The following is a 576716-nucleotide window of genomic DNA, read 5'->3' on the forward strand; positions in this document are numbered from 1 at the left end:
ATACACTCAGTGGTGGACGAAGTACACAAACCATGTACTTGAGTTCAAGTAGAGCTACCTAAGGTAAAATATTACTCCAGTAAGAGTAGAATTTCCTCCCTTTAGACCTCCACTTGAGTAAAAGTAAAAAAGTATTTGCCTTCAAATGTACTTACATATTGAAAGTAAAAGTTTTAAAAGATAAATTTTTTTAAAATCATTTTTGTAACAAGACTCTTGCTTTATCAACTCATTTTAGGTGAAAATACTCCAGTGTCAATCTTGATAAACCAGTCTTTTAATAGAACGTCATTAATTAGTCACTGATGTCTATTAAAATGATCATAAGCTCAAAACAATTGAAGGCAAACAATTTCCATTAGGTAGAACCGAATGGCTCTGAAATAACTTTTTGTGAGCAAGCAAAGTTTCAGTTTAAGATTTACTTAGTTACAAGTTAAAATTGAATTAAAACAGGATTTAAACACAGAGTCAGATGACTTTTCCTTTACTTTATTGCATCTGTAGGTCTCTGTTCACAAACATAAACTAACCAAAACAAATTTACTATAAAATGAAATAGTGTTTGTATGAATTCAGAAAAAAGACATGCCAGTCACAACTGCATGTGTGTGTACATATTTCTATAGTGTGGTCTATTCACACACAGTTAGGTTAGTCAAGAGTTTCTAACATCATTTGTTGGAAAAGACGTTCCCAAAATTTTATGCTACTGCACGGACATTGAACCATATGCTTGCACTGAGTTGGTGTGTCCAATAGGTCAAAACAAATTGCACCCTGTGACCTGACTGGTGTTCTTGCTTTGCGCTTCTTTCGTTTTGACATGTTATGTTTTTATACACACATAAACCAAAAGGAACGACAGATTTTGCAAAATGTACATTTAGTAAAAAGTAACATATTTAACTTTGAAATGTAGTGGAGTGAAAGTAAAAAGTCATCCAAAATGGAAAAACTTCAGTAAAGTACAGATACACGAAAAAACTACTTAAGTACAGTAATGAATTACATGCACTTAGTTACTGTCCACCACTGGGTGCACTATGTTGCCAAAAGTATTTGCTCGTCTGCCTTCACACACATATGAAACTGAGTGACATCCCATTCTTTATCCATAGGGTTTAATATGATGTCGGCCCACCCTTTGCAGCTAGAACAGCTTCAACTCTTCTGGGAAGGCTTTCCACAAAGTTTAGGAGTGTGTTTATGGGAATTTCTGACCGTTCTTCCAGAAGTGCATTTGTGAGGTCAGACACTGATGTTGGATGAGAAGGCCTGGCTCGCAGTCTCCGCTCTAATTCATCCCAAAGGTGTTCTGTCAGGTTGAGGTCAGGACTCTGTGCAGGCCAGTCAAGTTCTTCCACACCAAACTTGCTCATCCATGTCTTTATGGACCTTGCTTTGTGCACTGGTGCACAGTCCTGTTGGAACATAAAGGGGCCATCCCCAAACTGTTCCCACAAACTTGGGAGCATAAAATTGTCCAAAATCTTTTGGCCTGCTGAAGCATTGAGTTCCTTTCACTGGAACTAAGAGGTCGAGCCCAACTCCTGAAACAGCCCCACACCATAATCCCCCCTCCATCAAACTTTACACCTGGCACAATGCAGGCAGACAAGTACGTGGTTGGTTAGTGTAGTGGTTAACACCTTTGCCTTCTACGCTTCAGGGCAAGCACCCTACACTATACCAATAAGGGTCCTTGGGCAAGACTCCTAACACCACCTTGGCCTACCTGTGTAAAAATGATCAAATTGTAAGTCGTTCTGGATAAGAGCGTCAGCCAAATGCCATAAATGTAAATGTGTGTAAATGTACCTCCTCTGTAAGTAACTGCTCTAGAGTCCAGTGCCGGCGCTTTACACCACTGCATTTGACACTTTGCATTGCACTTGGTGATGTAAGGCTTGGATGCAGCTGCTAAACCTTAGATACTCATTCCATGAAGCTCTCTACGCTGTTCTTGAGGTAATCTGAAGGCCACATGAAGTTTGGAGGTCTGTAGTGATTGACTCTGCAGAAAGTTGGCAACCTCTGCTCACTATGCGCCTCAGCATCCGCTGACCACACTCTCCTTTTACGTGGCCTTCCACTTTGTGGCTGAGTTGCTGTCGTTCCCAATTGCTTCCACTTTGTTATAATACCACTGACTGTTGACTGTGGAATATTTAATAATGCGGAAATTTCACAACTGGACTTGTTGCACAGGTGGCATCCAATCACGGTACCACACTGGCATTCACTGAGCTCCCATTCTTTCACAAATGTTTGTAGAAGCAGTCTGCAGGTCTAGGTGCTTGGTTTTATACACCGGTGGTCATAGAAGTGATTTGGACACCTGAATTCAATTATTTGGATAGTGTGAGTGAATACTTTTGGAAATATAGTGTATATGTGTTGCCTCGTTCTCTGATCCTGTTTCCTGGCTGTGAATGGGGATGAGGAGAGTTTTTGTATAGTCAGGGCTAGCTGCTCTGAGGTAATACCCAGTCACGTTAGCATGCTTTTTCACTGCAGCAAAACCACACTGAGGCCTAGTCCACATGTACATGGGTATGTTTTTAAAACAAGAGTGTTTCTCCACATTAAAAAAAAAACAGTCCACACAAGCACTGTTTTTAAAACAATTTCTCCCCACATGAAAATGCATTCTCGCCGTTCTTCTGCAACAACCACTTCATTTGTTAAAGCTGTCCCACCAAATAGAGGTCCACTCAAGTCTTGTCTAAAACTGCTGGTGTTGGTGTCCGGGTCTGTGTCATTGAAGTGCTGTATATAGCAGCGACCCCTGTAGCACATTCTGACACCTCTGTTCTTCAATATGTGTAAGCGTAACTGTACATTTATGTGTAAACATGTAATAAGTCCTGTAACACTGTTAAAATCAGCACTATTTTGATTACATCCGTCATTGCACAAAATCTAAAATGCAGTTTGCATTTGGATGACAGGCCAAAACACACACACATTTAAAAATTAATTAGCCATGCACATTAGGACAAGTCCTGAAGCAAGGTTCCAAAACGTGGCAGCATTTGTTTGCAGTTTCATGCACTGAAATTAAACTCAGCAGAAACTAAGAAGAATTCGGGGGGCTGCGTGGTGGGTAAAGCAGAAAGCAAGTAGATTTCTCAGACCTTTTTTAACATGTTAACATGTTAGCTACATTAGCCTAATAGCTCCCGTGCAAAACACGCCTTGTCTGATACCTTTAGGGTAAGTGAGAAATGGTGTAAATTTGACTTTTTTAAAAAGCAAACTAACACATCAGTAGGATTGTTTCCCTCTCTTTGTAACTAATAGACATGAACAATCCCCTTGAGGCCGTGAGAGGTGCTCTAGCTTGTGGAGGGGGAGGGAGTTTTGCTATGGGAGTTAGTGGGGAGCAGGGAATATCCTCAATGTTTGTGCATGCTTCGAATTCCTCAGGTGTTGTTAGCATGCCCTGTGCAGCAATTACCTCCGTGTGAAAACATGCATTGCACTCAGCTACGTACCTGCATCTGCACACATTGTGTTTAACCCCTAAATTCATGCGGAACCAGGAATGTGACACGTTTTAGCACATTGCGCGAAGGCGGGGAGACATGGCACAAACCACAATTCCTTATGCAATTTTCACTGTGCATGATATATATTTTTTTACAATATTTAGCTTTTCTGAAGTTTGCAAACTAACTGAAAGAGATAAACTGCAAAAGCAAAACAGCAGAGCCACATTTATTTAATAAATAAACTTCATAGTTTATTTGACAAGGATCCAGAGAACAAATGGAACAATTCTTTAAAAAATGAATTAATACAAAATGATGATGTCATAATGTACTCACATCTAATCAGATTCTTGTCGTTTTGCATTTAATGCAGTTACTATGCACTGGTTGATACTGTTTATTTATACACAAAGCCAATGATATACACAGAACAGGATACGTGATGGAATTTATGATGATAGCGATAACACGTGGCCCTTCCTTACATTGTGGCCTCAACAGCATTAACTCAGTGGTCATTAATTATAATATGGGCACACTTGTGGGCACACTTTCCGCCCCTTGTGTCCACTATTTAGTATTTTCAAGCTGCAGCAACTTAAGGAAGCTGCTCCCAAGAGATACAAACTTGTGGCCATGATGTATTATACCATATAATAATTCATACTAATTCATAGCAGGTTGCTGTAGTTATGGTTATGAATGACTAACCAGTGGAAGCTTTTCTGTTGCTTGAAATAAGCAATCCTTAATATTTGGTTAAAAATCCTAAAATTTCTCATTGTTTCTATAAGTTAAGTTAAGTTCTATACATCAGTGGTTCACAGAGCTTCATAGTCAACAGCTGCTATCAACAAAGCATTCAAGTGGATTTTTAATGTAACTGTGTTTTGTTACAACACATACTGCATTTCTTTATAAGAGTAAGTGTTTAGAGCAGGATTTTACTTGGTGTGGGAGCCATACAGTAGTGATTTATGGCCTTGTATTAACACTGGTCAGTATATAATTTGTTAATAATTATCCTGATATCAGGATGTTCAGTATTGATAGGTGGCAATATGCTAATGACAATCACAGTGTTTTCTACTGTGTGCTGTGAGCATCCTGGCCAGTCGTAGGACTAGATTAATGTTTATGTGGGTGTTTTGTTGGATATTGTGCTAATAAAATGGTCATCTTCAATCAAGTCACATTACTGGTTCACCACCAACAACAATAATAGTAATAATAACAATAATAACAATAGTAATGATTTTTTATTTAAATAGCACTTTTCATTTTGGCTACAAAATCTCAAAATTTTTTATACAGGAATATAAATAACTCACTGCAACAAAGAAAATACCATAGTCTAAATGAAATAACAGCAATATTATAAACATGATAAAATTAGCCAAAATACACTAGGAAAAAGCCAGACTAATATATGTATTATTATGTAACAAAAGAAAGATTGTTGGAATCTTCCACCAACCAAGCTGTAAATAATACCACGGGGTTGCAGTTCAACAGGTATCACAATTAGAATATGTAGCTATAAAATGCTACATATCATTACTGGCTGTACCTAATAAGTGAAATTAGCAGCTGCCTGAGGTCTCTCCAGCCACCAAGGGGCCCCCAAGCAACTTCTAAGTTACTACTGTTCCATTATGTGATCTAAAATGATTAGAATGCGATGAGACAAATCTCTGATCAAGAAAGCTAAATCTGTGACTTATTAGAACTGCAAATGAGCATCCTGCCATTAGCAATACACAAATTATCCAATTATAAATGTATACAATTTACACAACTTGTGATAGTTATTGTCATTATTTATACTTTAATTTTATAGTTCATCAGCTAGCAAGATGGGGGGCCCAACAATCCTGCTTAAGGCAGAAAAGGCTAGAGCCATAGCCTACTGCATATTCCAAATAGCTACAATAACTATGTGGACCATTCATACTGAATTGCAGGGGTGTGGCTAAAATAAGGCTCCATTTGTGGACTAAAACTGTTTGGCTGTGTTTGAGATAGCCTACTTCATATTGTGCAGTATGATGCATACAGTATATACTGTATATGTATATATGCAGTATACAGGATACAGTGTGCTATTTTGAGCACAGTCTTTGTGTTTTGGCAGCGACATGAAAATATGGATTTTTTTTAATAAAGCTTCATATTTGAAAATGAAAATCATGTCAAATCTAAATCTCAATTAATGCCTTGGGTTTAAATATATCATAAAATAATCTAAAGTCTGAAAAACTTTTTTCACTATGGAGAAGCAGTTTGAACTGATTCAGTAGGATGGTCCATATAAAAAAAGTGTAATTTCCACCAACTGAGACAAGATAACAGGGGTCTGCAGTAAGCCAGCCTCTGCTGAAGGAAGTGTTCTTAAGTTGTATATGGGAAGTGGTAAATGTGTTTTAATATAGTGTGGAAGTCATAAAAGTGTTTATAAACCATTACAAGGTTCATCACAATCAGAATACTTATCAATATAATGCCAATATACACTATTTTGCACATATTGTGCACCCCTCGTGTGTAAGTAGTAAGTACATTGGTCATTAGCCAATTAATTACCCCAAATGAATTCTTAAAAAAAGATGTATTAAGTGCAAGTTCACGTCTAAGGGACTGCATACCAATGTCTGTGCATCATGTACACCACGTCAATGGCTACTACAGTTGCAATGGAACCTTGCAATGATGTTCCTTCTTTTTTGTGGGTCCCTCTAGCCTGTAGAGCAGAGAAACAGGCGGTAAAAGCAAACATACCTCAATGACATATGCAGGCCAGGGGTGGGATTTCTCAGGCCTAATTTATGAAACTATCTGTCTTGTTTCACAGCTCAGGGCCAGTAATGTTGGCCCAGCAGTCGTCTTCTCAGCTCCAGCTAAGTGACGCAATTGGGGCAGGACATTTATACAAACTCATATACACACACATCACATAGACCAGAGGAAACGGCTTGGTTCTTGCCCAGTCACTTGTCTGAGTCACTCCCTAGGAAAGGAAAAAGAAGTATGCTATAACTCATTTCTAGCACTGCAGGTTTTCATCTTCCTCTCTGCAATGGCCCTATAATGTGGTATTGTTTGTGACTCAACAGAGCAGAAGGTGGCGTTACGCATAGTTAATTAGCCATCCTGGTCTTGACAACAAAGCTCTTTCATGTCTGTAGTCTATCATCAACTGTGCTGCGCTGTAAATCAGCGTGTGGATCTCTTGTAATTTGTTCTGTCCTGTTCCTGGCTGGCCTGCAGCAAGTTGCAGGAGAGTCTGGGAAAACTCTTCGCGTCTTTACCCCGGCTGGGCTGGTGAAGGCCGGGGGATTGTGTGCAGATGTGCTTGGAGGGTGGCCAGACGCTCTGCCCTGAGCGAACATGTGGTCTGGGAATGTTTACGCTGGCACCGTCTCAAACCAACCCCCGCACGATGCACTAGCGCTTCCAGGATGCTACACACACACACACACACACACACACACATACGCAGGGTCCTCTTTTTACTTGTACAGATTAGAAAACCCTCTGTTTGCTTGCTGATGTCAATACATATGTTTGACTTGTCTGTAGTGATCAGGCATATAAAATGAATTGACATGCAGGGGTGAAAAATTTGTACTATTTTTAAATACGGATAACAGATATTTTGTTTGTTTGGCTGATACTAAAGGCTAATACTTTTCCTAACCTCTAGCCCATGACTGCGCCAATTTTACAATTTTTTTGCATAATTCAACCATTAATAGGTAATCAAAGTCATTCAGAAGGGTTTAATGTCAAACAGTAAATTGCAGAGAATTTTCTTTACAGTCGTTGTGATTTTTGCAACACAAATATAGTAATTATTTACTACCCTAAACAGTCAAATAAGGGTTAATGAAAAAATGGCTACTGTTTCCCCTACATGTGCTCCACAAAGTACAAAACTTCTCTCAAAACGATGTCAAAAACTGAAACATGTCCGTTTTTGACAAAACTGTAAAATGCATTTTGCCCTTTACATTGTGTGTAAATTTCACGAAGAATGGACAAAAAGAAATGACCCAAAATGACTTGGAAAAAAGTCTGATTGCATAGGCTTACATTAAAAGTATGGTATGCCTTTTCCCTTTCCTGTAAAGTTGTCATTTTGGAGATACACGGTTATGTTCCAACAGCAGTGAATAGCTGCCTGTGAGCCTCTAGAGACATTAAACACATTGGATGTCTGGTTCCTATCATAACTGTTGTGAACAGTTTAGAACAGAGCATTTCTCTTCAAGCTCTGAATGACTTTGTTGACATCTTAACTATTTAATTATGCAAAAATTCAATTGCCTTTTAAGATTCCACCAGTTAGTGGAGTGTTTGGTCAAACCTTGTGCTTGTCAGTTAGGACCCAACCAATATATTATTTAACACAGGGGTCACTAACCCTGGTCCTGGAGATCTGCCTTCCTGCAGAGTCTAGTTCCAACCACCAACTGCCACACCTGCCCCAGCTGATTACTTTCTTAAGGAGTATTCAATAGGCTGGATAAGATGCATTGGTGTTAGGTAAGTAGGGGGGCATGTTAAGTGCAGATCAGAAGTAAACTCTGCAGGAAAGTAGATCTCCAGGAGGGTTGGTGACCACAGGTTTAGATAAAATTAGTCAATATTAAAAAGTAATTCCAGCAATTTGGCAAAACTTTAATTAAATTACTAAGATATAAATAAAGTTAGTCAGAGTGGTCTGAGGTAAAATGTGCCACTCTAGAGATACACGTCATAGTTGTTTACAGTGATGGTGATAAGAACCAGACATCCAAAGCATTTGATGCCTCTAAAAGCTAACTCACAAAAAATACTATTATTTAAGTTGTAGTTTTTGAAATACCTATGTGGTGGAGTGGTCATTTTAAATAGTAAATAAAACAGCTACATAGATGGGGCACATGAACTTTATATGTACTGACTCTTATTTTATCTTATACTTGTAACTACTGCTTTCAGACGCTGCCTTACACTGAGATTGAATAGTGAAATGCTAATTTCAGTGCTATTTTACAAAAACTGATATCTACACACAAAGGACAATTGAAACAGATCCTTTTCTACTCAAACAGGCAGAAGAACGTAGTCACAGGTCTGCTTCACAGTTGAACACAAAGACATTCTGTCACAGCAGCCTGGGGCAACAAGGTCATTAAACATGCATAGCTGCTATATTGTGTCAGTCAGATTAGCCTTTTTACATGGATTTACAACAGGCATGCAATGAGCTTTACCATCTTCTTCCAGCCTTTGCTATGTCTATGACTGAAAGCTGAGTTGTTTTGGCTGGAATTTGAATGGCAGTAGCTGATCCAAGATCAGGCCTGGTGAATTTGGGCCTTAGGGAGATGCGAGTTGGGACCGCTATGCTGTCCACACATGCTCCACATAGCTGGAATTCCCTTGCCCACAGAATGTGGAGGCTGTGGAGCAACAAGGGCCCCCCAACAGACCCTCACAGACACGGACGTCCTCCTCTTCTCGTCCCACTGTGAGGGCGTCTCCGGTCTACTGAACGCTCTGAGGCCCAGCGGCGTCTCCATGTGGTCCAGGAAGGAGCGCTTCATTTCATTTTGTGGACTCAAATCCACATCTGTTCTAATCTCTGATGCCTCATTTAGAGGATTATTTATGCTTTATTTTGTTATTATTATATTTAGGCATCTACATCGACTCTAGCCTAAGGGTTAACATAGCCATACTAATTGAACTCCATGGGCTTAATGTTATTTCACCTTTAGGAATATGGCCTCACTTCACTTCAGAAGCAGGCATGTTATGTTAAAGGAGTAGTTTGGCCAGAATTCATAGGTTTCCCCTTTCCCCCGAATGTACAGTGGGGTCCAAAAATCGGAGACCACAGTGAAAGTCTTGGATTTGTTTTGCTTAAATCTGGAATTTTGAAAATTATAAAACAAAGAAGTATAAAATGAATCAGAGATATTCAAGATTTATTTATTCTATTTCTATTTCTGTCACTATTTAAATTTAAGCAAATTTGTAACATTGTTCATGTTAAGGCCAAATCACATATGATGAAAAGTTGGAACATTTTGTAAAATGCAATAAAAACAAGAATCTGATTTGTTAAGTCTTTTGAACCTGTACTTACATGACAAAGTACAAAGAAATGCAACAAGCAAACAGAAAAAGAAATGCCTGCAACAAAAAAGTCGAGCCCGGGGCAAAGCAAGAGTGAAAAGTGTATAGAATATTTAAGTTTCAAACATTCCACAATGAGCAGGTATAGGGTAAGGCTGGAAACCACTGTTGAATGTGCATGAATTTCGAGCCCTCAGAAGGTGTTGACACAACATGACAACCCTTGCATCATGCTACTGTGTTAAAATAGCCACATCACACAGTCCACTACTGCATCAAGAGAAGCAACCTGAAACTCTGTTAGGCGAGAAAAGCTATGCATCAATTCTATGCAGAAACACCACCGAGTTCTCTGGGCTCAAGTGCAACTCAAATGGTCTGAAAGACAGTGTAAATATGTCCTGTGTTCAGACGAGTCCACGTTTAAAACCAGACATCGAGTTCTCTGTGTCAAACACAAAAGGACCATCCAGATTTTATCAATGAAAGGTGCAAAAGCAAATACCTGTCATGGTGTAGTGGGAGTGTACCAGTGTCCATGGCATGAGTGACTTGCATTTTTATGTTGTCAAATTAAAACCTTGTTTTTCCGTTTTTCAGTTTTTGACACAGCTGGAAAATGCTTGTTATCCTTTACATTGTGTGTAAATTTTATCATGAGTGGACCAAAGAAAATAGCCCAAAATTACTTGGACAAAAGTCTGATTCCATTAACTTCTATTAAAAGTAAAGTATGTTTTTCCCTTCTCCTGTAAAGTTATCATTTTGGAGATATGAGGTTTTTTGTTCTGACAACAGCGATATTTGTGAATGTACCATTGATGGGTTGAAGTATATCGGGATTTTAGAGAAGTCTTCCATCAAAGCAATTTTTTTTCCCCCCAGGAAGTCCATGCTAATTTCGGCAAGTCAGTGACAGGCCTCTTTCTGCATGTGATACACTGTGTGGCATTATAGACACAGAGTGCTTGTGCTTGACTGTCCTACCTGTAGTCTGTCTCGGGTAGCATCATGAAGAGAATCAGACAACAATGACCACACACTCTTAAGCAGTTGGTGAAGATAGAAGTCTTGTATCAAGCAAGAATCAGCAAAAAGTCCACTGGCAAAACTTCAGCAACTAGTTTTCTTTAATTAAAAGGAAAGGTGGTGTAACACAATGATTAACATGCCTCTGTCCCAACGTTTTGGAGAGCAGGCATCAGGTTCTGAATTAATTTATATTTACAAAGTTTAATTAAGTTGATCAGTGAAAACACTGGAAATCTTTTCTATGTACATTTGTCGATTAAATAAAGGTTCAAGAGATTTAAGAGATTTTTGCTTTTACTGCATTTTACAAAATGTCCCCATTTTTCCAAAAATGGGATTTTGTACAGCTTTTGTACAAAAGTTTTTTTGTGTCTGATCCTTCCCCGTGAAGCTCGTGTTCAAAGAGGGATGTATTAAATACTAAGATGTTCATGTAAACATTCAAAGATTCTACTCTTCACTCAAACTATTAAGCTGATCATATCATTTGTAATTAAACGTATTAAATTAGAAAGAAATGCAAAAAAGAAGCGCTAGCCCTCTCGGACCTTTAGACCTTACCAAAGGTGAGGCAGCCAAGTTCAGATTACAAACATGTAGCCAAGACATGTTTGTAATCTGAACTTTGCTTCTTTAATTTTACACTGGATCGGAGAAAAACACATACAAAATGACTGCGTCTAAATGACTACATTTGCGGCGGTTAGTGACCTACAAAGTGCTTGGATGCCCACTCAGAAAATGTGTCAATGTGACAATGTGAAAAGGCCAAGAACTGATTTTTGCTCTAAACAAGCAATCAGTTATTAGACAATTTATTCATTATAATTTATTACAGTTGATTATTGTAATTTTATGGTGTAATAATGTGAGTCAGGTATAGTGGTATATAAAAGCTTGGGCACCCTGGCTAAATTATGTGGTATTATGGTTTTATTAGTGAAAATAAGTTACATATCCTCTACAGGGAACACACATCTGCACATTTTAATGCACAACTACTGTTTATTTGTTGAATTTAACATACTGGAAAATATGTTAAACTCAGTAAATAAATAGAAACTGTGCACTTGAATTTGCAGAAAAATTACTTCCCTGTAGAAGAACTATGTGTGCTTGACTTCACTTAAAACATCAACACAATATGTAATTTTGTAGTGCCGGGGAGCGAGGAGGCGATGCATACGTGGAGATAAGCGACTTTTATTAAGGGCAAATCCAGGGTCATGGTCGATACAGTCCAGGTTCATAGAGACAACGCGAACAGATCGGGGTGCAGACATGATAAACACAGAAACACCGAACAAACATACAAACATGAACAAACAGTACAAAGACCAGCAAAAACAAAGGGCAAACACAGGGCTTATAAAACACAGGTATAACGAGGGACAGGCGGAAAACAGGTGGCAACAATCAGGGCAGAGTCACAAAACAAGGGGCCGGACTAGGAAACCAAAACAAAGAAAACCCGTGGACTAGACCAACACAAAACACAAAGACATGGACAGGACCGGGAGGGACCAATCGTGACTAATTTGACCCAGAGTATTACAAATTTTTACATATGACTGTATTTTAATATTACTGTTATATAACTATACCAAAATATTGTAATTTATGCATGACTCACTGTGCTAAATAGCAAGTTTCCTTTTACTTTCGATGGACCACGGTATTTGATTTATGTTATTAAAAGAGACAACTGATGTATTGTTCTACCAATGTCTCTGTTAGCAGAAAGGGAATATACCAAATCATGTTTTCATTAGCTTGCAATCACATGTAGCTACAAACTGTTGTGTTTTTGTTAGCTTAGTATGAGTCCTTCATATCTACATAGGGAGCAGGTCCTCTTCCATAAGAGGCTGCCATGTTAGGCCATGTTTTGCCATCATGTTTTTACAGTAGCCCAGACCAGACAAACTAAACCCTGGCTCTAGAGAATGCCTTTAATGTTTTTATGTCGAAGAAGCAACTTGAATTTGATGTGGTGGTGGTGTGTTAGTGTATGTTGTGCTGGTCTGAGTGAATCAGACTCAGCAGTGCTGCTGGAGTTTTTAAACACTGTGTCCACTCACTGTTCATTTTATGAAACACTCCTACCTTGTCAGCCCACCTTGTAGATCTCATCTGCTTCTGCACAGTTTGTATTGGCCATCCACTAATCCTTCATCAGTGGTCAAAGGACGCTGCCCACAGGACACTGTTGGCTGGATATTTTTAGTTGGTGGACTATTCTTAGTCCAGCAGTGACACTGACGTGTTTAAAAATTCCAGCATCACTGCTGTGTCTGATCCACTCAGACCATCGCAACATACACTAACACAACACCACCACGTCAGTGTTACTGCAGTGCTGACAATGATCCACCACCCAAACAGTACCTGCTCTGTGAGGGTCCATGGGGTCCTGACCACTGAAGAACAGGGTAAAAGGAGGATGACAAAGTATGCAGAGAAACAGATGGACTACAGTCTGTAATTGTAGAGCTATAACACCTACAGAGTAAGTGGAGCTGGTAAAATGGACAATGAAGGTAGAAACAAGGAAGTAGTCATAATTTTATGCCTGATCGGTGTACTTGGTGTAAACATTATCATTCACATTAAGTTTTTATTGGCTAATTATTCGGTAATAGCAAGTTTCAAATGTTAATTTAGACCACACAATGTGAGATTCAGGCGTTAAAAAAAGCATTGGCTTAAAAAACTTTAAAAAGCCATCAGCCAGTTTGGCTTTAAAGAAATCAGAATCAACCATAAAAAAAGTGATGATCAAAACACGTCTACTGTCCTTAGTTAGTTCAATGGTTCAAAGTTACCCTTGAGCTAAGACATGGCCAGAAACAAGAATCAGTGCTGATACCCAGACACAGATAAGATCAAATGAACAGAAAGGTTAAAAAACATTTTAAGTGAGAGGTTAAAATACACAAAGATCTGGAGGTTATCAGACATTTTAAGTGCAAGATCAGACGTTCATTTGAACTGAAGAGAAGGGTCTTCAGTCAGTTTCTGGAGAGTGCCAGGATAGAGAAAAGTCTTGATGGCAGGTCTAGCAATAAAACTGCAATAAACAAGAAATTATAGCTTATTATTTACTAGCACTTCTATAGTTGTTTTTACCCTGTCCTAACTTTGTGCTGTTCCTCAAATACTGTAAACTGTGAAGAAAGTTTTGGTGTCTAGTTTATAGCATTTCAGTCTACTCTGTATGAGTATATCATTACTGAATAACTATTATTATCATGACAAGTGACCCCGAACTTTTGAGCAGTAGTGTAACTAGTTACGTCTCAGCATTTAGCTTAGCAATCTGCAAGTCAGTGTTTAGCAGGTAGCTCCAGTATGCAAACTACAGGGGTCCTGGGGAGTCCAGGATCCCTTAATTAATCTCTTAGACCCTGTGAATGTCTTAAAATCAAAATTCTGTGTGTCCCTGAAAACAAATGTATTATGATGTTGTGCTGATTGTTACAGAGAAAATAATACAAATGCAAAACTCAAAAGGTCATTATTTATCTTACTTCACGAGTGGCACGCATCTGTCTTCAATATTCTCAACTAGCTATTCAGCACTGTTAACTCTGTTGGTCCTGTTTAGCCTAGCAACTGTAACTATGCTCTGAATACCTCTGAAGAACTTTACAGTATGCTACAGAATATTTGTATATCTAAAAACTTGCCCAACTTCACAAGAAATTGGCGGAAAGAGTGACTTGCTACTCATTTCTCAAACCAAAGACACTAGAAGGGTCTGCATTACCAAGCCAGAAAAGAGCCTTTCCAAAAGAAGAATTATTGAACCAAATATTTTGGTGCCACATCGGCACCACTAAGGCGAGTAAGTTAGCAGTTAGTCAACGCTGGAGTAGCCACAGTGAGCATCATTATGTGGTCAGTCTTTTGTATTTTTACTATTTTATCATATCTTTATAACATTTAAAACATATCTTTAAAGATTTCTGTAAAACAAATACAATATCATGATAATATCTTAAACCATTTGAAAAGTTTGGTTGATTTTCATGATAAAATGTTTTTATATCAGCATGTGTAGCTTCAAGATAGCTGTAGCATCTGTTTGTAGCTATGTGACATACGTTTGTCCGTTTCGATGGCTAACAGTACATCAGTGCCAGAAACTGAGCAAGTATATTCAAGATGAACTCATAGCTCAACACGGTTTGAGGCATGAATAGTGATTTAGCCATGCAGTTTAAATGATGCTAATTGCTACATATTACTTGTCAGCCATTTTGGCCTCACAGTTCAAGTGCCAAACCAAAGAAGTAAACTTTGTCTTGGCTGATTGACTACATTTGAGGTAAGGTCAATATTGCGTAAATTTTATCTCCCGCCAAACTTTTCCTTTAATATATCTTGAAAAAGCCCTTTCGGACACATTCTTGGGAGAACAAGAAGGCAAAATAGATCACAGACAATAGTAGCCTCCTCTCGCCCTCAGTGACCTGTACAGAGGGAAACAAAGGCCTCTGCTGTATTTGGATGATGCAAGATAGCATCATAATGACATAATGACTTAACTCTGTTTATATTCCCAGTTACAAATCCAAGTGCTGTTCCAGGACATACATCAGCCTTGGCTGGCTTTCAACGTAAAGTTTGGATTCCCTATCTCTACCTGACAGCGGCCTCCAGTTGGATTAGCCTGGACTGTAACAGCCTTATCTGAGGGACAGCAGGCCGTTCAAACTTTCCGAAGCCTGTGCCGCACTGTCATACAAAGTGTCACTGCGGGATTTTGTCTGGCTTTCTCCCCATAGCCACCATCTCACTCATCCATCAGAATACTGACCACTTCTTAAACCTCAGTACTTCTGTGGATTTGGTGCCAGTGTATGATGCTGATGGAGTGCACTTAGCATAGTTTGAACAGCTTGAGAAGCTTGTTTGAGAGGCAGTCAGGAAAGATGTTTGGTGTACAGTGCCACCTGGAGGACAGGAGGGTAAGGAGCATTCACATAACATTCACGTTACAGAACAACCTGACTGTAGTTTTGGACTGACGGATGCAGCAATGTAGTGCTTCAAATATCTGAGAAGCAGAATTATGACAATGAGAGTTTATGTATAAAAAGATGAATCAGAAGGAAAACATTGAAGTCATTCAAAAATGCTTGATGTGAAATGCACCATTCTAAAGAAACATACAGGGTCAAAATTGTTTACGGTGTTGGTGATAGGAACCAGACATCTAAAGCTTTTAAGGCCTTAGCGGTTCTCAAACTGGGGGGTATATGTAAATAAGTGGTACTAGAATTGTTGGTAGAATTGGTACTGGCGGTTTTGGATTGTAAATAAAATAGCTATATTTGTGTTGTAGACATCATAACTTCTGGTTAACATCACCACCACTGTAAAGAAATCTGGGTCTGTAAGATTCTCTACAATGAGCCAATTCACATCAAAACATTTGAATGACATTGATAACATCTCAACCACTGAATTGTGCATAAATTTGGAAACGCCAATGGAATCTCTTTTAATGAGTGCCCCTCTTTTAATGAGTCCCTATATATGGCCCAAGGGCCATAAAGGGCCTGATGCTATTTGTTCGCACACTGAATTCCAGAGTACCGTTGTTAAGACTGTTCAAGTGTGAATAGCCAGTAATGGCAGCAGCAATCGTTATTTATATGATCAGTTTCACCTTCTAGCTGCAGTGTTTGCCTTACTGCTTGTCTGAATACACACACACACACACACACGCACCTATACACATACACACACACGTACATTCAGTATTTTTCCAAATGATTGAAATATATATATTACTGTCTTTATTGGGACTTTATACAATATGGATTACAATATCCAACACTTACGCTGCATTCCTGACAACTGGAGCTCAGAATTTCCCAACTCGGAATCTCTTATATCCCACCTAAAAGCGTTCATGCAACTTCAGCAGTTTGAATTTGGGAAAAAGTGGATGCGCAGCAGAATAAGCTAGTGCCTGTTTGGCTGCTTTGACAGTATACAACTATTAGAGTTACATTTGAATTAAAGCTGTTTATTTAGTGCTTCATGGATTTTAAAAGTGAATGCAGGCTTTGGCTATTCACTGTTAATATAGTGCTGATAATTACAGGAAACTGTGCCTCAACTGGTTTAACCTTACATTTATCCAAGTATCCCTCTGTGTTTAGTGATATCATACACAAATAGCATATGATACACAAATAAAAACTCAAAAGGCTGTTTAAAAAGCTATTGCTTCTTGTTTTATGGGAGCTATCATGTTCCATTGACGTCACAGCATAGCAGCTGAGAAAAGCAGAAGCTCCACATCCAACTTTCCAAGAGAGACGTTAATATGGATTTTTCCCATGCAGAAAGCTGGAAATTTTTCAATTCTCACTAAGTCACGAACACAGCACAAATCCAACCCTAACCCAAATGATATCTTTCAATTGTTTTAGTTACTTGGTTAACATATATGGACACTACTGGAAACGAAGAGTACATTTTTTAATATTTAACAATGTTTACAATCAACATCAAACTGTATGTGTGGGACATTATACAGATGTTCATGTAGTTTCAATTGTAACTTAAATGTGTAGACAAGGGCTATCCATGTCATACATATGTAAATTGAGTTTACATCACTTTTTTTTTATTTAACTAGTTTTTGTACCTTATTGGCATGATTTGAAGCAAATATACAGTGCCATAGACAAATATTGGCACCCATAGTAATCAGGAGCAAAATGACTTTTAAAAAATAATCTTCATTATGTATTTTTTTTATCTTTCATTCAAAAATTAGCAAAAATCTAACTTTTATTTAAGGTATAATAACTGAAGAAAAAAAATCTTGTCATGATCTTTTTTTCTTAAAACTATATGTGTCATGATTGTTAGTAACCCTTAAAAGAGTGAAATCTAACTGAAGCATTTTCCCCATTCATATTTTATGTTTTTAAGTTCAGTTGAGAGGAAAACTTAAATGGTCAGCCATGTCTTCCGGATTCAGTGGGGAATATATATGAGGTAAAACACAGGCCAAATGCCCTCAGTCATCCATCACTATAAAAAAAAAGACCAGAGAAAACCAGTAACCAGTGATCTGTAACCAAAGACTGTTGAGCTGCAGAAATCAGGAAATGGCTGCAAGAAAATAGCTAAACAGTTGAAATGCCTATTTCCATTATAAGGGCAATGATTAAGAATTTTAAAACTGCCAGGAAGAAGATGTTTCTCTATAGTATCCACACACAGTGAAGAGCATGGTTTGAGTGGACAAAGAATCTCAAATGATCACAGATGGGGAATTGCAGACATTAGTTAGGTGTTGGGGTCAGAATGTCTCCCAAACTACAATGGAACACCATCTACATAGTCACAATTTGTTTATGGGGGGGTTGCCAGAAGAAAGCCTCTTCTGATGATAGAGATGACTGGAACTTATGGTGGGACTTTGATAGTCAGATGAGACATAAATAGAAATTCATGAAGTGGGTTTGGCATGGACACACAGATAGCCTTGCAGAAAAGTACCTCATCCTTATTGTGAAGTATGGTGGTGGATCTGTGATGTGGGCCTGTTTTTCTTTCAAAGGCCCTGGACTGTCTCAGCCAGGAAGCTTAAACTGGGCCATAGTTTGGAACTTCCAGCAGGACAATGATTCAAAGCACGCCTCAAATTGCTTCAATGACCACAAAATTATAGTTTTGCCATTGCCACCTCAGTCCTTTCACCTAAACTCCATAGAAAACATGTGGGTTGAGCTGAAGCAGAGAGTCCGCAACGTGGACCTCAGAATCTGAAGGATCTGGAGAGGTTCTGTGTGGAGGAATGTTCTCCACTGTCATTAAGCGTTAAAGGAGAAGACTCAAATCTGTTGTCTTTGCAAAGGAAGGCTGCACAAAGTATTAAATGAAGGAGTGCCAGTAATTGTGACACACAGATTTGAGAAAAATATGTATTTCTGTATAAGACTTTGTTTTTTCAATCATTATATTTGAAATAAAAGTTAGATTTTGTTAATATATTGAAAGAAATATCAAAAAGATAAGCAATAAATAATGAATTACAACCTGTTTGGCACATGTTTACAAGAGCTGCCTTTTTTATTTGTGGAGGGCTCAGTATGACAATTTCAGCATGTATTTGTAGAAACGGTTTGGGTGACTACTGACTTCCAGTGTTTGTTAACATCATTAGCCTAGCAGGTCCTGTTCTAAACCAAAGAAGCAAAATTTGGATACCAAACATGATTGGCTGGACGACTGCATATGGGGTAAGTAGAACTATATCTAATTAAAAATGACACACTTAGCATTTGTGATCACAATGGTAAATATTTATCCATTCATTTCATATTACATTAAACACAGTTTCCAAATGTGAGCACCTCTATCAACAGGAGCTATCTGGGGGTCATCTGCTTGAGACTGTCTGAAGGGCATGAGTGAGTCTATTGTGGTTCTACACCATATGGACCTCCACTTCCCTCCACCATCTGAAAGCTTTTAAGATAAACCATCGAACTTGGCTCTGGTCCTGTTAGCATGTTTGTTTGTGTGTTTTGCTGGTAGGTCTTGTTAGTCTTTGTTCTCCTTCTCAGAATAAAATGAGGTGTGTCTTCAGAGAAGTTGTCGGGGTGAAGGTTGTGACTTGGTCACTCTTCCGCTACCTCAGCTGGAGCATTTCAACTTGACTGGGAGACAAAGTGACTATCATTTGCTAGTAATGCTTCATTTCATTGCTTCCAAGGCTTCAGCATGATTAGACCAGGTGGAAAGGAGCCTGCTGAGAAATGGGTTCCATCTTCTGCCCACTGCTGTATTTGTAAAGAGGTTGAATAATCAACCCCTAGAAAAGCACTGTGTAATACTATATTAAAGGGAATTCAACTCCACTGATTCAGTTCCACTGATTTCCGCATAATAAACCTACACGTCTAGGTTTTTATATATAATGCAGTTTTATAAATAATGGCAGTTATAAGACTATTTGCAATGCCCTGTACAGTGTCATTGAGTGCAGACTAAGACTGAGGTTCCTCGTACAGTAAAAGTTACATAGAACAACTGCTGAATAAACTCAGCTCAGCCTGGCGAAACTGGGAACGCCGCTTTTAACGTTAGTTATTCTAAAAACAGAACTCTAATGTAGACAATGTCTTTGAGCACCTCTGGTCCTATGTTTGCTTACTGTCTGACAAGCGTATATCTGGCGAGGGAATGCAATGTCATTCATTTTTGGTACACTGAAACTAGTGTCTGATTATTATTTCTTGAATGTTGCATTTCATTTGAGAATTTTTCAGGAAAGCTTAAAGTCTCATGCAATAAAATATACAATCTTTGTGGCCTCTGTATCTTTGAGGCCCTTGGAATCATCATAATCTTCCATTCTCTTGACACTGGTTTTCCGCTGCTGTGTGTGCCAATATGACAAGCATCCCAAATACCCAAATCTTTTCTGCAAATACAGCCAAAAGTGTCCCTCAACCAACTCAAAGCTCATCCAGGTCTTCATAAAAGCCATGCTCAGTGTGGTTTAGTGCACAGCATGACTTAGTGTGAACGCAAAAAAATGACTGAAACTTCACCAGGACTGTGATGGAAGGTGTGGGGTTTGGCCAAGGAAAATCATGTCTCAAAATAACCTCATGCTCCCCTATTGTTCTCTCAGAGTACTTTTGGCACTATTGTCCTGAGCCTTGAACATAACCTTATATAAAAGCTGGAGGAGGGCCGAAGGCGAATAAAGATTTCAGTTATTAAATGTGACTCCCTAGTCCATAACGGTCCATTTTGAATGTTGTTTTTGTGTTGTCACATTAAACAATGCATTTATATACTTTATATTGGTTTATTCAGCCTATACCAGTTTAGCCTGTCCTGACTATGTTGAAGTCAGTGTTTCAGCTTATACTGCTTTTTGAAAGAGGGCAGCCAGTCAGAACTGAACTGGGGGCAGTCGTGGGCTGGAGGTTAAGGAACCAGCCCTGTGACCGGAAGATTGCTGGTTCGATACCCAGAGCCAACAGTATATGACTGAGGTGTCCTTGAGTGAGAGACCTAACCCCCAGTTGCTCCCTGGGCACAGTGGATAGGGCTGCCAAACATCAGTATGACAATTAAGCTCTTCTACAACCTAGTGAAGGGGATTCTGGCTCTTTCAGTGAGTCAGATCAATTAGCTCAGCTCATAATAAAAAAGGCAGTTCTTTTGGCTCCAAAACAGCCCTTTATTCTTGAGTTTTTTTAACTAAAAAATTAGCCAAGTTAGCAAAATTATCTATTATTTTTCAATAAATAATACCTTCTAATTAGCTAATAATGTTGTCTACAGTTGTCTACAATAAAGTTGTCTACACCAACATGCAGTTTCACTGGATGAATTTTGAGATCCGGGGATAACCTAATCAAAAACACCCGATCCTGGTGATGAAGGCCTTCAGAGAACTCTGAATACTAGAACAAGATATGTTGAATCTGAATACTCCAGTGCGGTCGATTTCCAGGACCAGGATTGGGCATCCCTGTGATGATAAAAAAAAACAGGCTGAAATGGGGGTAAATCCATCAACCAGTCATCAACAAACAAAGGTAGGTCAAAAATCAAAGACAAGTCAAAAATTCTAAAGTCTAAAACTGAACAAATAAAAAAAGAAAACTCAGAACCAAATTAATACAACAATTAAAAGGAACAATGAGGGGGCAGAAGCTGAATTTTCCACGTCAGCACTCCAGGATGGGGGCTTTGTGACAAACCAAGAGAATAGTGATGAATTTAGTAGTAACAAAGAAAAAACATGCAATCTACAACATAAATTCTACTCAATTGTTTTGTCGTGATTTACAAAAAAAGACTCTTCAATGTAAGTCCACCTAAAAGAGCCAGCTCAAAGAGTTTGCTTTCGCGATGGACACATCACTAGTACGACCTATTCCACTGCCAGTGTCTATGGAGGCTGTCTGGTATGTGCTTGAATTTATACACCTGTCAGAAATTAGTGGGGCTGATACAACTGAATTAAATTACTAAGAGGGGTGTCCACATACTTACAAGTAAACAGTACATGTCCTGAAGGCAAAAATAGCCTGTTAATCCTAAGGCATAAAGACAGGTTGGAAAATGTTTGTGTAAAAGACAGTATGTCTGTTTTGGGTACATAAACCCAAACAAAATGTTGATATCTTTAAAGCTACACAATGTAAGATTTGGTGATTTGGGGACCTCTCTGGTGGAAATTGCAAGCAACATGTGGAAGAATATTTTGTAAAATGGATTATGATTCGGACTTCTACATACAATTGAAACCAGAAATTTACCAAAAAAAGACATAGTTGCATTCCCACTTTTCCCATTTTAGGTCAATTAGGATTACCAAAATTATTTCTATTTGCCAAATGTTAGAATAATGAGAATATTTAAGGCAATTTTTATTACTTTCTTCAAAGTCAAAAGTTTAAATACATTTCATTAGTATTTGGTACCATTGCCCTTAAACTGTATGACTTGGGTCAAACGTTTTGGATATCCTTCCACAAGCTTCTCACAATAGTTGGCAGGAATTTTGGCCCATTCATCCTGACAGAACTGGTGTAACTGAGCCGTGTTTGTAGGCCGCCGTGCTCGCACATGCCTTTTCAGCTTTGCCCATAAATTTTCAATAGGACTGAGATCAGGGCTTTGTGATGGCCACTCCAAAACATTGACCATTATTCTTAAGCCACTTTGTAACCAGTTTGTCAGTATGCTTTCGGGTCATTGTCCATTTGGAAGACCCATTTGTGCCCAAGCTTTAACTTCCTGGCTGATGTCTTGAGATGTTGCTTCAGTATTTCCACATAATGTTCTTTCCTCATGATGCCATTAATTTTGTGAAGTGCACCAGTCCCTCCTGCAGCAAAACAACCCCACAACATGATGCTGCCACCCCAGTGTCTCACAGTTGGGATGGTGTTTTCAGGCGTGCAAGCTTCCCCCTTTTTCCTCCAAACGTAACGATGGTCATCATGGCCAAACAGTTCAATTTTAGTTTCATCAGACCACAGGACATGTCTCCAAATATGAAGGTCTTTGTCCCTGTGTGCATTTGCAAGCATTAATCTGGCTTTTTTATGTTTCTTTTGGAGTAATGGCTTCATCATGGCAGAGTGGCCTTTCAGCCTATGTCGATACAGTACTCGTTTCACTGAGGATAATGACACACACTTATCAGCTTCAGTCAGCATCTTCACAAGGTCTTTTGCTTTTGTTCTTGGGTTGATATGCACATTTCAGACCAAAGCACGTCCATCTCTGGGACACAGAACCTGTCTCCTTCCTGAGCGGTATGATAGCTGGACATTCCCATCTTGTTTATACTCACATATAATTGTTTGTACAGATGAACGAGGCACCTTCAGGTATCTGGAAATTGCACCCAAGGATGAACCAGACTTGTGCAAGTCCACAGTTCTCTTCCTGAGATCTTGGCTGATTTCTTTCGACTTTCCCATGATGTTACACAAAGAAGCAGTGTGTTTCAGGTGTGCCTTAAAACACATCCACAGGTGTGTCTCTAATTAACTCAGATGTTGCCAGTAAACTTATCAGAAGCTTCCAAAGACATGACATCATCATCATGTCTGTCCCAAAATGTTTAAAGGCATAGTAATCTTGGTGTACTTAAACTTTTGACTTTGAAGAAAGTAATAAACATTGCCGTAAGAAATTCCCTGTCTCTGTATTCTGGCATTTAGCAAATAGAAATAATTGTGGTAATCCTAATTGACCTAAAACGGGAAAAGTTTATTCTGATTTCATGTCAGACAGTGAGAAAAAATGCATATGTGTCTTTTTTATGTAGTGTATGTAAACTTCTGGTTTCAACTGTACATACTGTAGTGTGCATACTGTTTGAGGAAAACTGTGTAAACCTGATTCTTCACCAAGCTGTTCTTTTAATGGGAAACTCTGGAGAATATTAAAAATTTAACCATCACTACATCTGCTGTATAGGCTCCAGGAACCCCCCGTGACCCTGTGGGAGAAGCAGCTTGCAAAATGTGTGTGCCTATGCATCAGCTGTAATCCTGCCATTTGCCCAATGATAGGCTGAGATAGGCTTCAGCACCCCCCGCAACCCAGAAGGAGAAGTGGCTTAGAAGATGCCTTCTTGCCTTTTACAGTGGTGCTGCAGCAGTCTCCAAGGCAAGATATCCTAGTTTAAACACTAAATAAATAAGGCATAGGTAAAACTGAAAGACTACAATAGCTTTTGGGGGGGGGGGGGGGGGTACTTGAGGGCTGTTTGATTTTTTTTTTGTTTGCTAGCACAATTTATTTCTTTAACAAAGAGAAAAGTTGGATAATTGAGATTAGTGCTATATCACTAATACAGGCTAACACTAAAGATGTATTAGCCTTTAGCTATTTGCTTGCCGTAAGGATTCCCAATGTTTGTGTGCTGTATTTGCTTAATGCATGCTGGGTAATTCAGTGAGAGAACAGTGATGTGCGAAAAACATTACATAACATGATAAATTCTGAATTTTAGGCCTCTTAAGCTTAGGCTTATGTCAGTGAGCTTTTCAATAGCACTGCAGCTTTAAATAGTTTATATGTTTTTAATCAATCAAGACTTCTTTGTCAATATCAGCTTCGCCCTGAATCCAGTTGACAGCAGCTCTGAGGAGCCTTCAAGAACTGAGAGAGGAGCATCAGAGAAACAGTTGTAGCATGTAATAACTGGTTTGACCACGAGGAGGCAGCATTTCATTCATGTGAGAAAACACAAGAGTCACAGCAACAGTGCCAGGCCTCCAGCCAACTTCACTGGACTGTGGCTGTTGCACCATATTTATGATTTTTGACCTGATAAACTTTGCCTTTAAACAATCAGCTGGTTTATGACTGTGTTGTCGTTAAAACTGAAACTGTTGAAATCCAACTCTATATTTACTCAGTCTTCCAGGAAAAACAGTTCAGTCCTGTTCAACATGCTGGTTTTGCTGGATTTAATTCTCAACACAATAAACTCCATCTGCAACAAGATCATCTCACATCTGTGAAAGATTACACACATTTTCAAAAACATGCCAGTTTATGTCAGAATGTGCTCCCTTGCACCATATTCAACCAATTATGTGGAATTTTTTTTTATTTAACTGCATGCTTCACAGAAAATTCACTGGAGGGGAAACTTGATTTCATTCAGAATGTAGTGGAATTGGAGTTGGAACTGCCAAAACCAGAGCGACTCAAGCATGAAAGAATGTTGTAAATGGTCTGAATTACAAAATGTGTTGATATGGTTAATGTGGGCCGATATCTGATATTTTTCATGCATGTATCTGCTGACATAAACCCCACAGACATACATACATACATACATACATACATACATATACATATACATATATATATATATATATATATATATGTATATATGCATATATATATATGTGTGTGTGTGTGTGTGTGTGTGTATATACAGACACACCCACACCATATTGGGTCTACACTTTTAGCAAAAAGAGTTCTATGAAGTACCAAAAAAAGGGATCTTTGGCTTATAACAATAGTGGAACCCTTTTCAGGACTACCTACAGCACATTCTCCATCAACCTGAAGAACACTCTCACAATGCAAAGAACCCTTTAATCATGCAAAGGGTTTTCTGAGTGTTCATGGTTCTGTATAGAACCATTTTCTTTACTACAGAAACCTTAAAGAACCATCTTTTTAAACTGTAGGTCTACTTGGGTGTATTTCATAACATTTATTTCTGTAGGGATACAAATAAGCATAAAATCTATATTTTTTAGCACGGTATCTTAGCATCACCTAAACATTCTGATCTTCTGGAGTACAATAAATATTTAATCAAATGTCAGTTCGAAATATCAGTCACATTTAAACCTCTGCCTGATGTTGGTGTTTTTTAAGCGATTGTCTTCTGATGCCAGTATGATATTATTCCAGTGCAGTGATGTACTTGTACTCCATCACTTTCCACTACTTTCCGTGGTACATCCTTTACCTACTACAGCAACGCATACTGCATGTCTCAAATTCTAGACAAAAGATATATATGATCAAATATATACAATCAAAGGTGCTATGTGTCCTATATAAACACAAGCCCTGTATGATTAAATGTGTGATACAGAATGTATTTAGATTATCGTCTCTTGAACACATCGTTTCCTTACAAATAAGAGTTGTATTTGTTGTATTAGTGCTATAATATTTCTAATATAATCCATATTTTCACCTCCTTCAGTATTCCTGCAGTACTGTCTTGGAGTAATACTTAATAGTTATGTATATTTCATTATTATACATTAGTACGTAGTAGACTACAGTCGTTACTACAATATTTTTAAAAATTATTGTTAATTAATGAATTTATAGGGTGTAATTATTGTATTTATTGTGTTATTGTATTCTACTTCAGTATCACGTTTATAATTACAGATTATTCAAACACGTTTTTACAAAAAAAATACCACACTCGGACCACCTACATTCACTTTCATTCGCGAATTAAAGACAATAAAACCAACATTTTGGTGACAATGACAGTTTCTAAGAGCCAAAATGGCAGAAAATAGAGCAGTTTCCCTCCACTGATGGAGAAAAAGAAGGGAGGGCGGGAAACTGAGCCGCGCATGCGCAGTAATTATTTCTTTTACCGCGATTTATTTACAAAAATATGGCAACTGACAGAAAATAATGAAATGGGAATTAAATTAATACATTATATAAATACACTAATATATAATAATAACTGCATAACATGTATAAAAGGAAAGGAATTATGAGGCATTTATAATTTAATGGGCAGTTTTCGGCTGAGTGCTTTATATTAAGTCATTCAGTCCATTATGAAAAGATTCGGGCTGCAAAATGTTCACACCTGCTGACAAAGTTCTCCCAGTAAAATATTCATATTTACAATTCCCTCGATATCCGGTTGTGTTTGTATGAGAAGCAGCGCGCGGCCCTGGATTAAAAGTCGGGTTTGACTTTCTTGCAAAGAAAATCGAAAAGTGGTAGAAATAGAAACGACCGCGCGTGCGCAGTACGCAGCGCGCCGCGCAGCTCTCGCAGTGACGTCATTAAGCAGGGTGCTGTGGAGAGGCTTGCGCGCACACACTCGCTCAGTTTCACACACACGCACGCGCATACTCACTCACTCACTCACTCACATTCACACTCACACACACCAAGCACGAACCAGCAGCAGCAGCAGCATCGCAGGCGGCGGGACGCGGCAGAGAAAGGAGCCTTTTATTTTCTTTTTTTCTTTTTTTCTTTTATGGGAGCGACCCCCGCTCGCTGCTCAAGCCCACTCCACGCTTCTTTTTACCCGCGGTCTCGCGTTCAGCCGGTGCCGCTGCAGAGCAGAGGGTGACCGGTCCTGATTTCGTTCTTATTTTTGTTTTACTGCCGGTTTCTCTGCTCCGATTAAAGTGCTGGTCGACCGTCGCCAACATTCCCTACATGAGCGCGCGGCCCCTGAGCGCGTCGCCTCTGCAGGCTCTGTCGGCTCTGTAGGCTGGAGAAGCTGGAAAATACCCCTTCCCTCCTCGGTTCGAGACGTCCTGCGAGAATTTAGAGCCCTCCTTTAGCCTGTGCTGGCCGGCGGAGGGACCGAAGGCTCGACGCAGGAGGATTTGATGAGGTGTTCGTCTCCAGCCCTGCACACCCACCTTCTCCTCCTCCTGAGTTTCCATTAGCGGTGCTGGCGGTGTCACCGCGCCGGGAGAACATGCTGGCTGCCGGACTGTTCGCCTTCGGATTCTGCCTCACCGCGGAGGTCCTGGTTCCTGCCGGAGCCGTTGAGGGTGAGTGAAATGTGGCAGCTTTAGCGAGTTTTCTTGCCATTCACGTGAAATATAATTCATGGAAATTCGTTGTGCAGAGGTTCGTGTGGATTTCAGCGAGACTGCAGCTTTCAATGAGCTACCTGGACCTGGCCGGCCTGGCTTCAGGCTTTAGTCCGTCAGTGAGAGGGGGGCTCTGTTTCTTTCTGGTGAGGGGGGCTCTGCTTCTTTATGGGTGCTGTAGGCTACGTAAGGGTGGTTAAAGGAAGGATGGAGCTAGAAATGCCTCCGCTAACGGCTCTTTAGCGACGCCTCTGCCCTCCTGTAAACGCCTCCATTTGGCTTCGCCCACACGGTTTACCTGTTCCGGTTGTTTACAGTGGAAACCGTCCTGCCTGTGAATGAGCTGACTGAGAATACCGGCACGCAGGTCTCAGGATTGTCGGGGAATCATGTCTGTTTACGAGATAAACGGCAGAAACGAAGCATTCACAGGTTATTAATGGTATCCTGACAGCACTTAAGCCTGGACTAAGCGGCTGCTGCTGCTGCTGCTTGTGGGTGATGCTCGCTAGGCCGATGCTCATTTCTGACAGCGATGTTTATTCTGTCCGTTTTTTAGCAGCCTGTTCGTCTCAGCGCCGTGTTGTGCCATCCTCTCCGATCAGTCTGCTGACGCTACGTTCACTTGACGTTTGCCGTGTAATAGGTGCGATGTTACCAGAGCAGGGCGGTGTGTTGATGAGAGAATATGCTATAAACATGCTACATCCGGCAGTGGAGCAAACCGAGGGCCCTTCTAACGAGGCTGCTGCTTCAGGTCATTACATTGTGTGAAATCATGAGGTAATGTGGGTTGTGAGCTCCATGTGTCCATTGTCTTCAGACTAGGGCCTCTATTTATGCCTGTGCCTCTTGGGATGGGGTTCCCCGGCTCAGAATTCTTCTGGAAGATTTATTTGTTTGTTTTTTGTTTGTTGTTTGTTTTTTTTCTTCTTGTATTTCATTTGTTAATCGAATCCAGAGCTTCCATATCCAGCTGTAAGCAGCCCAACTTAGCAATACATTGTTACACAAACGTGTGTCGTTTTACATTCTTGTAGTTTGAATCTATTATGGAAATATTTTAATTCACCAGCACTTTAGGGGCTCATATCATGGAAAACTGAATGGTTTCTGGAGTTTAATGTAGTGTTTACACACAGTTAGTTAAAAAAAAAGACATTGTTTACCCATCAGTCAATGCGGTCCATATGCAAACTAGCCTGTTTGAGGTCACTGTTTTTGTGAGGTCACACAAACCAGCCTGTTTCAGCTCCGCCCATTCATACTGATTAATTGAACCACAATACAGTTTAGCCAGTCTGGTCATGTCAGGTCATTTACATATCAGTCTTAAAGGCACAGTAAATTATAAAATAAATTATGGTACATTAAACCGTACAAACCTTATAAGTGGACCATAAACAAGGATAATATGTAGTGGTGAATTAGAAGATGCTCCATCTTTGCTTGGCCCACGTTAATATTTAAGAGTAGAAGATAACAAGAAGCTGTGGTTGATGATTTTTACCCGGTTGGACGTGGGCTTGTTTTCTTAGTTTGTGGCACTACCAGTTAAGAATGCGTGAGGAAAATGATGTGAACAACTCCCACTAGACGCCTCTGCCAAAATACCCCAAATATTTTTCTGTGACATCTGCATAAATTATGCATCAGGCATTTTTTTCTAAAGGCGTTGAATACTGGCCTGTAAATGTCCTGTGTGGTTTTAAATTATGCAGATCAGCGTCTTGTACTGTGTTTGGAAACATTCCAGAATAATCCTGAAATATTCACAGTCTGATAAGCCAGCTGCACTAAACCTCTGCCTTCAGTCCCACTCAGAGTGCGTCATCATCGCTTTGTGCTTTGTCTTATTTAGATCCTTTTCATTATGCACCCCTGTAATGATAGACTGAGCTTTCAGTAAGTATACATTTCAGAGAAAGGTAGGTGCATTTGAAGTAAATGGCAAAGTCTCATGATTTCCTCTGTTATGTTTGCTGCCTTGTACACATGTGACCCAGATGCCGTCATCTGCGGTGGTTCCTCTTCTGTTCCTCATGCTTGCCGAAGTTAAAGTTGCACATTTTTAAGATTTTACCAGGACCAGTGATTTATTTTTTTTTTTTTTTGTTCTTTTAACTCAAAGGCTGTAAAGAAGTTCTGCAAGACGTCTACATTTTCATGCCTGTCCAGTCTCATGAAGACCATGGGTCAATTTGACTAGAATGGAATTGGACTGACCTGGACCACACACACAAACATACATACACACACAGTTATCAGGATTCTACCTCAGTGTAAACAGCGGTGTCACAACTAAGCTCACTTGTGATGAAGCCTAATGAATACTGATAAGCGCTGTGAGTTTACAGTGTGGATATTGATCATGTTCTTTCTTTACCTGCATTATTGTGCTGTCCATTGTCTGCAAGGGACAAGATTTTCTAAATAAATGTGCGTAAAGGAGATTTACTATTGGCAACGAATCCATTGTCTATGTTCTTAACTGAGCTTCTCATCACCACATTGCCAGGTCTGGAAGAGGGAATTTGTGGTTAGTGGCAAAGCAACAACCACTTTAAACGTCGTATTCGCTCTAGCCACCTTTCTACCGCTGTCTGGAACATTTGGCTAGAGGAGAGCAGGACAGCCTCTCCTGATGAGGGAAGCCTTAACAGTCAGCCTCGCCCCAGTTTTCCAAAAACTGTGAGCTTAACCTACAATGATCTCAGTTGAACACGCTGATGAATGACTGCTGTGGCTTTTGGAGACAATTCAGTGTCTCTGCAAGTGATTTTACAGTTCTTTCTGGAAGGGAAACCCAAGCCTTGCTTCTACTTTTCTGGTGCTGCTCACGGAATTTGAAGAGGAATTGCTCCTTTTTTTCAATGTGTCTACATAATAAAGTCGTTAAGATATAAACAAAGTAATTCAGAGTGGTTTGAGATGTTTAATGCCTTTAAAAGCTACTTTATGATAATGATTGCATTAAATGGTTCTGAGTACATTGTGTTATACGACAGTTTTGAAGAAAGATTTTGGCCTAAAATGTTTTTTATTTTATTTTTATTTGATACATTTGTGCCAGAGGTGGTTGATGCAGGGCACTGTAAGGTGAAATAGGAACTGAAGAAGATTGTTTTTTGGCTTTACCACTGTTTTGGCGCTGTTAACTGTTTATATTATATATAAAACTCTTTGCGACAAGACTGGGACCCCTGGTTTGTATCACCACCACTGTAAAGAAACTTCTAGTAATTTTAGTAATGATTATGCAAAATTTGGAAAACTCAATGTAATTTTACACAGTTTTCCTGCCCCAAACAGTTGATAAACCAAGATGTGTATCCAAAAGTTCTTTCTTTAGCGAAAAAAAAATGTATGGGACATGTGTTTCTATCCATGAATTTGACTCCGAGTTCTACTACAAAAGCAACAAAGCAAACTTTGGAACCAACCATTCTCGGTTTTAAGGTGCCAGAAGACTTTATCTGAAGCGTTGTTGCTTCACAACTTGTTTTGGCACAAGACATCAGGCAGGGTTCAAATGTACATGTTAGCTTTTACAGGCAGTGGGAAGTCGGTGGCTGGAGTAGGAGCAGGAACATGTGGATTTGCCTGGATCACATCTGCGTCAGGGTTAGAGTGAGAGATTGGAGAAAACTGCAGAATGCGAGGTCACACAGGGGCTATTCTGAAGCCCTGTATAGGGCATGCCTTAAACTCTATCCCAGCGCATTCTCAAGCTAATCTCTCAAAATGTGATGTGGGTGTCTTCTTCCATGGGAAACAGATATGGAGAAGTCGAGTTTGTGCCGTCATTCCTGCATTTATTTAGTTAGATCGGATGTTAATTAGAAGGCAGTACAAGCTTCTCTCTTTTTCTGACTCTTTTTTTTTTTTTTTTTCTGGCTCCTGGCCCAGTTCCTAAAAGCGTTTTAGCGCTAACGTCATCTTAACTCTTAGGGTGTTAAAAGTCATTCTAGCATCTTACGAAATCCTTTACGCTACAGTGCTTTATGAAAGCTCGTCCCTGTTGAGTTCTTTATCCCAGTTGGACTGGAAGTAACAAGGCTGAGCCTCATCACTTTGACAAGTTGAACAGCAGGTCATACCACAGATCGGCCTCCTCTCACCGACACCCTGACCACAAATGGACAGAATCCTCCACAACTCCCAAATGACAGTGATTCATCAGTAGTCTGTTTGTAGCTGAAGTTCATCAACCAATGATGAGGGAGTATTTTGTTAAGAGTGAGAATAATGACTGTATCAGTGAAAGGTTATTCAGCGAAGAGAGTGAGAGTGCAGGTGTAGGCTCCTGGCCCCGTGGAGTAATTCAACTAAAGGACAAAGAATATTCGTTTCTGGTTCTAATAGTTTGGGGTGGTTCCAGGAATCTTTTATGAAATGTTTTCTGTATTGTTTTGTTTTTGCTCTGTCCTAATCCCTTTCAGAAATGGAAATGAGGGAAGTTATTTTAGCTACTCGAAAGGTCCCTCTAAGCAGTTTGCCATGTTTTCTTGCTTGTGCTTGCTCACAGCGACGCACTTATCATTGTAAATAGTCAATTTTACATATTGGATGGCTGCTCAAAGCAGTTCTCTTATGAGGATGTGCACCAATTAGTATTGTCAAACAGTGGCCTGACATCACTGCTCCATTGACATCAACATCTAAGATTGCTTACTCTTACCCCTTACCTCTGGATTCTGTAGATTCACTTTTGTTTGCCAGGCTTTTTTTTTTTACCAGGATGGCCTTTGCTGCATGTCTAACCTGCTCCAGGACAGGTCAAATTTAGGTTTTTGGGTCATAAAATGGGTGATGTTTCAAAAACATAATTTCTAAGTGTCTTTTTTGGTTCTTTTAAAAAAAAAAATCACAATTCACCTTTTATCTGATAAGTTGAAACAGATGAAAAAGAACCAGTAGTGCCATATTTAAAAAAATAAAAATACTGCCAAAACGATTAATATATACTTTTTTATTCAACGTTTAACATATTGTACTATATTAGATCTAATTAAACAGGGCTAAGTATCCTGTCTTTGTAATGACTCGTGCAGTTGTTCAGTGTTGTTTCAGTGCTAATGACATCCACGAAATGCTCAGAAAACTAGATTGCAGTGTAATTTATTTCTAGAATGATAAATATTGTTCAGCCTTGTCAGCTCTTGGTCAAATTGATGGCAAGCTTCTGACCAATCAGGAACAGCCCTCTGACAGAGGTGGACCCCTTTTCAGGTGACAATTTCATTTGTCACATCAGTTAATGATAAATATGAAAGGAGCAAAGTTCAGTAAGCACTAACACTGTGGCAGCCAGAACTTGCTTTTTACAATTTTCAGTGATTCCTACTTTCCTTCTCTTCTTCCTTCTTTGTAAAACAGGTTACTGAACTCCTGCTCATATTTTTGGATGTTTGTCATAAATATCACAGTTTTAAGTGCTCATGCACAAAAATTGATCATAGCTTCAGTATCTAAACCTGGGCTGGCAGGGAATCTTCAGCGAAGGCCTAATGATTCCTGTGTATTTAAAAAAAAAAAAAAACATCCTTATGTTGGTTGTATTGAAGTATTTCATTCATTGCTGAATATTGATTGGAAAAAAGTGTTCAGTGTCTGAACAAGAATGATCCACTCAGGCTTTGCTGCTACATCTAGTTATCTAGGTAGATACAGCCAAGTAAGCTCTCCCATTGATTAGATCTTCAGGAGCTAAACTCGTCAGATTAACCACTAACATAATTAGGAACTGACGGAGGAATTGGCCGATCATATTTTGATTTACAAAGGGACAAGTGGTGGAAGAAATGTCCTTCTAGGCCTTCTGGAAGTTCTAGACAAGTCACTGACTGTGAATACAAGTGGTAGCTTGAAAAAAGCGTTTCCGAAAGAAGTTAGAAATAGAAAACAGCAGCAGCTCTGTGCCAGGGCTCTGTCACAAGTTACATGGTGAAATATGTCATGTCTGTTACAAGCTTCAAATAAAACATGGAATGTCTTTTGCAGTGCTTCATAAATATGGGCCTTGTTTAGACACGATTTGTTTGAAGTCTCTTGCCAGACAGAATATGCATGAAGATTTGTATTAAGGACTAATTTTAGTAGACAGAAACGATTATAGAGGCAAAGTACTAGGCATGATTGCTGGTTTTGTCTGTAGGATGGCCGGACAATGCTTTGAACAATAACCTAAAAAGCAGCCAGCTCAACATTACTGGATTTATCAACTAAATGAGAACCAGGTGTCTGACTGTGGGCTCTCTAGGTGTAATCCTGGCTTGGAGGGAGAATCAGGTTTTCTGTTTATTTATGTACCCGTTCAGGAATTGTGTATATCTTTACCCGTGTTTCTCAGCTGCCACCTTTATAGGTTCCCACTTGCTGTCTCTTTTCCCGGCAGAGCCAGCACACCGGCCTAAGAGCGGAGGCTAACGGGAAGATTAGCATAAAGGAGTGGCGGCTTTTAGCACGGCTCCTTGTTTCTGAGTGTGTGCGAAAGGAAATGAAAGGATGTTTGTTGATGGCGGCAGGCAGGGTGTGCTGTAATTGGTGTTTTCTGCTCTCGACATTAGTGTTTACTCTGTTTAGAGCCAAGACCTGGGGGGAGCAGATTGCTACATGGTGCTCAACAGAAGAAGGTGGGTGTTGTTGATGTGGCAGTGGAGCCGGCAACATGTAGGCACCCCTTTTAAATTTCTGAATGGGCCGCTTCTCTATGTGAAAGTTTCCAGATCACAAATAATACTCGTTAGGGCAGACATGCAGTCAGTTGGTTCGGGAGTGTAATTAACTGCAAGTTGTTGCCAACAAACTGTTAAATTGTTAATTGTTGTAAAGGTTTCTGGGTCATGTTCATAAATTCTTCATATTCTCAGGATTTCCCCTCCTTCGGTTTCACACAAAGCACAAATGTTGCTACCTAGGTGTTGCTGCCACTTGCCACGTTTACTTCGTGTCTCACATGAAAGTGTGAGAAGTGCGTTTGTGACTGGAGTTGATTTCCTCTTTCTCCCCCCAACCACCAACTCCTTTCACCCCGTTGAACTCTTCACCCAAGACCCAGGGCCAGGGCTGATTGTTCTTCACTGATGTGGTAACGTGAAGGTGATGTTCTTGTCTGCCCCCACCTCCCCTCCCCCGTTACAGCTCAGGGACACTTCATGTCTCCCTCACCTCAATGACTGCTGCTCTGGTAATTGGAGTCTCAGCTGAGCTCCAGCACAAGACCAGCAGTGAACTAGAAAACTAGGAAGAGAGTCACTGCTTTTAACTGCAGTAATGAAGTCTGCTCTTACCAGATCACACCCAAAGTAGACTTTAGCACAGCATAGTAAACTAGCATTAGACTAAGGTGTCCAAAATAGAGTCCAAAAAAAATCTGTGGATTTCTTTGGTCAAGCACACCTGAAAACATGGTAAATAACTGTGACGGACTATAGCTGGCAGTATTAGAACACCAAATGAAGTGAATGACATCAAACAGCAGATCGTAAATATACTCATATATATGCATTCCAGCAATTTTGTTAATCTAGTATCAGTGAAAGTTCAATCATAGACATCCAGTTGGCTGTATAGAAGGAAAAGCACAGTGCTAAGAAAAGAAATGTAGAGAATAGGCTTATCTTTTTAGGAGACAGCACTGGTGTTGCACAAAAATGGTAGCTCATGCAGAGGAATCTTAGTGTTTTCCTATTTAGAAAAGATGGGGAACATAACTGAGAGTGCCTCAGATGAGCTAAAACTACAGATAGCCAGTAACACTAGGTGCAAATGGAGACTTGCTGTCTTTTACAGGTATTATTCCCCTTCAGAGGACGATGTACCAACATGTTAGTTTGAAAGAGAAACATATTTTAGCTGTTTTTGTACAACACCAGCCAAGCCAATCTTTAAAGATAGCAACATAGCCATGTGCTCAGGTTTTGGAGTTTCTTAAGATAACACTCACAAAACTCAGCAAAACTTTTTTTCACAGTTCTGCTAAAACGCAAAATCGTCAAATTATTGATCTGTATATTTCTTTTTCATCCTGTGATTAAATGCATGAAATAACCATGGAGTGATTTCAGTGATTAAAGTTAATTGACTATATGAATAGCCATGTATATCCCTAATGTATACTTCATGTAATGTATAAAAGGACTTGATGTATAAAAGAAATCAATGTACATCTGTTTTCTGGCACTCAGCATCACTTCATGGCAGGCAACCATGCAATGTGGACCTGTTGCAGTCGGAGGAGACCTAAAAAAAATGCATTGATTAGGAGTAGGGATATGCACAGGTATGCAAACACTGGCACATTTACGGCTAAACTGTTAAGACATTTTGTAAGATGAAGAGCCAGTTGTACCAATTATCTGTAAGTTTAGCTCATTTGAAGTGGCCTACGTTACTCATCTAATATTTTAGCCTCTTAAAATCAGTGCTATTGCCTAAAGGAGAAAAGCTCCAACACTCTTTTCAATTTAGCCAAAGTCCCTTTTATTTTTGCAGTTTTTTATTGTGGTTTACCAGATATCCATTCATTAACTCTTGCGGATATTCAAATATCAAAATGTTGTTTTGGCCAAAAGGTGTAGTTTTCCTTCATTTGAAGCATACTGTTAACTTAAGACCCTCCAGGACCTGAGGCGGACACCCATAGATCAAAGGGGTCAGCCTTGGAGAAGGTAAGTAATGACTGGTATTGGCATTACTAGGTCACATCACTTGACTGAATGACCCTAGTCTCCTATTCTTCATGCCTGGATGCCTTGTGTGGCTGGTTTGTAATCAGTCAGCTCTCATTAAGCTGTCGTTTTAGGCAAAAAGATGAGAAGTGGAAGAGAGAAAGCAGGTGTGCTCTGGCCGTTTTTACCCCCCGTTAATGGCTTTCAAGAGGGGTCCATGAGCAGCATGTCTGGGCTGCTCCACTAGGCTGTAGAACATTCAGAAATGTATCTTTTCTTGCTCTTGGTTAGCCTTGACCTGTCTTACAAGACAAGGAACATATTGTCGCTGTCCAATGAAAAACAAGTATCTCCAAAATAGTAACTTTACAGTAGAGGTCAAAAACATTCTTTACTTTTATGTAAGTTAATGGAAAAAGTTTTTATTCTAAGCAATTTTGAAGCATTTCTATTTGTCCAGTCATCATGAAATTTGCACATATTGTAAAGGACAGCTGATAAGTTCAAATGATGCAGAAAAGTGGAGATGCATGTATTTCCATTGGACAGCGATGATGTATTCCATGCCTCAGCAAGGCCATGATGATTTTTGTGAACAGCAGATTTACTCTGTTTTATTTATTGATTTATTTTATATTCAGTAGTCCAGACAATCCTTGACCACCCCCTTCATAATGTTTAAGTTTACAGCTGCCAGTAAGAACAGTCGTTTTAACTGCCCATGAGAGTATGCTTTATGGTAGAAAATGAATAGACATAGATTCTCATAAGTCAGACTTCTCTTTGAAAGACCCTGAGTTGGATAAACAATGGAAAAAAGTGCAAATAAGCCATGCTTCAGGGTGTGCTTAGATCCTATGCTGTTGTCTATTTCAATGCCGTTCCAATGAAGGACACTGCAAGGCCGGGAACGTGGGCGATGTTTGTAAGTGCTCCTGATTTTCCGGGCCTGAGCAAAGCTTTCATCTCCTGCTAATGAGCTACTGTAACTTACTGGACTCCACGGCTCATTAACGCTTTGAAACACCTTTACAGTGGGGCCTTTGAACGTAGACATTTTTGTACTGAGGTGTAGTTGTAGCAGGTCTGCCTGGAGTAAGGTCTGCACTTGTCTGTTTGTAGCTTTTGTCAAGAAAAGGGCGGAACGGCCTGTGGAGATTTTTTTCTGCTGAGATAAATGCTGGAGTTTGATAGGAATGAGTTGCTGTTTATTTGTATGCTTTTGATTGTTACTTGTTAGTACCTGTTGTATAGCTGAACAGGTATTGTCAGTCGGGATAGCCAGTTGCAAAGTTGAGAACTTCTGTTGCGGTTCAGCCGAACATATGGTACCAGTCAAAAGTTTGGACTTGGCCAAACATACTTTTTGAATACTATACTTTGAATACGTGATGTAAATGCACATACTTATATTTGTTTTAGAAATCAATTTTATATAGCATGTTGATGCCTCTAAATGAATTTATTTGCTAAACAAACTTTTTTTTTTTAACAGGCCCCCAGCATTTAGTAGTCAACAAGATCTCAGCATAGGTAGAACATCTTCAGTCTTGTTGGAAAAGCATCCCAGGTGGCTACTCATGAAGCTGCTTGAGAGAATGCCAAGAGTGTATAACCCTGTATCAAGGCAAATGTTTAGTTTAACAGTCTTTGCCTAATTCTGTACAAGTTATTTCATAGTTTAATTTCTTTATTGTTATTGAAAGGTGGAAAATAATACAAATTAGGAAAAGCCTTCTCTGAGCTGGTGTGTCCAGACTTTTGACTGGTTGTGTATAGCCACAGGTGAAGGTACTCCAGTGCTCAGTTAACCCATTAAAACTGCCTGTATTTGAATACTGAAATCACTATTTGGGTATTTATGTTTCATTGGTGGAAGACCTGAGGATAATATATAGTCTATCTAAAGGAAACTTTAGATTTTATGTTTTAACGGGAGTAAAATATGACTGTTTTGCTTTTTGTGAGTATATGTTATGTTACACTTTGTTGCTGTGAAGCATGTACTCTTAATGTGAGCATGTTGCCAAGGACGTGTTGTTAAGGATGTGACTAAAGGCAGTGATAGCGTTGTCAGTCCTCTTTGTTGCTTTTTCCTTCCATGCAGTTAACCAGATATCCAACTCTTGTGGATACTCAAATGTGAAAAATGAATCAGCATGCACATCCCACATCCCAACAGATGTTGTGTAATAAATTTATACCTTCATCTTGCACCATAGCCATGCCTAGTGACCATACCTGCCTTGTCTAAAATGCTCAATGTTAGGATCGCTTTGATTAGAGATGCCTGATACCACTTTTTCTTTTCTGATACTGTTATTGAAACCCTGCGTATCAATCAGCTGATGCCATTTTTTTAAACTAAGCTTTACAATGAGCGGTTTTTAATTGAAACGCCCAAGATGAGCATCAAGTAGACTAGCCTGCTCAAACAACTCAAACACACAACTCTCACAGAAGGAAATATACAGCAGATGACATTACACAATGTCACTGTGCTATTTCACTATAGATTTGTTACAGTATTGAGACAAGGTGAGAGTCATCAAACAAGACAGTATCATACGATCAAAGAATAGATGCATCAAGCCTTTACTACAGTGGCCCTGACAGGCCTACATGACAGTAAGTGCGTCTACCCTGGTCAGAGCGGCACATCAGGTCACCTCAGCGGTCAGCCGGGCTGATGATGACCCTCTTTGTTGTATTTTGACGCAGAAAGATCTTTGTGTCAGCTGGCTGGCTGCTGACCGTGTCCAAAAGTGCAGCCGATGTTTGTTTGAAAGCTCAGTCACTTTGATAATGACTGTTGGGGTTTGGACTTGGAAGGGGGCCACCACATTGTGTGCGAGCAACAAGCCGGTAAATGGTACACAGATACCACACACAGAGGTTTCCTGTTGGATAGCATGGGCACAGTGCTTCTATTGAGAGATTGGGCTGGGTGTGTGAGCTGCAGCTGGCTGTTACTGTCCCTTCTCGTCATCTTGCAAGGGTTTTCTGCACTGTTGTTGATCTGTAACCTCTGCAGTTAGTGAGGAAAAGAAAATGATTACTTGTAGATACTGTAGTTCTATAAGTTCAAGGTTTATTCTTTGAGCATTGCTAAATGGATCCTGCCTTTCCTTTAATGGGAATTTCCTTATGTCAGAGCTTTTTTGCCCGTTCAACTCATTTGTTGAATGCAAAAGTTTGGGTGCTCCTCAGTCAAATGATGTCTTGTTGTTTTTCTGAGTGAAAATAAGTTATTACACCCTTAAAAGAGAGCACACTTCTATACATTTTAATGCACTGTTACTATTTGCGTTAAAATAAATTTAAAAAGTTAAAATAAATTTAAAAAGTTAAAATAAAACACCTAAGTTTCCTGTGCAAAAGTTATCGTTTAACTAAATGTCTGACATTATTGCGATGGTCAGTGCATACACATTACAGTTGCTGCAATCATCTCAACGCCTTTCCCAGAAGATCAGTTTGCAATTTGTACTGAAATTGGTTAGTTAGTGTTTATGCTGTGTAAGCCAATCAGTAGGAAAAAACTAGCTAGTACTACATGGCTGGCCAGCACAAAACTCTTATATACCTACTTTGTGAAAGTCGTAGTTGCACTTTTACTTCATTATGCATTGACCTAGAAATACTTGGCTGCTCTTTTGGGTACTTTTTAGAAAGGTGCAAAAAATTTGGCTGCTGGAAATTGTCTTTTTTTTTTGTTGTTGTTGTTGTTTTTTTTGTTTTTTGTTTTTTTTGGCTGTTCACAATATCTTTTAAATGTGACGTGTATGCGGCATCAGTCTGAACAGATCAGCTCCTAAACTGACCTGCATGTCCAAAAGAACAATGCGTCATGTTGCTTCGCGTGGCTCATCCAGAGGTAAATAATCCTGACTATGAATGAGTGCCAGTCGCTCCCAGAGCTTTCAGTTTAATCTTCGCCCGCCTCACAGGAGCGAGGCTTCACTGACTGAAAGCTGGGCTCATCACCCAGAATGTGTTCGAGCCCGCTGTGAAAAGGTCGCACTCACTTCTTTGGTTCATGTCCTCAGGTTCTTTCAACTTTGCTTTCAGACTTTTAACTGTTCTTTGATGCTGCAGCCTCGCTCTCCTCTGGCTGCATTTGGCCATTTCTTTCGAAATCTCTTCAGACATGGAGGTGTTTTGGATCAGTCTCTTCTAAAAAGGAAATATCACCCCAAATGTTTATTAAGCGTAAAAGTCCGATCCGACTGTTAAGACCAACATTAAGATATGCAGAGCATATTTACAGTACAAACCTTGTGAACTATGAAGGCAAAAAACAACAAAAAACCCCCAAAAACAGAATAATCGAGGTAAAATGTTCAATTAATCGTGATATTGATTTGATTTAAGTACTGTTATATCAGAGAAGATGTATGTAAGTAGAAGTGCAATTACTCCTAGAAAATGTGGACCCAAAAAAAAAGTTTTAATGGTGATGAAAATGAGAAATAGTGATTAAAAACACTGCTTGGTTATTTTGTTTTCCTGTGCTGCTCAGCAAGTTTGATAACATGACATGTCATCTCACTTGTTATACAGAATACAGCAAAACAACAGAAGGGCCCTGCAGGCACACTGAAACCATTTGTTGCCTCACTTTTTGAAATAACAAACAGATTCACAAACTACAGTGGCAAAGTGCAAAGTAACTAGAAAATAATGGAATTCTTGGACTGTTATGGAGGATATTGGCACATTCTGTTATAATTTTAGTAAATTTATTTAGAATTTATTTATTCTCAGCTGTTTTCAGTTTCCAGACTGTTTTTGGCCTGGTGTGTTTTGAATCTTGGTTTCGGTTTTGGCTTTGGTGGAGAATTTCCATTTTGGTGCATCATTTGTAATTTTTGATAACAAGGGTTTCCATCACTGTAACAGGTTTCTTAACAGTCCACCTACTCTCAACTTCTATTTGTGCCATCTCTTTAGGCTTCACTGATCTGCCAAACAGCAGAATGCAGCCATGACAACTGCTTTCCTATCTTCTTTCTTTCTTTCTTATTTGTCTGTCTTTCTTTCTTTCTTATTTGTCTGTCTTTCTTTCTTTCTTATTTGTCTGTCTTTCAGTCTTTTTGTCTGTCTTTCTTTCTGCCTTTCCCTGTCTATTTTTGCATTAGTTGTTACAGATTCCTCATTTAAAATACCGTTGAGAGGGACACTGAGATATCATTTTGAAAATTCCACTTGAGTGGTGTAATTACGGTTCCGCTTTGGACTCGCAGTGTCAGACTGCAGGTCGGTATGGCGGACAGACATTCCACTTGAACGGGAGGGGAGGAGAAGGAAGGAAAGGAAAGCAGTGCTTCTTGATGAGATCCAGCTCAGATTCTGCACCGCTCTGCGAGCCCCTGCTGCTTTTGCGTGTTTGGAACCTAACACAGCTGTCCTGCATCAAGGCCATCCTTAATCTGACCGCAAACCTGCAAGCTGAGATCTTTTACTGTGCGTTCTGCTGCCCTTTATGAAGAGTTTGGAGACATTAAGCAGGAGCCCCTAGAACAGTTCCCTGTCCTGGTCTTGGAGTACCCCTGTCTTGTACATTTTTAATGTTTTCCTGCTTTAACCCACCCACTTTAACTTAGGAAGGGTTTACTAATTAGCGGAGATCAGGTATGTTAGAGCAGGGAAAGCAATAAAATTTGCAAGGCACGTGTTTTCCAGACCCAGCGTTGGAAATCCACTCCACTAGAAGGTTCTAGAAGTTTTGAGAGTGGTTTCTTATAGTGGTTGTGAGCTCCGGAGCCATATTAATATACATATCAGTGCAAACAAAAGCTTGGCTTGGTTTCCTCCAGATTCCACATTGGGTTACAAATGCTTGAAAAAGCCCAGAGTTCCCCTTTGAGTGCGTATTCTCAAGACAAGCGGCAGATGCAATCAATTAGGAGGTGCTGGAATGTGCTGCGGAGGTCTGGTGTTGATTTTGTGGAAGCGGTGTGGGGTATCTGTGGGGAGGGGAGATGGCGGAGGCCGAAAGTGGGTCAGGCTGGTCCCAGCCTGCCTAGTTGTCTCCACTCCCCCTGTCTCTCAGCGGCCAGGGGAAAGAGAGAGTGACACAGCGGAGGCGACTTTTTGAGTAACTCGCTCACCAGATGAACCCATGTGGCTTTTGTGCTTTTTTTTTTTTCCCCTGACCACATCCTCTCTGGTTACACTCTTAAACATTTCACTAAATGTCCTGCATGAGCCCTTTTTGGTCTGTTTATTCGGAGAAAAGTGATTTTAAATATGTCACTTAAATGTCACTTGGCATTTTAAAACCGAAGCTCTGTAAACGAAGTGACAGACCATTAAAAACATGGTGCACTTGTTTTCTGCTTACCTAATTTTGGATGATATTAGTCTTAGTATTCACTCACTGTAGAGCTGCATGATATTGGCAGAGTATTAGGGATACAGGATGACTTTGGAATCGTATTATTATTATTATTATTATTATTATCGGCAGATAATTACTTAAACATATGTTCTGCATCTGGAAGACCAGAATGACTAAGCGATGCTGGACTACTGTACTAAAATGTCTGCTCTATATTTTTTAATGCATTTGCAACCCTATAAACGTAAATATTGCATTTCTCCGTAATGCTAATCCGGGTAGGTTATGTCCTCAGTTTCTACTTTTTGTAAGTGTTTATGCATTAGCATTGGCAGATACTTAAACAGATAAATAAACAGATAAATACTGAATATCAGCATAGGTCCACAATTTTAATGCATCCTTACAAAATACACTGTAAAAATGACTCAATCTGCCTAAAAATGTCTTCATGTGGCAAACAGCAATTAAACTAGTTTTATTCAACTCAAAAAGTTACATTAATTTGAAAGAATCATTCATTCAAAGTATTTATTTGGCTTTAATGCAACTAATTAATTTACTTGTTACCCCATCCGACAAGCCATTTTTACAGTGTAGTTTTACAGTAGTTATATATATATATATATATATATATGTATGTGTGTGTGTGTGTGTGTGTGTGTGTGTGTGTGTGTGTGTGTGTGTGGCGCAGTACGTCTTGAACATTTTGTATTGTCTGTTGTGCTTCGGACCATTTGACCCCTTCCCAGATCGGATGAGTGAAGGGTATGTCTTCAGAGGATGTATTTATTGAATTATCTGTTGTCATCAAATCTTCATCAGTATAATGTGACTTTGTGTTTGAGACCTAAACATTGTGCCAGACCTTCTTTTTGAGATTGTATGACATGGTTTGGAAAAACTCCCACTAGATCCGACCTGACGCCTCTGGCTAGCTATTTCAGGCTTTACAGGGTGACCCTCAGCAGCTCACGGACACCATATTTTTGCAGAGTGCAGCTTTAAAAACACACTGGTAAGTCAGTAACATGACATGGCCAATGATTAGGCATCATTAGCATGAATTAAGTAGTGTACTTTTTCTGGTTGACATGAATAGCTAGTTTTAACAAACCATCCACAGAAACACTCTTCTGGAACTGTCATTGGTCAAGATGCTCACCAGCATAATAGACAGTGTTGTGACTGGTTAAAGGACAGGTTTGCATATTGCAGCCATTGTGATATCAGTATAAGTCAAAATCTTGTGTCCTGATTTAAGAAATAATGTCTTGTGTATCCCTAACTAAATATGAATTTACTGCGTCCAAGACCAACTGTGTGACCACTTATATAGTAGAATATCATATAATTCATGAATTGGCAAAGAAGTGTTCTTTCATTCCATTTGATGCTTGGGTTTGGCGTGTTAGCATTTCAGTCCAGGTCTTAGATATTTTCGTCTTCGCCTGCCCTGACCCACTCTAGCAGACGTGTGAAGTGGCTCCTGCCGTCCAGGTATGCCTTGGACAAATATTTTGACAAATTCTACAGATCGAGCCCAGACCTCACGCCTTCATGGACCGGGAGTTTCTGCTGCAGAGTGGCTGCGCTCATATTTAACATCTTCACAGGACGCTTTGCAGAGTCAAGGGTTCATTCAAGCACCAAAGCAGTCAGGCTCTGCTGTCCATAAGGGACTGTTCAGACCCAAATTCTGCAGTCTTGGTTTATTTGGTTTATGTCTGGCAGCCCTTATATAGGCTAGTACTTCTCTAGAGTAGGTGTTTGGAGGAGATATTGTTTCATTTTTACAGCAGTGTCTCCGCTGTGTATTTGGTAGAATATCTTTAATTCCATCTCACAGTAAGATTAGCTTGGAGGGGTATGATTGTGTCTGAGGGAGAGCAAATCCAATGAATGACTTTTGTTAAATCTCACTGGTGTGGGAATTTGCTTCATTAGAGACTGTCCTCTTTCATATGGCAGCAATTCCCAACATGCCAGGCTACACAAGGAGACTCATCCAAGACATATATGTAAATCAGTACAACTCTGGTTCTGGCATGGTTCAGTAAAGATGGTTGTTTTCATGGTGTTGAGCTCCTTCTTTGCGTTAATCATTCTTCCAGCTTTAAAGCGCTCTGCCAACTTCTGAAACCAAAACTACGCCCTTGCTGACTGAGTACACATGACTACAGATGGAGTAGCACTAAACGGAGTCCAGGATTCTAGCAGCCTTACAGATCATGGACCTATTTGAGCTTGCTGTAAATGTGAAAAGCTCCTTCTTGTGCTTTAATCAATCTTCAGTGTTTATTGAATGTACATCACTATAGCCTGAATGATGGTTCTAGCTTTTGTCCTGGATTGTTAGTGTTAGTAAAGCAGGCCTGCATCATGCGAGCTGGTAGCTCAGCAGCAAGAAGCTTTAGCCAGCTTGCCGCTATTGAAATGCTCCTGATGTTTGCTGTTGGTTGCAGTCCCAGAGGGAGAAATAAAGCCCTTTTTCAGTCATTTCCCGCCTCCCTTCGCCTGAGAAACAGCAAAATGATTTACCGCCCATGTCTATTTTGCACCTCTGAAAAGTTAGCCACGACTTATCTGTGACATTTGCTAGGTTTCCCATGGCTTTGAAGACACTTCTGAGGAAAAGACTCAGTATTAGAGCTGGAATTTCTCCTTTTTTGCTACTGCTTTACACTGGTGTGTTGACAGATCATAAATGTAGACTCCATTAGGGTTTATTTAGGCTTTTATTTTATACTTAGTTGTGAGTGATGTCAGCGGCACTGAGCAGCTGAGTATGTGAAGAGGGCAGGGTGTGGGGCCTGCTATCTGTAGAGAGCTTTTTGTGTTATTGTGGTTATTCCCTGTACATGTTTTATTTTGAGACCCCTCAGATACCATAGCCAAAGAGGCAGCATTGTTCGTTTTAAGTGGCAGATCAATCAATGAGGTAGACTTTCAAGGAATGGTTTGATGAAATACACTATATTGCCAAATGTTTTCACTCACCCATCCAAATGATTGAATTCAGGTGTTCCAATCAGTTCCATGGCCACAGGTGTATAAAACCAAGCATCTAGGCCTGCAGACTGCTTCTACAAACATTAGTGAAAGAATGGGTCGCTCTCAGGAGCTCAATGAATTCCAGCATGGTACTGTGATAAGATGCCACCTGTGCAACAAGTCCAGTCATGAAATTTTCTCGCTACTAAATATTCCACAGTGAACTGTCAGTGGTATTATAAAAAGTGGAAGCGATTGGGAACGAAAGCAGCTCCACCATGAAGTGGTAGGTCATGTAAAATGATAGAGCAGGGTCAGCGGATGCTGAGGCGCATAGTGCGCAGAGCTTGCCTACTTTCTGCAGAGTCAATTGCTACAGACCTCCAAACTTCATGTGGCCTTCAGATTAGCTCCAGAACAGCGTAGAGAGCTTCATGGAATGGGTTTCCATGGCCGAGCAGCTACATCACCAAGCGCAGTGCAAAGCGTCGAATACAGTGGTGTAAAGCGCCACCACTGGACTCTAGAGCAGTGGAGACGTGTTCTCTGGAGTGACTAATCACGCTTCTCCATCTGGCAATCTGATAGACGAGTCTGGGTTTTTGCGGTTGCCAGGAGAATGGCACTTGTCTGACCGCATTGTGCGAAGTGTAAAGTTTAGTTGAGGGGGGATTACGGTGTGGGGTTGTTTTTCAGGATTTGGGCTCGGCCCCTTCGTTCCAATGAAAGGAATTCTTAATCTTTCAGCAGACCAAGAGATTTTGGGCAGTTTCATGTTCCGAAAACATGGACGAGTGAGTTTGGTGTGGAAGAACTTGACTTGCCTGCACAGAGTACTGACTTCAACCCAATAGAACACCTTTGGGATGAATTAGAGCAAGACTGCGAGCCAGGTCGTCTCGTCCAACATCATTGTCTGACCTCACAAATGTGCTTCCGGAAGAATGGTCAAAAATTCCCATAAGCACTCCAAACCTCGTAGAAAACCTTTCCAGAAGAGTTGAAGCAATTATACCTGCAAAGGGTGGGTAAACATCATGTTAAACCCTATGCATTAAGAATGGGATGTCACTCAAGATCATATGCATGTGAAGGCAACTAGTGAATACTTTTGGCAATATAGTGTATCTAATGTATAATTTTCCTCTTAATCCAGCCAAATTCCATCCTTCCACCCAGACGTGTTTGGTGTCCAAATTTTGCTTCTTTAATGTGGAGCTGGAGCTCCAAAGCTAACAAACACTAGAAGTGAATAGTCACCCAGATTCTCAAAACCTTTTTCTTTTCAAATGCTCTTTAAATGAGCTCACAATTATCAGATACATCCACTTGGGGAAGTGGCCTGAAACACAACTGATTTGTTAGAAATAGTTTTTCACACGTTATGTGCAATTGCACATTTCCACCAGATTTTTCTCCAAATCCCCATCTTACATGTGTAAGCTTTAAGGTTGTGCAGACCGTGAACTATAAAATCAACTTCCCTGTGTAGCTGAACGCAGCAGACTGTCTGATGGTCTGATGGTTTTTTGTGCGCGCTTTAAATAGTTTATATTTTTCATATTTTTTTTCTATATTTTATTCATATCTTATTGTCTATAAAGTAACAAGTTAAAAATAAAAAAAAAATTGTAAAAAAATTAAGTAACAAGGTTAATTTCTTGATTGTTAATTCTTTTGTTACTTCTTTTCTTGAGTGCCTTACTATCCCTTTGCTGTGAATTTGCCTGTTATAAGGGACTTATTTTATCTTATCTTTAAAGCACAGCTTTAATAAAGGCATGACTGTGTGTAGAGCAGGGTGAGAGAAGCTTTGAGGATGTGTTTATGGAAACGATTTGGGTGACTATTGACTTAGTGTCAGCAGTATTAGCCTTGTAGCTCCAGTTTTAAAGAAGCAACATTTGGACACCAAACATGTCTTATCTGATTGACTACATTGGTAAAAAGTGGAAGATTGCATACATCAAATTTGTATTAGCTGAGCAAATGTAGCTCACGTCAGTGAGCATACCGGACGGCAGTCTGGACTGGAGGTCAGGCTAGTTTTGCTCCCTGCTGTCCCCCTGAGTGCTGTACCATGTGATCCAGATTGGACAGCAGTCCAGAGGTCTCTGACTGACTGGACCGCTCCCTCTGTAGCTCTGCTTACCGCCGCTCCTTAAAACAGCATTGGCTCTGTGGGTGTGCACAAGAAAGAGAAGCGTGTGTGTGTGTGTGTGTGTGTTTTTGCTCAAGCAGCACACTCAGTTATCTCTCACACCCTCTCTCTTTTATGTGCGCTTTCCACTTAGCAGCCCGTCCAGTCCCCCTCATGCCACTGAACAGGCTTTGAAGAACAAAGTGGTTTACTAGGGAAAGGCCTTGTTCTGCTCAACCGCTTAAAAATGGACACAATGCAGAACGCCCTTTTATTTTTTAAATTTAGCCTGAGTTGCATACAAAACAAGCACATACTGCAGACACATCACTTTGCCTTTAAGTTTGTTAGCCTTAAATGACAGGCTGACTGTGGCTGTTCATTTCGCTTTGAGCTTTGGTATCATCACATCATTCACACTCATGGAATGTCTCCACATGAGTATATGGCAGAGTGGAACACATGCATAGTTGCTCTCTCTCTTATTGGCCTGCTCATGCACGCTCATCAGATATGAGAGAATCCACTTGCACAATAAGCGGGGGAAAAAATAAATATAAAAAAATATAGTGAAACATTGATGCAAGACCTGGAAGACCACCAAAACTCTCACGGACAGACAAACAGTACTTAAAGCTTTCATCTTTGAGAAAATCAAAGCAGAAAATCAAGCTCCACTCTTGCTTCAGATCTGAAAAAATCCACAGTTGTTTCTGTCCATCCTTCCACTGTGAGAACAGCTCAACTCTAAGGGTCTAAAAAGATGTGTAGCTGTCAAGAAGTTGCTTAGAAATGAAAAATAGAGGTGGGCCCTGCAACCGAATAGAGGTGCAGATCAGTAGCTGTCAACATTCTCATGGAACAGGTTACTTATTTTTGTTGGTGGCTGTTGAATCCTGAGGGGAGATGCAGCTGCTGAGACTCCATAAGACTGCATTTGGCTGCTCCATTTAAGGTGGCACAGAAAATTCAAAAAATAAGAAATTAGCTAACTTTAGCTTCATGCTTTCCCCTCGCTCTGGTAACTAATACATTTGGTTGATATCCTCACAAAAGAATGAGCATATTTGAGGTGTTAACATAGATATCCAATCCTTGTGGTGAACAACGCCGCACCATTTGATCAACCGCTCTTTGCTCATCATTGTTGTACTCTAACAAACAGTGAGTATGTTTCAGCAGTTATCCAGTTATTCAAATGGTCATATATTAAACCAAATGGTCCTATATAAACCATACTCTCCAATAAAAATCCAATAAAGAAATCTAAAGGGGAGAGCTGAGATTTTAGCTCCGTAATCAGGTTTCTCAGTGCAGTGAATGTTACTCTGATTTCTTTCGGATTTCTTAGTCTGCACATGTACGAGAACAGATGCCAATACTGGAAATAAAAAGTGGCACTTTTAGAGTGACACTGAAGCCAAACATGAAATGAAGGATTTAAATATTCTTCATCTTCTTCTAAAATATGTATGTATGTTGAGGGGGAACAGTTGCGCAAATTTGGAGTTTTGTTGATTACGTCACATTTACTGGAATGAGGACCATCACCAGCTTCAGGTCCAGCAACAGCGGAGGAGCAGAGGTCAGTGTGGACGGGGCCAACAAGCTAAATCTGTTCTTTTACAGATTTGACACTGCAGGCTTTGTCCCCCCCCCCAGCCTGACTCTTGTGCGGCCAGTCCTCAGCAGACCACCCCACTCATCCCCCCTCCCCCTCCTGATAGCCTGCTCCCCTCCTGTGACAGCCCATCGCACACCTCCATCCCTCCCCCACCCACCACCTCTACAGTGTGTCCCACTGCTGACCAGGTGAGAAGACAACTGAAGAGACTCCACACAAACAAGGCTGCAGGCCCTGATGGGGTTCCAACCAGGGTGCTTAAAGCATGTGCCGTCCACCTTTGTGGAGTACTTCAACATGTCTTCAACATGAGCCTGAGTCTCCAGAGGGTCCCCATGATGTGGAAGACATCCTGCATTGTTCCTGTTCCAAAGACACCATGACCTAGTGATGCCAAGGACTACAGGCCAGTGGCACTGACGTCTCATGTCATGAAGACCATGGAGAGGCTTGTCTTGGATCAGCTCCGACCCATAGTCCAGCCTTTCCTAGATCCCCTCCAGTTTGCCTATCAGCCCCGCCTGGGAGTTGAAGATGCCATCATCTAGCTGCTCAACCGAGCTTACCTGGATAAGCCAGCCAGCTCTGTGAGGGTCATTGTTTTTTTTACTCCTCCAGCGCATTTAACACCGTCTGGCCAGCTGTTCTGGGTGATAAGCTCACAGTGATGCAGGTAGATGCCCCCCTTGTGTCCTGGATTGTTGACTACCTGACTGGCAGACCACAGTATGTACGCCTGCAGCACTGTGTGTCAGACAGAGTGGTCAGCAACACTGGAGTCCCACAAGGTACTGTCCTCTCTCCCTTCCTCTTCACCCTCTACACCACGGACTTCAGCTACTGCACAGAGACCTGCCACCTTCAGAAGTTTTCTGATGACTCTGCAATAGTTGGATGCATCAGCAAGGGAGTTGAGGATGAGTACAGGGCGACGGTGGAGGACTTTGTCGCATGGTACGAGCAGAACCACCTGCAGCTCAATGTGACAAAGACAAAGGAACTGGTGGTGGACCTGAGGAGGGACAAGGCATCGGTGACCCCTGTGTCCATCAGCGGGGTCAGTGTGGACACTGTGGATGATTACAAATAACTGGGTGTGTATATTGACAATAAACTGGACTGGGCTAAGAACACTGACGCCCTCTACAGGAAGGGCCAAAGTCGTCTCTATTTTCTGAGGCGCCTGAGGTCCTTCAACATCTGCTGGACTATGCTCAGGATCTTCTATGAGTCTGTGGTGGCGAGTACTATCCTCTATGCTGTTGCATGCTGGGGAAGCAGGCTGAGGGTGGCAGACGCCAACAGACTCAACAAATTGATCCGCAAGGCCGGTGATGTTGTGGGTGTGGAGCTGGACTCGCTGACAGCCATGTCAGAGAGGCAGACGCTGTCTAAGCTGCAGGCCATTATGGACAATGGCTCCCACCCACTCTACGACACAGTGATGAGACACAAGAGCTCATTCAGCTCAAGACTCACTCCACCAAAATGCAACACAGAGCGCCACAGGAAGTCATTCTTACCTGTGGCCATCAAACTCTATAACTCCTCCCTCAGTGTGTGACTCACAAACCTCAATCCCAAACTGTTCATATGTGCAATAATAACAATTGTGTGTGCTCAGAGGGACACTAACTTAATTTAAATAATTGTAACTGCTTTATACCTGATGTTTCATATTACTATCCCAATCACTGCCACCTTACTATACTCATAAGTACTTAAATCCTGTGTACATACTGTAAATTTCTCTATATTGTCTTAAATTATTAGTAAAGTGTTTATTTTTACATAAGCGGCTGCAACTGTAACAACTGCAATTTCCCCCTGGGATCAATAAAGGAATCTGAATCTGAATTTTCTTCTGTGAGTTTATTGGCTGGTTGCAAAGCAGAAATTGATTACTGGCTGACTCATGTGGATCTAGAGTTTCCCATTATCTGATAACTGAAGTGCATGTAAACGTGTTGCTCATATTACTGACAAAATTAGGTTTTCTGCAGGTATTGGATAATTAGGTGCATGTAAATGCACTCATTGCCATTTCAAACAGCTTGGCCATTCAACCGTCCAGGGTAGGATAAACAAACCAGCTATTTCCAGTTCCAGGAGATGCTCTGTGGAGTGTTTTTACGTTGGTTATTGTGTTTATGAAATATATTGGGCTGTGGTTAATGGAACTACAGAAACCTTTCCTGTTATTACACCTTTTGTCACATGAAATCTAGATGTATTTGATCACAGTGCATATCGTCTTGTGAAAAAGAATATTTATGTGCTTATCATTTCATCACTAATGTAGCTAATCACTTATTTATTGTCAGTTAAGTTCTATTGAAGGCAGTAATAAAAATGTGTTTTCTTTATTACTTTAAATTTTCTTTTTTTTCATTTTGGTGCGTCATTAGCGTAACATTGTAGGGGATATTGCAAATGTGATATGTAACAACATGGTATCTCGTACACCCCTAATATGATGGCAGACACGTCCCCTGATCATCATACTATACTTAGAAAGATAAAATGAGGAGAGGAAGGAGAGAGGAAGGCAGGCAGTGTGAGGGGAATGATACCCTGCCTTGATTCACTCTTGTAGGTCACAGTCCCACCACCTCCCCCCTCACTCCCTCACAGCTCTCTGCTTACAAAGTGTGCATGGAGGTAGGTCACCCAGTCCTGGAGAGAATTCCAATCAGACACTTGGTGCTGTCCTCTATGGCCCAGTCCTCCTCTGTGGAATGCAATGCAGTAGGGCACAATCTGCTCAGTGCAGCAGGACCACTAGAGATGAAAGTGTCTTCAGTAAAGAGGCACATGTAGGATGAGTGGGGGATGTCTCCACAGGAATGATTTCTTTTGGCTACTACTATTACTTTTATCTTGTCATGGTACTTTTGTCCATTTTTAAAGATACTTAACAGTTCAGTATATGTGATAACTCGGGCATGCCGTTTGTGCTCTTGTAATCGGTGGGATTTAAGCTTCCAATACTGGCCACATTAGCCTTGTAGCACCTGTACCAAACTGAAGAAGCAAAAATCTTGCCTGATCAATTGTTATTTTGCGTAAGGGGAACACTGATTTTCTCCACTGCTAGTACACTCTGAATACCTTGCTGCTTGTATGCTTAAAAAGGTCATTTAAAAGCTGTATAGTGTCTCTCAGGAGAAGAAAAGAAAAGGCTTGTGGTCAGTTGTGCGGACTTGTGGGCCACACCTACAGAACGCTGACTGCTCTGGCACAAAGTAGCGGTGTTTAGTGGAGGGAAGGCCGGCCCGGCGCGGTTGGGCTGGAGATGGGCTAATTACGGGGCTGGTTCACTCCACATCTCTGAGGGACAGCTGTGTGGAGTAAAACGACCAGTAGGGATTTGTCGGCCTGCCAGAGCTCCTCCAGGGCTGTGGCGCACCTCAACAATCCTGACTGAATGGCTGAGTAGACTGGGGGTGAAAATGCACTGATGCACTAATGGTGTCAGTTCAGCTGCATTGATTTTTGGAATGTTAGACTCAATTATGATCTTTTCTCATAACATTCAGTGAAGAATTGTTTTTGTTTTTTTTGTTAGGAGAAGAAAAAGGTTTTCTTAATTATAACAAGATGTTGAGATGGAGCGTAATTTTGGGCCACTGTGTCCTCTCAAAATAAAGCAGGCATTTCCAGAACTGATGTTCAAAAACAGTAGACACTAAAGGCGAGAGAAAATGGCACTCACAACTGTCCAAGCCCTGGTAGACCACCAAAACGGTCCCCATCAGATACACAGCACTTAAAGCTTTCATCTTTGAGAGAGCTGAAACAATCAAGCTCCACTCTTGCTTCAGATCTAAAAAGCTCCACAGGTGTTTCTGTACAGTCTTCCACTGTGAGAAGACATCACTGTAGCAGAAAATGAAACCCACTTTTACAGCTGAACTTTAGAGGTGTGGAACAATACCCCCGCGGATTTCTTTGAAAAACTTAAAGCAGTTGTCCTGAAAAGAGTGGAAGCTGTAATAAAGGTAAAGGATGGACACACTAAATAGTATAATGTATGATAAAGATGTCGTATATTATTGGCTTGTATATCGGTTGTAGTTATGAATTGTACCATCATTATGGGGAAAGTTGAGATCTCATGACTGAATACTGTTTAAAAGAACATAGTCAGATCAAACTTGTGAGGTCAGAGATGCCCTCCCTTCATACTGGTGCCTGGCTGAACAGACATGCTCTCTGCCACCGCTGCTGGCAGTGAAAAGGCCTCTGTGTGCAGCAGCGGAGAAAACACCTTGCAGCTTCTATAAAAGCAAAGAAATGTACTGTTTATAGAAGGAACAGGAAAATAAACAAGTGTATAAAAGTGTGTACGCAAAATATCAGGTTACCGTTTCCTGAATCAGGTTTCTCAGCGAGGTCTTCCACACTGATTTGAGTATAAAACGTGTTTGTGAACTTGATCTGAACTTGTTGAATTTTAGTGTTATAGGCCTCTTTCATTAGTGGGGAGTGTTCTGCATATGTTGCAGACACAGCAGACCTATTTCTCTCATAATAAAAGCTTATTAGATGTGGTTTTATTATTCAGATATTTGACTTTGAGACTTGTTTTCTTAAATACCCTCATATCAAACCTAGATTACAAAGCTTTTGATTAAGTCTAAACATATCTAACAATTCCTTAGGACACAGTACTAAAAAGAACCTGACTGCATCAAATCTGACTATTATCTTTATGGTGTGTTTATTCTAATATAATGCAAAATTGCCTTAGTGTTTGTTTGTGTAATCACTTATTCAAAGGCATGTGTAGTTTAGAATAGAAATAAAGTCATGTCTTATTTGTTATCTTGCCATGGTTTTGACTGGGGTGTGATAAACCGCATAGAATGTTGGCAGAAAGAAGGCAGATCGCTAATATTGTCCGCTAGGAGGCTGAATATCTTATTCCACCTGTATAACGGCAGTATCAGATCATTATTACAATGGAGGGAATGGATTACTCAAATGACAGAAGTTGACTAGTGTCTTTTTGTGTTTGTGTTTTTCTCTGGCTAAAAGGTAAAGAACTTGGTAAAGTCTTTTGCACCCAAACAGCTGTGTTTATTAGTCTATAGATCAGAATGGAGCGACACAACAGAGATTCCTAATGGTAGTTTGCTGTATTTGTTTAATGTCTGTTGGATGTTGTAGTGAGAAAATGTGTACTGTAGTTGTAATGCAGTTGTAGTGATGAATGAAAATGTGAAAATGATCAGGTGTAAAGTTTTATCAGTTTATCAGTCTGCAGGTCATTTGGTGAAATGATAAAACACAATCAACCTCACGATTAGGTATAAATCATGTCTAATACTAGCGATATTAAAAGAATATTAAATGTTAATGTTCTTGTTATTTATAACAATATTTTCTTGCTGCCATATTCAAATCCTATTTGTTTAAAAGCATGAACATTCCAGTCTAGTTTCCATTCCCACAGTTCCAGTTTCTGATGTATGTGCTGTTCTCTGTGTTCCAGCTCCGAAGACCTGCAGCTCCAAGCAGTTTGCGTGTAAAGACCAGTTGACATGCATTTCCAATGGCTGGCGCTGTGATGGAGAAAAGGACTGTCCAGACGGCTCGGACGAGTCTCCGGATATCTGTGAGTAGTCTGCTTGCTTTCTTATCTCCAAAGTCTAGACTTTTACGGCGTGATGAATGAATGCTGCTGTGAGGATGTGTGTGACTCCATGGATGGCGAGTTATAGCCATCACTGAGGCCACAGTTATAGAGGACTATAGATTCTATAGGTCCAGTTGACCTTTAACAGTTGGTAATGGAATCTGTTTCAACTAACCTTGTACACATACTGGCAATTTTGTCAGGTCATTGTAAAGGAGGACACCAGTCACTGGTTGAAATATAAATGGAAAAAGCTTGGAAAATGCTCATCATAGCAAAGAATGTCACGTCTTTCAATAAAATAAGCCAATCAGCTTGCTTTTTAAGCTGCAAGTGGTAAAAGCACCCTCCCTTTGAGGAGATGTATGAATGGGCAAGAGCCAGAACATGCTGAAAAATAAGTTACTTGAGCCAAATGCTTCAAACTATTTATGCAGTTTTTGTCAAAGCTCCTAAGTGGTGCAACCATCTAAGCGTTGGCCCTATCATCAGATCATCACGAGTTCGATCCCTGGTGATGCTACAGCCGTCCTTAGCCGGGAGTCCAATGAGAGCGCAATTGGCCTCGCACTCTCTGGGTGGGTATGATGGCCCCCCCCTTCTCCTCCCATCACTCAACGAGATGCTAGTCAGCACAGGCATCTGTTAGCTGATGTAACAGATCTGGCAGTTGGCGCTTTCCTCCGAGCGCGCTCAGCTGTCCAATGACGTTGCGTGAGCGGCAGTTTGAAAAGAAGCGGCGGCTGGTTTCACAGGTCTCGGAGGAAGCCTGTGTTTACCTTCACCCTCCTAGCGTTGATGGCATCATATGATTGGGGGAGTTCTAACAAGCGGGAGATGATTAAATTGGGGAGAAAATTGGGTTAAAAAAAAAAAAAAAAAAACATATTTGCAACATTAAACAAGGGGGCACCAATAAAACTGAAACTAAAAGCCACATTAAAGACACAGGAGCCTTGGCTTGTGTAACAGCCCGAGTGAATTGCCGAGATGGCTGCCAAGTGGACAGACCATCCTATAAGGACTTTGCTAAAATACCCGTGGTTGCTAAATTAAACGCCAGGACATAACTAAAGTAGCTTGTGATAAACATTTGAATGCTTTTGAACCATTTTCAGAACAACTTTGAACATTGAACAGTTTGAGATGTGAGAAGTTGGCTCTCTAAGAATTTCATATCAGCGGCTGACGTGAACTATTTTTGTTCAATTAAAAAAGACAGTCGTGTTATACAGAGGGTGGTGCGTATGAGAGAAAGAGGTTCAGGGCCCTCATTACATTGCTGTGTTGAGCCTTGCTATAGAGCACAGACAGCTCCTTCCAGCCTTATGATTTATGTGAGCTGAACTCACACCCGTTTCCGAGTCCTGCAGCAGAGAACAGCGATGCTTCTCTATGGGCAGCTCTACATGGTTGCAGGGGTTGTAGCCGCTTCTGTACCTTCTGTTGGAGAGAGATTTGGAGAGCTGGAAAACAGTTCTAGTTCATTGTTTACAAATCAGTATTAATGTATCTGCATTCAAGTCTTACATGTATCTTGTAAACAAAACCATTCTTTGCTTACGTGGGTGTAAAGAATTTCCTCCCTTCTTCAACCAATTGTTAGCATTTCTGCATAAATTATTGTGATGTAAAATCATTCCGAGTGGTTTGGGGTGAAATTGTTCATTGCAGAAAGCTTGGAAGCTCAGATTTCTTTACACTGGTGGTCATGGGAGCCAGGGGGCTACAGCACTAATATAGCCTTTTTATGTAATTATCCAAAATGACCGTTGAATTTCCATGTGTGTTGAGTGTTTTATATGTAATATTGATGATGCTAAAATAACGGTAAATCTGAAAAAACAATGTTTTCTTTAGGGACTCTTTTTGCCTTACAACACACTATACACACAGCAGCACACAGCAAAACACCTATAGAGGATGAAAACCTTTTGGATTTTTTTTTTCTGATGGAGCTTTTAGAGGCATCATTTAAATACTTTGGACATCTGGTTCTTATCACCAGCACTATGAACAATTTTTGATTCTGTAAGGTGTTTTGAACAGAGCATTTCACATCAAACCTCTCTGAATGACATTTCTTAAATGTTTAGAAAATGTGGGCTAATCAGTCCGGTTCCCCTTTAAGCATGTTAGTGTTTGAGGCAAGTTAGTGATGATTTAGGCCTACAGTTTGTAAAGTGCTAATTGGTTAAATTACTTGTTAGCTACTTGTTCCAGTGCGAAACAACAGAAAAGCAAAGTTCAGACATGCATGTCTTGGCTGATCGACTACATTTGTGGTAAAGGGGAAATTGTGTAAATTAGACTTTTTGCTGAACTGTTTCTTTAAAGTGTGCCTGACGGTGCACCCACAGAGTGGGAAATGCCTGTTTTATGTACCGTCATACAAGACTAACTAAATGCCCTCTCAATCACCCGTTTCACATCGCTGACTTCAGACATCAAAGCGAAGGGTGACTCCCCGCAAGCAAAGTTTTTTTGTCTCCAGCTCTGCCCATCCGCCCATCAGAAATGGTTCTTAATGTAATTTCCATGCTTTTTATGCAATTTGGTCGTACAGACAAAGCGCCTTTTCATTGGGCTGGGGCTGCGGCTTGTTCATTTATCTAGATCGGTTTCTCCCAATTACGCTCATTAGATTCCCAATCCTCTTTTGTTACCACCATTTCCCTGAATCAGAATCAAAGAGAGAGGCCTTTGCCAACTGTCATCAGTGGAAATGAGTTTATGGAAATGAGGATTACTCCCATATCTAACATTATTTTTAGCTCCATCATAATTTTTCCATTACATACATTACGTTAATATGACACTCACTGAATTTTAAGCACTTTTGAAGCTGCTGTATGTAGTCAAATGCAATAGGTGCACACACTCATTGAGGTTTGGTTTGGTTTGTACAGCATACCTCAGCATGGACTGCTGTACACGCCAAAAGTGTGGAACTTAGCAGTGATATTTAGTTTGTTTTTCCCACAAAATAGCTTACAGTTTGCCAGCTGCAATTAAAAACAATAGGGGTGCCCAATCAGAATTGGCCAGGTATGTGTTCAGTTAGTCCTCATGGTTAGAGTTTCAGATATTTAAACATCTAAGGCTAGTTAAAATTGGCCATCAGTCAACTGGTCTGTTGGAGTGATGCCCTTAATATCTTATTACTACCAGTGGCATTGTCAGAATTTCTGGGGATCTGGTTACAGATTGAGGGATCTAGTTAGAAGGCATTATCTAGCAGAGAAATCTTGAACGCAAATTGATTATGACCACTAACTAGCCAACATCATTAAAGCTAAATTGTTCAAAAATTACCCACCAATTACCATAAAAACAGTTTTAATATTAAACCTAACATTTTTTAAAAATCCAGATAATAACTTTATTCACCTGGAAAACATTCATTATTGTAACAGCTGATGGCATAACATTTAATACAGCACTAGTCGATGTCTGTGGTTGAAGATAACGTTCTTGACACTTTTTCCACTGAGCTTTTACTGTGCTGCAGTTACATACTGCTAGCTCAGCTCATCATCAGGAGAAACAGTAGAGCAGGATTATACTGTGTTTACATGTTGTATTGTGTCGCTGCCAGACAGTGGTAAGCAGATATGAAAATGTAAGCGTGGTGATGAAGGGTTTTTTAAATTTTAAAAAATATTTATTTATTTATTTATTTTTTGTAAGTTATTTTAGTTGGAAAAAAGTCAGAAATATCCCAGACTTTACATTTTGTAATATTTTCACTGGCAGCAGAGATCTTGTATTTTTATTTTTTAATAACCAGAAAAATGGAGGCCTGACTTCTAAGTGAGAGGGCTAACTGAGGCCCCCCAGGCCACCTCATAGCACATACACCCCTGTCCCACACTAATACGGATGCATTTGAAAACAGTGAATAATAACAAGCCGAATTAAAGACTGACCAAGCTGGAGCTTCATTTTAACTAGTACAGGCTCAGCTGAAGGCTGCTGAGTTGAACTCGGAGGAAAGACTCTTGATAAGAGCTGAACTGCTGGAGCTCCTGCTTAGTGGTGGCAGTCCAGTGCGCAGTTTTCTTCTCTCATATGCAGGACAGCAGAGGGAGGTGCCGCTACCATATTTGCTTGTCGGAGTGAGTGATGCATGAACAAGAGTAACGTATCTGGCTAAAATGCGTTTACACCTGAATTTTCATGATGATAATGATTATCTGGAGATACTCTGGATACTCAAGACTCTTTGACTCAGGAGTTTCTGAACATTTTACTGTCTCGCTTTTACAAAGTTAGTGCTGCTCCCAAGCTTATAGCCTGCAGTGTACGTCATGAGACACTGGCTGAAGTTACAAAGCTTAGTTCAGTCCAGCTGTTTAATAGGTCAGTGGTGAAGAGGCGTTCTGGCTCCACAGTCATGGCATGGTACCAGTTTAAGAACAGGCACTGTGGACATGTGCATGTGTTCTGTTAAAGACTATTCTGTTTAGTCTGTTTAGGGAAGCTCTGCAGTTTAAGTCATGAGGGATTCTTCCATAGCTCAGCAGATCCAAATACAGGGATGAGCAGTGGCTGGAATGAGAAGCGGAAATGAAACTGCACCTCTGAAATGTGTCTTTTTCCAAGTGGAAGTGGAAAGATGAAGTTAGGAGTGAGGAGATTTTTTTTTTTTTTATGTTCCTCCTCCTGATTTGAAATTGGGCCACTTTTATGGTCTTTTATGGGTCATAACGCCAGAAGAACAGAGTTTCCTCCACTTGTCTTTTACTAGTACAAGTTAATTACTAACCAACCGTGCCCTCATACCAGCGCCCCACCCCCCGGTCTCTCTCTTTCTGTGTCTCTCTGTGTAAATTGCATTTCACAAGGCTTGGCAGTTCCAGCAGCTCTACATGACTGTTGTTTAGATCTTTAAGTAGGTCAATATATCATTAGGAAACAGAAATGAGAGATGAGCAGAGCTTTTCATTCGGTTTCGTTCTGCCTCACTCTCTACTTTCTCTCTCACACTCTGTCCCTTTTTCTGTACTTTCACTGTCTGTCTCTCTGTTTCTCCTTCTGTTTTCTTTCTCTCCCTTTCTGACTTTCTCTTCTCCTGTCTTTCAATGTAGCACTGTCTGTATCTCTGTCTCTTCATCTGTCTCTCTCTGCTACTCACACTCTCTCTCTCTCTCTCTCTCTCTCTCTCTCTCTCTCTCTCTCTCTCTCTCTCTCTCTCTCTCTCTCTCTCTCTCTCTCCCTCTCTCCCTCTCTCCCTCTCCATACACCAGTAAGAGAATGAAAAAATGATTTGCTGTTCATTGCATTTAGGTTTTAAAGTACATATTTAAAAAGGTTAAAGTAGCTGATTGGCTGTCTTGCTTCCTAGCTGTTCATTTAAAGAAATGTCTACTTAAACAAAAGCATGTGTAGTCAGTCAAAACTGTGTGGAATTAAGGGAAAAATCATTTCTCTTAGCTAACGAGCTAAGCTAATTTCTCTTAGCTGCCCTCTAAACAGGCTTTTCTTGTGTTCATGAGTTCCATGATGTGTTTCAGTGAATGCATTAACAGGTGTTTTTTTTTTTTTTTTTTTTGTTTATTATTTTTTCATGTTTAAATTTGTTTTATTCATTTCAGCGCAACCCAGTGCAATGACTCTGGAAACTGACTGCATTCAGCTTAAATAATTATGATCATATCAAATAATTGTGATTTAGGCAATTATGTAATAACTGTGATGGGCCTGCTCATCAGTAAAGTTTAAATAAATTAATAAAATGTATTTATTTTTGTTTTTTTATTTTTAATGAAGTTATTTGTGTCATTCAAATTGCCATCTAATCACCGATTTATACAGAAGGTTGTTTATAGAGAGGCTGTTTCATATAAAACACCTTTTTCTTTTCATCCACCTGGACCCCCCCAAACCCCCACCCCCCCACATCCCCGACCCCGACTGCTCCTCAGTAGCAGTAGTGAGCCTCACCCCTCTGTATTATTGTCTTGAATCTTAATTGCATGGCTGTTTCCAGACATCTCACCTAAGCTACAATTACACCCCCCCCCAACACACAGGCCAGGTGAAGCTGCACTATGACTCAGAGTTGTGTAGATGTATCAGTCTAGCTGCACTGCTTCATTAGCCTCCTTCTCTCTTGCTCTCTCAAGCTCCCTCTAGTTGCATTTCTCTTGCTCTGCCCTTTCTTGCTTTTGTTCTTTCTCTCTTGCTCTTGCTCTTCTTTCACTTGTTCTTTCTTCCTGTCCCACATGTGCCCGTCTTTCTTTTTGTGTCTTGCTATAATCCTTCTCTTTTCTCTAACTTTTTTTTGGCCTTTTTTCTCATGCTCTCTTGCATTCTTTGCATCTTTGTCTGTCTGTCTGTCTGTCTGTCTGTCTGTCTGTCTGTCTGTCTGTCTGTCTCTCTCTCTCTCTCTCTCTCTCTCTCTCTCTCTCTCTCTCTCTCTCTCTCTCTCTCTCTCTCTCTCTCTCTCTCTCTCTCTCTCTCTCTGACTTATCTCTCCTCTGATATATATGCAAACAAATAAATGAAAAATTCTCAGAAAGGAAAGAATTGTGTTTGTGTGAGTTTAAAAGGTGAGTGCAGTGCAGTGTGATAATAACTGAAATGATCCAAACATCAATGAGAAGAGTAATGCTGTAATACATTGTAAAGCTGTATGTTTTGCTGCAGTGAGGACAGTGGCTTGGTTTGATGTGTAATTCTGTTCGGCTGCTGCAGGAATAGGAGCTCCACGTCTGGAATAGAGCGCAGGAATCCGCTGTGACGCTGTAAAAGGGGCTTAGTCAACCCTCTAATTAACTTCTTTTATATATGTGGGTGCGGGTGTGTTAGTGTTTTGTCTATGTAAAGGCACTGCAGATCTGCTTGTGCCTTCATGTGTGCGTCTTGTTTATTTGTTTTTTTTGTTTGTTTTTTTGTTTTTTTTAATACAAGTACTAGAAGGACTATAAATTACTCAGTCCCACTCCAGCAGCCCACATTGGCTCTGCTCTTACATTTAACCATTTACACTTACATCTTCACACTTAAAATGATGTACTTAAAATGGTATACGCCAAACACACCCTTCCTCTTACTCCAAATGTAGTGGATCAATCAAAATGTGTGATGCCTGAATGTTGCTTCTTTAGTTTTGTGCTTTAGCTATGAGGCTGTTGTAGCTAATGAGTCATGAAAACTTGTACTGGGGCTGTACGATCCACAACTTCATAGACGTTCATAAAAAGTAGGCCTATATCTTGGCAGGAGGCCACATTAGTTAAACTTATGCTGTCAAACATTAGTTAAAATCTACTGTACACTGTCACTGACTTTCAAATTAGGTGACTGAAAGCTTGTTTTATACATGGCGTGACAGCAAAAGGGAACATGACTGATAAATGGTGCAGGATTTTCTTGCTTTTTGTGACATCCAGCTCATGGCAAACAGCAACAATTAGATTTAAAACTTGGAGCGTGGCGACCCCTTCCTTCATCGTTCGCTTGATGTGGATAGGCTTTGCTTGGCTTAGGTCTTGCTGACAGATTGCTATTAATTTATCAGGGTCAATAAGTAGTTTTTGAACACAGAATGGTACAACATGGTGTCCTACAAAGCTCTGTTTTAGGGCTGTTAGTGTTCTCCCTATATTAACAGCTCTTTCACTTTTTATGCTAATGATGCAAATTCATTGATACAGTTATACAGAATGGACAGTTGCATTAAAGACATAAAAAAACTGAAACCTTGTCCTGCTAAACTCTGATAATATAGATTACTATTGGGTCCTAGGTCCACTCAGGATACATTTGCAGACTTTAATGGTTGTCAGTACAACCAAAAGCTGCAGTTAAAGATCTTGGTGGAACATTGGATGTTAGTTCCTCATTTGTGTGCATATCAGTAACATTGCTTAGAAAGGATTGTATTACTTACGAAATGTATCCTAATTAGAGACATGCTCACCCTACAGAATGCTATGACTTTTAATTGCTAGATAAGACTTCTGTAATCTGGTTGCCCTGCTGTCTTTCTAAATGGTCTCCATATAGTTCAAAGTGCAGAAGCCTGTGTGCTCACTGGGAAGAATTTTGAGCACATTACTTTTGCCTTATTCAGTTTACAAACTTCAGCTCTATGAAGGTGTTGACCTTTAAAGCCAAGGTAGCCAAGGTGGCCTAGATTCAGCATATATTACTGATTTTGTTGAAATAAAATGTTCTAGCCTGTCAAGACCACTTCAATCAGCGGAGATAGGCTTACTGCAAACACCTAAGATCACTAACCGCTCAGGTGGTGTAAGATCATATAGAGATAAAAATAATCACGTTTATTGCAATATTAGTCAGAAATTTCATGATCTCCAAATCGTTCAGCCCTGTCTGCTTGCTGCCATTATAGTGTTGTCTGATCGTTGCAGCCTTGCTCTGCTCTCCGGAATCAAAGCTCATCTTGAATCAAACTGCATTGAGTAACGAATTGAAATCATAATTTAAATATGATTTTTTTTTGTGTGTAGTCCTAGCTTATACCCCACTTATACCCCACTAACGGTGTGCCATCGATATCAAGAGTTAATGAAGTCTGTTTCACATACTTATTTCACATTTGAAATTTTTGAATAATGTATGTAATTAATGCAGGCAGTTAGCCTGATGGTAACTAATGTACATAAGCTTCCATTACTTTTTGACTACACTAGCCTTGTAGCTGCAGTGTAAATCTGAAGAAACAAACTTCAGAAAACAGGTGCGTCTTGACTGATTGACTAAATTTAAAGTATGAGGAAAAACTGGGTAAATTTAGATTTTTACCAAACCACTGCTTTTTGAAAAGAAAGGCCCACCTAGCACAGTGCCAAGGTCAGTCCCCTTTAAAAAGCAGCCGGATTGAATCTTTCTCATTGGGAATGGGTTCTTATGTAACTGCTCTGACTGACAGCATCACAACAACTCTGCAGTAGCTCTCCAAACCTGGGAGGCGTGTGATAAGAGACTCGGCTCAGACATATCTACCAACAGCCTGTGAACGTTGTTCTCAAAGAACGTGCCCTCCTCGCACACCTAGACATAATTAGTCATTCTCTCATGAACACACACACACCAACACACACTTGTTAAACTTGGCTTCATCTTATGAGGGTACAGATCATAGCCTTGCCCTTCACCAGTTGTGTGTTGTATAAACGTTTTTTTGGTTTGAAATGGTTTATTTTTAAACTTAAAGAGCTGGATCAAGCCCAGTCTTGGACTAAATTGCAGTACATGTCCCACATTTCCATTGGAAATTATTTTAGTTCAGGCTTGGGTCTGATCTGGGTCTTTTATTTTCCCACAAATTTGAAATATACTTTAGTGCTGAGATGCTCAGTTGTCACTCTATTCTTCAGTAATCAGGACCCCCATAGAACCACCCCAGAGTAGGTATTATTTGGGTGGTGGATCATTTGCCGCACTGATGGGACACTGATGTGGTGGTTGTGTGTTAGTGTGTGTTGTCCTGGTACGAGTGGATCAGACAGGAGTTTTTAAACACTGTGTCCACTCTCTGTCCACTCTATTAGATACTCCTACCTTGTCAGTCCATCTTATAGATGTGAAGTCAGAGATGACGGCTCATCTGCTGCTGCACAGTTTGTGTTGGTCATCCTCTAGTCCTTCATCTGTGGTCACAGGATGGTGCAGGGGAGATATTTTGGACTGTTCTCAGGCCAGCAGTGACACTGACGTGTCTGCTCGTAATAGCACAACACACTAACACACCACCACCACCACTACCACATCAGTGTCACTTCAGTGCTGAGAATGGTCCACTGCACAAATGTGGTGCTGCACTGCTCTGTGGTGGTCCTGCTGTGGTCTTGACCATTTATAGAATAGGGTAAAAGGGGGCTAACAGAGTATGCAGAGAGACAGATGGACTACAGTCTGTGATTGTATAACTATCCATATATAAATTTCATCAATGCAGTAAGTGGAGCTTATAAAATAGACGAGTGTAGATACAAGGAGATGTACTTAATGAAGTGGCCAGTCCTGTGTGAGCATATATATGTAAAAACTGATGGTCTGACTTGTTGCTTGCCTCAGTTTAAACCTTATGTCTTTGTTAGAACTGTAAAAGATGATGATTTGAATCACTCGCTGAGCCTTTTTGCTGTAGTGTTTTGCACTGGTCTACCCGACATTTTTATACATGCTCTGGCAGGAGAATAACAGTGAAATGAGATGTTTGTCTGACAGAAGAAACCACAGTTGCTGACAAAAGGGGTTAAACACAAAACAAATGACAAAAGTTAGGCTCAAATTACATCTTATAATCAAATATGCACTGCTGACCAAAATCCATTTTTCTAAGATGGAGCAATTTCTTCTGCCTGTATTTAATTAGGCTTAAGCAAGGTTTATGATTGCAATACAGGTACCTGAGCTACAGGTCTCTCCTCCTTTTCACATAGCTTCTTTTCAAAGTATTTCTCAGTGCTCATCTGTCAAGTAAATATTCTATGACTCAGTGGTGTAACTGCAACTAGGCATTCTTCCAAACTAACAGAAAGCAAATTCAGCCAGAGCAACTTTGCTGGTGTTCATAGACCTGCTGAAGTTAAATTGAAATTTGATTTACAGTACTTATCAGAATTTTGGAACCACTTAATAATTGCTGTTATTTCATTTAATAATAACTTGAGGAATTTAGACTAACATTATATAAGCTGGACTCCAGAAGCAATTAAGATCTGTCACTCAGTGTTTCAAATTTGGGAAGTCCAAAAGTGATAATGCATAATAAATAATGTACAGTAATTATGTACAGTATTTTCAGTAATGACTTCAGTCTCTGTGTGTCTTTCTGTCTTATTTAAGTTTGCTTCTTGTAGAGGATGAGACTAAAATCAACTAAATGTAAGTTGACCTGGGGTGTTCAAACACTTGCACACAACTATATCATCAACAAATTGGTGCTATATTATTTAAAAAATGACTCAAATTCTGCAGATTATTTTTTCTTTTTATTTGCAATGTCCAATAATAAGAAAAACATGATAATTTTTTTCTGCATAACAAAGGGCTTGCAGGTTTCTTTCAACATAATAATAATAATAAAGATATGCATGTATAAAGATACAAGCTATCTTATACTGCTTATTTATGTAGCTGAAGAACACATTTTAAACAAACCCTAAAAACACAACCTTTCCTCTTCTACTTACAAGCACAAATGTGTTTTGACAAAGTTTAGAATCCAAACCTAAGTAGAATTTTTCCATTTATTTCAATAACTACAAGTGAGAAGTCATTTATGTTGTATTACAACATGAATTTGTTATTACTGGCAATAGCTCCAACCTCTATAGGCTAAATTGGCTTTTGTTGGCCAGACCCACAGCAGGAAACCTTAGGCAGTCTGTCTGTCATCAGACATGGTTTTCATTGGCTCCATTATTGAAGTAGAGACAACAAACCCAGACAGGTATGTTTACAGTAGTCCTTGAAAAAAAACACACAGGGTTATTTTCTCAGCTGAGGCGTATGATCATATCAGTTGTAGTCTTGAATCATCACCTCCTAACTCTGCTCCTAGAATGCACAGTGCAGATAGAGAGTCTGGCATGGGCTCAGATGTATTAGTGTATTTAAATGGCCTCTTTCACATTCAGATGCTGTGTTAAGTGCTCTAGTTGAAGCAGGAGGGGGAAATGAGGTGCTTATCCTGGAGCCATTTGTACTTAAGTGATTCTGCAGCCCCTCCCGGCAAGCAGTTAGAAACGGAGACTGCTCTGGTCACAGGAATGTATGTACCGTTACTGTAGGCTTACATGAAATGCTTATGGACATGCCGAGGCAAGTTGGACCCAGAGACGTTAGACCTGTGACCGGTAGGAGAAGCAGCTTTCAAACACAACAAATCCTGTCTTAATGGACTGTTCACAGAATACACTCTCACTCTCACTCTTATACTCACACTCACTCTCACACTCACTCTCACACTCACTCTCACACTCACTCTCACACTCTTAGCAGTATTGTGTTGATTTGCGTTTTAGGCCTGTCCACCCCAGGTTGAGTTGAGATTTGGAGATATTGGGATATACATGAGCTTGATCTCTTGACCAGATCTGTTTTTGTCAGACTGTCACATTTGCTCGCTTATCCACATTGGTTGCTGTAGTAATAGCCGTAGTAGTAATGCTGCAAACCTGATGACAATAACTAGCTTGTTTCCTAAATGGCTGTTAAAAGGTTCTACGCTGCATCTTAGTCATAACATTCATATCAGTCATATCATTTCCTTGTCACACATTCCTGTGCTGCATCCCAAATGATGGAAAAAGAAAACTTCATGAAATCACACATCTAGAAATCTAATTTGAATGATTTGAAACTGCTTACAAATGTGGCTGAATGACTGGCAAAAGTCAGATTGCATGTGGCATTTTTTCTGTTCATACTGAAGAATAGCTCAAATAAACAAACAGTATGTCCCTCTGCCATCTAAACATATTATAGCACCAGTCAGAAGTTTGTTTGTGTAAGATTTGAATGTCAAAATGAATCCTTTGTTCGTAGGCAGAGATTAGTGTGCTTTCACATCTACCTTGCTCTGTGTGAATGTTTCAGACTTTTTCTTTAGTTTGAATTGTTTCAACAGGTGTTCACACATGCAATCTGACTTTTGCATGTGGTAAACTAAATCACACATCTGGAAGTCTAATTTGAATCAGATTTGAAACTGCTTACAAATGTGGCTGAATTAGACTGGAAAAATGCCACATGCAATCTTTTTCCCTCTGCTCTCGTGTGCGGTCTAAAGGAACGAGCCATGGTTGGGCATAAAATGCGAGTCATTTCTAAATGAACCCTGGTTTCACTTGCTGCTGGTGGAAACCATTTTTGTGATCATCTGCACCAAACTAGGGAACTCGGAGCATGCTCTTCTACTTTTTCTAGCAGCACATCAGCTCTGTACTGTCCACATAATCTGCTTGTTTTGATGTCTGACTCTTCACAGATACTCATATTGTTCCAGCACCATGAGCTACTGCTAATAACAGCAGACGAGCAATGAAATTATATTGAAGCAATAGATTTTGGCACATGGATTGAAGAGCATATTGCATTAGCGTCCTGATAGGTTACTTGGTTATTGGTTCAAATTGACAAACCAGACATGAAGATGCAGATATCAAGTAAGAGTTATTGTTATTACTTTGATTGTGATACACAGACGTCAGACATCTCTGTTTTTGTGCAAAGTAGAGGATTTTGGCTCAAATGGTGGCAATTGTAAAAGCAGCATAGTGTTTGCAGCCGTGCTAAGTTCCTGACTGATAAACACTCCCATGTATAATTTGGTACACTTTAGCCATTGCACTGTGAAGCCAAATGAAAACAAACAAACATTGTCACAAAAATCAAAAGTCTGGTTTGGACTTCTAATCTGGCTAAATTAAATAATGTAATATCAAAACTGCCTCTCTGTATCAGTACTGTTTCTGATGCACACCCCCACCCCACCCCCCACCAGTAAGCAGTGGCAGGTTGGACTCTGTAGGAGTGGTAAGATCCCTGCCTCCTGACTTACCTTCTCCCTCTCATTACACACACTTTTCTCACGCCAGCCAGGCACCACTCCCCTCCTCCCCACTGTCTCCTATCAGCTCTCTCTCTCCTCTCTTCCTCTGTCACTCACTCTTACCTCACACTTGTTGATGTAATGATTCTGCAGTCTTCGCTTTGCCAGCCTGTATATCTAACAGCGCCACTTCATTCTAGCATTCGATCTCTCATGCCATGCTTTTCTTTGCCTCTGTCGGGCTCATGTGTTGGTCATTTTCCTCCACTTTCAGTCTTCCCTTTTTCCCACACTCACCGCACACTCTGTCAGCACTGCTTTAGCCAAGGCTTGGTTGATATCCAGTACTGCCGAATGTCGCAATATTTTTATCATGTCAGTATTTAATCACTTCAGCCACTATAATAACGTATAAATGAGCACAGCTGGAACAAAGATAAGGCTTGGAATTGCAAACAGCCCTGCGCAGCTGCTGCAGCCCTGAAACTTATCTTGTGTCCAGCTTAGTTCTGTACTTCGGTGAAGTACGTATTTAGGGTTGTCATGACTGCTCAACAGTCTCTTAAATAAGTGAAAATGATTTTTAAAAATAAATTTAAATATGCTTTTTTGAAGAACTGGTAGTAATTAGTTGTTAGTTGCATGATGAGATGGCAGCTTCGCACACACCTGTTTACATACATCTGTTGCTGCATTTTAACATATTGTTAAATTCCCATTGTAATTTTCAAAGTTTCTGCTTAATGTAATTGAGATGCAAACAGTCATTCAGAGTAGTTTAATGTGAAATGATTCATTATGGAGAAACTTACTGACTCAGATTTCTTCACAGCGGTGGTGGGAGTGAGCCAGGGGTCTCAATATTTGTTTTATTTAACATCCAAAACCAGCAGTGAACTTGCACATCATCAGAGTTTCTGTATGTAATGTTGATGATAATTCATTTAAAATATCACTTTCTTTGGGAACTTTTTTGCCTTGCAGCACCCTGCATATATATTTTTTTATATTGTAAAACAGGATGTTATAATACAATGTCTCTAGACTTTTAGTGAGGTCCTTAGCAGTACAGAAACTCTCACCCAAGGATTTGTCTACGGAAGCGAGCACTTTGCTTGAAGAAAAAAAACCCCACTGAAATGTAATTTCCTCTTCTCCTAGATATGATCTGTCACCTTTATGTAGTTGTTATGCAGCCATTACAGCAATTGAGAGTGCTGCTGCTGGAATTTGAGCATATTTTTGGTGACGATCCATTGGAGACTGCTGCCTTCCTGTGTTTTGGTTGGAGAGAGCCTTTAGCGCAGCTGTTTCCAGTGCAATAAAACTAGTCTATCAGTGGCTACAACCAATTGCATTACCTCAGTGTTCTCTTTACGGAATATGGGTTGGTTTGAGGGCACTGGATCAATTCGCGTGTAATCTCCAGCGTTTGATATGCTGGTCAAAGGTAGCAGGGTATAAAGAGAGAAATAAAGCTGTGGTTTATGTGGTTGTGTAGTGATGGATCAGCCCAGGTCAGATTATTTTAAGGCTGCTTTGCATACACCTGTGAGCTCCATACTACTGTGAGTTATCCTCACTCTGCGGGTTAGGGGACTGATGAGGGTGGGGGTGTGAGACACGTTGGGTACATAGTCTGACTTATTTAAACCCTGCCTGCCAGGCGAGTTTAACATTTCAAGTATAGCCGGCTCATTATTGAGGGTCTGTATCTGATCTGACATGAGAGCTGCATGTGCAGATGGGGGCTCAATGACTGCCAGACCAGTGACAATTTTCACTAGGGTTGTTCAAATAATCAGATATCTTCACTTTGAACTCAAGATTAGGAATAGGAACATTTGTGACTGTCTGACTATCTGAAAACACTTGTTTTGTAAAGGCCAGCTCATAGGGCTAGGAATCCATCCCAAAAAAAAAAAATTGATTCTAGGCATATGGGAATTGGTAGTGAACCCAAAACTTTGGACCCACACGGTCTAGACAGCCTGTCTGAAAAATCCATCCTTCCACAACACATTGAAAGTCCAGTTGTGTTTTACTTGAGACAAAATGGAAAACAGAAAATAGAAAAAAATTGGTGTACATTCAAGCAACATCGACAGTGCTAAGCATTTACCAGCCTGAAGGAGCTGACGGAATAGAATCAGTTACAGGTTAGCCAGCCATTGTTAGTAAGCAAAGATAATTTAGCTAGTGTTAGCTCTTCACATTTCCTTGCTATGGTCAAATGTAATTAGTTTTTCCGCATTGCTTCAAAACCACAACAGATTCCATAATAACCACCTAGTAGCACTGGAGAAACCACCTAGGAACACCTTAGAAACCACCTGAAATACCATAGCAACCGCTTACTAACCACCTGAGATTCCAAACTGCCAACTGGTTAGCAACATCTTATATTATTTTCTGGAGGGAAGAGCCTGCGTATCTCGCTTAAGCGATTCCCAGTTGGTTGCTAAGGTATTGCCAAATATTTGCTATGGTAGGCTATACCTTAGCAACCAACTGGGAATCGATTAAGTGAGAAATGCACTATTTTATATACTATTTATGTATCCAAATATTTGCCTTAATGTGACAATGATCTGATGTTTTTAGAGATCTATTCGTGAGCCACTTAGGCAGTGTTCACATTACTAGCCTCAATGCTCAGTGTAGATTTATTTGCTCAGATCAAGACTTTCTTTCTTGATGGTTCACATTTGAGTTGGTGAGTGACTCGTCATGAATGTGACCAAACTTGAGACCTGTAATAACCTGCATGGGCGCTTAAACCTCAATAACATCACGTGAATGAATGGCCTGCATCATTAATAAATACAGTAACTAGCAGAACAAGCAGTAGTTGCGAAGCTAATTTGTTCTCATCAGCTCTCATGAGTGGTTTGACAACGACAAGCATGCAAATTGTTTCAGGGCTTAAGATCGTCCACATTAATGACAGATAGAGATCTGAGGGATCTGCAGTGAGAAGCCCAGTGCTGAGACATGGATGACCTCCTCCCTAATCCTGCTCCATTGTCAGCTGATCAGCCAGCTCATTACAATAATGCAATTAGCCCCATTCTTCGGGTGGTAATAGCTCTGGGATATGACACTTTTTATCCCACGTGCCCCTCTACTAGCATTGTCCCTGCACTTTTCTATTGTCTTTTTGTCTCAGTAACCTGGCTTTCTCCTCCTCTGTCTGATGTGAGTTTCAAAGGGAATTGAGTTAGGTTCCCTTTATTAGATTTCGACTTGGTTACATCTTATGGTCCTGGTTGAGTCTCTAAGCTAAGCAGCAGGGCGGTAGTGTATATTGCACTTTGGCTTCCAACCCACAAATCTGCTTAATCCAAAGTCCTTCTAATTTCTTGCTAAATGAGGTATTGCATTACCTGGTTATTACAGAGGGGCAACTGTTATCTCTGTTATCTTGAGTTATTGCTGTGCTCTCAATGAGGTGTTTGTTTAAACATGCTTCCTGGCTCCTTTATCCTCTTCCTTCAGCCTGTGGTTGCAGTCTCAGCCGGAGGGAAGAGCTTGCAGACACGCAGCTGGACGAATTACGCTATTAATTATAAAATGGCAGTTAAAGGCAGGAAAGTGTTGTCCCAGGACTAGTACTGTGGACAAATGTCTCTCTGTCTGTCTCTCTGTCTGTCTCTCTGTCTGTCTTGTTTTCGTCACTCTGTCTCTCTGTCTGTCTGTCTTGTTTTCGTCACCCTGTCTCTCTGTCTGTCTGTCTTGTTTTCGTCACCCTGTCTCTCTGTCTGTCTGTCTTGTTTTCGTCACTCTGTCTCTCTGTCTGTCTGTCTTGTTTTCGTCACTGTCTCTCTGTCTGTCTGTCTTGTTCTCGTCACTCTGTCTCTCTGTCTTGTTTTCGTCACTCTGTCTGTGTCTGTCTGTCTGTCTGTCTTGTTCTCGCCACTGTCTGTCTTGTTTTCCTCACTCTGTCTGTCTGTCTGTCTTTTTGTCACTCTGTCTGCCTGTCTGTCTTGTTTTTGTCTGTCTTGTTCTCGCCACTGTCTGTCTTGTTCTCGCCACTGTCTGTCTTGTTTTCGTCACTCTGTCTGTCTGTCTGTCTTTTCGTCACTGTTGTTCATGGACCTCTTTGAAAGTGGTCAGTCTTACTGTTTTACTGGATGTGTGTGTTCAGGAAGGAAACACTTGTTGCCTGTGTGCGTTTACTACTGTTAACACACAGCCAACGACTTCCTCCCTTCGGATCACTCATGGCACTGCCCCTGACTCTGTCCTGCTCACTCTGTCCTGCTCTCTCTCTCACTCTGTCTGTCTGTCTGTCTGTCTGTCTGTCTGTCTGTCTGTCTGTCTGTCTGGTCTAATCTAATCTAATCTAATATTTGTCTGCCCTGTATAAGGTATAAAATAAATTCACATGCCATTCCAAGCTTGTGAATACTCTAGTGTACCTTCTTATTTCATACTGCATATCACTGTTGGGTAAAAAAAAATCAATAAATTACAGGACAACTTTTAATGGAAGTTTAAGGTCCCATGTCATGGAAAACTGAATATTTGATGTGTTATACAAACATTCTGTGTCACAATAACCATTGCATTTGCATATATTCACCCTGTTCAGTTTACAACATGTTAGGCCTGCTAATTAACACTGAATTTTTAAGGAGTGTTTTAGCCTGGACTGCTTTTTGAGTGAGGCACAAAACAGGACAGCCATATGAAAATGAAATGCAGCTGTCTTTGGTTTATTAATCCACACACATTGTATATGAGGACCTCAGAAAAAAGAAATGCTAGACAAAATGTAGGATATGGGACTTTTTAATATAACAAGATCTAATTTCAAGTAATGTTGGGCCATTTTGAATTGTCCATTCATCATGAGATCTTTATTAGAATGCCTTTTGCATTAAAATAAATATTTAGCTGCTTTGTAACAGCAGGCATTTTCATATTGTGTGATTTTTTTTTTTTTTTAAAGGAAAGAGTCTTGCTGTGATCATGTGAAAGAGCCTTGCTGTGATGACTTCTTGTTTAATTCTTAGTGACTTTTTTCTTTCACTCTTTTCTTTCACTCTTCTCACTTCTCTCTCACTGCTAGCAGTGTTTGTTAGAGTTTTGTTAGAGTTTTTGTTGCTGTTCTGAGACTTTTCGGCCACTGCGATTCCAGAACGTTCTAGGGTGGCCTGCGGAGTAGAGCCTGGGGGGGGCCAGGGAGGGTGGGGGCTCGAAAGATGAGTTTGTTGTGCTTTTAGAGCGGGATCTGGCCTGTGCTTTCCCTGTCTCTCTGCCAGCAATCCAACAACACACATACAGATGGAGATGGGGAGAGGGCTGGAAAAACAGAGCGAATGAAACCACACGCAGGCAGAGACAGAGATCAGGTCTTGCATACAGATTTCTCCAGCTCTGCATAGTCACGGTTAATGAAACTCTCTGGGTGGCATTAAGGACAATAGGGCTCTAGATTCTAGTTACATAAGCTTTTCCTATTACATACTCTACGCCCTGTCGGACAATATGAATGACTAACATATGCATTCACCATCCATTTACTATAAACAGATTGTGCTTACAAATGCTGGCTATTTATGCTTACAGTTCACTTTGTTAGAAACACCTGCCTTTGTCAGTGCACCTTATTGGAGTAGAGTTAGAAGCTACAGCTCCTCTCTTGCTTTCAGCAGTTTCTTTGACTCTGCATTGGTGATCAGTATCTGACCACAGGATATTTTTAGTTGGTGGTCTGTTCTCAGCCCACCACAGGACCTCTATTATCTGAATATTTTTGCTTGATGGACTGTTCTCAACCCAGCAGTAACACTGTGCCTTATACACCTATACCAGCAGCTGTGATGAAAACAGACCATCATCCAAATAATATCTGGTTAGTGATGGTCCTGTGGTCATGAGGGTATCTGATAAATTATGCAGGAACAGGCTACAGTCAGTAATTATAAACCTGAAAAGTAGGTAGGTATTAAATATGGTACCATATTAAGGTAACTGGTAATGGAGTATATGGGCTCCACCTACCTTATCCATCCACTATTGTCCTGTAGATATAAAGATTCTGCAGTTGATACAAATATAGCTTTACAGTTACAAACTGTAGCTTAGTTTCGCCACAATTTGGCAACCATGCTCCACCCTGTCGCAAGGGGACGATCATAGGACCACTGCCCTTAACCAGATATGGTTTGGGTAGTGGGCCAATCTGCGCACAGCGGTGAAACTGACTTGATAGCAACACTGAGAGTGATCCACCACCGAAAAATATCCAATACCTGAACTATGGGCAGAAACTGGCCACTGATGAAGTGCTAGAGCCGGGGTCTTTAATTAAAATTCAGTAAGGTCCAGTTATAGAATTTCCTCAAGCAAACGTCTGGAACATCATAATATCTAACCTGCATCATGATTCAGTGCCATTAACTGTTTACCAAAGTAGCCTAGTAGGTGTATCAACATCTTATACAGTCAACAACTGAATGTCAAATCAAATAAAGTACAATTCTGTGATATTTCAACATTTTCTTCTCCCCTCGTCCCTCCCCTGTTTGTGTGACACTCCCTCAAGTCTCTGTGCACATCGTAATGCACAGATCTGATTGGCTGAGTAGCATTACATGTCATGCTTACAACACATGCGATTGGTCTGTGAGTTTCTCGGGCTGCTAAAGCTGCTGTAAAGGCTAGAAAAGGCCTTTTAACGCCGATTAAAAAAAGGCCACCCCATCGAAATTAAAGAATTCTCTGTAATTTATCGGTTGTAGGTTCTGGTCCACATAGGACAGTGTCTGGGTCTGGACTTGGACCGTGGTCCACCTATTGGTGACCTCCAGGAGGATAACTAATGCAGACTGTTGACAGTCAGTCTGTACACCTCCAAGGCAAACCTACAATTTAGATGTTTCTAATATAGTGGCCAGTCAGTTTCTAAAGCTGTTTGTAGTCTTATTTATGAGTAGAGCTCTGTGTTGGGGTGTACTGCTGGAAAATGTCTGTACCTTCACCCCCAGCTATGGCCCACAAGAATTGACAGATGAGGATTGATGCTCCATGCACAAATCCCAAGGCACAGCCATTAAACCACATTTACCAGACCTTTAGCGGCTGATTAATAGAGCCTGCTGGGTGAAGTGAAGCAGGTGTAGTATAAATCTGAGGCCAAATTATTGGACTGAGAAGGAGGCATTCACCAGTCTCCCACAGTCTAGCCACAAATATAGAGATCTTTTACTTAACATTAGAGCTGTATGATATATCATTAATTATTGCAACAAAATTGGCCTTTTCAGGGCTCATATTTAGTGTTTGGCGATATGGCAAAAATATATCATGATACATCAAGACATTTTTCCGATACAAGATTATACATTATGAATTTTTTTTTTCTTCTTCTTTTTTTTTCTTTCTTTTTTTTTTTTGGAGGATTGCCTGAAAACAGGCATCGCTAGATGCAGGATCGTCCAGCATTCATTCCCATTTAAAAATGAATGCAATTTACAGGCAGAGGCTCCGTCCTGCTGGTTATGGCTTCTTTTTCCATCTCTACGATGTACCCAAGAAAAACTACATGGGACAGTGGCTCAGTAGCATTTAGTGGCAATGGCTGATAGACACTACATAGCATTTAATTCGTCACACCAATTGCTCTTGACTTGCGCTGTCAGTGTTTGTTTGTTATTTATTTATATATATTTTTTGAGCCTGTACTGTGGTGTGTTGCACTTTTGGTTTGCTAACTAAGCTGGCATTAGCTTAATGCTAGCTAAAATGCTACAGCCCCAAACACCACGGAACAGATTTGGTTTTTATCTCTGTTGCTCCAACATCAGTCCCTCGACTTTGCTGTCTCAGACATGACTTTTTATCATCTACACAGCCCCGTAGCTGGAATTAAGCCTTTACTGTGCTGTGTTCCACTATTTGGGTCTGTAATCTACTCACTAAACTAATGTTAGGTCAGCCAATAGGCTACACACTTAAGCAACACAGGTTTCATTTCACCTTTCTGTCACTCCAACACGAGTCACTTGACTACACTCCCTCAGATTTGAGTCTTTATCATCGAAAGTTGTGTCTGTGTTTAAATTATCCAGAAGACAACTTGTTCTTTGGTGGGCTGAGCTGCTATCATGCTAATGCTAACCAATTAGCAATACTGTTTAACATTTGCAAATTGATGTTGGATAGATTTTTTTTTTTTTACATTTGTGTGATGTGTTGGAAATCATGTACTGTATTCATTCTTTCTGTGACCGTTTTGGAGAACTGAAATTTGTATTTGACTGATTTTGAAATGCAGGATTAGCCTTTGCGCACTAGTGAGGAGGTCCATTTTGCAAAAAGTGACCCACAGCACATGGTGAACAAACTAACTACTGAACATTCATAATACACAAACTGCAATTTTCTCCTTTTTCTCAGATTTTCTCCAATTTGTCCATTTAAAAAATATTTTTAAACAAATCTTTGCTTCTTTTTACTTTTTTTTTAATTCCTTCTTCCTTTTCCATTCTTCTAGAAACTGCTACTCCTGTTCTATAAACTGACCTGACTCCCGTTATCCTGTTTAATTGTATACAATTTATGTAAATGATCATTTAACTATTTATTTCAATATTTATTTTCAGCTCAAAATACATGCTGGAACCTATGTAGACTAAATCAGGTGATAGTTTCACATTTATTTCATTTACTCATTTATTTAATTTCTGCTTGTGTCTGTTTTTCTCTGTTCTTTGTCTTCACTGATTACTGAAAAACATGCTTTAAACATACGTTATATAAGTTTGTCTACCAAAGCCCAGCTAACAGGGAAGGTAGGCTACTCATACAGTTAGAGAGATAAACTACAGCATAATGTACAATGATTTCTTACTTTTGTTTCATGAACCTTTGCCATTAAGATTTTAGTGAACAGGGAATTTTGTCGTGCTCGTTGTAGTACGAGTAGATAAACCAATACGACTTGGAATTAGGCTGAGACACAAGTAAGCAATGTTGGAAGTGGTCCAAATAAACAACCAGTTATGAGGTTTGCAATTTATGAACCTAGTCTGTTAATTACGCTCAAACATTAAACTCAATTTTCATAGCTATGTTGTACATTTAGCCTTAGCTTTTCTGAGGTCAGCTGAGAGCCAGTCGTGGCTGATTGTCGTCTTATCACTGTTTCCACTCTAAATCTCTTCTGAAAATGTTGACGACCTCGGTGTCCTCATGTTGGTTCTGATCATGATGTGTTGATCTTTAGTTGAAGGCTTGAGGCAATGGTGGACTTAAGTGATAACTAAGCAGTGATTGCAGGGATGAGACAATAGATAGAGTAATTGGTGTCCTCCTAGCTGGTTACGGCTGATAATATTCTAAGATTGATGGGGGGGGGGCAGATAATGACAGCAGTTATTGTTAGTGTTCAAATAAGTCACATAAGTTGTTCAGTTATTGATAAGTCTCCTTGCAGTATGATTATTTTGCACCTCTGTTTTACACATTGTAGGAGCTGAGTAGAGCAACAATATTGTTCAGGATCTTTTTACCTTTGCATTTTATTTTTCCCTCAACATTTTCCTCTTTTTTTTTTTTTCCCCCCCAAGCTGTAACACCTGCATGACTCACAAGACATTTGACAGTGTGATCAAAGGATGTCAGACAGCATAACCTTTTTATCTGAAATCAAATCCGTACTTGGTAGCCCTTAGGAAACTTTCCCTTTTCTCTTACTGATAGAAGCTCCAAGCACTTTCTTGCTCTCACGCATGCTTAGGGAGCTACATAGCTGTTCCCTTGTTTTTTAGTGCAGTTCTACAGCATGCTAAAAAACATGCTGACTGGACAAAATCTTCAATTCAAAACTCTTTTAGGCTTGCACATTTGCCATCGTCCTATTGCCATCTATAGTGCAAAAAAAGGCCTGTTTGCTCTCTTCCTGTGCAGGAGGTGAAGCGTTTTTCTCCCACTTTCTTGTATTTTTTTCTTATATAGGTCAGCAGCTGTTACAGAGAGAGAGGGGGGGGGGTGGAAGCAGAGAGAGCAAGACAAAGAGAGAGAGTAGGAAGATGAAGAAAAAGCAGCCAAGGAAAACATTTTCTTTGCAGTGTGGGCTGCAAGGCAATGGCTGAAGCAGAACTGCTGTGCTTCACTCAGATCACAACTTCTTTTTGCTTATGCTGGCCTGATGGACAAAATTTGATATTGCTTATAGTGTCAGTAAAAGGGGGAAAAAAAACACAATAGCTCTTTGTCAACTCGCTCCATTTTACTTGCAGTGGGTTATTTTGCTTGGCCGAAGGTTACGGGAATACTCTGTGGGGTAATTTGCAAACGCAGACGTTGTTACACTGGATGCTTTTCTGCCAGTGGTTTAATTCCTCTGGCCCTGCTGGAATTTCCATAGGGGCGTATGGACAAGTTGCACAAATGTCGACGATCAATAAATGCTGAACTGAAACCATGCAGAATTTCCTGTTGGTGGTTGAAATTCAAGACTGATGAATATGTTATGAAGGTTAACCTAAAGGAATAATTAAATCATATTTCCACAGTTTTCCTCGTGGGCAGCCATTTAATTGATTCACAAAGTTTGCTTCTTTAGTTTTGCTCTGGAGCCTTGAGGCTAATGTAGCTAACAAGTAATGGAACCTTGTGCTCCACCAGTTGGCAATTTCATCTCTAAATCACCACCGCAGTTTGCCTCAAGTGTGTTTAATAAACCTTTTTTTTGGTTGACACAGCAGACATCATTATTGTAGGGAAAACCTTTCCTGAGCTTCCATTATATAATTTCTGCCGTTAATATCAAAATGCCAGAGGGTGCCATAGGGTGTGTCCTTGATGAATGGGGATGAAGTGAGCTAGACAGCTAAAAGAAAATTGTCCAGGACCTTTCTTTAATTTTGGAAAGAAAAAGCTCCCAAGTCATTAAATAGAGAACTTGTTTCTTTCCGTTTTTGTACATAAAACGGATTTTGGGCTGTAGGATGCTAGCATTGCTACTGAGTGCTGATTGGTTGACATTGCTGCTTCTGAGTGCTGATTGGTTGGCATTACTGCCATTGTGTGCTGAATGGTTGGCGAGCTGAGCAGCTAATTGGGTGAGTGAAGCAGTTTGTGCTTACTGATGTCACAAGTGTGCATAAGTCACAGGGAACCCATTCATTTTGGACTTGCTTGGAAGTGCCCTCTAGCATTTGTCAAACCTGGAAGACAGAGTGCCAGTCCTCCTTACCTAAAATTCTCTGACAGTTCAGCAGCAGCAGTTTACAAATAAGAATGTAGAGGGCTCATCGCTCCTCTGGTGGGGTCTACATTAAAAATGGACCACTGACACCTGCTGCTTCAATATAGTAAGGATTTAAAAAAGGTAAAAATCTATGAGCAGCAGAGAGAACATGCTGGGCGAGCGCCAGGGTGACTTGCCCCAGTCTGGGGTTGACTGAAGGGCCTACAGGCGGCGGGGGGGCTGGGGCTGAGGGTTGGCTGCTGTGGGGTTGGTGTGGGTCAGCCTTTTGTTTGGACAGAGGAAATTGCAGTGCAAACAGATGCCTCACGTCCACAGTCACTGGCGCACTGCAGTCTAGCTCTGAATCAGCCGCTTCACTGAAACGCATCGGCAAACAAGACGGGGTCACACACATGCATAGTGCACTGCAGTCAGATGTGTTATTTTTTCCCCTTTCTAAATTTCCAGTTATGCAATTTATACTGAAATTTCTGTCCCCGTGTTACTGGAGAAATGCATCAGTGTAATGCGCAGAATAATAGGCACAAACGCTGGGAGCACTACAGGAATTTCAATTTGATTTTAGCTCTAATTTCCTGACAGATTGTTCCAAGATTGAGGTAACAAATTGCTCTGTGGAAGGCTGGTTAGGCCTCACATTTGGAGCACATTATTTTGTATCTCACGATCTTAAAGCAAAGATCTTGGAAGTAATGGAGGCTTCACTTAGTGTTGTGCAAGCAACATGCCTGAATCATCACGTTAGCCTAAAAGCCAGTATATGCTTGTTAAGTGATCTCACAGACTTGTTTGTGGTTTCTGGGCAGGGCAGGTGGTGAGAAAGGGGCAACATCAACCTGAATTCCATGAGCATGTATTTAACCTTATGACTTATTTTTCAGAAGCTACACTCATACAGATAAAGGTGCTTAAAAGATTTCTTTGACGGTGCCATTGCAGAACCACCTTTGGTTCTCTAAAAACCTTTCTGTTGATTATTCTGTAAAGGTGGTCCACAATTTTAATCTGTTCGTAAATTTATAGCATAAATATGGACCGTCTGGGGGTCCCTGATGACTGATTTGAGACACACTGCTGTAAAGAACTTTTGTAAAGGAATGAACATTTTTATAATAATTTAATGGTTAAATATCTGTAATTTTCTTTCTAGAATCATATATCCAAACCAAGAACAGCTTATGAACATTTGATGTTTTTAGAGTGTCTGTGTAATTTGGTGACTGCTGTGAAATTAATATGTAAGGGATTGTATGAGGTTAATCTCCAGCATATTGCAAGCAGCCTTATGAAGGGTGAAGAAACCAACATAGTGTTAAGAGTTTTCTCCAAGGCATCCAAAAATGCTCGCAGTAAGATTTGAACCCCAGTCTCCAGCATAGCATAATCACTAGAAACTCATGAGTTATAACTTTTTTTTTTTCCGCCAATAACAAACTTACAATATTTTGACTTATTATATTTTGACTGCTGTCCAAAATATCCCCATTATGGAATGTGACGCTCTCTTACAGGTATTATCTGTGCTGCGTTGTTGAGATTTCTGGTGCTGTAGTGGTCAGGTCAGAGATACTGTCATGAAATCTCCACAAGTGTTCGGTACTGCACCAGAGGGGGTGCTAGAGCAACAAAGCTTGTGGAACCTGAGCCAACTCACGGAGCCTTGCTGAGACAGATGTTGAAGAATGGCCGTATAAATCACTCAATTATAAAACAGTTATTATACTTGCTGAACAAAAGGGCACTTAAAGTCTGGCAACTATATGCGCATGACTGGTTGATCTGCTGTATGTTCTGTAACCACATCTGGAAAACTCACTCCATCATTTAAGATGTACAAAATTCCTGAATAGTGTAAGCAGCTGTAGATATTTGAGTGCTGAGGCAGGTCAGTGAAATATTTATGTATTTATCCGTGTTTGTGTTTGTTTGTTGTAGGTCACCAAAGTCAGACGTCACAGTGCCCCCCCAACGAGTTTGAGTGTCGAGGGACAGACGTGTGTATTCACCTGAGCAAAGTGTGTGACGGCATCTCGGACTGCATGGACGGACGGGACGAAGGACATCACTGTCTTGGTACCTCTCTCGCTCTCCCCTCTTTCTCTCTCTGTCTCTCTCTCTGTTCTCTTTGTTCTCTGTCCCTCTCATGTACGCAGACATGTGCTCTCTCTTGTTCACGTGTGCCTTTCTCTCTCTTTCTTTTTCTTTCTTTCTATCTGTGTCTCTATCTGTCTTCTGTATTTATCTATCTTTCCTCTATCTTTGCTTTCTGTCTCTCATATGAATATCTCGCTCTCTCTCGCTTTCTTACCCCCCCCCCCCCCCCCCCCCCCCCCCCAGACAGACCGTGGCCAGAGGGGTATCTTTTTTTCTCTCTTGCTCAGACACTAATTTATTTGGAAATTACCTTGAACTTTGGGTTCATTGCCCTTACTGCTCCCCCCAACAAACACCTCCATCAGCTGCTTTAATGAGCTGCCTGCTTTATCCCCACCTGTTGGTCGCTCAGCCTCTCTGGACCTTCACTGCGTCCCCCACTGGACACGTCCATTCCCTCCAGCAAGACCAGACTCCAATCAAATCCCCAGTATTAATTGGAGTCAGGGACGGTTCATTGCATCCCCTTGAGTTTTATTGCTTTGCTGCTGAAAAGGAGCCTCCAGGCTGCTCCGGCTCACAATAAATGTCTGCTGTCACTGGCTCTGCTTAGACCCAGTGCACTTTCTCTTCTGTTTCTTCACACTTCTGTTGAGGATGTTTCACATCTTTCAAACCAAAGTTTTCCAATCTGATAGAACGCAAATGCTGGAAGCACAAAATGTGGTGAGCAATGTTTGGTTCTAATGTTGAACTTATTGTCTGGACTTCTGGAGGGATTAGTGAAATGTATTTATTTATTTATTTTTTATTTTTTATTGGATTTTGATTAGATCATTAACTGGTGTAGATCTTAGACTTATTGCATTTGGCCCAAGTCATTATGAGCACATTTCTTTGTCATTTGCACAGTGAGGTAATTGTGGTCTGAGAATCAAGAATGAATGACTTGTTACTTAAGGGCCATTTTGACTGCAAATTAAATGAATGAATGTCGGTTTCTGACTTTTGAACAGTACTGCAAGTAGCATCAGGATCAGTGGGCTTGTTCTAAAACCTAGACTGGTGCCCGGCTGTCTAAGTTTCATTCTGTATGCATGTTCTTATGCATGTTGTGTTTCTTTATTGATTTGTAATCTGTTGCAGTCAATAAATATTGTACCTGCGCTATTGGAACTGGTAGATTTATTACTCACATGATTATCAGCCAGTTCATTCTTCTTATTTTGGCTGGTCTGAGTGGCAGTTCTGTGATGTAAATTCACTTGGTGTTTATTTGAATGCTGCTGCCAGGCCTACACCAGAAATTGTAGCCTACTTTTTTAGTGATAGTAAGTTGGTTCTTTCTTTTGATTGAGCAATTTATTTGATTCACATTTATTTAAGTAGCTTAAGTAGGCTTAGATTTTTTTTTTCTTTGCACCATCTAAGAGGAAATAAAAAAGTTGTGTAAATAGGCAGAAACTGGGTTTAGCCTAGCAATTAATTCTAGTCAGTTTTCTAGTGGGTAAATGTAGCCAAAGTGACATCAAACTTTATGAGCATATCTTTATGTAGACATATTCAATGATTTTAGCTAGATAGATCTACTCCTAAGTACTGTTAGAACAATAATTCTCGACCCTCCCTTTTCAAAATAATATAAATCTGGCGTGAAGGATGTGCGGGTGATATGTGATATTAACTGTGTTCTCCCTTGATAATTTGACATGCAGCGATCTCCAGAAGTGCCTTGGGTCGTGCGTCGGCCGCTTAAGCTGTTCTGGTACGTTACCGCCCACACCACGTGTGTGTGATCGAGTGCCCAGAGCTCATGTTTGTGTCCAAAGTCCTGCGCTATTCTGGCTCAGCCTGCCACCCACTAGCTGGAACACGGTGCTCTATGCATCAAAGCAAGCAAGGCACAGAAATCCAAGTCAAATAAAGAAAATGCTGTGATGATGAAACAGTTATAGGAATCTCAATTCTGGTTGTTTGAAGGGCTGTTAAAAGGTACACTAGGTGAAGTTTAACTGTGGTGTAACTGTTGGTCACAGCAGCACATGGCTTGAGAACACAAGTCAGTACAGAAATTGGCTTGAGTGAGTGGATACACTTTTATTCACTTAGAATATCAACAAAACATGCAATTTGACTTACTCAAGCTTTTGCGTAAGTCTGTATGTAGATAGGGTTGACATAAGTGGTGTTGCAGCCCTTGTTTACTGACTTTGACCACTGTGTCATGTACATGTACTCAGTACTTTCACTCTGGTTCATAAGTTGACCTTTTGTACCTCTTGGTTACCACTTACAGTCTCCCCAATACGGACCCCTTTTTCAGACACACCCTTAAACTCCTGATGACTGTTTCTGCGTGTCTGATTTCATGAGAAAGCTGACTATTTCACAAGTGCAGCTCTGTTTGGCCAAACAAACTTGAGGGTTGCGCAACATGACCCCCTGCAGCCCTCACTCCATCTTTCCTCACATGTGAGTAATTATCGTCATGCTGCTGACAGGGGGAGTGGAAGGGAAGATTGGGGAGAGACAGTGGGCTGGAATGTTATCATTGCTCAGTAAATCTGCCTGCTACATTAATAATGCAGTGGTGTGTGTGGGGGACGTTTAGAGAAGCAGATAAGATGCAGCTCAGACTCTGGCTAGTGCCTCAAAAGCACCAGCTAAATTTTGCTATTAGGAGTCAATTATTGCCCTGCGATGGACTGGCGACCTGTCCAGGGTGTATCCTGCCTTCTGCCCGAAGACTGCTGGGATAGGCTCCAGCACCCCCCCGTGACCCTGACGGAGAAGCGGCTTAGAAAATGGATGGATGGAGACAGTTATTGCCCACAATAGCAAAGACATGCTAAACTTATCTCACTCATGGATCATTTAAACAAGTATAGAACTTCATTACAGTTGTGGTATTGAAATTTTCTCAGGATATATTACGTGCGTTTGTCTAAGTAGAAGCGAAGCTATTTTTAGTTTGAGTTTTCTCTTATATCTTTGTTATTGATCGACTTCAAAACACTAAAAAAAAATAGGTGATTATGTGCATCTCCTGTGTGATATTTTTGCAGGGGATGTGCAGTTCAGAGAAAAGAATGTTAGATAGCCAGGTAGTTCTTCATTTTCTGAGCAAACTTTTAGTTTACAAGAACAAAGGGATATTTTATGTTAATTTACCTCAAAAACACTAAATCAGCTTCTGCCCTGTTCCTTTTTTTCCAGAGTAGTTGAACTCTGTTGGAGAGCTCTTAACTCTAAAAACTCTAAACAGATATAAAATGTATATAAGCTCTCGTATGTTTGTGGACCATTCTACTGAGTTAGGTTGAACTGTTGAAAAACAGAAAAAAAACTAAACAAACAGTTTAGTATTCAGACCTTGGAAAAGCATTTTCTGCAATTAAATAAACTTCAATGAAAACTATTATGGTTTTATGTGTGTACGGCTGTTCCATTCAAAATTCACTAAAATGGTCACTACAGAAACAAGTGATAAAGTTTTGAAAGTATTATGATTTGTTTTGTTAGTGGTGAAATGGAATGTTCAATCATTTAGTTTAATAAAATAATATAGTTAATTTATATGGTCACTCAAAGCAAAAGGGTTTTAGTCTGAAGTCCAAGGCAGTTAAAAGTCCAGGTGTGTTTGGAGCTCTGGCTTTAAATCAGTTTGGTAGAATGAAACATATACATATATATATATATATATATGCTTAAAACAGCTATATGGAACCATTAACACTCACTAATCAGCATTCTTCAGAACTTTTGAGGCACCTTTTTTCAAAGTTGATGATTAAAGTCCAGTAGAAATGTTTCTATTTTAAGCTATATAGGTCCCTTACAGAAATAACAGTAAAGTGCCTTACTTTGATCAGGGTGCAGCCACCTGCTGTTAAAGAGGATCTCCAGCCATTAAAAATGCACCCTTTACTACATGCCTGCTCACCTCCTACAGCCACAGAATTGTCTAGAGTGAGTTTTTGCAGGTTAAAGGGCAAGAAAAACCTCCTTCTGATGATGTATCGTAAAGGTGGGAGGAACGTTTAACAACCTACATGCAGTTTTAGGTGGATACTTGAGGGTGGGCTGTTTTTAAAATGGCCCCATCCCAGCTTGATAATGCAGCAGGAAACTATATATAGCTGCTCCTAGGAAGCCAAGCCTACATCATTTCATACAAATCTCATGTCTCCTACATCATGTTAGTCTTGAGATTGGTGGCTAAGCTGCCAGTCAGGAGTTTTGTTGGGGAGTTATTGAGAAAAGTTGTGTAATTTTTAAGTGAAAGATCTCTGAAAGGCACAAACAGAAAAAATTGTGAACTGTGTCAAACCACTGAGGCCGAGGGGTGCAATGCTGCAGTGTAGAATATTACATAACATGAACAATAACGCTGCTTTGGCTGACCACGTATGCGTATGTTTACTTATATAATGTTCTGAAGTTGCTTTGTGGCATTTTTGTGAAAGAGCAGCCATCTCTATGATTTGTTTGGGTCTTTGCCTGGATTTGAATAGGCCATAAATAGAGGTGTGTGGGTGTGCATATGTGTGCGCGATAACGTGCGTGTTTATGTGAGTGTATTGTTGCTTGTTCTGTTAGCGGTATCTGTTTGCTCATGGTTATCATGCCTCCACTCAGCCGAGACAGCATGTAAATACTGGCAAATGTGTGCTGCTATGCTACAGCAGCTACAAGAGTGATTAAGCCTTTAAAATAGAACGCAACACCACTCCTGAGCCCTAACAGTTTATCTAAGAAGCTGCTCACAGCTCTAGCAGCAGGCTGTAGTCCTGGGCAGCAGCTCACAAACTCTGTTCTGTTGTAAATCACAGTGATTGTGAGGCACTGACGGATGAGCTTGCTTAAGCTTGTTGCATTTTTGAGAGAGAGGGTAATTATAAGCTTATTGATTTGGTGTTATTTCTGGAGCAGACTGAGCATTCATTAGATTCTGTTGTCATATTTGTTCATGTTAATATGCAGGTTGGATTTTTTTTTAAAGTGACTGTACTATAACCAAATACATATATTGTAAACTTCCAGCTTTGATTCTTCACCAATGGGGATGCCAATTTGATGCCTGTTGAAATCAGTCAGATATCAGCAGATAACGCTGGATTGGAGATCGAAGGATAGAAAGAATTAATCTGATCACATTTTGTAACAAGTCCAGCATGAAATATGGTAATTTGTTATATTGTAGCATAACAAAAAAGGGATCTTAATTGGGTCATGTGGTAACAACAGCTGCATGTAGTGTAAAGTAGCATATGAAGAAGTGGCTGCTAAGCATTATACAGCAATACCACGATCACCACTGTGGCAGATGTTTCTGAGAGGACTGAGAGAAAGTCAAATCAAAGTCATGTGACTTTCTTCAAGCACTTCTTTGAAAATATTTTAAATATTTTTAAGCACTATATATTTGTACTTGTACTACTAATGATGATTAGTAGTAGGCCTAGTGGTTTGTGGTTAGAGAAGACCTTCTGGCCTCTAACATTTCGCCCTGTCATCTGGAAATTGTAAGTTTGATTCCCAGTGATGGCTGAAAATATTGGTAATTATTGGCACGTTACCTATAATATTTTTGGGTTGTCAGTATTGGCCGGTATTAAAGACCATGAGATTTATCAGTCAGGCTGTAATAAGTACATCCTGTCTGTTTGCTCATGTAAACACACACTGCATGCATACACAAGCCATCAGACAGACAGCAATCTTAGTCATGAGGAATGTCACAACCCAGTACACACTCACCATTAACTGCTACAAAGTGCCTCCCTTTCTTCCAGGCACTTTGTAGAAGTAAAGTGTGCCTGTGCAGGTGGCTTCAGTGAGTATTCTCTCTAGTCTTTCTCTGCCTGACGTGTGGTTGAAGATTTCCAGCTTCATAGTTTTTTGTAGGGTAATCCCTTGCCAACACTATTAAAAGATGGTTCTTTAGGGGTTCTTTAGTAAAGGGTTCTCTATAGAGTCCAAACTGATTCGTCTGTTATGATGTCAAGGCTAAATTAATCCATCTACACCACATTCATCATCTGAAGAACCATTTCATGATGCAAGAACCCTTTAGTCATGCAAAGGGTTCTTTGCATGACTAAGTGTCTGTAAGGTTGTATATAGAACCATTTTCTTTACTAAAGAACCCTGTGAAGAACCATCTTTTTAAGGGTATAGATTTAATGTTGCTTGTGTGGGCATATAGTATATACATATACAAAGTATGTGTAGTGAACACTGTGTCCACTCACTGTCCACCCTATCAGACACTCCTACCTTGTTGGTCCACCTTGTAAAAAACATTTGCCCATCTGCTGCCGCACAGTTTGTGTTGGTCATCCTCTAGTCCGTTATCAGCAGTCACAGGACGTTGTTAATTGACAGGTTTTGGTTGGTGGACTATTCTCAGTCCAGCAGCGACGCTAAGTTGTTAAAAAACTTCATCAGCACTGCTGTGTCTCATCCACTCATACCAGTGCAACACACACTAACACACCACCACCACCACATCATTGACACTGCAGTGCTGAGAATGATCCACCGCCCAAATAATACCTGCTCTTGACCACTGAAGAACAGGGTAAAAGGGGGCTAACAAAGTGGCAGAGAAACTGATGGACTACAGTCTGTAATTATAGAACCACAAAGCACTTCCATGTGGTAAGTGGAGCTGATTAAATGGACAGTGAGTATAGATACAAGGCACATATACCTAATAAAATGTTTGGTGAGTGTGTTATTGTGACTGCCAGCAGAATTCTTTCTGAAATGTAAATAAACATATGTAAAAAATTAAGACAGTATGATAAACCATGAATATCAAAAAATCACAGATGGTCAGTTATTAAACAGAACGACCATATGATGCCATTCATTCCTGATTAACTTAAGACCTGAAACAGTGAAGTAGTTTCCTATAAAAACATCCTGTTTCCATGGCCATGCCTTCCTGGTCACCATTTTCTCCAGGCCCCATTGTTACCTAAAATATTAATGCTTAAGCAAGAGGGCTGAAGGAGGAGACATGAAATTTTGATCCATTCCTTCTCTTGCTGCAAATAGTTGCCAGGCAGAGAGCACTCACCTCAACATGTGTGCTTGGTGAGGCCTGAAGAAAAGCTCTGTAGCTTTTAGCACCATCAGTCTCATCCCTTCCAGAAGAGAGAAATGTGGTGAAATGAACATGTATGGAGCTGCTACATGGCTTTCTGAAGCAGGTTAGTTAGCGACGTAACCCCAACATCAGCACAGTTCAGCTTTTCCTGAGACTGCTTTGGTGTTCCATTCCATTCTAGAGAAACCTACAGAATCGGAATCGTTCACAGATAGGAATGAGGTCCACCTCTATATATGTGTGTGTGTGTGTGTCTCTCTCTATATATATATATATATATATATATATATATATATATATATATATATATATATATATATATATATATATATATATATATATAAAATCTGTGTGTCTGAGATATAAAAAAAAGTTGTGGTCTAAAACACATTTTTAAAAATTTATTCATGAAAACATATTTTTACTACTGTTTTTGCCAGTGTACCATTATTAGATTACATATTTTAAACCCACTGGGGTTTGGGATTGGAAATAAAATGGCTTTAATAGTGTTGTGGACATCATGACCCTTGGTTCCTGTCTCCACCACTGGAAAGAAATCTGCTTCGGTAAACTTCTCTACATTGAACCATTTCACACCAAGGTGCTTTGAAGAATTTTGTTTGCTTCTCAACCACTGAATTATACAGAAATTTTGAAAAATAACTAGAATCCTCCTGTGCGCTCCCTTTTCTGCTGCCTAGGTGGTACTGCTACATTGATCTATGTATAGAGATGTGTATGAGTCAACAGAAAACGACGATGATCTTAGAACCTTTTTGAGTGTCAAATTGTGAAAAGGGGGGTGTTTTAACATGTAAAAAATCATCCAGATACTTCACCATTCTTGGTTAACTAAGGGCATTAATAGTTTGATGTGTTTGTCTTAACACTAGTAATCCAAAGTGTTGGAGGTAAGAATGTTTTGTGTATTGAATAACAGATTAATGGCACATTCCTATTGTAATGAGTCCATATTGCTAATTAGTGTGAAACGCTCATCATGTGTTGAGTCAGGTGGTACATACGCAGTATGTAAACCCCACAGCTGGAATGAAACCTTTGCCACTCTTGATGCATCGTCTTGATGCATGATGAGTTAAATAGAAACATAAATAAATTGTTGGTTTCATCCTGTTTCCTAAAGCTCGATAATTTCGAGGGCAGAGATTTACGCCACTAGCATGCATAAGATTAGCATCAGTAGCTGAGGGAGGAATCTTGCAGACTGTTTTACTTGACCGTTCTACAGGGGGTCGCCGCTTAATAACCTTTTTTCAGACTTCACACTAAGCGTATTTAGCAACCACCTGCATATTCAGCGGATGTGCAGTATTGTTGGATGCTTCTGTCAAAATGACCTGTCCGCTAGGTGTGTACGGTGTGTGTTAGACGGGCAGGGCTGTGTGCAGTGCTGGCGCTGGACAGGCTGGCACTGGGCCGGCGGAATCGATTCGATACGGGCAGCAGCATTTTTAGCCACATATCTTCCTCTCTCCACGCACTCCACAATAGATCTATTGTGGTGCTGAGGACCATGCCCTTTAGTGTGATGAGGACCCTTATTGTCCCTGTTTGGGGGGAGGTTACGGAGGGTGAGGGGTGTAGAGTGAGAGAGAGAGAAAGAGAAAGGCTCTCAAACTTTTACTTTATCTTAGACCCATGAGTTTTAAGTGTAATTGATGGATTTTGCTCTGCTAGTGTTCTGTTAGCGCTCTCTCTTTTCTTTTCTCTTTGCCAGACCCCATCACTGTCTCTGGTTGCTGTCGGTGTGTCAGTAAGAGCTGAGAGTGATGTGGTTTAACAAGGCGTCACATGGTACCTTCTTTTTTGGTTGTTTAGTTGGGTTTTTTGGTTGAAACTTTTTCAAACCTTCAGTTTTCAGATCCACTGGAGAATCGTCCTCTTATAGAATGCATCATGTCTTCAGCATATCTGTGCTTCCTTTGACTAACATCAGAGTTCAATATGAGTTAGGCCTTCAACAGTTAGTTGGCAGTTGATTAATCAGCAACAAGTCAATTATATGAGTAAGTCAGTGCATTGTTTACTTAACTCTTATAAGTTTAGAACTACTACAGGGGGCTTGGCTGTACTATTCAAATATAATTATTAGGGACTGTCAAAGTTTACACATTGATAATTGAATGATTTACAGTGCAATATTTTAACGATGTTAATGCATTTTCCTGGTTTAACCCTTCTAGCCATCTATAGATCTCATGTGCTGTATATTGGCTGTGATGGAATCCATGATTATAACCCTTTCACTCAAATATTATTTTTAATGCAATACCTTCAGCAGAGACAGGAGATATACTGATCAATCAATGAGCAGCAAACTAACAAAAGTAACAGCAAAGTGGAAAGCACAAGCTTGCCTTTACAGCCTCCACTGTAACAAGAAGCCATGAGCTGCATCAGCAAAACAATAGACTAAATTCACGGAGGAGCATGCAGCAACTGTTGCTCTCACTGGGCATAGGTGATGAAGATTGGAAGCTGCATTCACTCTCTGGGAACCACTTTTTTTTTTTTTTTTTTTTTACGTTCAGATTCATGTGAACTGTGAATTCAGAAGATGAAAAATAATGTTATTGAATTATAGCAACTAATAAATACATTCCAGTGATGCTCATTTTGTCCTCTTATGTAGCTCTAACAAAGTGCACTGCTTTTTAAAAGGAGGGAAAATATTTCAATAATATATATAACATGAGACCCTTATTAGTCCCACAGTGAATCACCACATACACGGTAGTGAACACACACACTAGGGGGCAGCGTGCACACTTACCTGGAGCGGTGGGCAGCCCTATCCACAGCACCTGGCGAGCAGTTGGGGGTTAGGTGCCTTGCTCCAAGGGCACGTCAGCCTTGTCCTGTTGGCTCTGGGGATTGAACTGGTGACCTTCCGGTCACAGGGCTGGTTCCCTAAACTCCAGCCCATGACTGACCCCAGTAGGTCAGATAAGTGCCATTAATAACAATTGCTATAACCATTTGACAGTCATAGTAATTATCTAGTTACATATTTAATTATGTAGTTAGTGTGGATGGGTAGGCATCTTTGAATATTCAAATTGTCCTGAAAGTGTAAAAGACCATATGGTTCTTTTTCCAGATCTTCCTTTTTTCATGATGCATGTTGTTGAGAGTGAGCAAGACCATATGCATGTTTGAAAATATTGGAATAAGTGTGTGTGTGTGTGTGTGTGTGTGTATGTATGTATGTATGTATGTATGTATGTATATATATATATATATATATATATATATATATATATATATATATATATATATATATATATATATATATAGTATTATTTTAACATTTTTGTCTTACCACATAAAATATTGTTTTATTGAAATGCCCCTCCCTAATAATTACACAGAGAATTGCATTTACGAGCATTAGCTGCACTGTAGATGTAGAGCTATTAGCACAGACTGAATGTTGAATGATGATGATGGCAAACGGAGAAGAATTAAAAAGGCATCATGGTTTGATTAGTTCATTAATTGAATAATACTTGTTAGATTAATGGATAATAAAAACAGTTCTCAGTTGCAGCCCTAGTGTGAATTAATGTTTAGCATGTGATGTGGAAATGAGGCTTCTTGCTCTCATGCTACATAACCTGATTAGAACTGACACACTTCCAGACTGAAAGTGTTGTTCATGTACTGAGGGGAGTGTGTGTGTGTATGTATGTATGTATGTATGTATGTATGTATGTATGTATGTATGTGTGTGTGTGTGTGTGTGTGTGTGTGTGTGTGTGTGTGTGTGTGTATATATATATATATATATATATATATATATATATATATAATACTCATGCTGAATCTTTCTCTCTCGCTCTCTTGCTTGCTCGCTCTCTCTCTCTCTCTTGCTTGCTCGCTCTCTCTTTCTCTCTCCCCCATGTCTGTGGGAGGAAGTAGTGGGTGGTCAGGTCGTGAAAATTTGAAAGCGCTTGGTTCTGTTCTATTCGTGGAATGTGTGTAATGCTGTGTTTGTCAACATGCTAATTCCTCCAGTATAAAATGCTTCCACCCCTCCTGAACAACTCTGTGTGATTAGCATGTGGTGTGTTAGGTTGGGTAATATTTTTATATTGTCGTTAACACGATAAATTGTCACAGTGCTTTCTTTTTCCTGAGTATTGTGGGTATCATCAATACATTAAGAGCACTGAACAGTGTCATGTTTCTTTAAAAAAAAAAGGGCATATTTAAACCAGTTATTTTGAGCCTGTAAAGAACAACAACCAGTTCAAGCCAGCGTTCCTTTGGATTTTTTGTCTACTAGTTTTAGGTCCAGGGAATAGTGGGTCATACATGCAGGCATGGACAAAAAGCGCTGAGAGCAAAACATTAAGTCAAAAGAAAAAGGTTAAAGAAAGGCGTGGAACAAAACTCACATTCTTTTAAGAATTTGGCAAAAGTTTAATTGTATGACTTTGATTTACTCAGTCTATTTAGAGCAAATCAGGAAAAAAGTCTTCTTCTTATCTGAGGTGAGAAGGATATAATCATGCATTGTATCTAATCATTCATTAATAGCAGGTGCTTCTGGTTTGACACATTTCCCTATGATCAGCCTCTCGTGCTGATCATTTTTGTTCCTCATTTCATATGAAATATTCCCCAAATATGGACTTTTAAGTAGGAGGGGGCAATATGACAGTTGCTATTGTAAATATTCTATTCTCAGTATGTCATTGATATCATCAGTGAAAAGTTTAAGAAAAATCATTGTTTTCACAGTTTTTGAGAGCATTCTTTAAATATGACACTACTGGTTCACTGCTGAAAAAAAAGCAGATATCATAACACATCTTGATTATGTTTACATGATGCTGTGCTACTGCGATTACATATCTGCATCGTTAGCTACTTTATAAAGTTGAATTTTATAAAATATAGCTATGTACATTGAAATTATTGGATGTTGGCATTGATTCGGAATTCCCATATTGGTGCATCCCATATATTTACCTGTAAAGATTCAAAACTTCAGAAGCCTGTATTTTAATAATTTAAGTGTCCTTTTCAACCCACAAATTATTCTGTCAGATACCAGTTTTAACAAGCATTGGGTTCACAGCTGTCTATGCTTTCACCCTATCATTTGGAGATTGCTATTAGTTCTTATGTCTGTGTTAGGGACAGTCTTCAAAATAACAGAAATAGGTATAACAAAGCAGCCGTCACCTAGACGCTGGTTTAACCGTTCGCCACGGTTCTTTGCCATACAGCTGCCTGAATAATAGGGTTCTCTTACTGGCTCAGGCTTGACATGTACACACTTCACACTGGTCTAGAACCCTGAGCTTTCTGTGATGGCACCCATATCACAGGGCACGATTATGATAAACATCTTGAACTCGTCTGCACACGTCTCTTTGCTGACTCTCCATTCATTTGCACATCTCTTGCTTTTGTTTCCTCCTCTCTCCTTGTTTATCACTCGCATAATCAGCCAAATGTCTGACCTTCATTGTTTTGTGTGCGATGCAGGCCTGCAGATAAAGCTGAGTGTTTGATATCAGTGCTGGATAAAATCTTAATGCCCTACTTTATATGATCTCACAGAAGGTTGGAAGTGACACAGGCCCATATTTATGAAACATCTCAGTTTAAGGCTGCTGGTCTGGGATCAGATCATCTCTTAAGGTCTGTGTTCATAGGGAAGTGAAAGTCAGAACTGCTCTTAGGTCAGTTCTCCTGCTCTGAGTTTTATGAGTATGGATTTTGCAGGTGTAATCTCTGGTTTCATCAGCTCTGCATCTCAGCATGAGTCTCCAGGAGAATTGTCTAAGGATCTGTCCAAAAGGCCTGATTTTTGAGTAAAAGTCAACTAATAGTTCTCCTGCTCTCAAAGGCTATATATCAGCCAATGAAGGGCTTCTGAAGAGGTTAATTAGCTGACTCTGCAGTAAGATAGATCTTCAGGATCAAGGTTGATGACCATTGGTCTACATCTTATTCAGAGTTGTACAGTTAAGTGTAAGCTGTTTCCATCAGATCACTGGCATTGTCCCGGCTAACCAGTAAAACTACAACTGATTAGTGGTTTGGTGGATGTGCAGGGGGCTGCCCTAAGTTTTAGTAAAATTAACAATGTTTATCTCTGATTATAAATTCTTTATAGTATATCAATTTTGTGTGTCTGTGTTTTGTTTTGCAGAATTTGTCCATAACTGCAGCACCATGGGCTGTCATGATCACTGCTCCATCACCCCCTCCGGACCCAAGTGCTACTGCAGGAATGGCTTTGAGGTTGGAGAAGACGGCAAGGCCTGCAAAGGTGAGTTCAGCCTCAGTTCACTATGCAGATATAAAGCAATATTTCACCTAGATATGACCGATGCTAACAGGCCTTCAGTAAGTACAATAAATGCAAACTAGTGCGTGCCTCTGCTGTACGCACAAGCTTATGATCTGGACTGTGAAAGGCTGATACAAGCTGTTTTCAGATCTTGCGTATTTGGGAGAGGAAGCCTTTAAGACAGGGTGTCTCAACCACTGGGCCCTTCTGGAGGTTCTCAGGCTTATACTGAGGGAGAGCCAGGAGCCAGTGGTCTGTAGGGGTTGGTGATGGCTCTTCAGTGAAAAAGTATTTGACTGTGTTATGCTGACTGAGTGTGTGTTTTGTGCTGTAGATTTTAATGAATGTGCAGTCTATGGCACGTGCAGTCAGACGTGCATGAACACTGATGGCTCCTACACCTGCAGCTGTGTGGAGGGCTACCTGCCTCAGCCGGACAACCGCTCCTGCAAGGCCAAGAATGGTATGCACACATACACGTATAAGAATAATCTTTCTCTGTCCTCTCTGCATTTTAGTCTCTGTGGCATGCTTATCTATCTGTGTAATCAGGTCAAATGTTAATTTCATTATTTTTTATGAAATTAAATTTGCATTAGCAGTGCACATTGCATTATTGTCCTTGTAGTTACTGAAATGTAAGCTTTAGGATATTATAAGCCTGAAATTTTAAGGGGTTAATAAGAGCCTTGAGGCTGAAGCTTATGCATGCTAGAACACTTGTTTAAGTTAGCTTAGTTAGGTGTACATTTATAGCAGCCTGAAAAGGGAATTCCACCTATTTTCCAAAATATCTGTATAAGTAAATGATTAAGTACAAAATCTACAAAGTTCTTATTTTAGGATGTTTTGACTTGAAATAGTTAAGTGTAGAGAAATGTAAAATGTAATTATGCCAACATTTTGTAAAATAAAAAATAGATTTTCCCTTTAACTGGGAGTTAACAGTTGCTAAATAATAACAACATGAAGATAAATGAGTCACAAGTCTTGTCCCTGTAACTTTTTCCTCTGTGTCAGAAAAAAGTACCAAAATAGGCTTCAACATTAACAGTGTAGGTGTGTGAAAATGCTATGTTCAGTGATTATCTGAGAATACTTGGCAAATACTATTGGCAGACTACTTACCAAATGTGATGATAAATGAATCTGAACTAAGATTATACGCTGTAAAAACAATTAACGATTAAAAGCTCTTTACCCTCCAGATAAGTTATAAGTGACCTGCTCTCTTTTCTGCTCAGACCCCGTGGACCGTCCTCCATACCTTCTCATTGCCAACTCCCAGAACATCCAGGCAACCTCTCTGAATGGGGCCAACCCTGTCTCCATCGACACTCGCAAGACCACCGCTATGGACTTCATCTATGCTGAGGAGACGGTCTGTTGGATCCATGTTGGGGACACGTCCAGCGGCACACAGCTCAAGTGTGCCAAATTCTCCAATGCTAAGAGCTTTACTGATGAGAGAACAGTCAACATCTCCCTCAGCCTTCATCGTGAGTACCAAAACCACACAGACACAGCTCTGTGTTTAAAGTATCTGGCCAGGTGGTCCAAAACAGAGATGTGTCTAGGTGCATCATTCTGAAGGTGGAGATTCAACTGCATTTTGGAATATTACAGTTGATTATAATTGATTCCAATAATAATGAAGGATATGTTTTACAATTCTCAAGCTTTTTTGAGCAAACAAAAATCCAGATACTACTAAATCCAGATCCTCAGTCTCCTTTCTGTTTGATTCTGCTCATTGACAGAATTTGTCCATAGCAAATCTATGAGGCAAGAAGTGCTGTAGGTGTGGCTAATGCAGTCACAATGTCTTTTGTGACTGATTTAAAATTATAATGTTGCTGAAATGTTCTCTACTGACAGCAGTGTGACCGTATGCCACTTCTTGGTTAGACTGGAAACTGTGAGCATGTTAGGGCAATATGAGTAAAATGTATTCAGAAGACTGTGAAATGGTTATTTCAAATGAGTTGTTCAAAAAGTAATTGGTAGCCAAAAGCATTAAACTAATGTTAAAAAAAACTCCATCATTCCAGGGTGTCATATTATACACATATTCAAAGTCAAGTTGTCCTACTGTAGTAATTGGCAGCCTAGCATATCTTACTTGAACTATGTGGCTGTATTATTTATGAAGATGCAATGTTTGGTACACGGAATAAATGGATTGTGCTGACTTGGGTTAAACATTTGGGGTGATGGGGTGGTGTGGCTATGGCACATGAGTAGGAATTGGGGGTTAAATATTTATAATAAATGATTCATTTATCTTGTTTGTGTTATTTTACACTTTATGTAATTATACTGAGTTTATTAGAAGTTATGTACTGATAGCACTTCTCAGTCTTTTTGCTAGTGTTGGAGGGCTCTACCTCTCCAACTTAAGTGTTGTCTCAATTCATTCCTGTAGTTGCTGCCTATGGCCACCTATTAATTGAACCAAAATAAGCAAATTGGTTCACAGTAAATTAAAGAAACAAGCTGAAATTTATCCAAACCATTTTCAGGTGTGAGATTTATGCAACTAGATCGAAATATTTAGTATATTGAAGCATTATGTGCTTAGCAGAGACCTTTCCATCAGCAATGGTCTATGAAGATACTTACTAACCACTCCCAACTTTAATAACATCTACTTTTTTCTTCCAAGGACTTTGGTTCATGACCCTTGTTTTCTGGCATTAAGCCTACATTCACTTGTTAGTGTTGTATTTCTAGCTATGATTGCTTAAGACAACAGGCAAAGCTAGATTTGTCAGTCATATACAAACAGTTCTGAATGCTGTATATGTACTTTGCAGCTGGTGTCATGAATGGCTTCCAAGACCTGTTCCTGTTACCCAGCTTTTATATGCTGTGTTGACTGTAGAGTGGCTCTCAACTTTTAGATTATGATGTTGTTGAAGAGTTTTCTCACGCTGACTTGTTTTAGTACACTTAATCCCAGATTTAGCACTGAACCGTACAGGAAGTCTCACCCTTCAGCTGCCCGGGTTTGTGTGAGAGATGATGTACGTGTGTGCTCATCCAAACCGGACTGTTCCCTAAAACAGTTCCCTTGTGAAAGAAATGAGTCACATGCTGACATGGTGCTAAATCATACCTGCCTCTATGCCACAATCCACCGTTCCTGCATCTGTATGTTTCTAGAAGCAACAGAAACATAGACATACCTTGTCATTGCCATGTTGATACCTTATAACGTAAACAAAACCACATTTTACTGGTTCACTTTACATGGCATTCTTTATTCAATCCGAGAAATTTTGAAATGTGAAACTTGTGCTATTTCGTTGTATTTCCCTTGCAAATCTAGAGACTGTCAGGATTTGCTGCTTGATGCTGCATCACAACGTCCTGCCCCACTTGAATAACCATGCCCACTCACCCGGACTTATCGTTAAAGTTGTAAAACATGCATCTAATCAGGGCCACCAGAGTCATGGGAGCGAGTGGGCATTTGACCTACCACTTCTCGAAGTCCTGAGGTGATGAACCACCACTTTTTGATTTAGTTTAGTTAAAAAATAAAATCTCCACTTTCTCAACTGCACTGACCTATAGACAGAAAAACCTCATTTTTAGAACACACAGTAAAGCCTTTGCGATTTCATGCTTAGTAAGAGGAGCTGCAGCTCACTCATACGGTAGTAATATTTACTGCAATACACAAACTAATGCACTTGGCCAAAGTTTATTACACTGTGAATTTACTAAATGTCAGTTTGAATATTTCTTAAGGGGGCTCGTATCTGCCTTGTGCAATGCCTATCAATGTTTTACTTTAGTTCTGTCCATATTAAGGTGAGGGCACACCCATATTCATGTCTGCCACAAAGAACTGAACGGTGGTTTGGCAAAAATTGTGTGTCTCGGCCCACTTCTAGTGAACCTGGTTCAGTTTGCTGCTGTTGGGTGGACATATCTATGATGGTCAGCACCAAATGAGAGAATTCGTCACTAGCGCATGCTTTCTTAGGGCACATTATGCAGACAGGACAGCTCTACTCTTGTGGTAACAATTACAAATATTACAAAAGGTTCGTGCAGCACAAGCTGCTGTAAAATGTAGATGTGCAGTAAAATAATTGCAAAGATTTGCATTTGATTTTGGCACATAGATCTCAGAGTGTGGCTTTGGCCAAGCATTAGTGATCCAAATGGTTGAATTCAAATTAGTAAACCAGTCATAAAGATTTTCAATTCAGACAAATGTAACAGTAACAGAGTGCTTGCATCCCTGCAGACTTTCTGATCAACAAACATCCACATCATCCACATATGTAATTTGGTGCATCAGACAAAACAGCCTGATGTTCTTTAGAGATGTTAGACAGCAAATTTTGCTGAATTCAGATAAGCATAAGGTCAAAACAAGCACTTGCACTGTTCATGAAGAGGTTAATAGAGACATTATCTCATTGTCAGTGTCTGTTTCATCTTGTAATCAGTGGCTGTGCCATAAATGACTTATAAATGATGTAATTATAAATAATGTCAGATTTTTGAATGAGACTGATAATAGTAATTGTTTTATTGTTCCACTGTTCTGTCTATAAACAGAATAGACTTATTCTCTGTGTTTTGTAAGACCAATAATCTTATCAGACAAAAAAAATAAGATTAGTTGCCTTGATATGAGGTAATTTTGCTTGCTAAGATTTTGCTGTTCTCCACACCAGCATGCAGGCGTCATGCCATTCGGGAATGTGCATTTCACTCTGCCCTCTGAACCGTGCACTGTTAAGTAGTGTATGAAGTTGTTGATGTTTGACTGGATGCTCTTGCGTGATGGATGAGGCCTAAAAGCTCATTTAAACTAAATACTGGTTGGCGGGGCTCGAAGCCAGCCAAGACGTGACTCAGGGCTGCGGAAAGGTCACGGCTGTCTGAAACATCCCCCTCCATCCCTCCAGCCTTTCAACACAAACTCCACTCACACATGCACATGTACCCAGTGTGATGCGTGTTGAAGTTTCCTCGGGACCCAGCTAGCATTGCCTGTTTTGGAGCTAGTAGCTAGGCATAACTGTGACTGGGAATACAGTGCCCATCAAACGTTTACACACACCTGGTTGATTGTATGCATTTCATAGCCATTATGGTTTAAAGGCTTAAGCTTGAAACCTTGTAATTTCTAAAATTGATGCCTATTTCTCAGTTTATTTTCAAAACCATTACTCATTGTAAATTTTGGAGATTTTTGAGTGTGCTGGCACGCAACCTATGGGACAACATGTGGGTTGTACTTTGGACGCATTCCCCGAGTGGACAAATCTGATTATTGTAAGCGAGTTAAAGTATTTAATGAGAACTCTATTAAAACTTGTTGAAGGACGTGTTTTCTGAGGATGTGAGTGAATTATCCACTAATGACATCATATCTGTATCAGTATAATGTTGATTTTGCATTGAAACGTTTAGCCAGTGCCTGTAAAGGCATAAGGCATAGTTCGCGAAACCTGATCAACACTTCTCACTTTTAGATTGTTATTTTAGGCTTAACAGGATTTTTGCAAAAATCTTACATAGTGCAGTTTTTCACAAATATATAGATAGAGGGTAAAAATAGATATGTATAGAAATGTCACCTCCAGCAAGTATTCATTTAGATTTTTATTTGGAACACATTGTTGAAATACAGTCATTATATCTTCTTGAATACTGTGTGTCTTTTTAAAGGTTCGTTTTCAACCTACTCTATTGTCTTCTGCATTTGTATCATACATGCATCATATTTTGATAAATAAATCCACACATACATTGGAGAGGAGACCTGGATCACTATCCACTTTCCTGCTTTCTAGCAGTGGTCTTATGCTGGCACTGTGCTTTTAACTGCACAACTGCTCAGCTTTATAGGGGCTGAAGTATGTAGAGAAGGAAGGGTGAGAGAGCTGCAAAGAAACAGGGGGGAGATAAAAAAAAAAAAAAAACTTCAGTCTGTGTCTGATACTTGTGCCCTGATTCTTTGATGCCCTGATGCTGGTACACACACTGTAGCCACTCTTATTCTCTGCATACTTCATTCACCTACTCCACAATCATGCCATGAGTGTCCATCCCATTCAGTGCTATAAGAGAGGCAAGTCCTCTATATGCTGCAAACCGAAAGCAGCTCCTCTCCTATAGTACAGTACCACATTTTATTTAGTTTTTGTATAGGCTTTATTATTATAAACACTGTAATATTAGGTATATGATGAGTGTAGAATAAAACAAATCAGAGCAGTAGACTGAGCTTAGCTTGACTCTAGCTTTCCTTAAATATGGCTAAAAACAGAAGGAATTCACTTCTAAATTATTTCATGACATTTTTTCCCCCCAGATATTCTATTTTGTTTTGGTTAGCTTTACAGTGGACATTATAAATCAGCACATTTTCACTGCTAGTTTTCATCCATCCATCCATCCATCCATTATCTTCCGCTTGTCCGGGGTTCGGGTCGCGGGGGCAGCATCCTAAGCAATGAAGCCCAGACCGCCCTTTCCCCAGCCACTTCCACCAGCTCTCCAAGGGGGATTCCGAGGCGCTCCCAGGCCAGCTGGGCGATATAGTCGCGCCAGCGTGTCCTGGGTCTTCCCCGGGGTCTCCTCCCAGGTGGACTCGCCTGTGACACCTCCCGAGGGAGGCGTCCAGGAGGCATCCTAACCAGATGCCCGAACCACCTCAGCTGGCTCCTCTCGACGTGAAGAAGCAGCGGCTCTACTCCGAGTCCCTCCCGGATGACTGAACTTCTCACCCTATCTCTAAGGGAGAGTCCAGACACCCTGCGGAGGAAACTCATTTCGGCCGCTTGTATTCGCGATCTCGTTCTTTCGGTCATTACCCAAAGCTCATGACCATAGGTGAGGGTGGGAACATAGATCGACCGGTAAATCGAGAGCCTTGCTTTATGGCTCAGCTCTTTCTTTACCACAACAGACCGGTAAAGAGCCCGCATCACTGCTGACCCAGCACCAATCTGCCTGTCAATCTCCCGCTCCCTTGTACCATCACTCGTGAACAAGACCCCGAGATACTTGAACTCCTCCACTTGAGGCAAGAGCCTATCCCCGACCCAGAGAGGGCTCTCCACCCTTTTCCGCCTGAGAACCATGGTCTCGGATTTAGAGGTACTGATTCTCATCCCAGCCGCTTCACACTCGGCTGCAAACCGATCCAGCGAAAGCTGAAGTTCGCGGCCTGATGTCCCCAATAGGACCACATCATCTGCAAACAGCAGTGATGTGACCCTGAGGTCACCAAACCGGACACCCTCCATCCCTTGACTGCGCCTAGAAATTCTATCCATGAAAATTATGAATAGAATCGGTGACAAAGTGCAGCCCTGACGGAGTCCAACTCTCACTGGGAACGAGTCTGACTTACTGCCGGCTATGCGAACCAAACTCCAGCTTTGTTTGTACAGGGCCTGAATGGCTCGTAGCAAAGAGCCATGTACCCCGTACTCCCGAAGCACCTCCCACAGAATACCCCGGGGAACACAGTCGAATGCCTTCTCCAGATCCATAAAGCACATGTGGACTGGTTGGGCAAACTCCCATGAACCCTCCAGAATCCTGGAGAGGGTGAAGAGTTGGTCCAGTGTTCCACGACCAGGGCGGAACCCGCACTGTTCCTCCTGGATCCGAGGTTCGACTATAAGCCGGACTCTCTTCTCCATTACCCCTGCATAGACCTTGCCAGGGAGGCTGAGGAGTGTGATTCCCCTGTAGTTGGAACACACCCTCCGGTCCCCTTTTTTAAAAAGAGGCACCACCACCCCAGTCTGCCAATCCAGTGGCACCGCCCCCGATGTCCACGCAATGTTGAAAAGGCGTGTCACCCAAGACAGCCCCACAACATCCAGAGCCTTGAGGAACTCAGGGCGGATCTCATCCACCCCTGGAGCCTTGCCACCAAGGAGCTTCTTAACTACCTTAGCGACTTCGGCCTCAGTAATGGACAAGCCTATTCCCATGTCCCCAGACTCAGCCTCCTCACTGGAGAACGTGTCGGTGGGATTGAGAAGGTCCTCAAAGTATTCCTTCCACCGCCCAATGACGTCTTCAGTCGAAGTCAGCAGCACACCATCTCCACTATATACAGTGCTAGTGGCACACTGCTTTCCCCTTCTGAGTCGCCTGACGGTTTGCCAGAATCTTTTCGGAGCCGACTTAAAATCACTTTCCAAGGCCTCACCAAACTCCTCCCATACACGGGTTTTTGCCTTGGCAACAACTGAAGCTGCAGATCGCTTGGCCTGTCGATACCTGCCAGCTGCCTCTGGTGTCCCACAGGCCAACCATGCCCGGTAGGACTCCTTCTTCAGCTTAACGGCATCTCTCACCTGGGGTGTTCACCACCGGGTTCGAGGATTACCGCCCCGACAGGCACCAACTACCTTACGGCCACAGCTACAGTCAGCCGCTTCAGCAATGGAGGAACGGAACATGGCCCATTCTGAGTCAATGTCCCCCACCTCCCCCGATATCTGGTCAAAGTTCTGACGGAGGTGTGAGTTGAAGATCAATCTGACAGTTTCTTCTGCTAGACGTTCCCAGCAAACCCTCACTATGCGTTTGGGCTTGCCTGGTCTGACCGGCATCTTCCCCCACCACCTGATCCAACTCACCACCAGGTGGTGATCAGTTGACAGCTCAGCTTCTCTCTTTACCCGAGTGTCCAAAACACATGGCCGCAAGTCCGATGACACGACTACAAAGTCAATCATTGAACTGCGGCCTAGGGTGTCCTGGTGCCATGTGCACTTATGGACATCCTTGTGTTCAAACATGGTGTTCGTGATGGACAAACTGTGGTTTGCACAGAAGTCCAAAAACTGAACACCACTCGGGTTCAGATCAGAGAGGCCATTCCTCCCAATCACACCCCTCCAGGTCTCACTGTCATTGCCCACGTGAGCGTTGAAGTCCCCCAGTAGGACAATAGAGTCTCCAGGAGGAGCACTTTCAAGCACCCTTCCCAAGGACTCTAAGAAGGCTGGGTACTCTGAACTGCTGTTCGGTGCATAAGCACAGACAACAGTCAGGACCCGTTCCCCAACCTGAAGGCGTAGGGAAGCTACCCTCTCGTCCACCGGAGAAAACCCCAACATACAGGCACCGAGTCGAGGGGCTATGAGAAAGCCCACACCTGCCCGCCGCCTCTCACCATGGGCAACTCCAGAGAAGAATAAAGTCCAGCCCCTCTCAAGGAGATTGGACCCAGAGCCCAAGCTGTGTCTTGAGGTGAGCCCGACTATATCTAGCCGGTATCTCTCAACCTCGCGCACCAACTCAGGCTCCTTCCCCGCCAGTGAGGTAACGTTCCAAGTTCCAAAAACCAGTTTCAGCAACCGAGGATCAGAACGCCAAGGCCCACGCCTTCGGACACTGCCCGATCCACAACGCACCAAACCCCTACTACTGCCCCTCCCATTGGTGGTGGGTCGATGGGAGGTGCTAGTTTTCAGTTTAGTTATAATTTTAGTTAACTATAATAACCCTACAATACCCCAAAACTTAAGCTAGTAATTTTGAGCAGTCTCCTTACTAAGCTGCTTGAGGAGAGAGCAAGACATGTACGTGTACATGCAAAACTGCATGAAAGCAAGGATCTAAAACAGGAGGTGCATCTGATTATTTTAAGATTTTGTGTCTTATTTCATAGTCTTATTTTTGTGCCTTTAATTTTATTTTAATATGATGAAAATAGTCAAAATTACCCCTGAATGGACTTTCACAAAATGTCAGTCATTTAGATGTAATCAGAGTCATTTGGAGTGAGGTGGTGTGAAATGGTGCATTACAGACTCAGATTTCTTTAGAGGTGCTGATGGGAAGCAGAGGTCACAATGCCTTCAACTCAAGAATAGACATTTTATTTACTATCCAAAAGACCCAGTGCACTCACATTGTATGAAGTTGATGATGATGATGATAGGTGAATGTGAAAAAATAATTTGGCTTTGAATGCCATGCATGTCATTTTTAGGCCAAAACATAATCTCAGAACCTTTGTTCAGCAATGTCTTAGTGATTGGGCAGTGTGTTCATATCCATTTCATTTTCTATAACCAATCAAACTATCGCTGTAAACAATTCTGACTCTGTAACAGAACATTTCACATCAAACCACTCTGGCTCTTCAGTTTCTTTGCACGTTCACTTGCTGCCAGTGAGGGAAGCATCAGCGCACTGCCTCTGTACTATGTCTGTCCAGTATGCCCAGCTACATGCCAGGCAGACCAAAGGAAGCGATGACTTGGGCACTTTTTCTTCCAGCATGTGCATTTTTTTCTCTGCGTTGCGGAAGTGATCCCAGCTTCAGGGAAGAGCAGCTGGATGGTGAGAGTCGGCTCTGCTTCCCTTTTCTCAGTCTGAAATAAGACTAGGCAATGAAATGATGGCAACAACTTGTGAAAACAAACATTTTGGATTTCAGCGTTTGACTTGCAAAGTAGTGTTTGAGAAAATGCTTTTCACTTCAACTTCAGTCGTACACGCAAGCTCATCAAAACATGCCGTTCATGCTAGTCATGTGCATTTTAAAATTTTGGGTAGAGTGTGAGGGTCTCATGCAAGCTGAGAACTCTGAGGGAGAATCCCACCTCTGTTCAAACACAGAACAGCAGCAGTTCATGGTTGTTATTTGGCCAAGGCATTATTTCTGTTTCCTGTTTCAAGTGAGCCAATCAGAATTAATGTCTGCAAAAAATATTTAAAGCAGATTCTTGTTTACTTTTGTTTTTGAAAGATACTGCAGCAGATTGATTTGGAAGCTTGTTTGTTTCTAGAAGTTAACTGTCTGACTGACTTGCTATGGTAACTTTAACATGCTTTATCGACCTAATGGTGAAGTGAGCAATCAGTAACATTAGGTCACAGTTTGTGGTTTTATATTTACATATTTCTTTCTTCAGTGGTTTTGGCGGGGTTAATGTGGGTGAATTATCTTTTACGTCCAGCACATCAGCTACGCCTTTTTTTTTGGCCTGGAAATTACTAGAATTAATGATTTCTCATAGAACAGAGTGATTTCTATGGACTGTTGTAAATGCTGTGAGCTAAGGCAGCATCTGAGTGGCCAAGCACAGTGGCAGATATAGCGGCTTCTCAGCCAGTATACACGTTCTAGCAGAACACAAATGGTGGCCAGTTAGATTTTTCATGACCTCAATTTATAACAATTGTTAAAATGAAACGAAAAATCTTCAAAATGCCAAAATTTGTGCAAAGAGACCTTCTAATTTTGATCAAATAAGTCCTGGAAAGCAGATTCATTACTGACCTAAATGATTTTCATTTCTGTTCATTAATGTGATTCCTTCAGACAGGAAGGAGTTTGCATGTATGTCAGTACACTTAGTATGAACATGCATCCTTTTATTTGCTAGACTAGATGGGACAAGGAGCTAGCTAGCTACTTTCATTGTTGAAATTAAGGAGAGATGAAATGGGTCATGAGTTTGACCCAATAATGTGGGTCAGTTGTTTCAACTAGAAACAACTGGTTGGCTTTCATAGGAATCTGTTTATGTCGCAGCAGGCAGATTGTTAATTGGGTGCATTTTCATCCGTTGATTTGAAGCAAATACATGTAAATAAAAGAAAGCAGAGGTCACATTTACTAAGACAGTGAACAAAACAAGAAAAGATCTTACTTATGACTTGATTCTATAAACCTTTAGAGAGCAGCAGTGATGGTGTATATTTATTTGAGCTCAAGGTGTGTCTGTCATCAGTTGGGAACTATTAAGAGTGGACAATATGAGTATATTTTATCGTTATCATGATTCATTATATGAATTTGTGAGCATATCATGGAAATTTATTTAAAGAACACTGAACACCTGCATGTTTGATTAAAAATGGATAATTAGTCCTGTTTAATTGGTTTTAGTGAAGTACAAAATAAGTGTTAAATAAAAAAATGCTTTGGGAAATTGCTATTGATATTGATATTATTTCATTACCCACCTTTGGGAGCTATTAACTGTCAATAGCTAAGAAGTGAAATAGCTGATTGGCTGTTTCAGGCTTTAATAGTTGCTTGCAATGAACAACAAAAAATATATATTAATTTGCTGTTATTCATATGGCAAGTAATCATAAGATAAAGTTTCATGATCGTGACAGGCCTAATTTGGAAGACATTATTTTTATTTATGTATTTATGTATATATATATATGTGTGTGTGTGTGTGTGTATATATATATATATATATATATATATATATATATATATATATATATATATATATATATATATATATATGTGTGTGTGTGTGTGTGTGTGTGTGTGTGTGTGTGTGTGTGTGTGTGTGTGTGTGTGTGTGTGTGTATATATAAACAAACAATAAATAAATTTAGCCACATCGCTCAGCCCTAATCAGAAAGCTGGCCTCTCTTGGTCCACTTTGTCCTGGAACTCCCATTCACTGCTGTGATTTTAGGCTGGACCAGGCCCACCAGAGCAATCCACTCAGCATGCTCTAGTTCCGTGACTCAGCCTCCTGTCCATCTATGAGCTTCGGTTGTCTGCCAGAGCATGCAGAAATGCAGCTCACACGTCTGGCTCAAGATCTGGCTCCAGTGTTTTGTAATTTTTTCGGGTCCTGGCCAGGCTCGGATAAGCCCGACTTAGCAGGGGAACAGTAGGTCTGCAGACGCTCCCCAGCTGCGGGTGCTCCCAAAGCAGATTCAGTGTGGTTTGATGTTTCGCTCTCCCTCGGAGTCAGCCGCTGAAGGCATGTGGAGGCAGATGCAGGGCAAATCACTTCATTTAATGAGCCGCTGAGGTATGAAGCTCAGCAACACAGCAGTTCTGTTGAATCTCAGTTCCTCAAAACAGATATTGGAAATTAAAGACACTACACATACAAAGATGCATGATACATACCATAGAGCAGAAGTTCTTGTGAACTTTAGGCTAATTTTTCATGCACGGTATATCTTGGTCTTTTAAAACTATTGTTTGGTGAAAAAAGAAACGTTCTTTAGCAGGTCTGTTTAAGTAATATGGTTTGATGCCAGTGTGTGATGATTTAGGCCAAAAGCATAGGTCACGTAAGTCCATGAATGCAAACACTTCAGGCTACGCAAAATTTGTGCATTTTTTAATTTTAAAATGCATCGGTTGAGTTTAACCTACCGAAAATGTCTTTAAAATGTCTTTTGCACAGATCAAAAATGTTACCAGATGCGAATATGGAAATTCTGTTTCACAGCCCAACCTGGTTTTTCTGGGATTTCAGTAAAATCTTTTTAGTGAAAAGTTTTGTTTAGATTTTTATAAACACTATTGTATTAATGCTATTTGTGTTTAGTCTATTAATAGTTCTTAAGAACGAAATAATGAATGTCCTATTAAGTAGCTTTTTAATTCCAGTAGAACAAGTAAAACACCCTCTCCTCTAATGTCAGCATGTTTAGTTAGATCCCATGTGTAGATGCTCTAAGGCGTCCTCGATCGCCCTCTTTGGTACTGAGTGTTCTGCTGCCACGGTAATGTAAGCACCATGTGTTTGCAGTGTGTTGGCTGGGCATTGTCATTTGCATAGTCATGTTGTGTATTTTTCTTGACCTAGGCTTACAGTTCGCTTTCATTACTTGTTGATGTTATTAGCCTTGTAGCTACAGGGTAAAACTAGACACCATGTCTTGGCTCATAGATTATATATGGGGTACAGAGGAATTGTGTACAATTGATTACTTTTTCTTTTTTTTTCGTAAAGTATCATTTTGTATGAGAATGTGTCAGGTGTTTCGTGGACTAGATATATTCCCAGAGTGAACTTCAGCATCTTCTGTGGCTCCCTATCTGAGATATAAAAAAAATTTAAGCCATAAATCTCTGTCCCAGTCCAATTACTCAGCATCCACAAGGGTCTACACCAGCAGAAGCAAGTGGTGTTGAAGTTCTGATCTCTCTTTAACCAGGGCCATAAATCTCCAACCTCAGCTCCTCGCTCTAGACTATTCAGCCAAAATATTATCATAGCTAGTTCCATTAGCAGTCTGTGTGCTTTGTTTGCAGAGAGAAGCCAGATGGTCTCAACTGACGAGGCATGGAGTCCGTTTAAGCGATATTCTGATGAAAAATCTATTTTTTTCCCATTTTCCCTTCTTATCCCAGGTGTAGATTATTAGCCGAGACAGAGGTGTCTTAAGTTCTGAGCTTTTTAAATTTTTCATTTCTCAAAGTGCTAATGTAGCTAATATCTAATAGGAATAGGATTGGTGGCATTAGAACATTTTGTCTGGTAGTTTACAAAGTGGTGAAGGGTTTGGGGCCTGAATTGTAATCCTACTGGCAGGCTGGACAGCCCCAGTTTCACACAGGATAGGGCAATTTATAGCTGTGGCATGCTGGGCAGATGAGCTGGCCAGATGTGCCCTGGTGACCAGTCTGGCTTGTGAAAATAAGCACGACATGAAAGCAGGCCAAAACACGCACACACTTTCCAGCAGAGCTACCCAGCAGTGTACTAGCTCTTAGCCCATTCAGACATAGCAGGGAATGAGTGAGTCCCACCCTTCATGACAGATTGATGCTTTGTTGGACTCAGTGATCTTCTCTTAGTGATGCCTAAGGATCACATGCTGTTTAAAGGAATAGTTTGGCATAAAAATTGTTTGACGTTTTGCTGTTTAAAATGCTTTGTTCACATATATCCAAAAGAATATATAAACAATCTTCCACACCAGCAGCGTTTTTGAACATCCCTCTGTCTAAATGTGAACACTGAAATGACTCAGGAGTTGAGAAGGTGCTAATATCCCATAGAATATGGTCAGATGTCAGGCAAATCGCTTCATTTGAATTAGAGTTAGGATTTTTTTAAAATCTGTTTTTGGTTAGTAATCATTATGTCACATTTTTTAGAATCATTGTGATATGTTCAATATTTGAAGCCAAATTGACATTCCAGTGAAAAGATTTGAACGCAATACATTATGACTACCAGCATACTATGGTTTAATGAAAAGTTATGATATGAACATGACATCTGTGTAAAATCCCCATATAGCCAAGCACACAGAAACGCAGCCGTCAGCCACACTTCTGAAGAAAAGTGTGAGGAATACTTAGGAAAAAAAGACTTCATTTTGCTCATCAAACATTAAAAACTGAGTTTTGAAAATGTTCACCCTGAAGAGCTTTTTGTGTGAATGGGTGTCCAAAATGTGGTGAACATATTTTTTAATATCCAGATGCATGTGGACATAGCTTTAGGTTTGCACTGGAGCTACAAGGCTAATGTTCCTAACAAGCAGTGAAAGGTAAAACCAAACTAATTAGAACTATACAAACTGCACACCTGACCGGCCATACATTCACATCAAACTGTGTCTGGTTGTAAAGCATTCTCAAATAGACTTACCCATGTTCTCTCAGACACTGTATAACTCACTGCTATCTATACAAATGGACATGAAGTATTATAAGCATCCATCCTGAAGTCTGAGTTTAGATCAGTGCACGGAGCTAGATAATTTTGCCCTCATACACTAAAACTCGTTGCCACAGGTTGGAATGGTCCTGCTTGTTTTTTTTTTTTTTTTGCAGGTTTTGGCATTGGTAACATCTCACAAGCTGCTGGGTGCATTGAGCTAGTCCTGGTGTGATTCATATTCCTCCCTGCTGGCTGGAATGTTTCTGGAACTTTTTTCCAGCACTCCCAGAGCCTGGCTGAGCTGCAGAGAAACCTGTGCGTATGCTTTAGCAATCAGCGCGCAATCAAATCTCTGTGTCATTCTTTAGAAGAGCAGGCTCAGAGTGGTTTCTAACAGGGAGGAATTCAGCACTGCACAGGAATCAGAATCAGCTCTCGAATCTGGCCGGGAATGCCTGGCCTGCACTGCAGAACTCCTTTAGCTTTACAATTCATTCACTCGTTTCTCTGCTTTCGGCTGAACATGACACATGACCTGCATTTAATGGAGCGTTGCAGAGGCTTGCGTTTTCTCAGCAGTAGAGTGTAAGGCCAGTCCTCTAACTAATCAACTGCATTTGTTTTTAAGTGGGTTTATGTTAACGTATTAGTTTGGCCAAGAAAATCTAATTTACAAAATTTCAATGTTCAATTCACCGAATTGGTTCAGAGTTCAAAACACATTTCAGACTTTTTACTGACTTGGACTTGAGACTAAAATCCTTTTGCTTTGAATGATCCTGTGATCTTATTATATTTATTTTATTGTAATAAATGCCTGAACCTTCCATTTTGTCACAACTGATACAATAATGATGTCTCCAAAACATGCTTTGGTAGTCACTCTTTCATTAGTGACAGTTTTAGCTCATTTTGAGCAGAAATCAGAAATGCTAGCCAGTACATGACTAAACACAACTGAACACATACATACAATCATATGTTTATTAAAGCACATAAAAATGGTGTAAATGGTCTTTCAGTAGTGATGATTCTTAATGTTATACACTTATTTTGAAACTTTGGGTCACATTTACTTCAAAACAATGGGATCTAACTGCTCGCCATGTGGCCATGAGGGACAGGAATACAGTCTCACATGCTGCTCTAAAACGCATGCGTAGCTGAAATAAGGCTCCATGTATGGACTAAAACTCTGTTTTGCTACTGATATGAAGATGTAGAACAGCATTTTTTGAATAAAAGATCATTGTTTTTATTTAAATATTAAACTTGTGATAAATATAGATATCACTATTTGACTTTAAAAGAAAAAAAAATGTTAAAACATTTTAAAAAGGCAAAAAAGTACTTTTTTAGGGTTTTACACAGCCACTTTCCAATAGAAAGTGCTTTCTAGCTCTAACCTTAGCCATGGTTTTCGTCATAATCATGCAACCAGTCATAGTCTAATCTAGTCTTTATTCACTGTTATTGGTTTCTGACACTGTATGATAGCTACTGCTTTAACTATGAAATGGTCTTTTGTTCATTTTGACTGCATTAGCCTCGTAGCTTTAGTGCAAAACTCAAGAAGCAAAGTGCAGACAAGAAGTAAGTCTTTGCTGATCGACTACAGTTAGGGTAAGGAGAAAATGATCAAATTAGATTTAGCACCACACATTATCTTTAATGTGTAGTAGAAGTGTCCCCATGTGAACCGTAGCTGACTGTAGTAATTAGACTGTTAGGCTGGGGTGTCTGGTTATCTGATGCATCTTTGCTGTGCGTTTGTGTCTGTCAGAGATTCTCCTTAAGTGGTGTGGTGTTGAAAAGGGCTATCCGTTCATAGGGCTGTGGGCAGTGCATCTCTGTTCCAAACACACTTGCTGCTTTGTTCACCCTGCCTTGACTCACAACTCCATCTTTGCTTTCTGTGTTACTGATACCGTTAAGCTGTTAGGAACCTTACCTACCTGCTGGTTCGGACCATGTCTTTTGTGCTCCTGGTACGCTCCTCCAGTGACGCGTGGCTAGCTTTGTTTGTGAATAGTACTTGAGAAAATTATATGATACTGTTTGGACATTTCGAGTCAATTGTCATATTAATAATTATTGATATTTTGTTTAATAGTAACATACACAACAGATGTATTACAGTCAGTACAGGTATATTTAGGTTTTTAATGATTCAGATGTTTCAATGTATATATTTAACAAAAAAAAAATTACCCAGAAGCCTCAGCAGCTAAATATACTAACATTTTGTTCAGTATTTTGTGTATTCATCCTATGAATTTATAGCTCTTACATTCTTTTCAGGAGAGTTGTTTTCAGTTTTTCCAAGAAATCTGCAGGGATGTTTTTTCACACCTCCAAATTTCAGTCTTAGAAATTGGTTACATTTTCTACTGCTCACCATTCAAGTAATCTCAATTAAAATTCAGACTCATCAGTCCATAAAACCTTTTTAGGTTCTTCTAGTGCAGATGTTCTTCTTATCTATCTATCCGTCCATCCATCCATTCAAGTTCAGTCTCAGGAGTTGGTTGCCTCTCATGATCCAAGCAATTCAAACACATTTAATGATATTGACGTTTTGGCTCTGGGGTGGTCAATGCATTGTTCTGAGAACACCAGCAGTTTGTCCTGTTTTCTCAGTAATGGCTTCTTGATGGCTACAAACCCTTTCAGACTCTGTGTTCAGTTGTCTTCGCATAGCGGAAGGATGGACGAAAAAACCTGTGCATTTGTTTTTCGGAACTGAAGCGAGAGTGGAGCTTGATTTTCTCCTGTCTGTCTCTCTCTCAAATATGAAAGCTTTAAGTGCTGTTTATCTGATGGGGACATCTTTAATTGTCCACCAGGTCATGGATGGTTGTTAGGAGTCCTTTAAGGTTGTTAGGATGGTCTGTTAAGTGTTTCTCTGTATCTTTTAACAACCTCAGCTTTGGAATCTCCTGTTTTTTTCCAGCTTATTTTCTTGTCTTCACTTACACAAGTGGTTTATCTTGTATCTAATCAGAAATATGTCCTGAAGTATAAATAATATTAAAGGCTGTTTTGACTGGAAATTAAGTAAACGAAGGGCTAGTCTCTGACTTTTACACAGTGCTGTACCTGCACCAAAATTGGTTTTATATTATTGAATACAGTGACTTTTGAATGGTAGTGTAGGTTGCTGCATCGGGCCACTTCATCAGAAATTCATCCCTGGCTTTCGCTGACTGTTGCTTCCTGTTCTAAAGTGCGTTCATTGCCTGCTCTGAGCTTCAGCTCCCTTCACCAGCCTGCTGCTTTTCCTCTTAGGCTCTGAGCGATAGCAGATGTTCTTGCAGCACTTATTGTTTCACAACAGCTCCCCCACATTCCAGTCTGTGGGCGAATAGGGCCGGGGCTAAATGAGAAACACACGACAGTCTGTCCGTCCTCCACACTAAGAAAGTGTCAGGACGTTTTTTTGGCCGGATCCAAAGCCCCCGTTGGGTTTTGGAAGTTTCCGGAAAAGGTTTAGCTATGGAACTTTTACTGGAAAGTAAGGACCCAAGGCTGTTTTTCTTCATTAAGGGGGTGGTGTGCGGAGAAGTGGGGCAAGAAGGCTTGTGTAGTGGGGGCGGGGTGGTCAGTGTTTCTTAACAAGCATCTGATTTACTGTAATTACAGAAGGGTCAGGGTTGTGTACCCTTGAATAAGGTTTCCTTACCTGTGTCCACTTCAGCCTCTCAAAGAAGCACTTGAAATATTTGTCCAAAGCCGATGGGACTGGACTGCTTCTGTTGGGTTCGGACGTCATTTCTCAAGTACATGTCGATTTTACAATTTCATCAGGTTTCTTCCTTACCTTATCCTTTACTTTCATTACCTTGTTATTGGAGGCAAAAGGACATTTTATTTGTGTCTGTGTAACATGTTCTATGTGCAGAGATTAAGTTTTAGTAGAGAAGAGGTGTAACATCCTGCTATATCAGCACCACACAGCATAAGAATAGTGCTGTATGGAAAGTTTATCCATACTAAAAACATTTGAGATGCTGTTCAAAAGCATTATTTCACAGTTCATTTGTTAAAGGAGAATGTACACTTCGTTGTGGACAGCTGATTTTTATTTATTTATTTATTTTTAATTATACAACAATTATTGTTTTATTTATCTACACTTTAATAATGGCTGTTATTGCACAACAACCAGTGCAATCTTGTCAGGTTTTATTCTGAACTTTGGGACTTAAGGTTTGGGTCACATTGGCATCAGCTCTCAATTCTCATACCAGTGCATCCCTACATTTTTAGAGATTTAGGAAAATGAAACCAGTTTAAATGGGCCAGTGGTAGTGCGTATGTGCTGGTAGCACATAAAAGCACAGCACATAAATGGTTTGAGTTTAATTACTTAAATCAAGGGTTTTTAACCTGGAGGTTGCAACCCCCTTTGGGGACCCTGCATGGTTCCGTGGGGACGCAAGTGTGGTGCTATTAAGATATATCTTATATAACACAGAGAAAATACCTTGACAAGTGGCTGGTGAAAAACTGGAATCAAGACAGTTTAGAAGTGGATCCCATTAGTTTTTAAGCCATCTTTTAAGGAAAACTCGAGCTAAGCAGATAAATGACAGCAAAGATGGGTATGATGGTTTTGTTTCTATCTGTACACATGACAAAACACACGATCTAAAACAAGTCATAATAAATCATCTGAAAGCAGAGATGGCGTATTGTTATAGGAGAAAATGCTGGATTGGAAAGGAATAAAAGAATGAATCTAATCCAGTTTTGTAGCAAATCTGTCCTGAAGAACCACTCATTCACATTGTGTTTGTTTTGCTGATGCCTTTGTATTTCTTCCTGTGAGATAGTAGTGTTTGTGTAGTTTGAGCGAGAACGCCTTCATTTAGATGATTATCTTAAGTAAACTGCTTCAATATAGCTCATCATATATATATATATATATATATATATATATATATATATATATATATATATATATATATATATATATATATATATATATATCATATAGCTTGGTCATTTTAAGAGAAGAAATGTTGTATTGGCCTGTACAGAATGTTTCAATATTGGTGTGTCATGCCGTCCCTTACTGAAAGATTACAATCTGTACTTTAGCAGGATTTCTTTGCTTGTTTCAATGAGCTACATATGAAAAATAAATGCCACCGTGCTTTCATTGTTAACTGGGCCCCCTCAAAGTTAATGCGACTGCCCAGTGACCAACCTGAGACTAATCGAGCCTGTGACAGCCCCTTTTGCACCTGGCCTTTCATGTTGCTGAAGGTTCTTCAAGCTTCCGTGTTCTACTCCAGTGTGCCACTGAATGGTCTTGGCTTGGCTTAGCGAAGTGGCCCAGTACGCACCTGTCAGCCCACAGTGCCAGAGAAAGAGCTGAAAATCAAAGTAGAGCTTGCAACGGTTCCTGGAAGTATTGCAGTTTAGGACCTTTGATATAACATTTGTGGGGGAAAGCCTGTGCCGCGTCTTTCTCAGAAGGAAGCGCAGTGGCAGCTGTTAAAACAGCAAGCAGTTTGGGATGCCCCTCACAGCTGGGACCCAGCATAGCCGTCACAGAAAGACTCTGATTGTCTGACCATCTTTTCAGGCTCTTTCCCAGAATTGGTCTTTGGAAGGACTTGCCTTCGGTACTGTATGATTTCCTGATCTGAATGTTGGCTGTTAAAGCTGATTAAAAACCCCTCAAAAATGTGTTTTTAGAATACTGTTGGTTGTGCACACGTACTTTTACACAGTTGTCTGCTACACAGAATCATGTGTAGTCAAGCAAAGCTTATATTCCCTGACAGCAAGAGGATAGTGGACCACTGTGATGATGGCAAAGCTGGCGGTCTTGCTCAGCGTTTTTCTGGGTGGTCCACCGGCAGTTAGAGTATTAGATCATTAGATCACTTATCATTGCTCATTTTCCACTCACAGTCCGATTGACTTTTTTCCTTCTTTCTTTTCTTCAGTTATACTTTGTAATTAGTAGTGTAGTAAGCGATTTTAATCTAGCATCGTGTCAGCAACAACGTTTTCTATATAATCATCTAATATCTGTGTAGTCATTCTGTGAAATAGAGCTGGTTTTCAGGGTAGTGGGGTAGTCTTATGTCATTTTTAGTCCTTTCTTGGACATAACAGTAATGCATAAAAATAGCAGTTTATAATTGAAAGTAGATTACTTTGTGTGTTTTACATGATGATTTTAGGGGTACTTCAAGGCCTGTCCCAGTGGGTTAGTTTTAGATGAAAAAAAAACAAAACAAATGAAATTATAATTCTTTTGTCCATTTTAGCTGTGTTTTAGCCCATTTCTCTTTACCTCACTGTTGTTGAGGTGACACAAACTGTGTTAAAAGGGAAAAATAGTTGTTGGTGACATTTGCAGTGGCAGCATTTTGAGTGTGGTTAAGCTAAAGGCTTTTCCTCAGAACATGATAGTAGCCACATGTTTACCCTATTAAATAGCAATTTTAGAAAGGACCTCCTAATAAACAAAATGGATCAGTTCAGATGGTGTAACAGTATGGGCATGCAAAAATGAAGTGAATTTAAATAGAAAGTTTAGCCTGTCTTAACTAAACTGTAGACTGGCATTTCATCTGATCATGCTAGATTGGATATGAAAAGGGATGAGTCTAATCTGATTGTGTTACAAATCTAATGTTGCTTGAAGCACAACGTAATGTAATGTGAAGTTAAGTGATATCACATGATATAAGTAGCCACATGTAACCTGATGCTAGCATGAGAACAAGTAGCAAGTAGTCCCGTTTTTGTTGGAGTGCTTTGTGTGAAGTGAACTTCACTGAAGGTAGCTGATTTTGAGGCCTAGTTGCTTTTCAAGCAAGAAAAATCAGATTGATATCAGATACTGAATGTTTCAGCATCTGTATTGGTGTCAATAAGGAAAAATGATTTAATTGCAACTAAATTTAATTGGGTTTAATTTTTTTTACTTTAATGTGTTTTAAATGTGCATTGTGTCTTCAAAAATGCAAATGTGTAATATATTGAACTTGATATAGCGGCAGATACTCAGTTTTAAAGGAAAAATGAAAATAGTAACTATCTATGACTTTGTCTTCTGTAAGCATGTCTACCTGCATCCTACAGTGGTGCTAGGGTAGTCCTTAGGGTGATATTTTCTGGTTTAAAGCCTAGGGAAATCCCTCTCTGATGATGTGTCTCGAGGGTGCAAGGAACTTTAAAAAAAAAAAAAAAAAAAGAAATAAATAAAAAGATTAAAATGAAAAAATCTGAATTATTGAATTATTGTTTTATCCCCTGCTAATTGGCTAATGCAGAAGGAAGCCAGACAGCTAATGATACTGGTAGGAAGCCAAAAATCTTGTCTGCATTTATTACCCTCTGTGTCAGTGGCCTAGCTAGTAGTCAGGATTTTGTTATCCCTCACAAGGCATCCCCAGTGGCTGTATGATGTATTTGCATAATGCTGAGTAAACATAAAAACGATGACGTTAATTCTGTAATTGGTCATTTCTGCACTACATAGTACTAATAGATTACAAATAACCAGTGGTGGACAGTAACACAGTAAATGTAATTAGTCTTTTTGTGTGTCTGTACTTTACAGAAGTTTTTCCATTTTGGGAGACTTTTTACTTTCATTCCACTACATTTCAAAGTCAAATTATTACTTTTTACTTCACTTCATTTTGTTAAATCTGTTGTTCCTTTTGGTTTATATGTGTATAAAAACGTAACATGTCAAAACCAAGCAAGTGTGAAACAAGAACTCCAATCAGGGCACAGCGTGCACTTTGTTTTGAGCTTGTTTTGATCTGTTGAACATACCGACCCAGTGCAGCACACAGTTCAACGTCAGCACAGCAGCATAAAATTTTGGAAGTGTCTATTCCAACATAAATGATGGAACTAAGCTAAATCGGTGTAAATAGACCACAGTATAGAAATATGTACACATATGCAGTTTTGACTGTTGTGTGTGTGTATATATATATTTTTTTTATTTATACAAACACTAGCTAGTTTATGTTTATGAACAGAGACCTACAGATGCAACATAGTAAAGGAAAACTCATTTGTGAACCTGAGTTTAAAGCAAGTTTTATTAAACTTGTAACTAAGTTGCAAATGAATCTTAAACTGAATCTTTGCTTGTTCACAAAAGGTTATTTCACAGCCTCTTGGTTCTACCTAATGGAAATTGTTTGCCTTCAGTGTTTTGTGCTTATGATAATTTTAATAGACATCAGCATCACTAATTAATGACATTCTATTAAAAGATTGGTTTACCAAGAGTGACACGAGTAGTTTCACCTTAAATGAGTTCATGAAGCAAGAGTCTCGTTACAAAAATGATAACAGGACATTAATCATAATTAATCTTTTATTACTTTTACTTTTGATACTTAAGTACATTTGAAGGCAAATACTTTTGTACTTTTACTCAAGTGGAGGTCTAAAGGGATGAACTTCTGCTTTTACTGGAGTAATATTTTACCTTGGGTAGCTCTACTTTAACTCAAGTACATGATTTGTGTGCTTCCTCCACCACTGCTAATAACATATGAAAAGCTTGATTTATGCCAGAATTCACTTTTTAAAGGACTCGGCTTGAGTTACATCCCTTTTGTATTAGTTACGTTATCTTGCCTTTGGAGCAGGTGTGCAGTCACAGTCACACTGCATGAGAAAAGCAGTAGCTTAATGAGTTACAGAGTGCTGCACAATGATGTATCTGATGCCAAAGTCAGTGTGTGAGTATGTGCTGTACTCTTGAGTCTCCTGCCTCGCTCTCTCATGTGTATGCATCTCAGTGCCACGTAAAGAGTGAATAATAGTCTTGTGACAAGTGAGTCAGTGTTTGGCACATACACACAGACACAGACTGCCTCTTTCTCTCACTCACAGACATGCATGCGTACTCAGTAATTAACATAATGATCTGAGAGAAAAAAGCAGCCACAGCCTCATTGCTTTGTAGTCCACATTCACTACATAGATAATTACTGTAAAACTGTTCTTTTGTTTCATCTGAGGCTCTGACCAAACACGGCCCATCCAGGGAGCTATAGTTAGATGGAAAAAGTAAGGCAAAGTGGAATAAGGAAAGAGGGAACATGCGTGTGTTAGAGCCTGACCCGATATAAAACTTTTGCTGGTAATGATACTGATTTCAAAGAGGAATTCCACCAGTTTTCGCTCCATGATTAAATCTTGAAGATGTAAACAAAGTTCATATTCATGACTCATTTTGAATAATATATAATGGCTGAATTTTTGTAGCCATTGAGACCCTTGGCTCTCAACACTACCGTTGCAAAAAAAAATCCAAATTACTTGAAATCTTGAAACTTTGGGAGAATTCCGCTATAAATTCCAATAACTCATGTCAGCTCACAGTTTTCTTTGTTCAGTATTTAAGCAGACTCCAGTAGTTGTTAAACCGTGCTTTACAGAATGATATCGATGTAAAATACGTTGCCTATGAATGACCATGTACCTTATCCTAACAACAAGTGACATGAATAGGTGAACACTGCAATACCAGAATTTTCCTATTATAATCAGTGAAGCTGTCTACACCAGCTGTGAGTGGAAGAGCATTGTGTTATTAAGACTACTGATGAGGGGATGAAACAAAACCTGTTATTCACGCTATTAAATCAATGTCTCATAACTAAAGCTGAACAGCTCCGTCAGTAAAGCAGCTGCTGTGGTACCTTTGAAGGTAAATTTACATTGGTTGTACCTTGACTAATGAAAAATATACCTGCACAGTATCTTTAACAGTGTACATTTATTGGGAATCTGAGCAATTCTGTCTTTATTCAGCACAAAACAAGACGCCAGATACGTGTTTACCCTTGTAGCCGGAGAAAAGAAGCTAAACTGAGGCAAATACCTAGACAGTAGATACCTTGCTAACTGCTTTCCTTGTCCTCCTCATCTGTAAAGTCATTTGTCACTTGTTGAGTGATTCCTTCTCTCCATTGTAATATTTTTTTATGTTTTAATATGTTTTGCTTTGCCATCCTTGCTACATACTGATAATGTCCTTGCTTTGCATCATCACACATGCAACCCAGACATTAGTGAAGTAATGCATGCAGGATAGATTTTTGATGCTTCTATCTTGAATCATGTACCAAATATTTGCCATGATGTTGCTTCACCAGGATATTGAATCCTGTGCATTAGTGAAAAGAGGCTTTGAAGAAATAGTTCAGCCAAAAGTCTAATTTTCACAGTTTGTCCCCAAATTCCCTCAAAAGTAGTCTATTAATGAAGATATTTGGTGTTTAAAGTTTGTTTCTTTAGCTGTGTTCTGGAGCTGTTACACCTGAGGCACACAATGATGAAACTGATTGGCCTGATAAGTCTTTTTTTTTTTTTTTTTTTTTTTTTGTCCTCCTGCTATCAGATGTGGAGCAGATGGCCATCGACTGGCTGACAGGGAACTTCTACTTCGTAGACGATGTGGATGACCGCATCTTCGTTTGCACCAAAGATGGTTCCACCTGCATCATCCTGCTAGACCTGGAACTCTACAACCCTAAAGGCATTGCACTAGACCCGGCAATGGGGTGAGCCTCTCGAAACCTGATTTGAGCTTGAATTCTCTCTTTGATTTAGTCCGTTCCAAGTATCCATTACTTGTTGTTACCAAAAGAAGTAAAGCCTCTTGATTGATCAAATTCATTTGAGGTAAGAGGGCAGGAAGTATCACTTTTTAATCCTGTTAGTGTAATCAGTTTAATGTCTAGAGAGCCTATGAACTTTACCTTCAGTGGATGTATTTCTGGTGGTGTTCCACGCTGGGCTGAGCATGCATGATATGCTTGCTGACGGCATTATCGCAGACTCTGACCAAGTCATGATTTTCCATGCTTCCTCTCTTCTAGTATCACTTCTCTTAAAGTGCATCTGTTTGAGTGAGGAAAGTAGCAGTAGATTTAGATAGTAGATTTAGCAATGTCCATGTTTTGGTGTGATTACATAAGACCTCCTTCAAGACTTGATGTAAACACAGTTAAGCATAAATGTGGTATCAGCGAGTGAAACTTTGACTAATAGACCAACATCCTGCTGTATAACTCTATACTGCTTTTAAAATACCTGGTCGCTAAACATTCTCTTTAATCTTAGACACAAATCCTGTGTAGTGATTACTTCACAATCTGCATGTATAGGCTTCCTGTGTGACACATTACTATTCCAGAGCCATCAGATGGTGCTGGGATAATGTTGATTTCTGTGCATCTTTAAATATCTTAATAAAGATATTTGTGACTGTGGTGCATTTCTGTGGCCCCCATGGTGTGACTTCCACTGATTAGTACTTAAACCATTAGAGACACTCTGGTCAAAATAAAATATGTAACCTTTACTACACACTCAAAAAATGGTTCTTCAAGGGTTATTTAGTTTAAAGAAAAAACTTCTATATATTTGGTTCTATGGTTCTATAAATTAGCACGATTAAAGCATTCTTTGCATCGTGAAAGTGCTCTTTAGATTGATGGAGAACATGCTGTACATGGGTTCTGTACAGAACCTTTTTAAAAGTTCTTCTGTTATTACAGGCTTGACATTAAACCCTTTTTGGTGCTGTATAGAACCCTTTTCAGAAAGTTTCTATATAGAACTTGCAATCTGAAGAACCCTGTCATGATGCAAAGAACCCTTTAATCCTTTAATCATGCAAATAGTTTTTTGAGTGGTCATGGTTCTATATAGAACCATTTTTGTAACTGAAGAACCCTTAAAGAACCATTTTTTTTGTTGTGTGTACATCTGTTGCAAACATGCCTAGTCACCTCCTGCAGTGATGCCACAGGAGCAGGCTTTTCTGATTTAAAGTCCATGAAAGCTTCTTCTGATGATGGAGCTTTTGAAAACTACAAGCATTTAGAGGCAGATACTTGATTTGCCATGTTTTTTTCTTCTTTCTGTTAGCTTGAAAGTGAAGAAGGCTGAGCTAATGGGGATTCCCAATGGTTGTATTATGTCTTTGCGTAATGCATGCTGGGTGTTGTGGTGAGAGATTAACAGAAGTATACAAAATTATGAATTATATAAAGCCAATGAGGCTGAGGGAAGCAATGCTGCACTACAGAATTTTAACTGTCAACTTGCATTTCTTAATCTTATAATTTGAGAATAACCAGTTTGCATTGCTTCTATTGTAATTACTGATTAGTAATGCTTAGAATGTAAAATATGTCTTCAATGCAGTGTTTAGGCTTAATGACCCAGTGCCAGGTGATTTCTTCATACCAACTGTGATGTTCAGGGGGTATTATTTATTTGGAATATATTGGAGTTCCTTTGCCTTGCATATTCAGAAAAATGCATGTGTGGGGAAAAAGTCACAACTGCCATTATTTATGCAGATTATTTCTTTCTCTGTCTCTGTAGTAAGATGTTCTTCACAGACTACGGGCAGATCCCCAAGGTGGAGCGCTGCGACATGGACGGGCAGAATCGCACCAAGCTGGTCGACAGCAAGATTGTCTTCCCACACGGCATCACACTCGACCTGGTCAGCAGGCTGGTGTACTGGGCTGATGCTTATCTGGACTACATTGAGGTGGTGGACTATGAGGGCAAGAACAGACACACAATCATTCAGGGCCTGCAGGTGAGTAGAAGGGGGTCACACATGCACTCATATCTGGTTTGAGGCAATTGTGTGATGTATACATGCAGTTCGCACAGTGTTAATCAGTGGTGTTGATTACTACCTATGTTAGCCTCAAAGCTCAGGTAGAACACCAGTAAAGCAAACTTCAGACACATAGCATACACTATATTGCCAAAAGTGTTCACTCACCCATCCAAATGAATGAATTCACTGTTGTCACATTGTCTTGATATTTTGTCTTTGCTGACCTTTGCTCTGTTAGCTCTTTCAACATTCTGCTGTTTCACAATGTTAAATCATATGTGATCATTGTTTGACATATTTGCACTTCCCTTTTCCAATAATTTTCTTGTGCGTAATACAACCAGCAGAGTTGCAAGGAAAGCAGTACTGATATGACTAAGTCCTGCTGGTAGCTATTCTTGTGTCTGGGATGTGATGATGTATGCATCCTTAATCTAGCTGCTCTTTCTCTGCTGTACAGATGACCTGCAGTACTAATAACTGTTATATTTTTTTGTAAAAGGAGCATTTTGGCCTAAATCTTTAGAATTGCATCCCTCAGCCTCTCTGGTTTGATGTAATTCATGATTTTCTATCCTTTTTAGTTTTTTAGTCCCTCAGTGTTTTCTCACTACAATGCCCAGCATGCTTTGTGCAAATGCATCAAGCAACCATCTGGAGTTCATCCCCCCACAGAGATAAAGAAATGTAGAAGCTAATAGATACAGACATAGTATTGGGCTTCCTAGTGGTAACATTAGCTGTCTGGCTTATTTCTCCATTATTGTTATTACTACAATTAGATAGTTATTTATTAATTTTTAATGTGTTATTGTCTGCAACTGTGCTATTGTTTACAGTATTATCCACCTATTATACAGAACTTGTTTACCACCATGTATCTGTTTTATCAAACTGTTATAACTCTACAACATAGTAAACAAAAGAAGTACATAATGCAGTGTTGAGTGTTGAATTCCTTTTTTTTTCTTTTTCCTTTCTCTTCTTTCTTCCCCGAGTGACGCAACTGTCTAAGCGTTGGCCCTATCATCAGGAGATCATCAGATTTTTCCATACAAATATATTTTTGTAGACCTATCCAATTATAACTCTGCCCAGTGTTTGTTTATTTATTTATTTGTTTATTTCCTCTTTTTGTCTTTGTTTACTCCATCAGATCGAGCACCTGTATAGTCTAACAGTGTTTGAGAACTACCTGTATGCCACCAATTCAGACAACGCCAACACGCATCCTAAGACCAGCGTGATCCGTGTGAACCGCTTCAACAGCTCAGACTTACAGGTGGTCACGAGAGTGGACAAGGGTGGAGCTCTGCACGTCTACCACCAGAGACGTCAGCCTGCTGGTAAGATATCTTCAGGGCATCACACAAAGTGATGGATTAAAGCTTTACTTTGTCACATAGTTTTTGGGTAGACTGTCAGTGACGATAAGACTTAATTAGTGTTTTTTTTTTTTTTTTAAACTATTCAGCCTTCAACAAATCAGAGTGTCTGGTACGTTTTGTCACATAACTTGCCCAAGAATCTTTGACAGGAAAACATAACCAACCACAGACTATTGTTTTTTTTGTTAAGTACAGTGTGCAAGAAATTGAGCACTCCCAATATTTAGTAGAATTTTTTAAAGTGAAAATATGTTAACAATTTCTCTACAAAAAGAACACAAACATAAATAAGCCCTTTTTCTGCTAGGTTTAGTGCTCAGTTTCATTTATGTGCTTAGTTTAACACATTAGCAAAAATAAACCATATAATACAAAATGTGCCATAACCCTTGTCCAGGCAATTTTTCCCCCATGATTGAAGTCAGCAAATGAGCATTAATTGTGCTTTAAAATGTGTAGAAGTGTTCTCTGTGGAGGCTGTGTTAACTAATTTTCACTCATTTTTTGCTTTTGTTGAAGCCTTTTTGCAAGTTTCAATGTGGTATGCTCTAGCTTAAAGACAAAGATATATGACCCAAACGCTGATAAATACTGCCAAGAAAACCTTTGAATAACTTGTAAAGATATGATGGTGTTAACTTTACAAATGCTTTTCAAGCCAGCAGCTACATTTTGCTCCAATACACTTTTAGCTGTAATAATTGGACAGGTTTTGACCTTTGTACGGAGTTGTACACATACATATGTGTGGATACCCAGTCAGAATGGTGCCAGCTTGAAGTTGCACCAAGTCAGTTTTGTTTGTTAAAATTGATAGAAGTAGTATTACTGAGCCAGGGGAAATAAAAACACACCATAAATTATACTTGGCATGCACTGCTGTAAGTCATCCTGTAAAGCCTGAAATGGTCAACTAATTATTTTTTAAACAAATAGAATGAAACTGTAATCCATAATTGATTTACCGTCCGGTGTTATTCAGTTAATTGACTATTATTCAGTTAATCGACTGATCTAACTGTAATGCATTCTTTGATTCCATTTGTGTGCAACAAGCGAAATAACACAGTTACTATAGTGCATGACATGACCACATGTATGATATGAATACTGTAGAGCATTATATATGTGTTTTTTTATAGAGTAAATAACTCTTCAGCTTATCATTGAAAACATCAACAGCTGTGTTGTTTTCATGACCAGTGTAGTTAACCCATGTGTGGGTGATTAAAAGGATGTTTGTATGTGTGTTCTTTATGGCAGTGCGCAGTCACGCATGTGCTCCTGATCAGTTCAAAAAGCCAGGAGGCTGCTCAGACATCTGCCTACTGGCAAACAGCCACAAGAGTCGAACATGCCGCTGCCGCTCTGGATTCAGCCTGGGCAGCGACGGCAAATCCTGCAAGAGTGAGTACACGCTTCTGCCTTTGCCACAACTTCCTGTATCTCACAGCACTTCCCTAATTCTATGATAATGAATATGATGTGTGTGTGTGTGTGTGTGTGTATGTGTATGTGTTTATATGTGTATATATATAAAATACACGAGGATCAGACACAGCAGTGCTGCTGCAGTATTTACACCTTTTTCACACAATGTCACAACCGATGAGCTATCGTCTTTGACTTTACATCAACAAAGTGGACTGACAAGGTAGGAGTGTCAAATAGAGTGGACAGTGAGTGGACACGGTGGTAAATCTTCAGCAGCACTGCTGTGTCTGATCCATTTGCACCAGCACAACACAGTAATATGCCAGTGACACTGCAGTGCTGAGAATGATCCACCACCCAAATAGTATCTGCTCTGTGGTGGTCCTGTGGTTGTCCTGACCATTGAAGGAAAGATTAAAAAGGGGCTAGCAAGTTATACGGAGGGACAGATGGACACAAGTCTACATGCAGAACTGCAAAGTGCACCTGTATGGTAAATTGACCCAATGCAAGGTGTACTTAATGAAGTGGCCAGTTGGTTTAATGACTGTAGGTAGTTGCTTAGAGGTCTTATTTGCATATTACAGCATGCTGCAGTATCAGTATCAATATAAGAGATAGGAGGCTAATCTGATGAGAAGAATTATTGTTCAGCCCTACTCTTCTGCTTACAAACAGAAATTAGATACTGGAGATTTGACATCTGAGGTGTAATGAGTCTGGCTTCTGTATGTATATTGTGTCCTCAGAACCAGAGCACGAACTGTTCCTGATCTACGGTAAAGGTCGACCGGGTGTTATCAGGGGCATGGATCTGCATGCCAGAGTGTATGATGAGCACATCATTCCCATTGAGAACCTAAATAACCCCAGGGCTCTGGACTACCACGCTGAGACGGAGTTCATCTACTTCAGTGATGCTACGACCTACACCATCGGCCGGCAAAAAATCGATGGCACTGAGAGGGACATTATCGTGAAGGACGGTGAGGCCAGGAAATTAGCACTGCTCATAACTAGAAGAATCTTTGTAAACCATAGCAGTTGTAACCTTACTGTTAGGCTGACAACAACAACTGCAACAACTTCTTAATATCAGGCTTTAAACTTTAGCAGTGTAGGATTATAAATATAGTTCTATGCAAATGTTTGAGCTGTCCTGTTCGATTTATATGCTTTCCTGAATTGTGTAAATGAGTAAATATTTATACACACTTCTGCGATTTAATCTGCATAACATTAAGGCACATTCAATATGTATATTTGTCTAATATGTTAAACTCCCTGTAAAGTTCACTTTGCTTTGCTTAGAAAATCAACCAAATGAGTTGACTGGAGTTATTCAAGCTTCTGCATACAGCTGAATGTTATGTTCAGTGGTTATGTGGATTATGCTGTTTAAATACCTGAGCACGATGGTCTGAAGTCAATCCTGCTATTCTGCCATTATGGCAATAGAAAAAGACTTGCTTGTGAAAATGTGAAGTCTCAGTGAATTCATGCCTTTGAATGAATTTACTTCCAATATAATTTTTATTTTTAAAATCTTTTAAATCTGTTGCTGATATCACACTCTTTTTCTCATTGCAGGAATACACACTGTTGAGGGAATAGCTGTAGACTGGATGGGTCAGAACCTGTACTGGGCAGATGATGGACTTGAAAAGACAATCAATGTGGCAAAGCTGGAGAAAGCCTCCCAGACTCGCAAGACCCTCATCGAGGGCAAGATGACCCACCCACGAGCCATAGTTGTGGACCCTGTACATGGGTAAGAGCAAGTTTCAACAACAAAAATTCTCAAATTAAATAAAACACATGTACACCTCATAATATCTAACATAATTTCCAGTTGCTTGTTCAGTGTACTGTCACTGGTGTAAGGGGAAATTTTTTAGTTTTATTTGTATTTATTTATTTATTTTAAATAAAGAACATGCCTACCTGCTCTTTATACTTCATGATGAATGTATCAATGGAAGTTTTAAAAACAACAAAGCTTTAAAGTTGGTTACGTGAATAGATGTTAAGAAGAATTAATTGCTCTCCTGTACTGTTCAACATTTTCTTACAACAGTTATAAATACAGTACTGTGCAAAAACCATCTTTCATTTAATTTATTTCATTTCTAGTCAGAACAGTCATTAGGTACAAATTTTCAAGAGAGACATTGCTGAGAAAATTAAATACAGGATAATCTGCTTTAGGAAGGGGGATGTCAAAAGAAAATATGTGAAATAAACAGGAGTTTCTAGAAATGGAGTTCAAAAATGTTTTAAAAGTTGAAGAGTAAATAGCACTTCTAACAGTAATGCAAGACATGGTAGACCACTAAAACTGTCACAGTGTGACAGTTAAGTGCTGTAAAAGAACTTAAAGCTTTCATCTTTGAGAGAGAGAAGAAAAAAAGCTCCTCTTTTGCTTTATATCTGAAAAAAAATCTACATGCGTTTTCTGTCCATTCCACTGTGAGAAGACAGGTCAACACTATGAGTCTGAAAAAATGTGTAGCTGTTGAGTTTTGCTGAGCAGTGTATGCCTGATTGTTTTAGATTTTCCTTTGCCTTTTCGGATGTATCATGCTTAATGATGTGGAATAGGTAGTTCGATATTTAATATCCAAAAATAGCAAGAAATAATTAAGAAAACAATTTTGTCCAGTAATATGGAGGTGTTTGTTGTGTTTCAGGATGCTGTACTGCAGTGACTGGCAAGAAGACTCCAGAGATGCAAATCGTGGCAGCATTAGAAAAGCCTGGATGGATGGCTCCAACTTTGGCGTCCTTATCTCCTCCAAAAACATGCTTTGGCCTAATGGCCTGAGCCTGGACATCCAGCAGGGCATACTCTACTGGGTGGACGCCTACTACGACCGTATTGAGATGGTGCTGCTTAACACCACCGAACGCAGGGTAAGTCATAACGAAAGCTTTTCAATAGAGTTTAAGATGACTAACTGGAAAGGTTTGACTGAAATATCTAATTACATAAGTATATAATTTTCACCTTAATCAAGTCTATGTGAGATTACTAAACAGCACACAGGCTTACCATGGCAAATCTGTGATCACTTAGACATGTAGTTTCCACAATGCTAATTGGTCACATATAAGCTTCCATTGCTTACATTAGCCTTGTCACTCCAGGGCAAGACTAAAACATACATTTGATCAAAACCCTTTTGGGGTTATTAAGATTACGACCATTAGTAGTCCCACAGTGGGGAAATTTCACCTCCATTATTGATAGTTAATTGTAAATTGATTGATTTTAATTCTGTTGTCTGGTCTGCAGTATAAAGCAGACTACATGTTGAATTGTTGGAGAGTTGCTTGAGTTGCTTAGAGAGTAATTGAAGTAATGCCAGGAGTGTGCACGTCTATAAAAATGTATATTGTGCTCTTCTCTGATTGGCTAGACGGTGTATGAGGGGCAGGAGCTGAACCACCCCTTTGGCCTCTCACACTACAAGAACTTCCTGTTCTGGAATGAGTATCGGATCGGGAGCATTTACAAGCTGGACCAGATCACCAAGAAGGTCACACTACTGCGCAATGAACGACCTCCAATCTATGAGATCCGCACATACGACGCACAGCAACAACAAAGTACTGACCGCTCTCAGCACTTGCACTACACATAGCTTACTTGTTGAGTTCACTCAAAGGGCTTATGAAAATGGATCTTCTTATTGACGTTTATGAATAAAATAATATGATCTGTCATAGATAATATCAGTGTCTGCTAAGCTTAGATGATGACCCTGGCAGTGACTCCACCCACTTAAATGCTCTAAATCCTAGAAAGAAGATGCAAAGTGTGACCATAGTAACAGACATATTGATGGTGGATTTGTATCCATATATGCAACATTAGGATGAAAATTTAGTTGGGATGCTGTAAAAGTCCATATACCTTCTCATATGACTGTTTAGACACATCACTTTTGTATCAGATTCCAGTACCACATATGAGGGGCTATGTTCACATTACAGGGCAGAAGTGGCTCTAATCCGATTTTTTGCCTTGATGTCACACATTTCTGATTTTTTCAGAGCCGTTTGAATACACAAATCTGATCTTTTCTAATCAGACTTGAGCAACTTTCAATATGTTGTTATCTAGATCGCTTAAGTATCCTGTTCATAGCCATATGACCTTAATGGTATTGGAAGGATGAGAATTGTTTTTTTTTTTTTTCCTGTGGGTGCACCATCTTTTAGTATTAACTTTGCCTGAAATCAAATCAAATCAAATTTATTTGTACAGCGCTTTTTACAATGGATTTTGTCACAAAGCAGCTTCACAGAATTCCAGAAAAGACAAAGTTTTAACAAGAATGTAAACCCCCCCTGTGGGCAAGCCAGGGGCAACAGTGGCTCACCAGGGGGGATCCATCCTCCTCTGGTCAAACTACCTACAAGTGATTATACTACTAATATTAATAGCAGTAGTATTGGTAGTAGGAATAGCTAGGAGTCTATGAAAACATCAGTGTAGGGTGGGCAGCTAGTCCAAGGTAGGTGGCAGTAGCTGGGGCGTGGGCAGCTGGTCTGAAGTGGGTAGCAGGAGGGCTCGACAGTCAGTCGTCCTTCAGTGTCCGGCCGGACATGTGGACGGTTGTATACTCAGAAAAAAGGCAGGGAGAGGGAATTAGTTTTATTCTGTCTGTTTATACGTAAAACAGGGGATGTAAACATTTCCAGAGTGTGGCTAACAACTCCGGCAGATCTGACTATGACAGCTTAACTAAGATAAGAGAACCAGAAGGACACACAGACACGAGAGCACTCTGAAACAGTTTGGCATCCCTCCGCTCCACTGTTCACAAACCTGAGTGACCATGTGCGAGCAGCGGGACGACAGCACCAGTATCTCAGTTTACTGTAATTCCCTGTGCCCATGGACCCCTGGATCTGCTGTCTTTATCTAGGGGGGGACATTACCTACCAAAAGCTAAACTGAACAAGTGAGTCTTCAGCCTAGCTTTAAAGATTTTCTGGAAGATCATTCCAGAGTTTGGGGGCTTTATAAGAAAAAGCTCTTCCCCCAGGGGCCTTATGATTTCTAGGAACTATTAATAAGCCAGCACTCTGGGATCTGAGTAGTCTTGATGGCTCGTAATGGGAAACAAGGTCTTGCAGGTACTCAGCCCATGTAGGGCTTTATACGTCAATAAAAAAATTTTATAATCAATACGGGATTTAACAGGCAGACAATGAAGTGATGATAGCGCTGGACTGATATGATGAAATTTTCTAGTTTTATTGAGGACCCTGGCTGTGGCGTTTTGGACTAGTTGAAGTTTGCTTAAATTCCTGCTTGTACATCCTGACAGTAGTATGTTACAGTAGTCTAGTCTGGAAGTAATAAAGGCATGTACTAGTGTTTCTGCATCATGCAGGGACAGGGCATTTCTTATCTTGGCAATGTTGCGAGGATGTAGAAAAGCTGTTCTAGTGATGCTGCCTATGTGTTGATCGAATGATAAATCTGAATCAATTATGACGCCAAGATTTTTTGCTGCTGAGCCAGGTGTGGCTGAAAAGTCAGCGAGATTTAAAATTAAATAGTTTATTTCTTGCCAATTTATGACCCAGAAGGAGAAACTCTGTTTTGTTACTGTTTAGTAGGAGGAAGTTCCGTAACATCCAGCATTTCACGTCTTTTACACAGTCCTCTATTTTCTTTAATCTGTATTTGTCATCAGGCTTGGCTGATATGTACAGTTGCGTATCGTCTGCCTAACAATGAAAGTTAATGCCATGGTTACTTAGAACTGTGCCTAACAGTAACATGTACAGTGTAATAATGGTTCTAAAATAGAGCCCTGCGGAATTCCAAATCTTACTTTTGAATAATTGGAAGATAAATTGTTTACATTGATGAACTGATAAAATTCTGTTAGGTAAGATTGGAACCATGATAGGACCGTCCCTGTGATTCCAACCATGTTTTCTAACCTTTCTAGGAGAATATTGTGGTCTATTGTATTGAAAGCTGCGCTGAGGTCAAGTAGCACTAACAGGGATATGTAGCCTTGATCAGAGGCAAGAAGATCATTAGTTATCTTAACTAGAGCCGTCTCAGTGCTGTGATGTTGTCTGAATCCAGATTGGAGTTTTTCTGCTCGTGTGATGTTATTGATTTAGTATGTGTGATGGCAGGTTGTTTCAGGACAGTTTATTCACATTATTGACAGACTTGACTCACTTACCTACAAGAATATGAACCATGAGGTTAGAAAGATCGGAACTGAGCAACAAGACTTGCACTGTGAACATGGTTAAAGTGGCCCAAATCTGGATCAAAACTGCTTTTTGCTGTTCACACTGTGACACAAAACAAATGCGTGTCACGTTTGAAGAGAAAGATTGAATTTAGTTGAAGTTAATATGCAGTGCGAACATAACTTTTGTCAAATCTTCACCACAAGTTTACAGGATTACTGTTAAATAGCATGATTTTGATAGACTCTGATAGATCTGTAAAAGATTGTAGCTCTGAGCTTATTACCTTATTTGTCCACTTAGAAATCAGGTCTCCTCTTCATCTGAAATGAGTCTTTGTTGTGCTCTCTTAGTTATAGGCCACAATTTGTGCCGGGCCAATAACGGAGGCTGCAGCAGTCTGTGCTTGTTAACCCCAGTGGGGCGTACCTGCGCTTGCGCTGACGAACAGATCCTGGACTTGGACAACAAAACCTGTAAAGGTAGGTGTGCCACTACTCAGACATCACCCTTCCCCAAATAACCCTTGTTGTATGTTTTCATTTGTACTGCATAATTGTTTTAATGTATGTATATAATTAAAAACTTTGATAAGAGATTTAGGTTTTATATTGGGAGGGTTGAGTCTATTCACGCTTTATATTGGGAAGCTTGAGTCTACTGTACTGATATTTTTTGTTTTGGAGTCATACAATTTCAGAAAATTGATCATAATAAAGCATCTCTTATGCTTTTCTTATTGCCAGCAATAAGTGTGACTTCTTAAGGTTAAAAGTATCTCATACATGTTTTTCATTTGTAGCGTAATCACCTTCACAGATTATGGGGTGTTGTTTGGATGTTTAGCAGTGTTGTGAAGCTTTATTCTGTGTTTCTGCAGCCAATCCATCCTATGTACCTCCACCTCAATGTCAGCCGGGAGAGTTTGCCTGTAAGAATAACCGCTGCATCCAAGAGCGCTGGAAATGTGACGGAGACAACGACTGCTTGGACAACAGCGACGAGACCCCAGAGCTTTGCCGTGAGCTTCCTTTCTCATTCTCACTATGTGAATACTGAATATGCCCACTTTCTCCATAGAATATACAGTGGTTTTGGCCAGGACAGCCAAAAGCTTACATATCTTCACTGTCAGAACAAAACCTGTATCATCAAAATGGTAATTTTGCAGAAGGGAAAAACATTCATTAGTTTTGATAAAAGTGAAGTAATTTTGAACAGTTTCTATGAATCCATTCACCAGGAAATTGACACACAATGTAAAAAGCAGTTGTCATTTAAGTTAAGTGATACTTTTTTGATCCCACAACTGGGGAAATTCCACCTCCGCATTTAACCCATCCGTGAAGTGAAACACCACATACACACTAGTAAACACACACACTAGGGGGCAGTGAGCACACACTTGCCCGGGGCAGGCGCCCGGGGAGCAGTTGGGGGTTAGGTGTCTTGCTCAAGGACACCTCAGTCATGGACTGTCGGCCCTGGGGATCGAACCGGCAACCTTCCGGTCACAGGGCCAGATCCCTAACCTCCAGCGACTGCCCCAATTTAATCATGGAATACATTTAAAAACAACAAAAATGGAGGTTTTGTTTCAACAGAGACAGTAATGAAATACGCTTCATTTAAATAAAATTCATTAAAATTTTGTATTTATCATTGTCAGTGCTATATATGGTATTATCTCAGCATCATTATCACATAGCATCATTTTTAGCACCCCCTTTAACCCTGTTCTTCAATGGTCAGGAGCCCCACAGGAAACATTCTCAGCTCTGCAGTGTCACTGACGTGGTGGCAGTGGTGTGTTAATGTGTGTTGTACTGGTGCAAGTGGATCAGACACAGCAGTGCTGCTGGAGTAGCGCTGTATTCACTCATGGTCCACTCCATGAGACACATCCACCTTGTTGGTCCACCTTGTAGAAGTAAAGTCTGAGACAATGGCTCATCTGTTGCTGCACAGTTTGTGATATTCCTCCTCCAGTCCTTCAGTAGTCACAGGACACTGTTGGGTGAATATTTTTTGTTGGTCTATTCTCATTCCAGCAGTATTATGTATTTAGGTATTTAAAAAGAAGTCCAGCAGTGTTTGATGCACTTGAACCAGCACAACACACACTGACATACTATATACATACATATATACATACACACACTGCTCAAAAAAATAAAGGGAACACTTAAACAGGTGGAAATTATTGGCAATTAGCAAGACACACTCAATAAAGGAGTGGTTCTGCAGGTGGGGACCACAGACCACTCCTCAGTACCTTTCTGCTTTCTGGCTGATGTTTTGGTCACTTCTGAATGTTGGTGGTGCTTCCACACTCGTGGTAGCATGAGACGGACTCTACAACCCACACAAGTGGCTCAGGTAGTGCAGCTCATCCAGGATGGCACATCAATGCGAGCTGTAGCAAGGTTTGCTGTGTTTCTCAGCGTAGCGTCCAGAGTCAGTGTCCAGAGGCTGGAGGCGCTACCAGGAGACAGGCCAGTACACCAGGAGACGTGGAGGAGCCCGTAGGAGGGCAACAACCCAGCAGCAGGACCGCTACTTTGTGCAAGGAGGTACAGGAGAAGCACTGCCAGAGCCCTGCAAAGTGACCTAAAGCAGGCCACAAATGTCCATGTGTCTGCACAAACGGTTAAAAACCGACTCCTTAAGGATGGTATGAAGGCCCGACATCCACAGATGGGGGTTGTGCTCACAGGCCAACACCATGCAGCACGCTTGGCATTTGCCAGAGAACACCAGGACTGGCAAATTCGCCACTGGTGCCCTGTGCTCTTCACAGATGAAAGCAGGTTCACAGAGTCTGGAGACACTGTGGAGAGCGATCTGCTGCCTGAAACATCCTTCAGTATGACTGGTTTGGCAGTGGGTCAGTAATGGTGTGGGGTGGCATTTCTTTGGAGGGCCGCACAGCCCTCCATGTGCTCGCCAGAGGTAGCCTGACTGCCGTTAGGTACCGAGATGAGATCCTCAGACCCCTTGTGAGACCATATGCTGGTGCGGTTGGCCCTGGGTTCCTCCTAATGCAGGACAATGCTAGACCTCATGTGGCTGGAGTGTGTCAGCAGTTCCTGCAAGATGAAGGCATTGATGCTATGGACTGGCCCGCCCATTCCCCAGACCTGAATCAGATTGAGCACATCTGGGACATCATGTCTCGCTCCATCCACCAACGTCACGTTGCACCACAGACTGTCCAGGAGTCTGCCACCTCATCAGGAGCATGCCCAGGCGTTGTAGGTCATACAGGCACATGGAGGCCACACACAATACTGAGCCTCATTTTGACTTGTTTTAAGGACATTACATCAAAGTTGGATAAGCCTGTAGTGTGTTTTTCCACTTTAATTTTGTGTGACTCCAAATCCAGGCCTCCATTGGTTAATAAATGTGATTTTTGTGATTTTGTTGTCAGCACATTCAACTTTGTACAGAACAAAGTATTCAGTGATGTGTTATTTGAGTGTTCCCTTTATTTTTTTGAGCAGTGTGTGTGTGTGTGTGTGTGTGTGTGTGTGTGTGTGTGTGTGTGTGTGTGTGTGTATATATATATATATATGTGTGTGTGTGTGTGTGTGTGTGTGTGTGTGTGTGTGTGTGTGTATATATGTGTATATAATATATATATATATATATATATATATATATATATATATATATATATATATATATAATATTATATATATAATATTATATTTATATATATATATATATATATATATATATATATATATATATAAAATATTAAATATATAATATTAAATATAAAGTGCAGGCCACTCCATTTGAGGTACCCCAGTCTCCAGCAGCCGTTCCCTAATGATGCGACCTCCATGAGCTGGAGCGTTGTCGTCCATGAAGATGAAATTAGGCCTGTGTTGTTCATGCAGAGGCACAATGACTGGATTAATGATGTTATTCAGTATTATGGGCTTGTCACTGTACCATTCACAAAGTGTAGGGCAGTTCTGTATTGACTAGACACACCTGCCCACAGTGTAACACCACCACCACCACCTTGCCGTTAAGCTCCTTGTTAGAGAACAGCAAGTTGTGCAAAAAGTACTGAAACATTGAACAGTTGGACATCAAAATTTTAGAGAAGGTCACATTAGGTTCACCTGTAAAGGTTAGAGTGCATTTTAGGTTCATCCTGAAATTTCACCCAAAAGTCAAATATCCCTAACTGTGTGTATGTATGTATGTGTGTGTGTGTGTATATATATATATATATATATATATATATATATATATATATATATATATATATATATATATATATATACATATATATACATATAAATGTACTGTCTGTCATCTTCATGTTAAGATCAGATTCCATGTTGTGCAGACCTGGATTAATGCAGTCAGGTAAAATGGATTTATTTTCCTCCCCAGACCAGCATACTTGCCCAGCTGACCGCTTCAAGTGCCAGAACAACCGATGCATCCCCATGCGCTGGCTCTGCGATGGAGACAATGACTGTGGCAGTGATGAGGATGAATCCAACAGCACCTGCTCAGGTATAAAATCCAAGCATGCATACAGTGACGTTACCAGTAATTCGAATGTAATTGCTAAGAATTTTTCTTGTTCAAGTTATTTTGCCTCATTTTTCTACTCATAACAATCCAAGTTAGGCAAGTTGCACATAACTGTCAATCGTGTAAAAACAGTACAATTGTTTAATTTTTAGTGTGGCCATAGTTATGTATAGTGATGACATGATACCACTGTTTTTGTTCTTATGTTGATGCTTACACTGAAACCTTGAGTTAATGACTTTTGCCCATTTACTAACGAAGTGTCTGAACTGCATCATGTTTAAACTAGCTGATACTGATCCACTAAAATATGCTCTGACCTTTTAGGTCAGGACAGGACTTCACTAGTAATTTCACAGAGGGAACTTATCGCATGTTGCAGGACAGTTTTAGCCCTCTGCTCTGAATTGAGGTGTAGTGTTTACACTGGGGTCTCTCTCTCTCTCTCTCTCTCTCTCTGTCTCTTTTTGTCTCTCTCCGTCCATCCTAGCTCGCACATGTCCTCCTAACCAGTTCCCGTGTGCCAGTGGCCGCTGCATCCCCAACTCCTGGACCTGTGACCTGGACGATGACTGTGGAGACCGCTCTGATGAACCAGCCTCCTGTGGTCAGCCCCTCTCCATCAGCTCCTATCAATAGAGTTATAATGACATAAGTCTAATTCATTTTTGCTCAGTGGTGATGCAAGCTATTAACTCTCTCTCTCTCTCTCTCTCTCTCTCTCTCTCTCTCTCTGTCTCTTTTTGTCTCTCTCTCTCTCTCTCTCTCTCTCTCTCTTTCTCTTTCTCTTTCTCTTTCTCTTTTTATTTCAGCCTACCCCACTTGTTTTCCACTCACACAATTCACCTGTGCTAATGGACGCTGCATCAATGTTAACTGGCGTTGTGATAATGGTGAGTGGCCTCTTCGGGCGATTCATTTCAAATCCTTGGCATATTTTAGTACTCTTGTTTGTTTGTTCAACCAGGGTTCATTATTAACTCTTTACAAAATTTGTTTTGCTTTAAAAAGCACTCCATATCATTTGCAAATAAACATACAGTAGAAAGTAATAAGAATTTCTTATTTTCAGTAAAGAAGTTGATGTCTTTAGAGTTAGTCTGAAACTGAAAAATTTCACACCACTGTATAATATGCAACATCACAGACAGTTCCTGAAGAGTCTTCAGTGATTTTTAACCCATGCTTACTGACTGTGTGTTTGTGTGTAGATAATGACTGTGGCGATAACAGTGATGAAGCAGGCTGCAGTCACTCGTGTTCCAGTGTACAGTTCAAATGCAACAGTGGCCGCTGCATCCCGGAGTACTGGACCTGTGATGGAGACAACGATTGTGGAGACAACAGTGACGAGAAGAGTGCCAACTGCACCAACCAGGGTGAGTCTGCTCCCTGGATCCCACAAGCACATCTGGATCTGCTGCAGTTTCATAATGGACATCTGATTGTTTCCGGGCTACAAACAAAAAACAATATTTGACTGTCAGCACTGAAAAATACTGCTTCCTGTGTAGCTCTGAGGATAGTCATTCCACAGACATTTGTCTCTATGTGGCAGATCTGTTAGATTTGACTCAGCAAGGCAATGTTAGCTTAATTCTGGTAAAACAGGTTGCAGGGAACATGGGTCATTTGTGGGGTGCTGTTCAAAAGTTTGGAATCACTTTTCATATTAAGCATTTGTGTTGTGTTATATATAATAGACATTTATACTACATATAATTAAATATTCTAAGCTAGGATAAGATATTTAAAATATTTTGGGAGCTGCAAGTAGTTACTAAATGATAAGTAATCTGTAAATATGACATAAGTTTAGCTATCTACCTTGATATTAGATCACTGCCTTTAAAATACATGGCATCTGGGAAGTTATGCAGCTAGAATCATCTACAGCTGTTCCTCACATCATTTGGACACATTAAAAAGCCCATTTGAAAACTCGGAGTAGAGGTTAATTGTTAAGTGTCCTGTTACAATCATTGTACACATGTATACATCTGTAGCAGAATATTATTGAAAATATTGATTCCAAACATTTAATAGTAATTCCAGTTCCACTTGATTTAATTTTAGCGATCAGTTCTGTCCACAAGCAGTAGACTGTCTGGAATCTACTATAATATATAACAGTTGGACTTAATTTATATAGTACCATTAAAAAAATCTCTAGAAGTTCAAACTGTTGAGAAACTACAGTTAGGTTTAGGTTTCAAATTAGGTCTAGGTTTAGAAAAATTCTGCATAATTAAATGGCTAAGATCGGCTCGGCTCGGCTCTGCTCTGCTCTGCTCTGCTCTACCCAAACTTAACAAGTCAGATTTTTTCTGGTGGTGGTGATTGGAACCAGAAGTCTAAAGCTTCTTATGCCTCTCAAAGCTCCCTCCCAGTTAGGTTACATGAAACTGTGGCATTGCCTGATGTCTGAGACATTATTTTATGACAGTTTTGAGAAGCTTTTGCTCTGAAATTTATTTTTGAAAAGTACATTCATGAGAGAGAGGTACATGCCATGAATGGAGGCCATTGAAATGTGTACCTTTATTCAATACTTTTTTCTTTTCCAGATTAACTTTTGTTATCCAGATTTTCCAGATTGTTCTCTGTTATCACTGAATATAAAAACTCATGAGTCAGCTGTAGGTTCACTGGTTGATTTTGGATAGTGAGGCTATATTTAGATTGTAGACGTTATGATCTCTGGTTTCCATCCCCATCGTGCTAAATTAATCAGTCTAAGTTTTTCTACAATGCATCTTTTTTATATTTTAACAAATTAATTTGTATTGTGTAATGGGTTCGATCCCCCACCTGGTTAAGCACACCATACTATGCTAATAGGAGTCCTTAAGCAAGACTCCTAACGCTGCATTTGCTTACCCCTGTAACATGATTAAACTGTGAGTCTGTCTGGGTAAGAGCATCTGCAGTACAAAAAAATCAGAGACCTTTCTTTATGTATCTTTGCAATCTCAAAACCAAACTGTTAACTGTGTCCTCCCAACAAAAGACGTTTTTGTCAATTCTTCCACCGTGAGAAGATAACAAGGTGGGTCGAGGAAATGTGCACTAAAACACTGAAAATGGACGAATGTCTGAACTTTAGAAGTGTGGAAAAAGAAGTCCTGCAGGTTTTTTTGAAAACCTACGTCTCCTGAAATGAATGGAAAGTGGAAGGCAAAGGATGGACACAGTAAATTTGATATTATATTAGGTTTCTGTGCCTTTTAAATACACACACACACACACACACACACACACACACACACACACACACACACATATATATATATATATATATATATATATATATATATATATATATATATATGTATATATGTATATGTATATATGTATATGTTTTTTTTTTGTTTGTTTTTTTTTCTAAAGCTGTAAAATGTATAATTGCGCTTAAGGTCTGTTTTGACAGGAAATTAAATAAATGAAGGGTCTCTGACTTTGCACAATAGTTAATTTTTAATATTTATTAAAATTATTATTTACACCATTAGTAGGTTGAATCAGTTGAGTTGGGAAAACACTACACTATGCACCACTCCTGTAGTGGTGTCTGTGCTGTTCCCCAAACATTCCATCCAGTGTTCCATCTGGATTTAGTGGTGCGGTGGAGAGCTGAGTGGAGAAAACCTCCGCATTTATCGCGTAAAGCTGCTGCTCATGCGGCTTTCTCAGATATTTCTGGATTGTGAGCTGAGCCACACTGAAGATATGTGGCTCGTCATTAACTCGAGTAAATCATGATTTCCCAAGCACTCTGCCTGTGTATAAAAACTGCTGCGCGGGCTTGTGGTGCGGCGTGCCGACCCAAAGGAACCTTCAAGTATGCCAAATCATTGTATGTGCGAGAGCTGGGGTCTCAGGGGAGCACAGCATTAATGACAGCTGTGAAATTTGCTGTCTAAGGGGATTATGCAACAGCAGATGTGCAGGATACTTGACGTTTACACTCACAGACAGTTTTATTTTTGTGAATGTGCTCTGCCTCACTGTCTGCTGGCTGTCCTCTGTGCTTTCACTCTTAAAGTTGTGAGCTGCTTTGTGGTTGGTCCCAGTTTTGCCCATTGTGCAGTTGGAGAAAAAAGTCTGTTGTGTAATCTGATGCCCTATGGCTGTACGCTAGGTTTTGGAGACAGCTTGCTAAAAATGTTTTGATAACAGTGGTTCTTTAAAAATCACATTAATGCAAATTTTCACTTACCCCAGATGTAGTAGATCAGCCAAGACATGTATCATCCCAATTTTGCTACTTTACTTTTAAACTGGACCTACAAGACTAATAAACACTAGAACTTCGCCCACATTTGTTGCCCACATTTGTATGTGTGTGTGTGTATTTATTTATATATATATATATATATATATATATATATATATATATATATATATATATATATGTATGTATGTATGTATGTATGTATGTGTGTGTGTGTGTGTGCGTGTGTATATGTGTGTGTGTGTGTATATATATATTTTTTTTTTTTCTTTTTTTTTTTTTTTCTATAGGCTAATGGATTTCTCTCTTGCATTATGTTATATTTAAGAAGCATGAGAAGTCTGAAGAGGACAGTGAAGAGCTTACAAGTTATGTTGTACAACGTTCTTATCTGGTTAGCTAGTTAGTTGGTTAGCTAGTTAGTTGGTTAGTTGGTTAGATGGATGGAAAGACAGAAAGAGAAAGAAAGAAACATAAAAATACTACTGTAAACTGTCTAAATGCTAGGGCAAGAAACATCAAGCCACACAGTTATAATACATTCAGAAAAGAAGTGATAAACATCAAACTTATGTTACTCTGTGCTCATGTAGGTTTACATTCAGCATAGAATATAATTCTGGACCATTTTTGTTGTTCCATTCATCATGAAATGTTCACGTAATTTAAAGGGCAGCTGGAATTTTCATATGTCAAAGATTAGCATGCATCTCAGAACAAAACCTTAAGTCCTCATTTTTTATTTTAAAATTGACATATTATTCTGGGATGCCACTATTATTTTCATTTTTGAGAACCACGTTTAAAAGTGTTGCTGAATGTTGAATCATGTCTGAGTTTTTACAAAGATGAAGTTTATTTAGCAGCTTTTTGTACAAATGTTCAGTTATACCTTAAATGAAGCAGCAGTTACATTCTGTACTGCACAGGTGCCATAATGAAAAGTAACACTGAAAATCCAAAGAGCGCATGGTGTCCTCAACACTCTGACAGGCAGTGTACATAGAGATCTGCTGTCCAGAACAGTCAGGGCCACAGCTTAATGAGATCTGCCTTCTTTACAGTGGGTGTGTGTGAGTCTTTGAAAGTGCGTCAGCTTGCGTAAATGTGTGTGAGAGAGCCTGTAGGCCTGGCTTAGCCTCGTGTCTGGAAGTCATTAGTCTCACTTCAGTGTGCTACACAGGGCCAGTTCTAGCTGTGCCAAACTTCTGCCAAGGCTAGACTTTTAATACAAGTTCCAGCTTCTTCATGCAGTCTAATGATGCCAGCGTCTGCGACATCATCCTTGAGAACCAGGATGTCCCGGTTCTTTTTTTTTTTTTTTAATTTGCCAAAGTCATTTAAAAAAGGATTCTGCTGGTATCTTGATCTGGTATTTGTATTTTCATAGTACAACTACACATCACAGATTTTACATACATTTAAAGTCACATAAGTCAGTTCAGTTGAGATTTAGTGCATAATTTATTTTAAAATGCTACTGTAGTGCTGCTTAGCAAATACATAGTCACTACTTTTTTGCTGGACATTTTATGCTACCTTGAATACAGTACAGTGGCTCTAACATGAACTAGGGATGTGTGAGAATTTTCGCATGCACATCCATCAGAAAGTAAATCTGAAATTATGTTAAGCAAATTAGCTTATCCTTAGCATTATACGTTCTGATATGTAATAACCATGAGAAGTTTGAATTCTGTACTTGATTAGAGGGCAATTCTTCCCCACGCTGAGGTTCTGTTCTGTTTAGTCCAATGAAGGAAACACAAAGACTACTGCAGCCCTCTGAATGCTAGGATGAGAAATATTGCACCATGCAGCTATGGCATATTATGGCAAAAGAATAACCAGAATAGCCGCTAGGGGACCTGCAGAATGTGGTTACATAATAGCCACCCATCAAATTCAGCTAGCTTAACGTGTCGCTATAAAATAGTTCCACAATGAAGACATTAAAACTGTTTGGTAACTTCTGAAAACTGCTAAAAGTTGTGGATAGTGTTCATTTATGTTAACTCTACAACATTGGCAGTAATAGAGTGCTTTGGGGTAAAATAGCCTTAACAAAGGTTTGTTATAGTGGATCCATTCAAACATGCCTTGATTGACTCTGACACCAGTCTGTCCTGTTGGATTGGGATGTCCCTAGAAGTCATTAGTCTCACTCCAGTGTGCTTCTCAAGGTCTGCCAAAGCCTGACTTTCGCCATGAGCACCAACTTCTACGCCCGCCGCTTAATGATGCAAATGCCAGGCGCACTGTTCGTGAGAACGTTTGCTTTGGAGAGCCAGCCTGGTGATGACCACAGCTCACGTGGGTTACAGCAGCCAGGCCGAGCTCATTAAGCCTGATTAATAAGAGCTCTCTGCCTGTATGTGTGTGTGTGTGTGTGTGTGTGTACGCTTTGCGTAATTCTCACTTGTCTGTTCCTGCAGCTACGCGTCCCCCTGGAGGCTGTCACACTGATGAGTTCCAGTGCCGCATGGATGGACTGTGTATCCCTATGCGATGGCGCTGTGACGGTGACACCGACTGCATGGACCTGAGTGACGAGAAGCACTGTGAGGGCGTCACACACATGTGCGACCCTGCCGTTAAGTTCGCTTGCAGGGATTCAGGTTGGTAGACTGGAACATTAAAGTCCATGCTCTCTTCTTTTCTAGTTCTAGTCATTTCAGTCCAAGTAAGATATAGTTAAGCGAAAAATCTAATCTGCACAATTTTCAGCTTATACAATATACAGTTGATTATATCAGCCAACATTGTATCGCCAAAAGTATTGAGTTCAGGTGTTTCAGCCACACCCACTGCTATCGTGTATAAAATCAAGCACATGGCTATACAGTCGCCATACACAAACATTAGCAGTAGAATGGCACGCACTGTAGAGCTCAGTGACTTTATCATCATAGGTTGCTACCTTTGCCACAAGTTAGTTTGTGAAATATCTGCCCTAGTCAACTGCAAATGCTATTATTGTGAAATGAAAGTGTCTGGGAGGAACAACAGGATTTAGAGGATGCCAAAAGAACGTTGCCAACTCGTGTATAGTGCTAGCAGTCATGTTTGGTGGAGGGATAATGGTCTGGGACTGTTTTTTAAGGGTTTTGGCCCTTGGTTCCAGTGAAGGATAATATTAATGCTTGAGCATACAAAGACATTTTAGAAAAGTATATACTTCCAACGTCATGGCAACAGTTTGGGGAAGGCCCTTCCCTGTTCCACAACGCAAGGTCCATAAAGACATGGTTAGAGAGTTACGTGTAGGAGAACTCTACCAGTGGCCTGTGCAGAGCCCTGACCTCAACCCCATTACACCTTTTATACCTTGGGGATAAATTGGAAAGTCATTTGTGAGCCAGGCCTTCTCATCCAACATCAATGCCTGACCTCACAAATGCTCTTTAGACTGAATGGGCAGAAATTCCTACAGACACATTTCAAAATCTTGTGGAAAGCCTTCCCAGAATAGTGGAGGTGGTTGAACTGCAGAAGATGAGAGGAAACTCCATATTTATGCCCATGGTTTTGTTTTATATAGGTGTGATTATGAGCTGTCCACATACTTTAAGTCATACTGTATGTGTGTCCAAAATTTCACTTTTTAAATTTCTTTAGTTTCACTACAAAGCAAAGTAGCTAAGAAGGCTAACAAGAAGCTGAAGCTGATGACTGCCAATTAGCATTGCGCTAACTATATGCCTACATTATCTCTCACTTGCAAGTAACTAATCTTTAACTTTTAATTCCGTGAACAATTATTTTGAAACCTGCGTTTTGTCCATGCTTATTTGATTTTATAGATCACAGTATTTCATACTGTAACGCAAACCTTGAAATGTTTCAGATCAATTAACCACTTGACGTTTGGAGAGTGTGGTGATTTAGCATTGCAATATGCTGATAGGTGGAGTTTGAGTTAACATTACTTGTTAGCTACATTAACTTTGAAGCGCCAGAGCAAAACTAAAGATGTAGTATGAAGTCTAAGACATTGTAAGCAGTGCTCTTAAGCCTTGACAGTGCTCTAAATGTATCTGTCACCATTTCTCTCTTGCTCTTTAGCGCGTTGTATCAGTAAGGCGTGGGTGTGTGATGGAGACAGCGACTGTGAGGATAACTCGGATGAGGATAATTGCGAGGCGCTGATGTGTAAGCTCTCGCACCATGTGTGTGCCAGCAACGACTCCATCTGCCTGCCTGCTGAAAAGCTCTGCGATGGCAACGACGACTGTCCTGACGGCTCAGACGAGAAGCTCTGCGGTAAGCAAGCATAAACATGTTGGTACTGAATCATCCAACGTAGGCATAAGCTTTAAAACAAAACCGATATTTGTCGAAATTCACGCCTTTTTAGATATTAATTATACGTGTTTCATATATCTAAAAGCAATCCTCAATCTGTCATTAGCAAAAAAGAGTTGAATTAAAACAGTTGCTACTTTGATGCTTTCTGTGGTCATGTGTGCCTTTTACTCACTGGATGAGGAGAAGAAATCTAGCCATTCACATGCAACAGCGCAAACTAGCAGGACAAGAGTTAAAATCCTGAAGCGAACAAGGCCTCAAAATGTAGACGTCATATACACAGATCAAAGTCAACCCAACATTCTTCATTGTCATGTGCACAAAGTGCAATGTAATTCTTACTTGAATGTTTCCTACAGACTTCAACATTACAATGCGGTGAAAATACCATAAGATAAGTCATCATAGATCCCAGATGGATTGATAGATGGGATAGATAGATGGATCCCAGAGCAGTCTTGAGCCTCTGCGCTTTTGCCCTCAGACTGTAATTGTCAGCATGTGTAATATTGTATTTTAGATGGCATCTGCCATCTGCCAGATGCCCCTTCTGAGTACCAGCCCCCAGGAAGATTTCTCCTCATCAGCTGGTCATTTTGAACCAAACATAATGTCTGCAGTAAGGGGTGCTAATAGCATGCTAAACCCAGTTTGTGATAGTAAAAATACTGATTTGGCTCTGTGGGGTAGTTAAACGTCTTATTTGCTGTTTTTATATAAAGTGGTCTTGTTGTATCTTATTTTTCTGGTTTCGCTTGCTTTTCAGACTTTAAATTGAGTGTTAGAAAAAAACATTTAAGTAATAAATTCCATAGAATGAAAAATATTTCATGGTTTTTGGTCAGTTGGTCAGTTGATATATCTTAGATTTCTGTTTTTAAGATTGTTGTAAGATTTAACTTATTGTTAGACATTTGTTCTCTCACTATATTAACTAATCATTTTATGGATAATTATCTCCCAATATAGTATATGTCTCAAAAATTGGTTAAATGATCCATTGTTATTCTTAGCGATCTCAGAATTAGGAACATTAGATATATTAAGATATCATTTGCCAAGACCTCATTTTTTTTCAGTCTTCCCACTTCTGCCCTATGACCGGTGGTATTCTAACAGACTGTTTTCTTCCTGAAAAAACACATCCTAACCCTATAGTGACTCTGCTTCTGTCTTTCTTTGTTGTTCCACCTCTCCTTCAGACCTGTGCTCATTAGAGAACGGAGGCTGCAGCCACAACTGCTCGATCGCCCCGGGCGAGGGCATCCTGTGTTCGTGTCCGACGGGCATGGAGCTGGGCTCTGACAACAAGACCTGCCATATCCAGAGCTTCTGTGCCAAGCACCTCAAGTGCAGCCAGCGCTGCATACAGGAGAAGGCCACAGTCAAGTGCGCCTGCTATGAGGGCTGGGCCCTGGAGCCTGACAACGAGAGCTGCAAGAGCACCGGTGAGAGAAATGAGGGGAGAGACATGCTGAGTAGAAGAGCAAATGAGGCAGAAAGTGGTAGAGGAGAGGAGGAAAAAGAAGATGGAACTCCCATTCAAACATTTGGAATCACTGGTCATAATGATTATTGTTACCTATTAGGGCTGTGAAAAAACACTTATTTTGATGTTTGATTATTCATGTGAATTAATCGACTAATAATCTAATTAAGTGTGGCCTGGAAATGTGAATAGCTGTAACAGTATGTTCAGCAGTGTTCTGACAAACTGAAGATGTTCAGCAAGAGTTACATTTATCACCATGGGGGAAAAACGTGGTACCTACCCATAAATTTGAGCTACAGTAAGTAAAAAAACAACAGCTAAAAATATGTGATCAAAGGACATGTATGTAGACTAACATCATACCTCTTCAGACTGTAGCATCATTTAACCGGTTTAACATATGAATTTCCTAGTTTACTAGACAAAGTAAACAAGTAGGTAGCTAGCTAGGTAATGTGTGTAATGCTGTGAATAGATAAGCTCCGAGTCTTCGGCGTTATTGAACTGGCTGCTAATTACTTGTAATTAATAAAAGCTTAAACAGCTTAGAATATTCCAGTGACTAAATTTAGTAATATAACATTGAGCAATAGAGGATTTTTAGATATTGCTTCTTCAATTTTATGCAGCCATCTCAGTCATTGTATAATCTTCTACAGCTCTGTTCATCATTATAGTCACGTACAGTTCTTTATTTATTTAGCTGCCTGGCTTCCTCCTATTACTTTGAAACTTATGAAGGTGCACAGGACTAGCATATTAAAGTTGTCCAATGCATTCACTGTCAGTCAGATTGGTTTACAGACTTTTAAATGGTACGAAGATGCTTCTTTCATAAAGAAAACCTTGTCCATCTCCAAAATGATATATAAATATATATATATTTTTTTTTATTAAGTCAAAATAACCAGACTTATTCACAAGTCATTTTGGGCCGTGTCTTTTGGTCCTTTCTTCATGAAATTTACATACAATGTCAAAAACAGCATTATGATTCAGTGCCATATACTGTAAACTTAAGTAGCCTAGTAGATATATCAATATCTTATACAGTCAACAACTGAATATACATATACAGCATGTTCTTCATCAATCTAAAGCACCCTTTCATGATACAAAGAACCCTTTAATGATGAAAAAATGGTTTTCTGGAGAAAGAACCCTGGAAGAACCATCGTTTTTTTTTGTTGTTTTTTTTTCTTTCTTCAAGAACATGGTGTTAATTCATAACAGTACATTTCTAATCTTTTGAAACTGCTTCTCTTTTCTGTGGCTTTAGATGAGCTGAGGAACAGTTTTATACAGCCTCATTTAGAATGAACTCTGTTGGGGTTCAGAACATTTTGAATTGTTTTTGGCTGGAAGATGGGTGTTAATTTTATAACAGTTCAGCTTTTAGCAGTCCTCAGCCAGTGGAAATTTACCAAGTTTATTTAGATCACTTGGCACGCAAAATCACTGTTTTTCAGTCACTGGAAAGTCATTTGGATGGTAAGGCTTTTCTCTGAGGCGCCATGTGTCTTATCTTCTTGATCTAGATCCATTCAAACCCTTCATCATCTTCTCCAACCGGCACGAGATCAGGCGGATTGACCTGTATAAGGGTGAGTTCAGTGTTCTGGTGCCCAGCTTGAGGAACACCATCGCCCTGGACTTCCACCTCAACCAGAGCTCCCTCTACTGGACAGATGTGGTGGAGGACAAAATCTACCGTGGGAAACTGTCTGATAACGGAGGTGAGACACCATTCCAGAAAATATGGGACTGATTCTACTTCAGCACTATTTAAAGGTAATTTTAAAGGGAGTGTTTTACAGCCATACTGACATATGGCATATGGAAAGAAAGTTCTAGTGGCAGCCAGGCAAAGGAGAACAGTTTACCCATTCTAAACCTGCCATGAACTTTCATTTCTCTCCATGAGGTACACCATACCAGCTATACTATAAACCTTTTATGAACAGTTCTGCTCAGTGCACCTAGGGAGCAGTTGTCTCTTACAGGTCTCCATGTGGAGAAAAACCCTAATAGTTTGGGATTGATTGTGAAAGCGATGGTTTTATTCAACCATGTCATTGGCTGCGGCTGAAGAAGTGAAGTGGGTAATAGCTTGGGGCGATAAAGATTACATCGCAGAGAAAAGAACGTTTATTAATTTAGCCGAAGGCTCCATGCTGGTCTGAACAAGCTCACCGTTAATGTAGATGTTGTTTTGTATATGTTTTGTATGGATCATTGGGTACACTGCACCCTCTTCTTCAACATACCAGACTATTACCTAAATCATTATGTCTCCTTTGGCCACAAATTCTCAGGATACTGTGTACATTTGTGGTTATGGTTGTATAGTTGTTGGTGTATACAGCTTTGGGCAAAAGTCAGAGACTGCTCTTTTGCTGAGCTGAAAGAAGAAGATATAAATACATTTTCAGCGCCTAATGTCAAGTATATCACTATTTAAAGACAAGTAACAGCTGTAATCCCAAGCAAAAGCTCTCAAAGGAATTACACACATTGTTCCCCTTCAAACAGATGCTAACATTCACGCAAGCAACAACTGAAGATAATCCACCTGCAGAAGGAAAGAGAAAGTCACGGAAAAAATAAGTGCAAAAGGGGATAGAGGATAATGGAACTTCTTACAACCATGCATCCATGTACTGTCACAACCGGATTAACAGTATATAAAGCATACATTTTTGAGAGACAGGAGAAGAGCAAGCTCTACTTTACTTCTGATCTGAAAATGTGTCTTGATGCTAAATTCTAGCCTAAGTTTGTAATTGAGATGAGTCAGTTTGTGAGAAGCAGAAAATGCAATCAACTAGACTGAACTTTGAGTTAAAAGTCTCCCAAAAAAGGGTTCAAGTTGTAAAGGCCCAATTTCATTTCTTATTTTTACCTCTGGCCCTTGTTTTGAAGAGTCGCTTTGCCCTTTGGAACCTTTGGAGTTACAAGGGACAATGGTAAGAATCTTTCTGTATGAAATGGGATAATTCTCAAATGAAAAAGAACATTACTTCATTAACAGGCTAGTAGCGGTGCTCTGTAGGTGACCCTGCCAGTCTGCAGTGATAGCAGAGGAGGGGTGAAGTTCAGCAGCCTCACTGCTGGTAATTTAGGGCATCATATGCCTTCAAAGAGCGGAGGGATGCGACACTTATCTGTCGCCCACCCCGATTTTTTTTTTTTTTTTTTTTTTGTGAAATTAAGTTGAAGTCAGCTATTTGCTAACTTCTTGTTCACATTTTCCAGTTCCATGTAAATTTAGCTAGCTAGCTACTGAAACATCAGCATACTACTAGCATTTTTGTGCTTGTTATCAAGAAATTGATCATAATGTGATGAAACAACATTTAACTATAAAACAATGGTAATCTTGTTTTTAACAGAGAAAATACTTACATTTGTGGGTTTCTTGGGTTGCTTGCGCAGCCATCTTGTCGGTTTGTGTTGAGTTTTTTTTTTTTTTTTTTTCTCTCTCTCTCTCTTTTCACTTGCACTGTGGCTATTTTGATGGAGAAATGAAATAAATGAAAAGTTAGTGTCTTTTGCACAGTTCTGTATCTGTTTTTGAGAGAATGTTTACAGGTCGTTCTTCAAACCAGTGGTTTGCATGACTACAAACAACCTTAGACAAGTGCCTGCCTCTTTGTAATAGGCACTATTCACACCCCCCTCCCACCTTCCAAACCCACTTTACAGATACAGTGTCCAACTCTGATCTCAAATCCCTGCCGTTTCCTCTCGGAACTAAGTGGAAACACAGCCGGCATGGTTGCCAGCAGCGAAACAAAGCAACAAAGAGCTTTTTTGCTCAGTTCCTCCAGTGCAGAGGCCAGGCTGTCTCCAGCCCAACAATGCAGGGGCTCAGAACTCTAATTACTGCTGTATGTGTGGATGACGGGCATAGTGCTGCTTGCTGTCCACAGGGCTCTCAATGCCTGTCCGCGTCTGGAGCGCCACTGTGCAAACAAGAGACATGGTGTAAGACAGAGAAAGATGTTTTCGAGCTGCTTCTGTCAGCCTGCATATGTTAGCGTCATTGTGGCAGATGAAATCATTTTAGGCTGTGCGTGATGGAGCAATGGAGGTCAGCTTGAGATACTGTCAAAGCACATTACGCTGTGGTTGTTTACCTGCCACACTGAATGCTACAACACAGCTGAAATTTTCTGATGAAACCTTACTGTAGGGCAGTGTTTATAACGCAAGTTGACATGACACCAAAAGGACGTGGACATCTGACCATCACATCTATGTGAGCTTGTTGGACGTTCCGTCCCAAAACCGTGGACATTAATCTAGAGTAGGCCCAACAGTGTTCTGCTTGCATCCGACAAACCTCTATTGATTTATCAGACTGCCAGATAGTGAGTGGACTCACTGTCCACTCTATTAGACACACTCACCTTGGTCTACTTTGAAGTTGTAAAGTCTGAGAGAGTGGCTCATCTATTGCTGCATAGTTTGTGTTGGTCATCCTCTTCTTCATCAGTGGTCATGGGACACAGCCCAAAGGATGCTGTTGGTTGGATATTTTTGGCTGGTGGACTATACTTAGTCCAGCAGTGCCACTGAGGTGTTTAAAAACCCCAGCAGCGCTGCTGTATCTGGTTCACTCACACCAGCACAACATACACTAACACACCATCAAGTCAGTGTCACTGCAGTGTTCTGTCTGATCCACCACCCAAAAAGTACCTGCTCTAGTCCTGTGAGGGCCTGACCATTGAAGGACAGGGTTAAAGAGGATTAAGAGTATACAGAGATACAGCTACCATAGTCTATATGTGAAGAACTATTAACTGTACCAATTACTAAGGTAATTGAAGCTGATGATATGGACAACGAGAATAGAAATAGAGGTGTTCTTAATGACCGGTCGGTGTTTGTCTATAGTATTAACAAACAGCTATTCTATGTTAAGTCTCTGGAAGTATTTTAATGTATAGGGAAAGTCGAGCATTGCTTTTGACATACCGTGCATGTTTACATGCAAGGGTTAGTGTCATCATACTTAAAGTTGCACCCACAGCCAAAGCAGTCTCCCAAACAAATGAATGAATATTAACATGTTGTTGTTGTCCTTGTTTTTGCCCAGCACTGACCAGTTTTGAGGTGGTTATTCAGTATGGCCTGGCTACTCCAGAGGGCTTGGCTGTAGACTGGATTGCCGGAAACATCTACTGGGTGGAGAGTAACCTGGACCAGATCGAGGTGGCCAAGCTAGACGGCACCATGCGCACCACCTTGCTGGCTGGAGAGGTGGAACACCCTCGAGCCATCGCTCTTGACCCCAGAGACGGGTGAGACACAAAACACACACACGTGTAGATATACACTTACTGCTAGGGATGTAAAGGATTTAACTGAGTGAAGACTAACCAACAAACAAACACTTGTTTGAACAATGCTATAAATTATTCTTTGAATTGGTGAGTTTATCATTTTATCAATTGTACGCGTAATGGCGCAACAGACAGTTGATTCCACTGGATAGGCCTACTGAACAATAAAGGTAAAAATAGTCATGTTCAGAGCTACTTTTAAAGAGGACGACAGCACAACTACAGCAGTGTACCATATCTAATGCAAACATCCACATGCCTTTATACAAACGATTATTTCGTACACCTTCTCGGAGAGATGGTGTGGTGAAATCACACATGCTTGTGGACCGCAATGGCTTTCATTTTGTAATTGATACTTTGATGGGTGACATTCTTGATTTTGCTTTTAATTTGATATCAAAAGATTTCGACAGAATCTCTGTACTGTACATTTTAAAATCATTATGGCATCTTAAATATGAACAGATTCATTTGATGTACATTGTCTGGCTGTTGTTACTAATGCTACTAATAATGTGTGGTGTATGTACAGACATACGAGACAGTAAGGTTAAATTACGTTTTGTTGTTTTTTCTGAGTGATAATAATGAAGACATCCTTCACAGAGAATAAACTCGTGCACATTTATAATGCAAAATTACTGTTTATTTGCTGAATTTACCATATCAGGGGAGAAAATGAAACATAAAATAAAATGCCCTGTGCAAAGATTATGGCATATTTTGTACGGTTCTTTTTCCCCAATATGTTAAACTCAGCATATAAATATGACCTGTGCACTAAACCAATGTTATAAAGTTTATACTTTGCAGGTACAACCTTAAATTTCCACGTAAAAAAAAATCAACAAAAGGTCATTTGACCTGTTGTGTTCAAACGTTTTCATATGACTGTATGTCTTCTTCTTTTGGCTGCTCCCTTTAGGGGTCACCACAGCGGATCGGTTCATATGACTGTTTCTGTGTGAAAACTGATACATTTTGGAAGGGAAATGATAGTATAGATTGAAGTAATATGTCATGAATTTGGCTTTGCCTCATTGCTTTTTCAGCATCTTGTTCTGGACAGACTGGGACGCCAGTTCTCCCAGGATAGAAGCTGCTTCCATGAGTGGCGATGGTCGTCGCACCATCCATAGAGAAACTGGCAGCGGAGGATGGCCCAATGGCCTCACTGTTGACTACCTTGAGCGCCGTATTCTGTGGATTGATGCCAGGTAAACACACACGCACAGCTATTAAATATTCTACGATCCCCAAAACGGCCTTATTATTCATTGGAGAATGACGTGTCTGCAGGTCTGACGCCATCTACTCAGCTGCCTATGATGGTTCGGGCCTGATCGAGGTTCTGCGGGGACATGAGTACCTGTCCCACCCTTTTGCTGTCACCATGTATGGAGGGGAGGTTTACTGGACAGACTGGCGCACCAACACACTGGCCAAGGCCAACAAATGGACTGGACACAATGTGACTGTAGTGCAGAGGACCAATACCCAGCCATTTGACCTGCAGGTCTACCACCCGTCCAGACAGCCTCAGGGTCAGTACTACTGACATCACACTAAGCAAATAGACATAAATTTCCCGTAATACGGTCAGTGAGTTCACCAGTAAATGATTAACAATGTCTCCTGTAAACTCTTGTAAATCAAACTTGGATGATCCTCTCATAGAATTTTTTCCTTGCTTGCTTTCTTGTTTGTTATTTATTTATAATAAGATAGGTGTCACATATAAATGTTGTTAGAGTACCTAAAAAAATTTTGATTCAGTCCCAAAGCCCTTGTTGTCCTTTAATTTGGAAATTAAGGTAGTGGGAACCAGGGGTTTGTGATTTCAAAAATGCAAATACAGCTATTTTTATTCACTGTCAAAAGCAACCAGTGGACCAACACATTTTATCATGGGTAATAATAGTTACATTGTTTTAAATCTGAGTAAATATGCTTTTATGGGGACTATTTTGCCACAAAACGTCCTCGTGTACCTCTCTGCCAAAAAGGGATTTAAAAAAATACACTTTAAGCCAATACCGTATCTCAAATAACATAAAACAATGTTTTGAGCATCACACCGCGTTTGGTTTAATTTAGTACAGAACCATCCACAGTCTTAACATATAGTGTATGCTTATAAGGCAAGACATGACACACATACGCATGAAAAGATGGACATTCTAAGCAGGTCTAACCCAAGCTGACTGATACAGAGTACATACTGTACCCATTTACACCTCTTTATTAGATTCTGTGTCAGTGCTTTCATTTTAATTTTCTGTTTTGTTCTGACTCTGCTTAGCTCCTAACCCTTGTGCTGCTAACGATGGAAAGGGTCCGTGCTCTCATCTGTGCCTCATCAACTACAACCAGACCTTCTCCTGTGCCTGTCCACATCTTATGAAGCTGCAAGCAGACAAGCACACCTGCTACGGTAGCCTTTTTATCATCATCTTTTCATCTTTAAAAATAGGCCTGGTTCTTATTCCAAGTTATAAATGATTAGTAAACTGTTCTTTAAATTTCTTTTAAATGCAAAAAGTTGTTTTAACACTTTTTATTGTTTATGACTATATGATTATAAATCGCAGTAAAGTTTAGGCGCCTCTGGGCAAATTACATGCATTTTTGATTTTCGTGTGAAGTACACATCCTCTACAGAGGATGCACATTGTAATACACAGTTACTGCTTATTTACTGAATTTAAGATTGTAGATAAAAAAATAAACAAATAAAAAATGTAGACTGTATCCAGTATGTGTCCAATATGTTTGGTTTGGCTAATAACAAGTTGTACACTAATATTTGCAAAAGAAAAAAATGTTTGTATTCTCTGTAGAGGATGTTAACTAAACATGTCATTTGATCAGGACTATTCAATTTTTTTGCATACAAATCTTTAAGGGTTTTTTTGTTTGTTCTTTTGTTTTTTTTTCTTAAAGTACAGTTTGTTATAGATATGTACCCAATAGATAGAAAGATAGCAATGTACCCAAACTTCTTGCAGTAGACTGCAATAGAGCTGCTGAGACACTGCTGTTTGTATTTGTATTTAAATATTTAAAAAACAAAATGTTTTGCATATGAATATAAAGTGAGTATGGCTTATAATCACTTTATACCGTAAAGTGAAACACAATATCTGGGAGGGTCTCTGAGCCAGCTAAGATGGTAGGTGAGGGTGGAATAAGGGGAGGTGAAGCATGATCTTGGTTAATATTAGTTTTCCCATGTGTTGGAGAATAGTGAAGTAGCCAAAAATCTGAAGATGGTTTAGAACAAAAGTCATAATTTGATGGAGGTTTACAAGATTATGTCTTTTAAATTACATGATATGGTGGTATGTGCTTATTATGACCAAATAAGGCTAAAAAAGGTGAAGCCTTGTTTCAGCTTGGCTTTGCAGCAACAATTACTGTAAAGATTACTGCACACTGGACGAGAGACAGATAGGAAAAATGATTATGGCATATGAAGTAAGAAAAGTTATGTCATCTACCTTTTATTTTTTGTAGTTTTAATACAGTATTTGCAAAATTATTAGTGGGGCACAGTGGTGCTTAGAGACATTGAGCTGTGCTGGAAACTGGTGACTTATGACGTACGTTATTGACCAATGTTGGCAGCGATGTTTTCAACTTCATTCAAAACGATGGCTGGAATTTGGAGTGCTGTGTCGTCAGTCTGATAAGTCCAGTGTGCTTGAAATGGCTGTAATTATGGCGCAATGGCAGAGTAACGCCTCATGTAATGGAAGAGTTGCCATTAATAAGATATAAAAGAAATTTATTTGAAATATTTTTAACTAGCATAGTTGTTGGCTCATAAATACTGATATGATATGTGGTAACTACTTCATTGAAATTTGGTATTGAATGACACAATTGTGCAGTAATTTGTGGTACTTAAATCAGAATCAGAATCCTTTATTGATCCCAGAGGGAAATTGCAGTTATTACAGTTGCAGCCATTTATGTAAAAGAATAAACACTTTAATAATTTAGAACAAAAGAGAAAGAAATTTGCAATATGTACACGAGATTTAAGTTATTATGAGTACAGTAAAATGGCAGTGACTGTTATAATAAATAATAAACATCTTGAGTTATTGCACACGTAATTATTATTACACATATGAACAGTACAGTTTGGTATTAAGTATTGCAGATTAACCACATTTCAGGAATCTCACACTGAGGGAGCAGTTATAGAGTTTGATGGCCACAGGTAAGAATGGCTCCCTGTGGCGCTCTGTGGTGCATTTTGGTAGAATGAGTCTTTGTGCTCAATGTGCTCCTGTGTCTCATCACATAATATGAATAAGTAATTCAGTCTGTGACAGAAAAGTACTGAGTTTCAAAACCCATCCCTGTTTGAAAACCATTAAAACCACAGTGCCAGCAGATGTTTGGCTTTATTAAAGATGTTAAAAGCAGGGCACTCAACTTAATGGTCAACCCCATTCAGGGCTCGCTGTCTATACTAAACTTATCTAATGTTGGTGGTTCATGCTGTGCAGTGTGGCACTGTTGTCCTGCTGTGCTGAACTAAGATCAGTGATTAGTATTCTGCAGTGTGACCTGTGCGCTCTGATGCACTGATAGCACAGCAGTGATTAGTATTCTGCAGTGACCTCCGCTATGGCTTTGTGAAGAGCAGGCTGATTGAAATAGAGGGAGCTGCTCTCGCCCTCCATTAACACTGACATTAAGTATCAGGAGACACTTCTCACTGAGAGATCCAGTCTCTCTCTTTCTCCCTCTTTCTACCACTTTTTCTCTCTATCTTTCAGTGTCTTTCACTTACTCTATCACTCTCTGTCTGTCTGTATCTCTTTTTAAGTCTCTCACTCTGTATATCTGTGTCTCTCTCTATATCTCTAAGTCTTCTGTCACTTACAAAATGTCTCTCTGTCTCTGTTTCTCTTTGTCTCTCTGTTGCATTCTCTCTCTCTTTATCTCTTTCCCACTTTGTTTATCTCTGTCTCTCTCTACCACCCTCAACACTCCCCTTTTGATCAGTATTTGAGGCAGGGCTACTTTTCTGTTCAGTATTCTGTGTGCAGTGGTGGTCAGTAACTCAGTGTTTCTCTGAAGATCAGGAGGCAGTATTACCACACTGTCTGTCCACTCTCATTCATCTACACACACTACAGAGGACTGTGTTCCTTTCAGTGCCTTCAGTGTTTAGTATACATATCCTGTATTATATTTCACACTCTCTAACACTTTTGCCCCTTGTAAATTTTACATTTGCTGTGTAATGTTACATGTTTATGACCATATTTAAAAAAACAAAAACTTGTCCTCTTCTGTTATTCTCCTGTACAGAGTCTCGTCAGTTCCTGCTATATGCTCGTCAGATTGAGATCAGAGGGGTGGACATTGATAATCCTTATTACAACTATATCATCTCCTTCACCGTGCCTGTTATTGACAACGTAACAGCAGTGGATTATGATGCTCTGGAGCAGCGCATCTATTGGTCTGATGTGCGGACTCAGATGATCAAGAGAGCTTTCATCAATGGGACAGGCGTGGAAACAGTGGTGTCTGCTGGTGAGAGCCTGGCCTTTTGCATAGGAGCTACGAGGCTGTTCTGATAGATGCTTACAGCCACTAATTAGCATTGTGCTGTGTAGTTTCTGTTTCTGGGGTTCAGTTCCCTGCTCAGGCAGGCACATTGTGCTTTACCAAGTTGTTGGGCAAGACTCCTAATGCTACATCCACATACTTCTGTTAGCATGATTAAACTCATGTAAAGTCACTCTGTGTAAGAGTGTCTGCAAAGTGAATTAATTTTAAAATTAAAATACATGTTAACAGTGATTGACTACTGAGTAAGAGGAACTTGACGCACATTTAAAATTTTCCTTTAACGATGCTTATGCTCATTATCAGATAGTTTATGACTATTTATGCTTTTATTTTAGACATTCCTAATGCTCAGGGCCTGGCTGTGGACTGGGTGTCCAGGAATTTGTTCTGGACCAGCTATGATGCCAGCAAGAAGCAGATCAATGTGGCCCGTCTGGATGGCTCTTTTAAGAACTCTGTCATTCATGGACTGGACAAACCCCACTGCCTGGTGGTCCACCCGATGCTTGGGTTAGTAACTTCAGCAAACACTCTCACATACTGCAGGGCTCTAATCCTAACCTAGGGTCTGACTGAATTGTGTGACCGATACTGATTTTAGGGGGCTAAAAATTCAGATAATGGATAATATAATTAGATTTATATTTTAGATTTTATTGTTATACACCAGTAGTTTTAGATAGGAAGTGCTTTAATTGATAGTTAAATAGTGTCAATTGTCACACTTCTTTGACTCATGTAAACAACAGAAGATCAAAAGTGTAAGGTAAAGTTGTCCTGGGTACAAGAGTTATTCTTATGCTCATAAGAAAAGGGAACATAAACAGTAAATCTATTCAGGGAAATTCTTTTTAGTGCAGCCAAAAGAACATTTGATTTGTTTGGCCAAAAATAGTTTTACTTTTATATACACTATACAGGGTGAGTCAGAAGTCACAGGACACTGTTTTATTTCAGAAACGAAAGGGAAAATGACATATCTGAATACCCCAGCAAGTGATGGTTGGGGGGGGCTATCTGTTAGGCTTTGTCCGGAACATGGCCACCATCTTGAAAGCCGCCGTATTGGATCGAGGGCAAGTTTTTCCAATGGGAAGATGGTCATGTAGCATATCAAAGAAGACCAGAATTGTCTCAGAAATCGATTGCTGCAGTGAGATTTGCAATATCTCATATCTCATGTGGTTCAAAAGTTATCAACACAGAAATTTGCAACAACAACTGGGAACGTTGCCTGTGATACACAGCTGTTTGACGTGTTCAATGTGCTGTCCCTGGTACTGAACACAGAGCTGAAGGCGCAGGATCCAATCGTTATGAACCCGCGTGAGAATCTCTGGAGAAATGCTGTCACAAGCCTCCACGATGCGGTGCTGAAGGTGGTGTTTGTTTGGATTTTCTCAGCATACACAATTTGTTTGAGATGACCCAGAGATAAAAGTCGAGAATAAAATAAAAAATAAAATAAAACGGTGTCCTGTGACTTTTGACTCACCCTGTATTTCCAAAAGTATTCACTCACCCATCCAAATGATTAAATTCAGGTGTTCCAATCATTTCCATGGCCACAGGTGTATAAAACCAAGCACCTAGGCATGCAGACTGCTTCTACAAACATTAGTTAAAGAATGGGTCGCTCTCAGCAGCCCAATGAATTCCAGCATGGTACAGTGATAGGATGCCATGTGTGCAAGAAATCCAGTCATGATATTTCTTCATTACTAAATATTCCGCAGTCAACTGTCAGTGGTATTACAACAAAGTGGAAGAAATCAGGAATGGCAGCATCTCAGCCACGAAGTGGTAGGCCACATAAAATGACAGAGCGCATAAAATGACTCAGCGCATAGTGTGCAGAGGCCGGCAACTTTCTGCAGTGTCAATTGCTACAGACCTCCAAACTTCATTTGGCCTTCAGATTCGCTCAAGAACAGTGTAGAGAGCTTCATGGAATGGGTTTCCATTGCCGAGCAGCTGCATCCAAGCCTTACATCACCAAGTGCAATGGAAAACGTCGAATGCAGTGGTGTAAAGCACCGCCACTGGACTCTAGAGCAGTGGAGACGTGTTCTCTAGAGTAACGAATTACGCTTCTCTGTCTGGCAATCCGATGAATGACTCTGGGTTTGGCGGTTACCAGGAGAACGGTACTTGTCTGACTGTATTGTGCCAAGTGTAAAGTTTAGTGGAGGGGGATTACAGTGTGGTGTTTTTCAGGAGTTGGGCTCGGCCCCTTAGTTACAGTAAAAGGAACTTTTAATGCTTGAGCAGGCCGAGAGATTTAGGACAATTTCATGCTCCCAACTTTGTGGGAAAAGTTTAGGGATGGCCCCTTCCTGTTTCAACATGACTGTGCACCAGTGCACAAAGCAAGGTCCATAAAGACATGGGTGGAGCGAGCTTGGTATGGAAGAACTTGACTAGCCTGACCTGACCTCAACCCGATAGAACATCTTTGGGATGAATTAGAGTCTGCGAGCCGGGCCTTCTCGTCCAACATCAGTGTCTGACCTCACGAATGTGCTTCTGGAAGAATGGTCAAGAATTCCCATAAACACACTCTTAAACTTTGTGGAAAGCCTTCCCAGAAGAGTTGAAGCTGTTGTAGCTGCAAAGGGTGGGCTGACATATTAAACCTGTTAGGAAGGGTCCCTATGGATTAAGAATGGGATCTCATTCAAGTTCATATGCATGTGAAGGCAGACGTGTGAATATTTTGCGAAGTTCTATGTTTTACGTTTTATGTATAACGTTGTGCCATATCAGCACAGCATGAGAACAGTGCTATATGTAAAGTTAATTCAGACTAAAACACGTTTGAGATACTGTTTTAAAAGCATTATTTAAATGAATAAATAAATAGAAGCTTGCTTTTAAACTTTTTGTATGGCTGATTATATTATTATAGCATTTTATTTTTGCTTTATATTTTATTTATTCATGTTATAGTGACTTCTGTAATTATGTACTCCATGATACTACACAATAACCCGCATTATCTGGTCGGGTTTTATTTGGCCCTTGGGACGATGGGCCATTACAGGTCAGTTTTAGACTAATTTTCAGTTCAGTTTCGGAGAGAGTTTTGTCTGATTAGACTAGATTTGAAACACGTGGCGGGTCGGCCTCCAGACTGAAAGTTCTCAGGCTGTGTTCGTGTTCAGACCAAAATTTCAGAAATGATTAAAGCTCTTACCATAGCCTCAGATATTTCTCTGGAAACAAATGTATCCACAAGGTCAGTGTTATGAAACCTTAAGAGGACTGGCTCATACACCAAGTGCTTATATCTCCTTCTGTAGTTATCTCTCCCTGTTAATTTTTTGTCTGTTCCCTCCGTTTTTTGTTGAGCTCTGTTTTGAGAATAGCACTTAAAAGCAACAGATGCCTGGGCCATATGCCTCTGCGGTTTTCAGAGAAAGCGAGTGACTGGAACGAAGTGGGAACCTGCATGTGGAGGGGGAATGGGACGAGACAGTTTATTCCTAAAGAACGAAAGGAAGGAGCTGTAAAGTTACATAAACAAAAGGGGAGACGTTTATACTGCTTAGAAGTTTGGGGGATAGGCTTAAATTACGCTCATGGTGTGGTCTTTGAGGTTAGAAAATAAAACCTACCCCCCAATGAGGAGGCACAGTTTCCTTGGCCCTGACTCCAAAAGCAGCAGCCGCTGTGCGACTGATGTGAAGCCAGTGTACTGAGCCATGCCTGAATTTGGATGCAAAGCACCTCATGGGCCTCACTACTCACTTATTCACTGGCTCACTCAGATTTAACTGGCTTATGTACATAGATTCTTTCTGACAGTATAATGTTGAAATATGTTCTTAAATAAACATTAGAAAAGTCATTGGTAAAAATTACAGTTCTCCGATAAACTCTCCTTGTATTTTATCTCAATTTTGATCATTCAAAGTACAAAGTGACACTGCCAAGAAATGCCATCAATAGTACAATAAAATATGCTGTATTCAGCATACTCAAACACCATCTTTTTATTAAACTACACAAACTATATAAAATTGCTGTGTGAATGATATAGATTTGAAGTTGTTTATTGGGAGGGGTCAAACACTCTCAGCTTTCTTACTTAAATAGCTTTTTATTTTGAGAGAAAAAGGTTTACATGAATATTTTACCATTGTTATCCACCAAGATAACCTGCTTCATTTTACTGTGCATCTGAAATTGATGAATACATTGATTTCTGTAAATTGTCATAACCACCATGAGAGCTAAATGGAATTACAAGTGGCAATTCCAGGGGTCCAAGCATGATCCAGAAGACGTTTAAGCGGTTTAGCTTTGTATTGTTGCAGTAGCTTGACATTGCACCCTGACTTGTAGGACTAACTAACACTCTCATTTGTGTTGTCTAGGAGAAATGTTAATTGACCGATCGGTTGCTCTGCACTTATTCACAGTTCTTTTTCTGTCTTACTAGCTTGCTTTGCACTTTTCTTGAATAGCAGAAGATTTCTGAAGGCTTCAATAAAGCTTTGTTGGCATAATGTTGCAGTGTCTGTGTTAAGCATACAGTATGCATGTGCAGATAACATGTAATGTTAACTACAAATGCAAAAGTCAGAGGTCAGCTTTTAAGCATATAGAGCTGTTCCTGACGCATACATCTCCAGTGCACATAAGCAATACATGAAAATGATGCTAAGAAGTAGGACATTTTTACAATAAACAATCCATAATGCATGATATATTGTAAAAGATAAAAGCCCCATTAGCACCACAGTTAGAATCAGTAACAAAAACAGTGCATGCAGTGTATTTAACATTTACATTATCATCATTATCCTCTGCTTCATCCTCAAGTGCCATGTTTTATTTATGCCATGCTTATTGTTTTGCAGAAAACTCTATTGGGCTGATGGAGACAACATCAGCATGGCTAACACAGATGGCACCAACCGTACTTTACTCTTCACCAATCAGAAAAGTCCTGTGGGTGAGTGACCTCATATTCAGTATATTATCTTTATTCTTTATTCTGTGCATTATATGTTACTCTCTGAGATTATTCAAACTCTTAAAGGGCCTATATTATGAAAAATTTCTAAATAAGAATTTCATCTAATGTATTAACATTACTGTGGTTTAAAAACATTCTCTTCAAACCAGTTAGTATATGGAAACTAAGCTGCAACCATACTTTATTTTTATCTTGAGTTGTTGTAATATCATGAAAGGTCAACACATTTCCATGCAGTCATACAAATTACATGTTTGTTGAATTTCTCTACAGAGAACAAATGTAAATATGGCATCATTCGTTGAATTATCATATTGGCGAAAATGTTATTTTGAAAGTTCAGGAAATTGTGCAGTAATTGTGCAGAAGTGTGTTCTCTGTTGAGGGTATGTTTTTTTTTTTTTTTTTTTTTCCCCTCACATAGAAATGCAGCAAAACATGTCCACTTGGTCGGGGCACCCAAAATTTTCACTTACAACTGTATATCCACCTACTCAGCCTACAGCAGTTTACCTCCACCGGTTCATGTTAAAGTCAGCCTGGACTGCTTTTTGGAAGAAAAGAGCAGTGTAGCCAGTCAGAACTGAGGTCATTTACGTATATTAGTCTTAAAGGCACAAAATAAATCAGAAACAGCCTGTTTAATTTTAAGGCATAAAGAGAGGTTGGAAATGGCCATTTAAAGGAGTTATGTAAATTAGTTGTGTTTTTGGTTCATGACACATTAAGGGAGAAAATATAAGAAAAATGAAGAATATGTGTGCTTTAAATATGTTATTTTAGAAATGTAATGGGCAACAATTATAAACTTGTGAGTGACTGCTCTCTTTTGGTCTCTGACAGGGCTCTCCATTGACTTTCATGAGGAGAGGCTCTACTGGATCAGTTCAGGCAACAGCACCATAAACCGCTGCAAGCTGGACGGCACAGGCCTGGAGATCATGGAAGGAGTGAAGGGCAAACTGACCAAAGCCACAGCTCTGGCTGTTATGGGTGAGAGGCCACTGACCACTCTGTAATTATTATTATAATTTGTAAAACCTCACAATTTTCTTCCATATGATTGTACTGTATAAGTAGACATTTTTTAGCATTTAGCCAGCATCTCGAATATGAGCACTTTTCATTTATGTATATTACAAAGCATCATTGCTTTCCAGAAAATCCTGGAAGCCTGAGTCACATACCTGAAGTACTTTTGCCATTAATGGCGTATCAATCTAGTTGTGATTCAACTGCATTAGTTTTGGAATATTTAATAAAGTAGGTTATTCAGTTTTGACTGTCCGCTGTGGCGACCCCTAAAGGGAGCAGCCAAAAGAAGAAGAAGATTCAGTTTTGACTGTCAGAAAAAGCAGGAAACATGTTTAAAAGAAAATTGCATGAAACCCTCAGTGTATCATATCAACTCTGGTAGTATTTAATTTGTCCATTCTATCCTTTTGTGCATTGTGCTGCCAGTTTAATTCTCACATCCTTCAAATCTTATAATCGAGTTACTCTTGTGTCCTCTCAGTGAATGCTGTGCCCAGAGGAGTCACTGTCATTATGTTCCCCTTCAGTTCTCACAAGCATCTACACAAGCTTGCCTTGCAGATTTCCTTTTCATGGTCATCTAAAATGGCAAAAGGAGATATTTCTAGGCAGACTAGATAAGAGGAAAATTCCACTTGCATAATGAAGGGGGAAGGTAAAGGAAAAACAAGGATTTCCAAGATTGAAGTTGGAAATTAACAAAAGATATAAAGAGAGTGGGACTCCTATTAACCATGCAATACCTAGTTGACAACCAAAAATGTTACCATGTTAAAACTGTGCTTAAAGTTTTCATCTATGGGAGAAAAATTAGCCTCTTCTTTTAGATCTGTAAAAGTTCACAGGTGTTTTTGTCTGTCCTTCCACTGTGAGAAGACGACTCAACACTGTGGGTCTGAAAGGATGTGTAGCTGTCAAGAAGCTGTTACAGTATCCTTGCATATTTCTCTGAAAAATTGAAAGCAAGTCTCTGGAATAGAATGAAAATTGTTATAGCACTGTATGTGTGCATTTTTGACTGTTTTTTGGAAGAAGAAAGACTTTTTGTCTATACTTCAACAGTAAACAGTTTCTATTGACACATTTGTTTATTTTGTGTATTTTTTGCGTCATACCGAGATGATCTTAACTGAAGTGAATGAATGATGGTGGTACTTGAAATTTCGTAATGCATCAGAGATTCAGAGATACAACCCTAATTCTTATCATTTCTGTTGTGTGTTCACAGGAGACAAGCTGTGGTGGGCGGACCAAGGCACAGACCAGGTGGGCACCTGTGACAAGAATGGAGGCAACTGGAAGATTCTGAGAAACAGCACTTCTCCTGTGATGCATATGAAGATCTACAATGAAACAGTGCAGCAAAAAGGTGAGTGTGATTGTTCACGTTAAATACGGTAAATAAATACAGTAAATACTGAGTGCATTTAAACCATGATGTTTATGTTGAAGGTACAAACTTGTGCACTAAGAACAATGGGGACTGCTCTCAGCTGTGCCTGCCCACCTCCCCTACCAGTAGAGCTTGTATGTGCACTGCAGGCTACAGCCTGAAGAGTGGCCAGCAGTCCTGTGAAGGTATGGCTTGACTCTTGCTCTGACTGTATGACTCTATGCATTTGAAATCTCCACCTGGGTAAATCCCCTTGTCTTTTTTTTCCCCCTCCATATGTGTGCAGGTATGGGCTCGTTCCTGCTTTATTCAGTGCATGAGGGCATCCGCGGCATCCCTCTGGACCCGGCCGACAAATCTGATGCTCTTGTGCCAGTGTCGGGCACCTCTTTGGCAGTGGGCATTGACTTTCATGCTGGTGAGTGCCCATATGCCACTTGCAGATTATTTCTAAAACAAAACAGTTTTTTCTTAGGCTGCTGCGGCAAATCTTCATTGAAACTGACCATGTAGAAACGAGAGGATTCATGGAATGATTTACTTGCTGTTTGGTTGGTGTTAAATGGTTTGGGTATTAAGTCTTTCTTGTTGTGTGTTCTATAGAGAATGACACCATCTACTGGGTGGACATGGGTCTGAGTACTATCAGCCGAGCCAAGAGAGACCAAACCTGGAGAGAAGATGTGGTCACCAATGGAATTGGACGCGTGGAGGGCATTGCCGTTGACTGGATCGCAGGTTAGAGGTTTCAGGCTGTTGGACATATGCACACATTAAAAATTATGGGTGTGAAGTACACGATATGTTCACCTGAACATACCTCATTGATTATGTAATGTTAGATTGTGTATATAATGTAATATTAATATTTTATATAATATGCACTTTTTCTTTTCAAGATAAACATTTTCAGACTTTTAAAGTGAATAAATATTGGTGTATATGAAAAGAATCTAACCAAATCAAAAATCCATTTATACACTTGTACTTAAATGGCGAAGTTAGTCAGAAGCACATTTCTAAGTGTTGCTAAAAGTCATCAGTTTGTTACTTTGTTTGCTCATATGTTTAAATCTAAAACCTGCCAGCAGCCCTAAATCAAGTTGCTGTAGCCTTTCGACATCACAGACCAGCTGAAGATTAATAGTGTAGCAAGAGATCTTTAGAAGCTACGTATGGAATTTCACCCCCCTCTGATAGTTTTGTTGGCTGTCTTTCTGTTACACCATGTACAGGGAACATCTATTGGACAGACCAGGGCTTTGATATGATTGAGGTGGCCAGGCTCAATGGCTCCTTCCGCTATGTGGTCATCTCCCATGGTCTGGACAAACCCCGTGCCATTGCCGTGCATCCAGAGAAAGGGTAAGAGAAAGTGTGTGTGCATGTATGAAGGGTGCATGCAGGTTTTTGAAATTTCATACAGCTTTGCTCAGTATCAGTAGTTTAACAGCTGGTAGGATTAGGCATCAACAGTGTTTGTATTTTGCAGTAGAGTATTATTAACATGGAAATATTTGCACATCCATAATGATTAAAGTTGGTACACTGTCGACTGATAAAGATGTTGTCTTATCTGTCAGTGGAAAAAAAAAAAACACTGATGGTCGTGTGTGTGTGTGTGTGTGTGTGTGTGTGTGTGTGTGTGTGTGTGTGTGTGTGTGCGCGCACATCTAAGGTACCTGTTCTGGACAGAGTGGGGTCAGTACCCACGTATTGAGAGGTCTCGACTTGATGGTTCTGAAAGATTGGTCCTGGTCAATGTCAGTATCAGCTGGCCCAATGGCATCTCCATTGACTATGAGGTTTGTACATGACCAGATTTTGTTCCAGTACCAAAATAATTCTGGGACAGTTTCTTTCAAAGAAAAATTGTATATTGTTTTTAAATACAGAGGCATCCAAACGTCTGCGATATTGAACATCTGGTATTTTTTCATTTAACCCTGGACATCCACACTAAAAGTCTCTACTTAAAAATAACAAAAGTTATGACAGTTAATGAGGAAGAAATACTCGAAATTCTAGAAATGTGTAAAATTGGCAATGTTAAGGCCTTTGTACAGAAAGATCAGATTTCTCTCTTGGATCAGATTCTCAAGTGGATTTAATGTACTCACGAGAGGCTTTTGCCCAATTTATAGAGACAATGCCAGTTTGAGTGCACGCCGTCATTAAAGCAAAGAGGACATACTGGACTAAATATTAAGAAATTTTCCAATTTATGTAAACATTACAAATAATACTTTTCCACCAAATTGTTATACTGATTGTATTTAATTAGAAAGCAATGCAGAATGGAAGCATTTTCACCAGTGGTCTCCACTGGACTTTTGGACCCCAATGTACATTACAGTATATTCCATTAATATGTCATTCAGGGTGCCAAAACATTCTTAATAAATATATATATTTAGATTTCTAGTTTCCTTAAGATTTTTTTTAAAAAACTATTGTTAGATGACTCTAACATGGTAACATCTTTTTCTTTTGTATATTATAGTTTTTAGTTAATCTCAAACTTAAACCCTAACATGCTGGATTAGACTCTTAGCCTTTTAGCAGTTTGCAGGGGTATTTGTGAAACAAAGCTGCACTCTTATGTGAGGTTGGCCCTTTTATTTCATTTATACAAAATGTGTAACCAATATAAACATTGTTTTGTGTATGTTTCAGTGGATAGAAGAATCAGTTGTTTTCTTCATCCTTAGTTGACAGAATGTTCCATCCTTTCCTAAAAAAAATTGCATTGTAACATTTTTGGAACCTGCAGCTAATTCTGTGTGTGCATGTCTGCGTGTGTTTAGGAGGGTCTGCTGTATTGGTGTGATGCTCGTACAGACAAAATTGAGCGCATAAATCTTGAGACAGGAGGTAACCGGGAGCTGGTTTTGGCCGTTCATAATATGGATATGTTTGCCGTGTCCGTGTTCGAAAACTACATCTATTGGAGCGACAGGTAAACTCTCTCTGAAGTTTTAAACTTTATATGAACACACATTTAGTCACTTGAATATTACTGATGAGCTGTCTTCTGTATGTTGCAGAACACATGCTAATGGCTCTATTAAGAGAGGAAATAAGAACAACGCCACTGACATGGTCTATTTGAGAACAGGGATTGGTGTGCAGCTCAAGGACATCAAAGTCTTCAACAGAGCAAGGCAGCAAGGTAGGTATACCTAGTATTGAGAAAAAAAATAATAATGTAAAAAACTGATCACCCTGGGTAATAACAAACAGTTTCCTACCAATGGCAAGAAAAATATACTCAAATCTGCTGATGTGGCTCACAATGGAGGGAACCATTCAGCACAACCTTTTATGCTTTATGGCAGTGGTTCCCTGATTCTGAACTACACCCTTTCTGAATATTTGTGATTTTCCTCTGATCTGACTAATAAACTAATTAACAAGCTCATCATAAGTTAAAATGAATGCTAAAATGTTCACAGACAGTGGACCAGGCTTGGGAACCACTGCCTTACAGTATTTTATTTTTAGAAATCCATGAAATCAAGCTTTAATATGCCTCTCCTGTAACTCTTGACTTACTGATAATCTTCCTCACAGGCACCAACATCTGTAAGGATAACAACGGTGGCTGTGAACAGCTGTGTCTGTACCGTGGTAATAACGCACGTACATGCGCCTGTGCTCACGGCATGCTGGCTGATGATGGTCGCACCTGTCGTGACTATGAGGGCTACCTGCTGTACTCAGAGCGTACCATCTTGAAGAGCATCCACCTATCAGATGAAACAAACCTCAACGCGCCCATAAAGCCTTTCGAAGACCCTGATCACATGAAGAATGTCATTGCCCTCACATTTGACCACAGGGGTGGAGGTGGCAAAGGAGCTAACCGGATCTTTTACAGCGACATACACTTTGGCAACATCCAGCAAATCAACGATGACGGTTCTGCCCGCAAGACGATCGTCGAGAGTAAGTACAGAACTACATGATATGTAGAAGCTGTAGCAAGCTTGGTCTGGCTGAGAAAAGGGGATTAGGGCAGTGTTTTCTAGGTCTGTCCTTGAGGTTCCCCAAATTTTGCTGTCTCTGAGCTCAAAAAAACTGAGCGAAGCAATTAAGATCTAGAAAGCTTATACTGGTATGTTGGTGGCTGGATTACAGAAAAATCTTAGCAAGGGGAGCACAAGGTTTGTATTGTAACTGCCCGTCATGGTGCCAGACCAAGATTTTTTAAAGTTTAAAATGTGTTATGTTCCTGTAATTGAGCATATTGAAGCATAGCTGCTAATTTTGACAATGTTTACTAGATGCAGTATCCTGGACATGGGGCTAATTAACAGCTGCAATTTTTTTATTGTTTTAGATATTCCAAACCTGAATTAATGAGCATTAACACATTGTTAGGGCTTTTGCCAAACAGTATGTGTAAAAGGGAAAGCAACTCTTTTATGGTTGAGAAAGTAAAAAGAAATGGACATCATACATCAAAGAAATTTGCAGATCTTACATCACAATTTATGTAGTACAGTTCTTGTTGACAATAGAAATCCTGAAATCACTGTTACTTGTTTCATTCGAATCCAGTGTGATGTTCTCCTTTTTGTTCACCTTAATCATGACACACCATTGGAGCCTGCTTTTGTCCAGCGTATGTTATACATCTGTTATGGAGTTGGGGTGTCCAGGTCTGCTGGGTTAAAGGGCTGTACCATGTCCCTACCTCGGTCTGGACAACAAACAAGCCAGTGTGCACAGTCCCTGCAATGTGCCCTGGTCAGATGCTGCAGTTCCCTGCGGAATTTCTGGGAAACAAAGGCATAGAGCAGCGGGTTAACCACAGATGAGGAGGTGGCCAGCAGCCGAGTGAACATAGCTATTGAGCGAAATTCAGGTGTGCGGTCGAGTCTCTGACCCACCCGGGAGAACATGAGGGCATACGATGGCAGCCAGCAAACTGTGAAGACCACGACCAGCAGGGCAGTGGTTTGGGTCACCTGCTTCTGGTATCGTTCCAGCTGCGAAGCATGTCCCTGCCTGTCCCTGTGCAGAAACTTGTAGAGTTTGGCGTACATGAGGATGATGACCACTAGAGGCAGGGCAAAGCTGAACAAGAAGAGGGCGATGCTGTAGACTATTTGGCTGAGGTCAGCCAGAAAGGCAAAGCAGTGTGTTGCAGCGGTGGTACCCACAGTACGGAAGGCAAATTGTGGGGCAGCCAGCGCCAAAGCAGGTACCCAGAGCAGGGCTGCAGAGACCTGTATCCAACGCTGCGTGCTTGAGCGGTATGCCCAGGACGGATGTACCACTGTCAGATACCGTGTTATTGCTAACGCTGCCAGTGTGAATGCACTAACCGTGCTGCAGGCTACTCCAAGAAAACTGATGGCCTTGCACAGAAAGTTGCCAAAAGGCCATTTTCCCAGGGCAATGGCAGCCGTGTGGAAAGGCAAAGAGAGTAGCAGCAGCACATCCGAGGCACTTAGGGCCAGAAGTAGCGTGTCTGTTCCACGAAGAGACCGAGACACTCTCATGCGCCTCCTCCCTGCCAGGATGAAGATGACTAGCGAGTGTCCCAGCAGTCCAACCCCTATGATCAAAGTGTCCAGTGTGGGTATCAGGGCTTGCTGCACGTCCCATTCTACCCTTATTACAGGGCTATAGCTGCCATTCAGTTCTTTCTTCCATTCAGCCATTCGCAATACGCTGACGCTAATCCCACTAATGGGTACTGAAAACCTGATAATGATTGCTATGAGGGACAGCATGCTCTTGCTGGGGCTGACGCACCTCCTGCCGTTAGAGCTCAGCGTTAATGACTATCCCTTTTAAAGTCTTATCACCCCCCACCACCACATTCTGCAGCACTAATTGGAGAAGCGACACTAACATAATGGCACTGTGCATTTGCTTGCGTTTAGCGGCTGAGAGTTGTCTGACTTGGGGGGATGGGGGACAATCACGCTTTGCATTAACACCTGTTTGGTCCTCGGAGATTGCCTCTCAGTGACAGCAAGGATTTGAATCAAGTTGGTGCTTTTCCGTCACCTTCATGTTTTCAGGAATTTCAAATCCATGAGCAAAAGTAGCAAAGTTACCAAAAAAAAAAACTTTGTTGGGAAGAAAAATCTTTTTCAAGGTCTTCAGAAGGTTCGTTCAATCCATTTTACACTTTCAGAAGAAAATAACCTCACTTATCTCCATTTGAGCCATTAAAGGTAGACACTTCATGGATCACCAGATGCTCAAAAATCTCTCTGAATCCAGCTGGTAGCTCACTGTTAGTTGGTATTGATTGTTTGAAACCAGGCAACCTTGCAGAGCACAGCTGTCCAAGGCTGAGGACAGGCTTCTGCCAGGCTGCATTAAGAACGGTCGATTTTACTTGATGCTAAGTGCCCTGGTGTGACCTCCTTTATTCCATCAATTTAAAACCTCTTCAGAACCATTATTCCTTTTCTGCTTCATGCATTCCAGAACTGCAAAGAAGAGGCAGAATCTTCTCCCGATTTCAAGCTTGTTCTCATGAGACGATCAGCTATATTCTACCTTTCTCACTAATCATCCACAGCAATATATAAGCCTTGATGCTGAAAAGAAGGGAGGAGAGGTAGAATGGAGTGGGAGGGGCCTGTTTCTCTGTGATGGCTGGTTCGAGGTGGACTTTGCCCTGTTTCAGCATGCAAAGTGTCTTCTTATTTATGATGTTTCACTTGCTTGGACATTTGTCCAACAAATGACAGCACTGTTTTGGAAGGTTGACAGGATTTGATTGCTTCTAGCTGAGTTAACAGTGATTTGTATGGCCATTGAATAACTAGCCCATTGTAAGGCTCAGAATGTGCTTCATTTGCTCACTTCTTCCCTCACATCTTCTGTGTTTGCAGAAAAAGACATTGTTGATTTGTTAAAAAAATATTCGGCATAAGTAAACAGCCCAGTGGTTTGTCTTGTCCTTTTATGGATGGATAGTTACTGCCATAGACCCATCTGCAGAGTGACGTTGGCAGATAAGAACTGAGATATGGCAGAAACCTCATAAAAGCTTTATGGCTAGAGCTCATTCTTGGCTGTGTATTGTCTATTAAATCAGTAGGAAACTGCACAGTTAGAGGGTGGAGGAGAGCTTGCGGAGACATTTGTTTGATGCGGTAAATTGATGGATCGCCTTCAAGATGTCCATGTTGACCTCCTGTGTTTTGATTCTGTATGTATACAGTACTGTGCAAAAGTCAGAAAACTTTGTTTAATTTTCAATCAAAAGTGCAAGTTATTCTGAAAGATATATATCAGACTAAACATTATACAAAGGCCTCAACACAAATATATTTAACAACAAATTTATTAATATTTAGCGTGTCCAATCACTGCCTTTTATTACAGCTTCCATTTATTTTTTTAAGAGACAGGCAGCTCTAGGGTGGCCAGTCTTGTTTTGAGAGCACCAGAGTCGTCTTTGTTAGATTTTTCTTCTTTTGTATATGTTTCCTTTTCTCAGTAACAGCTTCTTGATGGCTACACATGCTTTCACAACAGTAGTGTGACTCTCTTGACTGGAAATTTTTCAGACTTTTGCACAGCATTGTACATATCATACATATCGTTTTCTGAGCAGACCTTACTATGACAGTGATACCAATAGCTGTGTGTGTGTGTGTGTGTGTGTGTGTGTGTGTGTGTGTGTATGTGTGTATGTATATATATATATATATATATATATATATATATATATATATATAATGTATGTGTGTGTGTATTATGTATATATGTGTGTGTGTGTGGTATTCGTGATGTAACGTATCATATCTTAGATATTTTGTGAGTTTTCCCATGGAGATCCTGATGGAGCAAGTCAGCATGAATAAAGAGATTCACCAGGAGACAGGGCCTGTGTGCACAAGCAGCCATCCATGAAATGACTGACTGATACTGTCTCCCTGCACGCACGCACGCACGCACACACACACACACACACACACACACAGAGGGGAAACTGGAAACCTGGACGCTACACACCTTCTGATAGATTTCTTAGTAAGGGACTGCTTTTTCTGCCATCTGACATGCCTCCTTTTACAAAAATAAAAAAAAAGGTTTGTATCTAAGATTAAGCCAGAAGACAGAGTTAGCTATACAGTTACATTCAAAAGTTAAGAATCACTGTTTGAAAGTTTAGAATCACTGTTTTCATTAGTATAAAAAATAGTATAAAATATGTTTTGTTGCTGGTGCATATATAGGTAGGTTTTAATATGATGCTAGCCTAAAGTTTTAAAGAATTAGTAGGAAGCTGTAAGCAGTTATAAACTTCAGATGAATTCATAATGATGAACAGAGCTGTAGATGATTCTAGATTGACTGAGAAGCTATAATAGCGTTAATATTGAGTTTATAATATGATCCATCATGTTGCTTTAGATATTAGAACACTCTGTAGGAATAAGAAATTCTTAAAGCATGTTTCACTTAAATGATTGAATCTTTTTTTTTTAGTTATCATTATTTTTGCTATTATTTTTATTCTAACACCTTTTCATTCTATCATCTAATGTCTGGTTTTTTGTTGTTTTTTTTTTGTTTATTACCAAATCAAAGATAATAATAATAATAATAAAATATAAAGAAATGTTTTTCTTTCCTAAAACACAACCACATGCAAAATACGGTTTTCATCAAATTCAAGATGAGCAAATTAATTATCAGAGATTTCCTCTCCTACTCATGAGCACAGATTATTAGCTGTTTCTATTTTGTCCCGTCTCTGCAGATGTGGGCTCAGTGGAAGGTTTGGCATATCACAGGGCCTGGGACGCATTGTACTGGACCAGCTACACCACCTCCACAATCACTCGGCACACCGTGGACCAGACACGCAGCGGAGCGTTCCACAGGGAGACAGTGGTCACTATGTCCGGATCCGACCACCCCCGAGCCTTTGTACTTGATGAGTGCCAAGGGTGAGGACCCACGAAACAGACTGGACCATAACCTTTCATAATTAAATGAGCTTGAGTTTTTGTTTTTGGCTCATTTAGTGAACCATTTTGTTGAGCTTTTTTTTTTTCTTTTTTTTTTTTAATCTCCCCATATTTGTTCTAGGTAAAATGCAAGTTTGCAATAGGTTCCAAACCTTCTCACCACTTCATTAGTTTTGCTAAAACGGTAACATAGCTAACAGTTTAAAACGACTTATTTTGGCTGCTACTATTGTTTAAGCTACTTTGTGTATATTTGTCTGTTTTTATAGATATAGTATGTCATACAGTGTTGTTAACCACATATGCAAGTCTAATTGAGATTTCTTAACCTGGACAAGGTTTAATGTAAATGATGGCTTGCTGCTAGCACAATGCCTCAGTTAACTACGTCAGCCTTGCAGCTACAGTGCAAACCTAAATAAGCAAACTTCAGACACCATACCAGTCTTGGCACATCAATTACATTTGGGATAAGGAGGAAATTACGTAAAATCAATTTTGCCAAAATAGTCTTTTAACCAAACGTACTGTTTATTATCCTTCTTTCCTAGTTTTGCTTTTAAACTCACTGTGATTCTAAACTCTGTCTGTAGGCTGATGTTCTGGACTAACTGGAATGAGCTGGCTCCCAGCATCATGCGGGCATCTCTGTCTGGGGCCAATGTGCTGGTGATTGTAGGCAGTAGCATCCGCACACCCAATGGTCTGGCTATTGACCACCGGGCAGAAAAGCTCTACTTCTCCGATGCCACGCTGGACAAGATTGAGCGCTGCGAATATGACGGCAGCAACCGCTTTGTGAGTGTTGCATATGTCTAAGTATACCATACCATTCTGAAATTTTGAATCACTTGTCATACTAACTATGAATTTATGCACTAATTACAATATATTTCCATTACAGAAATGCGTGTGCATATATAAAATTTAAAAAATCATAATGTAGCCTGTGCAAAAGTGATTTTTTTAATGTGTCAAACTCACCAATAAGTAGAAATCAGGCACTACCTTTTGCAGAAAATTCCATATTTCAGTGGGTTCCTTATAGAGGTCAGTAATGACTTATTCCCACTTAGAAAACTAAGAGAACATGTCATTTGACAGAAGGTATTCAAGCTTTTGCTTATGGCTGCTCTTATATCTGCAATAAAATTAGCTCTGTATTACTCAAAATCATTTATACAAATGATTTCAATGATGATTCCTTTCAAATTCCCTTCCACTGCTCTGTTGTGAAGCCCCATTTCCCCCCCTTGTGTATGAATGTAGGTGGTCCTGAAGAATGAACCTGTGCACCCATTTGGCCTAGCTGTGTATGGAGAGTACATTTTTTGGACAGACTGGGTGCGCAGAGCTGTGCTCAGAGCCGATAAGTATGGCAGGGATATGAAAGTGCTGAGAGCTGATATCCCCCAGCAGCCCATGGGCATCATCGCCGTGGCCAAGGACACCAACAGCTGTGGGTTTCATCAGAGAATGATTTAGAATTATTAGGATATTCATTTATTGCCTATCCTTATTGAAAATAAATTAATTACAACTGATCTGTGATTGAGATTTTCCATGCAAGCTGATCTTTGCTATGTGTGTGATGATGTATGTAGGCGAGTTCTCTCCATGTCAAACTAATAATGGCGGATGTGAAGATCTCTGTCTGCTGACCTCAGAGGGACGGGTGAACTGCAGCTGCCGTGGGGACCGCAAATTAGTGGATGGCAACACCTGCGTTGGTGAGACAGACAGACACACAGAAAATATACAACATCTGAATCACAACCTTAGCTATTTCATAAACAGTCTGGTTCAGAAGTTTGGAATGCAGATACATGTATGTATAGTCATGGGCAAAAGTTTGAACACCTGAGGTGTAACTGCATGTTTTGTACATTTTGTTCATAATTTACATTGGGAACCCTCATGTCATTTTAGGCCTTCAGAGCCTAATGATTGCTCTGAGATTAAAAAACAAAACAAAACAAAAAAAATTATATTGCTTGTTATAAGTCTCATTGTGTCGTACTGCTACTCTTGATTCATTTTTAAGGTTGGGTGGGAAATAAAGGGGTTAAATTTGATGAAATGCTCAACAGAACATTGTCCAATAAGGTTTTTGTTACTCTGCAGTGTCTAGGTGGATACAGCAACGTTTGGCAATTAGAACCAGTAGCTCTGCCATTGTTTAAGACTTCAGGACTTAAGGCCTAACATGTCAAACTAACAGATTAACATAACTAGAAAGAGTCAGTGAAATCAACCAGTCACGTTTTAAATACCCCATTGTTGGGACAGTTTTGTAAAAAAAAAAAATCTGTAACTCTCGGCCTTCTGAAAGATCCCTGACTGAGCAGTAGCCTAACCAGGTTTGTCACTTCTTAGAAATGGAAAACAGTGACAGTTCCTTGCCAGGGCTCCTTACTGGACGATTTGCTTTAAAACGGTCCTTAATTTAATATTAATTTTATGTTAATATTAATGTAAAATATTTGTTAATATATATATATATATTTTTACTCATAAAACCTGAAATGACACTTTGTCACATGATAATTTAGTGCTAACATACTACGAGAATCCCATAGGGGCATTAGCAGAAATTACTTTCATCAGAGACGGCCTTTCCCCCTTGTTTTGACCACATTTTGACATTTATGAAGTCCTATTTCAGTCATCTTCATAATGCATTATTAAATTATGTGACAACTATGCTTAGTGACTCCAATCATTTGAATCATAGCATATGTATGTGTATTCCGACTCACTCTAGCATATCAAACGCACAAGTGAAGAAGAAATTTTTTGTCCACTGTCTGGAGTGGTAACTGACTGACTTTGTCTCCCAGCGGAAAACACGACTTGTCACAGCGTGGATGAGTTTGAGTGTGGAAACGGAGACTGCATCAACTACAGCCTGACCTGTGATGGCCGCGCTCACTGTAAAGACAAATGGGATGAGAAGCCAGCATACTGCTGTATGAGCCTGCCCTTAGCTGCAGTTAATTTTCTTAAGTATTGCTTTTGAGTTTCTCTGTATTTCTCTGAATGTTGTTAATGTATTTGTAATGTGTTGCTGCAGCTAACCGTGGGTGTAAGAAGGGCTACAGGCGCTGCCTGAACGGCCGCTGCATCAAACACATCTCCTGGTGTGATGGCACGGACGACTGCGGAGACCGCTCAGATGAGCTGCCTTGCAACAGTGAGTAGAGCAGTGAGAGTGCTAGTGTAGGTCAAAAATCATAGTTATTAGTTCAATCTTGCTGATCGTCACTAACTGTCCAAATGCTCACTTCAAGTTTAGAATAAAATATGCCATAACCTTTGTGCAGGCCACTCCCCCCACCCCCCAAAATATAAAATTCAGCAAGTATACAGAAAGTGTGGATTCAAAGGTGCAGAAGTGTATTCTTGTAGCAGATATGTTAACTTATTTTCACTTTTAAAATACATCAGTAAAACATATTTGACAGGGGCAAACCTTTGCTTGTCTATATACAAAGACAAATTAAAATATACTGTTACATATTATAAGATATTGTGTATGAAAATAGCTAGCTTCCTAGCTAGATAACTCTTCTGTTTCCCCTGTTTTGTGCTGTTGTGAATGAATGGCTAGACTTCTTCTCCCTCCACATTTGAAGGAAAGGAGTAAAAGGTGAACATTACACCTAGTGTACCAAAGTAGAAATTTAAGCCTTTGCTGCTAATAAAGGCTTCAGGAGGATAAGGCTATAATAATTTTATTGAAAATACATCAAAAACGTGTTATTGATATTGTACAAATGTTTGATTATAAATTATCATTGTTGTTGCTTAGACTTTGACTTGGATGTGATAATCAGCAAAAGAAAAATAATAACATTTTATTATTAGTTATTACAGTATCAAGCAACAATTATTAATATCAGGTTCAATCAACAATTGTTTCTTAGTATTAATAATGGTGTGAACATTTTGCTGGTTTTCAGTGTCAAAGGTAATGATATAATAGCTTAATGTGTGTTTAGATACTCATGGCTCGGGTGTGTGTTCTCTCTGTCCCTCAGTGACCATGTGTGGTGCGTTGGAGTTCCAGTGTAAGGATGGGTCCTGCATCTCCAACACTAGCCGCTGCAACCAGGTGGTGGACTGTGAAGATGCCAGTGATGAAATGAACTGCAGTATGTATTTTCACATGTTCACCCACAGCCATCAAGCTTAGTCTTAATGAGCTTATGGTAGAATTGTGAGATTTTATGCAATATACCATTATCAAATCACAATACTGAGGGGGGCTCAATGCTCACTTTGCTGTGCCTTTTTTTTTTTTTTTTGCCACAGGTTTTTAAAAATTGTTTATAGCCTGTAAAATGCTAAAATGGCTAAAGTAATAAGGTGACGTTACCATGTAAAGAATCAGAATGGCTATAGAATGCCTTAAAGCAAGTTAACATATGAGGACTCTAGAATAAAATAAGGAATATGACACAAATCTAAATATTTCTGTGCTTCTTCAAGACATGGACAGCACGTTTTCTGGTATTTCAGTAGTCCAGCTTTATTGATATTTGTGATAGATAAAATCTATTTGCCATGCATGTTATTGTCGTTAATTGGCTCAGGCCTAGTTTGCTGTGAGCTTGTTGTGTGCTGTGAGCTGTTTTCTTCTAGTGTATCTTTGGAAATTTCTAGAAAAAATCCTGTGACTGTTTAAGTGAACATAACAGTCTAAATAAAAGTGACCATATATTTTTCAAGTGGTTGTTAGGACCATATGTTATATGGATTGAGCTGTTTGATGAAGTAAAAGTGATAATTTGGCATGAAAAATAGTGTAATTTACATTTTGGCCCTTAACCTTAAAGTAGTCACATATAAGCCAAGACATGTTTAGTGTATGAAGTTTGCTTCTTTATGCTACATTGTGTAAGATTTGGGGATTTGGAGACGTCTCTGGTAGAAATGTGTAGTTGCTTTTTGTGCTTTGGTCCCCTTCCCTGAGTGGGTGAATCTGATAATTGAAAGTGCTTTGAAAGAATACAGACACCATATTTTAGCATGTTTTTATTTGTCTTGATTCAATAATGCTACTACTTTCACTTTAAAAAAAATATCTTACATAGTGCAGCATTAAGACTTTTGTACTGGACCTGCAAGGACAATGTAGCGACCTAGCAATGGACACCTTGTGCTTTGCCAAGTAGCATCATGCAAACTGCATGTTTCAATCACAACTTAAACTGCACCAAATTGCTATGTGCGTAGTTGTTTTTGACATTGTGGGAAAAGTGCCGAAAAAGAAATGGATAAGAAATACATTAGCATAGCAAAAACAGTAGAATTAACGCTCTCGCTCTCTCACACTCTCTCTCTCCCTCTCTCTCTCTCTCTCTCTCTCTCTCTCTCTCTCTCTCTCTCTCTCTCTCTCTCTCTCTCTCTCTCTCTCTCTCTCTCAGGCCCCACTGACTGCTCCAGCTTCTATCAACTGGGAGTAAAAGGCGTGACCTTCCAGAAGTGTGAGTTCACTACGCTCTGCTATGCTCCCTCCTGGCAGTGTGATGGCTCCAACGACTGTGGGGACTTCTCTGACGAGAGGAACTGCCCAGGTCAGAAACACACACATGCTCATACAGCATAACTCTAAGCACACTTTTATTAAAAAATTAAGCCCATTCTTCCTGTGTGTCTCCCACAGCGAAGAGGAAGCAGAAATGTCCGGTGAACTTCTTTGCCTGCCCCAGCGGCCGCTGCATTCCTATGAGCTGGACCTGTGACAAAGAGAACGACTGTGAGAACGGAACAGATGAGACACACTGCGGTTAGTAACCGTTGCCTCTACTGTAACATTTAACTCATTGTAGCTCACTATTCTAATACATTGACAATACTTAGTAAGAGGATTTAGTCCTTACTCTTGTCTTTGCGTTTCATACCCCACCTTATTGTCTATATAGATAAGTTCTGCTCACCGAATCAGTTTGAGTGTGGGAATCACCGCTGCATCTCCAGCTCCTGGGTGTGTGATGGTACAGATGACTGTGGAGACGGTACAGATGAGGACAGCCGATGCAGTGAGTCATAAGAGCTGTATATGTAGTACTAGTGGGCAGTATGGTAAACCATGTAAGTAATTAAAATTTCAGTTTTGTTATATATAACATTATATGTATTTCAAATGAAGCCATTGTAGATGCCTAAGTAAACCTGTTTTTGTAGATTTTTGTTCTGGGACATTCCTTCACTTTTTAATAAGAACCAAAGTAAATCTGCAATGGTTTTCTTATCCAAAATGGTAAAAACAAAACTGAACAAAATATTGATACAACTATGTCAATATTACTTTCTGGTAAAAACGGTGCTAAATGTTTTCACATCTTCATGTCTGCAAGGCTGAAGTTGGCTTGAACAACCTTAAATGGAGCAGTAGTTACATTCGGGTATCTGTGCAGGCTCTTGAATGTGAGTTCTGCACCATTTAAGGTGCAGCAAGGAATATGAATGATAAGTCATCTTCAGTTTTGTTGAATTTCTCTATTTATTTGTTCTAACATTGGCAAGTTTACACTGTTTGTATGTTCTATTTTCTGTGCTTACCAGTATAATGGTTTTGACCAAACTCATGATTGGGAAGAATTTCAATCAGTACACTGCCCACTACTGATGTGTAGGAGAAAAGATACTCAAAAGATACGAAGATATATTCTAAACCAATGGAAATACATGAGATGTTATTGTATACACTAAGCATGAATAGTAGAAATGCTACAGCTGAACCTTCAGTAAATATCTTTCCAGATTCTAAGACATGCAGTCCAGAGGACTTTCACTGTCCCCACTCTCACATGTGCGTGCCTCAACGCTGGAAGTGTGATGGAGACAAAGACTGCCCAGATGGGGCTGACGAGGGAGCCAAGGCTGGCTGTTGTAAGTTTTGGAGTCATCTGTATTACAAGTAAAATTTGGCAAAAAAGGCAAATTACAGTTTTCTGTGTTATGTGATTTAATATGAATCAGAAATCATAGCGCATTTTCTTTCCACACAGTTGGGTTAGCTTTGGGTTTGCAAGTTATTTGTGTTGGCCCTTTCTGCCATTATATTTGTTGTTCAAAGTTGTTCAAAATAGCTATGTAATGTAATGTGATGCTTTGTTAAAGAGATTTATCAGTTTTCTCTGCAGGACTTCCATCTCTATGGTGACATGTACATTCAAGATAGGTTCGAATTATTGAATCGAAATCTTAGGCACTGGCACTGCACCAGAGAGGGCACCCAAAATGCCCAGGAGCTCATGGAGGCCGAACTGAGTCACTAGCTCTATTCCTGAGGCCTTGCTGAAACTGATCTTTTAGAATGGCCATATAAAGCACAATTATTTTCCACACCTACCAAGAGGGTACTGTCGCATCTGTGGCAGTCTTTGGGTCTATTTGAGTCTGTCTATGCACGTGGCTGGCTGTTACAAGTGAATGGCAAGACTTATCCCTCACCATGTCATAAAAAGGTTCACAAAAGTAGCATGTTAAAACCTTTACCTGTACCAGAATGAGGAACAGAATGTCATTTTAACAAAAATACCTCAAGCTTTATTATCAAAGTATTTTTTAAAATTATTATTTATCATTATATAGGCATGGTTAGGCGTCTAACCACAGCCTATGTTTGTATTTTCCTTTTTATCTTGGTTCTTCCCTAATTATTGACTACGTCTCTGTTCAGCAACCAATACAACCTGCGACGATGTAGAGTTTCAGTGCCAGAATAAGCAGTGCATTCCCAAGCACTTTGTGTGTGATCATGACTTGGATTGTCGTGATGGATCAGATGAGTCTCCAGAATGCGGTGAGCATGTGTCTGCGTTTCCTTTATTCCCTATTGTCAGAACTGAAAACTGTTGATCTGGAAAAAAAATTAAGTTGTTGTCTGACATCTTCTGTCCTTCATATAACAGAGTACCCCACTTGTGGTCCTAACGATTTCCGCTGCGCTAATGGTCAGTGCCTGAAGCAGAAGAACTGGGAGTGTGATGGCGAGTTCGACTGCCATGACCATTCAGATGAAGCACCCAAGAATCCTCACTGCTCTGAGCCGGGTAAGAACAGCCAGCATCAACTCTAAACTCACATATTAGACCATTTTTTTCTGGTCCGTTATGATTATTTAAATAAGAAGAAACTTGATTACTAAAAACAAAAATAATTCAAATGTACATTACTCTGTCTTTTTAAAGCTTCCTTGCTAGTCTTTTTCCAATGAAGTGTTTTGAAATCTTTGGAGGCGACTTATAGCCTAAAAATTTGGCAGTTTTTATTATTCATTTTTATATTATTTTAATCCAAATAATTGAGAGATTTCTTTATCGTTTATAGAATTGATAGTGACAGCCCTAATATTTTCTCCAATTTACTGGAGTGGTCCAATTATTTTACTGATTAACGTCCACATTCCTGATCTATTCATCAGTGCCACAAATTTGTATTTTCTCCTTTACATGATTACCATAAAACTGTCCTAATATATTAGTCTGGCTGTCAACGATGTGCAATCAGTGTGAAATTGGAAAGTACATGGCTCCATTACAGCTACACGTGGGGCCATAAAAGCCAGTGGTTGTAAAAGCCCTGGCTGGGAGCCAGCTGTTTAATGTGGTGTATGAGGTAGGGGGGTTGATGGCGGCCTCTTAGCAGCCTCATTAGTATCTGGCTGCCTGTAGTGACTCACACTCGCCGCTTCAGAGAGCTTGCAGAGATGTGGGCTTTCTCCTACCTACTTTCAGCTTCTTCAGGACTGATCTTCATTCAGCCTATAAGCCTGTGCTGTTTCTGAATTTCTTACTGTAACATTGTAGTCACAGGCAGAGCTCTATATGGAGTCTGGATAATATGGAAGACATTGTTTTGAGGTTCCACCACTTCCTTCCATAGTTGCTTTCTTTCATCCCTTCACGCCTTCTTTCATTCCTTTCTTCTTTCTTTTCTTGCTTTTTTTTGTTTCTAGTTTTTTTCCTTACTTCCTCCCTACCAGTTGTTTGCATCTCTTTTCTCTCTCTCTCTCTCTCTCTCTCTCTCTCTCTCTCTCTCTCTCTCTCTCTCTCTCTCTCTCTCTCTCTCTCTCTCTCTCTCTCTCTCTGTCATATAATATATATAATATGCATCCAGTTTGTCTACCAGGTCATGTACGTACAGTGTCTCACAAAAGTGAGTACACCCCTCACATTTCTGCAAATATTTTATTATATCTTTTTATGGGACGACACTAGAAACGACACTTGGATATAACTTAAAAGTTGTCAGTGTACAGCTTGTATAGCAGTATAGATTTACTGTCCTCTGAAGAGAACAACACACAGCCATTAATGTCTAAATAGCTGGCAACACAAGTGAGTACACATCACAGTGAACATGTCCAACTTGTGCCCAATTGTGTTGTTCATCCCTGGTGTCATGTGATTCGTTAGAGTTACAAGGTTCCAGGAGTGAATGGGGAGCAGGGCTGTTAAATTTGGTGTTTTGGGTACAATTCGCTCATACTGGCCACTGGATATTCAACCTGGCACCATGGCAAAGAACTCTCTCATGATGTGAGAAATAGAATTGTTGCTCTCCACAAAGATGGCCTAGGCTATAAGAAGATTGCTAACACCCTGAAACTGGACTGTAGCACGGTGGCCAAGGTCATACAGCGGTTTTCCAGGACAGGTTCCACTCCGCACAGGCCTCGCCAGAGTTGACCAAAGAAGTTGAATCCTCGTGTTCAGCGTCATATCCAGAGGTTGGCTTCAAAATGAATTGAAGGTTGAAGATGTAGGAGGTCAGCCTGTCAGTGCTCAGACCATTCACCACAAAGTGCATCAACTCAGTCTGCATAGCCATCGTCCTAGAAGGAAGCCTCTTCTGACGCTGATGACGCAGGAATCTGCAAACAGTTTGCTGAAGACAAGCAGTCCAAGAACACAGATTACTGGAACCATGTCCTGTGGTCTGACGAGACCAATAAACTTGTTTGGCTCAGATAGTGTCCAGCATGTGTGGTGGCGCCCTGGTACCTAAACAACTGTCTCTTGCCCACAGTCAAGCATGGTGGTGGTAGCATCATGGTCTGGGCCTGCATGAGTGCTGCCGGCACTGGGGAGCTACAGTTCATTGAGGGGAAAAAATGAATTTCAACATGTACTGTGACATTCTGAAGCAGAGCATGATCCCCTCCCTTCAGAAAGTGCGCCGCATGGCAGTTTTCCAACACGATTGTGACTCCAAACAAACCTCCAAGATGACAACTGCCTTGCTTAATGTAAAGGTGATGGACTGGCTAAGTATGTCTCCAGACCCAATTAAGCATCTGTTGTCATCATGGAGGAGTAGAAGACAATTAGAGTAGCAACCTGTGCAGCTCTAGTGAAATCCAGGTTTAAGGCAGTGCTAAATAATAATGGTGCTCATACAAAATACTGACACTTTGAGGACAATTTGGACATGTTCACTGTGTTGCCAGCTAATTAGACATTAATGGCTGTGTGTTGAGTTATTTTCAGAGGACAGTAAATCTAAGTTATATCCAAGTTTCATTTCTGTAGTGTTGTCCCATGACATGAGATATAATAAAATATTTGCAGAGATGTGAGTACACACCTAAGGAAGAGGAAAAAATATGGCTTCTCAGTGTCATCAGTTATCTATTAGTTGTGGAAGTATACAACCCCCCCCTTTGATAATGGAGTGTAATTTTGACTGTGTCTTGATGTGTGTGTCCACAGAGAAGCGCTGTAATGACACAGCACACCTGTGCAACAATGGGAAGTGTGTGAGCGAGCAGGTGCTATGTGACAGGAAGGATGACTGTGGAGATGGCTCAGATGAAAACAACTGCTTCGTCAATGAGTGTCTGAACAACAAGCTCAGCGGCTGCTCTCAGCTCTGTGAGGACCTCAAGATTGGCTACAAGGTGTGTGAGATTTTGTATGGATTTTGTGTATGTGCTTGTATACACCACAAAGTCACAACAGTTATTTTTATATGTTCAAAAAATCCAAACAGCATCTGTATATTTAAAGCTGTAGTTTGGTACGAAAGCAACTTAATGCCATTTTCCTATTCTAAATCTAGTTGACCAGTCGAGTTGTTTGACTAAGTTTTCTTCTTTAATTTTTGGAGCTACTGTGCTAACTGGTGTACTTTTACTTCCGTCACTTTTTAACTAACTTAGCCTCATAGTTCTGAAGCTAAAGAAGCAAACCTCAGACAAGACACATCTCAACTGCTCAAAGGGAAAGGGGGAAAATTGCATAAATGTGTTTTTGTACCAACTATAAATATACAGGTTTTGTACACCAGTCACAAGCGTGCAAACCACATACCTGAATAATCACGTTTTTGCTTTAAAGTATGTGGAGTTAAGTAATGTCAAATTTAGCATATGTTCCAATATGTTTGCTTACAATGTATGACATACTATCTAAGCTTTGGCAAGTTCAGTCTCTAATGATGTCACAGCCATCTGCACATCCACCAATGCCTGGAAATCCAAAAGAGCACAGTTGGCATTGCTCACTCTATGTGGGTAGGATGGTCTGAGGAAGCATTTGCTAGCCTTCACCAGCGTAGCACTAGTAGCATGTGATGAGGGATGCGTAGTTGGTGTGCTGAATTGGACCTGACAATAATTAAGAGGGGGGGAATTATAATAATACTGTTTAGTAGTGGTGTCAAAGTTAACATGTAATAATGTGAAATTATAACATGCTAACACAATTAAATATTGTCCTAATTTTGTACCATCTGTAGTTTCACCGTCCAGCATGCTGTGTATTGCTATTTCTCTGCAACCAAAGCCCTTTAATTACAAGTTAATATTAGGTCATTTTCATCTACTGCCATGGAGAATCTTTTTTTCACCATAGTACATGGAGTCTGATGTGTCACTTAAATGTACAAGACATCACATGCCAGCAATATTAATAAAAACTGATGATTTCTGTCCCTCAGTGCCGTTGTGAGCCAGGATTCCGGCTGAAGCATGATGGGAAGACGTGTGTGGATGTGGATGAGTGCACCACCACCTACCCCTGCTCTCAGCGCTGTGTAAATACACACGGCAGCTTCCACTGCTTCTGCGTGGATGGCTACATTATGCAAGCTAATGACTCCACTCGCTGCAAGTCTGTGTCCGGTATGTATGCATGCAGCCATGGACAATTGTGCGCACACGTGTATGTATACATCGGCTGCAACTGCCGATTATTATTACAACACTATTACTTGGTTAATCAACAAATTAAACATGTATGCCTTCTTTGGTTCTTCTCACTCTAGCTGTTGACTTCAGCCACATAACTGGGCCAGAAATTATTGTGGCCTGCTGCAATGTCTTTGTTAAACACAGAAATATGCCAGACATAGTTTGTGAGCCATAACAGTAAAGTACTTGAATATTTCAGAACAATAACCATAAACTCACTGGGCTTTTTCAAGTTGGCTAATCATTGTAGCTTTAAAATGCATAGACCATATGTAATATATACATTCTCTTTGCTTTTCCTATCATAGTGTATTTCATGGTGTATTTATTGTCCTGGAGCCTAGAGAGCTTGGTCCTCACTGTTACCCACAATGACCTCTAGATAAACAGCTGTGGAATGGTTATTGTTGGTGTAGACTGACTGTACTGGGTGGTTATTTCTTTCCGTAGAAGAGGAGGCTTTCCTCATCTTCGCTAACCGCTACTACCTGAGGAAGTTGAACCTGGATGGCAGCAACTACACCCTCATCAAACAGGTAGCAGTATATGCTTTTTATACCACTGCTATTACTCAAAACCACTGATTAACTATTGGGCATGTTACTACTGACCGAGGAGATATTTTGTGCTTGGTGTCAATTTTATTGTGTCTGTGTGAGACAGGGTTTGAATAATGCCGTGGCACTGGACTATCACTATGCTGAGCAAATGATCTACTGGACGGATGTGACCACACAGGGCAGCATGATCCGCCGCATGCACATGAATGGCAGTAACATAGAGGTATGTTAATCTTAAGCAATTTGAAACATTGTTTTAAATTATAAAAAAGGTGCAGTAAAAATAAAATCTGTTATTACTGCAAGTAGGATTTTGGAGCCAAATCGATATTGGATTCCTCTTACTCCACATGCTGTAGGTGCTGCACCGGACTTCACTGAGTAATCCGGATGGGCTGGCTGTGGACTGGGTAGGTGGTAACCTCTACTGGTGTGACAAAGGCAGAGATACCATCGAAGTGTCTAAGCTGAATGGGGCTTATAGAAGTGTGCTGGTAAACACTGGCCTGAGAGAACCAAGAGCTGTGGCTGTGGACGTGCGAAATGGGTAAGCAACATGTGTAAAATGACACTTTAATCTGGCCTGACTGAACCTTGTTCTGTAAACCCAATCAACAGAACCAAATTTGTAAATAGAGCTAGCAATGAGTCAAAATTGTGGACTAGTTATAATTTTTGTCTGAAGTCAGGAAAATCTGATCCTTTCTTATATTTAGGGGACCTGAGATGTCTTAACTCTGTGCTCCACCAGTGGGCAGTGAAGAGCCTTCTTACAGAGTTGCTTATTTGTTTAGCCCAAACTAATGATAATACCTATTTACATAAATAATATAAAAAAAATCATAAAGGTTCACAATTCTGCTCAGGTTAAAAGTGAGTTCAGATTTTTAAAAAAGTTTTTTAAAAGTTCTTTACAGTACTTTAAAATTTATTTTTTGATGATGTTCTCTCTGCTCTCTGGTATGGGCCATTACTAGTCTGACTATGTCTTGCTTTCGTTTTTCCAGCTATCTGTACTGGTCAGACTGGGGAGATATCCCTCATATTGGCCGTATTGGAATGGATGGCACTGACCGGCGCATCATCATTAAGGACAAGATCACCTGGCCAAATGGCCTGACTCTAGACTTTATTAATGACCGCATATACTGGGCCGACGCTCGCGAGGACTACATTGCCTTTGCTAGCTTGGACGGCACCAACAGACACACTGGTAGGCACGCAGTCTCTGTCTCTTTCACACACAGCATCTCTAAAGTATGATTATGGTGTCTAAACATTTCACTAGATGATTGCTTAGGGAGGAGAATTGCAAAGTTTTTTATGCTGCAAAAAATGCAGAAACTGCATGAAAAAAATGCAGAAAAAAAAAAAGGTCTTAAGAAAAGGTCTACATCCAATTCATGTTGTGTTCTTAAACCTCTGAAGGGTTCGCACTTCTGTTTTTACTTAACAACAAAACCCAAAATATGAAAAAATGTCACTTTTTGTGAAAGCTATTTGAGTTTTAAGAAGAAATTTCTTAAGAATGGTTAGAAAATGAGGCCCATTGTGCTGTTCTGCTGTCCATTAATTGGGCACCCTGGCCATAATAAAAGTAATAAAATTGAGAAAAAAGTGAGATTTCCAGTTTAAAGGCTAGGAAAACACCCATTTGATGATGTCCTGAAGGTGTAAGGAACTTCTGAAAAACTACAAGAAACAAGAAACCTTTGCTACTGTCCCTGTCCTCCTCCTCCCCTCTTTTTACTCCTCTCCTACCCTGGAAGAATTATGAGAAATTGAGGAGAGGCAAGGATAAACTAATGGTGGCTGTTAAAGGAGAAAGTTTGTACATTTGCACAAGTTTCCTCCCACACGTTGTCTTCAATTATGTACTCCAAGTCCTTTTCCCACCTTAACAGTGGAGGTAGCATCTACTAAAAAGTGTGCTGTTCTCCCCGCAGTGCTGAATCATGACATCCCACACATCTTCGCCATGACTCTGTTCGAGGACTATATCTACTGGACTGACTGGGAGACCAAATCCATCAACAGAGCTCACAAGACCCTGGGTATCAACAAGACCATGCTGATCAGCACCCTGCACAGACCTATGGACATCCACATCTACCATCCATACCGACAGCCTGAGGGTGAGAGGATATATTTATATACATACAGTTGTATGCAAAGGTTTTGTCAAACTACAAACTGGTCAGATTCTAAGTTTAGCTGATTTTCTAACGTGTGGCTAGTGAGAAAGCTATCGCATCTTTTTATATTTTATTTTCCAATATGTCAAATAGAAATTGTGCACTAAAATCTGTAGAAAACATATCCCTATAGAGACATGTCAAACTGGGGACCCTCCGGGTCAAAGTGCTGCGGATATTAGCATTTACCCTCATCTAACGCTCTGAATTCAGTTCATGAAGGCCTTGCTAATTAGCTGATGAGCTGAATTAGTTGTGTTCAGTGAGGCAGTGTGCTGAGGTGAAGTGCATTGTTTTGGCCCACGAGGAATGGAGCTTGACACATGCTGTAGAAGATATGCTAGCTTGCTTGGTTTTCTTCTTTTTTCTCATTTTCTTACAAATCAACAAGCCTATGAAGGAGCCCAGGACCAGCATATTAGTCATTTCAAATATTTTTGCAACCAAATGGGTTTTATTTTATTGAAACATTGATTTTAAACCTTTGAATGTGTATCTAATGTCCAGCTAAACCTCTACAATAAGGTCTATAACATTAGCAGTGTCCACCCTGCTACTTCAAAAAGTTTTATACGCTAACAAAAGCTACTAAATGCTTTACTGTTAATAAATAGCTTAGCCAATAAAAGAAAATGATTGAACTCAGATCTTTGCAGTTTGCAATGATGCTGATCTTTGCTCCACTAGAACAGCATGTATATGAAACTGACAATAACTTTCTTCAAAGCCCAGTTTCATTAAGGTTCTTGGTTTCAGTGCTGTGTTATGATGAAATTTTAGAGGTAGCCTTACGTCCTATGTAGTCTTAAAACAGCCACCCTTGGTATATGCATTTTAGAGTGAGTCAGCAAATAGCACAGAGCAGACGTAGCTGTAACCATGGTTTCTCTCTCTGTTTGCTGTGTGCAGTAACGAATCACACATGTCAGGTGGATAATGGAGGCTGCAGTAACCTGTGTCTGCTCTCTCCTGGAGGCGGCTACAAGTGTGCCTGCCCTACCAACTTCTACCTGGCCGCAGATGGCAAACAGTGCTTGTCTAACTGCACGGCTAGTCAGGTAGGCCCATGTCTTGTTTGTTGTCTCCAGCAGCCAGTGCATGTGAATGGCCTTGTGAGTAATTACCATATATTGGAATTTTGTTTGTCTGCAGTTTGTGTGTAAGAATGATAAGTGCATCCCCTTCTGGTGGAAGTGTGACACTGAAGATGACTGTGGAGACCGTTCGGACGAACCTGAAGACTGTCGTGAGTATAGCAGGATAACCAAGGGAGGGGTTATTGTGAGAGACAGAAGGAATTAACAAATTATTTGCCTGTGTTTAGCTGAGTTTAAATGTAGACCGGGGCAGTTCCAGTGTGGCACAGGCATCTGCACCAACCCAGCTTACATCTGTGATGGAGACAATGACTGCCAGGACAACTCAGATGAGGCCAATTGCGGTACGAACCCTACTGACCTCAAGACACTGACCAATATGCTGGACTTTAGGCCTAATTGTTCTGCTGTTTAAACCCATATGCTGTAGCATAATAATGCCTTACTCTTTGGGCTAAGTAGCCAAGTGTCTCTTATTCTTGATGTAGCACTTTATTTGATTCATGTTATTGAAATGTATAGCTTATTTGAAAATAAAATTGCCCATGAAAAGAGCAGAAAACCCTTCACCAGTTTGGCTGGGAAAAAATATAAGATAATCAGAATCATAAAAAAAAATCATGATCAGTATAAACGGTACCTATGTAAGTGTCTGTGTGCTTTGGAAGGTGTTTGTTTATGAATGTAAAAAAGCCCATCTGAGTAAAAAATGCTGTTTTTCTGTTGTAGACATCCATGTGTGTCTGCCCAGCCAGTTTAAGTGTACCCACCCAAGTCGCTGCATTCCTGGAATTTTCCGCTGTAATGGCCAGAACAACTGTGGTCAGGGGGAAGATGAGAAAGATTGCCGTGAGTGACTTTTCTGCACAACTTTCCCTTTTACTCTATCTGACTACTTACCCCAGTTCTCTTAATACAGTTGCATAATTTAATAGGATTATTTTTATTTGTTTTCTGAAAATGTGTTAATCCATTCATACAAATATTGGAGGACATATTTTCACTACTCTAGTTACATAATGTTCTTTCTATTCCTAGCTGTATTATAATCTAGATCAGAGATTCCCAACTGATTGCAACTCGCTATGCATGCAACCAATGACAAAAGTTTACATAGCTCACAGGAAGGTGGCCCGATTATTTTAAATGCAAGTAAATACAACAGATTTCACTCCATTCTGTTTGTAGCTGTTAATGCACAATTACATGTGATCAAAACGAATAACATTGTACTGACTTCCATGTGTAATATGTAAACTTTTCTAGCTGGCTATATCTGTTCATACATTTTGACAGACCAATCACTGAGATCAGCCTAAATATTTTGGTATTTTTGATGTTTTGTTTTTGCAAATAATATCACAACTTTAATATTTATAATAGTATGTTTAAAATAGTTGTTTTGTTAAATGTCTTTACATTAGAATGATGTTTTTCATTAAAAAATGCAAGACCACCAACAGCACCCTAACAGTACCATTGCAGTGCACCGGGGGACCAGCCCTGTGTGTGTTGTAAAACGCTGATTTAACTACTTGGCTGTATTGTTGTTTTGATGTGTTGTGCTGACTGACAGTGTACATTGTGTGTTGGTGTTATAGCTGAGGTGACCTGCGCTCCAAACCAGTTCCAGTGTGTCATCACTAAGCGCTGCATTCCTCGCGTTTGGATGTGTGACCGTGACAACGACTGTGTGGATGGCTCTGATGAACCAGCCAACTGCAGTGAGACCCTGTCTTGCAAACCTTTCTTTTATTCCCTTCCATTAAGATCATTTTTCTGCCTCTTTCTGTCAACCTGCTCTGTTCCAGGCTTTCTATACAAACATTATTACAACAACAACTGAGTACAGAAATTTGGTTCTGAAACCAAATTATTTATAATACTGGAAAAAAATGGCAACACTTTGCTGAAGGGCAGCGTTCATAAAGGCTACATGACACATAAGCCTTTCAGCTACCATAAATAAAGGCTTTTTCCAACAAATATTGGGTGTTCATAAAGGTTGCTTTTGCCCATTTTGATGTCATTTCACTCACACTTGTTTGAATTCTCCTTTATAAACGTTTAATGTTTTATATCGCAAGAGGCATATGTAGGTCTTGTGAACATTGCCCTTATGAACGCTACCTTTCAGCAAACTCTGACGAAATTTTGTGGACCTGTTTGGGCACACTGTACATCACAGATTAGTTAGACTATTTAGAATTTTAATCAGTGTAACTTGAAAAGTAATGGTCCAGGATGGCTCCAGATCTCTTAGGCTATTCTGTATTGGAGTGGGCAATATGGCAAAGATATCATACCACAGTACATTTTCATGATATGTGATTAGTTTATTAGTGACACTTTTTAAATCCCACAAATGGGGAAATGTCACCTCCGCATTTAACCCATCCGTGAAGTGAAACACCACATACACACTAATGAGCACACACACACTAGGGGGCAGTGAGCACACTTGCCTGGAGTGGTGGGCAGCCCTATCCACGCGCCCGGGAGCAACAGGGGGTTAGGTGTCTCGCTCAAGGACACTTCAGTCATGGACTGTCAGCCAAGGGGATCAAACCGGCAACCTTCTGGTCACAGCACCAATTCCCTATCCTCCAGCTCACGACTGCCCCAAATGATATGTATTACAGTGTTCAGTTTTTCAGAGATTTGATAGTTGGGACAGACAAAATTAAAACTATAGTCACACAAATAAAAATACTGCAATGATTTTTATTCAGACAAAACTTTTTTAAACCTACTTTCACTTTGTAGTGAAAGATGTGGTTGGTCTGTTAGGGAAATGCAAAATGCACTCAGAGAAGTGGTATTGTGAAATAATTGATCATGATGATGATAAAATATTGCCGTATTTCCTGCCCCTGTTCTCGATGTACAAAAAAAACAGTAAAAATCTTCTTTTGGCAAACATTTCTGACACATACAAACATGGCAGAAAGGTTTAAAATTCAGCTTTTCTTTTTAAAATTAGATCACCGTCCCAGATACCTTATATTAGTGATGCGCAAATGATGGTAATGCTTAATTCTTGTGATGCCTAATGAAACTCATGATGGCATCGATTTTTGTGTAAGAAGTGACTGTGTTCCAGTTTTCAGAGAGAGTTAAACACACCACACAGAAATCAAGGTGCCAAGATGACAATATCAGTACATCACCATCAGTAATGAAACGTTGTTCTTCTTGACCCTGCGCCACTACTGAAACACTGAAGTCATGGACATGTGACTGGTCTTCACCTCTTTTTCTTTTCCCACTATAGCTCAAATGACATGTGGAGTTGATGAGTTCCGCTGTAAGGACTCGGGCCGCTGTATCCCTGCACGCTGGAAGTGTGACGGCGAGGACGATTGCGGTGACGCCTCAGACGAGCCCAAAGAGGAGTGTGGTACGCTGACAGAGACCGAATGCTGAAGTGCCTCTCTCTAATCTGTTTTCAGCTCTGTTCATATAATGTTTCGTAAGTTTTATGTTTTTCTCTTTATGTCTCTTTGGCTGTGTTTGACAGATGAGAGAACATGTGAGCCATATCAGTTCCGCTGCAAGAACAACCGCTGTGTCCCAGGCCGCTGGAAGTGCGACTATGACAATGACTGTGGGGACAACTCGGACGAGGAGGAGTGCGGTAAGCATCTCTGTCACTATATACTGAGGACTGGTGCAGATTCTGCTCCTCTTAAAGTGATAGCTCTGCAAATCCATACATCAATTAACCTATATGGCTCATGTAGTCATTCTGCCAAGATATGTCTGGTGTCTGAAGTTTGCTTCTTTGGTTTTGCACTGGAGCTGCAAAGCTAATGCAGCGTATAGTCATTGAAGCTTACATTACTACTCCACAGATTAGCCCTGTACAAACTGAATTTACCTCACACATTTTCCTCAAACACATGAAATAATCTGTAGACTTAACTCTAATAATGATTAATGTAACTCTAATGATTCTATACAAAACAGTAGTGGCAGCTACCTTAAGACTTTTGTCCATACATTTGTTGGTATTTTTTTTTTTTTAATAAATAACCAAGTGTCTCAGAGTGCCAGATATAACATAAGAGATCATAGCCAGTCAAGTACTGTTTCTCACATATTACCCTTGTGCAACACCATTTATACCTGCTTTTAAACAAGCCTAATCAGTTACTTGAAATATGTCGTATAAAAAAGATCATTTGTTACATTGGATTTACCCTCATCAGTTTCCTGACCTGTGATGGAGAAGTGTATTAAGAAGTGTATTAAGAATATAGACCAACCGCAACATGTGTATGTAGCTCCAAAGGTTTTACTAGTATGTTGTTAGATACTGATTAAGAATAATACAGATTTTGTTATTTTCTTTGGTTTTCCTTTTTAATTTTACTTTGATAGTCAAACCACTGGAAATAATATATTGTCATGCAATGAGAATTTTGGATTGAAAACCAGTTGGTTTCCACTTTTGTCACATTAATTCGTATTATAAAATTTGCAAATGTTAGATTGGTATATAAATGCTTACATAATCAAGCTCCACAGGAGGTAGCTGAATCACTTCTTTGACTAAGACACATTTCCCCATGGACCCTGAACTTCATTTGCTTAACGATGACTCAAGATTCTCCATCGCGGAAAGATCCTGAAAAGTATGGCCTTGGCCAGCGTTGGCCGCTACCTCATAACCTGTCTAGGAATTCATTACCTTATTGGACATTATCTATCTGGAGCTATCATCCACAAGAGTTAGCAATGCAGCCCCTAGAACTCTTCATACATAGAATCATAAAATATCTTAAGTGAAGTCCTTCTTGCTTGTTCAGCTGTGTGATGGTTTTAGGTTGTGAATGGTGTATAATTTATTGACTCTTGTGTGGGTGTGGATCAGAGTTGAGGCAGGGGGTTTATTTGGCTTTTATTTGTTTGGAAAATAAAAAAATTAAGCACAAAAAAAGATGAACATTAACTGATAGGAACTGCACTCAGTGAGCCCAGACTCACTGTGGGGAAAACACTGTACGATCAACAAGAAAGGAAGCAACATGCATGTTTTGTATAGTCCAAACTGAAATTGATAAGATTTTGTTGTTGCTAGTGGGGACATACATCTCTTTTTCTTCTTGATTTAAACGAGTTGTTTATTTGTTTATTTGCCTGGTACTGGTTTTGTTGGGTTTATGTGGCATCAAAATGCTAAAGCAGGAGATGATCTATGCAGTTTACACAATGCTAATATGCTATAATGCGGTATAAGGCTTCCTTTACTTGTTAGCTGCATTAGTTTTGTAGCTCCAGTATAAAACTAAAGACGCAAACTTTGGATACTAAACAGAACTACGTTTAGGGTAAAGGGGAAAACCGTGTTTTTCGCTAAACTATCCCTTTAATTAACAGCTGCCATTAGTAGGCAGACACAGCCCTGACATCAGGACTGAAGTTGGTGGCTTTATTATGTTTTTGTGCTTATTCTTTGTGTATGTCAGAAGTCTAGAAGAGACATGGGCGTTTATTTGCAAGTATGACGTGTGTGTGTGTGTGTGTGTGTGTGTGTGTGTGTGTGTGTGTGTGTGTGTGTGTGTGTGTGTGTGTGTGTGTGTGTGCGTGTGCGTGTATCACATCCACTTGCTTTTCACTGTTTCATGACATTGCCCACATTGCTCATGAATGCCGATCACTTCATCTTATGTTTGTTCTTCATTTCACACTGACATGGTGGCTTGACTCAGAGGTAGGTCACTCCTCCCATCCCAGCCTCTCCTCCACTCCCTCTGTTATCTCCTTTTACCCTTGCGTGATCTTTCTCCCATCATGCCATTCTTCTCACTCAGTGTTTGTGACAGAAGCTGCCAATTTCAGCACCTGTCCCTCTAGTGGTAGAATGGTTTACACCTACAAATGAGATGCTCCAGATGTGTTTTAGACTTCTTGCAGTTCAGCGTGATTGATTTCTGTTTTTCTAGCTATGTTTTAGTCAGTGATTCAGTCCTCTCTGAGTCCTTTTTGTCCAGAACATTTATGTGTCCGTTCTTAAAAAAAAACTGGCTCAGATTGTGAAAGTACATCTTCCACAATCTTTTTTTCCCCCTCTCTCTTTCCCCTGTGTTAAACCCTTTAATTTAGTTACTTTATATTGTGAGCCCCTGTTATCTATTCCCTTGTTATGTGATGTTTTGGAGAATGTAAAACGTTGTCCGGGGCTTGGTATAGTGGATCTGATGGTGTGTCTTTAGTAAGGCTAAAGGACTGTTTGTCTGTTTGTCCTGCAGTGCCGCGTCAGTGCTCAGAGAGCGAGTTTGCCTGCACTAATGGTCGCTGCATTGCCGGGAGGTGGAAGTGTGATGGAGACCATGACTGCGCTGATGGGTCTGATGAGGTACTGGATTGGAAGCCAAAGGGTTATTCTCACGAACATGACAAATACTAGGAAACAACCTGAAACAGTACAATGTTTTCTTTGCAAATACAAAGAGTTATACCATTTTTTTATTGTGTGTTTGTGCAGAATGGCTGTGATCTGAAGTGTGAAGTAGATCAGTTCCAGTGTAAGAACGGCCACTGCATCCCCCTGCGCTGGCGCTGCGATGCTGATGCTGACTGCATGGACGGCAGTGATGAGGAGAGGTGTGATGTTGCAGGTGAGTGTTTGTATGAGCACACTTTTTTGCTTGAGTCTATTCATGGGTTACACCAAACAGCAAGTCAGAATATGTTGAAATAAGGGCCCAGACAATAACAACATTTTGTCACTAACACAGATAATTCCCTCTTGTCAGACATTCCTTGACCTCAAATAGTCTAAAAAATAAATGTAGTTTAAATGTAAAACAGGTCACTTATAACTTCCCCATAAGCTTAGTCCTAAGTCTGGCAAATAATGTAAGCTCTTCTGGGGTTAAACTCTTAAACAAGTGCACTTTTTTAAGCACATGGTCTGTACATATAAAATTCTTGGTCTTACTGTTAAATCCATGGAACCTGGAAAAATACCTGCTAATTTGATCGGTCAAATAATGTCAGTCAGCCCCTACATGATGTGTGAACTATAGGAAGTAGAGAGCTCACCCTCTTGAGCTGTGTGGGAGACTGAACTATCTCTTTTTGGTTTCCTCCCTCAGTGGAGCGCCTCTGTCCCATTGACGAGTTCCAGTGCAACAACACACTGTGTAAGCCTCTGGCCTGGAAGTGCGATGGTGAAGACGACTGTGGGGATAACTCAGATGAGAACGCAGAGGAGTGCCGTGAGTTAACTCCCTTTAAATGAGCATGAGATTCTGTGAACTGCTGGAACAAGGGATGTCCTGATCGAGTCTGCCACCAATCCTGATCTGATATTTGTATTTTTGTAGACAATGTAGTTGCACAGAGCATTTTTAGCTTTAAAGACTTCAAACATTTGCTACTTCAGTACATTCAAATTATTGTACATAAGAATATACAGAATAGAATACTATTTTGGGGTAGGTTTTAAGCTTAAATTGTATCCTGTAACAGGGACCCAAAGCATGAGGCAAATACACTTTTCTTGGTGCCTGTCTAGTAGCTACATTTTTAACTACCCGAAGGCAAACTAATGATAACTTAAGTCCTATGTGCAAAGAATTGCTTAAGACGGGATGAAATAGATGCATGAATGATTTTTCCAGGTCTTGGGAGTAGGAAAATGACTTGGTTTTGTTTACGAATGTTCATGGCTTGTAAATCCTCCTCTTAACTTGTCAAGAGACATCAAGATCCTTAACAACCAGCTTAACATACTTAACATAATGGGAGTGCTCATAGGTGATTTAATGAGCTGAATGTGTATTTGGAAGGGCCAGAAATCATGTGGTTTTTTTTTTCCTTAAATTAGTTGTAGAAAATTGTTCGCCATTCAGCTTTTACATTTTTTCAAACACTCACTGAGAGACATGTTGTCTTGGGATTTAGAGGAAGGCACAGTTGACTGTTGTTCGCATAATAATGACGTCATTGAATATAGCATAAATCAAGCAAAATACAACATAAGGAGCTTTAAGAAATTCATCCTGCTAATTAGAATGCTTTGGGGTAATATACTCTGTTCAAACTTTTGACTATATCATCCAACCTTACCTCAGTAAACTCCATTACCAGTCTTTCAGTTCAGATTGGGACATCCATGGCCAGAACTATGGGAGGGAACAAAGACATTTTTAACAGCTGCAGTAGGGAGTTCAGCCCAAATGTTATTTTGCCGTGCAGGGAAGTTTGTGTGTCCGCCCACCAGAAACTTCCGCTGTCAGAACGATCGCGTGTGTTTGTGGAGCGGCAAGCGTTGTGATGGCATCAATCACTGCGGGGACAATTCAGATGAGTTCAACTGTGGTGAGTTGATTTTCTTGAGCTGACTGATTATTTAGTTCAGTGGGCTTTGTTCCCACTGAAGCAAAATTGAATGTGGGATTTAAATCTGTGTTTGAACAGATGAGCAAGTCACCAAGTGTGGGAAGGACCAGTTTCAGTGCAGCAACGGCAAGTGCATCAGCTCCACCCTGCGTTGCAACTTCTTCAACGACTGTGAAGACTATGGCTCAGACGAGATTGGCTGCAAGCTGGGTGAGCTGCTGTTAGCTTCTGTATTCTCAAGTGCAGGGTGAATGGATCCCTGTCGTTCATAGATCTCCAAATGCTGTCTGTTTATTGCTTACTGATTTGGAGGTTATTTATATACCGCAAGATCAGTCAGTTTGGTGTCTAAAGTTTGTGTCTTTAGTTTTTCAGTGTAGCTAATGAAGCTACACTGTGTCCAAAAGTATGCAGACATTGGTTCTAATTAGATTCTTTTTTTTAATGAACTGATTCAAAAGTTCACCTGAATAGAATGTTTCTGAAGCATCTTTGCAAAGTTTACGAATGCATTATTTGCAATTTGATTTTAATAACATTCAAAAAACACTTCATTTCATAGATGCATAAAATAAAATACCATATACTAGGATCTACCCCTGTGTATTCGCTTATAAATTCTCTCTGTAGGTTGTAGTCTATTGCTTCCTCTATTTGTGCTTTTACAATTTATTAACATGGAGTGTCTGAAAGTTATACAGTTGTGTTTGTGCTGACTGGACATGTTATGTTTTACATTAAAACTTGAATATTTGCACTTAATTTCTATATGTGGATATTATTGGAGTAGCCTGTATGGTCACCTCAGGTCAGCCTAGAATAAAGAGAGCAGAATCAAGCTCACTTACAGTAAATATAAAATATTGAGCATCCTGTTATCAGTTTTTATGTAGCTTTTACAGTCTGAACACTGTCTGCAATTGTATTTTTCTATGATGGTCTTGATTTGAAATCATTGTGGTTGTACTTGCTGTACTGTTGCGTTTATAGTGAGTCAGTCTACATTTGTCAGCACTGAGCTTTGGAGCAGTGGTCTCCATCCAATACTTTTGGGATGACTTGGAGTTGCACTTGTGATCCAGAACTCATTGTCCGACATCAGTATCTGACCTCACTAATGCTGTTTTGAGTAATGCACTCAAATCCTCATAGAAATGTTCCAATAACCTTAGCTAAAGCAAGAGGAGTAGAGGCTTTTACTACAGCAAAAGGGGGTACACTCTATACCTTTGAAATTAAGTGTCTACAATAATTTGGACATTTTGGTACCATAATGAGTAATGACATGCAGTTATATATAAAAAAGACAAAAATATGTTGCATATCTAATAACAATTGTAGCAACTAGCTTTAGGATGGAATTGTGGCTGTATTTTTGTCTATTTCTGTAGAAATATGTCATATACTATGTCAAATTGAGCTTACAAACAAAACAATGCTTGGTGGGAATAAGCTTTCATTACTTTCATTACTTCTTAATATTAGCATATCAATGGCTTAGCTAAAAAAAAAAAGTTGGGACAGTGAATAATTGCCATGGCATAAACTCCTTTTTTGATTGCGCACTTACAGACACCACGCTGAATGACTGTAAGAGTAATAAGTCTCTGTGTGGAGAGACTGAAGAGGTTCACTGTGTGACAAACAACACAGATTCCTTCTGCTCCTGCAAGCCAGGCTTCCAGAGCAACGGCTTCAATAACTGTGAAGGTACAAACCCTCCTCCTTCCACAACTTGTACACTGTATATCAGGGAGTTAGAAGGGAACAAATGTCTTCTACTTCTTTAAATAAAGGGGTATGAAGCTGTTTGTAAACATGGATAAAGTCAGTCACTTCCCAGTCCATGCTGCATATATATGTAATCTAAGCTGCAAGATTTTGAATTCATTATTTCTGTGATGTCATGAGAACTTATTTACGTACATCTACATATCCAATCTGCAGCAGTTTAGCTCCACCCATTGATGTTCTAAGGAGTGTTTTAGCCTTGCTTTATACATAGGACTCAGTACAGGGCAGCCAATCAGACAAGAGGTTAATTATTAATATAATTTAAATATAATCTAATATTTAAATGTAATTTAATACTTTTCTTGTGCGGTGTCAATTTTACTGGATCTTGTCTTTTCAGACAAAAACGAGTGCAGGCAGTTTGGTGTGTGTTCTCATATCTGTAACAACACCAAAGGCTCGTACAAGTGCAGCTGCCACAAACACTTTGTCAAGGTCAACGACACCTGCAAAACTGATGGTAAGTGCTTCCTTTGTGGTTTACCATTTTTGGTGGTGAAACTGGTTGTTTTGATTCATAAAGTTGAATCAAAAGGTAAAATGCATATAACCTATACACATATAGATCTCTCTGAAATCCAAATAGCTTTTTTAGCACACATTGTTTAACAAGTAGTTTTGGCAAAACAGTGAATGGAATTCTAAATTCTAGATGTGAAGGTTAGACTGAATGCATACACATAGATATAAGGAACTCTGCATCTAATCGGTTTTCTCTATGGAAAAAATAAATTGCGCTTTCAGAATTTAAATATGATGCAATTTGTCAGACGTATATTTTTCCCTCTCATGTCTCTGAGTACTCTAAATTACAAAGTCGTTATTGACAAGAATGGTGCCACATGCGAGTTACCACTGCTGTGCATTGACTTGACCTAATAAGAGTGACCAGCAAGCTTATGTGGTAGTTAAGTGGCTTTGCTACAATCTGAGCACATAATGTTGTTCTGCAATAGTGTAAAATAAAAGTTATTGTAATAAATTATGCCCTGAGCATAATTTACACCTTACATGCATAAATAGCCATTTAATTGGTTTTAGCATAGTGCTATATGTTGAATGTTTAGTAATAATCATTGTATTCATTGATTTTAAATAGTAATTTAAAATGAAACTTTTTTTTATCTGTTCTAACTTATTAACATGATATGTTGTGTATCGATAAAATGTTTTGTATCATCTTTTTTTGTATCACCCAATATTCCCATATCCCCACCTTAGCCTTTAAACCACCTTGCAATTAATTTATAGTAGCAGACATTAATGGAATGTCATTGTAGTGTGCAGGAGTCTTAGCTTGCTTTTTGCATGGATGTAGCCAATTTCATATTTTGTCTTTCCAACAACCTTATAATTCAGGGGGCCGAGTGTAATGTAAATGTTTAATAAACAAATCTATGTGATGAGCTAATTTTATTGTTTTTATGTACCCTGCACTGCAGTGATTTCGTGTTCTTCTCACTGTCACACTCACTCTCTGTGTCTGTTAGATCTGAACGTTAACAGCAGGAAAGTGCTCTACATCGCTGACGATAATGAAATCCGCAGTCTGGACCTCGGTATGCCCAACTGGGCGTACGAGCAGACCTTCCAGGGTGACGTCAACGTGCGCATCGACGCTATGGACCTGCACGTCAAGACCAACCGCATCTACTGGACTAACTGGCACACCAGCGGCATCTCATCCTTCCAGTTGCCGTCCCTATCCACACCATCTGGATCCTCACCCAACTCCCACCGCAGCAAGAGGCAGAGCGAGAGATCTGTCACTAACCTTGAAGTATGCAGTCCCTGCTTAACCTTTTCACAACACAAAACTGTTTTGCTGAAACGCGTTTTCCAAATTTTAAAAATAATCGTAAAATTTATAAACGTGTACATATAGTTCTATGCAAATTTCTGCGGACAAAATTAGATTTAAAGCTGTTTATTTGGTCAGTGAGCAATTATTGCCTTTAGGTTTTTCAGCTTAACCATTTCCAAAGCTCTCATCCATGCAGCCCAGTATTTAGTGTAGCTCCAAACCCAGCGGAGTATTCCTAAACCAGTAAGAAAAATGATTAATTCTGCAGTAAGTAGGCCTGATATGATAAAAAAAAAAAAAAAAAAATTTGATAAAGAAAATTTTTTTTTGATAAAAAAAAAAAATTTATTTGGAAAGTTATTACAACCTGCATGTTTGTGTTATGAAATGGAATTTTACTGTTTGTGAATATTCTAATGCTATATAATGTTTTTACAAACATCAACAAAATTTTATTTGTTTATTTTTTTTCCTCTCTTGCAGATTCCAGGTCTGAAGACACCCAGAGGCATTGCAGTGGACTGGGTTGCTGGAAACCTTTACTGGACAGACTCCGGCCGTGACGTCATTGAAGTAGCCCAGATATCTGGCCAGAATAGGAAGACCCTGATCTCAGGGATGATTGATGAGCCCTATGCCATTGTGGTGGATCCTCCCAGAGGGTAAGATGTCATTTATAATATCTGTTACCTGGTAAATGTTGAAAGGGCATAGTGTTTTTGTATTTTGTTTGGATTTCTCTTCTGGGTAGTGAGCTGAGAGAGTATAAAGCTGCATAAAGTTAGCCTGACCACTGTAGGAAAGACAAGTAATTACCCAGCATTAAAAGGATTCCTCTTTTTTCATTTCTTTGTAATATTCTACTATAATCATTGCACCTTTTTATTGAATAGCTCCACCTGGAAGCTGCTCATTTTCATACATTGTTAGTAACATTAGCATTTTTTAACAAATTGTTGTTTTGGATATCATTAATTTGTCTATGTTTTCAAATATAAATGGGCAGTTCTTGTTGTTAAGGTAGTTAATAAAAGTTAATAGCATAGAACATCATTGATGGCTTTGTTTAATTGAAATGGTACTATTGTCTTGTGTCTCAGGACCATGTACTGGGCTGACTGGGGCAACCACCCCAAAATTGAGACTGCGGCAATGGATGGCACTTTGAGACAGCCACTGGTGCATGAGAACCTTCAGTGGCCCACTGGTGAGTCTCATAAAACTTTCAAATTTATTTGCCCATGGTGAGCACTGGGAACAGTGCATTGCTACACAAAATTTTATTTATTTATTTTTTGCTACCCTGACATTTTCTATTATGACTTACAATTCTATTTCGGAAGTAGGAATGACTCACTGCCACTTAGTATAGCGTGATGACTAGCCAGATATGTCTGATGTAGTGTTGATAGCATATGTTGTGTTCCCTCTCTTTGCAGGTCTGGCAGTGGACTACTTCAATGAGCGACTCTATTGGGCTGATGCGAAGCTCTCGGTCATTGGCAGTGTGCGTCTGGACGGCACTGACCCTGTGGTGGCCGTCTCCAATGTGAAAAACAGTTCAGTACTCACGCACTACACACACTTGTCTTTTTCTGTGAAGTATTGATGGTAAATATTAAACAAAATATATTTTAGTGACTGTTAATGTTGGTATTTGTTGATATGGTAAATCAAAGTGTATACCATGGTGTTCTGCTAACAGAACAATGTGATTTTTGGATAATGGGGATCCTTTCTGCACTGTAGAGCTCCTCCATCCTTTCAGCATTGATGTCTTTGAGGATTACATCTACGGTGTCACCTATATCAACAACTATGTATTCCGCGTCAACAAGTTTGGCAAGGGTCCAATGGAAAACCTGACTACAGGCATCAACCACGCCACTGACATTGTACTCTACCACCGCTACAAACAGCCAGAGAGTGAGTGTGTTTGTGTATGTTTGGATTCCAGGAGCACACATAATTCTTTAAAATGAACTAAAATCATAACATTTTGAGTCAGAGTATTAAGCCTGACTCAGACAGAATTACATTTATATTGGGGTCCTGGGTTAATTTCCTCTTTTACAGGTGCTATAGTGGGATTTTATAGGATTTTCAGATAACTAGTAGTGGATATACAAGGAGAGTTGAGGGGGGAAAATGTTTTTGACCACTGCTATAAACTGTATTTAGTTCCCAACACTTTATTTGGATGGTCCACTGTATTCTTTGCTGCAATGCTTTGTAGATGCTTTTAGTTGAAAGTTTTTCTTTAACTAACACTCAGCTAAATATTTATTAAATACAACTGAACTTTTCATGTGAAACATTCTATTAAATCTGTCTATAACCATATCCCTAACCTCAAGGCAAACCCTACACGTACTCGTAAACCTAACCCTAGCTTAAACATTGCTGATAATCAGCTCAGGATCACCAGAATGTTTGTCAATAATGTAAGTTTCTGTAGATCATCTATAGGGAGCCATCCAAATGTAGTGTGACCATTTATTACACATTTCTTATGTTACAGTGGATGCTTTGGAAGATTTTCCAAGCATTTACTTGATTTTTGTGGTAAAACATTGTCTTGTCTGCACTGGAAAAACATTAGCAGGAGGGGAGCTAAAATAAGGTCAATCAGAACAGTGATATCCCACTTGTGTACTATATTCACAGTAGTAACTAGAGTAGTTTACTCTAACCATTTGAGAACTTATAGAACATTCTGTGTATGTGTTACAGTGGCGAACCCATGTGACAGGAAGAAGTGTGAGTGGCTGTGTTTGCTGAGCCCCAGTGGTCCAGTCTGCACCTGCCCTAATGATCGTGTTGCTGATAACGGCACATGTGTGGAGCTGCCCCCAGCCACTCAGTCCCCCATCAGTGAGTCACTTTTGTGTGATCATACAGGATCAAGCACAGGACTTGAATTCAGCAGACAAAATATCTTCAAAAGAACACAAATTGAACATTTCGTGTAACCCCCACTTCTCTTTTACTCTGCCAGCTCCCTCGTGTAGTGTTCAGTGCCTAAACGGTGGCATCTGTTTCCTGAATGCTCGGAGTCAGCCAAAGTGCCGCTGCCCCACCAGCTACAGCGGGGAGAGGTGCGAGATTGACCAGTGCAGAGACTACTGCAAGAACGGAGGAACATGCACTGCTTCACATGCTGGTACACATTCAGATCATCCATTATTAAGCCTTGTTGGTCTTTATTCCATCATGATTGTCATAGCAGCGGTAGATTGTCGCAGTACTGCTTTACTGTGTTGATTGATTGCACAAGTAGAGTAGCATGCAACTAATCTGTCCCTGGCCTCTAGGTGCTCCTACCTGCCGTTGCCTGACAGGCTTCACTGGACCCAACTGTAACCTGAACACGTGCAAAGACCACTGCCAAAATGGAGGCACCTGTGCGGTCAGCCAGGGCAACCAACCCATGTGCCACTGCCCTGATGGCTTCTTGGGAGACCAGTGCCAGTACAGTGAGTGTTCATGCAGCACACCAGGCTTTATAAACCTGACCACTGTTGCCTGAGTGTTTTTATAGTTAGAAACAACCAAGCTCTAATAAATAGATTAGAGTAAATACCTTACTTTTATTGCCGTGTTGTTCCTAAAGCAGCTTTTAGGAACAAGCTGCTGCTCAGTTTGTCAAATTGGTGAAAATACCGTCAACAAAGGAATTCAACTTAATGGAATAGTTTTAGACAGGTTTGCTTTCATTGAAATGGAACAGAATCTTGTACTGAATCTTGTACAGCCAACCTGTAGGGGAATTCTACTGATTTGAACATGTCTGCATAATTAATTGGTAGAGATATCAGCAAGGTCATTGATGTTTAATGGGTTATTATGGGGATGGTAGGAACCCGAGACAGCAGTATCTACAACACAGTCATTTCACAGCCAGTTCATATACTCTAAAACCTCCAGTGAGCCTACATGTGTCTGAGTGTTTACCTGGAATACTGATAATGCGAAAATAGTGGTAAGTCGTTGAGGACTGTTTTGCCGTACATGCTCTGTATGTACCTCACGTACAAGAATTTATTTAGATTAAAAAAGAAATTTGACCAAAGCCTCCTTCCCAACCAGACTTAATTCATCTGGTTCCTATAACCACCACTGCAAACATTTCTGAATTGTTCATCTAGAATGGAACATTTCACCGTAAACCACTCTTTAATGATTTTGTTTACATCTTAATGAGTTAATCATACAGCAATGGGTAAAATTCCCCTTTAAGAAGCAGGAAGTCTGAACTGCATTATAACGAAGTCTGTATGATGAAGCTAAGAAGTGGGGGGGGAAATCTTGTATGAAAGTAAGTGTAGTGAACAAAAACGTAGCCACCTAGCATTAGTGATATGAGTGATAACTTTAACATTCATGATGATCACCTTCTTAAAACTTTATGCTCAGCGTGTTATTTAACCAACTACGGTGTCTGTATGTTGTCTGATCTAAAGCAAGTTTTAATATAATCTTATTTAAAAGTAAAGGATTGGTCATATAACTATTTACTGTATGAGAAGCCATGTTAAGATGACATTTACTGTTGAATTGAAGAGTTGAGAATGTCCTCCCAGTTCTGAGTAGGAATTCCCAGTTGAGGGCCAACTTTCTTTGGTTTTGGAAATTCAGGAATTGCTGAGTTAGGAGTTTGTCAAGTAATTGTGCACACTGCGTTTGTAACCTATCTACAACCCCAGTCCAATGAAGTTGGGACGTTGTGTAAAACATAAATGAAAACAGAATACGATGATTTGCAAATCCTTTTCAACCTATATTCAGTTGAATACACTACAAACACAAGATATTTAATGTTCAAATGGATAAACTTTATTGTTTTTTGCAAATATTCACTCATTTTAAATTTGATGCCTGCAACACGTTCCAAAGAAGTTGGGACAGGGGCATGTTTACCACTGTGTTACATCACCTTTCCTTTAAACAACACTCAATAAGGGTTTGGGAACTGAGGACACTAATTGTTGAAGCTTTGTAGGTGCAATTCTTTCCCATTCTTCCTTGATGTACAACTTCAGTTGTTTGCACTTCATAATGCGCCACACATTTTCAATGGGAGACAGGTCTGGACTGCAGGCAGGCCAGTCTAATACCCGCACTCTGTTGTAATGTGCAGAATGTGGCTTGGCATTGTCTTGCTGATATAAGCAAGGACGTCCCTGTCGTCCCTTGGATGTTGCTCCAAAATCTGTATGTACCTTTCAGCATTAATGGGACCTTCACAGATGTGCAAGTTACCCATGCCATTGGCACTAACACACCCCCATACCATCAGAGATGCTGGCTTTTGAACTTTGCACTGATAACAATCCGGACAGTCCTTTTCCTCTTTGGCCCGGAGGACACAACGTCCATGATTTCCAAAAACAGTTTGAAATGTGGACTCGTCAGACCACAGGACACATTTCCACTTTGTGTCAGTCCATCTCAGATGAGCTCGGGCCCAGAGAAGCCAGCGGTGTTTCTGGGTGTTGTTGATATATGGCTTTCGCTTTGCATGGCAGAGTTTTAACTTGCACTTGTAGATGGAGCGACGAACTGCGTTCACTGACAGTGATTTTCTGAAGTGTTCCTGAGCCCATGTGGGAATATCCGTTACAGAATGATGTCGGTTTTTAATGCAGTGCCGCCTGAGGGATCGAAGGTCACGGGCATTCAATGTTGGTTTTCTGCCTTGCTGCTTACTTGCAGAGATTTCTCCAGATTCTCTGAATCTTTTGATGATATTATGCACTGTAGATGATGAAATCCCTAAATTCCTTGCGATTGCACGTCGAGAAACGTTGTTCTTAAACTGTTGGACTATTTGCTCACGCAGTTGTTCACAAAGTGGTGAACCTCACCCCATCCTTGCTTGTGAACTACTGAGCCTTTCAGGGATGCTTCTTTTATACCCAATCATGACACTCACCTGTTTCCAATTAACCTGTTCACCTGTTCACCTTTTGTTGCCCCGTCCCAACTTCTTTGGAACATGTTGCAGGCATCAAATTCAATATGAGTGATTATTTGCAAAAAACAATAAAGTTTATCCGTTTGAACGTTAAATATCTTGTCTTTGTAGTGTATTCAACTGAATATAGGTTGAAAAGGATTTGCAAATCATCACAACGTCCCAACTTCATTGCTAATTGGTTTTAATAAGCTTTCATTACTTGTTAGCTACATTAGACTCATATTTCCAGTGCAAAACTAAAGAGACTGATTTATTGCGTTTGGGTTAAAGAGAGAAACTAACTACAAAAACTGAAACTAAGCCAAACTAAAACACCCAGTTTGGTCTTGTAAAGAGTCCATTTATCAAAGAATTTGTATTTATAAGTAAAAGAAAGTAGCTTCGTGATTTCTATCTAAACTCTGAATGCCTAAAAGCTAAATTAATTTCTATTTTGTAGAACACATGTCTACCTACAGCATGTGTCAGTCATTCCTGCAGCATAGAGTTTCTCCTAAACCCCTCCTCTGCTGTCCCCTGCTATCCAGGGCATTGCGATGGTTTGTGTGACAATGGAGGGACGTGTCTGCAGACAGCCAATGGGACCAAGCAGTGTCGCTGCACAGCACAGTTCCAAGGGCCCACTTGCAGCGTGGACAAGTGCATGTACTGTGGAGATGGCAAGTGTATGCCAAAGCGCCCCGAAGGAGTGGCATGCAGGTACAAACCACTCTTTGCTATTATTTCCAGTAAAAGGTATACATATTAGAGACCTAAGTGGCAGACGTTTAGGGGCGCAATAATGATTCCTCTGCTTGAAATTTCCTTCATGGACTTTGATATTTGCTGCTTTTAAAGTCGAATTCTTTAAACTAATGGACAAACCATGACTGTTAGTAATAGTTCTGGCCAAAAATGTCAAAAACAAAAAAAGACACCCATATAATAATGTTTGTTCATGCTGGCACCCCTATGGAGTATGGGATAGTAGTATTGTATGTACTAAGCTAATGCTAAGTCACGTTAACATTTTTGGAGATTTTACATTAAGGACATTAGAGCTCAGCAGAACTTGAAAAAGCTTGAAAAGAGTTTTAAATACGATGATTTCTCTACAAAGAAAAATTACAATAGTCCAGGCTAAGGCCTTCTCTGTGGTTCTTGTTGGGTGTGAAAGCTGGACAATAAATAAGTGAGACGGAAAAGGTACATGTGCTTTTGAACTTGGGCAGCAGAGAAACAAATGGAACCTCAAACAAATCCAGCCTCACCTCTCACTCCAAGTCCTGATAACTACACTGAATCATATATTGGACATATATTCTGAGAAGAACCAGTGTATTGGAAAAGACCATTATGCTAAGGTTAAAGAGGAAGAGGAAGACCAGCAACAATATGGATGGATACATCCATCCATCCATCCATTTTCTAAGCCGCTTCTCCGTCAGGGTCGCGGGGGGGAGCTGGAGCCTATCCCAGCAGTCTTCGGGCGGAAGGCAGGATACACCCTGGACAGGTCGGATGGATACAGTCAGAGAAATTATAAACCAGCCATTCAGAAGCCTGAAAATTCAAACAGATGATAGGACGTTCTGGAGGAACTGTCCAAGCAATCTCCAGCTGTCAGAAACAAGCTGTCGTCGTTGTTTTCAGTTTCTAATGTCTGACCGAAGCACTGAAATGCAGTTCTGTGCACAGTCAGTGACCTATCTAGGACTTCCATAATGCTGATGCATTATGTCTTTATCCATTTAGGATTTTTCCTCTGGTATCTTGGTAAATACAGCCAAACTATCCAATGGTTAGGCCTTAAAAAGCTGGACTAGTTTTCCATTTGGAATTTCAAGAATTTACCTTTTTGTTTCCTACCAAAAATTAAAAAATATTTCTACAATACCAGTATGATGACTGTATTAAATAAAAGCAAAATAAAATTACATTTTTTTTAAGTTCACAGAAATCATTAACCCTTCTCTGAAGGCCTAGAGGGCCCTAAAGGTCCCCACTAGTATAATAGTAGTATATTAATGGATATTGTGTCCACAAGTATAATATAAATACTAAACTGTTGGTATCAGTGCTAAGCTATTACTTAGTAAATGGTTGCATTGTTGAGTTAAAGCAAGTACTGTGTTTTCTATGTTCTTGTAGCTGTGGTAGTGACATACTACAGCCCAGCTGCTACAACTGCAATAACTTCTGCATCAACGGACTCTGTTCTATAGATCATCGCACCATGCTTCCACAGTGCAAGTAAGAACAGCACTCCCAGACCCTCATTCATAACACAGACCTTCCATCACACACACTGTAATATATGCACTCACAGTACTGTAGATGACTACATTGAGGATAATGTATTACATGAGACCTGCTCCTTTAGAACCTGCTCTAAAACATATGTTGAAACTGGTAATTGTTGTGTTGAATTAGAGGTGTTTGAGTAAGGAAATCATCTAACTGTACTGAACTCCAGCCCTCTTAGCCATAGACACTAAACACAACTGGCTTAACTCCTGACTTAAATGGTTATACCTATGTTGTATACAAGTAGACTACATACAAAACAAGATAAACAAATACATCAGGCTCACAATCATCACTCATTTCTAAAGGTTTTTGCAGACCCTCCCTCTTTTTTGCTACTGCAAATCGAACATTTTACCCCACAATACTCATAAAAAGGCTACAAGATCCTAGGACTGGAAAATTCTCCCAAACCTGGTCTGACCCTGGCTCAAAACCAAATCAGCTAGCAGTCCTCTTAAGTGTTTGTTCTAATGTGTTTATAGGTGTCCTTCAGGCTGGCACGGGTATCGATGTGAGATCACTGCCTATCCTGCAGGTTCTGGAGATTCGTCTGGAAGTAAGTGGCTGTTTCTGTGTATAACATCGCTGTCAGGGCTGGTGACCTGAGGTGGTCTCTAACATGTTCTCTCTGTGTGCAGACGCTGCCTCTGTGATCATTCCAGTGCTACTGCTGCTAATACTGGCGCTCCTGGTGGTTGGCGCCATCTTGTGGTATAAGAAGAGAATGCGAGGGTGAGTAAATGTCTCTCAGTGGAGATACAGATGAGCTGCTGAGAGTCTGAGTGTGTCACTCACTGAACCAGATAATGAACTCCCTCAACTAGATTTACTGATCAGCTCGTACTCACCACCCTCTTCACACACTCAGGCTTTCTTTTAGCACTCTTTTAACCCCCATCACTCCTCTTTTACTTTACCTCAACGGCCGATTCTCACTCGTTAACCTTTCTATCTATCGATTCGGCTATCAGTCTGTCCGTCTATTTACCTGCCTGTCTCTCTCTTATTCTCTGTTTCACATTCTCTCTCTTTCTGATGTTCTCTATTTGTCTTTCTCTCTTATTCTCTCTCCCTCGCTAATTTTCTCTTTTTGTTCCTTCTGGTCTCTGTCACTCTCTCTCTCACTCCCTCCGTCCTTTCTCCCATTCATTCTTTTCTTGGTCATTTACTCTTGCCGTCTCCCTCTTTCTCTCTCTTTCTCTCTCATACTTTCTTCCTCTCTTGTTCTCCTATTTGATTTTTCTGCAATTCTCTTTTTCACACTTGATCTTTCTCTCTTGCTCTCTCTCCAAGTATCACTTCATGCCTTCCTTCCTTCCTTCCTTCCTTCCTTCCCCTCTCTCTCTCTCTCTCTCTCTCTCTCTCTCTCTCTCTCTCTCTCTCTCTCTCTCTCTCTCTCTCTCTCTCTGTGTGTGTGGGTAACTGTGTGTCTCTGTCTCCAGGTCTATGAGGCGGGCCAAGCCCAGCTCCAGATGCTTGCGGTAACTCTAACTCTCTAACAGCAGGCTTCCATCCTCCATCTGTACCTCCATGCCTCCATCCTCCTCTCCTCCTCTTTTCTTTCACACTCACAGTGTATCAGTCCATCCCCGTCCCTGTGCCGTGTTTTTTTTTTTTTTTTTTTTTTTTTTTTTTTAATCGTGCTTCTGCCTAGACGAGCCTTTAGAACACAGGGATCTATTGAGTGAAGCTAAAATAGATCGGCTGGTTGCGTGCAGGATGCAGCGGTGGGCTGTGTTCTGTGTGTCTGAGCCCCTCCTCATCCTGTAGACGTGTCTGTATGTAGGTGTGCGTCAGTGTGAGTGAACAGTTGCGTTGTGCTTGTGTGAGCTCTAGTGAATCTTGTCTTGTGGATATCCAGCTTTCTGAGCCAGCAGCGTGGACACGCCCACTGTGGCAGCGTCCGCATGAAAGCTATTGGATGCTCCCTCAAATGTGATGGTTTCTTGCATGCGTGTCTGGGGGGGGGGGTGTGGGTGTGGGTGCGGGTGTGGGTGCGTGTGTGTGCCGTGTGTGGTTGAGTTTAGGGCTGGGTGACAGGGCAGTGTTAACAGGTACCACCAGCATGATTGACAAGAAAGATAATGGTGGACTGAAATGGAATCTGCTCACTTATTTAATGAATTTAATGTGAATAATATTTCCCTGTAATGTTTTAGTCAGTTTCACTGAATCAATGGTTGGTAAAACAATGGATTGTTGCGTTCCATGATTGTTATTAGGCTACAATAGAGCAGTTTAATGGAGAATTTACCAGTTTTTCATTATTTAATCTTTGAGAGGGAAAGTCATTCAGAGTAGTTTGATGTGAAATGCTTTGTTCTGCTGAAACTTACCAACTACGATTTTTTTTTCTATGGGGTTCACAATGTCTGTAATGCAAATATAGCCATTTTATTTACTATCTAATCCGTCAATGAACATTCACATTCATACAAGTTTTTAAGTGTGCATATATATTTACAATAGTGTTTTAGAAGTGTATCGTGGTAAGTATTGGTAAATCTGAAGAAAGGACTGTTCTTTGTGTACTGTTTAATCATACTGAAATTTCATATAATAACCATCTGTGCAAGAGTTTTTAGAGGCATTAATTGCCGCACTGAACACTTTATCTACAATGGAGCATTTCACATTAAACAAAAATGTCTTTGTTTACATCTTAATGCAGGGTTGTCACACAACCACTAAAAGGGCCATATTAAAAAATCTCAGCTAATCTGTCTGCCATCTGTTTTTATTTCATTTGTATGTAACTTTGTGCCACGACCAGAATGGGCTATTAATTATTCAAAATATGCCAAAACTAGAACGGCAAAATAGGCGTTGAATACTTACTCAAAAATAATTCTAAATAAGAATGAATTGTATTAGGTAGTTGTTTTAAACTGCTGATTTGCTTATTAGACACCAGGCATCTTTTCTTTTGTTGTAACCGCTGACCCACAGATATTTGTTGGCAGAAGGTGGTCAGAATGCACACTATGTTGTGGTGCATGCTGGGGACTGTAGTGCATATCCAGGGTGAAACGGGCTGCTAAGAATAGAAAATTACAACATTTTCATGGGCCAAATAGAACTGTGTCATGGGCCTGACTTGTCCCTTGGGCCTTGTGTTTGACACATGGGTTTTAATGATTTAATTGTGCTAAAATAATGCCAGCTCAATTCCACCTCCACTATAGTGATGAGACTGTCTTGTATTTTCCACTTTAAGCAGACTGAATTAGTGGCCAAGTACACAAAAATTGATTGTGAAATATGATTTTTTAAATTTTTTATTTTATCGCCCAGCCCTAGTATGAATTATGATGTGTAGTGTGTGCTGGCCGTGTCTGTGAGTAGTTTGGGTCTAGGCCTCCTCGACACTGTGTATTCTTGTGCCTCGACTGTTTGCTAAACAACCTCCTAGAGTCTCGAATGGGGACTGACACTCCCCCCCTCGTGTGTATGTGTATCAACAGTGCTAAGGGATTCCAGCACCAGAGGATGACTAATGGAGCCATGAATGTAGAGATTGGGAACCCTGCATACAAGATTTACGAAGGAGAGCCGGACGATGATGCCGGAGAGCTGCTAGACTCAGACTTCACTTTGGACCCAGACAAGGTAACCATTACATCCTACATGCACAAATAAACAATGGCAGCATGAGCTGTTTTCCCTCCTCAGGGTTCTGTAATGAAGGTATGATATAATGATGGAGATCTACTACACACAAATATGCAGATGGTTCAAGCTACACAAACATGATGCTGCTTGTTGCGTTTTAAAATCTCACAACATGGTTCATAACATGATGAAAATCCAAGCTGTGCTGTAACAGGTGCTGTAGTAATAGCCAAGCATGGCTGTCTAGTATCGCCAGCATGCTTTCTGGCAGTCAGCTCTGATAGCTGACCTGCAGTTCAACAAGTCTCTTACAGATAAACGCAGCTTTGATTTGACTCCACAAGATGCTGTTTAGCTAGACATTTGTTTAAATAAACAACTAGGAAGCAAAATGGCTAATCAGTTGTTTTGGCGATACTTTGTACTTCAATATTTGCATACAGTGGAAAAAGGACAGTTAAATTGTGCATCGCAGTCGTGTGTGTGATAATTGTTGGTTAAAACTTTATGATCATGACAGCCCTATCTGTTAATCTCTCAGCTGTTTGTAACTGAAATCTAAAAATTCAGTTTGACACACTCTTCACCCTTGTAGCCAAGGCACGTTCAGTGTCTGATGTTTTCCAGTTTTGCACTGGCATCAGTTAGCACTTTGCAAACTTCATGTCCTAAATCATCACACCCTTTTTAATTACTCCATAACAGACTTGCTTATAAGGAGACTGAATGATGTACTGTTAACTCTTCAGTTTTGTTTAGATAGTCCCCTATAGATTATCCACAGGTGTTCAAATGATCAACAAACTATCTGGTGAATTTTGCCTGCCTCGTTAAGATTAGGTTTAGTGCCAAGATTAGGTTTAGTGTAAGGCTTACGCTTAGGTTTTGGATCGAGGTTATGTTTAGGCTTAGAGTGAATTTTGTTTAATGAAGTTCCACAGATTTTGCAGTTTCTGTATGAAATGGTTAAAGTCATTCAGAGTGGTTTGATGTGAAATGCTCTATTCTAGAGAATCTTTTTGAAATTAGAGGTGTTCACAGTGGCGGTGATGAGAATTAAGCACATTGCCTGATGCTTTGACATCATTGTTTTGAGAAGATTTTTGTTCAAAAGGTATTTTTAAACACATTCGGATGCACAGGTTGTTGTGGGATAAAATAGTCTCTGGTTAAAACATAAACACTCGTGAAAACACAGGTTTACTGGTTGTTTTGGATTGTACATAAAACGGCTGTATTTGTGGACATTGCAACACTTGGATCCCATCACTACCAGATAAGTGGTAAGTTTCAGTTTTGAAGATGATATTAATTAATAGATATTTAATTATATAGTAGTTAAAGGCATGGTTAACATCCACCAAGCATCTACAGGTGGCTATCCGAGAAAAGTGTTACCCTGTTATCTGATCATATGGCTGCTGCTACTGTTTTTAGCTATGCACCAATATTTTTGAGCTTCGTAGCTCCAAAAAAAATAAGCAGAGTTTGGACTGGAAGTGTATTTTGTTCATGTTGGCTAACCTCTGTATCTCTTTCTCCCTCAGCCCACTAACTTCACCAACCCTGTGTATGCCACACTCTACATGGGCGCCCACAACAGCCGCAACTCTCTGGCCAGCACAGATGAGAAGAAGGAGCTGCTGTCCGCAGGGGACGAGGACATGGGCGACCCGCTGGCATAGAGCCACCCTCCCTCAGATGCCACTCCCCTTCATGCCTTTAAACATCAGAAGAAAAGCAACAACGAGAGTGAGAACACTGTATAAAATGTTAAAAAAAAAAAAAAAAATGAAGGACTACTTTTGTATGTGATTGCAGTATTATATTTTATTCTTTGACAAATCCTTCCGGTCAAAAAAAGAAAACATTTTTCTATACCTTTTTTTTTTTTTTCTTTTCTTTTTTTTTTGGGTAGTCATTGCTCACCTAGCAACCCTCTCTCCCCCCTCCATGTAGCCTCTACCTCTGTGCTAAATGAGATGCCAACAACAGAGTAACAACAATGGAACTATTTTGATTGTTTTTTATGTATGAACTGTGTAGAAACCATTGTTTCATATGAATAGGAAATAGCCAAGTTTTTGGGGTTTTTTTGTTTGTTTGTTTGTTTGTTTTGTTTTGTTTTGTTTTGTTTTTGCCAGTGATCCAGTAACTGAGAGGAGGAGGCGGGCTGAATGCCGAGTTCTGATTGGTCCATGTCCCCTGTGTGTGTGTTGTGTGTGTGTGTGTGTGTGTGTGTGTGTGTGTGTGTGTGTGTGTGTGTGTGTGTGTGTGTGTGTGTGTGTGTGTGTTGGTGTGTTTTGCTGGAGGAGAGGGGTGTGTGAGTGTGTGGGTGTGTGGGTGAGGAGACATGGTAAACTAGGCTTATGATGATTGTCTTACTCCTTGCACAGATGGATTTTATATATATTTCCGTATATATATATATATATATATATATATATATATATATATATATATATATATATATATACATTTTAACGGAAGTGACCTGAAAAATATTCCCAAGAACAGCAACCATACAGCAGTATATAATCATTTGCGGTTTTAGAGTTTGTGTAGGGTACAGTACTGTCATAAGTGAATGAATGAATGAATGAATGAAAGATTGATCTGGTAGACAGACGGAGTAAAAGTGGTTATTTTGAGAGGACATTCCAGAACTGATTCCAGGTTGTCTTTGTGGCCTTTGTATGTGTGTCAGCAGTTGTCCAAAGGAATGATAGTTGGAAGCAGGGAATGAATTGTTTGTTAGTCTCCCCTGATGCCATGTCTTCCAGGAGGAAAGGGACCATAAGGAGGAAAAATGGAATTGCCAAGCTTTTGTTTTCATTTGGTGGGATTTCAAGGGATAACTATTATATACCAATTCAGTTTATTATTTTCTTTTTTTTTTTTTTTTCTTTTAATAGCGTGGTGACATTGTTTTTAAATGCTCTTTGGAAGTTCATTCTGCTGTGTGTGGATGTGCATATGTGTGCGTGTGTGGAGTCTGTGGACTCAAGTTGCCCTCCTGCCCTGACTCACTGCCTCGCTGCTAGTGCTGCCATTGTCATTTTTTTTTCCCCACAGGGAAAATCAGCTCAACCCGCTGCTTCTTTCAGAGGTGAAAAGCCAGCCAGGTCTGCCACAGACTAATGCATGTAACATGGAAACGTTAACAGTGTTCACCGTCTGCAACTTCCATGTCCACCTCGTTTTCACCGTCAGATGTAATTTAGTGAAGTCTAAGGTCTACTTTGTGTTTTTTTTTTTTTTTTTCCAATCAATCATAAACTGCTTACATACAACTCTTACCACCATTTCGGTACTTTTGTTGATTTTGTTTTAATTCTGTTTTTTTCTTTTTATATATACAGAATAATTAAACTGCTTTTTATAGTAGAAATGCATGGTGGCTCAGCCCTTCTTTTTGAGAGATAGAGTAATGTTTCACTATTTTTTGCTGGAGAACTTCATAAACTACAGAAAGTAAACGGATATTGTTATAATTACAAAATAAAAATCAGTGTGTACAGAAAATAAACCTGGTTTCTGGTTCAGTGGCCTACTTCGCACTGCTGGAGTCTCAGAAGGAAATTGCAACTAAGACAGGGAGTATTACGATGTGATTTGCCCAATGATGCACAGCAAATGATGGCAGATTTTCCGGTTCTAAAAACAATAAATGCACTTGTTTCAATTTTAGGAAACTAGGATGTCTTACAGTGTTTAGCCAATTAAAACCTCAGTATCATGTAAACAACAAAAAATGCAGATTCATTTGTTAAATAAACACCTTTGGAGAATCTAGGGTGCTTGAATAGTGGTGGACAATATTGTTATTGTAATGAAACTGTCACATTATATCACAATATGCTTTACAGAGCACACTGTGGATATTGTCAGTACTTTACAAGCTCTGAGCAACCATGTTTTATTACAAAGAGAGCATAACTAGCCTTTTTTAATCAAACTGCAGTTCAGTATGTTAAATAAAATTATATATTAATAGTTTTTGACAGTAACCAACCTTAGAAGAAAACAGAATTGTGACGCATGTATCAAGTAAATATTTAGAATTGATAAGTATTGAGATTTTTGCCTTACCACCAAGTTCTAAGCTTCATAGAAAAAAGCTTATATGACAAAAAAGTCCAATGTGCTGAATTCATTATCTGTTTTCATGAGCAAACGGATGCAAAGATAAGAGGTACAATCAGGTACATTCTACCTTTATTTGTGCTTCTTTTCACAATTTGGAATGGCTTACGTTGGTACAGTGGTGCAGTATTTGAATGGCCTTCAACAGCACAGTTTTGTCTTTTCCATAAAACAAATGACATAATTTAAGAGACTTTATAAAACAAATCCACAGCATAAGACCTAGTGTTGCATATACACTTTCTTCCTCTAAAACACAGAGGCATTACGTAGTGTGCTACTATAGTGATGTGTCCCTTTTTATGACATTCCTATTGTGCCCAATCTCGCAATCATTTTTGCTTCTCTATGGCTAGTGCAAGGGAAACCACCATCCTCAGAACATTTCAGTGTTCCCAAATAATATAGAATAATCATAACCCACCAAACCAATTACAGGCTGTCATCATGTATGAGTAAACCATAACCTGAAATTCTGCCTCATCTCTTCAGCATAAGGCATTGAGATGGAACCTGGAGTGTTCAGTGGCTCTTTTTCATGTTGATCTATTGAACATAACACTTACTTCACTGTAGTCGTCATAATTGTGGTATACATTTGACATTTAGTTAAAGGAAAATATCAAAAATGCACATGTATACATGATGCAGCCTAGAGCTAACGTCAAAGGACGAGAGGTGCATGCACATTAAGGCTTTCATGAGCAAAGTCTAGGTGCGCAGATACGAGTCATTAAACTATACAGAGTCAGTAAAACTAACCGCTTAATGTAACAAAATGTTAGCAGTTTTGTACAACACAAGGATAGGTGCACTTAATGCAAGGCACATACACAGTTGCCTGCTACAGTATGACAGACCCCTAACAGCAACAGCATTTTAAAATATGCCCCCTTAAATCTACAATACAATGCACTGCAATTTTAGGATACTTGGCTATTTACAGGTTAAGTAGCTGTTACAAAATTAAGTAGATGATACAAAAAAGTAAGTACAAAAAAAAATCAGTACAAAAGTATGAACATTTTTGGCTAAATATTTATGCAAATAATACTGTCTGGATAAAAAGGTACTTCTTTAAGAACAAAAAAATGAAAAAAGGTTTGGTCTGACTAGCTTTCCTCAATGTCCTCATGTCACTGTGTAGGTATCTGCAAAAAAAAAATAAAAACCAGAAAATAAAAAAACAAGTAATAAAAAAAAAAAGCTGGGAGAAAAAGGCCCTAAATATCCAGGCATCCCCTCGGGCCAGTCTCTCCATCAATGAGTTTTACTTTAGATTGCACAATGTGAGGAAGGCCATGTTTGTTGGAGTGTCACTGTTGTTGGCCGGCTCTTCAGATTTGGGAAGGAAAAGTTTGTGGTCTCCTCAGTGCACACCACTGTCCGGGAAGTCGCCTTTTTCCTCCCCGCCCCCAGCAAGGCCGCACACTGATGCTCTTTGGGCTTTGTGTGTGTATGTTTGTGTGAGTGAGGAAAGGGTGGTAACGTTTCATGTCTATGTTTTTATAGTTTTGTTGAGAGAGAAGGAGCCTCCAGTGCAGCAGTCAGAAAGGTCTTCCTTTTCCGTGAATAAATAAGGACCCCCCTCCCCCAGCCGACACCTTCCGGATGGCAGTTTGGTCCCGGCCTATACATACAGTCACTGTGAGTTGCAGAGAGGTGCCACTTTCAAGGGCAAAGCGGGGAGGCTGGGACAGGGTGAGTGTGTGAGGGGTCTTTAGGGTCGCTTCCACCCATTTCGGATCACCGCGTCAGCTCGCAGGAAGGGCTGGCTTCGGAGATCTGTGAGTGGGGAAGGGAGAGAGTTAGAGCAGGGAACACCGCAGTTAAATGGGACCACAAAACTTCAGACTTAGCAGTACTCACTGAAACACATGTTTAATGCACACAAGACTTATTTTGTAGTCTAATTTTGTAGTTTAATGATTTGTAAAGGTGTAGAAAAAAAGACTTCACTAACATGCACTGGTATTTTGGACAAAATTCTGAGGCTACATTCAAATAGAAAATAAGCACAAAAAAAATCTTTGTCTAGATTCTGTTTGTATTCATTGTATTTTAAAAAGAATTCTGAATCATACTCAAATAATTAACCAAATTAAATTGGTAAAATTTAAGATTTCACAGTACACTACATCATTTACAATAGTATGTCTTTAGGGAATGTGATCTTCCCACTGTTCTTTATCTCTGTCAGATCAGAAACACAAGCAGTAAACTGCAATCACAAAGATGAATCTATCAAAAAATATAGCAAGTACACAAACACGCAGCATACACGACTTTCCAGGACATCTGAAAAGACAGATCAAGTGATCAGCAAGGTCTTGGGAGGCTTTCCAGAACAGTAAAGAGACTATTTCTGCTTAAACCAGCACTCTGTAACCTGTGTACACTGAAGTCCTCTGCAGAACTTGCTGAACACTGCAGGAAAGCATGCAGGCCATTGTCACAAGCCGTAGAACAGAGCAGACGTGGCAGACAGGTTAGCCGGAGCAGTCACACACAGCATTCCATGCAAAAAGGACAACAGACATGACCAGAAACAAGGAGCTCTGCTTTCTTTCCTAAAGCATTAAGATGCCTCTCTGTCATGATGGCTTCAGTCTTTATTATAGCACCACATTAGAATTTCATCGAGTCAAGACTTAATGCATATGATTCCGGTCAAAACTCAAGACACACTCAATGAAGACTCACTGGTCTTTCCACACTAACTCACCTACAGCCAAAAATCACATCATGCCATCAGGCAAAATGTCAAGGCTGTCCTCCAAACGCTAAGCACTTTTTTACCCATGAAGTTTACCCATCAGGTCCTAAACTGAATCTTAATGACTGAGTTTAACTGCGTACAGAATGACTTTTAATTAAAGTTTCGTTTGAAAATCTTTTCATCTTATTGTTTTCTTTCCTCATATCGTACTTGCAAGTAAAACACCTCATAAAAACACGTATATTTTGTATATTAATCAGACAGAACTCTGTTTATTCATTAGAATGTTAAAAGGAAATAGGATTAGGGTTTGCAGAAATGCAGGGTCCTGGACATTTGCAGTTTGAACTGGAGAAGCTTCAGAAATTACTTTAATCATTCAGCAGTCACTTTCAAAGACTTTACAGACAAAAGTACACCTGATAAACCTACTGTGGGAATATCAGTATGAAAGTAGTTAAATATATGAATCGTTTTTTTTTAAGTTAAATATTTTACTGCTACCCAGTTAATATTTCACTTCAATCATTTAAGCCTGTTTTCATGAACGTCCAGGGTGTGAAACGCCAGGCTGTAGGTGATTTAGGATGAAATGGCCTTTAGGTTTAAATGCTTAAAAGTTGTTTAAAAGACTAGCAGAGCAGTTTAGTCATATGCAACTCAGCAAGTAAATAGAAACTGCACTAAAATCCATTTATAAGCTTGTTCCCTGTAGAGGACGACTTATATATGTTATATATATTGTTCACACACATTCCAATGTCACCTAACAAATAGTTTCTGCAGCCAACACGTTCTCAGTAAGTATAAAACTTCTATTAAAAAAAAGTGAATCTGTTGTCTTCATTAAACTATTCTAACTTTTCTAAAATGTGGAACACAACAAAAATAGAAAAAAACAAAACACAGCATGTAGGCACATGTAAAGCAAATTCAACACCTTATTCTAGCAAAAATAGCCTTTTCAGATACAGACATATTCCACAGAAGCTGCAGAGCAGTTGATTCATTGCAGCACAGCAGTAGATGAAGCAGCTGCACCACTGCCATCGGCTGAAAGGCAGACAGGAGTAAAGCTCCCCTCTTACCCTCTGTTTAGTAAAGGCCCATATCTACTCAGCTCAATCCTCTGCTCTGCTGGAAAGGTAGGAGAAACCATTAGCCGTCGGGAGAAATGAAACTAGCAGGTTAGAGGAAGTCAAACCATCAAAATATCATAAGGACTGTTTCACATGCCAAACCTCAGGGGTGATATACGGCAAATGGCACTGCTGTGCTGTTGTTTCTCAGGTGAGTCTCAGGTCTAAATTAGAGTAGCGGACCAGGCAAGACATGTTTGTTGTTCAAAGTTCGCTTCTTCTGTTTTGCACTGGAGCTGTGAGGCTAATATAGCTGATGAGTAATGGAAGCTGATAACCCAACTAATTATCATGATTTAGACTGCATTCCTAAATCATCATTCATCTCAGGGTATTAAGTAATCTTAAACAGATGTGCTTAAGTGGTTTCTGATACAGTAAGACAGAATTTCATCTGCATTTTTGCACACTCACTTTAGGGCTCAGACCCCCAAGCGATTTATGAATAATTATCAGTAACGGTCAGGAGTCAATACTTCAAATGTATTTGTTTGTTGAATGTTTTGTCTTTCCATTTTGCATGCAAACAGCAGTAAGTGATGGCCACTCTGCTTCAAGGGCAAAATGGCGACAGAAACAGTCATTTAATTCCTATTAACAGTAATGTTTTCGTTATAATATTCAGTTGTCATAAGGACTTTTTTCCCCATTGATGATTTTTCCAGAGGATAAAAGCAGCTATGATTTTAGCACACTAAGACTTGGGCTCCAAAACACTTTTTTAGACACTCGTGGGGAAAAAACAGAGGATCAAGACATGGATCCATCAGGCAGTAAGGTTATCGTTTTTCTTATAGCCAGTTTGGCTCAAACCTACAGTCAATGGGTAACAGCCCATTCTGCTAAAAGTTTAATTGACTCTCAGAGGAGCTGGAGTTTGAGGCTCTGCTTCAGCGTGGAGCTAGCATTAAAATGAGCTGACAAACCATAAGCAACCTTTAGCTCTGAGGTGAAAGACCCCATTCGTGTTAAAGGAGAATTGCACAGATTTTTTCGATATCTGTATAATTTAATCATGATGTAAACAAAGTGATTTAGTGTCTCTCTGTTCTAGAGAAACTTACCAAGTCAAAATTGTTCACAGTGGTGGTGAAAGTTATGGCATGAAATGGTGATCAATATGTTGCCTAATAGGATAGATGTGAGAAGATTTTGGCCAAAAAGCATTTTTAAATCCATCCATTCAGAAAACTTATTTTTAGGTTCTTTTAGGTTGCTTAGTGTCCCAGCCCTAATTCCAATCCTTCCATTAGCCACATCAATCTCACAGTTCTAGTGCAAAACTGAAAAAGTGTGTAAATTAGATGTTTTACTGAACAATAACAATGATAAATTCTTAGATGGCACATTTCTATGCGTTAAAAAACCAATTCGCTCTAGATCTATAACTCTATAACTGATGAAAAGACTTCATTACAAGTACAAATAAATGTACAGCAATTCAGCAGTCCATTTGTCAGCGTCCCAGCGGATTGGCTGTGACAGTCCTTACCACAGCATCCAGATGGGTGATCATGCGTAACCTGGACTGCCACACTCCTATATCAGATATATCAGCATTCTAGTGCTGATCTCGGATCAGCTCCTGCCTGTCCATTATAGCTCCATTCATCCAGGACCTGGCAAACAACAGCTGATCCCAGATCTGCACTCTCTGATACACACATAACCCCAGGTTAGTAAGGTGGTGCTGGTGCACTGTGGAGAAAACGACAGGTTCATGCACGTGTCTCGTGGGCATGCAGGGTTTTAAGGGGGGATGCGAAAGAGAACTGGACAACCTTCAGCATTAGGGCTAGTATTTTGGGGGTAGCTAGCAGTTGGACTCGTCATACAGGTTGGTGTCGCAGAAGAAGCGCGAACCCCGCTTGGCCGTGCGTGCGGTGAACGGCACACTCTTCAGCGCTGAGGGAGGGAGGGACGGCACAAAGAGAATGTTACAGCTAGTTACATTAAGGTCAAGGGACTTTTCTGCCCCTGGGGGAGGAAAGAGACTGTTCTTACAGACAAACCTTCAGAGAGAAAATGTTTAATAATACAGTAGCAATATGCATGAAAGTCTGCTTTTCAAGACGTATTAATGTTTATGCTTAATTGCTCTAAATTACAAATAGTGTTCAGTTATATGTATGTTATTATTTATTTATTTATTCTACTTTACGTAGTTTATATTTGAGTGAAATTTAGAGTTGGAATCTGCTGAACCAACTATTACATCATCCTAATTACTAGGTGTGCCTTGATAAAAGTTCCCTAGTAGAACGTTTATCCTTAATTCGTTTGAACCATTCAGATGTGTTGTGATGAAGTGAGGTACAGTATGTCTAAATAGCTGTATCTTACAGAAGGCCAATATTTCTGTTTATCAATGACAATGTCAATGAAAATGATGAAATACTTCTCTATAAGTTGGTGTGTCCAAACACACACACACTATATATATAAAAGTGCAGTCAAAATAATGAATCTATTATAATAATTAATAATTAATCTGAAATTTGTTTGGGAGCCAATGTTTCACTGGCTGCAAGAGACTTTGTGATATGTCTCAAATATCAAATATCTCCAAAAAAAAATGCCCACTGTCAGTGTAATTACATCCAACTAGGCTGTCACATAAATATGTGTGTGTGTATATATATATATATATATATATATATATATATATATATATATATATATATATATATATATATATATATATGCTAGTGTTACCTGTAAACATTAGTGTTCTTTAGTAAATCTTACATTCTCTAAACTCCCAAGTTAATAACATTATGCATATTTAGAGATGAGGTATAGACAAAAACAGCTTAGACCAAAGCATTAATATAGATTAATTCAGTCCTCCCTGGTGACTGCAGTGACACGAAAGGTGATTTAAGATCACGATTAACTTCTTGTGTCCTCTTAATGAAGTGTGTATGGCTTCAGAATGCAGGTTCCCTGAGAGTCGAGTTTGTACTAAATCACACTGTATCAGTCTAACTGGTACTGTAGTGGACACTGGGTAACGTAACACATGGTGCACTGCTGGCGTGAGGAGCAGCGGACCACCACGCTGATTCTCGCCCCAGAGGTGATGGGAATTATAGCTTGAGTCCTGTGTGTCCCACCTGTGATAATGTCTTCAATGGTGCCATCCTTGCCCTCATAAACGGGCCGGTGGTCTTTGGCCTGTCGGCGTCGCAGCTCAGCGATGAGTTCATGCTGTTGCTGCCTTTTCTTCTGAGCCTGCACCTGCAGGTGGGGGGTCAGAGAGAAGGACATGGGTGTGGTCACTACTGAAATTACAATCTAGGCCCTAAATAAGAGATATATTTCATGTTTGAGGTAACTTCAAATCTTTTATTCTGCCTTTTTTTTCAAAACATTAAGTGACCATGAGTGCCTTTACTCACTAGATAGGGAGGGAAATGAAGAATATTCAATAGGAAATAATGGAAATTAAATTTCAACACTGAAAATAACTTTTGGTGCTTTTGTTATCATGTTTTTCAGGCTGGGTTGTGCTGCTGGTTTCAGGAGGTTACAGCATCATACCTTAGGGTCATGCTGTTTGGCCTCCTGAGCAAGCAGTTTCTCTCGCAAAGCTTGCTCCTGCTTCTTCCTCTGTTCATTCTCCTCAACTGCATCCTGCAAACACGTACCAGACACACAAGTTTAGTTACAGAACAGAAACACTGATATTTTACTTTTAGGCAGATGAGAAACATAAATGATCCATTTTAAGAAACAGCAAATCCAAGAACTGTGACTGGGGAAACACACACACAAAACATAGATCCTCAGGCTGCCTCGCTGTTTCCTCGCTCGACTCCATAAATCCAAGTGAAGGACAATGTGAGGAAGAGGCGTGTGCATGTGTGTGTGTCCGGGTCAGTACCAAGAGGGCCCAAGCCCAGCCTAAACACAGTGAGTGCTCTTTAAGCTGAACACAGCTGCTTCTTCCTGTTATTCACCCCAAACTCCCCTCCCCAGGCCCCCACAGGAGTCCCCCCTATAACCGTTCTCTACTACGTCCCTATGAATGAGCCCTTACGATAACACTGACCAAAAAAAAAAAACACAATACACATTCATTCTTACCCCCTGCAAGTGTGGGGCCACACTTCAGTTCCTCACTCTCACACCTTTATATCTCATAACTTACAGATCAGCTGCAAGTTAGTGGATAATAAATCTTATGATGAATAACTTTATAATAAGCCTTAGGTGCTAATTACAACATTTAGGCTGAGTATAAGTATATATACGTATACTGTGTGGTGCTCACCTTGTAGGCCTTGATGAAGCGCACAAACACAGGGAAGAAGACAGACGGAGGAGTGGTCTTGGGGCTCTCGCCAAAGTACATGACTACAGTGTTGAAGGCCTCCTGCATGGACGTTCAGAGAAAGAGAGGTGCTGATTCCAAGAGAAATTCCCTCATTTAAAAGTGGTGTCAACAAGGGCTATACATTGCAGCATGTCTGGATTAGTGCTTTCATGACATATCTCAGACCATTAACAGGGCCGATCACAGCATTTATTTAGACATGGGTTGTCGGCTATACTAAGCCCAATTCAACTCCGTTCCTTTTGTAAAAGAGTTATTTCACCCCTATTGTGCTCCACGAACACCCCTGCCAAAGAGATGACATAAATAGGTATTATGCACAATTTGCACCATGGAACTATTTTCCTCAAAGCACACAACATGAGTGTACATCTTTTGCTGACTCAGTGGCATTGTTACAATGCACTCAACATAGTACTCAACTTAGAGCAACCTGAAATACAAAAGTACTTCTAGATGTAGCTTTAGTTTAAACTGTAGTATTGTAAAGTAAATGTAACATTATAGTCTACCATTATTGTTTACATTTTTTCTCTACCTTTACTGAAGTGTGCAGTGTGGGTGCAGTGGTAGAGAGAGTGAGTCATTAGGTGACTATTTGAGTGAGTGTCCCTGATCTATGAGACGCCTCACATTGTGCAACTTGCGGTAAGAGGCTACATGACTTGGACTAGTATGACACTAGTTACTAGAAGAAGTGCAGTCTTTACTTAAGAATTTGAGAAGTCTTGTTTCATTAAACAGCTCACTGCTCTCAAAAGGCCTTGAGTGGCCAGTGGTCTTAGGCTGATTAAATGTCCCGTAGGTCACTGTTTCACTGCCTATGACGTGCTGTTGTATATGGTATCACCTCTGCAGTTTTGGCGTCTTTCTGCAGCTTGTCCAGCTGTGGGTCACTGCTCTGCAGAAAGCTCTTCAGGACGGCATGATCATGCAGGCTGCACTCTCTCCTGATCAGCTCCATGCCTTTACCCAGCTCCTTCACATCCAGCAACACGTTCTCCAGAGAAACTGTATATACACACATACATACACAGATACAGTAATCAGCCCAAACACCACCTGGCCAATATCACTGAACTAAAAGCCTACTGCTGAGCAGAATCATCTGCCTGTTCATACAGTAATCTCAGGGAATACTTGCCTGCTGCAGCTTTGTCCACAAAGTGCAACTCGTTGTGGAAGTTGGCGAGCTCAGGGTACTTCTCCTTCACTATTAGAGCGATGTAGTGAAGCAACGTCATCTTGCGGTCAGTAGATTTAGTGTCCAGCAACTGGAAGATCATGAACACAGGACAGAGACAGTTAAAGAATGAACAGAGGTGCAGTTGGTAACAGCTATACCTTTTATTCATAAAGCAGAACAGCTTCCTAGACAGTTTTTAAACTTTTCTGTAAAAGAATAGTTTTATCATACCAAATCTAAACTTTGAAGCTTGAAGCCGTAGACAGATCCTCTTTTACTACTGTTCATGTAGTTCCCAAGGGCCAGAATGATCTGTAGAAAGAAACAGAGATAAAAATATGCAGATTAATGTAATGTAAAATATAATATCAAAATAAAATATACTATCAATTTGCATCAAGAAATCTGAGCAAGATTTGTAAAGATGGCAAGGTTTTAGGGCTTGGTGCACCCACCATAGTCCTTGGTGTAAAAAAAATCTCCTACCTCAAGCATTCTTTTTAGCTTTGGAGAAGACTTCACTGAGGCTGATGCAGCAATGATTGCGTTGAGTTGCTACAGAATAAAGACAAACTTTGAAAAAACATACAAATTCTACAAAAACCCTCAGAAGTCAGATATTATTGGTGATGAACAAGATGGTGTTATTTTATTTATATTTTTTATTTTTATTTATATATTTAAATATGTTAACAATGTTTTACCAAGACCTCATTTGTGGTATATGTAGAAATGGACGTTATAACTGAAACTTACTAAAGCATTATTATTGTCTGTTCAGACTTGTTTTGCCTTTTTGCATCAGTGTTTGCCATTGAACCCAATAGTAAACATTAAAAGTGCACAATCAAATGTAAATATATTTATTCAAAAAACTATAATTCATTTTACAATTATTTATTAAATACTATGTCAATATGACAATAATGGCTCTAGAATTTTAAGGGCTTTATTACTATTTAAATACATAGCAATAAACTATTTAAATTGCCTATATAATAATAATACGTGCTTGCTCACCGGGGTCAGCATGCTGATGTTGTCACTGAAATTTCCAACAAAAGTAATGATGTTCATCCTCTGTGTGAGGCGCTCAATCTTGCTAAAGAGGAGCATGAAGCGGTCTTCCTCAGCCAGCTGCTCCAAAGGCCGCCGCTCCCTCTCGTATTGTCGCAGGAGCTTGCTCTCCGCCTCCGTGGGCAGGAAACGCATCAGACACTCCACAAAGTCCACCGGCAGGGCTTTCAGATCAAACCTGCAACCAGCAATACACACTAATGAATTCCTCTACTCTAAACTGTGTAGATGAGGTAATATAAGTGAGACATCATGGCTATATACGTGTGTGTGTGTGTGTATATGTGTATATATATATATATATATATATATATACACACCCACACACACACATGTATTTTAAGTTAATGTCATTAAATATTTTTATAAAGGAAGTAGGGAAGTGAATTTTTACTGAAACAATTGAATATAAAGAAAACAGACAACTTTATTCAATTTTCAAAATTGAAATAAAGTCTGGAGTTATTGTAGTTTTGCTGTACAGTTAATTTTCATTATGCATTTTTTATATATAATGCCATAAATAATTGGACATTTAATTATTCAGTGAATGACACTTACTTTCAGTTTGCATTCTGTATTGATATGCATATTGATACCCCCCCCCCCCCCAATTTGTTTTGATGGCAGAAAACAAAAATCTAATACATGTAAAGGAAAGTTTTTTCTTTTCCTTTTCTTTTCTTTTCTTTTCTTTTCCATACAACACAAAAATGGTATATTTTCTATTTTCCTTATATATTCTATTTTCAACATAATTTCTCTGCTAGTTTGAATGAATTACCAGAGAGATGTAATAAATACTAAATTACATCATGCTTATGTTACTGTCAGCAGGTCTAGGCCAGTGTAATCTGAGTACCTGGCTGCTCTTTCCCTCTGCCAGTGTTGTGTAAGTGCTGAGTGCTGGCGGTACTCACGTCTGGATGGCTCTGCAGATCTCCTCCGTGCTCTTGCTGGCCTTACGAAGGGTAATGGCCAGGTTCTTGGAGCGGTTAGCATCCAACAGCTGGACTTTGTTCATTGCTTTACTGGGGACTTTGCTCTTCGTACAAGACAGATCCACCACGGGACCCTGAGCTTTAGTCTTAAATAATTCCTCGAACTTCTCCAGATCCAGCTCCTACACAGAACACGGCACATTGTCTCATCAGAGTACATCAGCATGTTTCTACATTAAGACACACTATAAGATTTGTTGTGGACAGGTCCCGTCCTACAGGCTTGGACAAAGCACAACACTATTCACTTTTCTTCATTCTTACACCAGAAAAAATGGAAATGCACTGAATTTCATTCATCTCCACATACAGAAAGTATCAAAACTATTTTATTTTAATTTGTGTTGATGTAATATATTTCATTTATGTGGAAATCATGCACACATTGGAAGTAAATAAATTCAACATACCACTTTTTAATGGGTTACTGACTAGAAGGTTGGAAAATGAATAACAATAATAAATAGCCTGCAGTTTAAGTGAGACAGAAGTAACTGATCTGCGGAGTCTGCTAAGTAAATTGTGTGCCAGATCTGTAGGGCAATGACGGTGTGTACAGTAAACTGGGCTGACGGACCCTGCCTGCAGTGGACCCACCTCCAGCACTCGCTCATCATCGATCTCGTTGAAGACCGTGCCATTGATCTGGTTGGGTTTCAGTGCAGTCCAGTTGAACACGGGCAGACGGAACTTGGTCTTTATGGGCTTCTTGATGCGGATGGCTACATATAAAAAATAAAAGAATGATTTTTAAATATACAACTTGCTCATTTCTGGGCTGCACTTTCTCATCACGCCCCATTACAAGGCTTTTAAGATGTTTGCAGGAAGAACCTTTTACACCACATGCAAGAATGGGAGAGCGCTGTCTTGAGTTGGTTTTGGAGCTGTAAAAGTGATGATAGTGGTGCCTTAAAATTCTGGTGCCTAAAAAAAGTTAATATCACAAGAATATGTGTGTTAAGTTCTGCTGAAATATTATTTCAAGTTCAATAAACTCAAAATTACAAGGCATCAGAGAAACTACATTTTTTTAGTTGAAGCACCAGTTTTTTACAGTCATTAAAATGACAGTGAGAGGATACAGAAGCTGGTCTGGTTTCAGCAAAAAGAACTGATCAGAGGCAATTATGTCATACACTGACGTTTAACAATGAGTTCTAACATGGATTAGGACCTGTGAAAGGTGAAATTCTATTTAGTCTAGCTTTAGGCTTAATCTGGGTCTGAATTAGCCCTATGTGATATGCATGTAAGTTATCATAAATGCTAGAAACAGAGCTACAAAATATGAATAAATACGCTTAGTTGTCTATGTTCTATGTTTAGATGAATTCTGTGATGTGGATCAATAATTATTACAAAAAAACTACTCAAAAAAGCAATTCCTTTTACAACCCCAATTCCAATGAAGTTGGGACGTTGTGTGAAACAAATAAAAACAGAACAAAATGATTTGCAAATCCTTTTAAATCTATATTCAATTGAATACACTACAAAGACAAGATATTTAATGTTTAAACAGATAAACTTTATTGTTTTTTACAAATATTCTCTAATCTATAATTAATTTTGAATTTGATGCCTGCAACACGTTCCAAAGAAGTTGGGACAGGGGCAACAAAAGACTAAGGAAGTTGAGGAATGCTCAAAAAACACCTGTTTGGAACATTCCACAGGTGAACAGGTTAATTAGAAACAGGTGAGTGTCATGATTGGGTATAAAGGGAGCATCCCTGAAAGGCTCAGTCGTTCACAAGCAAGGATGGGGTGAGGTTCACCACTTTGAGAACAATGTTTCTCAACATGCAATTGCAAGGAATTTAGGGATTTCATCATCTACAGTCCATAATATAAAAAGATTCAGAGAATCTGGAGAAATCTCTGCAAGTAAGCGGCAAGGCAGAAAACCAACATTTAATGCCCGTGACCTTCGATCCCTCAGGTGGCACTGCATTAAAAACCCACATCATTCTGTAATGGATATTACCACATGGGCTCAGGAACACTTCAGTAAACCACTGTCAGTGAACACAGTTCGTTGCTCCATCTACAAGTGCAAGTTAAAACTCTGCCATGCAAAGCGAAAGCCATATATCAACAACACCCAGAAACGCCGCCGGCTTCTCTGGGCCCGAGCTCATCTGAGATGGACTGACACAAAGTGGAAAAGTGTCCTGTGGTCTGACGAGTCCACATTTCAAATTGTTTTTGGAAATCATGGACGTCATGTCCTCTGGGCCAAAGAGGAAAAGGACTGTTCGGATTGTTATCAGCGCTCAAAAGTTCAAAAGCCAGCATCTCTGAAGGTGTGGGGGTGTGTTAGTGCCCATGGCAGGGGTAACTTGCACATCTGTGACGGCACCATTAATGCTGAAAGGTCCATACAGGTTTTGGAGCAACATATGCTGCCATCCAAGCAACGTCTTTTTCAGGGACGTCCTGCTTATTTCAGCAAGACAATGCCAAGCCACATTCTGCACGTGTTACAACAGTGTGACTTTGTAGTAAAAGAGTGCGGGTACTAGACTGGCCTGCCTGCAGTCCAGACCTGTCTCCCATTGAAAATGTGTGGCACATTATGAAGGGCAAAATACGACAACGGAGACCCCGGACTGTTGAGCAACTGAAGTTGTACATCAAGCAAGAAAGGGAAAGAATTCCACCTACAAAGCTTCAACAATTAGTGTCCTCAGTTCCCAAACGCTTATTGAGTGTTGTTAAAAGGAAAGGTGATGTAACATAGTGGTAAACATGACCCTGTCCCAACTTCTTTGGAACGTGTTGCAGGCATCAAATTCAAAATGAGTGAATATTTGCAAAAAACAATAAAGTTTATCCGTTTGAACATCAAATATCTTGTCTTTCTAGTGTATTCAATTGAATATAGTTTGAAAAGGATTTACAAATCATCATTTTCTGTTTTTATTTGTTTTACACAACGTCCCAACTTCACTGGAATTGGGGTTGTAAACTACCATCATAAAAATCAGTGCAACTGCATGAATTCCAATCACAGAAAGTAAATAAATACCTCTATTTTCCTCTAGTTACTGTACACTGTCACAAAACAATGAACTCTCACAAAAAATGGTAAAATTCTCTCATAAATGTGTTTTACTATCCCAAGAATGTTTTGAAGCTTCAGTGTTATAGTCTCAGGCAGACACATTAAAAATTGAGTTGGGATGATGAGCTTTTCGTTTGAAAACACTCCCTGGACAAAAACAGGACAAATTAGGCAGGCACATAGTTTAAGCTTAGGGGGCACTGCCCTTCCACGTAAAAAAAATGAATTATCACACAAAACAGTACAGTCTTGCATTAGGTTCTCTGGAGGGACAGAAGTGTCTGAGGTGAAACATTAACAGAGCACTTACTGAGCTTCTCTGAATGATCATGCATTACTGCTTTGACTGCTCACCTGATAAGCCAACACTAAGGATGACAGACGGTGACGTTCCAGGAAGTGGAGGGGCGAGAGGTGGCGGAGGTGGGCACTCTCCTGTAAAACATATGTCATGCTTTTACTCTGATCTGATAGTATTTCACTCATTAGTGCACAAACTACAACACTGCCAGACAGGACAGTCCATTATCAGGCAGCAAGGCCAGAGATCACACTGACATTAATCTAGCTGAAGCGCAGCTGTTTCCTTAGCAGAGTGGGTGAGTGTGTCTGCTCTCCTGAGCCGGAGGAAACTCCCTACGCTTTTCCCTTTCCTGAAGTTTAAGGCTGGACACAGCTTGCTCTCTGAAAACCTGTGATCTTTGAAAGTAACTGTAGAAGTCCTGAATTTTGGACTATTACTGCTCTCTGCTCAGTGTGATTCTCTGGAAACAGTAAGAAAGCACACACAAGGCTATATCCTTTCCTGCACATAGCAAATGGCAAGAGCTTAATATACACAAAGAAATGCAATGTTGATGGCTAAAGATGTCATTAATGAGTATTTATGGTTTATGAGTGAGATATGAATCCTTATGCAGACCATCAAATATCTGATACACACTACCACTGAAAAAATAGAAATACACTTTATGTTAGTCCTGTGCCACAACACAGGGTTCAAATAATTAGTAGGACATTTTGAAACCGTGAAGAATTTAGAAAATGAAGTGAAGCATGTGACGCTTGCACAAAGCCAAAACCACCTTTGCAGGCTTTCAAGCTGGTATACTTTGGCTGGCTTTGTGTTGGCTGATGCATCTTTGAATGACGACTTGCCTCTTTTGCACTGACAAATCACAGGCATCATCGCGTAGTGTGTTCATCTGAAGAGTTCGCCAGCTGGCATGTGTACAAAATGGCGAGCAAAGCCTCCACACAAAGTCTGCAGTTGTTTGTTTTCTCCACAATTATGTCACTGTTTGTCAAACCCAGGCAATAGCCATCTCTGCCAAGAAGCCTTTAGCCCACTCATAGCACCTTGGAATGGTAACACTAACTGTACTACTCCTGGTTATAGCATTGTCACCCACATCATCCCATGGATCTTGTAGTACCTGCAGCAGAAGGTAGCGGTGGAGGGGGAGGTGGTGGAGGTGGTGGAGGTGGAGCTGGAGGTTCCACAGCAGCAGGAGAAATGCCCCCGAGACCTCCACTTCCAGCTAGGCCAGGACTCCCTGAGCCCACCTCCCCGATAGCAGCCCCAGCAGGCACCCCTCCACCTCCTCCCAGAGCTTCGATGGAGATGTCTCCGTCAGGTTGCTTGCGTAGGCGGATGGTGCCCTGCTGCTCCAGCTCCAGTAGCCGCTTTTCGATGTTGGTGTGTCGCTGGAAGGCAGCGTCCTTCTCCTGGATCATCCGCCGGAGTGTGTGAACCTGCGAGCTGGTTGATTCGTATGTCTCCTGGGTGTTTGTGTGTGTGGAGGGCAAGAGAGAGAGACATATAGACAGTCAGGAGGCAAGAATGTTGGTGTTTGAGTTTTAAAACCCTCCTACTGATTCTGTAATGCCAGATACAAACATACAATTAAGGTGCTACAACAGAGGTCTGATTAAAGTAACAACGTGGTGGAAAAAAAACAGATCTAGTATCTCAGCCAAGACCTGTTTGGTGTCTGAAGTTAACTATTTTAGTTTAGCACTTAAATATATAACTAGCAAACAATAGAAGCTTGACTACCAATTAGCATGATGCAAAAGGTGCTGTCATCACTTTCCTCAAACTGTGCCAATTTCAATCTCAAATCAACTTTTAACCAATTTTTAAAGATGAAAGTGTGTCATACAACCTGTTTCAGTTTCCATAACACAATTCAGGCAAACTATTCAGGCATGGAGTTCACGCAACACTCCATGAATTGGTGGAGTTATAAGTTTCCTTTAATTGATAGCTACATTAGCTCTAGTTCAAATCTAAGGAACAAAATTGAAAACTGAACATGTCTTAGCGGACTCACATAGGAAAAGTGAAGAAAGTAAAACTGGGGTTATTTTTATTGATATAAACACAACATTAAGGTCTCTGATGACAGAATAGATCAAATTACTTATGCACAGTACCAGAGTGACATAATTAGATCTGCAGGAATGTAGTGTTATAAACCCTCTATCCTGAGTATCCTGAGAACCATTCTGTCCTGAACTACTAGCATTAAAATGCTTCAAACTTGATTATTCTCACTTTCAGTGTTGTGTGTAAAATGCATAAAAAGTAGGAGGCAGTAACTGTTACTGTTACAACAAATGTGCATCATCATAAGCAGCCTTTTAAGCAAAAACTCCCCGGGGGGGGTGAATTACATTTTTTGACTGTTCAAAACTATCACTTTAAACAGCCTTCAAATTTGTGAGTAGAATACGTACACAGTCACAGCTCTCTAATCATGACCTCTCCACAGTGAATAACTTTATTTAAACTCACCCAAAGCAATATATCATTTAACATATCAAGTCATTCCCATCTAAGCTATGCTATATATTATAAATGTACACAGCCCTGTGATATGACTGTAGTCTAACAGTGCTTTACTGGAAACTGCTGTGGGTAAATTACTGTAAAATACAGAGTGAACTAAGATAATTCCTGGAGCGGCAATGTGATGACATAGTACGAGCAAGTTAAAAGGACAGTCCTACCCTGATGACTGCCAGTTCCTTGTCTTTATGGAGGAGTTGCTTCTCCAACTCAGCCACCTTCATCACTGTCTCATTCTCCACTTCCAGAAGCTTCTCCGTCACCTGGTCCATTCAAAGGAAGAGAGAGGAAGGGAGAAATATGGTACAGTGAGGAGAGAGAAGGCGAGGGATGAGGAAGAGAGAGAGAAAGAGACATGAGCCAAGTACTGATCTTAGAAACAATAGCCTGGGCATCAAAGCCATAACTGCTTCACCACTGCTAGCACTGCTGCTACTGTTACTCTCTCTCTCTCTCTCTCTCTCTCTCTCACTCTTTCACCCTCTCTCCCCCTGTTTACGATCAATAGCATGAGATAAGCTGGGCAGTATGACACAGCAGAAGAGCCAGCAGTACAGCAACACTTTCAGTTTTGGATAGCAAGATCACACTTCAGGGAATATTTGGGGAATACTTGTCCCCCCCCACTTTCCTTTCTGTCTTCTTCTCCACCCCCACGTGTTCTGGCTTCAGCGTTTTTGAGCACAGCGTTTTCTCTGATTCTTTGGTCAATGTGTGACCTTTGCTACAAACATATCTGAGGCCTGCAGAGTGGTCCACTGCTGGGCTTTGGGCTACACCAACAATCTGAGGGATTGTTTCCATTCCGGCCTTTACAATCTTCCATGCTGACCACGGATATCACACCATGCACGCTCACTTAACTATAGTTCAGCACATTAAAATAGATCATTTTTAAAGAGTATTTGGAAACAATACAGTAATGAATGCTGGCAAAGAGAATTCAATAGCTTCATTCAGTTCATACAGATAAGTGAGCATAAAGACTTGGCATATTCTGCACACCATACATTCAGTTTGGCTATTATGATGTTAATGTACATACACTACCTTTCAAAAGCTTGAAATCACTTGACATAATGTAAACGATTTGAGATTGAAATATGAAGTATTTTAGGTGTGTCTTTCAGTATTTTAAGCTTTTTTTGAGAACAAGGTGAAGTTTCTAGTGATAAAGAATATACTGTATTGTATATGGTAAGTAATGTATATAAATACCATTATATACCATTTTATCATCACTAACATTCAGGGCGTTAGTTTTAATATGACATAATTCAGTGTTATACAGCTTTCTTATCTATTACGGGATCCTGTATAGCTTTGTTCATCATTCTGGACTAGAATGGCACAGTATCAGTTATTCTTTTCTGATACCGATGTCAATATTAAACCTCAAGTGTCGACCAATTTCTACGATTTTTTTCTTTAAAACTACTAAAGTTTAAAATGAGCTATTTTTAATCAATGCACTTTATTTAAGAAGAGCATCTAAAAATAAGGTACCATCATGCTCAAACTTCTCAAACACTTTACTGTCCTACAGAAAGAAATAAGCAGCAAACAGCACATAATAAAATGTGAATCGTGTTTCAGGCTAGATTTGTTGCAGGATTGGATCAGATCTTCAAGCCAGCATTTTCTTCTATTATCAGCTTGTTACCTATATTATCTAAATATAACCTATATTACTTCCTACTAATTATTAGAGGCATATGAAGCTGTGGAGTATATTAGATTATATTATATTAGAATCATTTACACAAGATTTTGATATTATATTACCAAAAACATTGATTCAAATGTGCTACTTCTTACGTGTGACAGTTGGTCCTCCAGCTCCTCCACTTTCTCCAGAGCCACATTCTTAGTCTCTGCGTCCTCCAGCAATCCTCCCACATCGAATACATTGTCCAGGTAGGCCTGAATCTGCACTGACAGCTTATCACTCTCTGTGTGCTTGGATTTCTGTCAGGACAGGGGTCAAAGTGTTATAAACCGTGCAGGTAATTAATAACAAAAATGCATTAAGAGATATATATGCAGCAGCTATTTTGTACCAGTCACTTCGGGTAACATTCATATTTTGGGTTTATATAAGTCTGCAGGTTTTTACAAGAGTGATGGACACCGAATGACCTCTTTTGAAGGAAGTGCCAGTATATGTACAATTTTTTACAAATTTTTGTATCTCCAAAATGGCAGCTCCACAGGAGAAGGAAAAAACATTCAAATCTTGTAATGGAAGTTAATGTAACAAGATTCAACAAGTAATTCTGGAACATCTCTATTGGTCCGCTTATCATGAAATTTTAACACAATCCAAGGTGTGACCAAAATATTCCAATCATGTACAGAAGTAAAAAACAACTTTTTTATTTTTTTTGTTTTTAGGGAAAACATCATCCATCATTTGCCCTGTGTGAACAGTGAATGACAAAACAACAGAAATGGCCCAAAATTAATAAAATCTTGCTACAATAAATGCAGTTACCTCCCAGTAACATGTCAAAAACATATGAGGGTTAAGCTTAGGTTTTGGGTTGAGGTTAAGGTTAGGGATTAGGCCCAGGGTGAGGGTTTGGTTTTGGTTAAGGTTGGGTAAGGTTAGGTTTTGCGCAATGGAAGGAACATATTAACAACACATCTACTTAATGTAAGTAATGTATCAAAAGTACATCTACAAGATAATTACTTCAATGTACTCAGATACTTCACTACAGCTACTGATATGTTGTTGATGTGTTACTCTGTTAAGAGTAAATTAATCATCTACGAAGGACAACTCCATTACTTCGGTGATTAATTGCCAAAGTTTTTCCTTCTCCTATGAAGTTAGATTTTGTAGACATGAGGTTCTGTTACAAAAGCCAAGAGGTATACAGTATTGTGCAACAGTCTTTAAAAATAGGATTTAAAACTATTTATTTTGGCTGTAAGACTTTTTCTCCAGTTAATCTCTTGGCACTAAGAGTGTTTGTCCCATTTAAGACACTGTATAATGTTAGAATAACTACAAACACAGTCAAATGTACCAAGATCATCTTTCATATTTTTTAAAAACAGTATTTTTTCCTTGACTAGAAGATTACATTTAGAAGAACTTCTCCTGAATTATTGCTGTTCTCCAGCCATTGCATGGATTTATTCCATCAGCAGTAAACCTGATTTCATGTAATGAAGAATTGATTAGATAAACTAGCTAGTGGATGGCACTTGTATATACTGAATTCCTCACTGACAGTTTATGAAACAGTTAAGATAACACCTGCACATCAAATCACAATCTGCTGATTATTTGTTTATTTGTATTTACTAAACTGTCTTTTTCAAACAAACAAATATATACTGTCCAAATGGCTTTGCCTATCATGACTTTTGTGCAGTACTGTGTACGTATAGAACATCAAAGTGAGTTAGATTGAACTTTGACTCCCCACCTCCAGGAAATCATCCAGACCCAGTTTAGTGAATTCATATTGTAGATGCACTCTGAAGTTCATGTCCTCCACAGAATGGACAACAATGTTGATGAACTGCATACACGCCACCTGAGAAACACACGAGAACATGTACATCAGGTTTCAGAGATAAATAGGGTAGATGTGTCTCAAGATAGCGCTCAGTGAAGCCGTTCTCCTACCATGAAATCAATGTTTCCATCTTCACAGCGGAAGTAGTCCATCAGCTTCTCAAAGCGGTGCTTTTCCTTGCACACCTTCAGTGTAAACACAAATACTTATTATTAATAGATGCCTTGAATCAGATCAATGTGTTACATCCTACAGGCATTCATGCGTTTAATCATGTGGTTCATACACAAAAATCTACACACTTGCAGTGTGTAATCTCAAAAAATCACAAGCAATTCCGAAATCTGTACTTCAAAACCTGAAAGATGTGTCACCCACAGTTAAACACGCAAATAAAGCAGTATGTTGAGTTTCCTGCAGTGGCCTGATATGAAAAACATCAGGCTATCAGGTTACAGACTGCCTCAAGCTCAGAGCTGAGAGAGAGGTCTACACAGGCCATTAGCAGAGAAAATCAGTGGCTTAATTATAGATATTCATGGGAAAAGAAAAGTTTCAAAGCCAGGAATAGGGAACACCAGATCCAGCCAAAAGCCTCCTACACGCTGCATTCAGCAATGCAGACCGATGGAAATGGAATGTACTGCAGCAAATGACTATTTACTATGACGTACATAAAAAGTATATTTCAATATATCAATGCTTCATTTGACAGAGTGACATAAACCAGTCCTTTTTTCTTGTACTTTGTTCAAGGTTTACATGTGTAATATATACAACTCACATGTTTACATACGCCTAGCAACAATAATATTAATAACGTATATTTTTGGTTGGTGTGCAATAACATAACATATTAAAGACTAACCAGGTTTATTTTAAGAAAAATAATATACATACAAATAAAATTTATACATGTCTGTCAATAAAAAACAAAAAACAAAACAAAAAAACTGGCAATCACATTTTACATTTATTAAAAAGGTGTTTTTACAGACAATTATTAAAAGCTGTTAAACAAATAAATTAACTTTGCCAATTTTATATTTGTCGTATCATATGATATGTTATACATGCAATTATGTACTGTTACAATCTTTATATATTGCTGTTTTTGTACATTTTTTAATATCTTAATTTATTGTTTTACACCATTTTTACTTTTACTTAGTAACTCTTACTTCTATGATTATAATAAAAAAAATACAATAATTTTTCCCTGAGTATTCAATGCTTTTTATTTTTTCCTATGTTCTCTTACTCTCATTAGCTGGTTTTCATGTGCTTTTCTCTATATAAAGCACTTTGAGCTGTCTTTAAAATGCATGAAAAGTGCTGTAAAAATAATGCTCATTTATATTATTATTTGTTATTGTCCCATTTAAACAGTTATAGTGATCTTTTCCTCAAAATAAGCCTGTATAAATAAATCAAATTTGGGATGCATGGACAATATACTAGTATTGTGCTCATATTTCTACATATTAGGATAGCAATAGACTTATTAAATCTATTATATTAAAATGCATAGGACATGGTTAGGGCCTGCATTATTTTGAGCAAAATATGTTTTTCATTTAATTGAATAACTTGATTCATCAAGATACTTATCTGGTATGGGAATGGTAGGGCTGAGATTGAATCCCAAAACAGGTTGATTCTGTGATTCCAGAGTTTTGGGAATCAAGCTTCATGGAGCTGTATTGGTTACTGTTACAGTGCGGTGTTCATTGTGATACTTTCCTCCAATTAAAACTGGTTTGTCTTTCAGTGTTTCGTTATTGCAAACTGACAAAGAAAACATTCTCATTTATTAACAATATTTTGAAAAGCTTGGGCATTGCCACAAAAGGTGCCACAAACTCATGCGAGTAAAGTGCAGACTGTGGGTTACTGGGTGGTTTTGGCTTTGTGTATCACATTGCCCTGCATGACTCCGACTCTCTCAGCAGAGGTTCCCACATTGTTTTGACTGCTGAGTCGATTAGCTCTCCTGGGTGCTCGGGGCAGAGTGTGGGGTAATTGGCTGGTTTCCGGCATTTAGCTGACTGGGCAAGCATAACCAGGGAGCCTTAGTAAATGTATGTGGGCTGCAACTCTCTCCCACTAAAACACTGATTGTTATCATACACACTGAGTATGCATAAAACTTTCCCACCATCCTGTTTGATGCAAAAAGATCTGTGCCATTGTATATAACTTAAGGAGCATTAACACGATAGCACAATAAGCCACCATTCACCCTCATCAACTATCAGCGCTTTGATAATATGACTGCCCAGACTTCACATTGCACATGTAAGGCAGCACGAGATGTGTAAGCAGGTACCTCTTTGAAGTTATCAAATGCTGAGAGGATGATCTCATGGCCCCCTCGCACCAGACACACAGCAGCCAGCAGCTCCAGGACCAGCGCCTTTGTGCTGTGGAACAAAACAATGGCAGCCATGAGCATTCACACAGGATCCTCACAATGAGGAGACTTACATTACCAGCCATACATCAGACTAAACATTATCCACCTACGCTGGTCTGCCTCTCTCCTTCAGGGAAAAAAGCCTTGCTTTGTATCCATTGTTAGAGAATTTTCAAAATCAGTAACATGAGATGAAGAGGTGATCGCTAACCTAACCCCTGTCTCTGGGTTGAGCTTTGCTATGTGGGTCATATTTGAGATGTGGACTGACTCACAGTGAAAATCCAAGCCCCTCTAAAATCTTTTTTTGTGAGTGGGGAAATCTATTAACTTACAGCTCCCAACCTGCGAGGCAGCAGTGACATTAGTTATTAGCACGGGCACTAAGAAAAATGCTTTTGCAGTAAGTTTGAGGAAATCCCTACATACACAACTTTTCTATGCTTTGTTTAGAGCTAAGCCTTCATTACAAAGGTTGTTAATCGCTGTAACATACAAAACCCATGCTGAGCTGAAACTAGAGTCCACAGAAAAATACAATCAGTAAACCTGGTAATCAGGTCCTTAAAGAAAATTCTCAGGTCCTGCAAATTCTCCTAATGCATGCAGCTCATGCAACTAGCCTTTGTCCTGAAGGTGTTAAGGAAGGGCCTTACTTACCGTGAGTTCTTATTGTTCAGACTCAGGGCGATTTCATTGACCGCATGCGCGTGGGACATAACCATGTTGAAACCGTACTAAAGAGAGAAAGGGAGAATAGGGGATATGATTTCAGTCACCAGTTCAAGTTCTCTATAACAAACATGCTAGCTGCGTGGTCTGCAATAACTAGTACTCTAAACAAAACACTTACACTAACCTTAACCTCAACCAAAAACTTGAACTTAAGCCTGAATCTTTACCCCAAACCTGCTGATAAAAATCACATAGTTTTGCTGAGGACCAGCACAACAAACAGCTGAAGTCATGCATCATTCTTGTCATCATATTAGCAATGTTGAGTCTAAGCAGGTTTCCTTTATGAGAAAACGAATGGCATTTTCAAGCATGATTGCTAGTCAACAAAAATGTTTTAAGTCTGATATGCTTTGTGCTGTGTCACTAGTTCCTAATGACATTGTCGTTGTCATACACACAATGTTTCAAAGTAATTTTGGGACACTTCTTTCAGAACGTATTTTTCAGAATTATTTTGTTATTTGTTAGTGTATTAAGGAATTTAATATACTCAAGTGTACATCATTACAGCTATATAGTAACTTATTAATCAGAGTCCAATTAAGAAATAGCACACTAGAAAGCATTCACCCAACTCCTCATTTTGCTTTAAAACAAATGTGGGACACTAATCTAAACGCATACATGTTTAACTCAGAGATCGCCAACGGACCAACTAAATTACATTACCATTCTGAAAAATAGAGATAAACGACATGAAGAAAACTGCATACAGCATGATGCATACTGAGTTGAATTAATCTGACAAAAAAGATTCTCTCGGTAATGTTTCAGTATTTCAGTACTTCAGTACATTATTCACATTTCTACTCCTGAACCCTGGTGTAATATAGAAAATCCAGTGATATTCAAAGAAAACCCAGTTTCGGAATGTTTGTGTTTACCGCAGGGCACGGTGGCAGCCATTTTCAAATATTCCATTCATTTTTCCCATAGAGAAATGTGCTTAGAGTTCCTCATAGGGACTTGATGATGTCAACTACAGAATGACGACACTTCCAAGATCTATAAAGTGAAACTGACTGATTCTGTGTTGATTGATTGCCAAGTGATTGCATGTTAAATACCAGCTTGTATTTGTGTTTATGTCACTGTACAACCACCAGGGGGAGAGGGACTGTTGGGTGACATCATTTCTCAGAAAAGCCTCTTGAAAGTGCTCCTATCATGTGAAGTACCTGATAGTTCATGATGGCTCTCAAACACATGATGCACACGTGCACGTCATCCTTATGACTAACTAGCCGGGAGTTCTTGATGGTTTTGGTGTTTGCTGCCGAACTGTAGCTGCAATAGACAATATTAAAACGTGACATGAAACAAGTCTGAATTCTGCAAAGACCTTCACACAAAGTCATTCAGAATGGTTTGATGTGAAATGGTTCATTGTAGAGAAACCTATCCATTTGACTTTCTTTACAGTGATGAGGATAGAAACCAGAAGTTGTGTTATCAACAATGCATGTAGCCATTTCTTTACTATCCAAAATGACTAGTAAACCTATGAGTTTTTATATGCAATATTGATAATGATGGTAAATTACTTATAAATCAGAAAGAATAGTTTAATTAGAGAAGAATATTGTCTTATAATTCCCTACATGTACCTCTCCACCATTAAGACATTTAAAAAAAGGCCAAAACCTGATATTAAAACTATCATAAAACAATGTCTTGGGCATCATATTTATAACCACTTCACATGATTTCTTTCTGTAAGGGAGCTTTAAGAGGTATTAATCTTTTCAGACATCTGGTTCTTATCACCACCACTGTGAACAATTTTGAGATAGTAAGTTTCTCTAGAACAGATCTTTGCATATTAAACCACACAGAATGAGTTTACATCTTAACCATTTACTTATAGGGAAACTTAGAAAAGTCAGTGGAACACAAACCTATCAGAAAAACTGCTTTAAACCATGTATCTCCAAAATGATGCCTTTACAGTAGCAGGTAAACGCGTTCTTAATCTTTACAGAGACTTCATTTGTAGTCATTTTGGAGCTTTTGTATTTACCCAATTATCATGAAATTTTCACATAATCCTAGCAGCTCAAATGAGGTACAAAAAAGATACATAGTTTTTGGGCAGTGATGATATACTATATTAAATAGATGTTTCAGTTCATCATTTGCATGCACTGCTCTCAGGAAGTGTGGTTTCAGCTCAGTGGGCTACATATCGGAATCTGGGTATGACTGACACAACTGCAAGTGTGTCAGTCACCAGAGACGTATCTCTACTGCATATACACACACGCACACACACACTGAGAGACAATGCGGTTCTGTTGCGTGCTATGCACCCTGAGGAGAATATATGAGGGAGCGTGTCACATGCTTCCTGTGTGCTGAACTCAGATAATCAACATAGTTTTCTTAGGTTGTGACGCTGGGACTGGAAGTAGCTTCAAAGGAATTGAAACAGACAAAAATCAAAATTACACAACTTTCACAATTTCACTTGCACAATTTTCCCGTGACCCAAAGCAGTCAAACAGCTTGGACATGTTTGGTGTTTGACATTAGTGTCTTCAGTTTTGTACAGAACCTATGGGGCTAATGCAGCTAACAGGCAACAAAGAAGCTATACATATATTACACTATGGGTACTTCAAATTTTACTCAAATGTAGAAGCAGGGAGCCAAAAACATACTTGTTGGAAATTAGAAAGGAAACATACTCAAGTATAAAAAAGTAAAAAGTAAATATTGTAATATTTAATATTTAATATTTTGTAATATTACTGCTGAGCATAAGCTAATCATGTACTGCATGTTACAAACTATAAGAAATTAAGCAAAATAAGAAAAAAACATATCTTTGCCCATATTACAAATATACGTGCCATATATGTGATGTTTAAACGTATGTGCTAAATATGCTTAACTGTGATTTTTTTGACTATTTTTAAACATTTAAATATCTCAATATATCCACATGTATGTTAATATCAGAGGTGGAGGAAGTACACATATCATGTACTTGAGTTAAAGTAGAGATGCCCAAGGTAAAATATTACCAAATATTACCAAATATAGACCTCAACTTGAGTAAAACTACAAAGGTGTTTGGCTTCAAATGTAATTAAGTATTGAAAGTAAAAGTAGTAAAAGATTAATTATGGCTCTGATGTCCTGTTATCATTTTTATAACAAGACTTGCTTCATGAAGTCATTTTAGGTGAAAATACTCCTGCGTCTCTCTTGGTCAACCAGTCTTTTAATAGAATGTCATTAATTAGTGACGTTGACGTCTAAATGATCATAAGCACAAAACACTGAAGGCAAACAGTTTCCATCAGGAGAACCGAGTGGCTCTGAAATCACTTTTTACAAACAAGCAAAGTTTCAGTTTAAGATTTATTTGTAACTTTTTAAGTAAGTTACAAGTTGAATAAAAACTTGCTTTAAACTCAGGATCACAAAGAAGTTTTCCTTTACTATATTGATCTGTAGGTCTCTGTTCATAAACATAAACTAACGAAACTAATTTACTATAAAATGAAATTGTGTTTGTATGAATTGAGAAAAAAAGAAACATACGACTGCATATGTGTACATATTTCTATACTGTGCTCTATTTACACAAAGTTAGGTTAGTTCATCATTTAGGTGACGTATGTGGTCCCAAATTGTTACACTGCTGCACTGACGTTGAACTGTGTGCTTGCACTGGGTTGGTATGACCAACAGGTCAAAACAAGCTCAGAACAAAGTGACCACTGTGCCCTGACTGGTGTTCTTGCTTTGTGCTTCTTTTGTTTTTGCCATGTTCTGTTTTTATACACACAAAAAACAAAAGGAATGACAGATTTCTCAAAGTGAAGTGGAGTAAAAAGTAAGATATTTGACTTAGAAATGTAGTGGAGTGAAAGTAAAAAGTCACCCAAAATGGAAATACTTAAGTAAAGTACAGATACATGAAAAAACTACTAAAGTACAGTAACAAATTGCATTTACTTAGTTACTGTCCACCACTGGTTAATATACTAAAATATGTGTACCAGCAACAATATATATTGCAATATACTGTTAATATGGCTTTCATGGCAGGTATAAATTAGGATCAATGTTTTAATAAATGAATTAATAAATTAATTAAATAATTATAATGTGTGGAAATTCGAAAATGGAAAAAGAAAAATCTTCTGGCCTTCAAGATTTGTACTCAAGTAATCAAAGCTCTGAAAATGGACAAAGTATGTTTTTCGTCTTAGAATTTGCCGCACAAATTAATAATATTTTACATTCATACAGATTACAAGAATCTGTGCAAGCGTTTCATATTCACTAAGGTGATCATCCTGAATGTAGGATAATGGAATTTTACAGCATATTAAAAATTACATTTCGTATCAATCATGAATGCTTTATGACCACAAGCACTTTTAACAATGATAATCTGAATTTCTAGTGCGCTTTGTATCATAGACTGTTCATCCTATAAATAGATTTTAATCTGTTCATGATTATATCATTACATACACACTACTCATCACTGATCATTGCATTTTAAGCTTGTTACTCATTAATGAATGTATCAAATGAATGCTTCAAAATGATTATGTACTTGTAATTAAGTGTTACTGCACTGTTCATAAATATGCCAGGAATGCTTCATGTGCGTGTAGTTCCTGTAGAGCATCTGTACTAAAGTCTTTTCCTGTGATTATTTAGGCAAGTAAACAGCTACCTGCTAGAGTAACTTCTATTACTTAACTACATTATCTTCATCGCTCCAGTACAAAACTAAAGAAGCAAACTTCAGACAGTCTTGGCTCATTAACATTTGGTGAACTATACATTCAAATGCATTACACAATGACCAATTTGATACAACACTGAGTTCTCACTAGGATTTTAAATAAGAAACAACAGGTACAAAAATACCACACATTTACCACACATCACAGAGCAAATCGAGTTTCTCTAGAGGCTTTATCAGGTGAGACACATAAGCAGATACATACAGTAATATTCAAAAGTTTTACATGTTGTGTTCTTTTTCTTCACTTTTCCCAATTTTCTCCCCAGTTTAGTCTATCAGACACCTAACTGGGAGAGAGGAAATGCCATTCTACCCACCCAGAGACAGCAAGGCCAATTGTGCTCTCTTGGACTACCGGCCACGGATGGCTGTGGCATTACCGGGAATTAAACTCGCAATCTTCTGTTTATAGGGCAAGGCCTCTTGAACAAATGAAATGTAGCCTATGCAAAAGTTTTTTATTTTAGTTTAAATTTTTTCCCATATGTGTGCTGTAAAACTGGCAGAAATATGCCATATTTAGGTTTTCCCTGTACATTTTTTCCCCATAGAAAATAAAAAAATGAAGGTAATTTGACCAGGGGTGTTCAAATTTTTGAATACGACTGTATATCCAAAGCTGGGTAAAGATTAAAAAAAAAGAAAGCAGTGAAGAGGTGAAGGATGAGCAGGACAGCAGGTGCTGGCACGGCCACGATTATGTTACCCATGATACTTACCGTGGAACAGAGTGGCGCATCGAGCGCACCAGTGTACCAAAGCCATTCTGGTGCAGATCCTCGATGGACCTGCTCCAGGACTTCATCTTGTCCAGTGAGCCATCCTCCCCATTGTCCATCCCTTCAAAATCCAACCTGAGCCGTGCACACACACACAGAAGCACAGACACAAGGGGAACGGGGTAAAGTTGAGGAGCGCTAGCGACGAAGCTCATTAAAGGGGGGACCGATGTTATTTTGCACAGCAGCTGAGCACCATTCAGGATTATCACAGCTCAGCAGGACTCAGCAAAGCACTCAGTCCAGCACAGCCCTGCAGGTTATTGCAACAGGTTATTACCAGCAAAACCATGTCTCACCCACAAAGCACATTAACCACATTCCAGTCAGCATCATATTAGAAGGATGAATCTTGGTCTGCTCTGTGGACCAATTCTGGACATGTGTGGTAGTTGAGACTCCATGGCTATATACACAATATAAGTAAAGTGAAGACAGATACAGTCATATGCTAAAGTCTGGCCACTCCTGGTCTTATTTTTCTAAGTACATATAAGACAACAATAAGAGAACACACTTCTGCACATTTAATGCACTGCTCTTGTTTGCTGCATTTAACATAGTGGAAAAAAATAAAATATAAAAGGTGGCCTGTTCAAAAAGTGACACTGTTTATATTTTATGTTTTTTTTTCCCCACTATGATAAACTAAGCAGATAAAGATCCACCTCCCTCTACATCAACCTTTAATCAATCTGCACTGCATGTTTGTTAGATGGATCGCTGAATATCAATGAGCTATATCAGCACCCGTGTTGAAAGATGCAAGTGTGCTTTTATGTTTTCTAAACGAGTTACTCTCATTAAAGAAGGAACTTGTGGTGTCTGTCTGGCATGAAAACTGACGACATGCTCAACAGAACTTCACTTGTTTCTCGAAATCATACTCCAAAATGCACAAATTCTTTGTTCCACTCAAATCTGAGCGTTCTAGTTCATTTGAGTCATTACTGTCACCCAATATTATTATTGTCAGCAATGCCACTGGCACTAAAGCCATATTTTAGTGAGCCAGCTATTATAACAGGCTATGAGGACATATGAGTTCGAGACATAGTGTGTCATTTTCTATAAGGACAGCTATAACGGTCAACACATTAACATTACATTCTCCGAGTTCCACAACCAAACAGACAGGTTCTGGGAGGGTGAAATGTGGTTGTTTCATAATTAGCCCTTTAAATCTCAGGCTAATTACATACTAAAGCTTATTATTCAGTAAATACAGGAACTTCAATGAAAAGAACTGAGCTATTCTTAGATGATAGAAGTGCGTAATAAAACTCTTTAAGCCATGTAAGGGGTTAATGTTGGATGCTTGTAAACATGAAAATGTAACTATTCAAAGGGAAAAAACAAAAAAATCTCCAAGGCAATGGGCTTCTTGGCCAGGCTATGCATTTTTAGTGCACAAAATTGAAATGCTGGGGTCAGGGGCAGTGTTAAGCCTTATTGCTTAATTCTGCTTTGTCAGATCAAATCTTTCTGCCTTGATGGTTTACATTCATTCGTAAGTGACCCATATTCGTCATTAGTGTGACCCACATAAAAATTTCAGCTCTTTATCATGTGTATCATTTCAACCCTGTGAAGTACATGCAGGATCAGACTTCCGCTTATCTTTTTCTGTCTGTGTGCCTGGTGAAAAGGAGTGCTGTGTGTGAAACTCTGTTGTGTGACTCACATGACAGCACACTGTGCAAAGGACAGATACTCCACCAATATGTCCAACCCTCTGTTCTCATCGTTTAGGAACTCCCGCACCCACCTGCCATGACAAAGACACAAAAATATCATCAACTGAGTTCATACAGTTTGCGAAAATTGATCTTAGACCTGTGAACTGACTTATCCATGCATCACCCCAAATGTACTCTGTTATAGCCACACTTTTGCAAGGTTGAAGAAGCTTTACAGGACAATGCTGAAATTCCCACTGACCTACAGAGGCCAGTGAACTTTTTGCTAAACATCTGATTGATAGACTGAGCAGACAGTTCATCAGCTGTCCTGATAGGGAATTCCAATGATGTTTCAAAATTTCTACATAAATCAGTTTTTTAGATCTAAACAAAGTCTTTCAGTGTGGTTTGGGGTGAAATGCTTCATTCTAGGAAAACATCCCAAGTCAGAATTCTTAACAGTTGTTTTGATAGGAACCAGATATCTGAAAAGTTAATGCTTCTAAATGCTCCCATCACAGAAAGCTATTAGAGTAATTGGCTACCAATAAGATACTTTATCCGAGTTACATAAGTAAACCCAAAAGACACACATAGGCTCTGCGGTCATTTTGGACTGCCAACGTTGCACTCCCTGGTTCCTATCACCACCTGTCTGAGTTAGTAAGTTTCTCTACAATGTACCATTTTATATCAAATTCCTCTAAATGACTTACTTTACATTTCAACTCTGGAATTGTGTAGCAATGTCGAAAAATGATGGAATCTTTCCCATTACAGTTTCTGAAGTTGTGTGCCAAAAAATCTAAAATTTCTCCCAAGTCATATTACACTGAGTGAGATTTATTACAAAGTTCTGTGCAGCATTTCTAACCTGGCAACAATCACTCTGAAAGAACACATTTGTGGGCGAGGCATTGGGTAGGTTAATCATGGCAAAACACTCGAACTCCACTCCTCCACCAGAAGACAGGAGAAAAGGAAACAAAGGAGACACAGAAGGTAATGCAGAAAGAGTGCACATGAGGGAGAAAGAGTTGTCCAGACATTGAGCAGCAAAAGAGAAAGCAATCATTGACTAATAATCTCTGGAAAATAACTTTTAGAAAAAAATCTTTTGACATTTTCAAACCAAAGGCAGCCTACAGTGGGCTCCCCAATGCCTGGCTTGGCAAGAGTGAGGTGGAAAGTCTAAAAAAAGTGGCCAGCTTTAGATTTCCTCCATTTAGCTGAACTTTTCCTTAAAGGGGGGGAGAAGGAGGGGGTAACTCAACATTGAAGGAATTCCCACTGCACTCAGCTAAAGAATGTGGAGGGCATATGGCTCAGAGAGAGAAGCGTGGAGAGGAGGCTGATCCCCTGACATTCAGTGAATGTAGTCTGCCTCCCTGACGCTAACACACACACTCACTTACATACACACACATACATACACACACATATGTACACACATGCCGAGTCACATTGGAATGATTACTGGTAGAATTGCACTATTGCTATTGGCTAGAAAGGAAGCTACACCGCACCACGAAAAGAGCTGAGAGAGAGAGAGAGAGAGAGAGAGAGTGGGAAACACAACAAAAGGACCTGTAGGACATTTACAGCCGTTTGTAAATATGTTTGTGTTTTCCTGAATTTATTATATCTCCACTCTAAAGTGCAATATTAAGATAATAAAACAATGAGAGAAAATGAGCCCGAAAGAGCGAGCAAGAGAGAGAAAGAGTGAGAGGCAAACTGAAAAGAGAGAAAGGACGAGCGAGAAAAGCAAAAGAGAGAAAGGCTGACAGAAAGAACGAACAAGAGACAGCAGAAAGAGAAAAAGAGAGAAAGAGACAGAATAATAGGACAAGAAAGTGAGAGAGAAAGAATAAGAGAGTATGACCAAGAGAGACAGAGTCAGGGAGAGAAAGAAAAAGTGAGCGAAAGAGAGAGAGAAAGGAGTGAGCAAGAGAGATAGACAGAGAGACAGTGAGAGAGTGAGAGCGCGAGAGAGAGGAGGACTGGCAGAGTAGCACAGAAAGACAAACAGACTTTAGAGACCGAGAAGGTGCTCTGAGTTGATCATCAGTTTCCTGTCTGCCACTCCTCCCCCTCCCCTTTCCCCCGTGCGCTTTTTTCCTGCCAGATGCTATTTCAGATTTTCGGCCAATAACCTCTGTTCCATTTCATCCCACCACAAAGAAAAGTGTCTGAAAATAGCGCGGCTGCTCTTTTCCTAATGCTCTGTGGGAAATGCATCACTTTTACTGACGAGGAAAAGGAGCATATGGCCTTCTGCGAACACAAAGGCAGGGTTCAAGTCTTAGCCTAGTACATGGGATGAATTATTAAAGGAATATCCTACCATTTTTAGCTTAATCTCTATCTGGCGCTTCTCTAGCCTACATTGTGTCAATTTACCACAGAGAAAAATTTCAATGCAGAACACAAGAGTTGCTTGAGGAAAGTGGACAAAACTATCGACCATAATAATCAACTCTATATTACAAATAGACAGATAGAGAGACGTTAGGTAGAACTAAAAGATTAGATCATGTTTATGTCAAAATTCAAATCTGCAATGTTAATTAAAGCCTATATTATTATGACTTTGTGCAGATGAGATGAGTTACACCAAACAAAAGCAACTATGACAACAGCTATCTGGGTGTCAGGTGCACTACATTCAGCATTTAAGCCTCAAACCAGAAAAAATATTGATATCCTGGTCTTCAGGGCCGAAAAACACACCTGGACTTCAATTTATGTTAAATGATCACGATTTCAATAGGTACACAGTTGGTTAGAAAAAGCACAATTTGATATTTTCCCTAAAAAGGAACGGGTGGCACCCAAGTACCAGTGGCATGTTCATGCCTCAAAATGGACCATATTAAAGAATAGGCTTGAAAGGGCCATATCAAAAAAAAAGGAAGGTGTGAAAGGACCCTTTATCTCAAAGCACACATGCCTTATGCATGCTTGACCTGCTGGGTCATGGGGGTTGCTGGAGCCTATCCCAGCAGTCACTGTGCAGAAGGCAGGAAACACTCTGTACAGGTCGCCAGTCCATCGCAGGGCAGACACACATACATTTTCTCTCACACACACACACATACCTAGGGGGAATTTAGCATCTCCAATTGGATTGTAGGAGGATACCCACACAGACATGGGGAGAACATGCAAACTCCACACAGAAAGAACCCTTGTCGGCGGCCAGGAATCAAACCCAGGCCCTTCTTGCTGTGAGGCAACAGCACTACTGGCTGGGATCTTATTCAGACCTTGAGGCATGGATAACACACATTTTAAATGATGGTTACTGTTGATGTTGGACGGTGATGTGGCAAATATATATTCCAATACTTCAAGAAATATACTTCACAATATTGACCTTTCTAGAATCTGATTATTTGTAGAAATACTTCCAAAAACTATGAATACAATGGCTGTGTTTACATGCAAAGATTTTTGCCAATCCAACTAAATAAATTCTTCTGATTACAGATTAAGACTGACGTGTTTATAGGCTCACTCTACTCAATCTGAGGAAATCACTGTTCCCAAGCACACTACAAGTAAACCCATCCAAAATTATGCACAGGCATAGAGTACAACTTAGCGTAGATGTTACCATGACAACGAGCATCTCATGAGTCCAGAATGTACTTAAACTTTCCGATTGGAAATGTAATCAGATACAGGCATTTACATGATAATTATTCTTCTGTTCAAAGGATTATTTACAGGATTATCCACCTCGGTCAATCGGATAGAAATTGTATTCTGGATTAGTCTAGTCTAATTGATGTGTATACATGGATGTTGCATTCAACATTTCATTCTGCACTGCATTTGACCCACTAAAACATGCCTTTTTGTTCTCTAAGTACAGACATTATCCACAGTATAGTCGCAAAGGAATATGGTCATATACTTTGATATAATTTATCATTATAACAGTAAAATATTGTCATATTGGCGACTCTTACTTTGAGGATCTGTCCAAAATCTGGTCAGACTGTGGTTTTTCCAGCAATTGTATGCATAAAGCATGTGTTTGTATGCATGAATTGAAATTGTGTGTGCGTTTCATTGTTTCTCTCTGTGTGTGGCATGCTTTTGTCTATCTGTGTATTTTTTTGTGCTCGTGTGTGAGTCACTGGTGTGTACGAATGTATGTGTGTGTGTTTTGTGCCTTTTCACACAGTCCATTGTTGGATGCTCATGCTTCCTGACTCTCCAGCATGCAGAGCACAACTTCCTGCTGGCTAAAATGGCCAGTGGGGGAGCACAATGAAAACCATCTGGGCACCGCTGAAGTCCGCACACTGATACACACACACACACACACACACACACACACACACACACACACACAGAGCTCTGCAGCACGGAAAGGCTGGCAGAACCGCCAGGATCTGGGCACTGGCAACTATTCCGGCCAGTGTTCTACAACAGGAAGGACAAAGAAATAATGATTCCTGAAAAAGGAAACAACAATAGAAACCTGCTTTACTAACACAGCACTACCACCCAGGGAGCAAAAGACACCAATGAGAAACAGGGAATGAAAATCAGAAGTCAGAATTGTTCACAGTTGTGCTGATAGGAACCAGACGGGAAACAAAGCTAAGTCCCAGAAAGCTATGAACATGCTGTCTGATGTCTGAAACATTTATGATTGTTTTGAGATAAGATTTTGGTCTAAACCGTATTTTTAAAAGCCATTCATGGTGGAGAGGTACATGCAGGTCGCTCTGTAGTAAAATAGTGTGCAAAGAAAACTATTTTATCATTACATATAGAAACTCAGAGGACACTTTGGTTTAATGGTCATTCAGGGTAATAAGTAAAACTGCATACTCTTATATGCTAATGCAAATAACATGTTTTGTTGATTTTCTAAGTGAATATAAGTTCACATCCTCAACACACTTAATGCACAATTATTGTTTATTACTAATACATATTGTTGAAAAAAAAAGATAAAATATGGCCTGTGCAAATGTTTTCTAATATATTAAACTCACCAAATAAAGAACAATTGTGCACTGAAATTTGAAGAAAAGTGCCGTATCAACACAACTGGACTGTTCAAATTTTGCATGTTGGATCACGATTCCTGGTTCCTATCACTCTCTACAATGAACCATTACACATCAAACCACTCTGAATGACTACTTACTTATCTCAGTGACTGAACTATACAGACATATTGAAAAATCAGTAGAATACCTCTTCAATAATGTTTCAATTTTATTCAAGTTCAAACTTTCATTAAATACATGTAGTGTGGCTTATGTTCCCTAATATACACCTAGTACGCAACTTACTGGGCACAGAATGTTGGAGCATTGACCAGTTAAAATAGTTCCATTATTCCATTAACACTTTACTGTACAGTACTGATCATTAGGCTAACTGACACCTTTATAAGCTTGTCATGACAACTGACAGAACCTTACATGAATGTTTACAAATGCTTATGCCAATAGCTGTAGTTTGCTATAAAAGTTACATTTTCCATTCTGATCAAAGGTTAGCTAAAGTCTTTATGACAGATGGTACCTGTTGGAATAAGCATTTATAAACATTTATGTAGGGTTATGTCAGTTGTCATGACAAGCTTATGTAGGTGTCACATAGCCTTAAGTTAAGTGTCAAGTGATACTTTTTTGATCCCACAACCAGGGAAATTCCACCTCCGCATTTAACCCATCCGTGAAGTGAAACACCACATACACACTAGTGAACACACACACTAGGGGGCAGTGAGCACACTTGCCCGGAGCGGTGGGCAGCCCTATCCACGGCGCCCGGGGAGCAGTTGGGGGTAGGTGTCTTGCTCAAGGACACCTCAGTCATGGACTGTCGGCCCTGGGGATCGAACCGGCAACCTTCCGGTCACAGGTCAGATCCCTAACCTCCAGCCCACGACTGCCCCAATCATGTGCCTGCCCCCATCAACTGTGTACCTGTTTACGATTAATTTATGTGAAAAATATCATAACTTTTTGGTTTTTATTTTTGTTCCATGTACCATTTCTAATACCTTATGCTGCACTGGAGCTGGTTAACCACCTAAAGCTGCCAGAGGTGCTGTTATAGATTGACCAACAGCACACTGATACAGCCTGACCTCTGAAAGGGATCAGTTTAAGATGGAGTGACTTGGACAGGAGGGATTAGCAAATGAGGAGAGAGAAAAATGGAGAGAAAGAAATGGAGAGAGAGAGACAATAAGTCACCCGATGTGATTGGTCCTCAGTGATATCTCCAGTTCTCTCAGAACTTTAGTGGATTCCTGAACCCGCCTGCGGAATTTCTGCGGAGGGAGAAAGAGCTGATTTTTATCAGACAACAAAAAAATCTTTTGAAACACCACGGAGCCTTGCATTCAGAGAATGTTAGAAATACATTGCATGTTAGGAACACAATGCCAGTAGTTATCTCTCCATAGTAGCCAAAATAAGTCAAGAGAAATGACCTCAGGGCATGAAAAGCAACAGTTATGATTACAGAGGAAGAAACAAGGCCTACTGTCTGAAAAGGGCTGGTATATTATGAATGTAGTAAGATTTCTTTATTGCATTGCAGGATGTCATTTGGCTGAAAAAGACTGTAAATTACATTCTAATTATATTACTATATTAATACTGGGGCTCTAAAACAATGATTAATCACAATTACTCACATACTTTGTGTAGTTAATCACAATTAATCGCATTTGTGTCACTGGCTCAAACATGATCCTAAAGAAAGACTTTATTCCATTTAAAAGCAATGTATTGGCATAGTGCTACATAAGTGTTCAGAAAGAGTTTCAACAGAATATATTTATTAATTTCAACAAATGACATTATTTGCATGAATGCAAGTTCACATTAAGTTCACGTGAAATTGAACATGGTTTCTCTTTATTGAAAGCAGTTTCCAGTTGCATGTTACATCCAATAAGTGTATGAGCACTACTACAACAAATGAATTCGAACTGCAGCCCTTCAGTAAAGAAAACTATTTAAAAAACAATTAAGTATTCAGACCATAGATATGTACAATGATTATATTATGATCTATTTAAACCCAAGAGATCAAAACAGTTGGCACAGTAATAAGCTAAACATATAAGAAATCATCATTTATAGTGTACTTTCTACAGAGAGGTGGCTACAGGCTTTTAGTATATTTTATTTTATTTTCTTTTGTTTAAAGTGACGTTAAAAGATTTAAATTTATCATGTGTTTAATTTTTTAAAAAAAGTGACATTTCCATGTCCCTACCAAAACTCTTCTTCTTCTTTTGGCTGCTCCCTTTAGGGGTCGCCACTGCAGATCATCTGCCTCCATCTTGCCCTATCCACTGCCTCCTCTACGTTTACACCAACCATCTCCATGTCCACCTTCACTACATCCATAAACCTTCTCTGAGGTCTACCTCTTCTCCTTCTACCCGGCAGCTCCATCTCCAACATTCTTTGACCAATATATGCACTATTCCTCCTCAACACATGTCCAAACCATCTCAACCTGGCCTCTCTGGCTTTATCTCCAAACTGCTCCACCTTCACCGTCCCTCTGATCTGCTCATTTCAAATCTTGTCCATCCTTGTCACTCCCAACGAAAATCTTCATCTCCGCTACCTCCCTACCAAAACTCACAGAGTTTTAATCCATAGGTGGGGCCTTATTTTAACCACAATCCTGCAGTTTAGAGCAGGAGGTGAGACTGCATCCTGTCCCCTCATGGCCACATGTTCAGGAAATAGATCTAATTATAGTGAAGTGTGTCCCAAAGTCAGTGTGTAACTTTAAAAATTGTATATGCATACAATAGTTCAAACTGTGTATAGCTTGTGGATTCCTGTTATGCCCTGCTTCCTGGAGCGTCCCACGTTGCTATTGTTTTTGTTAGTTCACTACTTGTTAATTTATCAATAAGCATACTGTGAGCACTGTCTAGCGCAGTCTGCTGAAGGTGCAATGCACTAAAACTTAAATGAAAATGCACTAATGCCACTAAAAAAACAATAATGATGATGTGCTTAATGTGTTACTAACACAATATCTTCGACAGCAGTAATTAACATGCAATTTAATAGGCATAAACTGTGTGTGCCGCCTTACCTTGCGAGTAACTCCTGGGTCTAAAAAACCTCTCAGTTTCTGAATGTATGTGTGTGGAGGGTTCTTCACTTGGAAGCGCTCCTAGTACATATTATAGAGAAACACAAGCAGACATGGACAGACAAACATTAATGAAGTTATCACATTTAGTGGAACCCATTTAGTCATGCTCTTTAGTGTTAATGCCATTTAATGATGGATTTTCTTACACTTAGCTTTACTAATTTTCTAACTGAGTAAGAGATTTATCAAATGATTCACTGTTTTCTGGCTCACTAGAGCTTATTATAAGAACATGAACATTACACAAGATGTTGTCCTCCCTATAGTTTTATTAAATTATAAAAGCATTGCATTGCAGGCATAACATACTGCAAGGCAGCATAACATACACATGCTTTTCCTGTGGGTAACATGACATATAAATCTGTTCTTGTTCTGCATGAATCATCACAGAGTGTTTTGGTCTCTTCAGAAAGCTACTTGTTAATAGTGCTGAGTGTATATGATTATAGACAATATCAGATCCAGCACAGGTAATGGGGGTTAACACTTTGAATGTAAGAGTTTTTTCAGTAAAGGCTATGGTTCTATATAGAAAAATGAATGCTCGTAGAACCACCTGAATGCAGAAATGGCTCTTTGCTTGGTCAAATAGTTCTTCGCTTTGATGGAAAACCAGGTTGTGAATGGTTCTTTAAGAAACTCTTCTCAAAATGATTAATATATAGCTACTATTGTTATGTGTTAAAGAACGCTTTTTCAATACCATCCACTATTAATCAAACATGACTGACCAAAATATTAGGGAACTTGGTTAAAATTAGCCAAATGGCTAACATTAGATTTCAGTTTTTATGGACTAGGATGCATTAATTCATATCATCTTGACAGACTTGTGTTTCTTATATGGTATAATGTAACTGTCTTATTTTATAAGTTATTATCAAATAATATTTATTATATTATTTGAGTCTAATTTTGTTTGAGCTGCACTTAATTATTATTATTTTTATTCAAAGATATACAAATTTGAACAAATAAAGGGCCAGTTTCCTGGGAGTAAGCTGGGATTTTAAATAGAGATTCTGACTAGGCTTAATCCCTGTTTGGGGGAAACAGCTCATAGAGCACAATGTGGAAGGAAAGTCTGTGTTTTCTGTGGACTGATAAAAGTGTAATAAAACTATTTTGTTCCCAAATAATCACCATTTCAATATTGAGCAAAACAATGGTGCTTATTATTTAGTCATTGTCATGAAGTCCTATGTAGGTCACAATAAAATATTCCACCTGGTCACAGATAAGGTCCCACTTCTTCTCGTTATCGTACTGGCGGAGGAGTCTAGCTTTGTCCGGGGGCAGATTCATTGAGCTCTGAAACACACGGAAAAAACACATGCATCAGCAAAACACAGGAAGTTGTGCACTCTCGTCCCCATAACCATGGAGACGATCTGCCAGAAATGCCTCTCAGGACCAGCAAGACCTACGTCCCCAATCTGGGCCATCACTTCCTACGTCGGTGTCAAGCAGCATCCTGTCGCATGACATCATCTGCATGTCCTGAGGTGTCCTCAACTGAGCTAATTTGTTCATAGCACAGGCTAGCGAAACAAAGCAGGCCTTGTTCATCTCCACAATAACAACATGGCTATTACTCAAAGGAATAACTTCATTTAGTGGTTACTGTCCTCATACTAGCCGCAACAAGAAAAAAAAATTAACCTACACAGTACCCAACTTAGGTTTAAACACACATAGTCATAGAAGGCTACCTTTTTTTTAATGTTTCCACATTTTTGAATAACAGTGAACATATTACAGATATGAAATAACACAGCTGGAATTACTAGAGTCAGAAATATTGGCCCTCTACCAAACCACAACACAGTAACAAGGACAAACACAATAACGAGGACAGACATTCCGCAAAGCAACTTCTAATGAAGCACACTTAGTAATTAAGATCATATTATGCTTGTGGTTCACCATTTCCAACTGAAAATTTCACTGAAGCTCTAAATGAAAAGTACTGTTCACAGGGCAGTATTTAAAAAAATGTTCACAGAGCAAAAAGATCCCAGCAAAAGTAACCGCTATATAAAAATGAATTCCATTGTTTCTTTAACATTTCAACAATGCATCAGTCAGATTCAAACAAAATTATTCAGATTAGTTAGAATACTGTATAAAGAATTGTTAAAATTCATTACATGATATGGTTATAAATACATTTCCTGATGCCTAGTTTTAAGATAATGTTTTGGCCTAAACCATATTTTTAAAAATCTATTCATGGCAGAGCGGTACATACAGTACTGCTGTAATGCACTCTAGTACCAACTTTACAAACTCAGAGGACAATTACAGTAATCTGAATTGGTATGTTTCTCTACAATAAACCATTTCATAAATATGTCTTTGTCTCAATCTCAACAATTGAATTCAGAATGCAGAAATTATCCATAAATCAGCACAATTCCCCTGATGAACAAATACACCAATACATATGAACAAATATAACACTAAGGTAAGAATAAGAAAAACAAGTACAATATTCACATATTAGCACTTTAGCATGTGAACAACATGTTATAATACATGTTTATGAAGATAGAAAAAAATGATAAAGTAGTTAACATAAAGTAAAATCAGAAGGAAATATTTAGAGTTTCTGCTGGTTATTTGCATTGATAAATGTGACAGATGACTGGTGATCTAAAATATAAATATGGAATTATACATATATATCAGAATCAGCCACAAAATGTTCATATCAGTTATGCACTAACACAGAGGCATCAATTTTACTACCTATATTTGTCTTAGAGGCAAATTTCAACCATCTAAGCATTAGATCATGTAATATGTAAGTATGAAAACTATTCAGTCAAGTGTGAAAAATGTTGAAACTCATTCTTGTCCATGATCTTTAAGTTATAGTCACGTTTACGTCTGAAATATAATAATGGAAAACAAAGGACCTCCAGTTACATCCTACTGCTAAAAACCTACTGCTGATACACTCTGTCACAGTTAATGGTTTGTGATACAAACAGCAAACAGCAGAATCTCTTTTCATAAGCTTGCTTTTGAATGAAACCTCCATCTCAGACTGTTTGCTGTTCATTATAATAGAGCAGGTGGAGAAAGAGATGCAGGCGGAGTGCCCCGCCATGTAAATTATCACTCAAGAGTGAAAAACAAATGGTGTTTATTCTGGAGACGGCATTCACACCCCTATCAACACCAGTCTCCGAGCTCCGGCACCTTTACCCTCTCAGCCTCCACACTGGGCTTCAAACTCACTCATCCGAAACACAGTGACCTGCTAAAATAGCCATGCAGATCAGTCGGGAGGGTTAAGTGAGCAGAACTACATGCAACAGGAGTTGCAACATTTAATGTTTTTGCCTTAAATACTGCAATATTTGAAAACAAATGGAGATAATCTTCATTCTAGTAATGGGAAAGGTGTGTTTAGATCAGAAATTAAGAAAGTGTTCCGTTTTTTTCAGGCCGACACGCTTCTTTCCAGTTGTTTCTAACAAGACAAACGCATTTTGTTCACTGTTTTTGTACGCTGGGCACCTCATGTTTTATGCGCTGTTATGCACAGTTGTGTTTTGTCTTGAGTGCTCCAAGCACACTAATTTGAAAAAAGTTCGGGAACACTTCCACTGTAGATTCTTTGTAAATGTTCAGTGTATCTTTAAGTAACATTCAACAAAATAGCCAATGCAAATGATTGAGAAGTTAAGTGTTAGTTGGATGGTCCACTATATGCGCTTTGTAAATACTCAGTTGGCCGTTAAGTAACATTCAACTAAATATCCATTAAATTCAATTAAACTTCAAGTTTAGCGTAAAAGAATGTATTAAATCTAACCCTAACCCTAAACCTAACCCTAACCTAAACCCTACATGTATTCCTAACCCTAACCCTAACCATAACATTGTTGCTAATCAACTTAACGTCACTAGAAAGTTTGTTAATGATTTAAGTAACTGTAGAACATCTAGAGGAGACCATCCAAATGAACTGTGACCAAAAGTTCGACTCAAAATGTCACAAGGGTTTTCTTCTGCTCTAACCAATCAGAGTAGAGTAGGAAAGTAGAGATGGAAAGATCAATCAGCTATCAGAATCAACCAAATACGCAATCATGATCTCCCCTGACATTCCTTAGTGCAGCTAACTGACAGTTACAGCGTCATTGCTGCTTAGTAACAAGCAAACCACTAATAATCACTAGGGCTGAATCATAGGTATAAGCACCATACTGCCATCATATTTCTTGGTCTATACTGTTTACACACAGGTCACGGTGAATTTCCGATTAAATTATTAAAAGTGGGCCTGCATTCATTTGAGTAAAATCATTTAGATTTGCTGGATTGTACACCTTGTTTAATAAAAATACACAGAGGCACTCATTTGGAACATCTGATGTTGTTCACAACACTTACAGCACACAAGAAGAACAAAAGACTCAACAGCCGCCTGTACAGGCCAAAATCACAATAATGACTCACAATGAATTCGTTGTGAAGCCCTAGCATTCAAACACTACTAGAAACAACACATTGTTCCCAGTGGTGACGCCATGATTTGCAGCAATGGAGTATTTTTATGCTGTTTTCCACTGTAAAATGATTACGTCTTTCCACAAGCTCATATGAATCACTCTTATGGACGAATCTCCTGGGAAATATTAGCTTGCAACTACTGTCTCTCATTCATCTTAGTGAAATTTGAATGAAGTGTGGTTGCAAAGCTGGTCAAGCTTCAGACAACTCCACCCTGGCTCAAATGTCAAACACAGCAGGGTGACAAGCCAATACGACCCTGCAGTGATTCGGCTTTGGTGGAAACCACATTCAGCTCTCAGACAGACATACCATGTGCAATGACCACAGTTTGTAATGTCTGCTAAAGAGGCCCAGCAAACCAACTGTCAGAGATGAGGCCCTGGAGAATGTTGTTTGGCTCTTGCTCGCATCTAAAGACGCTGGAGAACTCTTATATTAACGCTTCCTGAAAAGACTTCATTTCCATTTTTTTTCCTCCTCAAAGAAAGTGCTGCCACGCATTCCAGATGTCCAGCGCTACAAAAGGAATGCGTCCTGTTTATAATAGCTACAAATCAGCTATAAATTCACTCACGTTTTTCCCCCCTCGCTGCAAGAGGCAATGCGTTTTTATGAGAGTCTTTTTCTCCTTCATTTGAAGCCATTGAGGATCTCACATTTGGGGGAGGCGTGCATGTATGCTTTGCCCTAAATGAAATGTCAGTAACTAGGTGGGTGCCTCCCACTCTCTGTAGCGCAGTGCATTTCTCCAGTTTATGAAGAATGCAAACAGCAGCCTACTCGTTAGTGAGCTCACAGCTTCCAAATGTTTTCACGCAACAAACGTCTGAGAAGAATAAAGACAAACTGTTCCTGTCAAATGGAATTATAACAACAAAATAGTCTGGAGGCAACTAGAGTACTGTGCATAAGCCAGATTCTACCCCTCATTTATTTCATTTCTGGTCAAAAGAGTCATTAAGTACACATTATTCATTTTTCAGCAGCAGGAAAAAAGCAGAAAATATCCATTAAACAGAAAATGACACAGACATGTCAACAACTAAACTTCATATAAATTTTTTTGTAGTAGAATGTCCACCTTTTGCCTTGTGTTTGTGGTGACTTGTAGTGTTTCAAAGAAAATTGCAGGGATATTTCTCCACACCTCCAAAGTTCAGTCTTAGAAGGTGTTTGCACTTTCTGCTTCTCATGATTCAAGTTACGCCAAACACATCCAGTGATGTTAAGGTCTGGACTCTGGGGTCAGTCCATTGTTCTGAGAACAGCAGAATCTTCTTTGTTTGATTTGCAAATTTTATTTTTTGTTCTCACTAATGGCTTCTTGACATCTACACATCCTTTCAGATATATAACATTAAGTTGTCTTCTCACGGTGAAAGGATGGACAGAAAGATCAGTAGATTTTTTTATATCTGAAGGAAGAGTGTCTAATCAAGTTATGTCTAATCTCCTTTCTTTACTTGAAATTACATAAATGAATGGTGGTCTCTGACTTTTGCACAGCACTTTATGTGTATACTGTAGCACCAGCCATATCACATCAATAGGAAAATACTAATATTCTGGGTAAATAGCAATGCTCATTATAACGTTGTTGTGTCTCCATGTAGAGGCCCAATATAGCTTAAGAGTAGAGTCTGAACAAATGTTGCCCTCAGGTTGCTATGCACTGAGTGGCCATTTGTGGACCTGAAATTGAATTATGAGGCATTGTAAATGGACAAACTCCAGTCTACTACTCTGTTTTAGCTGGAGCCTGACACAAAGTCAGTAATATGATGAGCAGATAAGAGATGGAGACCCTTTATCTGATGTAGAATCAGTCAAACCGCACTTTGTTTTCTGGTTCAGCTGTGCAGATTAAGCAGGGGCCTGAGGGCCAGGATTCACTTCTGCAACATTAGTTCAGAGAGGGTTTTATACAGGGCCTGGGAGCTTCCTGAAGGGAAATAATTAATTAGGACTCCTAAGGACTACAACAGTCCAACTGAAAACAACAGGATTTTGGCAAATTCAGTGCTTGGACCCCTAAATATTGCCATTCATTGTTCATGCTCATATAGATGGAAATTATGAGGTTCATTCTGGACTGTCATTTCTGGTATTAGAGGTTACCATGTGGGAATCAAAGAGAGGCTTGCTAGGGCTAGATAGCTGTGGCATTGATTTCAGCCACTCCAGACTACAACTATGAACACTACACTCTGAAACAGCAATAATCTAAAGTTCCAGCTGGGAGAAACTTGTAGATTCTGCATGCTTGCTGCTTAACAGGACCTCTCTTTTTTTCCTTCCTTCAACATGCAAAGTGAAGTCAAGTGACATCTCATAAGCTAAGAAGTGAATCTGTGGACTACACATGAAATCCCATGTACAGCTAGAAAATGAATAAACTAGGAAATAAAATAAAGTCAAGGTAAACAGATTCCGCATTTTATCTGCAGCCATGGAGGCCAACATGGTGGTTCAACTTTCCAACAGGTTGGACTAATTGGTGGCTCGTAACCTAATTTTGGTAATCACATTTGACTTCTCCTGCAAGACATCAAATCTTGTTTTCCAGCCATGACAGGGGTTTAGGATGTCCCACATCTGAGAGAAGATTTATGAAAGGCTTTTTAAAGAGACCACATTTAAGATCTCTTCATCAGAGTATTATAAGCAAAAGTCCAAATCGACTCCTAAAAAAGCTCTTTAACTCCACAACAGAGTGACACAGGCCACATCAGGGACAAAACACACTTCTGCTTTTTGATCTGAGCTCAGTTCATGAATAGAGAGACTGTGCTGGCACAACAAAGCACCATAGCTACACTTGTTGGCAAACATCAAATGCTAAACAATAGACTATGGGGGATGAGGACAGGCCTGCCAGATCATCTGCTGTAAATAAAAGACTTCAAAAGCTTTGCAAAAGTCTCTAGGGCTGGTCAGTGTAACAATACCTATTGTTATCACAATACTAAAAATGCTTGTTAGCAATTCTGAATATCATTTCATGAAGACAGAGTCTATACACTGTTTTGTTCTTGGCCTTTAGTGCTATATTGAGCCAAATGTTGACCTACATTCTTTGATTTCGTTAGTCAGGTCTGGCAGGCCTTGTTGAAGAGTGATGAGCTAGTGGTAGGAGATTTACTGGCATTTACCAGTTCAGTATGTGCAGATTGGCACTAGAAAGAACTGGTGTAAAAGCAAAAGCATAATGGAATCGTCTGCTTTGCCCATCGCACCACAGATTACTATTTTGTGATTTGTTTCTTTATTCACTGTTATATCTGTTATGTCTGAAAGCCTCTATTAGTTTTAGTAAAAAGTGCAATATTTTAGGGACCAGCTAAGTAAGTGCAAGCTTCTAGAGCATATGAAAGAAACTGTCTGAGTGTTTATTTTAATTGCAAATTCCATGGATAGTCCAAAATTTCTGCATAAATCAAAGTTATTCAGGGTGGTTTGATGTGAACTGCTTCATTCTAAAGAGTCTTGTCAAGTCAGAACAGTTCAATGTGGTGGTGACAGGAACCAGATAATAAAAGTATAAATAGAAAAGGGTCACATTTGCATTGTAAACATCATGACCCCTGGTTCCTACTGCCACCACTGTAGAGATATCTGACTTGGTAAGTTTCTCTAAAGGTAACCATTTTGCCTCAAACCACTCTGAATGACTAGAAATTGGAATCTTTCAGAATTTCCAGCAATTCTTGAACTCTTTTCCAGTTACTCCATGGGGGCAGTCATGGGCTGGAGGTTAGGGGACCAGCCTCGTGACCGGAAGGTTGTTGGTTCGATCCCCAGAGCCGACAGCACATGACTGAGGTGTCCTTGAGTAAGACACCTAACCCCCAGTTGCTCCCTGGGCGCTGCGGATTGGGCTGCCCACTGCTCCGGGCAAGTGTGCTCACTGCCCCCTAGAGTGTGTGTGCTCACTAGAGTGCATGTGGTGTTTCACTTCACGGATGGGTTAAATGCGGAGGTGAAATTTTCCTGTTGTGGGACTAATAAGTGTCTCTTGAAAAATATTTTGATGCAAGTTCTCCACGTCACAGCTATGTCACCCCTGTCTGACTCATCAAAATCTTCCCATGATTACACTGAGTCATGGTTTTGATGTTATGCAAAAAGCCCTGTGGAAAGTACAGTTGGGGAAGGAGAAAGCATTGGAAGTAAAACAAAAAAGTAAGGTGAATAAAAATTGTAATTCTTGATGCACATTGGAAAAAAGCAAAGTGAAAAAGGGGCCAAACAGTGGATGCAAGGCCATTTTGGAATGTTCAAAGAAAAAAGCACTGAGAAAGGGGACACTACCGCAGCGGTACACACATACATATACAAACACAGACGCACACACACACCAGGGATCTTTGTTAGAGAACAGCAGCTGAAGTACTTGTTGGGTGTCCAATTGCAGGAGATATGTGAAAAAGAGGACCAGAGAGAAACCAAGGCAGCAGGATCTAGAGAAAATATCCTAGTCATGCATACGCCCAGAAAATAGCACCATACACGATGGGAAGCTCAGTGCTGAGAAGTGGGTGTACCCAATCTAGGCAAAGAACAGTCTCCAATTAATGACACGGAGTGTGTTTATGACTTGCAATGCAGCCAGACATCCCCAAATAAACTGTTTAGCAGGAGGACAAAAAACAGTGAAAGGGTAGCAGGACATTTCCCATGCTCTTTTTCACACACCAACACTTACAAACAGCTATCATATGACTCTGAAAACTGTTTAAGTTAGCTATACAGCCACTGTTGATCACAATAATACCACAGCGTCATCATTCCTCTTTTCGATCTTGGTTATGTAGTGTAGTACAAACCACTGATCCAGTCATAATGCTTCTAAAATAGGACAGTGCATTCCTTCGGCCTTATTTGGTTTTATGTTGTTTCTGAGAGGCCAGTGGGAGTTCAAGTTAGCAAGCAACCCATGCTGCTTTTAAAAAAACACAAACAATGCAAATAAGGTTTGTTTGGGCACTGTACATGTGCTGCTCTGGGCGTCTGCTCCCATGAACGAGGTCCGGATGCTGGGAGATGTCCAATATAAGCAGTTCAGAAGCCTTCCCAAATCTAAAACTCCAGCAAAAACTCCCTCAAATCATCTTAACTCCAAAACAAAATGGCCATCCAACCAACCTAGGATTCATTTCCTTGAGTAAAGATACAGCAACACCAAGCGCATAGCCAAGTGTGAGAGATATAAATTGGAGTCCATATCACCCACTCTTATGTAGAGCACAATGTAACTTTGAGAGTATTAGAAATTATAATCTCTGAATAATTCATTTAATTTGTGAACTCTTATCCAGGCACTATGAGCATTGTGACATTGGAATAGTGAAAAACATGATGCAAGTCATCCAAGTCACAACTCCGTCACCTCTGACTTACAACAATTTCCCCATGACTACAAAAGGTCATGGTTTTGGTTCAAAAAGCCCTGTGGAAAGTACAGTTAAATGAAAAAGGAGGAGGCAATGAAAGCAAAACAAAATAGAAAGAGCAGTTAAAAAACTTAATTCTTGGTGTGCAATGGAAGAAACAACAAAGTAAAAAGGCACCAAACACTAAATAAGAGGGCAGTTTGGAAGGTTCAAAGAAATAAGCACAGAGAGAGGCAAAACCATCGCAGCGGTGGTTGGGCACTCGCTTATACACATACAAATACAAGCAAACAAAATTAGACCGGTGAATTCCTTGTTTTCACAAGAATTCACTTCCGGTAGCAGTTCGTTTCTCTTAGCGTCAAGTTCAGGTGAACTTTAACCCTGTAAATCTTATAACCTCAGAGCCCTGAGGCAAGAGAAAACAAGGGTGAGCTCACAGATGTAAATGACATACCAGTTGATTAGCTAATGTTAGCCATTCGATGACCTATGTCCAAAATCCCTCCAAAATCACATCAGTACCACCCATACCGGCCTGATTCTTGCTCCTCCCTGGCGAAGAAAATAGCGAGTTGATAGCTCAGTGAGACAACAGTTTAATGCAGAGATCAAGGCTGAACAATATATCATTCCTTATTTGCTGTATTTTCTGTTGGTGGTGAGCATCCTCACCAAAACTTACACAATCCAGATGAGTTTCTGTCTGGGGTGGTGCTACACCTCCAAAATTGGTCCAAACACATTTCACTGACCAAGAAACGACAATATATGTCATATATCTTCACTATTATAACATTTTCAAATCAATCTATTTATAAAGTGTCCCTGTGAATTTACTGGGTTCCATAAAAAGTCCTTACATTACAACGGATGCATCACCCCAGTGCTCTGAAAAGCACATGATCTAGATAGATACACAGTTAGACAGATAGATAGACAGATAGACACACACACACACACACACACACACACAATACTATAAATACAATATATACAGTATGTTACATACTGATGAAGGCAACAGTAACAAACATTGGACAGGATTTATGCATCTCAGTGGATATCATGTCACACCAATATGTTTTAATATATGGCAAGGTATACCACAATCACAATATCTAGCAAAACAATCACAATATGGAATTTCCTCCATTTTGTATAAAGGGAGCACCTCTTGTCACCCACTATGTTGTGAAAAACATTGGCTCACAGACTGAGAAGTGGGCTCCTGTAGGGTCTGGATCTCTCCTCTCAATTGATCTAGCATGTGTCCAAATGCCATAGTATTAGAGTATAAGAGCTCCAGACGCACATGGCCAGCCTGCTATGTCTGACCGTCTCCGCTGTGAGTCCAGTGAAAAACCCCCAGGCACTGAGTGCAGAAACAGGGCTCTGGAGGAATGCACTCTTCTGTCAGTGACGAGTGGACAAGGGGTTTGAGGAGAAAAGACAGTCTGGAACATACACAGCGTGAAATACTGCTTAATTCGTCAGTTTCACAATGAATGGAACCCCAGCCTTTTTGCTTTTCATATCCATGTTTTCAAAAAAGATTTTATGTTAGCATTTTATGTTAAATGTAAGTTCTGCACCAGGGTAACATCCGTTATTCACTTTTTAAAACCTTCAGTTGAAGAAAAAGACATCAGTCATGTGGTGACTACACAGAGAACAGCAATGACAAAGTCATTTGAACAATTCCTCTCTTTCAGAAACAAAGCCAGAGAGAAAGTTGAAGGAAACAAACAGCAGGCCCCAGACAGGCTATATTTTCATTGTACATTTTTACTCAGTATATCTTGGGCATGTCCAGTGAGACTGCTGAGTGAGACTGGGCCACGCTCTATGCACCAAAGATGTTTGGATAGGGCTAAAAAAAAACGCCCTCCAGCACTGATCCAACAGAGCCTGGCTCTAAGTGGACATCCTTCCGGCCTCAAGAGATGACCGACTGATCTGTGGTCAGTTACGATGTTTATCTCTAGCAAGTATACTTGGGGCAGAGTTTGGCTTCTCATTCTGGATCAGCTTTGAACACTCTGCAAAAGCTGATACCGATAGACAAAGTCATAAATGATATTGGGAAGCTTTGATGAGTATCTTTTTCAGGAAAAACAAATGATCAGAAGAGAAACGTCACCATACACATGAGGATTTCACTCTCTAACTGAAGGAAAATTAACTGATTGAAGGGAAATTACTAAAGTCTATGTAGTGACTATGTAAAGTCACATGTAACCTCAAATACAAAAGTCACCAGCATTTGCTAATCTATTGTTCCTCTTATTCGTCCCTTGGAGGTTGCATGCATTACAAGAGAGAGGCAGAGGAACCCCAGCTGTCATCAGTTTCATTTTACCATGTGGACTTCCTTTACCCTGCTTTCAAAACAACAGCATTGTTTCTCACTAATGAATGGATCTTGGGGGTATTTCACAAAGACTGCCCTCAGCTTGCTTCTACTCGACCGTTCAGTCTTTTGGCTTAACTGGCTAACTGAGATATCCTGCTTTGTGCAATACCCCCTGTTGTTTACATGTTTGTTGGGGCAACAAAAGAGAGGAACCAGGTTGTCAAAGATGCAGAGATATAGATGTCCACTGTTCTCAGTCTTGTTTTCTAAATCGAACATGGAAGTGTGAGAAAAAGTTGTGCTCCTTTCTCTGCACCGACACCCGATCTCCCGGCTTTAGTGCCGTAACTCGAGCCAGGCAATCACAACAAAGACGCTCCCCAAAGGTCTCCTCCAGCTCCCCAGCAGAGAGGAGATGCAGGGGAGAAGGCCTGAGGTGTTGGTGGGCTTGACCCCCCCCCAGTCCTTGTTTACTCAAGACAACCTAACAATCTCCATGACGAACGATCAAGGAATGTGGTTTGTTCACACTCGCATGCTAATCTCTACTAAATGACCTTATACTTACAGACTCTTCCTCGTCAAAGAACTGGAACTTTTTAAGCAATGACACATACATGGAAGTTCTGAAGACTGCAGTTGCCTATTATTGCTAATTCTAGTATTTCTAGTATGTTTCTTTTAAATCTTACTCAGAAGCTTCTGAATCAGCACAATTATTATAGTTTTAGATCAAAATATATCTTCTTGTTTTAAGTGTGCAAATAATTTATTTCAAGGACAGGAGCAAGCAGTACTAAACAAGTAGGCTTTGCTGAACTTGCTATATTTGGTTTCTCTTGTTTCAGCTGAATAGCGGTCACTGACATGGGTTCAGTTCCCTGTGCTCTGTGTGAAACGCATGGAACACTTCAAGAAGGAATCTTCCAAGTCGCTTCTCCTTCTGGGTAACGGGACATTAGAAAGACATTACAGATATTTTATTTTCTATTCATGCTCTTATGTCACTCTTGTCCCATTGAAACTCCAACGTAGCTTGAAATATGCAAACATGTAAACATCTATCGGTGCCAAATTCAAACAACCTTCATGAGTTTAAAGAGGGTATGTAGCTTCAAACATTTTGGCACTGAAACAGTTCCTTGCAAGATATAATTACTACGTTTGCATGCCCACAACGGTCCAACTAAGAACTCAGTCAGTCTAAGAACCCAAACCAAACCAAAATATTTACATGAGATGTATAAAAGACCATGATCTTGTCTATATGCATGCCAGCATAGGTTACATACACATTTTAAAAGTATTGTTGCTTTTCTTCCATCTAATTATGTTGAGACCTAACAAAATATTTTACACTCACTACAAGTGTGAACCCTATCTCCTTTTTCACTCAGGTTTGTTTTGGTATCATAAAATATTTACACATCTAAATGTATCCCAAATAACATTTCAATCTGGCTAATCTTAGGATGACTAGTAGTTGGACAATGGCAAACCATGGAGATCGTGTCTAGACCAGCAGTCTTAGACTAATATCAAACCACTGGCACATAAACAATGTTAATTCAATGAATGTTTTGGCTTTATCTACCACCTTCTACAGCTTCTTATTGTAATTTCTGTTGGCTCACCCACCCAAATCACAAGCTTCTTTTCAGCTTTGAAACATGAGCATTACTTGAAGATTTGCAAAAATAGCGCATTGCTTTAACCATGCGACTACAATCTGTCCTACACTCAAATCCCCCAGTATCGCCATGGGGAAAATGTTAATATGAACACAAGAACCCATTAAATCCCCATGAGACCATGCTGATTTGGCTGTTAACAGTTACACAATGTACAGCTGGCCCTGAGGGTTGGTACAACAAGCCAGTACAGCAGTTTGTGTGCAGCGCTCTCTTCACCACATGAGCTTATCAAGAGTAATTGAGAGCCTGGAGATCCTCTCAACACTCCAAATCTGGAAAAGAAAGGCAGCGCCAGTCTTTCCTTCTCACTTAGTCTTCAAAAACATTCAGCACTGCTCAAATTACAGTGGCCAGAAAAATCAAATCATTTTCATGTGATCTGATAGATAACCAGGTTGCACGGAATAAGAACTGATCTTACCAGTGGGTACTCATTTGAAACTGGGTGCGTACTGACCGAGCATATAACTATTATTTTCTCATGTCCTTGAAAAGAAAGACAGCAATTACAGTGTTCTTTTCCATAGAGGAGGCTCTTGCTTGTTTACACATCCACTCTGTGATGCAGGGCAAGGCCACAGTTCTACCCCTCCAACTCTGAGGTGAAGGCCATGCTATACCCAATTTCAAAGCCGTTATCACTAGAGCTGAGCTTGCTTTAAAGCAAGCCTCCTCAAGAGCAGCGCTCTTAGGCACGTCAACTAGTCGAGGTCATGACAAGGGTGCCAGACCTTTGTGCTTTAAATCTAAAACAGTGACAGCGCAGCTTCACTTTCACCTGGCCATTAGCGAAGCCTGCAAGACATTAATTACTTTTCCGCTCTGAAAAAGGTGTCACTTTCAAACGGCTCTTAAAAAACCGCAATATACCACTTGTGAGCAGGGTTATTTCTGAACATTTTTCTGGTCGATATGTCACCAGCACGATTGTGTTCTAAGAATGTGAAGCACGCTGAATCAAACGTAAACAGAGCATTAATACAATTGGTGATGAATCAGGCACTGCGGTAGGTTATACAGAGGAGGATGTCCTGTTTTGTGTCCACAGGCAGCCACACAGGAGACTAGCAGGCCAAAGGGTTTTGGTGGTCAATGCAGAGCATGCCAAGAATGTAGGTACCAAAGAATAGTCCACTTACAAATGCAACACACTACAGCGCAATCAATGACTCAAAGTTAGCTTGATGTATGTACTGCTGGTGTTTCTACATATAAAAAAAACGTTCCAAAAACAATGAAAAAAACATGCCTTCATTGTAGTAAACGGATGTAAATCTCAAGGGCAGAAAAAGCTATTGTTTATAGGATGGTCATTGACTGTACACAGGATATTTTTCTCCTTTTTTATAGTACCTAATCTCTACACTTATTTCCAAAAGGTCAACAGAACAATTCTGTGTTAAATGACTACGTACGTTAATGTACTGGGCCACACTGATCATTTAGATAACAGGTATGTCACTCTTGGAGGGCCACAGCACTGCAGTAATTAGTATTCTACCCTAGTATTCTCATTTAATCCTTAGTTAGTTACTGCCAGGAGTAATAAAGAATGTTGAAGTTTTCTATTAAATATTTCTCTTCTTTGGCCCCCTGAAACAAAAAGAGGAACTGTGTTGAGAGTAGCGCTGCACCAATCTGACCTTTTCTCTCCCGATACCGATTACAACACCTGAACTCACGATATCAATCTGATATTGAGATCAAAATCTTTATATCTCTGTTGTCAGAAGAAAACTTCATATCTCCAAAATGGTAAATTTGCAGGAGAAGGAAAAATCATAGTTTACTTTTAATGTAAGTCAGTGGAGCCAGACATTTTTCCAAGTCATTTTAGGCCATTTCTTTTCGTCCATTCATCATGAAATTTACACATAATGTAAAGAGCAACAGGCATTTTCAAATGGTCAAAAACTGAAAAGCAGCAAAAATGGAGATACGAGTTTTTAGGAATTTCGGTAATTAGGGATTTTAGAAATGAGGCACACTAAGAAAGCATTTCACACGCCATCATATTCTTCTAATATATTTTATGGCTATTGAGTCTAACTGATCTCCGCAGACATCTTAGTTGCCACTTCGAATCACTCAAAAAATCTAGTTGTTTAGCTTATATTAGATGGACAAAAACGTAAAGGTTTGTCACGTTTCATTAAGAAGAGCTTTTAGTTTGACACTGTGATGCTTTATAGAAAAACAATCAATGAATGTCAAACTAATAACAACACAAAGTGAGAATTTGATGTGTAAGGCAGCTTAGTCTTAGAAACAGTATTAATAGTTGATCAGTGCATATTTGCATTTGTAAGTAGAAGAGATTTTTTATCATGATTTGAATCTGATGAACATGCATTGTTGTGTGGTCAGAAAAAAACATCCCTTACATTTTTCCATTTTTTGTTGGTTAATTTCAAAACAATCTTGACTAAGACCTGTCAATAAAGAATATACACACACATTTTCTAAGTCGCTTCTCCCTCAGGGTCGCGGGATGAAGAAAATAAATGTAATGAATTATCTCACTAATATCTATCACTGTCTCACTAATCGGAAGCTTTTCTTTGAGCCAGACCTAGCCAAGCGCAATTAAGGAACCCTTACTGTTAAGACTATATAAAGAAACAGATCTCTTGGGTGTTCTATTTAGAATCATGACTGTATAAAGCTAAGACCGCCACAGGAAGCCTGCTGCAGACAAGAGCGTGCAGAGAGGAGCCTGCTAGTCTCTGACTGACGCAAGACAGGAAGAGCACACGCAGTGGTGAGAGGACACCGAGCATGCGCTACATCAGTCAGTGATTTTGGAGACAAGGCTGACCACCCTGAGAATATAGCAAAAAGCAGAAGTGAAGTGAACGCGAAAGAAAGAATGAGCTAATGGAGAAATGAAGAATAAACGCACAAAAAAGCGGACACTGTAGGTTACATAACTGCACCACTGCACAGAAGCAAGAAACACATCAATCATCTGGGCGTAGTGGACCACTTTCTAACTGAAAACTAGCTGGGGCCGCTGCCATTCACCCACGTAAATCAGCGGGCCTTTATCTGCCAGGCACGAGGAATTCCAGCACCTTTTTCCTGCAAAGAAATGAGTAAAGGAGTGAAACACAAAGGGCTCGGAGGGGATGAGGCCCAGGCTTTTAAAACAACACACTGACAGAGCCTCCATTGTGCTGAGGAGGAAACCAACGCTCTGTAGACTCTGAGCACAGCTGCAACCGCACACATACACTAACACACATGCAAACACACACACACAGGTGCGGAATAACTCCTTCATCTGTGCTACACTGCTTACGTTGAGCCAGGGGTGTTATCTAAATTTGGGGGGGTACCTCCCATTATGGGGCTAAAATATTTAATGTGGGAGAGCAGAAACACAGTCATTAGCTCCAAGTAATGTTTCTTTATATGAACTCTGGCTGTTGTCTTCAGATGGAAGTACTCCTCTCATTCTTGTTAACATTTCAGCTATTAGGAAGTTACCAACTGCTGTTATATGGCCACTGATGGCGTTTTTCCACTGGGCAGCACGGTATGGTTACTAATCTGAACTGTGAAAGTAGGCGGAGTTCTGTTTAGCTTGTATTCTCATGTAAATCTAGTGTTAACAATAAATATAAACAAAAATAGCAACAACAGAAGAGCTAATCTACCTTTCATTTTATGTGAAAGTCACAGACACCAATCTTGGCCAGTTAGAGGGGCTTTTTTTGTGGCAATCAGACTCTAGCGACACTAACATTACTGTGTTTAATTAATGATTAAGAGACCCTTATTAGTCCCACAACGGCAAAATTTCACCTCTGCATTTAACCCACCCATGAAGTGAAACACCGCATATGCACTAGTGAGCGCACAAACACACACACACACACACACACACACACACACACAGACACACTCATTAGGGGCATTGAGCACACTTGCCCGGAGCGGTGGGCACCCGGGAAGCAGTTGGGGGTTAGATACCTTGCTCAAGGACACCTCATTCATGTACTGTCAGCTCTGGGGATTGAACCGGAGACCTTCCGGTCACAGGGCTGGTTCCCTAACCTCCAGCCCATGACTGCCCCAAAGCTAATCACCCCAGATTCCTTCTAATCATACTTCAAGAGCTACGTTCTTGTGTTGCTCTTTTTTGACAATCCAAGACAGTTTTCTCAAGAAAAGTTTATTACACTAAAAAAAAAGGTTGCAGATCACTACAGCACATACCTATTGGTTAAAGGTATAAAATGTTTAATACAATATCAAAAATGAAAGAAAAAAAAACTGAAAAAGTGTGTAGAAATGTTTTATTGTTTCATCTGTATACCCCACAGACCCTTATGAGGGTCTCTCAACTGCCTCCTTTTGTGGAAACTACTGTCAATGACCAAAAGTAGGTATTTGGGTGCATCTTATCAGAGTAAAATGGGCAGGAAGGTGGTGGGGCTTATGCAATATGTGCACCATCAACTGAACAACTTGCTGAAGTTACTTATAAATTCTAGAGGTTGTGATTTTTGTGAGTTTTCTTGTAATCAAATCAAATCTCAAGCCTGAAGATATATATATATATATATATATATATCATTACACTCCTACTGTTTATAGTTCTCAGACTCAATGACTGGCAGTAAGGAAACATGAGACACTCCAAAAAATGCCCCCCTCCACAGTGAGAGATAATGTTTGACTCATGCAGTTAAACCCCAAAAGCTGTTAAACACCTGAGCTTAGCGTGGCGCCATTCTATAGTGTGGGTGTATGTGTGTGTGCGTGTGTGGTCATGTGTATAGCTACCTGCACAGAATAAATGTCCCAAGAATGATGGAAAACTGTTAAACTTACCTCATGGGGACATTTCATTTTGGTCCCCACAAGGAAAATTGTACACATACATACAGAGGTTAATGGTAATACCCTACAAAGACAGAACACAAATTTGCGTGTGTTTATGTATGTATGTATGATGAAAGGATGCAGGCAAAGTGTTTCCACTGCCCCAATCTGGCACTGTGACAGTGCTGTTAGGGAGACAGATGCTGCCTCCCAGAGCTTGAGTTTGTGGCATAACAAACAAACAAAGACTGATTCCTCCCCACCTGTCAGCTCTTTAGAACTGCAGCCAGACACACGGCACAGGCCCACAAACACGGGCCAGCCTCACTGAAAAAGATTTAGCCCTTAATGCACCATAAACAGAGCACCCAGCTTGACTGCATTAGTTCCAGCTGAGTGGTGTCTATCAAACACTCTGACGCCAGTGCCATGTTCGGGGGTCAGGGGGACAAGCGGACAAGGGGAGAGGGTGGAGGGGTCATTCCTTCCCCTCCCAATGTTTGACTAGGCATTCCAGAGTGATTTACACACACACACACACACACACACACATGCACACACACACACTAGTTTGTTGTTACAAAATGTCAGGATGTGGTGTCTTGTACATTATACACGTACATATATGTAGAATTCGGTGACTTACATGCACAGTAATAAAAAACACGATGAAAAAAGTTGCTTTCATGCTTTCATTGTCTTGAATCTCAAGAAATGTATAATGACATTACTACAGGAATTTGAGAAGATGACCAAATGCATGCCTAACATGAACTAGTTTACCCTGCATTAGACTGCCCCGCTCTTCCCTTCCTTTTCAAAGCCAAGGCCATTTTGTTGGAGGTTCTTTTCTCTGGTCTTCCTACAAAGTCAAGACATTTCTGTTCTGAAAATGTTCAGAAGAAAGCACATACACACTTTGGTGCACTTGAGGTAAAAGCAAAAACAAGCAGATTATCTACACTACGGGCACATAAAATCACAATCAAACACGTCAAACTGTAATTCATTTCTTCTTTCTTTCTGTAGCTAAGAATTGTGCTGCGTGATAAAAGGCCTTACAGTGGAAGGCGTTCCAAAAGTAATCAAGTTAACAACACAAGTAAATAAATAAATAAATAAATCAAACCAGCCCCTCTCTTCTAAAGCTTTGGTAAAGTCATTAAGGCGTAGTGCAGTGGCAGGCAGCCAGTTCAAAGGGAATTTTCCCTCTCTAAAGCTCTCCCGTGGCCTTCAGTGAGAGCAGACCGCAGGAATCTGCCGCGGTGCAGTCAAGCAGGGCCACTTTGAAAGAGGATATCACACACGCACACACACACGCACACATACACACACACACACACGCACACACGCACACACACATACACATACAAAAACCTGCTCCATCACGGCATCTCTGCAAAACTGTACTACCACCTCCAGTCTCTCATATGGAGAAATTTAGCTGAAAGGCTGAATCCCCACTTTGGATTTAGACACATTTTATGCTAAAAAGTTTCAGTCTGTACTGTTCCAACCTTCCATAGACGCAGAGTTTAATCAGGGTAGCGTTCCATTGGGATCAATGGGAGGAAATTGGAAAGAAGCACTGAATTTCAATGGTTTCACAGAGTGGTCCACCTTTAAAAGAACAGTTACAATCAATTTCACACAATTTCCCTTCCTCCAAAAGAATCAGCCAACATGTGTAGTATGTGTTTCCTGAGCTTTGTACTGGAGCTGCAAAGCAATGTAGATTAAAAAGTTTGGCCACTAATGAGCAGCCTGTAAAATACATGCCAAAAATTCAGGCTTCAAGACGGCTACTACTACTACTTGTTTCAGGCATATTTATGCACACACTTCACACTATCTCAGATAGCAACACTGTCAGCCCACTGATGGCAAAGATAGTGGCCCACTGGCTTTTTACTGAGCATTTTCCAGGCAGTGGTTATATGACACTATTCTTTGCTTTATTGCACAGCTCAGTTTCGTACTTTTCTGTCATTTCTTTCTTTCATTATCTTTTATACATTAATTTAGTATATTATATTAACAGCAAGGTCATACATAAAGTTGGTTATACGGCTGTAACCAACATTTTCAATGAAATGGTTTTATATTAGGCCTAGTCATTATACAGTAATAAACTAACTGCCTTAGTTTATTTTTCAAAATAAAAGGCTATGTGCTTTTAAAACCAGTTTGAGGAGATTAAAAACTAGCTTTACCTTGTAAGCAAGACAATAATCTGGGTGGTCTAAGGGGGGAAAAGCAGTACAGTACAGTCAGCGAAGTGCTGACCTTATCAAGCGCTAGCTGACGGATTATAAACTTCCATTACTTATTAGCTTGATTAGCTTCATGGCACCAGTGCAAAACTAAACAAGCAAACTTTAGAAACCAAAAATGTCTTGGCTGGTTTTGTTTTAAATGAATGGTTCGCTGAATAAAGCCAAATTTGCACAAATTTCACCTTCCCCAATGTAGCTGATTACAACAGCAAGAGTACGCCCCCTAAGAAAGCTGCCCCAAAATTTCTGTAGTCTCTGCTTTTTTAATATCTAGAGTACAATATAACACAAGTAAACCAACCCATCTAACACATGTAAGTGTGTGTAGTCTCACAAGATGGAGATTCTACTGAGCCAAGGGCTTGTTAACACAGCATATTGGTGGAGAGCCTGACTAGAGACATGGTCACAGCTAATTACTTCCTGAACTAAAAATGTGGGGTCTCCAGCCACAGACAGGCAGCAAAGAAAGTAGGGAAACAATGAAGAAAGCACATCTGCTCTGTTAGACCCGACCCAAGCGTTTTATTAGTGAAGCGGTCTAATTTAGCCCAGGGGCCTCGTCCGCTACCATCAATAGGCACACTCCCCCGCACATGCCCGCACATACACACACACACACGCTGCTCCCTTCTGCTGGGCTCCTGCTAAAGTCATCAGCACACGGATATTACTATGCTGGCACAGAGAGCACCCATGACATCATAACACACTGCCATTCCTCGTCTGAGAGCAGCGTCTGAGGGAGGAGAGACAACCCATACCAGACAAGCACACACCCACCACAAGTCTCTAACAGGCCACTAGGCATGATGAAGGCACTAGGACATCATTTGCTGGCAGGCTACCAGTGCTGATGATGGCTTACACTGCTTAGACCAAGATAAAAACAATGTACAAACTAGTCTGAATACATTCTGATGAATGATGGAGAGAGACTAGGATGCCTACAGATGTAAGAAATATTATATTTATTGATGTTGTGATAAATTACATCACAATATGCTTCCTGACCATGTTGTGGACACTGTCAGTCCACAAGAGAACTGAGCTGCTGCATGTTTCATTACAAGAGTGGAGTTAGTCCTGTTTAACTGGATTCAGTGCAGCACAGGATGTGAAAAGTTGTATACAACTCTTTGTATTCATAGTTTTTGATGGCACTGTTTCAATTTGATATTACTTGTTTGTTTTTGTCTGTTCCAAAACGTGAAAATGTCTTGCAGTATTGCGATATTATATTTTTGCTGTATTGCTCACTTGTAGCTGCATACTATACTACATGTGATTATTGATATATTAATGTGTGTGTTATGAGCGCAATATGCAGCAATATAATTGAGACATGTTTTTGTGGACAAACCTGTTGACTGTATCTATATATTTTCGGGTCTGATGCGATTTCCCATTCTGAGGTCAAGATTTGATCTGATTCATGTTATTGTATGTGTTAAAACTGTATTGATTCTGTATTGATCATCTACAGAGCTCCGATTACGTACTACATGTAAAACGTTTTGGCTCAAGAAAATGCAAAAAATGTAAGAAAAATTTCAAATCAAAAACAACTGTGAATAATCTCTGGGCACATTTTTGACTCCTTTTGTGCTTTTCACATATTGAAATTATTACAAAAACCTTAAATTCTGCAACATCAAGAGTAGGACTGTGCAAGTTAAACCAACACTACCGAGTGTCAACATATTCCGCACCACTTAATATTAAATTTCAATACCTAAGAAGTCAGTATCATCAGTGTTAGAGAGCTGATAAACGTGCTTGTTCCGAAATCTAGGCTCCTGACTGGCCGTCTAAATTACATTCCATATCCACGGTATCAATGGCAGCGCTTCTTCGCTTCTTTAATAGTCTGTCATCTGTTGAGGTCAGTAAACACAGCCACTTCCAGAACCTCACACGCATTTCCGGGTCAAGTCTTGCCCACTTTCAGTTGACAATTAAAAGGAAAAAAAAAGTATCGTTGAGGAACGATCGTTATCAAAGTCAAGATATCGGTATCGACAATGTTTAAAGGATACGCAGCCCTAGACATGAGCAACCCTCAGACACTAACAACACACTCTGAACTGTGATCAAGATCCAGGAGCCCCAGCCTGTTTTCCTGAGCACAAGAAACATCCTATGAGAATCACTTTGAAGAGTTTCTATCTCCAAACAAGACGCAGGGCAGGGTCCGGCACATGCTAGTGACCGATAAGAGCGTCTGTTTTTCTTTCCCACAAATCTGAAGCTCCGAAAGGAACTGTAAAAAGGGTGGACTGTGGAAAAGCCTTTAGAGCTGTCTCTCTATTCCACAGCAAACTGGTCAGTCTTTCCAACCTCAGTCCACCACAACTGAGGGAGGACAATCAAGTGCAGAAGCTGATTGACAGACTGTCAGTAGAACATAATGAAGGCAGTTGGTGTCACAAAAACCATTCCAACACACCGTCTTTCAGGAAAGGACAATGTCTTGTACAAGTGTGGCACAATCACCTGCAATGTGATATCACTTCTGTGCTTCACAACTAGAAAGAAGTGCAGAGGCCACTGAATGAGCTGACTGAAAAGGGAGGAGACCCCACTGATGCCACAGCAACGCACTGAGGCACTCTGTGAAGGAAATACTCACTAGGCTTGAATGATAAAGTAAAAATGAACTAGAATCTGTGTCAGCTGAGAAGAAAAGGAGCTTCAGAACCTTCTTTGACATGACTCAGGACAGAAGCACAGCCTCAGCTCATTCACAACAATAAAGCCCGCGTCTCTGATGCTAAATGTGAGCTTGATGGCATCCAGATGCGTCGTGTAGTCAACATTTGAGGATCATGTTACATCAGAAAAGCAGGCTCGCCATCAGTCGTGAAGTTATGTTCTCTGCTAGAACACTTTCTGATTACAGCTGCCTGCGCTGGATACCCACTTAGAGACATGGCGAGTCTCTCCTGCGTAGGAGTTTTGGGGGAATTCAGAAAATGTTGCTCTCTGACAGACAGTGGAGGAAAACACTGAACTTCTGTAACGGCTTTAACATTTCCAGCGGCGGTTTAGTGTGTTAGAACATGTAGAACTCACTTTTTCTCTTTGGTGGGAAAACGATCATCTGTGTTTTTGTGTTTAGAGGGACTTTTTTGAGAGAGTCGAAGTGATTTAGAGGTTTTATTTGAACCATAACCGCCGCTAGAGGGAGACAGTTGAACTCGGCCAGCCGCAGCGTCCTGTTGGCCATGTTATTTACAATGGAGGAAAAGTTGGTAAAGCGAGGGCAACTGATGATGCCACTGACACTTAAGACCATGTGATGAAGTGTCTTCAACACAGTAGAAGGTTTTTCTCACCTTTTGGCTTTTTTTGTTACATTTAAGCAATAAAAGTCCGTTTAAAAAAGACATTAGGCTCCTATATGAAGAAAGACGACACCATCCTTGCTAGAAAAACCACAGCTAATCTCCAGCAACAGCAGCATTACTGTACGCTGGACGCTAATCAGACATCAAGACCACGCTGGGTGACCAGCTAAACCAGCACCAGAGCAGCATAAACCTGAGTGTTTTCAGCAGAGATGTCTTCAGGGTCTGTTTTTATGGAAAGTGTTAAAAAAAAAGACCAATGAGTTATAAAAGAGTGATATTGAGGCTGTTGGGCTGTTTTCCATCATACTCACCAAAACTATAGCGAACCGTTCTTCGAGCTCAGCTGGGTCAGGCATCGGAACCTTTAAAGGCATTAAGTGATGCTTCATCTCACACTGTCCGTCCACACTTTCTATATTCCCCATGTTGGAGGTCTGTTGTAGTATCCACGGGCAAAACTTGAGATGATCGCTCACTTTTTTTTTCAGATTTTTCCTTTTGAAGTCTCAAATAAATCCAGTTCAGCTGAATTTCCACATTCCAGCGCTGTTCAGTGTCCTGCGAGTGGGTTCATGAAAAAGAAAACGTTCCCGCTCGTCGATTATTCCAAACTACAGCAGATCTGGGAAAGTCCTCTACAGCATCCGCTGCTCCAAAACTCCGTCATGTATCGATGCGTTTCTCTTTCCTGAGCACTGTCTAAAGTGACCTGGCCAATCCATCTCAAGCGCTCAGCGCGGGTTGTGTTAATGTTGCTTTTACTGTCTCTCAGTAGCCTTTTCCGATCTTTCGTAAACTTTCCTAACTCTTTCTCGTCTCCATTCATTTGCTCTGCATGGTCCCGATTAGGAGTGTACATTTCGCATCCCCTCTGAAACCAGACTGAGCGCCAGTCCCACCCATACTGAGCCGAGTCCTGCCTATTGAGGAGGCGTCGCCGCTCGGTCTGAACACTCGGGCTGCGTCCGAAGACTTGAGTGACATTTCCTCAACCTTCGTTTACCTGATCTGGTAGTCATGTAGAGTCACATGCTGTTAAGCTCTGACAGCATGTTTAGTGAGCCCATGGACTGCATATCAGCCAAAGTCAAGGAAAGTAGACGTTAAAGTAAGTCTGGGCGCAGCCACGGAGGCTTCTCTTTTGCTGAGATTATGTAGGCATAATAGCACCACCTGCTGGTAAATCCCTGTAACTACAAACAGCAATCTCAGATATGTTCCTTGGGAAGCTGGTGGGCTTTGTAGCTTCTTTAAAAGGAAGGTGAGCAGAGCAGCCTAAAACCATCTTCTGGTGAAAAGTATCGTTATTTCAATCCAACAGTGAAGTATAAGAAAAAGTACACAGAAAAAAAGTAGCACAGAACTGCAGCTGAACTGTTGATACATTCAACATAGGAAGCGAAGTTTGTTAGACGCTCACATAAAATGCTAAAGCTCTGAAGTGAGAGATGTTATAAGTGAAACAGCACAATCAAACGAAAGTTGAAAGACAGACAGAGAGGTAACCTGTTGTACCTGAATATTTTGATAGCACTACTGCTATGACCATCACTACGAACAGGCCTACAGCATTGCGTTTCAGAACTCTCCACTGTTCACTGGATTATTATTGGGTTTTTTAAATAAAATAAGTCCCCACAGAAGGCATGGAGTCGATCATGTAGAAAGAGAGTGGGGCACACTGCTGTGAACACACTTTGGAAGTGATCATTTCACTTCTTGTACTCAATATGCCACAAAAATAATAAAAATAATAAAAATACTAATTTTATTCATATGCAATTGAGAAATGTTTCTCCTCTATATTTTTGCACTCAAATTCTTGAATGTCACAGTTCTAAGAGCACAGTCAAGTGAAGTATCAATATGTTCGTACTGCTAAAGGCTTAAATGATATTACACAGCAGCCACCTAACTTTAGGGGGAAAAATCTGTTTTTGTGTTTATTTCCATTAAGTTCTGCCAGTGAAAACACCTGGACTGCATTCTTGTTGTTCTTTCATACTGTACAGTCTTTACCGTTTTATATACCAAAAGGATACCAAAAAACAGACAAGCAGCACAAAACAGAATTCAGATCCTATGTGGATAGATGCTGGATGTACTACAATGCTCCACCGCAGTTCTACAGGGAACCCTATATGGAGTTTTTGAGATCACATTTTTGTTCCTACTTTTTTTACTGTTATTATTTCGTTGAACTATCAGGGTATTTTTCTAGACTATACAGAAGTGCTGCAAAATGATAAAATCAATTTTTAATACCTTAATAAGATCAAAAATAAAACAATTTCCAATATACACAAACGCAAACATGGCACATACTAACATCTATTTTATTCAGATTGATTGTTGGAAAATCAAACATTAATATTAGATTTGAAACTGCACTTTGCACTGTTTTTTCAGAGTGTCTGACTTTGTAATTAGTTCTGCTGTCCTCTAGCCCTTCATCAGGGGTCAGTTTCTGAGCAGCTTTTGAGCAGTAATGCAAAGTTAAATAGGTACCTGTGGAGGTATCCCCTACCAAGCTGGTCCACCTGTCACCATAGAGCCACTGGCTGAAATCACACACATGGTTACCTGCACTGCTTACTGGAATGCCGCAGGTGAAGCATATTGAAAAATATTATTTAATCATAGGATTTTTTTATTAATAGCATAAGGTTTACCATAAAGTTGTTTTTTTTTACTTAAAACTTTATAAACTTTTAATTAATAAAGTCATGTGTTTAATAAAATTCTAGTTAGTTTTCCTAAGCTTGTTATCATAACTTGCTACTTTGGGTAAGGCACAGCTGGGGTAAAGGTTAGCTACAGAGACAGCAAACAAATTTCCATAAAATAATCTCTTGTGTCTGTATTTATTTCATATAGTAACACCTTATTCATTTTATTAGAAGTCTATACAGACATATACATATACAGACATGTAAGGATGCCACCGTTTTCTATTAGTTCAACCAATTAAATGAAAAGAATCGGTTCAACAGAATTGGACATTGAGCTCTTTTCAAATTTACGGTGCCCTGCTGGTGACATCTCATATATATAAAAATAATGCATGACCACGACATAGTAAGGCATGGAAACGAGATCCTAATGCATGCCCACAACTTAGTAAGGCATGGAACTAAGATAATTAAGCTTTGATCATAGCCATGACTTAATTATCTCATTCTCACACCTTACTAAGTTGTGGCCATGCATTAGGATCTCATTTACAAGTGTTAATATGGCATGGCCACGCATTATTTTTATTTACAGAGGATGTAACCAGCAGGGCTCTGTATAAAATTGAACCAGCAGTGGAGCTGTGTGAAAGTAGCTGATGTTTCTCTAGTTTTTTCATTCATTTTTTTACTTTTGTTACTTGACAGACATGACCGACATAAAATTAGAGAGGTTTGTAATGCAGTTTCTTTTAGTAAAAACTATGATTCCAGATGTCTACTATGTAATTTTTACTAACCATAATATCAAGTATACATATCTATAGAGCTATTTTGACTAGTCATATGTCACCATTAATTTACTTATCTATAATTACATTTAAAAAGGATTATCATAAATTTCAGATATCTACACTTTTAAGTTTGACTAGTTAAAAATGCAGATCCACATATCCATAATTGAATGTTGACTAGTGGGAATATTAATTCACGAAACCTTTTCAGAAATTCTGAAAAACCTAATTCAGATCTCAAACAGACTTCCTACCAGTCAGAGCTCATATTCAACCTGCGCTAACTTGCAAAAGACAATACGCCTCTTTTCTCTGTCACACTGTAAGTTTGGAGTCCTTTGACTTTATGTCAAAGTAAAAGTCACCTGGCGTATGGCAGGTTACCACCATAAGTTTGTTGTCTTACAGCCCTGTTATCCCACATGCAGCGGCCTATCTTTGCACTAACTTTGACATTTGCACAGTGTACTTGTCTGGTGGATGAAGCAAATCTCTCACCAGCATCTACTTGTATTTAGCAGGACACAGGAGATCCTTTAGCTTTCACGTTAAGGAAAAGTAAGAAGTCAGTTTTAAATATCTGAAATTTAATTTATAACTAGTCAGAACACCAATTTGACTAGTCATAATGATCTATCCACGAGTGTTTTTAGAATGGAGGTCTGTAATATTTATTTGTTCTAGTAATATGTTGATATTTGTAATTACATTAAAGAGATCTGTAATTGAATTTTGACTAGTAAAATATAATTTTTTCTAGTGAACTATACATTTCACAAGTCAAAATTAAACTACAAATATCTGTAACTCTTATTATTATTGGTCAGAATTCTATTCTTTATTATTCTTCTACATTATGTTTTTACATGAAAAACAGAGTTATGTACGGCTGGTGTCGTTTTCGGCTAGAACGGTTTGCCACAGTGTTAAGGTCACTTTCCCAGTAGCGTCAACTTGCTAACACTAGCATGAGTTAGTTCTTTAAAAGAAAATGGTTAAGGTCGGGATTATGGTTAGTTACTAAGTTAACTTACCCCACCCATGTTTCGCTAATGTAAAAGGTTCCTTCAAAAGAAAAGTTTAAGGTTATGTTTATAGAAAGGATTAGCTACACATCGAACCATTTTAGCTAGCGGAAGAAAGGAGACGCTGTAGTTAGCTTAGCTAGGCTAACTCACGTCCCCGACAAACTTGCTTGGTTACCTCTTCAACACTTCCACACCAGCCCGATCACTAAGGAAGCTCGCTGAGCTAACTTACCTGGCTAACTTTTACCAGAGAAATGTGTTATCGGACCATAAAAACACAGCTCACCATAACAAAAGTCCTCTTTTCTCTCTGTAAATTATTGTCCATGCTAATAACCTGTGTGCTACAATCTGGCTGCCCTGCTCAAACATGACCAAAGAGTCATTTGGTGTTGAATGCCAAATTTCATGTTCAGGGCATCTTCAGTTTTAACTTTAACTCTCTGGAGTCAACAAACACAACTCAAATTTGATGATTCTATACATGTTGCTCTCTCTTTGCGATAATATGGCACAGAAATACAGTTCAAGCATTATTCAAACATTATGAGTTATGAGGCTATGAAGAGGGGCAGAGATACACATCATCTGCCCCTCACGGTGTGTAATTGGTGGATTTTTGTGTATGTTGACGTTTTTTCCTGAAACTGACCAACGATCACTCAGTAAATCACTAAAGACTTACCATAAACATCTAAAAGATCAGTTGCTGAGGTTGCTGCAGTGGTTTTGTAAAGCAGCCATGCAAATAATGGAGCATTGTGATATGAAACATATGGGTATCATGTTATGTGGAAGTGCCTAAATCTAAGAGGACATGCCAAAATCTAGAAAAAACCTTAAAGACCTCAGAGGGTTAAAAATCTCTGTGTCTGTGAGATGACGTGCCTTGAGCTTGTGCAGAAAAACAGCCTAGCTAGAGTCAGCATTTTTGATAAATGCAGACAAAATCAACTGATCACAATTTTGTGGCTAGATATCACACTCATCATAAGAATACTCGATATTGTACACAAGAAATGTCAGCCTTTTATGGCCCAAAAATGTTTGCAGATTCAGTAGATACACAAAAAATAACAAAAAAGTCAGGGCCTTTATGGTGACAGCCCACACACCATCCTCATATGAGAGTTTCATGACTGACGGGGCCCCACTATGGACAGCCCATGGTGGGCCCAATTTTTGGCCCACACTGGACCTACATTTGTGCTTTTGCAAGGACATTTCTCTTCTCCCCATTGTAGTAGTAGTTCACATTGTTAGAGAAACTATGGAAAAAAGCTGTAGATTTTAATAACTAAATTGTAATTATATGCATTTTAATGACTTTTTGTTACATTAGTCTCTGTCACTACATGACATTTAAGTTAATTTCTCAGTGTTTTTCTCATCAATAGTTTACCAGCTCTATCTACTCTTGCAGTTACACATTTTGTGTGCACATTAAGCAATTTCTTGAACTAAACTCTGCAAATTACAGCAGGATATTACTGAACTGTGCAGTGCAGGTGGACCTCATTACTGGTGTCTTCCCCTTGTTCCTCAAACCAAAGTAAACAGAGGAATTCATGCCGCTTGGGGAACAGAGTCTGAGTGCACATGAAAATAAACCAGTGTAGATAGGCTATTAACTGCCATAGTACTTGTTTGATCTGTATTAGTTCAGTGGCATTCAGTTACATCTACGGTACCACAACCAGGGAAACATAAGGAAGTGATTAAGACTGCAACTGAAATAAAAGCATCATTTTAAAGTGCAAAAAGCATCTTTAATAAAAACAGCTGCATTACAGACTTCCAGCAACAGCATCAACAGATTAGCATTCTGATTCCTCTCCACAAGTTACCTTCTCAAAAACGTTTAATTAAGACAATTTCTTTATAACAGTTTGTAACACATCTCCAACTCCAGCTCCTGAATTGGTCTTGGACCATTGGCACTTTCACATGCTGAAATATCCATCAGAGTCAGTCCACATAAACAATCACAAACTCATTTGCTTGGAATGAATACAAAAGCACAGTGATTGACCTTTTTTGATATGTTAAAGCCTTCAGAAACTGAAACAAAGCATTGTAAAACTACTGATTTACAAATACAACAGCAAAGCAATGGTTTTACAACAAACTTGATATGTATATTGTAAAACACGGCCTTAAGGCAACCATCAGCATGTCTGATATAAAGAAAAGTGAACCAGAACTCAATACACAGTGGACAGCAGTTTTCCAGACTGTAGGCAAATGTGCATCAGGCAAAAAAAAAAAAAAAAAATCAAAACAAAAAAAGTAAGATAATTATTCTTAGCAAACAGGCCTAGCTGCAGTGCTAAGATAATGGAATGACTGTATAATCTGAATATCTTTTGTAGATTCTGTTAAAGCTACAATGTGCAGTAATCTACCCATAAAGAAACAGTAATAAGTCCTTTCAATATATAAAATTCTTCTTGAAAGAACCACCCGTTTTTTCCCTAAGTATAAAGCTCTTACATTGAATCAAAAGTATAAAGAAACAGAAAAATAAATTAAAAAACAGTGTCTCCAATGCTTTTTGTTATATGATATAATATGAAAAGAGGAGAAATGTTGGAGCACATAAAAACATTATATGTAATGAGCATCTGATGAGGAAATAATAAAACCTTGTCAAAGAACACTCTTATAATTTAAGACCATCATAAAGGAACAGAGTTTCAGTCTTTTTAGCAGGCATTAGGAATCCTTTTCCTAATTTTTCCTTTTCCTAAGTGCTTTTTCCCCCAGGGAGACTCATGACATTGTTTTGATTGTTCCCTTAACAAATGTATTTATGCCGTTTTTATTTTAATAAAATATAAATTTGCAAAAATTCGATTGACGTACACTGATTTTAACATTAAGACTCAAATGCATTTGGCATTGCTGGAGATAAAACTACAAAAACTGTAGAATTGAAATCACAAGCTTAACATTTTCGCAAACACTGGTCCCACTGCACTAAGCTATAAAGGTAACGTGACACTTGCGCCATGCAGATGCAGCTGTGCAGCCTGGGAAGTAAATCAGAAGGCCTTGTTGCATAAACATATAGAGGCCAGATCAGCTGGTCTCTTTTGCTAAGTCGTACCTGAAAAAGGATAAATAAAAAGACAGAGGATTGTCCTTTGGTCAGTAAGTAGGCCAGGTTTGATTAATGTAAAGTACGACTGATGTTAAGAAATGACTAAAATGGCATGTTATGTGGAGCATGGGCAAATCTAAAAAGCTTACCACTGTGGGATGCCGGCCTTGAGGTCCAGCTGATTCAGATCCAAATGAAGCTGGAACACAGCACAAATCCCAAGCTTAGAACATCCACACAGAGCCATTCAGTACTTCAGGAAAAAGATTCATAGTTATATGTTTTTGTAGTTCCTGACAGTCTTTAAAAAGGTTTAATGTAAGTTTCCCCAGGGAAGTCAGTGAAGAATCTCCTGAGTAATCTCAGGTTTTTGCAGACTGTGAAACCATTTTCTTTTCGGTCTGCTTCAAGGTAGAAAATAAAAAGGTTCAAACAGAACCCCAAAATCCTCCCTAAAGTCTTTTTTACTATTAAATTATTTAAAGTAGCACTACACACATTTGGGGATATGAAGCCCTCTCTGGTGAAAATGTGACTGCAATCAAATTGTGAAAGGACAGTTTTGTAACATCATTTGCATTGAAATAGCCCCAAGCAAATTATACTGGACTTGCTCTTTTACACTATTCACATTTACCTAACTTACTTTAACTTAAGAGTAATAACAGAAAGCAGCATTAGGACTTAGTTTAGCCTAAGTACTGTTATTGGTACAGCACTGGCACTGAACAATTAATGTGCAGGGTGATTATGTAGCACTGTGCTATCATCACTACAATGCATACCAGCACTATTTGCTACTACTGCCAGCACTGACCTGACACTGACCTGAATTTTGATTTAATATTTCTGGCTTTACAGAATGACTCAAAGCATGCAAGGAAACCATATTTTGGTGTACTTTTCTTCTACTTAGTAGGTAAAGCTACTTCTTTTACTTTAACAAAAAAGTTTCACATGACATTTGAAACATCAACTGACATTTACAGGCCATTTGTCCACAATGACTATCACAGCATGTGCAGTAAATGTGGCATCTTTACAATACCTTGCCAATGAGCTCTCTTTCACGGCTCATGAAGGAAACACTGTTTTTCACTGACAGGTCAAGGCGTCTCTGTGTGGCCTCCTCCAGGGACAAGTCAAAATCAAACCTACAGGAGAAGATACAAGATACAGAATTAATAGTGTAAAAGCTCAACCATGAGATCAAGTGATTCATCTGTACTGCTATGTCTCTCATTCACCTCTCATTGAACTCAGGATTGAGGTCTCGCTTCTTGATGCTGGTCTTTCTTTTGGTGCTTCTGTTCTTGTCAGGCTGGAGAAGGAAGGAGACGTAGGGATCTGATCCATCCTTGGAGCAAGGTGGCAGATTCCTACAGCAAAAGAGAGGCAAAAACACAAACTGTTATCACATCAATCAGCTCATTTTATTTCATCTAGCAGAGCTATATTTATTTAACAGCATGTGCTCTCTCCCTATAGTCTAGAATAGGGACTGTGCAATGCAATGTAAATTCTTTAGAGATATTCTTGTTTCAAACCTCCAATACACAATGAGCTATTAAGCCAGGGACAAAAGAGATTAAGAGCAGGGGGTGCTGCAAAACTTGTTATTGTGGTTTTGCCACAATAGACCCTAGGTTTGTGCCTTGGGGTTATAACCTGCTGTAAAATACAAAAAAAGAGCTTCTGTTCCCACCTGAAGTGTTTATGTAACAGATCGGTCAGAATATGGATGGAATGGACGGTTGCTTGTTTAAGTGTCACATCTGATGTGAATTCTGTGTTAAAGGAACTCCACGGATTTAGCAAAATCATATCTTCATAATTAAATCATTAAGATGTAAACACAGTCAGAGTGAAATTCATTCTAGAGAAACTTAAGAGTCAGAATTGTTCACAGTGATGGTGACAGAAACTAGATCTTTAAAGCATTTAAAGTCTAAAGCAGTAATAAATATGTGTTCTGAGTGTGTCAAACTCACCAAGTATATAAAATAGGTTTTAAAATTCAGAGCCAGGACACTGACCTGCTCCAGAATCAACCTTGTTCCTCTCAGTCTGCAACAGAATGGTCTTTTTGTTCTGCCATTTATGCAAGTTAGCCACAGGTATTACTGACTAGTGTAATCTAAGCAAGTTAGGCTGGAGAACTACTGATGCTAATGCACTCTAGCTTTATACTGTTATAGTGTTAGTGGAGGAGTCATGCTAAGTATGTCTCCAGTGCCAAAATGAAAAGCAAGGTGTTCCATGCCACTAATGCCACACAAAGGTAGTATAAATTAAGAAGGATGTTGTTTTATGATAGTTTTAGGGGGAAAAATGCATTAACGGCAGAGAAGCACATGACAAGCCCAAAAATAAACATATTTTTTCATATTTACCACTCAGAAAACATGTAGGATTAAGTGGATGTTTTGAATAGTAAATAAAATGGCTATGTTTGCATTGTAGACTTTCAAGAAATCTGAGGTGGCAAGTTTCTCTACAGTGAACCATTTGACATCAAAACATTTTAGGCAGAATTTTGTGCAAAAATTTTAAAATATGCAATTTAAAGGTAGTTCAAATTCTTTTTTTTTTCAACTGATATTTGAAAGCTGTAAACTACAGCCTATAACTGTAAATACCTACAGCCTAATATTTCATTATCTTATGACAAGCAAGATCTCGTTCCTAAACTCAGTTGCTAAGGAATGGAACAAGTGGTTTCAAATAAAACCCATTTCTAATTTGGAAAACTCCTAAAGGGGGTACAATTGCACTTTTGTTGAGTACTGAGGGTTCTTTGGTCACATGTATACTGCATGACATATAAGTTGTATGATACCAGTATTATTATAAATATATGTATTACATGTACGTGTTTTAAACAGACCTGCAAGCATGGATAATGATGACCAATCTGTTCTCCTCAGCAGAGTAAGCAATGGTGACTTTCACCTGACCCCGGCCACTGTCTCCTGCAACTCCACCTCTACATACACAAAAACACGCACAACATGCACGTACAAAAGTGTCAGTAAACTGGCATCTCATTTATTTGACAGACCTCCTTTTTCACAGAAAATCAACCATTATTTTTAAGAAATTTTATATTTGACCCACCCCTGGACTGTCCTGTGTCGGAGCTCCTGATTGGTTGCAGGGACCGTCTCTGCCGTGGGAATGACATGCTCCACCTCTGAAGTGCCATTACTTCCACTAGCACACTGTGCCAACTTAGAGTCCAAAAGCTGAACAGCAGATAAAAGATGAGAGATAAAAGTAAAAGTAGTGCAAAATGTGCTTTGATGTGACTGCAAAATGTGCACAAAATGTATCTGAAATGTATCTGATTTTGTGCAATACTACTACAATTTATCCCTCAATTGAATACACACACATTTCATGTTTTACCAAGTACACAAATGATAAACTACACGTCTAGGCTTGTGTGGCGGTTTTATACATAACATGTACCCAGAACAGGTCCAATTTACTCCTGGAACTTTTGCAAAGGCTTAGTACAGCAGGCCCTTTGTGAGCAGTTTAGCTTTGAAGTGAATGTACTTTTACACAGCAGGGTTGTCCTGTTACCTTTAATTCAGCCCTGATTAGTATCTGACTCTCAGGCAAAGCTCCATCTAGAGTGAGCCAGCGATCCAGCACTAAGTCTTGCTCTGCCAGTATTTCTCTCACAGGCAGCACCACCGCACCCAGAGGCTGACCCCAGCCATGAGAGAGCTACACAAACACACACACACACACAACCAATGAGTCATAACTCATATGACATTGAAAAAGGTTATGATTACAGATACAGCATTGCTATGGGCAAACTACCATTTGCTTGTAATTATTTTACAACAAAAGCTGTGCTGCCGTGTTACACAGTCAAACCGATGTTTTATAATGTATAGCTCACCTTGACACTGACTATGTCTTCTCTGGGGTCATGTATCAAGAAGCAGAATGCTTCATCCCAGCGTGGAGATGCGGAACGATTGGCAAGCTGTAGAAATAAAATGATCAGGTACAACTCTATTCATTAGTGTCTCAGTTCAAATAATGAATGATACTGAAAAAACAATACAATATAATGGTAATAATAACAAATTAACTCATTATATTGCACCTTCAATCACACACTGAATTTAACTCTTTAAACTGTAGTCTTATCAGACAGTTTATTAATCTTATTTAATAGCTACTAGGGTGGGAAAAATACAGTGCTATATAATTCAGTAATAGTTTATAATCAAAATCCACTGTAGATGCTTTGTAGATTCTCACTTTGTCTTCAACATTCAGCTAAATATCTATTAAATGGAACCTCTAAATTGAGCTTAATAGATCCCACTAAGTCTGAACCTATCTAGATGTGTCAGGAGCAGGGAAAATACTAAACAGTGCAAGGCACTGGGCCTCTAGGACAGGGCTGTAAAAATAAAGTTTAAGGGTCTATCAAAGTAAAATGTGACCTACATCTCTAAGGGGAAAAACACTATAGGTTACATTGTATATATGATCAAAATCAATGGAAAGATCAAATAAGAAATTATTTATTTTTGTAGCTTTTAGTTTAAACATATTTAGACTTATATACATAGGTTTATATACGTATTTATAACAGAACGTGAAACAAAGAATGCAGGCCGATGAATGTATTAACCAGGCTGGGATGCCCCAGGATAAAAGTATTAGGAATATATATTCAGAATGCAGAAATTAAGCGTCTGTATTTAGTCTTGTTTTTTGTAAAAACAGTTTTGTAAAGACAGTGTTCAGAAAACAGTTACTTTTTAAACTTGTAGGAGAATACTTTTAAAATATTTACCCACCAAATAAATAAAAAAACATACAATCTTCAAAAGAAGCAATCAATGCACGCATATGTTACTTTTTTATGTATTGTAATGGAATACATTACTGAACACATTTAGGACAGTGTATTTAGTATTCAGCCCTCACTACTTTTTCCAGGTTTATATTGCCCAACCCTGGTAGCAAGTACCCCATGCAGAACATTCAAATTTAACTACGCTATTGCAGCTTGTGAATGCAAATATGTGAAAAAAATCACAATGCAGGCTATAGAACCAAACTAAGATGGATAGAAATTTACAACCTTAGTAACTGGTAGATTATTCTGTTATTACTTCCAAAGTCCTGTATTTTACAATAAATTAAGACTATGTATAAACAAATGCCATATAACCAAAACATGCGCTGATCTACACTTTTACTGTAAGTAAACTGTAAACACTTATTATTTAAGTCTTACTTTAGTCCTGTGGGATGAATTTCTGAGTGACAACTCGACTCCAGCAGTTGGCTCCTTCCCACTCTTCTTCAGCTATAAACAACAGAAATTACAAACATCTAATTTGTTCATACCCATTCAACTCAAATGCATTAGAACCTGTGCAACAGACTGCAACAAGAAAAGGAATCCATCATCTGAATGCAAGAGAATTGAACTTACAGGCAGACCATGGGCTTGCTCCATATATATGAAGAGCACAGCTGCAGAAGGCACTGCTTTATTCACATAGGAATGCTGAGACTGATATTGTAAAATCTGGATACCACACAAAGAAATCAGTAAGATAACTTCATTAGGACATCAAAATGTACTACTGCTGGGTGTCTTATAGAAATGTGACAAAGCATTTTTTATAAAGGGAAAAAGAAGATATATATAAAAAAAAACAAAGAATAAAAAATAAAATGATCACCTGTTCCAGTCTGGCTGGGTCAGACACTTTTGGCAACCATTCCATCATCAGATGAACCCGTCCTGACTTTACATCATTCAGGGTGTACCACTACAACACACAGACATGTCCACAAACACATACATTAAAAACAAACCCACATACATTAAAAAACATCTAATACTGTTCAAAAGTTTGGAATTACTCACCAGAATTAAACAATGACTTATACATTATACTCTCATACTCTTGCACAAATGTTACAAATGATTTCTAGATGTTCCATTTACTATTATCATTATTATTATTACTATTATTATTATTAACTATTTCAAGACTTCTGTGAAGAAACAATTAAAATGATAAACAATATACTGTTGTTACTATCTATTTACATACATTTTTGCCAAGTGATCTGCCTTGAGATTTGGGCTCCACCTAGGAAATACAGTGGGTTCTGGATATCACTGTCATTAAATCTTAATTCTGTTAAAAGGTATATATAATATACCTATAAAGATTTTCAGTCATCTTAGAGTATTGCATGGCACAGTTAATCATTGTGCACATACACAGTATTTCTTAATTTTTATTTATAGTTTCCTATCAATTATTTGAGTGAAAATCTGCACAAGACTAATATATTAGAATGATTTTATACAGTTGCTAAAATGGTTCCATATTATTGAAAACACTGATTCCAGTAAAGAGCAATTCCAAACTTTTGAACACTGATGTAAAGATGTATATTACAGTAACATATTACATACATATTACATTAAAGCAGTGCCTGAGGTCACTGTCATTCTTCAAATACAAATAACGCTGAGAGACTTACCTGATCAATGTACTGAGCACTGATAAGGTCACTTAGACTCAGCTTAAATCTGCAAGCAAACCACTGACTATTAGGGCTGATTCAAACAGAATTTTACAGCTGTAAATACGTCATCTTCATATACATACATCAACGTAACTGAATACAATACTACTAATATTTACATTGCAAAATGAACCATGATTTTAATTTTGTTCGTTTGTTGTGAATAGTTTTAATCAAAATATTTAAAATCATCTGCAACAGTTTTGTACATTTATACATCCCTTTTTATGATGGACATTGCAGAGGCCAGAGACAGATGTGCTGTAACATGTCAGATAAGAAGACAGATGTGTCTGAATGGATTTCTTCTTAACAAGTGACAGAGTTTTGTTTAACTGTCAAATCTAAAGCCAATTAATGTGCTGGAGCCTATCCCAGCAGTCATCGGGCGGAAGGCAGGATACACCCTGGACAGGTCGCCAGTCCATCACAGGGCAGACAGACAGACATACACAATCACTCACACACTCACACCCAGGGACAATTTGCATAGTACTATATATTGAGATCCGCCTTTTGCCCAATGACAGCCGGGATTGGCTCCAGCTCCCCCCACGACCCAAAAGGAGAAGCAGCTTAGAAGATGTACATGTCTGTGTGTCTGTTGTGTGTGTGTGTGTGTGTGTGTGTGTGTGTGTCTGTGTGTGTGTCTGTTGTGTGTGTGGGTGTGTGTGTGTGTATTGGGATCCCTAAGAAAACACAGTATGCCCATCTAGGCAGACACCACAACACACACGTGTTTATGCAGTTACCTCATAACAAGTTAAGTGCTGGTACTTTAAACAAAATTAGTAAGCAAACATTTCTATAACAGTAACTACAATGAAGACAGTCCAGTTTAAATACATTGTAACAACTACTGTAATGAAGACATAATTATGGTTGAAATTAGTAGCAGTACTTAATAAAATATGCAATTACATTGAAAGTGAACCCAGTACTAACACAGAGTCTGCCTTGTCTCACCTGCCAAGGAAGTCATCCTGATCCATGTCTTTATCGTACAGGTCAAACTGCACCTCTTGGCCTGGGAGTTGTGTAAGGATCACCTGCAGTGAGAATAAACACACAGTTGTACTCAACTTACCAATATCTCTCTGCACTGATCAAACATGCAAAGCATGAACAAATTTTAACTTGCCAACCTATGTTAACAAGATCAAACTGAACATGCAGGAAGGAATATAACCAGGTTGAAGAACGACTGTCTGACTGCACAATTTGTTCTTTATTTATAAGTGTCCATTAACACACCTCATAAAGCTCGTTCCAGACTGGATTGAGGTTCTCCTTTATAACACGACTCTTGAAGGTCAGCCCTCCCACCCGGATCTTCACGTAAGGATCACTCTTGCCCTTAACCATGCCTCCCATGAAGCTATCCTTAGCAACAAGGTCCTGGGCCTCCACCAGGTGAATCCGCAGAACACCCTGAGAAAAGAACCAAAAATGATTCAAGAAGAAGCGGAAATATTTGAAAGCCTCAAGGTAATGATTTTTAAAAATAACTGATTAACCTATTATTCATTTAATCAAGTATTCTAAGTATTATAAGTTCTTATGGGTTCATCTTCTTTTGCCACTCCAGTCATACATGACGGCATTTATTATATGAACATTACAGAGCATTGAGGAGTGCAATAAAAATCCATGTTAGCTTTTTCATCATCAGCAACACTGTCGACTAATCAACCTTTGACTGTGAAACATTTCAGCTGTACACTGCAAAGTGCACATTCAGTGAGTGCCACGTGTAAAGAAAAACAGAATAGCAACTGCTCCTCAGGTGACAGAGAGTGCAGGATGTGATCAAACTGTGTCAGCAAGAACAGTCCACGGGCAGCTACACAGAGATGGATATTATAATTAGGTTGCAGGGAGTCACTCAGTCCAAAGATGAATACTCATTTGAGAGTTCAGCAGAACAAAAAAAACTAAACTGGTCTACAAAGATCTGGAAAAAAGTGATATGGTTTAAATGAGTCTTCCTTCACCATATTCTCCACTAGTGAGTGAGTTTATTTATGGTGTACAAGAACAGTGTTTTTCTAATGGGCAGTGCAGTACAATGAGATTACAAATCTGTGAACACACATAGGTCAGGACTGGTCAAACTGACTGTCACAGAATTGACAAAATATCTTATGGTCTCACCATTAAAAAAAACTAGTTAGCCAGAATCACTGTCTGTAATTCTTCACATAAAAAATGCAGAGTAAAAGGTAAATCAGAAACTGAAGACCAACTGTGGCTACTGTTGTTTGTGTTTACTATTAATGCTACATTTGCATGATGAATGATGTCACCCCAAAGACTAACTTTCACTGTTCACCCGATTCAAGGTTTGGGTTTGTAATTGTATTGTGCTGTATTGTACTGCACAGTGGAAAAACACCACAAAAAAACAGTACAGGCTGGAATGCTTGTCCCTTAGAGTCAAGTGGTCTGCTGTTGGGACCATGAATAGTTCTCTTGCAAAGCCCCTACAAAGCCCCTTCTATCCCTACAGTACATTTCCTATAGCAGGGTGTACTAAAGCTGTTCTGGCAGCTTGCGGTAGTCAACTTTATTTCATACATAGGGCTGGGAGCGATAAAATGATAACAATAAGTATCGCAATATAACATTTCTCGATAGAACTATAAGAAATGTTCAATAGATTTTAGATATAATACACCATTCTCACACTTCCATGTTCTGGCGACAGCCCTGTTTTCGTTTTCTACTGCAAGGAAAGCGACACTACTCTGCTGTCATCAGGAGAGGGCGCACTTACGTGTTTTTCAACATGAATACAGAGGGAGGGGGCGACAAGTTAAAAAAGGGTCGCCAAATATACTTTAACAACGGCTGAAACATGGAGTTATACACTCACTGGCCATTTTATTAGGTTTGCTAGTAAAAGGTTGGACCCCGTTTTGCCTTCAGAACTGCCTTAATTCTTCATTGCATACTTTCAACAAGGTGTTGGAAACATTCTTCAGAGATTTTGGTTGGTTATTTGAGTTACTGTTGCCTTTCTATCATCTCGAACTAGTCTGCTCATTCTCCTCTGACCTCTCACATCAACGAGGCATTTTCGTCCACACAACTGCCGATCACTGGATGTTTCCTCTTTTTCGGACCATTCTCCGTGAACCCTAGAGATGGTTGTGCGTGAAAATCCCAGTAGATCAGCAGTTTCTGAAATACTCAGACCAGAACCACGCCACATTCAAAGTCACTTAAATCACCTTTCTTCCCCATTCTGATGCTCGGTTTGCACTTCAGCAAGTTGTCTTGACCACCTCTAAATGCCTAAATGCATTGAGTTGCAGCCATGTGATTGGCTGATTACCTATTTGTGTTAACAAGCAATTGAACATTAGATTGTACATAATAAAGTGGCTGGTGAGTGTACATTCTCTCTCTGAGTGATGCAATTGACAATCTGTTCTCCTGTGACCAAGTGTGAGTGATAAGTGGCATAACCGTACTGGCTTAGAATGAATTCACATCTTTCTGTACATCCCAACAAACTTCAGCAGCATAAGATCACGACTGCTCCTCACAAAGCTCAGTCATATTTTAGTATTTGTGCATTCCCACGCAACAAAAGTGAAAGAAAGAAGTGAGTTCATGCAAGTTACAGCCCTAATTTAAACGTAAGTAACCTGAGGAAGCTGTGAGGCATTGGAGAGTGTGAGAACGCTATCTTCCCAGGCTAGCAATTTTTAGTAGCTGGCTAACTTGAAGCAGCCCTCCGTCACTCACACAACACAGAGAATTGATGACAGGTAAGTTAAATAAGTTGATATAATAAGTTGATAAGTTAAATGTACCTAAAAGGACGACTCTGTTTGTCTGGTGTTAGATATATTGTGGTTCACCCCTCAAATTACTATGGAGAAATCCAGATGTTGCAGGCTGGTGTTTGAATACTGTGATAAGCTCAAACATGGATGTGACAGGAGTGATGGAAGTAAGGTGGTGTGACGGTATGATCCATCACTGATGTACTGAGCCACCTAACATTTGCTGTTCGTGCTAAGTTGACGTTGTTGTTTTCTTTCTTAAATTATGACTATTACAAAAACTGCGGCAGTGCTTTTCAAGCTGGTAAAACTGCCAATCAGAACCACCCAGGAGCAAAATCAGCCTTCAAACTTATATATATGTATATATATATATATATATATATATATATATATATATATAAAAATAATGATTTGACATTTATCGCAATGTGTATCGATATTGAAAAATCTGAATTTTGTTTATCGTGATAACATTATTTGGTCAAAACGTCCAGCAAATCGTTGCATTCATGTTAAAACTTCACCTCTGTGCCAAAACTGGAATCTGGGCTGGTGTGCTGTGGACGCGTGGGGGTTGGTGACACATCAGATCCTCGATGGGTCACAGTTTTTATAACATCATCCTCTCCCTCACCAGGAAATGGAACTGAAAGGTCTGGAGACACTGGGCTGGTGGGTTCCTCATTAAGCCACAGCACCTAAGACCCACACAAAGTATTAACATCTTCATTCTCCTTCATTATTTTCACAGTCACCACTTCAGTCTCACAAATCATAAACACTAATAAGATTCATTTTAGCAGCTGGTACGTCTTTGATCGGATGTACTAATCTCACCCTCAGTACAGCATTCATGTAGATACGACTTGCAGGTCCAGAGTTGTCCAGCTGGAACCACTGGTCCATGCTCAGTTCAGTACTGGAGAGCAGACGAGACAGGGGGATGGACAGAGTGCCCAGAGTCAGAGACCGGTCGTCGTCTTTCACCTGGGACAAAGACATGAGTCAGATGTGTCAGAAATGCTTTTACTTAAGGAAACAGTTTGATCACAACCATTGTACTTGCCAACATGGCAAATATAAGCAAAGCAATTAATCCTTGTTTACAATGCTCCAAACAGCTTTCATTTTAATCAGCCTCTTTCTTCATCACTCAGAGTGAAAAAAAGTTAGCGGTCATACCAAAAGCTGTTTACAACAACTGTATATTTGCCCAATATATAATAAAATAGAGATTACCTGAATGTCAAGGTCCTGTTTGCGTGGGTCCTGTATAAAAAAGGTAAAGGCATCCTCCCACACTGGGTTGTTGGTTCCATAAACAGTCTAAAATTAAAAATATGAAATGAAATTGTTTAAATAAAAATTATAGTAAACATACATAGTTTAAGGTCTTTAATATCAGACAGCCTCACCCTGCTCTCCTTGGTGGTATCCTGCACAGAAAGCTGCACCATAGGGCTGGGGTCCTTATTGCCTTTCTTCATCTGCATTAAAACAGAGCCCACTGAACATCCACGAATCAATATACCACATATAACATGAAGTGGCAATGCAAAGTCAGTGGAGTGAAAGCTTTCTGCAGCTGGTTCCTCGACAATCTAAGGAAACAGTTATATTAAAATAGAAAGCAGAGTGGAACTCACAGGTAGATCCTGGGCCTGGTCCAGATACACAGTTAAGATGGCAGCAGAAGGAGGGTCAGGAGTCTTACTGGACACTGTAAGATTCTGGTTCTTCTGGAGAACCTGCGGATTAAGGCAGTACTTGACGGGCCATGCAGTAGGCTTTAATACTGGAAACTAATACTATTGTTAGGCCAGATACATGCATGTGATGCTTGGTGGGTGTTAATTTAGTTATCAATCAATCAACCATTATTAAATCTTATAGTATTTTGAGGGTGTCCTACTGATTACTATGACTGTTTATCAGTCTTACACTACTTGTCTTACCTCATTAAGGCGCTCTGCAGAGGGCAGCAGTGAGAGCCACTCCAGCCTGAGATGAACCTTACCAGACGGTGCATCTTTTAGAGTGAACCACTGAATCCACAGAGGCAAGAGAGTGGAACAAAAAAAAATATCACGATATTTTTTTTCTGATATTTATGTCTGATGAGTTGGAATGTGCAGAAAGCACCAGCAGAGCTACATTAAAAACTATGAATAGAACGAGTTTTATTAGAAATGGGCTGTATGACCACATTTTATCATCATCGTGATAAAGTGCATCACAATATACTTTTCTGATAACACTGTGGATATCACCAGTATTTAAAAAAATACTTAACAACACATTTCATTGAAAAAAGAACACAACTGGTCCTCTTTAATTAAACTGCAATGCAACGTTGAGTGAAAAACACTATATTCAAAGTTTATGATAGAATTTGGGACTACAGGTTCTGTTGTAACTGTTCCAACTTCTCAAACCTCAGAAAAATACATTTTGCGAAGAATATCATGTATTGTGAAAGTATCTGTAGGTACTGCATTTTTTGTCATACCCACCCTTACTTTTTATTCAATATTTCACATACTGCACAGCAATAGGTCCAATTAAACATGACTAATCAAGCTCTCTTTTTAACATGCATCGGATCAGTGTTTTGTAAGTACAATATCTACAATATGTTCAGAGAGGCATACTGTGCAATAATGTGATGTAATTTATCACAGTGACAATAAATATAACCATAGTGCCCACCTTTACTGTTCTCTCTGGTACAGGGGTGCACACAACAATATAAACATGTAGGAACAGTGTAGACAAATGCTAAATTACAGGTCAATGAAAAACATTTAAGGCATTACACATGGTGGATGGTGTAAGACAGTAAACATAGCACAATCGTGGACAGACATTACGGTCAGGAAGATCAAAGAAAAAGGCAATAAGAATAAAATGGTCTCAACCTCTTCCAAAACTCTTGATTCCTTTACAAGGCCCAAGTCCAACTTGACCCTTACAGCAAAACAGAACAAAAGGCATTTGAAATGCAGAGAGACAGGAGAACAAAGAGGCGTTAGAGAAAGTGAGGTCAGTTATAACAGTAATAATTTTAAAATGGACACTGCAATAATACCTTCCTAGGAAATCATCTTGATCAGGGTCTTTATCGAACACCTCCACCTCCAGCTCCTGGCCAGGAACTTCATGTACAATCACCTAAAACACACACACACATACATGGATTTTTCTAATATTCATAAGGCAGCAAATATAATGCATCACATTAAAAAACCCATTTATCTCACACCCTCACTCTGCTCATCTGATCACAGCATGATTATCACATCCTCTATCATGTGACATTCTGTTACCAACGGCTGCAACAACATTTGTGACCACAGTTATGCTCATATATCCATATATACTTTATTAGTCTCTGTAATGTTAAATTCTTATTCTCACTTTGGCCATCGCACTCAGTAACAACAACAAACTGAAGAACACGTAAAGTCAGCATAACAACTAATATATATTTACACCAAATCAATTACATATCAACGATTAATTCCATTACATAATATACAAACAGGGAGAGGTGGGTTTAAACAAACATTCATCTTAACCCTTTCAAACCCTAAGGGCCGGTACGTGGGCCCACACATCAGTACCATACACTCCTAACTACGTAACTTACACAACCCTAGGCCTTGAGAGTAAACATCATGCTGTTTTTGATCAACAGAGCAGACTGTGTCTTGTGTTTCACAGGGCATGTGATATATTTCAAAAGCATTGTCAGAAACACTCTACTCAACATCCCCACTCAAAACCACTAGTAAAGCCACAGCTGATGGCTGAGACACAACTTCACAACTCTTCCTGTCTTGTACCTCATACATCTCCCTCCACTGGGGGTTGAGGTTGTTGTCCACATGATGGGAGGTGAAGGTCTGTGTGCCCACCCTCAGCACGGCATAAGGGTCTGACTTGCCAGCAATCACACCTTTGATGAAGGTGTCCTTAGCAGCCAGGTTCTCCGCTTCCACCAGGTGGATCCGGACTATGCCCTGTGCAAAAGAGGATGATGTGCATCATTTAGTTTCAAGAAAAAAGGTTGGTTTATTTAATTTAAGATATCTATAAACAGGAAACACTGCAAATGTTGCATCAATGGCACAGATCAGCATTGCTCAATTTGCAAAGATCAGCATTGCTCAATTTGCACACCAAGTGCAAAGAAGTACATGTTTAGTACTTTCAAACTTTGTGCAAAGGAATAAAATTCAACTGTAGAATGGAAAGCCTGCAGGCTAAAAAGATTGTGGGCCGTTTCAGTGAAGAACTTACACAATGTCAATGTGAAGGACAATGTAACATAGTCCATAACAAAATTTATGTCTAAGACTAAGTAATCGGTATGTCTAAATAATCTGATACTTCAGAAAAAACACAACACACAATTTTGCCATTAAACCAAGATAAATTCAGTGTCTGAACTTTGTTTCTTTATTTTTGCAGTGGAGCTACAAGCTAAGGTAGCTAATAAGTAATGAAAGGTTTTACTGTATTATTTAATATTGTGTAAAATGCACAACTACCTAAACCATCAAACCCTTGCTTAAACTTGGAACTGGTAAGAAATTTCAAAGATTCAGTTATGTGGTTTCATTGCAAGACTATAATCTATGAAAACAGACAAAAGCATGTCATAGAGCAAAAAAAAAACCACTAATACCCGTCATATTGAAGCCTGTTTTTGTCTGTAATTTTGCAGAATGTCATACAGTGGCAGATAATACATAAGCAAGGTTTTTTTAAAAGACTTAACAACTTGACCAAATCTTGAGGTAAGTGTGTGAGGCAACCGGTTTGCAAAACAAGACCAAGACTGTTCTCAAGCACAAGCTTCCCTCACTTGTTTGCTACATTCGCTCCACAGCAAAACTAAAGAAACAAACTTCAGACAACAACAACCATGTCATGGCTTGTGTAAATTTGACTTTTTGTGCTGAACTATTCCTCTAAGGAGTTGAAAAAAACTACAGTGTTAATGGGACACATTATAGATTATGGATGACCAATTCTGGTCCAATTCTGTTAATACTGCTATACTGCTAAAAACTGCTAAAAGAGATCTTATTGATCATGGGAATTAGTAAACAGTGCTGGACAGAATTTATGACCCCTATCAAAGATATTTAATAGTAAAGGGTGCTGACTGTAGCATAGCTGCTGAATACTGCAGAAGTGCAGACTCTGCTTTACCCGCGGAAGAGGGGAGCGCAGCTGTGCTACGTGCAGATCAGCCACCAAAGGGACAGTGAGGCGGTTGGGAAGCACCAGGAAAGAGGCGATAGCATCCATTACCATAGTGTCCGACATGGCACTGTAATTGAATGCAGGAAAATGGGACAATGACAACAACAAAGACAATCAGCAATACAGAGCATGGTGACAGCTCAAATGTAATGATTATACATGATGATATTAATGTGATATAATGAGTTGTGTTGTGATACCTCTGAAAATACGAATCTGATGGCACACTGATATTTTGATTATTAGCTGTGAGTTACCCGAGCTATTTAAATTAAGGTAAACTCAGCAGAATCTGAATAATCAGTCCAGTGTCCCACTGATTCTTGATATAGGAAATGCAAATGGGAAAACACTGCACAAGAACAATAGCTCTGGCATTCACCTCTGGAGCACTAGAAAAATACAAACAAGTCACCTACTTCAGACATGGAATGTCTAGTAAGTTGGTGAGGCCTGTCCAGTTGATGTCCAGCTTCTGCAGAAGCAATGGAAGTGAAAGTGTTGAAATGAACATCCAAAATTTTATAGTACTATTATCCACAGTGGGTAAACAAGAAAAACATCATGTAGTGTATATTTCTCCGATTTGCTTTTTTAAATCGACAAGGACACATGTTGTGTTTAATGTGAAGCACTGCTCATATGAACCATCAACAGCAATTCAAAAAAAGAATATTTAGCATGCTAGATGAGTCTGAGTGAGTGAGTGAGTGAGTGAGAGCTCTGTTCTCTATATTAACAGGTCAGAGTCTCCATTTCTGACCTTTTCCATTTCAATAACATAAATGGCCAAAACCAAGACTGCAAAACTAGATTGTGTGCAAAAATAACTTGAAAATGGAACATTTGGGGATACTTACAGGTCTTCGGATGAAAAACATTGTAACAGCTCCTACAAGAGGAACATCTCCGATTAATGGCTCCAGAATCACCCTCAGCTTTCCATGAAGCTGTGTAGGGAGAAAAGACATTTGAGAAACCTTTTTTGTGAAGCATACACTCATCAATCTCTTTATTAGGAACATTATACAAATACTGAGTAGGGTCTCCATTTGCTCTCAAAATAGCCTCAGTTCTTAGTGGAATGGATTCCACACAATGTTGGAAACAGTGCTTTGAGATTCTGGGCCATGTTGACATGACTGCATTATTCAATTACTGCAGATTTTTCAGGTGTACTATCATGCTGTGAATCTCCTGTTCCACCACATCCCAAAGGTTTTGTATTGGATTATCAGTGACTGTGTATGCCTCTGAAGCGGAACCCAACGTGTGAAGCTGAACCCAACGTGTGAAGCGGAACCCAACGTGGTCTTCTGCTGTTGTAGCCCATCCACCTCAAAGTTTGACGTGTTATGCACTCTGAGATGTTTTTCTGCTCACTACAGCTGTACAGGGTGGTCATCTGAGTTACTGTAGCCTGGTTGTCAGCTAGAACCAGTTGGGCCATTCTCTGTTGACTTCTCTCATCTACGACGTATTTCCATCTCCAGAACTGCTGCTCATTGGATGTTTTTTCTTTATTGCACAATTCTGCATAAACTCTAGAGAATGTTGCGTGTGAAAATCCCAGGATATCTGCAGTTATAGAAATACTCAAACCAGCTCGTCTGGCGCACAGTCAAAATTACAGAAACACGACTGGCTGATAACTGCATGAATAAGTAGGTGTACAGTAGGTGTTCCTAATAAAGTGCTCAGTGGGTGTATATGTTCTGTTCTTTCTCTCTTTTCAAGATGTTTACCTGAATTCCTTTCACTCCAGCTTTGCAAAAGTACTTCTTTATTTCCACATTGATCTCCACATTTCCAGCATAGCTGCAAAACAACAGATTCTCAAATCAAAAAAAGAAACTAATTTGAAACCAACCTTTTTGCTTTTTGACACCTATGCTCTTAATCAGCTCCAGCTAAAAGCCAAAGCGGCTATGTTAAAGGTGTGACCTGCCTGATATAAAGATCCAGCAACACCTGACGCTTATCATGCTCAGTGTGAGCCTTCACTCCAACCACCTTCACAGCCTGCAGAACCAAAACAGCTTGAGAGATGTATCAAAGCATTACACAAACAACAACAAAAAAAACACACATCCTCTCTGATAAACTCAAATGTAGCTGAATATTAAACTACAGCACTATTTGAGCTGGAATAGTTTCACAAGGGGAGGCTCCGTTGTGCAATCTGTAAGAGATGGCCAAACTCAATAACAACAACAACATGCATAACAGCTGTATCTATTAGCAGGTTCTGTTTTAATATTCTCATCATGTGGATTTGAATAGAACTGTTTTTACTGAGGAAGCTCCTTCAGCTCAGTGAATTACAGAAAATAATTCTTTCAGTAATTATTACGTTTCAGACTTGCAAAAATCAAGACACTACAGATTCCAACTGGATTAAAATCACTTCTTACTGTAATTCACTTAAATTATAGTACATCCACAGATAAAACAAACACAGCTTGAATATGGCTTTTAAAAAAAGCTAAATGAGCTAAAGCAGTTTTGCACCTTGTCTCCCAGGTCAACTTTGGTGAAGCTAAAAGTCTGAAGGTGTGCACTGGAGGTCCTGATTGTGGGGGCGATTGTCTCCACCAGCAATTTCTCCAAGTATTGACCTACAAAAGGCCAGGCCTGCTGCAGGATCTGCACAACAGTGACAACACAGGAGGAACTATTTGACTGGCTGCTGATAAAACATTATCATAACACTGTGGCACTCATAGCTTTGGATATGCAAATTATAAATTCAACCCCATTTCCAGAAAAGTTGGGATGCTATGAAAAATGTAAATAAACACAAAATGCAATGATGTTTAAAACATTCAAACTCTATATTTCATTGAAAATGCTGTAAAGACAACATATTAAATGTTGAAATTTTATTATATTAAATTTTTATTTATATTTATTATTTTATATTATATTTATTATATATTTGAAAAATATATGCTTATTTTTTTATTTAAGGCCAGCCATATGTTTAAAAAAAACTTTGGAAGGGGGCAACAAAAGGCTGGTAAAGTTGTGAAATGCTTAAAAAAACACCTGGTGGTTAATTGGCAACAGATCAGTAACATGATTGGGCATAAAAAAGCATCCCAGAGAGGCTGAGTCTTTCAGAAGCAAAGATTAGAAGGAGTTCACCACTCTGTGAAAGACTGCATGATCAAATAGGGCAACAATTCAAGAACTTTAGCTTTTCAGCATCTACGGTACATAATAACATTGAAAGATTCAGAGAATCTGGAGAAATCACTTTGCAACAGAGGCTGAAAAACAGCCTTTGCTGGCCATGATCTTTCTGCCTTCAGGCACCACTGCATTAAAAATAGACATTGTTCTGTAGTGGAAATCACTGCATGGGCTCAGAAAAACTTCTGAAAACCACCGTCTATGTAAACAGTTCATCGCTGCACCAACAAATGCTAATTAAAACTCAAACGCAAAGAAGAAACCACATTTAGGATCCAGAAATGCTGCCACTTACTCTGGGCCCAAGTTAATTTAAAATGGCCCGAGGGGAAATGGGAAAATGTCTTGTGGTCCGACGAATCAACATTTTAATTTCTTTTTGGAAATCATGGACACTGTCCATCAGGCTAAAGACCACTCAGCTTGTTCCCAAAAACTACAGCACTACTAGCAGAACTACAGTAGTCGGTCTCCTCAGTTCCCAAACACTTACAGAGTGTTGTTAAAAGAAGAGGTGAGGAAACACAGTGGTAAACACGCCCCTGTCCCAACTTTTTTGGAAAGTGTCGTTGGCATCAAATTCAAAATGGACATATATGATTCAAAAAACAATAACATTTCTCAATTCCAACATTTGATGTGTTGTCTTTGTACTATTTTCAATTAAATATAGGGTTTAAATGATTTGCACATCTTTGCATTCTGTTTTTATTTATATTTTGTACAGCATCCAAACCTTTTAGGAAATGGGGTTGTAAATACATGCAAGTACGCAATGCAGTGAAGATCAGACTTAGAAACGCAAGCATAGCTTAATATAGCATTTCATGTACTAAATACATAATAACAAAATGCTCCTCCCTAACAGGTAGGGTAGACTCAACTACTCAGAATAAGCAAGAATTTATAAATAAAATAAAACTCAGGGTTTTTGTACAATTAGGCAACCACCCAATATCTTCTCACATCTAAGGTTCATGCACAAAAACCCACTTTCAGAAAAGTTCACAGTGACTCAGAGCTAAATTATTTTATATTGAAAAATGAAAAGATAAACTATTAATGTGCATCTGAGTGATTATTTATGCCATTATTGGTTATTTTTAAAATGCCAACAAACCAGACGTTACCATGACTAGAGACAGTCTGAACCAATACATAGCATTGCTCAGTCTGCATTCCACTGTCATCCCAGTGTGAAGAAGAACATGTTTTTGGCTTTTAAACTTCAAGTAAAAGTTCAATCAAAAAAAAGCAAAAGTGGCTAGCACAAGGGAGAAAATGGTGCTTTGAATTTACCTCAATCATATCCCAGCAAATAAATAAAATACATTGAATGAACACAACTGTTGTCTTGTAGTATATTCTTTGGATGAAAATTGTGTTGCTTGTACTCATTTGCTTGTAATGAATGAAACTGAACAGCTAGCAATTAGAAATGCTTCTGCCGAGCTATTTAAAGTATATGCTGGTGTGTATCATGACCTGTCATTGCTTTTGCAGTGTGAGGCTTGAGGTCAGGATGAGAAATTTGGCAAAAGCTGTTCTGCAAACACTACTTCCAGTGCCAAAGCTTAGAAGAGTGGTTCTCAAGCTTCCCCTGAAATTCTAAAGCAAAAAAGGCAAACTCTATTTGTGCTACTGCTATCTTTTGCTCTCATAGCCTTCTTCTCAGAGATTGCTCAAAAATGGGTTGCTAGGCATGACAAATTCCTAGTGTTAAATTCAAAAGGTTTGCCATCTAAAGTGACAGATATGTAGACTGTTATGACTCAAAGTGGCAGGGCGGGGACTGCTCAAAAAGGTCATGTGGCAGGGAAATCAAGACAAGCAGAAGGCATGGACTTGTGCAAGATCAGCCTTATTCTGCAGATGATCTAGTCACAATCTCTTATTTGTGTAAGACTTTGTTACATTCCTCCATTCCCCTTATTTAATCAGATGTAGCCTGTGGCTGCTAATAAACAACTTTGAGTCTCAGGTCTTGGTGATGTGGACTGAATTCTCATGATTATGGCTAACAACAATGAAAAGAATGGTGAAAAGCCAAAGGCCTCCACATCATGGAGGCTCCAGGGATATTAAATACTGTTATATGCTTTAATGCACACATAGCATGCAATATAAAGAAAATATAATACAATGTATGCTGTCCTAGTATATTCCTTTTCTGTATGGGTGTCTATGAGAACAAGTGTGTGATGATAAAATTTCATACCTTATTAAGCCATTCCACTTTCTCAACATCTGGGAAATTCACCTGCATAAATGACAAGCACAAACATATGATAAACTAATGACTGCGCATCAATATAGCATAGCAATTGCTTACAAACATATTTCAAATGGATCTGCTTTTGGGGTCACCATTCTTTTCCAAAAAAGGCCAGTGTGGCTGCAGGATTTTACTTAAAGGAAGCAGAAACATACTTCATTCCACTTGTTTATTCAGTTGGTCTCAGTCTCAATCAATCTGAATGAAAACCTGCAACCACAACAGCCCTTTGCAGATAAGACTGGTGACCCTTGATTTATATTGTTGTATATAACCTGTACAGCGTATACCCATGTTGTTCACATACTGTGGATAATCTATAGTTTGTGATAACCATTATTTTTTTGTACTATTTGGTTTCTGTACCATCAATTTATACAACAGTTCTACCAAGACAAATTCCTCATACATGCAAAGGCACTTGGACCATCTAAGTATTCTGATTGTGCTGATTTTACTTCAAAAAAATACACAGTTATGAAACAAACATGTCAACACTGTCTCGAAGAAATAAGAAAATAGACAAACAAAAATACAAATTCTGCTTTGCTGCTGAACAGCCTGTTCCTCTTAAACATAATCTAGAGTTTCAAAGCCAAATTTATATCGGAGACTAACCACATTAATCAGATTGTGGATGTGACATCCTGTTTATAAACTAGTATTTAATAAGGAAGGTCAGGTGGGCTTTTTAAGTGTATCCAGAATGGTCTGTGACTAGAACAAAGCTTTAGAGTTATTATCAAACTAGTTCTACTACATTTATGTAAAACTGTCAAGTCTCCAGTGTAATGTAGTGGGGCTGCACCATATACTATCTGTTAGTAATGGTTGCAATTCTGATCTTAGCCATAAGGCTGCAATGTCTCTGACCTACCACAAAATTGTTTATTGCGGGCTGTGAGCATCCTGACCCATCACAGACGTTACTGGTGAGTGCTCTGTAGCTATTTTGACAAATGACGACATTCATATGATCATTTGTGGTCAAAATAAGGAAGGTCAATATTTAACCACATCAAAAGTTTTACCAGTGTGTTTTTAATATAACGCAAGGCCTGGATTATGTAGCGTAAATGTAGAGCAGACACACTGCAGCATTCTACTGCGTTCTTTAAATACAGCAGACTGCTAGAATGAGGCATTCTGGGAAATACAGGTCTAGCTTCTTGTAAAAATGCTGGATTTTATAGTAATTAGCTGTTATTTGCAGAGCTTATTGTGAAAATGACTTTTAATTGGTGAAGTCTTGAGCAGTATACTTTTGTTAGGTTTTGTTAATAAACTTTTAATGGTTCATCTACAGTTCTTTTAATGTTATTCCTACCACAAAAATACATTTGACTGCATTTTACACGTTTTGTTATTCCAATCATGATGGTGGTTTTAGTGAACTAGTAACTACACTGTGGTCTCAAAAACTGCATGTAAATGTCTTGTGGAAAAGGTGTGCTCAGTAAACAGTTTAACACTGTTGTACTTAATAGCATGATCATATGTCGTTGGCTTTAAATAGCAATATTTAGCCAAAATTCAACATAATATAATATTTCCCTGAAGCGTCTGGCAGTAGTAAAGCATATATTTTACATCTAGATTACTGTATTATGTAATTATGGTCTGTATTATTCTGACAGAAATGACATAACAATAGAAATAATAATACGATGTGTCAGTGCTGCACATAAACAACACCTTACTGTAAGATATTGTAGTTATAATGCAGTAATAACCTGTATTTTCAGTAAATAAACAGCACTATACTGGAGAAAGTATGAAAAGTAACCACTCAAGACTTTACTCTCTTGAATCAGGTGCACTGACTGGATGGAGATAAAGTTTAAACATGTACCGGAAATTTTTCTATACCTAAAATAAAGTCATAGAATAAAGGCACCCAGTTACAACTACAGAAGTGAAACAGGATGTGGGTACAGCTGACCAAACAACAGTTCCAAGTAACCAAGACCTATTATACAACTAACCTCTCTATACAATCTTCCCCTTAGCTCAATCTTGCTTCAGAAATCCTTCAAACTACTGCTTGGTAAAATGTATTCCACTGTTTCCTGGCAGATTCTTGCCATAGTTTGCTTGTTTCTCACAGTTCATCTTGGCATCTCATAGTCTGCTGACTCAGTCACTGGAGATCAAGCCCTTAAATGTCCAAATATAGCAAGGGCTGGAGGGGCAGTGGAATGTGCCAGCGCTAATGAGGGATCGGGGAGGAGAGGAGGACGGACCAGAGCAGAACCAACACAAACTCTGTCACAGAGAGCAGGTGGGATGCATCTGAGTGTCGAGAGAAAGACAGTATCAAAATGTCATCGCTTTCTCCAGCCCACTGTACACAGGACTGATGCCAAGAAGTAATTAATACACTTTACCTAACTATTGTAGGCATTACTAAGCGAATAGGGATTTCAACTGTTGTCACTGAAAGGGACACAAACATTTTGTCCACAGCCTCCTCAAACAATGGGATTGTGCACCAACCCTTACTGAAAATCTCTCAAGGTAAATAAAAGAACAAGGAATCATGCTCAGAATTAAACTGGCCATAATAAAATTCAGCATTTGTTTTCTGGGCCAACAGGTATTTAGGGGCGACTTTAAGAAAGGCTTTGCTTATTCCACCTTCAGATCAGGCTTGCCATCATATTCTTGCTATTAGCAGAGGATTCCACAGAATTGCTTTACATTTCTGCATCACTTGTTGAGAAGTAAACAAAGTCATTCAGTGTGGTTTCATGTGAAATTCTGCATTTTAGAGAAGCTTACAGACTCAGATTTCTTTACAAATGAAGTGCTAGGAATCAGGGGTCACAATGCCTACAATGCAAATATAACCATTTACCAGCCAAAATGGCCAGAGAAGCTGCACTGGTCTTTTTTCTATGTAAGGTTGATACTAGTGAAACAGTGATAAATCTGAAAAATAAGTTTTCTTTGGGAACACTCTTTAAAAAGATGGTTCTCCATAGGTTCTTTAGTAAAAACAATGACTCTATACAGAACCATGAACACTCAAAGAACCATCTGGATGCTTAAAGGGTTCTTTCCATGGTGAAACAGTTCTTCCAAGTGATGGAAAATAGAAGAAACCTTTTGGTGCTATGTAAAACTATTTTCAAAAAGGTTCTATATAAAACCATGTACAGCACATTCTCCATCAGTCTGGACAAGCATTTCGCCATGGAAAGAACCCTTTAAGCATGCAAATGGTTCTTTGAGTGTTCATGGTTCTATATGTACCCAGTGTCTTTACTAAAGAGCCCTAGATGAACCATCTTTTTAAAGAATGTACTATTTTGCTCTATAACACCCTGCACGTGCTATTCCGCCATGAATGGATTTAAAATATATATTTTTGGGATAAAACTTTATCTCAAAACAGTCACAAAACAGTATCTCATTCATATTTCATGTACTGACGTTGTGATGAGCTTATACAGGCATTAAACTCTTGAGATGTCTGGTTCCTACCATCACTACTGTGGACAGTTACTCTGCCTAGCCTGCAGCACATCAAACGTCTCTTGATCATGTTTACAACTTGTCTAATTGCATTACAGAAGAAAAGGTTGGCTTTGGTAGAGTCTGTAACATCCCCCATTTGACCTGACGTGCCGCACACTAACACTTTCAACGTTACTCTAAAAGGAGCCAGGCTGGCTTGGTTTTATATCTTGAACGAGAAGGCTGAGGCGTGCTGACCATATGTCTCCGTCTGCATGACATCTGTATGGACCATAACAGAGCCCCCCTTCCCTTCCTTACCCACGCCGGCAGGTCCCGTCTGCTCCTGAACAGCCTGGTGGTGGTGAAGTCTCTCTCGTTCTCCAGCACGTACATGGCGGTGTTGAGTCTCGCCTGCTTGCCGTCGCGGTGCTGCCTCCATCCCAAGTACACCACCAGGCCGAGCACGACGAAGCAGAGGCTCAGCCCGAAGTAGCCGGCTAAGTAGACGGGCAGCAGGGCGCCCAGGCACTTCCCAAAGGCCAGCAGCACGGACACGGCGTGTCTCCCCGGAGTCTCCGCTGAAGCCGAACCCGCATCTTCTCCGACGGCCATGGCCACGTCTCTCCCTCCGCCAGACCGCTACTTTTCCCCGCTTAGCTCCGAGCTCAGCAGCGACGCCCGCAACTTACCGACGGACAGATGTGGAAAAGACCATCAGCAGAAATTTACTGAAGACGGACAAGGCGGCTAATAAACAGCGCTCTCGGGCGCCGTACCGAGCGAACTGCGTTAAGACACCAGACCGCCCGAATTCGGCTTGTACTTTATCTGGCTCGGCGAGTTGGGGCGTGTTTTATACGCCGCAGCTCCTGGTTTGTGTCTTCAGCTCAGCCCTCAGTTCAGAGCTTCACAGACTAGCTAGCTAGCAGGACAAGCTGAGCCTCAGTGCAGCGGGTAGAGGTAGCAAGTTAAAAAAAACCCTCAAAAGCGCCGCTTCAGGGCGCAACAACAGCTGAAAGCAACTTTAGTAGGAGAATGAAAGAAACTGACTAGATTAAAAAGACAGTAAAGCACAGAGTAAGAACTGCAGAGGAACATCTTGGCAGCATCTCTCAGCTCAAGAAGTTAAAGGGCCGATAACCTACGTTTCCCCACTGCGGTCCACGGTGTGACATTACTGTGGTCCTATGTACCACAAATAGCAGTAATTTATAAATACTTGACCATTTATCGAGCTCTCTTTGTCCAATTAAACAGGCTGATTTTGGCGCTATGTCGTCCGACGTGCTCAGACTGGCCGCACTGGACAAAAGTTGAAACGCTCAGTGAGTGGGCGGGGCTAAACCGCTGTATGCTGAATAGGTGGATAAATGCAGATGTGTTGGTTCTTGTGTGACGTCACAAAAATAATAAACTCCGCATGTGGACTTTATGGACTGGGGAATAAATGGCTTGTTTTGAAACTAACACTATATACTGCATCAAACTCTTTTTTTAAAGTTTCCCAAATGAGGTTTCCCACGATATGGGCCTTTAAGTTTGTGAGGCGTTATTCTGCTTTTTTTTGGGTTCTTTTGGACTAAAATAAAATGCATACACTCATGAGACCAACACAAAGTAGATGAGATGCTGTCACCAACAGAACATTTCAAAAATGGGTAACTAAATAAATTAGTAAATAAATGTACGTTAAAAGGAGCAACTAAGCGTGACTAAAAACATATTCATCACAAAAGTGTCCTAAGCAAAGTATGAAAACTGCTTAAATAACTAACTAATCCAGAAATCCGATCTTTAATTAAGCTGAAGTAGTTAGATGTCCAGCTACAGCGAAACACTGGAGCACATCACGAGGTAACTGCAACCACATCTGCAACCACATCCGTTAATGAGCAGGCAGAGCAAGAAGCCGGGTAAACTCAGAGGCCCTGGAGCGCAGCGTGAGCGCTCGGCTCTGTGTGCTGTGCCGGGGTGTACACAGCCAGCCCCGCACTGCAGACCGGTCTGTGCCCGAGGTGTTTACACACTACAGCCACGTGACGAGCACTTTCAGCGTGTCAGTACTTTTAGACTTTAAAGCAGCCGAGTAAACACGGAGAGAGTGGGGGTCTCTCTGCCTCCAGGCCGCTGATCTGTTTATAAAAGGAGGGAAAATAATTCACATAAATTAGTCAAACGCGTATTGTACGTCCATTAAGGGTGAAGCGCAGTGTATTATGATTAATCCATTCACATCACAGTCACTTAAAAAGCGGTAAAGGTTCCAGGCCATTTCCAGAGAGACTACCTGTTTTGTCTTTATCTTTTTTGGTGGCCTTGGCATGAACAGCTTCCTGCCACTCAGTACAGCCAAATCACCATGACGTTTCCCTCATGATAAAGAGCTGTACACACACACACACACACACACACACACACACACACACACACACACACACATATATATATATATATATATATATATATATATATATATATATATATATATATATATATATATAGATGGTACCACTGATCATCTTGCATATTTGACTTAATCAGACAAGTTAAAGCTTCTTGCTCTAAAGCAGCTATTTAAAGCTTGACTGTCTTACTATATCCCCCTTTCAGCTGTGTAAACAGGAGAGAAAAACATGGGATTAAGAACCAGAAGCAGCTGCTGTTTTCAGTCACCTGGCCGCACCGTTTGTTGTGTTTCAACTCAATGAAGTGTAAAGCCAAATGCTTCCCTGCTGCATGTAGACCAGTCATACACCCTGCCTGCAGCTCTGTATGCATGTATGATGGAAGTCACAGACCGAAAGTAAAAAGATGTTTTAGTATTTTCAAGAGCCTTCACATTAACTGTAACGACTTCAGATTTAAAGGCATCCATTGGCTACAGCCGCCAGTAAGTACACCCGCCTTAGTCATCTATTCAGATCCACCTCCCACACATGTAGACCAACACATCAGCAGCGCAGTACTGCTGCACGATCACCACTGGCGATACACCACATCCATCGGCGAGGTGCTTATTCTCGATTTAGCAGCGACACCATCAGGGCACTGGACTCTTGCGCTGGTGTTTTATCAGGAACAGCAGGGTTGCTCGCTTAACTCTGCATATGCCTACCTTGTTGATGCAGAATCGAGTTTGTCATCAACGGCCAATTTCTGACCATAGGACCACTATCGGCCGACTTAACTCAGCAGCCACCTTATAAGTCGTCTAGTTTGCCCAATATTTTCCTACCAACACCAGTTTATGGAAATCGGCTGAAGGGCAGGAGACAGCCAACATCTGAAACCCATGCATCTGAATTTTTTTCTTTTAGCTTTCTACACCATTTCAACAAACCAGCTGCCCTTTATACTGTCTAAAGGTTTCACGAACGGACCAATAGAAATACTCTAAAATCACTTAAACTCTACATTGACTTACATTTAGTGTTTTTGCCTTCTCCTGTGGTTATTTTAGATGCTCCCTTTTCATTCGACAGGGACAACACGTGCAAACACTTGTCAGAAGCCATACCAGATCAAATGTCCAATGTACAGGAACAGTATAAAGAGTGAAATCCAACCTGCTGTTGCAGAACTGATTGTTCAGGGCCTGTTGTCCTAATGCATGGGCAAACTCCAAGGCAACAGGCCCAGAGTAGGCACCTCCAAACAGGACTGACCCACTGAACTGAAAACACCCACCGATTTCTGATCACTTACTCACACTGCACAAAATAAATTTTTAAAACGTTTTATTGGTGGTATTAACAAAAGAAGCTGAGCCGAGTATGGAATGTCCAACATTTGCAAGTCCATCAAGACAAAGAGCCAACTGGGCAGCCAGGAACAGGACACTTCAAAGTGGTGGCTGGCTTCATGTGTGGATAGCTTCTTAGGTGATGGATGAACAGCACCTCTCCAGTTGGTCACTCTGCAAGACTCACTCAGGGAAATCCAAGATGATCAGGATCCCAGCTACAGCAGACAGGATGCCGTTTACTTTGACCTCTGCCTCATCTTTCTCCTTTTACGCTTCAGCCTAAAAACACAAAAAAGGAACTATTAGTTTTAGGGCAAATATTAAACAGGTTGAAGAAAGTAGAGATCAAGAGCTACATACCTGCGCATACGCTTCTTTCTCCACTGAAGGGGGGGTAAAAAAAAGTGACTTTAGGACATGCAGTACAGGGAAAGACTTGATGCAGACACTTACAGCTTTAGTGCCCACCTAGGCAATCAAATATCAGGAATACTCAAACCAGCAGAAGGGATTTGCCTCAAATGTTTTCTGCAAATGTCAAGTTAATCTACTCCATCTCCCCCCCTTAGATGCCAACCAATGCATGTCTGGGATACGACTTGCTTTGTACTGAAGCCATGAGGTAAATTTCAGTCAGACTTCTTAGACACATCAGCCTGACAGCTCTGGTGGAAAACGTCAGAAGTCAAAGCTTCAGAAGCATAACACCTTGGCCAACTACATGTGGGGTAGGAAGAAGTGCCTTCAGTAAATGATTCCTTTAAAAGCAGAATTCCTGATTTTTTCAAACAAAAAAAAATACACAAACTACATCAGTTTTGGTGATGTGAACATGTTTAGGTTAATGCTTCTAAAAAGTTCTCCCAGTTATTACAAGAATTTGTTAGATATGCTGCCTGACGTCTTAACACTGACAACTCAGCTTAATTTTGTACGTCACTCATGGCAGCGGGGGTTAAGGCTGGTAACAAAATAGACCCCCCAAGAAAACTTCAGGGTCAACTTATTGACATTGCAGATAGACACGTGTAGATTCACCAGCAGTTTGATGGTAAATAAAACGTCAGTCTGTAGGCCTCTACAATTAACCACTTCACGTCTTCCAGACTTCGTTATCCAGAAGCTCTGAAACGTTGGAGGAACGTCCCTTTAAGCTAAAAGCAGGCCTTCATCACGAATACGACGTAATATCCGCGCCATCTAGCCGCACGTGAAGTCACGCTTTATCGTAACATTTCCGAAGTAAGCCCAACTGCTCCAGCAGCCGTAGTCAGTGTTGATCATTATCCCGGAGAACAGCACAGCGAGCGAGCGGCGGCGCCGTGACGGTTAGGCCTCCATGCAACAGCGCGCCTGCGAACAGATGACTGCTAATGCTAACGAGTAAGCATGGCTAGCAACAGCGTGGTTAACACCACCTTCAACATCCCGTCTGTCACTCCCAAACGTATAAAACGTAAATTAAAAGCTCAAGCCTTGTGTGCACAGTAAGGGAACTGGCGTTAACTGCAGTTTCAAAACTGTGGCAACTCATTTTCCTGAAAACAGAAACCGACCCTCCGCCATTTTCTTGCTGTTACACAAACCCTGCAGCTTCACCAGGAAGCTCTTTATGGAAGATGCTGAAGACGAAAAGACTTCCCGCGCCTCAGACCAGTCACTACCATTACACAGTAACGTAGCGTAACTAAAACCATCAACATTTCAGCCGCAACTAGGCTCTTTAGCTTCCAGGGCGGTGAGCCCTGTTAGCCGCATTGTTGCTAGCAGACAAGCCACTGTAAAAATGTAAATATCTACAATAAAGCACCATCTTACCTTCGCTCTCATGATGGAAGCGTTTCTGTAAGGAGAGAAAAGGTGAAAATATTAGTGGATGGCGCTTAAACAGTCGTGATTAGCTTGGATTGTTCCAGCTCATTTCAAGCCCTCAGAGAAGAGCAGCTCCACTCACCTCCACAAGCGAAGCAACGACTTCAAGAGAGCGTCATAACACGAAGCGCGAATTTTTATACACTTTCATTGCGTCATAACGCGTGCCACCGACGGGAGTTTTGGGTAATGTAGTCCGCAGGTGTCACGTTTGTACCCGAGGCATTGAGAACAGCAAAAATCAGACGAGTCTTTAGTTACATAATAATGATAATAATATTAATAATAATAAATCTAATTTACTCTTCTGTTTACTGTGTTTAATTAGGTGAAACATCAATTTTGAAAAGCCCTTTTTAAAACATTTACTGAAATGTAGCCTAGATTAATCTGTAACATTAGATCAGACACGCTTAACTATATATGGTCTTAGCAGTTATGTGAGCAAGAAAATAACCAAACTGTGCTGAACTGCAGCCCTCTGAGACCGGAGAGCCCAACCCTGTCTTGGATCATTTAGTCAACAATTCAGAAGTAAAATAGAACAAATATCAGACAAATTTCAAATTACATTACAGTGCTGTGAAAACAGTCAATAATATTTGGAGACTGATCAATGAAAACAGTGTTTCAGTTCTTGTACCTCTGGATTCAGCAGTGGATTTAGGTTGCTGGCTCTGGGGGGAACAGAGGAATTGAGTTCCCTGGATGCACATTTTTAATTTAGTGACACAATTGTCTACAGCACAAAAATGTCTCAAAATGAAATTTGAGATTTCTGTAAGAATATTATAACAGCATTAAACTTATTTCTAGATTTTTTTTACTTTGTGAAATTATTATTTACATTAAATGAATTAATCTCACTATTTTGGCAGATGTTTTTTTTGGTAGTGTTTGAAGAAATATGCTTGAAACGAGCAAAAGTTTTTGCCAATATTGAAAGATTATGTGGTTGCGCTGAAGTTAAAAAAAATGTTCAAATAAAAAAGTATATGTATTTTGGAAGAGGTGATTTAACATTCACATGTATAGCATCTAATTTGTATAGGTATGGGGCTCTTGGCTCAAGTGGGCCCTAGGCGGCTGCCTGCTTTTGCATAGTGCAAAGACCCCTGTGTGGATTTCAGTGCTGCATTTCACACATGAATCACACAGTTCGGCACTTTTACTCTCAATAACCAAATGTCTGCCCTAAAGATTTTTTTGTGGAAAAACATTTAAAACACTACCAGCTAAGGCTGTATGTAGACGTACATATGGGTATAAATGCTAACAAATTCAGCAGAAAAAATGTTTAGCGGAAGCTTTTTTTCCAAGGAAAAATAATGTAATTTCACATAAATTTAGTGTGACAGGCACAATAGCAAAAACAGAAATAGCATAATGGAGAAGTACAGCTGGACAGAGGAGACAAGAATATTTTAAAAAAGAAATGCTGCCACTTTTCAGCTCTTACTGACAAAGATGTCTAGAAATATGGAAGCATAGCAGTAGCGACATTAAGAAAGAAAATGTCATGTAAAATGTGTATTTGTATGTTTGCATATACACTGCTCAAAAAAATAAAGGGAACACTTAAACAACACAATATAGCTCCAAGTAAATCCAACTTCTGTGAAATCAAACTGTCCACTTAGGAAGCAACGCTGTTTGACAATCAATTTCACAGCTGTTGTGCAAATGGAACAGACAACAGGTGGACATTATTGGCAATTAGCAAGACACACTCAATAAAGGAGTGGTTCTGCAGGTGGGGACCACAGACCACTTCTCAGTACCTTTCTGCTTTCTGGCTGATGTTTTGGTCACTTTTGAATGTTGGTGGTGCTTTCACACTCGTGGTAGCATGAGACAGACTCTACAACCCAGACAAGTGGCTCAGGTAGTGCAGCTCATCCAGGATGGCACATCAATGCCAGCTGAGGCAAGAAGGTTTGCTGTGACTGTCAGTGTAGTATCCAGAGGCTGGAGGCGCTACCAGGAGACGTGGAGGAGGCCGTAGGAGGGCAACAACCCAGCAGCAGGACCGCTATCTCCGCCTTTGTGCAAGGAGCAACAGGAGGAGCACTGCCAGAGCCCTGCAAAATGACCTCCAGCAGGCCACAAACGTGCATGTGTCTGCACAAATGGTTAGAAACCAACTCCATGAGGATGGTATGAGGGCCCGATGTCCACAGATGGGGGTTGTGCTCACAGCCCAACACCGTGCAGGACGCTTGGCATTTGTCAGAGAATACCAGGATTGGCAAATTCGCCACTGGTGCCCTGTGCTCTTCACAGATGAAAGCAGGTTCACACTGAGCACATGTGACAGACGTGACAGAGTCTGGAGACGCAGTGGAGAGCGATCTGCTGCCTGCAACATCCTTCAGCATGACCGGTTTGGCAGTGGGTCAGTAATGGTGTGGGGTGGCATTTCTTTGGAGGGCCGCACAGCCCTCCATGTGCTCGCCAGAGGTAGCCTGACTGCCATTAGGTACCGAGATGAGATCCTCAGACCCCTTGTGAGACCACATGCTTGATGCCGTTGGCCCTGGGTTCCTCCTAATGCAGAACAATGCTAGACCTCATGTGGCTGGAGTGTGTCAGCAGTTCCTGCAAGATGAAGGCATTGAAACTATGGACTGGCCTGCCAGTTCCCCAGACCTGAATCCTATTGAGCATATCTGGGACATCATGTCTCACTCCATCCACCAACGCCATGTTGCACCACAGACTGTCCAGGAGTTGGCTGATGCTTTAGTCCAGGTCTGGGAGGAGATCCCTCAGGAGACCATCCGAAACCTCATCAGGAGCATGCCCAGGTGTTGGGAGGTCATACAGGCATGTGGAGGCCACACACAATAGTGAGCCTCATTTTGACTTGTTTTAAGGACATTACATCAAAGTTGGATCAGCCTGTCGTGTGTTTTTCCACTTTAATTTTGTGTGTGACTCCAAATCCAGGCCTCCATTGGTTAATAAATTTGATTTCCATTGATTTTTGTGCAATTTTGTCAGCACACTCAACTTTGTACAGAACAAAGTATTCAATGAGAATATTTCATTCCTTCAGATCTAGGATGTTATTTGAGTGTTCCCTTTATTTTTTTGAGCAGTGTATGTAAAGTAGAAACATTGTGAAATGAAATATCAAAGCTAGTGCACTAAATGGAAAAAAATAAAAGGTCAATCCTGAATATGAATTTGAGCTCAACGTTGCATAAAAGAGTGGAAAATTTAAATACAAACAAATGCATTGCCACTTTACATAATATATTTTCATTTAAGCTTCATTGCTGTTATGCTTCCACACACCTGGACTGATTTTGATAGATTTTTATAATACAAGAGAAAGGTCATTAAATCCCTGTACAAGTTAGTTATAGTGCTAGTCACTCTTTTCTGATTACCTTGGATTACCGGATTGCATATACAAGTACAATTTTAGAATTCACATGAAAACTGCCCTTCCAGAAAGCTGCTTGTTTAGAATTATGAATTAGGTCTACAAAGCAGGTTGTTTTATAAGGCTTCATACCAACAAACTCCTCAGCCAAACAGCCTGTGAATGGTTATACAGTGTTTGTAAACTGCAGTTTACTAATCCAGGGCTAGATCTGTTGAACACAATGGTTTAAGACCTTTTATTAGTTATGGATAGGTCATTACCTCACATACACAGTCGCTGGCCACTTTGTGCCTTCTACGTACACTGATTAGCTGGGTCACTTATCACATGTGCACACTTTGTAGTTCTGTAATTACAGATTGTGGTTTGTTTTTCTGTGTAATTTGGTAATCCCCTTTGCACACTTCAGAAAAACAGCAGTACAACATAACAGCAAAGTCAACTTGGAAATCAGACGATGAACTCTGTATTGGCCAATTTCATTTATTAACTTTACAATCATAAAAAATGGCAGGATCGTTTGGCTCTTAAGGTCAGACACAGGTCAGATGTAAGGAAAACACAAACGCCAAGTGTCGGTTTCTCATAACTGGCAAGTATAAAATGAATAATGAATTCCGTTTGACAGTAGCAAGACCAGACTACATCACAATCCATCTAATTACACTTCCAATGTAGTTGTTTTTTAAATCTACATTGCCGGGAAGCAGAGATCATACCAAAGTTTGAGCAGTTTTACATCTAAATACAAACTAGAAGAGTTTTCCCTATAGGCCAGTCACTCATTACAAAATGAAATCTGAAACAGGAGTCTCAGTTCTAGAGAAATAATTTGACCACTGCAGTAATGATACCTCAACAGTGCCACCACTTTACTTTTATTTTCTGTGATTGCTTTTACAGTGACAGTTTGTTAAATAAGAGGGACAAACGCCCCACCCCCAACCAATACACACCTCCTGTAAACACAAGTGGTCAGTTTGAATCTAGCACCTCCTTGTCTGTAACCTCCTCTAGAGAAGCCTACCTTGAGGACAACCTGACCACATGAAGTTTGGGAACACACATAACATGTGAACCCTATAGCTGTGTTAAATAACACGGAGGTATTTGGACAGATAGATGGCTAGGCCAGAAGGCTTCTCAGTGGGGCACGTCAGGACTGGCTTTGACGATTCTGTTCTTTGGGTTGTTCGCAGGATGTCTTTCTCTGTCGGTCAGAATAGCTGGCATTAGGGGCAGGAGGGGGCTACTTGGCTGTCTCGTTCTCCTCCTCCGTTGGTTGTCCTGCGGCATTCTCCACTGTCTTAGAGGCCTGGAAACAATGGGGAAGTATTTAATAAATAAATAAATAAATAAATAAATAAATAAATAAAAACATACATACATACACACACTTTATATATATATATATATATATATATATATATATATATATATATATATATATATATATATATATATATGTGTATGTATGTATGTATGTATGTATGTGTGTGTGTGTGTGTGTGTGTGTGTGTGTGTGTGTGTGTGTGTGTGTGTGTGTGTGTGCGCTCTTCTAGAGATTCTTTACAGACCTCTAGCACCAACTTCAACTAACTTCATCCATCTTTTTTAAAATCAAAACTAACAATATATGCACTACAGGTTTGTTTGTATATGTGTAATCACAAAGAAGCTTCTTAGCTCTGCAACAACGGTGCTAAATGTTGCCACTTCAAGAGTCACTCTGCTGGAGTTCAGTAAATGTTAGGCACTGACATGGTCAGCAGCAGCAGTTGAGGGGGATTTTTCAGCTTGACTGAAGCATCAAGGCATAAGACCATACCCGCTGTCTGATGTAGCCTACTCGCAGAGGCGCACTGCACGACAGGCGAGTGGACACGCTAGCCCATCTAGCGGGCTGCTATGCTAAAGGCTATCGTAACCCCACAAGACCACCTTCTCGATCCTCTAACGTTCACTCCCTCGGTAATCAGCTGGACTAACATTAAGAAATATGCCAATAAGTTTCTGTGCAACTCTACATAAATATCACTCCAGTACTTGGTATTAGCCAAAGTTTTTATAAAAAATAACATTACTTTCTCTTTAGCATGCAAAACTGGCATTTTGAATCCTGTATCCAAAATCAGAAGCTACTTAACACAAGTGATGAAACATTTTTGGTGTAGTTGTAGCAGCAGCATTTAAATGCAGTGCGAGTGCACTCATCTGGTTCTCATCACTTATTTCATAAAACAGCAACACTGGCCAAGACTGGCCAAGATAACGGATAGTGCATCGTTTTAATTTGAATTCACCTTTAAAATTAAATAAATAAATAAAAAGCCAACAAAGAAAAAAAAATTTAAATTACTAGACTAACAATCATGATGAACATGGCTTGCTATGACTGATTAGTTACTTGTCGAGGGGGCAGCTATAGTGTGAAATGAATTAATTTGAAACGAAAACTAAATTTCTTTCGTCTGAAGCGTATTTCCGAGTGAGACAGGGAGAGTATCTGAGCATCTAAGTAAGCTGAGCCATTTTTGGTCTATCTTTACATTTTGAAAGAAGTTTCAGAGAAGAATGTTGTCTATTAAATGATATGCTGAATCTTAATATGACCATACAATATGAACTAACATGGTAAAAAAATAAAAATAAAAAAGGGTCCATTTTGATTTCAGCTTGAGATTACAGACTTTCATTGGGGTCTAAATGGTAACGAACCTTCTTTTTCTTTTTCTTCTGTGCCTTCCGGCTGGCTGAGCTTTGCAGCAAGACCTGTAGAAAGCAAAAAGAGGCATCATTAACCAACATAAATTGTCAAACTACTTTCATCAATACAAAAAAAAAAAAAAGATGACAACAAAAAGATGCTGGATGACATTACAATATCATGAGGCACCTTTGAACTCTTAGCTTCCATCACTGCTTACCTTGAGCTCAGGATCCTGCACCTCATGCTCAGACTTGTAGAGCTCCGGCTCAAAAGGGCCGCTGGTGATCCTCAGTGGGCCGTTGGCCATGAGAAGCACGGTGAATTTAAACTGTGCAACATATTCGCCTAAGGAAACAGAATATTGATTGTGGTCTTCATGCTTGGATGGCCTTTCTACGAATCACAGAGTAAAAACTGCATTACTTTGCTGATGACTCACCTTCCTTCTCATGCAGGACATTGAAGGGCTGCAGCAGTTCGTGCTTGGCACATTCTACCACTCCCAATCGAGCCTTGCTCTCATCCTCAAATGCCCTGAAATAGTGAGAGAGATAGAGTGTGTTCGAGGGAGAGAAAGGGAGAGAGAACAGTCAAAAGGTGAAAGGCAGTAATGATTTATGAGTCCTATGAAAGACAGTATGGATAGGTTTGTGCCAGATATAGTATTGCTCATTAGAGAAGGACACTAGTCGCAAATAAAAGGCAGGAAAGAAAACCTGCCCTTGGATGCTAATAAGTCCAAAGTGAATAAATATCTTGAGGACAAGATAAAACTAAGCAATTTCACATGCCTTTGTAGAATGATGGATAAACCTCTACCCGGTCAAAGCTGACAAGCATACAACAGCTAGTACACCGGATTTAGGTTTCCCATATGTGCCATGTGAAAGGAGACACTATGCTAGCTTACAATGAATCTTTCATGCATTTTGAGACCATTAAGAATGGGAAAATGAATGAATGAATAAAAATTTTCAAAGCTCATGTATACCTAAGGGTGAAGGGCATGGCATCAAAGCGTCTCTCCACCTCACTGAAAAACGCCCTTGAGGTCTTCATCTTCAACCCGTACTGCTTGCTCGGGTCCCGTTTGTAAACTGTGGTCCTCTGTCCTGAGTCTCTAGCCTGATGATGGATGAAAATGTTTTCCAGCATTAGAGTCATGTACTAAGGCAAACTTCACAGAGAGATCAGATACTGAGATTACTGGCACTCACCTTCCCCTCTCCGGTGCTGACCAGCACATCCACCGCATACACTTCATGCACCTCAAACTCAGCCTTCTCGTGATCCTTCCTGAGCAAAGATGACCATTCAATGTAAACAGACAATTTGCACCAACAACATAACCTCTATGCTATCATGGCTAATAAGAATTGGAAGTCACTCTTTATCTTGATTACCAAAAGGGGTGCTGGATATTAACATTAGGATTAGATCGAGTCAAGTTGAGGGTTAAACCACCAGCATGCTGCCTGCAAGTAGGCAAATTCTTTGAGCTACACAAGTGTGGTTTCAATGCTTTGCTAGTGCAAGCTGCATTCTGAGCACTGCAGAAAGGGGTGCTATAGCCAAGGCTGGCAAAACTCTTCTATCACCAGCAGGCTTTTGTCTAGTCAACTCACGACAGACCTGGTTTACTCATGTAAACATATTTGATACATCACTGCCTTTTCACTGAAATAAAGCAAGTAAAACAGGAAAGTGTCTATCTAAACGTTTAGTTGCTGTGGCTGTTTGAATAACTATACCATTTTCAGAAATTCTTTTTTGCGCATTTGGGCAGTGAGAATTTCAAGTGACACCATAACATAAGAAAACATGTTTTACACAGCAGGACTGTGCTTTAACAATGTGTTGGCCACACGTCATTCGTGTTCACACGCTAATTATGTCTCTCTGCTTTCTGTTGGTTACAGTAAAATCAATAGATACTTAGTTGAATGCGAGTTAAACACCCTGTATGTGTGTGTGCGCACATGTTAAACTGGCCACAGCTACCAGGATTTTGTCTGCTCCGTTTTGATCAGCTATTTGCATAGCCAAGGGTGTACACACTACTGTTCATGGGATTTAAGCATTTTGATAGGGAACCTCCATAAGCAGTTGCCCAGTCTGCATATCATGATGAGGATTTTGGAGCAGGATAAAAGTCGCTAAATTGAAAAAAGTTTGACTGTCATGGCTCACATTTAAAATTTATATTCATAAGCAAAAAATGTACATAATATAGAAAAAAGGTGTCCCACAGCCATACTTTAGATAATATGCATATGATAATTTTTTAAAGTAAAAAACAAGTTTGACCCGAGGTGTTTGTCCATATCAATAAAAAAATTGGCTTTGAGTCCTGATTGTGTGTCATTACACTGCAGAACTATCCAGGCATCTATAATTACCTTCTGAATTCAGCATCAGCATACACACTGCCAAAGCTAAGACAACACAAATCTTGCTAGGAATCTATAATAATTTGGTTTGTCGAAGGGTCAGTGATATTCTCACTTTTGTACCATCAACTACATCATCAAATGTTGTTGTGATGGCAAGAGGGAGTAATAGCTACACTATATTTGATGTGATTAACCAGTGTTAGCTTAAGTTATGTGAGTCCTGCTTCTATTCTGGCATTAACTGCATTGATCATCTAACTAAAGCACAAGAGAATCAGGCATAAATAGTTACGCCTCAAAAAGCAAATCAACTGACAACAGTGAGCAATTCAAAAATATTAAAAACTACAGATTTAGTCCTCCTCCCAACTGTCTACCAGTGACAGACCTATGAGAACAGACTTTGGTAATATGAGAACACAGCTGAAAGTTTTTCCTGTTTGTTCTCACTGTCCAAAGACTTCTTCACTGGCTCAGCTCTTCAGCCTCTGTCCCCTTACAATACTAGACAATCGGGATGCTATAAAAGCTTGTTTTTTGTGTTTTTTTTGGTTGCTGTTGTTACTACATGCATAAACCATGCTGCACAAAATGACTTTATTAACCAACTGTGTACAAACGCTGGCTCTATGAGCACCAATCTTGATTAGAAAAGTGTTACTGGATGAAAAACTGCCAACCACTAATTTAAAGCTCCTGTCAGCCATGTTACCACAGAAAATTTAATTTTGAACAACCTACTCTTATTAAATGCAGAGCTCAGCATCATCCAGCACACAGAACATCCTTCTCACCTTTGCTGTTCTGTGGGGTTCTGAATGATGGTCTTCTCGCCATCAATGACATGCTGCTTCAGCTGATGGGACAGCATGCCTGTGTAGAAAGACAGAAAGAGCACTGATAAGACTGATGTGACCAACGAGACGCGTTGGTTTCATGCCGCATCAGCACCTGGCGGCCCAGTTTTATGTGAGCAGAGCTTATTGAGGTGTGCCTCACCCTCGATGGCTGTGCATTTGAAGGACTGAGCAATCTTGTTCCAGGCCTCAGTGACCTGAGTGTTCTAAGAGAGAAAGAGAGAGACAGAAAACAATCCATCAATCTGACAGAGAAAATTAACAACCGTGTAACAAAGAACAGGAGTAGACACACTAATACCCTATGAGTCAGCTTGTGAATCTCAGTACTGCGTTATGATTTGCACTCGTCTAGTGTAATGGAATACAAAACAAGTGCCAAACCTCACTTTAGGAGTAGAATTTATTTCTTTTGGTTTTCTTAACTTGGTTTTAACTAGTCATGCTGTGCTTTTCTTGCTGTCTGCTCACATTTTCTATATTTCCCCTGTTTGTTTTCTTTTGTTTTAGCTTTGGGATATCACTGTACATCACTGCTGAATTTTGATGCTTTGACTATAATAAATAAAGCATTTTATTTTTATTCCTATGAGCTCTAACCTTTAATCACTGCATGACCCAGGCCGCACAAGTTCAGACACTTTATATGGCCATGACTCTTCCAAATTAACCAGCTTGGTTTTTGTCAGGACACTTCAGAAAGCCTAACTGCAGATGATTTAGAGTCAGTCTCTTACATGAATTGTGAAGATCTGCGAAGAACTGCTTTTAGAATCAGTAACATTCTACCTAAGCCCCCTCACCTGGTTCCCAGGCTTAACCAGTCGCAGAGCTGCCTCAGCACAAAGATAGGCTGCTTTGATCACATCTGCCTTCCGCCCCATCACTGGAGCTTCCTGAATGAAGAGCAAAATATAGTCACTTAAAAACAATATGATTATTAAAGACCGGCACAATCACATGGTTATTGGTGTCCAATTCTAGTCCTGGAGGGCCAGCAAAGTTTGGTGATTTGGCGTCACATTATCAGCACAAAGATGATTCTTAAATAGTAGAGCAAGTATCACACTGAACACTATCAGTGTTAAGATTAAGATGCTATCACATAATCAGTCTACCAAATACAACCCCAATTCCAATGAAGTTGGGATGTTGTGTAAAACATAAATAAAAACTGAATACAATGATTTGCAAATCCTTTTCAACCTATATTCAATTAAATATCTTGTCTTTGGGTATTCAATGTTCAAACGAATAAACTTTGTTCTTTGCAAATATTCACTCATTTTGAATTTGATGCGTGCAACATGTTCCAAAGAAGTTGGGGCATGTTTACCACTGTGTTACATCACCTTTCCTTTTAACAACACTCAAGCGTTTGGGAACTGAGGACACTAATTGTTGAAGCTTTGTAGGTGGAATTCTCTCTCATTCTTGCTTGATGTACAACTTCAGTTGCTCAACAGTCCGGGGTCTCCATTGTCATACTTTGTGCTTCATAATGCGCCACACATTTTCAATGGGAGACAGGTCTGGACTGCAGGCAGGCCAGTCAGTACCCGCACTCTTTTACTACGAAGCCATGCTGTTGTAACACGTGCAGAATGTGGCTTGGCATTGTCTTGCTGAAATAAGCAGGGACGTCCCTGAAAAAGACGTTGCTTGGATGGCAGCATATGTTGCTCCAAAACCTGTATGTACTTTTCAGCATTAATGGGGCCTTCACAGATGTGCAAGTTACCCCTGCCATGGGCACTAACACACCCCCACACCATCAGAGATGCTGGCTTTTGAACGATCCGGACAGTCCTTTTCCTCTTTGGCCCGGAGGACACGACGTCCATGATTTCCAAAAACAATGTGAAATGTGGACTCGTCAGACCACAGGACACTTTTCAACTGTGCGTCAGTCCATCTCAGATGAGCTCAGGCCCAGAGAAGCCGGCGGCGTTTCTGGGTGTTGTTGATATATGGCTTTCACTTTGCATGGCAGAGTTTTAACTTGCACTTGTAGATGGAGCAACAAACTGTGTTCACTGACAGTGGTTTTCTGAAGTGTTCCTGAGCCCATGTGGTAATATCCACTACAGAATGATGTCAGTTTTTAATGCAGTGCCGCCTGAGGGATCGAAGGTCATGGGTATTCAATGTTGGTTTTCTGCCTTGCCGCTTACTTGCAGAGATTTCTCCAGATTCTCTGAATCTTTTGATGATATTATGGACTGTAGATGATGAAATTCCTAAATTCCTTGCAATTGCATGTTGAGAAATGTTGTTCTTAAACTGTTGGACTATTTGCTCAGGCAGTTGTTCAAAGTGGTGAACCTCGCCCCATCCTTGCTTGTGAACGCCTGAGCCTTTCAGGGATGCTCCCTTTATACCCAATCATGACACTCACCTGTTTCTAATTAACCTGTTCACCTGTGGAATGTTCCAAACAGGTGTTTTTTGAGCATTCCTCAACTCTTCCCAGTCTTTTGTTGCCCCTGTCCCAACTTCTTTGGAACGTGTTGCAGGCATCAAATTCAAAATGAGTGAATATTTGCAAAAAACAATAAAGTTTATCCGTTTGAACATTAAATATATTGTCTTTGTAGTGTATTCAACTGAATATAGGTTGAAAAGGATTTGCAAATCATCGTATTGTTTTTATTTATGTTTTACACAACGTCCCAACTTCATTGGAATTGGGGTTGTAAAAATCAGCAAAAAAAACCCTCCAGCAATGTAGCCAGACGCCAGCAGTTTAAATAAAATTGCATCACTTGCTTAAATGTTATTTGGAGCAACATTTTAGCCTGGTCTATAAAAGGTGGGACACAAAGTCAATAAAGATACAACTCAAACGGTAACAACAGCTGAGTGTTGTCACAGAGAGACTACATGTGCAGTGGACGGCACTCGAGCACTCCCACATTGAACCTAGCTGACCAGCACACTCCTGTGCCCTGCAGACACATCTAATTTTTTTTTTTTTATCAAAAGGAACACTATGGAAACCAAAATATAAACAAACCTTGGTTGCACCAACAACAAGGCTGTGAGCTACATTGGAGATGAATCCATCCATATGTACTCCAAGATCACTGCACAAACAGGCAAAGAGATAAACCTTCATGTACAAATTCATAAAAATCAGGCTTATGTATTAAAATACACTAAAAAAAGTGCAGCCTTACATTTTAACCAAGTCGCCGTCCTGCAGTGTGTAATCAGGATCACTCTTCAGAGGAGAGAGGTGGCACACACAGTTGTTGACAGACACACAAGTCGGGAAGGCAATTCCTGTGACACAAACACCACTTTCTTGAAACTCACTGACTATCCAAGAAAAAAAGAAGTGTGGCAGGGTTTCCCAAAAGCTTCGTAGCACAAAGATGATTCTTAAATAGTAGAGCAAGTATCACACTGAACACTATCAGTGTTAAGATTAAGATGCTTTTTAGGCCCTAATAAGTCACTTTAATCATGCCATGTGAATTGACCAAACACACTAAGCAAGCTGCTGGCTTACCTTTCTTTATATCCTTCTCCTTTTTGAACACCTTGCTGGTCTCAGTTGCGATGAGAGCGTCCCCTTTTTCGCACAGACTGACCACGGACACTCCAGGCTTGGCTGCCTCCACTATGGCCCGCAAAGCCTCTGGAAGGAGGGAGGGGGGGGGGTGATGAGGTCAAACAGTCCCCACACAAGTTTAACACGGCGGTTATGTCAAGCAAGCCATTACTCATAAAGGCAGAAACGGTTCAAGAGCTGGACAGTATTTAAAAAAATTCAACAACCAATATACAAACATTTCACTTCAATTTTATGATCATTAAGTTTGTGCTAAAGAAGTTAATAAACCCATCTGACACACCCTACTTAGGTTTTTACCAGTCAAAAAAAAAGAAGAAGATATTTTCCCCACCTAATGTACGTCCTTAAATCTCAAAAATACAACAGGTGAATACCAACATTATAGTGCCAATACATGACAGCAAATAACCTTTCCTCATTTTGTGTGTGAAATAAAGTAAAAAGAGTAAACGTTCACCCTCAAACATGTTACAGTGTTAAAGAAAGCCTAACTCCTCATTTCATGTGGAAACGCCAATAACACAATTCCTAAGTATACCCAGCTGTGACGAAGCTTAAATCAGCTTCCTATTCGAATTCTCCCGTTCCACCTTAAACGGTGCAGCAGTTCCATTCTAGCGCCTCTGCTTCAGGCGACAGATTGTAACTGCTGCACCATTTAAGGTGGAACGGGACAATTCGAACAAGAAGCTGGCGGATAAGAAGACAACTTGAGCCTCGTCTAGCTGGGTGCCTAAAACCCCATTCATTCCCTGTGATAACACAGAAGCTTAAACAGGCGGGAACGAGACCCGAGCGGACTATTAATACGTTACATCCTGTTACCACCGTCATACCTGCGTGTCCGGCCATAACTTAAGAAGACGCATTTCACGTATATCTACTTTAAGTGGTTTACAGTGAGTTAGTTCAGTGTTTGTGTAAAGAACATGGCCAGCCCGCTCTGCTCTCTCCACATGCGCGCGCGCACACACACACACACACACACACGCTACGCCGCGCCATGGAGCTCAGCTAAGCTGAACCTGCTAGCTGACACGCTTTGAGAGAATTACACCCGCCGCACGAACACATTAACACGGGATTATATTTGGCTGATAAAAAGCAGTGAATTCCGTAATGAAAACCGGTCAGTGAGCGTCCTCTTTCTAACTAATCCGCCCTGCTGGTAGCGGACAGACAGACACGCACACATGGCCGTGCAGGCGCTAAGTTACAGTCCGAGACTCGCTTCACATCGAGCAGCTTCGTCTCCGGCTTTCAGTCACACTTACTGTTCGCTATGTCAGCACCCATTTTGTATTTGGTGACCACCAGGTCGTCGGCGATGGTCAGCTCCTGCTGCTCGTCGTCTCCTGACATTTCTTCGGTCGGTTGTTGTTCGGAGAGGAACTTTTCTCTCTGCGCTCTAACCACGCTACATTCACACACTCGCGATGTCCGACTCGCGAGCGAATCGCTCGTATGAGTCGGGTCCTCTAAAAAGATTCACTGATTCACAATGCCGACTGAATCAACCTGTATCCAAAACTAGACCAACGAATGGACGAAGGCGTTTTCGTAGCATGTGCCCAATATTTACATCATACTTTCTGATAAAGTACGAACAATCATATTTCATATATTAAATGATAATTGCTGCCTAAAACTACATTGTATGTTTATTACGTTAACCCATGATGTATTCTGCAGCACACATTACACAAAGCCTAAATATGAAAGAAGTGGTGAAGAAAATAAAAGCGAATCGTATCAGTATCTGAATATCAACCCACTCTGTATATGTAACAAATGCATCACTCAATTTGACTAATTTGTCCTTCTGTCTTTTATTGTTGTTTTCCCTCAAAACTCATTCTGTTCAAGAGAAAGTTGAACACCACGAGTCTAAGTTAAACAGCCTCGCCTGTTTGACACAATTCTTCTTCTTTCGGCTGCTCCCTGTAGGGGTCGCCACAGCGGATCATCTGCCTCCATCTGGCCCTATTCACTGCCTCCTCTACTTTTACACCAACCATCTCCATGTCCACCTTCACTACATCCATAAACCTTTTCTGAGGTCTACCTCTTCTCCTTCTACCTGGCAGCTCCATCTCCAACATTCTTTGCCCAATATATCCACTATTCCTCCTCAACACATGTCCAAACCATCTCAACCTGGCCTTTCTGGCTTTATCTCCAAACTTCTCCACCTTCACTGTCCCTCTGATCTGCTCATTTCTAATCTTGTCCATCCTTGTCACTCCCAACGAAAATCTCAGCATCTTCATCTCCGCCACCTCCAGCTCAGCCTCCTGTCTTTTAGACAGAGCCACAGTCTCCAAACCATACATCATAGCAGGACGCACCACTGTCTTGTGAATCTTCCCTTTCACTCTTGCTGCTATCCTTCTGTCTCACATCAGCCCCGACACCCATCTGCATCCTGCATCCTGCCTGCACCCTCTTCTTCACCTCTTTTCTACACTGTCCATTGCTCTGGATGGTTGACCCAAGATATTTGAAATCATCCACCTTTATGACCTCTACTCCTTGCATCTTCACCTTTCCACCTGCCTCCCTCTCATTCACACACATGTATTCCGTCTTGTCTCTACTGCTCTCTACTCTCACCACAGATTACAATGTCATCTGCAAACATCATGGTCCATGGAGCCTCCTGCCTGACCTCATCTGTCAACCTGTCCATCACCATTGCAAACAAGAAGGGGCTCAAAGCTGATCCCTGATGTAACCCTACCTTCACCTTTAAACCCAACTGCACACCTCACCACTGTCTTACTATCCTCATACATGTCCTGCACCACCCTAACATACTTTTCAGCTACACCTGACTTCCTCATACAGTACCACAGTTCCTCTCTTGGCACCCTATCATATGCCTTCTCTAGATCCACAAAGACACAATGCAGCTCCTTCTGACCTTTTCTGTACTTCTCTACCAACACTCTCAACTGCTCACTGATCTGGACCTCTCGCCTTAGCCTTGCTTCAACAACTCTTTCCCATACCTTCATGGTGTGGCTCATCAACTTTATACCTCTGTAGTTACTGCAGCTCTGCACATCACCCTTGTTCTTAAAAATGGGGACCAATACACTGCTTCTCCACTCATCAGACATCCTCTCACTCTCCAGGATTTTGTTAAACAACCTGGTTAAAAAGTCCACTGCCTTCTCTCCTAAACATCTCCATACCTCCACAGGTATGTCATCTGGACCAACTGCCTTTCCATTCTTCATCCTTTTTAAAGCTGCCCTCACTTCCACCTTACTAATTCTCTGCACTTCCTGATCCACTATCTCTCCCCTTGTCGTCCTCCTCTCTCTCTCGTTTTCCTCATTCATTAGTTCTTCAAAGTACTCCTTCCATCTACTCAACACTCTCTGTTCACTCACTAGTACATTTCCCTCTCTATCCTTTATCAGCCTAACCTGCTGTACATCCTTTCCAGCTCTATCTCTCTGTTTAGCCAAATGATACAAGTCCTTTACTCCTTCTTTACTGTCCAGCCTCTCATACAGCTCATCATAGGCCTGAGCCTTTGCCACCATTCTTTTTGCTATGCGACTAGCCTCACAGTACTCCTGCTTACTTCCTTCATCTCTCTGGTTATCCCACTTTTTCTTAGCTGCCTTCTTCTGAATACTCTCCTGGACTTCCTCATTCCACCACCAACTTTCCTTGTCTTTTTTTCTCTGACCAGACGAAACACCCAACACATTTTTGCCAGTTTCTCTCATCACCTTAGCTGTAGTTTCCCAGTCCTCAGGTAGCTCCTCACTGCCCCCAAGGGCCTGTTGCAATTTTTCCCTGAACTGCCTGCAACCATCCTCCTCCTTCAGCTTCCACCATCTAATCTTTGGCTCTGTCTTCACTTCTAATCTCATTCTACAGACAACCACCCTATGCTGCCTTGCTACACTTTCCCCTGGTACCACTTTACAATCTACAATCTCCTTTAGGTGGCATCTCCTGCTAAGGATATAATCCACCTGTGTGCACCTCCCTCCACTCTTGTATGTCACCCTGTGTTCTTCCCTCTTCTGAAAATACGTGTTCACCACAGCCATTTCCATTCTCTTTGCAACATCTACAACTATCTGACCTTCTGCATTTCTCTTCATCCCCTCTTCCTCTTCCTCTTCCCCTCTTCATCCCCTCTGTTCCCTTCACCAACATGTCCATTGAAGTCTGCACCAATCACTAATCTCTCCTCTCTAGGGACACCATCTACCACTTCATCCATCATCATCATCATCATCATCGTTGACTGCTAGTCCAGACAGGGTCGCGGTAGTAGTTGGGAGAGCAGAGAATCCCAGATTTCCTTGTCCCCCGCAACTTCCTCCAGCTCATTCCCGGGACCCCAAGCCACTCCCAGGCCAACTTGGAGACATAATCCCTCCAGCGGGTTCTAGGACGACCCCGTGGTCTTGTCCCGGTAGGCCGTGCCTGGAACACCCCCACCGGGAGGCATCCAGGAGGCATCCGGGTCAGATGCCCGAACCACCTCAGCTGGCTCCTCTCAATGCGAAGGAGTAGCGACTCTACTCTGAGCTCCTTCTGGATGACCGAGCTCCTCACTCTATCGCATAGAGTGTAGCCCGCCACCCGACGAAGAAAGCTCATTTCCGCTGCTTGTATTTGCGATCTCGTTCTTTCGGTCATTACCCACAGCTTCATCCATTTTACTCCAAAATTCCTCTTTCTCCTCTAACTGACAACCAACCTGTGGTGCATATGAACTGACCACATTCAAAATTACACCATCAACCTCCAACTTCAGGCTCATGATCCTGTCTTGACACTCTCTTTACATCCACAATACTTTTCCCAAGCTGTTCTTTAGGATTATCCCTACTCCATTTCTCTTTCTCTCTACACCATGATAGAACAGTTTGAATCCACCTCCAATGTTCCTGGTCTTGCTTCCTTTCCATCTGGTCTCCTGGACACACAGAATCTCTACCTTCCTTCTCTCCATCATGTCTGCAAGCTCTCTCCCTTTACCAGTCATTGTCCCTATGTTCAGAGTCCCTACTCTAACCTCCACACTCCTGCCTTTCCTTCTCTCTCACTGCCTTCTAACCCGCCTTCCTCCTCTCCTCTTTGATGGTCTTCGACCTACAGTATTCCAATCTCCACCAGCACCCTGCTGGTCAACAGCACCGGAGGGGGTCGTTGTTAACCCGGGCCTCGACTGATCCGGTATGGCAATCATATTTGTGATCCGCATGATAGTTTTGGCAGTTTTACGCCGGATGCCCTTCCTGACGCAACCATCACCATTTATCCGGGCTTGAGACCAGAAGTACACAGTGTACACCCCTAATGGCTGGTTTTATTTGACACAATTCACGATTTCATAATGTGCTCAAGAGTTTGTCCATCAGTGTTTTATCACTACAATACCCAGCATGCATTACGCAAATACAGCCTACAACCACTGGGCATACCTGTGGTGTCAGGAAATCCTGACTGCTACCCTGGCCGTGCTTATAAATACAACCAAGAGACAAAAACTTGTCTCCCCCTTTTAGCCAGAACTAAGAACTAAGCGGAAGTAAGGGGACTAGATACTAGGGTACTAGTTAGTTATGCTGCTAACTTTATCATGTAGCTTGTTGTTTCTGTGGTAACCGGTCTCTCAGCTGTGATGATTTGAAGGTAGTTTTTACACGAACATGCCCGTTATGTTCGCTCGCTCAACTGAATCTTTTTGCACTATAGAGTCGGCTTGACCTATGAATCAGTGACTCGTTGAATCGGAGGTCCCAGTCAACGAAACTGAAGAATCGGTTCAGTAAAAGGAGCAGCGCTTCCATCTACCGCGTACTACCAACCCAAGATGGCTGCGCCCTGTACGCATTTTCAAAATAGAAGTACTTCCAGAGTGTGTGGTCGAAGGTCAATCTTGACTCATGTCGTTCGACTTTATTTTTACCAGAATGAGTTTTGAGCAATAAACAGTACGACAAATGAGTCAAATCAGTAATGCATTTATTACATATACACAGAGTATGTTTAGATTCAGATACTGACATGATGAGCTTTTATTTTCTTCACCATTTCTATCACATTTAGGCTTTGTATCAAAACTAATATACGACATTTGAGGTTCAAAAACACTATACAAATGTAATATTTTATTGACACATTCACAAAGTATATAGAATACAGAAAATATTCATACTTTCCAAGAATATGAAGTGTAAATATAAAACATACAAACACTGAGTTTGTAAAAAAACTTCAAAAGAAAGACTGAACTTCATGCTCAGGGTCCGATTAATTGGCCCTCACTTGTGACTCTTTCGTCTTCGTATTCATGGAAATCTTGGGCCCAACAATGCTTGCATTGTTGATACAGCTTGACACCACTGATCATGAATTAAAATGTCCTGAGAACCCTGGTGAATAAACCAGTTGCTACAGTTCCTTGCCCATGTTTTAACTGCTTTTCTACAGTCAGTCAGTATCTGTGGAGTTACGTGCATACAGCATCAGGTTTGTGGAACAGTCTACTGTGCCAGTAGTCAGGGTTGTCAAAAGATGTGTTGGCATTTTTCTCATCTGGTCCAGCACATGCGCCCCTAAAGGCCCTAAGATTGGCTGAATGTGCCACTTCTCCTGACAATTTCCTCTCTTTTGCTGGGATGTTCTGATACTCCACCTGATCTCTTGACATATGAACATTCCCGCACACACCCATATCCTCATACTCATCTGCCTGACAGGTGTCAGTATTGTTCTCATTCGCCTTGAAGCTTATTTCCTTGGTTGAGTTCATCTTCAGTGCAGGTAGCTTGCAAGTGTTCTGGTAAACTGCATCTTCTGTGGGCTCTTTCTTTTCCTTGCAAGTACTGCTGGGTTTTATGTCTTTCTCATCTGAGCTTGCTGTCCTTTCCTCAGAACTGCTCTGGACAGACTTTGGCTCTGTTGTTATATCCATGTATTCATACTCCACCACAGCCTGCTGTGGTGGTCGCTCATCTTGAGCGACTCCATCCTGAGCAGTGTCTTCAGAGGTCTCCTTTTCAGGCTGGTCTCCTTCATCATCTCTGGCTACAGGAACAGGTCTTTCCTGGCTAGTAACCACATCTAGGTGGTCTTCACCATGAGAGTCAATACGCTGCCTGGGATTTTGCGTCTGTATAGAACCCTCTTGTGGTGAGAGGTTGTCACTACAAGTCATAGGATCAGTATTGACACCTTGCTTCCATGGTATGGTGGATGTGTCAGTGCTGTCTCTGAGTAAGTGAGGAAGCACAGTGGGCTGTTTGGTCATCAGCTCATACTCCTGTGGGGGGTCTGGGACTGGAGTTAAGGGCAGCAGTTGACTCCTGGTGTTCCTCGATGCTCTGCTACGTGGAAGGCTAGATCTGGAACTAGATCGAGCCACCAGACCATCTATAGGAAAGGATACAAAAACCAGCATTTTGAATCTGCATGCTAAAATGTCATTCATATTACATGGCTAAAGATGCACAAATCACATTTTTTGCCCAGCTCATTTTACAAATACAATCATTATGTCTAAACACAAATAAATAATCTCTTTTCTTACTAGATTTGAGCCATTTTCACACATGGTCCTATATTGGATACATCTAACATATGGCCAGGCGGCTACAATGACAACTGAACTCAGAACCATCAGCCAACTGTGTTTGCATGCTGTGAAATTAGACCTCTGCATTTAACCCATCCGTGCAGTGAAACAATCACATACATGCACGCTAGTGAACACGCATGCTATGGAGTAGCGAGCACACTTGCCCGGAGCGGTGGGTAGCCCTATCCACGCCGCCCTGGATAGCATTTGGGGGTTAGGTGCCTTGCTCAAGGTTCACGCTACTTGAGTCATGAACTGTCAGCTGTGGGGATCGAACCAGGAACCTTCCAGTCACAAGGCTGGTTCCCTAACCTCCAGGCCACGACTGCCCCATGGTCAGGACGTATGTTCCTGTTTTTTTTCTACACAGCACACTTTGCTGCACATATCACTGTGGTTATTTAGTGTCAGAAGCGTGTTAGCAGTGGCTGCAAACTAAAATGTGCATGTGGAACCCTTTCAAGCAGAGGTGTATTCACACTAATGATCAACATGTGTCATTTACAAACATAAACCGTCCAAGCAGAAAGATGAAATCTGAGAAAGAAATTCAGAACTGAACAGTATGGCTTGAGATGTGAAAACCCTCAAGCTCAAAATACAATAATATATGCTTCAAATCTGTCATGAGGAGGACAATAATAACAAGGTTTCACCTCTTTCTGAGCTGTGGACACTTCTGGGCAGAACATATCCATCAGGGTCCTCCTCAGCCACCTGCAGCCCTGGTGAGAAGGGGTCAGATGCTACAGACACACAGTTGGACGTGTAGGCACTGTCTCCTCGACTGTACCCCCTGCGCATGCTGCCTGTTTGAGAGATGATGTCCACGTCCACTATGGTGCCCCTGCCCTCTGAGCTTTCAGATGTGGTTCTCCCTGAACCCAGGCGTTTCCTTTGGGACCACAGCTGTCAAACACAGAAACAGCAGTTATTGACTGTAGTCCTTTAACAATGAAACTCTGGATCCAAGACATACTCATTTGCTAAAATACAGTTCATATTAACATTGTTTTTGACTGTAATTAAGCAGAGTTGTACAGCTATTTTTGGGCCTAAATTTTGTTTGTACTTTTGTCTGTTTTCATAGATAATAGTCTATTTGAACTTAGTTAACAACTTATAACTGCAGTTTATATATGCTAATTGGTGGCTAAGAACCTTATTACTTGTTAACTACATTAGCCTCATAGCTCCAGTTAAAAACTAAGTAAGCATACTTCAGACACACTTCAAGATCACTTCAAGTTTGTTGAACCATACCCGATCTTAACAGACCAGACCTGTATTCTTTCAGAATCGTGTAGCAGTGAGTGCAAAGTATGTGATGTATTATAACTGACCTGTCTGGAGTCATCCCCAGGGCTTGGGGTCATGGGCAGATATCCCACTGGTACAGACTGGCCCGAGCCACTCTAAAAGGTGAGAGAAATAAATACCTTTTCTTTAAAAACACTGAAGAATTGTACAACTCTCTCTGATGTACTAAAAAAGCACAACATCAATCACATAATGCAGCACCAAATTCTCACCCTATAGGAGCCAATTCGCAGTCGGGAGTGGCTCCTTGATGGTGACAGGTGGAGCGGAGGAGTGGCAAACCCATCATTCAGTACTTCATCATCATCGCTGTCCAGGTTGGCCTCCGCCGTTTTGGGCTCTCGTGAATGGATTTCATCTGCTGAAGTGCTATTTCGATCGTTCTGTGTTGACAGACATGCTCACATAGTAAGTGTGATTACAAACATCTGAAGTTATGGTAGGTGTATGAAAGGGCACTAAAGTCTCACCTTGACAACAAGGTAACGGGGAGGATCCCTTGCCATTCTGGTAAACTCGTTTGCCAACTCTTTAAAGGTAGGCCTAATGTTTTCATCAATCATCCAGCCTGAAAAGAAATACATGTCTATTGCTTTGATTGATGTCCTTTTTTATTGATTTGCCTAATATTTATTTTCTCTGTGTATAAAGCATCTTTCAGTTACTGAAAAGCCCTGGCTCTATACAAATATAATTTATTATATTTCCTGTATGTCACATAGAGTATGTGACTTACACTTGACCATGACCATATAGACGTCAATGGTGCAGATCTGCGGCTGAGCTAGTCGTTCTCCTTTCTCCAGCAGACTTGGCACATCATGGGGATGCATGGCTGCATAGGGCTCTGCTCCATACGACATCATCTCCCATACTGTCACTCCTGCAGCAGCAAAAAAACAAAAAACAAAAACATGAGACCAGGACTTATCACGAAGATGGAGAGCTTGATTATGTGTGATATTATCCATAGTACACAAGGTGCATGACACAGCCTTACCATAACTCCAGACATCACTCTGATGAGTGTATCTCCTGAACAGGATACTCTCTAATGCCATCCATTTTATTGGAGTCTGAGGACAAAAAGGACCAACTGATATAAACTGTAACATGACATTATATATGTATAGCAATTCATAATAAAAATCTCCTCTTATCTACACTCTGTCCATTTTCTTCCATTTACCATATGGGTGCACTTTGTAGATCTACAATTACAGACTGTAGTCCATCTGTTTCTCTGCCTACTTTGTCCGTCCCCTTTTACTCTCTCCTTCAGTAAATGGTCAGGACCATCACATTATTTGGGTAGTGACTCATTCTAAGCACTGCAGTGACACTGACGTGGTGGTTGCATGTTGATTTTTATTGTGCTGGTACGAGTGGTTGAGACACAGAAGTGCATTTCCATTCACTGTCCACTCTATTACACACTCCTACCCAGTTGGTCCACTTTGTAGATGTAAAGTCAGAGATGATAGCTCATCTGCTGCTGCACAGTTTGTATTGGTCATCCTCTAGTCCTTCATCAGTGGTCACAGGATACTGCCCACAGGACTTTTTGATGGTAGGCTATTCTTAGTCCAGCAGTGATACTGAAGTGTTTAAAAACTCCAGCAGCACTGCTGTGTCTGATCCACTCAGATCAGCGCAACACACACTAGCACACCACCACATCTTCACACTGTGGCCATTTGGCTTATTACAACATATAATAGGTGGGAAGAGTGTTACTAGTAAGTCAGCAGCTATGAGAAATCTGAGGAAAAATCTGGTGTGCTCCACTGAGAACATCAAAAAAAATGAGCATGGGGTCTGCAAAATACATTCCTATGAATACTGACTGACTAATTATCTGTTTCTACCCTGTGACATAATAAGCACTTGTACAACATCTTTTTAAAACCATGTGTTAACTGCAGATGGGTAAATGATCGTTACCTTGTGTTCACTATAGACATATTTCTTATCATCTGGGTACAGCAGATCTGCAACGCCGAAGTCAGAGATCTGCACCATGTAGTCACTTTTCAGCAGGACGTTCCGAGCAGCTAGATTCCTATGGACCATGCGGTGCTCTTCTAAATAGTACATACCCTGAAGCACAGATAGACAGATAGATAAACAAACAAACAAACAAATAAATAAATAAACAAACAAACAAACAAATAAATATCTTATACAATGATATTGAACATATATACACACACAGACACTAGGGTTTTCAGGGTTGTGCATTTCAGGCTCTGTTTCTTACTGTATGAGAAACCAACAGGAGAACATAAATAAATCATGTAAGTTGTAAAGTTATCATTGTAGATCTATCATGAAGGTCCATTTTAATCCTATTTTTAATCCTATTTTTATATCATCAGGCATTAAAAGTGGGACTTCACAGATGTGGGAGCCCTATTTTTCCTTCAATGTGGAAACAATTGCATGGAGTTGTCTGCACTGATATCATGAATATGTAATTAAAACTAATAGTTTTTATGCTTCTATTTTAAAGATTTAATTATTTGAATTCATGTACATGTTTCTATTATAATCCAATTCCATTTTTCTTATTTCTCAGTTTTGGCATCAGAATGACATCAAAATATGATCTGATACATTTCTGATCAAGATGAAAGTCACACTACAGCATTTAAACTAGCACTTTATCACCTGTTCAAGACAAATGATGCCACCATCTAACTTTAAGAACCCTTCCCTCCCTTTTTAAGTGTATTTTCAGAGCAGCAGTAATGACTGCTGTAAACAGCACTGTACTATAAATCCCAGCCATCTGACCTAGCATTGCTAACCAATTTAACTCTGTTGAACTGATGGAGCTGATTAGCAAAATTAAATGACCATATTTTGGTATCTCACCTTGGCTATCTGCACACACCAGTTGAGGAGGCGCTGGGGATCCAGGTTGTGTGCATTTTGGCGGAGGTGTTGCAGCAGGGAGCCCTGAGTGCTGAGTTGAGTTACCAGCTGCAGACTGGGCCCAGGACTGATTCCCAGTAGACGCACTATATATGGATGATCCAAACTGCCCATGAACAACATGTGCTGTGAGACAGTGAAAGAGGAGCTGATATTAATAATATTATTAATTAATGGGTGTAAGTGCCATGGATTACTCTGTTTTGAGTCTGCAGTGCCTGCCAGGTACTGAGATGTGACAAAAAAGTGATACAGTATATAGATTTTTAGAGAACCTTTTTGTAATGGGTAACGGAGTTCCAGGACAATGTCTTCAAAACAGAAGCTTTATGAAAAGGTATCGCAAACTCCAAAATGACTCAAACTGCCCTGTAGAACTTTTTTCAATAGTAAAGTAAAAGAGAGTGTCTTACATCAGTAATCTCAGTGAAGGTCTGGCGCCCGCTGCGGTCTTGGATGGTCTTTATAGCAACAGGGATCTTCACAGAGTCCCCTTCAGGAATCCAAGAACCCTGAGGATGAAAGAAAAGATTAGATGTAACCACAGATCAGAAACAGTGTTCATTTACGACTAAGCAAGGACAGAAAAATAACTACATAGTCTGATGACATACTGATACAAGGCAGCTTTACTTAGATTAGATTGTATGTTGCCTGTCTACTGTCTTGCGAAACAGACTCCAAGGCCAGGGAAATGTAAGGCCACCACACACTGACATTCTTGTGCTGTCAGTTTTATACTGTTCCAGAACAAGAACTGATAAGGCAAATGAACCAATAAGAATGATGGAAAACATCTGCCAAAATTCACCAGGTATGGCTCACCAACATTTGTTTTTGTTGAGGAAAGTTATGTATGTATAGGATGTTCTGGCCTTTTGATATACATAGAGCACACATACCTTGTATGTGTTCATTTCAGTGTGTTAGCGTGTTAATTGTGTGTTAATTTCATAGTGTGTTAATTTCAGAGACGAAAATGGTCTGACCTTGTGGACAGTGCCAAAGACTCCAGATCCCAGAAGTTTTCCCTTGCGCAGCTCGGAAGGTCTGAGAATTCGAGCGTGAACCTTTGTCCCCTTCTCACCTGGATCCAGTGGCTCAATACACTGTGGAAGAAGAGGTCAGGATACAGACAATACGCAAGATCAAGCTATAGCCATTTGAGTTTGCTGGCTATACATGTGTGTGCACTTTTCACTGCATTGAGTTACAAAACTGGTTGATCATCAAATAACCATCATAAACACATTTGATGTGTATGTTATTTAGATCACAAGATATAACTGCAAAAAGTCAGCACTGCTTTCCCTCAAAACATCATCTCAATGAAGAAAAATCTAGAATCTATTCTCATGTGTTTGAAGAGCATGGAGCATGCACAGACGAATCTGCCTCAGATGAATCTGCACACACTTGCTGATTGTCAAATCATCATTATTTTCCTGGACATGTGTAGTATATAAACTGTCTAGGCATATTTCAAAATGTATTGATTTCTCTCTGCCTTTGCTTTATCCAAAATTAAAATCACCAAACTGCTGTAAAACTAAATGCATTTGACAATCAGCTTAGCTCAGGAAAGATGTAATTAAGATGAGCTAAAAACTGTTTGCTCTGTCAGTCTGTGATGAAGCTGTACTGTCTCACCTCCCCGCTCTCCAGGTACCTCCTGAGCACTCGCTTGCGGCGGATGGCAAGGCCTCTGTGGTACAGCAGCGAGAACAGCACCAGTGCCAGACACAGGATTAAACCAGCCAGCACTCCACTCACTATGGCTGCAATATGAGGACTGAAACAACACCAAATCAGCGACAGAGAGAAATGAGAGACAGAAGACGCAAAATTAACGTAGCAAATTATGACAAGAAAATGTTATGGCTGCAACATGTGTCTGTCATCACCAGGGGGAGCCACTGACCTGTCTGCTACTCTGTTGGGGTTCACACAGTCTCTTAGAGTTGGGCCAGTGCATCTGTAAGAAAAAGCAAACAACAAATCAGTACACTGATAACCCTGGTGTTGATGTTAATTAAAACACTAGAAATGTTTGCTCTTCGAGATTTCTATTGGTCCACTTTGCCATGAAACATTCACATAAAGGAGAGAGAGCATTTAAAATTTTTTCTCATGCTCCCAAGTTTTCTTATCTCATTATTAATACCTATAGGTGTTAACCCACACGATTTTCCTGTTTAAAAAAGACTGAGATACAGAAAATGTAGAGTAATACAGGCTCACTGTACAGAAACAAGAGAGCAAAGTGTCACTTGGCAGAATTTTACTAAAATGCGCTGTAATAATCAGATATACAGAGCCATTAAGGGGCTGTGCTTAAAAAAATCACAATGCATTCCCATATAATAATTTTGTATCCTCTTGCAAATGTTTTGAGCTGCCCCAAAATAATTTTGCATTCCTTTGAAATGAATTTGCGTTCACTCGCAAATGCAATGCGATTTTGCAAGTAAAGTTGTGAGTAAATACAAAAAGAGGGAATGCAAAATTAATCTTTCATAAAGGCACTTACGAGGCTCCATAATAGAGCTAGTAATAGATACTGAGTTTTTTATGCCATTCACATAAAAACTTATCATATAGGTCATGTCATACAGAATTAAAAACATGGTCACTCTCTCGCTTACTATAGAATACATTGTTTCATTAAAATGTTGAAAAGGTCTCAGCAGCTTGGGAAGGGCTGCCAGATTAGGCAGAATCCCTAAGAACAGCATGTTGCTGTTGTCAGAAGAAAACCTCGTATCTCCAAAATGAGAACTTTACAGGAGAAGGAAAAACCTAATTCACTTTAAATACAAGTCATGAAATTTATAAACAATGTAAAGAACAACAGGCATTTTCAAATTATGACAAAAACTGAAAAATGACGAAAATGGAGATATAAGGTTTTCTTCCGACAGCAGTGATGTTGTACTACTTGCTATGACATATATTTGATTGTTCTAGTTCAGGCTAAATTGTGTTTGAGATAAAATATGCACACCCTCACCCTCTTGTGCAGTTGATGTGGCAGGGCTCACATTGTCCTTTAGCATTGGGGTACTTAAAGATAGCCTGGCCCCGCTCTCCATCCACTCCATTAGGACAGGAGGACACACAGTAAGGGCCATCCATCAGGTTAGAGCACGCCACACATTTATCTGCTCCCTTACAAGCACACAAATAGAGAAAGAAAGAGGGTGGGGGTGGAAAGATAGGAGTATTTCACTGAATACGGCAGTTCTGTCAGCACCTGCGCTAAAGTAAACAGGTAAAACAGAAAACCTCTCAATCCAGTCAGTGTGTTAGTGACTATTTACGTAATAGGCAGATTGAAAGCCAAGAGGCAGCAAAGCCAGTTTGGCAGGCCTTTGCAGCATCACAGCGACAGATATTACACAGAGAGTGTGTGGGTGGAATATTTTTTATTAAAACACATTTGTTCCCAATGTTGTCATCATCCTCATCCTCATTGTCATCCTCATCCTCCTCATTACTTCATCAACAGCTATCTATTTGTGCTCTTTTTTCTGGTTCGGCCCAAAGGCTGATTCGAAAAGGCATATGTTTACAAATGTATTGGTCAAACAAAGAGCAGATGACCACTAATTGCGAAAGAAACAGCCTGCATCACAGTGTGGATCTAAACAGTGGAAAATCCACTGCTCTTTAGCGTGTGTGGAATCTGAATTATGGTCACCACATCAAAGGACAAATGGAGGTGGTCTTATTTCATCGACTACAAAGGGAACAGAAAGTGACTCATACACTTTCAAAACTACCGTGTTTAATATCACAAGCATCACCTCCAAGCATTACCATTAAAGAAATCTACACTGTTCTTAAGTTGACAACACTAGATTTGATGCAGTATGAAACCGTTCATGGACAGGGAAACGAGAAATCTGTTAGAGGAACATAAAAGGAGAATGAACAGTGGTGTGAGTCATTCTGTGTAACTGGTATAAACTATTTGACTGGCAAATAATGAACTAATGATAATGAAAGAGTGAATGTTAAATACTTCTCCTCTGCAGGTAGCTTTCCCCTCCTGTGGTAGACACTCAGAATGACAGGCACGGCATTCACCCCCCTTCCTTTCAAACTCCCGTGTCTCCCTGTGAACACCCGCACATGCAGAGACGTGTTGACACAAAAAAAGATCAAGACTTAAATGTATTCATACCATCTGAAATTAACTCCCAGCTGTAGCAGGTAAATTATTCTTTTATTTGCCACTCTGGTTTGCTTGAATACTAAAACAACTTTCATTTTGCTTTTTAAATAATGCTGACTTATACTAGTGAATGGCAACACAACCCTTTCAGTAAGAGGAACTCATTTAAAGTCAATGTGAATTGGAAATCATGTATTGTCCTTCCACATCGTGATATATTTCCAAGTGAGATGTGGCCTCTGAGCTAGTGTTTGCTTGATGAGAGTACCAGTCATGCTCAATATGACAAGGAACATAAACCGACTGGTCAATTTTGAATTTAGTTGACTTTAAGGTTGCACTTGTGAAATTTAGTCCACCATGAAACCAAAATGGACCTTTTATATCTTATCAGTTCAGTTCTCTGGTTAAGAATCCTTAACCCTAACCCTTAGAATTAAAATAACTGCCAAAAGTCTATCATTTCATAAATTCCTGAGACTTCAGCAGAAAAGCCGAGTGTTGAATGATTTGATGAAAACTAATTTTCAGTGGTCTAAGCAAAACTAGACTACATAGGATCATTAAAGTCACTATAGGGAAGCATCAATACCAATACTAGTGCTTCTTTACTTGCCCTCCCTTATGCCAACCCTCCGATACCTGCTGTGACGTAAGCCGAGTGTACTCTTTCAGGGTCATGGAGGGGGTCTGCTGGAGCCTATGCTGCGCTACTCAATCCAAGGTAAATAATGTAACAGCTACCTAATGCACTTATTTTAAACTCAACTAGGTTTTACTAATTTAACTGTTAAGGCTGCACACATTTACACTAACAACTACTTAATTCTAAGAAAGTGACTCAGTATATGCTATCAGACCATGTATCAGTGAATATTAAAATATGTACTCATACTCGGCCTGATCAAAAAAAGCATCCCTTGATGAAAGTCCCAAACTTTTTAATTGGTTTTCGAGCTAGTGAAATCTTCCGTTTCACTTATTTCTGTAATTGTTTCAGTTCTAGAAGCCAAATATGCCACAATATTGAAGGATGTGTTATGATTTTCGATTTACTTTAACTTTAAAGGAGTTCATTTTACATGCTTATTGATACACATACCAAGTAGCACAAACACACACATAGAAGTAAGCCATGTTATGAGTAAAACTCAATCACACAGACTGACCCTGAGTAGATGTTACAATGGGCCACACAAGTGCCATGACGACTGTGGTTCTTGCAGGACAAACACTGTTCAGGTCCTGGGCCCCAGCATCCTGCATCCGAACATAGCGGGTCACACACATCACCTTCCGCCTCTGTAAACAAAAGAGCATGACGCTGAACATGCAATGGTACAAGACGAAACCCTTGCCGATATGAGTGTAAATCTCTTGCTCTCAATTGCTTCGGAAATTATTCAAACGAGTCAATGCATCATTGAATCACAACTTTCACCACAAACGGATTTGGCTGGATTACTTTAATATGAATCAGAATTATTTTAAAAATTATATTCAATATGACTGGAGGAACTATTTGCTAAATATAGACAACAAAAACAATACACCTTTTTGTTTTTCTGTTTTCCTCCACTTTCTCCCAATTCTCATTCTTTCCACTCCAAGTAGAGCTTGAAATATTTATCCAAACCTGACATGATGGGCATACTGGGATCACCCACTGAATCAACTCAGAAGAGACTAGTTTAATGCAGCCAAAAGGTTGCTGAACTTGTGCGGCGAAAAGTATTCTTATGTGATGATCAATATGCTACATGTAATGTGTTCTACATAGCATTTTAGGATTAAAGAGCTGAAGCTAACATCCTGCTCTATCAGCCTTGCACAGCATGAGAACTACTATTATTGTCAGTACATGGTAAACGGTGCTGTCCTGTCAGGCTTTATTTGGCACTTTGGGTAACAGTGGGCTGACGGTTCCTGGGCTGTGTTGAGGCCCAGACTAAACGTTTAGGCTCGATTAAAGATCTATCTCAAAGTACAGTCAAATATGCTCTTTTTTGGACTCCTGGCCAAAGGATTTAAAATAGCAATTGCTCCATGATAAGGTGCATGAGTTGAATCACTTCGGAGCCCCCTTTTTTTGTGGATTTTTCATAACATATTTGTCCAAAAGATGAGCACATATTTTAGTGAATATTATTATAAACAATTATGAAACAATCTATTCTAACAGTCCAAAGTAGAAGCAGTTCAAACTGCTACTTACTCCCTCTACTTACCACACTGGCTCCAGGGTTTATTGAACTTGATATCATTGTAGGCAAGCCTGCGCTGGCGCCGTGGGGTAGTAAAAATCTTCAACCAGTCCACGGTGTGATGATAACACAGATTAGTGTTATTACTGATATACACACTGCCATCATTAATCTCCCTCAGAGAACGCAGACCCAGAGATGTGAGAGAGTCCACCTTCATCACCAGCAGAGAGAATGGCCTGAGAGAGCGAGAGAGAGAGAGAGAAATGGCATGGAGGCATGGAACCGTGGTGTAAAAAAAAAAAAAAACACAGACACAGTCAGGGGGATTATCCTGGAGGAACTGTCTGTTGCGTCTCCAACAATAAGCATCTCAAAGGCAATGCTTCTTGGCAGCCCAGCCAGACACTGCAGAGTCAGTCTGGCTGCATGACCTGTTAATGGCCCCGCAAAGGTACAAGTCTGAACTTCTGCTCATACGTGCTCTGTTAATTCATCAGTCATATTTTGCAATAGACACCCCCCTTTCATATTGCCTTCATTACATGACACCCAAAGAAACACACCCATGTTTGAAATTGTACATTTGTGTGTGTTTGTATTAGGGCTGTCACAATTATTCAATCAAAAAAAATCATCAATTTTAATGTATCTCTAGTGAATCTGCAGTGAATCGTTGGCAGTTTGCATGCTGGGAATGCCTATTTTGATTTCTCCTACTGCTCCTAGGATTAGAACTGGGGCTGAACAAACAGGAAAGCCGTTCTGGGAATTAAAGTCACAGCATGGGAATCCTGGCTCAGAGCCTGATGGACACACATTTATAGACATTTTTGCTGCACAATTCTGATGAAGTCTTGTGAAAGACTTCCTTGTTTATCTTTTTCCAGTGAAGTATTTTATAATCTTTTAAAGAGTGTGCAGGGTTTGTTATTGATTACTTAAGTGCAATTATATTTTTAGTCCGTATTATAACTCGTATTACATATTCAGCAATCAAATTATTTTGATTGCTAATCGAATGAGTCGTGACAGCCCTAGTGTGTATATGTGTTGGTGAAAGAGACAGAGAAAGAGCAAGATTCTAACATTTTTATAAAGCTCTATGGCCATGCTGTGTGCAGCCACAGGGTTTAGAGCAGATTGGCTTACGTACCTCTTAGTGCTGTTGTAGGTAGACAGTTAGGGGGAGTGGATATGGTGAGATGGGATGGACATACACACATAAAAATGCAAATACAAAACAAAAAAAAAACACACTGATGAGTCGCATGCAAAGACTGTTAAAAACTAACAAACAAACATACATATGCATGTAATGCTAACAGCATTAGTAGGCTGCTACAGGGCAACACAGAAACAGCAGAAATTCTAAAAAAAAAAATCTAAATGGTTGGACACAAGAACATGACAAATCACAGAGAGACACAAATGATGAATTCTTACGGGTGGAGTGATCTTCCACGTATAGTGGTGAGGTTAGAGAAAAATGATAGATCATTGAGCTCTGCTGGCCAAGATTGAATATTTAAAATGCCTGCAGGACACACAAAAACAAAATCAGAAAAAACAACTTTAGTATGACCTGTTTCATTACAAATGTATGCTGGAGGGAGGGTCAGAATACAAAAAAACTAGAGAAATAAACTTACGATGCTAATATATAACAAAATAATATAGTACTATCACCTGTTATTTCTCTTACAGTGCTGAAGACTTTGAGTTTCTGGGGATCCAGAGGCGGTATTTTATTATAGGAATCCCTGCAAAATACAGAGTAGTATAAAAATGACCATAAACAGTTTCTTTAATAGAATGCCTCAGGACTACCTCTCCTGAAATCATTCATGAGTACTGTTTGTACTGAGAATGACCTCTTTCTTCTCCATCCCTACTGTCTACAGTTATTTCTGGTCTTATAAATAATTAACAGTTCTAGTTAACATTGTGAAATGCTGTGCAAGGTGCTTTGGGTAGTTTTAGGTTATTTTGCCCTTTTAACTTTCAGTCTATTTATAGCAAACTCCCAGTGTAGTAGTAGTTGCTTCACCAGCATTGTTCCTAAATGGTCCTCAGCTTAGATGTGTGGTTGGAGATAAAAGCTTTATTTGGTTTAGACCATTTACATTATGTGGAGCTTTTGCACAGCCAAACATCTCATTCAGAAAAAGTGTGCAGGAAAAAAAAAACATTAATTGAAAGGTTTCTTGAGAATTCCAAAGTCACTCTTCTATGGCAGCTGCCATTAACCCTGATCCTGGAGATCTATCTTACTGTAGAGTCTATTCCAAACCACAATCTGCCACACCTGCTCCAGCTAAAGAACTTCTTGAGAAATCACTGACTGGCTGGACCAGATGCATCAATGTTAGGTAAGGGGGTGGTAGCCTCAGGTTGGAACTAAACTCTGCAGGATCTTGAGGAGGAAGATTGGTGACCACTATTTAATGGCATCGCTTGCGAAGAACCTTTTTTGGCACCTTCATCAGGGCAAAGACAGTCAATTCAATGGGCCTAATTCACCAATATCTTCCTAAGTGTTTCATTAAATTTGTTCTTGAGAGAGGTTTTACAAAAAAGTCTACATGAGATTCATGACGTGTTCTTAAACCACAAAATGTTGTGCTCTTGAATGAGTGTAGATTCTGTTCCTACCTAAGAACAAATCCTACATAAGAAATCATTGGTGAATGTCAGAATGTTTGTGAAAACTGTGCAAGTAGGTTTTAAGAAGAAATTTCTTCTAAAGAACGTCTGTTGAAAGAGGCCCAGTGTTCATAATGTAGAAACATACTGACTATCAATCACATAAACACAAACATTTACATGCATATTCATACGCACCTGCCAATGATTAAACAATTATTATTCATAATGAAAACGAGGGAGGAAGGGAGGAAATGATTGAAAGGAAAGAGTAAGGGAAATAGGAGACAGGTGCCATAGTACATATTTAAAGTTTAAACTGTAGTATCTTTTCAAAGGATTACCATCATTTGACAAACATCTGCCTTTGATTTTGTAAATTATGTGTTATTCCATCCACATTGTGCACATTGTCATTTTTCTGAGCAGCAGTTTTAAGCCAGTTTATGGTTATACACCTTATTTAAAGTTATTTTTTGATGAAATTTAAGTTCATACAAAAGTAAGGACAAAATTTGAATCAGTCTCTGCACAGTTCCTCTAACAACTGCTAGACAATGTTCTAAATCATCTAAGAATGAGGTTACATTGAATTCCTTCCGATTATTGCTGCAGCAAATAACTAAATGACATTCTGCTTTTCCTGCTTTTCAGACAAGCAGCTACAAACAGTTTGGTGCCTTAGGACATTAGAAGAAGAACACTTAATGCTCAACGACGATAAATACTCACCCTTTAATGCCCATTACAAGAAAGTGTAGACTGCCCTGGATCTTAGTACAGTTAATGAAACTGTCAATATTACTAGAATCCACAGTCTGTCTGTCAGGGGCACCTGTACCATCACACACTGCAGAACCACAGACAGAGAGTGAGAAAGAGAAAACATGCTGAATTAGACACTCTGTGCCATAACAGTCAAAAGAGAAGTCTGAATAAAAAAGCCCTCCTTATTGAAGGGTCATGAGCATGTACAGCGCACTCCATTTGACTGTAGAAGAACATCTATGAAAGGCAATATGACCTCAATCTACTTCACTTCATACCAACCATAAGCCATAGTGCATGTCAAACATTGTGGCTGTGTGCAAAGTCTGCTTGTGGGTGGATGGGCTCTCTTCACCTTTTGGGCAGAGACCGTTGCATGGCTCACACTGCTTAATGTCATTCCTCTCGACCTCCATTTTATCAGGTGGGCAACTACTCACACACGCACTTCCATCCACCACAAAGTGAGCTATGAGAGCGAGAGAAAGAAATACACTAAGAGGATCCTGCATTCAAAATCTACTGCGGACACAGTGAGTACTTCTGTAAGAAATCCATAGAACATGTATGAATTGATTAAATGGGAATTCCACCGATTTTTGAAAGTGTATGCATAATTTATTTACATTATAAGTTGAGATTTGGTTTAAAATGATTAATTGTGGAAAAACTACCAACTCAGATTCATATCAAACAACTCAATCTGTTTTTAAGTCTTAAGAATTACCTTACAGAGTATCTTTCAGGAACTGGTGGAATTCCCTTTTAATTATAATAGATTAAAGACAACTGCTATGCATATTAATATGCTATGCATATTAATATTTTTTTCGATGCAGAGGTTGTAAAACAATGCATGTTTTCCCAGGCGCTGCACTCTTATTTTAGCAGTTGAACTTAAAAAAAATTATGTATTTTTAATTCTCTTTCTCAAATGTATCCTGTTGCAAAAATCAAAATACATACTGTATCATGGATTTTGCACATTGTTACAACCCTATTCAATGCAGATTTCTTTTACATTACACAAATCTTTGAGCTGTTCTGAGTTTTACAAGTGCTAATGGACACGAAGCTTGATGTGCAAGGCCTTAAACAACATCCAGAAGAAGGGAAAATTTTAGGAATAGACAGAAAGACTCAATCTTATCTATATTTAAATTTTATATACATTATATCTCTGGAATTAGATGCTGTACGACACTTCTGACATGCAGTGCTGACGCAGAGCTCCTTGCTTCTGCTGTGCCACTCTCTCCATTGTGAAACATCATTACCTCTTAGCAGACTCCTTAACAAACCACTTCACTCCCAAATGATAACATAGAATGCTTATAGTGATTGAAATCTACTGAGGATCACTTAGCATTACACAAAATGAACTGGTCACAGTGATCTTCATTAGCCATAATAGATGAAGTGCTCCTTTAATGAGGGCATTGTCTAAATCATTCCATTACACAAAAGCCTCTCATTCCATAGCAAGTGAAACAACCCTGGTCTGACCACATTGTTTAATGGTTTAAGAATGCACTGCCCCTTATCGTATGTGCATTCCATGGTGACCAGGAAATACAATGATTATATTATATTATTATATTAAATTATTTTTCTAACGATAAAGATGAGGAAATGCATATTCTGTCCTCTAAGTCTGAGTATAACAAGAGTATTGTGAGTTTTGTCAATGTCAGCAAACTTACTGGAACAATTTCTACAAGACCTGTAAACAACGACCAACTGTATAAATTAGATGTCAGCCATTTATTCTATTACCTTGTTTTATTAATTTATTTTTACCATTTGCAATCTTCAGAAATGTATTGTGTGAAGCAAAAATGTCTTCAAGTATCATGATGTTATATTTTTGCCGCATTGCTCACCCTTGGTACTCACCAGGGCACTTAGCCACGCACACTGATCCATATTGGTACATGGCATCCGGGTTGGGCTCCAGCTGAAACGTCTGCTTGTTGTAGATGAGCGGCTGGGGACAGTGAGGCACGCATGCTCCCAAATGATTCACGTGTCGACACGCCTGAGTCAAAGGACAAGCATGCATATTCAGACGCTTCTCAACAGCTCAACTGCCTTTACAAGTCTGAATGTTATTGTTTAGATCATTGCAGAGAGCTTGTACAGCACTGTACAGCAGTTTCTGGTGCCTAAAGCACCATTCAAGTTGCATTCAATTCACGTGTTGAGGCTTTATAGTGTAATTTGTAAAGCATTTGAATGTCCAATTGGTACAGGAAAAATAGCTGTCTCATTTCTTCTAATTAGCTCAAACAGCTCACAATAAAAAAGTCACAGCCTGGATGTACACATCTACATTGTACAAGTGCCACATTCAATAACAATAACAACTAAGCACACAGCCATGTCTAGTATTAGTAAAGTCATTTTGCTATTATATCACCATGAAGTCAAATTCAACAGGCCTGCATATACTGAGGGAACTGTGGGTTCAGCCACAGAGTTATTTTTGTGTAAAAGATGTATAAAACCATGGACAGTACAGATTTGCATCTTAAAATGACAGATCTTGCTGGCAACCAATTACAGTCTACTACCTTACCTAGTTAAAACTAATCCCTCTCGAATGTGGACAATGACTGATATTGCACCATCTTATGAGGCGATGTAGAAAGGTTAACCACATCTTTGAGCAGATAGAAAAGAGATAGTACTTACAAAGCAGTCAGTTTCTAGAGGTCCTGTACAGCCTCCTGCACACTCTGTGTCACAACAGTCTAGAGGACTGGTCCCAAAACACCGGCCATGGCACTGCGGTGCACACACTGTCTTTGTCACTAATACACACAGATCAGAGATGGCAGTTAGCGAGAATATATGTCACTTTGTCAGGGTGGATGCAGCTACTTTACTCCAAATGGGCTTATAACAAGATAGACATTCCATGCATGTTACTGTAGGTAAATTAGGCTGAGGCACTACAGAGAGATTCATAACACTGAGGCCTTGCAAATCTTTCTGACAGTTAAAATGTCCTGATGCACTGCTGTAACTGCTTCTCTACTCACGGTTCTGACACTGATCCTTATTTGGTCCCCAGCAGTAGCTTTTACAGTCAGGATGACATGGCCCTATAGGCAAATGCACACAGGACCCAAATGTGAACAAATAAACAAATAAACAAGAGAATATGGTTTGCAACACAGTGAGGTCACTAACATACATACTCACCTTTTTTGCCATTGTCAGTGATCTCAATGCGGGCATTGCTGTCTCTCACAATATCTTGCCAATTGATCCAGGGTGCATAGCTCAAATGCTTATTTTTCACAATCTGTACTCCTCCTATCAGGATCTCTAAAGTGTGTGAATATACATGGGCTGTTAGTACTATTAGGCCTTAGTTAATGCATAGTGAGATATGCAGTTAGTTGCATTTACATTCAGTTTTTCATTCTTTGACTTTGTTACAGAAAAATTATACTTAAAAATAATTATATTAATTACATTATGGCATTACTGATGATAAACACGATTTCTAGGGGTCAGGAGAATGCGTGAGATATTGAGAGAGAAATTTTATAGAATTTGAAGACTGTACAGTGGAGTACAGTCGTATGCAAAAGTCTGAGACCTCCCTGGCAATTTTCTAAGTGACAAGTACACATCCTTTACACAGAATACACTTCTGCACATATTAATGCATAATGCATTTGCTGAATTTAATCCATTCAGAATACACAAAAGTTCCTGCACATTTTTATATGTTAAACTCAGCAAATAACAGAACTTGTGCACTAAAATTTAAGCGTAATTAAGTGTACTCTCTGAGGATTTGTAAACATATTTTCATATAGAAAACAAAGTATGTAAAAACCAGTGCTGTTCAAATTTTTGCATGTGACTGTGTATAGCGTGAAGTGTAATGTAAAACATTTTGTCCTGTAACAAAATGACTAACTACAGTAATCAATCTGACAAATGAAACAGCAGGACTATTTTATTTCACAGTGAAATAATCAGATATTTGTGGAGTTCCTGGAATGAGCTAGAGCAACAGAACAGCAAAAAGATGATGACTCTTTTCCACGCAATGCTGCCAGTAGTCTTGACTAGCCTCAACACGCACTCAGTGCCAGTAAATCAGAAGTGTGCTGTGGGAATGGTGTTCACAAACACATGCACACGTACACAGGCAGCCCGCTCTCTGTGTTTCCCATTCACCTGATCGGTGTACACTATGCTCTCCGCGTGGTCACGGGTGTGTCCACACACTCTGCTAAGACACTAGATTCCAAAATCCTCCCACACACTCGAAAACGTGCACGTGATGTCACAGCTGCTGTGTCCTACCTTACTTTTTAATGCACGGTGGAAGACACAACTGATGAGCTGCTAAGACTGTACATGAGAATGGAAAACATTTTTGCATTTGCAAGAGAAACAAATGTTAACACTACTATCAATCTCAGCAATGATGTGCTATTGCGAGCATATCCTCTAGTTATCTCTAGTACTTCTAAAAGAGTAAGCAACTAAAATTATCCTAAAAAAACCATTTAGACTAGAAATGGCACAATATCAATTTTTCCATACCAATTCCGAACCCTAAACCTTGAGCCAATACAGAGCCTTTATTTTTACTTTAAAAACTATAAAGTTTTTAAATGAGCTTCTTGATTCAAGACTAACGATGAGCATCTAAAAGTACATTTACAGTTACATTTGTTACAGGATTGGATGGGGTATTGGATATCACTTCATTTATATGCTCTCTCACTTTAATTGTTTTTCTTTCTCTCTCTTTCTCTCGTTCTATATCTGCCCATATGATTGGCCTAACCTGTAAGATGAGTGAAGCCCAGGCCCTCCAGGCCGTATTGACCCTCATAGTTGAGGAAGATGGACAGGGCCCAGGTGTTTTCGTAAAGGGTGCTGCCACGGATGACCTGGAGCTGCCCCAGTGGCAGCTGGCTGAACTGGTTTGTGGCGATGAGGACGTAGCCTGTCACCTCCCGGATACGCTGTGGACATGGGCAAAGCAATCAAGGATGTGTGCATGAAGCTCAATGGAATGTACCAGCTCTACTGGCCTTTGCATGATATGAAGGGTGCACTTCCACTAATTTACATATTCAATATCCTATTTTAACAGATTTCCTTTTAAAAAAATAGTAACATTACTTCAGATGAAATTAGCTGATAACTCTGGTATTAAGAGACAAATAAAATAAAAATGAGCAACAAAACATGTATAAGCAAGCATTTTATTATTTTAAAAAAGCAGAGGGAAATCGCTATTGGACTTATTTCCACTGTTTCTGAACCTAGCTAACATCAGCTAGAGTAGTAAGCCTAGGTAGCAATAAAGCACCGTGCATCTACTGTCTCAATCTCGCCCCTAACAACATTCATGTAATTATGTCCTTAACAATGTATCTTGGCAACGCACTCACATTAAGGCACTCATGCTTTGTATTGACACTGCGTCTCATATATACACTATATTTCCAAAAGTATTTGCTCGTCTGCCCTCACATGCATATGAACTTGATTGACATCCCATTCTTAATCAATAGGGTTTAATATGATGTCGGCCCACCCTTTGCAGCTATAACAGCTTCAACTCTTCTAGGGAGGCTTTCCAGAAAGTTTAGGAGTGTGTTTATGGGAATTTTTGACCATTCTGCCAGAAGCGCATTTGTGAGGTCAGACACTTAAGTTGGTTGGATGAGAGGGCCTGGCTTGTAATCTCTACTCTAATTCATCCCAAAGGTGTTCTATGAGGTTGAGGTCAATACTTCCACACCAAACTCGCTCATCCATGTCTTTATGGACCTTGATTTATGCACTGGTGAGCAGTCATGTTGGAACAGGAAGGGGCCGTCCCCAAACTGTTCCCACAAAGTTGGGAGTATGAAATTGTCCAAAATCTCTTGGTCTGCTGAAGAATTAAGAATTCCTTTCACTGGAGCTAAGGGGCAGGGCCCAACTCCTGAAAAACACCACACCATAATAATAAACCCCCCTCCATCAAACTTTACACTTGGATAATGCAGTCAGACAGGTACTGTTCAAACTGGCAAAACGCCATCCTAAATTTCCTGTTCTAAACAGCAGCTTTTCTATTGCCAGAGTAATAATGAGCTCCAGTAGTTGTCTGAGTACATTTATGATTTTCGCAAAAGCTTAAAATATTTCAACAAGACATTTTCAAAATATCATTCAGATCTACTGCCTATGAATTTATTATATATGAGGAATAAAGGTTTCTTACTCCTAGGAAAGAGAAGTCAAAGTCTCGCTCCATCTGAGTGATTTCCAGATTGCCTATGACGATTTCACAGTTGTTGTAGCGTTCGTTCAGGTTATTGTAATGCTGAGCAGGATCCCTCGTAGAGCTCAGTCCATTTGAGGTACCTAGGCAAACTGACAGAAAAAAATAAAAAATGCGTTTATGTCATTGTACTAAACTATCATTATTGCAATTAAAACAGTAAAGTTTATACAGATTATATTAAGGGCCCATTCCTATTTTTCTCTACCATTTCAGGATTTTTTTCCCTTTGATGTCCACGTACAACATTTGTGTGAGTTTATGAATCAAAACCAGTAGTCTTTTTTTTTACATGACCATTTCCCAGCCTTTTTTCGTCCCTTATTAAAAAGACTGTTTTTGTTACAGACATTTAGGATCCATATATTTAAATGATCTCTCTCCTCTGATTGGCAGCCTTGTATTATGCCTCAAACCAAATAGAGTTAAAGTTGAAACACTCCTTATAACCTCAGTGTGAAGGGCGGGGGGGCTAAACTGAAGGGATTTGCAGCTTGCTTTCCAGGTTTCCATACCTTGACTGGGTAGTGAATGGTAAGTTTTGAACATTTAAGGTTAATATTACATCAAACTCCAGAAGAGCAAGGAGTTGTTGTTTTTCCATTTTCAACTCTAGTGAAACAGAGATCAATGACCTATAAATATGCCAATCTAATGCCCAGTTCTTTGGCTTATCACTTGTTGGCCAGCATGAATACATGCCCAGCTGTAAATTCCTCCAATGAAACTAGAGAATGGCACCAAAAAAGGCCCAAATGAGATGAATACAGACACTTTGAAGTTGCACAAAGCCTTCTCTGCACACATACACAGACACAAGGTCAGTGGCATGGTGAAGGAGAGATCAAAGGTGAAAGGGGTCACAGGAATGCTACAGGCCAATATTTGCAGCACAAGGACTTGCAATGTGCTTTAACAGCCATGAGTTACAATCAAACAACAGCAAAAACAGCATCAATCAACCGTGGTACCACAACAGGGTCATCGGCCTGAGGGAGGATTCGGCATTAGCGCCTATTTACCATCCACTACACTGATCGTAAATAGGCAGACACAAGCTGGATCTCACCCCCTTTCCCTCGTTCTCTCTTGCTGTCTCTCACGTACAAGAACACAAGATCACTCAAAGTCTGCAGCCTTAACTGTTGCTCATGCCGCAGTGCGTCGGCGTGTGAGATGGATCCTGGAATGGGTGTGCTGCCTGCTCATATGTATGTATGGAGCGCATCACAGTGACTGCATTTTAATAAAGGGAAGCACTGTACGTTTTATTACTGCATTAGTAAACAAATGAACTGTTTATTCAAAGCACATTGCACAACATGCTGGTATGCATGCCATACTAATAAAATATCACAAATCAAGTATTTAAAATCAGTGATTAGATTTACCATCAACCCATAATACCAGCTGCTTGTTATGTTAATTAATTTCTCATGCTGCTTGGAATATTGGAAATGTCCCTGAATAAAATCTATGAATAAAATGCTATATGATACTGTTCCCTGTAGAGGATGTGATCCCTTGTTTTCACTTTGAAAATCAACAAAACATTTAATTTGACCGGGGGCAGCCAAACATTTACATACAACTGTACATTAAAGTTGAAAAGGTTTGCCCCTTCTCCTATAAAGCAACCACTTTGCAGACACAAGGTTTTGTTACAAAAGCTGCAAAATACTGTCAGCTGTTTGTAGGAAAACATTCACTTCTGCTCACAATAGTGACTCTGATCTATGAAAAACGTTATCATAATGGTAAGACAATGCCAAGCAAATTGCTTATAACAGACATGAAAACTGAAATGTCTTTTGCATAGAAGGACATAAAATGGTAGTGAGTGACTGGTTATGTGGACATCAGAAAGAGTACAATGGCTCTATCAATGCTTCTGATTCTAGATTACATGTTGCGAGACTGGAGTTGTTGGCTGGCTCAGAGACTCAAGCAGGCATTCGTAATAATCAAAGCTTAGGATTGTCACATTGATATAAATGTGCAGTCTGTTAATGTGAATTTCCAATGGTGTGTGTGTTTGTATGTGTGTGTGTGTGTGTGTGTGTTTCCATATATCTTCAGGAGGAAAATGTAATGACTTTGTAGGTTTGTAGGAAAACCAGACAAAACAATGCTAACTGCTATAATATGTACTGATTAGTGGTGCATGAGAATCAGCAAAGGTCAGAAATAACAGATATTCGCAATCATCCAATTTATTATTTTAATTTTGATTGTGTGCAGCTTCATTGCGTGTCAGGATATGCATAAGGTTCGGCAGGTAAGCTCGCTTACACTGTATTTGAGTGCTGCTGCTGCACTTCTACCACAATATCATAGAATAATCATTCACGATTCATTGTGCTAAACAACAAGTTGCCTGTTACGACATCATTCCTTATTGATTAATGTAATTTAAATATGCAGATTTTTCATTAAGGAATTTAAATGTCATGTTGGCTCATCAAAGAGCAAATAAAGTTATTTATAATGTGACTCACTAATACAAACTAGTTTAGTGTGCCATGTGTTTATTCACCCCTACAGTTTGAGGCAAAAAAAAAGCTAATAAAAATTGCCCCAAAAAATCAGCCATCAGACTGTAAAGAAATCATAATGGGTTATAATAGTTCATCACATCCTTCTCTTATGCATATCATATTTTACACATTGGCACATATGCATGACCCCACATCCTGACACTGTATGAAAACAAGTGTGTGTGTGTGAGTGAGAGAGTGAGTGTGTGTGTGTGTGTGTGTGAGAGAGTGAGTGTGTGTCTGCATTAGCAGGGCTGAGATCATAGCAGCACACAATAGGGCGAGTGTGAGGGCACCAGTCTATCAACAGAAGGAGCAGGGGCGGGCGACAGGAAGAGATAGGGACACCATCTAAAAGTGGCCACTCTCTGCCTGCTCCCACTGCCCACTGCCAACACTGGCCCATTCTTCATGGTCCTGCTTGCAGCAGTGGCCACTCTTACGTTTCACTGCACTACTTATGCAGCCTCAACGGCAACACTGCCCATAATTCTCTATAGCTCATGGATCACTCAGTGGGGGAACTTTTATTGGAATGAGGCTCAATGCAGTAAAGCAGTTTGAACGTTAGGCATTTAAGGTCTTTACATCATCTCATGACAGGTTAGTCAAAACAGCAGCCCTGCTTTAAATCAGTACTACTCTGAACGGTCAGCAGTGAATGAAATACCTTTAAATAAATAAATAAATAAATAAAACAGCCACACACATTCTTTTAACACAAATACACACACATTTGTTTTAATATCTGGCCAGGGTGTGAGGTCTCATATTTGTCCCATATGTATTATACATATTGGCACTGTTGGGACAAAAACGTCAAATCTCCAAAATGGAGAACTTTACAGGAGAAGTAAAAAATTCTAAAAGGAAGTTAATGGAACAAGATATTTTTCAAAGTAATTATATTGTAGGTTAGCCCAGTTTCTCTCACCTTTTCAGGACATTTTTGCCCTGAAAGTACATTAAAACAAACTTTATTTTTAAGACATGCACATAAACGCAGTTATGACATACAGGTGTATGCAAAAGTTTTAATATTTTCATTTTTAATATTTTCAATATTCAGTAAATACACAGTAACTGTCCATTAAAATGGAAAAAGTGTGCCCTTTGTAGAAGATGTGTTAGGCTAACTTATTTTCTTGTAGAAAATAAACAAAACATGTCAGCTGACCAGCCCAAATTTTGGCAGCACGACTATACATATAATCACAACTGGCAGTTTTCAAAAGTACCTATACAGCGTCACATGCATTCATAGAGTCAATATTAGTTCAGTGAGGGAGTGGCAGGAGCACAGGAAATAAAGCGTCAAATCCAGCAATCCACACTCCTCATTCAAGTCAAAGGTCACTACCAGCTAAGAATCAGAGTGCAGGATGAGCAGTAATGACAGACAGACTCAAAGAAACACATGAAGGAAGAGAACAAGAATAAGAGTGCAGGAAGAATCTGGGAGGAAGAGCAAACAGACCCTCATGATGATTATCAGCAAACATACAGACACTGAGCACACAGTTTAATTAATTGTCCTTTTGAATTTAACAGGGGCGTAACAGGTGACACACAACGTGAAACAGAGAAGACATGTTTCAGGATGAACATGTGCACCAGTGCACATAGAATATATAGACAATATAGGCATTATAAAGTGGTCTTATGAGCAATGCCATCGAAGAACCACTTTGGGTTCCATTAAGAACCTTTGAATGGGATGTGTGTTTGACACGCAGAGTTGATTTGTACTCAGAATTCACACATAGATTATAGAAATTAAGTATCTGTATTCAGTCTGAGGTGCATTTTACATAGGCAGTATTCAGAACACAGTTACCTTTGACTTTTTATAAGATGTCAAGATGTACTATTAAGAATAAACGGTTTCTTTACAAACAATGAGTCTTCTGCTAATGCCTGATTGGACTGAAAAATCTAAATGTTGAGCCAGTTATTAATCTCACGGTTACAGAGCTCTGCTAAAGCCTGATTGGACTGAAAAATCTAAATGTTGAGCCAGTTATTAATCTCACGGTTACAGAGCTCTGCTAAAGCCTGATTGGACTGAAAAATCTAAATGTTGAGCCAGTTATTAATCTCACGGTTACAGAGCTCTGCTAAAGCCTGATTGGACTGAAAAATCTAAATGTTGAGCCAGTTATTAATCTCACGGTTACAGAGCTCTGCTAAAGCCTGAGTAGACTGATAAATCAATATAGTGAGCCAGTTATTAATCTCACGGTTACAGAGCTCTGCTAAAGCCTGAGTAGACTGATAAATCAATATGGTGAGCCAGTTATTAATCTCACGGTTACAGAGCTCTGCTAAAGCCTGAGCAGACTGATAAATCAATATGGTGAGCCAGTTATTAATCTCACGGTTACAGAGCTCTGCTAAAGCCTGAGTAGACTGATAAATCAATATGGTGAGCCAGTTATTAATCTCACGGTTACAGAGCTCTGCTAAAGCCTTAGTAGACTGATAAATCAATATGGTGAGCCAGTTATTAATCTCACGGTTACAGAGCTCTGCTAAAGCCTGAGTAGACTGATAAATCAATATGGTGAGCCAGTTATTAATCTCACGGTTACAGAGCTCTGCTAAAGCCTTAGTAGACTGATAAATCAATATAGTGAGCCAGTTATTAATCTCATGGTTACAGAGCTCTGCTAAAGCCTGAGTAGACTGATGAATCATATGGTGAGCCAGTTATTAATCTCACGGTTACAGAGCTCTGCTAAAGCCTGAGTAAACTGATAAATCAATATGGTGAGCCAGTTATTAATCTCACTGTTACAGAGCTCTGCTAAAGCCTGAGTAGACTGATAAATCAATATAGTGAGCCAGTTATTAATCTCACGGTTACAGAGCTCTGCTAAAGCCTGAGTAAACTGATAAATCAATATGGTGAGCCAGTTATTAATCTCACGGTTACAGAGCTCTGCTAAAGCCTGAGTAGACTGATAAATCAATATGGTGAGCCAGTTATTAATCTCACGGTTACAGAGCTCTGCTAAAGCTTGAGCAGACTGATAAATCAATATGGTGAGCCAGTTATTAATCTCACGGTTACAGAGCTCTGCTAAAGCCTGAGTAGACTGATAAATCAATATGGTGAGCCAGTTATTAATCTCACGGTTACAGAGCTCTGCTAAAGCTTGAGCAGACTGATAAATCAATATGGTGAGCCAGTTATTAATCTCACAGTTACAGAGCTCTGCTAAAGCTTGCGCAGACTGATAAATCAATATAGTGAGCCAGTTATTAATCTCACGGTTACAGAGCTCTGCTAAAGCTTCAGCAGACTGATAAATCAATATGGTGAGCCAGTTATTAATCTCATGGTTACAGAGCTCTGCTAAAGCTTGAGCAGACTGATAAATCAATATAGTGAGCCAGTTATTAATCTCACGGTTACAGAGCTCTGCTAAAGCCTGAGTAGACTGATAAATCAATATGGTGAGCCAGTTATTAATCTCACTGTTACGGAGCTCTGCTAAAGCCTGAGTAGACTGATAAATCAATGTGATGATCAGTTATTAATCTCACTGTTACGGAGCTCTTCTAAAGCCTGAGTAGACTGATAAATCAATGTGATGATCAGTTATTAATCTCAGTGTTAGTATCAGTATAAATCTCAGGAGTATTAGTATAAATGAAATAAAAATAACAACAGCAGAGTTTTTACCAGCTGCCTTAACAATATGTCTTCTAAATTAATTCAGAATACTTTACTTTGTATGTACTGTGATGGAATATGTTACTGAATACATTTAGAAAAGTGTATTGAGTATTTAGCCATCAGTACTTTTTCAAAGTATTCTGCTCAACTCTGTTGACATGTTCAAATTTGTTGTGCTGTCAAACTGATGAAACATGAGGAAGTTACAACTATCATTTTGAACCTCTTAGCAGGCCTTAGTGCTATTGCTTTAAGTGGCATGTCTGATTAAAGTTTTGTTTTATGGTGGGGCAATACAGGCTTACACTGCACCGGTTTACAAGCCCAGTGACAAGCTGTGTCCAGCAGCAAAATAAGTGACATATTAGTACAATCAGGGATGCTGATTACACCGCAGTAATGCCCACCGCGATTCTCAGAGGCAAAGTTCCGTGAGGGAAAAAGAGCATTTTTTGCTCGTGCAAGGAGCGAGGGATGATTAAGAAGAGGCTGGGTTAATCATTCTAGGACTGTCAATATATCCTCTCGAAATGAATCACTCCTGGGTGGTACCACTAATGAACCCTACAGCTTAGTCTACTCATGCTTTCTGCCATATTGACACAAACTGTTATGAGCTTTGAACAGAAGGAGATAATGGCTGCACGGTTGTTGAAACAGATTCTTGAATGGGTTTTTATGGTGCCTATCAACCACACCGTGTCCAACACAGACGGCAGGGGAAGTTAATACCTTGAGCTGCTGTTATCCTTCGAAAAACCCAGTGATTACATCTAAGCAGAGCACAGATCACAGGACAGCATGTAACCAATCTGCTACTTTCTTATCTCTGACCTGTATGAGGTCATAAGATACCTGTTCTTCACACGAGTTTACCAAAGGCAGGTACAAGTGAACTTTGAGAAGTTCCACAGATTCTCAGGCCCATGAGTCAGAGCTAAGAATAATACTAACCTGCTGGAGGACACCCACTCAGGTGAGGAAAGAGGAAAGGCAAAGGCCGAGGCAGAGAAAAAGCCATAGCATGAAAGGTTTCCCACTAAATGCACCTGCTTATGATCTGTCATGAAATATTCATGAGAGGCCCATAAAGATTTAGATCTTGTTATCTCTGATAGCTTTGACCTATGAATGTGGTGTGGAAATAGTGCCTCATGTGGAAATAGTAACTCTTGGAAAGAGGTTTAGAATACAAACAAGGGCTTTCTAATCACAGTGTATGTACACCAAACTAAAGGTACATTTCCATTCTACGATGGATTCTATTTTCAAAACACGTTTCACTCCCTTTTGTCGTAAGTGGGGAAGAAGATATAAATATACTAGTTTTATTCATGTCTGGGAGAAAGAAGGCACTTACAAGTCCATTTCAGCATATATTCGCAAAACTTTTAGACAACAGTTGGACAATGTTTCCATTAAATAGGCGTCCTTATACTCTATCATAAAGAATGTAAGATTTAGAGCTCCCAAATCTCTCACTTATGTAGAGTCTTGTGTTGAGAAAAAAAATAAGAGAAAAGAATAATCGACACAATCCAAACTGAAGTTACATTTTCACTGATTCTGTCAGGTTTTCAAAAAGTTTTTTACCCCCTTTATAACCAAAAAGTACAAATTTTATTCACATGTTGTTGAAAAGGGAACCAAATATCTCAAGCTTGTTATCTAAAGGGTCATTTAAAGGTGAAATCCTCCAAATTTGTCAACATTTCTGCATAATTCAATGGTAAAGATGTGAACAAAGTGAAAGAGCCTGAATTGTTCACATGTTGGGAATCAGATGTCTTAAAGGGAATTCCACCAATTGTTCCAAATTTCTCCATAATCGAGTGGATAAGATATAATCACAGCCATTCAGAGTGATGTGACATGAGTTTATTCCTATGTAGGTAAACTTAGACACAGATTTTCCTTGCACTGGTGCTGACAGGTACCAGGGGTCGCAATGTCTAAAACACAGATATAGCCATTTTATTTACTATCCAAAACCACCAGTGAACCTAAACGTGCCATTGATGATGGTAAAATAGTTTTGAACGTGGTAAAAAGACTTTTATTTGGGGACTATTTTGCCCTAGAACATTCTTCATGTATCTCTCCACCATGAGAGAGATTAAAATACGTTTTAGACCAAAACTTTTGTCTTACAAATTGTGCAAGAAATCAGTGTCTCAGACACCAGGCAATGTATTAATAACCATTTTGACTAGTAACTTTCTATACGGGAACTTTTAGACGCGTTAAACTCCTCAGACGTCTGGTTCCTATCACCACCACTGTAAACAATTCTGAGCAAGTTTCTCTACAAAGCACTTCACACCAAACCACTCTGAGTGGCATGTTAACCATTTAACCATGCAGAATTTGCGAAAAATCGGTCTAGTTCCCCTAAAGAGTTTGATAAAAGTTTAGTAAAAGCTGTCTTATATAACATTATCACTTGAAATGTTTACAAATGCACTGCCAGACGCCTGAGACATTTTTTATGACCCTTACATGGCGGAGGGGTACAAGCAGGGCGTTGTGAGGTAAAATAGTCCCCAATGAAAACTTTTTTTTTCAGATTTCCCATGATTTTACCTTCACCACCACTACATATAACAACTCGGGGGGCATGCGTAGGGTCACTGGTGGTTTCGGTTAATACATATAATGGCTATATTGTAAAATTGCGACCCCTGGTTCCTATCAGCACCAGTGTAAAGAAATCAGAGCCCGATTCTCTACAATGAACCACTTCACACCAAACCGCTGTTAATCACTTGGTTTACATCACCATAATAGAATTATGAGGTTTTTAAAAAAAAACGGGTGGACTTCTCCTTACAGTCAGTCTCATTCTGGAGGAAAGCGGCGCTTTTCCAGAGTCTGACAGGTAGTTCACTATTAAACACTCTGCCCGTTAAAGAGCCACATTAAAGCAGTCATTCACACTCAGTCTAGCGGGGTATGCGTCATGAACCGTGTTCATAATAAGCGACTTTATTTCCTCAGAGATCTCCTACCTTCCTGAGTCTGAGCAGCGGCGGGCTGTGAGAACCTGAGGAGAAGCAGGAGGAGCACGTGCGCCCGCATCTCGCAGCCTCGTCAGCGTCGGGGCGCCAGGGAGCGCGCGCTCATAACCGGGACTAATATCTGACCTCCAGAAACCCAGACCTTCCTCAGCTCAGACAGCCGGCCAGCGGACTCGGCCTCCCTGAGGGTCCCGGCGGTTTCTGTCGGACTGACGGACAGACTTCTCCTCACCTGCTGGCGCAGGTACGGACCTAAACTGCAAATCAAAACTTCCCTGTGGGCGCCTTTCGATTTCGGTTCAGGAAACTGGCAGGCTGTGCCGCTCCAGATAAGAAGTCGTGGAACAAGTCATCTTTTTTTCGCTCCAGCAGGTCTGTGAAGGCTCAGTAGGCGTGACAGTTTGAAGTCTGGGAGCGGACAGAAAGGCTGTAGGATGGCGATGCTTTAATCCCTCCCTCACCAGCCACCAGCCACCACCGCTGCGCCGCTGCCTCGGCGGGTTTTATCACAGCGCCTCAGAAGAGCTCTTCACCGATCATACTGGCAACGCTGGTGCGCCTCGAGCTCCTGAGTGGTTGCCAGCAGTGTGACTGCGCAACTAGGGTGCAAGGTTGGAGCTTCAAGTGCTGCAGGCATTAATACATAATAAAAAAACTACAAACTAGCCAACACCTCCAATAAGATCTTTAAGGGTTCTTTAGTAAAGGAAATGGCCCTGTGTAGAATCGCGCTTTCTGTATAGAACTATTTAATGCTTACATATGCTTCTTCAGACTGATGAAGTACGTGTTGTATATGGTTCTATATAGACCCTTTTTGACAATGGTTCTCTAAGCTTGACGTCATAACAATAAAAGAACCCTTTTTGGTACTATATAGAGCTTTTTTTTAAATAGGTGCTAGATAGAACCGTATACAACACATTCTCCATCGATCGGAAGGCCCATTTCACCAGTATGAGATAGTTCTATACACAAATCCTGATTCCAGACAGAGCTATCCCCTTTACTAAGGAACGTTTAAAGGGCCATATCTTTTGAAAGTGTACTTCACATGTTAGAAACAATTTCATGAAAAGGATGCATGTACCACACAGTTAATTCGAATGGCTCACTTGGGGGCCACATCCTTATGGCACCCAGTATACGGCTGGGTCCTGGTCCCAGATCTGGTCCATGCAGTATGAAGTGAGTAGAACTAACAAACGTGGCCCAAATCTGCCCCAACTACAGTGTTGGTCTACATCATTCATACCAGAATTGGCCCACAAATACAGACATGAGGCAAATTCATATGCAGCTGCACAGCATCTGGCCCTATTCTGAACCACATGCCTAACATCTGCCCAGTCACCCAAAACTCACATATGAAAGCCAGGATTGTCTCAGAACTGTCTGCTGTCTGAGCAAAGATTGAGCTACACTGACATTTGGTGTTACATGCCTGACATGGTAGTCAGGTTATATGTTAGACAGTTGAAGTAAAACGCTGTATTTTGACACCTGTATTATTAACAGTAGAGAGTGAACGTATGTATAGTGACTCTAACGATTACATGGACTTTTGTGCCATACTTAAGTGGGAATCTCAAAAATGTCTGAATAATTCAAGCACTGAGATGTAAAGAAGGTCATTCAGAGTGGTTTGATATGAAATGCTTCATTTTAGAGAAACTTTGAATTCTTTACAGAGGTGGTGATAGGAACCAGGGGTCACGGTGCTTACAGCATAAATATAGGCATTTTATTTGGTGTCCAAAATGACCAGGCAACACAGTTTTTATACGTAATGTTGATTGAAGTGAAATATTGGTGACACTGAGGCATTAAACACTTCAGATATCTGGTACCCATCACCACCACTGTGAACAGTTCTGACGAAGCATTATACCTCACATCTCAGATGTTTACATCATCATTTTATTAGGCACACATTTTGAAAAATCTGTGAAATTCCCTTTAGAAATGTATTCATTATGTTAGGAAACAATGTGTCAAACCTGGCGGCATTTATTTTGAAGAGACTACCCCAAGACTGTCACTTCATTTTGGGAAAGCATTCTTTCAAAACTCCGCTGGTTTGTTTCGGATCGTTATTGTTTGAGGGTTTGCAGGGTTGCATCCAAAATGTGTTTGTACAAAACTGAGGTCATGATCCCATCAATGGATGCACGTTCACTGACACCATTGTATAAAAAAAAAAAAAAAAAAAAAACAGCCCCAGACTTTGACATTTACACCTTTGTGCTGCATAGTAGTCCTAATGCAGTCTGGTCGGAATTCTTCTCCAGGTTTTCTCCGCAGAGACTCCACCATTAGTTTGTTCTTCTCGTTTTGTTAAATGTTTGATAATGTAACCTAAAGTACTTCATTAAAGTTTTCCAATGGTTAAATAGTCCAAATGAAGAAAAGTGTCCATATACTTTTGGGAGCCATTGTATGTATAGCAGGCAGGGCACAAGGGGGCACTAACAATATCCATGTAAGTAAAAAACAGTTGGCCAAAGTTAAGCATCCAGCAAAAATGTGCTTCTTAAAGCCATAACTGATCATCAAATTTATTTTATATATTGTTTATATAGATTTATTCTTGGTTTCTGTACAGTACAGTGTGTACAGTACATACTGAAGCTCCTTTAAGGCTTCCGAGCCCCATTAGTATGACTGTCATAGGTTCAAGTATTTATGAACTTGAACATAATACTGAAAACAAAACAAGTGACATTACTGTAAACTAAGGACGGAAAGCATATTAAAGCACTAACAAATGGCAAGTAACGTTTTGAATCCACTGTAGGTTTTAATATACAAAACCAAACATGGACACAGATATGAACGGACAACTGGACTGTCAATAGATGAAGTGACCGATGTTTCAGAGTCAAATGTTTCTTTCCTTCCAGAAAACATTGGTCAACAAACTGTGTAGAAGCTTAAAAGTATGGAATACACCCCCCATGGTGTGTGAAAGCCCTAGTGTTGCTACCTAAGTTAATAATTACAAATGACCAGTGACCATGAAGAACAGGGGTCATTAGGAACTTGAAAGAACATGGCTATTGATTTTAAGCCTGCTGAGGGAATGCTAATTCATTAGGCGAATTAATAGAATCAAAGAAAAACACCTGTCACTCATAACACAGTCAAAGCAAGCAATCAACATGGTTATGAACGTCCTGCCTGAATTACACAGAAACACTAAGACCTGTTGGTTACAGTTGGCACCGGTTGTGGTGCTTCGAAACATTTTCTTTAAACACTGGCGTACACAGAAGCATCCCAGAGAAGTGAGCGCTTCTCTGCAGCTTCCCCTATAGAGAGTACAGTGAATCCCCGCTTGAAGAGGAGTCTGCATGGCTTTCTTGTTCACAGTAAAGAGCATCATTGTGTTCCAGCCATGTCAACTGCTAAATCCCCCCATTGATGCATATAGACCAGTCCATCACAATGGCCACATTGTCAGCGGCCGAGCTGACTTCTGAACCCGGGTTAGAACACTCCCTGGCCGCAACAAACTGGCCACTGTACAGCGGGGAGCACAACACAGTCCACTGCTGAGATCTGGAGAGAGACACTCTCGTGCATCAAGGCACTCATGATTAGACATAATCACATTATTTTCCATTTTCACTAAAATCGGGCCTACGAACGCTCTGATGGCACGCTTCGAGCAGGCTCTACACCTTAAAGACGGAGAGAGCAACAGGCAGATATCTGCTCAATAGGCCTTTTGTATGAGGCATGGGATAATCACTTTCTTTCTGTCTCTCAGATTCACTCCCACTTTCTTATTTGGGCCTTGTGTCCATCATAGTGACACATTTTCACAGACCACCCCTCCTGCATCTGGGCTACAAGTGAGTAAAAAACAATTCCCGTGTGAAATGAGTTGGGAGAATTTTTTGAGCATCTAAGCTGAAAGGTGAAGAAATAAAATACATCTGTACTAGAGTAAAAGTAGAAACACTCCTGGTATATCTTAAGAGATTTCTTAAGAGTATGAGTATTCTATCTATACTTAAACTTGACTAAAAGTCCAAAGTACTTTATCAAAGTGTATTTTTTTTAACGACTGGAGCTTAAACCTAGAGGATCTTTGGGTTTAAATAAGTCATGTCTTTACTTCCTTGTGCACCCCCCCCCCCATTGTCTTGCTCATTAAGACAGTACTAGCTAAAAGAAAAGAAGTACTTTTACTTTAGATGCATAAGTACAGTTACACATACGTACTTTTGCTCAAGTAGAAATATAGACAGAATACTTGCACTCAAATAATACAGAGTATTTCTACTTTCACTAAAGAACAGATGTACTGTACTTTATCCATTTCTGCCTTAAATTCATTATGCAGCATCTAAACTGTGGCAGAAAATTTCACAAATGCACATATTCTCAGTTAGACTGTACAGAGTCTTTGAATCGTATGCGGTTTACTATTACCCTTGTTCATATCAATGTGTCTTAAATGCAGCTCAACAGCAAATAAAGTTTAATGCATGTCCCTCCATACTATTTACAACATTTTAAGACTTTTAAGGACCCACAGACACCCTGTATATACAGGCCTGTCCTCCCTGTGAGAGATTAGAACACTAAGACTCTTTCAGAATGAAGATCAGTTATTCAGATTCGCACTCGTCTAATGACTCAAGTGCTCAAACTCTGTGAACTGTGAGACCTCTACTGGTTCAAAATGGCACTGCGACTAATTTAATGCAAAATCATAATCAAGTTTTGATGTTTAACACCATCTTTTATTTTGATTAGTTACAAAACATAAATAAAATCAACAATTGAATTAGTTACAATTTTACAGTAGCTAAATCACCAGCAATAAAAGTTTAGTCTTCTAGATTTTTTATTTTTTTTTGATCAAATAACCTCCAATCATTGGTGCTCAGTTTAGTAATACTGGGTCCCCTGGTAAAAATGTCTAACAATTTCAGCAAATAGACACTAGACTGTGAAAATGGTTGACTTACAGTTTTTCACATCAATTAAACTCAAATGAAAATGAAAAAAAAAAAAATTAAATCTTAAAAAAAAAAAAAACCTAAACTTTAGAGAGAAGTCACCTCAGGGCTGAGCTACGGCTGAAGCAGGGGATCTCCACAAACAGAGCTGAGGACCAATGTGTCCCATCATCAGGTAACTGCAGCTTTTTCAACACCGATCAGTACATAGTTTTACATTTTTTTACAAGCCCAGTTCAAAATACAAAAATAATGCTTTCTTTTAGATTACATTTTGGTAACACTTCAGGATAGGGCGGGTTCCCGCGACTCGTCGGAAAGAGCAATGACGCATGGCAGATGTGTTAGTATTTGACTCGACAGCACGTAAACTCACCACCGTTAGTTATGTGCCACTGGTTACTGAGAAGTGGGCTGTGTCATGAAAAACCAACACAGGTTTTCTGGAAACTTGAGTTACATCTCCGTACACACATGCCACAGTCCTTTTCACTTTTTTAAAAACATCCACAAGCTCAAGCATAGCGTGACTTAGTAACAACACAAAACAAATCAGATTTATTTTTTGTTTCCTTTTGCTGCCTTTTCTATCTCTTTCGTCTTATTCTGCAGAACACGACAAATTCCCATCCAGCTCCTGCAGTTCTGAAAAAATACCCCCAAAACTCGCTGTACATTACAATCTGCTCAAGCTTCATGATTCTCTGTCAATAGTCATTTTTTCAAAATAACATTAATGGGCACATAAAGAAGATGCTGGTCACTTTTCTGCGGTAAATACCCTTCTAGGAAAAGTGTCCAACTGGACACTTAAAGCCAACTGCTGTCAAACAACGGCTCTGCATGTACAAATAAAACATTTCCTGTTTTTTTTTGTTTGTTTGTTTTTGCATGGAGAAGTATAGAGTAAACATGTGTGTAAACAGTTATCAGGTGCTGACTGGGACACTGCAGCCTCAGTGCCACATACTGGAACCTCATAATCTCAGGGGATAAAACAGACTTTTAACATAGCTACTTTAAAACGGCTACTCTGAAAGGCAACACACTGTCAGGACAGCCCAGGTGCAAAGTCTTCCACCCTTAAACTCACTTGGCAGTTTTATCTGTTACAGAGTAAGATCACATTAAATGTTTCATCTGATGAGGAATGAATATATATATATATATATATATATATATATATATATATATATATATATATATATACATATATATATATATATATCTGTATATAGATTCTGATAATGTTGCTCATGTCTGTCTGCGCAGCAGGATTACCTCTTCACAGTTTGATGTGCTCAGAGGCACGTACATACGTAGCTGTGCAGAACACATATACAAGACCAAGCAGAGTATGCTTCAGTCAAAGCGTCACAAATGCTCTAGTCCTGCACGCCCTTATTATGGGATGTGGTTTAATTTTGTAAACCTCAGAGAAGAAGAATGAGCCAATGAGAAAGAGAAAATACTGCAGTCGCATTAGCTACATTAATCTAGTCATTCTTCCAGACACCTAGGAGATCCCTCCAGGATCCACTGTAAAACACTGGACTGAAATCAGTTTAGACAGCTGATCCCTATCAGTGTTATTATATAAAATCCCTTACCTAATCTAAAAACTTTACCACTATTAATCAATGTAAAATAGAAGAACATGAAGAACATGCCTAATCCGTGCACTACACTGTACAACAGTGTTTAGGTTGGCCTCGTAGCTAAGATGATGGTTGCCAGGTAACTGTTACCATGCTCTGTTGCGGAACATGCGGTCGCTATAACTGCTTCACTTCCGCCCTTCGATGCTCATTGAGGCGTTTTGTGCTATATTCTCTTAAAATGCCAGCTCGCTGTTTAACATCTGGTTGTTGCCTCCGTGCGCATTTTGAAAAATATGTCCTTTAAGCTATACAGAAACGCATTACAACAACACAGAAAGATGAATTCAAATATCAGTTACTAATTGCACTTTTTTTTAAAAATTCAAATAGTCCTTTTAACAGAACTGTTCATAGATGAAACAAAATGATCTTTTTTTGTCAAAAAGGTCTTCTTTCATATCTCTATATAGGGAGAGTTGAGGTCCAACTGCGTTGGATATAAATCTCAACAGTGCAGAAACACACAGAGGATATGGGGAAAAAAAAGTGAACACTCACTCACGCACACACACAAATACACACGCACTACATAATTTACACACCCCACACTCATGCACACTGACACTCAGAACCCCTTTCCTGGTTCCTAGTTTTCTTTCTGTACAAACTGTACATTAGGATTCATGTTATGATTTCACATTCTCAAAGTGGAAACCTATTCTTTTCCTTTCTTTGCCTTCTTAATTCACGCTCCTCTCCTCTTTGTCCTCACTGTCACCTGTCTGTCGCTCACTGCTGTCCTAAAGGAAGGGCGGAGGTGGGGGGTGTTGGGTGGAGTTTGGCACTGGCTGACAGGGCAGACGTGGAGCAACAGGAGGAGCATGATGAATTCGTGGAGGAGCAAGAGCAGAAGGTTGCCACGGTGATGGTATCTTGGCCAGCAACCGTGGAGGTAGAGCTATTGGCAGCGGTGATGCTGGTGGGTGGGGCCAGCTGTGGCCCTGTGGTGCTGATGTGTGTTGAGGAGGGGGTGGTGTGAGGGGGCAAAGGTGTAGGCACGCTGGAGGCAGGCACGCTGGCCAGTGGGGCCAGGGTCTGCAGCTGGGGCTGGGGCAGAAGCTGTGGCTGGCTCAGAGGCAGGGAGCCTGGCAGGAGCTGCATTTGCTGCTGGTGCAGCGGCGGCTGGCCATACTGCAGTGGTTGAAAGGCCTGGCTCTGCAGGTGAAGGCTCTGCTGTGCCAGGGAAGCAATTGGGGCCTGTGTCAGTGGTGGTTGAGCTTGGCCCGCTGTACTGCTGTAGGAGGGGCAGGTCATGGTAGAAAGACCGGATGGCACTGTAGCGTTCTTGTTGCTCAGGGGGGTTGTGGGGAACCAGCCTGGAGGTGAAGCCTGAAGACAGGCAAACACAAAAATAGCCACGTTAAAAATGCAAGAAGAACAAAAGTACTGCAAGTGGAGACTGTAACTTCACTTATTGCATTTTTCCATCAGAACTAATCCGAATCCACAGTAATTGAGCACTGTTTCCTATAGCAACAATGGAGGAGCAAGTTCTGATTTTTGTTCTGATTTTAATTTGAAGAGTTACAGGCAGCAATTCTGACTAACTAGTGTTTCATTTTCAACATGTGATCTTACATCTGCAGATACTGGCCTTCTGCACATACCTTCCGTAAAATGCTGAAAACGTGGAGAAGCATCTTTTGGTTATTATGCTTGTAAACAGTGGCTCGGTTCAAACATTTAAGAAGTATTAAACATATCTCTTTAAGCATTCAATTAAAATCTGCACCACGGCAAGGAGAGTAACCAAATTCAAAATGCGTACTCAGGTACTGTATCACCAAACTGTGCTGGATTAAGGCCCTTCAGGACCACAGTTGGACACCCTGGATTTAGTGCAGTGTCTCATGGTATAATTACAAATCTGGGATCACACATTTCTGGCAATGCAAATGTGTGATCACAGATTTGTAATCATACAATGAGACACTGCACTGTCTGGTGGAAAAGCACTATAACACCAAATCCAGGGTGTCCAACTGTGGTCTTGAAGGTCTTAATCCACTACAGCTCTGTGATTTCCCTGTTTGAAAGATACTATGATTAATAAGTATGTTTGAGCAGGGAGATACACAAACTGTGCTTAACACAATACTTCTAGACCAGAAATGGACATCAGTGCACCAAATGGTTTCATATTTACACTTGATAATCTGTGTTTAAATCTATTATATACATATTTGCAGATCAAATATTTGCTTGGTACATAACTTACCTCAGTAGCCTGATTCCAGCCACCTAACTCCTGCACTTGCTGAATCTGCTTGATCTGATTGAGTGAAGGTTTAGTTTGGGCTGGCCCAACAGCCTCTTTTGTCCAATCATCTACGAGTTTGTGCAGTTCGTCTGTGAATGTGCTCTTCTTACTGGCTGAACCTTGGGCTGGAGGACTGTGATCTGAAATAATGTCAAGAAAAAGTTTTTTCTTTAACAACAGGTTAATTCAAGGTTAAAAATCAATGTTAACAATATTAATCCATGTTAATGTTATTTTCATATACTAAGAAGTGTACACAGCATGGTAAGAATTATGCTTAAGAAATGTTTGTTGCTAAAAAATTCTGTGCTGGTTCCATACCTCTCCTGGTGGACAATGAGGCTTGTTTTTCTGGGTTGCAGTGGGAATGCAGTCTGGCTTGCTCTCCACCAGAATAACTGCTGGACTGCTGGAGACTCCCTGAGAATGAGCAAATGTGTGTGCATAGAAGGGACAGAGACAGACATGACATATTAGCATGACAGCACAGTTTTGTGATGTTTTTCCAGACAGATAAGCCCCTTTCCTATACAAGATTGCCCTTATTTATGCCAGTTATAGAGCAATCACGCTGCTCATGGATATTATAAACTTTTAAGTCTAGGATTAGGCCAGGGGTTGGCAACACAGATGTTAAGAAGAGCCATTTTGTCCTTTCCACAAAAATCTAACCATTTTGGGAGCCACAACATTTTGTCAATTTTACCTATATCTTATTTTACCTATATATTACCTATATCCTTTAGCTTTATCTTGGCTGTTAATTTGTAAAATTTGTATGTATGTGCTGATGTCACTGTATAGTCTAAAAACGAATGAAAATGCAGACTCACTTTGCTTTAAGCTTTAGCTTTTTTATTGTCTGACACTTTTTAGTGTTTGACAGTATCTCAAATGCAGATTAAACATATCAGGAAACCAGCTGTAAAGGCAAATAAGTCCATTCGTCTCCAAATTATCGATGTTCATCTTAAATCTCTTTGCCTTTTTGTTATCTGATAGCTGGTGAGACTGTTGCATTTCTGTAGTAACCTGCAGTCTGCGAGTCAACCCTCAGGATTAAAGGTCCATGAATTAGCAGTTATACATTAACTCCAGCGTTTAAAGACATTTATTGTTAAAACTGTGTTAAAATAATCCTCCTTTGCAGTAAAATAGAGTTTTTCTGATCATTCTACATTTACCTAAAAATCTAATTCTGCTGTGGAGCTGCAACAGGGCAGTTGCAAATTGCCATCCCTGGATTAGCCTAAACATGTGCTGGTCTTTGACCATTTTTTGTTCTGAAGTAGCGTTTCTTTATCACTCTCTTGGTGACCAACTGCCCTGCATTGTTTCACTATTCCCTACACATCTGGTCTAAGGTTGATGAGCTGGAGCAAGAGTTTCAAGAGGTAATGGCTGAGATTGTGCAGGGCCGTGGGTCACCAAAACTGATAAAGAAATGCTGCTTAAGAACGATTTTACGAGACACTGATATAAAGAAAAAGAAGCAGCACATATACGCATAAAGGTATTTCAGGTGTAGTGCACTGCCAGCACCTTGGTGTGTGATGCCATTGTTGTCCATGTGAGAATGGGGGCGGGTTCGGAGCTTGGTTTTGGCAGGGCGGGGTCTGCGTGGAGAGATAGCCAGTGGTGCAGTGGGGAGTGGAGGGGTCCGGGACAATGGCAAGGGCTGCCGCTGGTCTTTGAGGCTACGAAGCTGCTTATAGAGGTCCTGCAGTTCTCTGTTCTGTTGCGCCTGCAAGGACACCACCTCTTTGATGTGCCTGTGAAAGAACAGGGAAGCCAGGGAAGGAGAGAGGACAGAGATGAAATGATGTATATGAAGGATAGTAGGTGGTAATTTAGAAACAAAGTGTGGGTGGAATTATAGGGGCACAAAAACAACACAAATCAACATTGTGAGTGGAGCCAATGAAGGATACATTGAACATGATTATTAACATTTAACATTCATTTTCTGTTTTTTTAAAAAAGAAGGGAAACTCATAGCTTTGTAAACTTAAAAGTGTCACAGGGGACAAGTCAGGCTGTAGTTAAGTCAAGACTATACTGGTGTGCACCTAAATAAGAGTCTAGGTTCTTGGAGTAAGAAAACGTATGAAAGACCCTTGTGTTTTCTCACTTCTCTCTCAGCTTATGCAACTCTCGCCTTAGGTCCTCATCCTCCACCTCACTCTCATCATCACTGCTGCCCAGTGGGGAGTGTGTGTGGCTGCGTGGGGGGTGGTGGCCAGGCACTGGGGTCCTCCTCTCCTCCTTCTCTCCTTCCTTCCCTTTTGTTCTCCTCCTCTCCCTCTCCAGGTCTGGTGAGACAGGGGAGCTGTCTGTGAGCTGATCCTCTCTCTGCTCAGCCTGTGTGACCGAGAAGCGCCCCACTGTCCTGTGGACACTTCCCTCGACTGGAACTGCTTCTGGTGGGGGAGGTGGGTCTGTAGGTTGGACCACTGGGGTCACCTGGAGAAAAAGGACAGGTATTCTTCAATGTTCTCTATACAAATTCTACCTTATATTCTACCAGTAATTCTCAATCCAGACCTCGGAGCCAGAGCACATCTGAACTGATCAGATTTGCTGTCCTCTAACCCTTCGTCAGTGGTTAGTTTTGAACACAGGACGTTTTTAGTTAGACTGTTCTGTTTAGTTTAATGCACATGACGTGCCGGTTTCCCAAACATGAATTAAGCCTAATCTTGGACTAAAATTCAGTGTTACATTTTTTTAGTCTAGACTTAGACTTAATATAGGTCTGGGAAATCAGCCCAATGACTTTTTGACGTGGTCTTTAGGCATCTTAAAATTTATTTTCAGATGAACCAATTTGTTTTATTTGCAGCACAATCTGATCCTAGTTCCATAAGGTTGAGTATCAGCTGATCCTAAGTTGCTATTTGTGTTGACAGATAATACTTCAGCAAAATTTAGCTACGATTATGTTGCTCTGCCAATTAATACAGCTGTAAAATCAGCTCATTGTTAGCATTTGTATGTTTTTACATTCTGGACTGATGCTTTGTTTTTTAGCCAAATCAGACTGCTCTGTTACCTTCTGAAAACAGACCTCAATGCTGCAGGTTGGGGATAAATGTCAATTCATGCCAATTCTACAACAGAGGGTTAAACAGAGCGCAAACAATGGACTGGAATGACACCTATCCATTAAAATATGCTGGGATCGCCCATTCCTAAATTTGACAGCTCTAGTAGCATAAAAAGTTGAATTTTTTTTTATGACTTTCAATTTTTAAATATATCCTTTCTAAGGATCTGTGTTAACCATGGATAAGATGTCAACGTAGATGTTAAGGCTGAATGTATAAGACTAGTGCAATCCACACTTAAGGACCATTCTACCATAAGTTTCAACTGTAGTGCCATAGAAAAAAAAATCTATTAAAAATCATTTGAGTATTCTGACCTTAAATATTTATTTTTTAAGGATTATTTTAGGATCTATTTAAGTTAAATATATACAGAATGACTGTTTACAGTAGTTTCTATTGGGAGGTGGCTGTCTTAAACCCCAATCCCTAAATTTCAACTTATGAAAATAATAAACAAAAAACACAAAGAGTCTTAGTGCACAGACAGATCCTTATTTTAGCCAGAGCAGGAAGTAAGACTGTGTCCCTGTCTCTCATGGCCATATAGTGAGCAGTTAGATGTCATTGTTTTAAAGCAAATGTGTCTCAAAGTCTGAAAATCAGTGTGAAACTGAACTGAACCGTCACTTCCAAAACACACATTTTCTGCAATTAAGCAAACTTTTTTATCATAATGAAAAAGATCACGATTTTCAATGCTGTGTCAGCATTTTTGAGTTCTGCTTAAAATTAGCTACAATTGGCTCTACCAAAAAAACATTTGATAAAGTTTTCAGTTGTGTTGTTGTTTTGTTAGTGATAAAATGAAATGTTCAATGATTTATTTAAAAAAAATTAAACATACTTAAGGTACAGGGTCACTCAAACCAAATTATTTCAGTCTAAAGTCCAAATCAGTTAAAATGCAATAACGTTTTTTTCAGGTGACTTAAAGCCAATTTGGTAGAATGATCCTTCAGCCTAACAGACTAAGCAGACAAATGCAGCACCTGGAAACGTCCTCTACGTGTGCAGGGCTGGATATTTGAGGGTGTCTCTTTCTCCTCTCTCAGTCCCTGACTGCTAGAGTTTCCATCTGTCCAAAAGAAGAAAGAGAACACAGAGGCACGAGGACAAGGCCAACACAAAATCAGACGACACAGAAAAACAACAGGTAAACAAGACACATGTATACAGATCCAGCATATAAACAAATAAACACACAAACATAAAACAAGGGACCAGAACAAAGGGATATATGTAAAATCCCACAGACAAGACAGACGGAACAAACACAGTAATACTGTATTAATAATCACTGAATTGCAACACATTCTTTCAGCATGTGTTCTGTGATTTACAAACTACCATGCAAGTGTCTATGAGATTACATTGCTCAGTGTAAGCATGACAAAACACAGTGTAACACCTATGCTCCAATAGTGTTCCAAGTCAAAGCCAGTGAAAATGACTGTATGGCAATTTGTGTATGCATTAATAAGATCATTGACATTATACACTGTGTCATGCTGAAAAGATGCATGGTGCAGTGGGAAATGGGAGTGGGGAAACTGCCTGAATGTGAAAATCAGTGGCAAAACCAGTGTATGAGATGTAGAGTAAACAGTACAAGTTATGAATAACAAGAAAAATGTGCAATCCCTTCCCACCCCCTCTCAGCCCCACACACACTCGCATTCATGCATCATACACCAGGTGCTAATATCAGCCGTAAATACCACTGATGGTGGCACTGGATGTGGTGTGTGATGTCTATGAACAATACAGGTCTATAGTGTGTTTACCGTGTGTATATGGATACACTGGATCATTCTGGCTTAGGAGCAACTGATAGGCACTTGCACTTTTATCAGATATACTGTAAATGATACAGTACCACATATACACACATATACATTTTGAACATATACAAGATGGATATATATGTTCATCTATATGGAATACCCACAACAGATAAACATGTAGCTCTACTGCTTAATTGTGACCCAACATTATATTTATACATGCAGGAACATAAAAAAAAGAAATAGAATTTTTCCAAAAGCCTACCCAGGCAGCAAAGAACAGGATATCATCTAAAGTTCTGATAATGTACTAAAGAACTGTTATTGATAGAATGAGGACTGAAAGCATTTTGCAAATCATGAAATTTGAGGAAATGGTCTTAACAATATATATGAACAATCTATAACGTAAAATCTCAGGATAACCTGCAGGATTGTTAGCCTCTATGTATGGAGCGTAATATAATTTACTAATCAAGCAGCAATCTTATAATCTACATCCTTGGAGTCTTACTTTGGGACTAGGTTTACTACAAGCTTTAGCGTAAGATCAGCAGATCAGACATAAATATACTACTTTGCAGATCAAATAGTGCTGAGGCCAAAAAGCAAAAATCTAATTCATACATAAATGAAGCCAAATAAAATTTATGACAGTGCTCACCTATTGGGCCAGACTGGTTTGTCTCTGTGGCAAAGAGTTTGCACCTGCCCTGTTTTTCCAGGTGTTAATGATGATATAAAAAGTTTTATATTTATTAATGTTTTTTTGGATTTAATTTAAAGCAAGCTTAAAATAAATCACAGGTGCAAACTTTACAATGTCTGGCCCATACTGTTTGACCAGCGTGCTGGTGTCCTATTGAGCAAGTGTGCTTAGAAACAGGGCGGCACAAACCCAGCTGGATGGGAAGCCCAACTGTGCAGGCACGTGAGGGGTGGATGGGTTGGGCTGAGCTTGGCTTTACTGCACTGCAAAATGACTGGACGCTCACATACTGCACTGGTTCCATCGCGCTCCCCTCTCCTGTCTCTACTCTCCACTGTTCTTACCCCTGGGTAACCCATGCAAACAAATGAAAAGAAGCTACAACATAAAGTCCATGTACAGCAACTTAAAAACAAGCGATGCTAAAAAGGTCAAATGTATCACTATAAAATAATGTAGTGGTATCAGTACAGACTGAGACAACAACAATCACGTCCCTATGAAAACAACTATTAGGATTAATAATTATTAATTAATTACTAACATTAATTCTTAAGACAATGCCTATCTAGAAAGGTAAGGGTCAGCTACATGTGCTATATTACTTGTAATCTACACATTCATTTAATGTCCTAGCCCACCCACACCCCTCACTCGCTCTCGCTCGCGCTCTGTGCAGACGCTACCTTGCTGGACTCTGGGCTTCTTGAACAAGCTGGCGGAGTGGCGCAGTTTGCATGCCCAGCTTTTGAATTTGCGAGTCCAGGATTTCTTGCTAACAGGATTTCTGATACTAGGACATGTCAGGTTTAGGCCAAAATATCCACCTCCTGCATTGTGCTGCTGCTGTTGTCCAGGCCGCAGGGGGATGGGCTGCTGGGAGGAGGGAGGCCACAGGACGTCTCCAGGGGCACTGCTTTCAGAAAGGGAAGGGACAGCCTGGATACCACACCGGGCAGGGAGTAGGAGAGGGAGAAGTGTCAGAAGTACAGTAATGGGAAGCACACACATATAGAGTACAGAAGAATCAACAGGTTAGAATTAGAATAGAATTTACAACCATTTGTCACTGTGTTTGCACACACTGTGAAATTAAAACTCTGCATTTAACCCATCCGTGCAGTGAAACACCCACATACATGCACACTAGTGAACACACACACGCACACACACACACACTAGGGGGCAGTGAGCACACTTGCCCGGAGCAGTGAGCAGCCCTATCCATGGCGCCCGGGGAGCAATTAGGGGTTAGGTGCAGTGATGAAATTTCTGCATGCTATCACATTATCAAAAATAATTGTAAAATTATTTCTATAACCAATCAATCTATCAAATAAAATCTGAGTATTTGACTAACCACAATTTTCTGTGGTTTAGCTGTACTTTTTCTGTCACAGTATTACCATCAAGTTCAGTCTGTGAAAGAGTGATTTTTTAGGACCTAACCATTATACTGGCCAGCTAGTAATATCAGTGGACATCAGGTCCTGCAGATTTATAAGTACTGGTAAAAATTACCCACACTGAAGAAAACCTTCACTTTACAGAAACTGTTAAGCCGACAGTCACCACATGCTGACTTTAATTACAGCTATATAGGCTGACCTGGTAAATCTGAACATAAATGATCATGGTCAGAATAACAAAAACATGTCAATTGCATTAAAATCTAATATTCAGCATGGCGATAACATGTTAACACAGCAAAAACTTTCTAAAAAAAGAACTGTGGAGACATAAAAAATATGAACTTGCTAACATGATTAAAACCTCCCTCCCCAAACACTAAGAACAGTAGGAAGCTGTAGCCAGCATCCTTTACTACAGTGCTATCTAGCTAAAACTATTAGAGCTGGTTTTACTCTTGACCATATTAAATTATACTGATCAATATTATTGGTAATCAAAATAACAAAATTTTCATATTAATCAGAAGCCATTCTGCCAACACGTCCTGTAATGTGATTCAGTCTATTAAAATAAACGTGTGAACATTACAGAAAGTTATTCCACTAACAATAAAAACTGACTAATTGGTACAACCATAGATGTTCAATGTCAGTGAAAGATATTTAGTTTACCACCAACTCCAAACCAGGTGGTTTTGCAGAACCAACTTACAAGGACTGTGGGTTCACCAGGTGGAGGCGTAGGTCCAGGTGCAGGCTCCTGAGGGTGGGACAGGAGGGAACATGGAGGGGAGGATGAAGAGGCGGGCTGGCGCTCCACAGCAGTGGAGGGGGCCAGAGTGGACTGGGTCATGTTCTCTTTTTCCATTCTCTCCTTTTCTCCATCTGGAGAAGTGGAAGAGGAGCGGGAGGTGGTGGAGGAGGTTGTACAGGAGGAAGAGTGTGGAGAGGTGTCTGAGGAGGAGGCTGGAGGAGGTGGGAAGGCAGATGGAGGCAGTGAATAGGACTCTGATGATTCGTCACCCCCGGCGGAGGCAGAAGCCGCGGCCAAGGCAGAGGCGGGGGCATATGTAGAAGCAGAAGCAGAGCCTGCTGATGTGGATGTGCCACTGTATTCCTGGTACAGCAGGGTTCTCAGCTTCTCATCCAGTGTTTTTATACGGTTGTCCACAAACTCAATTTTTGGGGGGCCCTCACTGTCTGATTCAGCTACAGATGAAGGCTGAGCAGGGGAGGGTGTGAGCATGTGGGCTAAGGTTGGCAGGGATGTCTCTATGAGTGGCAGAGGGGGCAGAGAAACATCAGATGAAGGCTGCAGAGGAGCAGACTGGCTATCCTCTGTAATGCTGGCCTCACCAGTGGAATGCTCTGATTCAGACTGCTGTAAAGATGGCTGCTTCTGTACAGGCGGTGCTGTGGGCTGAGAGTGTAGCGTCTCCTGTGGCACCTGCTGTACCACAGGTTGGGGGTGTAATTGCTCAGCAGGTTCCTGCTGTGGACCTGCAGACTGAACCTGTGCTCTGTGTTGTAAGGGATCTTGTGTTTGAAAGGCTTGTTGCACCTGCATAGCCAGCACAGTGGGAGGCTGTATTTTTTCCTGTTGCACATATTGCTGCATGGTGACTGCCTGCTGCTGCACTACTGCTTGTGGCTGCACCTGCTCCAGGCTGGCTTGCTGTTGAGGAATGTGAGACTGTAAGTGAACAGTCTGCTGATCTGGTGGTTGTGGTAGAGGTTCGGGCTGCCCCTGCTGTTGTGGTATTTGCTGTAGTACTAACTGCTGTGTGGAGGGCAAGTGAGATACTGTATGATGAGCTTGAAAGGCCATATACTGTGTGTTCTGTTCAGGGGCTTTGGCAAGACCGCTTTGGGCTAGAGGCTGGGGCACAGTCTCCATCAGCTTAGGCTGTGGCAAGGTGCGCATTTCTGTGTGGCTAGGCTGAAGCTGTGCTTGTTGAGTTAGCTGATGCACTGACTGCTGTATTGTTTGTTGCACTGTCTGATGTAACTGTTGCTGCTGCTGTAGCAGAAGCTGGTTCTGATGCATTTGAGCTTGATCGATACTTGCCACTGTAAGCTGTATTGGCTGAGTCTCTTTAAGTTGTTTAGGTGGGAGAACCTGCTGGAGTATCTCGGCTTTCTGCGCTGTTGGTAATGCAGCTTGGGGCAACTGCTGCTGTTGTTGCTGCTGTACATGGTCGCCACGATTTACCATAGAAGCTGTTGGGGTGCTCTGAGCAGAAGTACCAGAAAGTGCCTGCTGACTCTCAGGCAATCTGTGCACTATGGCAACAGTATCTCCAGGTCCAAAGTTAGCTGTTGAGGCCATGCTGGCAGCAGAAGCAGGGACAGTTTCAGGGGCAGGGAATGGCGTAACAGGAAGGACAGAAGCCAAATTGGGAACTGGGGCTTGAATGGTGGATGCAGACACCTTTCCAGCAGCTGGCTGGGGGGTAGCTGCTATGTCTGCAGAGGTTGCAGGAGCTGCTGAGCCTGGGAACATGAGGAGAGTTAATGGGACAGAGTCCGACGAAGTGACATCAAGAACTGAGGAAACAGCAACTGAGGCTGGGACAGACATGATGGAGCTAGGGGGTGAAGGTGCCGAAAGTGAGGCACATGGGGGTGATGCGAGTCCAGAAAGGTTGTCTGAGTGCTGTGAACCCTCATGGTCTGAAGCTATAGCAAGCATGGAGAAAATGTCAGTTTCAATACAGATATATCACAAACTATTAAACTATACTTAACTATGCACATTCTTTAATAGGCACAAATCATGAATGAACCATTTTAAACAAACCAATACAAGTTACACAACCCTTCTTGCAAAATATTGTGGCAAAGTATAAATCTACTGTGCTAAACATTTGAAATTATATCAATCCAATTCCAGACTTCCTAAAGCAATGAAGTCTTTTCCAGAGTGTTGGTGCTGAATACCTCTCTCAGTTTCTGTGGTGTTGGGTCCCTGGCTCTCCCCTCCTGGAGGTGGAGTGGAGGCTCCTTGGTTGGAATGAGAGTCACGATGACGAATAGTCTGGTTGATAAAGAATCTCCAGCGACCCACTGGAGAAGACTGAGGGGCAGAGTCCACTGATGGATGAAGTGACAAAGGGGAGGAATTAAAATTATTTATCAATGTTGTCAATCTAGTAAAATTCTTCATTAGAATCTGATGTTAAGGAGCAAAGACTTAGATAATTAGTCAAATACAGTTATGAGGAATCATTACACTGAGCAAATAAAGCAGTAACAATTAAGAATAACTAAGCAATACCAATCAAAACACTCACTAGTTGAACTTGATGGCGTGCTCACATGTAACTGCTCCATAGATCCAGTCTGAGAGAGAGACAACAACAACATGAGAAGGAGATGAGAAACAACATGGAAATCTAAAAGACTAACTGAAAGCAAATTAGAACTACTAAATGAAAATCACAAAGTGAAAAAATTATAAATTACTATATATATGGACCTCCTACGTTTCTACAAAGCAGTAAAAGCCAAACCTGTGATTGAGTGCTAAGAATCTCCTGGGCTTTCTTCACTATAGCCCTCAGATCTCCTACAAATTTCTCTTTCTCTGATTCAAGGACAAAGTCCTCCTCAACCTAGGCAAAAAAAATTTATATAGACCTTCACCAATACAGCAAGTCAAAGCCAAGTCAAAAAGCAAAAACATTTAAATAAAAATAAGTAAACAGTGTAGGACAAAAATATTAACAAAGCATTTACAGTGTTTCATTTTAAATTTTCAGTGTTTTATTTTCATTCACAAATAAGCTGCTTAACTTCTTACCATGTAATCTGCTATATCCTCAGGTGCATCTCCCTCAATATCAAACTTGAAAGTGACCATCTTGTTACTATGAGTTTCAAGTTGGCACTCCACCATGTTGTCTCCAGTGTTTGACACCTACAAAATGCATAAACATTCAGTCTTGTTCAGTTTTTGGTAAACACTGCATAGCTGTGATTGCTGGCTGAATGTACCGCAACATAATATTCTCATTATGGAGATGCTGACCTGAAGCATGCTTAGTTGAAAGTGAGTGGTTCTCTCTGGCCGCTGGTAGGAAGATCTCCTTTGAGACTTCACTCTCTCCAGTTTTCCATTGACCAACAGTAACTGAGATTCCTCTCCATTGACTGAGGTAGGGCTGATAGGAAACGTTTAAACGTTAATCAGAAAAGCAAATCAGGGCATTGACCTGATATTAGAGATTACATAGAAGGCTGTATTTACTATGGAGCACGTAAAACACATTTAAGCACATGCTTAAATGACATAAACCACAAATTGGCTCATCAGAATTGCTGAGGTGCTAACATAAAGACCCACACTTTGACTGACTATAGAAAATTGGCACAGAAAACATTTATCAGATATAGCCCACAGTGTCATGAGAAAGTGTCTGAACCATACCCTGATGAAGAATGTCTGTTGGCGGACTGGTCTGGGCTCTCCTGTTTGTTTAGATGAAAAGACATACAAACATATGTACAAAAAACACAAAACACCAACAAAATCAATTTTAAATGAACACAGGAAAAATAACTGTCAAACTGTCTGAAAAAGTCAAACAATTTAGAAGTAGCAAGCTTGATTGTAAGTATAGGTATGATTTTGTGGGTGTTAAATATTTAGCTTTGATTAAAAGCACGTAAAGCAATAGAAATTAAATTAAATTACAGGAGGGTTATCATTATACCACTATGCCCTCAAAATAACACAGGATATCCTGCAGTGCAGTCATAAAATACAGTGCGTACATTAACAGGGATGTGCTTTTGTACCTGTGCAATGCCCAGCAGTGCAGAGTCACAGTCTGCCAGTGAAGTCGGGGGGAGGGCAGGGCCATTAGAACCAAGGGGCTGTGAAGCATGGACAGGAGGAGGGGAGGTAGGAACTATATTTGTTAGACCAGCCTGGCTTTGCTGTATCTGAGCTGGGACAGGGAGTTCTGAAGTTGGGGGAGCAGGCTGGAGGCTTGTCAGGGTGGTAGATGTGTGGAAAGAGGCATGGGATGGACTGGAGGGTATCTGTGGGGGCTGAAATGCAGTCTGCGGGTAAGGTGTTTGTGCAAATGTGGCTGGGGTCTCAGTGTGTGTCTGCGTGTGTGAGTGCGCCTGTGTTTGAATGTGTGTCTGTGTGTGGCTATGTGTTTGTGCCTGGGTGCTCGTCTGGGTGTGAGTGTGAGCAGGGACTACTGTTTGTGGCTGGTGTTGTGGTGAAGGTGGTGGACCTGCTACAACCTGACTGTAAAGTGGGGCTGTTCGAACTTGACTTGGTGGGACTTGTGAAGGAACAACAGGGTGCAAGACTGATGCTAGTTGAGACTGCGGTTGATCTAGTGCCACTGAGGACTGCTGTGATGAAAGAGGCTGCTGTACAGATGATAAAACTGGCTGTGTCTGAATCTGTGGTTGTGCTGGTTGCTGCTGCACTTGCTGAACTTGCTGTTTCTGCTGTTCATAATGTTGAGGAACCTGAGGTTGTACATGTTGAATGGGCTGCATGACAATCTGCGCTGTCATGCTAACTGGCTGTTGCTGTGCCTGTAGGACAGGCTGAGCCTGTGTCTGGACTTGAATTTGAGACTGGCCTGCCTGCTGTAAATACTGCTGTTTAGTGCTCAGGGTGGTGGGAACCACAGTAGCCGAGGATGCAGCAATGGTACTTCCCACTGATACTGGCGACAGCCCCATTTGGTGATACTGCTGAGATGGAAGTTGATGCTGTTGTGTAGCATGTCTAAGGTCCATCTGAACTGGCTGAATGGTCTGCTGACCAAGCTGTGCAGCTTGAGTGTACTGTGCTGGCAGCAAGGTAGAAGGGGCCTGCACTTGAGGCTGCATTTGGCATGGTACTTGAGCTGCTGGAGCTGCTGGGCCTTGACCTAGCATAGGAGCTACAGCTTGAGGTGGTACAACTTGAGGTGGAAGACTCTGTCCCTGTATGACCATTTGAGCCTGTGTCTGACCTGGGACCACATAGGTCTGTATTTGCGACTGTACCGCTGCTTGAGTCTGTACTGTAGCTTGAATTTGTTGGGTTGCTTGAGGTATCTGAAACTGGGTTGGCTGAGCCTGCCCCAGAGTTGGAACTGCTGACTGTGGTGCTGAGTGACTTTGGATCTGCACTGGGATTTGACCATGGATCTGCAGAGCAGGATCGCCTTGACTCTGATGTTGCACTTGTGCTTGATGAACTGTTGATGAGGCTGGCATAAGTTGCTGAATGTGCACTGGGGTTTGCATTTGACTTGGAATTTGAGAGCTAACTATCTGTGGTGCTGCTTGACCAACAGCTGGAACCTGTGACTCCACAACAGATGCTCTATGCTGCTGCTGTGAGAGAACAGCTTGTTGCTGAATAAATGCTTGTTGCTGTTGCTCTATTTGTTGCTGAGTAAGACTTGTGTGTGTCTGATGGGGTGGGGATGTAATCTGTTGAGTCATACATGGTGGTATCTGACTGATTTGTTGAACTGTCTCAAGTATTGTTGTTTGTTTTTGCCCACTGTGATGCTGTCCAATGGCTGCTTGTTGGTCCAACTGTTGCTGCTGTTGTAGTAACAAAACTTGCTGTTGTAGTTGCTGCTGTTCCTGCTGTTGCTTGAGTAGAGCCTGCTGCTGCTGTTCCTGCTGCTGGCGTAGCGCCTGCTGCTGCTGTTGTGCCGTCTCAAGAGTGACAGCTATCTGTTGCCCACTGTGATGTTGCCCAAGAGCTGTTTGTTGGTCCAACTGTTGATGCTGTTGTTGTTGTAATAACAAGGACTGCTGTTGTAGTTGCTGTTGTTCTTGCTGCTGCTTGAGTAGAGCCTGCTGCTGCTGCTGTTGTTGTACAGTCTCAAGAGTGATAGCTTTCTGTTGTCCACTTTGATGTTGACCAATAGCGGTTTGTTGGTCCAACAGCTGTTGCTGCTGTTTTAACAACAAGGCTTGCTGCTGTATCTGCTGCTGTTCCTGCTGTTGCTTAAACAGAGCCTGCTGCTGCTGTAACTCAATCTGTTGCTGCTGTTGTAGTGCCTGTTGTTGCAACTTCTGTTCTCGCTGCTGTTGTAGTAACACCTGCTGCTGTTGATCAATCTGAGGCTGAAATGCTTGTTGCTCAGTCTGTTGCTGTATTTGAGACTGTGAAGTTTGCTGCAGTATAGGCTGCTGTTGTTGCTGGCGTAGCAAAGCTTGCTGATGCTCCATTTGTTGCTGCTGCAATAGAGCTTGTTGTTGCTCTAACTGTTGTTGCTGCTGTTGGAGTAGTGCTTGTTGTTGCTGCTGCTGTAAAAGAGCTTGCTTTTGTTGTTGCTCTAGCTGCTGCTGCAAAAGAGCTTGCTGTTGCTGCTCTATCTGCTGCTGTTTCAGGAGTGCCTGGTGTTGTTCTAATTGTTGCTGCACAAGAGCTTGTTGCTCAAGCTGCTGTTGCTGTAACAGTGTTTGCTGCTGATCTAACTGTGGTTGTTTTTGTGTTAACAAAGCTTGCTGTTGTTCAAATTGTTGTTGGTGGTGTAACAGAGCTTGATGTTGCTCTAACTGTTGTTGTTGCAATAGAGCCTGTTGTTGCTCTAAATGGTGCTGCAATAAAGCCTGTTTCTGCTCTACCTGTTGTAAAATAGCTTGTTGTTGCTCTATCTGCTGCTGTTGTAGAGTTTGGTGTTCCATTTTCTGTTGCAATACAGCATTTTGCTGTTGTTGAAGAAGCATCTGTTGTTGATCTATCTGCTGTTGCTGCTGCTTTTGTTGTTCCATCTGCTGTTGTATAACAAGAGCTGCATGTTGTTGCTCTACAATTTGTAATGGTTGAGGGGTTGATTGTAGCACTGCTGGCTGTTGTAACATGGTCTGTTCTTGTGGTCCAGCCTGGCATGGCACATATACCTGTTGACTCTGTTGTGGTTGCAATAATAACTGTGATTTCTGCTGCTGTTCCATTGAAGGTACTGATATCTGTTGCTGGATCTGCGGCTGGATTACTGGTTGCTGTTGCTGGGGCACTCCTCCAGGTTGCTGTGTGTATACCTGTTGCTGAGACTCTATCTGCTGAGGGTGAGCAAGAGCCTGCTGTTGCTGCTGTGGGATATATGGCTGCTGAATTGCACTTGAATGCAGCTGCTGCTCCTGTAAAACTACCTGTGGCTGCTCTATCTGCTGTGGTTGTAATCCTGATGATGCAGGAGGCTGTTGCATCAAAATGCCCTGCTGTTGAAGTTGGTCCATCTGTTGTTGTAATAGGACTACCTGCGGTTGTGTTTTCAAATTTGCTTGTTGTGATGGTGGTGGCTGTTGCTGTAACAGTGTAGTCTGTGGATCTAATACTATTTGTTGTGGTTGAACTGCGGTTTGTTGGGGCACTAGATCAGACTTCTGCACAGGTGCAATATTAGGCTGTTGAGTTTGTGGTATCATGCTACCCAGAGATGATCCTAAGGATTCCCCAGCAGACAGGACATTAATGGGTGCCTGGGGTGAAATGGGGGTTATGTATGACTGTGACTGTATGAGCGAAGCATGGGGAGTCACTCCCTCTCCCGGCTGGTGGAGCGGCATTTGTGGCACATCTGTGGGATACGAGGCAAGGGACTGTAGATGTGTAAATATAGCAATGATTGGGGGGAGAGGGTGGAGTGAGAGTGTGAAATGGAAAGGATCGTAGGAGGGAAAAGGTTGAGGAAAAAAGAGAGTGCAAGAGTTAGCATTAGTATGGGTAATTAATCATCCAAGGATAATAGGACATTGTGCAATCTAAGATCCAGTGCATCTCATCGGCATGTTTCAAACTAATGTTATACCAATGTTATTTGAATGCCTTCCTTTTGTTCGAATAGTAGACTAAATTAGTACAAAATTTTCATGTGGAAATTTCTTTTAACAACCTCTCAACAAAGGAACTTACAAACAGATCAGCAAGCATCATGGAATTCACAACATGCAAGCAGTAAAACTGTAGACTGGGGTTCAGTCCCCTACTAGGGCAAGCACCCTATACTATACCAATAAGAGTCCTTGGGCAAGACTCCTAACACCACCTTGGCCTACCTGTGTAAAATAATCAAATTGTAAGTCGCTCTGGATAAGACCACCTGCCAAATGCCATAAATGTAAATGTAAAATGTTCATGGTTTTAATACCACCATGCTGACCTGCACTGTACCAGGCTGATATGTGTTCTTTTAATACTGCTGTTAAATACTGTTAAAAGTTTGGTTAGGTTAAGCACAATACTATGATCAATCACAGTTCTAGTTTTGCAGGTTCTCTGTAACTTATTTAAATGAAGTACAAAAGAAAATAGGCCAGTCCATGAATAGTAAGGATTACAACTGGATACTACTAGGTAATGCAGCTTACAGCACCAGAAGCTGATGATGTTGACTCTTAATGAAACCTGACTTATAAAAATGAGAAAGGTAGCATACTTAAGACACTTATGAAAATCATACCGGACTGGTGTTGCAAACATCAGCATGCTAGTGGCAAAATCATTTTAGTTGTAAACTGAGCAACGTGGAAATTTAACACCACATGCATCTTTCAAAAAATGACATTACTGACTGCATGACTACACTGTTTTGCTATTTATAAACAATGTGAAATATTTTAGTGATGGCTCAATATATCGCATGAGGTACAAACTAACAAAATATAATAACCACATACTAACATAATAAACACCTTAATGGGCTGCCTTTCGAAGGTAGGTGTACCTGCACTTATGAATTATGTCTCCCTGATACTCACATTAATAAATCTAATGTTCAGTACTGTGTCCAGTAAAATTCTACCAAAGAGGGAAAATAAAGAGCAGGAAGAGAGGCTGGACACAAGGGAGACATTCACCTGAGAATACTGCTGTGGTACACCAGATGAGACCTGTGTTGCCATAGCGACTGGTTGAATGAAAGTCTGTCCCACAGGAATGTTAGGAGCCCCACCACCACTTTGGCCAATGGACATGCCAGATGTCCCACCACTTAGGCCAATAGGTACATTTGGAACCCCTCCACTTTGACCAATAGGAACCATCTGGGGATGTGGCACAACCCCTGCACTCTGCACTACCTGATAAGTAAAGAAAACAATGCTTATCCACCTGTGTGAACGTTTATTCAATAAGTGTGTTTTTGCTTTTGTTGCCAATATGAAATTTTAAAACTGACCAATTTCACGAGTGGTGGTTTTTGAGTGCTTGTGTTATTACTCATGAGAAAAACAAAAAACAAAACAAAAAACAACCCCATAACAACACTAAACATTCTGCAAGACTGTCAAGCATGCAGTTTACAGTTCTCAGTAAAGCAGTACATACGGAGGTTCCAGGAGGGTAGCTTGACTGGGCATGAGCATAAGGATTCCCTGTATCTCCTGCTAGGGAGTAGGCTTGGCTCTGCCCACTTGCGAAGGATTCTCCGCTGACTGCAGAAAGACCCTCCACTTCTGAAAACATAAAAGGAATAAATTGTACTATTAGCAATTATTATTTATGCACCCATTCAAAATAAAACAGTGACAAGCCAAATGTAGATACTTGAGCAAACAGCTACAATAAAAGCTCATAATGTGCCTAAATGTAAAGGTTGATTTAGTAAAGCTAAAATAAATCCAATGGAAAAGGCACAATAAGTGCAGGAACTAAGATTATCACTTACCTCAGAAATTCTGATGATCACTAGCAACTGACAAAATACACAGAGCAAAGATCTCATAAGGCAGTTAATTTTCATACACTGGTGAATATGAGTTACCTGTATGGCCCAGTGTTGTGCTGCTATGGATCTGCTGTCGCACATGCTGGTCCACTTCTGGCAGGTCTTCTGCCTCCCCCTGCCCACCAGTTGCACCTGCAGGAGCAGCAGTAACAGCAGCAACAGCTGTAGCAACAGCAGCCCCAGGACCCAGTGAGGACGGACAGGAGGGTTGCACAGAGGGGAAGGAGGCAGAAGCCAGGGCAGAGGAGTCCCGACGCTCCTCCAGAGTCTGCTGCTGCCGTCTTTCACGAGACTTCTTAATCTGAGCCACCCTGTCTCTAATAGACTTTCCCACTACCTTTGCATCACTCTCATGGAAAAACCCAGATTTCACCTGGAAAGTACAGAGAGAGAGAATGAGAGAAAGAGAAAGAAAAAATGAGAGAAAAATAAAACAAATAAAATGTATAGAGTAATATTGGTTAGAGGCGGAAATCAGCTAAAGCCACTGACCTTAAAGGATCCTTACCCTACATTTATCTTGTATTTTATTTTATTCTTGTATTTTATTATTGTACTTTGTACAATGTTTGTGTGCTTTTATGTACCAAAACTGTAATGATTAGTTTTTACATGACCGTTTTTCAACCCCTCTTTATGCCTTAGAATTAAACAGGCTGTTTTTGTTACTTTGCCTTTTAGGCTGATATATGTAAATGAGCTCTGTTCTGATTGGCTGTCCTGTATTGTGCCTCACTCAGCAAGCAGTTAAAGGCTGAAACCTTTTAGTGGGAATGGATGGGGCTAAACTGCTGTAGGCTGAATCAGCGGATGTATGTTAATGAGTTTGTTCCCGCAACATCACACAAACAATAAATTCAAAACAGACTGTTTTTGCAGTCTAGTTACCATATATGGAGGGTAAGGACTGTGGGTCTTGAAACAGAATGTTTTTATACTACATTAATTTTTTTTTATTTCAAAAAAGTGAGAGAATTTAGTTTTTCTATGATATGGAACCTTTAAATCACATGTGAAGTTGTGGACCACTCCATACTAAATCACCCAATTCAGATACAAAGTCAAAGCACAAATGTTGTAGAACTCTCACACCAGAATAGCTTGTATGAGTGTGGAGAATAGTTTGTATAACAAAATGCAAAAAAAAGTAGGGCACTGAGATTCCTGACCAGTCTTACTCCTTTTAGCAGTCTGCAGATGATTAGACCACAATGTGCCTTCTACTACTGCCGACCTAGTTGCTTGAGACTCAAAAATGGCTGGCGATGCTGAAAATTTGTCTGGGTGGCCTAAATCACAGCAAATGTTCAGAGAATGTAGGTCATATTAAGGTTTGATGATAAATAGGATGCAATCATTAATTCTATCTGTTTATCTAGAACTACACTCTCTCTCTCTGTCTCCCAGGCCCTTCACTCCTCTGTTTTTAATTACCCTTCCCAACCCTCCTCACCATCTCCAGAGCCACCTCCTCGGCACTATCATTCTCCAGATCATAGCTGAACTCGATGGCTTCGTTGTCCTTGTGTTTGCCTTTCAGCTTCTTGGGCTCCTCTACCCAGATGCGCAGAGCCAAGCAGTCCTGGCAGCCGGTGTCCTCCTCAGCCAGCTCCACCCGCACTCCTGTGTCCTCGCCGAAAAAAGCATGGTTCAGAAGGTCCTTAATGGAGAGCCTAAGGGTATAACAGTGATATAAGAATGAAAGGAGAGACGGGCTCTCTAGCTTTGCTTAACATTTCTGTGAGACATATTAACACAGCGTAGAAACATCCCTACCGTTCGCCTCTGTTCTGCCGAATACAGCCCTCAATGATTTCCTTAATTTCTGGGTCATTTACTTTGTCAAAACTGGCAGGCTTGATCCCCTGTGAAGAGAAGCAGTGGACATGTAGCCTGTGACTCATTTTATTTCACCTGTACTGACCAGTAGGTAAAATCAAGCTGGGCCACTAAACGTTACATGTGACCACAACTGGCCTAAATAAACCTCAGGGCTCACAAAAGATGCAACCACAACACATAACTATAGATTAGTAAACACATTACATTTCAGAAAAGAAAGAAGATTCTTACACTGGTGACTTTGCGGTAGATCTGTGCAGCATTCTGGCACTCAGAATAGGGGTACTCAGATGTAGCCATCTCGAGCATGCACATGCCAAAGGCATAGACATCCACAGACTCATCATAGTGCTCTTCATACATCTCTGGGGCCATGAACTCTGGGGTACCTGGATAATGACATAGCAACATAGCAAGTGCTACATTTTAACTGTAACAAAACAGTAATAACACTTTTTATGGGCCATTCCAGCCTTAAAATAGCATTTAATATGTATTTTTTGTTATGTGATATTCTTTAGCATAGCATCATATCCCTCAACCTCACCAAATTGACAGAATTCTTGATTTGGGTACATTTCAAATTTTACTACAATACCCAGCATGCACTGCACAAATATGTCATACAACCATTGGGAATTCCCCCCACATTGATAAAGATATCCAATTTAGAGGATAGAGGATAACAAATACAGATGTGATATTCATGTAGCAGCAATGTTTGCTATCTAACTTCTTTCTGCATTAGCCTCGTTATTAATTTATTTTGTGTTGTTACGTCGCCTCCTGGCAACCATATGTACAGTGTTTCTCCAAATTGTCCTGTCATTTGTTTGGGTCTTCAGGCTTCTTAATGGCTTGTTCTTAATATCTCTGATTGGGTCCATCCATCTTGCTGGTAGCTGTTTGACATCTTTCTCTTTTTCCTTGTACTCTTACAAGCATAAAGCGTTTTCCAATGAATTAGTTCGCCTCATAATATGTCCAAAATAAGTAAGCTTCAAGTGTGGTTCTCTGGGCTTCAAATTTTTGCCATTCAAGGTACTCCTAAAAAGTCGTTGCTAGCATGAATATTTTTTATGAATATAAGAGGCATGAATATTTCTCCTGTCTTGTAGCAAGGGGAAAAACAGCCAACCCTCCCTCATGTATTTGGCCCAAAGCCATTGTAGTTTTTCCAAAAGTTACTGCCACCTTTAAGATCCATAATCTAAAGGGAATTATCTATTCTCTGGACACCACTATAGGAAGTGAGTAAGTGTGTTTACAACAGATGTAGCAAGGGTTAAATTTTGGCAGTAGTGCCCCTTTATCAATTAGCTTTTATTAAAGCACTTATTTTTTTACTGTTGAAGTAAAACTGTGTGTGTTGTGAACTTGATAAAATCCTCCAAAAAGCCTCAGACATGGTAAAACCTGCCAATCTGCTTCTAGTCATTGTACTGTAATGATATCTGACATGAGTCTCTAACTCAAAATTACCAATATGTATACACATGTACACACATTTGTCTGTTTTCTTTGTTTTTATATAATTATGTGACACCTACTATATTTTGTTAGCCTTTATTTATTTATTTGCCTTTGCTTTTGTCTCTGTATGGGTTGGACATGGGGGGGGGGGTATTACGAATATCTATATTTGTAATTTGAAAATTAGAAAATTTTAAATTGAAAACTAAAATGAAGAAGAAATGTTCAAGATTCTGCATTATAGGTAACAAAGCAAATTCAAGCAGCTTGTGACAGTGACCGCGTTAAGGCCTGTGCACAAAAAGGTCATATTTTACTTTAGTCTGATCTCTTCCTGTGAAGCACATGTTCAGACAACTTTCTGACACATTTGATCACATTTGATCATGCCTGCTCGGGTGCATGCTGTCATTAAAGCAAAAGAAGGATATATCAAATACTAAGAAATTGTGAAAGTCATGTTAAAATTTCAAAGATTCTACTTTTCATTCAAATTGGTAGGATATTAATAGAATTTGTAACAAAAAATATTTCTGTTACATTACAGAGGAATGCAAAATAGAAGTATTTTCACTTGTGCACTTTTGAACTCCTAATTAATAAAATAATGAAGTAGTCTCCCAGAAATGGTGGAGGTGGTAGTGAAGCCATGATGCCTAGGAGTAGGAAGAAAAACAGTAATGTCATCTGACATGCTCCTTAGGGGTCCAGTTGCTAATTTTACCATCTTGTTACCTGATACCTGTTGTGATGTTATAAGTAGACAATCTATGCCATACTATTTATCTGATTGGCTTCAAAAAAACAATGAGTATTGACATCTTTGGTATGCATGCTGAAACTGATATCTAGAACTGAGGTAAGTACTTTGAAGTGAGTGGCAATAGAGTACTTTGGGTATGAAGTAGAACAAAGACATGTTTCCAGAAAAAGCATTCCACTATTTCAAAAGCTCGGCACTGGTTAAGCATCCAACAAGACTTGTTTACCAGCCGCAGCTGATTTCTGACAGAGGCTTTAGGGTGGCATGCCAACAATACTATGACACATCTGAACCTGCAAACCTGAGCAGTAGACTCACCTATGACACTCTTAGCAAAGGAGGTCCTCATGAGCGTGGCCAGACCCAGGTCTCCAATCTTCACGGAGCCAGTAGGGCCTGTGATGAAGATGTTGTCGCATTTGAGATCCCGGTGTACAATTGGTGGTGTGCGGGTGTGCAGGAACTGCAGGCCTTTCAGGATCTGTCTGCACCAGCTGCGCAACACTTTTGGCTTCATCACCTTAAAACGCTTCAAGTATCTGTAGAATGCATAACCACCAGAGCAATCACTTGTAACAGGAACACCAGAGTGCTGTTTCCATTGTTTTGTGACAGTGTCTGTTAGAACGAAGCACTGCGCATGTACTTCACACCAGTCAAACTGACTTAATGTAACATGACAAGCACAGATTTGAGTGATTGAGAAAGGCCTTAATAAAACTCTGTGTGAAATTCTCTCCTAATGTCTATAATGCTAGCCAAAAAGTTTAATAAGCAAAATTGTTAATAAGCTACTTAATATTAATAATCTAGCTAGCAAGCAAATGTAAATATGATCATGCTAATTCGGTAGCACTTGCCTCCACTGGTTTTGGGTGGAGAAAGCCTTAAAGCATATCACCATAGAAACAAGAACATGGTAAGTAAGAACCAGAGAGCACGAGTGCTTTTTACTCTCCGCTCCACTGTTTTGTCGCTATAGCCTTCAGATTATAAATAACCTGGGGATCTGACTCAGTAAACAGGAGACAAACGGCAAAAAAAGGAGAGAGCGTGAGCACTGACGTTTTAAGTGTTCCCGAGGTCATGAGCTCAGTGACTAGGACGATGCACTTCTTTCCTCGCAGCACCGACTCCCAGGAGTCATAGAAGCGCACAATGTTGGGGTGCTGTAGACCCTTCAGCATCTCAGCCTCCTCTTTGAACCTCTGCTGCTCCGCCTTGGTCAACTTCCGGTCCTGAAAAACAGCACACATGCAAAGTTCAGACCGGGAAAATGATGGCATTGAGAGATGGTGTGTTTATAAAGCAAATGACCAAAAGCTTTATTAGGCTAAAGGAAGAGATGGTTTGTAGTAATGCTTTGTCCTACAGTCTCACTACACATTGTATCATTCGTCGGCTCGTGCCGGCTGTTCCGCCAAATTAATCACATTAATGACTCATAAATACAAGTCAGTTCCCTTGTGATTTAATCTTGGAATCATTTAAATAATGACTGTCGAGTACAAACAAATGATTAATACGTAATGCATTATTAATTATGGAGCCCATGGCAGAGTTATAGTGCAGGGAGCTTCAGAGCTGCTGGCTGCGGTGTGAATTTGAGTTCCCCTTTAAAAAATGTGCTGGGAAAGAGGAATGCTGAAGGCTTTGTGTCCATTCACTTTTACTGCAAGAATGTAACCCGCCCAAACACACTAGGTTATGTTGGCTATTTGCCAATCTTCTGCCATTGGCTTCACTGTGCAAGGCTGTGGGGGAGTTTAAGGGGTAGGGGTGGGGGTTTAACTATTTGGAGGGGTGCATGCCTGCCGATGCCGCGGCTGACCACAGCAAAACGTTCACTTTAGCACTGGCATTCAGTAGGTACTCGGCATAAAAAAGAGATGTGTAATCCTGTTCCCCTGTATCTGTTCAGCACCAACCACCAGATGGTGCAAGTAAAAAGCAGTTGTGTGACTGGCAACACCCAGCCATAGCCGGTAACAGCTCATTTTTGCTGCGTTAGCCATGATTGGCTTTCCCCAGTGTGGCGGATGCACCACAAATCCCCTCTCTGGCATGGGGTTCTGGGAATGCCACAGTTAGACCCGACTGTAGTATGATCACACAGCAACTCACAGCTCAGTTCAAAATCACTGATCAACCCTAGGCAGACGATGCAGAGAAGAGCAGTTTTCAGAGCACTGACATTATAAAGTTTGCTCTGATACACAGTGTACATGCGGATATTTTGAAAAATGCACCTGTATATTAAGAGTTGTATATACTAGGGCTGCATAATACAGACAAAATACCATACTGACATTAAACTGCTAGATATTATGACTATATTATGTATCATAACATAAAATTGGCAAGCATTATTATTTACTACCATTATTAGGTTTGCCTGATCATGTGACTGTCTTGATTAATCTAAACACTCAAGGAAACTCATCTGGATTATCTGAGATGGTCCATGCATGCTGTAAAAACTTTAGTGATTTGCTAATAGGCTTGTTCGCATATTGCAGGCTTCTGCAATATAATTCTGAAGGCCAATACTATGGTGCGTATAATCAGTATACATTGTAAGCCTACTATGTATGTATCACTTAACTTAAAGCAGAAAGCCTAGTATAGGATCGGTTTTAACACCCACATCAAATACAATTACAGAAATGTGTGGAGCAGATCCTAGTTCTGTGTTATTAGATTGAAAAGTATGATACAAATGACTCCAAGACACTGATGACTCATTTTTTACCACATAGCAATAATGGCCCACCTTTATCAAACTCAGAGTAATAATGCTGATCTAGAGTCAGCTTACAGATTTTATATAACACTAAACAGAATCACATGAACTGATGAACCCTAAGATCGGAGTTCTTAATGTGAATAATTATTCAAAGTAAAAATGTATTATTGGCCAATATTTATTATTTATAAATACCGGCCAAAAATACATTTTCCAAAGCCCTTAAAAGCTCCCTTTTGTTTGAAAGATAACTCTTGTTTTGTCATGGCTGCTCTGCTCGGAATTCAGCAGACTCACACATTCTGTAACCAGCATAGCAGAGTATACACTCAGCGTTTCTGTGCTCTCTGCCAAATCCTGAAGAAAGAAAAATGTTTTTAAAGGCATTAGTATGGACATTGAAGGAGACTTGAAGAAGGGTTAAAGTTACCATCCACTGCGCTTCAGGATCAATTGGCAATTTCAGCCTTTATGCTCAGAATACAAATATTGCATTGTGATCACTTGTCTCTCTTAACCCCTGGTGACCACTGATGTTGGTTTAGCATGACCTGAGTGGGTCAAAATGATGAAGAGCTCAGGCAACTGAAAACCAGGACAATAGCCGCTACAACAACATGGAATCATGGTAACCAGGAGGTTCACACTGCAATACCAACAAAATCTTACAAACACACATGCCAAAATAGGCTGAAAATTGAAGAAATAAATATGGTACATATTTACATAAGCTACCTTGTTTCTGTCTGTTCTCATTGTCTGATAAAATAATTATTGATAAAATTGGAACATATACCATAAACGGTCAAACTAGGATTTCGTTCGGGGTAAGCATAAGCATTTAAAAAATGTTTCTTTTTGTAAACTTTTTGCAACAGTTTCTAACACTGAAATGGAGACAGAAGAAAACAAATTGATAGCATGTGAGTTGAAGCTTAGTCTTTGTCAAATAAAAGAAAAAAATAGCGCATGTAAGTTAAAGTCGTGGTTGTAGCATATTTTCATCTTAAATTTGGCCACAAAACTGTAATTATGTTTGTAAGAAAGAATAGTTTGAGGCTGTTTCACCTGATATCCAACTGTATGAGAACTGAGACTCCAATGACATTTTATTTTCCAAATTCTCAACCATTCAAAAATTTTGGAAGTACCTGTAATATTAACAGTTTTATTATGGCAGATTACCAACAATTACACACAACAGGAACTTGTATAATGTAGATTTACGTGTTATACACTGGACCCAAAAGGGTATTTTTAGATATTTTATTCACTGTTTGGCGAAGAATTTTCTAAAAGACAAATCACATACTGTAATTCTCTGTTTACAGTCACCTTTGCAAAGCTTTTGTCTTAAGATTTGATCATCTCTTTTAAAGTTAATTAAATCAACTACTTATGTTATTCACTCGTGATGCTGTACATGTTTAGAGTAATTTTAGAATCATTTGCAGCATTGTTTATTATTCTGGATACATCTAAAACACCTTACTTTTTTTACAGCTTTGTAGCTTCCTAGTAATTATTTAAAATTTCTGAAGCTTGCCATCTTTTTAATTATTTAAACACCCTCACCCAATCACAAACAGGCATACATCACTATGTGTTTACAGCATCTCAGTTTGCAATGTGTTGCAGTGTCGCAGATCTGAATCTTCTATCTCCTCAATTTTTTTTCCATCCCAAGCTTCAGGCTGCTGATTCTTTCTTGCCTTCTCACGTTTCAACCTGTGACCATGTTTCTCTACATGTCGATATGTGTTTCCTGGAGCTGTGCGCATTAGTAAGAGTGTGTGCTGAGCTCCAGACTCTGCTGCTGAAATGCTTACGTGTGTGTCTGTGCACCACGTTGCACCACCTTCTGCCTGAGCATCCCTGCGTCTGCACTTGGTTCACCCAGTACACTCCAGGCCTGTGTGTGTCTGAGTGTTTGTGTGCCTCAGTGTTTATGTGTGATGTGTGTTGGTGTGGGTGTCTGCCAGTCTGCCTGTATGTGCCAACACCTTGTCCTCTGTGTAGATGTCTCCTGTCCTGTCATTGTGTCTTCTGGAACACTGTGTCCAGCTGACTGAGTCAAACTAGAGGCAGCAGTATTAATTATGCTAATTATTAGTCATGGCAGTCGGATTCACAACTATCAAGTGCACCAATCGGATCAAGAGCCCCTCAATACGGAAAGAAATATGACATGGTCCAAATAAGTACAGCAAAATCCAAACAAGATTTTTGGGTTTTTTTCCCTCTTGATTCAGTAGTGCTACTTCATGATTGGATGATGAAGCAAAGTAAAGGTGGCCCTTTGGGTGAAAATAAAATACAAGAAAAATACAGGATATGGGCCTTTAAAAATAATGTAAAAAAAAAAAAAATCTTGTTTCTTTACAGAACTATTCTCAGCAAAGATTAAGTGCTCAATGGCATTACTTTCCAAAAATATTTTTAAATATCATAATCCTTGTGGCCCCCACTTGTTGCTCTTGCTATATAATTGAAACATAACACAGAAGTGTCATTGGATTCGCCTCTAATAGGTTACACATCATCCACAGTACAATCTGTAAAAGGGGGGGGGTGCTGGAGCAGGGAAAGGATGAATGGTTGTAAAGACAAAAAAGAAAGCAAAATGAAGGGTTAACCTTTATGCAATTGAGAAAATGATGGTAACAGGGCATCAAAGAAGGCAATGGAGGAAGTGAGAGAGAGAGAAAATTGGGAATGATTTGGATGAATGAGGCCTTTTGTGCTGCACCTGTGGGTGTCCAGAACAAAGCTCTCAGAAGGAGACGGTATAGTTACTCAAGTAAGTGGCAGTATGAACTAACGTGATGCATGTACTTCTTTTATCAATAAGAGCAGTGGACAATATGACAGTATGGCAGCAATACTGCAACACACTTTTTGAGTATATCATGGGTAACTGCATATATCACTAAAAAAAACCCTGACCAACTGTAGACAGCCTGCAACAACAGCCATCAGTACATACTAAATGCACAAACTGCATGGCAACATGTAGCTGATTGGTAGCCAATTATGCTATTAATTTTACCAACTGTTTAATTTGACCTATTGAATGGGATACCACAGTTCAGCATATTTTATCCTATTCCAACTTGTTTACAACCCTCAGAAACACTAAATAATATCATACACATAAGCTACTATTAAAAAGCCTATAAGTAATTTCAAGTTATATTTAGGCCTTAATCAGCATGGTATCTCATTCAGAAACAGACATCATTGTTTCAGAAGGAAAGGAGAGAACTCAGGATGACATATATGGCTGTTGGAGAGTTGTGGCAGTTAATTGCACCAGGGCTTGTTTTGAATCCACAGCTCTGACGTCTGCCAGCAAGGCCTGAACTATTACACAAGCTCTGTTTACATGTCGAAGGCCAGGCTTCTGATTTTAGCAGCGTGTTTGGTGAGTTGTGAGTTCAGGGTAGGAGAAACTATAACTCAGGCAGCTATACACTCTCTACAGCCCCTGACCTTGGGAGCTCAGCCTACGCTGGGCCTAGTCGGTCCAAGGCCGGGTCGTAAGTCAGGTGGCCTCACTGCTGGCTGAGCAATCCAGCTGGAGAGCTAGGGGAAAGAGTCAGCTGTGTGTGTCCAGCAGCTTATCACACGTTTCCTGCTCCCAGTCAAATATGAACTTCCTGCTTCTATCTTCCCTCCCACTACACAACAAGTCCTAATGGAGTCCCTGGGGTTCTGTAAGTTAATTGTGCCTGTACATAAGCCTTTCATCAGTGTATATATTTATACGTCTTCAGGGGATCTCTGAATGGAGAGCTCACATTACAGCCATATCCACTGCGGTACAGTACTGATGTAGCGGCAACATAATATCAACCAGCTCAAAGCTTGGGCAATTCTATACTCAGCATGCAGAAGGAGTGTGTGTGCATGTTGTTGGGGAGCAAGTAAGCGATTTAACAGTTGGGGAATGTGAAGCGGCTGGTTGCTGGGATTAGATTACTGTAATCTATTACAGATCAGATTAACGAGATGCACGCTGCATCTGAAAAGGGTACAGTGCACCCCCTATTTGTTATTTATGGGCTTATTTTGGTTGGTTTGTTTGCTTTTTACTTCCGCAACAGATAACCTGCAGCATTGCTCATGTCATTTATGACATTCAGAAATAGCTGGCTAAACCTCCCTCCATAACTCATGTCAGACTGCACTTTAAAGGCATTTTCCATCTTTCTCAAAGGTCTTCCCACTTCACACACACAACTTGCTTGCTGACTGTCTACAGTGAACTGCAAAGACTGAAAGAGCTAGAGCAGGGGGCTTCAAGCAACAGTGCCTCATATTGAACCTGTTACTATGACAATCATGTAAGAAAGAGTAGATGCTTAACTATAGACTCAATGTCATTTTTAGACATGAAAAGCTGGTCTGTCATCTTGAAGGAAAACAACATCTGACACGGTTTCTGAACATATAGTCTAATTACATCTTCTCCTCTCTTTAGTCTACCTGTTTGAAATGTTCAGTGCAAATTAGAGTAACAAAGAGAGGATAATGGATAATGAGGCAAGACAGCCAAGAGTTCAGTGAAACTTGAACTCAACGTGCTTTGCACACACACACACACACACACACACACACACACACACACACACACTCTTACAAATGGATACAATTCCAGTAAACCTAAAATAAAACTCTTGAAATTCCTTGCTAACAAAAATAAATTTATTGGCCTTTAGCACGGTTGTTAATATTTAACTTTTGTGTGTTCACGGCTGCTGCCGACTGAAGCATTCAAAACTATTTAAAGATTCTAAGGGGTTTTTTAAAGTTTCTAAATGGTCTGCGATGTGTTTGAGTTACTACCTTGCATAGTTAACCTGTACTTATAGTGGAGTTTTACTAGAGCAATACATTTCTAGCCACAAACTAGAACTTCTCCCCAACTGTATTGTGTAGGGGAAGCAGAGAACATTTCAGTTCACAATTTTTTTTTGAATGAGAGGCATGTGCATGTCTTTATTAACCTGCAGACCACAACCTTTGTTTAAACATGTGTTTACCTGCTACCTGTAAATGTTCAAATAAAGTTTATACTCACAGAACTTTGTACATAACTACTAACCTTTTCAAAAAGGACATACAAGCTACTTTGCCCTGATTACTATAGACTGGCCTAGTTATGGGCCACATTTAAAAATCTTTCTAATAAAAGGAATGGTGGATGTTTATTGTAGAGTTGGTGGTAAATAAAAAGAGATGAAGTTAAAATAACCACAAAATGAGCTGAAATTGAGTGCATCAGTAACTAAGCAGAGAAGCTGCTCTGTTCCCACCAAAGCTGTCTGTTACCAATTTTTACAGGATTTTAATTTACCAAAAACTTTATATGCACTTTAGATGAATATTTTTACTGGACATTGTGAGGAATTAGAATTTTTCCTCTTTTGAGAGAATTTTTCTATGTAACTTCAATGTGTTCTGCACTGTGTTCTACTCACTACATCTCTAAACTAAAACATCTTCAGGCCTAAAGAAGCACAGGATTAGTACCAGTACTCCTGGGCCTTCAAGCTTTCAAGCTGCATCAGGAAGAAGGAGCCAAAGCCTCATGTTGACCCAAGTTTCCTCATTACAGATGCAGCAGCAGGCCACTCTGACCGTGTATGACCGTATAGGCCGGGTATGTGGATTTATCCCAGTGCGCAACAGTATGTTCTGGGCACGGCTGTTAAGCTAAACTTTACATTCTCAATCCTCACTCTGGGATACACTGTGCATCCCATTGTGCATGATGGTAACCTCAAAGCTGTGAGAAAAAAAGAAAACATGAACCTAGCCATGATTCAGGCTCAACGAGTTCCACACCTTTCAGAAAGCCTTTTATATAGTGTGAAGAAAGCAGTGTTTATTGCTTGTCCTTATTTCCTCAGTTGACATTTCTGTGTGAATATTTTAGAGCAAAGTACAGTTGGGGAGGTATTTATGGGAGTTCTTCTAAACCATGTTAAGCTGGATTTGTAGGATTTGTTTACATTTGGCAGGTTTCGTGTGAACTTAAAAACTGGTGCAATTCGACTTTGGTACTGTTACTTTGGTGTCTCACAAAAAGGAGGAGTTGCATATGGTTTGTTTGAAGTAGAAACATAACAAAGACCACATACTTCTACATGGATCAATCACAGGATAATATATCACAAGATGTGACCACAAATACTGTGTAATTTGACTTGGTGAAATGATGTATACTGATTTTGGTACCCTTTAACAGATCAATTCCTACTGCTGTTGTGACACATGGATGTACATTTCGTTGAGTTCTTAATTGGTAAGAATAGCATAACATATACATAAAACCAAGAAGTGCAGTTTGGCCAGAGCACAGCCTTGTTCTGAAATGTTCTGAAAGTGAACCTTAAGTGAACTAAAACTAAAACGCCACAAATGTATAACTCCCTACACTGGTCTGGACCAAGGGAACCAAACTACAAATAAAAATGCACCCTTAATATGACAAAAAACAATAACATTTCCATAAACTGTCTTGATCCAAGCTTCATCAGCAGCTACTGTACTCAAATCATTCTTGCTTTGCTATAGGACCCTCTGCTGTAAATTCTCCAGGGCAGAGTGTGTTAACCCAGCCATGGAACAGGTTTGTGTTGTGGCAGAAGCTGAGCTGGGCCAGACTGGTCTGGTCTGGGCTGCCTGCATTCAGCCAGTTGTGCTTCTGCTTCGGTTGTGCTGTCTATGCAGGCCTTTTGTTCCAGCCTGACAGGCACCCACTGTAATTAACTCCCCGGATCACTGTGTATACTCACTCACTGACCCCCCCCCCCCCCCCCCCCCCACCCCCCCAACACACACACACACACACACACACACACTTCACAAGCATTATAAAACACACACACACACACACACACACACACACACACACAAACACACACACACACACACACATCCGCAGGCAGGCATACACACACACACACACACACACACACACACACACACACGCACACACGCAGAAGTGTTGTGCACATGCCAGCAAATATAGACAGTTTGACAGAGCCACAGGCAAGGGGCACAGTATGTGTATGCATTCAGCATTCTATACATTAACCCTTACGCACACAAGCATACGATCAAACATATTTCTACATGCTGTATCACAAGAGCAAATTTACACAGCTGATCACATGAAGTGAACCTGCTCTGCCAATGAGGTAATAATATGGTAGAAGAGGGGGGGTGTGGCCGCACCGTGAACTTCGATTTCTCACTCTTTCAAGCTGCATTAGTACAACTAACCCCCATCTCTGCAGTCCTTTTCAGTCCACTTGGCTGTAGGTGTGTGTGTATGTGTGTGAGAGAGTGTGGAAGAATTTCAATACTTTCAAGAATTCCCATAAGAAGAGGACGCGAACAACAATGAAGTAGTCTGTGATGCATCAGCACCAATGCAGCATTACTTCATCAAGTCCCAATTGAAAAATCAGAGCAGCATTTCTGTAATCAAACTAATTGACGCAGCTTTGGGGCAAATATTGCAATGTCATTTCCAACCTGCCCAGTTTCGATTAGCTACAACAATTAAGTGCAGATCAGTACCATGTTTTAACATTTTAAACCAGAAATTTAATACTATGTAGAAAACCTAAACAACGATTATCATTAGGCTGAACAGGACTTTCACCAATATCTGCAGTATATAGACTAGTGAATTTACAAATGGTGAAGAACGAAGACAAAGGATAAACTAGAAATAAATAGTGCCTCAACAAACCTTCTGACATACCTGCAATCCAAATCAAATGTACTATACTACATTGCACAGAATATGTATCACAGTAGGGCAACAGCAGCAGATTAAAACAGTATCCAGAGACAAAAAGACAAAAATCCTCAAATTTTTGTAAGGACTCACAGCCAAAGGGCAAACGTAAGGACACGCTGTCAACAGAAGTATCCTGGAGAAATCTTGTTCTATAACAAACAAACAGGAAAAGATAACATAGACTCTGTCTGGGCCTCCTTGAGTGGCTTACTTAGTCAAATGCACACCATGGGGTAATGCCCTTGTCTAATATCTGTTTCTAGCTGATTTCAAAAGAAGACACAGAAACCATGCTGTCTCACATATATAGACCCACTTCTTTTTTTTTCCTGAACTGTGTTGATATGAACAATTTCTCTGAGATGTATTTTCTGTTAGATGTTCATAATTAGCAGATAAGCTATTTCAAAGTGAAGAGATCATGTGCTTTGTCTTTTCCCTTCTTCTGACAATCATTTTGAACTTTTTTATTTTCTACATCAGTAATAAACGCATGTGATTTCTTATTTTGGAAAATTTAGCCTCTGAACATCCTGTGGTAGGACTATTTTTAGTACCTCATAAAGCCAACTAATGTCAGACTGTACCACTTACTTATTTCACTGAAATGTCAACTAGAGGTTGCACAGACTAGTTGATTAGTCCAATGTATCTCACAGTGGTCCTCAGGGACCCTCAGACGTTCCACATTTTTGCTTTATCCCCAAGTTTGGCAAGTTATGTTGGAGCAAAAATGTGGACCATCTGTGGGTTCCTCAGGAGTGGTTTGAGAACCACATGACTAGTGCCTGAAATACAGAGTAAAAACTGCAGTGAACAGGCTTGAGGAGAGAGCAGAAATCAATATTTCTGCTAAAAACAAAGCCCAAAGTACTTTATAAGTGCGGAAATACGACACAAAATGAAACCAATTCCACCGCAAACTGCGCAAGACTCCACTGCAATACAGGCTCTTAAGGAAGGTTTTGAGAACCGTGATAGGAAAAGGCTGTTTCACTGACATGCAAAACATCCTATCACAGAACAAAACACAAGACGTTTGTTACTTGTTACATATGGTTTTAAACACAATTCACGAATCATCATCATCATCATCATCGTTAACCACTTTTTCATGTCTGATACTGAAACTTACTGAAACGCAACAAAACCTCTTCTTCAATGCACAACTCACACCTCAAACCACAGCATGTGCCACTATAACCAGCCCCTATTAGAAGCTACTAACAAAATACTTTTCACAGACATCTGCAATACTCACATTCTTTTAATGTGGTCAACCACTTTTTTAAATAGCTAGATAACTACCAAAAATTAATTTTCATACAACCACTAGTGCCACTTAAACATACACAAACCAAGCACTTTATAAGAATGCCTGTACATCTACTCAGCCAATTGTGTGGCAGCAGTGCAATGCCTAAAAATTGTACAGTTAGAGGCAAGCTGCTTCAGCTAATGTACACATCAACCTTTAGTAGCCGGGAGTCCAAGAGAGCACAGTTGGCCTCGCTCTCTCTGGGTGGGTAGAATGGCCCCCCTTCTCCTCCCATCACTCAATGAGATGCTAGTCAGTGCAGGCGTCTGTTAGCTGACGTAACAGATCTGGCGCTTTCCTCCGAGCACGTTCGGCTGACCCGTGATGTTGTGTGAGCGGCACTTCGAAAAGAAGCGATGACTGGTTTCACAAGTCTCGGAGGAAGCCTGTGCTAGCCTTCACCCTCCTAGCGTTGGTAGCATTGTGTGATTGGGGGAGTCCTTACTAGCGGGTTGAATTGGAGACGACTAAATTAGGGAGAAAATCAGGGTAAAAAAAAAAAACAAAAAAAACATCAGAATGGGAGAAAAATGTGATGTAACTTATTTTGACCGTGGCATGATTGTTGGTGCTTGGCAGGCTGGTTTCTATTTCTATGACTGCTGATCTCCTGGAATTTCCATGTATAAGAGTTTACACAGAATAGTGCAATAAACAAAACATCCAGTGAGCAGCAGTTCTACGGACAAAAATGCCTTGTTGATAAGAGAGGTCAGTGGAGAACGGACAGACTAGTTCAAATTAACAGAAGGGCTATGATAACCATCAGATAACCATTCTGTACAACTGTGGGGAGCAGAAAAGTGTCTTAAAATGCACAACACATCGAACTTTGAGGCAGATGGGCTACAAGAGAAGAGGACCACGTTGAGTTACTGCTGAGGCTGCAGCTGGCACACTCATCAAAACTGGACAGCTGAAGATTGGAAAACAGTGTGGTCTGGTGAATCTTGATTACTGCCAAGGCAAACAGATGGCAGAATCACAATTTGGCAAAACCAGCATGAATTCATAGACCCCGCCTGCCTTGTGAGAAGAATCCAGGCACATAATTAAGTACTATGTTGCATATAATAGTTTTATAGTATATTTTATAGCATATGTCTACTCAGATCTGCAAATGTACAAACGTTCATATATGCACATGTACAGTTATCCACATATCTCATATGTACAGATATTCAGGCATCTCTTTAGCTCCTTTCTTATGGCTCTTCTTTGTTCTTTATTCCATTTATTGTATTTTTTCCTTAGTTGAATACTTGTTAGTCTTTGTGCTGGTCTGGTCTGTTTAGTATGTTGCATGTCATACATGTGTGCACTCACCAAAACAAATTCCATGTGTGTGCAACATACTTGGTAAAACAAAGTGATCCTTATTCTGAATCTTGCAGGCTTCAATTTACCCATTTTCTAACAGCTACTTACAGAATAACATACTATATCACAAAGCAAAAGTTGTCTCAAGCCGATTTCATGAAGATGACAATGAGTTCAGTGGTCTTCAGTGGCCTTCCTAGTCACCAGATCTGAGTCTAATAGAACACATTTGGAGATTCAGGAGATTCAGAGCAGGAACATGCACCTGAAATATCCGCAGGAAGTGAATGATGCAATCATGTCAACATGGACCAAACTTCACAAGAATGTTTTCAACTTCCGGTCGAATCCTACTCATAATTAGTGTAGTGCTCCTAATTAAGTGACCGGTGAGTGTATGTTTTCAAATCTAACAAATATAGCCTGCATTCTCTAGTAAGCAACTTGAAGGAACAAGCAAACGTTTCCACTACATACCCTCTTATTTGATGCATGACTAAATAGCCTGCACCTCACTAGGATTATACATAGCATGGTCTCAAAAAGCTAGAGACATATTTGTGAACACGTTTGAAGGTTCACAGTTCATAGTCTCTTTTTATTCAGTGTTGTACCTGTGTAATGATCAAATAAAGGTTTGTTTGGAGCCATCAAGAAGTGATCACATGATCCATGAAAAATGACCTTTTACCCTGTGCTCATTAAGAAAGCCTTCAGGCACTTGTGTCAATGATTTCATGTTGTGGTGTGTGGGTAAGTTCGAGAGAGAGAGAGAGAGAGAGAGAGAGAGAGATACCACATTGTGTCTGTGTGGAGAGTAAGAAATAACCACACAGTCCCTCCTGGGAGTGATGCCATGTTAATCCTCTGTTTGGCTCATCACTCACACACAAACTCTCACTACTCCCTCGCTGCTCGTGACAGGTTCACAGGAGCTCATTAGAGCAGCATGTAATGCAACTGCAAAAATATCTTCCCTTATTTCTCTCTTTTTTAACCACATTTTCCCTTCCCTTTTCTGAAACAGCAAATGAACACTGGGGAATGTTTTTGTAGCAGTTAGACTCAGACGTTATTACATTATGCATTTGATTTGTCTGCAAGTGATATTTTGCATTAGTGCACTCAGAGTGAGTACAGCACCAGGGCAGTGGGCCTTCCAGCATGGTTCTCCCACTGTGGTTAGACTGCAGCACACGCTCATGCTTTACACACGCTCAGCCTTTACTACAAAAGCAGCAGACAAAGAATTCAGCTTCTTCTTCCTGTATCTTAAATGAGCTATAATGCTGTTGTTTGTGGTGTTATACTTCATGTGAAAGCCAGAGACTTTTTCATATGATAATAATGTAAACTATAACCAATCTCGTAGGCTACTGTTCACACATGATAGGATTATAGGGTAAGAAATGTATTTAAGGCATGTCAGCATAATAGCTGAGTAAGTCTCTCCCTTCTGACAAAAGAAAAATGGTAGCAGGTCCTCCCAGACAAGGGGGCAAAAGGTCCCCTTTATAATATTTAGATTTAGCCTTAACAAGCATTAAGCCCTATTCAACCTGGATTAGTTTTACTTGGGGATTTGCTGTAATTTTAGTGATTCCCGACAAGAACCCTGACTTTAATCCAGTACGAATCTGCAATGTCCATAGTTTTGACGGCTTTGCTACTAAATAATTCTGCCTTCTATAATTTCCCAAACTTTTAATGTCAGAACAATGATGTTTCGATCGACCTAATATGGTGTAACATGTTATGTTTATTAGCAGCTCAACACAGTTACATTCATACCATGTCATGTACAAGTCTTTTACACTTACCAATTAAACGTTGAATGCGATAAACATAGACATGTACAGATGATGCCCGCTTCCTGAAATGACTCCCGTTTTGCACCGGAGGGTAAGAGTACACAAATAATACTACAAATTATGCCAACAGCTTAAGAACATTTCGATTACCCTGAAGTGTGTATGTGGGCTGATTTATATTTGAAAAATACTTTTTAAAAGAAAAAAATTGTTTGGGACAGTAATAAACACTTCTCAGCAGAGTAAACATTCGGTCTACCTGCCAAGTTGGGAAAAAAAGTTCAATCCTGAATAGGCACAGATTTATTTGAAAATATGATTAAATTGAATATTTTTTTTTTTAAACATATTTCCCAAACGAATATGTTGGCACATCATCCACCTGTAAGAAGGTTGACAATGCCTTATTGGTATCTAGTGTACTGTTTAGCTGTGTTAGCTTGTTAGCTCATATGAGGGAGTTACTCATTTGACATGGAAACCTACACATTTCTTGTTATTTTCAAATAATAAAATGTTTTTAAATTCACTGTCCTGCATGCTACTTATTGTTTGTTCAATACTAGAGCTGACACATAAAAAGATAAGCCTACAGCCTTACATTAAAGCCTTACAGCCTTACATTTCTAGCTGGCTTTTTCCATCCCCGCAGTCAACCGATAAACCATAAGTAACCCTTATAGATACTAAAATATCACCATGCACTAGTCACTATGCACATCCCTAGTCACATGCTGCGCTGGTTTCTAGTGTCAAGCTTGAGGTCGAGGCTGAATGAAAAAAGAGGAGCACAGGCTGTCTGACCTACACAGAGTGTCTCAAACGCAGAGATTAGCCAGGGCTGCTGTGTGGAATTAGCTTCTAGCCAAACACATGACTGTCTAGCTCTTAAACATAAAGCAAACAAACAAGTTTAGAAACAATATAGAACAGGAACTGCTGTAACTGTTCTCTTTTCCTCCACTGTCACTTTAGCACTTTAGACTGTGAAAGAGAAAGGAAAAGGGACAGATTTTTCAAAACTTCTCCAGAGTTGAATCATAAAGATGTCATCCACAGTGACTTAATGTGCAAAACTTTCCAATGCAGAATTGCCCAAAATGGTGTTGACAGGACGCCTGGAGAGGCTATTGCCTCTAAAAGCTCCCTCATAGAAATCTAGACATAGACATTTTCAGACATAGAAAGTCTGCAACATTGGGTCCATTTACACCTTTCATTAATCTGTTTCAGCAATCGGATCATATTCAGAATTCAGCTGACCACATGAAAAGTCAGATGTAAACACCCCCATGAAGCACTGTGAGTGGACTGAGATCTGATAACTAAAATCACATTTGTCCCAAACCAAACGCCTTCATGGACTCCAGGCTGAGACCATACCAAGTTTGTAAAACATGCAATCGAGCCAGAGTATATTTAGATCCGGACACAAAACATACACTAATGCAAGGTGTAAACAGGATCATTGTATTATGGTTTTGAGATACCAATTTGGTCTAATATGTATTTTTAAATCGTACTCATGGTGGAGAGGTACATTTAGGCCATTGTAAGGTAAAACATTTTCCAAAGGAATCTTGTTTTTTGTCCCTAGATTTACTGTTTAACCTTTTCAACACTACATATGCCAACTCAGAAGGCATAACCACTGACACCAATGAATTATGTTTTTGAAAAATCAGAGGAATTCCAATGAGAGTGCCAAAAGCCCAGCTTACCATGCTCAGCCTCTAACCGTTCTAATGAATACTTTGTCAATAGTTAAGTCTGTGGGGCCCAAAAGCAACCAGGGCAGCATCCACTGCTTCTCTATTGAGTTCATTAAAATGACACCCCATTTGTTCTATGAATGCCACAAATTCCATGTGTTACCTCATACTCCAGGCCAAAGAGCGACATTGAGCAAAACATGTTTATCCTTTTCACTGGAATTACGTTGGACATACTGTGTGAATATCATACATGAAAGATCAAAATACATGAATGAAAGATCAAAATACATAAATCTACATAAATTACACAAGAACAAACTAGGCCCTGATAAATATATTGTTTGGCTGATGTCCATCCATTTTTGCCATCGCAGCTCTGGCGATGTGTTTATCACAGAACCTTATACCACAGTAACAATAAAAATACGATTTATCGTACAGCCCTTGTGAGTAATCAAGTCACTTTGAACTTGTGAATTACACTCAACCTCAACCTTTTAATTGATAAGCTCATTTGATAAGCTTCTTAAGTGGCTGGCAATTACCTCTGGATATAGGCTTAATTGCCCATTATTTCACTACAGCCATTTCAGTCTCTTGAGATATATGGCAGTGGCCCACTACCCCTAAGCCAGGGTTCTCTGCATGCCCTTCATGGTCATGAGAGGATTAAAACAGCATGTCCTCAAGACAGTTCTGACCATGTCACACATAATAAGCTACTGCAATACAGTTTAGTTGAATCAATGCTTGATTTTAGCACTCACTATCGATTATGTTTGTATTTAAGTAAAAAGTAGCAATTATTTTGACTTTTCAGAGTTACAGGCTTATTGATCGTTAAACAACATTGAGAGGGCAAAATGAAAAAAAAATCACCTGATAAACAAGAGAGGCATGAAACAAACTGAATACAACATATAACATCATTTCCTAGTAATGAACGTGATAGCCTGCTAGGCTATAAAAATCACCTTCGTAGTCAGATCGGTACAAAAAAAACACCAACCCACACCACCAGCAGACCATGAGAGCCGTAAAAACTAACCGCAAACATAGTCAGAAACCTATAAGCTTACTTTGTTCTTGGCATGGTTTTGTAGTTCTTGTTAAAAGTTTAATTTATCAAAGGTTTAAAGCCTCTGAATAGCTTCTTGTTCTTGACAGACTCCTCAGTCTCCATATCTGATAAAGAGCATATCAGAATACTCTTTTGAACGCTTTAAGTCAAAACCTGAGTGCTCTTTAATGTTCAGACCATGGAGTGCAGCTTTATGATGACCTATGCAAATTATGTTTATCATTCAAACTGTAAACTAATCACTAAGTTGATTTATCAAGAAATAAAATTTTTATCTGCCATATTTCTTTTTAAATCACATGACTGATTATAATCGAGTAATTGTGACAGGCTCTATACTCAATACAGTTCACCATGAAATCAACATACAGGACTTCTAGTTGTGAATGCTTATACACTGACAGTGGTCACAACCCCTGCTTTTGAGTAGATTATGCTAAATAGTATTTCAGACGCATTCCTGGAAAATACAATGTGTTGTGTAGCAAAGGCATTCAGTCCAGAAAAAAGACAAACAATTACAAATCAAAAACAAGAGCTCTACTGTGCACTGCATCATTTCTGCAGTTCAGTGCACAGTGAGTAGGCTTGACTCTGTTCTCCCACGGATACTTTCAGAGAGTAAACTATGGAGCCATTCAACTTGACTTCTGAAAGTCTTTTCTCTCTGCTTCTCAGGGCACTCTGCTGTGAAAGGTTTCAAACACAAAACAAGGACAAAAAGGCTAAGATTTCTCTAACAAGCCCTGAAACCCCCCTAAGTAACATCATCCTGATTCATGCTAGCTTGGGCAGAGCACTTATGCGGAAACACATGATACAGGTGAACATCATTTTCAAAAATGACTGATTACAGTGTTTGGTTTCAGCCTACTCAGTGGTAGGCATCCATTTGTGACCCAATCAAAACAAAAAACATTTTTCAATCGTACGGTCATGACGCAGGCCAATGTAAACAGTGATTACTTACATGAATTTGTTATCATGGCCACATTTGGTCCACATTGTTGTCCACAAGATGCTTTTGGCTGAATATTTTTGGCTGGTGGACTATTCTGAGCCCAGCAGTTATACTAAGTTGGTTAAACCCAGCAACACTGCTATGTGTGATCCACTCTGTGCCGCACACACAAACACACACCAAGATAACACTATTTGTTGCTTTTCTGATACTGTTATTGCAATATTGAGCATTAGCCGACAATGATCTGATATTTATTTTTTAATCCAGTAATCCTTCACTTCACATAAGATGACCATCTACAAGTAGGCTATCATGCTCAAACTACTCTCCATAGGAAGAAATATATGAAATACTAACAACATGATAGCAAACAATGTGTTTTTTTCTAAACTTCAGCAACACTGTGGTGTGATATACTTCTAACAACACAACAAACACCCACAATAACTACAAAGAACTACAAAAATGCACCTACATGGTAAGTGGATCTGATAAAATAGACAATACATATTTAAGGTAGGTGTACTTAATATAGCGACCACTGGGTTTGTGTATGAGTCTATATATATTCTAGCCACATTGAAGCTCCAACTCAAATTACAGTGCACATTGAGTCCAGCAATTCACTGCAATAAGGAGGTGCCTTCACTCACCTGTAACTCACACCAGGCCACTTCCACCCAAGTCTCAGTGTCTAGGCCTTTGTAAACTGTTTTGAAGGCTCCTCTACCAAGCTCAATGTCAAATTTGAGAAAGCGACCACCGGGCGAGGTCGCCACTGCTTTCATCTCTGCCTCCTCCTCCTGTTCGCGGTCACGCTCCTTCCCCTTCAAAGCAGGCACTGACGAAGCACCCTTCTCGGGGTCCTGGGCACCACCTTGGGTGCCATCTTCACCCAAGGCAGCCGAGGCACTGCCGGGTAGCTGCTGGTCTCCACCGCTAAACACAGAGTCCGAGGCACGACGCTCAAACTGTGGGGCACTGTGAGGGGCATCTGGAGCTTCCTCAAGCTCATCCTCTTCCTCACAGATCTCCACACTCTTGCGGAAGAAGCGCTTGTTCTCACGCCTCAGACGGGGTCCGCCGGCAGCTGGCGAAGACGGTGTGGAGAAAGATAAAGGCCTGGCTGGACCCTCCACTTCCTGGCCATCTTCTCCGCCTCCAGCTCTCCCTCCGGCACCTTCTCCTCGTCCGGTTCTCCTCTCCTCCGTCTGGCTAGAGGGGAAGTCAGAGGGCGTGCTGCGTGTCCTCTCTCTCTCACGGACCGCCCGGCTCCCCTGTGCCCTTTCCTCCTCCCTCTCTCCATCAGCTTTCTCTCCGGACGACTCCTCCGTGGCAGTGGGCTCTCCGGGGTCCGTCGCCATGGCGAATGACCTTTCCCACTCCCCCGCCGCCCCCTCCTGAGCTCTGGCTCTGTGTCAGTCCCCGTCTCTCTTTTGCAGTGGACACCCTCTCGTACAGACCCTTGTGCAAATCTAGCACTGGCCTTCACCCGGAGGGAAAACGAAACTCCTTTGCTTCTCACCCTTTTCTCTCTTCTCTTCCCTGCTTTTTAGGCTGGCAAAGACACTGGAGGTCACTCACTAACTGTTCTTCTATCTAACGAGAAGTCAGCTCTCAGTCCCAACACTCCTTCTCTCCATCTTCCTTCCGGACAGTCGAAAGGCAGGAACGTTGTGTCTCAAAGAGTGAGGAGCATCTTCAGGTAAATCCTACAAAAGAAATAGTATGATTATTTAGTAGGTGTCATGACAAGTACATAGTTATATACTGCCATCATTTTAAAAACAATGAGGGAATAAATGTGTAAGGAGTTTTTCAGGTGATAACTGCTTGGACGCCATTCACAACATTTGAAGGTGCAATGTAGTGTTTGTCTAGAAGTTGTGTACTCTATTTGTTTAAGTTATGAAATTATAATTTACTTAAAATAGAACAGCACATCACACTACAGGCCTTTTTGTTATGTTATCAGCTATGGCTAGCTTAAATTAATGCCCAGTCCCAAATAACGGCAAAGCAGAGCATGCACGCAGTGGTCACCTGTTATTTCATAAATGATTATTATTTCATAAATATCAGAAACGTTTATTTCTTATACTTTCACATATTTCTGATGTACTGACTTCAAACATCACAGCAGTCAGACAGATGCTAACTGTGCATATGAGAGGTTTGCTGTGCGCCATCTGAAAGCACTACTGAATTCGGTCACTTCACAGGGCACAGACAGGGGCAGGCGAGAAGTGAGTGGTTTGTCCCCTCCTACCTGAATTGTCCTTAATTGTTGTGACAGTAAAAAGCAAAGTCTTAAATCAAGCACATGTCCCTACAGAAGCAGCACAAAACCAAAAACAGTGCTAACTGAAAAATCCCTGCCTTTTATTGCCATACGTGTTCTTTGTCAGACGTAATTAGCTGTGTAGAAACTGACAATCCCCAGAAGGAAGAAGAATGACATACGGTGAGACAAGTTGATTTGTTTTCCTTTTTGAATATAGCCTAATGCTTGACTCAAAGGTAGGAAAAAAAGGAGAAAATGGAGCAAGGGAGTCGTGTCCTTGCAAGAGTTCAAAACTTTAAAGGAAGTTCCTCCATCTTAACAATTAGCTTTGGTTATGTAAGGCAGTCCCACTTTATCCACATAACAAAACCAGCTCAACACTAATGTCACAGTAACTCATCTGCTTTTCAGTGCAGTCTAAGCATCTGAAACTAAGCACAATCATTCCAGTCACAACTGACAGTTCTAGCTAGGGGTGGGCGATGCGGCAATAAAAATAGCATCATGATACTTCCAGACATTTTCACAACACACAATATGCATCATGATAACTTGTTTTGGAGGTTTGAACAAAGAACAGAAAACAGTAGTAGCACCACAAAATCCCCTTTCTAATGAAACATGCAGTTGGTCAGTGCTCTTTAAGTAATGACGATATTTATGATATGCTCTGAAAAGCATCTAGTAGGAGTGGGGGAAAAAATCGATTCTTAGATGCATCACCATGCAGACATGAGCGATTCTGAATCGATTCACAGACATCAACAATCAATTTTCTAAATGTTAATTTGTAGCACAATATTGAGGGCGGAACTTGGAAGTGGGTAAATGCAGAGCCAGTCTGTGGCGGCACATAACAAAAACACTACTGGATGAGCGAGCATCCTCTGCTTTAAAAACCAGGTTAGATCAGGAGTCGCAACCCAAATTTAAAAAGAGTCATTTTGTTCTTTCAATAAAAATCAAACCACCTTGGGAGTGACAACATTTCATGTCCAATTTGTCCAGTGTGTGATGTCTTAGTACAGGCTAAAAAATATAAACAAAAATGCAGACTTGCTTTGCTCTGCTTTAAGCCTTAGCTATAGCCACTTTTCTCCCCATTCCCTCAGGAAACTTTTCCTTAAAATTAGAGGAAAGCAGTTTCTTTTAAAATGACTCTCAGCATTTGACTGTTTTACAAGGCTGAAGTCGCTTCTCATTCTCCAGCTTCTTGTTCAACTTTTCATGTTCCACCTTAAATTCTGAATGAGGTGCCAATGTAAAAGGTAGAACAGGTAGAACAGGTAGAACAACCTTTTAGTGTTTGACAGGCTCTCGTTGCAGATTTTGAAGTACAAGGAAACTTGCTTCTAAAGCAAGCTTACAAATGCGAATAAGTCAATTTGTCTCCAATTGTTCTCAAATCTCTCTTTGTCTTTTTGTTCGCTATTAACCAGGCGAGACATCGTTCCAATGTGACCTGCAGTCTGCACGCCAGTTCTCAGTCGTTGAGAACCATGGCTTTCGTGCTATATTGCACACGTCCCGTCTCGCAGACATTTTACTGACCCCTCCCACTCTCTACAGCGAAACCAAAACAAAAGTGATAAAATCACTAAAGAAAATGCGTATGACGGCTGTAACATGTTCCGTGGACATCCAGTGCCACAGGATCTTATTTCAACATAACACCACATTTTATCACAGATGAGAGGCAGCCAGTGTCTCATGTGCTCCGAACAAGAGCAGTGAATGAGAGCCTTCTAGTTCACTTGCCACATCACTTCCATTTGCTTTATTAATAAAACTATACTGGAAGTAAATGCATTATGGATCATTCCAAATACTTTGCTTTACAACTATCAAGTCCTCACACAGCGAGAAAAAAGGAGTCCTGTATAGAAAAAAAGATGCATCAAGATGCATCGATGATCATTCTATAATTGCATCGCAGCTTCTGAATCGTAATCAAACCGTGAGGTGCCTAAAAATTCCCAACTCTATAGTGACATGATTCATAAAAAGGTTTTTAAATATTGTCATACTGCCCACCCTTAAGTTGTAGCTATAATTGACAGGCAAGCTAAAGAACATTCAAAGTCCATTTCTATGCACTATAAAAACGTGGCAGAAAAAATGCTAGCCTACTCCATTAGGATGCAGTTCTGTGAGTGAAGAGGTCAGGTCTTAGAGCACCTGCAGCAGACAGCATCCCACTTCTCTCTGCAGTGCCTCTGATGCTGTGCCTTCACTCCCCAGCCACTCAACAGAAGAAATCAGTGCTCACAGGCTGGCACCACTGCCTGCATAAATGTGTCAACAATAACACTCGGGTTAAACTTGTGCGGGTGCAGATTTATTCATCTAAATTCAGGACTGCAGACAAGCAGGGAGAGGGTTAGCACAGGCTGTTCCAAAAATGCCCATACATGGGCGAGTACTCAACAAGGGCAAGCTGATTCAGGAGAATAACAGCCTAACTAGCCTAATCCACTAATTAAGCTGTTTGAAAGTGTAATCTTTGTTATGGCCTGAGATCTCTCAACCAAGCACTAAGAAGGTCCACATCAGATCAGGAACTCAGGATTTAGAATTTCTCATGAAACAGCAGGTTGTATCCATTAGTTGATACAAAGGTAGAGAATACCAGATTCTTACCCATTAAAAATGAATGATGCAGTAAGGGCCCTTAAGATATGAATAATTCATTAGCACAAGGGTTGCAAAAGTGTACTTAAGTGAAAGTCATAGATCATCACCCATGGAACACATACAATAAATAAGCATATAAACGGTGGTCAGCAATATTATAATGCTACTTGGGCCATGCCTACATGCAGAAGCTTACTTATTTACCTTTACAGTAAGTGCATTCCTGTTGATTCCCTTAGAGACTCTGTGGTTTGGATACTATCAAATATCAACTTTCTGGCTCTGACCTAAAATGTAAACAATACATTTTCCCTGTATGTCATCCGACTGTCTGACTTTTCTCTACGTCTGAGTACTCCCATGTCAGTCGCTCTGTGTGAGCCTCTCTCCCCTTTGGTGTCATCTTTATCTTCATTGTCGCTGTCCATCTGTCTGAAGCGGTCACGTCTCTCTCCTCCAGACTGACAACACATTTCAGTCTGTCCCAGATCTTTAGCCTGGTCACCAAATACTATTTATGGCAGAGAATGCTGCTCAATTAGCCTGTGTTGAACTGCTGAAGTATATTGAATAAGGGTACTGACAATGTTTATAGTAGAGTGAATACTACTATGTGACCCTACTGTGTGACCCTTTCCTGATTGTCTTGGTCTGAATAATATACAATATATATAATAATATAACATAATGATGAAATGAAAACAGTGCCCTCCACAAATATTGGCACCCCTGATAAACACTAGCAAAACAGGCTGTAAGAAGCATTCTTTATCACTCATCCTTTTAGATTTTTCATTCAAAAATATGAACAAAAATCACAAAAAGTACAATGACAGAGAAAAAAACCCAAATCTTAATATAAAATATTAAAATCTTCTCAATTATGTGTGTGCCACAATTGTTGGCACCCCTGAAAAGTCTTATGGGTGAAATCTAATTGAAGTACATTCCCATTCATGTTTTATGTATTAAAGTTTAACTGAGCAATTAGGAACACTTAAATAGTCAGTAATGACTTCCTGTTTCACTGGGGTATAAATATGAAGTGACATGCCAAAATCCCTTATGCCTGGCCCAGACTCCAGGATAACTGTGCCGATTTTGAGGCCAATTTGCTCCTCCCACCAATCGCAAAAGTTCTCCTGACACCAAACGATGTTCTTTCCAGATTATCCTGTGGTGTGGAATGTCTATTATCCAATTGTTACTCCTCCGATCTACTCCCAGTCCAGTCGGGCCACCTAGACTGAGGATCATACATATTAAACATGTTCAATTATTATGACTCAGTTTCCTGTAGTGTGAAATGGACGCTGATTCTCAGCGTGAAAGCCGAGTCCTATCAACCAATGTATTCACCTCAAGCTCGCATTGCAGTATAATGTATAAGCTCTGTTGGCCTCTTTTTTTCAGCTATGGTTGGTTTTCTGTACAGAAAGCACCACAGAACCAGCATAGCAATAGCCTCACTGTCATCCACTGAGTTTGATTAGATCAAAAGTCACGTTACTTTGCGAGAAACTCCTGTGGTTTTGAGAATGTGAACTATTGGTCGCTACTCTTGCTCACGTGCATAATATAAAAGTATGTGGTGTTTCATTCAGGGACATTAGTTAGGTCTTGGGGTCAGAACATCTCCCAAACTACAATCAGACACCACCAACATAACCAGAAGTTGCAAGGTTTGCCAGAAAAAAGCCCCTGCTGTCAAATATTAGATGCCTACAGTTTGTCAGACATTAATGGTCAGATGAGACCAAAACAGAGCTTTTTCACAAGAAACTCCAGAAGTGGGGTTGGCATAAACACAAAGATAGGCATGTAGAAAAGTACCTCATCCACACTGTGAAGTATGGTGGTGGATCTGTGATGTTGTGGAGCTTTTTGTCTTCCTAAGGCCCTGGACAATGTACTTGTCAATACATAGTATCATGTATTAAATCAAAGCTTAAACGGCCTTGGTTGAATCTTCCAGCAAGATAATAATCAAAGCACACCTGAAAATCAACAAAACAACTGTTTGCTGACCATAGATTCAAGGTTTTCCCATGGTCATCCCAGTGTCCTGACCAAACCCCATAGAAGACCTGTGGGATGAGCTGAAGTGCAGAGCCTGGATAGACTCTGTATGGAGCAATGGTCCCTGATCCCTTTCAAAGTGCTATCCAGTCTCACTAAGCATTACAAGAGAAGACTCAAAGCTGTTGTCTTTGCAAACAGAGGCTGCACAAGGCATTAAATGAAGGGGTGGCAACAACTGTGGCACACATATATTTAATAAAAATATTTATTTCATGAAAATATTTAGGTTTTTTCTTTCAATCATTGTACTTCAAATAAAGATTCAATTTTTTAATTATATTGAGTAAAATATTAGAAGGATGAGCAATATATAATGTTTTTACTGCATATTTTGCTCGTGTTTACAAAGTAATGTTTGCCAGTATTTGTGGAGGGCACTGTATATGTATTATTACCATTCAGGACTATGCAATTAGCAATGAAGATGCTCCATCATAAAATAAAGCAGGGGATCATACCTGTACTGTACCGACACTACAAAAAAAGACCATGTTTCATTTTATCACACAATTATTATTATTATTATTATTATTATTATTATTATTATTAACATATATTCCATTATATGATTTATTAGTAGCCTTTGTTTATCCAAAATAAAACAAAGAAAGGTGCTGCTTATGTCTGCTGGCCCACATATTAAATTGTGTTATATTTTTTTTAATAATGGTGGCGTCCCCCTCCCCAGGTTTAATACTACACTGTAATAATGCATATATAGACCACTACACATTGCAGTATACCCTACTGTCTAATGCTGGCACATGTCCAATCACAATAAGGTTTGTGAAATGCAGACTAGAAATATACCACATTGAAAAATCTCCAACAGAACTCTGATTTTGTCCTGAAGTTTGTTGTCAAGCAGGAATATTGCCACTTACGTGCTGCATGCAACACTCATATGCAATTAAATAGCACAATAATACTAACAACCTCACCAAAATATCCCAGGCAAACCACCAAGCTTCATCATGTGTGGTAGTTAAGTGGCTTTGGCAGCAGCAGGCTACAATTTTAGCAGCTAGTGCTGTTATATAACAGTGTTGAAGTAGTGTATAGTTACAGTTTTACTTACTTTTATTGTAAGTTTGTGACATTAGTTAAATGTGCAGCAGTGTTAGCTTGCTTATGACATAGCAATATTTGTATTCTGACTACTTAATGACCTTGGATTTCAGAGGACCCAGTGGCATTCATGAGAAAAAAGGACATACGTCAAAACATATCAGATTTGAAACACTTCTGTTTATCACAGGGTGATAAATCATGGGGTGATTTTTGAAAATGTCATTCATTTTTTCCATAGACAAAACTGAACCTAGACTCTAAACCCTTACTACTACTACATAATATAAGATGTTAGAGGTCTATAAGGGCTTATGTCATCTTAAAGTTCTTTTAGCAGTTAGCAGCTAGCCTGGGCTGTGTGCTGTTTGTCCTCAGTTTCTTTATCAGACTCAACACACTGTAAAACTATCTGTTTCAGTGCTATTGTTTCTCTTAAGAGTGGGCACAACTGGACACCAAGAACATATCGTTATCTCTTACTCAAGCACTATTCTCCCCCTTGTGCCTTCCTGTTCCTTAAGGACACCCTGAAACTCAGGTTCTACCAATAACAGTCATTATGCCAAGGTTGACTCAAACACCAATAGCTGAGGGAACTCAGATGTTCAGGTCAGATTAATGTTCAAAAGGCCCAGTGCTTCCTTTATTCAGGCCTTCTGTGAACTAAAAAGATGCAACACAGAAACCACAAGCCTTAGAGGGTTGGGCACATGCTAACTGCGATAAAGATATGCAGTGGGTCAGGAAGCATGGCAGGAGTCAGATTCCAATTAAGTTATAAGCCATAGACTCTTTCTCTCTTCCATAGAGGCATCTTTTTTAAAAGAGGGGCCAAGCCTAAGCTTTTGCTTTTCTATAATTCATTCAATAAAGAAACTGACATCAATGTACAGAACTGTGTTTTATTTAATTTTATCAAAATCTGTCAACTGAGAACGAAGATTCCTCACACTCTGTTGTGATATCTGACTACATGTTCTGACATACAGAACATGGTATGGAGAAAATGAACATGGTGGGGCTGAAACATTCTTTATCTTGACAAATAGCTTTAACTCCATGGTAATGCTTACTGTTCAGTAACTTCAATGCAAACTGTCTGAGCTATTCTTAGGTTATAGAAGTCATCAAAAAAATGGAAAGCGTCATGAACAATCTTGCTCAACGTACTATGGTATGTATTTTCTTTTTGTTACCTCAGTGGAAATTTCCTTAAAATCTCCCCAAGATAGAATTTCCCTGATATCATGTTCTACCTTTCTCTCCTATCACCCCCACTGATCACTCAGCTAGCTCAGAAACCCTCCCTAACACCATGTTTCATTCAGAATTATGTCATATTGTGGAAGTAAAATATATTATGATTTCAGATTTTGTGAGAAAGTAAAAAGGACCAGAACGTAAAACTGACAAAAGAGCATAATACTGTATTACACGCCTGTGCTGTGCCGCATGCTGTGTTAAGCTGTTATGCTGATTACCAGCACACTATGGCAAGAGTTTAATGGCATATTGTGATTCTTATTTTTACTGAAATTGAAGAAAGTTAAAAAAATATTAGCACATAGAAGCATTTCCCACTGATTAGTCTAATAAATCTACCTTCCTAAAAATATCTATCAAATATAGAGGAGAAACCAGGAGAATGGGCATGTAAAGGCTGCTCCATGTAAAAGGACAAGAGGCAAAAACAACATGTGATAAAGAGGGGGAAGTTCTTTTTTAAACAGCAGCTTATTTGCCTATGTCCTCAGGGCAAGGAGTTCCCATGGAAGCCACATACCGGACAGAGTTATCACAGAACATCAAACACATTCAAACTGACTCGTCTCTCTCTCTCGTTCTATTGCTCTCTTCACCTAAACTCTCCAACATACATGACGCTACATTTCCCTACAGGAGCTAATCAACAAATCAGGTGCCCTACTTGAAACAGGCATCAATGCACTGCTAAGCATTCTATTTCCATGGTCAGCTGTGGCCTTTGGGGGCATAAAAATAGCAAATAGTAGCCTACAGTTTTAGTGAAAAGTCCGTTCTGGCCTGTTGAAGCTAACTTAGTGAAACAGGTTTGATCTGTTTTTTATTTCCAGTTTAAAATACCAAATGGTTCTTTTAAAAACACACCTGTTGCTGAAATATGCATGACTTACCATCAGTACATGATCATTTTAACATCCACAGCCCTGCCTAACCCAACGGCACTAATGGAGGACAATAGATGGATGGGTGTGTCTACAATATGACAAGCATATGAGCTCTACCCCTATTCCCCTGAAATGCCCAGCATAACTTATAATTACATTCTACCTAACTAGTTTTTCAGAAAGACAAGCCGTCTCTGTGGCATCACCTGAGGTATAGAGTCTTCTGCGGCTCTTGACTTTCTCTGCCACAGGCTTAACTCATCACTCATGAAGTCCTCAGCATGCTTAATATGTTCTCTAGTCACTCTCCAACTCCCCTCCCACTCAATATTCAGACGGCACTGATCAAGGCATTCTGTCAGATTCTGATTTCTTTATGGCTAAATTGCTTTTTTAGGCAACAGACAACATTATTGCTTATTTACTCATTACCTGTTGCATGCTCAATGTTGGATAGGCCTAATGTACGGAGGTGCATAACTCCAGATGAAGCATTCAGAGGAGGAACCGCAAATTTTCCCACAAGACACAGAATTCATTTTTATAAACAGCTGTAGCAACACAAAAGAATGGGAACATGGATTCATGGCTAATGGACTCTTCTATTATGTCTGCAAGAATTAACACTCCTTTCAATTGTTTTTATGATACTTCAAATGTGTGTTCTGTACTACTTTCTAACCACAGGAGATCTGGTTCAGGTTGAGCACTGTTTGAGTCTCTTCTTGCCCTGAACGTTATGAGATGAGCCAGTCAGCATAGCTTGATGCATGGCTCTGGAGATTCGCATGATGTGTAGTCAAGACTGTGGCCTTTGCAAGCCTTTGTGAGCTACATATTATGTTTACGTGCATCTTTGTGGAAGTATAAATGAACATTTACAGGCTGAAGTACCTTTCAGTTCATATTGGTGGCACTTCGTCCTGTTTCAAAAAGGGAAACAAAGTAGTAACACCACAGAGAAGCATGGTAAAACTGAAGAAAATAAATATACTTTAACATATGAACATAAGATTTGGTAGTTCTTGCTGATGTTTTAGCAAATCACACTTTATCAGCCTAAAAATGGCTTTTTGTTGAAATAATAAAATGGCTAAAACTTACTGTGTTATGTAGCCCATTTGTTATTAGGTCTGTTACTGTTACTAGGTTTTTATTACGTTATAACATATAAAAACTTTTTTTTCCTACGGGGAACTGATGTCAGATAGACCAGCCACTGTGCTACACACACACACACACACACACACACACACACACACACACACATATATATATATATATATATATGTGTACATAAAATGTTATTTATTTCAGCATATATTTATTTGTGCAGTCTAGTGCACAGTTTAATTTTCAATCTTACCGTACAATTCACAGCTCACAATGCACTGTTCAAATAAAAATACTAGAGTATGAAAATAAAATAAAATAAAAAATAAAAATAAAATGACACCAATTGATATTATTGGAACTTTTAACTTAAAATCAGTATCTGTAATTGACCTGTTTAACAGAACCTGGTACTTACTGCATATTAGAATATATACAAATATATATGTTTTTTGTGCTTTTTACCAGCCAATGTATTAACAGCCACCAGCTGACAATTTTTACATACAAAGGCACAACTCAGCTGGCTGGCTCCTGTTAATTATGCCAAAATATTGCAACACAGATGGGTCAAAAGAAAAATAAGTAGCCCTGTTGTCGATCACATATTAGGAGTGAAAATCTTCTGATTCCAATTATGCACCCCTACCAGCATGCAGTGTCGTCTGCTCCCATAGAGTTCCAAAAATACTCTAAACACAACACACACTGCACATCAGCGAGCCCCCTCTGCCTCTGCCCACTTTTTTTTTCATCCCTCACTTCATTGGCATACACACATTAATCCCCTGGGACTGAGCAGGCTCTGCTGCTTTACTGAGGCAGACAAAGAGGGAGCCAGGGGACGCAGTGTGTGTGTTTAGGGAGGGGGCAGAAGGGTTAGGGTGGTGGAAGGGAGGAAGGGAGGGGGTGAGACATGGTGTAGCTAAATGACAAAAAAGTGCATATAACAAGGGTGGGGGGGGCAGGAAGAGATTGTATGGGGGGAGAAGGACTTCAAGGTCTCAGAGGGAGAGCAGCGAGCAGGGAGAGAGAGAGAGAGGGACAACGGGGTGGGGGTGGTGGTGGAATGGGTGGGAAAAATGTGTGTGTGAAAGAGAACAAGAGAGCGAGAAAGAGGGGGGCATTCACAAAAAGAGTTGTGGGGGATTTTCCCCCTGATAAAATATGTGCCAGCGTGTATGTGAATGAAAGCAGTGACTAAAGCTAAATTTCTGCCTGAACTAAAAACAAACTATGGTTTGGGCAACGGAGAGACAGAGTGAGAGACAAGACATCAAAATAGATAAAGGAAAAGAAAATACTAATAGTATTAGAAGTTACTACAATTAATAAACTACAACAGTTCTGTTAAATGGGTTATTTACTTTGAAATGTAGCAAATTAGAAATCAATGTCAAAAGAAACAGCAAATGTGGAAATACAGCAAAAACATCAGCTTTCTGAGCACAAAAACGTCTCGAATTACTGACTGAAATACCGCAGCCTAAGGTAAAAAATACAACCGGACAACCAATCGTCCAGACATTTGGTGTCTACGTAGGACTAACATTCCGAAGGTGCCGCTGTAATTTACAGCTGAGATAGCAGCAGCATTTGGTGGCAGTTTGGCACAGCATGAAAAGAGCAGGAAGTCAGGGTTTAGCAGAGGAGCCAGTGTCTTCACACCTAAACACTAATCATGCAAACTACCTCTGCTGCAAAGCTCACACAATATAATAAACTATAATAACACTGTTATAGATTTCTAAATATTTTATAAAATATATAAAAACAACACTATTTTAACCTTTTCAGCCTTTTTCAATTCTTTGACTTGCACATCTAATATACTTTCTTCCATGAAATAGAGCTTTCTTATTCTGAATTTTAACTGATTTCACAAACTTTTGACAAAATATTACATCAGGTTAAAAAAACACATACAATCAAATGAGTGTTTTGTCCTGCTGGTTAATCCCTGCCACACACTGCCTGAGTCTTGACCACAACTTCACAAAGCTGTCAGACTACATAGGAACTTCCTGTTCCTTCTCCTTCTCAGATTTCAGGTAAAATGTGCCCATAATCTATAGTTTATCTGGGGAACAGTTTTAGTAGAGTACATTTTGGGGCATTGTCAGCATGTGCCTTATTGGTGCCAAATCAGAACACCAACAAAAGAGAAAAAAGAGAGAAAGACTAAACAAAACTAAACGTTTTATAATGCCTATTTCTGACTTTTCTCACAAATTTAATTAGAGCTGTTCATTTTAAGATAGGAATGATGTTGTCTGCAGTCTACTTTAGGCCAAACACAAGAACAATGGGTCCCCCAGCCCTATTTGCAGTCCAATGAATGGTGGATGTCACTTCTGATGACAGTCTGGCACATGCCCCTTTCCCCTGTGTTCACGATGCAGACTGGACGTGAGCTTTACACACAAAAGCAATGGAAGAGTCTGGGGCACAATGCTCTTCCTATTTGGACAGACCCAGACCCAAACACGACCAATTCTGCTACCCAATCCCGGTCAGCCATGTGATAGTGAGTGCCACTATAGCCACGGTAGGCAGAGCACACACTGACTCAGTCACTGCAACAGAGCCACATTACCTAACACTCTTTTTCTTCCGTTCGCCAGGCTCTGTCATTTGATCACATAATCCAGGTGGGATTGTTTTAGTCAGCTGTGCCACACAATGAACCTGGATTACAGATTTCCAAAGTGGCTTTACTATCGCAGCTGTAGCTTAATCCCAAAATGAGCTCCAAGTGTTTTTTATCAACTCATACAATATGGAGCCACTATCCATTGCACATTTCTGTTCTACCAGGTCAGTTAAGGGTCACATTTTTCCACATTTGCTTTACTGAAGTTATATTAATCAAATAAAAATGCAAAGTAAAAGGTCCTTAATAAATGCATCCTTACTGTTACATGTGCCTCTGTGGGCCTAATAAACTACCCGGTTAAATTTTATTGTACACAAGACTGCGTTTAGCCAATGCTGTCTAAGAAAACTACCATAAACTGCTGCTGAACAACAGAGGGAAGTGAAGCAAATGTAATTTGTTTCCTTTTGGCTGTTTTGGTTGGGCTGTGTGCGACCTGACATGTAACGGCTGAATAAACCCCACCGGATCAGAGTTAATCACAATATACACCATCTCACCGTATAGTCTAAATACAATATGATCTTAAGAGTACAACTAACGTTATATGCTGGTTCTCGGATTATACACTCTACGACAGGCAGGGTGAATAACTGTTTGTCGGAGAGTTTAGCCAGTTAGCCACCACACGAACACGAGCCCTACACACGGGCGAGTATTTGTTGTCTTTGCTCGCCAGGCGAACGTAAATTTCTCCGAACTAACGGTTAACCGGTCTGAGAGACTGCGAAACGAACCCAATAAAACACGAGGTGGCATTTATCTGGATAAAATTACAACCTCGGGGCTGAACTAAGACAAGAAGCAGAGAAATAAAGGCTGACGAGTGGTGAAGGGAAACGAGCGTCGCCGCTCTCGCCCGTGAAAACATTTCAGCACCTTGTCAGCGTTAGCGAGTTAGCCGGCTAACGTTAACGCTAGCCTGGGACTGCTGCGCGACGGTTAGCGACGAGACAGGGCTGGTTTATCAAAACATTCACAATAAAGAACGAACACGCTATCATATTTTTCGTTTTTAAGGAAACCTGCTCGCCTACTCACCGATGTGAGGCATCTTCCGTCTGTCGTCCGTTTCGTGTTCCTCTCCAGCCAGCCGGCTCTGAGGCGGATCGCTCTGTTTGTTTATTCCTCAGTACCTCGCAGCCCCGGCGGCTCGGCTTCGCTCCGTCAACTGAAGACTGAGACCGGAGGGTTAGACGCCTCTCTCTGCCCGGAACAGTAAGCGTAGTCCTCGGCTAGTGACGCTCAGCTCCGCTCGTTTACGTGTCGTCGTTAGCGTTAAATCCTTGTCTCCAAATCCTCCACTCGCACAGATTCTGATGTTGCGGGAGACCGGAGTGAAAACGGTGCTGCTGCTTTATTGTCTGTTTCGATGCGCGCGGCCGCTGCACGCATTTTTTTCCCCAGGTTGTGTTCGACACGCTTCAAGAAGCGACCGTGTGTCCGTCCGTGTCCACGCTCGGGCAGCAGTGTCCGTTTTCCGCGTCTCCTCTTCTCATGTCTCGGCGGCCGGCTGTGAGACACGGACTCGAGGTGTGTATAAGAGTGTTACCGCCTCTGTGTGACCACGCGGGGTCGCGCGCTCTGAGCACGCGGCAGAAGGACGTGGAGATCGATTTACCGAACCGATTCATTCGCATCGGTCGCTTCAATGAATCAAACCGATTCAACGATTTTATACTTCCCAAACCACGTCCACTGCATTCGCTACGTCTGCTCTATAATCGAGTCAGACTCGTAATGTAAAGAATCTGTTATTAGAATCGCTCATCGTATCACACGGGTAGTAAACATTTGATGGATGCTACACATTTAGATTCAGCTTGACTTATGAATCGGTTCAACAGAATGATCCGAACACCGAACACGCACCAAATCTCAATATTTATACCCGTGGTAATCCTTTTCTTAATTGCACTTGCGTTCATAGTTTACTCAAGAAAGAAGTTGGGCTCACTTGTATGTCTCTTTTACAGAGCAGCAGTAATCATTCTTATCGTACTGGCATTATTGCAGCGTTGCTCAGGCAGTGCAGCAAGCAATACAGCAATGATTCAGCACCTGTAAAGAGTTCAGACAGAGTACAGTTGTGACAGGCTTTAAGATGCATACACATCTTGCCATTTTAGATGCGATTCTACATTATTGCTTCCATACCGCCCTCTAGTGTGTATAATTTGACAATGCCGCTGTCCATGGTGCTTGGAACAGTTACTGGACTCCAAAGTGCAAGTCACGATTCTTTTGGCATTAAATAAGAGGCTTTAAGTCCATGAAATTTCACATTTTATTGCAACAGTTCCACTTTTAAGGGGAATTTCATCCATTTTTCAAATTTCTGCATAATTCAGTTGTCAAGATATAAACAAAGTCACTCACAGTGATTTGATGGGAAATGGTTCATTTATACAGAAACCCACCAAGATTTCTTTACAGTGCTTGTGATAGGAACAAGGGGTCACAATGTGAGTTTTTTATATGTAACGCTGAGGCTAAAATAAATAATAAATCAGAAAAAAAGTTTTATTTGGAGACTATTTCGCCTTCGAATACTCTTCAAGTACACCTCCACCATGAACACATTAAAACAAAATAAGTTTAGACCAAATTTTATCACAAAACTATTGTGACTCAAGGTCTCAGAATCAGCAATCAGGTCCCCATTTCATGTTCTAATTTCACGTGGGGAACCTTTTAGATGCAGACATCTGGTTCCTATCACCACCATTGCATGTAAATTCTGACCAACTTTCTCTAGAACTAAGCATTTCACAGCAAACTGCTCAGAATGACTTTGTTTACTTCTTATTCATTTAATTCTGCAGACAACTGGAAAAATCAATGGAGTTCCCTTTTGAGTACATCACACCCTCACTCTCCTTGGTTACACTATAAAACAAGAAAATATCCAAAAGCTATAATCTCAGTGTTCCAAACACCCACGTCAATGAGTTCTGCATGACCAATCTCAATATGTGCCACACATTATTAAAAGCAGACTCCAAAAGTATATTCTTCAAACTTTAGCATCACACTAAGCTCTCTTCAGAAAACAAGCAAACCACACGTTATTGCATAGCAGTAGCTCTCCCTAACACCAGTTATGTGAAATGTCAGTACACTAGTTAATTTACAAACATACTTGAAAGTCATAGGTTAACAGAGAGGCACATATCCATTATACATTAAATAATATAAAAAAAGAACACTTTAAAAAAGGACTAAAATCTGCATTTCACCCGGCTGACATATATATTAGTGTTGTGTCATATATTTTCTTCAACCTTCATGAAATCCTTCTTGTATGCTTACAACACTTGATATAAAGCTGATTTTCACACTTATCTAGGCCAATTCCACTGTTTGTTCCCTTTTCCACTTATTTGCATGCAGAAGCAGTATGTTTACCCCTCTTCATTATTCAAAAGTAGACAAAGCATTTGTGTTTAGATTTCAAAAGGTCCACTTTTACTGAACCAAGCGAAATCCTTCAAGAGACTTTCAGTCAGAGACCATTTAAGTAGCTGCATGATCCAAGAGTTCACCATGTCTGTAACGGAATCATTTTGGTCACTTATTAAACCTCATGTTAGTGAATGCTCTGGCATTTCATAGTTAGTTTGATTGTTCCTGCGAGTTTAGCTTTCTAATGGGGCACGTAGAGGAACGCAGCCATCCATCTCCAAAGACTCAGGCCAGCCTTCGTATTTATTGCTAGTTTTGCTGTTCTTCATTCGCTGGGAGAAAAAGAAAGAGAGAAAAGGGGATGGGATTTAGGTGAATGAACAAGTTCCATTTTCTTAGCTACAATACTGTTACTTAATTCATAGCCAAAGTGTCCATTAAATGCAAGTTATTAATTTTTTAGCCTCAGGATAAAAAGCATAAAATATACAGTACTGTGAAAAAGTCAGAGTTCCTTTAATGAAAGTTAATTTCCAGTTAATGTCCAGCCAAGGCAACTACTAACTTATTCATTTTATATGAATATTAAAAGAATAAAAAATAAAAGAATATTTATAAAAGAATAATAAAAAAAAAAAAGCAGAAAATCACACAGAAGCTTCAACAACTAAACATAATAAACATTTTCTTTCAGTATTTAGCGTTTTCACTTTTTATCTTTAGTACAGCGTCCATTTTTTCCAGGGAAACTCGCTTTCAGTTTTTCTAAGAAATCTGCAGGGATATTTTTCACACTTCAAAGTTCAGTCTTAGAAGTTAGTTGCATTTTCTGCTTATCACAATCAAAGTAATTCAAGCCCATTCAATAATGTTGAGCTCTGGGCTTTGTAGTGGTCAGTCCATTGTTCTGAGAACAACAGCATGTTCTTTGTTTGATTCTATATTGTCTATTTTTCTTTTTTCAGTAGCAATTCCTTGACAGCTACAAATCCTTTTAGACTCATAGTGCTGAGCTGTCTTTTTACAGTGGAAGTATGGACAGAAAAACCTGAAGCTTGTATTTCTCTTATATTTTCTCCTTTATTTGACAGTGACATTTTTAGTGGCCCAACTGGCCTTGTCGAATTTCCTCTATTTTTTTTAAGCATTTTGGAAACACCCTCCCCCCCCCAATTATTTATTTCTACTTCCTTGTGAAAGTGGATTATTATATATCATATATGACTGGAAATTAAATAAAGGTTTCTGACTTTTGTACAGTACTGTACATTTACTTCAGCAAATGTTTTGATGGATTTGTTCTCCTCTGAGTATTTGTCAAATAATAATACTTTTTTAGTCATTACTTCATTGAAGTAGCAGCAGTTTCAGTATAAATCTACTTTTTTAACCTCTGGATTTGGATACACATCACTGCAAATACCCTAAATGTTGCCTACATAAAACAGCACACATCAGAAACGATTTAATAGGACACCAAACTGAATGCCTACACATTTTCAAAATTTTGTAAGACAATCCTACCTGCTCAAAAGGGCTTTTATTGTCTATGCCTTTGGCTCCTACAAACACCCAGCTGTCTCTGAAGGCCAGTTCCTTCACTGCTGTGCTGCCCAGTTCCTCAAACAACCGCCGCCCTTCATCATTCAACCTGCAAATCAGCCAGCAATTTAAAAACATATAAAACAAAACCACAGAGAGATTAATTCAGAAAACTTTTACTAGTATGGATTTAATTACCACAGGGGAGGCAATCAGAGATAAAGTTAGACATGTGAAGGAGTTACATGGAACCTTACTTGGTGGCTGGATCATCAAAAGAAGCCACAAACACTAGGGTTCCCTCATGGAGCGGTCTGAGAAACTTCAGCAGGTCAGACACATCTGTGAAGAAGAATGAAGACATTTAAACCAGGTTGTAACATCTGTATAATATGATATTCACACGTGGAAAAAATAAGTCTGCCACAAAAGTACTTCTACAACATACCACAATTGACTTAAGTAACCACTGTTGTTAAGTAACTTTTGTTAATTTGCAACCAGTGGTCAGTGTTGTTATATTAAAAAAATAAAACAGAACATTGTAAAACCAGGTCAGACTGTATAATTGGAACGGTTTTAAATATGTAATACTAAAAGGAACAAACCTCCTTCCCACATGTCAAATGACTTTGTTTCCAAAAGCTCCCCAGAGACCCCTGAAACACAAATATTGAACAGTTATTAACATCACATCAAAATTTGGGCTGACAGGTCATGTAACAGATTATTACAACTAGGGGTTTAGCAATACATATACTTTAAATGTAAAACGCAAATTCTGCTTTGTTTTTAGAGCAAAGAAACATGTATTCCAAAATCGATTGACCCTTTACAAATCCTATCATACTGCAAAGTCTACAGTTTACATTACTCATAATAACGTGTATATTGTACTGAAAATAGTACAGGTAAGGCTGTACCATGCACAGTGGAACTCTTGTGTCAACAATGTCTAGAAACACTGCTGACTTCTCTGGGCTTGAGCTCATCTGAAGTTGACTGATGCACATGTGAAATGTGTTCTGTGGTCTGACCAATCAAACATTCAGATTGTTTATGGAAATGATGGACGTTGTGTTCTGGGTAGAAAAGGACCATCGAGACTGTTACCAGCGTAAAATTCAAACGCTAGAATCTGTCATGGCAGTAATACTGCACCTGCTCAAATAAGTAACCTACACATCTGTAAAGGCATCATTAACACTGAACATATTTTGGAGCAGCACATGCTGCCTTCTAGACAGAAGTCTTTTTCAGGGACACCCATACTTATTTCAACAAGACAACACCAAGCAACATTCTGCTTGTGTTGCAACAGCACAGTTGTGTAATCAGGGACGGTTTCCCATTGAAAACATGTGCTGCATTACTGAGCTCAAAATACGAAGCTGAAGACTTATATAGTAGATGAATGGCAAAAATTCCACTTTAAAACTAGATCAGTTTGTGTCTTCAGCCCCCAAACAATGATTAAGTGCTGTTAAAAGAAAAGGTGATGTAACAGTGTAAAATAGGCTGATATCTCAACTTTTTTGGAAAGTGCTGCAGGCAACAAATCTGGAATTTTTGTGTACCATTTTCAATTTAATTTTAATTTTCTGTTTTTCTTAGCATTTCACACACTGTCTCAACTTCATATAAATAATATAAATCCATATCGGTGACCTGGATTTACTGACTGATTTAAAAGCACCAACAGCTAGGGTTAATTATCATTCCAAATTTTTTGATAGTGATGATTATTTTTCGATACCTTCTTTTGAATTACAAATTGAACATGGGTGTGGCTCAAACCACAAATGAGGTGCTGAAATATTTACTGACCACAACAAATGAATCAAAAAGTGCTGATGTTAAGAAAATACATACAGCATATGATTTGGACAGCCAATCAGAGGTCTAGATATTGGAACAAGCATGCTTAATAGCTCAGAGGTGCTGATAATAATACTGAGTAAACAGATATTGAAATTTGGTATTGAATGACATGGATTTTCTGCTTGATTGCAACTGAAACAATTTAGTCAGTATTATTAAAGTACAAAAGTTTTAATATGGAGTACTACTAATAATAAACCAATAATTAAACTTTATTTGTGCAACATCAAGAACTGGTAATGCACCTATCACATTGCAAAACCATATACAGTTGTGCCTCTTGAAAGCCTATTAAACCCTAATTGAACACAAAACTAAACTAAACAGAATATAAAAAATAAAAAACATTTCAAAACAAAACCTTAAGCAGAGAATACCATGTTATAACACACAAAAAAGCTTTTTCTTATGAAGAAGAACTGATGAATAAATAAGTCTGAGAAGCTCCATCTCCAATGCTACAATACTGATATTATTTCCATATATTTTGATGTTTAATAGACCTTAAGTTGACTAGAGATTAAAATTCTAAATATACTGGCTGATAGAATTTATTTGTGTTTGAGACTTTAGTACCTTAAAATTATATGTCTTTATCATGCATCATGAAGAAAAAAAAGTGTTAGGCTTGTTACCATTTACTAAAGCAATGTTAAGTCCTCTCCCAACATTATTCTTGACACTGCTGATGAGCCTGGGACAAAAAAAAAAAACAACAACAAAAAAATAACAGACATAGCTGAGTAAGTCTAGTGAGTTTTACTCCCTATAGCAGTTTTCAGGATGCTGGTTACAGCAGCACAAGGACAACATGCGATGGGGTCAGAAACAGCACACAGTGGTGGCAGAACAGATACTAATGCATACTTGCATCATGCTCCCAATGAGAAGCTGGTAATGGTGGAAATGAGAAAGAAAGAAGAATTGAGAATGGAAAGATGAAATTCCGAGAAATGGAAAGCTGAAACGCTGCATAGAAAGACAGACAGACAGGACAGACAGATGTTCGCTGGCTTACATTTTGTCCTCCAGACAGATTTTGGGGCCAATGACGTTGGCAGCTCCAGAGACTAAACGGAATGCAAGGTGTTTTGGAGGACATGGAGCAGAAAGCCCACACTTGTACCTGCGAGGTCTCGGTTCTAAGAGAAAGCAAAAGCAGAGCATGCTGTTCAATCTTGACACCAAACAATAATCTGCTGATGCAACAAAGTGCAGCTCTTCATCCTACCTTGAGTTGGCTCCTCCGGTGTACCTGTGAATCAGATAATGTAAGAAAAGATCAGTGAAGGAACACCCTGTATCTTTATCTTACCTCAAGATCCAATTAGCACAACTGTCCACAGCAATTGTGTTAAATGAGTAATACATAATATCAGCAACAAACAATGGTTATTTAGTGCTTGGCCATAAATGGCATAATTTTGGGTGGAAAAAAGGTTGGTGGTGGTGGTGGGGGGGGGTTGGGGACATTTATGATCATATTAATTTCTGATAGCTCTAATGTATTACTTGAATTGCTAAGCGAACACTGGACATTTAAAGTTAATAAAATATATTAAGTTTTATTTAAAGCTTGTAACAGTTAATATCTATCTTACATTGTATGTTCTACAACTCCTCTATCAGTGAAAGAACCTTCACACAGAGCTCCTGCTGTGTTCCATTTTTAACAACTGTCAAACCATTTTCAGGCAGTGCTGTATCCTTTTTTAAATTCTAGTGACATATCTTCATTTTCCAGAAGGCCTAGAGTATGACTGGGCAGTATAACCATAACAAGGCAAAAACATTATGCTGGCATTTCAAAAATTATTCTGGTATTTAAAAATTATGCTGCAAACTACTGTTCCACATCTGAATGGATAAATACACACATTCCACTCTTTTGTACACTATATGGACAAAAGTATTGGGACACCCCTCTGTTGAATCATTCACTAAAGTATTTCAAGTAAACTGCCTTTGGAAGAAGCATCAGCAAAAGAACTGCGTGTTATTGCCGAGCAGCTACACACAAGCCTGAGATCAAAATACACAATACCAAGCGCTGGGGGTTGGGGGGTATAAAGCACATCACCACTGGACTCTGGAGCAGTGGAAATGAGTTCTGTGGAGTGACAAATTACGCTTATCTATCTGCCAGTCTGATGGATGAGGCTGGGTTGGCAAACACCAGGAGAACACAACCTGTCTGACTGCACTGTGCCAACTGTAAAGTTTGGTGGAGGAGGGATGATGCTATGGGGTTGGTTTACAGGGGTTTCCCTAAGACCCCTCAAAAATACAACAACGATGTTATTAATGTATCCTTCTATACAATAATGTTTCAGCATATACAAACTATGATTTTGCTCAAAAGCTCCAATTAACCCATTCGTTTTGGACTTGCTCAGGTGCACCCTCTCACATCTGACAAACCCGGAAGACATTAAAGAGCAGCAATTCTCCTCACTTTACCCTCTCTGGTAATACTGCATCATAATATTTGTGAATCATTTGAAGGTATGAAACAAGTTGATACTGCCCAACTGTAATCTTTTACACACAATCGTTTCCACACAAAATTTATCAAATACAAGTAGAGATATTTTTTCATACAGACACACACACATATATATATATATATATATATATATATATATATATATATATATATATATATATATATATATATACACACATATATATATATATATATATATATATATATATATATATATATATATATATATATATATATATATATATATATATATATATATATAAATATAAATTTCACAGAAATTATCAGGCCTTGAGAGTTCCCTGCCACTCAATAGGGATGTCAGTCTCTGACCTTACAACAATTTGACTGGATTACAGTTTGGTAGGACACAATAACATGCATAACGAAATCTTAAATTTCACCACCATTCACATCATTCTTATTCTTTCCCATCAGATTCGAAAATTTTTTACACTTAAGCGGAACAGTCAAAACAGTCAAAAAAGTTTTGTTTAATTTTATGTAGGAAAATATGCAGAGAAATTTTGTTTAAGAAAAAAAAAAGCATTCTATATTTAACATTTCACAATTACTGTTTATTTGCTGAATTTAATATAGAAAAAAAAAAAAAAACATAAAATGTGGTCTGTGCAAATTTTATGGCAATCTGCTCACCAGTAAAGAGCATCTTCACTACAGAGTTGCCATCTCCTCCCAGTATGGAGCTCGCCAGAAGCCAAGTCAAGCCCACAAGAAGCACCACAACGACAGCACGTAGAGGTCCTATGAGATACAGAGGATGCGATGAGGAACACACAAAACCACTGAGAGACCACAGTTCACACACACTTGCACGCGCACACACAGAGGAGAGTAAGAGGCATGAAGTCATCTGTAGGACCAGTGCTGCTATTGCAGAGGCTAAATACTGCACCCACTCTCTTTATCTAGAATTATATGACAGTGACCATGCAAAAAACATAATTTGAGCACAACTTGTAGTACTGGCAATGTTGTGAGTCATGATTTTTTTCCCCCTGTATATTAAAAACATTTTGGATAGTGATGCTGCATTCTTTTGCAGCATTCAATTTTCACATGACAGATCCCTGCTCACCAGAACAGCGGATTACAGGGATTACAAAAACACCATGCATCATTGATTACATGCAAGAATCAAAGTGTGACCTCATGGATCTACGACATCCTTCCTAAGTACTAGGATTCAGCCAAAACTGTCATTTTGGATGTTTACTCAGGGTATTTGGATTAAGTACAGCCAAGTTCTCTACATAAACAAAACTAAATGCAAATTTATTTCCTGCTAATTTTAGTACACAACTTGCATTTATTTGCTAAGTTTAATATAAAATGTGCACATCTCTGCTACGAATGAAAGAAGTTGGTTTCAAGCACCTACCATGTGAACAATTCAGCCTAAAGCAGAGTAAAACCAAACACTGCAGATAAAGGTCTAATATATGGCGGGGATAGTTGAAACAGTTGCTAAGTATAAGATAAATCGACACAAACATAGGCATTGAACTGAACTTTTGAACAGCATTTCTAACCTTCAAACAGTTTTTATACATATTTTTCCACTTTAGAATCATTGCAATTTATGGAGTCAGGTTGAAGTGTACAGACCTGCCAGCCTCATGTTAGCTGGGTCGAAGAACAGGAACAGAAAGCGGGCACTATGATGAGGCTTCAGTTCTGTGTGAGAGAACACATGGGTTATACATACAAAACTTATATAAACACGTGAGTTTTCATGGTCACAACCAGACCTACAGTGGTAGGGACCACAGCTGAAAATCTTGGGACTTATTTCTAATTGCAACAAGTTGTGACACATAAAATAAAGAAGAAATATACAAGATACTGCATTATTTCTAGGTCTAGGTGATCTTGACCATGTTGAGACCTGTGTATATAAAGGTCATATAATAACATGATGTGCAGCTAACTGGCATGTACACTAGCAGTAGGCCAGTAAAGTTGGTTCATTTAACTTAATGCTTTTGAATTCATTTTCCCTCTCACTGTAATTCAGCCATTAACAAAAACACAGTGGATTTCAGTAGTTTTGTCATAAAGCTGAGGATTGTATCAAATTAAGCTCCATTTTAATTGACCGTCTTGTCTTCAGGTCACAAAGAAAAAGGGAGGTGCCATTTTCTACGGAGCTGAAGTCAGCTTCTTTTTCACCAACTTTGTGAAATGTCTTTGGAAAATTGAGGCACAAGAATGTAGCTGCAGCACCACTTAAAGAGAAAGGGGAAAACCCGAATAAAAAAAGGGGGTATCTATTTTCTGTTAACTGGTTTTATGATTATATTACGGAGATGTTGACCAGTACTAATACTGAGGAGCTCAGAGTTTGACGAATCACAGACTTCACTCAGGAATTATTAGCAAGTAAAAAACACTATGGACATTGTAGATTTAAGTCACAGATCTCTTCTTTAATCATTCAAATTACAAAATATAATATAAATATAAGTATGTATGAGTATGCTTTGAGCATGACAGTGTTTCAAATGACAAAAGTAACTGACAGTAACTGACAATTAATTGACAGAAACACAAACTGTTACAGAAACGTGAGCTGTTAAGTTGAGTAACTACACTTTTTAACTGGTTCACTAGGAATTATGGGTGGCCCTGCCCCATACTTTCTTATCGCTTGTTGTTTTGAGTAGAAATAATCATAGAAATAAGGGCACTTGAGTTTTTAACCGGGTAATACAAACAACTTGCCAGCATTGAGAGATAACAACTATCTGCAAGAAAGTAAGTAATCACAATGTAATTATTTAAGGTCAAATTACATCAGAGCTTCCAGTGCTGTCTCTGTACAGCAAAATAATCTGCTATTATGCTGTGCCTGGATGGCTGCAAAATGACTTGCGCCATAGTTCAAGCCTTTTTGTGATTTTTGCCCCCTTATCAAAAAACTCGGAGAATTGTGATTCAAAATGTGACCAGCAGGTGGCCGCACCTGCACTTTCCCTCCTCACTGTAGTCAAACTGCCACAAATCCAGTCCAAAGCAACGGCCATTCTTTACTCTCGTCAATAATACCGCAGGTGTGAGGTTGTGGGTGCACAGCCACACATGAAGTTCTCATAGCAGATGTCGAGCACAGTGGAGATCTAAACTAAATATCTAAATGAGGTGGCCTGCAGTCCAGAAAAGAGGGAGCAGCTTCACAAACACTACACACAGCACTGGCCACATTTCCCTATCACTGCGTTACCTACAGCGGGCAGCTCTTTATCGGAGCTTATCATCTCGCCCTGATTTTAAGAAACCGCACCATTCAGAAAGCTGTATATAGTTTTTAGGACTTGCTGCGTGTTATCGTTCAACCACGTGTTCTTTTCTCAGTTTCTTTCGGTGCTGTTCGGTTGGTCGGTCAGTCTGAACTCGCTGCGCTGAAATATAACACTGGTAACACTGTTTATTAGCTAATGCTAAGTAACCTAGCGAGCTAACAGGCGTACCGGTCAGCTAAACCGCTCGAACGTCACTGTCAGCGATATCAGCTAAAGCTCCGCTGCCCAGCGTGAACAAGAGAACCTGAATTACCGTCTCTGTGTCGAATGTCTCCGTGTCCGGCGGTGGGGACGCTTCCAGTCAGAGAGAAGAGAATCTACAGGCAGTCAGTCAGTCAGCGTCCAGCGGCGGTCAGGACATGCTGACTGACAGTGAGACTCGCTCTGTTTTCATAAACGAACCGCGTCCTCCGAGCAGAACCTCTCCATCCACAGCTCGAACAGCACTAAGGTCGCTCAATCTCAGCAAACCTGACAACACAGCGGCACAGGCACACGGCTAATGTTCCGGTTTGGACGGACTAACAATGATGGCGTCACGCGCGCGCCCAAGTCACGTGGGAGAAAATGGATTCAATGTCCTGATCCGATTCTTTTGAACGGTCCGTTTCAATGAATCGAGCGCCCGAATCAAGCGTTCCTTGATGCACAAATCAAGACATTTTAAATATAAGCAAATTCAAAAATGTCTTTTTTATTATTCTGCTATTTAGGCCTGTGATTTCATTGAGTCAGATTGTGAAACATTATTATTTAAATCCTCAAACCTATGACAGACATAAATATTAATCAGACACAGATACACTCAGCATGACTCACTTTTACGTTGTACTTGTGAATCGGTTCGAGTGATTTATTTAAAAGAATCGGTTCAAAAGTTCCGATTTGTAAAGGGCCAAAAGTATATAAATGCCTATACATCACTCCCATATGAGCTTGTTGGACAATTCATTCCAAAATCATAGGCATTAATATGGTGTTAGATGTCCGCACCTGGGTCCAAGAGCATGAGCCTGCAAATGGACTGGTTGCAGCACAGTTGGCTCAACAATACCTGAATGGTCGACGAGGGTTGCCACGGTCCTCTCAAGCACCACCTAGGGAACAAAGACTTGATGGTCATCTGAGCTCTATTCCAGAACAAGGCCCACCTAAAGACATGCAACATGGACAACAGGCAAAAGGTACCTTAGTTTGCTTTTATTGTAGGCAGCAAGGACATAAGGCGTCTATATGCCCTCTTAAGAAGCCTAAACTGTCTAGTTTCTGTTATGTGCCAAGAGAGGGGGACATGTTTGTACAAGACAGAGGGGTATCGGTGACAAGTGATCTCAGTGAATTTTCTCACACCAGTCCAGGGAATTCTAATGACATTTTGGTAATGGTTAATGGACAACCTTTATGCTATGTTGGGCTATGAATTTGATAAAGGGGGATTTTTTTCGCCACTTTGCATGGTTAACCATTCGGAACTGACCAAAATACAATGTATACACAGGGATGTTAAATACTATCCCACAGCTGATGTTACTCTTGGGGTTTTTGACAATGTGTTTCTTTTGAGAGTGGGAGTGGTTAAAGATTTGCCTAAAGATATGGTTATAGGCAGGGACTTACCAGTCTTGCCTTAATTGTTGGGGGAAGCACAGTCTACTGTTAACTTGTCTTGTCCAGTACCTTTAACTGCTGATAGTCTGAGGGTAGGAAGAAGGGTCCAAAAATGTCACGTCAGAGACATTGTCTAGAAAAAGCTTTAGGATCACCCACACACCCACCAAAAACCAAATCTCTTACCACTGGTCAATGGCAGGTTCCCACAAACATAGCCACTCTTCAGAGAAAGGATCCTTCCCTTGCTCACTTGTATCAACAGGTTAGAGAGGAGAGTAACAATGGGCCACCTAGCTGTAAAGACTGATATGTTCTAGAGAACAACATTCTTTACTTGGCAGAATCACCTAACAATCATTTGGTTGTTCCCACTAGCTGCAGGTCTGTAGTTCTACATCTTGCACACACCATTCCATGGGCAGGTCATTTAGGACTAAATAAGACCTACCACAGGGCTAGCCGTCGTTTCTTCTGGCCTTCTATGTATTCTGATGTCCAGAAATACTGTAGCTTATGCCCTGCTTGCCAAAGAACCCATTTGACATTCTGATAAAGCTCCTCTGCAGCCCTTGCCCATTATTTCCACACCCTTCAGACGTGTGGCTATGGACATTATAGGCCCTCTTGAGAAGAGTAGCTCTGGGTTTAGGTACATATTGGTTATTTGTGATTATGCTACACGTTTCCCAGAGGCATTCCCACTGCGTTCCATCACCACCCCTAAGATAATTGCTGCCCTTGTACAACTCTTCTCTAGAGTGGGGTTTCCTGATGAAATTCTCACTGACCAACGCACAAATTTCACTTCTCGTCTAATGTCCCAATTTCATCAGCCTTTTGAGGTCCTGAAGAAGCAAGGTCCTGTGACCTATGAAGTGCTTCATCCTGACAAGGGAAAAAAATCACAGACATACCACGTTAACCTCATGAGAGAGTGGAAGGAGCACAATGAACCCAACCTTGTTCTGTTAGTCCAGCAGGTGGACGAGGATGGTGGAGAGGTGATGGATCAGCTTCCCTCTTGGAGGTCTTCAAGTGAGCTGAAACTGAACCATTTGGCACCTCCGCAACAAATGGGTTTAACCCAAGTATTACAACGGTATCCCTCCATTTTCCAATCTAGCCCTGGGTGGACAAACATGGTACAGCATACTATCCATCTTAAAGAGGATACTCCAATCCGGCAAAGGCCTTATCGAGTCCCAGAAAGATTGGCTGAGCCTCTTAAGGTGGAGATTCGTACTATGTTGGATTTAGGAGTCATTGAGCCCTCTGATAGCGAATGGTGTAGTCCAATAATGACTGTTCCAAAGCCTGATGGGTCCATGCGTGTTTACATTGATTTCAGAAAAAGTAATGCAATTTCAAGGTTCGATGCTTACCCGATGCCAGGATTGATGACCTAATGGAACGGCTTGTGCGTGCTCAGTTTATCACAACCCTTGACCTATGTAAAGGGTACTGGCAGGTTCCGCTGGCAGCTGAATCTTGGGAATACACAGCATTCCGCACTCCCTTAGGTCCACTTCACAGTCATGCCTTTTGGGCTTCATGGTGCTCCAGCAACCTTTCAGCGGTTGATGGACTGGTTTTGAGAGGTTGTGAAGAGTATTGCTCAGCATATCTCGATGATGTTGTGGTATTCAGCAGTACCTGGGATGATCATCTCAAGCATGTTGATGCTGTGCTCAAATACATTGACAATGCGAGTTTGACACTCAATGTGCTCAAAAACTCAATTTCTTGGACGTTTCCTCACCTTCACCGAATAAACACCCTTGCACTAAATGTGCTATTGTGGTTTTGCCATAAGTTTTCTTTTGACTCACAACCTTCGCGGAGCATATCTACCCTCACCTGCAAGTGAGGTGTGACACTCTGCCACTGCAGGGGGGAAGGCTTTGTCTAGGCTCAGAATTTGCACCCATTCAGTCAAAAGAGCATTTGTGTGGTCAGGCATTTATGTTGGACAAGAAGGCCTGGCTCTTTTTATTTCATCCTGTGTTAATTGGTGAAGAGATGATGTAGATTCTCTCCTGCAATACAATTTTAGTCTTTTTAACGTAAGATATTTTGCTTAATAATATATTCCTAACAACTAGGAATAATAGCCTAGTTCTTTGGCCTTGGTGTCTCTGTGAGGTTTTTCGTAGTTTAACGTCACGCAAAACAACATTTTGCAAAGAGAATTATATTTATGAATTAGAAAATTTGTCAACTGATTCAACAAAACCGCTAAGAATGCTGGGAAATGTTTTGGACACAAGACTCTTCAGTTTGTACAACTTATCCAAATTAAGTGATCATAATCGTTTTGTTTCTAAACTCATCTAAGTCTGCATCACAGTGGTTTTGAATTCTAATGATGAATCAGTAAATGTCTATACAGATAATCTAGTTTACATATAATTTACATAAAGCTATAAGTGCTTTGACCAAGTCTGTGTTAGATGGGGACACTGGTGGGTGCTCTCAGCCCCACTACAACTCTTAGAGTTTTAGCCTGCTGATTTTCTTCAAGGTTTTTGTCTTGTTTAAGCCTTCACATGTAAGAATATGTGTGTTTGTGTGAATGTGATAAACTGTTGAGATTATTTTTATCCAGTCTTTTATTTGTTTCCTTTTTTGTGTTACTGTAACATTTCTTATTAAATTTTATCATCTACTTTACTTTTCAAATTCATTGTGTGTTTTTTTCTTAGCAGTTTTTGTGAAACAATTTGTTTCCAAAAAAGTTGGAAGGCTGTAATATAAGTAAAAACAAAATGCAATGATTTTCAAATTGTTAAACCCGATACTTGTTTGAAAATAGTACAAAGACAACCTTTCAAGTGTTGGAACTGAAAAATGTTTGTAACGTGGAGCAATGAGGAGGCGGACGCATAAGCGGAGAAAAGCAAGATTTATCCAAATAAAATAATATAAAATTATAAAAAATTATAAAATCCAGGGTCGTGGTCATAACAGTATAGGGTTCAACGAGCCAACACGGAGAAATGGAGGGAAAGACATAACAGAATAAATACAGAACATCAGACACATTGGACAAAAACCAATGACAACAAGGGGCAAACAAAGGGCTTAAATACACGAGGGCTAACTAGGGATAACAGGACACAGGTTGAAACACAGGTGGCAACAATCAGGGGCAGAATCAGAAAACAAGGGGGCTGGACTTGGAAACAAAACAAAGAAAGCACATGGACAGGACTAGGAGGGGCCAGTCGTGACAATGTTATTGTTTTTTTGAAAAATATATTCGTTTGATGCCAGTAACACATTTTAAAAAACTTGAGACAGGGTTGTGTAATGCTAAAAAAAACACATGGTGGAACATCTTGTAACTAATTAGGTTAACTAGCAACAGGGCAGTGACATGCTTAAGTATAAAGAGAGCAGCTCAGAGAGGCTGAATCTTTCAGAAGTAAAAATGAGGAGGGGTTTGATATTCTCTTTGGAAATCATTTCCAGGCTAAGGAGGAGAGGGACCATACGGCTTGTTATCAGCACACCATTTAAAAGTCAGCATCCGTGCTGGTATAGGGGTTCATTAGTGTACATGGTATGGGCAACTTGCACATCTGTGAGGGCACCATTAACGCTAAACTATATATTCAGGTTATGAAGTAGTATATGCTCCCATCCAGATGACGTCTTTTGCGGGGAGGGACTTTATTTATTTCAGTAAGACAATGCTTAAACACATTCTATATGTAATACAGCAGCATGGCTCCATTTTAAAAGAGTCCGGGTGCTAAACTGGCCTGCCTGCAGCCCAGATCTGTTACCCACTGATAACTGTTCTGTTACCCACTGATAAATAAAGATTTGGCACATTATGATATGAAAAATATGACAAATGAGACCCTGAACTGTTGAGCAGCTGAAATCCTTCATCAAACAAGAATGGAAAACATTTCACTTTCAAAACTACAGCTGTGTCTCCTCTGTTCCCACACACTTAAAGAGTGTTAAAAGAAGCGTTGATGAAACACAGTGATAAACCTGCCCCAGTCCCAACTTTTTTGGAATGTGGTGTTGGCATCAAATTCAAAACGGGCATATATTTTTCAAAAAAACAGTACAATTTCTCAGTTTCAACATTTGATATGTTGTCTTTGTAGTATTTTCCTTCAAAAATATGGTTTTCATGATTTGTGTATCATTTCATTCTTTTTTATTTACCTTCTGCACAGCATCCCAACTTTTTTGGAAATGGTGTTGTACAATAAACATGGAAATCAGCACAAACATTTATTATTCTAACATTTCAAGTAAGATATTCTCAATATAATCAATATTCAACTTTTTAAATTTAACAAGTCTGACACACCAATATTTTAGGATCTTTTCCTACAGAAGTCCAGGTGGTTATAAAAGTTCAGAAACATTTTCATGCAAATGTACATACAGTGAACACACAAAAAGTTCAGTGTATTATGTCAAAAAATTTATTATGTCATTTACTATAGTAGAGGGCATGCTTCAAAACAAAACATTATTTGTTTTTAAACTGTCCAGTCTCAGGACTGGACTCATGCCAAGTAAGCAGCTTTACTTGAATCTCTATGCTGCCTATACAGCCTCTGTCTCTCTCCTGCACTCTGAATGGCTGACCTAGCCAGGCTAGCAAATGATAGAATAAGCACAGAATTGAATACTGATAAAGATCCAGTTTCTGTATTTCCCAATTTTTTAAGTGTTCTGATCATTCATGACATTAACATTAGTCAGTGGTGTCACTACATGTCATAGGTGTTGTATGAATATGTTGTAACACCAGTGACTGTGACACCAGTGATTTTCAGGTGAACTTGTGCAAGAGTTTAAAATCAGTAATAAAAATGACATGGCATTATTCTGACAAAAACTAATTATACAGCCATTAAAGTACAAGTACACCTGTGACACATAAAGGTTATGTGCAGCCTGATAAACAATATTATTAATAGATTCACGAAATGTAATGAACTCACCTTCTCAAGATGGACAAGTATGGACACTTCTCAAGCTTCCTCTCTTATGAGTCTTGACCCAAGTAAGCAGTTTAATGGAGCTGAAAAAACTATTTTAAAATATAAGACAACAAAATCTCTGTGACAAAAAGATCTTCTAAATAAAATACAGATTTTTAAAAATATAGCACAATGTTAATGATATAAAAAGTCACCATTAATCTGTTTTATACAACGTCCTAAGTTAAACATATATTATAATAATATATAATATTATTTTATGTTAAAAATGGCTTATCAATTGTTGAAAAATGGTGATGAGATGTTTTACATGCGCAGAGCAATTATTAACAGAATAATAAAAAAGAAATCATAAGAGACAAGTGTTATTTAATCTTAGGTCAACCGTATAAAGGCATATACTGAAATTTGGAGCTGTGCCTTATATTTTAAGCCCTGCAATCTTGATCCTAATATCAGAACTACTGAATTATACTGAAATTTTGTAAATCGGTGGAATTTCCCTTTAAGAAGAACTTGAACAGTATCGGTTTGATGGGCCCAAAGTGACATTAAGGTGGTGTAGCTGGCGTTTCAGGAGTTCAAGAAGCTCTTTTGTGTATTTTTATTGTGGCAGGTAACGTTTAAGCGTCGTCGTGGTCAGAAAAGGTTAATCTCAGTCTTTCAGTTCATAACGTGGACACTGCGATGTAAATACGCCCCGGAATCTGTTCCGACGAGTCGCTCAGTGAATCAGACACGGAGGGGAAAATGGCCTCTTCCAGAGCGCTGCTGTCTCTCTCCAGACCTCTTCAGACAGTGTGGAGTGGACGGCTGGGAAGCACAGTGAAGGCAAGGTTTTAGATTTAGGTTTATTTATTGTAAAATCTTTATCAAAAGTGCGTTTTGATTATATTCAGATTATTAGGCGGTTTGCAAACCAGTGATGTGGCTGTAGCATCTGTAGCTTGACAGCTTCCCGAAGGTGAACGAGGCTGAAGTCGGCTTCCTATTCGCCTTCTTGTTCGAACTTTCCGGTTCCACCTTAAATGGTGCTTCAGTTCAATAGATTGTGGTGCCTCAGTGCCTCAGGCGCCAGAATGTACCTGCGGCACCATTTAAGGTGGAACGGGAAAAATTCGAACAAGAAGCTGACTAGCTTGTAAAAAACCTAAACATTGGCTAACATTAACAGGCTCCTCACAGATATTGTATTAGGTATGTCTATTACCCTGTAAAGCATAACTGAGCAGGATTTTTTTAAACACGTGTGCGACCGAAATTTGTAATGTTAGCCGTTGTAGCTAACTTAGCTGTTAGCCTCTTCCTGAAACACTGTACGCAGTTACATGTTTAAACTTGCAGCTCAGTACAACGTGGCTTGAAAACTGACAACTTGCCCTGGTCTATAAATATTTAACTCTTTTCTGCTCAGGTTTTTGGAGCGGTGGTCCCCAGTCGAAGAGAGAAATCTGCATACACAGTGAGTTGTAATTTTGTGACCTGGTTCCATTAAGCTACAGTGTTTAGTTAGATCTCTTCGACTCTATCAACTGTAGTGCTGAGGTAACAGCAAGAATGAGAACCTTGCTTTACTTTCTTATGTAGCTTTAAGTAATTGAACAAAAACCGAGGAGTCAAACATCCTATATGCGTTTTGGTAAATTTCCCTGTAACTCTTGTGTCTTTAAAAGGAAATTCTACCAAGTCTTCAGCAGTTCTGCACAATTCATTTGTTGTGATGTGAAATAGGGCACTGCAGAAAAACTTGCACTGATTTCTTTACAGTGGTGGTGATAAGAACCATGGATTTTTAAAACAGTGTTTTAGGTCAAAACTTTATCCCATATCTGCTGTTACACAGTGTGAGGTTGCTTTTAGAGGTATTAAACACTTTATACTTCTGGCTTCAGTCACTGCCACAATAAACAATTCAGACTCTGCAAGTGTCTGTAAAATGCAGATATTAAATTCCCCTTTAATTTTTACAGCCCGTTTATAAGATTTTTTTTTGTTCCATATTTTTGGTGTAATTGAACAATGTGTAGCTTGATCTTTTCCTGGATGTTTGGCCTGGTGCTGTATTTTGTACCTGGTATATTATACATTGGCCATAATTTGCATTACAGTGCCAACTAACCTGTCATATGAATCTATTAATGGGAAAAGAACATGCTCTTTCAAAAGGCTTCAAACATACATGTAGCGTGGCTAATTCTCTCTCAATTATTGTTTTTTCCCCTCCTCCCAATGGTCCGCACCCCGAAGGGACAAAGCATTGTAAGTATCCTTTAAAACAGTGCTGGTAAATTTTTCAAGCATGTTGGAACACACAAACATAGTGAGTGCCATAGTTTCATGAAGTGCGTTCAGGACTAAAAGTTGAATGTTGATATCTGCAGCCTCCTCCTGCCAGGTATGGTGGCAGACACACCGTCACACTTATTCCAGGGGATGGGATTGGCCCAGAGCTGCTCAACCACGTCCGTGAACTCTTCAGGTCAGACTCATGAATACCTTCCTGGTTGTTGTAATCAGGATGCACTGAGTTGCTTTTTTGTTAGGTGTCTACACTTATTGGCCTCAGGTGCACCTACCACACAGGTGTCTTTTGCCTGAGCTCAGTCCATCTGTTGCTTAACAATGTCTGTCATCCATCACAGTAAGTGGATTATTCTATAACTGTGGGAGTAAAAGTAGTCGATAAAAGTGTAAAATGAAGTCTGTTATATTCAACATTTCTTCATTCTAGACCTACAAAAATGGAGGCTTATCAACGGTTATTTTAATACTTGTAATCATCCAGTTTTATTGGTGTTTGTAATGAAATACTGATTTTATCAAAATATGTATATATTTTTTTATTTTGCTAAGTTTTTTTAATACTTCTTCCTGTGAGTGAAACAAAAGTAGGTTAAGAAGACATTTTATGACAAAACCACGTGAAAAAAAGTTTATAACCCCACAAAACGTTGGGTTTATAAGATTGATTCATAAATGCAATTCTACTAATATTTTTCAATAAGAGAACAATTTCAGTGCTTTTTTAAATTTATAACTGAAAGACAAAAAACAAAGTGACTGTTTTACATAAAAATCAAACCACTGTTGAGACATGGTGTTTTCCATGCACAACATAACCAAAACCTGTAAAGTTCAGAAAGCATGATAGTTTCCACTATGTGGTAGGTGTCCTTAAGAAAATAGCTAGTCGAGGCTCCCGAGTGGTGCAACCGTCTAAGCGTTGGCCCTATCATCAGGAGATCACGAGTTCGATCCCTGGTGATGCTACAGCCATCCATATCCGGGAGTCCAAGAGAGCACAATTGGCCTCACTCTCTTCCGGTGGGTAGGATGGCCCCCCTTTCTCCCCTCCATCACTCAACGCGATGCTAGTTAGCGCAGACATCTGTTAGCTGACGTAACAGAGCTGGCGGTTGGCGCTTTCCTCCGAGCACGTTCGGCTGTCCAGTGACGTTGCGTGAACAGCAGTTTGAAAAAAAGCGGTGGCTGATTTCGCAGGTCTCGGAGGAAGCCTGTGATAGCCTTCACCCTCCTAGCGTTGATGGCATCGTGTGAATGGGGATTCCTAACTAGTGGATGGAATTTGAGCCGATTAAATTGGGGAGAAAAATATCAGGAAAAAAAAATAGCCAGTAAGCAAAGAACAGTGTAACTAATAAATGGGTATTTCAGTGTATTGAGATACTTTGATATTGCTGATGGTTGTTTAGTAACACTCATGTTTCAACACTTGAGACTCCTCAGGTACATATTTTGGGAATCAAACAAACTTTTAGCGCATTGACTATTGGAGAATACAGCAGAGTCATCACTGTGTTGACTGAACGGCAATTACTTCATCATACTGCAGGTTCAGCTGTGTTCCTGTGGACTTTGAGGTGGTAAATGTCAACTCTTCTTTAACTAATGAGGATGACATCAACAATGCCATCACTGCCATTCGCCGTAATGGAGTTGCACTCAAGGGTAAGTGCTCTGCCAATGTACATGTTTATTAGTGTTTACTGGTGGTTACTAAACAGTGATACATAATGAATTATTCATTTTTGTAGGTAACATTGAGACAAACCACACACTGCCCCCTTCACACAAGTCAAGGAACAATCTTCTCCGGTAAGGTTACACTGTGTATACACTGTACTTTTGAAAACTACATCAGCATTAAAATCACTGGCCAAACCAGATTTGCATGTACAAACCGGATACCAAAAAAGTTGGGACACTAAACAAATTGTGAATAAAAACGGAATGCAATGATGTGGAGATGGTAAATGTCAATATTTTATTCGTAATAGAACATAGATGAAAGATCAAAAGTTTAATCTGAGTAAATGTAACATTTTAAAGGAAAAATATGTTGAATCAAAATTTCACAGTGTCAACAAATCCCAAAAAAGTTGGGACAAGTAGCAATAAGTGGCTGGAAAAAGGAAATTGAGCATATAACGAACAGCTGGAAGTCCAATTAACACTAATTAGCTCAATTGACAAAATGATTGGGTATAAAAAGAGCTTCTCAGAGTGTCAGTGTCTCTCCACCATTCCACCATTGTTGCGCAGAAAGATAGTGCAGCAATACCAGAATGGTGTTACCCAGCGTAACTTAAAAGTCTTTGCTATTTTATCATCATCAACCGTGCATAACATCATCACAAGATTCAGAGAATCTGGAACAATCGCTGTGCGTAAGGGTCAAGGCCATAAAACTCTACTGGATGCTCGTGATCTCCGGGCCCTTAAACGTCACTGCACCTCAAACAGGAATGCCACTGTCAAGGAAATAACAGAATGGGCTCAGGAATACTTCCAGAAGCATTGTCAGTGAACACAATCCACCGTGCCATCCGCCATTGCCAGCTGAAACTCTACAGTGCAAAGAGGAAGCCATTTTTAAGCAAGCTCCACAAGCTCAGACGTTTGCACTGGGCCAGGGGTCATTTAAAATGGAGTGTGGCAGAATGGAAGACTGTTCTGTGGTCAGATGAGTCACGATTTGAAGTTCTTTATGGAACACTGGGACGCCATGTCATCCGGACCAGAGAGGACAAGGATAACCCAAGTTGTTATCAACGCTCCGTTCAGAATCCTGCATCACTGATGGTATGGGGTTGCATGAGTGCTTGTGGCATGGGCAGCTTGCATGTCTGGAAAGGCTCCATTAATGCAGAGAACTATGTTCAGGTTCTAGAACAACATATGCTCCCATCTAGACGTCATCTCTTTCAGTGAAGACCCTGCATTTTTCAACAAGATAATGCCAGACCACATTCTGCAGCAATCACAACATCATGGCTACGTAGGAGAAGGATCCGGGTACTGAAATGGCCAGCCTGCAGTCCAGATCTTTCACCTATAGAGAACATTTGGCGCATCATAAAGAGGAAGGTGCGACAAAGAAGGCCCAAGACGATTGAACAATTAGCGGCCTGTATTAGACTTGAATGGGAGAGCATTCCTATTTCTAAACTTGAGAAACTGGTCTCCTCTGTCCGCAGACGTCTGTTGAGTGTTGTAAGAAGAAGGGGGGATGCCACACAGTGGTGAAAATGGCCTTGTCCCAACTTTTTTGGGATTTGTTGACGCCATGAAATTTTGAAACAACATATTTTTCCCTTAAATTGATACATTCTCTCAGTTTAAACTTTTGATCTGTGATTTGTGTTTTATTCTGAATAAAATATTGACATTTGCCATCTCCACATCATTGCATTCAGTTTTTATTCACAATTTGTTTAGTGTCCCAACTTTTTTGGAATCCGGTTTGTACAATGAATTTGTCTTTGTGGAGTTGGTGCATGCATAAAGGGGCAATACAGTATACAAATAAAACACAAATAATACCAGTAAATACAAAGACGACAGAGCTGCAAAACCACAAACTATAAAATTTGATTTATAATGTTTTTTTTTTCCCCCTCCCAAAGCGTTATAGTAATGATGGCCACACTGTTTTCATTTATCTGATATTGGTATTTGTGTTTGTTTGTTTTAACTTGATTTGGCAAGTGCCTGTGCCAAGCTGTGAATTCACCCGTTTCACCACTCTCTTTTCATTCCTTTCTTTCTCACGGTCTGTCTCCCTTTTTCTAATGTTTTTTTTTTTTTTTCTTTATTTTTCCTCAGCACCAGTCTAGACTTGTATGCCAATGTGATGCACTGCCAGTCTCTCCCCGGAGTGCAGACACGCCACAAGAACATTGACATCATCATCATCAGAGAGAACACGGAGGGCGAGTACAGCAGCCTGGAACATGAGGTAAACACTGCCCCATCATCACTTGCAGGATCCTGCCTCCTCACACATTTTTCTTTCGTTTTTGCATCTAGAAATAACAGTTTAGGCCTGTGCTCCATTGAAAGATTACTTTTTTTGAAACCAGACAAAATAAAATGAAAATGTCTTTTAAACAATATATATTTGGCTGATCTTGGAATTTTTGTTGACTGTACCGATATCATTCTGTCACCTGCCCATCACTAAAGTGGGTCAGTCTGCCTTGTGAAACCTATGTAAGATGACTTGCCTTCTGTGTTGGTGTGTCAGAGTGTACCTGGTGTGGTAGAATCTTTGAAGATCATCACACGAAACAACTCTCTGCGTATTGCCGATTATGCCTTCAGGCTGGCCAGGGAGAAGGGACGACGCAGAGTCACAGCTGTGCACAAGGCCAACATCATGTGAGTCATCTGTGATTGTTATTTGCCTAAGAGCTCATAATTTTTAAAATGTTTGTTGGGTTTGGGTCAACAGATTTCAGGGTTGGGTTTCTCAGTCTCTTGCCTTTTAATTGATTTTTGGCCTGCATATACCCTGCTTTATTTTATCCGCCTTTATTCTTGTACCCTACTTTTGTTCCCCTAAACCAGTGGTTCCCATTCCAGTCCTGAGGGCCAGTTCACATTTTTGCTCCAACGCAGTTTAAAACGCATAGGGATAATGGAAAAATGTGTACCATTTGGGACACAATAGTTGGGAACCACTGCCCTAAACAGTATTTAATCTGGCACACTAGAATCATTCACTGTGAGGTCCACTGAGGAACACAAGGTCAACATGAATACAGCACTGTTAGACATTGATGTGTGTAAAATATATCCAGACTAAACACTTGTTAAAGTATTAATAAATGACTCAAGTCTTTTAAGTAGAATTTATTACAGTTCTAAACTGTAGAAAGCTGTGAGTTGGGTCAAACTCAGAACTGATAAGGCAGAACTGAACTTTCAGATAAAACTGTGGTGGTGTGAGTATATTTCTCTGTAAATATCAATAGAAATGTAATGAAATACGTAAAATTTCTTGCTTAAACCAAGAGCCTTCTGTCACTCTCGGCTCATGATGAAAGCATCCAAACCAACCTTGTTGGTTCATATTATGACAGAGGAAAAAGGGAACAAATGTAAAAACGATGCATGTGTTGAAGGGCTTTTTAAAAGGAAAAATGACAGTCAGATGTCTCGTGGTCATGCTGCTGACGCAGTTCAGTAAAAAATTGTTAATGGAATCTGGCCAAAGTCCCGATACAATCTGGACATGAGACACGTTATTGCACAAAACAGGGTCTTTGTTTATTTCTATTTTTCTTTTAGTGATCTTGTTTAACCCTCGATTGCTTTCAACTCTGTGTTCTGGTACACACTCTGACTATCTCCCTCTCGCAGACCGCCAACTTTTGCACATCCTTTGGAATTGCGTTTGCTCAAAATCGCTACCTTTCTGTTCAGTGCGTGTGCCCAGCTGTTATTCAGTCTGTAGTAAAAAAGTATTGTAAAATGATTTATCAGGTAGTTAAATTACCACATGAGCTGTGAACAGACTTGTGGATTGAGATCTGCCTTCTGTCTGTCTGTAGTGATGTACCATTCTCTGTCCTTTACAGGAAACTAGCTGATGGGCTCTTCCTCCAGTGCTGTAAGGAAGTGGCCTCTGGATACCCTGACGTTGCCTTTGACAGCATGATTGTGGATAACACCACCATGCAGGTAAGTATCTGATACACTGATCTGATGCTGTTTGAAAATGTAAATCTAGATGGTCTCTGTGTTCTAAAATCATTTGTGTAATATTATTATAGACTGAGACAGTATTGATGATAGTGGTTAGAAAAGCAGCGTATCAACAGAAAAACCCTGTAGCTGATGCAGTGCTGTTGCATCTTATTAGTGGTACATTTTTGAATTGCTGTTTGTTTTAGCTTGTTTCCAAGCCCCACCAGTTTGACGTCATGGTGATGCCCAATCTCTATGGTAACGTCGTCAGCAATGTGTGCGCTGGTCTGGTGGGAGGACCTGGACTGGTACCTGGAGCCAACTACGGGCGTGATTATGCTGTATTTGAAACAGTGAGTGCACTTTAGTCATGGTAACGCTGTACTTCAAACTAGGACAAAGCTTCATTCAGAGAACTGAGGCTCAAATAGGATTTATTTTTCTTCTTTGTCTGTGGACATGAGACACACCTTTGGCTTATTTACTCAAATGGCTAACTAGTGGTGTTTGCTCTCCACATACAAACTTTGAAAAGATTTTTGTTTTGAAGTTATTACTTACATTAGATGAGAGTAAACGCCATATATAAATGCAGTTTAAGAGGCAAGCCTTAGAGAGCTAACCAAATGATATTTCTTTCCAATTTAATAAAAAGTGTGTGTGTGTGTGTGTGTGTATGTATTTATGTATCTATCTATCATAGATATATATAAAGAAACATTTTTGTTCATTTCTGTTTTATCTTTTTGGCAGGCCACTAGGAACACTGGAAAGAGCATTGCTGGCCGGAACATTGCCAACCCCACTGCAATGCTTTTGGCCAGTTGTCTCATGTTGGACCACCTGAAGTAAGTTTAACTAGTCGGGTGCACTAATTTCATTTGTTATTGTGGCGTTATGTCACCTCTTATAGTAAAAAATTGATAGTTGTCGTTCCTGATTTTGGATTTAATTAATAATGTAATCTTATTAAATTTACTTTTCGGATTCAATTCATGCTGTCATGGTTTTTATTGGCCTATTAAATCAATAATAAAAGTGATGTTTTTTTTCCCAGCTAAAGAAATACATCCAGTGTAGTTTAATTAAGTTGTACTCTCAATGGTAGTTAATGTGCCTTTTTTTTATCGGACAATTTAAACTGTATTTAGAAAACTCCTTATCTGTTATCTGCAAGTTATGATTTGTTTATATATAGAGTTTATATCTAAACCCTGTTGGCAATCCTACATTATCTGGAAATCATATCTTCATGGACAATTACATTGTTAACCAGTGTAACATCTGCTTTTCTTCTTCCTTAGACTTCACGACTATGCTACTATGATCCGTAACGCCATTCACACCACCATGAATGAGACTCAGGTAGACACACTCACTCTGCAGCTCTCTAATATCTTTGTGTTCAAAGCACAGACCCTGAAGACCTACTCCCAACAGGGTATCAGGAATGCATAGCTTTGTCTTTTTGAGATCCTGGTAGACTCGTTTATCAGGTTCTTTTGTATACTTAGTGGAAGTTTCAAGCAGATTGCTAATCAGGTCAAGTGGGTAGTCCTGCTTTCATTTGATGGAGATTTGTATATTCAGCAGTGGATCTGTACCCTTGGGTTTTTATTTTGTGTAAACAAAGCACCCTGGTGTGACACCTCCTCTGACCATGCTTTATTCTGGGACCTATTGTTGCTGTCCCATAGCAACTTAGCTTGCTCTTTAATTAGCCTGGTACATTTCCAGAAATTAAGGTGAGCTTGTAAAGCTTGTGATGTTTGAATAGCACGGCTTAGGAGGAGTGGCGATTACATTTGCAGGCAAATAGTTTTGTTTATGTTAGAGCCGAATCTTTAAAAACATGTGAAGGCACGTTTACTAATTCTAGTGAAATGCATTGATATTTCATTGCCATTGTCCGCTACAACTCCCAGTATGTAGTAAATAACTTAAATATGCTTTGTTGTATATTTAATTCTCTATGGACTCATTTGAGAGATGCAGGTCTTTTTCTATCAATACTATTTTTAACAATAAGGCAGCAATTACATAAAATGGACATCCACTTCCTAACCAGATTCAAATAATGGCCTCACTGTAACATGGCAAAAAAGATCAATTTTTCATTAAACTAACTTAATTTTTCTGTGATGTAAGTTAAATGAAGGCATGTATGGAAGGCCATTTTACAGGAGAATGTCAAATTGTTGGTCACTGTGTTGTAGTTGCATACAGCAGACATTGGGGGGCAGGGCACTACCTCAGAAGTTGTTCAGTCCATCATGAGACACATCCAGAGTGGTGGACCTCTCACCACAGAGCTGTGAACCAGTAATTCAACACCATTCCAACTTCACACGGTACTGAATTGTTTTACACACAATGTTAAATAAAAGATTGTGTTACTTGTTCCACTGTTTGCTCTGTACACGTTTCTCGTGATGATTCATTTAAGTTATTTAAAAGCAGAAGAGCTGGTTTGTATTAAACAAAAAGGGATGCAGGGAACAAAGTGTTTTTAGAAATCAAAACAAGTTCCTGCAGGTCTGCGCCCTACTGGTTCTTGTAACCTGGTCTGTTGGTTATGTCTCAGTGCAAACTGGCATGTAATTTGCTTAAATGATGCATGATCTGATGCTCTCTTTGTTTTGTAATGTTTTCATTCTAATCCTGCTTTTCCTTCAACTTTTTTCATGAAGCATTTTTTCTTTTCTCCACAGGTGGTGTGGCTTCTTAAGGACATCAGCACTTCACTCTTAGCTTCTTCCAGATGAACTCTGAGCTTTTAACATTAAGCCAGCCATTCAAATGTATGTGGAATTTGAAAGAGGATCAAAATATCTTCATACCATTTACATTTGAGCACAGGGTGTGGTAGAAAACTCGAGTTGACCTGGATGCCAAGGTGCTGGGCTGCGTGCTCTGCTCAGTTTGGTTTTCATCTTGGGTCACCTGATTGCTTATCGAATGACTCATCTATACAGTTATGTTTTTATCTGTTAACATAGTATTTATTCTGAGGACCCTGTATTTAAAATATGCAGTCCATGGTTAACATGCATCCAGTTATACCAACAAGACATTCAGTATTTAGATACATATGGGGCAAGACATATTACTAGTATATCCAATTGCTCACCACTCTAGTCAGGAAGCCAGAAGTGAATGCATAATAATTTGATAATTGAGCTTATTTCACTGGTACCTGACTGCTGCAGTGAATACATGCATTTAAGTCAAATTCTCAGTATAGATCTCCCTCAAGTGACCTTATTGTTTATTGTATTCGACTTGGGTGTTTTTCTTTCTTGCTCAAATATGCCATATAAATAATTATTCATCTGTCATACTGTAACTATTCCAGCATAAACCTTTTGACCTGATTGTATTTGCAGTGTCATGCACTGAGTTTGACGGTTCTACACACATCCTATGTGGATCGAGATACTGTTAATAAAATGGTTCCTGAACTCAGTGGTTTTGCATACTGATGTTTTCTGATTATGTCCTTGTTGATGAAAACCTGAAAGATGTGAAACTCCAGTAGCTGTAGTTCCACCAAGTTGTTAACACAGGGATAGGCCACATGGGATCCATTTTAATTAAAGGAGAAACTGTTCTCTTATTCCTGGAGACCCACCTTACTTTGTTTTGGCAGCTGTGAAGTACCAAACTCTGGATTTTGTGCTCAAATTGCTCTTGAGAAATACCCCTCTAACTGAGAACATCCACCAAACATTCTTACCAAGATTTTACTTGAGGCACTGCCAGGTTCTCTGTTATTCTGTGCTTATTTGGAGGTAGTGTGGCTTCACACCCATACCCACAAGCTGTTGTCTAAGTAGGGTTAAGTTGGCTGAGTGACTTTTAAAGTTTACTTTGAGTTTAATGGAATAGCTTGACCAAGCATGCCAGTCTCGCTAACTGTGAATAGAAGCTTGCAGCAATTAACACAACACTAGTTTAATGGAAATGAATGGATGTTACTGCAAATGGGCATTCCAGAGATCCAAGCCCAACTGTTTTTTGTCATTATAGTGGAGTCACTCTGGAATTCAGCTATGGATGTCATTGGAAAACCATGTAGTTTTATAACCACTGCAACAACTGCATGGAAAAATACTGCTAATTTTACTAATTTTAAATCACATGTAGCAGAAACAGCAGAGAATTTACTTGCATAATGGCTTTTAAAGCCCCCTAATTACCCAATATTTGATAATAAAAGTGTGTAAACATTGCACATTTTATTTATTATTATTATTAGTTACTTTTTCTGATCTGTTTACTGGCTGTAGAGGGAAACTGGAATGTTCTTTTATTCTTTTTTTACTGCAGTAAGTAACACTGAAGCAAGCTGAAGTTCCAAAACATTACTTACTTACAGAATCATCACCCTATCGCCAAGGCCTACTGGCAACATTAGCTTTTTTGACAGAAATACTGCTGTGAAGAAGATGAGTTGAAATGCAGAGCACATACTGTAAAGGCTATTATGTTTTTAAGCCAGGCTTTTGCAAATGCAAGCAAAAATAAAGGCAAACCGCCCTTTGCCTAAATATAAACACCAGTGAAAGTGTGAAGTGTTTCAGTCTAGCTCAATAAGGGGGCAATTATCAAGAAGTCTGATGATGAATGTGGTGCTATTCTTGAGAGTTTTGCATGGCGCAACTCCACACCCGCAGACCCCCTCTACCATTCCCCCGTTATGTGATGCAGTACAGAAACACATAATTACAGCAATTAGCTGCTAACACGTGTTAACACAAAAACAAATTAATACACACGGACCTCTGGGAGCAAAACAGTGAAGCTACTGTGGTCTTTTCACATGCTTTTGAGTTGAGTTGTTCCCTACTGAGAGAGTTCAAATGTCACATTATTTTTAAGCTGTAGAAATGATGAACGTGACATTTACAAATTTATTTTTGTCACAACCTTGTAAGGGATCCTAACATATGACTCATAAGGTTACACCCGGGAGTCATGGCTAGAATTCATAATAAAGCCATGATGGAAATTCTTGAAGCTGTATTTAAGAAAAAGTTTGGAGAAAAATCTAATTTGCATAATTCCCCCCTAATACCAAATGTAGGGAGTCAGCCAAGATGTTTCATTAGCTCCTTTAGTTTTGCATTGCACACAGGCAAATTCTGCCTTTAGCCATGTATTAGTGATGACAGAATGCTGTACAGTGTCAGAAGCCACATCAGCATGTCTATTTGAGATTACTTAAGATTTGGGCATGAAGCTTGAGCAATGTAAATTGGGCTGGTATAAGCTAATTCTATTACTTACACAGCTACACTAACCTCATAGGGGTATTGGGGTATTTCACCAAACTATCTTTAAAGGATTAGAAAACAATCTAGCAATCAGATGTTAAAAACCTTGCAATCATGCTAGAAGAAAGATTAGAATGGATGTTACAGGATTCCTTTGCAGACTTATATGTACACTGTCATATTAAGCAGTGGGAGGTGGAAAACCTCTGGAAAAGCAAAAATGGGGGGAACCCGATGAGAGCTGGAGATTGTAGATGAATTAAGATGGGGGGGGGGGGGGCTGGGGGTGCTGGGAAGCATTCTTGAGTGAACGCTGGCACCATATTCACTGGTCTCCATCTCCACAAATCTCCTGCCTGTCACAGCTTGGGTCCATGGAGGCAAATCACTGGCTAACACACATTGGTCTCTTATTCCATCTTCAGGTCTGATTGTACTTGTTTATTACCATGTTACTTCTTACCGAAAGCCTGAGCTCCATCCATCTTGTGTTTCACCCCGATCTCCTGTGTGTATCTTTAATGTTCACATTCAGCCCCTCAATCCTGTGCTTTCACCAAGCGGTCAATCACAGAGGGAGCTCTATGACTCACAGGGTTAGCAGGCAAGGCCCTGTAAAAGGGGGAGAGTTGCAATAGAAACAGATGGACTAAAACTTTGATCCAGTTGATGTAACTATTTGTGGTGAAACCCATGTTCCTAAAGCAGTTGCTTAAACAAAGGTGGACATTAATTAATTAAACAACATATGTATAATTACCTTTATGTCCGACAATATACATGCAACCCTGTTACCAAAACCTATTCACCCAAAGGGGAGTTACTTTTCTCTTGGCCAGACTGTTAGAAAAATGTCCAAATCCAATCCAAATAATCCCAAACACATTCAGTCATGTTGAGGTCTGGACTCTGGGGTGATCAGTCCATTGTTCTGAGAAGCCCAGCAGCTTCTGTTTTTTATTTACAAGTTTTCTTCTTTTCCTTTCCTCAGTAACTGCTTCTTGACAACTACACATACTTTCAGATCAGGGTTATAATAATTAACTAAAAGTATTACTACAACTATAAAGTATTTTTTTCTTTTCAGTGTGTGAATCAGAGTTAAGAAGTGGATCACTTCTGTGTTTCTGTGTTTATCATATCCCTACTCAACACAGGCAGTCATGGGCTGGAGGTTAGGGAACCAGCCTCGTGACCGGAAGGTCACCGGTTTAATCCCCAGAGCCGACATCACATGACTGAGGTGTCCTTGAGTAAGACACCTAACCCCCAACTGCTCCCCGGGTGCTGAGGATTGGGCTGCCCACCACTCCGGGCAAGTGTGCTCACTGCCCCCTAGTGTGTGTGTGTGCTCACTAGAGTGTATGTGGTGTTTCACTTCACGGATGGGTTAAATGTGGAGGTGAAATTTCCCCGTTGTGGGACTAATAAGGGTCACTTAATCTTAAATACTAAAATAAACCTAAAAATTGAATGTTCCTTCAAAACTGAAACAAAACTTAAATCAAAAACCAAACTGAAAAACTAAATAATAATAAAAACAATTGAAAATGTCAAAACGGTATTAATCCTGTTGGAGACAGGATTGCATTGTTTTCTAAGAGTGGAGGGATGGAGAGAAAAGAGAGTTTTTTCAGATCTGCAGTGAGAGTCTGGTGGTGACTGGTTTGGCCTTTTCCATTGTTGTTAGGGGTGCTATTTTCTGTTTTAATGATTTTTTGAACTCTAGTTTGAAGCTCCTGGTTTTTTTAGCTTGTTTTCTTTTGACTCTCCCCTTCCCTGTCCATATCTAATAATCTATTAAATGAATCCATTTTGGCTGGAAATGAAAGAAATGAAGAGTGGTCTCTGATTTTTGTACAGTACTCTGTGTACAACTATTACAATTAAAAACAAGCTTGGAATGCAAATGAATGTCTGTACTAGTAAAGGACACGCTTCTACTGCACCATGTAAAAAAAAGTAAAAAAAAAAATCCACTGTATTTGATATTTCTTTGAAAATCTATGGTGGGACAAAGCACTCTGTTGAAGGAATGTCTCTATAAAATATCAAAGCACCCACAATTTCGCCTGATTGCACTGTATCTGGTTCGTCAACATTTAGATATTCTATCTTCACGTCAAGCATTTTTTTAATCACTTGATGTCTCTTTTACAGCTGTTTCTCTCATCCTGCTGTTCTAGGTTGACATAACAGCAAGACAGGGAAGCGATACTGAGCACACATCAGAACAGCACTAGAACTGGCGCTGTCCTCGGCTCGTTTCCATCCGTCTCTCAGTGTTTATGAGCTGAAAGGTCAGTCATTTCCTCAATGATTATTGGCCATAATTTCAGGGGTACGTTCTCACTGACTCTCTCACTTTCCACAAGTCTTGGCCGCCTCCATGTGATCATAATTCATGACTGATTACCTTGTTCCTTTCAACATTCAACCCCTACTTAAAAAACTACTTGCATGACTCATAGTGGACTACTCCACATACCATCCAGAGGACGATCTAGCCTCAAATTGCAAGGGCCTGTCTGCAGGTCCACATTTCAAATCCTCATTCTCATAATCACATATATTCAATTAGTTTTACAGTAGTTACCACATAATTTTGCTATGGAATTGTAAGTTTTAAAATCAACATACATTGGAAATAACGTAAATAATCATTTCCTCCATACTGTGAGATATAAGTGAAGGAGGATTTTAGAGGATTTTAGTCTCTGACCATTTTAGTGGTGATAGGTGGTGGGTGGGTATAAATTCTGATAAAAATCACAAGACATTTTAGCAGTTGGCTAACAGTTTACGGTTTACAGTACAAATATTCTCTTTTACATGATATGATGAATCATGATTAATATGAACAGGGATATAAAATAACAAGGGAAAAAGGCCCATTTTGACTCTAACATTAACAACTGACAATAAGCCTGTAGTTTAAGGCAACAACCGTGTTTAACTTTGCAGCAAGACTGGACTTTATATTCCGTGGTACACAACATACACTATAAGAATCTATTAACACATTATTAACACAGTATTACCACATTTTATTGCATTCATAAGGTATTATAAACATGATGTACACAGGCCAGGTTGTGGAAAAAGAAACACATGCTGAATCATGTAATGATTTCCTTGAACTTATGAATTGCATCTAATAATTTATAGTCATTTTGTGTACTGTAATGTAAGTTTCAAGTTACAATACTTATACTTGCCATTGTGTTTATAGATTAATAATGACAGAAATTAATGATAGAGCTTAAAAGTCATGTCTGTGAGCTCTATGTAAAGTGAGGCATATTTCAGACTAAAATAAAGTTAAATAAAGCCACAGCAATGGAAACTAGTACAACAAATGTCTTAGTTTTACAGCGCAGCAACCCAACTACCTGCCAGATCCCTCCCATAAGACCACCTCTAATATTATACTGAGTACAATGTTATAGTAGATCACTGAGAGAAAATGGAGTGATGATAATGCAAATACCGTTTAACCAGTTCTTATAAATCTATAATAAATGCAGTTATAATAACATATGTCTTATAGTAATAACATATAATCATAATGCAATCTGGGATCACAATTCTTTGCATATTATGGACACTACTTATAAAGCAATGTTAACAATTTTTAACAGATAATTAACATGGCTGTAAACTGCATTTTAATAAATATTTCTAGTCATATTTATAATGCTTTATGACTGCATTATAATGTGTTATGAATCTTCATAGATTTTTACAGACATGTTATTTAAAAAAAGTGTTACCAAGACATTTATAACTTTATGGTGCATTCATGTAAAAAGATTTTATTTCAAGACATTTTGGGCTTTTTTTTCAGGTCTATTCATTGTGAAACATTTACACAATGTGAAGGGCAGCTGATGTTTTCTAATGGTGTAAAAAGGTTAACAAGGTTTTGATATAAAAGTGACAATGTCTTTTTTTTATTCTAAAAACATACATTGTCCTTTAGTTAATACTGTCTAGGGATCATGAAAGTAGCCTTCCTGAGAAAACTTCTTAAATGCTGACTTTATTTGAGATGATGATTTCCACCAAAGCTGTCCTGATCAAACAATCGACTACTAACACCAACAAACTCAAAGGCTGGGTGGGTGTGCCATGCGTGATTTGTGATTGTTGGAAGAGTTGAGAATATCACCGCCCATTAACACTACACTGAGAAATCATCTGTGTGAAATGACCATCTACAGTGTACACTGAAGATCAGGTTCAACACTGAAGGTGGTCATTTGACCTCGGTGAATTTGCTTTGAAGTTTTCTTCTAGAGTGCTGTCACTGACCTGTGCTCGGATATATCTAAATCCCAAGTTGTACATGTACTTTAGTTGCTTGAAACTTACATGAAACTAAATTTCACTTGTGTTGCATAATGGTAACCTAAAACTCACCTGACTCAACCGTTGAAAGTAGATCTTAATTTTATGAAGTTTCATGTCACAAACAATCCAAAGAACAATCCAAAGAACAACTGATTTCACTGGACATGTGACAGACAAGGAAATAAAACAGGACGGTCTCTTTGAATGATGCTGCTTACTTTCTGGTAAGCAGTTAGCTTAACTACCTACCATTAACATTAACATGACAGCTGAATTGCTTCCTGTGCCAGAGTTTGTACTGCCTTGTTAGCCTGCTCTATTGCAGTCTAAATAGCACAGTTATTTTGTCCTCTCTTGATATTAGACAATATAAACATTCAAATGTGGGACAAATAACACATTAGAGATGATTTTAAATAGCCACAATGTTACAATAATGAAAAATATATAGCGGAATAATCAAATGTGTTGCATACATTTTGGAAATTGTGTAACTGTCAAGCTGCAGAGAAATGGTATGGCAAATAGCCTTAAATGAGAAAAAAAAACATTTTTAAAGTCCCCCAAGAAAGTACTACAGGGACCTATGGCAAGCACATGTTAGAAGAGTTGATTATATGTGTGTTTGTGTTTAAGTTCCGATGGGCCCCTCAGCACTCTCCATTGGGGTAAATTGATTCCACCTGCGCACACCCCAGTCAGGGTCTAGCCCTGAGCTGCTTATCTGCCGCTGTCCGAGTTTTGCGGCCTAAGATGAAGCGAGGAGTCCAACTGCAGCTTTCATTACATCACAGCAAACTGAGGAATCCCCATTCTTTTACTACTTCAGTCTGAAAGCTTACTGGCCTGGTTTCAATTCCTGTTTTATGTAAGTTTTATGGCTTTATGGGGACCTTTAGCAGTGAATGATGAAATGCATTTTACTCACCATGATGGGCCTGCCAAGAAGAAACACAAAGGCCAGTGAGAATGGGAGAAAAAGCAGAGGAAGACAGAATGACGGAGAAATCGCTTAACTCTACAGAACTGCTACTCTGCGGTTTGAGAGCTTAAATTCTGTTCAATTTTATGTCCATAAGCACTTTTTACAACAGAAACTGTTCCTAAACAACTTTATAGAAATCCAGGTCCAGGGCCAGCCACGTTGCAGGAAAAACCTTGCTGAAAACATGAAGAGGAAAGACTGAATAGAGCCTAGAACCAAAAGGAGAAGCCATCCTTCTCTGGGTCACACCAAAAACTGACCTAAAATGTGATCAAATCATCATAATAACAGTAAAACACATTTTTCATTGATTTAAATTGGCAAAAGTATGTCAACCTCTAGAATGATCTGAATGGTACAGAACATAATTATACTTCAGAATGTTCAATCAATTGAAAATGAAGTGTAAGTCACTATCAAAGTCTGATGCACACCATACCATCAGTCTGCCAAAGAACAGTTAACGCACAAGAAAGCTGAAGGATGTCACCAAGTTTAAGCAGTGATGAAAAGAAAAAATGAGCAATTTTTTAAATTAAACTGTAAAATGTGCAGTGATTTAATGTGAGGATTCAAACATCTACAAAACATGTAGCAATTCAGCTTTGTTGATTGGTAGCGAAGAATGAAAACACTGCTTGTTTTAGAAAATGTGTCAAAAACAGATGTTTCTCCAACAATGACTCTAACGGTGAAACAACTTATCTATAGTACAAACTCTGGATTCTGCAAAAGTACAATGAAATTACTTTGAATGTTTTGCCTGACCAACCTGATTGTATGTTGGAAATATAAACACATTTTGAATTTGACGCATGTAACACACTCAAAAAAGTTGGGCAAACTAAGAATAGAAGGCTTATAGAAAATTCAAGTTACACCTTTATAGAGCATCCCACAATAAGCAGATGAATTAGTAACCAGTGAGGGAACTGTGATTGGGCATAAAAGCAGCATCCACCAAATGCTCAGACTTTTCAAGCAACAATGGGTCGTGGCTGACCACATGCATGACCTTCGAGCCCTTAGGTGGCATTGCATGAGAAACCATCATTCTAGTGTGCTAATTATAGGCATGTGGGTTAGGGAGTACTCCAGAAAACTGTTGTCACTTGACACAGTCCGATGCTGCATCAATAAATGCAACCTGAAACTCTATGCAAGGAGAAAGCTATACATCAATTCAATGCAGAGACACCGCTCAGTTCTCTGGGCCCAAGCTTATCTAAGATGGCCCAAAAGACAGTGAAAGTAGATCCTATCGTCAGATGAGTCCATATCTCTGGGAAGAACAAACATTGAGTTCTCTGTGCCAAAGAGGAAAGATGCAAAAGTCCAGTATCTGTCAGGGTGTGGGGAGGCATCAGTGCCCACGACATGAGTGACTTGCATATGTGTAAAGGTACCATTGATATAGAGTGGTATACTGGGACTGCCATCAAGGCCTTTTTTCCAGGAAGTCCATGGTTATTTCAGCAAGGCAGTGCCTCATGCAGCACACGCTACAACAGAGTGGCATCGTAGGCACAGAGTGCATGTGTTTGACTGACCTGCTTGCAGGTCTAGATCTGTCTCTGTCCCAACTTTTTGGTGTGTGTTACAGTAATTCACATTCTGAATTTCTATGTAGTTACAAAATACAATTATGCTGGTCAGTGAAAACATTGGAAACATTTACATTGTACTTTTGTCAGTTAAATAAAAGTTCGTGCAAATTAAATCACAGAATCTTGTTTTTATTGTTTGTTTTTTTTTTCACAAAATGTCCCAACTTCTCCAGAAATGGGGTTTATAGTAATATTTTCATTATATTAATATTTATTCACTTCATTTTTATTTATCCCTTTGTTAAATGTCTTATTTGTGTCTGTGTACTTGCCTGGTCTGTTCAGTATGTTACATGTCATACATGTGCCAAGACAAATTCCTTGTACACTTAGCATACATTATATGGCCAAAAGTATGTGGACACCTAACCATCCTACAATGTGATCTTGTTGGACATCCCATTCCAAACTATGAGCATTAATATGAAGTTGGTCCTCTTTTCAGTTTTACCAGCCTCTACTACTTTGGGAAGGCTTTTCACAAGTTTTTGAAATGTGTCTGTGGGAATTTGTCCCCATTCAGTCAAAAGAACTGTGAGGTCAGGCACTGATGTGAGATGAGAAGGGCTGTTTCACAATCAACATTCCACTTCATCCCAAAGGTATTCAGAGGGGTTGAGGTCAGGGCTCTGTGCAGGCCACTAGAGTTCCTCCACACCAAACCCATCACACACAGTCACAGTGGAACAGAAAAGGGCCACAAACTGCTGCCACAAAACTGGAAGCATATAATTGTCTATTAATGTCTTATATCTCATGGCATTACCATTACCCTTCACTGGAACTAAGGGGCTGAGCCCAAATCTATGTGCTTGATTTTATACACCTGTTAGCAATACAAGTGGCTAAAACTTATAAATTAGGAAATGTGTCCACATACTTTTGGCCATATAGGGTACTTCGCAACATAAAATGATGCTGATATTTAGAAATGCTAAAGTCATTAAGTACAACTCTTCTCACCTCTCTTCAATCCAAACTAGAAATAATATTATAAATATAAAACATTACATAAAACAAAGCATTTCATTTGGATAATTTTGTTATTGGCCTGATAAACAGATAAACATTTTTATATTTTTAAGCTGTGGTTGGGCTCTCTCTCTCTCTCTCTCTCTCTCTCTCTCTCTCTCTCTCTCTCTAGTAACGTTGTATCTGTATCTGCACTGGAATAGTTCCAGAGTTTGAGGAGTGACTGAATGTGCCCATGAATGAAAGATATGGACGATGAGGGAGATGTACAAATGAACTGGGGTGAAATGTGTGAATGGTTAACATTATTTATAGGGTCCAAGGGCTGGTTAAAAAATTCCGTGATACCCCTGCCCTATCATATGCCCGGGCTTCATTGCACCACATGGCACAAGCAATTTCAGCTGTTAGCTATCATATCTTGTTGTTTGCTCTTAACTTTACATAACAGCTTACAGATGTCTGTGCCCCCCTTTATATCCTGAGTGGGGGAAGCAAAACAGAGTCTCTCCTGCCATAACACTGATGCTATTAAGCTCACACAGGGTTTTAAGAAGCAGAGCACATTAAGCAGGGGAACCCATCATACCAGCGCTGTCCGCCGCCACCTTCGCTTCAAGCCATACCAACTCACTCAGAGTCATTTCTGAATCGTGTCCTGGTTGCCAGAGGCTTGTCTAGACAGTGACTGAACACATTTGGAGCCATTTCTCATGAACTCCCTTTAGGGCAAACAGCCAGCGAAGTTCCTCAGAGTAAGGTACATGAGACAGACAGTGTGGGAGAGAGAAATGGAGAAATTTGAGTTATATTTTGGGTTTTAATATTTTTATATTTGTTGCAGGCTTTAGAAAACTACCACTGGCTGTATGATCCACTCTGGTTCTCGTGTTTGCCTCTCCTCATCTTTCTCAGTCAGACCGTTTCTAAAATGCTTTTGATGAACAGATTTTTCTACAAATCCCCCAATAGGAGGATGTCTGATTATTTTTCCTTTCTAGCTTATCTAAATGGCTTCTTATAATGCTGCAAACTTTGAACACAGGCATGAATGCTTTCCTTTATGTTTTAGGCTTACCCATGATTCCCAAAAATCTTTGCTTCCAGAAAAGAATATAAATTCTTACCTCCGGATGTATGCATCAGTTATCTTTCCTGTAAAATGAACCACAATAAGTTAGCCCATTCTTCAAAAAAAAAAGACAAAAATGAAAAGAATTCGGAAAACGATGATTTTAATAATTATTCTAACATGTTTCGGATATTATTTCCCTATGTTTTAGTGTAATCCAATGTAGCTTTATTTTTATGGTGCATTTTTATTATTATAATGCAAGTACAAGTTTACATGTGAGACTGAGAGGCACTCAGATCAAAAAGAAGAAAGATGTGAAAGTGAACAGCTGGAAAATGATCTAACGGACTATGGATTGTGTTAGACATACACAGGATGTTAGATTTGAGAACAGAGACAGTGACAAATTCAATATGAGTGTAAAGCAGTGCAAAGACTGTAAACTGACAGCAGATCAAGAGAGATGTCATAGCAATATTTATACAGGCTTACCAAAGCCTGTCAGAGAAGCATGAAAAGGAAGATCATGGGTGCTGTCTGTGTTGAAATTTCAAAGAGGGTTTAAAACGACTACACAGAATGAAAACCAATGTGTTTTCATGAGATGATGGAGGGATGAAGGAAAGCTATCGATATAAAATGCAGTCATGCCATTTGTTTCACCATCGTAGAGAAATTAGTGTGTATTTATGAGATGAAACTAGGGATAGGAATCACTACAGACCCCCTGATATTATCACAATGCTTGAGCCATCATCATGTCATATTAAAAAAATATATATTTTAAGTATTATGAGATGACATATTTCTATTTACTGCTTTTGACTGAAAACATTTTTTTAAATTTATTTGTGTTTACTTTCAAGTCTTACCTTCATCCTTACATACAAATGCTTTTCTTTAGAACAGTTTACAATGGCAGGTGCATGTCATTTTGGACATCCAGCTCAGGCCTTGTTCATACATGGAATTAGCAATCATCTCTAGTGATCTGATCCCAAGTGAACAGCAAGATATAGCTGCTTACACTGGTCCATTCCCATAGATCTCATGTATTTTTAGAGACCACTTATGAACAGAGTCTGTGAGTGCAAGAAGGATACCTTTTACATTTACCATAAATCCGCCTTGTTTGTGTATATGTATGGACTGTTAAAAATGTTTGGATCACATGGAGTGCTAGCAAACAGATGAAAAAGGAGACTTAGGCCCAATCCCATTAAAATTTTTACCCCTACCCCTTGCTTCTGAGCGTCACCTTGCCCCTTGGAATAACCCTGGCGATCCTGCCAGTATGCAGTGATGGCAGAGGAGCAGTGAAGTACAGCAAACGTTCTGCTGGTCATTCAATTTAGGGCATCATATGCCTTCAAAGGGGGGGGGTGATATTATTTTATCGCAACCCCAAATTCTTCATTGATATGAAGCTGAAGTCAGCTATTCACCAGCTTCTTGTTCAAATTTTCCAGTTCCACCTTTACTGGTGCAGCAGTTCTGATGCCTGAGCCAGAATGTAACTGCTGTACTATTTAAGGTAGAATGAGAAATTTAGCTAGCTAGCTACTGAGACATCAGCACTACTGCTAGTGATGTTTAATGCTTGTAATGAAGAAAAGGACCATAATACATTGAAGTGCCATTCAGTTAAGATGATGTAATGGTTATAGTAATTTTTAACAATGAAAATTTTCAAATTTGTGGGATTCTTTGGTCACCATCTTGGCTGTTTTTCTTTTTTTCTCATTACATTCTGTTTGGAGTGAGCCTATGAAAAACCTCCATTTGGAGGACCAGGTAGCCCTAACACTTCACCCTATCTCAACATCTCAACAAGAATCGGGATACCCTACCCCTAGGCATGAAAGCACAAAACTAAGGGGTAAGGGCTAAAGGGTAGGTGCAAGGGGTGAAATAGGATTGTGCATTAGTGTACTAAGTGACAGGATCGTCAAACAGGGCTTCTGTTAATCTATTAAAGTGGAGTTTATGGTTCCTAAACATGACTGACCCTCACTGAAGTCTGCCATGTACATGATAAACATGTAATCCACTACAAATTCAAAGTCTTGCTAATAACTCCATGGACAGAACCTCTGTCTCACAGAAAGACACGGCACCATTTGTAGATGAAGAAATGCATATTAGTAATTTATCAATGCAACAGTGGGCTTCATGCACATTAAACACATTCATATCTACATAATAGTGATAACCTGGCCTCCGTGTATTTTAAACTCAAAATCAATTTGTCCTCTCATCCTTACATCAAGGCCAAAGAAATGGAAGAACAGATGAGAACGGTTAGTGGTCATGTGCTTTAAGTCAACAGCTCTGACTGATTCTATCAGATCTGGTGGTTATAGCTTCAAATTCAAGTACTGGGACAGTAGCTTCCACCACATTTGGAGATTCCTATCTGCCACCTGTGAAGGCCCGTACACAAATGTTTCACCATCTCGCTATAACCTAAAATGCCTGGATCGCAAAGAATCATGATTATAAAATGTTTAGAAATCATTCATGGGGAATTTGCCTAAAATGTTTATAATCTGACTAAGAACTGCATTAACACAACAGAAAGAACAAACATCATAACTCACAACATAACTGAATCTGCCTAATGAATATGTATGACATTTTTACTATCCATTTTTGTTTTTTTATTTTTAACAAATGTAACAAGAAAGATTAACATGATAAGTGCGTACGCAGGTATAGTTTGTTTACCCATTGTAACGTTTGAGTTAAAGGCAAATATGCACCCTTACATAACATTAATATGAAAAAAAGATCCCCCTGCTAAAGAAGAGAGATCCCCAACATCAACTCAGTAGGCCAATCTCAATTTTCATCAAGGGAACAGCTCTGGAAGCTTTATATTATATTCATACAGATTCAGAGGCAGCTGCTTTTGAACTCTTTGTAATGGCTGGCCTCTGGGTTTTATAAAAAGGCATTAGCCATTCATGATTTTATCAGCCTGTCTGTCTTGTTCAAAGGCATCGACAGTGATGTCCTTTAAATGGTTGACTGTGATTAACTATTTGTTTTTTTGAATAAATGATATAAAAAAGACTACTGGATTTTCCTTTGTACCAGTTGGTACAAGTGGGTTTTGCAGAATAATGCAGAAGTACTGACTAATGAGATTAATTTTTTCCAGGAAGTGTTAAGTAACGTTATCCCATTACATTTCAAGAGAAGTAATTAACTTGTAATAGATTACTTTTTTGAGACGACCTCGAAACTGCGTATTTGATAGTTATAATGGAAAAACTTGTGATTCAATGGGACAAAGAGAGGGTGAAAAAAAGACCAGCAGAACGTGGTGTATTAATTATGTGCTTTGGGCCGACACATGAGTCATTAGATTTGGTGGGTTGCAGATAAAACAGGCAAAATGCTGAAATCTAAGTTTCTATGGGAAGATGACAGGAAGAAAGAAAGGACAGCAGAGTTTACAGAGTTACATTAAACTTTACATTTTCCAAAGGAAAAGCTACATGGCTTAAAAAAAATTAAGGGAACACTCAAATAACACATCCTAGATCTGAATGAATGAAATATTCTCATTGAATACTTTGTTCTGTACAAAGTTGAATGTGCTGACAAAATCACACAAAAATCATCAGTGGAAATCAAATTTATTAACCAATGGAGGCCTGGATTTGGAGTCACACACAGAATTAAAGTGGAAAAACACACTACAGGCTGATCCAACTTTGATGTAATGTCCTTAAAAAGTCAAAATGAGGCTCAGTATTGCGTGTGGCCTCCACGTGCCTGTATGACCTCCCTACAACGCCTGGGCATGCTCATGATGAGGTCTCTTGAGGGATCTCCTCCCAGACCTGGACTACAGCATCCGCCAACTCCTGGATAGTCTGTGGTGCAACGTGGCGTTGGTGGATGGAGAGAGACATGATGTCCCAGATGTGCTCAATAGGATTCAGGTCTGGGGAATGGGCGGGCCAGTCCATAGCTTCAATGCCTTCATCTTGCAGGAACTGCTGACACACTCCAGCCACATGAGGTCTAGCATTGTCCTGCATTAGGAGGAACCCAGGGCCAACCGCAACAGCATATGGTCTCACAAGGGGTCTGAGGATCTCATCTCGGTACCTAATGGCAGTCAGGCTACCTCTGGTGAGCACATGGAGGGCCGTGCGGCCCTCCAAAGAAATGCCACCCCACACCATTACTGACCCACTGCCAAACCGGTCATGCTGAAGGATGTTGCAGGCAGCAGATCGCTCTCCACGGCGTCTCCAGACTCTGTCATGTCTGTCACATGTGCTCAGTGGGAACCTGCTTTCATCTGTGAAGAGCACAGGGCGCCAGTGGCGAATTTGCCAATCCTGGTGTTCCCTGGCAAATGCCAAGCATCCTGCACAGTGTTGGGCTGTGAGCACAACCCCCATCTGTGGACGTCAGGCCCTCATACCATCCTCATGGAGTCGGTTTCTAACCGTTTGTGCAGACACATGCACATTTGTGGCCTGCTGGAGGTCATTTTGCAGGGGTCTGGCAGTGCTCCTCCTGCTCCTCCTTGCACAAAGGCGGAGGTAGCTGTCCTCCTGCTGGGTTGTTGCCCTCCTACGGCCTCCTCCACGTCTCCTGGTGTACTGGCCTGTCTCCTGGTAGCGCCTCCAGCTTCTGGACACTACGCTGACAGACACAGCAAACCTTCTTGCCACAGCTCGCATTGATGTGCCATCCTGGATGAGCTGTGTGGTATGTAGAGTCCGTCTCATGCTACCACGAAAGCTGTGTGAAAGCACCACCAACATTCAAAAGTGACCAAAACATCAGCCAGAAAGCAGAAAGGTACTGAGAAGTGGTCTGTGGTCCCCACCTGCAGAACCACTCCTTTATTGAGTGTGTCTTGCTAATTGCCAATAATTTCCACCTGTTGTCTATTCCATTTACACAACAGCTGTGAAATTGATTGTCAATCAGTGTTGCTTCCTAAGTGGACAGTTTGATTTCACAGAAGTTTGATTTACTTGGAGTTATATTGCGTTGTTTAAGTGTTCCCTTTATTTCTTTGAGCAGTGTACATTGGCTTTTCAGGTAAAAAGATAGATCTTTTGAATGAACATGAAAGGTAATATTGCAGAGGCTCCTATTTAGAAAGAAACTTGATTTGGGAAAACCATCTATAACATTTTCCAGTTTTCCAAATGTAGAATTATTCAATAATCCACTTTTGGCACCAGGCCCCATTACAGCATGCTCTATAATCCTAACTTCATGTTTAAACTATCATACACTGTTGTTCAGAGTGCATAACACACACACACACACACACCTAATACACATTTTGCGTTTATTTTCATCATGCAATATGATTTTTTTTACTATACTTTTCCAGTGTCTGTCAAAAAAGCATCATTTTGTCATATTTATGTTTGAACATACAAGATGTATAATTGATTTTGATGTCATAGATTTTTATGAGTTGAACTGTTTGCAACCAGCCTGATCAGGAGAGAAAGTTCATATTATGCTTGTATATGTTTTAGGATGAATAGTAAAAGTCTGGGACAGTTTGTGCGCATGTCCTTGGTTTAATGTCTTTGTGAGGACAAAATGTTCCTAATGTCTTGAAAAAACAAAAATTCTGACATTGTGGAGATATTTCCCATGAGGGAAAATTCTTTGTTACAACAAATGCAACTTTTAGCTCAAAACAGAGTAAAAGGTTTTCCATTTGGTTACAGAGGTTAAGCTTTAGATGAAAGCATGGACATATTTATCTACAGCAATAATCATTTTAGTGGAAAACTCCCTCAAGGAGAGTAAAAAAAAGTGTGTGTGTGTGTGTCAGTCATTGTTATTACGTAAAAGGACAGCTGTTCTTTGTTCTGGGTCAAAATCAGTTTGCAGAGCTTTTTAAAGCTCTCATTCCTGCTATGTTCCTTCATTTGACCCCAACAATCTCCCTAAGTCACCTGAACAGTTTGCTTACAATCGTTGCTTGCAGTTTCAACCTACTTGTCTGCATCAATTTCATGCACCAGTGTTTCTTCAGCATAGATGTAACCCTTATCTAGATATGCCTCCTCCTCACCCCGTGAGGCCTGTAATAATTACATTATCGCTTGATCAGTTAATTGAGATAGTCACAAGATTTTAAGCTGTCTGCAATCATCTGCGAAACAAGCAGAAAATGAAATGGATGCATTTGTTCAGCAGGACACACATTCACTGAGACTGAGGTGGTAAATGGATGGTATTTTATAATAAATTTGTTTTTGCTAGTTTATGTTTATGAAGAGACCTAGAGATGCAATATAATAAAAGAAAACTCATTTGTGATCCTGTGTTTAAAGCAAGTTTTTATTAAACTTAAACTTGTAACTAAGCTGCAAATAAATCTTAAACCTTAAAACTTTGCTTGTAGAAAGTTATTTCAGAGCCACTCGGTTGTACTGAAGGAAAATTGTTTGCCTTCAGTGTTTTGTGCCTTTGATCATTTTAATAAACATCAGCATCAGTAATTAATGACTATAAAAATATTGGTGTTCCGAGAGTGACACTAGAGTAGTTTCACCTTAAATGAGTTGATAAAGCAAGAGTCTTGTTATACAAATGATAATACATTAGAGTCATAATTAATCTTTTAGTACTTTTACTTTAGATACTTAGGTACATTTGAAGGCAAGTACATTTGAAGGGGGGACTTCTACATTTACTGGAGTAATATTTTACTCCATCTCTACTTTAACTCAAGTACATGATTTGTGTACTTCATCCACCACTGCCATTTTTGGCTGAAAGATATAAACTAGTAATGTCAGCTGAAGTAACATGGCATTAGGATTTGACGGTGCCAGTGTGCGGATCTCCGTTAAAAACAAAGGTTTCAAACTTTTGGACTTTTAGAATGTGTCTGGTGTGTGGTAGCCTCAACTTCTCTCTGTCTCACAAGGGCTCATCATCATCACGTTGGGGCTGAGAGATTGTGTGTTTTTAGTTCCATGTCTCATACAGAGCAAATACAATGTAACAATGTAATAATAACAACATAACAAGCAAATGTTGGGAAATTACAGGAAAATCACAGGCATGTTGTAATACCGTGTTTCATGTGTGTGTATTGGATTGTACAAGGTGTACCGAATGGTTTGACAATAAACCGTGTATGTTGTTGAATCACGACATGGCCTACAACTAATACCATTACTTCTTTGATACCATTGACCAGAAAATTCTCATAGATAGACTTAAGAACAATAGTTCAGTTCATACCTGCAAGAAAGGAACTACTTTGTTGAAATAGACTAAAATGTTTCTGAGTGCATGCCAGTGACCTGTGGTGTCCCCTATGGTTTGGTTCCTCTGCTGCTCTTACTTAATCTTGGGCAAATCCTCAAAGACTATGAGATATCTTACCACAGCTATGCAGATGATGCTCAGATCTACTTGGCCCTCTTACCAAACAACTATGGTCCACTTGACTCACTTTCTAAGTGCCTTGAGCACATCACTAACTGGATGGGACAAATCTTTCTGTAGTTAAATAAAGATAAAACAGATTTTATTCTGGAATAAGAGCAATAAGAGGTATAACTGCCTACTTGGACCCAAGAGCCCTAAAATCTAAAGAACTGCATACAACCCTGCCTCAATTTTCGCAGTCATGTCACAGCAGTTACTATATCAGCATTTTATCACCTTAAGAGGTATAAACACAATCATAAACACAATCACAATCATTTTCCCAATATGGGTGAAGACTTGACTAACAAATTGGAGGGAAAAAAGTCCATGTTTGCAGTACTAAAGTCCATATATAGCAACTTTATGTTTGACTGAGAACTGCAAAGTAACATTAAATTTTTTAGGCTGTCCTATGCGTGTCATCACCACCTGGTTTTAGTTTCAGTACATAGTCTGGCACAAGTTACCAAAGCTGCTGTAGCATAGTCTCCCAGTGTGTTTGCTCAGTTCTTGGTTGCACAGTGTATTTTGAATGAAACAGCTTTTTTGATCAGTGTCCATAAACAGAGCACCAGTCAGTCAACCAAGTGTTTTCACACAGTGTGAGCATTTAAATCATAGGTTTTACAGCATGGGCTCAAAACTAGAAAACATACTTAAAGATGTACAAAAGAGCCTTTTTGACATGAAATAAAACCCACTCTTCACTTTGATGCTACTCAATCTAAAGTAACTAATGCAGCATAGCTAGCTAATGCATGTCCTTTAAAATCAGCTATATTTGGGTGATTTAACTGTTAAGCTGCATTGCACTACTTAATTCTAAATAAGTCACTCATTATGGTGTCCATATCATCAAGTACTTAAAAACATAAGTTTGCACTCGGTCTGAAAAAAGTATAAAGTATAAACAAAAATGGATAGTTCTGGTCCTAAAATCTGATTGGCTGAGCTACATTCAAAGCCATTGTAAAATCCACAATATACCACTCGAATGACCGCCTCACAACAACTGAACTGTGCATAAAAAAAAACGTGTGCTGTTAATGGAATTAACAATAAATTATTTGACAAAAAAATTACAAATAGATAATTACAAATAAATAATTAGAGTATATTATTTAGCATGTAATAGCTTCTTGTTGCTTCTGAAATTAACTGAAGAAGTGAAGCACTCCATATGGTCCTGTTTAGTTGTGCTGTCCTCCTTCCTTTTTCTGCACAAGGCTCCAAATGCAAAGTGTTCCACTAGCTTTGGCACAACGTTTTCTCTCCGCTGTGTTTAATGGCCGCCCTTAGTGACAGAACGCTCTCAAAGACATACTGCTACAACAGTGTCTGTCTGGCGCCAGCTGGGACTGGATGTTGGGGCTGGTCGAGCAACACTGACCCCATAATCCCTCGCAGTTACACAACATTCAATACACCAAGGACGGCATAGACTTCCATAAAAACTACCAATCCAGTTATATGTTGTCACTGTGAAATCAAAACACTGCAAATCCAATTTGTTTTTTACATTATTTGAAAATTCCATCTGCCGTGCTTATTGTGTAAACACTTCTCGATAAATGGGACAATTATATATACTGTAAACAATATATATATATATATATATACATATATATATATATAAATATCACATTATGAATGTACATTAAAGTTAAGAACATTTCTTCCTCCTTTTGATAAAATTTTGAAGATACAAGGTTTTGTTACAGCCTTGATACAGACAGAGCTAAGATAACAGAAGTTGTCAATGACATCAAATCAGTGTTGAAAACTGAACTGACTTGGAAAACACATAACCAATCAATTTGAAAGGTGTAAGTTCTGAATTGAGTGATTATTGACTCAACTGAGATTTAATTTAAAACATGAATAAATAATAATAAAAGGTCATTTGTTCTGTGCTTTGTACAATAATCTTGTGATAAGTGCCTGAGCACCAGTGTCACGCAATAAATAAAACACCATCTGGCCTCAATTGCTTCACACAGGCCAACCTTTCAGAGCCTGGCATTCCCTAAAGGCCTCTGGATTGCCTCTTCTCTAGTGACTAATTACTTGCAAATTGTTGTCCCTCAAAAATAGTGCTAAGAATACAACCTTTGTCTAGCCATGTGAGTTCGGTGGATGCTGGCGACTGCAGGCAGATTCTAGATTTCACAAGTGCAATGTTTAAGGATGATGATCCTTCACAATTTCACTCCTCTTCCTCCTTCTCCATGTTTTCTTTCCAACCGCATCTCCTTTTCACAGCGACAAAAAAGGACCTCGTCTTAAAAAGGTCTCTGTTTTGTTTCATTCTCTATTACTGAAGTACATTTAATACCATGCGCTGTCACTAAAACTACATTATAAGCTTATGACCTGCCTCATCCATCTTCCACTGCCTGTTGGCTATTCCTCCTTCTTTCAAGCTTTGAAAACAGACAGCAATTACTGACATTTGATTCAAGCTTTGTGTAAAAACGATGCACTAAAATTATACTTACTCTGCGCTTGTCGCATCTTTGTTTCAGTACAAAGAAGGATTATATAAGATGTCTCTTTGTGGTATCAATATTTTTGACTCTACCCAGATACTTTTTTTGATACTACCCATTGAAATGTTCTTTAGGGTACCTTTTTGGTTCTTCTATGGTATTGATCCAAAAAAGCTGTTTTGGACACATTTATTGTAGTGTGTTAACTGCATATAACGCCATCAAAATTCCAATTGTTATACACTCTTGGGTACTGGTATGCCCAAACTGCAGCCTGCCGTATAACAATAATTTATTATTTATTATTATTTATTAAGCTCAGATTGCTGTGTCTTACCTGCTGAAATTAGAGCTCAGGCTAGGCTCACATGGACAGCATGGAGAACACCCCAAACAGCTTTTGGTGTGTGCAGTTTTTCACCAACATAATTTACCATGAACATGACTCAGTCACATCATCATGACTCAGTGGGAAGAACTCCACAACAACAGGCCCAATTCATCAATAATCAATAGCCCTCTGAATCTTTTTCTTTATGTGTTATAATCCATGCTAAGCACATGCTCTCTCTCTCTCTCACACACACACACACACACACACACACACAAAATACATGGTTCATGGTTCATATAAACAGACCATTCACCATAAGGCACTATTGCCTTTTCTTTTTTATTTTCCTGACTACATTCATTTGCCTACTTCCTTTAGCTTTCCAAAAAACTGTTGGGAATAATTATAGTAGGCAAATGGAATGTTCTGTTTTTCTTATCAATCATACTTTTCCTTTCTCTGTTCCAAAAAGGCACTCTCTACATCACTCAGCATCCACCATGTTTATACCCAACCTTGCCTTTCTGTTTGTTGACCTTCTTTAAGGCCAATTTATTTTTAGTGAGTGATTGCTTCATTTTTGCAATCCAAATATTCATGCCATCTCGTGCCACCCCAGGGAATTTTCCTCGTCACTGTTGCCCTGCTCGTTTCTTAAAGCCTTTTGGGCCTAGATTCCTCAAAAAGTGGTTGGTTAAAAAATAGTGAAAGGTATCTTGAACTGAAATAACCAACTAGATTTTTTTTTGTAGTCTTGTCAGCCTGTTTCCCTTGTTTATCATTAATGTTAATTCTTTATTTAATAGAGATACATCAGCACAGAAAATTATAAAGGATAGTTATAACATTTCTGTCACAACCACGTTTATACCTTTATGCTAATTTGTTGTGTACCTTCACGTTTGCCTTTAGTGTGTATCTTCTCTTGCTATCTCTCCACTTCCCCATGTCCCCTCTGTAACACAACATGAAGCTAATCAAAAACAGCACTGCTGAGGCTTTCCTCTCAGGAAACCATCACATCTGCAGTTAAGGCCAACATCAATTGTTCCCATATCCCACGTACCTTCTCGCTGAGAACACTGTCCCCACATCCCTCGCACCTCAGAATTCATGCAATTCAGCAAGACAGCCTGCTGGACAACATGAGAATCTGCTGGCTTTCCTTTTAGCCATATTGGCATTTATTCATCCTGTGCCTTCAAGTCAGAAGTGCCTTTCTGTTTATTTAATCCTTCTGATGCTTAAACTGTACACAGAAAAGACCAAAAACATCTTATGTCCACATTACACTCACCAGACACTTTATTGGAAACCCATACCAAAAGGCTGTACAGCCAGCGGCGGTAGCCCATATGTTCGTCACGAACATGTCAAACAATGGTAATTTTCCAGCCACTGGGCCAGTTATGTACAAGATCTGATGGGCCCCAGTGCAAAACAAATTTCTGTAATTTGCTTACTTACTGGCTATTTACTATGTCTCAGCAAAATTGGTGCCTGGGAATAGGCAAATGGTATGTACTAGTATATTATTATGTTACTACAGCTACTCACAGGGTGCAAAATGGCAGAAATAGCAAGTAGTATTTAAAGAGTCAAATTAAAACAAGGGGCCTGATTTCCAAGGGCCCTTCCATGCTATAGGCCCCAGTGTGATTACCCCACTTGCACTGTTAAATTTGCACACAAAAGAAATCTTAGTACCAATTTCCAGCAGCTTTTTCCATTTGTACTCAACTTTATAGACATACTATAAAACTTGTAAAATAATTTCTACCGATTGACTTTTGTTGTCAGAACTAAAAGAAATATTGAGTTGAACTAACGTCAGAATATTTGTTGTCCTAAAAAGTACATTTAGTCATACCGACTAGTGTCTTTTCACATTTACGTTATATTTACAGTAATTGGCAGATGCTTTTATTCAGACCATCAGGCCTGTCTTTAGCCTTTCATTACCTGTATTTAGTTCTGCCCCATAGTGCAGAGGTTTCCAACTTTTTCTAAGCCATGGTCAACACAACTGCCCACAAAGAATTCTGCAGCCCACAAGACAAACAAATATAATACAATAATCACTGAAGCCAATCAATTTTGCTTTATGTTATAACATAACACAAAAAAAAATAACCAAACATTTCCTAACTTACCTAATGAGTTAGTTGATGTGGTTTGGTAGCTACCAAGTGCTGCTGGATGACATGATAATGAAATGAAAGTTGCGAAAGGAGGCTCAGTTCAATAGGTTTAAATGCATATTTGCTTAACCTCCAACTGACAGCAAAGCCTTTTCTTTAAAAAAGACCTCTGGATGTGCAGCACAGAGGGGCAGTTACTCATTTTCTGTTCTCAGACACAAGCTTAAATTTACTCCCTTTACACATCAAAAACAATTTATTTTGTTAAGATGTTATTATTTAAGATGTTTTATGACAACAGTAAATTAATTCAATCATCACTGATGATATCGCTGATAATATCCTGCACACCAAGCAGGATTTTTGGACTGATGAAAATGCAACATTACATTATTGATGCTCTGTTTGATGTCTGTAAACTTTTGCCAGAAACAGGATTTGTGTATCTTTTCATGGATGCTGTTAGCATCTCCAAAAGCAGCTCAAACGGGATCAAGAGTTACTAACATCTGAGAGTAAGCAAGATATCTGGCACTATATTCGTCCACCTCTGCAGCATAATTGAAACTGCATCACTCTGGATGAAAACGTCAAAATAAAATGTCAATATGAAATGCGAGAAGTAGACATGCCTGAAGATTTAGTCGTACTTCCTAGGACAACAAACATTCCTATGTTTTCTTTTAGCATAATTACAACACGGCACAAAAAAGCACTATGCTGGATCCGCTGTGCCTCGTATCAGGGCCACAAGCACTACCATGTTGAAAAGAGTCAACCATCCAAATAATATCTGGTCAACAGAGGTCCTGTGGTCAGAAACTGACCAGCAATTAATAGGACAAAGAGTGGCTGAAAAAACTGACAACAGATGGGTTACAGTATGTAGTTGTACACCTATGTAGAAGACCTGTAAAGAAGGTGCACCTCATACAGTGGCCACTGAGTGGAAGTACAAGGAAGGTGAAAATTGTACAGAGGTCTGAAATCAGTGTTTATAATGTCAGATCAAACGTGTAACTTTAAAGCTGTGTGTCATAAATCATAAAAAGGAAATACTGTACCGCAGTTTTCTTTATAGTGTTAGTAAATGCACACACACAGTCATTATCAGTCAGGTCCAATGACCACTACACTGACATGGACCCGTCCCACAAGGCTCCTTCTCTTGTCTCCTCTGCTCCTCACAGAGCACTATTCAGCGCTCCGCTCCCGTTCCCTCCTTTGCTTTTCCTGAACATTACGTTCATCTCTCAGTCCACACTGAGCCTCCTTTCACCCTCACTTTTCCACCTCCAAGGACAAATAAACATCATCAGCAGCGTCATAATCAGTTAGTTACGTCAGCAGCTGTTCAAATACAGGCAACACCAACACACAACAGAATACATACATTCACATGCACATGCACATTCTGAAACATACACTATCATTCAACAAACTGGAATCAGTGTTTTCAATAATATAAAACCAAGTTCCTTGTAGAAAAATTTATACAATTATTCTAATTTACTTCATAAACTTAAAATAATTTGTATACTACTCTGGCATAGACAGATATAGAAAAAAGTGCACTCAGGCCACCAGGAGTGTAACATTTGGGAGCGACGATGAGGCGGACGCATACACTGAGATCAGCGAGATTTATTAAGGGCAAATCCAGAGTCAGGGTCAAAACAGTCCAGGGTCATATAGAGCCAACACGGATGGAATGGGGAAAAGACATGACGAAAATGAACACAGGGTAAACAAACAACGGAGAGACCGGAAGAACAAACACCAAACAATCCAAGCGATACACTCCAAAGACCAAACACTTCAAACAATACCAGCAGCACAAACAAAGATCAGCAAACTCACAGTGGAACACACAGGGCTTAAATACAGGTAACAAGGAGGGATAACAAGACACAGGTGGCTAACCAGACACAGGTGGAAGTAATTAAGGGTACGGTCTGAAAACAAGGGGGCAGGACCAGGAAGAACTCAAAGAAAACAAAAAGCACATGACAGGACTAAAAGGTAAACAAAAGCAAATGGAGGAATGGGAGGGGCCAATCGTGACAAGGAGAATTAATCTTTAAGAAAAAATTAGAATTTTTTGGTCAGAAATTTAGGTCCAATCCAGTTTCTTATTTTTAACCCTACCCCTTGTTTTCGAGTGTCACCAAGGGTTGAAATCTTCCCCACGAAATAGGACAACCGTCAGTTAAACCTTGCTGCTATGCTTTAGCTAAATTTAGGAAATCATATGTCCTCAAAGGGGGGTGGGAAGTGACCACCAACTTGGTCCACTCTATTGTCATTCAAATTGGGTTACATCATTGAGGATTACTGCAGTGACAGCCTCTTAGTGTAACACCAGCTTACTTAACATATTATTTTTAAGACTTTATTTCACAGGGAGATGTTAACTAACTAAGCCAGGGTTTCTCAACCACAGGGCTGAGCACCACAAGTGGGCTGCAAAACACCTCCTGTGATGGCACTTTGTCATAAAAGTCAGTGAAAAAAGGACTGACTTAATGAGAACACAGTTAACAACATGAATACCCAAGTCCCACAATGACAGCACACAATGGCAGCTTCATCAACTTCTTTGCCCTTTGCTTTTAGAAACACCATCAGTTGTCCACTCACACCATGTTTTATGTTCACTGACAAACATCACATAGTGCAAAGATAGGCACCCAAACATAACTGTGTTGAACATTTCCCAAAAATTACATTTTTAAGCAAAAATGTTGAATTTTTGTTTGTTTGTTTTTTCTTGTGGGCCTTCATGCTTTCTAGTGATAAACAGGTGGGCCATGAAAAAGGTTGAGAACCCCTGAGAGATTTAAGATGTGTCTAGATTATTGAACAAAGCTGTACATGATTCGAGAATGATCGAGAAAGGTGTATAACATCAAGTTCAATAAAAATCTATAACCAAAAAGCCTTGTGTTTAGAACGTAGCGATCTCAAATCTCAAGGCAAATAACTTAACAAGAAACTACTACAGTATATCATTCATCCTTTAAGTATTTCTTGTTACCAAAAAAGACTTGTCAAAGACTTTTGGACAGTGGAGTATGAGATTTGAATACTGCTCACATAAAACCTTCCCCTGTTGGCTATAAATATATTAAAAATACATTTTGAACTATACACTAAGTAATATTTATCTACCTGTTAGCATCTGTATACACTGCATGTCGTTAGTGGCACTATCATTGCAAAGACTACACATGGCAATCAGTCAGTTTTATTAGAGTCTGATGCTGCAACCTGGTTTAAATTGCTCTGCGTTGCAGGAACACAATGGAGTCTCATCATTTATGTCAGCATGATGCATTACTTGATTAGAATGCTTAGGTCTGTGGTTCCCTGCGTTTGTGTTTGGCATAGTGCGTGTGCAATGTGATACAGGCACTGTGGCCATCAGTCAGATAAAGTTATTTCCTGTTTAACCTCAACACCCCCCCCCACCACCACCCCCCTTCTCTCTTCCAGTGCCTTCTTTTGTTCTCTGCAGGCTATTTAATCAGGGGTAGGGGTGCTGGATAATCAGAATAAGGATTAAATCTCCATATGCCCCCCCCCTTCCCACATAAAAACTGAAATTAGAGCAAACCACTTCAGCTGCCACAACACATTTCCATATACAATACCAGTCAAAGGTTTGGACACACTCCTCAGCATTTTCACATTAATAAAACATTACATTACAGCACAATTTTGGTTGTTCACTTTACTTACTTTTGAGAATAATTATGTTCATGTCTATCTTTTATTCACGTGGAAATTATGTACACATCCAAATCAAGTAAAGTAAATGCATTACTTTTTTGTGTAGAAGGGTTATAAGGGCTGTATCTTCTACATGTAAAATAGGACTGAGGACATAAAATAACACGTTGTTAAACATGAGTTAAATATTTCGTAAGCGTTTTGTTTTAGAATTAAATTCACTATTCATATTTGCATTTGAAACAAATGCATCATTTAATATAATCTTCTAGATCTTGAATGTCTTCATGAAACACAGGTATTCAAACAGGTGTGTTCAAATCTTTGACCGATACTGTATCAGGTTCGTTACAATTTACGATGTTGTAACTTATTTGGTTTAACTTTGTGTTTTCATTTCAGTTTTGTTTCAGTTTAACAGTGATTTAATGGTTTTAGTTTTTTTTTGTTTTTCGGTATTCACATATATTGGGTCAGAAACCAGGGCGTTTTCAAAGTCATTCATTCACTATTTTTGCACTGCTAAAACAGCGCAATGGTAAACAACAGCAGCAGTGGACATTCAGTATTGATTCAGTTTCCATGTTTTCAAAAAATGACATTTTTATGTTTATTACAGTTATTGAGGACATGATAGCTTTCATTAGTTTTCTCACATTCATATGTACAGTAGGTACAGTATGTACAGTCAGAGACCACCTTTTAGTGTAATTCACTCTTAACAACTCTGCAAGACTTAGTAGACCACCAAAACTGTCACCATCAGTTTTGTGCATCCTTCCACTGCAAAAAGACAAGTTGATGCTAAGGGTCTCAAACAATCTGTAGCTGTCGAGCAGCCGTTACTGAAAAAATAAAATAAAGGAAAACAAAAAGGCATTAGAGCAATGAAACTGGACATTAGATATTAATTACAACCCTAATTCCAAAAAAGTTGGGACGCTGTGTAAACTGTAAATAAATGTAAACAAAAACAAAATGCAATGATTTGCATCTCATAGACCCGTATTTTATTCACAATAGAACTTAGAACACATATCAGTTGTTGAAAGTGGAACATTTCACCATTTTATGAAAAACATAAACTCATATAGAAAATGATGGCAGCAATGCATCTCAAAACAGTTGGGACATTGTTGTGTCTACCATTGTGTAGCAACCCCTCTTCTTTTAACAATAGTCAGTAAATCAGTAAATGTCAGTAAATGGGAAGTGAGGAGATCATTTGCTGCCGTTTTGGGGGAGGAATGTTTCCATTCCAGGATTCTAACTGCTCAACAGTCCTGGGTCTTCTTTGCCGGATTTTTTATTTCATGATGCACCAAAAAATTTCTATTGGTGAGAGGTCTGGACTGCAGGCAGGATATTTCAGCATCCAGACTCTTCTTCTGTGAAGCCATGCTGCTGTATGGATGCAGTAGACCACTGTCTGGACGGGAGTATATGTTGCCAAAACCTGTATATTTTGTTTAGCCTTAATGGTGCCTTGAAAGATGAGCAAGACACTTATGCCATGTGAACTTACGCTCCCTTATGCCATCATGGATGCTGGCTTTTGAACTGTGTGCTAATAACAAGCAGGGAGGTCTTTACTCTGGAGGATGCAGTGTCCATTATTTCCCAAAAGAATTTCAAATTTTCATTTATCTGACCACAGGACACTTCCACTTTGCATCAGTCCATCTTAAATAAGCTTGGGCCCAAAGAAGTTGGCGGCGTTTCTGGATCCTGTTTATGTATGGTTTCTTTGCATGATACAGCTTTCACTTGCATTTATGGACTTGCATTGTCCACAGACAATGATTTCTGGAAGTGTTCCTAAAACCATGCAGTGATTTCCAGTACAGAATTATGCCTGTTTTCAATGCAGTGCTGTTAGAGGGTCAAAAGATCACAAGCATCCAATATTGATTGTTGGCCTTGTCCCTTGTGTACAGGGATTTCTCTTTTGATAATATTATGTACTATAGATGGTGGGATATCCAAAGTCTTCGCAATTTTACATTGAGGAAAATTTTTCTGAAATTGTTCCACAAATTTTAGACAGTTTTTCGCAGATTGGTGAACCTCTGACTATCTTCTCTGCTTCTGAGAGACTCTGCCTCTCTAAAATGCTCTATTCTTAGTCATGTGAGTTAGTTGCCCCTCCAACAGGTTTTTATTAGTACCACTTTCTTTTCCAGCCTTTTGTCGCTGCCATCAAGTTCTATTAATATTTAAGTTAATATTTTTCATGAAATGGTACAGTGTCTCACTTTCAACATCTGTTATGTGATCTATATTCTAAAATTATGGGTCTATGAGCTTTGCAAATCATTGCATTGTGTTTTTCATTTATATTTATTTACATTTTACACAGCATCCTAAGGCCCTAAGCCTGAATAAGCTCTGTGGTGTGCAGTATGCTATGATTCACTTAATGTGAATGAGGACGTCGGGAAAGTGATACACACATGTTCTATTTAGCACGCACACACTGACATCGATCAAAGAAATGAAAACAAAGAAAGAAAGAGGATGACTGATTGCAGACATTATTGAAGAGGAGGCTTGTCTCTGACTGACACACACAAGCGTATACACACACACACAGACCCCCCCCAAAAACGGCTCTCATCTGTTCTCAGAGCCATATTCACTGCAGAGCCATTACAGCCTTGCATTTTTAATAGGCGTACATAGAGCTAGCTAGTATTACAGATCTCTCATTAAAAGGGTTTGAGCGTCTGTCCTTGTGTGGTCATTGGACAGAGTTTCCTTTACCAATGCATTATGCACAAAACGTACATATACACATATAACATTACAAGTGCACACATGTCAGTCTGGGTTCCATAAGACATGCACACATGCTAGCTAAACAATGTCTGTGTAAGAGTTCTGCTTTACAACATCAACTCAACACCTTTTCAAACTTAGGAAAAATGTCATTCTTTGCTAGTTTGACAGGGACAATGTCTTTTTTTTTTTTTTACATGTGTCAGAATTAACCATGGCTTAAATTTTATCTGCTCTCCCAGATGGTGTACTGACAGCCAGCGTGTTTAACCCATCATTTGACGAGATATATTGCAAAAGGATTCATTTATTTCCTTGACTGTGTGCCAATGGTTCTCAAATGGAGGTTGGAAAACCTGTCCTCTCTTTTACTGTGTTCTCCACCCATACTTGCTAAACAGTTAAAGAATTTGATGGATTTTATAGGTTGCTCCTTATATAGCCTGAACAGATTTTTTCTGGTAGAGCAAACCACTGTAATTCATCTGTATTTTCAAGCTGACATAACTAAAATTCTAACGCATGATAGCCAGCTATAAGGCATGTCTGTACTTATTTCTTTCTTTGTCATTGGTGCCAAGAAGGAACTGCAAAACTATGAATTTCATCATACAGTGAAAATAGAGACATTATAAAAAGGGAGGAGATAGGTCATTGATTGAAAAATGAATGAACGCAGGTAACACTGTAATACAGGGAAAGTCCCACTCAGTGAATCAGCTTGCCAGAATGCAGAAAAAGCCCTCCGTCATTCATGCTGTTTTTGTTAGATTATACCAATCATTTTAATAATTTCTAAATGTGGCTTTCAGTTTCAGATCAATAGGTCTCATTTCAGTCAAAGAGACAGGAGATTCAGAATATTATCAACAAATTAATATTTAACAAATCCCAGACAACCACCTTTTATTTAATTCTCTCTAATTACCTACATCTAATAATGCTGATGAAAAATATTGCAATGGTGGCAAATAATGAGGAGCTACACTGCTAAAAATGGTATCTTGTCAAGTACATCTTAAGTCTGATCTATAAATCTAATAGTTCTCCTGCTGAGATTGTTACAAGCTTATTTTAAGATTATTTAACTTATTTCCAAACATTTTACTTGTTTTAAGTGATTTTATTAAGTAAATTTATCTCACTATGTTGGCAGAAAATTAAACTTGTTTTGAGAAATGTTTCAATAATTCCAAGATTTTCTTGATAAAACTACTTAAAACAGGTAAAAAAATGTCTAGAAATAAGAAAATTTCCTAGAAATAAAAATAAGCCTATAATAAGAGCATAACCTCAAAATAGGAAATATTATTTAGATTGACTCGAATTAAGAATATTTCACTTGACAAGATATTATTTCTAGCAGTGTAAACATGTGGTTGTTTATTAGGAAGAATAGCATGGTCTGCAGGACAAATATACCTTAAATGGAAACTGAAGTTTGATTGGTGATTCAAATATTCACGATATTAACTTTTTCAACCAATATTCTGAAAACGACAGTTCATTGCACTTTGGTTTCATTTTTTCCACACGTTAGTTACTGCTTATGGTTTATGTTATTTTAGTTACATGTTTAGGTTTCAGCTGTGTGTATATCATTGGTTGCTTGGTAACAGATAATTGATTATCTGTTGAACCTCCACTGAGCAGTTTAAGCTTTCCTAATTTGAGATAAGATACAATTTGTTAATTAAAATCTAATTTGCATCTCTAATGCAAATATGAAAAATCTTATCTTGTTGCTGCATATGACATTAAAGAACTTCATTTGAAATGAGTCTAATTAGTCTAATTAGTCTACCTCAATTTTTAATGGACAGAAGCAGTAAGGCCATTTTTTCAGTAAAGAACTGAGAAAACATCCAAATTTGAGTCCAGAAGAGACCGACTTTAAGATTAAGCTGCTTTGTTCTTTATTCTAGCTTGTGCAGGGCTCCAACACCGAGTTTTCGGTTTCCATCGTTGGTGTATTTCCTTGCAAAGCATGTTAGAAAAATGCAGCTATATACAAGAAAGAGGACATGGTCCAAAATACAAAAGTTTTGCAAATTACAGAAAGTGAGAGAAAAGTGTGGGCTGTTGTGTAAAACATAAATAAAAACAGAATATGATGATTTGCAAATCCTTTTCAACCTATATTCAATTGAATTTGCTACAAAGACAAGATATTTAATGTTCAAATGGATAAACTTTAGCATTATTTGCAAATATTCACTCATTTTGAATTTGATGCCTGCAACACGTTCCAAAGAAGTTGGGACAGGGGCATGTTTACCACTGTGTTACATCACCTTTCCTTTCAACAACTCTCAATAAGCGTTTGGGAACTGAGGACACTAATTGTTGAAGCTTTGTAGGTGGAATTCTTTCCCATTCATGCTTGATGTACAACTTGCTTGATGTACAAAATGCGCCACACATTTTCAATGGGAGACAGGTCTGGACTGCAGGCAGGCCAGTCTAGTACCCGCACTCTTTTACTATGAAGCCATGCTGTTGTAACATGTGCAGAATGTGGCTTGGCATTGTCTTGCTGAAATAAGCAGGGACGTCCCTGAAAAAGACGTTGCTTGGATGGCAGCATATGTTGCTCCAAAACCTGTATGTACCTTTCAGCATTAATGGTGCCTTCACAGATGTGCAAGTTACCCCTGCCATGGGCACTAACACACCCCGACACCATCAGAGATGCTGGCTTCTGAACTTTGCACTGATAACAATCCGAACAGTCCTTGTCCTCTTTGGCCCAGAGGACACGACGTCCATGATTTCCAACAACAGTTTGAAATGTGAACTCGTCAGACCACAGGACACTTTTCTACTTTACATCAGTCCATCTCAGATGAGCTCGGGCCCAGAGAAGCTGGCGGCATTTCTGGGTGTTGTTGATACATGGCTTTCGCTTTGCATGGCAGAGTTTTAACTTGCACTTGTAGATGGAGCGACGAACTGTGTCCACTGACAGTGGTTTACTGAAGTGTTCCTGAGCCCATGTGGTAATATCCGTTACAGAATGATGTCGGTTTTTAATGCCGTGCCGCCTGAGGGATCGAAGGTCACGGGCATTCAATGTTGGTTTCCTGCCTTGCTGCTTACTTGCAGAGATTTCTCCAGATTCTCTGAAGCTTTTGATGATATTATGGACTGTAGATGATGAAATCCCTAAATTCCTTGCAATTGCACGTTGAGAAACGTTGTTCTTAAACTGTTGGACTATTTGCTCAGGCAGTTGTTCACAAAGTGGTGAACCTCGCCTCATCCTTGCTTGTGAAGGACTGAGCCTTTCAGGGATGCTCCCTTTATACCCAATCATGACACTCACCTGTTTCCAATGAACCTGTTCACCTGTGGAATGTTCCAAACAGGTGTTTTTTGAGCATTCCTCAACTTTCCCAATCTTTTGTTGCCCCTGTCCCAACTTCTTTGGAACATGTTGCAGGCATCAAATTCAAAATGAGTGAATATTTGCTAAACAATAAAGTTTATCCGATTGAACATTAAATATCTGGTCTTTGTACTGTATTCAATTCAATATAAGTTGAAAAGGATTTGCAAATCATCGTATTCTGTTTTTATTTATGTTTTACATAACGTCCCAACTTCATTGGAGTTGGGGTTGTACCAGAAACTGTTTCTGAGAGTTTTGGTGGTCAACTGTGAAACAGAAAATCAGCCCAGAATGGACAAATCCAACAGCAGAATGAATCCTTTACCTTCCTCTACTATACATTGTGCTCTATGGCCAATTTATGGCTCCTCAGCCGTGGGTTTTGGAGAACTGCAATTATTGGCAGTGAGGCAATCAGTCATTCTCAATGCTTTGTTTGCACATGTTGTAATGGACCTTAAGCCTCTATTAATTTCTGTGATGAATATTCACCTGCCAACTGGTTTAAAGAAGCAGGTTTTAGAAGCCTTTCTCACATGTGAGACCTCACATTGTGCAGCCTCTGGGCTTTGCAGTGTCTCTATACATTCAACTTGTAAAAGCCTGGCATAGTTCATCTCTGCTGGCTATTCACCAGTTGCCTGACAGCCACTGGCTTTTTTTTCAGCTGGAAGAACTTGTTCAAGAACTAGGTGCTCCAGACAGAGTCAAGCTGTTTGGCCCTGAGAGCAGCCAAAGTCTGCCTGCAACTCATCTTCATGGAATTGTCATTCAGTTAAGCCCTTGATATTACATTAGCTCCAAACTGTCGTTTAATTTAGGCAGGCCAAACACGTAATTTGAGCATACACTACCAATTAAAGTTCTGAACCACTAGTCATATTAACATTATATGTAATTTTATGTGCAATAGTAACTTAATAATAATGCAAACAACATTTCAAGTATTTGGGAAGTGATCAAAGATATATTTTACCATCTCTTTTATTTTCAGGATATGTGCCTTGATATTTGATCACACTTTTTGAAATATGAGGCTTTCTAGATATTTTCTCATAAAATCCCCCTAGATGATACTTAGCATTCTCAGTCATTTTTACTGAAACGATTGAAAAGATTGATTCCAAACATTTTAATGGTCGCAAGTATGTCCAGGCTATTCCTCCATTCCATCCCTCTGAGAAGAACATCTGTTTGAAAGTCAATAATGTCCACTGCTCTATATTTATAACACTTTTTTTTTAATTTCTTGACCTTCAGCATGGCCTTACTCTGTGTGGCTCACTGGGATTTGAGTCACTAAAACTGCTGTGATTTGAGACAGAATAGACTCCAGTTGTAAGACTAAGTCTGCAGTATATCCATCTACTCTGACGGCCTTAGCCACTTTTATGCGTGACCTTGTGATGGATTGGTAAGAGCTTATTGCAAGTGTGTTATAGGTCTATCAATGCTTCAATTAGCAGGAGGGCCAGCAAAGACAGGGCGACGAAAGGGCTGCCAGGGAAACTCTCTCTCTGAGGAAAACAGCTGTCAGTTTTATTTCTGGCCATTGACAGAAACAGCTGGAAACATGCCTGGGCACGTGGGAGCAGCTCCAGCCGGCTCACCATCACCATAGAAACCAGCTTGAGCTGCTCTTGTCAGGGCCCCCCTTTCCCATCCTGAGGGACCATGGAGCGCTTGCTTTCAATAAATCTACTGATTACAGTAAATGACTGGACTGCAAGGGCATGTGACTTATATGAATAAAGGTAAATACTATACATTCTGCCCTGGGGATGTTTGTGCATGGAGAAACACAGTAGGTGCTTGTATAGTACTGTGCAAAAGTCTAAAGGCCGTCTAGAAAAGTATAAAATGATTAATCTTTGTAGTGAGTGTTTTGCTTGTAAAATATTTCACAAGAATAAATACAAATAAACACAGTGAAAAATTACAAGAACTTCTTGTTGAAAAGGGTATTGGAATGTTGTGAAAAACACAGGTCCCTCTTTACCTTAATGCAACCTAGCCATTTCATATATTTCTTTCATTGTACCATAAGCACAGCTGATGTAATGAAGGACTGATTAGTTCAGTCAGGCACTGGATACTACATACGGCAACCCTGTTTCCAAAAACTTGGGATTCTGTGTAAAATGTAAATAAAAATAGAATGCAAGTATGTACACATGTGAAAATACTACAAACACAATATATTAAACATTAAAACTGAGAAATTAATTTTTTTTTTTTTTAAAAACAACAACAAAAAAAACGCCCATTTTTAATTTGATACAAGCAACACATTTAAAAAAAGTTGGGACAGGGCAACAAATGACTGGTAAAGCTGTGCAATGCTAAAAAAAAAGAAACATCATGGTGGAACAACTCACAATTAATTAGGTTAATTGGCAACAGGCCAGTAACATGACCTGGTATGAAAAGCATCCCAGAAAGGCTGAATCTTTCAGAAGATTATCGGCACACAGTTTAAAAGCCAGCATCCATGATGGCATAGGGGTACATTAGTGCACAAGGTATGTGCAAGGTAAGAGATTAAGGCAGTCATGGGCTGGAGGTTAGGGAATCAGCCTCGTGACCGGAAGGTCGCCGGTTCGATCCCCAGAGCCAACAACACATGACTGAGGTGTCCTTGAGCAAGCACCAACTGCTCCCGGGGCACTGCAGACTGGGCTACCTGCCGCTCCGGGCAAGTGTGCTAACTGCCCCCTAGTGTGTGTGTGCTCACTAGAGTGTATGTGGTGTTTCACTTCACGGATGGGTTAAATGCGGAGGTGAAATTTCCCCGTTGTGGGACTAATAAGGGTCTGTTAAGACAACATTATTGCTGAACATACATGTGTGTGTGTTAGTTCAACATATCCAACATATCCAGATCTGTCACTCACTGAAAAACATTTGCACATTATGAAATGAAAAATACAAAAAAAGAGACCCAAACTGTTAAGCAGCTGAAATTCTACATCAAGCAAGAATGGGAAAATTTTACTTTTAAAACTACAGAGTGTTGGTAAAAGATGAGGTAATGCAACACAGTGGTAAACATGCCCCTGTACCAATTCGTTTAAAATATGTTACTGACATCAAATTCAAAATGCGCCTACGTTTGGCAAAAAACAAAAAAATTCTTTTTTTTTCAACATCTGATATTTTGTCTTTGTACTATTTTCAATTCAATATAAGGTTTAAATGAGTCGCATATCATTGCATTCTGGTTTTATTTAAATTTTGCACACTGCTCCAATTTTTTTTGGAAACAGGGCTGTATTACAGTTCCTTCCACACATTGCACAATGTATATTATAATAACACGCAGCTCTGTATTTGGACCCTTGGGCATGCTGAACACAGATAAACTAATGTAAACTAGAGTTAAACTACTGTCTATCATTCGTGAAAGATTTGGTTGTACGTCAATTTTCTACCAAACTTGTCAGATGTTGTTATTAAGTATCACTGAATGCAATGCATGTGATTAATAAACTGCGCAATACTGAGGCACCATAGCACCACAGCCTTTTATCAAAAAAAGAAAAGAAAATGAAAATAAACATAAGAATGGCTCTACTCAGATACATGTATTGGCTCCCAATGTACACCTAAAAGAGGCAACACATTTACAAACAACAAATCATTAGTAACGACAAATAGGCTGTCTCGAGGGGAAGTTTGGACAGTAAAGCTACAACTTTAACTTTGGTCAAACAAAGGCTTACTGCACAAATAAATAGGTTTATATAATTATCTCAGGTGACTTCTGCACAGGACTGGATATTTTAGTGTAATCTTGAAGAAACATTACGCAGCAGGGTCAGCAGGGGTCACAGTCTGCGTGCAACGATGTTTATGCTTGTCCTACACAACACACCATTAATGCTTTTGTTGCAGCCTGAGGCAAGGACACAAGTCAAATCTGTATTTCTTGTCACCCCCCGTTCCTCCCCCCCAGCACACACATGGATCATCCAGACCTGAAAGTGACCAGCTTGACTTTACAAAAGTGTTCCCATTCAAGTCAGGCACAGAATCTAATTTGAGAGATCAGTAAGCAAGGCATGTGCAAACCAATAGAGGGAACACACAGTACAGTGCAAGGGCTTGGCTAACATAAAACAACTCTTCAGTACTACGATGGGTATATTTCATAAGGCTCAACTTCATGATCATCAAAGTGCTTCTCTTGTTATAAGGAGGTTTTGCCAAAATAAGGATTTGGCAGTCTTCTTTTCCACACTGTTGTTAAAAGCACATACTGAAAAGTGTTTTGGAGAATACATCACACAGACACCACTAGAACCTCAGTAGACAAGGTACAATACTTCCACCTGAAGTACATATAAGTACTGTACACTGGGAGATAGATCCATCCCTAGCAGACCCTGGTCCCATTTAGCAGTGGATTCTGTCCCAGACTTACCCGATCCCCAAGGCTACTCCACCATCTTAACGGTAATAGAACGCTTCTCTAGGGGGTCAGATTTCTTCCCTTTTCTGCATTGCCCACTGCATTTCAGACAGCAGAGGCATGTTTTCATCACATTCTTTCCATGCATCTCTTCTAACCCCTTGTTGCAAGGCCATTGGATGAGGCTATGCTGGGTGGTGCACCACCTCTGCCTGAGGAGATAGATGGGGCACCAGTCTACGCTGTCCGAAGGCTGTTGGACACCAGGAGGCATGGGGGCTAACTCCAGTATCTTGTGGACTGGGAGGGATACGGACCGGAGAAGCAGAGTTGGGTATCAGTGAAAGACATCCTGGACCCAGGTCTTGCTGCTGACTTTTATAGTCAGCACCCAGAAAGACCTGCTCCTCATCCCCGACGGCACCCACGTAAGGGGGTCTCTAGCTCTCTCCCTGCTCATATGAGGCGTGCATGTGAAAGCGGCAGCTCTGTTCGGCGTTCAGGTGGAGTTAGTGGTGGTCGACCTGGCCGGCCTCGTCCCCAGCCAGCCCGGACTCTTTTTTTTTGTTTTCTTTATACTGTATTGATTACCGTGGATGACTTGTATTCCTGTTTCTCTGACTCTGGTTTTTGATTTGCCCTTTGGATTGTTTGTCCTGGATCTCTGTTTTTTGTGCTTTGACCTTTTTTCCATGTTTTGGACGACGACTTTGTATTTTGACTTCAACATTAAAGCCTGCTTGTATTCTTTTATCCGCAAGCATCTCAATTCTGTGAAATCATTACAGTGCTGATATCATAACAAGGTGATCAAATGCATGAGTACTGACATTCATTTACAGGCTAGAAAAACTGTCACAAGCATTTAAGTGTGATAACATTTTCCTAATAATAATAATAATAATAATAAACCTTTAAATGACAGAACTTTCATACCGTTGCATCTTATAAAACTATTACATTTTACAATTTGAAAATCTCATTATTTTGACATGCATTATTTTTTTTTTCTTTCTCTTGTAAAGTTTCAACTTCAGAGACATGGAGTTTGTTTCAATAGTAACAATCAGGGGCAAGCAAAGCCTAAAAGTATAAAATGTATCAGAACATTACTCATATACAATTAACTGAATATACTCAGAACAGTACAAATACACTACTCACAAAAAGTTAGGGATATTTGGCTTTCGGGTGAAATTTCAGGATGAACCTAAAATGCACTCTAACCTTTACAGGTGAACTTAATGTGACCTCTAAACTTTTGAATGCACATGTCCAACTGTTCAATGTTTCAGTACTTCTTGCACAACGTGCTGTTCTCTAACAAGGAGCTTAACAGCAAGGTGGTGGTGGTGGTGTTACACTGTGGGCAGGTGTGTCTAGTCAATACAGAACTGCCCTACACTTTGTGAATGGTACAGTGACAAGCCCATAATACTGAATAACATCATTAATCCAGTCATTGTGCCTCTGCATGAACAACACAGGCCTAATTTTATCTTCATGGACGACAACGCTCCAGCTCATGGAGGTCGCATCATTAGGGAATGGCTGCTGGAGACTGGGGTACCTCAAATGGAGTGGCCTGCACTTTCTCCAGACCTGAATCTCATAAAAAACCTATGGGATCCGCTGCCGTGTAGAGGCCCGTAACTCTGTACCCCAGAAACTCAATGACCTGAGCGCCGCCCTTCAAGAAGAGTGTACGCCATGCCTCAGCAGGCAATAAGTCTACTTGTGAACAGCATGAGATGTCGTCGTCAAGCTGTAATGGATACTCAAGGGCACATGACAAGTTATTGAGACATTGACATTTTTTGTTGGGGTGTACCCACCAATGTTGTTGGCTTTTGTTTCCTTAAATTGTTTGAGATGAGGAAATCACCATTGCATGCTTCTACTTAAATGCCCTACTTTCATGATATAATATCACTGTAGCCTGAACTTTTTACGTTTTCCATAAATTTCATCCAAAAGCCAAATATCCCTAACTTTTTATGAGTAGAGTATATCAAAGTTTTACTTAAGTAGAAGTAACTGAGTAAGTGCAACTAGTTACTATCCACCCCTGGGGACAAATGTTACTGCAGTAAGTTATTGCAAAGTATTAAAATGATTTTGAAAAGCTAAGTGTTCCTAGCTTGAATGGGCAGCTCACATAGACATATACTGACATAGTCTTTCATTTATTCAGTCCAAAAGCTCATGACTATTGAAACAAAACCTTGTATAATTATTTATTTTTTTCCAGAAATTGAAAATGACAGCTGTCTACTGCGTAAAAAAGTCAAAATGACGGGACCAACAGAAATGATCCAAAATTAATTCATCAGGGTATATTAAAGTTAAGAATGTTTTTCCTTCTTCTGTAAAGTTACTATTATGGAGAGAATTATGGTTAAAACAATGAAGATAGGTAGAAATATGGAAGAATATCTTGCTAAAACATAATCATCATAATTCAAATTACATACACTGGTTGTGTTTGTTTGTGTAAAAGTACTTCATAAAATACATTCTGTGAACCCCTTAACATTCCAGGCTTATTATATACTAAAGCTTATTATTCAGTAATGACAGGAACTTCAGTGCAAACTAATGGAGCTTTTCTTGGGTTACAAAAGTGTGTAAAAACAAAAACTCTTCAACAGACAGTGCGCTAGCATGCAAACAAAGACTCAAGAGCACCAAATCTTTGAGGGTTATTGTATTCGAGGATGTAAATATTGACCCAGATCACCTTCTCTCAGCATGTGAACAATGCAACGAGTGTAACAGGGTGTGTCAGAGTGCATATTTGACCTTTTTTTTGACCATATTGCTTCCATCTTTATGTATGTGTCACACTGTAGAGGTTTGTGGAGGAGCACCTCTCTCTGTACTTGCTCCTCCGACTCCTCCCAGAGTACGGCAGGGGGAGGGGAGCAGAGTAGGAGAGAGTGAGAGAGAGGGAGAGAGCAATCTGAGCTCAAATTCAGCATTATAAGCACACCCGTCCCCATTCAAGCTGGGAAATGAAGGCTTAAACACACACTTCTGAGGAATGCTGACACATTTCTGTGGAACGCTGACACACTTCTGAGGATATCTTACTTGACTGCATCTGGGACAACTTGTTTGAGGTCATGGAGATCCTGCCCCCTTAACCTGGAGTCAAAACCTCACACTAAGGCTCATCAGGTTCACACATGCTCACAAAGGCTGGTGAAATAACACACTGCTATTCATCAGCTCTGTGGAAATCGTGTAATACCCCGCAAGGCTGACCAGGTAGAGGGACAGAGGGCGATAACTTGATTGAAGGTTGCTGAAAGTGTGTGGATTTGACAACCAACAAACTGGGACTGGACACACAGTAAGTTCATTGCTTTTATGCCTACAGAATCACTAACAGAATTTAGACTATACTTGTTACAGATGCTGCCTTAGACAGTACAATCTATAGACTGCATATATTTATAGTATGTATAATAATACATTCCTCAATTTAACTTAATGCTAACCCAAAATGACTGTGTATTACATTTTTCACATGAATATAAGATATAACATCAGAATACGCCAAAAGTAAACAAAACTGAAAAACGAGTAAATTCAGTGTTTTACCTTTTCAGAATACGGGATAAAAAGCTATAGAATGAGGAATTTACAAAGGAGCTCAAAGAGTTTAAAGTGGGATTAATACAAAGTTATCATCTTATCAGGAGGTGTATGCATTAAGGTAGTTTTGGAAATGTTTAGAACTTTCTTGGAGACTTTACATGAGCTAAAGAATGTGTGTTTACAGGTTACCATAGGCTAGTGTTCTAGGGCCAGAACCATAATGGAATCATGTTACATATTTAAGATGATTCAATATGCTTGGGCATCCTGTGTCTTTTTAAGAAAACGAAAGTCAGAGTCATGTTACATTAGTTAATGGCAGGCAATTTTTAAAAACAGCTTTTGAATGGGCACTGAGCGCACTGAAGTCATTGAATGCTGTGTTTTTGTGTGTGTGTGCTGTAAGGACACTGCGGGAGAACGCTGCTGGAGTAAAGATCATGCACTGACAGTCAGGTGAGAGACTCTGGGTGTACTTATCAAACACACAAACAGATACCTGCAAAGTCAGACGCATTTAGGACTGGATGATCAGCTAAGGCACTTTCATCTAAAGCATGGGTTCTCAAACTTTCTGCTTGTCTTGGGAGGCCAAAGTAAAATGTCTGCAGTGAGCCAAGGGCCAAAAAGACAAAACAACTGACTTTATTACTTAAAATGCAATTTTAAAAGAAAAATAAGAATGTAATCAGATATATGCAGTATAAAATTATATTAGGGGTGGGCTAGACTAACTTTATGGTGGGCCAAATCAAACATCCTGTTTGCCACACTTTGGACAGCCCTGTCCTAAAGTCAATATGTCATCTCTATAGAAACAAAACCTCCATAATCTGAAAATGACAGCTGTCTACTGTTGTAAAAAAGTCACAAGAATCCAAAATGTCAATGCAATCCTGCTACACCAGGGTACACTAAAGTTAAGAATGTTTTTCTCTTCCTCTGTAAAGTTACATTTATGGAGAGATGATGGTTCAAACAATGAAGATGCGTAGAAATATGAAGACAATCTTGCTAAAACATAATCATCATAAATTAAATTACATACATTGGGTGTGTTTGTTTGTTTGTGTAAAAGTACTTTGTAAAATACATTCTGTGAACCCCTTAACATTCCAGGCTTATTACATACTAAAGCTTATTATTCAGTAATAACAGGAACTTCAATGCAAACTAATGGAGCTTTTCTTGGGTTCCAAAAGCGAGCCCATGGGGTTCATTTTCAGTGAATGTGTACTGCTGAATTACTCGAAAAACTAATGAAAGGCTGACCTAGATTAGTGTGCCATTCCACACGTAGAAAGTTTCACATCAACAGTCATATTAGTCCCTTGTATGTCACTGATTGCTGGCTTACTTACATAAAACCCAACCAATGTGCTAGTACTATTTATTCACGTGTATTTAAATGACATGTTGATGGATCGTTGCTTTTCAGACTCCCTTCAAATGGTAATACTTATACCTGTGTATATCTGTATATCTGTGAGGACAATGATCTACTTTTCCTCAGTTCCCCTGTAGTAATAAAGAAACACTGAGTTCCTAATTTCTGATTGTGCTTTACTTGATTCTGTTCAGTTGGCTAATAACCTTGACTTCTTTGCTGTAACTTATACTTCTCACTTTTGAATTTCAGCATTTTAATTTAGACCAATAGGATCCTCCCAAAAAAGTACAGCTCCTAAAAAGCTGCTGTTCCTTGGCTGCTAGATGCTGGGGGTACTAAGTAACTCAGCTGCAGTTCTAAATTGAACTAAGTTTTTGAAGAGGATTTTTTTACCTGATGCTTTGAGAACTAATACAGCTTTGTAATACAACGAACTCTATTATCCTTGAAGTTGAGCAAAACCTAGCAACAGTCAACTTTGCAGTCCTCCAGCAGGGTAAAGAGATGGACCGTTTGATTAAAGCCCAAAAGTCTGCCTCAAGCAGACTGGAAGGAGAACTGCCATCTCCAACAGCCGTATCACAGCTCCCCTCGTCACGCCTTGGCCTAATCAGCGTTCCATAGATTGCTTTAGCAGGTGGAAGTGGGATAATGTGTTTACCTGTTCCAATGCATGTTTAAGAAAAAGGTCAGAGTTCAGTATTACCGGACAGAAGGTGAATTGGCGGCTGGCAAACAGAAACTTGAGCTTAAAAATAGAAAAGTTCAGGGGTTCTTGGAGTGATTCATTTTTGTGTATGGGATGTACAAGTGTGAGTTGTTTTTTAAATTTAAAGAACACCCACCTGATGCTTTTCATGACAATGAGAATTTAGCTTATGATTAATAGCCATACAAAATAATTGCAACTCACTGTATGGAAGAATTAAGACACAAGTCTAAAGTGGACAAACTGGCTAAAGTGGACAAACTGGGTGACTGTCCCCACTGTTGATTCTCTGTAGCTCTCAACTGATGACGACACAGCTCGAGCCCAAATAAACCAATATTACTCAACACTGCCCTCTACACACGATAGTACCAGTAAGAATTTAGATCTTTTGTTGTTGTAAAACATGTCTCAATATTTACTGCTTTCTTTTACTTAGTGTATCTACCTCAACATTACTCATGAAAATCAGTGTGGTCAGCTAAAACAGCTGCGATCAGTAATGTGTGACATGCAGTAATTGTGACAGGTGCCACAATTAATAGTGCAAAGGCTCTACAAAATTAACAGGATTATTCAAACCATATCTCTAGACCAACAACCGTTTCTATATTTGAAAGTGTTAATTGGCTTTGAGTACTTTGGATCCTTCCTGTCAACCCTGTTCCCACTGAACTACACCATAGCCTTAAATTAGCTTAGGGAAAGTTACAGGATCATGCTTTAAAATTTGAGCATGAGTTATAGTTAAATTCTAATATCCAGTGATTCACACTTCAGCAGCAAATAAGGTTACCTCAAACAGCCCATTCATTATAAATGGTTTACACTGAGCTGGCAGTACTCTACTTTTTCAAGTTCCGCTTAATCTTGAATTAGTTATCTTAACTTGTGCAACATACAGACATCAATTATAACAACTCCATTATATTAAGTGGACTCTTCTGTATAAAATGAGTCAATGGCTTATATTGGACTAGAATCACTCAGTTTTAGGACTCTAATAACTTAATGCCATTCTGTTACTATTCATGGTGATCGGCTAAACCGGTAAAACTGAACACAAAGCACCGTCATGATAAAAACAACGAAAGCATGTAAAATGCATTGAAACTTCACAATTAACAATAATACTATGACACAAAACGATCAATTTGCAAAGAGAATTATATTTATAAATTTGAAAAATAAGAGTTAATTATAAGAAACCAACAAATGCTCTAAGCATGCTGGAAAGCTTTTTGGGCAAAGGACTCTTCAGTCTGTAGGACATATCCACATTAACTGATTTTAGCTAGATTTACTTAAGTAATTAAGGATTATACAAGAAACAGTATGTGGTACCAAATCTGTATTAATAAGTTTAACAAATAAATAAACTTACATTTGTTAGGTGCCATTCTTCATTTCTTCTCTAAAACAGAGTACATGAAGGTGTGCTGTGTGAGCCACAGTAAAGCAGTCCAGATGCTGAACCTACAGTACAGAATGAACACAACACAAAAAGAGAATGAACACATTAAGATTAAGAGACCCTTATTAGTCCCACAACGGGGAAATTTCACCTCCGCATTTAACCCATCCGTGAAGTGAAACACCACATACACTCTAGTGAGCACACACACACACTAGGGGACAGTGAGCACACTTGCCCGGAGCGGTGGGCAGCCCAATCCGCAGCGCCCAGGGAGCAGTTGGGTTAGGTGTCTTGCTCAAGGACACCTCAGTCACGTGCTGTCGGCTCTGGTGATCGAACCGGCGACCTTCCGGTCACACGGCTGGTTCCTTAACGTCCAGCCCATGACTGCCCCTACATGTTCCTGAGTGGATGCAATCCATCTGCGTTCAGGACTCAATCGGTGTCTTACTCGCTTCAAAATCTGGTTCAAATGGGTGGAATAAGGCAAGACGATTTAATGTGCTGGTGAATAAGGTGAAATTAATTAGTTTTTAAATAAAGCAGCTATCTGGTTAAATACAAACACTTCACAGCATGGCTTGTGCTCAGATATGAGTCACAAATTCCTTTCCTGGCCACTCTTGTTAGAAAGGGACTCCATACTGCACTTCTTTCTGCATTATTCATGTTCATGAACCTGGTTATTAACATGCTATTAATTGCAAATCTAGACACCCATTTTGTTGTCATTAACTGTGAAGCTAGGGGCCACAACAGCTTATAAATGGCTCGAAGATGAAAGGAGATTTGTTGCTGGCACACATTTTCATTATGCTTTTGTTTGGGTATTAGTCACTATGTGCGTGCACATGTGTGCCCAGGTGTGAGCACTTATTGATAAGCGTGTAAGGCAATAATGAAGAGCAAATAAACGGTCAAAAATAGACTCAAGTCATACAAAAGAAGGCTAGAGCATAAGCATTTGCTGGAAATTCTTCAGCAAAGTGTCATTCAGGCATGTAGGCTACAGGCAGCAACAGTTGAACAGAAAAACAGAATAATCAGTTACTGACTGTTGCCTGCTACTGCAGACATTTAGTCAAACACTTTTGTTCTATTTTATAGTTACAGTTCAGCTAAAAATCAAATGCAAAACGTTTTCCCCCTTACCCTAAATGTAGTTAATCAACTGAGCCATGTTTGGTGTCTGAAGTTTGCTTGTTTAGTTTGGCACAAGAGCTATACGGCTAAAGACGTTTACAAGTAATGGAAGCTTATCACCATCAATTAGCACCATGCAAACTATATGCCACTGAGTATGTAATTTCAAATACACTTTATGTGGCTTATGACATATAACTCATAGAAATATGTTGCACAGCTGAAGGCATCCATCACAAAGCTTGAAGTTTGTCTATATTTCTGTCCATTTTTATAAGTACAGTATGTCGTACAGTATCAGAAACCATATAAGCATGTTTATTTAAGATTACTTACCAACTTAACACACTGTGGTGATTTCTGGCATGTACTCTGCACAGTGCTAATCGGTGGAAGCCGACGCCATTATTTGTTATGCAGATTAGGCGCATAGCTCCGGTGCCAGACAAAAGAAGCGAACTTTTTCCAAGTTATATGTTGGCTGACTGAGTAAATTTCGAGCATGAGGTAAAATTAACTATGGCTGAACTGTTTCTTTAATAAACATTTCACTGTCCATTATTGTTTGAAAAAAAAATCTGTTTGCTGGCTTCAGTGAAAATGCCGCCCAATATAGTATGGTCTGTTATACCTTAGACAGAGGGCAGCAAGGGTGTTGCAGGCTAGGCTTGGAGAGAATGTACTTTTAAGTGTGATTCTTATAGTAGTTACACCCAACACAAACACTCATGCAACCATTCCCAAATGTAAACCTGGACATGATAGAGTTCAAGGAGTTTCTACTAGGAATCAAGAACAATTTATTATATCGTCCTGCAGTGCTTTATCAGTTATCAGTGTATGAGAAACAAAGAGTAAACAGACAAAAGTGAAAGGTACATAAGACAGGCGAAGAATGAAATGAAATACAGCATGTAGGAAAGGATTTTTTCCCCTACCACACACACACACACACACACACACACACATATATATATATATATATACAGTGGGTAAATATTTATCTAGCTATAATCAGTACTTTAAGATGTGAGCTCATATCTAATAAATATCAGACTTTCTGGAAAAGGAGGATGTACAAATAGCTCTTAAAGATGTGGAGGAGAGATGGCAGGAGGGCTGACAAAGTACAAGAGAAAGGGGAACGAGTAATCTCCAGAGTCAAACAGAAGTTTTATTCCTTCATGAATCATTCCAAACTCTAAGGTAAAGAAAGAGACTGCAGAAACAGGCCTGTATCAAGGAAAGTGGAACACTGAATTGGCAGCAATCCTCAGAAGGAAGTTAAAAGATTAAATTCAAGTGGAAATCCAAATAACTTGGTGCCATACCTCCAAAGAGACATTTTGCATTTGATATTTTCGAGAAGAGGTCATTAGACTGACCTGCAAAACAACCAATAACCAGAACACAGAACACAAACAGAATAAAAATGTAATTGATAATGTTGCTAATTATGTAACTAATTATGCAATTCTACACAAATCATTTTCTAATTATTTAACAAGTACATAGCAGAACAACAATAATAACCCGGGACTTCTAAGCATTAACAAAAGTCAATAGGATTTGGAAATTTGCAGGAAGGAGGGGACCTGCCACTGTTGAGGCATTCTTTTTAATTCTGGATATTAGATTTAGCAGCATTTTTAGACATTTGAAATCTTGAACAGTTTCTTAGAAACAACCCATTCTGAAACAATTGAGGGCCCTGTATCAACACTTTTGGATGCCCATCAGATGTTGACATCAAATTAAAAACCTTGAAATAGGCCTAAACTTGTTGCCTTTCCTGTTAAAGATGCAGCCTGGAGCGTGCAATAAATGGAAATGTCTGAATGGGTTATTCCACACCCCTAATGCATTGGCAGTGTAAAATCCCTATGCTGTATCATTGGCTATTTTCTGCCAAACTCAAAGTTTTCTGCTGAGCAACAGAATAGTAAAGGAAGGGCAGAAAAAGACAAAGCAAGGGCAATTATCACCCGGTGCCCCAGAACTGCATAAGCTGATCCAGGGGCCAGGGGACACTCAATATTTATTGGCAAGGTCCGGGATGCTAGCAATAAGACTACAAATAGAACTATGCAACAAAACGAATTTCATGAATATCTGACAGAAAGGATGTCAAGGAGCTTCAAGAGACCCCTGAAGCCCTGGGCAGTCTTGACCTTGAGACGATTAGTGTGTGGCAGGTGTGTAGGGGCCTGGTTAAGCACAACCTGCGGCACCCAGCATAATCACAAGGGCCAACATAATTACACAGAGCATGCACATCTCTCACATGTCTGAAATACAAAGAGAAGCACACACCCATAGAGCCACACACACCCTGCCACACACATACAATATGCTAGCAGGCACCCCTACTCACGCACACAGAATGACAGACACAGACCTGAATCCATTATAGTCTTACAAGATAAAAAGAAAGTGGTTTTACAGTTAATTTTGAGGATAATTCAGATATGAATGTCTTAAGACATTTTCCACTTTTGAAGTCTTTGTGAGGCTCCCGTTCTCCTCTACCCATTTGTCCTCCATCAAAATCCCTTTGTAGACAGAAATGATTTTTCACTTTAAACGAGTGAATAAATTAGAAGCGATTACACCTCAGAAAAAGCTGTACATCTGAAAGTAAAAATCCAATAACTTATTTGAACTGCGGTAAATCACCAGATCTGGTGAGAATACTTGCCCACTACCAGCCAAACCAAGCTCTAATTGGCTGTGTTTACATGCAGAGATTTTTGCCAATCCGATTTAATACAATCGGATTACAGATTCAGACTGAGGTGTTTATATTCTCACTCTATTCAACGGTCTGACGGAAAATCTGTTTACCTGATCGCTACAAGTAAGCCGATGTAAAATGACGCGCATGCGTGGAGCAGCGCTGAGTGTAAACGTTACCATGACAGCGAGCCTCACGTGAGGTCCAGTCAGCGTGAGATGAGTTTCCAGTTGGCGCGCTTGTGTTTTAATGGCTTTAAACTGACGTCAGACTCAGAAAAACATCCTTCACGTACTTATAAAGGAAGCGGCGAGAGGAAGACGTCGTGTTCTGAGACACATTAGCTGGACGTCCGTCCCACCGCCGTCTTTTAAAGCTCAGAGTATAAACCTCGTCTCCTCTGCAGACCAGCTTCTGCTGCGCCATGCTGAACATTATAAACCTTTCACTAAGACGCGACGCGCATGCGCAGAACGCACTTACACGGTCCGATTGGAGTGTAATCGGATTCAGGCGTTTACACGGATATTATTCTACTGTTTAACGGATTATTTAGAGGTTTACCCACCTCGTTCAATCGGATAGAAACTGTATTCCGAATGGCCTCAATCGGACTAGACTATTCTGATTGAAGTGTTTACATGGACGTATTCTATTCCGATCGAGCTATTAGTCGGATTATTAACAGATTATTAGGCTGCATGTAAACGTGGCTGCTATCTGTTTCCAGAATTAGGATCTAATGAGATAACAATACACATGAAAGTACCTATCAAACACAGATTCACGCAATGCAGTGAATGCCACTGCTACACCTTCTAAAAAACTAATGTCAAGTAGTCAGTGAAAGCATGCCTCCAGCGCAGATGAAGACATGACTGCCACAAGGTGTGTCATTTAAACATCTTAACTTATTTTCACATTTTCAGAAGTGAAAATTCAAAACATAAGAAATTGTTTGGAATACTGGAATGATATACAAGCAAATGACATGTATCGTTTTGATCATGTTTGTTGATCAGTGCAGTAATACACACCTTGTTTATTTGTTCTATGCTTATGAAACCCACAACACGATATACTGACACATAAAAAGTAGCCTTAGGTCAGCAATCTACACCCATTTTGATAAAGCTGCATTTGACTATCACTGTTTTACAGCTCTAGCAATGGAGCCTGAATATAACTGTCTTCAGCCCCTTTTTAAAGTTAATCAGACATGTTTCTAAGACCAGTGCAAAAGGGAGCTCCAGAACTTCAATCAGAAAACATCTTGCATAACAGCTTGTATAATATCAATAATAAAGCATTCCTACTAGAATAGGATGCTCTGAAGCAGACGTACGTGGCACTATTCCCAGCGCCAAGCCCTCAACTGTTGGACCGTGATTGGACAGTTACGGAGCTTCGTTCTCTAGAATTATGAAGCATCATCCAGCCTCCTTAGGATGAGTTGGGGTGACATTTATGACCGAAAACTAATCATAAGGACAAGTTTATATTTAAGTTTGGGCGTAAAGTACTATATCTTTAGTTAACACTAGTTCGTTTCAAACTATCCTAAATTTTGTAGCACCTCAAATGTCAACTAGCAACTACTAACTAATGTGTACATCGCTTTAACAGGATGATAACATGTTCAGAACCAATCAGTAAACCCGCTGCCATGGAAACGCGACGGCAAACGCGCTGACTTTACACGTAGAAAAGATATCCAGCTTAGAAGTGAACGATGTGTAAAAGTTAAGCTGAATAAAGCTAATAATCTACAGCCATATTCTGTTTATACTTTAATACTCAAAAAATACAAATATGCAGATTTTTAATCAACGGTTTCTGGATAGCTGAGCACAAGGGCAGCCTCAGTTTAGCCGTTTGGGCAGCTCAGTCTCCCTGAGCTGAAGCTGTGGGTGTTTAGCTTCATGCTCAGAGGTAAAACCAGGTTGATGATTAGAGCCGTAAGTAAAATCAAAGTGTCGCGTTTAAAATTAGTTTTTGGTCTTTTTGTGCTTTCTATGTGATTTCTGATGGTTACCTCAAAACTTACCTGCTCGGAAGGAGGTGTGGATTTATAGTAACTACTAACTACTACTAACCTTAACGTTAAAACTAGGTCGTGTGGTGCAACCAGTTCATATTTAGTAGTGCATAAACCTGAACTTAGTAAACAATTACGTTACAACTAGCCTACGTTTGTACTTCCACACAGCTGAAGCATTAAACGCCACCACCGAGACAGTTAGCTTAATGTTAACACCGTTAGTTAACGCTAACTAGCTAACCTAGCTGGGTTAGTTATTAAAGATGTAGAAATGACTTAAGTTACTCCTTCAGCTAGGTTTGGCGACCGCTCTCCTTCACTCATCTTAAAGAAAAAAAAAGTAACGTTAGGATATTACCATTAATGTTTACCCACCTCTTCTTACCATAATGTTAGGATAGCTGGCTAACATTAGCAAAATTCCCCTTGCTGGCTTAAGGGATTGGCTAACCTTAGCATGGCTTTCACAACAATGAGGCTAACAAGAGATGGAGTCACCTACTCGATTAAATATGTTTCAGGATATCAACGTATTTTCCTTCCTATGTTTCCAAACTAAACCAAACAATTTTCCTCGTCTGCAGCTGTTTCCTAAAGCCTGAAACCGTCGAGGTTCTGCTGAATTTTGAATCGTAACCGACTTCTGGATCAGGCTGGCGCGAAGTCCTTGAGGTTTCCTTCGGATTTTGAACTTCACAGACTGGGCGAAGCGCTGATGCTTCCACATAAACTCACCTTAAAGACACCATATACTACATTTTTCATGTGTCTGAGTTTTCCTGTACAGCAGAGAGAAAAAAGCAAAAGTTTTTGATGGAAATAAATGGAACTACGTAGATTCTGGAGCATTTCTGTTGGTCCGCTCATTATGAAATTTTGTAAAGGTCAGCGTTTTCAAATTCTGTAAAAAAAAAAGTACAAAATGACAAAAAAGGAGATATAAGGTTTTTCTTCCGACAGAAAAAGCAAGTATATATAGGTCCGCTGGTTTGATGAGATCAGCACCCTACACCCCTGTTCGCAACTGCTAGTCCTCCCAGATTACCGTCCTGAACACAAGATCCTAGTTTTATTCTCTTCAAACAGATTTTAAATGCACAGTCTTTTATTTTAGAAAATAAACTAAGACAAACATTACAAACAGCTGGGAGAAGAAGGAAATAATGACTAGGCCTAATATAAAATGATTTTGTTGCTGGCACTGTGCGAAATTAAAGTTATTTACTAAAGTAATTTAAGAATAACGAAAGAAATAAAGCAAAAATAAGTACATTTTTACAGCGAGAAGAAAATGAGTAAAGCAAAGTCCCATTTTGACTAATACTCTGCTCAACTACTAGTGGGCCCCCAGAAAACGCTGAGTAAAAAGCGGATAGGCGACAAGGCTTGCTATCAGCGGGCCAACAGTGGCCCACTATCCTCTGGCTATGTGAGATTAAAGAGAAGGAAAACAGTTCAGACTCCTTATAACTACTGAATAAGTTGTTGTATGTATATTAATATGTAAATTGTTGGTTTTCATGACATTACAAAAGCAGTGACTTCAAAACAGGCCTTTTTTGCAGCTTATTTGACAAAAATAGACCTTATAGCCTGTTGTGTCCGATGGTATTCAGGCGTCAGAGCCCGCTGTGGTTCCCATGATGCTTTGTGCTGCTTAGCTGGACTTTATTTAGTTAAAAAAAAAACATTGAGCAGGTTGGCTGAGTACTGGATTGTGTGAGTGTGAGTTACTGTCACCCAGGTTTGCTTCCTGATTTATAGCCCCAGGCGGGATTCTGTGGCTGAGCATGACTGTACTACAGGTTTAAAGATTTAGGTTTATTTCCTTCTTGGAAATTAGAGCGATTTTCCTCTCTTGTACTTGGACTGCTGAGTCAAAATAAAGCTGGACATGCACTTCAAGTTGTCCGTGCTTCTCCATTAGAGTCTTTTACACTGTGATAACAACCTATCAGGAAAAGACAGAATTCCATTAGATGCTATTGAACACCACCAGGAAGCAGCATAACCTTTTAATGGTTTCTATGATTGTTTTCAGCAGGGTCCTCTGTGTACCCCCTGTGTAGCTCACTATATAAAACATGTTTTCCACAGGCTACACTACAAGAAGTGTTGGAGACAAAATGAATCTAATAATGGGGTTCTTTCCCAATCCGGTGTCCCTGGTGTAAATGACGCGCGTGGATGAACGTGTTAATTTCTTAATTCATTGTTTCATGCCAAATGATGCACTTCACCCCAATTCACCTTTAACTCTGACACCTTTTGCTTTGCTCACTTCTCAGCTTGCAGTTCAGTGAGAATGGACTGTCTCTCTGCATTGTCCACATCTACGCGTCTATCCCCCTTGTATTCTTCCTCCATACCCCTCCCTCTCTTGTCGTCTTATTCATGCCTGCAGCTCTGACCTCATCCCACGATTCTCTCTCTAAACGTTAGTTTCATTAGTTCAAATGATGTTTACTTTATTACTATTTGCTTGCCTGCAAAATAAACCCCATTTTATTGAGATCAAGGAGCATTCAATCAGGAGGAAGTGAGAGAGCAAAGGGCTGATGGAGGAGTAGGAGACAGGAAAGATCTGGGGAGAAGTGCGGATTGTGTGGAGTAAGGAGGGGATGACAGAGGGATTAGCGAAGATGAACAAGTAACTGGACAGTCTGGAAATGAAAACAAATATAGCAGGACTTGCGTCAACGTAAGGAGGAGAACGTCAGATATAATAGAGAGCAAATGATACAGTTTGGTCACCATTTTCTCTATAATTATATCATTATGTCTTCAGTTAGCAAAAACGTCCTTATAGGGAAGTTCTCAGCAATCACGCCGAGCAGTTATTACCAGGCATACAAGACCAGACTCCTGTCTCTTTGAAAGGGGAGAGACCAAAGCACCTAAAACTGAAGATCAAATAACCGGTTCAAAAGTATTTTTGAATTTACTGGTCAGTTCTCACAAAAACCTCATAGTTTGTAGCATCTGTGTTTTCCGGATTGTTCTGGCTACTGCACTTATGCAGATTTCAACAATGAGGGGAGGCTTTTCTTACTTGCAGTTTATCCAGAAAGCTGATTGGTTCTTTTTACTGAAGGGTAGGACTTTCTCTGTAAACAAACATGTTGAGAGTTCGGAGGTTTCCCATTCATATTTCAAACCGTGGTCTGTCTCCTCCTTTATAACATCTCTTGTTAGAAATGTTCTAGCTTATTCGTTTTAGCTAGTTAGCTCTTAGAAATGATTACATAAAAAATAGTTTTTTTCCTTTTATGTTTGGTGGTAATCCACAAAAGAGGGCACAGAAGTGGCTAAGCTACAAATGAGAGAGGGAACAAGAGAGGCTGCATGGCAGTGCTATTACAGTAGCGGTAGACAGCAGTGATAGCAATGTATTTATCAAGGATATTTTTGCCATGCATGAAAATGGCCAAAAATGTAATGTATTTGTAATTATATTTTTTCAGTTGTATGTAGTAACAAAGATTACTGATTTAACTAAATATACAGTAATTAAATCAGTGGTACTGACTTCTGTGTTTTGCAAGTATTACAATGAATGTATTTCAAATGATATTGGGTCAGTATGGCAAAATATTCTGATATACATGTTAGCCTAGTGTTTGGAATATATTTGACATGTATTCCATACATTTTTCTCGTATGGGTGGGCATGCACACTTTTGTGTACTTTTTTAAGGTTGTACACATCAACAAAATGCACATTGATTCAGCAGTGTTGATGGGCATGACTCAAAAGAAAAGAAGATTGAAAAATGAAGTGTCAAAAACAACTTTCTGTAGATTTTACATATTTTAATAATATTCAGTGAAACTCTTCTCGTCTAAAAACAAACAAAAAACAAAATTTGAAATATAAAAGTTCACACTGAAACAAATTCCATCTCGCCAGTTTTGTGTCATTGTAGGGATCTGCAGGGCTCTATAATATTTTGTATATTCAGGTAAATATTTTCAAGTACCACATAGGTCTCAAATGAGTGATTTGTTATGTACACTGTAAAACTGAAATAACCTGATAAGTAAACAAAAAAGTAACCTGGCTGCCTTAACATTTCAGTATTATCGTACTTCAAATTGTTAGTTAAAAGAATGTAACTTACTATTTGATGTTTAATGAACTTGACATTTTAAAACAATTTTAGTTTTATCAGTTAAAATTATTAAAAACAATGTTTGCATTTATTTTCAGAAATTTCAGGCACTCATGCTTTTAATCCCTAGAACACTCGCTCGTCTCTTTTCCTCTTGCTTGAATTTGTCTTTCTATTTCTTTTGAGGAGTGGATGAAGATTTGGGGCTACAGCCCTGGAAGCCCAGACCAGGCGACAAACCTGATAGCATCAAATATTAAAACTCCACACCAAGTCAACTGATGTGGTTTGCTCATTTACAAAAGAAATAGCCACTTGCACAGTAATGAAGATGCAATGAGGAAATCAAGCCTGGACTGGCTTGAGGACTACAAGAATGTAAATGTGCCATGTTGGATAAGGACAGAGTCAATAGTTAAGAAAAAAAGTCTTGCTTGCTGTAAGGTGTTACATCTGTTTTGTTACAGAACTGGGGAAACATTTTCAGTATTTGCTAAAATAATAATGTCACATTTGCACCAAGGTAATTGTGGACTTTTACAAGAAAATACATCATGAACTATAGACCAGAATCAAACTAGAAATACAGAAATAGTGATAAAGTAGAAAGTGGGAGAGAGAGAAAGAGAGAGAGTGAGAGAGAAAGAGAGGGAGAGACAGAAATAAATTTGTTTGCAGCAGTGCACGCGCGTGAAATTGATGAACACATTTAGGATCATCTCATAAAAAAGAGATTATCAGTCCGCTGGTCATGTTTCCTTAAGTCAACCATTTATTTGTTTTATTGAGCTTTAAAAACAACAAAGCTTGCGATTCTTGTGTGTGTTTTTGGAATCTAAACCCAAACTTTCAGGGCTCTGCTGCACTGGGGCAGCAGACATTTGCTATGTTATTGCAAAGTCTCCCATGTGAAAATCACATACTCTCACAGACATAGAGACTAGAGCTAAGTTAAATGAAAACAGAAAAAAAAATACAATTATAACAAAAAAAGACGACTTTTCTATTCCAGAAATATTCCAGACTGCAGCCTGTTTTCTTCTACATACTCACGTCAGAGAAGTTTTCATCAAACCATTTCCCTCTCTTTAATTTCAGCACTGAAATAGCTACCTGACTTTCTCTGCTAACTGCCGTGATGGTAAAAGGCTAGACTTCATGTTCTATCAAGCAAAAGGTGCATATTACCACCTTACCTTTTCCAAAGTAGCAGTTTTTCAAAGACTGAAAAACATCATTGTACCCAACACACCGCAAATACTAAAACAATATAGTAGAACAAAAATTGAAATTAATAATCATTGATATTATTTTTTTGTGCAGGCCTAATGGAGACCATCTCAAAGGAGCCAGGTTGGGATGGATCTGCCTATACAACGCTTGAGTGGACCAACTTCACATCAGCTGTCTTCTCTGAGCGTGGTGGCCTCAATGGCTCATATGGAGGGAGCTCTTATTTCTGGGTGCTTCTCAATGGCTCATCCAGCACCACCCAGGTCCCCCCTCTGGCCAGGGTGCGGGACATGGCTCTGGCCCGTGCTGAGATTGGGGTCTTGGGCCTAGTCCTGGCGCTCACCACATTGGGCAACAGTTTTGTGCTGTGGGTTCTGCTCAGGAGGCGTAAGCACAATGCTCCCATGCACCTGTTCATGGTCAACCTCTGTGTGGCTGACCTGGTGGTGGCCTTCTTCCAGGTGAGCACGTCAGAAAAGCTTGTTAAGATGTACACCTATCACCCCAGCCAAATTTTAAAAGCCCCAGGGAACCTCAATCCATCTTTTCTTTCTAAGTATGTCACTCTTGCTCTTTTGGGCACACAATAAAGTTTGTGTTGTGAATAACTTTCTAATGACTAATAAATGGCCAATGGATTTATCTAAAATTCTCCTCTCTTGATGTAAACTGGGCAGTCCTAATCTTGGGTAGTGTGCACATAAGCAGGATCCTCACCAACTACAAGGCTGATGTGGGTCGTCCTGCCAACATCACATTAACAAAACTGTGTTCCACAATGATCTCGTGGACTGAGGGATGGCAATAATGTGCGCTCATCAGTATATCAGAAGTACAGCCAGACAGTTGTCAGATAGATCTGATAAGCAATTTTATGCCATGTTTTATCATATTTCTATCTTGTTTTTGCATTCAAACTTTGGATGTTTAATGTCATACTCAATGCAATGTTTTATCCAAAAATCTAATTTACACAATTTACCCCTTATGAATATAGTCTGTCAGCCAAGACATGTTTGGTGTTCAAAGTTTGCTTCTTTAGTTTTACTTAAGCTTAAGCTATAAGGCTAATATAGCTAACAACTAATATAGCTAATAACCAATGGCTATAGGCCTCCATTACTTCTTTGCTGCTTTAGCCTCATAGCCCTAAAGACTGAAGTAAAACAAGCTTCAGACACTAAACATGACTTGGTTCATTGATCACATTTGATGAAGGGAGATAATTACGTACATTTGATTGTTGGATAAACCATTGCTTTAAGACAGGCAGTCTGATTAAAGTCCTGAAACTTTTTTATTATGGGGAATTGCTTACGATACAAAAAATACTGACTGATCAAAAGGATAATCCATAAAATATGGTATTACAGCCTGTTTTGCTTATGTTTACCAATGTTTGTGGAGGGTGCTGTAGCTTGAATTCTTAGGTCCACCCTCATCGTTGAAGACTTATTCTACTATAAAACACAAATAATGTGCTGGTGTGTGATGACCTAATGTTCTCCAGGTTCTCCCACAGCTGGTGTGGGACATCACAGAGAGGTTCCAGGGCCCTGACGCGCTCTGCCGCTCAGTGAAGTATATGCAGATCGTGGGCATGTTTGCATCCTCCTACATGATAGTGGCTATGACGGTGGACCGGCATTATGCCATCTGCTGCCCCCTGCAGGCCTACAGAGGAGGGGTGGTTTCGCGCTGGAACACACCGATCATGGTGGCCTGGGGCCTGGCGCTTGTGCTCAGCCTACCTCAGGTACCAGGATGCTTGTTCTTTATGGTAACTAATGGTGCAAAAAACCCACCTGCACGGTAATGATCATTTCTCCTAGTGCTCCTATAGGATGCTAGCCTTTTGTCAGTTCTAGGTCAACGACAGTTCACATTAATATTTTCAGCTTTAATTTAAGCTTTAAAAAACCTTCCATAGACAGACATATTAGCATGTTTTACCTTGTGAAGGTTCACAGTGAGCTCTGGTATAGAGCTAAAGCTGCTGTTTTCCATTTCTAACAGACCATTAATTAGACTTATCACTTGTATTAACAGTCAGCGATGTGTCTGAGACTTATGGAATAAATCCATTCTGATTGGCCAGTTTTCCACTGGGCATTTCAAGAATTTAACCCTTTTGTTTCCATCTAAAACTTTACAATGAAACAGAAATACTTGCAAAGTTTAAATAAGCTATAATGGCTACATTTGACTTATATTTGACATATTTTGTAAGTGTTACAGTTTTATTTCTAGTATGTTTGTCTGACGACATGTAACATTCCAATATGCTTTGAATTACTGGGGCAATGTCCTACCATTAGTTTTAAAGTACAAATATCATAACTGGGCATTACAGAGGCGAGCAAGGCTTTCACGAATCATGATCCAGCCATGATATTCCTTTAACAAAGAACAATAACATTTATCATCCAGAGAACTTGACATGACCTATACTTGATCACTGTCAAACGGTACCTTAGTGCCTGCTAAATGCATGAAATTGTAATGCCTAGGACACATCCAGAGCACAAACACTTAGAGGAAGTGAACCATCTCTATCCATCTATCTTCATCTCCAAACCATCTCCGTCTATCTGTCTTATCAAGTTTTTTTTTTCCAGTGGGCAACCTAGAGTCTTAGGCAATGTAACTATTGTTGTTTTACTCCTCCTGCTCTCTCAGGTGTTCATTTTCTCCAGGTCTGAAGTGGCTCCAGGAGAGTTTGAGTGCTGGGGGCACTTTGCTGAGACCTGGGGTCTCAAGGCCTATGTTACTTGGATGACCCTGGCTGTCTTTGTCGTGCCTGCCTTAATCATTACTGTTTGCCAGGTAATGGAAATCTTCCCGAACTTTTTTATTTTTTTTATTAATTTTTTTGCCAGTCTAGAACTTCAGTCTAGAACTTACAGAGCATGGTTCCTGTCCATTAAGTTCACCTGTCAGTTGTAATGTTTTTTATGACAAAGTCATTTAACTCCAGGGGACAGTTTTTCCTTCCTTGGCCTTCAAAATTTAATACTGATCCAACACTCAAAAAGCCACTAGAAGCTGGCAGCTCAGAGGTTATGGCAATTAAGGGAATCTGGTTAGCTTCAAAACATTAATACCTGATATAATGCCCAATAAAATCATACTTGTTTCTCTTTTACCCAGGGAATGGCTCCAGATGAAGCAAAATTAATGCCTAAATCCAGCCTGTAACACTGATCCCATATCTAGTTTATTTAAACTTAAAGTATCTATTTATTCTGGCTCTGATTTAATAGAAGACCATTTAACATATGTAGGCAGATATTTTATATTCCATAAAATTTTCTGCTCATATTAATTTACTCATTTGTCTTTGACATATTCTAACACTACCAAAATAGTGCCAATAACTGGTGCTTTTGGATTCAGTGCATGCCTCTGTTAGCATCATGTAGCTGAGTATGCCCTGTTGGTCAGAACAGTCATGTTTCAGTTAGCATGTTCTAGCATGGAAGTATTTTTGAGCAATACAGCTTAGCATAGATCTTTGTTACTTTTGTTCAGGAAAGGAATCATGTGCAAACAATGGACCACATAAACAGGCCCCACCCTGTTTCACAGTGCCCCAGTAGATTCTCACTGAATTGTATTCTTTTCTGTGTAAGGAAGTTTTTCTCAAACAATTCTCAGGGCCCAAAGACACTCCACATTATTGCTATGTCATAGCATCCAACACAGCTTAACTTAGCAATTTAGAATGCTGACTACATGGGTTAGACCAACAACAAGGACTGGCTGACCCTGAAGACTAGTTTGAGAACTACTGGTGTCATCAACCACTTGTCAACAAACTTTTGGCCTCATGGATCACTTCAGTTTGTGGCAGAACAAACAAGTCAGAAATACATTTTTTGGTAGGCTTTTGAAAAAGTGGCTAGGCCACCTAGATTTTGTATCACCCAGCTCGTTAGTGATACAAAACAGTAGCAAAAATATACATATCAATGAGAATGCAGTATTCAAATAGACCTAACCAACACTGCAACACCCTTCACTATAAAGCACTTGCCCACCACAGACTCAACGTTTGCCTGAAAAGACAACATAAGGTGAGATGTTCAAATCGGTTAGATGAAATAGGAAAAACAACATTGCAAACTTACACCATAAAACACTGTGGGCTAAAGCATACTGCCACAGTATGCATGAAAAAATGTTTATGGACCATATGGATATGTGTCTTACCTTTGACTTTATACAGCAGTAGACACTTACTGTGTCATTTTCACATAGCCTATTTTAGCTTTTCTTTTAAAAGAGCTCAGTACCAAATTCGCAAACCAAAGACAAACATGCAGCAATGTTTTTAACACAAGATAAGGTTTATGTATGTATTTATTTATTTATTTATGTCTTTTTCTTTGGAAGATAACAGCAAACTCTTCTGTGTGGCAATCACACTTTTACAGGTCTCAGGTACCTATTTTGATAACTGTTTTAAAATCGAAATATATACACAACACACCAGCTCACTGCTCAAGAACTGAAAGCTTGATAGCACTGCTTAGGTTGCTGAGCAGCGATTGTAGGGATGAGCAAATAAGGCAGAGTTTGGGATCAGTTAATTGGATTATACCTTTTACATTCAGGAATAACATGCAAAGTGTAATGGTGATTTTGATTGACCATAATACAATGACACCACTCACATGAAACATATTTTATTATACTAAATAATAATAAATAATAAATATTCTTTCCCATTTGGTTACTTAGGCCTGAGATAAATAGATCTGAATAGGTCCAAGCCTATCCACGCCTGGCTGGAGCTACCTGCCTGTGTTGAATATTTAGCTTCTGTAATTGTCAGAAATGTTGAGCATGTTTGTGACCCCTTTTTGTGGGTCAGTCATTTGTAACATGGATGTTAGTCAAAGCTGCTCACTAGAATTTCTATCCAGTTGCTAGTGCTAAAGAGCAACTCTCACAAGACTGAAAATAGGGAAATACTCACATGACAAGAGAATTCCACAGTCTTGGCCAGATGCCTGTTCCATTCAAATGCGAATCCAAAGTGATTCATTTTGATCAGTCTTCTTGTGGTAGTCTCTAAAGTCTGGGGGCAGTCGTGGGCTGGAGGTTAGGGAGCCAGCCCTGTGATCAGAAGGTTGCTGGTTTGATCCCCTTGGCTGACAGTCTGTGACTGAAGTGCCCTTGAGCAAGGCACCTAACCCCCAATTGCTCCCTGGGCACTGTGGATAAGGCTGCCCACTGCTTGTGTGTGGGTGTGTGGGTGTTTCACTGCATGGATGGGTTAAATGCAGAGGTCTATTTTCACAGTGACAAATGGTTGTGAAGTAACTTCATGGTCAGTCATTTCTAACATGGCTGCTGCCTATTGGAGTTTTGATCCAGTTTCTGGTGTTAAAAAGCAGCTTTAGTGCCAAAGCTTAAAAGCAGGACAGATTTATATTTACTATCCATTTAAATATGAATCAGGTCTGATTTATTGTGTTCAGTCACCCCTGGGTAGCTTCTATAGTTAACTTAACCTTAACTGTCTTGCTCACAGGTGCGAATATTCAGGGAGATCCATGACAACATCTACTTAAAGTCTGAGCGGGTGGTGTCGGCAGACTTGAAGAAAAACCTTGTCTTCTTTCGCTTTCCCAGCCCAAAAAAGCAAGAGGACAGAGAGAGGGGGAGAACGAGAAGGGCATGCAAACCAAGAGAGGGCAGAGGAGAATTCCACATGAGGAACAATAACAGTGAATCTTCACATTTTCACTGTGATGCTAACAGCTCTCAGTGTGCACCACAGCCAGACTGCTGCAGCCTCCCCTCTCAGGATGACAAGTGTACTTGTGAGCTGATCACAGACGGTCCCTCCTACAGCGCTCTGTCTCCCGATGTGCTGCCTCACACCCACGCACACACTCACATTAATCACACTAACTCAGCACCTCTTCAGGACTGCTGTCTCACCCAGAAGCCTCTCAGTGAGCCTGGCACTGCCTGCTACCAGACGTCTCTGGATTACTCTGAGCCATACACTAACCCGTTGGAGCCTCCTACAGAGATCTCAGACCCAATCCATTACCCCTCCTCTTCCTCTCCACGCCCTCTGCCTCCACCACCACATGGTGTGTCCAGAGCAATGTCCAAAACAGTGAGGATGACTCTGGTCATAGTGCTGGTCTACACAATCTGCTGGTCGCCCTTTTTCATAGTACAGCTTTGGGCTGCTTGGGACCCCAACCCACCAAAACAAGGTGAGATCATGGATCTAAGTCTATGCTCCAATCACATGCCTTATTGCTCAATTAGCAAGATGTCCTTTTTTTATAATATTCAATATTGATTATCATAATAGTATTTGATATGACTGATCATGATACTTTATCACCTACTATTATATTAATTTCCTAACCTGTCTGAAAACTGAAAAGAAAAAAAAAGAAGAAAAAAAAAAAAAAAAAAAAATATATATATATATATATATATATATATATATATATATATATATATATATATATATATATATATATATATATGTATAAATGAACAAAACATGCATTTAATGTATGTAATATTTTGGCAATATATAAAAACAGCTAGTTAGATAATTCTGTTAACTGAAACGTTGTTTTGTGCTGTTTGTGAATGGCTAGACTTCTGGTGCACATAGGCCATTAGTGTACCCTAGTAGCAGCTGTTCAAAGTCCAAGCCTTCACTGCTAATACTACCCCTCAAATGTGCTTTATTAAAATAGAAAAGAAAAATCAAACTATTATTTTCATCATTTGCGTATCAGCCTGTGCTTAGTTGTGATTTTTTGCTTAGATTTTTCTGCATTGACAATTTACAGTCATGTTTGTGAATGACCTACATGTGTCACTGGTATGAATACATCTCTGCCCTAAAAAGACCATCAAGTTAGCTGCTAGTAACATGCTGGCCACACTTGATGGCGACTGCAGTGATACGCGCATATACACTGAGGTGCAATGCCCAAAACAGTCACAAGAATTCCATTTAAATTACAATTGCATGGATACACATCTGTCTGACCTGATTTTAAAATATCTGAGAAAAGCAGCTCTATGTCACATTTAGGCAAAAACAGATTTGTCCTGTGATTTGAACATGGCCTAATGCTCAAAATGCATGTGGTAATTCATAATTCAGTAAGCACATTTTAAGATCTATTCCAAGAGTACTGGATAAATATAGCAAGCACTGTTCTGCTATATCCCTCTATCTTTCTTTCTATCTTACTCTCTAAATAATAATTCAAGTCTGGCCTTACAGTAGAGTTTGTCCTGTGGCTGTCCTCCTCCTGTCCTCTCCTCCCTACTCAGGCAGCACATTTGCACACGTATCCTAGTGCCAATAAAGAACCTGTTTTAAATAACATGCTTCAGTCCCATGCTGCTGTCTCACCCTTAGCCAGATGCTGGAGTTTCAAAAGCAAACATCACTGCCAAAAGCTCTCACACTCTAGCTCTTTCTCTCTCACATACACACACACACACACATACACTGGTTACATTCTCTATTCAATTAGTATCGGCTGTCTGCCGTGTGTGGACCATTCTATCAAATTAGTTCAAATTGTGTTTCCCACAGTATAAAAATATTTATAAAACAGTAAAGTATTCAGACCTAAGCTATTTACAAGGATAATGCCATAATCTGTTTAAACCCAAGGCATTAACTGAGATAGTAATAAGGAAAATATATAGAAAATCAGAAGGCTGTTCCAAACCCTAACGCCAACATTTCAACTTGTGAATATAATACTTCGATTTTTTTGCATTTTTCTTTCAATAATGATTTTGGAAGAATGTTTCACTATCATTTCTTTTGAGGTGAAGTTCAATTCATCATGAATTTAAAATAGGTTTTAGATTTTCAGGTCAGTACTCTAACACAAAGAGCCTTAGTCCATGGGCGGAGCCTTATTTTAGCCACACCCTTGCATTTTAGAGCAGAAAGTGAGACTGCATCCCTGTCCCTCATGGTCACATGGTGAGCAGTTAGATCTTATTGTTTTGAAGCATGCGAGTCCCAAAGTCTGAAAATCAGTGTTTAACATTAAGAATATTCACTACTGAATCACATATCTCTTCACATTCTGGGCTTTAACAATAATATATTATGATTTCATGTGTGTTCAAATATTCAAAGCCGTTTGCTGGTCATGTACAAACTAACATTATGCTCAAATTTTATTGCTTCAAACTAGAGAAAATTGTCACTACCAAAACACTTCAGTGTTCAAGTCAGTTGAAAGTCTGACTTTGAGCCGATATGGTAGAATGATCCATATCTCTCCACATCTTTTCTCCTTTAGTATTATCTACAGCTTAAGTTGATTGGAAGAAGATTTACACTCTTAATAATTAAGGTCATCTCTAAAACGAAACTTGAACCTGGTCATATTTATTCTTGCTGGAGAACACACTGCTTGGGACAAGTTAAACTTTTGGTGTCATATTGCAGGGAAATTTGCAAGGATACACCCCTCTAAATCCCACTGCCAAATTCTTCTAGCCTGTGCTCAGTTAAGATCTGGAGTAGAGTTGTTATCCCAAGCCAAAGAAATGAATTTTTCCCTTGCAAGTGGTACTGTTCATATTTACTGTGTGTAATATGCACACGCAAAACATGTCTACATGCATAATTGGAGTTTTTGTGGGGGGACTTTTCAGATATGTTAACTGATGCTACAGCCATAAGCTAAACAGCAGGCTTGTTGTCCATCAAACAATGTTGGCAGATGTACCATCTTCTGCTGTTTTGAGCTCTGCCGTCACAAAGCCTTGGCTTGGTTTAGAAATTTCACACTCAGTTTGATCCCACCCTAATAAGTGTCTACGTTCCCACCCACATTAAAGGCCTCTTGACTTGACTTGACTTGAAATTAGACTCAAAATTTTTATAATTGACTCTGAACATTCTTGTTATGAGATGATGTCTGGCTCTGCAAGGTCATATTAAATTATTTATCATATCTTTTTAGTCAAGAGTCAAGAGGCTTTTATTGTTATTCCATCTATGTACAAGTACACAGTGGAGTGAAATTACGTTCCTCTAGGAACAACACGGTGCACCAAGGAACCAAAAGTACAAAGTGTGAACGTGGTTGGGTTCTTGTTTTCTTGTAATCTTAGGTTGAAGTAGTGAGTTTTGATTACTTCACTGTGTGCCAGCAGGCAGGGGGAAAAATACTAACCAATAATATCATGTTTCCCCTTCCCCTCCCACCAGCCCCACCTGTCATGAAGCCAAATGCCCAGCTAGCTCGATGACCCTCCCTGATACTGTATTTCACTCAGAAATACGTCAGTGGAAGGACAATGCATTATGATTTCCGACTCACATTGACTTTGAGGTGCGAAAAAGGTTTTTCAGAGCAAGGCCTTAGAATAGAACCACATTTCTTTCTCTAAAGAACCTTTCTTTTGAGTGGTTTCAGTGCAGTTTTTAAAAGAACCATGGACTGAAAAGATCTTTTGGGAACCAAACGTCATGCTTCTGTAGCAGTGTTCAGTCTTAACCACAGAGGGCTTGTCTAGCTGTAGGTTTTTGGTCGAAACAATATATATATATATATAGGCCTATGAGTGTGAAAATGTGTGTAGCTGTCAGTGGTGGACAGTAACTAAGTAAATGTAATGTTTTAGGGATTATTTGGATTGTGAGAAGCAGAAAATACAACAAACATCTAAGACTGAACTTTGGAGGCGTGGAATAAAAGCTGAAAGCAGTCAGTGTATGCAGAAATATCAGTTGGTCGGTCAGCAGACAGGATAATGAAAGAATGGAAGCTATAGGATGATGCATGTATACTGACACAAGGTTTGCTATTTATAGAGTGCTATATATAAGTTTTATGATCTGAAATTTGTAATGGAACTGAGAAAGGTCAAATGAAGGACCTCTGCTGTGATATATGGCTATCATCCTCTCTGCTCTCACTCTGTAAGCTAATACACTTCTGACTTGACAGTGCTGATATATGTCTTGATCCTCCCCGTCTCTACCTCACTCTCTCCCAACTCAACTCAAAGAAGCTGTATGACTACATTAAGTTAGTGTTGCCAGTGCATTTACAATATGCTTATTTTACTATTTATCCGTCACTATACACATACACACACAATCTACTTATCTAACTACTTACTGCAACTATGTACCCTATATCAAAAACAGGTGAATTACTGGCACTACATGATTGAGTGCTGCTTAAATCTGTCTCACTTCACCAGATTTCAGAAAGGTTTTGTGTGTAGCATCTCATATTTTCTTAATAAATTTGGGAAATAATGATTGCACCTAATAGCAAGCATATAATATTTTAGTGTGTCTTTCTGTGATATCAAGGCATTAAAATTTGGCCTTCATTGTTGCTGTAATTACTTTTCAACTGTTGTTGAAATGCATGAAATGAAAGAAGATACAGAGGACCCCTTCCTGGATCGGGGCCTTGTTGTGGCAGAAGGCCTTGTGTGGTCTAGGGATCTTCAGAGCTAAGTCGTCAGGAGCAATATGCTCCTGGTAGGGTCTCCCAGGGTGAACAAGTGTAACGCGATCCAAAACACCATGCACAAAAAATTATGTACCCTGCCCAGTATTGGCAGTGGGAGATTGCAGGGAGGCCCTTGGTGGCCTAGGCCCCTGCGGCAGAAACTGGCTCTTGGTACATGGAATGTAACCTCACTGGGGGGGAATGAGCCGGAACTTGTGCAGGAGATTGAGAGATACCAACTAGATATAGTTGGGCTCACCTCCACCCACAGTGTCGGCTCTGGAACCAAACTCCTGGATAGGGGTTGGTCTCTCTCCTACTCAGGGGTTGCACAAGGTAAGAGGCACCAGGCAGGTATGGGAATACTCACGAGTCCCCGGCTGGTGACCATGCAGTTGGAGTTTGTCCCGGTGGACGAGAGGGTCACCTCAATGCGAATTAAAATCGCAGAGAGGAAAACTTTGACTGTTGTCTGTGCTTATGCACCAAACAACAGGTCAGAGTATTCGGCCTTCTTGGCGCGAGTGGGCAGGGTTCTGGAAAGGGTCCTGCCTACAGACTCCATAGTCTTACTGGGAGACTTCAATGCTCACGTTGGCAATGACTGGGAGACCTGGAGAGGCGTGTTTGGGAAGAGCGGCCTGCCCAATCTAAACCTGAATGGTGAATTGTTATTGGATTTCTGTGCCAGGCATGTATTGCTTATAGCGAACACCAAGTTCGAACACAAGGATGTTCATATGTGTACATGGTACCAGAGCTCCTTGCGTCAAAGATCAATGATCGACTTTGCTGTCATTTCATCTGACTTGGGACCATATGTTCTGGACACTAGGGTGAAGAGAGGTGCTGAGCTGTCAGCTGATCACCATCTGGTGGTGAGTTGGATCAGATGGCAGGGAAGACTGATGATCAGATCCAGTATGCCCAAGTGAATAGTGAGGGTGTGATTTCAACTTCCACCTCTGGGAGAGCTTTTCTCATGTCCCAGAGGAGGTAGGGGACATGGAGTCTGAATGGACCCTGTTCAAAACCTCCATTGTGGAAGCTGCCAGGCGTAGCTGTGGCCAAAAGCTTGTGGGTGCCTGTCGGGGAGGTAACCCTCCTGGTGGACACCGGTGGTGAGGCCATCCAGCTGTCGAAAGAGGCCTTTAGGGACTGGTTGGCCCGAAGGACTGCTGATTCAGCAGATAGATACCGACAGGCTAAAAAATTGGCAGCTACAATAGTGGCAGAAGCAAAATCCAAGGCATGGGAGGAGTTTGGTGAGGCCATGGAAAGACTTTCATTCGGCCTCAAAGAGGTTCTGGACAACTGTCCGGCGGCTCAGGAGCAGTCAGGGTGGCTGCACCCAAGCTGTATTCGGCAAGGGTGGAGAAAATCTGACTTCAAATGAGGATATTGTCGGTCGGTGGAAGGAGCACTTTGAAGAATTCCTTAATCCGGGAGACATACCTCCCTCACGGGAGTCAGGGCCAGAGGCTCCTGGTGTGTCAAGTTCCATTTCCCTGGTGGAGTTCACAGAGGTAGTTGGTAAGCTCCTCAGTGGCAAGGCACCGGGGGAGGATGAGATTCGTCCAGAGATGCTTAAGGCTCTGGATATTGTGGGACTGTCATGGCTAACACGCCTCTGCAATATTGCATGGACCTCGGGAACAGTACTCTTGGACTGGCAGACTGGGGTGGTGGTCCCTATTTTTAAAAAGGGGACCGGAGGTTGTGTGCCAACTGTCAGGGTATCACACTGCTCAGCCTCCCTGAGAAAGTCTATGCAAAGGTGCGGGAAAGGAGACTCCGACCGATAAACCTCAGATTGAGGAGGAACAATGTGGATTCCACCCTGGCCGTGGAAGAATGGACCAGCCTTTCACCCTCTCACAGATTGTTGAGGGGGCATGGGAGTTTGCCAACCCAGTCTACATGTGTTTTGTGGACTTGGAGAAGGCTTATGACCGTGTTCCTCGAGATATCTTGTGGGAGGTCCTCTGGGAGTATGGGGTGCTGGGGCTACTACTGCGGGCCATCCAATCTCTGTACTCCCGGAGTGAGAGCTGTGTCCGTATACTCACCATTAAGTCAGAATCTTTCAGTGTTAGCGTTGGACTTCGCCAGGGTTGTGCCCTGTCTCCACTCCTGTTTGTGATATTGGGCATTATGTGTGGAGGCCGGAGGGTGGCATCTCTGCTATTTGCAGATGATGTTGTTCTTTTGGCGGAATCACATGGATGCCTCCAGTGCTCGCTGGAGCGGTTTGCAGCTGAGTGTGAAGTGGTTGGTATGCGGATCAGCACCTCCAAGTCTGAGTCCGTGGTCTTAGCCCGGAAAATGATGGCATGCCCACTCCAGGTAAGGGGAAAGGACCTGCCCCAGGTGGAGGAGTTTAAGTATCTTGGGGTCTTGTTCACGAGTGACTGGAAGAGGGATCGTGAGATCGGCCGCAGGCTGGGACAGGCGGCAGCAGTAATAGTAAAAGGTGAAGCTCTCTGTTTACCGGTCGATCTACATCCCGACCCTCACCTATGGTCGTGAGCTGTGGGTAATGACCCAAAGAACGAGATCGTGAATACAAGCGGCGGAAATTAGCTTTCTTCGTCAGGTGGCGGGCTACATGCTATTTGATAGAGTGAGGAGCTTGGTAATCTGGGAGGAGCTCAGAGTAGAGCTGCTACTCCTCCGCATTAAGAGGAGCCAGCTGAGGTGGTTCGGGCGTCTGATCCAGATGCCCCCTGGATGCCTCCCGGTGGGGGTGTTCCAGGCACAGCCTCCTGGGACAAGACCCTGGGGTCGTCCTAGGACCTGCTTGAGGGATTATATCTCCAAGCTGGTCTGGGAGCGTCTTGGGGTCCCCAGGAATGAGCTGGAGGAAGTTGCAAGAAACAGGGTCATCTGGGATTCTCTGCTCTCTTAACTGCTACTGCGACCCTATCTGGACTAGTCAACAATGATGATGATGATACAGAGGACAGCTATTTTATATTGCATAAATAATTTTTAGTAGACTTAAAGATGTGAGCTATATGCATTTGAAATATAGGTGTGAGATGATTATTCTTAACAACTCATAAATCAGGAAACTTTTTTATAATTTCCTAATTTACAAAAGAATACTGTGATATGAGTAATAAACACCCTGATTTGATGGATCTTAGGTGCTTTAATGTGGAGATACACAGGGCCAGATTTTTTTAAAAATCGATTTAAAATTGAAAGCATGCATGTTTGTGTTAAACAATGAAATGAAAAAAATCCCTGAATTTTCATGCATCTAGCATGTAGTTAATGACCAAAGTTTTCCAAAGCACTCATTTTAATGTTGCCTTGAAGTTCTATTGTAAAAGAAAGTATGTTTATTTTTTGCAGTACTGCAACAAAATAAAAAGCAAATGATGCATATTAGGTGAATAATTTATACCCAGTTGAAGTGTAGCAAAGCATATACTCATATCTGTTTTTTGCATGTGGATGAAAGTAAAAGGATTTTAGCCAAAAGTATTTATGTATGGCTGCTGAATGACTAGAATACACCCAGTATACAACAATCAGCAGCTACCATGGAAATTTGTGTTGTCATTCGGTGTCATGACCATATTAGGAACTCTGGGTACAAGCTGGATTTTTCTTGCAGAAATAAAAGGTGCTTTCAAAATTGATCCCTGTTTTGCCTTGTGGTAAAGTAAAATGTTACATTTTGCCATATAGACATTTTCCTCCAAATGTTGCTGATGTGAAGCCCAATCTCATATCCCTGTCCTGATTTATCTTCATAAGAATCCTCAGTCAGCAAGTTAGCCTGCTTCATTATCATGCAAGCCATTACAGTTAACTGTAAAACTGCCACTGACTTTAATTCAGTTGTGTGCTAGCTTTGTTGTACTTATTTAAAAATATATATTTAAAGACATGATAGGAAAGTCAGGTCGACTCAGCGGCCATTTTGCTAACGTCACAGGGCAGCTATTTCCAGGTATATAAGACCAAGCTCCTATTGCTTGGATTGGGATGAAATCGATAAAACTGAAGCCAAAAGCCATGTTAACATTTCTAATATATATTTGAAATTACTTATCAAATTACTTATTACTTATCAGCTAATTAGCACGGTCCGTTTTGTAGTTAGTTACACATTTTAGTAGTTAGTAGCTGTAGTTGCTATATTATGATGAAATATAGCTGTAGCGCCTACACATTTATGTGCAGCTGTAGCGAAATTTTCACTACAATTTTCAGTCAATCTGCGCAAAATGAATGCGGCCGGTAACTGGGCTGGTAGCAACTGTGCAATCCAGGCTGAGCCATGGACAGTTACAGCAAGCGGGCACGTGCTCGCCCCACGCGCTGATCTTCCCTAACTAGCAGGCTTAACTCAGTGGTCGCAACAGAAATATTAAGAAGAGCCATTTTGTCCTTTAAGCAAAATCAAACCACCTTGGGAGCCACCACATTTTCTGTCCGTTTTACCATCTTGGCTGTAATATGTGTTGTAAGTATGTCTCAGTGTGTGCTGATGCGCTGATATACAGGCTGAAAATATAAACGCAAATGCAGACTTTGCTCTGCTTTAACCTTTAGCTCGTAGCCGCTTTTTCACATCTCAGGAAACTTCTCCGCGAGTTTCTTGTAAAATGTCTCTCAATGTTTGACTTTTTATGAGGTTGAAGTTGCTTCTCATCCTCCAGCTTCTCGTTTGAATTGTCCCGTTCCACCTTAAATGGTGCGTGAGGCGTCCGTTTGTCCTGCTGTGCCATTTAAATTGGAATTCGAATGAGAAGCAGAAGAAAGAAAAGTGACTTAAATTTCGCGAGTTGCTGCAGATTAAACGTGTCAGCAAAGCAGAGTGATTTCTAAATGTAAATAAGTCCATTCATCTCCAGATTATCGATGTTCGTCTTCTCTCTCTTTGACGTTTCGTTATCTCCGCTGCTGTGTGTCCAGCAGTCTGCACGCCAGTCCTCAGTGTTAAAGGGTGAATTAGCAGTTATGCATTTACTCCAGCATTTAAGACCAATTGTTGAGAAAACTGTGTTAGAACTGTGTGTTGAACGATTTTACAGCAAAGGGGGATTATTATGTTATTTTACCTAGAAATCTAGTTCGGCTGTGGAGCCACAGCAGCTCTGCAGCAGTGGAGAGATTATTCAGCCCCAATTCTCAAACAGGGCCAGGGTCACTGATGAAGATTTTTGAGACTGAAGTTTAATAAAGATGCTAAATGTGAGTGTCTGTACAAACGCCGATCAGGCATAACATTATGACCACCCCCTTGTTTCTATGCTCATTGTCCATTTTATCAGCTCCACTTTCTGTATAGGTGCACTTTATAGTTCTAAAACTACAGACTGTAGTTCATCTGTTTCTCTGATACTTTGTTAGCCTCCTTTTATCCTGTTCTTCAGTGGTCAGGACCACCATGGACCCTCACAGAGCAGGTGCTATTTGGGTGGTGGATCTTTCTCAGCACTGCAGTAGCACTGACATGGTGGTGGTGTGTTAGTGTGTGCTGTGCTGGTACGAGTGAATCAGACACAGCAGTGCACCTATATAGTAAGTGGAGAGGATAAAATGGACAAAGAGCGTAGAAAGAAGGAGGTGATCATAATGTTATTACTGATATATGTATCAGGTGTATATTGCTGAAATGTTTAAATTGGAGCAGTTTTATTTCAACAGTTGACAAAGTTTTGAACAAAATTCTCTGGTTTGTATTCCGTTATTTTTGTTGATTTTTGTTAGGAAAAAACGGGAATGATTGACTTTGCCTTTAGTCAAAGTTTTTGTTGGATATCACGCCTTTTGGTGTGTAAGTTTGAATGTTTTACACGTTTTGATATATTGGCAGCTTTTCAATTGTGTGTTTCTTTATGGCTCAGGATTAAATGCAGTGTCTTGTTTACACTGTCAACTGGGCCTGTTTCAGGTGAAGATTCACAAATGTTCTGACAATTGTGCTTTGAAAGTAACTAAAAAGTAGCCACTACTTTTTCTGGAAAAGTTGCTCAATTATAGCTTGGGAAAATAGCCAATTTTGGGAAAATAGCACCCGAATGCCACATAATGCTACATGCAGGCTAACACCACTACACGCTGAATTAACATCATAATACTAGAAGCTTCACCAAAATATCTTACACAAACCAGTAAACTAACAATTGTGTTAGTTAAGGCAGTCTGAGTACGTGAGGCAGTAGTTTTTTCCCCGAGGAGGAACTTGTTTACCTGATGTGCATGTTCATGTGGTTCATGTGAGAGATGGGTGTTGTAGTTTATTAGTTAGCATCTATCTATTTTAGCCTATTTTACTGGTGTTTTAAAGTCATGCTAAGCAGAAATTAGATGTGGAATGGTATGGATCATTCTAACAAATTGCTTCAAAATCCAAGTTCAAAATATATTTCATACACTTTCAGCTGACTTGGACAAAAATCTTTTAATTCAAATAACCCTAGAAGTGATTGAACATTCTATTTGTTAACTGACGGCTTAAATAACCAATGAGCCATAGAGAAATTTTACGGTGATCATTTTCGGTAGTGACTGTTTCAGTGATGACAATATTAGCTCATTTTTGAGCGTAATGCTAGCTAGTACATGACTGGCAAACAAAGCTTTGAACATCTGAACACACATTTACATAATTGCAGAAAATATGTGTTTCAGCGGCGACACTTCTTAAAGTTCCTAAAGTCACACACTGATCTTCAGATTTTGGGACACATTTACTTTAAAACAGTGGCATCCAACTGTTCACTATGTGGTCTTGAGGGACAGGGATGCAGTCTCACTTGCTAATCTAAAATGCAGGGGTGATATAGTCAGAAACATAATCAGTCAGATGATCAGACATCACACAGACTGACCCTGTCATGTCCTCTCTCCATCACTTTCTCTAAGGAGTGGCCTTCACCATCCTGATGCTGCTGGCCAGTCTGAACTCCTGTACCAACCCCTGGATCTACACGGCCTTCTCCAGCAGCGTATCTCACGAGCTTCTGGCCCTGCTGCGCTGCCGCCCACGCAGCACACGCCGGGGGTCCAATCCCGAAGACTCCAGCGCCGTCCACACCACCACCACCACCAAGGACAACCTGTGCTGAGCTGCGGACACATTCACATAACAGACATGGAGCACAGCTGGACTCCTTGACGCTCAGCGGATGAAGAGATATACAGTGGCACATGTATTAACACCAAGCAGGAGATGAGATGTGGGGAATGACACAGGCGAGATTTGTCATTGGAAGAGACAGCACTGCATTCATTGATATGTATGGAGCGTGTTTACCTGTTTAGCATAGCGGAAGCGGAGTGTGATTGGCTCTAGGGAGCATGTGTCGGAGCATGTCACATTTATTTATGACCAAGCGGGACCAATTCACAACATGAACTTGAAAGTGATGAGAATTTCATGCAAAACAGGATGCTTCCAGATACAAGTGGCTACTTTAGCCACTGTAGATATATGCCTGTAGATATAAGCAGCTATTTGAGCTGTTTTAGCTAAAATTGTTGGAGCATAAGAACAGGCTAATAACCTGTATGAGTAAGCTGAATTAAATAAATGAAATAAATAAAGTTGGAAGAAATGCTACTATATCAAATCTGTTTAATGTGCAGAGAACATCTTGAGCAAAGACAACTAAAGAGTCTCTTTTTCTCAGGAAAAAGAGGAGGAAATTACTGTCTAAGCCATGGAACCCAGCCGTGACATTTTGTCAGCCTTTCTGCCGTAAATCTCACTCACTTTTGGGTTCCATGTTTTCATGGCAAGGACCGCTGATGAGGACTCGTTATGGAATGTACGTGTGGAGACTCCATCCAAAAGGATGACTGTAAATAACTGTCTAAAAGCGAAGATGAATGCAACACAAATAAGAAAAGTGGAAACGAATGGACTCTGAACATGGACGAATAAAAGACTGGAAAAGGAGGAAAATGTGGCAAGTATATGAAAAGATGCACAAACTAGTGATAATGGTTGAAAAGGTTGCAGCAGTGTCTTACCATTTCAGTTGTTCATGGCATAGGCATAAGAATACCACTAGATGATGGCTTGTTCTCCAGTATTTACTCTAATAAAGCTGACTTTACACGGTGAAACTTACATGAAATTAAAACGGACTTGAGTTGCATAAACTAGAGCATCCTGCAACTCAATTGAAATTCAGCTGCAACAGTTGCAAGTGTCTCAACTTTATGAAATGAGCCAGATGCTGACAGGCATCACATAATCACGTAAACCATCATTTCGAATTGATTTCACTGGATTAATGGAGAAGGAAATAAAAGAGAAGATCGTGTATTGGATGACTAAAAATGAGACCCCATGACTGAATTCATGTAAAGTTGGTGGTTTCAAAGTTGGTAGTTTCTTGGGTTTCTCAAAGCTAACGATCAGCTGACAACTAGGCAACAGCTAGTTAACAAAAGCTAGTTAACAGTGAACAGTGAGCTGCTTATTCCAGCATGTATTCTTCTTTAGCCTGATGTTATCCTGATTTATGTAGCTAGCTTAATTTTCTCCTCTCTTCGTTTTATTTTGGATATAAATTTTGAAAAATAACACAGAAGGGGAAAGTTTCTAGGACAGAATAAACAAAACATATAATCATATTAAATATGCAAATGTAAATAACAATAATAGTGAAACATTATAATATATTAAAAATTGTGGAGTAACTGAATGTGTTGCATGCAACTTTGTTTGTGTAACTGTAGCTTGTGTAACTGTCAAGTTGCCTGGAAATGAAGTTGCATGCAGAAAGTTGCATGAAAGTTTAATCGTGTAAAGCCAGCGAGATGGAATCTTCTTTGATTGTAGATCCAGAAGTTTCTGAACCCGTTTCATTCGCTGTTTGTACTGTTCTGAAGGATTATGAAACTAAGCAGGCTCATAAACTCACGGTAAGGGAAGCTCTATGTACAGAAGGACAAACATCAGGTCGAACGGGTGCCTTAAACATCACTCATATCAGCATGTACAACTGTCTGTTTCATAGGTTCCTATTTCTCCTCTTCACCTCTACATATATATTCAGTATATCATCACGCGACACTAAGTAGACCATAATAAATCTCTTGAATGTAATGATGTCCTCCAGATTTCATTTGTGTTTTTAACTTGTAGAACCATAAACAGTGTCTTCTAATGGACTTTAGGCCCACCAGCTGCATTTTAGAGCCAATAATTTGCTTTATTGTTATTAACTGTGTTAAATGTAAATGTGATGACATTCCAGAGGTCTTTTTTTATTAATGGTGTCATTTATTTAAATGTAATAAACATATGCAAAATATCATGCTTTACTTTTTTTAAATAATGCTTACTATTAAACTATTTGTAGTGATTTTGGCATAAAAGAATTTTTAAGAAATCTAAAAAATGTTAAATATTTCCCTGAAACTATCCACTTGTATTAACTTCACAATTCAAAGGAGAGGTCTCGTCGATCGGATTGATCTACAGGAAAAATCCTTAGACTAATAGACCCTGACTGTATTTTTCTGAGTCTTTAGAGAGAGCTTTCCATCCAAAAGCAAGATTAGATGTATTATATAAGCAGTCATTAGCAGGCGTAGGTTTTTTTGGTAGTTCTCGCTCTGTTCCTTCGCGTGTATCTGATGTGGGAATTGCCCTTACATGGCTGTCCTTCCTTTAAGTTCTAGGTACACTAGACACATTCCTCAGACATCACTTGCCTGTACTGTATATTTTGATGTCTCAATAACTGTAGCCAATGCCCAAAGACCTAACATTCAAAATCCCATTAAAGCTCTGAGTTCTGAGAACAGGAAACGCTTGAGAAGGCAGCATTAAGCTAATGTAAATGGCTAGACCAGTCAACCAAACACAGGCTTTATTAAAGAATGATTAAGTAACAAAAAATAAGATACACCCCCTTTCATGGCAACAAGGGTAAAGAAGGCCCGTAGCTAAAATCTAATCGAGACTGCTGCAGTGCAGATAATCAAAGTCCACTGTTTTTTCTAATCTCCAAAGCTGACCAGGTAGACTTCAGCCCCGAGTTCCAGTTCAAAACCAGAAGGGCACCTGCAGACCTCCTCTAACCACTTGCCCTCACAGGAAGTTTCTACAGGCAGTCCTTTAAGCTTTCAATTGACTTTAGACCTCTCTTTTTTTCTCATGGGGCAAGATGTGATTACACGTCTAGAGACAGAACCTTAAACTTTTGGTGCCAGACTGCGGCAAAATCTGCTTACAAGGATACGCCCCCTCTAAAACCTGGCACCAAACTCATGTGGTCCATGCATTTTCAACATCCAAAATACAATCACATACAGCAGTAAAAAATATTGTTAAAGTGCTGTAAATAGTGTATATAAAAATGAAAAAAACTTTAAATTCATGCAAATAAACAATCCATATACTGTATTTTAACACTGCTGCTGTGAATTTACAGAAATAGAAACAAAATAAAAAAAAAACAAAAGATCAACTTCATTTCACAGACATGTACATTTATTTTAAAGGGTGTTATTGTCAATATTGATACTGTTATTGTTACTATTATAGAATAACTAGTTGAACTTGTGAAATGGATGATTTACGATAAAGGGCAGTATTTTAAAGACATTAGATGACTATTATTTTACAGACGTTTACCATCATTAAAAAATATATTTTTATTGTTAACAGGTTTTGTCTGGCAACCCTGCTGCCACACTTTTTAAACCAATTTTCACAGATTTTGTTTTTTTACAGCGCAAGCAAAATAAACTAGCTAGCAAAATGCAATCATTTTGATTTTCCCATGCAAGAGCAGTTTATTTTTACAGCATGTGTAAAATGTGTTGTCGCTACACACACAACACACATTATGCTTAATTGTAACCTTTTGGGGTCTTCTCAGCCATACTAACGTACATTACATCTATGGGCCAAAGACAGGCTTATTGCACACTAGATGGTTTTGAAGTATGAACTATCGCTCCTTACTTTGAGCACCGACTTTCACATTTAAGCTGGTTCCTAACCTAATAAACCTACTTTCCCTTTTACATTCAGCTCAGAATTTCTCATGGCTGTCCCCAGACATTCTTGCTACAAGACAAAAAGTAATAGTTAGCTGAGGCAACTTGTTATCATGTTTATAAAGCCTCAAGGTGGGTTAGTTTCATTTTTATGTTCACAGTACCTAGCACCCCCTTTAGCCAGCATTAGCAAGCACCCCTTTTCAGAACCACATTAGAAGACGCCGATGGCATCTTGGGGTTGTTGATTCTGAGGTCATGGCTAAGTTCAAGGTTGTGTCCCCATTAGACAATGAACCAGACTGACCCACTGTCTGACAAGAGCAATTATGGAGAAGCGAGTGAGCAGCATGTATGCACAGAGGTTGATGAAGGATTGTTGAAGACCCCCACCCCCCAAGTCAGCTTGGGTCAGTCCCAGCCTTGGATTGTATGGCTGAGTAATGGCATCATTACTATCAGTGAGTTGCAGTAGGGAGTCTCGTAAATCTTCCCATTATGTCACACTCCACCGCAGAAAGCTCGTTGAAGGTTTGCTGCAACACTGTGGCTGGTTTCTTAGATAGGGACTACTCAAGATGGTGAGGGGTTAACTCAATTATATGTTAGGATTTGTATAATTCTGTCTGGTTTCTGCTTGGTTAGCATTTTAGGTGAAATAAGTAAAATCCTAGACTACTGAACATTTCCAATGGAGAATTTCAGTTCACTGTGTAATTCAGCCCAAAGCCGGATTTAATCAGTCTCGGAGAAATTGCCTGTTGTGTTTCATATATCAAGTCTCCCGTGTAGGTGACAATTCTGGAAAAGTCTGAATTGACCACAAAAGCTCTGGGACGTGTCAAACTTTGACAGGCTTTTACAAGCTGGGAAATTTCAATGGTTTTACTTTTCTCCTCCACATCTGCAGTTGAGTGAGTCCAGTTACAAATCTGGTTTCTAGCGAATAAAAACAGTAAATAAATAAAGGTAATAAACAATGTATTGAGTGCTTTGTGACCAGTTTTGGCTTTAACTGAATGTGCAGAAATCACATTCAGAAAGCCAAAATAGCAGGAACCGTGATTATTTCTTTAAAAAACAAAACATTTTTGAACTCGGATTGCATATACACACATTATACACTGGAACACTCACTAGTGAGTAACTCCATGGGATCTGTAAACTGTACTGTCAGTATCTATATAGTTGGTTTTAGTCAGCGATTGTGCCATTAAAGTATTGACCCTGAGCTAAAATCAGATACAAGGGTAAAAACACCAGGGAATCAAATGCTATGAAGCAGTTAGGCTAATAAAAAGCAACCCAAGAGAGATTTGTTCAGTCACACTTTCCCTAAGAAATATTTATCTTGAGATTCACAGCTATAGTCTTCTATTCTCTGCTTGTTTGTTTTGTGCCGTTGCTCAAGCTAGACGCATTAGTTTCCAATGACGATGAAATTACTTACACCTTGGATTTCAGTTCACCTTAGACGACCCTGGTTGAAGGCCATGTGACTGGCAGAGTAGTGGATACTAAGCACCATGCTCCACAGTGCCATACCAGATGGACTGGCAGAAATGCAACTTCAGCACGTTCACTTACTTACAGCATTTTTCAAAGGTTAAACACACGGAAACATCAGAAGTTCGCCTCTGCATGCACAGTACGGTGCAAAAGTCTTGGGCACCTCAACATTTTTAAAAATCTTGGCTTTTTTTAATATTTGTGCTTTTGTTTGTAAAAAGATACAGTAAAAAAATTAAAAGAATTACTCATTTTGGAAATATTTTTCGAGCTAGGTTGAAGTAAAAGTTTGGTTACCATAGCAGGGATGTGTCCACTTCCATCACCAGCTCACTTGATTTAACATAAAGTACTGATTTGCCAAGCTAAGTGTTAGAAGACGACTACAACTTATACTGGGCTGCTGCGAGGAGAGGTTTGTAAATGAATACATAAACACATTGACATATTTAAAACCATTACTTAATGTAGGACTATTATTTGTATTTATCCTCATTAAGGTTAAATAGCTCTTTAATTCTAATTCTTTTTCAGGAGCCTAAAACTTCTACAAAGTACTGCTTTCTTTCTTTCTCATTCGCCAGATTAATACATGAAATCAATTATAAATGATAAAGCGGGTGATATTTGAATTTTAGAGCCTCGGCTGATCCTTCTTTTGAACACAATTGAAAAAAAAAAAGGAAATATTTAGTCTACTGATCCCATCATTTTATTTTTTGTTGTCCACTTTCATCCAATGTAAGAAGCCAGACATATCAGAGAAAATAATAGGAGGTGGCTGGATTAGCAAGACACACAGACTTTCAGAAAATGTGTGCTGGCACCATGGGACAGATTCTGAGGAACTTGTGTGCTTCATATTTTTAAAAAATGTCCTTAATTGGTCAGGAGCCGCCAGCGGGTCAAAATGTCTATTACACACTTAAAAATAACTCAGTTTGATTGCACTGTAGTCCGTGCAGTAACTTAATAATAAGCATTAGGATGTTACAAGCCTGGGAATTTAAGAGATTCCAGGTAGGATTCAGCTAAAAAACAATCGAAATGTACACAATTTCCCCCGTTATCCCAAACACAGCTGATCAGCTATGTTTGGTGTCAGAAGTTTGTCTTCATTTTTGCACAGGATCTATAGGGATAATGTAACTTAGTTAAAAAGTAATGTCAGATTTTGAGGCAGATCTTAATTGTATTAGTTCTATTTATTCTGTTTAGGAGACACCCTTGAACACTAAACACAATGTATTGGCTGATCAACTACATTGGGAAAGTGGGGTTGGGGGGTCGGCTGATCCATTCGTTTAAGCAATGGTTCCAGTATTCTCTGCAATCAACATACCTGATCCAGCTCATGAAAAACCTGATAATTAGCTGATGATTTGCATCAGGGAATAGCTGACACGGTTGTTCCCTAGGACTGGATTTGAAAACCACTGCTTCAAAAAATGCCACTGACTGCTGGAATTTTGTATTACCTCTAAGCAGAAAACTGGATACAAGCCAGCACATAAAAAGTGACAAAACAAATAAAAACAAAGAGATTCACAGGTTAAATAAATGTTATTCCATTGCTAGCGTAACGCCCAAATAAAGGAAACGCAGCACGCAGCACTGAATTCCCACTTAAGAGTTTGCCTGCCCCCTTGTGTTCATGGGACAGTGTTCTTTAACTAAAGCAAACCTCTGAAAATAAAGCATCAACATTTGAAATGGTTTATTCCTTGTCACAATACAAATGAATGTAAAACACGGTCACTGTCTCTATTGGTATGACTGAAACATAATTCTTTCTGCTTGTATTTACAACTGAGCTTACAGTATGAAAGATATAGCCTAAAAGCCTAATCCACTGTAGCATACAGTTACAGTGGTTATTGTACAAAAGTCTTTTCAGGATCAGCAGGGGGCCAACATGCACACTTAACGACCAAAAAAAGAACAAAAAATAATTACATCTGATCAAAATGAAAAAAATAAATAAATATCAAAACACCACGTCTTCTGTGAATAATATGCCTTATGCAGTATGACAATCAGATCTTATAAATCAAGTAATTAAAGAATGGTCTTGTGTAAAAGAATGCAAGGAAAAGAGAATGGAGGTATTTCTGGAAATGCTGATGAAGCATGTGAGAGGAGTGGTTGTTCTTCATGCCTGAATGGTGGACTTCGCACTAAAGGCAAAGTAGTACACCAAGATGCCAATGGCAGCAGCCAGGACCTCTGTAGACACCCAAGGGCCACTCCACGCTCCCTGTGAAAAACACAGGCATGGATTCATTACCGCGGACGCACAGGAACATATGAACATCTAAGACACATGCTGACCATGATGAAGCCATACTATTAAGAGATAGTTTGGCAAAAGAAATCTGCTTTGTAAATCTGTATAGAAAACAGAAGTATGTCGCATAGCTAAAACAGCAGTAGCTGTAGTCTTAAAAAATGATGAACATCAGGCTTGTACATCAAATGATGTAGGAGCTGATATACAGATTCTATAAGTTTTGCTTTACTTCATTTAAACAGAATACAGAAACTGGACATGTGTAGTCTATTGACCTACATATTTGGCGTCAGAGGTGTGCTTCACTAGTTTTCCCCTCGAGCTGTGAGGCTGTGAGCTTAGACTACAAGTAATGGAAGATTTAGGGTGACAGACTCCACACATTACAGACTCCACACATTACAGAAAAGCATTCATTAATTTTTGCAGATATTCAGGAACATATAGACAACTAAGAAACATGCTGACTATGATCACACAAAATAAATAACATCCAAACAACCAAAATTTCAGTTTGACCAGCAACTTCACAAAAGGCAAAACAATACAACTTAGCAAGTCAGAACTTTTCAGAACCAGACATCAGTAGTGTTAAGCACCTTTAAAAGATACCTCAAAGTTTTTACATGCACTTAATAATCCAATCATAATCGGATTTCTGTTGTTATGTCATGTAAACTGCATACTCCAATTTCTTAGATCAGAGTAAAGCTCAGAAATCCAACAAATCCAATAAAGAGAGCTGGACTTTAACTCAGTAGTCCGACTTCTCAGCACATGTCAACTCTTACTCTGATTTCTTTCGGTTTTCTCAGTCCGCACATGTGCGTAAACAGGCAACTGTATGAAAAGTAGAAAGCAGCATTTAACACAGCACCCACAAGATGGCAACAAAACACTTCCGGAGTGATGCTGAAACACACTACATGCGTGACAAAATAAAGAATGACGTCAAATAGTTCCCATAGAAAACGTAATTTTTTGGGATTTTATCTCTGTTCTCATCACAAGCGTTATCAACATTCCGTTTAAAAAAGTAAATAAAATGGCTATTTTTTTGTTGTACACATTGTGACGCCTGGTTCCCATCACCACCACTGTAAAGAGTCAGTTCACTGCACATCAGATCACTCTGAATTGGTTTTGTTTACTTCCCATTGGTTGAATTATGCTGTTTTTTTTTTTAATTGGTGGAATCTCCCTTGAAGAATGAATGATTGTTCACAATGAACTCACTCTGTGATCCACGTTGACAGAGAAGAGGGGCTTGATTGTGTCTACGTCCTCATTGTTCCTCTGAGCCTGGAATACACGCAGACACAAAACATTTCACATCACAGCAAAGGAACATCAGCAGTTGAGGCATTCATGTTATGATGAACCAACCTTGCGCAGTGCACTATAGGACTCCTCATCAAAGAATTTGACTTGGTACGTCCCTGAGCTGGCCTGCTTGTGGGGGAGACTCCATGACACCTGGTAGAAACACACGTACTATAAACAGAACTATATCTAACAAAAGAAGCACCAAAGCTCAGACCGCTGAAAAATAAACAGGTTCATCATGGCAGGACAATTCAGCCACATATAAAATGTGTCAGAAATAAATGCAGATCACCAACCTGGTACTTTCCAACATCTTGGCCTCTTGTCACAGGAAACTGCCTTCCATTGACATCAGCGTACAATGCGACACTCTAACGAAAAGTAATACTTTTACAATTACTGTTTAATTGCCAAAGTCATCCTGAAGAAATACAGAAATAGGAGTAAACGTAAACTACCTGTACTCCATTGGCACATGTTAAACTGAGCTCCACAATGAAGACAGACTCTGAGGAGATGACTGCATCACTGGTGGTGTACGTGGATGGGGTAATGACTGGATTCAGGCAACTCTCCCCTGCAGACGGGTAAAATAAGGTGGGGTAAATTCAAGTGAAACACATTTTGACCTCAGCATCAAAAAGGTCAATCAAAAGTCAAGTGATATTAGCTCCACTGAAACTGTCCACCGTTCAATGCTGAAATGTTTCTATGCATATTCCCAATGAGAGCTGAAAAAAAGCCTTCGTGAGCTACAAAACACAATAAAGTGTGTGAACACGTGTACGTTGATTTCACTTACTCCACAACCTTCTTTAATATTTCCATCATTTGACCAATAATGTTGATGTAAAGTCTGTAAACGTAGCTAAGCCAGCTAACTAGTTAGGCTCAGTCAGAGTCCTGATCTCTACCTGCTACAGTAGTTGGTGTTTAAGCAGTAGAAACGTACTCACCTCTGCACAGGCAGAACAAAAGTGCTACCAGGAACCCAATTTTAACCATTGTTCTGTAGTGTTATGGATATTGTGCGTGTACTGTAGAGAACCGTGCACCGCTTTCTCAACACTGGCAGCGGAACATCAGAGGGAAAGACACATCAGCGCCGGCAGCGCTAGGATGACGTATAATGCGCGGTGAATTCTGGGAATTTGAGGCTACAAAAGAACTACAAAAAAAACGAACTCGCTTAATTAATAAATACATAAATAAATACATTTTCTTTTATTAATTATTTACTACTATTAAATACGTATTGTTTTACCATAATACCTAACAATATAATCAGTAGTAAAAATATTTTTTAATGATGAGTTACATAAGTAAATACATTTTAATATACCAAAACAATTGTATGGCATTTAATTGAAATTCCTGACTTTTTGCTTGATCTCAATTTGAAGGTTTGTCTGTCTTACCCATACAGCATTTGCTAGTTAATAGCTTTCCCTAACAAAATTAGCATATTGCTCACAAGTTGCCATTTTCTTGGAGAATTATGATGTGTTAACATATATAATTCTGTGTTATAAGCTGTGTACTTCATCCGTATATTCCAATATGTTTTACATTAAACATCCTTAACAGTAAGTAAACAAGGACACAGTGTCAGTGATGCAAAGCACCACTCCTAAACCATTCAGCTTATTCGAGTTATATTTACTGTGATTTGGTCAAATCAAAAATCAACACTTTAAAGATCTACATTTTATATATAACATAACATTATGTTCATTATGTTGCTTTGAGATTCTTAGTTATAGCATATTTTACCATATGTTTGCAGTGTTTTTGTGACTTCATTGTGTTTTTGTCTTTCAGCCTTCTTTAAGGCTTTAAAGTGGGATTATATCTAGAAAATATGCTATACACATGATGCTCATCATCATTATCTTACTTATTATTATTACAAAGCACACTTTACCAGACTTTAAGGGGAAGAATAACTCTTTATTTATGTTTGCAAGTGTTAAGATTGTACTTTCTTTTTTCCACGGTTTCTTCCAGTGCTCACTTTCTCTTTTTAAGTAGTGCAGACACCATTTTCCAGATTCTGTGCAGATTCACAGTGTTCTTTTCACCCTTTTTGTCCTTCTGCTTCTTTTCAATTTCACACTTTCTCTGTCATGCTCTTATCCAAGGCATACCTGTTTCTGTTTCAGATCCTCTACCAGCGTCTGCTTTAACACAGCTGCGCTAGGAACTGCTGACAGAATCATGTCTCGCTCCTACGCCACTTTCCCCAGTTGGTCCACCTGTTCTCTCCTCACCCTCCTGTCAGAGTCTGTCTCCTCCTCCAGCCATTGTCTTATCTTGGCCATAAATGTGGCACTGTCCTTTTGATCTTTTGTGCAGAACTCATTTAACCTCTCTTCTCCAACATCTGCTTTTCAGCTTTGCAGCTCTCTCTTCAGTGCTGATTAGCTTCTACAAGCTCCTGTACTCGTCCCTTTAACAGGAACTCTTTCAGGTCTGCAGTGAGGTGCTCAATCGGTGACCTCTGTCTCTTCTTATCTCATCATTGCAACATTTTCCATTCTTTCCATCTTCTTTCTCTTCCAGCCTCTGCATCTTCAGTCTCCAAAAACCAGTCTGTGTGGATTATGTGTAGCTAAACCTCTTTATTTCCACCCTGTCCACGTTCCAGGCTGCCTGCATCTGCTTGTTGCTGTCCTTCAGACGCTTTTGCTCAGTAATTGTTGCCAGCAGCTCTTCAGTGTTAGACTAGAATGTAGCATCAGTCATCTCGTTTTCTCTCTGGCTCTATTTCTCCATCTCCTCTAGCATCACTTGTAGTCTCTTTCCTAACAGTTACATGATTTGACGCCTCCGCTCTTTTTCAAACTGCAGTTCTGCTGAACTCCTTTCCGTCGCCTTAACGCACTGCATGAGCTTCTTCTGGGCAATTCGCCTTCAATTCATGTGATGCCCCTGACTCTTGATGTCAGTCACGTGCTGACTGAGTGAGGGTGCCAGGCCACAGCGTGGTTTAAGGCAAAAGGAGAACGGTGCCCAGATACACCACACAATCTCAGGAGCACCTGTAAATAAACCGGGCTAGTGCAAGTTGGTATTCTGTAGGCGCTTGGCATCTATCAGTCACTGCTGTCAGGACAAAACCTTCTGTCTTCATTTTTCATTTTTTACTTGAATTTGAATTTGCCAGCCTCCCTTTAAATTGTCTCAGGATTTCAGAAAGACTGCAGCAATAAAAACGCTGCAAAGTAATTGTAATGAATATTTTTTCCATTAACTTTCATTAACAGTTAAGAAGGTTTTCTCTTCTCCTGTAAAGTTATCATTTTGGAGATACAAGGTCAGGCGCCAAACACTCAACATTTGTGTCTGTCGGGGAATGACGGCTCTCCCTGCTTTATTCAAGAATGTGGTCCAGATACCTGGTTTTTATTCATTTTATTTCTGTCTCCCAGTAAAAGCAGCTGAAAATCTGAGAGAACATCTTTTTTTGCTCTTAATGATCACTTTCAGAGTCCACTTTACGGACCAGGATAAAGCTAACCCTCGAGTTCACCCTGAGCTTGTCTGCTGTGTTCTTTTCTAACCTGTTAGAAGAAATGTGACATTAATAAGGTTTGATAGATGACTTTAATGTCAAACAAAGATGTAGATGTGGTGACTTGTTGAAATATTTTATTGCAAAACATCAATATTTTATAGCCTATTGTGCATGATTTGGGGAATAAATAGCTTTAGAAAATAAATTATTACTCAAACTAACAGAATCATCATGTTTTAGGTCACAGTAGGTTTGTTAATGGCAGTCATATATAGAGGAGGGGCAAGGGAACAGTATTTGCTTCTGTTATATGATCATAAAATACTCAGTGAATACTTCCCCACTGTTGAGGAAGCCTATTAAGTTACTTTTTTACACTGTGAGGAACTGAACCACTGAATCTTCACAAAAACAGATCGCACTACCGTTTCTGTTAAGCTCTCTTTTGTTCATTGCTGCTAACAGACTCGCTGCTCCCCCTCACTCTCAGCGTGTGTCCAGCTTAATGGTCCTTTTCCATTTCTCAGTCCGTCTGCTGTGATGGTTTAAAAATGCCTTTTCCTTTCGGCACCGTGTTCCCTCTCCTCTGAGGGTTTTGTGGGGGTGATACAGAAGCAGAGGAGGTCTCAGTGAAGGACTGCTCCTGGCGAAAGGCAAGCTCCTTGAAGACAGCATTCATCTGACGACACACTTCCTGCGAAGACATACAACACGGTTTTATATTTTATATGGACAAAAGTATTGGGACACTCCTCTTAATCACTGAATTCAGGTGTTTCACTCAGTCTCATTGGTACAGGAATAAAATTAAGCACCTATCCAAGCTTCTTTTACAAAGAATCGGTCATTACTGAATTTGAGTGTGGTACTGTAATAGGATGCCACCACCGCAACAAATCAGTTCAGGAAATTTTTGCCCTCCTAGATATTCCACAATCAACTGTCAGTAGCATTACTGAAAAGTGGAAGTGTTTAGGAATCACAGCAACTCAGCCATGAAGTGTCACACAACACAATGTGCTGTGGCGCATAGTGCATAAAAGTCACCAACGCTCTGCTGGCTCAACTGCAGAGTTCCAAACCTTCTCTGGCATTAACTTCAGCGTAAACAGTGTGTGCTGGGAGTTCCATGGCATGGGTTTCTCTGGCTGAGCAGCTGCAGGCCTTTTTCTGTTTCAGCATGACTGGGCCCCAGTTCACAAAGCAAAGTCCATAAAGACATCATTGGGTGAGTTTGGTGAGGAAGAACTTGACTGGCCCTCACAAAGCCCTGACCTCAACCCCAATGAACATGAACTTTAGGATGAACTAAAACGGACATTGTAAGCCAAGACCTTTCATCTGATCTCACAAATACTCTTTTGTACAAATGGACCAGCATTCTCACAGACACACTCCCGACACCTTGTAAAAAAGCTTCCCAGAAGAGCGGAAGCTGTAATAGCTGCAAAGGAGGGACCAACTCCACATTAATGCCTATGGATTTGAATGTTATGTCACAAACGCGTCTGTAGGTGTCCAAATACTTTTGTCCATAATTTGTACGCATGGCCTGTTTTGAACAGGTTGTTGCTATGATACCAGAGTATCAGTGTTATAAGGACTCACTGCCTGCATATGGTTATAAAGGCAGAGTAAGACAGCTATCTTATTTATTTCTAAGGGGTAAAGAGAGTTTAGAAAATGGTCATGTAAAATGAATTAGGACTGTTTTTGGTACATAAGAAAGTAGAAAATAAAATACCATAAAAAAGTGGATATGGGTTTTATAACAAACTCCACTGCTTTGTGTCATTTATAACGAAAGCCTATTAATCGTAAAATCACTGTTATGTGTAGATCATTGCTTTCACTCATTAAACTGACACTTCAAAGTGGCTTACAGAAAGATATGTAAGGAAGTTATGATTTTTTCTAGTAGGATATGTGCTGTCTTTTTTTCCCACCTATGCTCCCTTACTGTAACTGTAATCCATCAAGACAAACACAAACTGTAGATTGATTATTCTGGGAGCAAAGCTAATATATGACCTTTCCTAACCTTGTCCACTTGTACTTTGACATCATCTCCGATATCTCCATCAACTGTAGACCTTCTCTTCTGGGGGCTGTGTGAAGGACAGAATGTCAGACAAATGTTTCAGTGGTTTGCCTAGATTTCATTAGCAATAGACAGAATAACATGCTGTTCAAAACTATGGTGACACAGCAGATGTGTCATTATTCTAATTGTAGGAAAAAGAATGGAGCTCTCTTATCTAAGAAGATGAAGTGTTCAAAAACATATTTTGGTCACTCACTCTAATGATTTACGTAAAGCCCCCGGAGAAGTGGATGGCCAAAGGGGCTGTCCTGTAGGTATCTGTAAGGTGATCTTTCCTCCAAGAGCAGGGCCAGCACCAGATCCAGGCTTGTCACTTAACGCCTTGAGCCTAAACAATTAACAGAGGCAAAACAGGTCTGTTAAACAATATTGTAATATCAGTGTTTGCGATACTGAGGGCAAATATATGCAAATAAGCCTTTAACCAATCACAAAGTTTGCTACAGACAGCAGTATTTAGATCAATCACAGTTATAGATGAGGGTTTCTGTGGCTGTTAATTATTTTGGACAAAATACTACAGGCTAATCTTATTCGTTAACAGGTGTATCACAACTGCAAATTCGCAATGCATTAACATATAACTGTAATATTTTACCCCGCGACCGTGAGGGAGAAGCAGCTTAGAAAATGTGTGTGTGCATGTGTGTGTGTGTGTGTGTGTGTGTGTGATATTTTACAGTTTTTGTCCATATCATTTAGCCCTAGATACCATCAACTCTTTCATTGACAATCTTTACACAGCTATGAACCTACTGTTAATCATGGTAATGTGATATGTCCAGAGATAGAAATATACAGAAACCATTTTGATCTACATATATACAGGCATGGACCATCCAGTGGTTTTGCTAGTACCACAGATGTTTCATTCATGACACTCGTGAACATCTCTAATCACTGAGGTTGGTTACCGCATGGGGTTCGGCCCAGTTGGCTGCTCCTCTGTCTGGCTTCCTCCACTACTGGTTCTATTAGCCTCTTTGTGGTTCTGCCCTCCCTCCACACTAAGATGGGGAGGAAGAGGGTGTTATTTGAATAATCTCAAATAGACTTGCTTATGTGGTTTCTGACACTTTCTAACACACACTTCTCCGCACTTGTTTGCAATTTTGTATCCATTTATAAATGACAATATGTCATACAGTCAGAAACCACATAAGCAAGTCTATTTAAGATTATGTTATGGTTCAATGGGGACAGCTCAATTGAGGGAAGAACAATACTGTGCAAAAGTCAGAGACCATCCTTCTTTTATTTAACTTCCAGTCAAAATGGCCAAGTATAAGTTCTTAATTATTTACATCAGTAAAAAGAAGCAGGAATCATATTTAACAGAAGCCCCCAAAATTAAATATAATATCAAATTTTTCAGTATTTAGCATTTTCACCATTTGCCTTTATTACACCTCATGTTCATTTCAGAACACTTGCTTTCAGTTTTTCAAAGAAATCTGCACAGATGTTTTTTTCAAACCTCCAAAGTTCAGTCTTAGAAGTTGGTTGTATTTTCTGCTCCTCACGACCAAACTAATCCCAAACACATTCTGTAATGTTAAGGGCTGAACTCTGGGGTGGTCAGTCCATTGCTCCGAGAACACCAGCAGCTTCTTTGTTTGATTTGCAAATGTTCTTCTTTTTGTTTGTTTCCTTTTCTAAGTAAGAGCTTCTTGACAGCTACACATCCTTTCAGAGTCATAGTGTTGAGTTGTCTTCTCACAGTGGAGTAAGTTTTGAACCTTAGTTTTTCAAACACCTATTTTTTTTCACTTATGTTTCCTAAAATGAATATCATGTACTTTAGACATTTATGGAAATTAAATAAATGAGGGAGGAGGGTCTCAGACTTTTTCACAGTACTGTATGGGATGATTCAAGCCTACATATTTCATACATGATGCTAATAGGTGCGATTTAAGTGTTCATTACATGTTGGCAACATTAGTCTAATAGGATATATATCTATACTGTAATAAATATGCAGCTTTTAAACATAAAAAGTAGGTAACTGGTTTAACGTGAAGTTTAGAGTTACTAAGTTAACAAAGGTAAATGTGTATTAACTTAATATTACAAGTTCATGGACTTGACATTTTAAGTTACCCCTTAAAATGTATTTTTTACAGCATATAAAGAGAAAATTATTATTGATTTACCTTTTCAGTTGTTCTTATGAGTGACATTTGGAATGTGTCAGTGGAATGACCTATGTTTAGACTCACCTGGGCACAGTGATGTATTTAATTGGGATAAGACCCTTTGAGCCATTTACTTCCCCTCTCCACCAATCAGAGGAGGCTTTGCTGTGAAGTATGAGATGCTCGCCCTGCTTGAAGGACAGCTCAGCAGATGAACGCGCTGTGTAGTCAAACAAAGCCACTGCTTCCAGCTCTGCACAGACAATGGAGACTCCATTTAGAAAAAAACTTACAAAAATACGAGCCATTAAACATTACTTCTCAAATGCTGAGATTGACACTGAGATTTTCAGTGAGCAAGTGACCCATAAATTACTTACCCTCCTTGGCTTCTTTGTTTGGAGACGCATCTGATTCCACCTCTCCCTCCTCTACAGCAGGCTCACTGTGGGTCCAATAACATGCCCCAGTATTTGTTTTGGTACATGCTTATACATATACGCATATTATCTACATAATTAGAAACTCATTGGCCATTTTATAATCCTCATTTGCCATACAGGTCCACTACTTAGGTACACTAATATACCGCAGCTCATTTGTTTTCAGCCACAATTCATTAGGTACCCTCATTCATCACTGGTCAGTTTTTGAATACAGACCTGCTGCTGGGGAGATACTGTTTGTAGGATAAATATGTCTCAATATAGCAGTGACACCAAGGTCAGATTAAGACCCCTACATGCCCATGAGTGTTGATGTTCTATAATTCCTTTAACCAGAAATGTAAACAAAGTCATCCTGAAAGCATTTATGTGAAATGATGTATTATATAGAATTTTACTGACTCGCTTTTCTTTACGGTGGTGGTGACAGGAACCAGGAGTCACAATGTCTAAAATGTCTTTGTTTGCATCTTAACCATTTAATTATGCATACATTTTGAAAAATGTGAATGTTGATGTTTAAACTGACATTTTACCATTGCCCATTTAGTGATTTTAGTCAAAGAGCACTGGTAAGTACTAACTTCTCCACTGCAACATTTCTTAATCCACCAATTATACACGATAAGTGGCAGATGATGTGTTTTAAATCAAATCAAATCAAGTTTGTCACATCACATTTACAGAGGTGCAAGGTGAGTGGAAATTTTAAGTGCATAGCCCCCATATATGTATATATATATATATATATATATATATATATATATATATATATATATATATATATATATAGAATAATAAGAAAAGAAATATATACACAGACTCTAAATATATACAAATAGACAATACACACTAATATTGCACTATTCTAATGTATAGGCCTACACCAGCGCTACTGGCTGATGGACCAGGGAAATAAACTTTAGGATAAATGGCTGTTCCTGGACTCGCGATAAGATGGAATTTAGAGGCCGACTCTACAGATTCAGGAAATGTTAGAACTGTATTTCTGTGCTGTAATTTTGCAAAGACAGAAAACCTATAAAGAAACGTTGAATTTGAGGTGCTGTTGAATTTGTGGACCTCAGAGGGCTAAAGGCCTTTCACACAGTGCCCTATTGTAATCACTGAAGTTCAACCTGGCCATGAACGAAACTGACACAGTAGTAACATCGTACAGTGTGGGGTGCTACTATGAAGGTGTCAGGTACAGCAGTGTTGCTCGAGTTTTTCATCTATCAGCATCATCGTTAGACCGAGAACAGTCTGCCCTCTAAAAATATCTAGCCAAGAGCAGCTTTGTGGTCATACACTGAATACGGATAAATAAAGAGGCAAACTGTGCCTCAACCGTTTCCAACTGTACACTAGCAAGGCGGTGCAATAAAGTGGTTTATGAGTGCACTCATACGTGTATGAGTATGTGTATGTGGGTGGGGTTCTCACATATCCTCTTGCTCTAGTGTCATGCACATCTCATAGACTGGTCCCTCTAAGTCACTCTGGCTGGGGAAGATGCTTTCATGTTGGATGATGATTGTTTTGACCAGGGCATTGATCTGCTGGAGGGTGGCTGCGTCTGCATCCTCAGGTCCTCTTATCAGACTGGGCCCAAAACACACGGCCAGGTTGTAGGGCTGCATCATGTTCTCATCGCTATACTGGGAGACACTACATATACACACATACACACACACACACACACACACACACACACACACACACACACACACACCACACACCACACACAGCTGTGAATGGCCTACATATTCATTTAAGGAGTGTTAGGCCAAGGCAGTGGTTGATTACTCACTGGTTGAGGAATGTAAAGAGGTATCTCATCACAACAATGAGTGGGGGAGGGTAGGAAAGGATGACTGTTTTTAACTGAGCTGCTTTCTCTGCGTCATCTTCTAATCCTAGGAAAAAGAAAAGGTTAAAAGGTAACGTCTTATTATATCCATGGCAACTAAACAAATACAGGATGCACTAATCTAAATCTACATTCACATTGCAGGCCTGATTGCTCATTTCCCTTTTTTGCTCTTGATTTGATCTGCCTTAATGGTTCAAAGTCATATTTTTAAGTGACTCATATTAATCGTTACTGTGAACATACCCATATATTCCACCCTACATGAACATATTCTCAAATTCAATAATGTACACGCACCATGAATCACAAAGAGGTTGCATTTGTGAGACAATCCATCATTGCAATATTTGCCAACAGCTGATGACAAAAAGGAGGCTAAACATTTGCATAGCTTGTGCAAATCTGGAAATAATTCTTTGATCATAGATTCACATGGAATCTGAGGTCTTGGAATGCTCAGTGTGCCTCTCGATGGCTAAAACACAGCCTATGACAAAGTTCTGGCAGTATCAGTAGCCAAGACATCTTGAGAAATGTTTTTTGTGCATTATTTGGGCTACAAACGTATTAAACTATCATTGCTATTTTCGTTCAGGCTTTACCAATAATGCCCTCTGTTTCGAGTTTTTAAGCCTTGTCCCATTCAAAATTTGCAATGGGAAAGTTTAGGACCCTAAATCTAAAAATCAACCAAGCTGCTTGGAATGATGTATGAGAGAGAGAGAGAGAGAAAAAGAGTAAGTGACGACCGGGCAGTTATTTCCAACCGTACATTCCTATTCATTACTCAACCAGTAACCTGTCCCCTCTTTGTAATGTCTCCGATTCAGCTCATATATAAAGAGATCCGCCTTTAAATGGCCTCACTAATAAAATTTGTACAGTTTGGAGATTGAACATTCCATGTTACCCTCTTCACCAGTCATGGCTGGCTCCAAATGCTCTCTCTTCACTGTTTAATGCCTGTTTTTCTAAACAAAACATAATGCCAAGGGCTCTTTTTTTGGTTGTGGGGCTTTACTTTGTGGTTAAAAATAGGTGTAGTAGAACGTTGTCATTTCCCTGCATCATAAATCTACTGGCAGAAAATCTTTTTTGTATTAGCTGACGTGCAACATTACTGAAGTCACACAGTCTGCCATGGAATTTGGCCGAGATTATATTTGAAGCACCTTGTGCAGTGTGACATGCAATAAAGTACAAGCTTTTTTCACACAGTCTGCAGTGGTCAGTTAGTTGTGGTCAATTCCCACACTTCCCCTTTCACATGATGCTACAAAGCTGGGAGAAGGACAGCTACTAAGATTCCTGTGAGACATGTGAAGACAGTTACCACACCTTTTCAAACTGCTGCTAATGCAACATCATTGGACAACTCAATGTGCTTGGAGGAAAATGCTAACTGCAAAGAGTGTAACGATAGGCTCAGAATTACTGTGTAAGTCAGTAATGACACCAAAGCTGTGAGGCAGGGGGACCGCTGGAGTGAGAACATTTCATCTTTTAACACAACATTTATTTAGCTGTCACAGAGCAGCCTGCAATTTATTAATTTTACAGAGAAGTAGCCCTATGAGTAATGGTCAAGGATTCTAACTGGTATACCATGTGTCATTCTACCCACTCAGAGAGAGTGAGGCCAATTTTGTTCTCAAAGGGGCAGATTCACTAAGAGAGGTGCTAATTACCAACAGCCTACCCACACTTTGTGCCTGTAGGGGTTGCCAATTTAGCAGATTAACTTCTAAGAACTTCCATGCAAATGAACACAAATGCAACTTTGTCATGAACCAGCACAATATAAACAAATGTTGGGCTTACATGCTTTTCGTGTGAAAGCTCATTTCAGCCAGCTAGACGAAAACACATTTTTTCCTTCTTCAAATTGTGACTTATTAGGTCAAAATAACTCAGTACATCAAACTGTTAACTCAAAAAATGATTACTTGTCGAAAAATAACAATCATTTTGAGAAAATTAGACATTATTTTGATATGTCAGACATTGAGAGACAATAAGTAATTATTTTTTACTTTCTGTTTTGAAACAGAAACAGGTACAGACGAAAAAGTTTCAATATGTGGTTTTAACAATCATTTGTAAAAGACAACTGTCAAACCATTATTAAGGAAAATGTGCTCTTTGATACTGTTGTAAACATATCCAAAGTATCAGGAAATAACAGGTTAAAATGTTTGTCTGTATAAACATTTGGTTTAGTTTTTTATTCCTTCATCAAATTAAGGATAGTTTGTCAGTTGTTTTTTTGTTTGAAAATAAATAAATATGGTTGAAAAACTCCCTCTTTTCTCTGTCTCTGAGCAAAACAATGGAGTCATGTTCATGGCAAAAAAAAGACAAAGTTTTTCCATGCATTAAATAATGCATAGTCCATATTTACTATTAGTCTAAGTTAATCAGAGCACGTGCTAAAAACTCAATGTGCCTTTTTAGTAAATCATGACAGCCACTTTTAATGTCAAAATTAAACTTGCAATGGCACAAAACACTAGTAAATCCTCCGGCCACGAATGGATGTGGCAACGGCAGGCTTTTGCTGTTTTTTGCAGATATTATTGGCACTTCTGTTCCGAGAGGTGTGTGGGATGATGACGGTAATAAGTGCATGAGCTGTCAGGCATGATATCATATACGTACCCAGTCTTGGTTTATAAGTGGCTTGAACCTGATTTAAAAAGATACGAATGTGTTCATGCAACAGATGTGTTTGTGTTCATCAGATGTGTTTGTGTTTAGGCAAAAAGATCAGGTTGGTGCCCCTTCAACTTCAAATTGAAACATGGCCTTGTAATACATTCTCACCGCAATCTTTCTGAAAGAATAAAGATGAAAAGCGAATGTTTTCTTACGTCCACATTCCATTAACTGCTCAAAGCTGTCCTTAGGAAAGAGAGGGTTTTCCATTCCTCTGAAATACAGCTTTAGCACACAAGCCACTGTATCCATGTCACACACGTCATCTGCCAAAGGGTCATCTCCTGTGCACACACAGACACAAAGTGCTTACAGAGAATACTGCGACCCCATTATTAGTGACACACAGCAGTAGAGGAGCACTTTCACGCACACATACCGCTTTCAAAGGCGTCTCTCAGTCGATTGATTTCCAGCTGCGAGCCTGACACTCGGAAGATCCCCTCATGGTGCAGACCTTGCAAATGAACAGAGGAAAGGAGAGTGACAGGAATAAGTCACTCAGGTTTAAAATAAAGGAATGCTTAAGCATTTTTCAATCTAATTTCCAAATGTGTCTGTTAAATGCAATCAATTACCATAGACAACACTTTCAACGCTTTCCCTGTACTTGGAAAAAAGAAAATTTTCTCTGACTGAACGACTCTTATAATAGAAGCCAATGGGCAGCTGCTGAATCTCATCAGTAAACATTTCTGCACAACACATATTCCTGTACAGCACTTTCTTCAGTCAAAGGGGACTAGGTAGCCAGAGGAAAGGATCTATTACCAGTGTATTGCTCTGGGTTAAGGCTGCATGTTAAGCTACACACTAATAGTAGTGAGGAAGTGAAAAACAGAGGTTTCTAAAACTGGACCTATTAAAAGATCGAGAAAATGGGACTCCTAACAACTGTGCAAGACTTGTTAGACCATCAAAACTGTCACCATCAGACAAACGCTTCCACTGTGAAAAGACAATTCAATGCTGTGGGTCTTGGATGTGTAGATATCAAGAAGACATTGCTAAGACTTCATCACTGAACGTGTGTAGGGAGTAGACAATAGGGAAATGCATTGAAATGGTCTGTGTTAATCGATGGTATGATACACACACACAGCAGATAGATAGCCAGATAGAGATTAGGTTGCAAAATACCGGAATATTTCTTTAAACTTTGATTTAACCTATGAACAAAACAAAGCTTTTCTATGTTCATTCTCCACTGACTTCTTAAGTAATTCTAATACTAGACCACTGAACTATAAATAACTGGTGTTATGCTCTAGTTCTGACATGCAAGTCCTGGTCTGTATAGAAGAAATAGATTACCATTGAGGTTAATAAATCTGATGCAGCTCTCCACCACCAGAGGAATCGGCTGTTCAGACGCCTGCAGAAGAGAGACTGAGGTTTAGAGCACGTTTGATTGTATGCTGTACTGTTCTACAACAGAGAGAGAGAGAGAGAAAGAGGGGTGGGTGGGGGGGTACCTGGATGTAGGAAAGCATGTCTGCAGAGAAGGGTTTCTGGCTGATATGACTCTGGCCGATAGTGCTCTGATTCTTTCTCTGACGGACAGATCTCCTGGAATGTTTCCTGACACCAGAAATGTAACTGTGATTAACACTCAGAGGACTGGAAAGTGCAGTGATGTTTCTAAAAGGCTGCCCTCAGTCCTGACCAGAAGCAAATAAGAACTAAATAACTGCTCCTACACTCAAAAAACAAGCTAATTTGGCTTATAAATATGTCCACATTAAATAAAAGAATTGTATCCTTGCATAACTGATTATATAATATAGACAAAATGACCAAAAGTACATTACAGTGAATGAAATCTGTTTATTTTGCACTGAATTGCACTGCAATGTTGCAGTATTGGAATTTTCCACAGGTAAGAGTTCATGGCACTTCCTGTGAGGGAGATTTTAGAGATAAACACTTCTGACGTCTGGGTCCTGTCACCACCACTGTGAACATTTCTGACTCAGTAGGTTTCTGTAGAATATTTTAGTGCTATCTCACTTCTCAAGAAACGTAACCATTATATACTGAATTGGCAGATGTAGCTATCTGTACACTTAATAAAGATGGTTTATCAAGGGCTCTTCAGTGAAGAAAAGGGTTCTGCATAGAACCACAAACGTTCAACCATCCGCAAGACTAAATTATTCTTTGCATGGTGAAATGGTTCTTCAGATTGATGTAGAATGTGCTGTAGATGATTCTATATAGAACATCCTTAAAAACATTTAATTTACTAAAGAAGCATTTACGAACCATCTTTTTTAAGAGTGTAACAATAGCAGAACCCTTTTTGGTGCTATATAGAACCCTTTTTAAAAAAGGTTCTATATAGAACCATCTACAGCACATTCTCTAGCAATCTGAAGACCACATTCACTATGCAAAGAACCTTTAAATTACGCAAAGTTCTTTGAATGTTCAGGGTTCTATACAAAACTATTTTCTTTAGTACAGAATCCTTAAAGAACCATCTTTTTAAAGACTGTGTGTTTATATGAAGCAGTAAGATTTTATTTACGTACCTGTGATGATGGCTGCCAAGAGTTTCAGCTGATTAGTGATAGACATAGAAAAAGACACTTTAGTACATTGAACATTAGGAATCATTTGCACAAGATCAGTATCTAACAATAGTAGGGCTGTCACAATTATCTGATTGAACTTCAGAATTTGATTAAAATCTCACTGAGGAAAATGTGCCTTATCAATGAATCTGCAATGATCATCTGGCAAGTTGAATGATAATATATATATATATATATATAAATAATATTTTATAAAATATAAAATATTTTCAATTCTTCTACAGGTTTTTTTTTATCATAAGAAACAGAGTCTGATGTTTGGGCTGATCAAATTAGATGTTTTGTTGATATGTGTATATTGATTTTGTTGTGGAAATAATTACACATCCTCTTAGAAAACATGCTTCTGCACATTTTAATACACAGTTACTGAGTATGTGTTAAATTAAACATGTTGAATTTTCTTTCTCAATATGCTAAACTCGGTAAATAAATAGAAATTGTGCACTAAAATTGGCAGAAAAATAAGTGTGTTCTCTGTAGAGGATGTGTTCTTGTTATCAAAACCACAAAACAAAACAAGCAATCTGACTTGGGGGTATTCAAAGATTTGCATATGGTTGTAGATACATATTAGTTAAATGAAGCTTTTATTTTTGTTAATGAAGACTCCCAGGCTGGGTGCTGTCAAAAATATATCTTCACAATATTGTAGGACAATTTCACGACATATGATACACGAATGACGATGTTTTTTATGAGATTTGGAAAGATGGAACAGACAAAAAGATCCAGTAGTGCATTTAGATCTAGTACACATAAAAAGTCTTTTTTAAAAGCTCTGATTAATGATCAAATAAACCAGTAGACAGTAACAGCAGAAATGAAAAGACAGGTAGGTCGATTGTACCTTTCTGTATGGCCACTTCGAGAAGGTTGTGTTTTGCCTTTTGTTTTGACATCAACAAGTCATTAATAAGATGGTCCTTAACTTTCTGCAAGACAGAAAGTATCAGAACGCAAATTCAGATACGGAACAAAAGAGCCATTACTTAGTTCTGACAGTAAACAAGAGTGACAGCACTCTTTCTTGAAAATATACCATAAAGTAGGAGTCCTCTGTCTCTTGAAAAGTGGATCTACGCTTTGCTTGATTGATCTTATTATTTGAGATTTCACTAATATTCTCCATCGACTGGCTGGCAGTGAGTTCAGGGGTGGATCCAAAAATGTCCTCAGTAACGCAGTCCACCAGGGCAGAGTGAGCAGCCTCAAGCACCTTAGTGACCTGTGTGGGGTGGTTGAGGTGACAATCATAGATTGATACATTATGTTGGTTAAGAGCAGGGTCTGCTATTGAATACTTCACACAACTCAGTAGACACATTTTTGTTTTAATAAAATCAGTGTTTCAGTAATAATATAATATCATTGATGTATGTCAGTACTTAAAGTGTAAATTTCTATTTCCAGAAAATTACAATATTAATGTCATCTGTCTCGAGATTTAATCATCGGTTTTGAAAAGTGAGGCTTGCTTGATATTGATTTTACTATTCATCATTCTGGAGGCATCAAAAACTCCATGCCACAAATGACTTGAGACATAAATCGTAAAGGAGTATTTTTATATGCACACCAAAGTTTTGAACGGTAGAGCGTAATCTATGTGCGACATTTGGAATGAGTGCTCATGCCGAATGAGTGAAAGTACCTCTTCGTTTTCTTTCAAGGAGAGTCTGGTCTGCAGCTGAAGGAAGCGTGTCTCAAGCTCAGTCTTCATCTCATAATCTCCACACACCTCACACACCTGCACACAACAGGATACACTAAATAAACTCACACCCACCTACCCACGCATGCAAACAAACAAAGCAAGACTCACATACGCCCACACACATCCACGTATTCTCAGAACACCCCCTGCACCACCAGCTAGACACTACGGCTATGTTTGATACTATGCCCCATGTTAGTTAACAAGTAGCCTTACACTCAACAACGATGTACTCCTAAATGTCATGAAACAGCAATTAAGGGGTACTGAGCAAGTCAAGGAAAGATCCGGAAGACGAAGAAATGTATAAAGACACAACTGATTGCTGGCCAGAAAGGCAGAGCAAAACCCCCACAACAACAAAAGGCCTGCAGCAAGGTTTGGTCAACACAGGAGTGGTGGTGCACTGTTCTACTACACAGCTTTGTTTGCACAAGCATGATCTGCATGGAGGAATCATAAGAAGGCACATTCATTCAGATCTGGTGGTCGGTGCTTTCCTCCGAGTGTGTTCAGCTGTTTGGTGATGTTGCGTGAGCGGCGGTTTGAAAAGAAGCGGTGGCTGCTTTCACAGGTCTCAGAGGAAGCCTGTGTTTATTTTCACCCTCCTAGCATTGAAAGCATCGTGTGATTGGGGGAGCCCTAACTAGCGGGTGGAATTGGAAATGACTAAATTGGTGAAAAAAAATGGAACTCTTTGGCTACAATCACCAAAGGAATGTTTAGAGAAAAACAGGAGCAGCATTTAATTAAAAAGAACTACTTGCCAAACGTAAATCATAAGGGTGGATCTATTATGGGGTTGTGGTGTAGCCAGTCGCACAAAAACACTTTATGGGTAGATGAAAAGCAGATTCTGTAAGCAAATGTGACAAGTCAGTCAAGAAACTGAAGCTGCAAAGCAGACGGTTTCTACTTCTCATAGGATAATGATCCAAAACATACTTCAAAATCCACTATAAACTATATTAAGAAATGCATGCTGATGCTTTATTAGATTTTAAAGATGCTGTGAAAGATAGCCTAATAATATCTTGGAACTTGAAGCGTACTGCAAGGAAGTGGGTAGAAATTCATGAAACAAGAATAGAAAGACTATTTGCAAGAAAAATATTTGCAAGCTAAAGTATCTGCCAAAGGTAGCGCTACTGAGTATTGACTTAGCAGAGTGGCCAAGCTTATGCAAGTCGCAATTACTATTTTATTTTTTTCTATTTTTTTTTAGTTAATTAAATATAAAGTATGTAACTGCGCAATAACATTTTGCTGTGTTTACTTCTTTTTTTTAACTTTAATATCAACAATGAATCAATATGTAATCTGCAACCCAGAAAGCACGGTTACATTGATCCATTGTTGATTTTTGATCAAAATCATCATTTTGGTCAAGGTTGAAACGTCAATTCAATGTCAACACTGTGCTGAAGCAATGTTAGAACTATTAATGAAACTCAGCTCTTAATGTTGGGCACAAAAACGTAACACATAAACTTTACATATAGTTGACTGCAAGATAAAAGTTGCAATTTCATAATACTGGCAGTAATGACCCTGAATATATATGATCTGTAGTTGACCGTGAGATCATGTGATGGACATGCGCTCTGTGCTCCTTACAGCTCGCTGCAGTCTAAGTATAATTATAGAACAAACTTCTACGCTTCTTGTACAACATCTGTTAAAAAAAAAAGAGACACATTTCTTTAATAATTTCACAGAGCACCCAATGAGATCTCATGAAGTAAACCCATCTAAAGAAAGTAAAGGAATCTGTTGTTTGTTTTAAGCCAGTTGGTTTTTTTTTTTAAGAAATTATCTTTTATAAGATAAAGCAGAATCGTGCTGATTTTCTCAAGATAGCATGTTGTTTTTTCTAAAAATAGCAGCATGTTATGTTGTTTTTTTATTAAACTTTCAGTGTGAGTCAATATTAGAGCACCGATTCAACGAAGTCAACACTGATTTAACATGAATTTGCTATCTGCTAAGTGTAAATTATTGTACTGACTTAGATCAAAGTCAGAGTTTGGACTTTTTTTTGCTGTGAATGACCCTACGCTTTAACTATGTCTGTTTTAGTAAAGCAAATGATTTTGTTACTACCAAAATAACTACAACACTACCAAAACTCTACCCAACGTTTCAGTAGTGACTGTTATGGTGGTGACAATTTTAGCTAGACTCAAAAAGACTCAAAAGTACCTGACTAGCAAACACACCTTTTGAACAGTTGTACATGCATTAAGTCATAATATTTTTCATTAAAAATTTAAGTTTACTTCATTACAGAGAAAGTGTTTCGGTAGTGACAATTTTCAAGGTTACATACTTCTTGCTCTAAAGTGCAGGACTGTGGCTAAAATAAGGTTCCACCTTTTTATTTAAAGTCATGATGAATTTAAATTAGGGATGCATAGATACCGATACAGGTATTGGGTATCTGTCCAACCCTGTGCTAAGCCTAGAACGAGGGACTGCTCTAAATTTTTTAACTTGAATTTGTAACACTGAAAAATGTTTCATAATATAAATGCTGATTTTGGGGTATATATTATATTATATATATTATTGTGTCAATTAATGTTTAATTAGATCATAACATAACTCTTGTAAATATTGTTTTTTGAAGTGATTGGTCCATATTAGGGAATTTTATGCAGCATATATTTGAAGTGAACACTGATGTGAATCTTTCTGATAATTTACATCAAACAGGGCAGGTCATAATATGCTATAATGTGGCATGAGATGACAATATACACATATAATTGTCACATTAAATACACAACTTGCTCTCTCAGACGTTCTGAATGAACTTTATGCGATGACATCAAACTTGTGCACTCTTAGCACCCCCACTGCTATATTCCTGATGCACCATATACTAATACACAGGAGTGGAAATTGTCAGCTTTTACTGGGGGAACACTAGGTTTTCATATTCTAATACTGAAAAATACCTTAATCTAAACTTTCCACTTACAGATTTTTATATCAACCAATAAATCCTTTGATCCAGAACTATTTTAAGAGTTGAAAGTTTGAATGTTTTTTTTTCTTAGAAGCTTAATATTACTACCCTACATCAGAGGTCTTTCACACTGAAAGTACAAAAACACTCCAATTCTATGCCCAGCAACAGTGTTTGAGACTGAATGTTGTGAATAAATCAAGGTCTCTATCAAGCCTACGCATTTTCATTAGAGACAACTGGAATTCACCAACACAAAACATTTGAATTGTTACTTCAAAGCGTATTTACATTTTTAAAATACAGATGATACAATTTCTCTGGAGAGCAGAAAACCAATAACAGAGAGCAGGAAAAGAACAGTCAGGAAAAGGGGAACAAAATCTGGCTCTTTGAATGTTTAAAAACTTCACTGAATTGGCTCATTACATAAGAGGTATTGACCTTTTGTAGAAATGAAACTAACAGCACCAGATGAAAAAATGTCTTAATATAATGGTATTTTCACTTAAGCTTGTTTGGGGTCACTTTTTAACTGTGGTTTTTCAACAAGGCAGAGACCACAAACAGACAGCTCACTGACAGAAATGTTCAACAAAAACAAATTAATCACCAAAAATCTCTAATACATAGAGTAGACAAGATATCCAAATAAATGCGGCCTGTGTGGAAATTTGAACGCGAACCACCACTTTTCTTACTGATGGTGGAGTTTCTTGGCTACTTTCACATTCCAAAACACTGCATGTGTAACCATGGAGACTGCATAGACAGAGCCTGCTGCAGCCTGGCTTTCTGTTGAGTGAATGGACCAAAGGCTGAACAGACACTTTGTTTCATGCACAACAGCCATACGTGGTTTCCCCATAAAAAATGACACACCGTTTCATCCCAGCCTTCACATTCCCATTTACACCCTTACTAATAAACAGTTATATGGAGTCCTGATTTTCCAATAGCGATCAGACGACTGTTTGGAGCACAGTCTAAGACGGTACCTGGTCTCCCTCATGAGGTTGGTACTGAAACCGCAGTGGCAGGCAGAAGGTGGTCTCGTGAGCCTGCATCAGCGCATCCCGGTCATGGCTCTGGTCTAGGCCAGATTGAGCAGAGGCCAACTGCTGCAGTCCAGAGCCCAGGTTCTGGTGGGCCTGCAGGCGTCTGGACAGGTAAATCTGGAGCACTTGGAACAGGGACTGGTGAAAACCTAAATCACTGCACTGTAAGAATATGCAAGAGATTAGACCTGGAGAAAACCTTTCAAAACCAACAAGCACCCAAGTCAGAATCATTTATTACATTTAGATGAACTATCATCAGTTGAAGAGTAACTTAAAGATGCCTCCCAAGAGTTTTGACCCGCACTTTAATGTTTTTAGTATTGGTTCTAAAATCTGACTGTCAAAGCCATGTTCAAAGTCAATGTTAAATACTAATTTTAAAAAGGACAGTTACAGTTTTACAATCATACTTGCCAAGCTATGCTGTAAAAATGTTCATATTTACAATAAAGATGCATAAAATTGCAGAGATGCATAAAGAGTAGCAAATCTGTTATGTTAGCACCAAGCAAAGGTGTGATTACTTGCAGATATTAGCAGTTTTACAGGCTAAACAAAGCCTACCTATATACAGGATCATCAAAAAACTTTTGGAATCTTCTGTATATGAAGGAAAAGGCCTAAAACTATACTAAACATACGCAAGAACTTTGTGTTTAAACTGAGGGGCTATCAATATATTGCCTTAAAAATTACATCTTGGATGAACAACTTGGCAGTTAGATTCTCTGTTAATAAATTAATATAGCAGAGTGATGAATAAGTAGTTTTGAAGGATTCACTGGAACTACAACATACAAAGTTGAAAATGTTACTTAAATGTCTTATGAGCTTCAAATGTCCACAATACCAGTAAGTGGGTTTAATAATAAAAACACAGTGTGGAAAAGGGACTGTACATCAGCATTAGCTTGGTGCTAGCATAACATTGTAAATATCATAGAGGAATTATATTACTTCATGGAACTTCATTGTAGTTCTAGTAATGGACTGAAAAAAGGCTACTGAAAGTTAATGTTTCTTCCTTAAACACTTTTATTATAAAATGCATGGCTGGTGCATGATCGTGATTATATTCCAAATATACAATGAAAATGCAATGATGGGCTACTAAAAGTGCTAACACATAAAAGGTCCAGTAAAAGAAGCATTTCTTGCAATATTCATGAATAAAAGTGACTCAAACCAAGGTGATTCAACATAAGAGCCACGTAACCACTGCACTTACATTCTGTACCTACTAAAACATGTCAAACCAAAATACTCACGTCAAAGACGGCAGAGAGATCATGCAGGTAATATCTGTTCATGGAAGCATTTGCTGCCTCCAGATTGAGCAGATAATCATTACGTGCTTTGGTGCATTTCAGCTGCGTTTCTTGAACTTTACATTGCCTCTGCACACAGAAAAGGGAGCAACACAATCAAACCTCGCAAACACACATTCCCCTCCCACCCACACACAAACACTGAGAGTCAACCACACATCCGTACACTGTCATTTAGAAAGGGAAGTTCAGTTTCATGGTGCACACACATGCCCACATCATACCAGCAAATACAGAAGGAAGTATGTTGCTGGGGTGCATGACAAGCAAGGAAGTACTCAAAATGACTTGTACATGCCATTTTATTTAAAAGGACTTTCTGCAGATCCATTAATCAGGTAAAGGTAGAAAAAGTGCCAAATCACTCTGTTAAAAATGGAAGTCCACTGTCCAAAGTAGTGATTGTGCTGCTAGAGAAAAAGTCTAAACAGAGCTCAAAACAATTTAAACCACCCCTGATTTTCTAAGTGAAAATAAGTTAACATCCTCTACAGGGATGCAAATACAGCATTTTCAGCTAATTTACGTGCTTAATTTCTATTTTTTTGTTGAGTTTAACATATATTTAAACACTCTTCCTATCTGCTTTATTATAAACACCTACCTTACAGGCCCATTACATAGAATTAGAAACTGTGGTCATGCTCAATTTATCAGCCACACTTTACTCCTTTCATTGCTGGTTCGTTTCTGGCCACAGCACTGCGGTTGACCAGACATTTTTTGGCAGAGGACTACTCCCAACACAGTAGTTGCACTGACAGTGTAAATCTCCAGCTAAACTGCAGTTCTCACCACAGCAGGAAGGGGAGAAGAGATACAGCACCTAAAGTACTAAACAGCTACAAAAAAAAGTTTATTAAGTTGTAAATCTACAAATATGAATTAACTGTGTAACACTTTCCTACTAAAAACATCTTAGACCTGCATGAATTTCCTGCTGGTCTAACCTGGCTAATGTGCTGGCTACCATATCAGCTTCCAACACACAACATTGCTGTTGACCAGCTATGCTAAACTAAGGTGCTTTTTTCTTGCTGGGCTTGTTGAATAATGTTAGATATCTAACTAATATCTCTGCTAATACCCCAAACAGTAAGAGGACAGTGGGCCATCTTTGACCTGCTGATGACAAAGCTGGTGGTCAACTGTCTTTTTGCTCAGTGTTTTCCGGGCAGCCCACTGGTGACCCAGCAGTCTTAGACAAAATGCCACTTTTCATCATTCATTTTCAACTCACGGTCCAATTTACTTATTTTCATTCTTTCTTTCATTATCCTTAAATGAGGTTTAGTAAATCATTTTAATTTAGCACAGTGTCAGCAACATTAGACTCGTATCAAGCCATATCTATAGAAACACTTAAACGGTTTGTTCAGTTAGGAAGTACCTTTAGTCCCATGAGTGCAGTTTTATGGGTTACATGGAAGAAATAAGAAGGTAAAGCTGAGGAGGCATTTTAATATTTCCAGACTACCCATTCCTTAATTAAACACCTGATGAAATGCACCAAAATATTTATTGACATCTTTAAATGAATGTACAGCACACATATGGACTATTATACATCACCTGCACTGTTTCTGTGCAGTTCTGTTAGGTTATAGGCATACTGCTGAATCATTTTTCTCACATACACACACACACACACACAAACATTTTCTAAGCTGCTTATCCTTCCAGGTCACGGGGAGCTGGAGCACATCCCAGCAATCATTAGGTGGAAGACAGCCATGCACACTCCACACAGAAAGGACCCTAGTCACCCAGCCAGGGAATCGAATCCAAGCCCTTCTTACAGGCGACAGTGCTACCCACTGTATCACCGTGCTGCCATTCATTTTTCTCATCTTTTGTTAATTACATAGCTATAAATAGACAAGTAATCCAAAAGTAACAGGTAATGAGATTAAGTTCCTCTAATATAATAGTCCTTTGGATTAAGTAACAAATTACATTTAACAGGTTTTTAATCAAAAGTCTGTATTGGAATACATTTTAGGTACGTAACCCTCCCAACCCTGGTAAAAAACCCTGACAATATTGCTGTCCCTTTTAAATTTAAACTTTCCAGATTGAAAATGAGTGATATCCCAGCTCCTGGCCCACATCTCGCTTTAGAATGGTGGCACTGACTTTGTCTGTATCCAGACACCTGACCACTAACTTACTGTTCAAAGTTCAATGCGGACATAATTTTGAATCAGCCACAAGTCATTTAAACTACAATCTGTTTTTGACTATGTGGGCCAGATAAGCATGTTTCAGTGTAGGCCACTTTTGACTCACTTGCAGTTTTCCAGAACTGAGAGTGGGCTTGCAGAGCCATATGCTTGGAAGAAGTGTCCCACATCCGCATGCTAACTGGGTAGCAGTGTCACTGTTAGATGGCTCAAAACCCAAAAATATCCAGACAAGAGTGGGTCTGTGGTCAGAATCTGAGCATTAATGAAAGACTAGAAGATGGCTAACAAAAACAGTGCATGGCAGCAGACGAGTTTACAGTTACAGTCTGTAACTGTACACCAGTATGGTGGATCTACAAGGTAGGTGTTTCCATTAAACTGGAAGAAGTATGGAGGTTCTTTGAATTTCCACAAATAAAGTGCAGCTTTATATTAAGATTTACATTTCTTTACAAACTCTGGTGCTTCAGGGGTCTTGAAGGATATACAAGCGGATGTCTTTAATTTCTCAGAAATGGAGAATGCATTGCTCAGACTCATTCAAAGCATCTCACAAAAAAGGAGCAGCCTTCAGTGACACAATGGTAGAGAAACACAATCTTCCTCGGTTGCATCCTAAGCTTTGAGACATGGCTTATATGTAAAGTTTTCTCATATTTGAAGGTGAATTCATGTTATTTTTTATATAATGCATGTTCTTTCTAACAAAAAAAACCCACAAACAGTTCATTTTACATAATAAAAACTAAAACATGAAATACCACTTACACTCAATTATAAAACAATGAATTCAACAAAGTAACATGTTAGATGAAGCTGATGGCCTATATCTCACATTTTTATTTTTCTTCCCGATGTACAATTTACATGGGCTTTTGTACCAAAAACATAATTTATAACATAATTAATCTTTACATGACTGTCTTTATCGCTTAGATTTAAACTGTCTGTTTTTGTGTCTGTGCCTATAAGACTGGTTGCTCTAAAGCAGTTAAGGTGAAACCACTTCTTATTACTTCAGTGTAAATGGGTGGGGCTAAACTGCTGTAGGCTAAATTGGCAGATATATGGAAATGTGGTGTTTTTGTAACAACCTAAAAACAACAATTACAAAATAGCTTTGCTTTCATATATGTACTACGTGGACTGGGAAGTGAATGGAATATTTTAGAACTTTAACAGTGTTTGTATACAATATCAAACTTTTTTATTTCAAAGAGCAAGGAAAATTCAGTTTTCTATAACATAGACCCTTTGAAAGTTTGACAGATTCTCTCTTTGAACTGAAGTAGAAATTCAATGATCCAAAAGCATACATAATTTACAAACATTACATAACACGTCCACCGTGGTGTGACTCTGCTACTCTCCAGAGCTTACTGTCTATAATAGTGTGGTATAAGAGGGTAATCACGCTTACTTTCTCTATGAGTCTCTCGATCTTCTTAGCTGCACTTTGTTTCTGTTTCTCTTCCTGTTTGGCAGCTTCCTTCAGCTTCATCTCAGCTGACATGTACTCCGCGTGGTACTGGGAATATGTCTTCAGTGTCTGCAGTTCAAAATATTGGAGGTTTGGGAGGTCATAGGTTATACTTACAACCCGCTGGCAGAAGAACATTGCTACAACTGTTTCTAGAAAGGGTCTTTGCTCACTCATTGATTTAGAGTGAAGAAAAATATGATACACTTACAGTTTGCATTTCTGACGTGACCTTCAGCAGTTCTTCCTGTAACTGGGAGCCAATGTCTCTACTCTGAAGGATAATAAACAGAGATAAAAGACAGAAATGAAGACACAGAGAAGAATGTAATGTAGGCAGCTTTCCAAAAAGCAGTGCAGGGTTAAAAGAAAAGTTTACTTAGAAAACAATATGCAGTTTTCCTTTTATCCCAGATGAAGCCGACCAACCAATACAAGTTTGGTGTCTGAAGTCTGCTTCTTTACCCTGCTGAAAAATATCATAGCAACCATTAAAAGTTTATGTTGCTTCCTACTGGTGTTCAATAGTCACTGATGGTACTGTGGCATCAAAACCAGTGTCGTTTTTGACAGGTTTGAGCAGCTTGGCCAGTTACAGTAGAGCCAAAGCTAGCCAGTATGCTGCGTATTTTTTCTTCACACTGTTTGAAGTCAAGTTATTAATAATAAAGCTGAGTTATGGACCAGACCAGTGACTCCACAAAGTTTCTTCTGAGAACCCCTATCGCTACAGTGTTTAGCATTTACCTGGTGGGCTGATATCACAGTGTAAAGGATTCTAAAGGTTTAATAGGTATCCTGGCACTGATTCCAGATACATTTGATGGTTTTCTAATAGGATCTAAATGTGTCCTACAGCAAGTTGTCTATAATGATAACCATTGAGCCAATTCCCTTTAGATCAGGTTTTAATCTTAATGCTTCTAATGGTCTGTATTCAGCAGGGTAGTTTTGCACTGGAACCACAAGGCTAAAGTAGCAAACAATTACAACCGACCAGTTAGCATTGTGCAAACTGCATGCCTAAATGATCACACATTTGCTTAACACCACAAGAAGGTGTAAAGTAATCTCATATAGATTTGCATATGTGTTACTGACTGCATGGCATACTGTTATGTCGAAAAACAGCCAAAAGTGCATTCAGTAGTAGCAGCCATCTTCAAGGCCAACTTGTGCCAGTAATTTCTCCATTTTTGTAAGCACTCTAAATTAAGCTGGCATTTTCAGTGCAAAACTACATGTCAGACACTGAATATGTCAGGGCTGATGGACTACATTCAGGGTAAATCTGATTTATGGCCACACCACTGATTTATTAAAAATCTATTTAACCAAGCATTACAAGCATCGTGAAGCCTAATACTTTCTTCCATCTATGTCTATTAAGAAATGCCTTAGCTTGGTTTCCTTCTCTTCGTGGTCACAATACCCAACCACTTCTAGAATTTAAGGTTTGTCGTAGATCAGTAAGATGTTTAAAACTACAAGCCAGCTAAAGAAAACCTAAATAAAAAAGGCAGGTTTTATTTCTAATCCTAAGGTTTATATCATTACAATTACTCATTTGTATTGGTATCATAAGAAAATACCTATCTGGGCCATGACTTACCAATAGATGAGCTCTATATGTTCTACCAAATTCTACCAAATTGGCTCAAACTGCGGTCCCACAGTAAAAAGACTGTTTAAAAAATGTATGAAGTATTCAGGAGTTAGATATTTACAAGGATTATATCATGGTGCTATTTGAAATCACAGTGAGATAAATATATATACAAAACCATAATTTTTTGAGTACTTTATACTGGGAGGTAACTATAACAAAACCATAACCACCTCTAGATTTCAATTTATGGAAATAACAATTACATTTTTATTTGTAAATATATTAAAAAATGACATTTTTACATCGCATTTGTTCTACATAGTTTTTAAAATTTCTTTTTAAGTGAAGAACAATTTGAAAAAAAAATGATATGACTTTAATTTTAAAATTAAAAAACGCTGTCCTACATCTTCATGACACTGCCCGAAACACAGACCTTTACTCTACAGGTGGAGCCTTATTTTAGCCACACCCCTGCATTTTAGAGCAGGACATGAGACTGCATCCTTGTCCCTTATGGCCGCATGGTCAGCAGTTAAATCGCATGGTTTTGAGGTAAATGTGTCCCAAAATCTGAAAATCAGTGTGTAACAAATTTGTAAAAATTTTTTTGTGTTTTTATGAAAAATATGATTTTATGTGTGTACAACTGTTTAAAGCTATGTTTGTTAGTCATGTACTGGCTAGTGTTTGTAAGCTCTGCTCAACATTTGTTAAAACAGTCACAACAGAAACATTTGGCAAAGTTTCAGTATCGTTATGATTGTACTAGTAGTGACAAAATGGAATACCCAATAATTCATTTTAATAAAATAATATACCAGATAACTAAATCTGATTTTTGGTAAAACTGTTCCTCACTGTTCCAAAACAGTTGCAGCAGTCAAAGTTATAGTTGCTCTACATTTTAAGATTTAGGGAACTCAATGCAGTGATATGTTAGGTTGATGGTGGCTAATCTCGGAGTGTAAGTGTTGGTCTATGCAAATGTGCGCGCACACACACACACACACACTATATATATATATATATATATATATATATATATATATATATATATCTTGTTGTGCAAAAGTCAGAGACCAGCTTTTATTCATTTAGTTTCCGGTCAGAATGGCCATTGAGTATGAGGCGTTAATTTTTCAGCACCAGGATAAAAAAGCAGAAAACATGCACAGAAGCCTTCTTTTCAAGACACCTGCAATCAGTTTTTAAAGAATTTTCAAAGAATGTTTTCATTTTCGGCTTCTCATGAACCACAGTTCGCCATTTTTTTCGTTTCTTACTAATGGCTTCTTGACAGCTACACATCTTTCTCACAGTGGGTTGAGTTCCTCCTGTCTCTCAAAGATGAAAACTTTAAGTACTGTTTATCTGATGGTGACAGTTTTGGTGGTCTATCAGGTCTTGCACAGTTGTTAGGTGCCCCATTTTTTCTGTATCACTTAATGATTGTTTTTTAAGTCCAGTTTTAGAAATTGCTGTTTTTTCCCACTTTTTTCTTTTGACTTTCATTACCTTATGTAAGTGGATTATCTTATGTCTAATTTATTATATAAATACAATCTCCTGAAAAATAAATAACTTGTACATAATGAATATTTTGACTGAAAATACAACAAAGGAAGGGTGTTGTCTGACGTTTGCATTGTATATGCATATGAACATGGATACTTTTCTTAAAACATGGCTAAATGTATACAATAAAATCAAGCACTGACTGTGTTGGTGTTCTTATGCATTCATGAGCAGTGAAGAATAAAAATAGCTTCACATGATAGAGTATGTGTGTGGGAGTGTGTATTGAGATATCTGAGGGTTACAAAGAGGAAAATTTGAAAATGCAGTGACCACGGGCCTCACTTATAAAACAGTTGTATATGCAGATTTGATCTTAAATGACTGTAGGTGAAAAATCAAGTTTGATGAATTATAAAATGTGAACTTGATGTGAGAAGATAAAAGAAAAAATTCCAACCTGATATGTGAATGGATCAGACACAGCAGTACCGCTGGAGTCCACCAACCAAAAATAACTAGCCAACAGTGTCCTATGACCACTAATGAAGGACTAGAGGATAACCAACACAAATTGTTCAGCACCAGATGAGCTATCGTCTCTGACC

General features: G+C 39.7%; 12 protein-coding genes and 1 long non-coding RNA gene across 25 annotated transcripts in view; 3 read left to right on the plus strand and 10 right to left on the minus strand.

Annotated features, from left to right (window-relative positions):
* Nucleotides 1–26734: 26734 nt before the first annotated feature.
* Nucleotides 26735–215989, plus strand: lrp1ab (low density lipoprotein receptor-related protein 1Ab). Of its 2 annotated transcripts, XM_037540882.1 has the most exons (90): nt 26735–27481; nt 54794–54916; nt 81631–81768; nt 95100–95219; nt 95575–95703; nt 96485–96739; nt 121041–121203; nt 123038–123260; nt 124444–124633; nt 125939–126082; nt 126859–127095; nt 127700–127880; nt 128800–129022; nt 129529–129718; nt 132694–132822; nt 133221–133361; nt 136757–136882; nt 137394–137510; nt 137716–137796; nt 138115–138282; nt 143573–143755; nt 145203–145400; nt 146648–146893; nt 148476–148673; nt 152042–152246; nt 153344–153508; nt 153591–153835; nt 154594–154725; nt 157623–157850; nt 158225–158399; nt 162755–162849; nt 163717–163866; nt 165137–165277; nt 165361–165486; nt 165588–165719; nt 165905–166039; nt 166537–166666; nt 166980–167106; nt 168109–168260; nt 168349–168473; nt 168875–169249; nt 174045–174234; nt 174849–175053; nt 175525–175714; nt 175860–175985; nt 177096–177224; nt 177329–177448; nt 178296–178409; nt 179685–179834; nt 179924–180046; nt 180183–180299; nt 181024–181152; nt 181946–182068; nt 182178–182318; nt 184980–185167; nt 186208–186391; nt 186911–186996; nt 187124–187243; nt 187380–187567; nt 188028–188233; nt 188967–189155; nt 190125–190273; nt 190368–190461; nt 190540–190656; nt 191042–191161; nt 191914–192036; nt 193587–193712; nt 193833–193949; nt 196567–196673; nt 196803–196935; nt 197416–197538; nt 198521–198643; nt 198743–198874; nt 200237–200374; nt 200799–200918; nt 201949–202238; nt 202746–202924; nt 203363–203469; nt 203702–203821; nt 204012–204188; nt 204996–205136; nt 205261–205425; nt 205577–205738; nt 208770–208941; nt 210373–210474; nt 211014–211087; nt 211170–211263; nt 211974–212012; nt 213996–214140; nt 215691–215989. In XM_037540882.1, exons 1-90 carry the CDS (start codon nt 27406–27408, stop codon nt 215826–215828), a joined length of 13662 nt encoding a protein of 4553 aa, XP_037396779.1. In that variant the 5' UTR covers nt 26735–27405; the 3' UTR covers nt 215829–215989. The 2 variants fall into 2 exon arrangements, with proteins under 2 accessions (XP_037396779.1, XP_017549789.1); XM_017694300.2 differs by lacking the exon at nt 211974–212012.
* On the minus strand, nt 169591–172406 carry LOC119263974 (galanin receptor type 1-like). The gene has a single exon (XM_037540883.1). It carries the CDS (start codon nt 171043–171045, stop codon nt 169945–169947), a length of 1101 nt encoding a protein of 366 aa, XP_037396780.1. The 5' UTR covers nt 171046–172406; the 3' UTR covers nt 169591–169944.
* A 2350-nt stretch (nt 215990–218339) lies between the features above and the next one.
* fmnl3 (formin-like 3) lies at nt 218340–283276 on the minus strand. Of its 7 annotated transcripts, none has more exons than XM_017694297.2 (27): nt 282518–283275; nt 259002–259085; nt 257709–257789; nt 255833–255909; nt 249599–249682; nt 247855–247989; nt 243540–243648; nt 242284–242360; nt 241537–241630; nt 239318–239392; nt 239115–239225; nt 237493–237642; nt 235836–235937; nt 234257–234602; nt 233175–233255; nt 230348–230472; nt 229670–229872; nt 228693–228927; nt 228159–228227; nt 227904–227984; nt 227631–227760; nt 227337–227497; nt 226424–226525; nt 225691–225783; nt 225264–225387; nt 222097–222142; nt 218340–220074 (listed from the first exon to the last, which is right to left on the minus strand). In XM_017694297.2, exons 1-27 carry the CDS (start codon nt 282629–282631, stop codon nt 220044–220046), a joined length of 3120 nt encoding a protein of 1039 aa, XP_017549786.2. In that variant the 5' UTR covers nt 282632–283275; the 3' UTR covers nt 218340–220043. The 7 variants fall into 7 exon arrangements, with proteins under 7 accessions (XP_017549786.2, XP_017549785.2, XP_017549783.2 ...); XM_017694296.2 differs by having other exon boundaries at nt 222097–222145; XM_017694294.2 differs by lacking the exon at nt 222097–222142 and adding an exon at nt 223929–224052 and having other exon boundaries at nt 282518–283274.
* A 5168-nt stretch (nt 283277–288444) lies between these two features.
* On the minus strand, nt 288445–315703 carry esyt1a (extended synaptotagmin-like protein 1a). Its single transcript, XM_017694293.2, has 31 exons — nt 314716–315703; nt 310879–310920; nt 307977–308111; nt 307414–307487; nt 307211–307283; nt 306326–306415; nt 305885–305940; nt 305412–305532; nt 304037–304213; nt 303280–303362; nt 303110–303158; nt 302147–302236; nt 301838–301939; nt 301607–301678; nt 301431–301517; nt 301029–301178; nt 300716–300889; nt 297649–297825; nt 297361–297443; nt 296350–296398; nt 295533–295622; nt 295280–295375; nt 295079–295150; nt 293720–293806; nt 293392–293538; nt 292921–293048; nt 292691–292789; nt 291051–291182; nt 290852–290957; nt 289953–290002; nt 288445–289809 (listed from the first exon to the last, which is right to left on the minus strand). Exons 1-31 carry the CDS (start codon nt 315007–315009, stop codon nt 289782–289784), a joined length of 3213 nt encoding a protein of 1070 aa, XP_017549782.1. The 5' UTR covers nt 315010–315703; the 3' UTR covers nt 288445–289781.
* A 2414-nt stretch (nt 315704–318117) lies between these two features.
* On the minus strand, nt 318118–320181 carry LOC108425495. The gene is made up of 4 exons (XR_001857711.2): nt 320097–320181; nt 319961–319985; nt 318503–318525; nt 318118–318421 (listed from the first exon to the last, which is right to left on the minus strand). It is a non-coding gene; the product is annotated as an uncharacterized LOC108425495 (long non-coding RNA).
* A 3692-nt stretch (nt 320182–323873) lies between these two features.
* pa2g4b (proliferation-associated 2G4, b) lies at nt 323874–334420 on the minus strand. The gene is made up of 13 exons (XM_017694292.2): nt 334223–334420; nt 332883–333011; nt 332548–332653; nt 332385–332454; nt 330172–330264; nt 329511–329574; nt 329306–329384; nt 327336–327414; nt 327110–327243; nt 326558–326652; nt 326336–326463; nt 326127–326180; nt 323874–324723 (listed from the first exon to the last, which is right to left on the minus strand). Exons 1-13 carry the CDS (start codon nt 334308–334310, stop codon nt 324658–324660), a joined length of 1185 nt encoding a protein of 394 aa, XP_017549781.1. The 5' UTR covers nt 334311–334420; the 3' UTR covers nt 323874–324657.
* Nucleotides 334421–338934: 4514 nt separating this feature from the next.
* erbb3b (erb-b2 receptor tyrosine kinase 3b) lies at nt 338935–370625 on the minus strand. 2 transcript variants are annotated; one of them, XM_017694290.2, is made up of 29 exons: nt 370159–370625; nt 360872–361023; nt 359438–359618; nt 357826–357951; nt 357663–357725; nt 357313–357431; nt 356515–356656; nt 354974–355087; nt 354583–354700; nt 352894–352967; nt 352651–352741; nt 352361–352369; nt 351229–351443; nt 350170–350302; nt 348848–348941; nt 347834–347991; nt 346745–346798; nt 346474–346615; nt 345813–345932; nt 345237–345335; nt 344764–344949; nt 343831–343986; nt 342887–342962; nt 342623–342769; nt 342357–342454; nt 342099–342269; nt 341910–341981; nt 341223–341475; nt 338935–340361 (listed from the first exon to the last, which is right to left on the minus strand). In XM_017694290.2, the coding sequence occupies exons 1-29, from the start codon at nt 370226–370228 to the stop codon at nt 339439–339441; spliced, it is 4356 nt and encodes a 1451-aa protein (XP_017549779.1). In that variant the 5' UTR covers nt 370229–370625; the 3' UTR covers nt 338935–339438. The 2 variants fall into 2 exon arrangements, with proteins under 2 accessions (XP_017549779.1, XP_017549780.1); XM_017694291.2 differs by lacking the exon at nt 352361–352369.
* A 5747-nt stretch (nt 370626–376372) lies between these two features.
* On the minus strand, nt 376373–435203 carry si:dkey-151g10.3 (serine/threonine-protein kinase WNK3). 4 transcript variants are annotated; one of them, XM_017694287.2, is made up of 25 exons: nt 434666–435203; nt 420291–421349; nt 401929–402101; nt 401182–401402; nt 398859–399016; nt 398562–398650; nt 398239–398458; nt 396822–397158; nt 396386–396513; nt 395917–396138; nt 390877–394659; nt 390506–390546; nt 390107–390239; nt 389879–389995; nt 389589–389690; nt 389370–389418; nt 389017–389169; nt 386789–388755; nt 385492–385603; nt 383161–383246; nt 381193–381524; nt 380604–380833; nt 379383–379481; nt 379020–379201; nt 376373–378130 (listed from the first exon to the last, which is right to left on the minus strand). In XM_017694287.2, exons 2-25 carry the CDS (start codon nt 420999–421001, stop codon nt 377531–377533), a joined length of 10245 nt encoding a protein of 3414 aa, XP_017549776.1. In that variant the 5' UTR covers nt 421002–421349; nt 434666–435203; the 3' UTR covers nt 376373–377530. The 4 variants fall into 4 exon arrangements, with proteins under 4 accessions (XP_017549776.1, XP_017549774.1, XP_037396974.1 ...); XM_017694285.2 differs by having other exon boundaries at nt 385351–385603; XM_037541077.1 differs by lacking the exon at nt 395917–396138 and having other exon boundaries at nt 385351–385603.
* A 690-nt stretch (nt 435204–435893) lies between these two features.
* Nucleotides 435894–446807, minus strand: fam3a (FAM3 metabolism regulating signaling molecule A). The gene is made up of 10 exons (XM_017694284.2): nt 446535–446807; nt 444588–444656; nt 443616–443723; nt 441684–441707; nt 441471–441594; nt 441088–441146; nt 439180–439230; nt 438829–438913; nt 438554–438680; nt 435894–437361 (listed from the first exon to the last, which is right to left on the minus strand). The coding sequence occupies exons 2-10, from the start codon at nt 444598–444600 to the stop codon at nt 437263–437265; spliced, it is 690 nt and encodes a 229-aa protein (XP_017549773.1). The 5' UTR covers nt 444601–444656; nt 446535–446807; the 3' UTR covers nt 435894–437262.
* Nucleotides 446808–453410: 6603 nt separating this feature from the next.
* On the plus strand, nt 453411–464325 carry idh3g (isocitrate dehydrogenase (NAD(+)) 3 non-catalytic subunit gamma). Its single transcript, XM_017694283.2, has 14 exons — nt 453411–453699; nt 454283–454330; nt 455116–455127; nt 455250–455347; nt 456722–456837; nt 456924–456984; nt 458995–459127; nt 459416–459549; nt 460752–460854; nt 461067–461213; nt 461614–461708; nt 462165–462225; nt 463077–463211; nt 463572–464325. The coding sequence occupies exons 1-13, from the start codon at nt 453619–453621 to the stop codon at nt 463176–463178; spliced, it is 1191 nt and encodes a 396-aa protein (XP_017549772.1). The 5' UTR covers nt 453411–453618; the 3' UTR covers nt 463179–463211; nt 463572–464325.
* A 40538-nt stretch (nt 464326–504863) lies between these two features.
* On the plus strand, nt 504864–539262 carry avpr2aa (arginine vasopressin receptor 2a, duplicate a). The gene is made up of 7 exons (XM_017694282.2): nt 504864–505205; nt 505860–505909; nt 520323–520693; nt 521743–521988; nt 522912–523058; nt 525772–526471; nt 537623–539262. The coding sequence occupies exons 3-7, from the start codon at nt 520328–520330 to the stop codon at nt 537823–537825; spliced, it is 1662 nt and encodes a 553-aa protein (XP_017549771.1). The 5' UTR covers nt 504864–505205; nt 505860–505909; nt 520323–520327; the 3' UTR covers nt 537826–539262.
* A 5667-nt stretch (nt 539263–544929) lies between these two features.
* On the minus strand, nt 544930–547961 carry LOC108425558 (translocon-associated protein subunit delta-like). The gene is made up of 6 exons (XM_017694281.2): nt 547802–547961; nt 547304–547422; nt 547142–547216; nt 546906–546995; nt 546756–546821; nt 544930–545486 (listed from the first exon to the last, which is right to left on the minus strand). The coding sequence occupies exons 1-6, from the start codon at nt 547848–547850 to the stop codon at nt 545382–545384; spliced, it is 504 nt and encodes a 167-aa protein (XP_017549770.1). The 5' UTR covers nt 547851–547961; the 3' UTR covers nt 544930–545381.
* Nucleotides 547962–550432: 2471 nt separating this feature from the next.
* arhgap4a (Rho GTPase activating protein 4a) overlaps nt 550433–576716 on the minus strand; it is a 42582-nt gene continuing 16298 nt past the window's right edge. The window contains exons 5-24 of one of the 2 annotated variants that reach the window (XM_017694280.2): nt 573193–573255; nt 572922–573050; nt 569256–569384; nt 567925–568146; nt 563893–563988; nt 563281–563466; nt 563089–563173; nt 562176–562203; nt 561117–561222; nt 560956–561016; nt 560021–560098; nt 559797–559925; nt 556864–556969; nt 556497–556721; nt 554985–555049; nt 554689–554857; nt 553381–553473; nt 552663–552794; nt 552404–552470; nt 550433–551056 (exon numbers count right to left, since the gene is read on the minus strand). In XM_017694280.2, the coding sequence (XP_017549769.1) occupies nt 550886–551056; nt 552404–552470; nt 552663–552794; nt 553381–553473; nt 554689–554857; nt 554985–555049; nt 556497–556721; nt 556864–556969; nt 559797–559925; nt 560021–560098; nt 560956–561016; nt 561117–561222; nt 562176–562203; nt 563089–563173; nt 563281–563466; nt 563893–563988; nt 567925–568146; nt 569256–569384; nt 572922–573050; nt 573193–573255 (2340 nt within the window). In that variant the 3' untranslated portion in view covers nt 550433–550885. The remainder of the gene's footprint in view (nt 551057–552403; nt 552471–552662; nt 552795–553380; nt 553474–554688; nt 554858–554984; nt 555050–556496; nt 556722–556863; nt 556970–559796; nt 559926–560020; nt 560099–560955; nt 561017–561116; nt 561223–562175; nt 562204–563088; nt 563174–563280; nt 563467–563892; nt 563989–567924; nt 568147–569255; nt 569385–572921; nt 573051–573192; nt 573256–576716) is intronic. The other variant, XM_037541541.1, reaches the window with a different exon arrangement.

Source organism: Pygocentrus nattereri, chromosome 9 (genome assembly GCF_015220715.1).
Source record: "Pygocentrus nattereri isolate fPygNat1 chromosome 9, fPygNat1.pri, whole genome shotgun sequence".
Classification (NCBI taxonomy): Eukaryota; Metazoa; Chordata; class Actinopteri; order Characiformes; family Serrasalmidae; genus Pygocentrus; species Pygocentrus nattereri.

Excerpts from the sequence above, each read along its gene's own strand:
- lrp1ab (XM_037540882.1), top strand. The coding sequence starts at position 27,406 with ATGCTGGCTGCCGGACTGTTCGCCTTCGGATTCTGCCTCACCGCGGAG. Across the intron at positions 177,225-177,328 it reads TGAGAAGCCAGCATACTGCT|CTAACCGTGGGTGTAAGAAG; the intron begins GTATGAGCCTGC and ends GTGTTGCTGCAG. Across the intron at positions 202,239-202,745 it reads GATCTGTCACTAACCTTGAA|ATTCCAGGTCTGAAGACACC; the intron begins GTATGCAGTCCC and ends CCTCTCTTGCAG.
- LOC119263974 (XM_037540883.1), bottom strand. The coding sequence starts at position 171,045 with ATGCTGTCCCTCATAGCAATCATTATCAGGTTTTCAGTACCCATTAGT.
- fmnl3 (XM_037541346.1), bottom strand. The coding sequence starts at position 282,631 with ATGGGGAATATAGAAAGTGTGGACGGACAGTGTGAGATGAAGCATCAC. Across the intron at positions 239,226-239,317 it reads ATGGAAACATTGATTTCATG|GTGGCGTGTATGCAGTTCAT; the intron begins GTAGGAGAACGG and ends TGTGTTTCTCAG. Across the intron at positions 227,761-227,903 it reads AGCTTCAAAGTTTAGATTTG|TTGCTGGACACTAAATCTAC; the intron begins GTATGATAAAAC and ends ATGATCTTCCAG.
- esyt1a (XM_017694293.2), bottom strand. The coding sequence starts at position 315,009 with ATGGCCGTCGGAGAAGATGCGGGTTCGGCTTCAGCGGAGACTCCGGGG. Across the intron at positions 297,444-297,648 it reads TCTGGAACGAGCTTTATGAG|GTGATCCTTACACAACTCCC; the intron begins GTGTGTTAATGG and ends TTCTCACTGCAG. Across the intron at positions 295,151-295,279 it reads AGCAAGCCCATGGTCTGCCT|CTGAAGAAGAGTGGGAAGGA; the intron begins GTAAGTTCAATT and ends TGTTGTTTATAG.
- pa2g4b (XM_017694292.2), bottom strand. The coding sequence starts at position 334,310 with ATGTCAGGAGACGACGAGCAGCAGGAGCTGACCATCGCCGACGACCTG. Across the intron at positions 329,385-329,510 it reads CAAATGCACAGCCATCGAGG|GCATGCTGTCCCATCAGCTG; the intron begins GTGAGGCACACC and ends CTTTCTACACAG. Across the intron at positions 326,653-327,109 it reads GCCATGCCCTTCACCCTTAG|GGCATTTGAGGATGAGAGCA; the intron begins GTATACATGAGC and ends TCACTATTTCAG.
- erbb3b (XM_017694290.2), bottom strand. The coding sequence starts at position 370,228 with ATGCGGGCGCACGTGCTCCTCCTGCTTCTCCTCAGGTTCTCACAGCCC. Across the intron at positions 357,726-357,825 it reads CACTGACAATGGCAAAAAAG|GGCCATGTCATCCTGACTGT; the intron begins GTGAGTATGTAT and ends ATTTGCCTATAG. Across the intron at positions 347,992-348,847 it reads AAGCTACCTGCAGAGGAGAA|GGAGCAGATAAATGTGTGGC; the intron begins GTATTTAACATT and ends TGTGCTTGTAAG.
- si:dkey-151g10.3 (XM_017694285.2), bottom strand. The coding sequence starts at position 421,001 with ATGGCGACGGACCCCGGAGAGCCCACTGCCACGGAGGAGTCGTCCGGA. Across the intron at positions 390,240-390,505 it reads AACAGACATTCTTCATCAGG|CCCTACCTCAGTCAATGGAG; the intron begins GTATGGTTCAGA and ends GTTTCCTATCAG. Across the intron at positions 389,170-389,369 it reads CACGCCATCAAGTTCAACTA|TGGACTCTGCCCCTCAGTCT; the intron begins GTGAGTGTTTTG and ends TTCATCCATCAG.
- fam3a (XM_017694284.2), bottom strand. Across the intron at positions 439,231-441,087 it reads TAACATTGCTTTAGTAAATG|GGGTCTCTGGGGAGCTTTTG; the intron begins GTAACAAGCCTA and ends TTTGTGTTTCAG. Across the intron at positions 438,681-438,828 it reads TTTGATGATCCAGCCACCAA|GTTGAATGATGAAGGGCGGC; the intron begins GTAAGGTTCCAT and ends GCTGATTTGCAG.
- idh3g (XM_017694283.2), top strand. The coding sequence starts at position 453,619 with ATGGCCTCTTCCAGAGCGCTGCTGTCTCTCTCCAGACCTCTTCAGACA. Across the intron at positions 461,709-462,164 it reads CTCATGTTGGACCACCTGAA|ACTTCACGACTATGCTACTA; the intron begins GTAAGTTTAACT and ends CTTCTTCCTTAG. Across the intron at positions 462,226-463,076 it reads CCACCATGAATGAGACTCAG|TTGCATACAGCAGACATTGG; the intron begins GTAGACACACTC and ends ACTGTGTTGTAG.
- avpr2aa (XM_017694282.2), top strand. The coding sequence starts at position 520,328 with ATGGAGACCATCTCAAAGGAGCCAGGTTGGGATGGATCTGCCTATACA. Across the intron at positions 521,989-522,911 it reads TTGTGCTCAGCCTACCTCAG|GTGTTCATTTTCTCCAGGTC; the intron begins GTACCAGGATGC and ends CTGCTCTCTCAG. Across the intron at positions 526,472-537,622 it reads CCCCAACCCACCAAAACAAG|GAGTGGCCTTCACCATCCTG; the intron begins GTGAGATCATGG and ends ACTTTCTCTAAG.
- LOC108425558 (XM_017694281.2), bottom strand. The coding sequence starts at position 547,850 with ATGGTTAAAATTGGGTTCCTGGTAGCACTTTTGTTCTGCCTGTGCAGA. Across the intron at positions 547,217-547,303 it reads CATGTGCCAATGGAGTACAG|AGTGTCGCATTGTACGCTGA; the intron begins GTAGTTTACGTT and ends ACTTTTCGTTAG. Across the intron at positions 546,822-546,905 it reads CCTATAGTGCACTGCGCAAG|GCTCAGAGGAACAATGAGGA; the intron begins GTTGGTTCATCA and ends CGTGTATTCCAG.